Source organism: Halichoerus grypus, chromosome 1 (genome assembly GCF_964656455.1).
Source record: "Halichoerus grypus chromosome 1, mHalGry1.hap1.1, whole genome shotgun sequence".
Lineage (NCBI taxonomy): Eukaryota > Metazoa > Chordata > Mammalia > Carnivora > Phocidae > Halichoerus > Halichoerus grypus.
In genome coordinates this window covers 191,950,647-192,527,362 of record NC_135712.1, presented here as the reverse complement: position 1 = coordinate 192,527,362, position 576,716 = coordinate 191,950,647, and the positions used below count along the sequence as shown (strand labels likewise).

Below are 576,716 nucleotides of genomic sequence, written 5' to 3'. Positions count from 1 at the left end.
TTAAACATAAGAAAATAAATCAATATAGTACATCACATTTAGAGAATGGAGGAAAAAAAATACATGATCATCTCAACACAGAGAAGAGAAAAATTATTTGACAAAATCCAACACTCTTTCATGATAAAAACAAAACTAGGAATACAAGGGAAGTTCCTTAACATGATAAAGGGATTATATGAAAAAACAGCAGCTAACATCATACTCAAGGATGAAAGACCGAAAGCTTTCCCCCAAAATCAGGAACAAGACAAGGATGCCACTTTTACCACTGCTATTCAACATTTTACTGGAAGTTCTAGCCAAAGCAACTCGGCAAGAAAAAGAAATAAAAGGCATTGAAATTAGAAAGGAATAAATAAAGCTATCTATTCACAAATGACATGTTTCTATATAGAGAGAATCCCAAAAATCCACTATTAAGCTAATAGTAATTCTATTAACAATTCAGCAAAATTGTAGAGGACAAGATCAATAGGCAAGAATCAGTTGTGTTGGGGCACCTGGGTCGCTCAGTCATTAAGCGTCTGCCTTCGGCTCAGGTCATGATCCCAGGGTCCTGGGATCGAGCCCTGCATCAGGCTCCTTCTTTAGTGGGAAGCCTGCTTCTCCCTCTCCCATGCCCCCTGCTTGTGTTCCCTCTCTCACTGTCTCTCTCTCTCTGTCAAATAAATAAATAAAATCCTAAAAAAAAAAAAAAAAGAATCAGTTGTGTTTTTATATACCCACAAAGAAACTGAAAAGGAAATTTATTTTTTTTTTTAAAGATTTATTTATTTATTTATTTGACAGAGACACAGCGAGAGAGGGAACACAAGCAGGGGGAGTGGGAGAGGAAGAAGCAGGCTTCCCACAGAGCAGGGAACCTGATATGGGGCTTGATCCCAGGACCCTGGATCATGACCTGAGCTGAAGGCAGATGCTTAATGACTGAGCCACCCAGGCGCCCCATGGAAAGGAAATTTAAAAACAATTACATTATAATAGCATCCAAAAGAATAAAATACTTAGGAATAATTTTAACCAGGAAGTGAAAGATTTGCACACTGAAACTATAAAACATGGCTGAAAGAAATTAAAGAAGACCTAAAGAAATGGAAACATATCCCGTGTACATAGATTGGAAGACTTAACATTGTTAAGATGTCAATAACCCAAAGCAATCTTCAGTTGAGACACAGTCCCTATCAAAATTCCAACAACCACTTTAGTAGAAATGGAAAGACCTATCCTCTAATTCATACGGAATTGCAAGGGCTCTGAATAGCCAGAAAAATCTTGAGAAAGAAGAAAACATTGGAGGACTCACATTTCCCAATTTCAAAACTTGTTACAAAGCTATAGTAATCAAAAGAGTGTGATCCTGCCATAAAGATAGACATATAGGCCAATGGAATAGAAATGAGAGTCCAGATATGAAACTGATTTTTGACAAAGGTGCCAAGTCCATTTAATGGAGAAGGACAACTTCCTTTCTATCTGCAAAAGAATGAAGTTGGACCTCTACCTCATTCCATATAGAAAAATCAACTCAAAATGATCAACAGGCTAAATATAAGGAATAAACCCACAAAATTCCTGGAAGAAAATGTAGGAGTAAATAATTATGACCTTGAATTTAGCAATGGATTCTCAGATAGGACACCAAAAGCACAAAGAAGAAAAAAAAAAATAGGGGCGCCTGGGTGTCTCAGTTGGTTAAAGTGTCTGCCTTTGGCTCAGGTTCTGATCCCAGGGTCCTGGGGTTGAGCCCCATGTCGGGCTCCCTGCTAGGCAGGGAAGCTGCTTCTCCCTCCCCCGCTCCCCCGGCTTGTGTTCTCTCTCAATGTCAAATAAATAAAATCTTTAAAAAAAAGAAGAAGAAATAGATAATTGGAACTTCATCAAAATTAAAAACTTATGTGCTCCAAAAGATGTTATTTAAAAAGTGAGAAGATGGGATGCCTGGGTGACTCAGTTAATTAAAGCATCTGCCTTTGGATCAGGTCATGATTCCGGGTCCTGGGTTCAAGTCCTGCATCAGGCTTCTTGCTCAGTGCGGAGCCTGCCTCTCCCTCTGCGTGCCACTCCCCCTGTTTGTGCTCTCTCTCTGACAAATAAATAAAATCTTAAAAAAAATTAAAAAGAAACAAAAAAATAAATAAAAGGTGAGAAGATGACTTATAGAATGAGATAAAATATTTGCAAGGGGGAGGAGCAAGATGGCTGAGGAGTAGGAGACCTGGATTTCGTCTCCTCTCAGGAATTCAGCTGGATAGGCATCAAACCATTCTGAACACCTACAAACTCAACAGGAGATCGAAGAAAAGAAGAGCAAAAACTCTCTGAACAGAAAAGCGACCACTTTCTGGAAGGTAGGACGTGCGGAGAAGTGAATCCGAGGCGATATTCGGGAGGATAGACGGCGGGGGAAGGGCCTCCGTTGGCCACTTCTGGCAAGTGATAGAGCCGCGGAGCACAAAATCGGAACTTTTAGAAGTCTGCTCCGCTGAGGGACGTCGCTCCGGTGGCTAAGTGGGGGGGGTGGAACCCTCACGCAATAGTGTGGTCTCAGGACCCTCGGGGTCACAGAAAGACCGGGGGTGCCTGAGTGCGGCAGAGCTCCCAGGGATCGGAGTGGGGAAGCCGGCTGCAGAGACGGAGCCCAGGCGCGGGCTCTCAGCTCGGGGTTGCCATAAACCGTGATCCGCGGCACAGTCGGGCCACTGCTCCTCCAGCAGGGACCCAACAAGCGGCAGATCCAGGGGATACTCACCTTCTTCCCCCCGGGAGGAGAGGTGCGGGAGCGCACCGCAGGGATCTGCTGGGTTTGGAGACTCCACACAGGGTTGGGTGCCAGAGATAGAAACGCGCAGTCACAGGCCGGGTGAGCACGGAGTGCGGCCGGAGACTGGGGAGACGGGAGTGACTGACTGCTTTTCTCTGGGGGCTCACTGAGGAGCGGGGCCCCGAGTTCTCGGCTCCTCCGAGGGGGAGATTGGGAGGCCACCATTTTCACTCTCCGCCTCCAAAGCTGTACGGAAAGCTTGCAGGGAACAAAAGCTCCCGAGAGCAAACCCGAGCAGATTACTTAGCCGTGACCGGCAAGGGCGGGGCAATTCCGCCTCCGGCAAAGACATTTGGAAACCACGGCAACAGGCCCCTCCCCCAGAAGATCGGCGAGAACAGCCAGCCAAGACCAAGTTTACCGATCAATGACAACGGCAGAACTCCAGCGCTAGGGGAATAATGCACATAGAATTCATGGCTTTTTTACCATGATTCTTTAGTCTTTCAAAGTTAATTTTTTTTTTAACTGTCTTTTTTTTTTTTTTTTGAATTTTTCTTTTTCTTTTTTTTTTTTTTTTTTAAGATTTTATTTATTTATTTGAGAGAGAGAGAATGAGAGACAGAGAGCATGAGAGGGAGGAGGGTCAGAGGGAGAAGCAGACTCCCTGCCGAGCAGGGAGCCCGATGCGGGACTCAATCCCGGGACTCCAGGATCATGACCTGAGCCGAAGGCAGTCGCTTAACCAACTGAGCCACCCAGGCGCCCTTGAATTTTTCTTTTTCAACCAACATCTTATCAATCCCTTTTTTAAAAAGCATTTTTATTTTTCATTTTTAGAGTCACATTCTATCCCTTCATAGTAGTTACCCGTATTTTTGGCATATATATATAAGTTGTTCTCTCTTGAAAATTTTGAGATAGTTTCTTCTAACAGATCAAAATATACCCTAAATCTCTAGTGTATGGTTTTTTTTGTTTTTTTTTTTTCTACTCCCCTGCCTGATCACATTCTCTCCCTTTTTTTTTCTTTTTTTTTTTAAATCCTCTTCTTTCCTTTTTCAAACAACTTTTTATCAATTCCTTTTATAAAATTTTTTATAATTTCCATCTTTACAGTCATATTCCATCCCTTCATCATATCAACCCTTATTTTTGTACATATATGAGTTTTTCTTTCTTTAAAATTTTGGGAGGCACTTTCTTCTAACAGACCAAAATACACCCAAAATCTAGTGTGTGGCACTGATCTATATACCAGCCTGATCATATTTGATCACATTCTGGTTTTTTTTGTTTTGTTCTGTTTTTGTTTGTTTTTATCTTTATCTTTTTCTTTTTCTTTTTTTTTTCTTTTTCTTTTTTCTCTCTTTCCTTTTCTTTTCCCACTGCTTCAGGCCTTTTCTGATCTCTTTAGAGTATATTTTCTGGGAACGTTGTTACCCTTTTGGCATTTTGTTCTCTCATTAATCTATTCTCCTCTGGACAAAATGACAAGATGGAAAAAATCACCTCAACAAAAAGAACAAGAGGTAGTACCAACTGCCAGGGACCTACTCAATACGGACATTAGTACGATGTCAGATCTAGAGTTCAGAATCATCACTTTAAAGATACTCGCTGGGCTTGAAAAAAGCATGGAAGTTATTAGAGAAACCCTTTCTGGAGAAGTAAAAGAACTAAAATCTAACCAAGTCGAAATCAAAAAGGCTATTAATGAGGTGCAATCAAATATGGGGGCGCTAACCCCTAGGATAAATGAGGCAGAAGAGAGAATCAGTGATATAGAAGACCAAATGATGGAAAATAAAGAAGCTGAGAAAAAGAGAGATAAACAACTACTGGATCACGAGGGCAGAATTCGAGAGATTAGTGATACCATAAGATGAAACAACATTAGAATAATTGGGATCCCAGAAGAAGAAGAAAGAGAGAGAGGGGCAGAAGGTATATTGGAGCAAATTATAGCAGAGAACTTCCCTAATTTGGGGAAGGAAACAGGCATCAAAATCCAGGAAGCACAGAGAACCCCTCTCAAAATCAATAAAAATAGGTCAACACCCCGACATCTAATAGTAAAACTTACGAGTCTCAGAGACAAAGAGAAAATCCTGAAAGCAGCTTGGGAGAAGAGATATGTAACCTACAATGGTAGAAACATTTGATTGGCAAAAGACCTATCCACAGAGACCTGGCAGGCCAGAAAGGACTGGCAGGACATATTCAGAGCACTAAATGAGAAAAATATGCAGCCAAGAATACTATATCCAGCTAGGCTGGCATTGAAAATTGAAGGAGAGATAAAAAGCTTCCAGGACAAACAAAAACTAAAGGAATTTGGAAACACGAAACCAGCCCTACAAGAAATCTTGAAAGGGGTCCTCTAAGCAAAGAGAGAGCCTAAAAGCAACATAGACCAGAAAGGAACACAGACAACATACAGTAACAGTCACCTTACAGGCAATACAATGGCACTAAATTCATATCTTTCAATAGTTACCCTGAATGTAAATGGGCTAAATGCCCCAATCAAAAGACACAGGCTATCAGATTGGATTAAAAAACAAGACCCACTGATATGCTGTCTGCAAGAGACTCATTTTAGACCCAAAGACACCCCCAGATTGAAAGTGAGGGGGTGGAAAACCATTTGCCATGCTAACGGACACCAAAAGAAAGCTGGGGTGGCAATCCTTATATCAGACAAATTAGATTTTAAACCAAAGACTGTAATAGGAGATGAGGAAGGACACTATATCCTACTTAAAGGGTCTATCCAACAAGAAGATCTAACAATTGTAAATATCTATGCCCCTAACATGGGAGCAGCCAATTATATAAGGCAATTAATAACAAAAGCAAAGAAACACATCAACAACAATACAATAATAGTGGGGGACTTTAACACCCCCCTCACTGAAATGGACAGATCATCTAAGCAAAAGATCAACAAGGAAATAAAGACTTTAAATGACACACTGGACCAAATGGACTTCACAGATATATTCAGAACATTCCATCCCAAGGCAACGGAATACACATTCTTCTCTAGTGCCCATGACACATTCTCCAGAAGCGATCACATCCTAGGTCATAAATCAGGTCTCAACTGGTACCAAAAGATTGGGATCATTCCCTGCCTATTTTCAGACCACAATGCTTTGAAACTAGAACTCAATCACAAGAGGAAAGTTGGAAAGAACTCAAATACATGGAGGCTAAAGAGCGTCCTACTAAAGAATGAATGGGTCAACCAGGAAATTAAAGAAGAATTTAAAAAATTCATGGAAACCAATGAAAATGAAAACACAACTATTCAAAATCTTTGGGATGCAGCAAAGGCAGTCCTAAGAGGAAAGTATATAGCAATACAAGCCTTTCTCAAGAAACAAGAAAGGTCTCAAGTACACAACCTAACCCTACACCTAAAGGACCTGGAGAAAGAACAGCAAATAAAGCCTAAACCCAGCAGGAGAAGAGAAATAATAAAGATCAGAGCAGAAATCAATGAAATAGAAACTAAAAGAACAGTAGAACAGATCAACGAAACTAGGAGCTGGTTCTTTGAAAGAATTAACAAGATTGATAAACCCCTGGCCAGACTTATCAAAAAGAAAAGAGAAAGGACCCAAATCAACAAAATCATGAATGAAAGAGGAGAGATCACAACCAACACCAAAGAAATACAAACAATTATAAGAACATATTATGAGCAACTCTATGCCAGCAAATTAGATAACCTGGAAGAAATGGATGCATTCCTAGAGATGTATCAACTACCAAAACTGAACCAGGAAGAAATCGAAAACCTGAACAGACCTATAACCACTAAGGAAATTGAAGCAGTCATCAAAAATCTCCCAACAAACAAAAGCCCAGGGCCAGATGGCTTCCCAGGGGAATCCTACCAAACATTTAAAGAAGAATTAATACCTATTCTTCTGAAACTGTTCCAAAAAATAGAAATGGAAGGAAAACTTCCAAACTCATTTTATGAGGCCACCATTACCTTGATCCCAAAACCAGACAAAGACCCCATCAAAAAGGAGAATTACAGACCAATATCCCTGATGAACATGGATGCAAAAATTCTCACCAAAATACTAGCCAATAGGATCCAACAGTACATTAAAAGGATTATTCACCTCGACCAAGTGGGATTTATCCCTGGGCTGCAAGGTTGGTTCAACATCTGCAAATCAATCAACGTGATACAATACATAAACAAAAGAAAGAACAAGAATCATATGATCCTCTCAATAGATGTAGAAAAAGCATTTGACAAAGTACAGCATCCTTTCTTGATCAAAACTCTTCAGAGTATAGGCATAGAGGGTACATACCTCAATATCATAAAAGCCATCTATGAAAAGCCTACAGCAAATATCATTCTAAATGGGGAAAAACTGAGAGCTTTCCCCCTAAGGTCAGGAACGCAGCAGGGATGTCCACTATCACCACTGCTATTCAACATAGTATTAGAAGTCCTAGCCACAGCAATCAGACAACAAAAAGAAATAAAAGGCATCCAAATCGGCAAAGAAGAAGTCAAACTCTCACTCTTTGCAGATGATATGATACTTTATGTGGAAAACCCCAAAGACTCCACCCCAAAACTGCTAGAACTCATACAGGAATTCAGTAAAGTGGCAGGATATAAAATCAATGCACAGAAATCAGTGGCATTCCTATACACCAACAACGAGACAGAAGAAAGAGAAATTAAGGAGTCGATCCCATTTACAATTGCACCCAAAACCATAAGATACCTAGGAATTAATCTAACCAAAGAGGCAAAGGATCTGTACTCAGAAAACTATAAAATACTCATGAAAGAAATGGAGGAAGACACAGAAATGGAAAAACGTTCCATGCTCATGGATTGGAAGAACAAATATTGTGAAGATGTCAATGCTACCTAGAGCAATCGACACATTCAATGCAATCCCCATCAAAATACCATCCACTTTTTTCAAAGAAATGGAACAAATAATCCTAAAATTTGTATGGAACCAGAAAAGACCCTGCATAGCCAGAGGAATGTTGAAAAAGAAAAGCAAAGCTGGCGGCATCACAGTTCCGGACTTCCAGCTCTATTACAAAGCTGTCATCATCAAGACAGTATGGTACTGGCACAAAAACAGACACATAGATCAGTGGAACAGAATAGAGAGCCCAGAAATGGACCCTCAACTCTGTGGTCAACTAATCTTTGACAAAGCAGGAAAGAATGTCCAATGGAAAAAAGACAGTCTCTTCAACAAATGGTGTTGGGAAAATTGGATAGCCACATGCAGAAGAATGAAACTGGACCATTTCCTTACACCACACACAAAAATAGACTCCAAATGGTTGAAAGACCTCAATGTGAGACAGGAGTCCATCAAAAACCTAAAGGAGAACACAGGCAGCAACCTCTTCGACCTCAGCCGCAGCAACTTCTTCCTAGAAACATCGCCAAAGGCAAGGGAAGCAAGGGCAAAAATGAACTATTGGGACTTTATCAAGATAAAAAGCTTTTGCAAAGCAAAGGAAACAGTCAACAAAACCAAAAGACAACTGACAGAATGGGAGAAGATATTTGGAAATGACATATCAGATAAAGGGCTAGTATCTAAAATCTATAAAGAACTTATCAAACTCAACACCCAAGGAACAAAGAATCCAATCAAGAAATGGGCAGAAGACATGAACAGATATTTTTCCAAAGAAGACATCCAAATGGCCAACAGACACATGAAAAAGTGCTCAATATCACTCGGCATCAGGGAAATCCAAATCAAAACCTCAATGAGATACCACCTCACACCAGTCAGAATGGCTAAAATTAAGAAGTCAGGAAATGACAGATGTTGGCGGGGATGCGGAGAAAGAGAAACCCTCCTACACTGTTGGTGGGAATGCAAGCTGGTGCAGCCACTCTGGAAAACAGTATGGAGGTTCCTCAAAAAGTTGAAAATAGAGCTACCATATGACCCAGAAATTGCACTACTGGGTATTTACCCCAAAGATACAGAAGTAGGGATCCGAAAGGGTACGTGCACCCCGATGTTTATGGCAGCAATGTCCACAATAGCCAAACTGTGGAAAGAGCCAAGATGTCCATCAACAGGTGAATGGATAAAGAAGAAGTGGTATATATATACAATGGAATATTATGCAGCCATCAAAAGGAATGAGATGCAGCCATCAAAAGGAATGAGATCATTTGCAACGACGTGGATGGAACTGGAGGGTATTATGCTGAGCGAAATAAGTCAAACAGAGAAAGACATGTATCATATGACCTCACTGATATGAGGAATTCTTAATCTCAGGAAACAAACTGAGGGTTGCTGGAGTGGGGGGTGGGGTGGGAGGGATGGGGTGACTGGGTGATAGACACTGGGGAGGGTATGTGCTCTGGTACGTGCTGTGAATTGTGCAAGACTGTTGAATCTCAGATCTGTACCTCTGAAACAAATAATGCAATATATGTTAAGAAAAAAAGAAGAAGAAGAAGATAGCAGGAGGGGAAGAATCGGGGGGGGAATCGGAGGGGTAGACGAACCATGAGAGACGATGGACTCTGAAAAACAAACTGAGGGTTCTAGAGGGGAGGGGGGTGGGAGGATGGGTTAGCCTGGTGATGGGTAACAATGATGTAATGTATGGGGATTAACATAACAATAAAAAATTAAAAAAAAAATATTTGCAAATCATATATCTGATTAGTTGGGGTTTTTTTAAAGATTTTATTTATTTTTTGACAGAGAGAGAGACAGTGAGAGAGGGAACACAAGCAGGGGGAGTGGGAGAGGGAGAAGCAGGCTTCCCGCAGAGCAGGGAGCCTGATGTGGGGCTCAATCCCAGGACCCTGGGATCATGACCTGAACTGAAAGCAGACGCTTAATGACCGAGCTACCCAGGCGCCCCATGATTAGGTTTTAATATCCAGAATATATTAAAAAAAAACTCTTGCAAGCTCATAAACAAATAGACAACCCGATTTAAAAATGGGCAAAAGATTGAATAGACATTTCTCCAAAGAAAAAATCTACAAATAACCAACAAGCATGTGAAAAGATGATTAATATTAGCAGTCATTAAGTAAATGCAAATCAAAACCACAAAGAAATATTACTCCACACCCACTGGAATGGTTGTAATTTTTTTTAAAGGGAAAGTAACAAAAGCTATAATTTTTTTTAAAAAAGGGGTTGTGGAGGATATGGACAAATTGGAACACTCATATGTTGCTGGTGGAATGTAAAATAGTGCAGCTGTTGTGTAAAACAGTTTGCTGGTTCCTCAAAAAGTTAAACATAGAATTACCATACGACCTAGCAATTCCACTCCAAGGTACATACATAGAAGAATTGAAAACAGCTATTCAGACGAGTACATATACATACAGGTTCATAGCAGCACTATCCACAGTAACCAAAAGGTAAAAACAGTCCAAATGTCTATCAACAAATGAATGAATAAACCAAAAGTGGTATTTACGTACAATGGAATATTATTCAGCCATCAAATGGAATCCAGTACTGGCACATTCTGCAAAATGACAGAACTTTGAAAACATTATGCTAAGTGAAAGAAGGCAGACACAAAAAGACAAATGTTGTATGATTCCATTATGTGAAATATCCAGAATGGATCAATCCATGGAGATAGAACACAGACTAGTTGTTCCTAGGAGCTGGGGGGAGATGATAAAGGGGAGAAATTCTTTAATAGTTAAAGGGTTTTATTATGGAGTGATAGAAGTGTTTTTTAACCATGTAGAAGTGGAGGTTGCACAACATTGTGAATATAATTAATACCATTGAATTGTTTACTTTAAACTGGTTAATTTTATATTATGTGAATTTCACCTCAATAAACTATTTTTTAAAGATAGCACCTAAAATATATTCTCCCTATAAATGTGCTATTTCAAAAAAAAAAAAAAAACCCACTTTATTAAACACTTATTTGAATACAAAAATTAATTCCAAATTAAATAATTCCTTCTGGAGAAAGGCCCAGAAAAAGAATATAGAGCTGTTTATAGCTTATTGTTAACTTGCAAATGCTGCTGAATCCTTGCCATGCTTTTTGCATAATGTGGTTCAGTCAAGTGTTGGGTAATGAGCAGTTCATTTGGAACCATTTTTCCAAAATAGAGGATGCTATTCATGAAATGATTCTTAGAGTATTTATAGTTAAATGCCAATCTTTGTTTTTCAGTTTATGGGAAGACTCCTTTTTAAAAGCCCTAATTTGTGACTTGAGTAGCTAAAGGAGCCCTGGGATGCTTCTCATTGATAAGTGATCCTTTCCCCTCCTCAGATCTAGTGTTTTTAGGCCAATGTCATAGTTTGCTAGGGCTACTGTAACCAAATACCACACACTGGGTGGCTTAAACAGCAGAAGTTAATTTTCTCACAGTGCTGGAGGCTAGAAATCCAAGATCAAGGTGTTGGCAGGTTTGGTTTCTCCTCAGGCCTCTCTCCTTGGCTTGCAGATGGCGTCTTCTGGCTGTGTCCTCACGTGGTCTTTTCTCTCTGTGCATGCGCATCTCTGGTATGTCTCTGTGTGTCCACATTTCCCCTTCTTATAAGGACACTAGTCACATCGGAGTAGGGCCCAGCCTCATAGCCTCATTTTAACTTACTCACCTCTTTAAAAGCCCTGTCTCCAAATATAGTCACATTCTGAAGTACCAGGGGTTAAGGCTTCAACATATGAATTTGGGGGGAACACAATTCAGCCCCTCAGAGGACATATCTAAATTGACCCAACAAATTACAAATGTTTCAAATGATAGTGCCATATTAATGTAGACTCAATCTCACTACTGGCAAAGACAGGCAGTTTCATGATGTTTTTCTCATGTTGCTTCTGTAGCCAAGAGAAAAATATTATTCCCAGTAGCATAAAAATGTTTTGCTCTCCAAGGATCGAAATTTTTCCTTTTCCTAAGGCAAGGAGTAGCTATCAATGAAGGAATCTTAATCAAGTTCTTGATCATTGTAATACTCTTTCTAAGTACTTGGTGCTTTAATATTCCCATTGGGAGATACACAACTATTCTGAGCCTGATTCTCATTTGTAAAAAAGGAATGATGCCTGTCTTGCCTATACCACTAGATAGTACTGGATAGACATAGAAATAATATTTAACAACAGTAGTTTTCGTCTATGAAATGCAACATTATTGCAAAGTGAAACTATTAATGATGCCATTCAGTGCAACAAATGGGGAGTGAAGAAATTTGTGACAAAACTTCTCAATTAATTTTTATGCAGCCTTTACTTTTTTGGCTAAGATTTATTTCAGGAATTATTGAACGAGCTTAGAAGGAGTAGTGAAATGTATGTATATGCCATTAAGCAAGCTGCTCTTTCCATTAACTAAGAAAAGAATCCGAAGGTGGGGATTTAGGAAGGGAAGAAACCCAGCCAGGTTCTAATTTCGTCTCCCTTCTATGTATACTTTTTTTTTTTGACATAAATTTGTTTGAACTCAATCAGCACTCCTTTTGTGAAGGAAGTGTACGAAATGAAGGGGTTTTGAGAACTGGGCCAGTGTCTATGGCAGCACAACATTCTAAGGAATGGCAATGCACATCAATCTTTCCTAACTGATAGCAAAAAAGAGGAGTGAGATGTACGTCTGGGGAAAGGTGGCAATCAGCTTCAATTTGTCTTGTGTAAATAAGGATTCTCTTTCTTTCAGTGGAAGTTCAAAGCTTTTCATTTTTGTCTTTCCTGTCTACATAAATGCTCACCAAGGAAGCATTAGGCTTAGAGAAGATTCTTAAAATTTGCAATTGCTTTATCTTTTCTTTCTTGTTAGTTACATGTTGTGACTACTATAGGAAGACTGAGTTGTTAATGCTAATTATTTCAATCCTGATTTGTTATTCAGCTTTGCAAATGTCAGTCCCCATATGTTTGTCTCTACACCTAATTTTGAAGGTTACAGATAAGATAAAGATACATATATCAAAATTTTCAGTTAATAAACAATTCCAATCTTATACAGAGTCTCCAGAAAATAAAAGAAAATGAAGAATAAGACTCAGGTCATTTTATAGACTTAATATAATCTTGATATAAAAAAAAAACAAGGAATATTCAGGAAAAGAAAGTTCCAGGCCAATTATACTCACTTATACACTAAAACAAGAATCCTGAACAAAATATTGGTAGACTAAATTATATACTATCATCATGCCAAGTTCAATTTATCCAAGAAATGTAAGGTTGGTCTAACACTAGAATAATTTGCTAGTGTACTTAATGACATTTAGAGACTAAAGAGAAAAAAATCATATAATCAACTTGGTAGGTTCAGAAAAAATATTTGATAAAATTTAACACACTCTTTCAGGATGAAAGTGAGCTTCTTTAACTTATAAAATGATACCTACAAAATGTCAACAGCAAATGTCCTTCATAATGGCAAGATCTTGAGCATTCTTATTAAAACAAGAATAAGACAAGCCTACCCTCTATCATCACTTCTATTTAGCATTACATCAGAGCTCCTAACCAGATGAGTAAGAGATGAAAAAGAAATGAAAGGTATTGAGATTAGATAGTAAAAAAAAATTGTGTTTATTTGAAAATGATATAATTGTTTACATAGAAAACCAAAAGAATCTATAAATTACTGAAATTAATAGTTACGAGATGTAACTTATAAGATTAATAAACAGATTATGAGTAATAAACATTCAATATTGTTTTTAAAAGGATACTATTTACAGACACAAAAACAACTATAAAGATACCATTTGCAAAGCCAAAAACTGTGAGATACTTTTAAATTAATCTAGCAAGTATGTTTGGCTATTGTGGACATTGCTATATTTTGCTCCTTTCTGTATTAGATTGTGTATTGGCTATTGTGGACATTGCTATATTTTGCTCCTTTCTGTATTAGATTGTGTATAAAAATAAAGTATTCCTTTAATAGTGTAGTATTCCTTTATTATCCCTTTTTAATTACCCCAGGATAAGTAGTGATGATCACTTTCATTTTGATATTGATAATTTGTGTTGTTTCTCTCGAAGAAAATTGTAAAATTTTTTGAAAGACATTTAAATGTAACTCAGATGAAGAGATATGTCCTGTTCCAGATAGGAGGCCTCTATATCATAAAGATTTCAGTTCTTCCTAAACTGACCTATAGATTCAGTGCAATTCCTACCAAGGAACTTGACAAGCTAATGTTAAAATATATATGGAAGGGAGATATATATATATGAGAAAAGACCTCCTAAGATGAAAATCAAAGTGGAAAGACTTGCCTTACTAGAAATCAAGATTTATTTTAAAGCTTTAGTAATTAAGGTATTAGGATAAGCAAATATACTGATGGGGGGAAAGAAAAAAAACAAATAGGCCCAACACACATCTGGAACCTTGACATACGAGAGAAGTGGCATTGTACAGCAGTGGAGGAAGGGTCCCAAACTCACCCCTCACACAAAAAACGAATTACTGGGGGATTAAAGACTTTAATGTGAGAAACACAACTTTTAGGGCAAGGAGAGATGAGTAAGTGGAGCACAGAGGGTTTTTAAAGCAGTGAATATGTTCTGTAGGTTATAATCATGGTTATATGTCATTATACATTTGTCTGAACCCACAGAATGTACAACACCAAGAGTGAACCCTAATGTCAACTGTGGACTTTGGGTGATTATAATGTTCAATGTAGCTTCTTTAATTATAACAAATGTATCACTCTGGTGCGGGACAGTGACAGTAGAAGAGGCTACGTATGTGTGAAGACAAGGTGTATGTGGGAAATCTCTGTACGTTCCCCTCAATTTTGCTGTAAACCTGAAACTCTCTTTAAAAAAAATTGTCTTTATTTATTTTTAGGTAGGTTCCATGCCCAGCATGGAGCACAATGCAGGGCTCAAACTCACAACCTTGAGATCAAGACCTGAGCTAAGATCAAGAGTCAGACACTTAACTGACTGAGCTACCCAGATGCCTCCCAAAAACTGACTTTAAATTAAAAACTAGTTAATTTAAAAAATTAATTAAATTAATTAACTAGTTAATTAAAAACACACACAATATGGGAAATTTCTGGGATAGGAAAAATTTCTTTAATTAACAGACAATATAAGCAAATAATAAAGGAATATATTTACATATTTTACTACATTAAGACTAAGAATTTCTGTTAACAAATACACCATAAAGAAAGTGAAAAGATAGTTCACAAACTGATTGCAGAAATGTGCAATACATGTAAGCCACAAAGGGCTAGTATTCAGAATATATATAAGAATATGTGAATGAGAAAAAGATAACCCAATATAAAGAGGAAAATACACAATCTAATACAGAAAGGAGCAAAATATAGCAATGTCCACAATAGCCAAACTATGGAAAGAGCCCAGATGTCCATCCACAGATGAATGGATAAAGACGATGTGAGATACACACACACACACACACACACACACACACACACACACAAATGGAACACTACTCAGCCATCCAAAAGAACAAAATCTTTCCATTTGCAATAATGTGGAAGCAAAATAAGTCAGTCGGAGAAAGACAATTACCATATGATCTCACTGATATGTGGAATTTAAGAAACAAGTAGATGAACATAGGGGAAGGGAAGGAAGAATAAAATAAGATAAAAACAGAGAGGGAGGCACCCCATAAGAGACTCTTTAACTATAGGAAACAAACTGAGGGTTGCTGGAGGGGAGGTGAGTTGGGGGATGGAGTAATTGGGTGATGGGCATTAAGGAGGACACTTGATGTAATGAGCACTGGGTGTTATATGCCGCTGATGAATCTCTAAATTCTACCCCTGAAAATAATAATACACTAAATAAAAAAATTCTTTTAAAAAAAGGAGGAAAATAGGGGCGCCTGGGTGGCTCAGTCATTAAGTGTCTGCCTTCAGCTCAGGTCATGATCCCAGGGCCCTGGGATCGAGCCCTGCATTGGGCTCCCTGCTCGGCGGGAAGCCTGCTTCTCCCTCTCCCACTCCCCCTGCTTGTGTTCCCTCTCTCGCTGTGTCTCTCTCTGTCAAATAAATAAAATCTTAAAAAAAAAAAGGAGCAAAATATACATGAATTTTCACAGAATGATATATATACAAATAATAAAAATATAGAGATGAAAAACCTGATCACTAATCAGGAAAATGCCAACTAAAACCAATGAGAAACCATTATATATCTTTCAGATTGGCAAAAATGAACATATCTGAAATACCAAAAGTTGACGAGGATTTGGAACAACAGAAGTATCTGTGCAATGCTAGTAGGAGTATACTGGAAACAATTAAAAAAAAAAAAATTGGCCCCGGAGGGTGCCTGGGTGGCACAGTCGGTTAAGTGACCTGCTATTGGTTTTGGCTCAGGTCGTGATCTCAGGGTCTTGGGATCAGCCCCATATCAGGCTCCCTGCTCAATGCATGGGGTCTGCTTGGTGTTTCTCTCTCCCTCTCCCTTTGCCCCTCCCCCCCATGTGCATGTGCATGTGCTCCTGCACTCTCTCTCAAAAATAAAAAATCTTAAAAAATTAAAAAAAACTGTTTGGCCCTCTGTGATAAAGTTAGGCTGTATGACCAAAAATAGGTATAAAATTATTTATAGCACCATTACTTATGAACGGAAAAAGAGAAACTTTTAGACAAAAAATCATGTAAGCATTCTAACTGTTCCTTAATAGGTAAATGGATTTTTTTTTATTGTGGCATGTTCAAGTAAGTAAGTTCTATACAGCAGTGGAAGAGTAAACTACTGCTCACATGTCAACACAGATAAATCTTTGAAACATGAGACCAAGTGAAAAAAGCAAGTCACAGGGGCTCCTGGCTGTCTTAGTAAAACATGCAACTCTTGATCTTGAGGTTGTGAGTTTGAGCCCCACATTACTTAAAAATAAAATCTTTAGGGGCGCCTGGGTGGCTCAGTCGTTAAGCGTCTGCCTTTGGCTCAGGTAATGATCCCAGGGTCCTGGGATCGAGCCCCGCATAGGGTTCCCTGCTCAGCAGGAAGTCTGCTTCTCCCTCTCCCACTCCCCTTGCTTGTGTTCCCTCTCTTGCTGTGTCTCTCTCTGTCAAATAAATAAATCAAATCTTTAAAAAAAATAACAAAAAATAAAAAGATAAATAATATCTTTAAATGGGGCTCTTGGGTGGCTCAGTTGGTTAAGTGTCCTATTTTTAATTTTGGCTTGGGTCATGATCTCTGGGTCGTGAGATTGAGCCCTGCATAGGGCTCCATGCTGAGTGTGGAGTCTGCTTAAGATTTTCTCTCTCCCTCTTCCTCTGCCCCTCTGCATGTACTCGCCCAAAAAGTTCCTTTGGGTTTGAGCACAAAATGTGTTCTCTTCCCCTGAATATTCTGCATTGTCAAATTATCATTCCTTTTAAAATTATTTGGACTGCCTTACAATGTAACAGTAAATTAGTGTCCTAGATAAACGTTTGTGCCTTGTCAATGCTTTTAAATCTATAAGCAGAGAACATTTGGGGTTCCAGTTATGGTTTTCCTATTTCCATAGTTAATTCATTTTAGACAGTACTTCTGAAAAGAAAATGGGGAATAATAGTAAGATCCTCAAGTTCAAAGTCGTGCCGTTGTGGATTACGTAGCTAAATCCACAAAAGATGGAGGGTAAAATTCCGGAACATGTTAATTGTGAAAGTTCCATATTAGTTCATCTTCAAAAAATGAGTGCTTTACCACAATTACATAACAAATGTTAAAATTTACATGTGTTTCTCTTTTGAAACATCCATAACCTGGAAAAACGTAATTATGTGTACATGACTACATGACAAAATGTTTACTCTTGAATCGGCAAGCCAATCAATCCTAAAAAACCAATCTCAGAAATAAAGGCATCAAATTCTTGCACTCAGAAAAGAAAAATTTATCAGGAAAGGAGAAATAAGAACTTTTTTTTTTTTTAAAGATTTTATTTATTTATTTGAGAGAGAGAATGAGACAGAGAGAGCATGAGAGGGTCAGAGGGAGAAGCAGACTCCCTGCCGAGCAGGGAGCCCGATGTGGGACTCGATCCCAGGACTCCAGGATCATGACCTGAGCTGAAGGCAGTCGCTTAACCAACTGAGCCACCCAGGCGCCCGAAATAAGAACATTTCATATGATAAAATGAAACTACTTTTGTTTGTTGTTGCAATAACATTAAACCCAAATAGGCTCATGCAAACTTGAAGAGAGATCAGGGCTTTACTATTCTCTAACCTAATGGTATTTATACCTCCAAGAAAGGACACCTCTGTAGATGAGGTGACAATTACAGAGGGCTCTCATTGACAATGGAAACATTATTCAAGAAGATGTGAATAAAGCATCAAGATGGATAGAATTGGATTATATTTCTCCCCTTTGCAATTCTTGAGGATGTAGTATTTTGCATACTGGTACAAGAAGGTAAGAAATATTAAAAAAGTAATTATAATACATTCAGCATTTACACATTGTATGTACCAAGGACTCCATTTATTGAGCACCTACTCTGTGCCGTAAACTACAAGTTGAATCACATTATATGCAATTTCTCCCACATTTTTCTCTGGCTTAATTGAATTTAACCAGGTCAAAAACTTCTCTGTAGAGACAAAAAAATAGATCAGTAGTTGCCTGGGGGTGAAGCAGGGAGTATGGGTTGAATGTCATTTGTTTTGGATTTTTGAGATTGATTGGCTTACCTAATCAACAACAAATATTAACATAGAATTACAGTTGAACCTGGAACGACATGGTTTGAACTGCAAACTGCGTTGGTCCACTTATACGTGAATTTTTTTTGACAAATATGGTTTAGTACTGCAAGTGTATTTTCTCTTCCTTGTGATTTTCTTTTTTTTTTTTAGAGACTTATTTTTTAAGATTTTATTTATTTGTCTGACAGACATAGAGAGATAGTGAAAGAGGGAACACAAGCAGGGGGGAGTGGGAGAGGGAGAAGCAGGCTTCATGCTGAGCAGGGAGCCGATGCTGGGCTCAATCCCAGGACCCTGGGATCATGACCTGAGCCGAAGGCAGAAGCTTAATGACGGAGCCACCCAGGCGCCTCACTTCCTTGTGATTTTCTTAATAATATTTTCTTTTTTCTAGCTTACATTATTGTAAGAATACAGTATATAATACATATGACATACAAAATATGTATTAATTAACTGCTTGTGTTATCTGTAAGGCTTCCAGTCAACAGCAGGTTATTAGTAGTTAAGTTTAGGGGAGTCAAAATTTATATATGGATTTCAACTGCGTGGAGGGTCAGCACCCCTAATTCCTGCGTTGCTCAAGGGTTAACCGTACTGTTCTTTCAGGTTACATTTGTTTCAAAAGATATGCATATAAATCTTAATGGGAACTTTTGGAGTGATGGTGGTGCTCTAAAACTGGATGGTGGTGATGAATGACTTCTCAAAAGGTTTTTCCCCAAATGCTATTCATTTAAAAGTAAGACCCAATGTGATATTGAAACTTGGTACTAATAGTAAAAACACTTAAGCGTATCAACTATTATGTGAAATAAGTATTTGTATCACCAGCTAGATCCCTAAGACCTGAGCTTTTTTTTTTTTTTAAGATTTTATTTATCTATTTGACAGAGAGAGACACAGCGAGAGAGGGAACACAAGCAGGGGGAGTGGGAGAGGGAGAAGCAGGCGTCCCGTGGAGCAGGGAGCCCGATGCGGGGCTTGATCCCAGGACCCCAGGACCATGACCCGAGTGGAAGGCAGATGCCCAACGACTGAGCCACCCAGGCGCCCCGAAAGCTACATCTTGATAAAATTTGACTTAACTTTTACAGCAAAATTTACGTTCAACCTTTAGATATGGATCAGCTGAAATACACAAAAAATGCAATCATTTGTGTCCTCAGAAAAGGAGGCGACCTCATTAAAGCCACATTTAAAATTTTGTTATTAATTGAAGTATACTGATTATCACAAATAGGAACAGAAGGAGTCATCTATAAACCTGCACTTGTGTCAAACTTGTCAGATGCTAAAAGCAAAGAAGTCCCATTTTCAGGGTGTGCTGCCATTAGGGTATATCACAGGTTCCCTCCAGCCACAGACCGTTTGCACACACTGTTTGCATGTTTGCCAGGCTCTTCATTCATCCCTCATATCTGAGTTCTGGCATCTCTTCCTGTAGGAAGTCTATCCTCAGCCCCCAAGTCAGATCAGACTCTCCGCTCTCCAAAAGGCATTCATTTCCTTCAGAGCATTTCCTTGGTTTGCAATTGCATAAGCATTAAGTTAAAAGTTGAATTAATGCTGATCTCCCATAGTTCTACCCACCAAGGGAGCAGAGTCCTTGTCGTTTTGCTCTTTATTGACTGTATCTCTTTCTACTAACGAGTGCCTGACACAGAGCAAACACATAAAGTATTATTCCTTGAAGTAGGAAAGAAAGAAAAGAAAAACAGCACACTAGATTATTTTCCTGGAGCCATCCTTCTTGAGGTCCAGCCGACCTCACCAAAGAGGGAATGGGGGTGATTCAAGTCACACATTCAGAAAGCAATGTGATTGTGACCATGTGCCTTGAGGCAAGCCAATTAGACCTGTTCTCTCCCAGGAATTTAAATCTTGAGGGGATTCTACAGGACAAACGCTTGGAGGTGAAGCCTCATCTGAAGGACCTGAGGTCCCGCAAAGACAAGCTACCAGCTTGTGTTCCAGGGGGCCCTAGAGCAGCCTTTGGGCCTTTGCTCTCTGAGACATTGTTCTTCAACTTTCATTTAAATCCTGTGCGCTGCTCCAGAATTTTTTTATTTTTGCTTAAATTTGCCAGAGTTCCTTTCTTTTACTCACAGTCAAAGAACCCCAACTGTTACATTTTCCTACCTCTTTATCCTAATCAGACGTAGACTTCTATATTGCAGTACTTCTCAAGGCTAGAGGCTGATGCTTTAAGTTTCAAAATTGTAGCTAAAAGAGTATGCTTCATTTAACTTATACAAATGCTCAAACACCATGATGCTTGGGCCTGTTATTTTAAATTGACCCAGGCCACCCCCCTGGTTCCGGCCCTCCCTCTAGTGCATTTCTAGCACACCTACTGCAAGACCGCCTCCATTTTCCATGTCCAAGCTGTAATGTGTGGGTTTTTTTTTTTTTTTTTTACATCCAAGTAACCTTTCTCAAAATTCAAGCAGCTTTTTAAGCTATACATCCCTATAACATAAAACTTCAGCTCCATGAACTCCCTCATTTCTCTGGAGCTTACCTACCTCTACCCCATCCTTCCTCCTTCCCTCCTGTCTCAGAATGAGAGACTCCTTCCTCATCAAGGCCATCTGCCACCCGTGCCCACCTGTCTGTCTCTTATGGTACCATCCTCTTGGCAGTCCCAGCTAGCATTCATTGAGCTAGGGACAGTTCCAAATACTTTGCCTGCGTTACCTCATTAAATCCTGACAACAGCCTTATGAGACAGGGAGTACTATTGCAGATCCAGGAAATAAGGCTCAGAGAAGTTAATTAACTCTAGATGAGCTCAGTATACAACATTTGGCCCATACAATTCAACACCTAAACATGCGTGTGTTCTGAAACACTATGTTTTTCTGCCTCAGTATTTTTCAAATTTCTCAATATTGTGCAAATCCATGGCCCCTCCCAAAATAAAAGTTTTACTGGATCCTGCAACTTCCTATGGCCTTCTTCTCTTCACTTTCCAGTCACTGAATCTACTGTAGTCTAGCTTCTGCCCTTTCTTTAGAAAAGTTTTTTTAAATTTATTTTACAGAGAGAGAGTGAGCATGCTTGCGCACATGCGTGCACGCACACACACACACACACACACACACAGAGGCATAAGACAGGGAGGAGGGGAGCAGAGGGAGAGGATCTCAAGCAGACTCTTCACTGAGCATGGAGCTGGATGCAGGGCTCAATTCCACAACCCTGAGATCATGACCTGAGCTCATCTCACTCTTGATTTTAGCTCTGCTACAATTCTCATCACAAAAAGTCTCTGCCACACACAGAGTATCTCATAACTATTGAATTCATCCATCCATCTGCCAAATTATTTTGAGCACCTATTCGGTTCCAGAAACTGCAGATTATGCACTGGGTGAACAAAACAGTTAGGGTCCCTTCCATCATGTATGTGAGATTGATTATCAGTGACCTCCTACCTGCCAGGTCCTACCTACCAGAGACCACTTTGGCCACTTCTCGGTTTTTTTCTTATTTGATCTCTTTAGTGCTAGTCATGCCAACTATTTCTTCCTTGAAATTTGGGGCTTTGGCTTCCATGAAGCCTCTTGTACCTGCTCTCCTTCTCCTTCTAGGACCATAACTTCTCAACTGCTTTGATAAGTTCCTCTTTTTTCTATCAATCCATTAAATGATGGAGTTCCTCAGTCGATCATGGAGCACCTCAAAGCCAATAAGCCCCAAACTCGGTTTTCCCCACTCCCATTCACATCTTTCCTTCCTTATTCCTTGCTCTTGCTAATGGCATCATTTGACACCCAATCTCCTTCTCCCTTTCTGCCCCTACACTCTCATACAATTGTCAGAAAATTCTGATAGTATTTTTCATCTTTAGAAGTTCAATTTGAGGTGTCCCTGCCTAGCTCGGTTGGTAGGGCATGCGACTCTTGAGCTCGGGGTTATGAGTTCTCTTCACGCTGGGTGAAGATAATACTTAGAAATAAAATATTCGTTTTTATTTTTATTTATTTGCTTATTTATTTATTTATTTTCTTAAGATTTTATTTTTAAGTAATCTCTACACCCAATATGGGGCTTGAACTCACAATCCTGAGATCAAGAGTCGCCTGCCCTACCAACTGAGCCAGCCAGGTGCCCCCAAAATAAAATCTTTAAAAAAAAAAAAGAAGAAGTTCTATTTGAATTTTTTTATATCTTCTGTATCTGTACTTAGCTTTTTAAATATGTACAATATAGTTATAACAATTGTTTTTATGTTTTTTCTCTACTAATTCTAATATCTGTGTGGGTTCCTAGTCAGTTTCAATTGATTGATTATTATTCTTCTCATGGACCATGTTTTCCTACTTCTTTGTATGTGTGGTAATCTTTGATTGGATGCTAGAGATTATAAATGTTACCTTGTTGAGTACTGAATGTTTTTGTAATCCTATAAATCTTCTTGAGCTTTGTTCCAGGAGGCAGTTAAGTAACTTGGGAACAGTTTGATCCTTTCTAGTTTTTATGATTTGTTAGCCGGGTCCAGAGCTGTGTTCAGTCTAGGAATAATTATTCCTCGATACTGGAAAAAAGAAAGAGAAAGAAAGAAAGAAAGAAAGAAAGAAAGAAAGAAAGAAAGAAAGAAAGAAAGAAAGAAAGAAAGAAAAAGAAAGAAAGAGAGAGAGAGAAAGAAAGAAAGAAGAAAGAAAGAAAGAAAGAAAGAAAGAAAGAAAGAAAGAAAGAAAGAAAGAAAAAGAAAAAGAAACCTTCCTGATTGATCTACCCAAAGCCATGAATTAGTGGTTTTTCCAGTCTGGCTTGTGGGAAATGGCCCTGCATGGGTGTCAAGTACTGTTCTTTCTAATCCTTTTGAATGGTTCCTTCCCTGGCCTCTTACACATGCTGGTCAGTACTCTCCTGAAGGGGATGTCTGCAAATCTACAGGCTCTCCCTCTCTATTAGCTCTCTCGTCTCTGGTGCTCTGTTCAATGAACTCAGCTGTCCTGGTCTTCCCAGACTCTTAGCTCTCTCTCTTTGATCAGGGAGACCCCTAGACCCCACCTGTTCTCCCCTCCCTGCACTGCAGTCTAGAAACTCTCTCAAGGCACTAAGTTGGGCGATCAAGCATAGCATTCATCCCATTTGTTTCCTGTTTTACAAGGATCTCTGTCCTTTGTTGCCTGATATCCAACGTTTTGAAAACCATATATATTTTCATTGTTTCAGGAAGGAGGGTAAATCCAGGCCTGTTACTCCATACGGACCAGAAGAGGAACTCTTGTAATGAAATCTTGTCTCAAACTTCTGTAATCTGTTCTCACTTCACCAGAGTCTTATTTTTTCCTGAAATATCAGTCTCTTATTATTTCCCTGCTTAAAGGTCTTTAATGGCACTCTCATTTTTTTAAATATTTTATTTTTATTTTTTTGAAAGAGACAGAGATAGCGAGAGAGAGCACAAGCGGGAAGGAGGGGGAGAAGCAGACTCCCCGTTGAGGAGGGAGCCCGATGCGGGACTTGATCCCAGGACTCTGGGATCATGACCTGAACCGAAGGCGGACGCTTAACCAACTGAGCCACCCAGGCGCCCCGGCACTCTCATTATTTATAAAATAAAACTTGAGCTGCTTAGTGTGGTCTATTTCATGCCTCCATGATGAGACCCCTTTATCCCTTGCCATTCCCCCATGTGTACTGTTGGCTCTAGCCATTTCAAGACATTTACTGTTGTCTTCTCCATCCCACCAACCAGCACTTACCAGCACCAACTTCCCTGTCTTTGAACACATTGTTTCTTCTACCTGGAATATTCTTTTTCCTCTTCCACGTGGTGAGCTCTTCTTTAACCTAGAAGATCTTTTTAAGCATCTGTAAACTTACCCCAGACCTTCCCACCCCTACCAGGTAGAATCACCCCCTTGCCTTTTTGTACCACTGTGAACTAAATATTGTGTATGCCCCTTTTACTGCATTTATTACACTATATTACATTGTATGTATTGGCTTATATGTCTGTTCCCAGTAATATCTAACACATTCCATGAGGGGAAAGAATGTACTTCCTTCATCTTTTTTAAGATTTTATTTATTTTAGAGGGAGAGAGAGAGAGTGCACACGTGAGCCGGGGAGGGGGAGAGGAAGAGGGAGAGGGAGAGAGAGAATCTCAAGTAGACTCTGTGCTGAGTGCAGAGCCCCATGCAGGGCTCAATCTCATGACCCTGAGTTCATGACTTGAGCTGAAATCAAGGGTTGGACACTTAACCAACTGAGCTACCCAGGCACCCCCACTTCCTTCATCTTTATATGCCTAATGTTAAAGTCATCCAACCAATAAACATTTCCTGAGCTCTTCACCATGTGTTGGGCACTGTTCTACATCCTGGAGGTATAGCATTGAACAAGAAAGAGTCTTTGCCCTTATGGAGTTTACTTGGGGCCGAAAAAGGCAGCTAATAAACATATAAAAGTAGAGCATATTTAGAGAAAGTAGGGTTTTAGAATAGTAAAGACAATGAGAAGGAGAGGAAAAAAAATCAGGGCTTAATGAAGGGCAGCACGTCAGAGAGAGACACATCACTCTAAAGGCTAGGAAGGAAAGATATCAGGTGATTGGTATTTTTACATATTCTGTAGAAGGGAAGAGAGAGAGAGAATATATACAAGAGGATAACGGTAGGAGTGAAGCCTGGCAATCCTCAAGAGCTATCATCTGTGTTAATACTGTGAACATATTATCACAGTAACCCTAAAGGCTAACATCTATTATTATCTCCATTTTACAGGGAAAGAAACTGAGACTCAGAGCGGCCAATTAACCTCCTCCACATGATGCAGGTGGTTAGCAGCGAAGCAGAGATTTGAATCTGGTTCTGTTTAACCAGAGCCTATTTTTTCCTACATCTTCCCATTCTGCCCTTGAAGTTCTTGCTAATGGGAGGAAAGCTGCAGATTCAATAGAATCTGGGAAGCCAAGGTGGGGGGGGGGGGCGGGGAATGCAAGGAAAAAGTTCTAGCAAAATCTCTTATCTGCAGTTCTTAAATAAAAATTGATTTAACTTTCTTTGCGTTTGATTTTTTTTTAAGTCTTGCAAAAAACTGTAATCTTATATCATGGTAATGAAACATGAAGATTCTTAAGTAATTTTCTCTAAGAGGGTTTATTTTCCAAAGTTAAACTTGAAGTACCAACCAGTTCAGACAATCACTCAAATCCTGTGAGAAGGAGAGTTGCTCAGTGTCTCTTTGGAGGTGATGATTCCTATTTCTGCATAAGAATTAGCTTTTACTTTATTAATGAAGTCTTTTTAATGAGTTTAACGTAATTAGAAAATGCGTCTCTAAATCCCCAGGAAGGGAGTGACTTTCTACGGTTTTATATTTTCTATGTTAACTATTTAAAACTATAAATTTTCAGTTTAAGTCAGTTTCATTGTGAATATGTCCGTGTTATTATTGCATAGGAAACTGGACCTACACTGCCCTCTGCTGTGTCAAGATTAGGTGAAAAATCACCCACGTAAGCTAGACTTGAGGAATGCAAAATATACATATGGAAAGCCTGTATCACTGTGCTTTATGGAAAATAAGTACAAGGGAAAATAAATGCTTACAGTTATATATTTCAAACTGTACTGAAACTGTGGGGAGGAACTGTGTGTTTTGAATATGACATGAAAAACATAATAGAGAATAATATAACAAAACTTATGTCCCCACCATCTACATGTAAAAAATGAATATTACCAGAGTGTCTGGGTGGCTCAGTGGGTTGAGCAACTGACTCTTGGTTTCGGCTCAGGTCATGATCTCAAGATCGCTCGGGTCATGATCTCAAGGTCATAAGATCAAGCCCCGTGTGGGGCTCCACACTCAGTGCAGAGTCTGCTTGAGAGTCTTTCCTTCTGCCCCACGCCCTCCACGGGCTCTTTCTCTCTCTCTCTCTCTCAAATAAATAAATCAATAAAATCTTAAAAGAAGAAAGAAAGGAAAAACGACTACTACCAATGCCTGTTTGTCTCCCTGGTCCCATTGTCCGCGACTCCTACATCCATGCCAAAGAAATCACTCTCCGATGTCATGTTTATCACTGGAAAGGTTTTAATAAGCAAATGTGTACATTTAATAGGTAAATATGTTCACCTTCTACTTTTGTGTGCTTTATCTAGGTTTACCAGTGAAGTCGCCATGGTAGCCACTCTTCAGCCTGGGAAGCTAGTGGAGAGGGCTCTACTCCAATACACCTGTTCCCAGGAGTATTTTCCCCCAATTTAAGATGCACAGCTGCCCAGCGAACTTCTCCCTGGTTGTCACTAAGTCTCACACCAGTCCTGGCGCCCCCCCTTCTTTGGCATTTCTAAGATGCCATATAAATGATCAGCCTCTGTTGTCCCATTACAGTTCATGGGCAAAGACGTGCATTCTAGGTCAGGGGAGAGCTAAAGAAAAGACACAGAAATGAGAGAGAATAAAAAGTGTATGTGGGGAAGAATAAAGAGATTGTCACAGCTGGAGGACAAGGAGGAAGAGGAAACTCAGAGGACATGTTGTACCACCGGCACGCTGACTGCCAGGGGCCGGGGAAGCCACTGTGTCATTCACAGAAGGAAGAGTCACGGAGAGTCACATCGGGGGAAAGGGTGGGACAATGGCATGGCTTCCGCTGCGTTTGTATATTTTCAAAGAGCCTGAAAACTGCGGCAGCCAGCAACTGGGGACTTTGTAGCCAAGGAGAGAAGCAGAACCCGGCAATTTCAGAGCTACCCTTACAGAGGTGAGAGCATAAAGGTGAGTGAGGGGCGAGCAGTCAGAGGAAGGGCCGAGGAGAAGAGCAGGGGCCATGTGGGCTAGGAAATGAAACTGGAGGCATCAGTCCTGAGATGCCACACTACACCGCTCTGCCAATGGTAAAAATACCCCCACCCCAAATCCTCCCAGCCCCTGACCCCTGTTACTGGCTATAACCAGAGTCTTTTTCTTTTGGTTTTATCTTAGAGGTTTTTGTTCTAATGCACCTGAATAGAGGTAATCCTGGGAAGAAAGATACGGAGCCTGAGACATTGCACCGTCTACAACCCTTTCCCCACCTCCTTCAACACTTTTATGGAAGAACAGACTGGTTTCGATGACTATCGGGCCAACCAGAAGGAAAAGAGAAGCCACCACCAGAGAGGAGTCTGCAGAGGCTAGGTTACAGGGAGGAGAAAGCCATCTCTTTAGATGCTATCGCTAAAGAGGGACCTTAGGCCTATCTGTGGCAGGCCACATCTTTCTGAATCAGGTGGGTGTTTGTGTTTTTATGTTTGCATGCACGTGGTGAAACGTGTGTGTAGGAGGGTGGGAGATGAAGAAAGTTAGGGAACCCCAAGCCATTCATAGATCTAAAGCAAATTCTACAATTTGTCTATCACAACAGTGATCCGATCTCAGATCTGGGGGCTCGAATCTTTTTGGGTGCTATACTAGAAAGGAGGTGTGCTTTACAGAACAAACATATGTATTAGTTTTTATTACAGCTTTAACAAATTACCACACACTTAGTGGCTTAAAACAATGCAGACTTATTATCTTACAGCTCTCTGTGAACTGTAAGGTCAGAAGTCTGACATAGGTCAAACTGGGCTAAAATCAAAGTGTTGGCAGGCCTGTATTCCTTCTGGAGATTTTAGGGGAGAATCCATTTCCTTGCTTTTTCCAGCTTCTAGGGGCTGTCTACATTTCTTGGCTCACGGTCTCCTTCCTCCATCCTCAAAACCAACAGCATACCATCTCTTTGCCCTATTTCCACTATCACATCTCTTTCTCTGACCCTCTTCTGCCTTCCTTTTCCAGGTTTAAGGATCCTTGTGATTACTTTGGATCCACTCAGATTATCTAGGATAATCTCCCTATTTTAAGGTGAGCTGAGTAGCAATGTGAATTCTATCTACAACCTTCTTTCCCCTGTGTCATGTAAGGTTGCTTATTCACAGGATCTGGGGACATTCTAGGAATGTCAGGGACATTTGGGGGATGAGAGGTAGGGGAAGCATCATTCTGCCTACCACATGTGCTTTCATGTATATGACCTGTCACAAATACAATTAGTTGATGGCACAAGTCATTTTTCACAAAGGTCTCACCTTTTACTTCTGTGTGCTTTATTAAGATTGACCAGTGAAGAAGTCTCCATGCTAGCGACTTCATCTTGGGGAGTTAGTGGAGAAATCTCTATTCTTATACCCTTGTTACAAAAGAGATTTTTCCTCAAATTTAAGACTCAGAGCTGCCTAGCTAACCTCTCTTTGGTTGCTGCTACATCTTATACTATCCTTGTGTACCCCTTTCTTTGGTTTGTCTAAGAAAATATGTAAATTATGAGCCTCTGTTGTCCCTTTACAATTCATTGTAGCACTTTTCCATTCTACATGATTCCTTTTCTGCAGGCAGTCATGGGTTTATAGCCATTTTAATGTATCTTCTTTCTGACAAATATTTGTTTAGAACTTACCATGTATCAGGCTTTGGGAGGAAATGAAGAAAGGCAGCACGGCCAGGTGCTCATGCAGAATATGCTCTAGTGGAACACGGGGATGATCACACAGGATAACAAATGTTATTTGGGGAGTAGAGGGTGCACCCTGGAGACGTGAGAAGAGAAGGCAGTGAGAAGAGCTTCCGGGGAGGATGGGACATCTCAGCAAAGACCTGCAGGACTAGCTACTCAGCAAAGTTACTTAGGGAAGTGCCATGAGTAAAAGTGCTCCAGCCAGAAGAAACAGCTCGAGGAGGGCAGGGATTTTGTCCGTTTGGGTTACTGCTTTATCCTTTGCACTAAAACAATTCTTGGGACGCAATAGGCACCCAATTAAATCTGTGGTGCAAAGGATCGTGTAAAGGTGGGAGACAGGAGAAGTGGCTACATTCGAAGAAGTGGAAGATCAACAGGGAGGCTTGGGGTTCGAGGCGCAGTGGTGAGAGGCAAAATCAGGAAGATCAAGATGGGGCTGGTAAGCACGCTAAATCCTTCGGACTTTAAGGCAAGGGCAACAGTTTTTAAATTATCATGAGATTTTAAACAGCAGAGTGACTTAAGCAGACTCCCATTTTAGAAATCATTCTGGCCACAAAATAGAGACTGGGTAGGAGGCTGTTGGAACAGTCCTGGGGAGAGAGGTAGGGGCTTTAAATAGGGTGGAACAGTGTGGATGGAGAGAGATGAGGATAATTTAGAATCATCCACTTAGGAACTGAAAGGAACCTTAGGCAGCTCATCTAATCTTTTATATGAAGAATCTGAGGTCGGAGGGGCTAATTGACTTATTCCTATAGTGGTTTTCTTTCTCTTTTTCCTCTGCTCTTTTGGTATTTCTTACAACGTTCCTCAGAATTACGCAATTAAGACCTTCATCCCTTCACACCTGAACAATTTACTTAATTTAATTTTGCTTTTGTCTAATATATTGGTCCTTTGGTCTGTATCATCCGCTCCCGGAGACAGTGAAGACGGCCAATTAACTGGCTCTGTAGAGTGGTGCTCACCAATGAATCACAAACCCTACTTGACAGCAATGGTGTATAAGGAGGAAAAATGAATTCTGCAAATGGAGAATGCAGGAAGGTCTTCCCAGTTGTGTATTTCTGAAAGGCTTTTGAACAGTTTCAAGCAAAACTGCAGAAATCAGCCTAGGATGCAACTTTCCAAGGTAGGGTTTTAATTATTGTGTATCATATAAAAGTGGGTCTACTAATGTCCTCCAGGAAGAAAACCACAGAAGTCGACAGCAGGGCCCTTAGTCACTGATGGTGAAAAGGGGTTCTAGGTAGTCCTGATAGTGACAGGCCTCACAGTTATACTGTTCTAAAGCCACTGGTTTGCACCATCAATCCAAACACCCCCGCACCAACTGTTGATGCTTGACATACGCGATATAATCACATTCTAATATAAATTAAGACCGAGTGGTGCACTGCTACACCCTGCCAGTCAGAAATGTTTAAGTATGCCTGAATCACTGGTAGGGTGGAACTGTGGGAGTGAATTTTTTTAAAAGATTTATTTATTTATTTGAGAGAGAGAGAGGTATTCGTGAAAGCCTTGGTAGGTATTGAAAATATATGTCAGTTATCAATTTATTGGCTCAGCTTCAAATTCATCTTTTACATCTCTGCAAAAATGGATCTGGACCCTTTAAATATTTTTCCATTGTAGCTGACGGCATGTTAAGCTTTCTTAGTAGAGGGGTCTGGAGAGACACTGCAGAAGGGAAGAGTCCTGTCCTTGCTTCTAGTGTGTTCACTTGGCAGGCTCCTTGGCATCCACTATCTTAGCAGAAGAGGCTTCCCCCACTTTCCAGCTTCTGCAACACTGGCAGCTTCTCCAACATCAGGCTCGTGCAGCATGAGCAGTACCTCCAGGGTCCAGCCACCAGCACAAAGGCCTCCTCAGCACTTAACTCCTATAGAGCATAGTGGCCAGAAACACCCAGCCATCAGCAGCTTCCCCCAGCAACCCCCTCAGGCCATTCTGTAGTGGCATGCCCCTGGTGAGATACCTCCTCCAATAGATTCCCCGGGGAACCTAGAGAATGGATTCCTGGCAAGATCCTCCAGTAAGTTCTGGATCTCAGTCCTGTGGGGTAAAGGGGCTTTTCCTCAGGGGCTCTATCTACACTGCTCCTTGTATCTGTTATTCCTGTATTTTTTAGGGTTCTCTTTATTTCTTTTTCTTTTTTTAAGATTTTATTTATTTATTTTGAGAGAGAGTGATCATGACCAGAGGGAAAGGGCAGAGGGAGAAGCAGGCTCCCCACTGAGCAGGGAGCCCGATGCGGAACTCGATCCCAGGACCCTGAGATCATGACCTGAGCCGAAGGCAGACATTTAACCGACTGAGCCACCCAGGCGCCTATGGGTTCTCTTTATTTCTTACTAGGCAATCTCTCATTATGCCAGATCCCTATTAACTATTATTATAGTTAATAATTCTTTGTATTAAATTTTTCCTGTTCAAATTACCACGTGGGTTCTCTCTTTCTTGATTGGACCCAGGCTGATACAAATTCCTAGAAGCAAAATAAAAACAAAACACCTTTTTAACTTGAAGATACCTTATTGGGCACTTGATAAAAGCAGCAGTTTCCATGACAAAAAGTGTTTACTGATACAGAAATAAAATATAGGGGCACCTGGGTGGCACAGTTGGTCAAGCATCTGACTGTAGATTTCGGTTCAGGTCGTGATTTCATGGGTTGTGAAATTGAGCCCCATGTCAGGGTCTGTGCTCAGTGGGGACTCTGCTTGAGATTCTCTCTTTCCCTCTCCCTCTGCCCTTCTCCCCCCTCTCAAATAAGTAAATAAATCCTTAAAAAAAGAAAAAATAAAATACAGTATATGAAGAAATGGAAATAATTTACACATTTGGGATTTATATGACTGAGCAAAGTAAGAGCATGGAGATTTTTTCTGATGCTTTTCTACAGATATAAACAGTTCAAATAATCATAACCATATTTGTTTACTTTTGGATAAGCAAGATGTATACCTTTTATTATGTTAGGAGGGTCTCTGCAGTGCCCTTAAATTTGGCTTAATTGAAAGTTAAATTCAGGAGAATCAGACAAGCAAATGACTTATAAGCATTCCTTTCTTTGGTAAAACCTACTGTCATCTTTAAGAAAACTACATTTTCAAAACCTGATGTCATCTTTAAGGAAACATTTCTTAATTGTTTAACTAGAAAACTAGAATTGAAGGAGACTAGTTCTATAAAAGAGAGAAGCACAGTACAGTAGTTAAGATCATGGGCAAGTTATAGCCCATCTTGGTTGTGCAGAAGAATGGTATGCAAGAGGGTATAAAACCATGCAAAATATGACTTGTTGAAAAATACAGAACATGTACAATAAAGATCACCTCTCACTGTTAGGTGAAGGGGTGTTAGGGAACAAGATATCCACACAGTACCAAACTATCAGCCACCCAGATTATTTACTAATTTCAAAAGGGAAAATGGACATTTTCAATTGCAAGATGGGGCAGCCACCACCTAAAGTCTTCAAACATGGCCACAGTAACAGGACAATCTAATGTGTTGCACTCTGAACCACAGATTATCACCTTAAAGTATTCCTATCAAAAATGTCTAACTTGCCTATTACAAGAAAGATAGAGGATAGAGGAAAGAGTTAAACAGCACCCTGAGGAAATAATCAGACAAATCCTGATTGTGAGCCATTCTACAGGTGGGGCGACTGGTCTACATCAAAAGGGAGTAGAGAGCAATGACATCAGCAAAATGATGGAGCTGGCAGCTCCAAGCGCTAAGTACCTCTCAAGAAACAAACAAACAAACAAAACCAGCAGAAACTGTGAGCACCAGGGAATCTACTAGGGTGGCTATAATTAAAAACAAACAACAATGGAAAATAAGTGTTGGCGAAGATGTGGAGAAATTGGAATACATTGCTGGTAAAAATGTAAAATGGGGCAACTGCTGTGGAAAAGTTTGCCAATGTCTCAAAAAGCTAAAGATAGAAATACCATATGACCAAGTAATTCCATATCTAGGTAGAAACTCAAAAGAATTGAAAACAGAGTGTGATGGTGAATTTTCTGTGTCAACTTGACAGGGCCACAGGGTGCCCAGATGTTTGCTTAAACATTATTTCTGGGTGTATTTGCCAGGGTGTGTCTGGATGAGATTAGCATTTGCATTGGTAGACTGAATAAAGCACATGGGCCTCCCTCGTGTGGCTGGGCATCAACCAATCTGTTGAGGGCCTAGATGGAACAAAAAGGGAAAGCAATGGAGAATTGGATCTCTGCTCCACTCCTTGAGACATCAGTCTTTTGCCCTCTGACTTGGATTTACACCACGGCCTCTCCTAGTTCTCAGGCCTTTGGACTCAGACTGGAACTATATCAGTGGCTTCCCCAGGTCTCCAGCTTGCAGATCATGGAACTTCTCAGCTTCCATAATTGAGTGGGCCACTTCCTTATAATTCTCTTTCTTCTCTCTGTGTGCACACATACACACACATACACACATACTGACTAAACATAGGGATTCAAACAGATACCTGTAACCAATGTTCATTATTCACAATAGCCAAAACTTGGAAACAACCCAAGTGTCCATCAACAGAAGGATGGGTAAACAAACTGTGGCATGTACATACAATGGAATGTTATTTGGCCATAAAAGGGAATGAAGGACCTATGCATACTACAACATGGGTGAATCTTGAAAACATTATGCTAAGTGAAAGAAGCCAGACACAAAAGAACAAATATTATATTGAGATAGGGAAGTTAAAGGGATCCCATTAAGGACTGCTTTTTTCGCTGCCTCTGTTCTTGCTAGGACCTGCACCCCCGCCTTACACATGCCTTAATGTATGTCCTCCTTGTAAAGGTTAAGGAGTTAATGATTTCTTTGGAGTCTTCTAGCACAATAGATAACATCTAAGGAGTGACGCAGCAAGGTTGAGGTTGTTATGTATGTTTTCCAAGACCACTGACTCCAGACACCTTGATGCCAAGACCCCTGGCTCTAGGGCCTAAGTGACTCATGGAGGACACCTGAGCACTTGTCCTTGTTTTGACCAGTTCCTGGATGCCTTGAGAAGACACATACACCAGACCAGAAGCGAAGATGATACTCTCCTTTCCTTTACTATTCAATAAACTCTGCTCTCACTTCCTTTTGGCTCACATTTGATTTCTATCCTTTGCAAAGCCAAGGACCCTCTTGGCTGGTTCTGTGGGACCCCATCTGGGTCCTTGGACCTGGTCCCATTTATACAAAGTATCTAGAATAGGCAAATTCATAGAGACGGAAATGAGATTAGAGGTTACCAGGGGGTTGCAGGGAGGGACAAATGGGGAGTTATTGCTTAATGAGTATAGAGTTTCTATTTGGGTGATAAAAAAGTTTTGGAAATAGATATTGGTGATAGTTGTACAACATTGTGCCACCGAATTGTACACTTGAAGATGGTTAAAATGGTAAATTTTATTATATTTCCACAATAAAAAATAAAAGATGTAGAGATTTGCTAAGAATTTACTAATAAATACACTATGTTGTTATTCTGGGTGGGGGAGAGACAGAGAGATGATATTTAACAACCAAATGTAATGTGTACTCCTTGGTTGACTCTAGCTTTCTAAATAAAAATCGATCAAAGATATTCTTAGGGTAAGTGAGGACTATTAAAATACAGGCAGAACATTAGATGTTATCATGAAATTGCTAATTTTCTTAGGTACAATAATGGTGCCATGGTTATATAGGAGAACTTTCTATTCCTAGGAGATATATGCTTTAGTGTTTAAGGGCAAAGTGTTATAACATCTGTAACTTGCAAAGAGTGATGCAAAAAAAGGTGTGTGGTAGAGGGCAGTGTATGGGTGTGCCTGCCCACATGTGTGTAGAGAGAGAGCAAGAGAGAGAAAGCATATGTGGCAAAATTTTAACAATCAACAAATCTAGGTAGAGGATATATAGGTGTTTATTGTACCCTTCTGTCATTTTTTATTTAAATGTTTTCATAATAATAAAAGTTAGAAACAAAGTAACATTTTGAAAGTCACACCACTGTATCTCCCAGAAATACTCCTGTTAACATGTTGGTTTAAATCTTTTTGCCTTTTTTTTCCCTACACACAGGTAAGTATTCCTTAAAAAATACACACACACAAAAGCAAGGGATCAAATGTACATTGGTACATGTTCATTTATTCACTCAAGTTAATTAACAAATGTTTATTTAAGTATATCTTCCACAGACCAGGTACATAAAGGAATATTAAAAGATCTCTGAGTTTTCACAGAATGTACCCTGAGAATTCAATGTGCCTCATTCATTACAACTACAGTTTGTAAAAATCTTATGAGCAGACAGATGAAAAAAACTGAACTTTTAGTAATTGCATTATAATCCTCATCATGAAATAGCATTCCGTCAAATTTAATAAAGTTGTTCGCATTTTTAATTTTTGCTGTTCTTTCATTTCACAATTATTTACTGTCTACACTGTTCAGTGTCAGATGCTGCAGCTACGGAGGTATGTAAGACACCAACTGCCTGCCCCTCTGAAGCTCACTCTGACGCAGGATCTTAGATGCATTAGTACGGGGATCAGAAGGGCAGGGATGGGGGGAGGGCGCAGAAAATGGGTTCCTGATTTACCCACTAGTGGATTCCAGGGGAGCTTCTTGGAGAAAATGACGTTTAAATTTAGATTTTTAAGAATGAGCCGGAGTTAGACTCATAGAACACTAGCTCGGGACACCGGCTCTGGGTTCAATTGTTTGATAGTCCGTGGACGAGCTGCTTAACCTCTGTGCCTCAGGGATAATGTTGTAAAGCTCCAATAACAGACAAAGTGCTTAGATCTCTGTATGGCACAAAAGAGCTAAATTTATTGAGTACTTGTGGAATGTGTCAATTTAAAAAGTTATAATGTACCCGGCCTCATGCGGAGGTCAAAGCCAGAAACAAGACAAATCCTGTACCCGGCCTAGGAGTCTCTCCCCAACACCCTGCCCTCCAACTTATTTTATACCCAAATAACCTCTCTTGCAAAGATAAAATATGGAAAGTGTTCATTTCCTAAAAGGTTTATGCTTTTTGTTTCTCCATATTTTTGCTACCTACACCTGAGCTGAGGCACTTCTCTGAGAGCTCCGAGTGAACTCGGGGTGCGACAACTCTGAGGAACCAACGCCCCCAGTACCCAAGTGTCAGGGCGGAGAGCCTCAGGCCGGGCGGCCGGAGGCGGTCGCCCCTGCAGCCTCGCCCCCGCTGAGCGCACCCGCCAGCACGCCCAACTTTGATTGGTCCGTTCTCCCAGCTCGCCGGTATCACTGTGTCCAATCGGCGCAACGCTTGTTGAGCGGCGGCGGCAACCGGCGTACACAGGGGTTGCGCGTCCTGTGGAGAGAGCGAGAGGTCAGGCCATGAACCTGGGGTAAGCTGGGCCGGGAAGGGTGGTCTTTAGCGAAGACGGGATAAAGCTGGGTTGGCCCTCGGAGCCCTTCGTGGAGCACCTTCCCAGCGTGCGCCCGGCTCCCTGAGGCGGAGGGGGGCGAGGGGCCCGGGACGGCCTTTGCTGCAGCCGCCGTCGCTTTTCCACATCCTAACTCGGGGTAAATCTGCTCGGGACCTCCTTTCCGCCCTCTCATTGACCTCAGGGTGGAGAGGGAGAAGAGGCGATAAGCGGGGAGGGCAGATGGAGAGATAAAGCTTAGCGGCTTCCCGGGAGAAATCCTGGCCCAGGCCCCCGTCCTTAGCGCCTCTGGCTTTGGCGTCTTTGTAGGCTGTGAGCGCCCAGATGAGTTTAACGCTCGTAATGCTAGGAGCCGGGTGTTGAGGAATCGATGCACTGCTAGTGCTTGGCCCCTAATAGACCCTCGTTAAGTAGTGGTTGAATAAAAATGACTGTTGCAGGGTTTTAATCACTGGGAAGTTTAATATTTTAAGAAAAGTCACCAAATTCAGACTGTTGCACATCATTTAGCAAATTAATTTTGTGTCCTAGAATGTGGAAAGAGAAAAATAAGACATCTGCCCCAGAAGAAGTTTACGGTGCAATAATGCTGAACAGACGTACTTTTCGGGTTCATTCTTTTGTTTGTTCAGTTTCACCGACGTAAACGTGAACTGTTCTAACCCTGCCCCAGGGAAACCTTTAAAACCCATTTTTTCCAGTGCTTTACCTTGATAAATTTAAGTTGGGGTATTTTTTTTTTTTTTAAAGATTTTATTTATTTATTTGACAGAGAGAGACATAGCGAGAGCAGGAACACAAGCGGGGGAATGGGAGAGGGAGAAGCAGGCCTCCCGCAGAGCAGGGAGCCCGATGCGGGGCTCGATCCCAGGACCCTGGGATCATGACCTGAGCCGAAGGCAGACGCTTAACGACTGAGCCACCCAGGCGCCCAAGTTGGGGTATTTTGATGGCCTCTACTGAGCAACACTGCAAATTTCGTTGTTCCCTAATCAGACCTTTCCCAACCTGTCTCTTCCTTGTCTGGCCCGCTGGATTTAATTTTGTCTCTTGGACATCGCTTATGTCCCTACTGATGTTTAATGACACACACCTTTTCCCCTCTCTCTTAGGAAACAGTGATTAAATGTGGACTGTTTTTGTTTTCAGTGGAGTTTTTATTAGGATCTTATGTTCAAGTTTCCTTGGCAGTGTCTGCTGTTACTTTGTGCTCTTGCATTGGACATGCACAAATAAATTAGAGCAGCCAAAGTCTATTACAGATTTATTGTTGTGATAGTAACAAACTGTCGCTGTGCTCAAAAAGTTAACGATCCTGGTGGCAATGTAATAGTTCACTTTCAAATTAACGCTGTAGCATGCATAGAATGTGTTAGTCATGAGATAATTATGAGAGACTAGTAAATAGTTAAATATGTTTTGCTCCTTTAACTTAAGTGGGGAGTTTTGGTAACGGCACTTTTTTTTCCAGTCTAGAGTTGTAAGAGTTAAATAATGCTGTGATGATTGGATTTATTGCTTACCAGTAAGAAAATGAAGTTTCATGTTAAAGATAACAAATTCTCTGCATTATTGGAAAGTTTCAGGAATTTTCTCCCTCTAGTGTTTAGTTTTATCTCGGATTGGAAAACTTTTTTTATTAAAAGAATGGCTTACTATTTACAAGATTCCTGTATAAATTCAAAAGAACATATTTACTTTCAAGGTTCAAATGAGCGTTTCATTTCTATTTAAAATCTTGCTGCTTCTTAAAAATGACAACTTTCTTTTATTTTGCAGAGATGGTTTAAAGCTTGAAACTGAATTGTTGGATGGAAAAACCAAGTTAATATTGTCTCCATATGGTATGCTGTGTTACCAGAAATCTAAAATATTAACTTTTAAATTCCTACATAAAATTTATACGAGTTTAATATACTTTTTGCTTGTAATAGATTAATATTTAAATGATATTTTACAAAAAGCTGTTTTTTGGCCAACTTTCTCAGATTTATTTTTAGCCAGTAAAGTCAGATTATATCACTGCTTACCACTGTCAGTATTTATTCATAAAATTTAATGCTTCAGTATATTTCATGTTTAATATGTTGCCTAATGAATAATTTAGGTAAAATCTTTGTAATTATGTTCTGTACATGTAAAGTGTGTTGTTCTAGAAAATTAAATTTGTAATAAGCCCACAGTTGCTAAAGTCATTTTTAGTATTAGTTTTAAAACTCCGTATATTTGGTAGTCCTCTTTTTCACATTATTTTCTTTTTCTCTGATCTGTTTATAGTTTTATCTTGGAAAATAAACAAATGAAATAGAAATACTTGCACTACACTGTAAAAGTTAGAACACTCAAACAGGGCCTAAAGTTAATGCATTGGGGGTTAATATTTATAGTAAGTATCTTCTTAAAACAATGCTAATTAAAATTTTCCTTTGTGACTGCCTTAGTATGTTTTTGTTTGATAGTTCAGTAATTATTGTTTTCTTTTGTAGAATGTAAATCAAAAAATTCTGTGAAGGTAAGCCAAATGACCTGACCTGTTTTTTGAATGTAAAATGTGGTTTTCTTTACAGTGGTTTGAAAATAATTCCTGTCAATATATTATAAGGGGTATGGGATAATGATGAGAAGTTATTGTTCTCTTGCTTTCAGGCTGGTCCTTTCACAGAAATAGGATCATAATTTTTCAGTTTAAAAAGTCATATAGAACCTCTTGTCTCTAGATCAGTGCTGTCCAATAAATCCTTTTGTGATGACGGTAATGTTCTAAGATCAGTGTTTTCCAAGATGGTAGCCAGTCACTAGTCATGTGTAGTTATTGAGCACTTAAAATGTGGCTAGTGTGGCTAAGGAAGTGAATTTTTAATTTTATTTAATTTTTAATGTAAATTTAGTAGTTACTATGCTGGACAGTGCAGTTCCTGAGATCTTTAAAAATATATATTCACACTTTAAAATGAAAATATTTTTTTTTTCATACTCAGATTCCATTTTCCCACACCAAAACGGTGTATTTGATTCACCAAATTCATATATGCATTTTGCTTTCTCCTTTAAGAGATCATACTTGAGCTTAATGATAATTTTCCTTTTAAATTATTTTTATCAGGAACCCAAAATGCCTTTACCACTTTAACAACTTTCTGATATCCTACTTTTCTTGTTCTTTATTTCTTTTTCCATTTTTAGATTACTATCAGCAGAAATTTCAACTCTCCCACAATTTACTGTAGCCCTCTTTTATCTTTGTAACAACTTAAAGTCTTTGTGTATCTTGAATAGAGCTCAGTTTGGATGATGTGGCACCTTTCACCTCTGAGCTCTTGATGACTTTGCTGTTTTTTCCAGGTTTAATCAAGGTGAAGTTGCTTGAGTATCCAGCATAAATGGGTGATGATAATCAGAGTAATTCCACATGCTACTTATAAAAGTTATTTCTTTCTAAATATGGTATATAGCTATATACCTTGTGTGCTTTTTTTAGTCACAATACAAATTGTATATTTTTTCCTGGTCCTGCACTATTTTTAAAAAAAAAAATTTTTTTTTAAGATTTTTAAATTTATTTTAGGGGGCGGTGAGGAGGGAGAGGAGACTCTTAGCAGTCTCCACACTGAGTGCGGAGCCCCACATGAGGCTCTAGGCTCAATCTCACGACCCTGAGATCATGACCTGATCCGAAACCAAGAGTCGGATGCTTAACTGACTGTGCCACCCAGGCGCCCCAGGTCCTGCTCTATTAAAATATTGCAACTAATTATTATATTTGAATCACATTAACAAATACTGCACCCCTTTTTGAGATCCCTAGATAAAAAGCTGCTTGTCATAGTTGATTTCCATATTCCCCTGGCCTCTATTCTCTTTCACCTTTTTCCCCTTCTATTGATGTCTTTAATGGATTTGCTTTAATCACCACATTTGTGAAGACATTTCATTGTCTTTTTAACCAATTTAATATGGTGGTCTCCTTTCATGCCTATAACAAAATTACTAGTTTTGTACTTTTGATAGAATCATTACAAGATTCTACTAGCAATCTAGAAATATTTTATTCTAGGATTCTTTTTTCTGGAATAATGTGTCTCAGCCGATGTTGATCTTAAATTATTTACTGTCTTAGAGCAAATTGTTTGGTTTTATTCCTCTTGTTTTGGGGACTTCAGAATACTGATGATGGTAACTATGTGAGGTGATTGATATGTTAATTCGCTTGATTGTGGTGACTATTTCACAGTGTATGCATATGTCAAATCAAGTTGTACACCTTAAATATATACAATTTTTAATTGTCAATTATACCTTAATAAAGCTGGAAAAAAATACTGGTGCAACTTAAGTCTCCCTTCTATATTGATTTTATTTTAAGGAGCTTCTCTTCCCATATTTATAGGGGTTGCTGAAATCCTCCTCATTTCTTTCTTTGGTCTTTACAGAAGACAAAAAAGCAAAAACAGTAGTGCTTGTCTTTTTTTGCTTAAATCTGTTTTTTAATCTCCCAGATCTCAGTTCTGCAGCTATGTGTTGGATTCTCGTTTCCATAAGTTATTGGTGAATTCTCTTTTCATGGTGCTTTTCTTTTTCTACTGGGAGAAGTTCCTGAGTGACTATAACACCTACCTACAGTTCTGGTTTTCCCCTTCCTCACAGGTTGAATTACTGTCATGCTCATAGTGTGCTCTTTAGACATAACTGAACTCTCATCATCATCAAGTTTAACACGTGTGTGGTCAGAGTACTTTCTTAATTTTTTCAAAATCCCTTCTGCATTTTTTTAAATCTGTGGTAAGGAATATGAAGTAAAGATGGTTAGCTATAAGGAGGAGAAATGAGAGAAATATTAATGATTCAGTGTCATGAATAATTTATAATTCCAAACTCTTATGCTTAAAATTGTCTCACAGGTTAGTTGAAAACATTAAAAAAATATTTTTCACAGGAATTTCTACACGTGAGAATCAGAGTAGTGACACACTAAAGGGTGTATACAATATTAGTGTTAGTAGCATATTTTATAATTTAAAATGTTATTTTCTCTGATTCTAGCCTTGGGATCCTGGCCCCATATAAATGATAAACTCAGCCAATATTAAACAAATGCATTGGACTTTGTTTATATTATGAAAAATATTGGTAGAATTAAAACTAGTTAAAAGAGCAACTTGCTACTTAAAAATTTTTGTTTATGACATGAAGACTCTTCTTTGATCTATTAAAATTTACCTGATCCAGTAAACACTTGGGGAATTATTTGGGCTAGATTGCTTTTTCTTATTAAGTAACCTGAATATAATTGAATATTTATTTGGTAGTTCATGATTTTTTGCTGGCCCCATTCATTGTTTTTTACCTGCCGTTTAGCTACAAAAAATAGGGGCCGCCTGGGTGGCTCAGTCAATTAAGCATCCCACCCTTGATTTTGGCTCAGGTCATGATCTAAGGGTTGTGAGATCAAGCCCTGCTTTGAGCTCCGAGCTGGGTGTGGAGCCTGGTTGGGATTCTCCCTCTCCTTCTGCCCCTCCCCCCCGCCCCCAAAAAAGTAATCAGAATTGAGCTGAATGTATATGGACCTCATGCCAGGGCATTGTCCCCTCTCCCCTTCTTATTAAAGATTTTTAGAAGATTTTTTTGGTATATTTTTTTCTTTTGTAAGTGGAATGTAGCAGGATAATTCTACTTAAATTAGAGCTCCAATTAGTAGGTTTCTATTTAACAAGGATTTATTAAAGCTGTAAAATTTTAGTGGGGTACCGTTCTTGGCTGTATTTCTTCTATGACAGAGGAAAAAAATGAGTAAAACCTAGGCCTTGTTTTCTGGAAGTGATGGTATCAGTCAGGTAAATAACCACAATACAAGTAGACTATAATGTATGCCATGGTAGGATTATAAAAGGCAGAGAACACTGCAAAGAGCAGCTCTTTGTGGCTTGAGGAGACCAGGGAAAGCTTCGTAAAAGGAGGTGACATTTTAATTAGAATTTAAAAGATGAGGCAGTTATTTATAGGTAAGGAGGTATGGGAGTGTATTCTAAGCTCAGAAAATAGTGGGCAAAATACCAAAATAGCATAATTTGCATTTGGGGAATAGGGTGTATCTTGGGGAAGTGTAGTATCTAAAAATAGGAAAATTTAATGTAGAATCTGGCATTTTTGGTTCTCTTGAAATACTGGGTAATCTAGCAAGTAGACTCAGATTCCTCTTTGGCGGTGTAGGCTGGTTCTGAATGGTGGCTGCCTCCTTTAGATAGAAAAATGCTCTTCAGCTCATCCCAGTTCCTACCAAGCCTAATTTACAGTAGGTATTTGAGGTTGCCACCTCTCACTTAGAGAATTAGTTACATTAAAATAGCCTCAGGGGCGCCTGGGTCGCACAGTCCATTGAGCGTCCCGCTCTTGATTTTGGCTCGGTTGTGACCTCAGGGTTGTGAGGTCAAGCCCTACATCAGGCTCTGCACTCATTGCGGAGTATGCTTGAGACTCCTTTTCTCCCTCCCCCTCAGTCCCTCCCTTCCCCCTCTAAAATAAATACATCTTTATTTTTTTTTTTTTTTAAAGATTTTTATTTATTTATTTGACAGAGAGAGAGATAGCGAGAGCAGGAACACAAGCAGGGGGAGTGGGAGAGGGAGAAGCAGGCCTCCCGCCGAGCAGGGAGCCCGGTGTGGGACTCGATCCCAGGACCCTGGGATCATGACCTGAGCCAAAGGCAGACGCTTAACGACTGAGCCACCCAGGCGCCCCAAAATAAATACATCTTTAAAAAACTTTTTAAAAATCGCCACAAGTTGGATGGGTAAAAAGGCATTTTACATTGTGGTATTGGTATTATCAAAAGCCTAAAGCCAGGAACAAATAGGATGTAGATGAGATGAAGAGGATAATAAACAGATCTTGTGGCTGATAGTACAGGTATATTTTGAAAAGTAGCGTGAAATAGGATTGGTATTGGTCAAAGTATGGTTATATATTTTGTAAGTTACTGAAAGACAAGGAGAGTTGGGATATAAGGTGGGTGAAAGTCATGTGGTATCTACCTCACTCTTTGACAGCAAGTATCTTATTAATCTTTACCGCTAGCACTTTTCCATATTGGTGAGCACATAAAAAGCAGTTAATTTTGATTGAACAACCATTGAATTAGTTTAATTGGGTTCGCTGAAATGTACAGTGGATTAAATAGGGGAAAGATATGAGATAGGCAGGCAGTAATCTAGTAGTGTGGTAATGAAAACCTAAATTTAGGCTTATCGTCATGTAAATGGTGAGAAAAAGATATTTGGAAGGAAGAAATGACCAATACTTGCGCATAAGCTAAAGAAGACCGTGAAGGAGGATAAAGTTAAAGATGACTCCATGCTTACTGGTCTGAGAGATTAGAACAACAGTGCCACAGAAATGGGATATTTTGGAAGGGGGAACAAATATGGGAGAGAGAGAATTCAGTTTTTAAAATAGTATAGTTGAGGATAATAAAAAATTTACTGAACACCTACTCTGTTCCACTCACTATTCTGTACTGGACAAAGTATACAAACATTTCTGCCCTAGGGAGTTTACATTGGAAAAGGGGTTGAACGGGCATACATTTAGCAAAATAAATATAGGATGTTACAAGATGAAAAGTGCTATAGAGAAAAATAAAGGAGAGAAAGGGAAGAGGCACAGTTACTTCAGGGGCACAGCAGTCTTTGGAAAAGGGAATGCTAGGTAGGTGGGAGTATGAGGGTAGAACAGGAAACCTGCTACAACCTCCCCCTACCCAAAAAAAGGAACAGAAAACCTACAATTTTAAATAGGGTGGTCAGAGAAAACCTTACTGAGTTAGTGATGTTGGAGCAAAGATTTGAAGGAGGTGAGTGCATCATGTAGAATCTGAAGGAAGAATGTCCCAGTTAGAGGGATAGACTAGTGCTAAGGCCTAAAACTGGAGGTTTAGGAATAGCCAAGAAGCCCATGTGACTGGAGGCTAAGATAGAAAATGAGATCAGAGAGATCAGATAAGGGGATAAAGTGTGAAGAGTGCACAGATCATTAGGTCTTTTTTGGTCATATTATGAAGTTCAGTTTTTCCTCCTAAGTAAGATAGGAAACCATTAGAAGCTTTTGAAGAAAGTGACATGATCTGACTTAACCTATTAAGGTACTCACTGTGGCTGCTATGTTGAGAACAGACTGGGGAGCAAGGGCAGAAGGAAGAAAATCTGAAGGCTGTTCAGTAATTCAGGCAAGAGCTAATGTCTTGGAGTAGAGGGATGGTAAGAGAGTTGTTCAGGAGTGGTCAGATTTAGAATATATTTTGAAGATGGAGCAAAACAAGGTTTGATGACAAGTGTGGCATATGGGACAATAGTCGATAATTCCAAAATTTTTGTCATGGGTAGCTGAGATGGGAAAAACTGGAGGAAGTTATTTAGGGGCATGTGGGATATCAAGAGTTTGGTTTTGGGCATGCTGTTTTAAATGGCTATTAATAACCCAGTGGAAGTGTTTGGATAGGCCAATGGAACCTCAAGTTAGGGGAGGAGAGGTCCATCCTGGAGGCAAGTTTGGGAGTCATCAGCATATGGATAATACTTAGAACCACAAGGGTAGATGAAATTAGCAAGTGAATGAGCTAAGTTAGAGCTAAGAGATCCTGGGACTAAGCAACTTTAAGAGGTCTGGGGGAAAGGGAGCCAGTGAAGACTGAAAAGGAACAGCAAGAACCAGAATTGTGAAGTCCTCAGGAAATAGAGAAAGTGATTCAAAATGGGAGGAATAATCAACTGTGTCACATGCTGCTAATAAGTCTGGTAAGATGATCTAAGGATCAGTCACTGAATTTGCCTCGTAAAAAGTTATTAAAATGACCCTGATGAGCAGTTTTGGTGGAGTGTGGGTGAGAGCTTGGCTGGAATGGGATTGTGGGAGATGAGAAAGTGGGATCATGTATTTTTAAAGACGGTAAAGATGTGATCTAGCAGGAAAGAAACAGTTGATTCAGGAGAAAGCAAAGAATTGCTAGGAAGAGATCCCTGAGAAAGAAAGGGTTATGGGGATATCTGCAAATAACAGGAGTGTAAGCAGTTTGTATGAGTACTGATGCTTGTACAGATTTAGTGGTAGAAACTTGGAAGTTTTTTTCTGAATGCTTCTCTGTAAGATTTTCAGTACAATAGTGATCAAGATCTTCAGCTGACAATAAGTATGAAAGAGAAAGTGTTAGTTTTGGGAAAGAGGAGAAAGTTGAAATTGTTAAAAGAGTGAGAGAGTAAATGAATTTGCAAAATGTCTAACTGCTGAGTAGCATGAAGGGCCCATTTGTTGTTTTGGGTTATGTATTTAAGGTGAAACTAGATATTGTGGCTTTGTATTTTTCTTCCTGAGTGCAGGCACGGAGTAGGTGAAGAGTTAGATTTTACCAGTCTGGGGATTTGCAAAGTGTGTATGTCAGAGCAGAGCAGTTGAGAATAGAAGATGGTGGTGGTTTTTGGTTAATCATGGAATTTAAGATTGGTAAAGGAGGACAAGAGGAAGGTGGTAGGATAAATAGATTATAGACCCCGGCTGAGTTAAAGAATTATCAGAATTGGGATATGCAAGGAAGTGAGCTGGGGAAAATTGGGTGTTGGTCATTGTGCCATACTTGAAACAGATTATGGAGGGATTGTAGTTAGGAGTAGTTACAAGGTTAGTATAAGCTATCACTATGAGAATGAGTAGCTGAGGTAGCATGGAGGATAAGAATATAGGAACAGAGTTCAAGGAAATGAGAGGCCAGGGAGTTGGAAGAATGATCTATGTGGATATGAAAGCACTAATAATTAAGATAGGATTATGTGGGGTGCCTGGGTGGCTCAATTGGTTAAGCGACTGCCTTCGGCTCAGGTCATGATCTCAGGGTCCTGGGATTGAGCCCTGCATTGGGCTCCCTGCTCTGCGGGAAGACTGCTTCTCCCTCTCCCACTGCCCCTGCTTGTGTTCCATCTCTCGCTGTCTCTCTCTCTGTCAAATAAAAAAAAAAAAAAGATAGGAGTTATGTTAAAAGGATGTTGACCCACAATTTAAGTTACTCAAGAAATAACTAATCTATATTACTAACTCACAGGTCTGTAGATACCTATAAAGAAAAGAGGTGGTCTGAGTGATACAATCATGACATGAGATTCAAAGCTGGAGTAGAATGGAGATGTCCTGTAACAACTAAAATAAAAGTTCTGTATTGATTATGTTGAAATAAAATAATTTCCAGTTGTTGAAGCTTTCAAGTGAAGATTTGCAAAGGTTATATGTTAGTGTCTCATGGATATAGTGTCTTAACAGCAAAATGGAAAAAAATTTAGAGGCCTGACATCACAAATTATATAAAGATAATTGTGATTTTTCATGGGCTGTTATAAAGAATAAATTTTTGGTGTTTTAACAGATGGGAAATAAGACCAAGATTGCAAAATGTCCTTTAAGAACAAAACAAACTGGATACATTCTAAAATCAACACAAAATACTTGTATCAGGAGTGGAAAACTTTTGCAAAAGAAGAGAATGGGTTCAGAAACTTCACTGGCAAAAGGTGAAAAAAATAGTATGACTTTTTCACCCACTAAGGATTTATGCAAGCAGTATGTAGATAAAGACTGTCTTTATGTCCAGAAAGAGATTTCACCTGCAACCCCCAATATACAGAAGACTAGAAACACCATAAATACATCTGTAGTAGCTAAACAGAAGCTTTGCAAAAAACACATCACAGCTGAAAATATGAAGAGCAGTTTGGTGTGTCTAACACAAGACCAACTACAACAGATTTTGATGACTGTGAACCAAGGAAATAAATCCATTTCCCTGATTGAAAATGGAAAGGAGGAAACAAGTAAGGTTTTTCTGAAGTTTTAATTTTTAATATTAATTTTACCAGTATGTTTTAGAATTTTTCATTCTACATAACTGTGCCTCTGAAATTCTAATTTACCATGTAACAGTCTTTTAAAATATTCTTTTAGAGAACATTCTTGTGCAAAATTACTTTCAATAAAAGCTATAATATGCCATATTTTAAGGTTAATGCTCAGAATATTACAGTCATGGTACCATAGCCTTAAGAAACCCAGTTCTGTGGACTCTAAAGATCTTAGTACAAAAAGATGTTGTACTTACTCCAAAATGTAGAAAGCTTTACTTACATTAAAAATAATTATATAAAATGTTGTAAAAAATCACTATAGTATTTCTAGTGAAATTGAAGGAACCTTTGAATATTTGACTTGAGTTGCTGAAAAGGATTATTTTCCTGGCCCCTCCATTGTACTTTTCCTGACCCTTAATCCATGCTAAGGATTGGCAGCACTATCTTTTTAACCAATATAAAATACAGACTTGGGGCGCACCTGGGTGGCTCAGTTGTCAAGCATCTGCCTTCGGCTCAAGTCATGATCCCAGGGTCCTGGGATCGAGCCCCGCGTTGGGCTCCCTGCTCTGTGGGGGGTCAGCTTCTCTCTCTCCCACTCCTCCTGCTTGTATTCCCTCTCTCGTGCTCTCTCTCTGTCAAATAAAATCTTTAAAAAAATAAATACAGACTTGGAAGGATTAGAAGAATGTTACAGGTCTTCTGTTTCATTAGGGCATTGTATTTTGTTTTTAAAAGCCTTCTGATTTCTTTAGCTTTGAGCTAAGGAATTAATGAGTAGAAATGTCATTAAAATTTTGTTAGGCTATAACGAAATAAATAAAAATAACATTAACAGTCACCAGGAAGAGGCCCCACAACTGATTTGGGGACCAGGTAGCTTCTATACATTCCCAAAGTCTTCAAGTTGGAGTAATTTGTCTTGGTCTAGATTATTCTTTGTAAAATGAGGGAGCTGGGTCTTTAAAGCTAGAATTGTAGCCTAGAGAACAAAAAATAAAAACTTACTACGTATAATGAGAGAGAATATCAATATCAACAAAGTTGAAGGCAGAATTTGTCTGATCATATAATGACCTGCATATTAAATACACTTTCTCCTCATTGGGAAAACTAGCACATTAAGAAGCCTTAGGACAATTTCTGAGCCAAGCATAGGAGCCTGTGTAAAACATTTGGAATAGATACAACGGAGCGTAGAGACAGTGGTCCATAATAAGTTTTCATTGATTTTCCAGCTAAATGAGAAAAATAAGGACAAGGTAATGAGTTTTTCATAAACCTATTTGCATTCTTTAAGTTGTGATTGGTGTTTTATATTATTTGTAAAAATACTGTTAGCAAGAGTAAATGGAAGTTTTTTTGTTGTTGCTTGTTTGTTTTCATATTAGACACAAGAGGTTACATAGCAATGGCCGTATCTCTGGACCATTTAACCTCTGGGCTCAGTTTCCTTTTTTGACAAAAGGGAATCATAATACCCACTGAAGGACTGTTGTGAGAGGTGAATACTTTGGTAATGTGTAAGGCAGTGTTTTAAAGTGTGTAGCAGTATGCCAAAATAAGGTATTGTAATACATGCAATTTTAGTGTTCATTTTAAAACACGCATTTTTACCTCCTAGGTCAGGGCAGTCTACGTTTAAACAGTATTTCCAGTCAGCCAGAGGATGAGAACGTTATGGGAGTATTCCAAGAAACTGAGGCTCTTTCATCTGTCCTGGATGAAAATAAATCTGTTTTAAATAAAAATCAAGAGACATCTAAGCAGTATGAGCAGAAAATTGCCATGTATGTAACTCATATCTATTATTGTGGAGTCATCTTGTGAAAATGGTTTTGCTTTTCCTTGACTTTTCATGTGAAATATTTACTCTGAAGACTGAGAGCTATTTGAGTTTATTACTTAATATTTATGGAGTAGCTTGTATAGAAACATACAAGATTTCTGTTATTTTTTGTGTTGTTTTAGAGAGAATGTATGGAAACCAGCTGACATATTCAGTACTCTGGGGGAAAGAGAACGTGACAGAAGTTTGTTGGAAGCAAAAAAAGCCCAGTGGAAGAAAGAGCTTGGTAGGTAATTATTACACCTTTTATTATAGTTTTGTTGCCTTAAGGAATATATATTGAGGTTGAACTATATCTTTCAGTATGATACCATAAAAAATCTTGTTTTATAACATTTGCTATCTAGACTAGTTTGCTGCAATATGTAGAAAGCTTTGTGGTTTTATATTCCTTTAGGTTGTGTCTTTTTGTCTGGTAGTCTCTTAGTGTGTACAGGAGACCAGAGGTGAGCAATAAGTATTAATGTCATCAGTATCATTCTGGAGGTCAAAGATTCCTAAACTTTTCTCATTTCCTGAGAATCCATTTTCATATTTTTCCGTTATAGAAATCCTATGGATATAAAGATGGTTTTATTTAAAAATAGACTTCATTCTTTAAAATAAAACATTCTGATCAAGAATCATTAATATGGTATCAGTAAGTATATTCCATACTAAAACAAACTTACTGCTTTTTATCAGCCTATAGACCTTATAATAAAAATTTATCATTTCTGTTAAGGTCTTAAAATATTGATAGTAACTAAGAAACTCTTCTTCTTGGACTAGACTTAATGGTCTAGGTGTCAGAATTTGGAAAATATGTGAAGTAGCAGTTGTACTTAAGAATAGCTGTACTAGGGGCGCCTGGGTGGCTCAGTCGTTAAGCGTCTGCCTTCGGCTCAGGTCATGATCCCAGGGTCCTGGGATCGAGCCCCACATCAGGCTCCCTGCTCGGCGGGAAGCCTGCTTCTCCCTCTCCCACTCCCCCTGCTTGTGTTCCCTCTCTCGCTGTCAATCTCTCTGTCAAATAAATAAATAAAATCTTTAAAAAAAAAAAAAAGAATAGCTGTACTAAAAGCATAAAGATGGGCTTCACCCTCCACTCAACTAGGAAGTCCTCTGAGGTAGTCATAATGCTGCTGAAACAGGTGATAGAAAAAAAGAGATAAGCAGAAGAAATTGGGAATGAATTGATGTTGGAAGTAAAGGTAACAAAAGTTTGAAGAAATTAAATGTATGGTAGCAATATCTGAAGGTTTGGAGATTTGATGTGTGTGTATCATACTTTCAGTTTTAAATATTTTCTTTCAATTCAAATTTTCCTTATCAAACTGTAATACCAAACTTCTGAAGTTGGTTGGAACTACTTAGAAATGACTGAAGTGTTTTATGCTGTATTATCTAAAAAGTTTGCTTTCTTTTATTTGATCCTGTTAAAACAAAAGCACATCTCTCTTTGTTGAAGTCATGCTTTCATTAATATTCTTGAAATTTAAGTTTATACATCTCTAAATTTTTAAGAACTGTTGATGATTTGGGGCCTAGTTTTTATATCAGTTTGTTAGACACAAGATTTTGTTTTTTTACTCTTCAGCAGTTATGAATAATAGTGGCTGACATTTATTACATATTTATTTTGTGCTAGGCCTTGTACTGAAATAGACACTATTCTTATTTTACAGAAGAAGAAACTGAGTTTTAGGAAGGTGAACAGCAGTTTGCCCACAGTCACATAGATAGGAAGTGGTTGAACTTGTATTTGATTCTAGGGTTCTCTGAATCCAGAGGTTTATCTTTTCAGTCTCTTATTATAACTGAATGAACATTACAGGACAGTAGAACCTCATAATAATTTGCATAATATAAAATATGTTGTTCTGAAAAATTTGATTTTTATTGCTAATTATAATAAACATTTTATATCCATTTGTGCCATACTTGTTTGGTTCTGATTAAATGTTTTATTCCTTATCTCTTAAAATTCTTCTCTGTCTTGTGAGTTAATCTCCCTAAAAAACAATTTTGATTAGATCTACGTTGGAGTCTGCGCTCTTTAAGGTCATGATTTGTTTACATGATTTTTTTTTTACAGTTTTTGTACATTTTTTTAAAAAGGACATTATTTACAGATGAACAGGTTGCTTTAAAGAAGAAAGAAAAAGAAGCTTCTGAAAAACGGAACAATCCGTGGAAAAAATTCGAAAGTGATAAAATAGTATGGGAAAAATTTCAAATTCTTGACCAATCTAAGGTAAGAGTATCAAAATGAAGCATTTATGGAATATAAGACATCTTTTTTTTTTTTTAAAGATTTTATTTATTTATTCAAGACACAGAGATACAGAGAGAGAGAGAGAGCATGAGCAGGGGGAGAGGCAGAGGGAGAGGGAGAAGCAGGCTCCCTCCTGAGCCAGGAGCCAGACGTGGGGCTCGATCCCAGGACCCTGGGATCATGACCTGAGCCGAAGGCAGATGCCCAGCCATCTGAGCCACCCAGGCGCCCCTGGAATATAAGACATCTTAATTTTACTTTTTAAAATGCTAAGACGTGTTCATATCATAAAGCTTTTTAAAAATTATTTTTCATATGTTACTGTAAAACAATGTTATTTTGAATTTAATTATGACCTCATCTGGTCTCTATTTGGCATTCTGTAAATTATCTTACTATGTACGTGAGTGTAGAGGCCTGAGGCACCTCGTTTAGGCTCTTGTAAAAGAGCTCTGCAATTTTTTAGATGACCACGAAACTCTAGCACTGACATTGTGGTATCTGCCACAAGGTTATATCGAACATAAGTGATTACTTATCAAGCATAAGTACACACCAGGTGTCCCTTAGGTAGTGTTTTAGTGACCTTTAAATTTTGCCTGTGTTTAATATTATACAGAGAAAAAGTACCTGTGTTTTCTCTTTGATTTTAGACTTATGCTAGCTCTTCCAGCATTCTCTCACAGTCTCCCATTCAGATAACAATGGTCCAGGCTGATGGGCACCCACTACCTAGAGCTAGTCAGATTTTAGAGGTAAGTCATAAGTGTCATTACTTTGAATATATAAGCCCTTTAGTACTTGATCTTTATATTACCTATTTTCCTTGAAAGAGTGGACTTAACTACCAGTTAATTTTTACTGAGTGAACTATGCTCAAATTTAAAGAAGTTATGAACTGTTTCTTTTTTATATATATAGTAATTATTTCTTCCTAGTGAACATTTACATTTTAACAAATGTACTGTGAAAATAATGTAGTAACCTAAAGGGATGATTCTGATGGGAGACATTTTCAGCACTGATAGATTTCTTATAGAAATCTCTAGGTTAGATTGTTTGCATGGCTTTCATGGCTGTTTGTTCTGCTCTATATAGGGCTGACTTGCCTATGTGAAAGAGTTTTATAGTTGTTAATAATTTTACATTAACAAAAGGAATGAAATCTGAATTGTACTTTTCCACATTCCTGAAAGCACTTTGACTATTGAAAGGCAATAAATTAGCCTTGATAGAAGACATTTTGCAAACATCCATCGTTATGGATGATAATTTTTTTAAGTGGGGGAGGGGCAGAAGGAGAGGGAGAGAGAATCTTAAGCAGGCTTCCTGCCCAGTGTGGAGCCCGATGCAGGGCTTGATCTCACCACCCTGAGATCATGACCCAAGCCAAAATTAAGAGTCGGACACTTAACTGACTGAGCCATCCAGGCACCCCTGGATGATAATTTTAAGTGTAAAGTTTAAAAATCGATGCATGCAGATACTACTAAAAACTACAACTAAAACTATTCATGAAGTTGGTAAGAATCAGTTGTTAGCTTATTTACATTTCAATATTAGGATTGAAGAATATTTAATACTAAAAATTTTAAAGTATTTCCAGTTAGCAAAAAAAATTTAGGTTGAAATGTTAGTATATCATTTATATTGCTTAATTTGCGCCATCTGTGAGTAATTCATACTATGATTGTTAATGCAAATAAATAGCCATTTGAGGTGACTTTTAGGTGTTTTTACATTTTGTATATATTTTTAAATGCTAGCATACATCTTTTTTTATAATCCAAAAAAACCAATAAAATTATATTTTGCAGTAGAGATGGGAGTTGGGGATGGGAGAAGGACTAGAAAGTAAAACACACACTATAAGGCTGGACAACCAATGGTTAAAGAGTATGATTATCTACTCATTCTCATAGTATTTAAATGCAGTTTTTATGCATTTATGTATGCATGTGGTAAGATATTGGAGAGATGCTATTGAGGGGAAATGAATTTAACCGTATAACTAAAAAACCCCCCTTCTTAAATGTCTAAAAACAGTTGGTTTCAGAAATCCAAGCCATAGCCAGAACTATTTATATTATTTGAATATCAAGTTAACCTTTTCATGTAATTAAGAGGAGCAGAAATTTAGTTGGAGGCAGAGTCACCAAGGCCAATTTTGTTAAAACACAAGGTAATGCATATAAAGTGCTTAGAACAGTGACTGACAAATAGCAAGTGTTCAATGAAGGTTTACTCTATTTGTAACTTACAGAGCAGATCCATCTGGGGCTATGAGACTGTTTAGGGTCAGTCATCTCACCAGCTTCCCTTCCTCTCTTTTCTTGATTCTCAATCTTACCCCTCCTCCCCCAGTGGAATGGCCCTGTATTCTCATCCCTGTATTGTTCAGCCCATACATTCTTTTTTACTATGTAATTTTCAACTACTTTTGTGTTTAAGTTTCTTATTGCTACCACCATACCATAGTTCTGCATTTGGCCAATAAAAAATTCTATTTTTATTCCTTTTTAACCTTTTTTTTTTAATTGTGGCAAAATACACAAAACATAGAATTTACCATTTTAATAATTTTTAAATGTGCAGTATAGAGGGATTAAGTACATTCACATTGTCAGGCAGCCATCACCACTATCCACCTCCAGAATTTTTTCATCTTTGCAAACAAACTGTATCCATTAAACACTCCCCATTTTTCCCTCCCCCTGACTGCTGGCAACCATTCTAATTTGTCCATGAATTTGACTATTATAGATACCTTTAAGTGGAATCATGTAATATTTGCCCTTTTGTGTCTGACAAAGTTCACTTACAATGTTTTCAGGGTTCATCCATGTTGTAGCATGTATCAGAATCTCATTCCTTTTTAAAGCTAAATAGTATTTCATTAAATATATAACAACTACATTTTGTTTATCCATCCAAATGTTGATGGACATTTGAGTTGTTACCCCTTTTTGGCTATTGTGGAATAATGCTGCTATGAACATTGGTGTACAAATAATCTCTTTGAGGCTTTGTTCTCAGTACTTTGGGTATATACCCATAAGTGGAATTGTTGGATCCTATGGTATTTTATATTTAAATTTTTTGTTAAATTTTTACCACTTTTCTTTTCTTTTTAAGAAGAGAGTGGGGGCGCCTTGGTGGCTCAGTCGGTTAAGCAGCTGCCTTCGGCTCAGGTCATGATCCCAAGGTCCTGGGATCGAGCCCCGCATCCGGCTCCCTGCTCAGTGGGAAGCCTGCTTCTCCTCCTCCCACTCCTCCTGCTTGTGTTCCCTCTCTCGCTGTGTCTCTTGCTGTCAAATAAATAAAATCTTTAAAAAAAAATAAAAAAAGAGAGTGTTTTTGAGAGAGACAGACACACCCAAGCCGGTGGGGTATGTGGGGCAGTGTGGAGAGTGGAGGAGCAGAGGGAGAGGGAGAGAGAATCTTAAGCAGGCTCCACACCCATTGTAGAGCCCCATGCAGGGCTTGATCTCGTGACCCTGAGATCATGACCTTAGCTGAAATCAAGAGTTGGATGCTTAACTGACTGAGCCACGCAGGCACCCCAGATGTTTACCAATTTTCATATGGTAATTTTATGTTTAACTACTATACTGTTTTCCATAGTTGCTACACTATTGTACATTTCCATGAGCAGTGCACACGGGTTCTGATTTCTCCACATTCTCACCAACTTTTTTTTTTAAATAATAGCTGACTTCTAATAGGTGTAAAGTAGTAGCTCTTTGTAGTGTTGATTTACATTTCCTTTAATGATGTGTAATGTTGAACATTTTTTCATGGCTTATTGGCTATCTCTATCTTTGGAGAAATATCTAAGTTTTTTTGCCCATTTTTGAATTGGGTTGGTTTTTTTTTAATTGTTGAGTTGTAGGCATTCTTTATAAATTCTGCATACCTGATCAGATATATTGTTTGCAAATACTCTGTACCATCTTCATGTTACCTTTTCACTTGCTTGATTGAGCCCTTTGATGCACAAAAGTTTTTAATTTCGATGAAGTCCATTTTATGTTTTTTTTCCTTTGTTGCCCGTGCTTTTGGTGTCCTAAGAAATCATTGCCAAATCTGATAGGGAGCTTTTCTCTTATGTTTTCTTCTAAGAGTTTTATAGTTTCAGCTCTTAGTTGAGGTCTTTGATCCATTTGGAGTTAATTTTTCTATGTAATATAAGATATGGGTCCAGTTTTATTCTTTTCCACATTTTGCATTGATATCCAGTTTTCTCAGCACCATTTGTTTGAAAAGATTGTTCTTTCCTAATTGAATAGTCTTGGCACACTTGTCAAAAATCATTTGACTGTGTGTGTGAGTGTTTAATTCTGGGCCCTCCATTCTGGTCCCTTGTTCTGTATGTCTCTTTATGTCATTGTCTCACTGTTTTAATTCTCATACCTTTGTAGTAGGTTTTGAAAGCATGCATTCTCCAGTTTCGTTCTTTTTCAAGATTGTTGTAGCCATTCGGGGTTTCTTGAGATACCATGGGAATCTTAGGGTGGATTTTTTTATTTCTATAAAATACATCAAGTTTTTCATAGGGGTTGCGTTGAATCTGTAGATCGCTCTAGGTAATCTTGACAGTACTAAGTCTTTTGATTCATGAACACAGAATATCCATTTATTTGTGACTTCTTTAATTTCCTTTAGCAGTGTTTTGTAGTTTTCAATGTACACATCTTTTGCCTACTTATTACTAGGTATTTTATTCTTTTAGGCGCCTTTTTTTTTTTTAAGATTTTATTTATTTAACAGAGAGTGAGAGAGGGAACACACAAGCAGGGCTAGTGTGAGAGGGAGAAGCAGGCTGCCTGCTGTGCAGGGAGCCCGATGTGAGGCTCAATCCCAGGACCCTGGGATCATGACCTGAGCCAAAGGCAGACACTTAACGGCTGAGCCACCGAGGCACCCCTTTTTTGGTGCTATTATACGTGTAATTATTTTCTTAATTTCCTTTTCCCAGATTGTTCATCGTTAGCATATAGAAATGTGACTGGTTTTTCTGTGTTTGTTTTGTATCCTGCAACTTTGCCAAATTTGTTTATTCTAACATTTTATTTTTTGTGTGGAATCTGGAGGGTGATGATTATTGAGTGGCACATGAATTTGTTGTGGATCCTTCTGATACTATATTGTTTTCTTAATGAGTAGATACTTAAAATACTGGTCTGCATTAATAAGACATTCATATGTATGCATAATCATAACTGGATAATGTATCATTTCTTCTTTTGACTTTGACTTAAAAATATTATGTAATATTTCTGGCATGCAAGAAGATATAAAGGATAATACAAAACACATTTCTACCCATGTCCTGTCCCAGGAACAGCCCATTATAACATAGTTTAGAGTTTACGAATTTTTATGGATTTCTATCAGTAATGGGACAAGATTTTTTTTTTTCCTTAAGATTTTATTTACTCATTTGAGGGAGAGAGCACAAGCAGGGGGTACGGCAGAGGGAGAGGGAGCAGCAGGCTCTCCACTGAGCAGGGAACCTGATGCGGGGCTCGATCCCAGGACTGTGGGATCATGACCTGAGCCGAAGGCAGATGCTTAACCAACTGAGCCACCCAGGCATCCAGGACAAGAGTTTTTAAAAATATAGGTTACAACCCGGTAGAATGAAAATGGAATACATAGAACCTTTATATTCCTTCTGTTATCAGTTTACTTTAGAATCCTGGGAATAATGTTTGTGGATTATGATGCTCTTCCCACAGCAGAACTGGGATGTGACTAAGTTGTAATCTAGTCCCAATTCATTGATGGCCTTATTTCAGAACAAAGAAGTACTATAGCCTGACCAAAATGAGCCAGTACTGGCCAGAGCCTTTGCCTCTCTACACAGGCAGTCTTGGAATCAAGGGAACTCTATCTCAGTTCTCCAAAATTGAACTCCCTAGAAAGAGACCTCCCTTATTCAAAACTAGGTGGGTCTCTTTGCCTTGCCGAGAAACATTTAATAATTAACCAGAATAAGGAAATGGAATTGTTTAAAGGCTTGTTAGGCTCCAAGAAGTATACTAGGCACTTCACAGACTTGTGCATCCAGTTTTAGAATAAGAGGCCAAATTTACTAACACTTAAACAGGTGTGCAGGAGAGCACTAAGAGTAACTTGCACATCCTGACTACCCATAACAGTAGACCTAGATAGATCTTTGTTCAAGGAGGGATAAATAGGGGGGAAAAATGGAGACTACGAAAATATTCACACTAGGGGCTAGGCTCAGCTTCTCCCTCTCCCACTCCCCCTGCCTGTGTTCCCTCTCTCGCTGTGTCTCTCTCTGTCAAATAAATAAATAAAATCTAAAAAGAAAAAGAAAAATATTCACACTAGAACGGGGGATATTCCTGCTAAGTACTCAGGAAAATCTCAAATAAGAAATATGCCTTATTTTTGTGAAATAGGACATTTTTAAAGAAAACATAGACTTAGTTTTTATTTATTCTTATCTTACTCCACAAAGGACTCGAAGTGATTCAAGACATCCTTATACAAGAATAGGTCCAAGATGAGAGTAGTAGAAAACTAAGAATACAGTAGAAGGAAAGAAAAAAGAAGTAAATCACAGGAAGAAGAAATCAGTGTGAGGACACTCCATGAATATAGATGGAATTTTGTTTTTAAAGATTTTATTTATTTGAGAGAGAACACAGGTGGGCTGAGGGGCAGAGGAAGAGGGAGGGGGACAAGCAGACTACCCCCAGAGCACAGAACCTGACTCGGTGCTCAATTCCAGGACCATAAGATCTTGACCAGAGCCGAAGTCAGACACTTAACTGACTGAGCCACCCAGGTGCCCCAAATATAGATAGAATTTTAAAAAGAAATGAAAAGTCTGACAGAAGATTACAAATAGCTTATAAAGATACAACCTTGAATGATAGGTTTTTTTGAAGAAGAAAACAGCAAATAGATAAGTATTAATAACAGGTATCAGAGAAAAAACTTCCTAGACCAGAAAAAAAAATTAAGCTAAATAAATAAAAGAGGCTGATTTGAAGATACATCCTGATAACTGTTAAAATTTCAAGAACAAGTATAGACTTCTTCAAGCATTTAAAATAAGACAGGGAATAAAAATCAAGTTAACCTTAGATTTCTCCTCTGTAGATAATAGAACACTGGGGCAAAGAATTTAATGCCTAAACAACACGTTCACGTGTAAAAGGAGCATAAAGTTATGTTCAGACCTACAAGAATTTATAAAATATTCCTCCCAAGGATCTTTCCCTGATTTTTTTTTTTTTAAGAAGTTTTTAAAGATTATTTCTGCTTCAGAAAAGTGAATCAGAATTAAAATACAATAAGGAATTTGTGGTTTAAAAAAAGGGGGAATATATAGCTGACACAGAGTCTCTAAGACTTTGTTAAATAAGACAAATTGCAAAACAATACATATAATGTAACCATTTCTATGTTTAAAGGAAAAGTGGAAGACCTATCAACAAATATGCATACATAAAAGAAAGCAGATTGTTGGCATTAAGTCTGGTGAAGAGTAATGGAAGCAAAGGGGAACTTTCCGCTTTTGTTTTTTATGCTTTTGTTTGTTTTGTGCTTTATGCTTTTGTGTTGATGTGTTGCACGATCTCTCTATAAAGACAGAGTTAATTATGATTCTGAAACCCAGATAAAGGTTAAAGAGTGTAGAAAGCAGGGATAACCACTAGCTTAATTATAAATAGAATATCTACTAATGTAATCTGTACAACAGAAAACAAAAAGGTCAAAAATCTTTTATTTAAAAGCAGAGGTAGGAGAACCCCACAGACCTGCTGCTTAAAAGAGATACACTTGAAATAAAATTACATATTATTAAAAATAGATTATATAAGCCAATCAAAATTAAGAAAAAAAAAGGCAAAATTGCTAGTAATTTTAGAAACATTACTTTGGGAGAGAAAGCTGTTAACTTATTTATTTTAATGTAGGCTCCATGCCCAGAGTGGAGCCCAGCACGGGACTTGAACTCAGGACCCGGGATTAAGACCTGAGCTGAAATCAAGAGTTGGATGCTTAGCCGACTGAGTCACCCAGGCACCTCCATAATAAATTATTTTTTATAAAAAGTAGAGTCAATAACCAAGAATAATATTTTTGTGATTCATGAGCCAAAAATAAATAGGAGAAATTGAGGCACATTTTTACTAGGGTATTTCAGAGTATTTGGACAATAATAGTATCAGTAATTCTATTTTCTACAAATACACCTATCAAATTTTCAATGTCAATAGAGCATTTACAAAATTTGCTATAATGTTACAAGAAAAACATAACCAAAAATTAAAGTCAAGCAGAAAATATTGACAAATAAGCTTTTACAAACTTAAAAATACTAAGATCCCATGATCTCAAGATACTGAACCTTGGTTGTAAACTGCTAGTACCTCCCATTAAGGTCAGTTCCTAAGATACTGGAAAAATGAGGGAAGGATACTTTCTTGGTTTGTTGGATTGGTAGGTAGCCTGTGGTAGAAGTTAACCCAGTATCTCTGTGGGAGACGAAAATAGGAAATGAATTGTTGGAATCCTGTTCTTGTTAACATGCTTACACCCCATCCCCTAATGTCATTGTCTTAAAAAGTGCCTCACCCTACATTTACCGTAAGTCAGATCTCTGTTCTAGCTGTCCTCTAGAATAAAATTCTGGGCCAGTCCTTGCTTAAATCTTACTTCTTTGCAGGAACTTGGAAAATCAGGTGGAGACTACTCTGTCCCTTCCTGTTCATACTCACTTGTCTGGTGAATTACAATTACAGTCTAAGGAGTGTTCCCAAAAAAGAAGCTCTGAAAGTAAGGGAAAGTGTTACAAATGAGAACATGGAACAGAGACAACCATGCAGAAAATTTAGGTGTGAAACATACAATAAAGTGTAACATACAATAGATGAGAAATAGTGGGAATGATAGAGCTAGGGAGTGAATAAATAATTGGAAAGCCATATTTAGAAAATATCTTGAAAAAGGAAAGGACAAATAGGGAAAAAAATTTTAAGGCAGTATGAGAATGAAAATAGAAATGCTGACATTCCCTCCAAACAAGAGGGAAATTTGGAGAAGAGAGGAAATATTTGAAAAAGTAGTTGAGATCGGTTTGTTAACTGACCTCAGATTTAAAGGGCTAGAGAGCACCCCAGAAAGAGAATAAGGAAAAACCTCACTACACATACTAACCTGAAATTTAAGAATATGGAAGAACAAGAAATTCTAAAGGCTGCAGAAAGAAAGAACAAGCAGTATATAAAAAGAACAAGGAAGAGCTTCACTTTTTTTCGGCAGCAACACTGGGTACAAGATAATTATGCAGTCACATTTTCAAAGTTGATGGAAAAGAACTTAAACCTTAGAATTTAATATCTAGCGAAACCATATTTGAAATAAGTGTAGATAATAAAATATCTCAGACATTAAAGTCCTCTGAAGATTTTTATTAAAAGGTGACATTGAAAACAGTTTTGAATGAAGTGCTTAACCAAAAAGGTAAAAATTAATTACAAAATTAAGCTGCAAGAGATTTGTGATTATTTACCTTGGTAGAGTTGATTGTTGTCTTTATAAAAAATATATTGTAGCCATTGAGGTTTATCTGAGGCACGATTATTGCTAATTGAAAAAATATATCCTTAATAACTGAAAGGTCTTGTTAATACCAACCTTGATGTGTTGGCAGAGGAAGGCAAGATCAAAGGATATGAGAGCATATTAAAGTTCTTATTAGAAGATGATATCTTCAATGTAAAAAATTTAAAGAGAGCCTTAAAAATAAAGTGGGATAAACTGAAATGTAAGATTAAGATAGAAATAGGACCAAATACATCAATAAATATAATAAATCTAAGTGAACCAAAACTCCAAAATTGAGTTTTGAAAACCAAAATTTGAGAACCAAAATTAAGAAAATTACTGATTAGAATAAAGAAATCTAGATACTTTCTAGAATACAAGACACACTTAAAGCATAGGAATACAGCAAGGTTGAAAACAATAGGATTTAAAAAAAAAGAAATGCTAACCAAAATAAAATTGTTACTGCTACACTAATAAAATAAGACAAATCATTATTAGGGATTGTGAGGGTTGTAAATATGGATAGAAGATTTAGCATATCAAGAAGGTATAGTAATTTTTAACATGCGTGAACCTGATAAAAGATATGAAGCAAAAGTTGGTAGATTCAAATAAATAAAGACTTCAATATCTGAATTGAGAAATTGTTAAAACTGCAGAGAAAATTTTTTTTAAAGATTTATCTATTTATTTTAGAAAGTGAGAAAGAGCATGAGTGGGAGGGGCAGAGGGAGAGGGAGAGAATCTCCAGCAGAATCTGGGCTGAGCATTTAGCCCAATTCAGGGCTCGATCTCACAACCCTGAGATCACAATCAAAGCCAAAACCAAGAGTCAGATGCTTAACTGACTGTGCCACCCAGGCACCCTAAAACGGCAGAGAAACTTAAAAATTATTTAAGCAGAGATTTCAGTGTAGAAATCAGCAAGAACAACAAGTTGGTCCTAGTTAATGTATCAGGTTCTTTGTTCAACAATTGGGAAATACTTTTCTCAGGCACACATGGATATTTACAAAAAGTGATTTGTGTTAGGACATAAAGGTTCAGATAAAATTTAAATAGCTATTGTAAGATCTCTAACTACAAGTAACTTAGAAGTTACTAACAAAAAGTTTAACTACTACATACATATTTGGAAGTTAAAAATAACACTGAGTAACTTGAGTAAAAAAAAACTATAATGGAAATCACAAATACTTGGAACAAAATGATAATGCTTACACACCAGAAACACATCAAAAATTCAAGAGAGTGTATTAGAAAAGAAAATCTTTTAAACAGTACGCTAGGTGTCCATCTTAAGTTAGAAAAAGGAACAATGGAATAAATTAGAAGAAATCATGAAAATAGGGGCACCAGTCATTAACATACAAAGACGAAAGTTGCCTGTTTTGAAATAAAAAATACATCTCTAAAAAAGACTGGTCAAGAAGATAAAATTACGAGAGAAAATGGCATAATTGCAAGTAGAGAGTAAATCATTAGTGAATATCTTATGCCAACAATTCTGAAAACTTAGGTGAAATGGAGAAATTACTGTAAAAATCATAACTTAAAGTAACGGACTTAGGGGCACTTGGCTGGCTCAGTTGGTAGGTAGAGCATGTGACTCTTGATCTCAGGGTTGTAAGTTTGAGCCCCATGTTGGGTGTAGAGATTACTTAAAAAAAAAAAAAAAAAAACTGACTTAAAAAGAAACAAAAAGCTTGAGTAGTCTTGTTACTGTTAAATGTAGATCTGGTTAGAAAGATTTCCCCAAGGGACGCCTGGGTGGCTCAGTTGGTTAAGCATCTGCCTTCGGCTCAGGTCATGATCTCAGGGTCCTGGGATTTTTTTTTTTAAAGTAATAATATGACTAAGATAGATTTTTGCTAGGAAGTTAAGGAAATATTTTAAAATCCACAAGTATATCATTTTTTTTTAAGATTATTTATTTATTTATTTATTTGAGAGAGAGAGAGCATGAGAGGGGGGAGGGTCAGAGGGAGAAGCAGACTCCCTGCCAAGCAGGGAGCCCGATGTGGGACTCCATCCCGGGACTCCAGGATCCTGACCTGAGCTGAAGGCAGTCGCTTAATCAACTGAGCCACCCAGGCGCCCGCCACAAGTATATCATTTTAATAATGAAAGAAAATATCTGGGGGTGGGGGGCGCCTGGTTGGCTCAGTCTGTTAAGCATCCAACTCTTGATCTCAGCTCAGGGCTTAATCTCACGGTCGTGAGTTCAAGCCCCACATTGGGCTCCATGCTGAGCATCAAGCCTACTTTACGAAAAAAAAAACAGGTGCACAAAAAGCATTTGACAAGATTTAACCCCAGTTCATTAAGGAATTGCCTCAGGAAATTTGTCTGAAGGAATTTCCAACTGAGTATTTAAAAAAGAAAAAAACACGTTGGGAAAACTGGACAGCTACATGTAAAAGAATGAAACTGGACCACTTTCTTACACCATACACAAAAATAAACTCAAATGGATTAAGGACCCAAATGTGAAATCTGAAACCATAAAAATCCTAAAAGAGAGCACCACAGGCAGTACAGCAGCATTATTCTAATCTGTCTCCTCAAGCAAGGGAAACAAAAGCAAAAATAAACTATTGGGACTTCATCAAAATAAAAAGCTTCTGTACAGTAAAGGAGACAACAAAACTAAAAGACAACCTACTGAATGGGAGAAGATATTTGCTAATGATATACTTGGTAAGGGTTAGTTTCCAAAATACATAAACAACCTAACACACAAAAAATATAATCCAATTTAAAAATGGGCAGAAGGCATGAACAGACATTTCTTCAAAGAAGACATACTACAGATGGCCAACAGACCTATGAAAAGATACTCAGCAGTACTCTCAGCATCAGAGAAATGCAAATGAAAACTATAATGAGATATCACCTCACATCTGTCAGAATGGCTAAAACCAAAAACATAAGAAACAACAAGTATTGGCAAGGATGTGGAGAAAAAGGAACTGTCATGCGCTGTTGGTGGGAATGCAAACTGGTGCAGCCACTGTGGAAAACAGTATGCTCAGAAAATTAAAAATAGAACTTCCATATGATCCAGTAATTGCAGTACTGGGTATTTACCCAAAGAATATGAAAACACTAATTTGAATGGATGGGTGCACCTTATGTTCATTGCAGCATTATTTACAATAGCCAAATTATGGAAGCAGTGCAAGTGTCCATTTATAGATGAATGGATAAAGAAGATACGGTATATATACAGTGGAATATAACTCAGCCATAAAAAAGAATGAAATCTTGCCATTTGCAACAACACGGAGCTAGAGAGTTTAATGCTAAGCAAAATAAGGCAGAGAAGGACAAATACCATATTATTCACTCAAATGTGAATGTAAAAAACAAATGAACAAATTAAAAAGACAACCTGAAAAAAACAGACTTGAAACCAGATCTGGCTAAATCAGATGTAAGAAACAGGTGACAGAATTCTAAGGTGATTGAGTGCTATGTTGAGAATGTCTTGTAAGGAGTTCAAAAGGGCCATTTGTTTTTCTTTTCCATTTTCATCTCTAAGATAATATTTTTAGAGCTAAAATTGTTCAGTTACTTACCTGAAGGTAATGCTCCTTTTGAAGTGGTTCTTTTAGGCTTAAAGAAATGTGATGGTTTCTTTCTCTTTAAAACATGTAAGAATACATGAGATACTAAGATTTATTTCTTTTATATAAATATTTCCTTCTTTGATCAAAGCAGTTGCTTGTAAACCAGGAGCTTTGCCATTGTTTCAGGCAGAAAGTAACATCAGGTGTAGTGCCATTGTAGTATTCTGTCAAACTATTTTTTAAATTATGTCCTGCAGTTATGCCATATAAAAAAGTATTTGTTGCTTAGCTTTTGCCTTTCAGGACAGTTTGAGTAGAATTTATTCTTTTTGTTAGAGCATACCAAATTCTCATAAAGTAAGAAGCAACAAATTTTTATGCTACTGTTTAATTTTTGCTTTTTTTTTTTTTTTTTAGAATTCAAGGACTTAACCTGAACACAATATATTTTTCTTATTGAAACATCATAGACTGTGATAGGGCTTATAGCAGTAGAAATAGAAAAGAGGGATAACCTAGAGAGACGTCATGATTCAAGAGAGAAAGCCTCTGGCTCTCTTTCATCCTCCTGGCTCTTGGTCCAAAGGCAGTATTTGTTGTATTCTGAAGCCAAATGTAAAACAATATTCATCTATTTTAAATTATCAGTAACTCCCTTCAAAGTCTAAAGACTGTATTAGGATAGACTTTTGAAAAATCTTATAATTATTTTAGAAAAATTTATTTTTCATTAGAAAATTACTTTTTTACATTTAGTTATTCTGCTGTTCTCTACTAGTATATGTTACAAATATGATTCTGAAAATTGGAATACATCGTGTTTAATTCTTGTATAACTCAGAATTTTTGTTTACGATTGTTGTTCCCCTTAGAGATAAATACCTTTCTGCTTAAATCTGTATAAATTTTTGGCAAGATTGATAAAGTGGTTAGAACAAGAGAGCTGCACTTTAGCTAGTATTGGTGACTGTTGTTTAGGAAGCCGTACCACTGGAGCACCCTTTCAGTGCCATGAAACAAGAACAGCAGAGGAAATGGATTGAAGATTTGAACAGGCAAATAGAAGATGATCGGCAAAGAAAAATAGAGGAAAAAATTACATCTTCAAAGGTAACATGTGGATGATACAAAGGGAAGAAATAATTTGAGTCTTTAATCATAAACCTAAAAGTATCCTAGAACTATTTGACAGGACTACAGTATTCAAATTATTACACATTTGCTCTTGCAAACCTTTTATGGAATGCATTAGTAAGTGCTTTTGCATAGTTTCTTAAAACTAGCTTTTTAGGAATTTCCTAATTCTTTGAATTTCTTATATTCTTCATGTTATCTAAGTATATATGGAATCAGTAAAGAATATAACTTAATTTTTATGATGCTTATTCTGCTCTATGGTGACTTTTAAAAATGGTGTTTGATTATCGTTTTAGGACTTTATACATGAGAACAATTAGAAAAATTCTTAGTAATTCTTATTTATCATGATTAGGGTGAGGAACATGACAGATGGGCAATGCATTTTGATTCATTAAAGAACTATCCTGCTTCTCAGTCTCAACTGTCCTCTCGGTCAACACACAACCAACCAGAGTACTTCTGTGTCTCTCCGGACACTCAGGAACTGGCTGATATCAGCAGTGTTTATACACCTACGACTGGAAGTCAGGTTGAACCTTCAGAGGAGGAGCATATAGCAAAACCTGTTAGAGATAAGGCCATGGCAAACAGTCAGAAAACAAAGTAAGTTTTTTTTTCAGTATTTATTAATGTTTAAGAAAGTCTGTGTGCTTTATTAAAAGGACTGTTGTTATATTTATAATATGTGTTAATTTCAGGTTTGGTATTTTTCTTTAAAGTAGAGATGACTAGTGGATATATCTGAAACAAAAATGATTTAGCATCTTGTTAGGTTTAACCTTTTGGGAGTTTTGAATAGCTATCTTTTGGGGGTTTTGAATAGCTAAAGTGTTTATCTTGCCAGCTTTCTCCGTTCTATGACTGCTCTCTTGGATCCAGCTCAGATTGAAGAACGTGACAGGCGACGACAAAAACAGTTAGAACATCAGGTATTGCATTGTAAAATACGCTGCTTTGCCTTCTTAAGTAATAGTCATGGCCAGTGGATACCTAAATAAATGGAAATTAAAATTCCAATATAAATGTACAGCACAGGCCCTGTCCAGTCCTGTGATGAATCTAATTCTTACTCCAGCTGGCATTAATATTAAAATTATACTGATGCTGAGAACCAGACAGTATCACATAGTACAGCCAGCCACCTGCCTTCCAGAAGAGAAGGTCTTTAATATATAAGCTGTATATATGAAATGGCACTAAATCTTAAGTTAGTACTGGTTATTTTTTTCATTTGTTTTTAGTTCTCCTGAATTTTGTTTAGGATGAGAATTAGTTCTTTTAAGGGAACTATATAGGGCATTGAAGTAGAATTCTGATTGAGAAATCTAGCAGATAATATAAGAAAGGAGACTAAGATTAAAATTCTCTCCTAATTTTAGTCTAACACTAAAGGGACTTAAAATTCTAAATAATTCTTTAAAACCTCGGATACAGGGGTGCCTGGGTGGCTCAGTCGTTAAGCGTCTGCCTTCGGCTCAGGTCACGGTCCCAGGGTCCTGGGATCGAGCCCCGCATCGGGCTCCCTGCTCCACGGGAAGCCTGCTTCTCCCTCTCCCACTCCCCCTGCTTGTGTTCCCTCTCTTGCTGTCAAATAAATAAATAAAATCTTAAAAAAAAAAAATCCTCTGATACATGAAGAATTCGGTTTAATTAATATTATTAGTCTTAATCAGTAAGTGAATTACAGAACGTCTGCTACTTACCAGGCACTATGCTAAGTGCTGAGATTTTTTCTTCAGTTGTTTTTGGATTACTTCTTCTAACAGCCCTCCTGGTTGAAGAAAAAGCATATAGAATTTGAAAGGCGAGAGATGGGACAAATACATTGGAAATTTGACATTTTAACTTTACTTATATATGTAATACTATATTATATATTATCTGAGACTGAAACTTATTTTAGAAATACAAATGCTTCAAATGGATTTTTTAAATTTGTGACAGTGCTTTTTGTGATACATGATTTATGACTAGAAAGCCATCACTGCTCAGGTAGAAGAGAAACGCAGGAAGAAGCAGCTGGAAGAACAGCAAAGAAAGAAGGAAGAACAAGAAGAGGAGCGTCGCTTAGCACGGGAACGAGAAGAGATGCAGAAACAGTATGAAGAGGACATACTTAAGCAAAAACAAAAGGAAGTAAGTATATATTAAAAATTTTTTTATTGAAATATAGTTAACACGTGTTACATTAGTTTCAGGTGTACAACAGCATAGTGATTCAAGAGTCCTTTATGTTATGCTGTGTTCACAAGCATACCATACACACTATTATAGTAACCATTGACTGTATTCCCTGTGCTGTAGCTTTCATCCGCATGACTTGTTCATTTCATAACTGAAAGCCTATACCTCCCACTCCTCTTCCCTCATTTACTAACCCCCTTTTCCCCGCTACCAGTTTGTGGGTCTGTTTTTGTGTGTGTTTGGGGTTTTTTGTTTTGCTTTTCATTTTATCTTTTTAGATTCCACATGTAAGTGACTTTGTATGGTATTTGTCTTTCCCGTCTGACTTATTTCATTTAGCATCATACCCTCTAGGTCCATCCATGTTATTGCAAATGGCAAGATCTCCTTCTTTTTTATGGCTGAATAATACTCTGCTTTCTGTATATACCACATCTTCTTTATCCATTTATCTACTGATGGATGCTTGGGTTCCTTCCATATCTTGGATATTATAAATAATGCTGCAGTAAACATAGGGGTGCATATATCTTGTTTCCTTTGGGTAAATACTCTATAGTGGAATTACTGGATCATGTGGTAGTTCTACTTTTAATTTTTTGAGGAAGGTCCATATTGTTTTCCACAGAAGGTTATACCGATTTCCCTTCCCACCAGCAGTGCACGAGGGTTCCCTTTTCTCTACATCCTGACCAGCACTTGTTGTTTCTTGTCTTTTTGATATTAAGTAGGGGGAGATGATATAATTATGATTTTAATTTGCATTTCCCTGATGATTAGTGATGTTGAGCATCTTTTCACATGTCTGTTAGCCATCTGTATGCTTTGGAAAAACGTTTGTTTGGGTCCTCTGCCCTTTTTTAAAAATCAAATTATTTGTTGCGGGGGGGCCACTAGGGTGGCTCAGTCGGTTAAGTGTCCAACTCCTGATTTCAGCTTAGGTCATACTCACTGGGTCATGTCTAGCCCAGTGTGGAGCCTGCTTAAGATTCCCCCCCCCCCCGCCACTTCTCCGGCCCCTCTCCCCATTCATGTGCTCAGGCTCTCTCTCTTAAAAAAAAAAAAAAAAATCAAATTAGTACAGAGTTGTACTAGTTCTTTGTATATTTTGGATAGTAACTCCTTTTCACATATATTGTTTGCAGATATCTTCTCCCATTCAGTGATTTGTCACTTTGTTTTGTGGATGGTTTCTTTTGTTGTGCAGAAGCTTTTTTTTTAAATAATCCCAGCAGTTTATTTTTGCTTTTATTTCCCTTGCCTGAGGAGACAGATCTAGAAAAATGTTGATAAGGCCAATGTCCAAGAGGTTACTGCCTATGTTTTCTTTAAGGAGTTTTATGGTTTTAGGTCTCACAGTTTAGATCCATTTGAGTTTATTTTTGTGTATGCTGGAAGAAAGTGGTCCAGTTTCATTCTTGTGCATGTAACTGTCCAGTTTTCCCAGCACATTTTTTTTTTTTTAAAGATTTTATTTATTTATTTGACAGAGACACAATGAGAGAGGGAACACAAGCAGGGGGAGTGGGAGAGGGAGAAGCAGGCTTCCCGCGGAGCAGGGAACCCAATGTGGGGCTCGATCCCAGGACCCTGGGATCATGACCTGAGCTGAAGGCAGACGCTTAACGACTGAGCCACCCAGGCACCCCTTTCCAGCACTTTTTGTTGAAGAGATGTCTTTTTCCCACTGCATATTCTTGCCTTCTTTGTTGTAGATTAGTTGACCTTATAAGTATGGTTTTATTCCTGGGCTCTCTGTCTTCTTCTATTGATCTGTTTTGTGTCATTACTATAGTATTTTGAGTACTAGCTTTATAGCATGTATGGCTTGAAATCTGAGATTGTGATACCTTCAGCTTTGTTCTGCTTCTTCAAAATTGCTTTGGCTATTTGGAGTCCTTTGTGGTTCCATACAGATTTAAGATTATTTGTTCTATTTCTGTGGAAAATACTATTGGTATTTTGATAGGGATTGCATTGAATCTGTGGATTGCTTTGAATAGAATGGACATTTTAAGTGTTAATTCTTCCAATCCATGAACATTGGTAGTATTTATATTATAAATAGCATTATAGAGTAAAAATGGATTTTTTTTTTTTAAGATTTTATTTATTTATTTGACAGAGAAGAGTTAGCGAGAGCAGGAACACAAGCAGGGGGAGTGGGAGAGGGAGAAGCAGGCTTCCCATGGAGCAGGGAGCCCAATGTGGGGCTCGATCCCAGGACCCTGGGATCATGACCTGAACCGAAGGCAAATGCTTAATGGCTGAGCCACCCAGGCGCCCCCAAAATGGATATATTTTTAAAGGAAAAATAATCAGAAGTTGAACATTTGCATGTATTTTGAAATTTTGAAGTTATATCCGAAAACATTGAAGTTTTGCATTATAAAGGTTCTGAATGTAAGGGAGAAGCTAGAGAAGGTTTAATTATTTCAAGTGATCGGTTCACAAATGCTACATTGCTTGGGTTTCTTTCTCTGCTAAGAAAGGCCAGTACAGCGCAAAACAGAAGTTATCCATGTGCTTCATTTTGAAATGTTTTCTAAGCAATGATTATTAATAAATATTCTAGATGTGTTAAGAGAAATGATTGACCTTTCTGTTTGTATCCAATAGTGAACAGGAGCATATATTTGCAGTGATTGGCTGGGATTGATGATACATTTTATTACTGTGTTAGAGTTTTCCTGTGTGCTAAATAAGAGCCTTTTTAAATAAGGCTAGGAGAACATCTCTGTTAAGTGGTGCACACAGCATAGGTATGTTTGTGCCAAGTGCCATGTTTGAGCTGACCTGACATGAGCAAATCCTACAATGACGTATGATTGCCAAGGATTTGTGAGGTTGAGAGTAGAGCTAGAGCATAGAGCATTTCCCCTGGCCCTGGGAGATGGAGCCCAGAGCCTACATTTTCTTGATTTTTCCCATTTTCAGCCTTTACTCCACACTTAGCTGATGAAGCGGCAGATGGTCTGGGTTCTAATTTCATTATGTTGAATAGGTTGAGCCAACTACTGCTATGAAATAACTATATAAGTGAAAAAAATCAAAGTATCATTTTTTTGAATTGCAAGAAATGGCTATAAACCTTGTGTTTTACCTCTTAATAATCTATTTTTAATCTTAATGGAATTCTGATGGAATTGACCACTGGTTTTAGAAAGTTTGAAAACTTTAGTAACTTCAGTGGGTAAAAGAGTTCTTATATTTGTGATCTAATAGAGCTGTAGAATATAATACTAAAATGTAAGTTCCAGAAGGGAGAAACTTTGCCCTGTTGACTGTTCTCCCAGTATCTTGAATAGTGCCTGGCACATAGTAGGAGCTTATCTGCTCAGAATAGTCAAGTCTGTACGTGTTTGATAATTGTATTTAATAATTTTGTGCACTTCAATATTAACAGGAAATCATGACTCTCAAGACAAATGAGCTATTCCAGACAATGCAGAGAGCACAGGAGCTAGCACAGAGGCTGAAACAAGAACAGAGGATCCGAGAATTGGCTCAAAAGGGACATGACACTTCTGGATTGATTAAAAATCTTGGCGGTAAGCATTTCACTAGAATTTTACTTATAATATCTTTTGAAGAGATTTTAAATAACTGCCTATTTTTAATACCTTTAACACACCTATTGACTAAATATTGTTTAAGGAATTTCAGATCTTGAACTAAGGTAACTTTATAATGCTTATTTTATTTGGGAAATTGCCTTAAGAGTAGAACTAAATAATGTTACACTTTCCAGTAATCTTTTATGATGTAGGAAAGATGTTAGGGTTCGAAGCCGACAGCCAAGGAAGAATTCTTGAGCTGTCTTTGGTGCAAAAAGGTGGTTTTATGAAAGCATGGAGACAGGACCCCTGGGCAGAAAGAGCTGCACTAGGGTCATGAGGATTGGCCCATTATATACTTTCAAGTTGTGAGGGGTTAGGGATAGTGTAAGTTTCTAAGGAATTTGGAAGCAAGGTTTCCAGGACCTTGAGGGGGCTAGCTATTGTTGGGAAAAGGTCATTTATTATTGTCTAATAAAACCTTAGTCATGAGACCCTTCAGATATATATCAGTGGGTCTTATGATTGGGGGATGATTGCCAGCCTATATTTGGGGCGGGCGAGTAGAGATAAAGGAAGTTTCCAGAGGAATTTTTTTATGTTAAAGTAGACTTACAGGATCATGGGGGTCGGGCTAAGATTGCCTTTTGCCCTTAGCAAAGTGTCAGCATCCAGGCATTTGAGTTCCTAGAGGAATGTCACTGCCTATTTCAAGGACTTGTCAATGGGCTGTGAGTAGTAAGGAAATTTAATAATTTTTCTTCTGCCTTTGTTTCCCACATCATTTTACATAAATTTTCTTAATGTTTTGCTCACAGTAGGTAAAATGTATACTTTTTTTACCCAGTTTTTCTGGAGAAATCTATGAAGTGATCTCCCTATATTCAATAAGGGATAAAAATGCAGATCACTTTTTGTAAGAAAATTTAGGATAGCCCTTTTACATTTTTATTGCAGTGTTCACACTTACTAATTGCACTACAAATCTTGTGTGTATTTAGTTGCTGCTACACATACTTTCTGTTAATCTTCCTGAACTGTCATTATGTTGGATAATATAGTTCTCTTGCCAGTTGATAAAAGTGGAATATAATGCATCTACTAACAACATTTCAAATTTAGGACATGGCTTGGATGATGTCAGTGGTAAAAAGAATACATGTATCAGTTCTACAACCTTTCCCAAAAAGGATACTGCTGTACAAACAGGTATTTGTTTAAAAGTTGTGATTTGGTTTAAAATTTACTTAAAATTAATGTCACAGTTAGAATTAAGCTCAGTTTAGAATTGAGCTGTTTAAAAATGAAAAGAAATTCACCAAAGTTTTCAATAAGGATTAGAAAATAAAGGGATTTCTTGATTTTTAATTTCTCTGTAACAGCTTTATTGAGGTTTAATTCACATAGCATAAAGTTATTAACCCTTTTAAAGGTTACAATGAAGTGTTTTGGGTTTTTTTTCCTTCAAGTTTTTATTTAAATTCTAGTTAACATATATGGTGAAATTGTTTCAGATGTAGAATTTAGTGATTCATCACTTACATATAATACCCAGTGCACATCACAAGTGCCCTCCTAAATATCCATCACCCATTTAGCCCATTCCCCCACTCACCTCCCTCTATAACCCCGCAGTTTGTTCCTTTTTTTTTTTTTCCTTATTTATTTGAGAGGGGGAGAACGAGAGAGAGAGCAGAAGCAGAAGGGAGGAGCAGAGGGAGAGGGAGAAGCAGACTCCCTGCTGAGTAGGGAGCCTGACGTCAGGCTTGATCCCAGGACCCTGAGATCATGACCTGAGCTGAAGGTAGACGTTTAACCGACTGAGCCACCCAGGTGCCTCAATACCTTCTAGTTCTGTCCACATCATTGCAAATGGCAAGATTTCATTCTTTTTGATGGCTGAGTAATATACCATCTTCTTTATCCATTCATCAGTTGATGGACATTTGGGCTCATTCCATATTTTGGCTATTGTTGATAATACTGCTATAAGCATCGGGGTGCATGTACCCCTTTGAATCAGTAGTTTTGTGTCCTTTGGGTAAATACCTAGTAGTGCAGTTGCTTGGTCATAGGGTAGTTCTATTTTTAACTATTTGAGGGAACCCCCCCCGCCAACAGTTTTCCATAGTGGCTGCATCAGTTTGTATTCTCATCAACAGTGTAAGAGGGTTCCCCTTTCTCCACATATTTGCCAACATCTGTTGTTTGCTGTGCTATTAATTTTAGCCATTTGGACAGGTTTGAGGTGGTATCTCATTATGGTTTTGATTTGTATTTTCTTGATAATGAGTGAAGTTGAGCATCTTTTCATGTGCCTATTAGGCATCTGTATGTCTTCTTTGGAAAAACGTCTGTTTGTGTCTTCTGCCCATTTCTTTTCTTTTTTTTTTTTTTAAGATTTTAAAATTTATTCGACAGAGAGAGCACAAGCAGGGGGAACGGCAGGGAGAGGGAAAGGGAGAAGCAGGTTCCCTGCTGAGCAGGGAGCCTGACGCAGGGCTCGATCCCACGACCCCGGGATCATGACTTGAGCTGAAGGCAAACACTTAAGCTACTGAGCCACCCAGGCACCCCTTCTGCCCATTTCTTAACTGGATTATTCATTTTTTGGGTGTTGAGTTTGATAAGTTCTTTACAGATTTTGGATACTAACCCTTTTTCAGAGACATCATTTGCAAATATCTTCTCCTGTTCTGTAGGTTTTCTTTTAGTTTTGTTGATTATTTTCTTCACTGTGCAGAAGCTTTTTATCTTAATGAAGTCCCAGTAGTTCGTTTCTGTTGCTTTTGTTTCCCTTCCCTCTAGAGACGTGTCTAATAAGTTGTTATGGCTGATGTCAAAGAGGTTGCTGCCTGTGTTCTCCTCTAGGATTTTGATGGATTCCTGTCTCACATTTAGGTCTTTCATCCATTTTAAGTCTATTTTTGTGAATGGTGTATGAAAGTGGTCTAGTTTCATTCTTCTGCATGTTGCTGTCCAGTTTTCCCAACACCATTTGTTGAAGAGACTGTGTTTTTCCCACTGGATATTTTTTCCTGCTTTGTCGAAGATTAGTTGACCATAGATTTGAGGGTCTGTTTCTGGGCTCTTTATTTTGTTCCATTGATCTATGTGTCTGTTTTTGTGCCAGTACCATACTGTCTTGATGATTACAGCACTGTAATGGAGCTTGAAGTCTGGAATTGTGATGCCACCAGCTTTGGTTTTCTTTTTCAAGATTGCTTTGGGTATTTGGGGTCTTCTCTGGTTCCATACAAATTTTAGGATTATTTGTTCCAGCTCTGTGAAAAAAGTTGATGGTATTTTGATAGAGATGGCCTTGAATGTGTAGATTGCTCTAGGTAGCATGTATTTGTTCTTCCAGTCCACAAGCATGGAATGTTTTCCATTTGTGTCTTCCTCAATTTCTTTCATGAGTGTTCTATAGTTTTCTGAGTACAGATCCTTTACCTCTTTGGTTAGGTTTATTCGTAGGTATCTTACAGTTTTTGGTGCAATTGTAAATGGGATTGACTCCCTAATTTCTCTTTCTTCTGCCTCATTGTTAGGATATAGAAATACAACTGATTTCTGTGCATTGATTTTATATCCTGCCACTTTGCTGAATTCCTGTATGAGTTCTAGCAATTTTGGGGTGGAGTCTTTTGGGTTTTCTACATAGAGTATCATGTTATCTGCGAAGAGTGAGAGTTTGACTTCTTCTTTGCGGATTTGGATGCCTTTTATTTCTTTTTGGTGTCTGATTGCCGAGGCTAGGACTTCTCGTACTATGTTGAACAACAGTGGTGATAGTGGACATCCCTGCCGTGTTCCTGACCTTAGGGGGGAAAGCTCTCAGTTTTTCCCCATTGAGAATGATACTTGCTGTGGGTTTTTCATAGATGGCTTTTATGATATTGAGGTATGTTCCCTCTATCCCTACACTGTGAAGAGTTTTAATCAAGAAAGGATGCTATACTTTGTCAAATGCTTTTTCTGCATCAATTGAGAGGATCATATGGTTCTTACCCTTTTTTTTTTTAATGTGGTGTATCATGTTGATTCATTTGTGAATCATCCCTACAGCCCAGGAATAAATCCCACTTGATCGTGGTGAATAATTCTTTTAATGTACTGTTGTATTTGATTTGCTAGTATCTTGTTGAGAATTTTTACATCCATGTTCATCAGGTATATTGGCCTATAATTCTCCTTTTTGGTGGGGTCTTTGGTTTTGGAATCAAGGTAATGCTGGCCTCATAGAATGAGTTTGGAAGTTTTCCTTTCATTTCTCTTTTTTTTGGAACTGTTTGAGAAGAATATGTATTAACTTTTCTTTAAATGTCTGGTAGAATTCCCCTGGGAAGCCATCTGGCCCTGGTCTTTTGTATTTGGGAGATTTTTAGATTACTGATTCAGTTTCTTTGCTGGCTATGGGTCTGTTCAAATTTTTTTCTTCCTGTTTCAGTTTTGGCAGTTTGTATGTTTCTAAGAATTTATCCATTTCTTCCAGATGCTTATTTTGTTGGCATATGATTTTTCATAATAGTCTCTTACAGTTGTTTGTATTTCTGTGGTGTTGGTTGTGATCTCTCTTCTTTTGTTGGTTTTATTTATTTGGGTCCTCTCTCGTTTCGTTTTGATAAGTCTGGCTAGGGCTTTATCAGTTTTATTCTTTCAAAGAAACAGATTTTAGTTTCATTGATCTGTTCTAGTTTTTTTATTTCTGCTCTAATCTTTATTATTTCCTTTTTTCTGCTGGCTTTAGGCTTTATTTGCTATTCCTTTTCTAGCTCCTTTAGGTGTAAGGTTAGTTTGTATATTTGAGATTTTTCTTGCTTCTTGAGGTAGGCTTGTATTGCAGTATACTTTCCTCTTAGGACCACCTTTGCTGCATCCCAGAGGTTTTAAACTGTCATGTTTTCATTTGCTTCCATGCATTTTTAAAAATTTCTTCTTTAATTTCCTGGTTAAACTCTTCTTTCTTTAGTAGGATGTTCTTTAACCTCCATGTATTTGTGGTCTTTCCAAATTTTTTCTTGTGGTTGACTTCAGGTTTCACAGCATTGTGGTCTGAAAATATGCATAGTATGATCTTAGTCTTTTTGTACTTGTTGAAGGCCTGGTTTATGACCCAGTACATGATCTATTCTGGAGAATGTTCCATGTGCACTAGAAAAGAATGTGTATTCTGCTTTAGGATGAAATGTTCTGAATGTCTGTTAAGTCCCTCTGGTCCAGTGTGTCATTCAAAGCCATTGTTTCCTTTTGATTTTCTGCTTAGATGATCTGTCCATTGCTGTAAGTGGGGTATTAAAGTCTCCTATTGTTATTAATGAGTTTCCTTATGTTTGTTATTGATTGATTTATTTGGGTGCTCCCAAGTTGGCATAAATATTTACAATTGTTAGATCTTACTGTTGGATAGACCCCTTGTTTATGAGATAATGCCCTTCTTCACCTCTTGTTATAATTTTTGGTTTAAAATCTAGTTTGATATAAATATGGCTACTCTGGCTTTCTTTTGACTTCAGTTAACATGATTGTTCTTCATCACCTTACTTTCAATCTGCAGGTATCTTTAGGTCTGAAATGAGTCTCTTGTCCCCCTGCTTGTGCTTGCTCTCTTGCTGTCAAATAAATAAATAAAATCTTTAAAAAAAATAAATTAGTCTCTTGTAAGCAGCATATAGATGGGTCTTTTTTTTTTTTTTTTATCCATTCTGATGCCTTGTATCTTTTGATCGGGGCATTTAGTCCACTTTCAGAGTAATTATTTATAGATAAGAATGCAGTGCCATTGTATTGCCTGTAAAGTCGCTGTTTCTGGAGATTTTCTCTGTTTCTTTCTAGACTTTGTTGCTTTTGGTCTTTCCCACTTAAAGGGTCCCCTTTAATATTTTTTGCGGGGTAGTAGTTTAGTCGTCATGAACTCCTTTAGTTTTTGTTTGTTTGGGAAGCTCTTTATCTCCTTCTATTCCAAATGACAGCCTTGATGGTTAAAGTATTCTTGACTACATATTTTTCCCCATCAGCACCTTGAATATATCATGCCACTCTCTCCTGCCGGGTTTCTTTGGAGAGATCTACTGCTAACCTGATTTGTCTTCCCTTGTAGGGATTTCTTTTCCCTTGCTGCTTTCAGGATTCTTTCCTTATCTCTATATTTTGCAGATTTTACTGCAATATGTCTTGGTGTTGACTGGCTTTTGTTGAGTTTGATGGGAGTTCTCTGTGCTTCCCAGGTTTGGATGCCTGTTTCCTTCCCCAGATTATGGAAGTTTTCATCTATAATGTGCTCAAATAAACGTTCTAATGCAGTGTTTTTTTAAAGAGTACAATTAGAGTTGTGCAACCATCCCCACAATGAATTTTAGAACATTTTTATCACCCCAAAAAGAACCCCCATGTTCATCAGCAGTCATTCTCCATTTTCTCCCTCATCTCCAGTCATATGTAACCACTAATCTGCTCTCTGTTACTCTAGATTTGCCTATTCTAGACATTTCATATAATCGGAATCATACCATATGTGGTATTTTGTGCCTGGATTCTTTCACTTAGCGTAATGTTTTAAGGCTCATCACGTAGCATGTAGCAGTACATCATTCTTTTTCATCACTGAATAATACTCCATTTTATGCATATACCCCAGTTTGTTTATTTCTTCATCAGTTGGTGGACATTTGGGTTAATTCTGTTTTTTGGCTATTAAAGATATGCTGTGAACACTCATGCAGAACTTGTGTAGATGTATATTTTCAGTTCTCTTGGGAGAGAAGAGTAGCATTGCTGAGTCATATATAACTGTATGTTTAGCATTTGAGGAATTCTAAAACTTTTCCAAACTGTATCATTTTACATTTCCATCAGCAGTGTATGCAGTTTCTCTGCATATTCACCTACACTTACTATTCTCATGGTTACGAAGTGGTATGTCATTGTGGTTTTGATTTACATTTCCCAGTGACCAGTGATGTTGAACATCTTTTTTTTTTTTTTTTTTTTTTTAAAGATTTTATTTATTTATTTGAGAGAGAGAGAATGAGAGAGAGCACATGAGAGGGGGGAGGGCAGAGGGAGAAGCAGACTCCCTGCCGAGCAGGGAGCCCGATGTGGGACTCGATCCCGGGACTCCAGGATCGTGACCTGAGCCGAAGGCAGTCGCTTAACCAACTGAGCCACCCAGGCGCCCCTGAACATCTTTTCATGTGTTCATTTTATTTATTTGTTTATTTTTTAAAGATTTTATTTATTTGAGAGAGAGCGAGCAAGTGCACAAGCAGGGGGAAGGGGGAGCAGGAGAGGGAGAGGCAGGGTCCCCACCGAGCAGGGAGCCTGGATCATGACCTGAGCCAAAGGTAGACAGTTAACCGACTAAGCCTCCCAGGCGCCCTCATGTGTTCATTTAAAATTTTTTAAAATGTGATAAGGTAATACCCATGTTGGGCATTATTATTATAGGTCTCCATGCTTACTGTGAATCCTTTCAACCCTTTACGTATCTTTCTGGGAATTTTTTTTTTTTTTAAAGCTTCCAGGAAATCCCTTTAACTTTTCACTTTTTTAACTCCAGGGATAATTGACATATAACATTAGTTCCAGGTGTATAACGTAATGATTCTATATTTGTGTATGTTGCAAAATGGTCACAGTAAGTCTAGTTAACATTCATCACCATTAGTTACAAAAGTTTTTGTGATGAGAACTTTTAAGATTTACTCTTTTAAATTTGGAATTATTATTAACTATAGTCACTGTGTTGTACATTACATCCCCATGACTTATAACTGGAATTTGTACCTTTTGACCCTTCACCCATTTTGCCCTTCCTTCCCCGCCCACTGCTGCCTTTGGCAGCAATATTTGTATCTTTGAGCTTCTGCGTGTTTTTTTGGTGTGTAGGTTTTTTTTTAAGATTCCACATATAAGTAAGATCATTATGGTATTTGTCTTTCTCTGTCTTTTCTTAGCATAATGCCCTCAAGGTCCATCCATGTGGTTACAAATGGCAAGATTTCATTTGTTTTTATGGCTGGATGATATTCCTTTGTGTACACACACTACATTTTCTTTATATATGTCTGACACTTAGGTTGCTTCCATGTCTTTACTATTGCCAGTATACATGGGAGTGCATGTATCTTTTTGAGTTAGTTTTTGTTTCTTTCAGATAAATATCCTGAGGTGGAATTGCTGGATCATGTGGTAGTTCTTTTAATTTTTTGAAGAACCTTTATACTGTTTTCCATAGTGGAAATTTACCAATTTACAATTCCCACCAACAGTGCATGAGGGTTCACTTTTCTCCATCTCCTTGCCAACTCTTGTCATTTCTTCTCTTTTTGATACTCAGCATTCTGACTGGTACGAGGCCGTATCTCACTGTGGTTTTGATTTTCATTTCCCTAATTAGTGCTGTTAGCCATCTGTAGGTCTTCTTTGGAAAATTGTTCAGATCTTCTGCCGTTTTTTTTTTTTTAAGATTTTATTTATTTATTTGACAGAGAGGGAGCGAAAGAGGGAACACAAGCAGAGGGAGTGGGAGAGAGAGAAGCAGGCTTCCCGCAGAGCGGGGAGCCCGATGCGGGGCTCGATCCCAGGACCCTGGGATCATGACCCGAGCCGAAGGCAGACCCCCAACGACTGAGCCACTCAGGCGCCCCTCTTCTGCCCATTTTTAAAATCAGATTGTATCTTTGCTTTTGCTGTTGCATTGTATGATTTCTTTATATATTTTGGGTTAATATCCAAATATTTGCACATATTTTCTCCCATTAGTAGGTTGCCTTTTCATTTTGTTGGTTTCCTTTGCCCTTTGCTGTGAAAAATGTTTTTAGTTTGATACTTGTTTACTTTTACTTTTGTTGCCTTTGCTTTTGGACTCAGGTTAAAAACAAAACCATTGCCAAAGTCAGTGTCAAGTTTACTGGCTATGTTTTCAATTCTAGGGGTTTTATGTTTCAGGTCCTATATTCAAGATTTTAATCTATTTTGAGTTCATTTTTGTGTATAGTGTAAGACAGTAGTCCAGTTTCATTATTTTGCATTTGACCGTCCAGTTTTCCCAGCACTATTTACTGAAGAGACTGTCCTTTACCCATTATGTATTCTTGGCTCCTTTGTTGTAAATTAACTGTCCATATAAGTGTGGGTTTATTTCTGGGCACCCTGTTCTGTTCTTTTGATCTGTGTCTGTTTTTACGTCAGTACCATACTGTTTTGATTACTATAGCTTTATAATGTAGTTTGAAATCAGGTACAGTGATGCCTCCAGCTTTGTTCTTTCTCAAGGTTGCTTTGGTTATTTAGGGTCTTTTGTGTTTCCGTAGAAATTGTGGGATTGCTCTATTTCTGTTGAAAAATGCCATTGGAATTGTAGGAATTGCAATGAATCTGCAGATTGCTTTGGACAGTACAGACATCTTAATATTAATTCTTCCAGTCAGTGAGCATGGAATGTCTTTGCATTTATTTGTGTATTCTTTAGTTTTTTTTAGTAATGTCTTAAAGTTTTCAGTGTATGGGTTTTTCACCTCCTTGGTTAAATTTATTCCTAGGTATTTTATTTATTTTTTTTTTTAGGAGATTTTATTTATTTATTTGACAGAGAGAGACACAGCGAGAGCAAGAACACTAGTAGGGGGAGTGGGAGGGGGAGAAGCAGGCTTCCTGTGGAGCAGGGAGCCCAATGCGGGGGCTCGATCCCAGGACCCTGGGATCATGACCCTAGCTGAAGGCAGATGCTTAACGACTGAGCCACCCAGGCGCCCCAGGTATTTTATTTTTGATGCAATTGCAAGTGAGATTTTTTTCTTAATTTCTCTGACAGTATTAGTGTATAGAAACACAACAGATTCGTGTATATTGATTTTTATATCCTGCACCTTTATGGAATTTGTTTTTTTCTGACAGATTTTGGTGGAGTCTTCTAAGTTTTCTAAATATATATAATGTGTCATCTGTAAATAGTGACAGTTTTACTTTTTCTTTTCCAGCTTGGATGCCTTTTCTTTTTCTTGCCTAATTGCTATGGCTAGGATTTCCAGTATTATGTTGAGTAAAAGTGTGGAGAATAGACATCTTTGTCTTGAACTTGATCTTGGAAAAAGCTTTCACCTTTTCACTGCTGAGTATGATGTTAGCTATTTGCTTGTCATACATATAGTCTTATGTTGAGGTATAGTCCCTTTATACCCTCTATATGAGAATTTTTATCATAAATGGATGTTGAATTTTGTCAAATGCTTTTTCTGCATCTGTTGAGATGATCATATGATCTGTATCTTTCATTTTGTTATTACATTGTATCTCGATTTGTTGGCAGATATTGCAACATCCTTGCATCTCTGGAATAAATCCTACTCGATCATGCTGTTTGCTAATATTTTGTTGAGGAATTTTGCATCTATATTTATCATGGGTATTGGCCTGTAATTTTCTTTTCTTGTAGCATTCTTCTCTGATTTTGGTATCAGGGTGATGCTGGCCTCATAAAATGAGTTTGGAAGTGTTCCCTTCTCTTCTATTTTTGGGAAGAGTTTGAGAAGGATTTGTATTAATTCTTCTTTGAATGTAGGATAGAATTCGCCAATGAATCTGTCTGGGCCTGGTCTTCTATGTGTAGGGAGGTTTTTTAATTACTGATTCTCCTTACTAGTAATAAGTCTATTTGGATTTTTCTTTATGGTTGTATGTTTCTAGGAATTTATCCATTTGTTCTAGGTTGTCAGATTTGTTGGTGTGCAATTGTTTGCAGTAGTCTTATGATCCTTTGTATTTCTCTGGTATCGGTTGTAATGTCTCTTTGATCCTGATTTTATTTGCGTCTGCTCTTAGTTTTCTTGAAGATTCTGGCTAAATTTGGTCAGTTTATCTTTTCAAAAAACAGCTCTTAGTTCTTTGATATCTTCTGTTGTCTTTGTAGTCTGTATTTCATTTATTTCCATTTTGATCTTTGTTATCTCCTTCCTTATACTGACTTTGGTTGTTCGTTCTTTTTCCTTGAGATGTAAAGTTATGTTATTTGAGATTTTTCTTGTTTCTTGATGTAGGCTTTTATCACTCAAGTTTCCCTTCCCTCTTAGAACTGTTTTTTTTTTTTTTTTTATAAGATTTTATTTATTTGACAGAGAGAGACACAGTGAGAGAGGGAACACAAGCAGGGGGAGTGGGAGAGGAAGAAGCAGGCTCCCTGCGGAGCAGGGAGCCCAATGCGGGGCTCGATCCCAGGACCCTGGGATCATGACCTGAGCCGAAGGCAGATGCTTAACGACTGAGCCACCCAGGCGCCCCTCTCTTAGAACTGTTTTTACTGCATCCCATAAGTTTTATTGTTTTATTTCCATTTTAAATTGCCTCAAGACATTTCTTTCTTTTTATTTTTTTGACCTATTGATTAAGTGGCATGTTATTTAATCTCTACATAATTGTGAATTTTCCAGTTTCCCTCAGGTAATTATTAATTTCTAGTTTCATATCATTGTGGTTGAAAAAATGCACGATGTAATTTGAATTTTCATGAATAATAGTAAGACTGACTTTGTGGGCTACCATGTTCTATCCTGTAGGCTGTCCCCTGTGCACTTGAGAAGAGTGTGTATTCTGTTGCTTTTAGAGTGAATATTCTGAATATATCCATGAGGTTCATCTGGTCTAACATTTAAGGTCTAATGTTTGTATTTTTTTACTTTATGTCTGGATTATCTATCTGTTGATGTAAGTGGGGTGTTAAAGTCCCCTGTTATTGTTGTACTCCTGTCAGTTTCTCTCTTTGTGTGTGTTAATATTTGCCTTATATATTTAGGTGCTCCTGTGTTGAGAGTATAAATATTTACAGATGTTATATCTCTTGTTGGATTGACACCTTTATCATTATGTAATGCCCTTTTTTGTCTTATAATTACTGCAGTCTTTGTTTTAAAGTCTATTTTGACTGATAGAAGCGTAGCTGCCTTCACTTTCTTTTCCATGGGCATAGAACATCTTTTCCCATCCCTTTATTTTCGGTCTCTGTGTGTTTCCTTCTGAAGTGAGTCTCTTATAAGCAGTCTAATTTTCTTATCCATTCAGCCACTCCATGTCTTTTGATTTGGAAAGTTTAGTACATTTACACTTAAAGGAATTATTGACAGGTGTGTGTTTATTGCCATTTTGTTCATTGTTTTCTGATTCCTTTCTTCTTCTCTTTTCTTTTCCTTTGTTTTGATGACTTTAATAGTACTGTTAGATTTTTTTCTTGATCTTTCGTGTATCTCCTATAGATTTTTGCTTTGTGGTTACCATTAGGCTTACATATAACTTAATTTATAAGTCTGTTTTAAGTTGGTAACAGTTTAAGTTTGAGCGTATTCTAAAGCTCTACCGCACATCTTTTTATCTTTTGTATCCCTTACTAATTATTCCAGTTAGGGTTATTTTTACTACTTTACTGTTTTAATCTTCAGACTAAGTAAACATTTTTCAGACTAGCTTTATAAGTGATTAATCCAGTACTTTTATTTTGTATTAATGTTTACTAATGAGATTTTTATTTTCATATGTTTTCTTGTTGATTTGTGCCCTTTGTTTTCAACTTGAAGTCCTTTTTACATTCCTTTAAAGACCAGTTGAGTGGTGATAAACTCTTATTTTTTGCTTGTTTAGAAAACTTTTTACTCTCCTTTAATTCTGAATGATAACTATGCCACATAAAATATTCTTGGCTAGAAGTTTTTCTTTCAGCACTTTGAATATATTGAGCCACTGTCTTCTGGCCTACAAAGTTTCTGCTGAAAAACTCATTTTTTTTTTTTTTTTAGTATCTACAATTTTATTTTAATATAATCTAAACACATACCATTTAGAAAATACCAAGAAAAATTTATGTACAAGAGTTGCTGCTATTGCATTTGGATAAAGCTGGCAAGTTCTTGCTACTAGCATAGCCCAGGAAAGCACCGAGGAAACCTAATGTATTGGAGTAGATGTTGTGGCGTTTGGCCCACAGTTTAATAGCTCTCAGAGTTAACCTGAAGTTGTCAATGTTTGGTACTGGATGTAAAATTTCATTGGTTACCCTGCAACTGTTAAGACTTCTTATGCATCTTAGATCTAAATTCCTTTTTTTAAATTTTATTGTTGTGTTAATCACCATACATTACACCATTAGTTTTTGATGTAGTGTTCCATGGTTCATTGTTTGCGTATAACACCCAGTGCTTATATTTAAATTCGTAAGCAGACTGTCATCTCATAAGTCCAAGTCTTCTGGAATAGTCTGCAGGGCTAGTCTTGCAAACAAAATATCAATCTCTATACTATCAAAACACAGTTTGACAACTGGTACAAATGCCTCTTCAGCAGCTCTTAAATCTTTTACTTCTTCCTGTAATTTCAACTTACCATAGAATGAGGTGAAAAAGTCACTTCAATCACAACGTCTTGGTGCAACAAATAACGCATCAGTATCAGCACCTTTTGTATGTACTCCTAATCTGTAAGATCCAAATGTAAAAATTTTTCCTCCAACATTTTCAATTACAGATTGTGGAAGATTCTTGCTTTCACTGATTTCTCATATCCACCCTTTTACCAGGTTATTTAATTTTCCCAAAATTAAAATCCTGCACTGCAGTTCCTCTTCCTCTTCAAAAACTCCAAAGGGCTTCAGAGTCTCAATTAGTGTCTGTGTAAGCAGGCAGTCTCCTTGAGGGCTGCTAAGCTGATAGAGGTAACGCCATAGTGCTTCTGGCGTGGCTGTGTTTGTTGTGATCCCTGCATTGCGTTGTAACTGGAAACAGCACAGTCTCCTGCGCAGGCACCGCCCAGTCACACGCACCCCACCCCACCCCCGCCCCCAACTCCGGTGCCCTGGACGTGATCCACTGAGGCGGGAGGGAGGTGGGTAGGGGGGAGCTGCCTCAGCCCTGGGTCCAACCCCACTCCCGCACTGCTCCTGCCACTTTAAGTGCTTCTCCTCCTTACTTACCCTTCGTCGTAACATGGCGCCCCCAAAATCTCAATTTTATGAGGGTTCCTTGTATGTAACAAGTTGTTTTTCTCACTGTTTTTAAGATATGCTCCTTGTCGTTAAGTTTTGACATTTTAATCATAATGAATCTTGGTGATGGTTTCTTTGTGTTTCTTATTTTGAATTCTCTGTGCTTCCTGAATCTGGATTATCTGTTTCTTCTCCAGGTTAGGGATGTTTTCAGCCATTTTTTCTGCCGTTTTTCTCTTCTGGGACTCCATATAATTTGAATAATAGTCTGTTTGATGTCCCATAAGTTCCTTGAGCTATCCTCACTTTTATTTTTTTGATGCTCTGGATGAATTCCACTATCCTGTCTTTGAGCTCACTGATTTTTTCTTCTGTATCATCTAGTCTTCTATTGAATCCTTCTAGTGTAATTTTCAGTTCAGTTAGTCTATTTTTCAGCTCTATGATTTATATTTGTTACTTTGAATACTTGTATTTTCTTTTTGAAGTTTTTGCTGTGTTTATCCATTCTTTTGAGTTCTGTGAGCATCTTTATCACCATTACTTTGAACTCTCTTAGGTAAATTATTTGTTTCATTAAGGTTTTTTTCCTGAGGTTTTATCTTATTCTCCTGTTTGGAACATATTCCTCTGGTTTCTTCATTTTGTTAGATTTTCTGTCTTGGTTTTGTTTTTTAAGATTTTATTTATTTATTTATTTATTTATTTTTTTTTTTAAGATTTTTATTTATTTATTTGACAGAGAGATAGCGAGAGCAGGAACACAAGCATGGGGAGTGGGAGAGGGGGAAGCAGGCTTCCCGCGGAGCAGGGAGCCCGATGCGGGGCTCGGTCCCAGGACACTGGGATCACGATCTGAGCTGAAGGCAGACGCTTAACAACTGAGCCACCCAGCCGCCCCTCTGTCTTGGTTTCTATGCATCAGACGAAACAGCTGCCTCTCCCAGGATTGAAGGAAGGGCCTCATGTAGGCACTGACCCTTATTGTTCAACCCTACCCTAGCTTTTGGTTGTCTCTCAAACATTTGTGATAGTCCATGCAGCCAGTTTTATTTTTAAAAGCTCCCAGTAGTTGAGTGTGCCAAGACTGGTCAGTGTACTAGAGGGGAATATCTGAGTCAGCACGTAGATTTAGGCTGCATGGAAGCCAGACCTTCAGGCAGCAGCTTTTAACTTATATATACAGTCCACTAGGACCACAAGCAGAAGCCCCCTGGCCTCCAGGGCCTGGTGATCAAGTGGCACCCCCTACATAGCAGCTGCAGAAACCAGGGTATGACATAAAATCCAGGGCAACAGACTTGTATAAAAGTTCCCCTCCAGGAGATATTGGCGCTCTGGAGTCAGACAGGAAAAGCATGAAGATGACACCTGCTGGTTGGAGTGAGGTGGGGGGTGGAGGATGGGACTCTAAAGATAGTACCTGTTAGGGGTTCAGGGTAGGCCTAGGGTTTTACTTTTTATTTAATTTTTTTTAAAGATTTTATTATTATTTAAGAGCGAGAGATCACAAGCAAGAGGGGGAAGAGAGGTAGAGGGAGAAGCAGACTCCCCACTGTGCAGGGAGCCTGATGCAGGACTTGAACACAGGACCCTGGGATCATGACCTGAGCCAAAGGCAGCTGCTTAACCGACTGAGCCACCCAGGCGCCCAGGCCTAAAGTTTTAAATGAAGATAGTGCCTGCCAGCCTCAGTTCCCTGGAATAGTATCACAGTAAGTCCCTAGATATGTGGTAAGTTAGATGCCTGCCCCTTAGGCCTACACTTTATGTGAAAGAAGTTCATTTACTTATATTAATAACTCTGGGTACTGTTGGCTGCCTCTTTGCTGGGCCCTGGGGCAAGTTAGTCCACACAATAGCCATTTTTTTCTTCCACTATAGCTTTGTGGGTCTCATGGACATGAGCCCTATTGGCTTTCAAAGCTAGATGTTTTGGGAACTCCTCTCTCAAGAGCAGGTCTTAAAAGCTGAGGTGCCCAGTGTAGGGTTCAAACCCATCGCACCTCAGGGTGAAGCTCTGGGTTACTTACTTACCTGACAGCTGCTCACTTACCTAAAATTATTCTGCTTATGAGCTCCTGGTATTTTTTTGACACTTTGCTCTTAAGCTTGATGAATCTGGTTCAGTCCCTTCCCTATGTCCAGAAAATTCTGTTGAATTGTATGAATCCTACACATTATTTAAGAGAAAGTGAAAATAATTCTTTAAGATAGTGAAATTATGTGTATTATCACTGAGTGGCTTTAAATAAGAGAATTTAATCGGTCAGGGTCCCAGAATCAAGTAATTCAAGATGGTTTATGTAGAAAGGGACCATTTCCAAAGGACTGGGTGTGAGGGAATCAGAGACAGTTCATAACTTTGGTGCTAGTAGCAGCTAAGCTGATTACCAGAACCTAGAAGGCAAAAGTTGTGTTAAAGGTAACTTTGAGGGGAGCAATGACCTTTGGTAAAGGGACAGAGTCAGCCTCAGATCAAAACAGGGAATGAGCCGGTGCAATAAATATCCTGACTTCATTCTCTTTGCCAGTGAACCCTCTTGACTGTGAAGTTGGAGGACCCAGGAACCCATTGATAAGGTTCATACCAGTTTAGTTTGCCAGGGCAGAGTCATGGTAGAAAAAGGCGTTAAGTGGGTATAGAGTGGCAAAAGAAAATATCCAGTATTAGAATGATGCAGGCTGGGCAGCCTTACTAGGGATTGGTCCTAGAGCATCTCCAGCCTGGAATAACACACCTAGTAAGTGTCCACGATAAGAGAGCAATAACTGGACTATTAATTTTTTTTAATGTGTAGCACAGACCTTTTTTCATTAGTTGTGTATTTAAAATTTTAATTTTAAAGAAGTGAAAGAAGACCTTTTGTAAAACTGTTCAACTGGTTTCATAGCTGTTACAGCTGAACACCTCACTAAACATGTAAGAAGGAAACTTCAGAAGTCTTTGAGTAAACTTTTCCAATGTTGTATGTGATTCAGCAATGGTCTGCAGGCAGAATATAATGGTATATGAGTCATATGATCTAAAAGTACAAAAAACACAACATGACTTTTCATCAGCAACATTTCCCTAAAATTTGGTTCCAAGGAGGGAGATATAAGACATTTTCCCAGCACTTCAGACAACAGAAGGATATTTTCCAGATCCTGTATGTTTATGTACTTTAATTTCAAACCAAGTTGTAAAAAACTTACCATCTCGATTTTTTTTTACATTGTTTTTGATGAAAAATTTTTTGCCAGTTACCATTGATATGAAAAATGTATTTTAGACTTTTGCTGAGAAATACTTAGATATACAAGATGATATTATATATGGCTTTTGTATATTCTCAATGAAAGCTAGGACAGTCCTGTGAAAAGTTTCTTTTAAAAAATGGTCATACGTGATGCTAAGAATGAATCATCTGGGGGCACCTGGATGGCTCAGTCGATTGTCTGACTCTTGATCTCAGCTAAAGTCTTAGGGTTGTGAGTTCAAGCCCCACATTGGGTTCCATGCTGGGCATGGAGCCTACTTAAAACTAAACCATCTGAAGTGTGTGGCATGGATGACCTAGGCATCTTGCTGAGTAAGTAAGCTGGGCATGGGGTCAGGGAGGAGTGCACAGAAACACAAATATCCTATAGCTCCACTTGTATGAGGAATCTAGGGTGGGGTGGACAAATTCATAGAGATGGAAAGTAGAGAGGTTGCTGGGGGTTGGGAGGGAGGGTGGAATGTGGAGTTACTGCTTAGTGGATGCAGGGTTTCTGTTTGGGGTAAGTCAGAGGGCCTGAAATTGTGCAGCACTGTGGGTTTGCTTGGTACAGTGAATGGTTTAATGTAAGATTTAGAACCCTTGTGGACTATTGGTAATATAAAAACTGTAGTCACTATAGAAAACATAGAGCATTTCCTCAAAAAATTCAAAATATAATTACTGTATGACCCATCAATTCCCGTTCTGGGTATATACCTGAAAGAAGTGAAAAGTAAGAAGAGATACTTGGACACCAGTGTTCATAGCAACATTTGTCACGATAACTAAAAGGTAGAAGCAATCCAAATGCCCCTTGGCAGATGAATGGATAAACAAAGTGTGGTATACACCTATAATGGTATATATTACTCAGCCTTAAAAATTAGGGAGGAATTATGACACATGCTATATACAAATGGTTGAACTTCGAGGACATTATGCTAATATGAAACAAGCCTGTCATAGACAAATACTGTATGATTCCATTTATATGAGGTACTTAGAATAGTCAAAATCATAGAAACAAAGTAGAATGGTGGTTGCTAGAAGCTGGTAGGGAGAATGGAAAGTTGTTTAATGGGTATAGAATTTGGAAAAAAATAGTTAAAATAATAAATTCTGTGTTTTACAATTAAAAATTAATCCTCTGAAATTTTTCTTTAGATGACTTAAATACAGGAACACTCACCAATGCAGAATCATGCTGTGGAACAGTAATAGAGAGGGAAATTCTAAATTGTTCATCTCCTGAGATTCCTGCAGAATTTAATGAACAGTTTAACACTAAGAAAGACAAAGAGGAACTTATAATAAATCACGTTAAAGGAGTCAACTTAGAAAAAGAAAACAGTTGGCATAATGATCAGTGTAATGAGTTTGCAAGGACAGAGAAAACACCTATGAAGAAATGTCCTAAAAGACCTGATTGGAATATAAATAAGCCACTCAAAAGGTATATTCCAGCATCAGAAAAGTACCCTAAACAGCTTCAAAAGCAGAGAGAAGAAAAAAAAGTAAGAAGGCAGATGGAACTGCTTAATTTGGTAGAAAGAAATAATCCTGGACATCTCTCTCAAAATAGAGGCACTTCACCAGTTCTTCCTTCATCTCAAGAAACTGAGCCAAGGTTCAGGTGGCATCTAATCAAAAAGGTAAAACTTTACTGTCTTAAAAATATTTTAAAGTATGTACTGGTGTTTTTAGATTGAAAACAGTTCCCCACGTGGTTATTTTGACGAGGCTGTTCAAGAGTTTAAGAAATATGCTTTAGTTTATACCAGGGGTTGTCAAACGGCCTGTGGGCAAATCCATCATGCTGCTGCTTTTGTAAATCAAGTTTTATAGGAACACAGCCATGCTCATTCTTTTATGAACTGTCTGTGTCTGGTTTGGAGTAGCTGGAAGAGACCACCACATGGCCCACAAAGCCAAAAGTGTTTACTATCTGGTCCTGTACAGAAAAACTGGACACTTATACCCTATATAGATTAATGCTCTTCATTGTTCAAATAGCCATTCAAAACTCATTTGTAGTTAATATAGACAGAGGATAATTTTACAAGGTCAGGAATTACTGCATTGGTTCCGTGACTGGAAAAGTAGAAAATCTTTCTTTCTCCGGTTTTCAAAAATATTTGTGGGGACATATGGCAGTACTGTTACTCCTGTCTGCATTTATCTACCCTTCAGGAAGAAGAGCCTCTGAAAATTAATTCTTTCGGCAAGGAAAGGTACGTTATGGATTGGATTGATTCCATAGCTACTTAGTGCTGTGTGGGACAAAGGAAGTACAAATATTTGCTCAGAATATAGGTAAGATCAAAGCACGTATATATATATATGTAGTCAGTAACAGGAAAGTGTAGGGACTTAGAGGTGGGAAATAGAGGTTTAAGGGAAATGTGGCTGACATTTTACCTGAAATTTGAAGGCCCAATTTGGACTGGGCCTAAGCATGTAGGTAGGAATGTAGGTGAGGTATTGTCTGCAAACTTAGCTAAAATAGTTTTGACTTGGGGCACCTGGCTCGCTCAGTCAGTTAAGTGACTGACTCTTGGTTTCATGAGGTCATGGTCATGATCTCGGGGTCATGGGATCGAGCCCCACGTCAGGCTCTGTGCTTAGCGCCAAGTCTGCTTGGGACTCTCCCCACCAAATAAATCTTTAAAAAAAAAAGTTTTGACTTTCCAGTGATGTCAACAGTGGAATAGCCTTTCTGCTTGGATTGAGGAGGTTATGAAGAAATGACTAGTAGGGATACTAGTTCATTTAGCCAGATTTAGATGGTTAGGAATTTTATTCTGTGCCTTTGTGCATGAACCAGGTGGTTTAGAGTTGTGTAGCAATGTGGCTCTAACAAGAAGTTTGGTTCGCATGGTAAGTAGATTATTGTGAATTATCTAAGGACAAGAAACATTGGGCTTAAATCAGCCCAGCTAGTGTTGATCCTCACTTTTCCTCTATACTGTATATATCCTTGCCAAGTAAAGTCATCCTATTTTGTTGCCATTTTAGGAAAAGTGTCATAGAACTCACTTCTATTCCTAGTGTTCCTTAAGGTGTTACATTGTAGACTAAATTGAAATGTGATTAAAGAGTAGATATGCTTAATTTAAAATACATAATTTTGCATTAAAGCTTCTTAGTCCTTAATTGTGCTTTTTTGAAAAAAACAGGTCTCAGTCACCACCACCAGTTCCAGTGGTGAAAAACAGAACACAACAAACTCAGACACTAAAAAACAGTAATTATGAAAGAGAGAACCTGATCTTAGAAGATAGTCAAACAGAAACATCACCTGGTCTTTCTGAACCATCTCATTTTATCCCCTATGTCCGAACCAATGAGATTTATTACCTTGATCCAGATGCACCTCTGTCTAGGCCTTTAACCCAGGATCTTCAGTACCAAACTCCACATGGTAAGTAAACAGAAGTGTCCCTTTCCCCCAACACTAAATTCAGAATCCAAACTAATATTCTTGCCCTTGGTCAGGAGGGGTAGAATTTCTCTTTTGGGGTCCGTTAGTAAATTTTTTTTTTTAAAGATTTTTTTGACAGAGCGAGAGCAGGAACACAAGCAGGGGGAGTGGGAGAGGGAGAACAGGCCCTGCTGAGCAGGGAGCCTGATGCGGGGCTCGATCCCAGGACCCTGGGACCATGACCTGAGCCAAAGGCAGACACTTTACTAAATTTTTAATTTTAGAGATTGTATTTGACTTACACCACTTTCTTCTGTCTTCAGACTGTGACCAAGAACACCGGCAGCTATTTGATTCTGATGTCAGGGACCCACTTCTTAATCCTAACTTGGTGAAAAACAGGGATCGACAGCAAGCAATCCTTAAGGGACTATCGGAACTGAGACAGGTAGGAGGTTTTTCACCAAGTTTGGATGTAACTTTTCTGTGTATGGCTAACGGAGGGCTATATATTGGAAGGGCTAATTTAAAGGCCTAATTGAACACATCCCAGTTAAAAAAATTCACTTGTATATTAATCTTAAAAGTTCTTTCCTTCAATTTGATTCACATTGCCATCTTAAATACTCCAGTATGAAATCATGAGACAGCTGTAATATTAAGACAGTTTTATTTAATGAAAAACATACATTTGAAAGGGTAAACATGAAGTAAACCCTAAAACCCAAGACAGAAAATACAAAATTATGCTTTAATAAATTCTTAGTAATGCAGTTCACGTTTTTTTTTTTAATTGAATGTGTTGGCAGTGTTCAGAACAGAATATTGATGCAAGTCCCAAAGAATAATAAAATTTGGTGTGAAAGTATACACATAACGTCTTACCCATCAGACTACATCTTCTCCTCCCAGATCAGTTATTGTCACTTCTCATTAGCTTGCTCAGGCAAAAATAAAATCTAGTAACACATTCAATATTTAAGGCTATAACCTTTATCAGCTGGCCTTTAAATACCTAGCTTAGGAAAAATAAACTGCCACTTTAGGAGTGCCCTTTTTCATGTCCAGTCATTTACATATGCCTCTTGCATTTCAAATTGTCGATTCAAGTGTTGCTTACCCAATTTGTTCACATAGAGCTAGAAAATCACAGTAACAGAATTATATAGAAAGTATCCTTTAGTTCTTTAAATGCTAGCTTTGGTTACATAGAGATTATGTAACAAGCAGTAATATTTCCAATTTTCCTTTAAAGTGACAAGGCACTTTTTTAAATAGAGGTAAAAGTTGTGAGGTCAAGAGGCAGGAATATATACCATGTATATAGTGACCCACCTGTGTAGTAGCCACATCTTATTTCAGCAGGGCCTTGTCTAAGCCACTAAGGTTAGTGCAGTCAAGATAAACACTGGATGTTATTTAAGGGAGACTCCTTCAGTGTGTCTCATTACCATTTTAAGAGCCTTTAGGGGATTTCAGCCCCATAGTTATGGAGACTTGGAAGAGTCATCCTTATTGGTTTTTATACTAAAAACATAATCTTACACGTATGTAATAGCTACACAATATCCAAGTGAGAAAGTCTGATGTAGGTCTTTTGAGTGGTTAAAATTCAACGTGACAAAGATAAAGCTATGGCCAAGTAACTGAACTGATTGATTGATTACAGGTTTTCAAAGTAAAGTAAATATAATTCTGGATTAGCAGGACTGAAATGTAAAATAGGAATAATTTTCAAGTCTGCTGCACACCTTCCTAACATATCAATGTGATTTCAGGGCCTTCTCCAGAAGCAAAGGGAGTTGGAAACTAATCTCATGCCTTTAGCTGCAAATCAAGAAGAGAATTTTAATTCTTCGTTTTAAATGTAGAATATCAAATCCTTCACATTTGTTGCTTCTGAATTATAAAATGTGTTCATTGCATAACTGTATTTTCCAAATAACCTGATTTATTTAAAAATGCTTATTTAAAACTTGTACATTATGTAGTACAACGCTGTGTATATATGTTTTTTACAATAAAACAGACATTTTTGTAAAGGTTAGTAAAAAAACATTTTCTGCTCTATCACAATCTAGGTATTTAAACACTTTCTACTTACCTTAAGACAGGTTTCTGACCTGTTCACAGACCACGTTCTTCTACACTTACGTAGCTTATTACTGAAATACCACTTAGGTATTTGTTCTATAAAAAGATTTAAGAGGTTAGAACTCTTCCAAGTTCTTCTGAGGGGCCAAAGGAAGGTCTGACTTAACACATCTCAACTTTAAAACAGCTCAGTATTTCTTTTCTATAATTCCTGTTTTTAGGACTTTACAAAAACATTTTACAAGTTTGCATTTCTAATGCAGTTATTAGCAATAGATACGGTTTTAAAATTGACCATATACTTTATCTGTGAATTGTTATTTTTAGTAAAGCACTTAAGTTTTCACCACCTCAAAAATATACTTACATTTTTCTAAGACTACGAATTCAAAAATCTATAGCAAAGTTGTTCCAGATTTGTTCAGTGCCTTTAATATAACAGAAGCCCATCTTTTGGAAATACGAAATTACATTTGGTTAAGTCAAGGACCATACTAAGCATTGAAAATTGTAATGATCAAATACCTCAAATAAAAGGTTGACCCCAAATTTTACCAACAGGCAATTTTTACATGGCTAAGCCTAAAGATAAAAATAATGCTGCCTGGCATTAAGTCCTAAGTCTTATGTTACATAGTTTATCATCTAAACTGAAACTGCATTCATTGTTAGATAAATCTTGAGGTATTGAGCCAAAATCCTTTATATCTATTGACATCACTGGCTTATACCTGTATAAACACTATACAAAAGCTTAACAATAGTCGATTGGTATGTCACTTCGCAAAAGTAGTTGGTATCATCTGACCAGGGTGGGAGGGGTGGGGGGGGGGGGAGAAAAAGAAAAGCCACTGTTCACTATCCTTTTGCAAATTATCTAATTTTATATATAAAACAGGCTTCAATTTGAAGCCCAAGTACAGGTAACATACATATGTAAAACTTAAAAAGTGCCAACATGAGATAATTCAAGTACAATATATGTTAAAAATATATATTTATTTCAATTTTCAGATGCTTCAACTGTTACAGGCCATCATGATTTAAATAAGAGGAAAAAAAACATTGAGGAAGGACAAGAAACGTTTTGTTTAGAGAATGAAATATAAATTGTTAATTATAACAGAAAAAGTTCGTAACAACCTATTTCAAAAAAAAAAAAAAAGTTACTGTAATTATTTCTCTTTTGAAAAGGGCCTGGAAGAATCACTTTTCCCCCAACTTAATGGAGATGGAGATTTAGCTCTATCCAAGCTTTGAGTGTAAGCAGATAAAAAGTAATTTTCACTTTCTTGAGACTGACTTGATGAAAGGGCATATGGTGTCCCCAAAAATGTCTGATGAGTGAGAACATTAAAATGACTAAACTGATGGGACATATTTAATTGACTGTGATAAACCTGAAAGTTGCTATATGAATCTTGTTCAGTTGCACTGCTGTTCTCTCCTTCAGAGCATACTATAGCAACAGAAGCGCTCTCTTCAGAATCAATTTGATAAGTCTTATCTTCTAATAAACTTTTTTGCACGTCAAGAGACGATTGCAACTCAATTTGAATATTCTTATTTTGATCTGTTCCACGTGATCCTTTGGTCTCTTTCGCCAATATTTCTGAATGAAAATTGCTGCATACTTCTATTTGTGAGATTTCATCCCCTGAATCCAGAGACATATCCTCTTCATCCTTTTCATCGTTTTCTAAAAGAGCTACATTTAAAAAACAAAAAGTCCTCCTCTATTGAAATACACAATTTGTTTAAGTTTTAAAATTATACACTACTCACACAATATAATGCGTCAGGGTCTGCAAGTCCACAATCCCTTAAAGCTTGGTCTTCTGCCACAAGTTCACTTAGTCACAACACTCACACTAGGTGTGAATGTCCAGATAATCCGATGCTAAAAGCTTCTGCGAAATGTGTTCACGTTTAATGTTGGGAAATCCCAACTCCCAGCTCCAAAGGGGTTAATGTCAAAACAGCATCTAAAGTTACACGGTAATTCAGTATTTGACAAGACAAATAAAAAATAAAAATTTTGACATCTAGCTTCATTGGATTACGACTAAACTGGTTAGTTCTAGCAAATGTTTGATCATCTCTGCTTTTCATCAAAAACAAAGTACGTACATCTTTCATTTAACATAAAACCTGGAACCAAAGCAGAGGCCATCTCACAAAGCACTAAAGCTATGGGTATATCCCTACTACCCTGCACTTAAATTGCTGTATACATCTGGGGAGAGTCTGTAGCCCAATACTAAATTCCCCATTACCTGGTGTCCTCCTTTTTAAAAACAGAACCCCTTTGCTGACAACAGCAGCCAATAAAGTTTATATACCCTCAAAAAGAAAATGCCTACCCTGGTAGCATACTTAACAGTTTGTACTGACTACAGTATAATAAATGAGCAAATTTTGTATATGCTAAGTATAAGAACAGTTAAGTGCCTTGAAACACTTCCCCTGAAGCTGTTTACACGGAGGGCGAGTAGTTTCAAAGCAGGCATTTTGTTCTACGAAAACGACACAAAACCACTCCTCTTTTTCTGTCTGCCTTAAAGAAAAGTAAAACTACTGAAAAGTTACCTGACTGCGACTCAAGATTCTCATTAGCACCAAGCAGTGGAAGGTTTTCTTCTGTGATTGAGTTGTGATAGCCCACAAGATTTTTAAAGTTTTGCATAAAGTCTTCAGTAGTCGCAACCACTATTCCATTATCTGTATAACTGGAAAGCATCTTGATGTTCTTTTCTAAATAAAAATAAAAAGGTTCGAGTATAAAATGTGAAAACCTACATGGAGAGACAGGATGATGCCAGCCCCCACCCCCATGAAAGTGCTTAACACCCACTAACAGCAACAAAATGCTTCCATCCACATTCCTACATTCATAATAGAAAGCTTAAGGCGGCACTCTTTACCTGTTAGAAAGACTATGTGTCGTTGCTGTATGTTCTGAGCCTGAAGTCTGATAAGGCAATCCAATTCTGGAGCATTTCGAGTTTGTGAATCACAATTGTGGTATGACAAAATTTCAACCAGATGTTTCTTCTGATAGACATTCAGAAGTGTCAACAGACTTAGAGCTTTAGCATTCAATCTGTGGAAGTAAGTAGTTCAATATCTGGATCTGCATTTCTAAAATTTAGTATGGACGTTTTTGCTTCAAATTAAAACCATAATTTCTCAATTGAGGCAACCAATGACAATTGCACTGCTTTAGTTCACTGCCTGATGGACGGGTGCTTCCTAGGAGAGAGAGGGGAGCAGGAATTGTGCAACCCACATTTAAGTCCAGGGGCTTTTTATGGGTGCAAAGCCTGAGAGCCAGCCATTCAGCTTTAGACTAAAATCTCACTGTACTTACTAAACACTTCCCCCTTTAGCTTTACTAACTCAGAATGTGAACAAAGGGCACAGGACAAAAAGAAATCTTTCCTTCAGAAAAATACATGGCTCGAAGCTATTTCTACACCTCCAAGCACAAGGCAACAAGTGGTAGAAATTACTATTGTCAGGAAGATAAGGGTATTAACTTTGCACCAAAGTCACACCTTCGGGCCTCATTATTATCTGATTACTGTTATCTGTTACACAAAGGTAAAAGCTTTTCCAATGCCTATTTTCACATAATTTGAAGATAAAACAAGTTTTTTAAAGTGAATTACTACAAAGAGTTAAATACTTTTCAATTATTTAAACCTGAATTTCCCTAAGTGTCTTCCACAGAATTAGAAGGTGTTAGGTATTAGAAGAAAAAATGTTTTTCCACCCAAGTTTCAAAAATGCTAGCTGACAAAATGTAAAACAGAATTCTTAACTAGAGAGTCTCTCAGATCCTTAAATATGTAAATACACTACATGGACTCTAGTAGTAAGACAGACTATCCAAAATTCATCTTATTATAGAATCATTTGTGGGGGGACGCCTGGGTGGCTCAGTCGGTTAAGCGGCTGCCTTCGGCTCAGGTCATGATCCCAGGGTCCTGGGATCGAGTCCCACATCGGGCTCCTTGCTCGGAGGGGAGCCTGCTTCTCCCTCTGCCTGCCTCTCCCCCTGCTTGTGTTCTGTCTCTCTGACAAATAAATAAATAAAATCTTAAAAAAAAAAAAAAAAAAAAGAATCATTTGTGGGGCCTCTCAAGTGGACTAGTAATCCAAGGATCACTGGGCATTTTGGAAATCAACTACTTACATAAATGAATGTCCTAATCACAAATCCCCTTATCATGTTGTGATTAATGTCTCAGTATGTGTGTAAATAGATTAGCTTGCCTAAGGTGTAGTCCTTAACTGGAAGAGAGCCTGATCTAGTTGGCATATATAGTTTGGTAAAAAAATAGAGTGCTGACTATTCCGTTTTGACGATTATTCTAAACCCTCAAGTGGCAAAGATTAAACCAATTTTACCTATATACCTAACTAGAACTTCAACTTTAGCGCTTCTACCTAAATAAGAATACTATTTCCAAATAGGCTAGAATAATAACTACATTCCCCCTTATGATTGGCTAAGGAAATCTGTGAAAACTGAGCAACATCCACAATCTATAAACACAGAAAAAGAGAGAAATTTTATGAACCCAATGTTGACATCAACAACCATTATATAGTTATTTTTCAAATCTTACCTGCCCAATTCCTTTAGTTTTTTCTGAAATTTACAGTGGACTTTCCATTGCCATTTTCCTTCCGGAGTACTGAGTTCTTCGAGGAATGTCAAAAAATTTTTAAGGTTCTCTGTTAGAGATAATGAAGTTCATTTTAAAATTCAATATATAACAGTCACTCAACAAATGAATTATGGAAGAAATGTTTGTTGATACTATATAGGGAATATCTACTTTCCTTTGCAGTATTTTCCCTTCGAAGGGAGACAAATATACTCTTAGATTTAAGAACATCTACATAACAAAAAAAGAGAACATGCTGACAACAGTAACAAAGCAGAAGGAATCCAAGTGCAATAGGTGCAGAGAGACTTGCTTTACATCAGATTTAGAGGACATTATTTGCAGTGACTAAGAGACAAAGAAATTTGAAGTAATAAAAAGAAAATGATGGAAATGTACTCATCCATTCGGCCAGAGAGAACAATACATTTAAAAAGCATGAGTCGTTAATGAGAAGGAAAAAACCTAGAAAGGACAAAAGAAGTTTGTGCTCCAAATAAAGCATAAATCTTACCAATTGTGATAACTTCTGGATTTAGAATGGATTCATCAGACACAATAAAACCGCCAGATACAAATAATTCATTATATGTATGATTTTTAACATCATCCAGACTATCAACACCAGCAAAACTAACGCAAGACAGCTTCTTTAAAGTCACCAAGCCAGGTACCTATTTAAATCCCAAACAAAAACAGAAATAAGGATAGGTAAGAGAATGAAATGGTAAGACTCAGGTGTGAAGTAACCTACAAGAAAAGTCTAGCAAAATACAAAAATATTCCCAACATGTCCAAAGACATAAACCAACATTTCTGTACTGGGTACATACCATGAACAGAACACTCTGACGAAAAGGCACAAGAGACCTGGCAATAGAATGATAAAGGCCAACCTGTCCGGCCCTGTGAGTGCAGTCAGAATTCAGAGGAGGGCAAGAGCCCATGCAGTCAGGAGAGCCTTCAAAGGACAGCAGGACATGAGACAGGTTTCTAAGACTGGATGGGGTACCTCCAAATGCAACGGAAAGGGGAAATGGTTTGGCAAAGAGGGGGTACAAACAGGTTTTACCTGGGACATACAAATGAAGATGACAACAACACAGAGAGAGTCAACAGACCCACTGACATTCAAGGAGTTAAGAGTCTTGATGAGTGACAGGGAGGGTCTGTCACGTGCCGCAATTTAAAATTTTGCAGAGGTACAAACTTGATCACAAGCTGATTCACAGATTGTTTAGGTCTCAAGCCCTAAATCTCCCAAACTTGAAGTTTTATCTCTTTTAGACCTTATAAGGATATTTTAAAAACAAACAGCTTTAGCCTCAAAGACAGTAAGATTTTAAAATGAGGGAGTTTTTATAACCAAAATAATAGTGAATTTGACTTTAGTCTACCTTGTGAATGAAACCTGCAATGTCTTCATTCTGAATAATAATCAATAGTTTATCTAATTTTGATCTTCTTTCCAAAAACTGTTCTGGATGACATTCTGTATTGCCTAATTTGATAAGATATTCCTGTTAAAGAGAAAAACTAAATCAACATTAAAAGGCCTTTTTTGCAAATATCCACCTAACACCAGAAATGCAATATAAACTGGTAAGTAGTCACTCAGTAATGATCACTAATAATGATGACCTTACACTATGGACCTTAGAGATCATCAGGTCCACTCTTCTTATAGAAAAATCTATAGCTCGGAGCTTAAATGGCCATGGTCACAATGTCACAATGCTATGCAATCGAAGCGAAGTAAACGCCAGTGGTGGGTAACAAAAGAACCATAAGAACAATGAATTAGCCCAGGTTCTTAACCCAGTTCCATTATTTATTCTGGGCAACCCAGAGCCCAATCATTAACGACTCCCTCATCTCATTTCCTCTCCTTTTAAGGGAAGCCTTTGGTTATTTGCAGCAAGGTTACTGGTATAGTACTCCTTCCCTTACAAAGCACTTTTCTGACTACTGGACTCATTTAATTCACAACAATTCCAAAGTCATTCATACAGAGCTTCAGTATGGACCATGGCACTCACATACTATTTAGCCATGTCTGTCAAGTTCACACCTTCAAATAAAATAGACCCTCCCATCTAATACCTCCCTCCATGTTGGTGACATGGTACTATCAAAGGACACATGGTGGTAGTGCAGGCAGTTTCCGTTGCTCTTTGCTTGCTGGTGGAATCCTGAAGTCTGAGGTAAAATGCAGGTTTCTAGAGGTCATATTCCTCATGTCACAGATATAGGAGATTAATTTTCTCAAGGTTGGCAAGGCTGGTTAGACAGCCATTAAATCTAAACCCAGCTTCCCTCACAACCAGTCTGCTGCTCTATCAAGAACAGTCAACAAGCATCACCCCAAAGAGGATGTTTCTGTGTAGTCCCGAACTAAAGCAGCATCTTCTACATTATTAGATTTTGCTCTAACCTCTAAAGCTTCAGGGCACATCTCAGAACAGCTTACAGACAGGTAATGAGAAGATAAATTATAGGCCAGCTTGTAATTTTTGGTCTTTTTACATTAAGAAGCTTTAACTGCAAATTCATTTTAAGACCCCTGAACTCTTATAATAATAAATCCACTGGACTCCAGAATTATTCAGGAAGCTTAAAATTTTTTTGATAGTATTTTTATTCTATTTTAACATTTTTGCTGGATAAATTTTCCAGTGGAGGTTGATTAAAAACTAAAGTTCTGATCTGACCTCCTATCAGATTTGAAAAACACACAGCATCCTTCTCTTCTACATGAGTAATAAAAATAGGATTTATTCTATGCTAGAATGAATTAAATGCACCAGAAGTCAATACATTTTCTGTGAGTGTGATACAATTAGTTTACAAAATGTGGTGGGGAAGGTGTGATAAATGCTGAGCACACTGTGAACTGTATCCACTCTATTCTCTCATCGAGACAGGCAGCTATTGCCCCCACAAGTACTGTGCTTGAACCTGTTGCTGGGAGTGGAAAAAGTTAAGAAGCTCTACATTCAATGATAGTGGGCAAAAACGCAACCAAGAAACTCCTACTAAGTCTGGTTTCATCTTCCCAAGAAATCACAGGGATTTAGTAGTAGAAAAGGCACACTGAGCACTCTTCCTCCTCCATTTCCATGTTCTTCATGTTCTCATGGGCATGCTACATGAAACATGCTGGCATCAAAGAGATTCCCAAACTGACAAAAGCTCAGAACATCTCAGCAGCAGAGTTTCTGGGCCACTCTCGGCTACAAGGCACTTATTTATAGTACCTTCTGCTTCCTCTAACAAAACAAGCAGAAATCCGTCATGGTAAGTTAATTCCATAATGGGAGCAGGCATTTATTTTAAAACCTATGCCATTCCCTGAAGGGATTAAAATCCTAGAGTTTAGTAAATACTACTTGTTATTATTAAAACACTGATACAACTGTTCTTGTATGTCATAATTTACCTATTGTTACAAATTTTATAGATCTATGTCTGTATCTACACACACACACACAAATACATGCATGTATTTTTAAAAATCAAATACTTGAAACACTAGTCTTACTCCGTAGCTTCAGTAGAAAAAAAATATACCTTGCAGTGAGGAATCTTTCATGATTGGGGAGTCTTTCAGGATCATCATGTTTTTTGATCAAAAAGGCTGTAGGGAACCCTGACATGACCAGGGTATCAAGAAATGCCAAAAGATTATATATATCATTAGGTCATCCCTGGACAGTTTTTTCTATTTGACTGATAAAAACCCCCGTAAGAAGTAAACACTGACAGCTTCTTCTACCTCTGTATCTTTCCCATTAAAAACCCAAGTAAGAAACATTTAAAATCTTTGAAATCAACAGTTTAAAGGTATTTGCAGTGTACATACAAATGGTCTTTAAAATCACTGATAAAACAAGATTCTAAATTCTGAGATACTTAGATCAGAGGTTCTACATTTAATTGAACTTACTAGTCTTATTCCACTCTGTATCAAATTATGAAAACATATGGTCAACATTTAAAAACAAAAAAACCCTCCATTTAATAGAGATCAGACCCAACAAGACAAGTTTATATAGCATTACTATTATTAATACCTTCTCATTTAGTTACCTTTATTTCTTTACAGAGCACACTCTCTTCTTCTTCATGAATATAAAATTTCACAGTATTTTTCTGGACATCTTTCATGATTTTAACCAAACTGTTAAATACTTCAGGTTCTAACTGGCTTATAAAATTTGAAAGAGCTGGTTGGGCAGAAATGTTTACATCACTGGGCGATTTTGTTGCTTCTTTTTCTGCCGGTTCCCGGGCAGTATCACCAGGTACAGTATGATCAGAAGTCACCATCAGCTCTGTAGCATGGTGCGGCTGGTTCACTTCTACTTCGGTTAAACCCAAAGTTGAAGAGGAATGCTGCTCATTGGAGTTGTTGTCTTTCAAAGTATCACTACAAAGTGGCTCAAGGAGCTGTTTACTGTTGAAGTCACTTGAGGAAACTGGTAGGACAGCCTTTCCCAGAGGATTCAATGCTATCTTACTACCAGAATCATTAGGACTGACTGGTGGCAAATTCCTACCCTTGGCCGATGCTTTGATAATAATAGTATTTAGTTTCTCATGCAAGCCATCTACAAACTCCTGTACACCAGCTTTGGAAGTCTTAGAATATATGAACTCAGAAAGCCGTTTCATCTTCTCTTGTGTTGAAAAAACAGGTGTGGAAATTCTACTGACATATGAAACATTCTTTTGCTTCAAAATCTCTTCTATCTTCCTAGAAAAGAGATTGTACTCTCCTAACACTGTCCTCTCTGTGGTCTCACTCATTGTGGGCGGCTCTGCTGCTGGCACACACTGCTCCTCCACTGTCACCACCTGACCTGTCACCACGTCATCCTCAGTGGTGCCCTTCAGTGTGTCTGTAAATGGAGAGGATTGAAACTGGTAATCAGAACCTCGCTGTCTACTTATTACCCGGGGGTCGTTAGGAAAGGCCTCCTGTGGTGGCAGACACACCAGTTGTTCTTCTGGTGATTTCATACCTATATAGGAAGAGTTCATTATTATAAGAGCAATCCAAAAAAATAACATCTGAAAACACAAACTCGTAAATAGGAATGTCAGATCAAAGTATGTATTCAGAACTAATTACGCACTGGAAAGTAGAATAAAAATCTCAAATGATGGTATGAACCACATTTTCTATGTAGCCTACTTATGGCTGGTCTTGGGATTTCAGTAGCTAGAGTAACAAGTTTGGATGTTATTTTCTTTGATTCCTTTTGAAGTGTTCGAACATGTGCCAATTTGGCATCCATATAAATTAAGTTTGCTTATTTCTGCTTCCCAGATAGATCTATCGGGGGAAAAAAAGGTTCAATAATATGGAAGAGAACATATTTCATATCTGGATTAACAGTAACACTCTTGAGATGAAGAGGTCATTCAGCTACCTGATGTTAATGGAACCAAACTGACTTTTGACAACAAGCTCAATCCATAGATTGTACTTTTTTCCCAGAAATTCTAAATTTAAACACAATGTTTTTAAAACTACATTTCAAAACAGATACCCTAAGTCCCTTTTTAAGAGACAAGGGGAAAATATGTTTAACGGCAATTTATAGTACTATTTTAGGAAAAGAAAAAAAATTCGTGTTCTTTGCCTAGATGATATTATACAATTTTATTTTAATTAATTTTCCTTAGATCTTAGCCAATATTTCCTAACAAATTGCTGTTGTAGTCTATGAAATGGTACCTCTACATCAGGAAGTTGCAGGTACAAGTATAGTTTTCAAAACTATAGTACTTTAAAGATACAGTGAATTCCCTGTTCAAGTTTGCAGTCAGGTGTGGCAACATACCCTCTCCACACAAATTCAGTTTTGGTTTTCCTCACACACTTTTCTAAAGCTCTTAACAGCCTCAGCAGCAGTCAGCTTGTGACATTTCTCCACCAACCCTGGTAGTTACCATGAACCACTCTACCCATTAACTACTACAAAGGCACCTGCTGGCGAGTAAGAAGACCACAACAGGTCTGTAGGTGGAAGAAGAGTAGGTGAGCAAAATATCCAATGTACCAAGGTAAGAATTAAAACTGTATGAAACTGATAAACCAGAAATTCAAGTTCCATAAAATAACTGCAGAATACAGAACATCCTTCTTAAATCTGCAACATGGAGTTTAGTGCACACATAAAATGTCTGGAAGGATACATAAGAAATCTGTGACAGAGGCTGATCCATGCAATGAAACTAAATGTCTGAGATAGGGCTGCAATACTTTTTGAAGTATTTTACATTTTGAAATATTTTTGTACTTCTTATGTACCATATCGAATGTCTGATTTATTTAAATAAAAACATTTTAAATTATACCTTGTAAAACAAACGGGTTGGGAAATACCACCTATAATTTTTAAACTTCCAATTATGTATTATTTCAAATGAAATACCTGCTCCCAAGATGTATAGCTGTAGTTCAGACCAATAAGTTTACACCTGAAGGGCTATGGATAAAGCTGAATGAAGCTTAAATCCATGTAGGGAATTTTCCATATTAAAAAAGTCTAAACAAATCCCTTTTAAAAATGCAAATTACCATCACCTAATTCTACTGTCACAAATTTCCCCTATAAGATTCTAATCACTAAAATTGACAACTTTATTTTAAAAAATGTCTTCATCGGTAAATGATTTAAAGGAAACACATGTCAATATCAATAATGCATGTTTTCTACTGATTGTCATTCAAGCATTGCAGTACTTTGACTTTGAAAGGGGAATAGTGAGTTCTCTAAAGGCAGCATCATTCACGTATTTACATTTTCAATCACAAAATATAAAGAGGGTATGACAAATAAGAGAGGACTGCACATGCCAATGGCACAAGCTGAAGCATAAACAAGATACCTGGCTGCTTTTTTTTTTTTAAGATTTTATTTATTTATTTGACAGAGAGAGAGAGATAGCGAGAGCAGGAACACAAGCAGGGGGAGTGGGAGAGGGAGAAGCAGGCTTCCCGCTGAGCAGGGAGCCCGATGTGGGACTCGATCCCAGGACTCTGGGATCATGACCTGAGCTGAAGGCAGGCGATTAATGACTGAGCCACCCAGGCGCCTGATACCTGGCTGCTTCTAATGAGAAAGAATTACTGACAGATATAAAATAGGTGAATCCCAGACATAATGTTGAGTGAAAGAGCCAAAAACAAAACAAGACATGTGTAGGTTCCATTTACCTTAAATTTAAGAACAGGTAAAACTAATCTATGGTAAAAGAACTTAGATTAGTGGTTACTGTTGGGCCAGGGAGAGTACTGACTGGAAGGATACAAAAGAAAACCTGGGGGTGTTGGAAATGTCCTACATCTTGATTTGGGTAGTGGTAACATAAGTCTATACACATGTAAAAACCCACTGAGCTGTGTACTAAAGATTAATGCACTTTCCTGTATGTCATATATTTGTTCCTATTTTGGTTTTTTTGGTCATTTTTCCTAGGAGGAGACAAAAGATTTTCTTAAAATCATTGTCTTTAATTCCGCAGAGAGGAAAACCATAAAGATCTACTAAAATTAAGCCACTTAGCTTTCCTTCCAAATTAAGAAAAAAAACCCACTACCACTTAAGATTTCTGAAGGAGTAAGATATAAAGAAATGGAAACAAACAAGAAAGGCCCACCACCACACTCTAAGCAAGAAAACAATGCCTATGACCATCTGCAGAGATGCTGAATGGACTGAATTCAGACAAAAGAAAAGGTCTTCTAAGAACCAACAGCAATTAGCTAATCAGCAACATCTGTAACTGTTTCTGGAATCCCAGAGTTTCCTAATCTCTTATTTACAACACTACCTTATTTAAATAATCAGAAAAAGAACTGGGTCAAAAAACTCAAGATTAGGGATAATGAACCTGAAAGATAACTGGCCTCAATCCTTGTATTTTTTAAACTTAAAAGAAACCTGAAGAGTGTTTCTCACAGGATATTCTACAGAAATGGATTAAGAAAAATACTCCAATCTTCCCAAGTCATCATATCAGATAGAATCACTATAGTGAAAAAAACTTAATCTCTATGAATATTCAGTGACTTCTTTAAACACATTCTTTGTACAAGAATATTTGATACAAATCAAATAATGATTTTAAATGCAAATATTATCCAAATTTTCTGTAATTAACAGAACTCAAAATGATGCCCTATTGATAGAGAACCAGAAATGCAAGTAGCAATTCTGAAGAAGGCACATTGGGAGGAAAAGCAAAGGGAGCCTTCTCACCTGGTGTTTGTTTCTCACCATGTTTCCCCAGCTGGTCTTCTGGGCTTCTTGCATTCCCTCCTGAGGGAAAGCATCCATTAGATTTGTAGACGCTCTTCAGATATTGGTGATACCTATTAAGCACCTTTCAGACAACCCCAAATGCTAACAAATCCAAGTACTCCATCTTTTGCCTAAAATAATCCAGAAGGGTCATTCAGAAATAGAAGTTGCTTCCCTTTCCATTCAGATGATGATGGAATATCAACACCTAGATGCTGTGCCTTCAAATGGCTCTGAACATCAACTATGAAGCTACCTAAATGAGGAATGGTTAGGATAATCATTTGTATCGACTACTTTCTTACTCTGTTTCTCCCATTCAAGCCAACATCTCCAGCTCTTAAGTACAAGTTACTTCTCCACCATCACTTCCAGGCCTCTCGCCCTCTCTGGTAAGGTACTAAGTAGAGAATGGTGCTGAAGCCCATGGAAACTCATCAAGTTTTAGAAATTCTTCTCAGAGTCCTTGGAGGTCTCAGTAGCTTCTAGGTCACAAGCCAGTCTAACTCTTTAGCAAAAAGTTGGTTTTTTTTCTTTTTAAAGATCTAGGAATGGAAAAGATGTGCCCTGGGAATATTTCCAAAAATGCTTAGCTAACAAAGATGAGTAAGAACTTGAAATATTAAGAGCATGTATATATATGTGTGTGTGTATATGTATGTGTTTGCACAGAGAAATCAGAATACTGCAAAATGATCTTTCAACATTTATTAACCTAGTCTTGCCCCATGGTCCAATAAGCTTTCTAGGGATTTCTGCATTTGATCATTTCAGGCCACTCTCTGTGATGATCTAATTTCTCTAAGATAATCCAGTTATTAAGAAATCAATTTTTTCTTCAAATAGATGAACCTCAACATGACCACTTCTTGGATGACAGCTTCTTATGGTGAAGTTTACTCTAATAATTTGAGACGATAGCATTTAATCTGTTGTCCCAAAGACCATCATTTCATCTCTGTCACTACCTCACCTTATTAGAAACTCAATTTCTGTCAACAATATTCATTTGGAAGTCTGCACGCTAAACTCCATTGGGAAAGTATGTTTTAAATCCCTCTGCTTTTATAGGCTGTTTTGCAGATAACTTGCTGATGCTGACCAAAACTAGCAACAATCAGTGATGAACATTACATTGCTCAAAATAAGATACAAAGATGAACCAAAAAGACGAACCACCCAGTGACCCAAGAATGGAATCTAGAAAAGATGAAACCCTTCAGGAAACTGCTAAGTAAAACCAAGCAAACCAAAGTCCCAGTATACTTGTTCTTACCTGTAATTGGAATTAGTTTCCAATGTATTTCAGTCTCTTCGACATTATTTGACTTAGATTGTCTGCGGAATCCATGTTCAATGGGAACAGTGGGACACAAACTGCAATCTTCAAAATTATTCATGCTAATTAAACTTGGATCCTAAAAATTAGAGTACATATTCAATAGCTTTCTTTTCAATTAATTTTTACGTCCAGAATAAACAAGTAGGCTCCACACCCAATGTGGGGCTTGAACTCACAACCCTGAGACCTAGAGTCGCATGTTCCACTTCTTTTTTTGATAGCAAATCCACAAGCTTCAATCTAAACATTACAAATGAGTAAAATCAGCATGGCAAAGTTAAAATACTCTGGTCTTTAATTAAAACACAATGTTTCCCCTCAAAACATAATTTGATGTTGATTTAGAGCACAGGTTGGTAAGCTTTTTCAGTAAAGCACCAAATATTTTAGGCTTTGTGGGCCAGATACTCAGGTCTGCCACTGTAGTGCAAAAGCAGCCAGAGGAAATACCTAAACAAATGGCTGTGTTCCTCTGTGTTCCACTAAAACCTTAATTACAAAAATAGGCAGTGGGTGGGGACACCCAGGTGGCTCAGTCACTTAAGAATCCGGCTCTTGATTTTGGCTCAGATCATGATCTCAGGGTTGCGAGATTGAGCCCCATGTTGGGCTGCCTAAAATTCTCCCTCTCCCTCTCCCACACGCACGCACTCTAGCTCTCAAAAAAATAAAAAATTAAATTAAAAAAGGCAGTGCGCAGAGTTTGGCCCATGCTCCCATCGACTCAATTTAGAGTATTAAATATGTCAGGAAATGTTAATAATATAAGTTAGTTACATAAGTTACATACTTCCCCAAGTGGGTCTCCTACCATCATCCTCCTAAAATAATGGAGAAAGCCTGGGGACATGCATATGACTTTTATTCAAAGGCAGGGAAGAGAAATCGGAGGGAAAAGTGAATTAGAAATAAACCCTTAGGAAAATGGGGCCATCCTGTTATTGTTATTCCCCAGAGATGCAGCCACTTTTTGGGGGAGACAAGGTTACTTCTCAGCTAGAGATCAGTACTCTCTAAGGTTGCTTCATAAACAAACTGGATGTCCTGTCAAGCAATGCTGAGAGACATTTCAGAGATAATCCTTAAAGGACACTCACTTTCCATTCTTACTTGCATGAAAAATACTAAGTACCTGATCTTGTTTCTATCACTTTTGGCCAGCAGAAAGCCAATCTTTTGAGGATGCAATTTTATTAGCTATATATAAGCTGATATACATAATCCTATAAGCAGGAAGGAAAACAGCTACTTCTGCATTTATCCCTTTGTAACAAGAAATAACTTAGAAATACTCCGCTGGACAGATACTTTCATTGCAATGTGTATTTTATTTCTTTTTGAAAGGGAAAAAATCCCACTGAAACAAACCTACATCCTCTTTCAGACACACATTCACAAACCAACAAAGATAATCAAAAGACATATGCTTACTTCTTTCAAATGTAGTTTATGGTCAGTGCCTGCTTCACTGGTAGAAATAGCAATAGGATACTTTAACAATGATGTATCAACTTCTAGCAATGGGCTCTGAGTGCCCTTAAAATGCACATTTTCAATTTTTGCACAAGTAGGCTGCTCATATTCTTTCTTATCTGGGGGAGAGTTCAACTCATACTCATGCTTTTGCCTCAGCTCTTCATAGGCATCATCAGTGTTCAATCCTAAGGCTTTGTTGACTGTGTCTGTCAAGGATGCATCAGAATGACGTGCATTTGCCAGTGTTTCTGATAGCCAATTAAACAGCCGATGGATATCAGCAACACCGGAGTTAGAGGTATCCTGCTGCTGCTGTCTCAAATCAACATCATGCCCAAGAGAGCCAATAGGCTGCAGAGACTCTGAAGGGAAAGAGAAAGAAAACCCATCTCTTAAAGTCAAGTTTGGAATGTTTGCATAAAAATTTAAAAATCAAATATATCTAAAAATTAATTATCCTAAGATATTTATGGGCAGGAATCCAATCAGACCACTGGTTTAGACTGCACAAGTACATCCATCCCTTTCTTTACAAATATAACTAGTTCTAAAATTTTGCACACAGCGGGCACCCAGGGTCTTGGGATTGAGCCCCGCATCAGGCTCCTTGCTCAGAGGGGAGCTTGCTTTTCCCTCTCCCTTTGGTGCTCCCTCTGCTTATATGCTTTCTCTTTCAAATAAATAAATAAAATCTTTAAAAAATAGTAAGAAAAAATAAATAAAATTTTGCACATAGCTAAAAATTCCCATAAATGAAGTTTATTTTCATCATAATTTGAAAATTGTATTAATGGAGAAATGAGCTCAGACATCATGTTGGTAGTATGGATAATATATATTAATATATTAATACCTGTACTGTAGTTACCTTAAACTCTACTACCAAAATCCCAATCAGTTTAATCCGTTTTATCTGACTTGAAAACAGATAAAATATCTGTACTTGCTATTTTGCAAAATGTTAGAGAAGGATATGCAGATTACATTTAAATCTACTAAAAAAAACAAACCATGGCTTAATTTGATTTCTATCTCCTCTACACCTATTAGATTTTGTCTTTAAGATATCGACATTCTTATAATCTAAAACCTTATCTTGAATGACTAATTTCATAACAAAACTAAGATACTAGAGATACAAAATCATCCTGAAAAAAGCCATACCAAACTTGCACTAAGACCAAAAAGTACTATGAAAGAAAACATGTTAAGACATGGTTACAAGCAGGTATAAATCTGGGTAATCTGCATTATACCATTATTAAAAACCTGCAAAGGGAACAGACATTCAGAAAGTCATGTGCTTTTTAATGCTGAAGGAGGATAAAGCCTGGATAGATGCCAGGATTTCCAATTTAAGCAGGGTATAATGTACCACCGGGGGAAAAAAAATTTAGAAACAACAAAGTACATCCTGTATGATCCTACCTATATGAATTATAAAATCATAGAAGTGGAAACACTAATACATAAAGACAGAAAGCACATCAGTGGTGGGGTGGGGTGAGATTACAAAGGAGTGTAAGGTAACATCTGGGGGTAATGAAAATGTTCTATAAATTGGAGTGGTAGTAACATAACTATCAAAATTCATCTTTAAGCTGTGCCTTTAAAATGGGTATATTTTATGTAAATCATACCTCAAAAAGGTTAATGTAAAATGGGGTAGGGAAGATAGGAGGTTACCGCTTATAAAATGAGTGGGTTCACCACCAAATCAAGATGAGGGTATTCTAAAAGTTAGAATCCAACCTTTAAATCTCTATTTTCAGAAATCAAAAATAAAGTGTACAAAATAACTAAAAAGAAACACAAATGAGGAACACCTAGAAATCCAAGTCTGACTGTCACTAGTTCCAGTTTAACCTATCTCCCCCTTCTCCCCTGCCCTACTTCTACTTTGGCCTATTGGCATGGCTTTCCCTCCATTTTAATTATTGATAAAGCCTGACTGTCACCCACAACTATTTTTTCACATATATAAAATTAGTCAATTATCAGCTAAAACAGTGCTGAAATTTAAATATCTTAACCATATGTGCCAGTGCTAGTAAATACAGCCAAGTTTAAGAAAAATTTTTTGTCAGTCACAACTAAGTTATGAATTAAACATGGACTAATGAACTACATAACTTTAGCTTCTACAGATTTTCTCATCTGTAAATTAAGGATAATAATGTCTACCACTCAAGAACTAAATGAGTCCATACATGTAAAGTACCTGGCACATGGTAAGCACTTAATTCTCAAGATACCAGGTCAACAGTGTAAGACAGTGCAGATCAGTAAATGTCAATAGGTTCAGCATGGCGTAAGCTAAAGGAAATAGAAACCATCAAGAAGTAGAACAGCCATAAATCTAGGGAGGGATATGAACTGCAAAGATATGCAGCTTGAGAGAAATGAAAGATGCTTCAGGAAGAAAGAGGAGTGTAAAGGGCTGACTATGACATATTCTGAGAGATGAACCCTAATCAAGGAATACGTGAAAAAAGAATGGGAAACATGGTTACCCAGGTGGTACATGCCCAGTCTATAAAAAACTTTTGAAAAGACGAATACGAAGCTGAGACTGGAAGAATATGAGACTGAAATGGTTGATGGATGCCAGGAAAGCCACCCAAGAGGTTAAGAACAAGATGAAAATGTTGGAAAGAAAAAGAGAACACAGGTCAAGTAAAGAAAAAACACTTGAAAGTTACTGAAGACAACAGCCTTGTCAAACAGAACTTTCTGCCATGATGGAAATGTTCTCTATTTGCGCTATTTCAATATAGTGGTACGGCTTATGAAATGTTCCAAGTATAATACATGAAATGAATTATTTCATTTTAATTTAAACTTAAATAACAACACGTGGCCAGTGGCTGCCATATGTGCAGAAAGAGAGGAAGTAAAGGAGAGCAGATAAGTGAAAAGTAACTGAGGATACAAGCACTGATTCCTCAGAGAACAGTAAAAAAACACTGATTTAACCTAGTCAGTTCTGAGACACACTGAATTTGAACATATACAAGTAAAACAGCTTAGTAAGAAACAGGAATGGCATACTGATATCTGCCATAAAGAAGAACAGCAGCAGCACAAAATTCAAAGGTCCATGAACTCAAAGACATTTCATGCTTATTTTAGCAGTGGGAAGATATTAAAAATCTAGATGCAAAAATGTTTTAGAATACTTGCAATATTGAAACACACACTTAAAAGAAGGGTCTCCCATTTCTGTCTTTAACTGTCAACTAAAACAAAGAAAAATAGAAAAAAGAAAAAGCCAAACATATTACTGGACTGACTCCTGGGGTAGAAAAAAGTGTGTATGCATCTAAAAAATCGAATTTTAAAGCTCAGAAGGTTCCTTACACTAAGCAATATGCTAAAAGAACCCAATATTCAATGTACTTGTACTAAAAGGACAAGAACTCCAATTAATAGGATAACAGCCAAGCATACTTTATTTTCCTCATATTTGCCTAAGCTACACAATTCAGAAATCTGATGTACTTTCTTTACAAAAACAGGGGACAGGCTGGATTGGTTCTGAGGCTGTAACTTGCAGAACCCTGTACTAGGGGAAAGGACAGAACTACTTTACTATATTTTTGGTTGTTATTTTTATACTGTGTAAAAGCAACCTGATATTTTTACCTTCATACAGATGGCAATTTTCAGATAAATTACTGGTTTTGGCGAGCTTTCTCATATTTTCAGGTAGATCCTCAAGCTTCCTCTTCAAGACAGTTTTGCTTCTCATATCTTCTGTGTCTGAGTCCCCACCCACATTTTTTTTCCTACACTGAATTAAATTAATCAATTCTTTGACTCTATCCTTATCATAATCCAAAGAGTGAGAGGACTTCTGCTTTCTAGGTATAATAGTTTCACCCCTTGAGTTATTTCGTTTTCCAAATTTCATTTTTGTACCATTCATTTCTTCTTCTTGGCCTTCATAATCTGAGAGTGGACTGAACTGTTGAAGTTTCCTATTTTCTTCAAAAAGCTCTTTTAATTTACAAATTGGTAACTGATACATTTCAGGCCGAAAAATATAGGCATGCAAACAATTATCAATATGGGATTTATTTTTTGGAGCTGAGTATAAGAATTTTTTATCATCTAATCGTGAATCGTATGGAAACATGATAAACTCTCGTTTACCTGAACCAAAACCTCGCTTAAAAAATTCATTTACATACTTTTCAACAACAGAATGAAAATTTATAGTATTTATATTTTTGAATTCCTTTCGACACTGAATCAAAGCAAACTGTAAAAACTGAGTTATTTTTAATACATCTGTCATGCTCTCATGTCTCTTCTGTGGTGTTGCATTAGTTGAACCTTTTTGTGCTGTAAACAAACAAAAAAGCAAACCATGTTAGCAATCAAGAATCAAACACAGATCTACATTTTGTCAAAGAAATGCAACAACATTCATACATTAATGGTAAACCAAACCAGGAGTATGTACCCTAATACATATATGCAATATAGAAATAACTTCTAAAAACAGGCCAATAAGAAACTAAAACAAAATTGTAGGAGATATTTTTAAAGGGTAAAACACCCACTCATTAAAGATCTTCATTTCTTATTGTCCCTAGGGATTGAACTGGTGGCAAGCAAAATGTAAGGAGAAATAAAGAAGCAAGGCAAGATCTGAGACTCCTAGCAAGAGAATCCTGCAACTGATAGCAATGTCACTCCTTCCTGCTATACTGTAATAAGTTTAACTTTACATTAATGTTCTATCCCCATAGCAGATATCTAAACACCAAGTGGCTACAATTGAAAATGTCATTCTTAATCTAACAGTGAAACCCATCAGTGTGAATTCTACCTTAATATAGCATTGAAGTATGTTCTTAGAAACAGTGAATAGCAAATTTTCTCTAACACCAGTGTGAAAAATTTTTTATTAATTTTAAATGGCCTAAATTTAACCTAGCACATGATCTTTTATTGTTGCTAAAATTTGAATGCAAAAATGAACTCAGCTAAAAAATTCTAATAATATAAAACCCTAGAAGCCACTACGGTATTTTAATAATTACAATCAAGGTTTATTTAGTGAAAACAATGGTAACACCCAAAAATTTTCCACTAAAAAATAATCAGGTCATATATAATTTGTTTTATTTGCTAATACCTCTTAATACCCCCAGTATTTCCCAAAATATGATATAAGAAACAAAATGTTTACTGAGTTATCTGAAAAATTTCAATGAAATGTAAGTATCAGTGACTTGATTTAGATATTCAAAGAACTTACAAGTAACTATGCCTCTAGGTTCTTGAAATAGAAATAAAGCATGTAGCACTCGAGACTTGGCAGTCTGATGTTCTAAAAAAACAGAAGCCAAACTGATTAGCAATATGTTCTAACAAAAAAATTAAAAAGAACTGTAAAAATTAAAGAGATCACCTACCATATGGAGAAACCATTTGACAAGGAGAGAGAAGAAAAAGGTATCCGCGGTCTCCCAAAGGTTTAACAAGAACCTGCATTTTTGGAAGAGGGAAGAATTTGAATCTGCTTCATTATTACTCATCATAAGGCAGGCACATAGCAGTTTCTAATAATTGTAAAGAAAACAAGTTATTGATAGTCTTTCTTTAGGAAAAATATTGTTACCAAATTAAAAACTCTACCAATTCTGATTAACAGAATTCCAATCAAACAAAAATTCCCTAGTTTTCATACAAGTAAAAACAAGAAAATATTACTGAATAAATTTCCCTAATTAACTGTGAAACCAACTTGATTTTTCCTTGACACTAAAATACAAGGACCAAATTAAAGACTTCAAATACCTTCCTCAACAATTCAAAAGACATGTTATTAATTGCCAAGGCAGTGTGCTAGATGTTGGGGGTATAAAACAAGTATAGCACAAACATTACCTTTCATGAGTTCAAGCTAATCTCAAATGAAATGTGTTGCTATAATCTAGTTCTTCACATAGTTAATGAACACCTTTCAACCTAAGGCAATTTGCCTTGCCAGAAATAACTTCAAAGACAAGCAACACAAGAACCTTGATCATGAGAAATTTATAACTGGGTGGAGAGTAACACAAGAAATATCAATAATTATTCAAGACAGAAAAGTTCTTAAAAAAACAACAGGAAGAAAAAAAATATAGTTTATAGTTGGAAAAGATACTGAGAGTGTACTTCAGGTGGATTTTGAAGGATGGAAACACTGCCAACAGGTGGATTTTGAAGGATGGGAACACTGCCAAGAGCCTAAGATTATGGGAAGGACATTTCAATAGAGTCAACATCATGAGCAAAGGCAGAATTATAACTGATGAATGGTTTGCAGGCATTACAGTACTTATGACTAGCAAAAGGGTGATGACAGACTAGGACAAACATACAAGTCTAGAAGGAAAGATTGTGGGCTCGATTGTAAAAAGACAAGAATGCCAGGTTAGCCAGGAATGCCCTTAAGGGTATATGCCCTTGACAAAAACAGACACACAGATCAATGGAACAGAATAGAGAGCCCAGAAATGGACCCTCAACTCTATGGTCAACTAATCTTTGACAAAGCAGGAAAGAATGTCCAATGGAAAAAAGACAGTCTCTTCAAAAATGGTGTTGGGAAAATTGGATAGCTACATGCAGAAGAATGAAACTGGACCATTTCCTTACACCACACAAAAAAAGAGACTCAAAATGGATGAAAGACCTAAATATGAGACAGAAATCCATCAAAATCCTTGAGAACGCAGGCAGCAACCTCTTCGACCTCAGCCGCAGCAACTTCTTCCTAGAAACATCACCAAAGGCAAAGGGAAGCAAGGGCAAAAATGAACTGGGACTTCATCAAGATAAAAAGCTTTTGCACAGCAAAGGAAACAGTCAACAAAACCAGAAGACAACGGACATAATGGGAGAAGATATTTGCAAATGACGTATCAGACAAAGGGCTAGTATCCAAAATCTATAAAGAACTTATCAAACTCAACACCCAAAGAACAAATAATCCAATCAAGAAATGGGCAGAAGACATGAACAGACATTTCTGCAAACAAGACATCCAAATGGCCAACAGACACTGAAAAAGTGCTCAACATCACTCAGCATCAGGGAAATCCAAATCAAAACCTCAATGAGATACACCACCTCACACCAGTCAGAATGGCTAAAATTAACAAGTCGGGAAACGACAGATGTTGGCGAGGATGCGGAGAAAGCGGAACCCTCCTACGCTGTTTGTTGGTGGGAATGCAAGCTGGTGTAGCCACTCTGGAAAAACAGTATGGAGGTTCCTCAAAAAGTTGAAAATACAGCTACCCTATGACTCAGCAATTGCACTACTGGGTATTTACCCCAAAGATACAAATGTAGTGATCCGAACGGGCACGTGCACTCCAGTGTTCATAGTAGCAATGTCCACAATAGCCAAACTATGGAAAGTGGCCAGATGTCCATCAACAGATGAATGGATAAAGAAGATGTGGTATACATATATACAATGGAATATTATGCATCCATCAAAAAAAAAAAGAAATCTTGCCATTTGCAACAACATGGACGGAACTAGAGGGTATTATGCTAAGCAAAATAAGTCAATCAGAGAAAGGTAAGTATCGTATGATCTCACTGATATGAGGAATTTGAGAAACAAGACAGAATCATATGGGAAGGGAGGGAAAAATGAAACAAGATGAAACCAGAGAAGGAGACAAACCATAAGAAACTCCTAATCTCAGGAAACAAACTGAGGGTTGCGGAGTGGAGGGGGGTGGGAGGGATGGGGTAGCTGGGTGATGGACACTAGGGAGGGTAGGTACTATGGTGAGCGCTGTGAATTGTGTAAGACTGATGAATCACAGACCTGAAACAAATAGTACATTATATGTTAATTTAAAAAAATTAAAAAAAAAGTATATGCCCTTTTGAACTGGAGTTCAAAAAACAACAAAGGAAACCTCAACAACACTGTGCAGGAGAGGGAAAGAAAACAATGTAATGCAAAGAAAGTTCATGAGCTACTGCAATCGTTCGCAGTATGTTTTAGATTAAAGAAAGGGGAAGTAAAGGAAGATCTAAGGATGACAGTTGAACACAAAAGGTTATCTGGGCTCTGAAAGGAAATATGTGCTACCTAAATTCCTACTAAACAATTCCAGTAAACAAAGTCCGTGTAAGAACCCGTAATTTAATGGACAAAAAGTGACTGCTATCAACTGACATTTAATAAAAACACTGAACAGCCAGAAGATGGACAATGTACATGCAAAATTCTTGTTTCAAACTTAAATACTTATGTCCAAAACGTTTCATTTTTATGTATTTATTTTGAGAGAGAGCATGCACAGGGGGGCAGGGGGAGTGGGGGCAGAGGAGAGAAAGAATCTCAAGCAGACTCCCTGTTGAGCACACAGCCTGACACGGGGCTCGATCTCACAACCCTGAGATCATGACCTGATCAAGAGTCAGACGCTTAACCTACTGAGCCACCTGCACCCCCAAAACATTTTACATATCATATCCCTTTTAAAATTTTACCCAACTCTTGGTTTGTCAGAACACGAAGCTGGGAAGCATGAGTAAGATTTTCATGTTTTGTGGTCGTTAAGGAAAAACAGATTATTTTAATGTTTCACCCACTCCAATACCAGGTTTTTAAAAATTCCTTTGGCTCAGTGCCATAAAGACCCTTGTCTTCTAAGGAGCCTCAACATCCCCAGAGACCCATGGCCCACAGGGAATCCACACACAGAAACAACACTCCGGCAGACAGAGGCCCTAACAGTAGTATCTTTGCCTTTAGCTCCCAGAAACACTTTAAATGCTGTAGGAGAAAGAAAGACCTATGAACTCCGTGCTTCTGCTGCCTCTATTACACCTTACTGTTTTCCTCCCCTCAGAAAACAGTATTAACCCAGTCTGCCAATTTTTATTACTTGATTCTACTATTTTGACTTTTCAGATAAACATTACAGGTAACATGGTACAAAAACAAAAATGTTGGGGGACCTGGCTGGCTCAGTTGGTAGAGCGTGTGACTCTTGATCTTGGGGTTGTGAGTTCAAGCCCCATGTTGGATGTGGAGATTACTTAAAAATAAAATCTTTCCAGGGCACCTGGGTGGCTCAGCTGGTTAAGAGTCTGGCTCTTGGTTTTGGCTCAGGTCATTATCTCAGGATTCTGGGATCCAGCCCCATGTCAGGCTCCACGCTCAGCAGAGAGTCTGCTTGAGATTCTCTCTCCTCTCCCTCTGCCCCTCCACCCTGCTCACATTCTCTCTCTAAAATAAATAAAAATAAAATCTTTCCCCTGAAACTAATACTACACTATATGTTAACTAACTTGAATTTATATAAAAACTAAAAGAATAATAAAGTCTTAAAAAAAAATAAAAATGTTTTACAAATATAAAACAGCAAGCTCACAACCTAGAAGGAAATAAACTACCCAAAGTGAGATTTAGCAGCAACAACAGATTCCAATACCCAAGGACTTCAAATTAGAATTATAGATGTAACATATAAAACAAGAGGTTATGAGCGGCTTAAAGAAATAATTGGTAGAACTGAAGACATGTTCACACAAAAACTGGTACACAAATGTTCATAGCAGCTTATTTATAACAGCCAAAGAATGGAAACAATTGATGAATGGACAAAATGCGGTATTATCCACACAAGGAAATACTGTTCAGCCATGAAAAGGAATGAAGTACTGATACATGCTACAACATGGGATGAACCTTAAAAGTATTATGCTAATTGCACTACTGGGTATTTACCCCAAAGATACAAATGTAGGGATCCAAAGGGGTACGTGCACCCCGATGTTTATAGCAGCAATGTCCACAATAGCCAAACTATGGAAAGAGCCAAGATGTCCATCGACAGATGAATGGATAAAGAAGATGTGGTATATATATACAATGGAATATTATGCAGCCATCAAAAGGAATGAGATCTTGCCATTTCCAACGACATGGATGGAATTGGAGGGTGTTATGCTGAGCGAAATAAGTCAATCAGAGAAAGACATGTATCATATGACCTCACTGATATGAGGAATTCTTAATCCCAGGAAACAAACTGAGGGTTGCTGGAGTGGGGGGTTGGGTGGGAGGGATGGGGTGACTGGGTGATAGACACTGGGGAGGGTATGTGCTATGGTGAGCGCTGTGAATTGTACAAGACTGCTGAATCACAGATCTGTACCTCTGAAACAAATAATGCAATATACGTTAAGAAAAAAAAAAGAAGAAGATAGCAGGAGGGGAAGAAGGAAGGGGGGGAATCAGAGGGGGAGACGAACCATGAGAGACGATGGACTCTGAACAACAAACTGAGGGTTCTAGAGGGGAGGGGGGTGGGAGGATGGGTTAGCCTGGTGATGGGTATTGAGGAGGGCACGTTCTGCATGGAGCACTGGGTGTTATGCACAAACAATGAATCATGGAACACTATATCTAAAACTAATGATGTAATGTATGGGGATTAACATAACAATAAAAAAATTAAAAAAAAAACACATAAGCTCTCCTGAATCTCCAGCTTGCTGACTGCAAATCTTGGAACTTTTTAGCCTCCATAATTGTGTGAGCCAATTCTTTGTAATAAATCTTTCTATATATGTACATCCTACTAGTTCTGTTCCTCTGGAGAACTCTAATGCAGCAATATACCATATTACCGTCTTGATAAATGCCCCCCCCCAAAAGCATTCAATAAATTCAAAACCCATCATGGTTAAAAAAATGAAGAAAATTTTTAAACTGATAAATAGGTTTGTGAAAAACCTACTGCAAACTTCCTATCTAGTGGTTAATGTTAGACGTGTTCTTTTGAAAATCAAAAAGATAAGAAAATGCCTACAACTACCACTTTTATTCAACATTGTACTAGAGATCCTAGTTACACAGTAATACAAGAAAGAGAAATAAAAAGCTTAAGGACTAGAGAGGAAAAAAACAAAACAATGTTGCTCCCAGATAATAAAGTCTATACAGCAATCCCAAATAATGTATAAAAGAGAACAAATTATTCAAATTTCATACACTGATCTAACATAAAATCAATATATAAATATCAATTACATTTTTATATACACAAAAAACAGAAAATGTACTGAAATGGGAAATATTGTTTATAATGGCATCAAAAAGAGTAAGATGCCTGGGGATAAACTGAACAAAAACTAAGCAAGATGTATATCCAGAAAATTATAAAACCCTGTTAAAAGAATACCCTAAAGGAGTAAAGAGATAATCTTGTTCATGGATAAGACAGCATCATAGAAGACCTCCATTCTCTCAAATTTGATCTACAGATTTAATAAAACTCCAATTAAGAAATCCCAATAGGGTTTTATTGGGGGAGAAGAGGGGGTTGGAAGGGGGAATCTTAAAAGCTGATTCTAAATTTTTTTTTAAAAAAGCAAAGCTGAAACTTAAATTTTTGAAAAAAGCTAAATCTCAAATAGCAAAACACTCCTTAAAAGGATGAAAAAAGTGGGGCAGTTGGCCCTACCTCCTATCAAGGCTTCTTAGTGGAGAAAAGCGGGACTATTCAATAAATGGTTCAGAACAACTTGTTATTCATATTGGGAAAAAGTGAAGTAGGATTCCTACATTATATCATACAAAACAAACAAACAAACAAAAACATGTAGGCAAAATCATAACACATTCACAAGAAAACCTAGGGCAATACTTGTAAGATCTAGGGGTAAGGAAAGATTTCTTAAAGTCACAAACAGTGCTTAACATTCAGGCAGATAAACTTAATTACATTAAGAACATCTGTTCTTCAAAAATACACCATGAATAAAAAAGGCAAGCACAGATTACGAAAAAAAAAATTCTAGCACACATACCTCAATATTAGTACCCAAAATATATATAAAATTCCTCAAATTAGTAAGAAAACAAGCCACTCAAAGGAAAAATAGGCAAGTGAACACTAAAAGAAATAAATTTATAAAAGGATGATCAACTCATATTTCAGGAAAATACAGGCTAAAATCACAGTACAATATAATTTATAACTACCAGATTGGCAAGATTTTGCCAGCCTGACTGTACCAGTGACTGTGTGAATTAAGGAGAACTTGCTGGTAATAGAGGATATAAATTGGTACACTTAAAACAATATCGCATTATCTTGTAAAGCCAGTCATGTGTTTATGATTCAGTAACTCTACTTATAGATAATAAATCTAATATACTAGATACATACCCCAAAGAAATATATGGAATATATATATATATATATATAGAATGTTCACATCAGAAATAACATTCAAATTTAGGGACAGCCATCATTTTCCTCTATATTAAGTTAGTTTTAAGAATTATTAACTTATCCCCTACCAAAAGAGAGCTCAATATAACTTTACTTACATTATAAATCTCCCTGTGAGAAAATAAAATTTCCCTAGGTTTCTCAGTGGTCCTCCACCAAAACTAGCCTTCTGATACACAGAAAAGTAAATATAAAGATAGGGAATGTTTGCTTTCATTTCCCCCAGAAATATTTTACTTCTCACATATTTTCAGAATTAGATCTGTAGCCAATTATCTAAGTAACTGCTCTGATTGAAAAGGGTAATTAAATTTCCCTTATCTCCCTGAGAGTGCCGAGTCAGTACACAAGAGGGCCAAGAGGTTATAGCACAGATTAGTTCCTATATTAAGCCCCAAGGTGCCAGGAAGACTTAGGTATTTATATTTCAAGGATGAATGAGTCCCAGAAACTTGGAGATGTCCCAGAGGGCTAAGTGCCTCCTGAAGAGATTTTATTTATTTACTACAGGATTGGAGTTAATATTCATTACTGTTTTCAAGAACTTTCCAGGAAGGGAGGGAGATAGTGGCCTCCTTCCTTTAATAAGCAAAGAAAAACCATTTTTCCTCATCCCTTGCCTGTGGAATGTCCAGCTACTTGCATAGGATAACTGACCTGTCTTTCCTTGGGATGCCCTAAGGTTAAAGACTAGGGCAAAGGAGGTACTGTGAGGTTCTCATTAAATCTCTGATCCATACTATATGTTGTATACATACTCAAGATGAAATTATTGAGAACCCAACAGTCCTCAATGCATCTTCCATCATCATTAGAACTATGAAGAAAGTAGCTATAGTTAGAATAATTCCCACTGAGGTTTGTAGGAAAAGGTATAGCTACACAAAATACCTAGGGTCCATTAGACTCAGGTAGTGTAACCTTGTGGAATGCTCATGCCCTCTAAGATACAGAATCTTACTTTATTTCTTAATTCTGGGAAAACCCAGTTCTCCAAGAACCTAATATAATATTTGCTCAGGTGAATAAAATACCAGTATCTTCCTATCCTGATTCTCACTACTAGAAATGGAACAGATATAATTTTCTGATAAACTCCTCATTGTCAAGACTCAATACTCATTTTCTGAAATGCAAGAACCAAACAGATTTGGATAACCCAGTATCTCACCATATCCAAACCTACTCTCTAAACTTTCACTTTCTGAACTCTGGAATTAAATAGATTTTGATTAGGAGGAACAGTTATATTTCAGAAGAAAACAAGAAATGTAAATATAAAAGTATATTCATATGTACTGAATGTGCATGTGTGTGTTCTAAGATGCCTAGCCCAAAGATTTCTAGCTGGTTAGTCAAAAAGTTACTGTTAGGGGCGCCTGGGCGGCTCAGTCGGTTAAGCGTCTGCCTTCGGCTCAGGTCACGATCCCAGGGTCCTGGGATCGAGCCCCACACCAGGCTCCCTGCTCAGCAGAGAGCCTGCTTCTCCCTCTGCCCACCGCCCCCCACCCCCCACTTGTGCTCTCTCTCTTTCCTTCAGATAAATAAATAAAATCTAAAAAAAAAAGTTATTGTTAGGTATCTACCAATTCCTAAGTGTATAAACTCTCCCTATAAGTTTTGCATACAATTTGACTCTCCCACCCATAAACATATATGTATACAATGAAATTCTACAAGCCATTAAAAATGCAGTTGCAAGTTCTGAAAATCATTGATACTAACCTCCACTTGACTACCTGGAAATTGAGGCTCAACAAAGTGAGGAGTAAAAGGCAGTCAACTGCTGAAAAACTTGTATTGCACATGGCATACCTGTGCAAAAAACTTCTTCCCCTCTCTACTGAAATGTTCCATCAACATTCAAACATGAGCCCCTCTCCTCTGTAACTACCTCCTCTCTTTCAGCTAAACTACACATAATAGCATGTATTCATTTTCTGTTCATTCCTGAATCCATCACAACTGATGCCTGACCTAATCCCTCTATCCAAACTCAATAAAATCAGTATCTATTATTGGATACACCTAGTAAATATGTCTTAAATCAGTCTCTTATATCATCATTCTTACCTTTCTCCTCCACCCACTATCACCCTCTAATGTAATGCTAGTTTTCTGCCTCATCTCCCCTTTTCAACTCATTCTCTACAGAGTAACCAAATAAATTTCCAAAACACAGATGTGATCATGTCGCACACACAATCAAAACCTCATGCTACTCCCTTTAAAACCCAATTGCTCTTAGGATTACATCCAAACTTCCAAATATTTGAACACTGCCTACATAACACTGCAGGACACAGCCCCCTACACACTTTTCTAGCCTCATGTCCTACCACTTTCTCTCAACTAGTGTTGTTGCTTTATTTCTTTTCAACCTCACCAAGCATCTTGTTCTTTCTGAATCTTCAAATATGGCATAGTCTCTACTGGAACAAACCATATCTATTTGAGGAACTCCATTTATCACTGTATAATCCAGAAGAATAGTCTCCTTATCTCATTTTTTACTGAAGTATAAACTCTGCATAAGAAAATGGTATTCAATAAATATTTGTTGTCACAATCACAAAATACAATAAAGATACTTCATGGGGAAGACTGGCTTGCAGAAGATCTAGCGTCATGGCTAAAATAAAAAGACCATAGTAAAACTGTTCGCTAAATAGTAGCAACAAAGAGACTTTATGGTGCTTTCAGAAGCAAAAATGAAATAAACTGAAACAATATGATCACTTATTCAAATACTTATTTCTAAGGAAGAATGAGGAATATTTTAAAACCTTTCACTCACAAGTTTTTCTTTCTCTAGTTTTTGTAGTAAACTCTCCATGTTACTTCCAATTCTTGTTTTTTCTACAACTTCATAAAGGCTGCAATACATTCCATTCTTCAAAACTGACATAAGAAAAAATACACTGTAAATATTAAATCAAATCTGCTTTTTATATATTTTAATAAAATTAAATTACTTACCTTCACTTGGACCTAAGTATGTTTCCTTATAAAACAGCGCTGGAGGGATTTTCTGTTTCAGATGATCAATACTCATAACTGTTTCAACATCTAACTTTTCAGGACTGAAAGAAAATTGAAAAGACATGTTTGCCTTACCTGTATGTTTAACTCTAGTAATGTTATTTCCTCCCCTCCCCTGCCCACATGAGGATCTTGGTGGAAAGCAGAGCACACTTATTAATATCATAGTTGATTCTAAAGAGGATTTGATATGGGAAGTCCAGATATATACAGAAGTAGAAAAAAAGACTGGCAGTATCACCAACCTTCCATCTTTAAGCCAGAAGTTAATCCTATACACCAATTTTACTAAACCAAAAAGGATAAAAGGCTGTCCTTTTATTAAAATTTCAAGTATGAACTGTTAATCTTCAAACATTTATGAAGGCCCATAATATTTACTGGGGTAGTAGCAAAAGATCATTCTAGACCTTTCTATTCCAATATATGCTGCACAGGACTGAAAAGAGTCTATAAATTTTAACTTCACTCACCCCATCAAAGCCATTTCCAACAAAGAACTGATAACTTTTAAGTCTATCATGTTCAAATTGCTAAATGAAAAATATATCTAATTAGGATAAAACTTTGAAAAATCACTTTTAAAATTTAAAATCACTTAGAAAGTTTTATGCCATAAATGTGTATGACTATTTAGCCCACTCTCAAACCAAGACAGAAAAGTAGAGGGCTCATTTTGCCAACTAAGTCTCCCAAGTTATTAATTTTTTAAAACAAATCAACATTTATATTCTTTTGGACCAAAGTAAAATTTAAATATAAGAATAAAAAGCAAAAGAAGAAACTGAATAGTTAGCAACCATTAATTGCTATTTTCTTATAATATAACGTACTTACAGCTTGATAGGCAAAAAAGCACGAGTGGCTGACCTCAGAGAAATATAACACAAAAGCTTTCCTTTATTTAAAAGCTGTCCTTTCCACAAGGTGTAGTTAAATTTATCTAAATAAAAAGAATAACACAATTCAGCCACTGGCAGCCCAGAAGCAAATACATGCTTACTAGATGGAAATAAGGGAAACACATCTAGAAACAATGTTTAAATAGAAGAACAGCAACAACAACAAAAAACAAAATGAACAAAAAACACCCATGACATTTCTATTTACAAGAGAGTTCAAATATTAGGATTTTTGTTTCAGTATCTTTTCTTTTACAGGGCTATTCCAGCCGCAAAAAATAACAAATTTATTTGTCTAAATGTCTTTATATCAGAAAGTTAAAGAGCAAAGACAATATATTTACTGCCCTCTTACTTCCCCCAAAAGAGACTATATTAAATCCAGTTAACTACATGAATTCCTAATAGCATCTCACACCCTCTACTCACTCTCTTTTCATTGTGGAGAAACTTGATGACAAAAAATGTCAGTATTGCTTTTAATCTTCTCTAGGTCTTATAAATCCTAAACCTCTGATAAATACAGTATTTTAAAAAGCTGAGTTGTGAAGTTTGTTTTATTTTTTATATTTATCCAAGTGCTAAAATCCTTTGGTCTATTCACAGTATTAGCAGCTTCCAAGAGAGACCTTATACTTGAACAACCAAATGCTGACGCTGCATCATAACATGGCCTCACCTCCTTTATCAGACTTTGCAGGTTTTTGTTCATTATAAAAATAAAGCAAAACACTAATTTTTTACTATATGTGCTTATTTTTCCAATTTATAAAACTAAAGGAAAGAAATAAAAGAATCTTACCTGTGTTTCTATCTGCATTGAAACTGTTAGATCTATAAATAAATTCAAAAACAAAAAAAGAAAAATATTACTGACTGATAACAAGAAAGTTAACATTCAGGACCTTGACATAAGTGCTATTTTTAATAGTGTAATATACAAGAAAATTAAGTCCTTCATCCAAGTAGGAAGAACGTATTAACTACTTATTATAACATTTAATAGATCCAAGTCTACATGAAGCAAACAGTTACTTGGCTCAAATTACCATATCTGTACAAATTTATGAGAGCTATTTTTCCCAAAAAGTCATCAGCAGATAACAGAGTCCATTAAAGTCTCTGTGAATTACTTTATTTTGGTGATGAGATTTGAAGAAATAGCCTCAATATATATTTAAACCTATTTATTAAATATTAAATGTTTAATATTAAATATTAAACCTATTCAATAAATATTTACCAAGCTCCTATTATTTACCAGGCACAGTTCTAGGTAACAGGATTACTAGGATGAACAAAGCCCCTGCCTTCACAGAGTTTACGATCTCATGAAGAGGACAGACAACAATCAAAAATTAAGTATATAGTTTACCAGATGATGATGGTTTTAAGTGCTATGGAGAAAAAGACAAAGCAACTAAGGGTATGGGGTTAAAAATAAAAATCATGGAAGACCTTGCTGATAAGGTCACCTTTTTTTTTTTTTTTTTAAGATTTTTAGTTTATTTGACAGAGAGAGAGAGACAGCGAGAGAGGGAACAAAGCAGGGGGAGTGGGAGAGGGAGAAGCAGGCTTCCCGCTGAGCAAGGAGCCAAATGCAGGACTCGATCCCAGGACCCCGGGATCATGACCTGAGCAGAACGAAGGCAGACGCTCAACCATCTGAGCCACCCAGGCGCCCCTGATAAGGTCACCTTTAAGGAGAGATCTGGTAAAAGTGTTAAGTGTAAATGATGCCACTAACTGGGAAAAGAAAACAGCAAATGCAGAGGTCCTGCGGCAGAAGCACTCATGGCAGCATTCAAGGTATAGCAAGGATGTTCTATCAATGCTCGTTTTAAATGATACAGAGATCAAAAGATGGAATCAAAGAAGAGGCAAAGAAAATTAACAGACAGTTACTATTCCTGGAGGTATGACCTCATAATTAAGTGCTGGGTGTCTTTAAAGATTACTGTTGAAAGGCACTATTTTAAACAAATCATGGAAATCATAAATACAGAGCCACAAGAAAGATGAAAATCACAAGTGTCTGGGTATCATATGAATTGCTACTTATGGCTATGGATGGATGGTTACCAGAGTTATTTGCTGACATGAAAAAAGTGTGCTGGATCTCAACTTAAAGGAAGACATGATTTGATCTGGAAAACCAATGAAAAGACTGACCTCAAAAAATGTACGTATTTCATGAAATGTGGCTTTTTAAAACAGTATTTCTAAATTAATAGTATCAATTTTTCCAACATTTTTCTGGAACCACCACATGGGAAAAAAATAAGGGAAATTGCTTTGTTATTTTGTCACTTTACACTAGAGCTTATAAGATATCACCAGTGGTACTCAATTCACTAAAAATCAGAATCACCTAGAAGCTTTTAAAATTACCAATGCCTAGACTACTTAATAAACATTTGATTTTTTAGTTGGTTTGAGGTGGGACTGGAGCATCTTTTATAGAAGCTCCCCATTTCTAGGAGCGCTAATACACAAAATTTCACTTTTAAAAACTGCATTTTACTCAACTGTGCAAACCTTCAATATCAAGAGAAAAAGGGTTAACTGGTGAGGTTTAAGTAAATTTTAGCTTGTATTTCCACATAAATTATGTTCTTCACACTGACCTTTTAAAAGTCATCATGAACACTCATGCATCTAATTAACTGCCAGGTAAGAAAAAAAATGGGAAGAAAACAAAGTGTTCCTCCTAATTCAGCAGGGCAGGACATGTAAAATAATATTCTGGTTGATAATATTCTGGATGAAGTCTAAAACTCATGAATCTTACCTTGATGAAGGCACAAACTTTGGAGTCTGTATATCATCTTTGTAAGTAAAAGATACAACCGCATATGGACATACATGTCTTGGTCTTCGCCTGAGTTCATCAAAGCTATACTCATAAAAATAATACTAAAAATAAGAAAATGCAAAATTAACTTCTGTAAGACAAGATGTACACAGTAGAATCTTTATTTGCCTGATTTTTGAGAAATATAACACCATTTAAACCTCTAACAGACACTATCTTTAAGCACTGCTTATCAATTTAATTAATTTGTACTTTATATTCATTTTATGATATAAAATATTCACCTTCTCTATCTCAGATGCACTAATAGGTACTCTAAAAGCCTACTTCTGAAAAGCTTACCCCTGGGAATGTGCAACAGATTTCCTCACAAAAATGTTACAAATGGACATTTGTAAGTTCCCAAGTCAGCCCAGAAAAGTCAATTTGATACAAAAAAGTAAAATGCTAAGGACACAATCTCAACCAAATCTAGCATTTTGTTCATTTTTTTTTTTTTTTAAAGATTTTATTTGAGAGAGAAAATGAGTGAGAGAAAAAGCACAAGCTGGGGCGGGGTGGGGGGAGGCAGAGGGAGAAGCAAACTCCCTGCTGAGCAGGGAACCTGATGTGGGGCTTGATTCCAGGACCCTGGGATCATGACCTGAGCCAAGGTAGATGCTTAACCAACTGAGCCACCCAGGCACCCCTGTTCATTATTTCCAAAGAAAAACATATTCTTGGTTCCAACTGCAGACCAAGCAGCAAAGAGGAGGTGGAAGAGATTATGAACACAGGTGACAAAGGTAGCTAATTCTCTTCTTACTACCCATCTGCCTCTCCCCTTCACCTATTCACAACATTCATTAGGGTTTTGTGACTTGCAGACTAGTGATTTTCATTAAAAAGAATGCTCTAGTTTATAAACAAAGCATTGTCCTTCAAAGTCCATTCCCTTGGGAAACTACTGATTTCAATGTTGTTGCTGCTGTAAAAATGCCTGAAAATTTTTTGGAAACATCAAGCTAGTTTACAAGTTCTGTTAGAAAAACCTACTACTTTAAAAAAAAAAAAGAAAAAGTTACTGCTACCTTCTGCAACTACTGCCCAAAAAGTAATCAAATGAGCCAGCCCAGATGACTTTGGTGAATATAATTTTTGCTAAAAGCCCCCAACAATACGTCTTGCTTGCCCATTCAGAGTCTTCAAAAAGAGTCAATTATACTTCAATTTATTTATTTTTACTTTTTTAAAGATTTTATTCATTTATTTGACAGAGAGAGACACACAGCGAGAGAGGGAACACAAGCAGGGGGAGTGGGAGAGGGAGAAGCAGGCTCCCCGCCGAGCAGGGAGCCCGATGTGGGGCTTGATCCCAGGACCCTGGATCATGACCTGAGCTGAAGGCAGACGCTTAATGACTAAGCCACCCAGGCACCCCTATATTTCAATCAAAAAAAAAAAAAGTTTTACTTACAACTGTTAAAAAAAAGGAACAAGAACAAATTTTATTTTATATAAATAAAGTGAAGATTAAAGAAAGAACAAAAAAAAAACATCTCCAGGGGGGTTAGCATACCACACTCCTTTTCCCATACAATCCATCTGGCTATATACATTTTTTATACATTTGTTAAAAAAATAGCATTCATTTTTTATATAGTTTTATATAAAGTTTATATTATAAATTCCCCATTACTTTATACAATAGCCCCCCCCCCCATATACGTAGTTTCACTTTCCAGTTTCAGCTTCTGTGATCAACCATAGTCCAGAAGATGTTCCTCCTTCTGACAAATGGTCAGAAAGTCAACAGTAGCCTAACATTACGTCACAGTAACTACGTCAGTCCCCTCACTGCATCTCAGCATGTAGGCATTTTATCATCTCGTATCATCATGAGGGTGAATACAGCACAGTGAGATTGACTACAATAACTTTATAGTATAATATTCTTATTTATTATTATTGTGATTAATCTCTTACTGTGCTTAATTTATAAATTAAACTTTACCATAGGTATGCAGACATAGGAAAAACATAATACATACAGAGTTCAGTACTATCCGTGGTTTCAGGCACCCACTGGGAGCCTTGGAACGTATCCCTGAGGATAAGAGTTGGGGGGACTATTGTAGTCAAACATCATATAAAAACATAGTGACTAAAATTCGGCAAACAGGGGCGCCTGGGTGGCTCAGTCGTTAAGCGTCTGCCTTCGGCTCAGGTCATGATCCCAGGGTCCTGGGATCGAGCCCCGCATCGGGCTCCCTGCTCGGCCAGGAGCCTGCTTCTCCCTCTCCCACTCCGCCTGCTTGTGTTCCCTCTCTAGCTGTCTCTCTCTCTCTGTCAAATAAATAAAATAAAATCTTTAAAAAAAAAAAAAAAAAAAAAAAATTTGGCAAACATATACTTTTTTACTGTATATCATTTTAAAGCTTAAAATTTAATTCTAAGTTTGCATCTTAGAAAAATGTTAAAATAAAAAAAAATCTATCAAATCAATAGCATAAAATTACATGAATTAAGGTAATTCAAGGGGCTTCAACTTTAAAGGATGAGTAGTATTTTATTAGGCAGGAGATCTTTCTAGGCCAGAATCTGGGCCAAGAGAAGCCAAGGCTTCAAAATGAAATGAGGTGTGTTGAGGGCAGTGATCATACAAAATACAAGGTTGGAAGAACTAGACTAAGGAATCTCAATATTACTCTGTAAGTCTAGGGAGCCACACTATGTTTCTGAGCTGTCTTGAAAACATGACAAATAGCAGTGAGAGACACTCCAGTAGTGTTATATGGACACCAGAGGTTAGACTGGTGTGGTGGCAGAAGGTACAGAAAGGGAAACATTAAAGGATTTGGTGACAAATAGATATGAAGTCATAACACTGAAATGAATCCAAGCACCTACCTGAGTAAGCTCATAGGCTCTGTAAGCCAAAAGTGATGTAACTCTATTGGCATTCTTTGACACGTGACATTCATGCTTTGGTGTTGGGTCCAAAGCACTTTTATTTAATATAGATTCCAAACTTTTAACACCCATGGGGTCGTATATACTCTTTATTTTACCCTAAAATAGACAAAACCTTTTAAGTCCACCTAAACTTATTATTGACTATATAACATTATAAAATATTTCTCCGAATACAGATCACCTATGACAACAGTTCTTTCCTTTAATACCTGGTAACACTCAACACATTTTACCAATGTTGAAGCACCAAAAATGACAACTAAAAAGGTGCTGTTTGAATTTGCTTAATAACAAGAAAATAAAAATTTTATTTACAACACCATTCACTTAAATGACATTACCAACATATTACCCTCTTTATTCTTTTCTTTGGGAAGGAAAGCAAATAGATCAAAGATGGCAAACCACTCTCGAAAATATCTTTATATACTAAACTAAGCAAGGACTGATTTTAATTTAATCAAACTCCTAAAGAGAGGGACAACTAAAATCCAAATCAAATGTTGTCCTTGATATATGAAATGTAAATGTTAAAATTACCTTCATTATTTTAAAAATAACAACATCGCCCACTGCCCCAGGTTCCAAAGGATTAGCTTGTAATAAATCAGCATACCTAGAAAGATAGATACCTAGTGAAGAGGGAAAAATTAAAGAATTTGAATAAGGGCACAAATACAAAAAAGAAAATCCAAACATTTAACCTAATGATAAGAGATAAAAGGTATGACACCTTTAAAAATGTAATGACAGTAAAGAGAGCTGATATTTAACCAAGACAGAAACAACAAAAAGAACCAGAAACATGAAACTAAGACCAAGTTTCTCAAAATCACCAGGACTAGACTGACTTTAAAAAAGAAAAAAAAGAGAGAGAATCTTTGATCAATCTGAAGTAAGCAAAATCAGAAACAAAGGGTAAAACTGGTTTCACATTACAGAACCTGAAACTATCCTCCTTTTCTGGGAACATGACAAGGCATACATGAATTTATTTTTAAGGAATGCAGCAAAATTAAATAATATGTTTAAAAGGCAACAGTAGATAAAGGGAAAAAAAAAAAGATTACCCATGGAAGGACTGCCAAGAATTGTTATTTTGGACTGGCCCACCTGTAATCCTTTTTCACATATGCTTTGGACCTAAATAAACAAAACACTTCATCTCACAATCATAATACATTAAAAACATGGAAAGATAATTTGTCAACTTGCTCTATAAAACCCAAGCTTCTAAACTTATGTAGGTTCTGCATTACAGAAATTTTATAATAATGACAGTTTATGACTAAATATCAATGTGAAACTGGCTTATGCTTCCAATGTAACCATAGCTGGAATCCATTTTTGTTTATACTAGGTGTGACAGTCAGAATTCATGCCACCCACATATATAAACATTCCCTTTTAGAGAGAATTAGAACTGGCAAAATATTTAAATAAAAATTCCACCTAAACATCTTCAATTGAAGGAGAAAAAATAGTTCCCAGCACATATAACCAACAATACATAAGATAATCTATTTTAATAAAGGAGAATTATTCATTATCAAGCACATCTTAGGGAAAGAAAACAGGTTTGGTCAGAAAAAATATAAGCACATCTGAAAAGCAAATTACATGACAATGAAATACCTTGCCCTACTAAATCATTTCTTCCATTTATACCTCATATCATTTCCACTAACTTATAAAATAGTAGTTTATAATTGTCAAGTGTACTGTGACATTGTAAAACTAGTAACTTAATGGAAACATCCTCAAATTGTTTTTTATAAAGAGTTCACTCACCTGGTATCGATCAACCATAAGAAATGCATAGGATTCTGAAAGTTCTTTATCTAAACGACCATCAAACTTCAGTTCTCTTCGCTTTTCTGTGAACTAAACAAAATTAAATCTTTAACAACTCCTTAGTATGTGATTATGTCTTTCAAGCTAAGAGCTTCAGTAATTTTATTCCTAAGAAATCCAAATGTAACCAAAGTAGAAATTATCTTTTCTCTCCTTGTAATTTCTGTGCTTCAATTTTTTCCTCATTATAACTAGCTCTTTACCTCATAATAATCAAATAAGCATCTAGTTTTTATCAATTTTAACTAAATTTCTACTAAAATTTTACCACATTCCAACTCTCCCACAGATTTTTAAGTTCATGTTTTAGTTACCTTTGGATCTCTCACTTTACTTAACACGATGCACTGCATACAGTACGTGGTTTAATAAATCTCTGCTGAATGATCAACTTTTGGACTATAAACTCAATTAGGACATGGAAAAGGTTCCATTTCTTTAAAACTATAGTCTCAATGCCAACTATGTAAGACATGTTCCTTACATATTGCCAGGATAAAAAAGCAACTTTGTCTAAGTATAACTAAACTGCAAGTCACTGACTTTCACTTTTAGATACAAGCAAACAGATATACATTCAAAATATGGAGCTCACATGTAATAGATTTATATGCAGTATTCAAGTAATTACTGATGTTCAGTAATATGATTAATCATTAGACTAAATTTTCATATAAAATTAATAAATAACCCCTATCATACCATGAAACCACATCAAACCATCAAGGTTTTAATTTTCTTGGGGAGCCAGTAACTTCACAGATTCTCTCAAAATTCAATTCTGGTAGCACTGGGTTAACCAACTCACAAAATTACACAATTAATAGTATTTCATGTGCACTAGGAAGCAATAAACACATAAAATATTTCTAAACATCTCATTTATATCATCTCAGAATATGCATTCTGGCTTTTCCTAAAAATATTCTAATTTGTACATGAAACTTAATACTTTGTTTACACTTTTTCACTAAGAATTTCTACTAGCGATATTAAGAGAATTCAACTACTAAGCAATAACTGGGGAAAAAATTAAGCACATCCTAAAAAATATATACATTTGATTACCTTATCTTCCAATTTAGACATAATATAGATTATAGATTTCATTTAATTAATATGCACTTAAAAGAGCAAAGGGCCTTATAAGTTTATAATTAAGCCATTATACAGTAAGCTATTCCTATGCTTAAGATTCATTTTTAATAAGTTATTTTACATAATTGAACATTAATTTATCCGAACAAATAGTGCTATATCAACAATACTTTGAAGAAAAAAGATGTCATTTAAAACTTGTTTTCCTTTTCATAATTTGGCTTTCCTAAAAACTAGCGTTTTTAAAGAAAAGGAACATAAAACAACTTCCAGGCTATTAACTGGTTCTGAAGAATCTTAAAATAAGCACAATTTAAAACATACCTCCTTAATTGACATACAATAAATTGCATGTCCTAAAAAAAATAAAACATACCTCCTTTTCCAAAAGTTCATTATGTATCAAGCAAGCACGTTTGTAGTTAAAATTTGTTACTGAGGTTGGTTCAAGGTAAGATGAATGGAGAATATTTAGAACATCTTCAAATTCTCGAGAGCCTGGAGTTAATGGCTGAAAAAGTGCTAAAACAAACAAAAAAATTAATTTTAACATGATTCCATCTCAAATACAGTCTCTTAAATTTTGTGGGTTTAATGTAACTTTTAAGTGAAGTTGAAAAGTCATCAAGGCTATCTTATTTTGTGATATTCAAGAGACACTTATTAATTCACTGAAGAAAAATTACAGTTGCCTACACTGACCAGTTCCTTCAGCAATGAGCATTTGGCATTACAGATGTAGACAAGAGGTTACGATTTTGCAAAAACTTAAGAATGCTACATTGGGCAACATAAATCGCTTTAAGACTCTCATAAGAAAGAACCTGTGCGTATCCTCAACTTTTCTCCACTCCTATCTTATGTTACACTGAAATAGTATGTCTAGGACCATTTCCTTCAGCAAACTAAATGCTTATAGCATATGTGAATGTATAAAACCATTTAAGACACTTAGGTGTCTATAAAATTATTCTATTTGGTTTTTAGTACTAAAATTAGAATAAAATATGCTAATTCCGTTGCCTTCTTGTATTATCAGCATAAAGTAGTAGAACATTTATTATGAAAGCTTAGTGAAATGGAAAGATGTAGAGCTTTGGAGTCAAGCCTGGACACAAATAACAAATCTAGCATTTATTAACTTTGTGGGAGAGCCTGGGTAAATCAACCAAAAATAAGCTCAGTTCTCTAATCTGTAAAAAACTCTAGTTATCCTAATAACCACTAAATTCTACATTCCACACATGAGACAACACATGGAAAAAGCTCTAAGCACAGCATCCAGTATAAAGACAATGAAATTATCCCCCCCTACAACTTTCCACACCCCCATTTAATTTTTAAAATACTTAAAAAGTCAAATATCCAATTTGTTCTTGGACCAGTGGATTACTGGTCTAATAATTTCAAATTTCCACTTTATGCATGAAATAGTTTAACTTACTAATAAATTTCAAAAGTCTACACATATAAATGTTCCCTAAGCCAAAAAAGGAACCACTTATATTTCACGGTATATAGAAGTATCCACAGAACTTATGTTATACTGTATTACCTTAACTTCTTTTGAGATTTTATTTCTGAAGAGAATAAATGTCACAGTCAAAACAGTTTTAGGCTACTACTAAAAACAGTGTTCTGCTTGTACATATTCTTAAAGATACTAGAGAGCAGCTGTTTACTGTAGTTTCTATACATGGTGTTAGGTTTTAAAGGACATGATTTTAAATGACATATCCATCCATCCATTTACCACACTATGTATATATTACAAGTGTCTGTAAAAATGTAACATTCAATAACAAAGGGTATATAAACGGTTCCTACTACTTTGTGATCCCACACTAAAAGCAATAAAGCCAACATAGTTATGATCCAATAGACACTAACTAGGGGTAAGCAGGGGGGAAAAAAAAATCACTCAAAAGAACATACTATTAAACACAAAATGTGTCCTATAATCAAATTTGTAGATGAATATACTCAATAATCTATTGATTGTTAAGGTCCACAAGAGCAAGAACTGCATCTGCTTTGTTCATTACTCTTATCTTTATCATATGCCAGTAGCTAGAACTGTGAGCGCTGGCCTCAAGTTAAATAACTATATAAGTTAGCAAAGAAAATAATAAACTTTGTCAAAGATTTTTTTTAAAACTGAATACAAATATATTCTACAACTACCAAAGCATCATCGCTATCATTTTAAGTCTTACAAATTCACCAATTCAGTAATATGTAAAACAAAATGAAAGCTTAAAAGAGGAAGAAATACACCCTCATTCAAATCTGCTTTACAGAATGTGGTAGGAAAAAACATCTTTGTGACTGTTCCCAACTAAGTTGGGAAAAACTTGGCAAGGAAAACAGCATGTGGAATAGTCTTTATAGGCTTTCACATCCAAAATGGGTTAGGTAGGATTTTTAAAATTGGGTTTTATGCAGGACTGATTTTTGTTTCTAACAAAGTGACTTCAGACATCTAAAATGGCTCCGCCCAAAAGTACCATATGGCATTAAACTTCTATGAAATTTTATACGCCTAAATTATTTTCCTTAGTTAAGCTGTCCCAACACTATTCCCACCATTGATCTAATCATAAATGAAAAATTAAATCATTTTAATTTATATAGAAATTAACATTCCAATTCTCAGAAAAGTATTAAACAGTTGTTTTATTCCAAAGTATGTCCTATAGTCACGTCAAATGTACTCAAGTAGACTGCCGGGGGGGGGAAATTATAGATGAAAATATAGAAAAAATGCCTGTGTCCGAGGTATTTTCTATTTCAAATGACTCCGTTGGCTTTACTACTTAGGCCAGTTATAATTTTTTCCCCTCCCAGTTATCATTTCTACAAAAATAATGTTGTAACTATTTTTAAGGGTTTCAAGTCAATGTGCTGGTATTAATTAGAAATTTAACAAGTTTATGTTCTGAATGTACATTCCCAAGTTGCCTATTTTGTACTTAATAATCCTCTTAACACTGAACATCCTTTGGTCACTTCTCTTAAAGAAAAAAACGTATGTACCATAATCTTAATTATGGGTCATTATTTGAGGCAATAATAAACAACCCTGTGATTATCCAAATGGGGAATAGAACATCTTATATAGTAATTATTTCACTTAATAAAGTATCCAATATATTTTTCTCTGGATTCTGACAATTACTGAGTCTAATCATTAGCGGGTCATTATTACTATTCAGATACTATACTGTTTACATGCATTATCTCATTTAATCATTAAAACCATCCTATGAAGTTCAATTATACCCATTTCACAAATGAACCTAATAGCTAATGTGGCCCAAGGTTACATAGTTAATGAATAAATAGGGCAGGGAGAATTCAAATTCAGGCCGCCTAGCTCCAAATCTTGTATCCTGAGCTCTAAGTAAAAGACAAGATTTATGTATGTGTATACAAGAGCTGAAACTAATCATTACAGAGCTGGAAAAATAAAATCATTTCCTTTTTAGACCAAGAAATTATACAGAATGCTTAGACACAGGAAATTAGGTATAAAAGGAAAAGAACTTGATGTCCAGGATTATGCTCTTTATAGCTTATGTGGCTTCTATAAAATCTCTTTTCTCATTTTAATGCATTTAACAGGGCCAAAAGCCATCACACACTTTTTTGATTTATAAAGGTTAACAGAAGTAACAACAGTTCTTCCACACATTGAAAAACATAATTTTGCTTATTTGCAGGATTTCTATCAAATACATGTAAGACACATGGCTAATGAGTTGACTTTTGTCAATTCACAAGGTTCCTTATTGACAAAATTGATTATAGATGTTTTATGGGACTGAAGAGCAGATTTAGAAAGACACTAGGAGATTTATAATTCAGACAAGGAAAAGGATTGTATCACAGAATTAGAACTAGAATTCAGGTCTCCTGACTTCATATTATCCATGCTATCATTGAGTATTTTTTTTATAACTGGTAGCATACAAAAAATTTAGGGGCGCCTGGGTGGCTCAGTCGTTAAGCATCTGCCTTGGGCTCAGGTCATTGTCCCAGGGTCCTGGGATCGAGCCCCACATCAGGCTCCCTGCCCAGTGGGGAGCCTTTCTCCCTCTTCCACTCCCCCTATTTGTGCTTTCTCTCTCGTTGTGTCTCTGTCAAATAAATAAAAATCTTTAAAAAAAAAAAATTCAATTTAATGTTATATTTAAGCAGTTGGAATAGACATAAAATTTAGGTCATGAAACAGCTTGGTTCCTTAGTCAAAGGAACATTTTTTTCAATTTTACCAATTTACTTAATTCAATGCCATGTATTAAGATGTGTATATGTAAAAGAAAACCAAAAAAATCATATCAACATATATGTAAAAACAAACTTTTAAAATAAAAGACCACTGTTACCAAAACATACAAATAAGACAATGTGAACTACACATTCCAATTTAAAGTAACTAATTCATGGAAGAAAAGGAAATAGCCAAGAGTGGGCTGTGGATCATGTGTGTTCTGCAATTCTCTGAATCCATCTCTCTGATGTCTACTGGTATTGATTAAAATACAACAAATATCCATGTTCCAATAATTTACTTGAAAGACTTTAAAAATCATTTTTCTTCAGTCTAATAAAATGGCTACAGACATAATACTTTAGGAATGGAGGTTTCATCTCTAAATAAAGGCTGAACATAGTGGGGTGCCTAGTGGTTCAGTCAGTCAAATCTGCCTTTGGCTCAGGTCATGATCCTGGGGTCCTGGGATCAACCCCAGCATAGGGCTCCCTGCTCAGTAGGAAGTCTGCTTTTCCCTCTCCCTCTGCCCCTCCCCTACCCACTGGTGCTAATAAATAAAATCTTTACGTAAATAAATAGAACATAGTGCAGAATCAAGAATGAATATGCTGGCAGGGACTAAAGAGACAAGTACAAATATGAAACTATTGACTTTTTCTGGCCTGAGGAATAAGTCAAAGAAAATTTTACTTCTATTACTTAGAATGTATATACACCTATCAAATGTTTATACGGATGACAGGATTGTGCCAATACTTCCCTGTTTATTTCTATGCAGGGAGATCTATGGTACTTAGAACCCAATCATCCATATACAACTACTGAAACACCATGCAAATATCCTCGAAGGAGACTTTGCCCCAAAGCCTTCAAAAAGACAATTACAAATTTTTGGGAAAAGATGGGTGTTAGGGAGGAGAATTAGCCATTAATTCTGCTGGACTAGACCAGTATGGATGCAGGTACATGAGTAGCCTTGTGCCCTACATAAAACATTAACCAGTAAACATTTTCCGGAAAGTGAATCATCACTATTTCATTCCCAAGAACTTTGGAGGGAAAAATTGTATCAAATTACCAATTTTAATTTGCTTTTAGACTTATAGTATTAGATTTTAAAGTAAAAAAAGGCAAGAGTGAAACATCTACTGACAAAATGCAATTGTACAATTTGGTTAAATATCAGAACAGTGCCTCTTTACACTATAGAAAACAGCCCAGCCAATAAACACCACAACATACATCAAAGAGTAAATTTTACTCTTCCAGTCAATAGTTACGTCACTTTATCTGTCAGTACTGATTAAATGTGTTAATTTCATAATGAACATAAGTTCTGAATCTCAAAATACCCCAGAGATGAAGATATACTAAATATTTCTAAATGTTACAGAGGGTAAACAAATTTTTACTAGATCAGATCAAAAGCTAACAAAAACACTTAGATTACAAAAAAAGAAGTCTTGTTACAGTTTGAGTAGTGGTAAGTACTATACACTTACCAGCTGTAAGTTCAAATTCCAACTCTTTTACTAGCTGTATGACCTTGAACAAGTTATCTGACTTCTCATTACTTTGGTTTCCTCATCTGTAAAATGGGAATAATACCTACTACATGGAATTGTTGAGATTTAGTTAATATGTGTAAAGTGCTTTAAACAATGCCTCCAACTTACTAATAAGCACTATAAAGTGTTTGCCAATATTATTAATTAGAATGGCAGTATTCTGGATGTTATGCTATTGTCAATACCAAAAAAATAACTTGGAGTCAGCAAGTTATACTCACGTAGTATTTAAGGTACCAAAAATAGTCAAGTCATAATGTTAAATTTCACTGGAAAAGCATAGTCACAAGCAAAGGTCTGCCATATTAAAATATGAATGCAAAATAATCTTTGATACTGAAAGGTTCAGAGGTATCTACTGAAAATGATCTAACATTCATGATAAAAGACTCAGATGACCACAACTAATATCTAGCCAAATCCTGTACATAAAGTGATACCTTTCAAGAGATGATTTGGGGATGAAGTGTGAAACTAGCAGCACCTGCTGTACTATTTCTGATAAAGCATTTTTTTAAATTATGAAGACTTCAATTTTTCTATTAAATTCTATCACCAAACACTATCTTCTTTCAGCTTGGACAGGATAAAGTCCATGGTGATAAAATAGCTGCTTATTTAAGTTTTAAAAACTCTATTTAAATCGTTACTCCATCATTTGCACAACTGCCGCTTAGTGCATAAATTATTTTCACTAAACATGAAAAAAGTCCAGTGTGTTTTATTTTCCTTACCTATAACCTCCCTGACAAGACAAAAGTTGACAACCTTTTGCCTCTAAGTGAAAATAGAAAACATAAATTTTCCCCAAGGAGCATCAGACTCAGGGGAGAAAGCAACTAGGTTTTAGATTTCCTAATTCCTCAATTATATTCACTTCTAGTGTGTTCAAATAAAGCCTATTTTACAGTAACCTCTGGATTTACCTAATTAAAAAAACCACATGTAAACACAGTGCCTTTCAACATTTCCTGGTGACTTCCCTAGTCGCAAACCAAACTATGAGGATTTCTACAACAATATTCTGGTCCTATCAAAAGTTAAAAGATGGTAAATCCATGGTTTAAGATGTACCATAAACCGTATTCTTGGGCACTTAAAAGAGGAAAAAAAGGAAAACAAAAAAAATGGACTTCAAAATTTTATCAAGCTAGGAACAATTTGAAAAAAGTTCAATCTCCTACCCCTTTACCACAGCCCACCTGAATGTACTTCCAACCTACTCTCTGCCAATTGGTAATTTAGGATGAGCAGCTAAATTTCCTCATATAGACTATACATCTTAACCAAATAAACCAAAGAATTGACAGCCCTGACCTTTACAAGTATCCTCTTTAACTCTAAAATACATTAATTCGCTTAAAAGATATTTCTAGAAACATTCCTCATGCTAGTGGACAAAGGTAACTTCATTTTTGTCAACATCATTTCTCACACCAAGGATTTCCTTGGCTTTGTCATGGAAATAGAAATTAACAGTTTGACTTCATTTGTATCTTACTGATAAAAGGCTCTAACAATTTCAGTTGTGCAAATGGAGATAAGCACATGGAAAAAGGAAGCTCATGCTTAATTCAAGATTCCAAGTCTTTACTAAGATTTAAATTACAAACTAAAAAGCGTTCTGCAAAAAAAAAAAAAATCCCTATAATTTTCCAAAAAGTAAATCATGAAAAACTAAACCACGCAGTAAAACAAAAAAACTTTAAATTTAGACTAAATCCAGAATATCCCAAATCACTGGATAGTCAAAAATAGTGTAATAGAAAACGGTAATACTAATTTTGATCTCCATTAGAAATGTGTCATAAAATAGCATTAAGTTTTAAACAGGTAAAAGTAGTTCATGTAACTGTTCCTAAATTGGTTCCAAAATCTAGACTGGCCTTTTTAAAAAACAAAACAAAAACTCTGAAGTTCTCTCGTCTGCAAGATCAAGTTGGTGACACTTGGGCATAAGCTAACTTCTATTTTTTTCCATAGGGAAATTACTGCACCAAGAACCTACCTTCCCATTCTTCTCAAATACAAGAGAAAACATACTAAAGTTTGGATTTAAAGAGAGAGACCTATTTAACCTAACGCTTCAAAAACAAGGGGAAAACTCTACATGGAAATGAAGTGTGATGGAAAATACCAGTGTGCATGGATCACATCTAATGGAGGTTTCTAAACAAGGGGGAGACGCTGACATCGAGCAAATTCCAAGTAGACACTTAGAGCTGAAGAATTTCCAAAGGGAGAAGCACTTGTGGTCCTCTGAACGCAGTGGCCTTGGAGAAAGCCCCAGAATCCATGGCCACGGGCTATTTCCACAGTGAGACTTGTCAGAAGCATCCTTAGGAGGACACACCAGCTTCTGTGCCTTCAGGGGCTGGGAGGGAGGGGCGCCGAGCTCCATCTTTCCTCTCTGGGAGCTGCAGCCTTACGGACAAGCTTCAAACCTGAGCTACTTCCAACTTCCACGGGGACAGGGGAGCAGCGGAGCGTGCTTCCACCGCTTTCCTCTCGCACCAGGCGCAGCAGCTGGGTGGCCGTGATAGTGAGGGGAGAGGCGGCTGGCGCTGCATGCGTGTTTACGTGTCTCGGATGGGTGTGGGAAGAAGAGACAGAGAGGTTCTAATGAAAAGATGGAGGGGAGAGAGAAAGAGGGGTTGGGGAAGAGGGGAAGCACCACCTTTCTTTTCTCTGCTCTTCCTGGGGATCTGAAAACTCCTCCTAACGGGTCTTTCGGGCTCTTCGGGGCCTTTGAGGAGAGCGGCTGCGCCCGCCTCAGACGAGTCCTGAGGCTGCTCGTGGCTGACGCTCGGGGAGGCCGAGGCCGCAGCGGTCTCCTCAGGCCCGGCGCCGCCGCCGGGCTCCGCGATGCTGAGGCCGCCGCCGCCGCCGCCGCCGCCATTTTGTGGGGAGGACTCAAGCTCCGGAAGCGCCTGCTTCATCTCGTCGTCTCCGCCGCCGCCACTTTCCCAGCTCGCATCCGTCGGCGGAGAGGCCTCCGTCTCCCCAGCAGTCGCCATCGCGCCGGCGTGAGGAGCTCCGGGAAGCTTCTGCCGGCAAGGTCGGCGGGGGTGGGGGGAAGGGGCGGCGGGCCGGCCTCGCCACCAAGCTGCTCTCAGCCCACCCACCCCCTTCCCCCCGTGGCCGCGAGCCGCGGTCCCGGCCCAGCAGCCTCTCGGAGGCCCAAAGCTGGCGCCCCAACCGTGCCGCCCGGCCCCAAGTGCCGCTCCTCGCTCGGACAGTTCTTCTGCCGGCCCCCGCCACTCAACGTGCTCGCGTCGGGGCCGGGAGGGGGCGGGCTCGCCGCGGGCCGCTGCGCCAATGAGGGCGCGGCGCCCGCCTCCGCGAGTGCAGATAGACGGCGCAGGGGGGCGGAGCCTCGGGGTGCCCGAGCCCGCCAAAAGGGGCGACGGCAACGCCCTGCCAATACCTCGACGCCGCGGACCGCTTCCGTGGATAGAACTTAAGGCGAACTGCAAGTTCCCGGACGGCTCCCGGCCAGCCGTGCAGGGGAGGGAGGTGCGCCTGGACCGGTCCCGCGAGCCCAGGCGTCGCCTATCATAGTAATATAACACCTATCTCCGCGCACGAGTTTCCTCCACCAAAAGAGGACTCAAGCAATGGATGCCGGAGGAACCCAGCTCTGTGAAATATTTACGTGCGTATGTGGACCTGAAGAGGAGATAAGACAATGGACTACAGCGAAAACAACCTGAAAGCCTCCGGGCCCCACCATCTGCCTTTCCCACCGGATCTTGCATCTTTACATTTTCCCTGTCCCCTTTGATCTTAAAGGGTTAGAACCAGTGGCATGTCTCCAGCCAGCAATGCCTGGGGTCCTTTTGGTTTTTTTTTTAAGACTTTTTTATTTAAGACAGACTGAGCGAGCATGAGCAGGGGGAGGGGGAGGGGCAGAAGCAGTATGCCCGCTGAGCAGGGAGCCCGTCGCGGGGCTCGATCCCAGGACTCTGGGATCATGACCTGAGACGAAAGCAGCCGCTTAACCGACTGAGCCACCCCGGAACCTCCCATACCTGGGATCCTTTAATGTGACCTCACAGCCTAGTGTTAACAAAATTTGGTTCTGGGGAGCTTAAAGGGAGGGTGGGGGTTGCTGGCTTCTAGACTTTTTTCCTTTAGTGTTTTGAGTTTTCCTGTATCGAGTATATATGAAAGAAAAATCTAAAAGTTTACCGCCACATTAAAAGATACACAGCAGGTGGTCGCTCTCCCTTAAAACAATTTGTCAAGTGGAAGGCGTTTTATTTATTTATTTATTTTTAACGATTTTATTTTATTTATTTGACAGAGAGAGACACAGCGAGAGAGGGAACACAAGCAGGGGAGTGGGAGAGGGAGAAGCAGGCTTCCCGCGGAGCAGGGAGCCCAATGCGGGGCTCCATCCCAGGATCCCGGGATCATGACCTGAGCCGAAGGCAGACGCTTAACGACTGAGCCACCCAGGCGCCCGGAAGGCGTTTTAAGTACTTGATGCTAACTAAATTGAAACTACTATCATGGGTTATCTTGAGCACAGACAGTGTTCACAGGGTGCTTTCTGTACGCCAGGCACTGGACAAAGCAGTGTACGTACTGTATCTCCGTTTAATCCTCACAACAGCAGATATCAGGAAGATCTATTATGCACAATTTAAATAAGTGTTGCAAGACATTGAACAATTTAAGTTAATAAAATCAGAATTTGAAGCAAGGTCTATTTAACTCCGACATAGAGTACTTGCACTTCGCTGTTTTTCTAAGACTTAATCTTCACAGCAGGACTGCACCTTTTATGAATTTTGTGGATGAAGAAATGAGGATAGATATTTTGCTCCAAGCAGCAGGATCAGGATTGGGACCCAGATCTCCATTTTCAAACTCCAGCTGTCTCCCAAGGAGTTGACTGACCAAAACTATATAATTATAACAAAACCCTAGGGCTTGTGCCACGTGGGTACTACTTAAAGAGCATTCCACAAGGGCAAGAGGAAAGTTGGATTCCTATGTCCTGTATTAAATAACATCCCAGCTAATATGGAAAACCTGATCAAGCTTGGCCAATCTATTTGCATCAGCTCAGTAAGTCACAGGAAAGGGAGTTTCAAACAATCACTAGTAAATAAAAACTAATAAATAAAAACTATATTTTTTATTAAATAGTTAATGTAAAAACCTTTTTAAATACTGATGAAAACACTAGGGGCTATGTTGAGACAAAATACATTATTATTATTTTTTTAAAGATTTTATTTATTTATTTGACAGAGACACAGCGAGAGAGGGAACACAAGCAGGGGGAGTAGGAAAGGGAGAAGCAGGCTTCCCGCGGAGCAGGGAGCCCAATGTGGGGCTCGATCCCAGGACCCTGGGATCATGACCTGAGCCGAAGGCAGACGCTTAACAACTGAGCCACCCAGGTGCCCCAAAATACTACATTATTTTAAGTTAAAAGTAACCTTTTTAATTTGGGGAAAGAGACTTTACTTAATATAAAAGAGGCTGCAGAAGATCAGAAGAAACTCAGATGTTGAGGTCTCCAGATGGTAACTCTTTTTTGGTTCATTAAAGGCATCCGTACAAACTCATTTTTATCAGATTAAAAGATAAATAGGAACTAATTGCACGCTGGTGCCATTACTCAACTAACAGGCTTTTGTCATTTGCTCAGCAAAAGCCAACTTTACCTGAAAAGTAGAAACCCTTAGGCTATGAATAAAGCAAATATACAGGTTGTTGGTAGAGTACCTAAAACTTAGGCCAGAGAAACCATTTCTACAGAGATTGAATCTTAAATTTTGTGAGGACAAAAATTTTTTCCATTCCAAATCATTTATTTAAAAAAATTTTTTTAATGAGTTTATCATTATTAAACCTTATAAGGTACAAAAAATTGGGAAGCTCTAACATAATTTTAACTATTCAATTATTATAGATAGAAAAAGTTTTAGGTTTAGCTGGATCGCATTACTAATATTCAATATTAAAAATATTTTTTAATTGCTTATTGGGAGCTAAGCACTGCTATGTGCGAGGATGTAACTGAAGCAAATGGATATGGTTACCTCCTTCATGTTTACAGATCAGTGGGGAATATATGTAAAATTAGGATCTATGGTGATGGCTAAGTAGAGACAAAGAATCAGCTACAAGAAAGGGATAGAGGGGGCATAAATTTGCTAAATCCTACCTATCTCAGGAAAACTAACAATAAGACAGGTTATCCATATGTGTATTTATATATGTATGTATATAGATGTCAAGTATATATATTTGGCAGAGGTGGGAGAATGCAAGGAGGGGAGCCACAACAGATGTACATGGTTCTGAAGCAAGGGCTACCAACGGTTAAAAGTATAAAACCTATGTTGTCCCCTACCCACAGTAATGAACAAAACAATAACACAAAAAACATTAGAGAACAATATGAGACAGTATATAATTAAATATTCAGGGACCATAATCACCTTTTAAAACTTGGAAACAGGGCACCTGGGTGGCTCAGATGGTTAAGTGTCTGCCTTTGGCTCAGGTAATGATCCCAGAGTCCTGGGATCGAGTCCTGCATCAGGCTCCCTGCTCTTTGGGAGCCTGCTTCTCCCTCTGCCTCTCTCTTTCTCTCTCTCTCTGTCTCTCATGAATAAATAAATAAAATCTTTAAAAAAAAAACAAACTTGAGAGTGCCTGGGTGGCTCACTCGTTGAGCATCTGCCTTCGGCTCAGGTCATGATCCCAGGGTCCTGGGATCGAGCCCCGCATCGGGCTCCCTGCTCAGCGGGAAGCCTGCTTCTCCCTCTCCCACTCCCCCTGCTTGTGTTCCCTCTCTCGCTGTGTCTCTCTCTGGCAAATAAATAAATAAAATCTTAAAAAAAAAAAAGAAAGAAAGACAGTGGCCCAAGATCACATTGCCACCAGTAAGAGTTAACATTTATTGAGCACTTGCTATTTGCCAGGCGCTGGTATAAAAGTTTTACATGTATTATTGCATTAATCCCCACAAAACGTACTAATGTCATCCCTATCTTACAGATAAACTGAAGCTGAGTGGTTATCTAACTTTCTTAAGTTCATTTAGATCATAAGTGGCAGAACTAAGATTCTAACCCAGGCAGTCTGCCTCCAGAGCCCATGCTCTTAATAACCACTATATCATAATTTCTCTTGATAGTGGTAAAGTCCAGAATTCAGTGCATTTCCCGCTATACAATTTCACCTCCCTTCCTCAAACAGTACTTTAAAAGACAGATTATAAGTGGTATAGAGTTCCTGGGTGGCTCAGCTGGTTAAGCGTCTGCCTTCTGCTCAGGTCATGATCCTGGGGTCCTGGGATGAGTCCGCATCAGGCTCCCTGCTCATTGAGGAGCCTGCTTCTCCCTCTCCCCTTGCTTCTCCCCCTTGCTCGTGCTCTCTCTCTCTGTCAAATAAATAAAATCTTTTAAAAAAGGACAGATTGTAAATGGTATAACAACAAGAACTATCCGTATTACTGATGGATATACCTTTGATCTAGCAATATTACTTCTAGAAATTTATGGTACAGATACACTCATTCACATTCAAGATGTTTATTTAAACATATCTATTGTTGTTTATAATGGGATATCAAGTGTTTGTAATAGCAAAGGATTGGACACAACCTAAATATCCACCAAATGACATATACCCATACAATGGAATACTATGCAGCCATAACCAGGAATGAAGCCCTGGTACATGCTACAACATGGATGCACCTTGAAAACATTGTACTAAGTGAAAGAAGCCAGACACAAAAGGCCACATACTGTATTATATATCTATTCATATGAATATTCAGAATAGGCAAATCCATAGAAACAGCAGATTGCTGGTTACTAGAAGGTGGGGGGGCTATTCAGGGAGTGAGGATAGACTGCTAATGAGCATGGGATTTCTTTTCAGGGTGATGAAAATATTCTGAAATTAGACATGTTGATAGTTGCACAACTTTGTGCATATACTAACAACCACTGAATTATGCACTTTAAAAGGATGGATTTTGGGGTGCATGGCTGGCTCATTCCATGGAATATGCAACTCTTGATCTCAGGGTTATGGGTTTAAGCCCCATGTTGGGCGTAGAGCTTACTGTAAATTTTTTTTTAAAAAAAGGATGGATTTTGTGATATATGAATTATATCTCAATGAAAAAATGAATAGAGGACCTACTCATTCCCTGAGGAGAGAGACTCTAAGCGGCAGAAACTCTCTCTCTCTCTCTCTCCCCCCCACCGCTGGCTTTGATAAAGCAAACTGCCATGAATTCTATGGCTGCCAACAACTTGAAAGCACTTAAAAGCAAATTCTTTCCTAGTGAGTGTCCAGGTGAGAATGAAGTCCAACTGACATCATCATTTCAGCCTTGTGAGACCCAGGCACAGAAACCAGCTAAGCTATGCCCAGACTCTGACCTATAGAAACTGTAAGATAATACATGGATATTGTTTTATGCCACTAAGTTTGTGGTAATTTGTTATGCAGCAAAAGGAAACAAATATAGAGTCTACAATATACTTGGTACTTTCTAAGTGCTTTGCATATGTCAAGCTTATTTAATTTTCACAACTCTATGAGGTGGGTACTCAAATGATGCCCATTTTTCAGATGAAGTAGCTCATTATGTGCTTTTAAAAAAAAAAAGCAAGGTACAGAACAGGGATGGATAGAATGTTAGCATTTGCACCAGAAAAAGGGAAATATAGTTAAGTATATGAACCTATTTGCATAAAACTTTTGTGGAAAGCTACATGGGTAACTAGCAACATTGGTTTCCTGTGGGAAGGGAACAGGATCTGAAAGCAGAGATGGGAGATACTTCACTCTATATCCTTTTTTTTTTTCACAGATTTTATTTATTTATTTGAGAGTGGGGAGGGGCAGGGGGAGAGGGGGAAAGAGTCTTAAGCAGACTCTGCGCCGATAGCAGAGCCTGATGAGGGGCTCAATCTCACAACCCTGAGATCATAACCTGAGCCAAAACCAAGAGTTGGACACTCAACAGATTGTGCCACCCAGGTGCCCTTATCCTTTAAAGCATATGAATACATCCCTTAAAAAAAAAAAATGCATCCCTTACTCAAAATCACTTTTTAAAAAGAAAGGGAAAGAGGATATAGAAAAGCATGCTTGGAAGCTGTCATTGTCATTACTCAGTAGCTCATGCAAGAGTAAAACTAATATCTTAATAATCATCCAGAAAGCCAATACAGAGATTTTAGAAGGGTCCCTATGTTTCAATCTGGAGGAATTATAAACTTCCACATGATGATCAAAGCTATTAGGTAAGTAAATAGCCAGTTACAGGATTCACACATAGTAAAACAGAAGCATTAATAATAGTACTTCTGAAGTGAACAAAATCACTAAAAAGATTGGTAGTAACAACATACCTTAACATTTGCAAAGCAATTTCATGTGTCTTTTTCAGGTAATAGATGTTACTCATGCTCACCCTTCAAGGTTACACAGCTAAGAGGCTTTTTTTTTTTTTTTTTTTTTACATTTCCATTGAAAAGCAGCAGTATGGAAAGATAATGAGAGCCAATCAACAAAACCAACAGATCCAATTCATAGAACTTTAAGGATCTTAGAGATTAATTAGTCCAGTCCATTCATTTTCATGTATAAAGACAGTATTACAAGGCTACAACTCCATTGCCTAGTCAGATTCATCAAAAAACATGAAACTGTCATTCCTTCCATTACACTTCAGATAAAAACACAATTCTACTTTGATGGAGTCTTCTTTCCCTGAAGTACTTACCCTGTTACTCATTGAGCAGATATTTTTCTTGAGTGTATCCCAAGTAAGTATAAGAAAGACCCTGTAGTTGTACAACAAACGTGTTTGAAATTCATTCATGGTTAATGTCTGGAAGGAAAAACTTGCAAGCAATGAAGAGAAGCCTCAGTTGAAGATAATATAATTAGGGCTCAGCAAGTATGCAAGTATTGCTTCAACTACACAGCTGACTCTGGTAACCACAAATATCAACTAAACCCAGGAGTCAAGAGCTGTTACTGTTTTTGTTTCATTTCTGAGTCAAACCCTTCTAAGACTTCTGTTAAATTTAATACTGTGGATGAATCTCACAAGCACAATGTTAAATGAAGTGAGTCCAGATACAAAAAGAGTATGTTATGGTATGATTCCATTTATATGAAGTTCAAGAACAGGCAAGAAAAATCTATGGTGATAAGAGAATAGTGGTTTCCTTGTGCGTGGCTGGGAGAAGGTGTTGACTCAAAGGGGACATGAGGAACTTCCTGGAATGATGGAAATGTTCTGTATCTTGATCTGGGTGGTTGTTACACAGTGTATACATAGGGAAATATTATCGAACTGTACATTTTACAGTTGTACATTTTACCCTATGATGTTATTCTTCAATTAAACAAACAAAAAAAAACTCTTCTGAGGGTTCTCATTATTCAAGGGATAAAGATAAGAATTCTTCACGTGGCCCATAGAGCCTTGCTGATTCTGACCCTTCCATCTGTGCTCCTCTTCCCTAAGCCCCTCCTCAGTGCTTCCTCAGTCTGGCACACCTGCCAAGCTCCCCTGGCCACATGATCGACTGCAGCACATGCTGTTTCCACAGTGCAGTGTGCCACCCTCTTCCCCATTAGCTCTGCACTTCCTTTGGCTCAAGCTTCCCTTCTTGTGTAAGCTTCCTCAATCATCTAGATTGGGTTCCCCTGTTTGGTGCTTTCATAGAAACTTATTTCTTGCACCCAATTTACTTCCCGCTTCCGTCAATCTGTAATTACTCCCACATTTGTGGGATTATTTAATCCAATCTGTCTCTCCCAGTGGAGCCTATGGTCCACTCCATGAGCTGAGGGGCAATATCTGGGTTTGCTTACCATAGTGTTCCCAGGGCCTGGCGGTGCCTGATACATAGTAGGTGTTTACTAGGTATGTTTTGACTGCTGAGGACAAAGAGGGTGGCATCTGACATTTTCTGGCTAGAAAATCGCTAATATCTCACATAACCCAATTTGGATTTACCCCCTAAGTGCTTACTGGTATAGCCTGCTTCATGCCACCTGGATTCATTGTATGAGAATCTGAATTTACTGAAAATATAAATTAGGGCATGTCTAGCAAATGCCCTTTAAATGATCTATACAAATTCACAGTGCCTTGTATTGCATTTGAGAAGAAAGATGAACTTCATCTGCTAAATCCAGTACTTGTTGAAATCAAAAGGATTTAACAGTGAGAAGTGACTGTTGTGTCATATCAGCTGGTGGACCGGTACAGACCTCGTTATAAAACCACTTATATATGGGACGCCTGGGTGGCTCAGTTGGTTGAGCGTCTGCCTTCAGCTCAGGTCATGATCCCAGAGTCCTGGGATCGAGCCCCGCATCGGGCTCCTTGCTCAGCGGAGAGCCTGCTTCTCCATCTGCCCCTCCCCCTGCCTGTGCTCTCTCTCTCTCAAATAAATAAAATCTTAAAATCATTTACATCACTGCCACTTCCACCTGAAGACTCAGATTTATACTAACTTTGCATTGCAGACTTCTCTAAGAAGGAGGAGAGTGCCGAGGAAACAAGTCACGCAAAGAGAGAAAAAAAAAAGGTTTAAGAGGAAGTGGTGTACTGCAAACGTGCAAGCAGTGGTGAAATGTGTGAAAAAAATTCAAGTTAAAAATCTTTGTTTTTATGTGTTTTAGAATAAAGGAAGGTAAAAGAACATCACGTAGGAATTCATGTTTTCAGAACACAACCCATCTTGCCGCTCAAGGTGGAAGACTGAATAAATTGGAAGAAAAGGTGTAATAACACAGAAAGAACATTTGAATAACTCCTTACAATTTACCAAATGCTTCATTCATTCTCTCAACATGTACTTCTTGGAATCCTCTCTGCTACCAGGCCCCCAGGCTGGGCTTCTGGGTGTATGGCTGCAGACAAAGCAGATCCATCCTGACCCTGGGTTTAGCATCTGGTGCTTCCCATTACCTCATTTCATCTTCAGAGAAGTTGTCAGAGAAACATTGCCATTTTGGGCGTTGGAGGAAATGGTGGCTTACGAGTCTTGAGGAAGGAAACACCACCAAGAACGGACGGAGCAGGACCCAAATTTGCATCTCCTAACTCCAATTTCAGGCTTTTGCAACCTCATAAAAGCAACTTGCTGGTCGGCCTCTGGGATCTGTAGTTTGTTAATCAAGGCTCTCGAGAAATGACGGAGGTACAACACTTTCAGTCCCTCTCCAGTGTGGCCTTTCTCTTCTATCGTTTGTCTCTCTATTCTTCTAGGGCAGTAGGAAACTTTCCACCAAATCCCTTACAAACACAAGCTTCTTTCATTTTTACTTCTTTCTTTTTTCTTTTTTTTAAGATTTATTTATTTATTTGAGAGAGAGAGAGAGCGCATGAGCAGGAAGGGCAAAGGGAGAGGAAGAGAGAACTTCAAGTGATCGCTACACTGAGCCTGAGCCCCACACGGGGCTCGATCTCACAACCCTGAGATGACAACCTGAACTGAAACCAAGAGTCAGATGTCTTAACCAGCTGTGCCACCCAGGTGCCCCGCATTTTTATGTTTCTAATGGCACCTACAGATTTGTAGATGGTTTTTAGACAGAAGCAAATCACTCATCCAGTTTCCTTAACTGACCAGAAACTGAATCAAGAGCCTTCCCTTTTATATCACATGACTCAGGTTATTGCTCTATTATTTGGTGCTTCATACAATACAGAAGCATATTCAGACTGACTTTAACTTTGGACATTTTCTCCCCAATCCATAAAAGCTTAGTAATAAAAGATGTATTTGACAGGACTTTTTGCTACATAGTAAATACTGATTTTAAAAGAACATTATTGGAGTGCCTGGGTGGCTCAGTTGGTTGAGCCTCCGACTCTTGGTTTCAGCTCAGGTCATGATCTCAAGGTCGTGAGATTGAGCCCCACATGGGCTCCATGCTCAGCACAGAGTCTGCTTCAGTTTCTTTCCCTCCGCCTTTGTCCCTCCCCCGCATGTGTGTGCTTGCACACACACCCCACACACACCCTATCTCAAATAAATAAATAAATAAATAAATAAATGAACATTATTAGCAAATGTCTATCAGCTGATGAATGGTTGAACAAAATGTGGTATTCTCTATACAACGGAATACAAAGGAATGAATAACTGGTACGTGCAACATAGATGAACCTTGAAAACTATGAATTCAGTCACAAAAGGCTGCATTTGTATGATTCCATTTATATGAAATGGCCAGTATAGGGAAATCTATAGAGACAGAAAGTACATTTGTGGTTACCTGGAGCTGGGGGCATGGGTGGATTTAGGAGTGAAAGCTAAAGGGTAGGGTTTCTTCTTAGGATGACAAAAATGTTCTAATATTAAATGTGGTGATTATACTAAAGACTGTGAATTGCATGCTTTAATAATTCAGTGGTATGTGAATGATATCAAAACTGTTTTTTTTTTTTTTAAAGGAAATTGACAAAGTGGTCCACTAAAACTTGGGGGAAATAGTTTTTCAGGCATACAATGTAGGAAGTTATTTTGACCTCCAACCACTGCTTACATCCGGGTTGACTATGTAAAGATAACCGAATAAATAATTTTCTATGTTTTCTCTTCAAAGAAAAAGAACAAACACTAGATTCTACCAATACAGCAGCAGCATAATGCAGATATAACAGCTGAAATATAGTCTGGGTCAATGAAGGCAGCAATAATTAACATCTATACCCTATTCACATCTATATCCAGTCATTATAATATATGCATATATAAGTAGCAAAAGTGCTCGCTGGGTCTTTTCTTGATTTTTACGTTTTAAAATCTTTTATGAAAGTTAATTAATACTAACCTCTATTAAAAAAACATTAAACAGAAGTCCTTATGAATTATCAATATAAAATATTCCAGATTATTTTCCCCCCAAAAATCCATTTCACCTATTTAACATAAAAGCTAGATTATTGTTTGGCTTTAAATACCTTAATTCAAACGTCCTTTTCCATAATATCCCCAAACACACACACAAAAACATGTTTATCCCAATTATTCTTCCATTTAATGTAAAAAATTCCTGGCTAGAAGAGATTTGCAAAAATAGAACTTTACAAAAAATATGACCTAGAGTTTTAGTACCCCCCAGTGGCTCTGAAAAGATAAGCAACTAATTATTATAAGTTTTCTTCTAAGAAGTCTTTGGGGAACCAGCCAAGTTTAAATAGGGTAATTGGTAGGTCTATAGTTGCAATTTACATAAATTACAGAAACATAACACCAGACATTTATCTAATTGAAGAAAATGTGGTGTTCAGTTACTTATCTAGAGGAATCCTACTTGTGGTTTGTGCCATTTGGTGATCAGTCCATTCTCCTGAGACTCTAAATGTGTTTCTCTGGGGACAGCATATGGTAATAATGTTTCAAAATTCATTTTGCTTTACTTCGCAAAAGCTCAAAATATATATTAAATATAAAATACTATTCATATATATTTTTTGAATAAAAATAGCATTAAAATAATATAACTCCATAATTCCTTTACAACATGTTTATCCACATCCCTACTGGAGATGTTGATTAGTTACACTCACCATTATGTCCTGCTGTTTCTTTAAATGCTAACAAATTCATCACTTCTCCTAATCAATCTATCATAGGTCCTATGTCCCTTAGTTGAGTTTCTGTTTCCTATAAATATAATAAGTAATGTAAGACATTTAATATTATCAAATTTTTCCAAATATTTCTTGCACTCTGTAAGTAGGAAGTTACCATCTCTACAAAAAGTATATTTGACAGATCTTACATTTTTGCAGAATGCACACCAGAGAATGTATCCCAGATATTTAAGCTTCATAAATTATCCATAGCAAAATTCTATATCCCTATGTCTGAGGTGGAGTCAAATTGCAAGTTTTATCATACAAGCACATTTTAATGCCTCAAGCAACCTCCAAACACAGCCAGTCTACAATAACCTAGGAAATTTGTAAGACAGGAGAATCCTTCATACCCTCACAGTGGTACACTGATAATTTGGAGCTTACCACACTCATGTTACTGGTACTCATTTACTAAACCCATTTAATTATTTAGCAATTAGTTATTGAACAGTATGTGTTTGCCAGGAACTGTATGATGCAGAGGATTAACATAAGGCATAGTTGCTGCTCATAATTAATAAAGCAATCAAGCAAAGGAGACCATCCAGTACAAACTCGCTGAGTTAGCAAAAGCCAGAGATGAGGAGGAAGTGAAGTGGCAGGGAGCATGACAGGAAGCCCGGTAGAGAGGACAGTGAGGGAGAAAGGGCCAAAGATACTAATGTGAGAAGCAAAAAGGTTTATGCAGCCGGAAGCACAGTTGGCTCTTGTGTTGGAATACCGGGTGAGACAGGAAGTCAAGAAGCAGGCTGAGCTGAATCACAGAAAGTCGCATATCCTGAAGGCAAGAGATAAGAACTTAAAGACTTAGGTAGAGACTGGCCCAATCAGATGTGCGTTTTCAGCAGATCATTCTGGTTCTTGTTATAGAAGGTGGATTTTAGAGAGAGAACATCAAGGCAAGAAGACCAGTTAGGATACTGTGGTTAAAATCTAGGTGAGAGAAGGCTTAGACCCTCACCAACCCGGTGGCTATCAGACTAGATATAAACCAAGGTTGTGTCACAGTGTGAGAGAATTTCAAAGGGAAGAAGTAAAGAGATGGAAGAAATCAATAATAGTTACGAAGGAAGCTGTTGCTGTTCTCCCTGCCACCATATTCCTTTTTTTAAAAAAATATGATAGTAACCTAGAATTCACCAAAAGGACCAAGTAGTAAACCATAAAGTGATGTTGCCAGGTGTTTTTAAGTAGGCTGTATAAAGGATGAAAACCCTAACAATTCACAATTCAGACGCAGAAGACCCTACAATAGTTTACAAATTTCAAGCTAGTTACACCCCCTATGAAACTTTAGAAGGTATTTCCCTATTGGAACTGCGTAACAGAGCACCACAGGGTTTGAAATGGAGTGATACAGCACAAAAGTTTAAGAGCAGATAGTGAGAAGACTGAATGGCTTAAGGTTTTCATTTTCCATTCTAAGACTAGATTCAGGTCGTATCTGGGGTGTCAAAATCAGATTATGTAACATTTAAATACACCGTACTGTGTTTATTGTAAAAATAGTTTCAGTGTTTAGAAAATAAAATTTGAAGCACACACTTGCAGAATGTCTAAGACACTTTCTTGAAGCTCTAGGCTCTAAGAACAGAATCTATCACTGTGAACACAGTACTTGACGTTTTGTAATCCTCTTGTTGCCAAAAACAGACCGGGGGGCATATACACAAACCTTCCAGCAGAGGGCAGCAAAACTTCACTAAGCAGTTTTGAAGACCCTAGCCACTTTTTTATATTGCTTAACAATATTTTTAAATATTCAGCAGAAGACTATGTGAATATATATGTATATATTAGTTTATCTTATATATAAACTTATATCTTACCTGATATATAACATATATATTAGTTTATCTCATAGTAATCATGGGATCGCAGTACTTACGTTTAGGCAGAACTCTTCCAAGTTCTGAGACTGCTGAAGGCTCTCGGATGGATAGGACCTGAGGCAATAGCAAAAGGGAAAAAAGGTGAGCCACAATATCCTAATGGCATCATTGGCTGGTGGTTTGTCAACTCTTTTACAAAGACATGGTTTAAGGTACGGTGGGATTCTTATGTATGTGTCTACGTATGTATGTATGTGTGTATGTATTTATTTCCCCCCCTCCTCCTCAGTGGGATTCTTTTAAAAAATATGTTCCAGCTATGTGTCTGAATTTCCTTATTGGTAAAAAGTAGATAATAATTGTATCTGTACTTCAAGGGGTTCAAAATGAAATGTAAGTAAGTGGAACGGTGTTCATAGTTTTTTGAAAGTTATTTTATTTGTTAATATTTAATATTATTGTTTAATTATAATCAAATGTTATTTAACAATATTATTCATTTATTTACTTTTATAATATATATAATTTAATAAGTATAATTCACATATATATGATATATTGCATATAATTATAATTATAACATATATTTAAACATTAACATATAACAATAATATAATTATATAATATAAATATTTAATACCTTAATATATTGTAAATATATTTTTTAAAGGTTTTATTTATTTGACAGACAGAGAGAGCACAAGCAGGGGGAGCAGCAGAGGGAGAGAGAGAGAGAAGCAAGCTCTCCACTGAGCAGGGAGCCTGACGCTTAGCTCCATCCCGGGACCCTGGGATCATGACCTGAGCCAAAGGCAGACACTTAACTGATTGAGCCACCCAGTTGCCCCTTAATATATTATAAATATTATAGAATACAATATATATTGCTATATTTAATAATTGTTTTTTCTTTAAAGTATTAAACCTAACATAAAGTTTACCATTTTAACCATTTTTTTTAAAGATTTTATTTATTTATTTGAGAGAGAGAATGAGAGAGAGAGAGAGAGCACATGAGAGGGGGGAGGGTCAGAGGGAGAAGCAGACTCCCCGCCGAGCAGGGAGCCAGATGTGGGACTCAATCCTGGGACTCCAGGATCACGACCTGAGCCGAAGGCAGTCGCTTAACCAACTGAGCCACCCAGGCGCCCCCCATTTTAACCATTTTTTAAGTGTATGGATCAGTAAATTCACATTATGTGCAACTAATCCTCAGAACTATTTTCATCTTGCAAAACTGAAATTCTATACCCATTAAAGAACAATTTCCCTCTCTCCCCTAGCTCATGGGAGCCACCATTCTACTTTCTGTTGCTATAATTTTGACTATTTTGGTTACCTCATATAGGTGGATTCATACAGTATTTGTCTTCTTGTGATTGGCTTGCTCACTTAGCACAATGTCCTCAAGGTTCATCCACAGTGTTGCTGCTTCAGAATTTTCTTCCTTTTCAAGGATGAATAATATTCCACTTTATATATATATACATATATATATTTTTTTTAATAAAAATGATTTTAGGACTCCTGTTTCCAGTCATACTGGCATAACTAAGATCAGATATACCCTGCCCATATAAACAATTAGGAAATTGGCCAAAATATATAAAACAATGGTATCCAGACATTAGACAATAGAAAGTATGGATTGAGATTCCTGATAGAAGGGAAGCAAAAAGGTAAACTCCTACAGCCACCCCAGATTTTTGCCTAGAGGCAATTCTCAGGCATGGATGCAGGGAGGGGAGTGCAAGTAGAGACCGGCAGTCTCTCTGAGTTAAAAAGTTGGGGAGGCCAAGGTGACTAAAAGTTGCTAGGCAGAATTCTAGAGAACAGGTAGCTGTGCAGAAAAAGACCTAGAATTCTGACTAGGACGTCCCCTGACCACACATATGTAGGTGAACATTCATAAGACAGGACAAAGAAAGACTGGGTAGCTGTAAATTGAGTAATACCCAGAGCTGGGTGGAGAGATGTGGGAACTTCAATTAACCAAAATCTTCAACTTAGTAGTAAGACTGAACAATTAGAGTAAAGGCTAATTTATATGTGTTGTAGCAAAAATTAAAATAAGAACTAAAAGGGTCAAATTGTTCTATAATTAACTTACCTGCCAGCCAGAACAGAGCCTAACATTCTATAAAGGAAAACAACAAAATTCAGACACTCATAATATTCAGTATCTGACAACATATTACTAGACATGCCAAGAATCAGGAAAATGTTGATTCATAACCAAGAGAAAAAAAATCAATAAATAAAAACAGATGTAGAAATTATAGGGATGATGGGACTAACAAACAGATAAGAATATTAAAACAGCAATTATAACAATGTAAACATATTTAAATAAAAATATGAACACAGTGAGGAAGGAAATGGAAGATACATAAAAGGACCAAATGGAACATCCTGAGATGAAAATATAGTATCAAGAAATTAAAGTTTCTCTAGATGACACTAATAAGATTAGACACTGCTAAAAAATAAACCTGTGAACTTGAAGATCTAGCAATAGAATCCATATGAAATAAAGCACAGTTTTTTTCATTTTTTAAAATTTAAATTCAATTAATTAACATATAATGTATTATTGGTTTCTGAGGTAGAGGTCAGTGATTCATCAGTCTTATATAATACCCAGTGCTCATTACATCACGTGCCGTCCTTGATGTCCATCACCCAGTTACCCAATCCGCCCATCTCCCTCCCCTCCAGCAACCCTCAGTTTGTTTCCTGAGATTAAGAGTCTCTTATGATTTGTCTCCCTCTCTGATTTTGTCTTGTTTTATTTTTTCCTCTCTTCCCCTATGATCCTCTGTTTTGTTTCTTAAATTCCACATATAAGTGAGATTATATGATAATTATCTTTTTCTGACTGACTTATTTCACTTAGTATAATATCCTCTAGTTCCATACACATCATTGCAAATGGCAAGATTTCATTTTTTTTGATGGCTGAGTTGTATTCCATTGTATATATATACCACATCTCCTTTATCCACTCATCTGTCAATGGACATCTGGGCCCTTTCCACAGTTTGGCTATTGTGAACATTGCTGCTATAAACATTGGGGTGCAGGTGCCCCTTCGGATCCCTACATTTGTATCTTTGGGGTAAACACCCAGTAGTGCAATTGCTGGGTCATAGGGTAGCTCTATTTTCAATAAAGCACAGATTTTTAAAAGATTAGAAAATAAAATGAACAGAGCCTCAGTGACCTGTGGGAAAACATGGAGTGGTCTAATATGTGTGTAATTGGGGTCCCAAAAAGAGGGGAGTACAAAAAACTATTTGAAGAAATAGTAGACTGTAGTTTTCCAAATTTTGTGAAAATTATAAACTCAGAAATTCAAGAAATTCAGTGAACCCCAAGAAAGTTAAACACATTCACAGATACAAACCATAACAAGTCATGTCATAATCAAATTGTTGAACAACAATAATTAAGAGACAATCCTAAATGCAACAACAAAGAAACGCCCCCCCACCACATTACAAACAAAAGAATAAGATAAGAATTATCAGAAACTATTGTCCGAAACAATGCAAAACAGAAAATAATGCTGTTGCATCTTTAAAGTGCTGAAAGAAAAAAAAAAGGTCAGACTAGAATTCTATATCCAATGAAAATATCCCTTAAAAATAAAGGCAAAACTTTTTCCAACAAAAACTGAAGGAATTTCTTACTAGTAGACCTCTAATAAAAGAAGTTCTTCAGGCTGAAATAAAATGGTAACAAAGGATATCTTGATATATACAAAGGAAGTAAAAGTACTACAAATGGTAAATAAGTGCATAAATATAACATGATTTTTATCTAATTGCTTTATTTCTTTAGAAGATGAATACCTTTATTAAGAAAAAATAATGACAATAAATTGTAGAGCTTATAACATAAGGAAACAAATGTATAACAGAAGCACAAAGAATGGAAAAGAGGAAATGGAAGTATACTGGTGTCAGTTTCTTAAATTATACATGAAACAGTATAATATTATTTCAAGGTAGACTGTGATTAGACTTAGAATAAGATTGTGATAACAATCACTATGAAAAAAGAGAGAGAGAGAGAACAGAGACAGTGAGAGACAGAGAGAGAATAACTAATAAACCAATAAGGGAGATAAAATGAAATATTAAAAAATACTAAATCTAAAGGTAGAAAAAAGGAAATAAGAACAAATGGGACATAAACAAAACAAGTAGCAAGATGGAAGACCTATAATGAAGTATACTGTTCATTACATTAAGTATAAAGGGTATAAAATCTACAACTAAAAGACAGAGATTATCAGGCTAGATTTTTAAAAAAAGTGAGACCCATAATGCCTTTTGCAAGAAACCTATCTAAATACAAAGACATACAGATTAAAAGATTTGATGACAAAAGATATATCACATATGCACTAATCAGAAGAAAGCTAGAGTGGTTATATTAATATTAAAAAGAGATTTTAGAATGAGGAATATTACCTGAGATAGAGGACATTTCATAATGATAAAGGGGTTAATTCATCCAGAAGATATAACAATTCTAAATATGTTTGTACCCAATAACAAAGCTTCAGGATACATACACAAAAACTGAGAACTAAAGGAAAAAAGATAAATCCAAAATTATAGTTGGAAACATGAACAGTTTTTAAAAATTGATATAAAAGGCAAACAGGAAATCAACATTGATATAGAATACTTAAACAGCACTGTAAACCAACTTCATCTAATTGACATCCTACCCGACAATATCAGAGTTCACATTCATTTCAAACACACACGAAACATTCACCAAGATAGACCATATGCTGGGGTATAAAACAAGTCTCAATAGATTTACAAGGATTAAAAAGAATACTCTAAGGGGCACCTGTCTGGCTCAGTCAGAGGAGCATGCAACTCTTGATCTCGGGGTTGTGAGCTCGAGCCCCATGTTCAGTGTCGAGATTACTTAAAAATAAAATCTTTAAAAAAAAAAAAAAGGATACTCTAAGATTAAGTAGTGTATATCCTCGGAATGAAAAGTTGGTTTAATATTAGAAAATTAATATAATTCATCCTATTAAAAAGGGGAACCATATGATCACCACAGTAAATTAAATAACTTTAGATAAAATTCAACTCCATTCAAGATATAAAAAACAAAGCAAAATAATCTCTCAGCAAATTAGTAGTGAGAGAGAACTTAACCTGATACATTCAACGATATAAATGTATACAGAGAAAAAACATGTCCATTGATTGAAAGACAATATTATTAAAATGCAATTCTCCTCAAATTGATCTTTATAATCAATATAATACCAGTCAAAATCTCAGCAGGCTTTTTTGGTAAAAATTGATAAGCTTACTCTAAAATTTTTTTTGAAAAAAAAAAGAGGACTTAAAATAGCCAAAGTAATCATGAAAAAGAAACAAGAAAAAAAAAAAAATATTTAGACTATCTAACTTTAATAAGTGCTATAAAGCTACAAGAATCAAGGCTATATAATACTGATAGAAGGAGAGTCATCTGCAAAGCAAAAACTGGATAAAGCTGACATCCAGAATATATAAAGAGCTCTCAGAACTCAATATTGAGAGCACAAGCAACCCTACAAAAATAGGCAAAATATTTGAACAGACACTTTACAAAAGTAGATATGGGGATGGCTGATAAAGTACATGAAAAGAATCTCAACATTGTTAGTAATCAGGGAAATACAGTTAAAATCACTATCAGATATGGTTACATGCCTGCCAGTCTCATGAAAGAGAGAGGGAGAAACAAACCAAACAATACCGTGTGTTTTTGAGGCCAACAGGTGAATACATAAACACATTGTGGTATATTCATATCATAGAACACTATTCATCAGTAAGAAGGAATATACTATTATTATATGTGACAACCTGATTGAATATTAAAAATGTTTTGATGAAGAAAAGCAGCCAAACACGAAAGAATACATACTATGTTGTTCCAATTATATAAAACTCTAGAAAAGTAAAACCTAATCTACAGTGACAGAGAAAAGAATAGTCAGCTGGAGCCAAGGGCAGGATGGGGAGTAGGTGGAGGTATTGACTGGGAAGGAGCACAAGGGAATCTTTTGGGATAATAGAAAAGTTCTACATCTTTACTGTGGTTGTGGTTCCACAAGTGTAAATGTTTTCCTTTCCCAAAGTCTGAGCAGTACACTTAAAATGGGTTCCTTTGCGTGTTTGTAAATTACACCTCATTAATATGATTTACAGTGAAAATAAAACTTGGCCTGCTCCAATAGATTATAAACCAAATGTTGACAGATTAGACATTCCTGATTCAGTCACCTGTATTGCCACTTGATGTCTCATAGGAGACTCCAGCTTAGCACATGTAAACTGGAACTCATGGTATTCTCTCCCAGACCTGCTTCTCCTCCAGCATCTGCTATTCATTCTCCACATTGCAAGTGGGCAAACTTTTGAAAAATTTTATTGAGATAATTGTGGATTCACATGCAGTTCTAACAAATAATACAAAGAGATCCTGCTGGCCCTTCACCTAGTTTCCCCCAACGGTAACATTTTGCAAAACTATAGAATAGTATCACAACCAGGATTTTGACATTGATAATGTATGCCAATTTTACTCAGATTTTTCCAGTTTAACTTGTACTTATTTGGGTGTGTGTGATGCCAATGTTGGATTTTTTCTTCTTTTTTTTTAATCTTACAGGTTCCTGGGGCTCTCTTCATTTCTTTCTAGTTTATTTTCTCTTGACGGTTCAGGTCAATTCTATTGATCTGTTTTTGAGTTTCTGGTTCTATTGTCTATCATCTCCCCTTTACCATCAAGCCCAAAGAGTTTTTTGGTTTAATTTCTTTGGTTGTATTTTCACATTCTAGAATTTCCACTTGATAACTGTTTCATGTAAGTTCTATTTCTTTGCTGAGATTTTCTATTTTTAAAATTTTTTCAAGAGAATTTGCAATTGATTTTTGAAGCATTTTTGTGATGGCTGATTTAAAATCCTGGTCAGATATTGCCAGTATTTGACATATTGATGTTAGCATCAATTGATTGTCTTTTCTTTTTTTTAAGATTTTATTTATTTATTTATGAGAGAGAGAGAGCGCAAGTGGGGTGAGGGGCAGAGGCAGAGGGAGAAGCAGACTCCCTGCTGAGCAGGGAGCCCGATGCTGGGCTTTATCCCAGGACCCTGGGATCATGACTTGAGCCGAAGGCAGACGCTTAACCAACTGAGCCACCCAGGTGCCCCAATTGATGATCTTTTCTTATTCAAGTTGTAATTTTCCTGGTTTTTTAATTGCAAAAAAAAAAAAAAGGTGTTTTTAATTGCATCCTAGGCTTTTTATTATCATTATTGTTATTATTATTATTATTATTATTACGTTGGGAGGATGGGTGCTATTTAAATATCTTATTTTAGCAGGCAGTGATTCTGTTTAGGTTTGGCATGCAGGTTTCAGCCCAATTTGGGGGACTGTGGTTCCGAAGGCAGGTTAATTTTCAGAGTGATGAAATTTCTGGTGCTGATAGGGCTCCAACTGGTTCTTGCTGGTGCTAAGTAGGTAGAGAGTGTTTCCCAGGCTGGACCACCAGGTGTCTTTGGGTGGAGGAGGTGACTCTAAAGCCCATGGGAACAAAGACACTTCCTAGGGTGGCCACTTGTGGTGGCAGAGTCTCTCTTGCCAGTACCACCTGTTACTCTAGTATCTCTTGGTGGGGGGAGGGTTGCCTCAGCAAGAGACTCTCACAACTCCTATTTAATATTGTACTGGAGGTCCTAGCACAAAACACTGATGACAAAACTATCCTTTTGCACTGAAATGCCTTCACATTTTTGTTGAAAATCAATTGACCATATGTTTGGTTAAACTTCTGGACTCTATTTGGGTCTATTGACTGTCTATCTTTATACCAACTACTCTGTTTTGGATATTGTAGCTTTATAGTAAGTTTTGGATTTTTTAAAAAATGATTTTATTTAAGTAATCTCTACAACCAACGTGGGACATGAACTCACAACCCTGAGATCAAGAGTTGCATGCTCCACTGACTGAACCAGCCAGGTGCCCTGTAAGTTTTGGATAAGTCTTCCAACTTTGTTAATCTTTACAGAGTTGTTTTGGCTATTCAAGATCTCTTAGATTTTCATATGAATTTTAGAATCAGCTTGCCAATTTCTAGAAAACACTCCAATTAGATTCAGATTTGCATTGTGTTAAATCTATGGATTCATTCTGGGGAGAGCGGACATCTTAGCAATATTGAGTCTTCCAATCCATGAACATGGTATACTTTTTTCATTCATTTAGGTATTCTTTAATTTTTGTCATCAGTATTTTAAATTTTCAATGTACAGATTTTGTAAATCTTTTCTTAGTTTTATCTCCATGTTTTTCATGTTTTTATGATAATATAAATGGTATTGTGGTTTTAATTTCAATGCCTCATTGTTCATTACTATCATATAGAGACACAATTGAATTCTGTACATCTTATGTCCTGCAAACTTGAATTTAAATATTTTAGTAGCTTTTTTGTACATTCCAAAAAATATATCAAGGATATCAGAAAATTTTTAGATGGTATCTATGTTTCTGAAAAAGGAACAGTTTAGCAGGCTGATGAATAAGATCTATGCTGCTCAGCTACAGAAACAGCAAGATGGTGGATGATTTTTCAGACTTATTTATGATATTTTAAATATGCAATAAAAGCTCTATTAATTTGGGAAAAAATTCTACATAGATGATATTATTTGTGAATAAAGACAATTTTACTTCTTCCTTTCCAATTGAGCTGCCTTCTACTTATTTTCCCTGCTTTGTTGCACTGGCTAGGACTTCCAGTACAATAATAAATAGGAGTTGTCCTTCTCTTGGGGGAAAGCATTCAGTCTTCAGCATTATGATGTTAGTTTTAGTTTGATAGATATCCTTTATCAGATTGAGAACATTTCCTTGTATTCCTAGTTTGCTGGAAGTTTTTTGTTTTTGTTTTTGTTTTTTTTTAATCAGGAATGTATATTGGATTTTGCCAAATACCTTTCTACTATTAGGATGACCATGTGTTCCCCTTTTAAAATCTGATGAATTACATTAACTAATTTTAAAAAAGATTTTATTTATTTGGGAGTGTGTCGTGTGAGTGTGAGGTGGGGGGAGGGCAGAAGGAGAGGGAGGGAATCCTAAGCAGACTCCCCACTGAGTGTGGAGCCGGTTGCAGGGCTTGATCCCACAACCCTGAGATCATGACCTCAGCTGAAATCAAGAGTTGAGCGATTAACTGACTGAGCCACCCAGGTGCCCCACATTGTCTAATTTCTTTTTAAGATTTATTTATTTATTTGAGAGAGGGAGATTATGAGCAGGAGTGGCAGAGGCAGAGGCAGAGAGAATCTCAAGCAGGCTCCCCACTGAGAGTGGAGCCCAATGTGGGGATTGATCTCATGACCCTGAGATCAGGACCTGAGCTGAAACCAAGAGTCTGATGCTTAACTGACTGCATCACCCAGGTGCCCCTGACTAATTTTTTGAATGTGAAATAAACCATTAGTATCATTTTCCTTCTGCCTTACGGACTTCTTTTGAAATTTCTTGTAGTTTTGGTCTCCTGGTAATGTATTCTTTCAGCTTTTTTATGTTTGAGAAGAATCTTTTTGCTTTTGAAAGATATTTCCACTGGGTATAGAATTCCAGGTTCAGTTATTTTTCTTTTAGTATTTTGAAGATATCACTCACTGTGTTCTTGGTTGCCTTGTTTCCAATGAGAAATCTTTTGTTATTCTTAACTTTGTTCCTTTGTACCTAACATGTCTTTTTCCACTGGCTACTTTTTCAGGTTTTCTCTTTATTGCTTTATTTTCTTTTAAAGATTTCATTTTTAAGTAAATTTTACACCCAACATGGGACTCGAACTTAAAATCCTGAGATCAAGAGTTGCATGCTTTACCAACTGAGCTAGCCTTTATCACTGGTTTTGAACAATTTGATTATGATATGCCTTGCAGTTTTATTGTTTCTTATGTGTGGTGTTTATTAAGCTTCTTGGATCTGTGGGGTGATAGTTTTATCAAGTTTGGAAAGATATTTGCAATTATTTCTTCAAATATTTTTTCTGTCTCCTCCCTCTCTGTTCCTTTAGAGACTCCAATTACATGAATATTAGGGCAATGTTTGTCTTGTGACACACTGATGCTTTTTTCATTAAAAAATTATCTTTTGTATTTGATGGTGAGTAGTTTATATTGCTAATAGTTTATATCACTGATTTTTTTTCCCTGTAATGTGTAATCTGCTATTAATCTCATCCAGTGTATCTTTCATCTCATACATGGTAGTTTGCATCTCCAGAAGTTAGATTTGGGTCTTTTTTTTTTTTCTTCATATTTTTCACTTCTCCACCTAACATTAAAAATATGGAACACAGTTATACCTTTTAATGCACTTTTCTTTTAATCCTAACATTGGTGTCAGTTCTGGGTTGGTTTCAATTGTCTTTAATATTTTTTTTCTTCACTATGGGTTGTACTTTCCTGCATGCCTTATGGCCCTTGATTAGATGTCAGGCACTATGAATTTTACCCTGCTAGATGCTGGATAATTTTGTAGTCCTATAAATAATTGAGTTTTGTTCTGGGGTGCAGTTAAGTTACTTGGAAATGGTTGATCCTTTTCAGCCTTTCTTTTAAGGCTTGTTAAGTGGAAACTAGAGTTGTGTTTACTGTAGAGTTAATTATTCCCAACTACCAAAAGTAGGCCCTTCTGAGTACTTTACTCAATTATGATATTCTTCTGGTGTGGTTTGTGGGAACAGGCCCTATTCCCAGCACTGTGTGAGTTCCCTCTAATCCTTTTTGATAGTTTCCCCGACGCTTGGGTAGTTTCTCCACATGTGTGCACTGATCAGTACTCAGCTGAGCACCTGAGGGGGTTGCTCTGCAGACCACCACTGTTCTCCCTCTAGGCATTGCTCCCCTCTCTAAATCATGGCTGCTTTGGTCTCCCTGAACTCTCAGCTCCATCTCTTCCACTTAGTGAGTTCCCTTGACTCAGTCTCCACTGAGTGGTTTCCACTCTCTGCACTGCTGCCTGAAAACCCTCTTGAGGCCATAAGCTGGAGCAATCACAAGGCTCACTCCTTTGCTCTCCCTCTCTTAGGGCCACTGTTCTTCAATGTCTGATGTCCGGTGTCTTCAAAACCACAGTTTCATATATGTTGTCTTTTTTTTTTTTTTTTTTTTTTGGTTGTTTCAGATGAAAAGGTAAAGCTAGTCCTTGTTACTCCAGAATAGCTAGAACTCATTACTTTAAGGAGATTTAAACAAGAAGAAACGCATTTCCTATTTTCCCACATAATTGCATTTTCAGTGCCCCTTTTTCTGTTGTGTGGATCCATATTTCCATCTGGTGTCATTTTTCTTCCATTGAAAGAAGGTCCTTTAACATTTCTTGGAGTATCGGTCTGCTGGTTACGAACTCTTTTGGCTTTGGTATGTCTGAAAAAGTCTTTATTTTGCTTTTGTTTTTGAAATAGATTTTCATGTTTTTTCTCAGAAAACAATCCATCTCCACAATAAGAAACAGAAACATGAAATCCATCTTTGATGATTCCGCAAGATCTTTGTATCCTTGAACCACAACATGTGAAAATAGAATGCAGATGGTGGAATAACAATGATGATGGATGATGATGATGATGATAGCACATGTAATGTAATGTTTATGATGTCAGCCAGCATAGCAGGCTCTGCAGGAGATTCAAATTAGGTTAATTCAAGGAGGACTTCATAAGGGGACTTTATGCACTTGTGGGCAGGGTATAGGGACAATGCAGTCTCCTAGGGCTAGTGACAGTAGTGTTGGTACCCTCCTAGGCTGGCAAGCTTAATGGGAACTCAGAGAGGACTCCTTGAGGGGAGTTGTGACTTCATGTCAAGAGATGCAGTTAGACCAAAGCAATTCTTTGAGAGAGCGGGGGGGGGGGGGGGAATAAATACTCTAACCTCACCTGCTCCCCTCTCTGATGTTACGCAAGCACTTCCCTTTGGCCGGAAGCTACTAGCAAGAGAGCCCATTGATGAAGTACATGCAGGTGCTGCAGGCACAGTAAAGGAAGGATCGGGTTAGAGAGTGGCTTTGGAGAGGTAAACGAAGATACCTGGCATTGCATCCTTGGATATATTAGCTCCTTTAATCCTCCCCCAAATCCTATAAATTACTATTATTATCCTCAGATGAACAAACAATGCAAGAAGAAGAAAAACTCAACAAAACTATGATGCCCTGAGTTTAGAGAAGATACGACTTTCACTAAACAAGAACAAGATACTCTAAGAATAGGAACAATGATAGAAAAAGGGAAAAGGGGTGCCTGGCTGGCTCAGTCACTAAGCATCTGCCTTCAGCTCAGGTCATGATCCCAGGGTCCTGGGATCGAGCCCCGTGATGGGCTCCCTTCTCAGCGGGAAGCCTGCTTCTCCCTCCCCCTCTGCCCCTGCTTGTGTTCCCTCTCTCGATGTCTCTCTGTCAAATAAATAAATAAATCTTTTAAAAAAAGCAAGCTTTCTTTAAAAAAGAAAAAGGGAAAAAGATTTAGCAATAAAACCATGTCAAGGTTACTTAAAAAATAAAAAAAAAATTTAAAGATTTATTTATTTGAGAGAGAGAGCATGGGGAGTGGGAGGGCAGAGGGAAACGGACAGAGAATCCCAAGCAGACTCCCCGATGAGTGTGGAGCCCGACATGGGGCTTGATCTCATGACCCTGAGATCAAGACCTGAGCCAAAATCAAGAGTCAGAATCTTAACTGACTGAGCCACTCAGGCTCCCCAAAATAAAATCTTTAAAAAAAACTCTGATAGCTAACCTTCTCCCCAAATTAATAGAAGGGTTATAAGATAAAGACAAGTAAGTCTCCCTGAGAGAGAACAAAATATAAGGAAATAAAAAGTAGGAATAAAGGGATAAGAATATTTGAAAACCAATCAGGAATAAGAGATCAAATCCACAAAGTTCAAAATCTCTCTTTCTGGGGTTCCTGAAAGGAAAAAACCCCAGAAAATGGTGGAAAGGAAAACACCAAAGAAGAAATACAGATTTGCTGGATTGAGAAGACCACTCACCCCTCTTCCAATCATGCAGTACTATGAATGAAAAAGACCAATCCCATACTTCTGAGAAATTTCATAACACTGCATGTAAATTTAAAAGTATTAAATAACATTGAAAACTATTAGCTCTTACTCATTTTCAAAGTGATTTCACATTCACTATATCACTTTTTAAATGGCCTGAGAGCTTAAAGTGTCCCTTCACAGACAGGGAAACAAATACACTGAATACAACACCTGCAGGATGATATTCTTCCAACCTTTCACAGATGAGTAGCACAGTTCATTAACATTTAGGTGTATTTGTGTGTGAACACCTATGTGTAAATGGACAAGTCAATTGGAATGCCTGTCCGGTTTCCTGAACTAGACGATCAGTTCTCAAAGATACAGAGCGTGGTTTCTAATTCCTTGCTACGCTTTCCAGGTCCGTTGAAGAAGGGCTTAGTCTGGGTGGATCTACATAGCTGACTGATGTGCTAACCAAGCCCGGAGGAAGGAGATGTGACACCATGAGCTGTGATTGTTTTGTGCTTCTTTGCATAAGGCCAGTAGGTGCAGTGAATACAGTCACCTTTTCTCATTGTGTATTCCTATGGGCAAGGTGTTAAATCTTCATGATCTTCAGATTCCTTCTGGAGGGTTTGGGTTTGAGTCACCCTCTTCAAATTCCCTTTCAATACCATAATTCCAGCATTCTGTCAATAAACAAAGATAGTATCAGGTTAATGAGCCAACTGCATCAGTGAGAAGGGGTGTCCGGCATGGGTTTTCTGCAATACCAAGGGGAATCAGGTGGGGAAAACAGCCCATGTAGAACTGTGTGATCAAATCTCCCCGAGAGTCCTCAGGCTTTTGGAGAATTAGTAAAAGGTGGACAGAGACAGAATGTAAATGGAAAGTTGAATAGCTTGCTCTCCAAGACAGTGGGTTGCAGTTTCCTGTACCCACAGAGACTTTATGAAAATAACCCTGTTGTAATGAAGAGTTTTGCATTCTCAGCTGCTGGAGACTGTGCCAGGAATGGAAATGAAAGCAGTCACTGGTGGTGACCACAACCAGAAGCTGAAACCACACTCTAATTTTGCACAAAATTGCTGGTTCTGACTCTTCTTTGCTTATGACTTCTCATTTGGACTGCAAGGATTACATCTAGTTGTGTAAAATAACATCTTGAGAATAGACTGAAGAAAACCATTTAGCCCTCAGTCATTAGTACTAACCCACAACATGTCAGTACACTGCTAGGGATGCAGCCTCCTGGATCAAAGTCAGTACAACCATGGCAGTCAGAGGTGGATGGAACGTCCAAAGAGGCACTGAAGAAGGACAAGGAGGATGGAAAGGAAGGAGGAGAAAGAAGAGAATGAGAAGGAGTGAGTTTTCATTTGGGGAAAAAAGGTGGACTTACATTTATGTGAGTATCCTGACTAATCTTAGAATTAGCAGCATGTTAAAGAAAATGGTGAGAGGTTATTACAAAGATGAGACTACCTACTGGCCTTATCGAGCCACCCTGCTACTGAGAATTGGCGACAAGTATTTAGCCTTTTCATCTAAAGACCACCTTTTGGGGGTGCCTGGGTGGCTCAGTTGGTTAAGCATTTGACTCTTGGTTTCAGCTCAGGTCATAATCTCAGGGCCCTGGGATCCAGCCCCACACTGGGCTCCACACTCAACATAGAGCCTGTTTAAGATTCTCTGTCTCTCTCCTCTACCCCCAAAAAAAAAAAAAAAAAAAAAAAATGAAGACTACTTTTTGGAGGAATAAAACTAACCATTTTTTTAAGGATTTATTTATTTTTAGAGAGAGAGATGGGGGGGAGGGGCAGAGGGAGAATCTCAAGCAGACTCCCCTGCTGAGCACAGAGCCTGATGTGGGGCTCAATCCCACAACCCTGAGATTGTGACCTGAGCCAAAATCAAGAGTTGTACCTTAGCTGACTGAGCCACCCAGCTGCCCCAAAACTAACAATTTTTAAATACAATTTTATGTATTTATTTGAGAGAGAGAGACAGAGATAGTGAGAGAGAGCATGAGCAGGGAGGAGAGGGAGAAGCAGGCTCCCCGTTGAGCAGGGAGCCCAATGTGGGGCTCGATCCCAGGACCCTGGGATCAGACTTGAGTGAAAGGCAGAGGCTTAACTGACTGAGCCACCCAGGCACCCCAAAACTATTTTAATTAAAGAAAAAGTGGCGTGAATTTCCAGTAAGAATTTCAAAGTGGAATTTGCCTCCTACTATTTCGTCTCAAGTTTCTCAACAGTCACCTATCCTAGCAGTGAGATGCAATACTCTTTTCCTATCACAATTATGACTTTCCACACAGTACAGATTCAAGATACAGTGGTTAAACGTGAGTAAGTGAATAAGTGAATGAGTAGAGAATGCTTGAGAAAATAGATCTTAGAAATAGGAGTTCTGCAAAAGTTGTGATAGATCAAATTGAAGCATTTATTTCAACCTGCACCCTATTTTAGAGTTGGTATTTGGGCACAACAAGCAAAAATTCCAGAAAGAACCTCCCAGGAAGACAGCTGAAATTTGACATTCGTTGGGCACATACTGTACACAAAGAAGGTGACATTTTAATGTAATTTATTTGAAATGCTTCCAGAAAAATTTAAGGCCATTATACAAAAACATTCATTTCAGTAAAACATTCACTTTCTTCCCATAGGCCAGCACTTAATGGACCTCTTGTCTCAACACACTGACCAAAGCGGCCGATGGCTCCTGCAGAGAATGATTCACTCTTTCCTCCACCATCAGACATCGGTTCTCAGCTTATGTCTGCTTCTATCTGCAGCAGTTCACTCACTTGCTAAATCAGTAACAATTTGAGAAACAAAGCAATTTTAAATAAACTCATAATAGAAAAAAAATTCACCATGTTTAAAATCTATAAATACAGAAATATGTTTTACAGGGTAAAATTGACCACAATATTTTTTCATTTTTGAAAAATAAGTAATATTACCTTGTTTTTATATTGATACATCTTGTCACACAGCTTCTTTGAATGCACATGTTAGATGTACATAATAAAATGATAACATAGCATTTACTGCTCTCTGTAAACTTGAAAGACACAGAAGATTAAAAAAAACCTTTTTGGCAATAATTTAGAATCATTACTACTAGTGCTGGTGTGGGAATAATCTTGCACAGGTCATCCTTAATATTTACACTCACAGGGAGCTTTTCTGTGTATTCAGTTAACTTTTTTTAAAGGTCGGCAGTCCACTCTGCATTGTAAATCAAGGCTACACAAAGAGGTTACTAGTTTGGCTAACTGACCCTAATTAATCATAGAGTTAATTAAAATTGGCCTATGGAGAATGTAATTATGACTCTGATCATAGCACAGAGCCAGAGACGGCAAAGTGATGACCCAAAAGCAGAGGAGGAAAATCCAAGGCTCTGGCCTTTCCCAGAAGGGCACTGGACCTTGTTTTTCTCTTAATGTTTCCCGCCTAAGGTCATGATGAAGCACTTCTTCCAAACTCTTCCTCTCACATGTTTCTGTAAACAGAGTCACTGACTCACCTGCAGTCTCTTCCTCAATGCTCCAAAATATGAGCAGGCCTTGGCACATGAAACAAAATGATGATGGGCCTTCTTATTAGCCTGCTGGGTATTCCCAGGACTTTTGAGTTCTATTCTGGTGTCTTAGGCTAGAAATGGCTCTCTAAGGCAAGCCAGCAACTATGACAGGTACCCCCCACCGCCCCGGTGCAAATGCATTTCAGGTCAAGATTCAGAGCTGGCGGCTGCTTTCATGCTGGTCCTTTCAAGGTCAGACACTGTTCCATGTCCTAATAGATTATTGCATCAAATTTGCACTTGATGACACTGCAAGGTCAACACAGTGCTTCTTCCTTTGCACAGTTAAGTGTCCAGCATCCCCAGGGATGTTTTCATGCTTTCTGGTTGGACAACATTGAACCAAGTTCACTGCAAGGACTGATCTTTTCCCGTTTTCCTGCACATACCATCACAATACACGAGTGACTTCCTCATGCCCTGTTTGCCAGGCCCTGTAAATTCCATGCCTTCGGCTATCATGTCAAAGAGCTAGAAAAGCATTAGAGAAACAAGGGAGGATTCTCTTTAAGCAATCTACATGAAACAGTAGTTTAGAGATTCTTTTCTATTTTTTAAAATCCAGCAGGACAAGTGAAAGTAACTTGTTCAAGTACCTCTCCATCCCTCCAGACACTTGTGAAATGCAATACAGGGTAAGAGTTGCCACAGACCCCAGCTTACACGGACAGATCGGCAGTTACAGTACTAGGGATAAAGATACAAGATACAAGAGACGGGGTCCACACGGTCACGAAAGTATTAAAAAGTGCTTCTCCAAACCGTCCCGTGTGTGGAATGCAAACACTGTACAGGTAAGACGCGCGGCTCTGTCAGACGTTGCTTTCGATGTACCTGCTGTTCCCACAGGAAGAGTCTGTCTGTTCCATGCGCTCACAGTCGAGGCTCACCTCGCTCGTGTCCATACTACAGTCGGACTCACTGTCCGACTGGTCCATCTGCTCAAGTTTTGTGTCTCCCTGTGGCTCCCGGCTCCCAGTGGCCGGATCTAGGACTGGTCCCTCGGGGTCCAGCACCGCGGCCTGCCCAGCAGCGCACAGAACCGTTTCTTTGGCTTGACGAATGCAGTTGAGCCACTGCTGTTTGTTGAAGGCGTCGTTGGCTTGTAGTGAGTGGGTCTGACTTTGGGAACCGTTTTTGAAACTTACTCTGAAGAAGTTTTTAACTAGAAATGAAAAATACATGTAAAAAAAAAAAAAAAAAAAAAGGTCAACGGACAGGTATTTCCCAGGCCAAAGATAACCTATATAGTGACATTAACCCCCTGTACCTAGGGCAGACATCATTAATTGATTACAAAATGTGTCCCACTGGTCCGGGACGTGGCTCAGCTCTACGCTGCGGCCACCATCAAGCAACTGGATTTCACACCCGTGTAGCTCTCAGCTGACCCTGAGGCTGGCAAATGGACATCAGTTTAAACCTGGGTGCATATTAAAATCCCCTGTGGGCTTGTTAAAAACAATGCCCGGACCCTACCGTTAAGAGACTCGGATGCAGTAGGTCTCGGGTGGGCCTGATAATCTGGACTTTCAACCACTGCCCCAAGTTAGAGCCTTTTCAAGTTTAAGAAGCTCTGTATAATACCAAACCATGCCCATGATCCTCCACGTGATAACAGTACTTGCACATATATTACCTAAATGATTGAGAAGATATGCAAAACTCAGAGCTGTTACAAATTCAGTTTCACTTTAAAATAAAAATACATTTTCATTACCTCCACAGGAGCCACGTGTATTTAAAAAAAATGGTAGCGCACAATTTGGAAGACATTTTATTTAGTTTTACCGGCGCATAACGGGCCCCGCACGACACATGCAACGCTTGGTTTGCAGAAGTGGGTGTGTTCAATCCCCTTGTACTATCCCTGGAGCCAACAGTCTGGGAACCACCACTTCAGATAAATTCAGGCTCCACCTTTTGCTCCTGGGCAAGCGCCTTGTGTATGACTCAGTGTCCTTATTTGTAAAACGTGAGAAATGAACAGGACCTATCTTGTAAGATTATTATGAGGGCTAAAGGTGGTAATGCGTGTGCTTCTACAACACCTGGTACATAGTTCGTATTCAAGAAATAGAAGTTGCCACCACCACCACCAGGGCGGACGGACTAATGAGCAGGTCAGAGGCAGTACATATTAATTATGTTGACAATATGATGCCCCTGTTAACCCAAGAGGCTCAAATGTCACTTTCTCAAGGAAGATTTCTCTGATCGTTTCCTCTAAAGCAAACTTCCAACTGTTATCCCTACTGGGCTTTAGTTCTCTTAACAGCACCTGAATATTTATTCATCATCTATCTCCTCTATCACAATGTAAGCTCCGTAAGGGGGAGGAATTTGATGGTTTAGTTTAGTTTGACCATTTAGTATACTAATGCCTGGAATGATGTATACATAGATACTCAGTAAACACTGCCATTGTAGCTTCTCTTGGTTAATTTGTTTATTAAGTCTCAAGTTAGAGAAGCCCATTAGAATAATTACAGATGAATCCTCAACCCAGGTGACCATTCTTAATCCTCTTTAGGGATGATTGCCCTGGCTCTACAAAGCCACCAGTAAGCAACTGCTATTGACACAGGGGCTATCTGGTATTAAGCATGCTTTTATCCAATGGAAGGAGACAGAGAGAGGTAACGTAAGGAGTACCTATTACGTGCAGACAGGTTCACTTGCAGTATTTTAATCCTTATAACAACCTTATAAAGTTGGTATGCATACATGCCCATTTTACAGATGGGAAACTGAGGCTCACAGAGGTGGCACAAGGTTACACAAGCAGGGAGTAATGAGACAGCATTGGAATGTAGTCTGACTCCAAGGCCATGGCTACTTCTCTCTCCACCAGCCAGCCACTCCCCCTGAACCACCACCACCAAACCATTCAACAGGTCAAAGCCAACAGCCATCCGTACTTCTCTCATTGTTGCTAAATGCCCCGCGCAGGGAGCCGCCCAGCCTCACTTCTCCATCCTGCAGGTCTTCCAGCAGAAGGTCCTTTACGGGGATCGGCTGCCGGTACAACTGATAGCAGAGCTGCTCATTGTGGGTGACAGCTCGAGTGATCACAAGCACTTCTTGGAACAGGAAAACATGCAGTTTCTAGAAGAAAAAAATCCACAGGATTTCCCTAAGCGACCGCCTAATAAGAAGTTGATTAATGGACTTCTGTGGATAAGAGGTCCCCAGGTACCAGCTTCACACTGTATTATGAACTTCTAGGCTCAGATCTACCTCCAGAACAGAAGTTGGGCATCTTGGAGGTATTTCCAGATGCACCTAGTGCCTTTCCTGGAGGATTGCCTCTCTGGGGTGCCCATGGAGAAGGCCTTTCTGCCTACAGACGTCTGCAGCCAGGACTGCCGGCTCCAAGGACATCATCATATTGCATATTCACAACCTGTGCAGACACACACAGCCTCCAGCTTCCATAAGAAAAAAATGAGAAGGGGGAATAGAATAAAGGGAGCAGTGAAGGAAAAAGAAGTGAGTACCCCCACCCCCACCCAGGCTTTGGTTTATAGCACCCAATATAATCCTAAGTGAGCATAATGAACAATAGTCTATAAAGGATACGACTGGCATATCAAAGCCTAATATTAATCTTTGCTTCCCAAACCCATAAAAACACTTGCTCCTTACGCCACAGAGCTGAGTATCAGCTCCATCCAGGCACTCCAACTCAGAACACTGCACATTCCCAAGGGAACCAGAGTGTGCTGTCGTAGCCACAAAGAAAGATGATCAAAGAACTGGTCCTTCTCAGTTATGTTCCTCAGAACCTCACTGTTCTGAAGAGGCTGTGCTTAAAAGGCTGATGACTGATGTGTGTTGTGGGCGAAAAGAAAATCTCAAAAATAAAGGCTTGTCTCAAACCACATCATGAAAGCAATTTCACTGGGTGGAGCTGGGGTAAATTGGCTCCATTCAATTCCAAGTGCTAGACTCTTCTCACAGTTTGGAAATGCTGACGAATTGAAGTGAAAAGATCTACAACCTTTCTACCTGGTTCTGGTTTTCCAATGGAGATATTTGGGAATGTGAACCCAGGGGTCTCAAAGAGGTGGAAACTCACATTAGAATCTTGTTTTGGGGCAGGAGAAGCATATTCAGCATTATCAGACAATTCTATATTTGGGAGAAAAGAAACTTGTGGATCCCCCCCCACCTACTCTGACACACACACACACACACACACGTACTTGTAGAAATTAAAGCTTAACCAAATGTTGGCTGGTGCAAATAAAACTGATAATTTTGTACTGGGTGGGAGGAGACTGAGGAGTGAAAGTTTATCAAAAGTGCATTTAAACAGAGTAAAGAAAAAATAACCAAGTTAAGGGCTTTTTTTTTTTTTTTTTTGAGGGGGCTATAGGAATAATGTTAAGACTTCTTTTGGGGATGGGGAGGGAAGGGGTTGGTCATTGTTTTATATACTAAACATTAGGGGGTTTTTTGTTGTTGTTTTTTACACTGTTTCTACTTCAATAATCCTCTAGCCAAGGTAGATAATTTGAATTCAGATTGTCTGGGAAACCTTTTAAAAACATCCCTTATTTATGAGTGCTTCTTTTAGCCCTCAAACTATCAAGCTTTTCTTCTGACACAGGGCTTTGTTCCTAAAGACTTCTATAATTCTACTGGGAAAAACAAATAACTAAAACAAATCTCCCACCCCAACTACTATCTTTGTTTTCAAAAATCTATCTGCCTGAAATATGAACTAGAGTTCATCTTTAATGCCCTAGGCATAGCCAACCAGAGAGTCTCAGTCCTTGACTGAGGGACAGAAAGAGCATAGGTCTCATTCCATGCAGTGATATATCATCCCAACCATTTCCCACAGGTCTTCTGAGAAAGAATGCTCAAGAAGCCAGAGTATCAGACATTCGAAGTCCACCAGTGTTTTCTGAAAATCAGCAAGAAGCAGAATGCAGCTTTCTAGCAATCAGGAACTCTGTAGTCAAACAAATACTTCTTCAAGCCGTGGCCCGTGACCAGTCTCAATACCTCTGCTGGACCATCAGCTAGTTGGATCCCCAGCAGCTCTGATAATGGGCGCTATGATATACACTCAGTGATTTCAAATAACATTTCCAAGCCTGCTCACAAATGCCACTCCAAAGTCCAGGTCAAAAGGTTGACTCTTAAATCATCAAAGCTTTATTAAGAACTATTCAATCTAGTTTTGGCTTTCATTCTAAGAGTTGACTAGATACTGAAGATGAAATATAATAAGAGATTCTCTTTTTTGATGGCTTTCCCAACACTGAATTTAAATATCTATTGTATATAATAAAATCTATACATTATATAAATATACATTTCTATGTATAGTATGTTTAAATTATAATATATAATAGACATATTAGCTTTAATTTCTACTGGCTACACATAAAAATAGCCTGGTGAGTTAAATGAATTTTGAGCTCTCATAAAATTCAAATCCATCCTTCCTTTATACAAATATTCATTCATTCATTCACTCACCCATTCACCTAACATTACTGAGTGCTTAGTACATGCCAGGTCCCCATAATAGGTGCTGGGGATTAACAAGACATGGACTCTACCCTAAAAGATCATAGTATAATGGAAGATACTGACAGGCATATGGTGGATAATTACAACCCACTGTAGTAAGTGCTCCAGGGAAATCTGTCCAAGTCGCTATGATAGGAGAGGAGGAACAATTTCAATATCTACTCAGGAATAAAAGCCAGGAAATTGGGCAGAGTTAGACATGAAGCCAGTTTTAAAGCAAAAACTGGTTTTAAAATGGCAGTCTGTGGATGGGTACCAATCCATAAAAAAAGCAAAGAATTTCTCATATAGCTAAGCATTTCAACTTAAGAGCTGTTTTTCCGAGATCATATACTTTTTATATCCTGTTAAAATTACCCCTTGTTTTCTGATATCAAAGCCAGAGGAGATGTTAACTGTTCTGTATTTGCTATTGAAGGTCATGATCAAATGAAATACAAAGTTGGCAACCCAAATTCTTCTTGAATGTATACTGGTAGTGAAATTTTAATATATATATATAATATATATTTTGTGAAATATATAAAAATATATATTAATTATAAGTTAGAAACACATAATACATATTATTTATATATAAATTGTAATATATGAATATATATATACAATGTATATAATTATATATATATCCATATACATATGGGATCCTATAATACAAAAGACACTGGAAAGCAATTTTTGTCTGAAGAATGTGACCCTGGGTAAGGAAGGCAGAGTAACAGGGGGCTGGGCATCAAATGGATTAAGCATTGGGGGAGGCCCAGGATGAGACCACTGAGGGAGAGTAGCCACTCACCACCCCTCGATTGTTCTTCAGTTCTCCATGACAACACAGCACTCTCGAGTTGTCGATTAGAGAGTCTTTCTGGCCTTCTTCCAAGTAAAGAAGCCGCTCTTTGTAATAGCGGCACTCAGATTCCCCAGTCTTGGTGTTGATTTCTGCCACGATTCCCTGAATGATGTTTATCTATGGAAACAAAGAAAGTATGGGGAAAGTAAGCAAACCATCCACACCAGTAAGTCCCAGGGGCTCAGCCTAGAAGGTCACCAAGATAGACTTGCATCTAATTCTGAGATTCTGTTATCCAACTTGCTGCTTTGGGAAAAGGCAAAAATAAATACATGCTTTGAATATATTGTGTCCATCTATCCACCTATACATATACACATAGATATACATATACACACACATATATATTTGTATACACATACAGGTATTTGTATTATATATAAAACTGATGTTGATGCATAATTTTATCTCAGAGGAAGAGATATAAGGTATAGCTTTTGATGTGCAGGACTCATAACCACTGAGCTCTATGTTGCACATTTCTTCAAACGTGCTTACAATGTTGAAAATACAGGCATATAAAAACTTTAGCCAAGGAGAGAAAACAAAGCAGAATGTAGTAGTCCCAAAAAGGGATCATCTTTGGGGGTTTGAATCCAGTTTCAAGGTTTCTCTATATGTACTCAATCTAACCTACAAACAAGATTTGCAAATTGGGTGTGATGAAATGATTTGGATAGCTTTTTAGTGGTAAAACATAAATGATTTAAAAAGGACAGAGAACTAGAAATGGAAAGACACTAGGTGTAATGATGGGAACTGTTTGTCTATATACATACACTCACACCCATGCCTAGAGCACATGTGAATATGTTAGGGGTGGAGGGATTTCAGATCAAGGGTGGACACACTGTTGTTAATACAAAATGAAACAAAACAAAGCAATAAGAGTACAGCACTCAGACACAATCAGTGGGCATTTATTCTGATATGTTGTTGTTCTATCATATCATAGATAATATGTCTAAAAGATATAACATATTAAAAAACAAAGAACAAGAAATTAGTTGAGTAAAAACTCAAAGACACCAACCAAAGGCAAAATGATGACTTCCTCAGCAGGGACCTCTGTCCTCTAAGAGTGAAAAGACCAGCAGTCCCATCTTTCTTGTGGTAGTATTATTTTTTAAGTTTTTATTTAAATTCCAGTTAACATAGAGTGTAATAGTAGTTTCAGGTGTACAAATGATTCAACACTTACATACAACACCCTATGCTCATCACAACAAGTGCACTCCTTAATCCCCATCATCTATTTCACCCATCCCCTACCCCCCCCCCCCCGGCAACCATCAGTTTGTTCTCTGTAGTTAAGAGTCTGTTTCTTGGTTTGCCTCCCTCTCTCTTTCTCCCTCTCTTCCTCCCTCTTTTTCCCCCTTTGCTCGTTTCTTAGATTCCACATATGAGTGAAATCATATGGTATTTGTCTTTCTCTGACTGACTGATTTCACCTAGCATAATACTCTCTAGCTCCATCCATGCTGTTGCAAATGGCAAAATTTCATTCTTTATGGCTAATATTCCATTATATATAGTTATATATATGTATACACACACACACACCCCACATGTTCTTTATCCATTCATCAGTCAATGGACATTTGGGCTGTTTCCATAATTTGGCTATTGTAGATACTGGAGTGCATGTATCCCTTCGAATTAGCATTTTTGTATTCTTTCCATAAATACCTGGTAGTGCAATTGTTGGATCATAAGGTAGTTCTATTTTTAACTTTTTGAGGAACCTCCATACTGTTTTCTACAATGGCTGCACCAGTCTGCATTCCCACCAACAGCGCAAGAGAGTTCCTCTTTCTCCACACCCTTGCCAACACCTATTGTTTCTTGTGTTGTTGATTTTAGCCATTCTGACAGGAGTGAGGTGGTATCTCATTGTCGTTTTGATTTGTATTTCCCTGCTGATCAGTGATGTTGAGCATCTTTTCACGTGTCTGCTGGCCATCTGTATGTCTTCTTTGGAAAAATGTCTATTCATGTCTTCTGCCCATTTTTTTAATTGGATTATTCATTTTTTAGGCATTGAGTTGTATAAGTTCTTCATATATTTTTGATACTAACCCTTTTTCAGATATGTCATTTGCAAATATCTTCTCCCATTCTGTAGGTTGCCTTTCAGTTTTATTGATTGTTTCCCTCACTGTACAGAAGCTTTTTATTTTGATGAAGTCCCAATAATTAATTTTTGCTTCTGTTTCCCTGGCCTCAGGAAACATATCTAGAAAGAAATTGCTACAGCTATTGTCAAAGAGGTTACTGCCTGTGTTCTCCTCTAGGATTTTGATGGTTTCCTGTGTCACAGTTAGGTCTTTCATCCATTTTGAATCTATTTTTGTGTATGGTGTAAGAAAGTAATCCAGTTTCGTTCTTTTGTATGTTGCTGTCCAGTTTTCCCAACACCATTTGTTGAAGAGACTGTTTTTTCCATTGGATATTCTGTCCTGCTTTGTTGAAGGTTAATTGACCATAGAGTTGTGGGTTCATTTCTGGGTTTTCTGCTCTGTTCCATTGATCTATGTCTATTTTTGTACCAGTATCATACTGTCTTGATCACTACAGCTTTGTAATATAACTTGAAGTCTGGATTGTGATGTCTCCAGCTTTGCTTTTCTTTTTCAAGGATGCTTTGGCTATTCAGGGTCTTTTGTAGATGCATACAAGTTTTAGGACTGTTTGTTCTAGCTCTGTGAAAAATGCTGTTGGTATTTTGATAGGGATTGCATTAAATGTATAGACTTCTTTGTTAGTATAGACATTTTAACAATATTTGTTCTTCCAATCCATGAGCACGGAATGTCTTTCCATTTCTTTGTGTCATCTTCAATGTTTTCATTAGTGTTTCATAGTTTTCAGAATACAGGTCTTTCACCTCTTTGGTTAGATGTGTTCCTAGGTATTTTATTGTTTTTGGTGCAATTGTAAATGGGATTGATTCCTTAATTTCTCTTTCTGCTGCTTCATTATTGGTGTATAGAAGTACAACCAATTTCTATATGTTGATTTTGTATCCTGAGAATTTACTGAATTCATTTATCAGTTCTAGCAATTTTTTTGGTGGAGTCTTTTGGGTTTTCTACATAGAGTATTATGTCATCTGCAAATAGTGAAAGTTTGACTTCTTCCTTGCTCATTTGAATGCCTTTTATTTCTTTTTGTTGTCTGATTGCTGTGGCTAGGACTTCCAGTACTATGTTAAATAACAATGGTGAGAGTGGACATCCCTCTCTTGTTCCTGACCATAGAGGAAACACTCTCAGTTTTTCCCCATTGAGGATGACATTCGCTGTGTGTTTTTCATATATGGCCTTTATGATTTTGAGGTAAGCTCCTTCTTTTTTTTTTTTTAAGATTTTATTTATTTATTTGAGAGAGAGAGAATGAGAGAGAGCACATGAGAGGGGGGAGGGTCAGAGGAAGAAACAGACTCCCTGCCGAGCAGGGAGCCCGATGCGGGACTCGATCCAGGGACTCCAGGATCATGACCTGAGCCGAAGGCAGGCGCTTAACCAACTGAGCCACCCAGGCGCCCCGAGGTATGCTCCTTCTAAATCTACTTTGTTTAGAATTTTATCATGAATGGATGTTGTACTTTGTCAAATGTTTTTTCTGCATCTATTGAAATGATCATGTGGTTCTTATCCTTTTTTATTAATGTAGTGTATCACGTTGGTTGATTTGCAAATACTGAAGCACCCTTGCAGCCCAGGACTCATGTTATTAGCAGGAAAGAGCTTAACAGATGAGAAATGGTAATAAGGTCTCTTCTTGGTTACATTTACTTAATGGAAAAACAAAACAATCTCTGAAAAGCAAGATTTTTTTAAAAGAAGACTTTACTCAGTGAGAACTTACCAGATCTTGTAATGTGTTAAAGTGGCAGTGAATTCTAAGATTGTTAAGTGATTATTTTTCACATTCTAGTGAAATGATACCTTCTGCCCAAAGCCAACTGGATAAAACAGTTAGAACTCTGGCATTTCCATGCAAGTCTGACAGAAGATCTTACAGCTCTGAGTTGAAGTCTGGTGACTATACCCTATGAACAGATGCATAATCTATATATTTTTGTAGCTATTATGAGTTTTAAAGCTCATTTATTCTTTTTTCTACCTCCCAAATTTTGGCGGTAGCACTACTTTGATAATAAATACATCTTTTAAAAAAACACAGGCTTTTTGTAGCATAAAATAATCTTCTTGGCTTTTAATGTCAATGTGACATTAAATGTAAGTCCTATGAAATTAATCTGAGTTTTAGTAACATAAAACAAATAATAAATAGAACGCTTTGATACACAAACTTTCTCTTTGTTTTTTCCCCCTCTTGGTTTTCAGACATGCCTGATTATTGTTACTTTCAAAAAAACCAAAAAAGAAAAGAAAAGAATAGGAAACTTCACAAAACATACTAAAGTTATGACTCATCCTTCAAATTAATTCAATTAATGCTTGTTGAGCATCTGTCCAGTGTCAAACTAGATGGTATCATTCAAAGAAATGCGACAGGGTCCCTGCCCTCAAGAAGCCTTAAAATATATGGGAGGTACCTGACAAATTCTTTTATGTCTACCTTAACCTTTAGCCTTACTACTTTTTTAATGTGTAGTGGAATCCATACTTTTTCCTTGCTTTTAAAGGTCTTAGCATTAATTGCTGTGGCTCTTTTTAGAGTTTACTATTACTAGGTTTACCTGGAATTAACTGGGTCTTGAGTCAATTTTCTGAGGTTCCTGCAAGTATCCAGGAGACCAGAAAAATGATGTACTGTAGGCATAAATACGTGTGCACTTCCTAATTTAATTCAGGGACTGAACAGCTGACATATCACATGAAGATTAATAAACTCACACAGCCCAGTGGTTCCTCAGGCAGCTATGACTACTGTCTGATGCTACTTCTTTCTCTGGTGTTTGAAAAGCTAGAGAGACCAAATGATAGAAACAATCAGCGTTATTCCACATTCTTTGTGGACATTATAATAGCACTTCTGGGCCTGCTTTCATTTATTAAAAATCTTATTTTGTAGTCATATCCACCTCTATACCATAAGTATCTAATCTCTGCACTTTTTTTTTTTTTAAGATTTATGTATTTGAGAGAAAGAGAGAGAGAGAATGCAAGTGGGGGAAGGGGCAGAGGGAGAGAATCTCAAGCAGACTCCCTGCTGACTGCAGAGCCCAACCAGGGCTTGAGCCCAAGACCCATGAGATCATGGTCTGAGTCAAAACCAAGAATGGGACGCTCAACCGACTGAACCACATAGGTGCCCCCTGTATTGGTTCTTGAGAGGTATTTATTGTGCAGAATCACAGGGAGGAGTAAAGGTGTATATAGCAGATTGCCAATAGCAAACAGTCACGGTGGTTGTGCATTCAAGTTCAATTTATTGTTGCACCTCTCATCAGGGTTCAAACTGAAGGGAAAGGACCAGTAAAGCAAGACGATGACAAATACCTGGTAACAGAGCAGGGGTTAAGCCCACACATGCCGTAATCATCATCCTCAAAGCGGAATCTAAAAGCCCTGTCTGGTTCCTTGTGCGGTAATGTCATTTATTCGTAGGCTTGTGACATGAACCAAGAATAGCAGCCCGCACGGCAGGAACAGCAGGACTGTTCTTCTCATTGATTCCAGTGATATTTTTTTTTTTCAGGAGTTGGGGAACAGTGGCGGGCGGAGAGAAGAGATGGTCTGCCAGATCATTTGTTGCCTGAAACAATCCTTAGAATTTAAAATGATAAACAACCAGACCTCTGGACTATCTAAATATCTGAAGTTCTATTTAAAAATGTTCTCTTTTGGAGGAAATTTCTATTAACCCTCCGAAACACTGTTAAGAAATTCTAATAAAGATGTGGTAGTTTATGCATTGCAGTAAAAGCAAGACCTTTTTTTAGATCTAATTATAGGACTGGACACTTGGTGTAGAAGCAATTTACTTATTAGGTTCTCTGATTTTTCCCTTTTCATAGGTGGAAAATCTATTCAGGGAACATGTAATTCAAGCTACGTTGGTACTATGGGTTTTATGTTTATCAGGCATTCACAATGTACCCAAGAGTACAGGGCTAAATATTTCTGTTCATCTGGGTTAATGCCCAGAGGATTTTGAAAAGAAGGAGAAAAAAAAAGCCCTAACATTGCTGTGCCTCTATTGTATAAGTGGGCATTTAGAAGACTTGCTTTGCAGACATTTTCAAATGCGGGTCTGCCACGCTTCACACACAAATCTGCCTGAATAACTAGGTGCAGATTCAACTTTTAAAAATGACATCACATTTTATGCACTAGGGAAACTGGTACATCCTTTCATATTGCAAACAACCATCTTCTTATCTGTTTTTAAATCCAAACTTTAGCTCACTGAGCAATTTTAGAAACAGAGCATTCTTCTTTCATGCCGCATATTAAAAAGAAGAAATCTTAACAGTAAAACTCAGAGCAGGCTCACGTGCTTCAAAAAAGTAATTATTTAGACTAGCTCGAGCTCCCTGTTGTTTTCATTCCTGCAGACCACACACTTGCTGGGATGAAATATGGACAGGGGGCAACTCTACTGCATGCTTCCCGGTAGTAAAAAACAGACATGATGAAGTGGGATGGGCCTCCTCCCCGGTGCCTGTGTCCCTTATCCGTGCTGGACTGGGGACCTGGTCTGTGTGTGTTTGTAATCAGTCAAGAGCATCTTTCCTCTATCTTCTCTATCCCTACAAGGAGGCACCTGGCCCAGCTCTGCACCCATGAGGCCTCTCCACAAAGCCTGGGGGCCGGACAGCTTTCTGTAATTCTACAGGCAACGGGGGCTCAAGGAAGTATCCAGGCTTTCAGCTCCGTGGTACAGGATCATAAAATAGTGGAACAGGCACAGTATTTGCAGTCTGCACTGAGAGATTTGACATCAACCTCATCACGTGCTGGTTCCGGACCCAGGCAAGTTATTCAAGCCCTCCAAGCCTCTTCTGGAATATGGACAGCTATCCAACCCTAACAAGGACAGCTATCTCATAGATTATTATAAGGATTAAATGAGATATATAACCTATAAAGTGATTACATAAAGCTGATTTACTAGGTACTCAAGAAATGTCAGCAGGTATTGCTAGAATTATTATTGTTGTGATTACTACTAATTATTATTAAACTCCTCTCTGGGAGGAGATAGCCGGTTTGCTCATAGGTTTCATGGCTTCTGATTTTCAAGTCACCTATGCATATCCTCTTTCTGTTCCAGATGCAGTCAGGGAACGAGCCCTTTGAATTGGTCTCTAAGCCTCCATCCCCATGGCTCCTCCCTCAGCAGGTTTCCATGACTGCATGCCTGGACCACTGCAGCAGCCTCTCAGCTTGCCCCCCTGTCCCTAGCCCCTTCCTCCGCTGTCCCCTATCCTACAGACAAGGAGACTAACATGTCCAAGCTTCCACAGCTTGTCAGCAATGGAGCTGGGATTTGAACCCTGAATCCCAGCTACTTAGAAAACAACAAACAAACAAAGGAAAAACATCTATTTAAAATCCTCTAGAACCAGATCTGAACTCCCATCTTCTGCCTTCTCTCCTGCAGCTTCCTCAGAGTATCCTCAACTGTGGGCAGACTGATCCACGGTAGTCCCCAGGCATTTCTTTGTCCTGTCATTCCTCCAAAGCTTTGCTCAGGCCACGGGCTCCTCCTGGCCTGCTATCGCCTCTGCCCTGTCCTGCAGAGCACCCCAATCAGAACCAAGCTCTCCAGACAGAACACTCCCTGTTCACAATATTCTCATGAGATGGATCCATTTTCCTGGTCTTCTACTGCTGCTAGGGAAGAATATCTCTCTCTCTCCATACTTAATGAACATTTTCTGGTGAGCAGGAGGTTTGACTAGGTCGGTCCCTCACTGCAGCCAGAGGCCGAAGAGAGCTGGATCTGAAACGGGTGTCGACTTCACAAATGGGCTCAGGGGCTAAGGTAAGAGGCAACTCCGATTTGCTAACTAAACAAAGATATTCAATTTAAAATCTCCAGAGATCTTAACCCTCGCAACTGTTGTAACAGATTACAGTTTATTATGAATTGTAATTACAGATCACAGAGTCACCTATACAAAATCAAGAACTTTTAGAAATCAAAGCGACCTTTGGGTGTATTTCATATAAACACTGCATTTTATAGGTTGGGAGAGTGAGGCAGAGAGAGAAGAAGTCACTTTCAAAATCAAAACATGACTGATGGTAGCACCAAGCCTGGAAGCCAAGACCCCTGGGTCCCGTGTACCCAGACACCCACGATTCACCCACGCACCCAATCTAGACACAACGGAGAAAACAAGGTAAAGACAGAAAGAAACAGATGAACTTACAGCTTCTTCCAGGTGTTGCTGATCTGGATTATCATTCGGTGTGTGCCTCAAGATTTCTCGAAGAAGCAGAGGGTATTTCACTAGACGGCTCCTTGGAATATCAAGAAAATTCCAGAGATCTAGCTTGCGGCTAAAGGGGGATTCTAAACATCGCTGTAGGAAATCCTGGACTCGGTGGTCTTGTTTTTTGTGGTCCAGCAGAGCCTTGGCGGCGACTTGATTGCTGCAGTAGCTGTCATAGGAGCTGAGACAAGGCAGCTAGGAAAGGAACATCAAACAGGGTTGGAGTGTGGAGCTAACTGTGCTCTGAAGCTACCAGCGAGTATCACTTGTGCAGACTGAACAAAACCTAACCGGTCTCCAGGCCTGGCCAACATTCCTTTATGCGCATGACTAGAGGAGACAGACTAGTGCAATCTTCAAAATCGCAGGCAATGAACAGTTTTTAGGGTTTGGCTTGCTTGCACGAAGTTATTTTCTTAGTTGCACGTTTAGTTTCTTGATTGTTAAGACCCCAACATAATTTGTTTGGGTTCCTGCCAATCTAAGCTAGAAACAAAAGAACCAGAGAAACTGCATACGCATACAGCTCAAAATTTTCCTGAACTTCCAAAAGTGTCTGGTGAGGGGAAAGCTTCCTATCTTTAAAAACAAACAAATGGGATTTCTTTTAAAATTATTCATAAGAAACTCATCTGGAGGACTTAGTGGCATAACAAGAAAGCAAGGAGTCAGACTTCATGGCCCAGCCCTTTGCAAGGCCTGGTGCAAGCAACTCTATGTTAGCTGAAGGTTACCTGGTTCCAAGGTGGGCCAATTATAAAGAACTCCACGAAGTTAAAGCAAAAGTATAATAAAAAAAATTAGATGCAGGAAGCATTTAGAAAAATCTTTTAGGTTAGATTCTTGTCTATACCTCATGGTTAACATCACAACACCATGCAAAGAACATTTAAGCCTAAAGACTTTGGAACACTTCAACTTCACTATCTTCCTTCCAGCAAAATACTAATTTCCCTGACATGTCCCAGCAGTCACACTGTGCAAACACAGAGTCAGAGACCCAGTAAGAAGGCTGTTCATCTCCCTTTTCCACTCCTTCCTATTAGTGGCACCCAAGGCTCAGCATCCTAATGCATGGGCTGTCAGCTTCTGGAAAGGTACCAGAGGCGATAAAAAGCAGCCAATGGCCCTGCTGTGTTTGCTTCTCTCCCTTGCACTAAGGACCCACATTTACCACAACCCCTGCCCTGTGGAGGGATTCAGAGCAAGACAGTGGCAAGAGGGTCTTTAATTTCTGCATCCTCAAACTTTGCATTGGGCTTCCCATCCACAGACATTCAAAGTTTATATTCTGAATGAACAAATAAATGAATGTTTAATGGTTTCCAGATTAGGTAATATTTGATGGCCTGGGAACATGGCTTAGAAATAAACTGTGGCAGCATCTGAACAATGGGTCAAAGTGTAAGTATTCTGGTGCTTCTTTTATACCTCTTATTGAAATTATTTTCTCAGTGACTGAAACCAAAAAAAGATACCAAGGAAGTAATGTTTAAGTTCACTGTCGAGTTTAACATTCTTTGGAAAGGTCTACCTTCCTTATGTGTCATAAAAAAACACAAACCTTTATTTGTGTTAAAAAGAGCTGCAGAAATTCTTTCCTCAACCTTATATTTGTATAAGTAATGATAATTGCTACTTACACACTTACACACACACACACACACACACACACACACACACACACCCCAGAGGTGGTATTGTGGCTTGTAATTTAGATTTTCAGAGTTAATTAAAAAGAGCTTCAGGCCCTCTTAATTTCATTTCCACTTCCTCGCCTTTTAAAAAGACCTGGAAATGCGCAATGTTTTCATTATGGAGAAACAAATCAGCAGTAACTATCGGATGTAAACCAGTGAGGAACTCTGACCACACTGCTGCTCACTGTCCAATGGGCCATTACTCTCTGATCCTGCCGCCCCCACTGCCATGGCAACCCGAACCAGCTCTGGTCCTGTTCACACCTGACAGGGTGCTCATTTCCTGGGCATGACCTGAAAGGCGATCTGGTTCAACCCCACAGACTAGAAAGGGCCATGAGTGATGATTTGATAGGGAAGGAAGAATGTACACATCCTGGTTCCCAAATACATACACATTCACTTACATAAAATGTGAGAGGTGATAATATAGTGGTTAAGCGGGCAGACTCTGGAACCAGGGATAATCATGCTCAAAGCCTAACCTGGATAGTTACTAGTCAGGTGACCCTTCTGAGCCTCAGTTTCCCCACTTATAGAATGCATATACTATTGTCCTCCTATCTTTTAATGAGATAAGGCAGACAAAAAGAGCTTGGCTTCTGGGTAAGAATCTGTAAGTACCAGCTATTAAAGCAAAAGTATAATTAGTAAAAAATTATTTTTTTGTTATTTATCCCTAGGATATTTTTATTGAAGAAATTGTGGTTTAGAGAAGCAAAACTACTTGTTCAGCTAGAGACAAAACCAGTCTGCAGCATGTTCTTCCCCTAGCCTTCTCCCCAAAGCTCTGAACTCCTCGACAGCTCTTTAAATAGACCATCAAGAATTTATAAAGGAAACTCTTTCACTTTCTTTAGAAATTCTTTCTATCTCCCTAACCTTGTGAAAAGCGGCAGAACAAACCCATTTTTTTTTTGCTTCCATGTACCCTGCCTCTCTCTATAGAATTAAAATTTAATTAGAACCCAAATTAACATGAGAACTTGCTGCCTTGGAGAGCTTGTAAATTATTCAAATTTATTAAATTATATAAATTAAATTATATAAATTTATTACTGAAAAAACGTTAGCATGAAGATAAGTCGCTTGGGAAGTTGTTTCTGTCCAAGAGGGGAAGTGTATGGGATCAGGCCTACACCAGTGCGGGAGACGGATCCTCAGTGACCAGGGTGGCTCCCTGAGGAAACCACCACTCTGCTTCAGGCCTTCAAAGTACAAGTAATTGATTCATTCTAAGGTCAAAAGGACTGGCCAGGCCTGTCCCATTTGGGAGGCTCACTTGTTTAAAAGGGTTTTTGTTTTTTTTTTCCCACCTTTTTTCCCCGGGGGAGGGGGGAAGTTGGGGGTGGGGGTGGCGAATAAATCAATTTTTCATGGGTCGAATGGGCTCTGACTTTTCTCATTCAAAGTCCCCTCAGATGTTTATTTTGTTCCGTTAAAAAGACCAGAACTCAAACAGATGTACCCCTTGGTTTACAGTTCCCACTCGCACGGACACATCTGCAGTTAAAAGTGGGAAAACATTTAACAGCTCGTCGGGCCTGATAAATAAGGGCCGTTTCTCATGAGGTCTGGTCACAATGGGCCAGTTGTTTAATTTTAGGCTGCTCTTCAAGCTGTAAGTCCCCATTTGATGTCTGAAGGGTTCAGAGACCAGTGGAAGTGGTCACATTTCCTTTGAGTATGTACAGAAAAGGCCTGCAAAAGCCACCCCCAGATCAAACCAATTTCCTAGTAAGAGTGGCAAACATTTATTTCAGAAAAAAAATTAATAACAAGGCAAAACCACTTCTGCTTCTGGTGTGAACTGTCAGTCTGTATATGATGCCTATGGAAACCATGTCGTTGTATACTGCCATCTCGTCAAAGACAGCAGCATCGTGCTAATTCTGGAGTGTGGCCTCACTGGCCCCTCCATGCCCATCAAAGCAGCCCACAGACTCAGGAAGTTTAAGAAATATTGAGGCAGAATCTCTCTTCTCATTACACCTTCTCTGTCTCCAGCTGGCTGGCTCTCTTTAGAGAAATTTCTTTGAAGGCTAAAGAAGTTAAAGCACCTACCACGTCTTATAATAAGTCAAAAATATAAGATGAATGAGCTCTCCTGAAATATTAAGGCACATTTTCTAAATTATTCATCTTAGAACATTGCTTGCCTTTCAGATGCCCTTGGGGTATTTCGGCCTCCATGCTAACAGTGACTTCTGAACTAAAGCTATCTAAGTCATGAAACCCTCAAACTTTCTTGATCAAGGCAGTAATTGAGAAGCAGAAGTTAGGATAAGGGATCAACATCAAAACACAGGAACCGGAAGGCCTAGGAAGGTTAAAATATAACTACAAGTGTAACTGGATCAAGAGAACTCACACGGTGATAGTAGGATTTATAACCTTCACAACATTCCCCAAACAGTGGGATGACTCTAATGCTGGCTGCCGTGGCAATTCCTGCCTATTTTTCTGGAAGACTGTGTGGATCAGAGAGATGAGAGATCTAATCTTGCCTGGAAGAAGTCATCAAAGTAATCTGCTTTTATTACCTGCTTCATGACAAATGAAAACCACCTGGAGCTGGGATGGTACACTCAAGGACTCAAAGGAAACAGAGGTATGGTAATAGGGAATGGTGGGGACTGTGGCAAAATAGAAAGTGCATGCCTGGTCTAAGGTACATTAAGCAAATGAACGACCACATTATGCACCCAACAAAACACAAATTCAGCCCCAAGACCATAAATTTAGAACCCCTAATCTAAGGTCACAGCTGATTTCTTTGTTTAATTAGGAAAGGGGATGGGTTATTTGGGATGAAGGTCAACATGATACCAAGCCTTCCCATGAAGTTACTCAAAATCAGATATATGCTAAACATTAACAACATTTAGTATTACCTTGTGTATGAAACTACATTTGACCATGAGAGTTTTTTTTGGAGGCTGAATAAAAGCGCCTTTTTTTGGTGATGGATAAGAATATGTCTGTGAATATTTACTGGAATAGAAATGATAATAATTATATTAGTAGTAATTGGCCTCAATTGAATATTAACTAGTTTTACCTTATTTCATGTGGGCCTTTACTTATTTTATTGCAAAAAGGCCATGTTATCTTTAAATGCTGCAAATTTGTATTAAGAAAAAAAACTGTTTCCATGGGTTGAAGAGATAAAGCCTAAATATGATAAATTTTGCTAGAAATTTGCCATTTATGATGTAAAACTAATATGTGCCAATACAAAAAGTCTAGCTAAAATGAAACTCTATCTCCATTATTGAAATTTATGCTCAATCAAGACTAGAGAACTTTTCTTACCCAGCCCACGAGGATGTGACCGACATGTTCGGTGGAGCCATCGGGCTTCCGAGCATCTCGAAGTTGACTAAGGAGCTCTGGTTAAAAAAACAACAACAACAAAACAAAACAGAATGCTTATTTTGTTAGGCATTCAAATATGAACAAGACTGGAAGTAGATTCTGGGTTAATCACATTATTACATAATCATGACTTGTGGGACGACTCAATCAAGGCTACAAGTCATGACTCATCCTGGGAACAAAATTATACCTTCGTGCAGAGGAATGAGAGAGTCCAGTGTTCCAAAAATTTGATTCAACTCTTGTTCTGTCATTATGGAGAGTTTCAGCATGGGGTCATGATAGGCCTGCACAAGAAGGGCAAGAGATAGAAGCAAACATTTAAAATCAGAGGAAGCAAGTGGTTAATGTAAACGGCGTCGGTGTCTGTGAGACCCCACATAATAACAAAATATTTGGCCCTCCCCAACAACTTCTTCCAAAATGCTGCGGAGACACCAGATGGGTGTGGCCAGAGCAGATGAGAATCCAGCATTGCCTTGAGCCATCTGTGGTTGTTGATAAACCAAAGCAGATTTTTAAAAAGCTTTTTTATTCTAGTATATCATACATCTGGGCAAGGGCACAAATCCTAAGTACAGAGCCGATCTGATTTGTATAATGTTTTAAAATTTAACGTTATTGAAGACCTTGCAGCTTGAAAAGCTGCTAATTTATACAGAATTAGTTACTAGCAGGTTCTTTTTCAATTAGTCCCTCTTTAAACTAAGCAAAGAAAGAAAGAAGAGGCCATTAAGATCTCAGGAAACAAACTGAGGGTTGCTGGAGTGGGGGGTGGGGTGGGAGGGATGGGGTGACTGGGTGATGGACACTGGGGAGGGTATGTGTTCTGGTAAGCACTGTGAATTGTGCAAGACTGTTGAATCTCAGATCTGTACCTCTGAAACAAATAATGCAATATATGTTAAGAAAGAAAAAAAGAAGAAGAAGAATGTAGCAGGAGGGGAAGAATGAAGGGGGGGAAATCGGAGGGGGAGAAGAACCATGAGAGACGATGGACTCTGAAAAACAAACTGAGGGTTCTAGATGGGAGGGGGGTGGGAGGATGGGTTAGCCTGGTGATGGGTATTGAGGAGGGCACGTTCTGCATGGAGCACTGGGTGTTATGCACAAACAATGAATCATGGAACACTATATCTAAAACTAATAATGTAATGTATGGGGATTAACATAACAATAAAAAAATTAAAAAAAAAAAAAGAAGAGGCCATTAAGAGAAGGAAGGGAAAAACGAAGGCGGGGAAATCGGAGGGGGAGACGAACCATGAGAGACTATGGAGTCCGAGAAACAAACTGAGGGTTTTAGAGGGGAGGGGGGTGGGGGAATGGGTTAGCCTGGTGATGGGTATTGAAGAGGACACGTATTGAATGGAGCACTGGGTGTTATATGAAAACAATGAATCATGGATCACTACATCAAAAACTAATGATGTAATGTATGGGGATTAACATAACATAATAAAAAAAAATAAAATTTAAAAACAGAAAAGAAAAGAAAAGTGATGGCATCCTTTATGACTGCTCTGAAGCCACAAGACGAAAATCTCTGTCAATCTTATCATCTCTTATTAATGATAATTAAACAAGAACGCACAATCATACCCAGGTCACTGTAACAGAGTGCAAAAACTCAGATGGCACAGTCCCTGCTTCCAAGAAGACTTAAAAAGCTAATTGGGAGGTAAGAAAAACACGTGGATAATTAGATATATGTTTTTAAAAGCTCAAGACTAAAAACAGGAGAGATGTCCCATAGCAGCAAAAGCTGATCAAACTATAACTGCTTAGAGGGTGAGAGAATTAAAGCTGGAGTAGTCAAGGGAGATTTAAGAGCTGCCTGGCATGGAGAAGGAGGCAGTAAATACTGGTGAGGAATGAATTGAGATTTGAGCTAGTTCCTGGAGGATGGCTGGATATGGATGGTTGAAAGGAAAGGAAGGGTTTCCAAGAAGGTAGAACCACCATAAGCAAAAGGACGGCAGTAAAACATCCTTAAGGTGCTTAGCTTCGGGAAATCTTGAAACAGAGTTAAATGCCTTCTTTGTCATCTCCGTCTTCCTCCTCCTCCAGCCCTGCCTAAAAACTCAGTTTCTTGGCTGTGTCCAAGCGAAGTGTGGATGGCCATCTCCTGGGAATGCTACAGACGGGACTTCATATTAGCAGGAATCTGGACTAAGGACACTTAAAAGAAGGGAGGCATCTTTCCAACCCTGTGATTCTTTAAAGGGGGCTGGGAATATCAGATGAAGGAGTCTGGATTTCAGCCTTCGGGGGGTGGGGGGGCGTCACTGGAATGGAAAGGTTTTGAGGAAAGTTTGTTGTCCAGACAATACAGGCTACAAGGCTTGGGTTTCCTCTCCCTTCCCGCACACAATGTGATTAAAACACAAGTTTCTATATAAAAGACCCTAATTCACATGATAGTATCCAACTGCCTCACTTAACCACTTTCTCTACTTAGGAGATTCAAGTGGCTTTATTTCTAAGACATCGTGCCAGTTTCAGACATCCGCACGCTTGCTCCCAAGGGTAAGGAGGCTCCACCATGAGAGACAATGAAATATATGGAAAGTCAGGCCTCTACGAACACTTCCTGATTAAACTCAAATATTCTTTGAGGTGCATTAGAGACATGCACAGGAGAAACCCTACAGGCACCAGATGCAGAGAACCTTCTTGTTTTGAGCCATTTTCCCCACTACTTGGTTTGTGCAGATTCTTCTCAATTGTTGATGATCTGTCTTAGCCATAAAAAGAGTGCTCCTAAAGCACAATCTTAGAATTGGGAAATTACTCATAAGAGAAAAAAAAAAAAAAAGGAGGTGGCCCAAATGACTACTGGATTCAAATTTACCTTTTTTGCCAATTTCAAGTCCTCTATCAAGTCTTCTTCCCCTTGGGAAAGCTCAAAGATTGCCTGCAAGCAAAGACAAAACACATTCACTGAACACTCCATTTATGAGACCAAATTCAAACAGTGCTGGTTCTGTTGCTCAAAGCCCCAGATCTACCCATTTCTTAAACATTTTTAAAGGATTCCTTAAAAAGTTAAATTAACCTGCAGCAAATGCATCCAAGTAGCTAAAACCTATAAAGGAAGAATTTTGCAAAACTTCTATATAATGTACTCACCCGTTTGTGGAAGAAAGGGGTTCCACATATGTTTCCAACCCAGTAAGTCATCTTTCACGTTACAGAACTTGGGTGCAGCCAGACAAGAGGGAACTATTTTAGGTAAAATAATGACAGTTGGATTCTGCGTCTCTCATGTGTGCAGCAACCATCATAAACAGGTCTGTTCTCAGTGATGGGCATGGCAGTATTATGAACTGGACCATCACAATTTGTCTTTGTTCTACTCAACAGAAGGTGAATTTCAGCAGAAAGCTTTATTCTTATCAGCCATTTGTCTTGAGGCTGGAATTGTAGGAAGAATCCAATATTTTATCACTCTAAATGTCTGGTGAAGTTAATTCATTCTAAATTACTTCTCAGCCCAACACGGTACAATAAATAAAATTATAGGAGCCAGCTGTGAGCAAGAGTGTGTAAATGGACCGTTTCTAATTTGGCTCTATTAAGCCATCATAATTTCAGAGCTATGATGTGCAGAATACTCTTTCACTCATCTGGGAGTCTAAACTGTTGGCAAACATTGTTAAAGGACTCTATGTTTAGTCCTTTAACAGGAGTGATAGTTTGGGGACTCCTACATTTCTTTCAGACTAAAGGGAAGAAGTGAGCAGGCCTGGAGAGCACCCTCCATCTCTAGGGTGGATGGAGTATAAGACAAGGAGTTTGCTCTCAGATAAAGCAGGAGAAGGCAGAATACTGTGCTGGAGGCCATGCATGGTGACCCCTCCCAAGGCCCAGACAGCCACATCATGCCCTCCTGGTATTCTGTTTTGTTGAACCAGACTCACAGGAGAAGTTGTAAACACAGTACAGTGAGGTCCTGTGCCCCCACTACTCAGCTTCCCCCAATGGTGACGTCTTCCGTAACTACAGAGCATTATCAAAACCCGGAAATGCGTTGTCACAATACAATTAACTAGACTTTACTTAGACCTTCCTCAGATTTCCTTGTACATCTGTTTTACTAGAGCTTACTTACATAGGTGTGATGGTCTGACTACCAAATGTGGTCCCACTGACCAAATGTGGTTCCCAGGAGAGGAAAACCACAGAACCCCACACTGGGAAACACCACCGTCAGATGTCTGTTGTGGGATAGCACAGTGTCACCATGAAGACCATGGGCTCTGGAGTAGGACAGGACCTGGGTTCAAATCGCAGCTCTGTAACTTTCTAGACGGACGAACTTGTATTCACTGTACCTTAATAATCTCCCAATCTGCAGAATCAATCCTTCTTTCCTTCCCACTATCAGATCGTACAAGTTATATAGGCATACTGTTAACACTTGGGAAAACACAAAAAAGTGGAAAGTGGAAAATTTTAATGTACCCATAATACCATCTTGTTAACTATTGTTAGGGTTTCTTCATATTTCTTCACAGATTTTCAGTGCATGTATTATTTTAAAATGCTTTCTTATTTCTTTTAAATAGGTAATACATTAACACAGTTCAAAATTTATAGTGCACAAAGGGGTATATGGTGAAAACTTTCCTTCTTACGTCTATCCAGCCACCCAGTTCCCACCCAGAAGGCAACAATGTTACCAGTTCCCTGGGAATCCTTCCAGAAATATTTTATAATTCTACAAAGCAAAAATGTGCACCTACACACATATATTCATTTTTCCTTGTTCTTTCACATAGATGGTAAAAGGACATAATATACCCTATTTTGTGCCTTGCCTTATCCACTTAGCCATACATGCATACCAGCACTTCTTGTTACAGCTACATTGTAGTCCATGTATATCTTATAGATATTCATTATTTAGCCAGTCCCTGACAATAGATGTTCAGGTTCTTTTCAGCACTATTATAAACATATGAATAACCTTACATATATATCTTTTCATCTGTGTATAAGAAGGCAGACAGATTCCTAGAAAGGAATTGCTGAGCCCAAACCTAGAAAGCTTTCAAGTATGCCTTTTGCCAATGTCAGGTTTTCCACAAAAATGGAGGGTTCCAAGGGTTTCACTAGATGATGCACTAGATGTGCTTTGGGCACAGCCTGGCACTTGACAAGCTTTCTATAAAGGGTAAGATGACCATAGTCCTTTAGAGCTATTGATACAGAAAACTTACAGGTCATGAAATGAACTGCATTCCCTAGATAAGTTCTCCACAAAACCGAATCAAAGTTTCATAAACTGAACATTTTAAAATATTCTAGAAGTTGCTATCAAAATATAACTCAAGTGATTATTTTTGAGAGCTCTGGGATCCTAAATAGACACTTCCTGATTCATTTTCTTTGTAAATTCAGATTTTCACATCAGTTTCTTTTTAAAGCAGGGGCCACCCACCCAGCTGGATGCTGGGTTCTCAGTTCCTTACAAGGCGTGACACCCATTTGTCCTACAAATGCAATGAAGAACTGATTGGGAGCCTGTGGTGTAGACGCAGTTTGGCTCTCGCCTATAGTGCACTGCGTTCCAGACACAGGGCCAACTCCTGGGTCCTGAGCCTACCTCCTGACGTTTGATTTCCTTGGACGGAAGCATCTGATTGACGCACACATCGAAGGTCTCACTCCACAGCTTGCTGTCTCTCCGCTTCGTGCTTGAGGGGGCGGCATTTCTGGACCAGGGTCGGGGGGCGAGGATGTCAGGACGGCTCTCGCTGCGGAAGCTGATGGAACGCTAAACAATGAGAAAAACAAACCATCACGGGGCCATGGCAGGACTTGGGTGGATTGTTAGAGCAGCTTCCTGTCACTGACAGAACATAAATCAGATATTCACAAAAAAGAGAGGACAATGCCACAAGGCCTTTTGGGAAGTGGGGTGTTTTCTTGAGCCTACGTGCTAAGGGAAATTGGGCAAAGGGGCTGCGTTCACACATGTACTGGGAGTATCCGTTCCGTAAGACCTGGACACGGCACAGAAACATACACAAAGGCAGCTCTCAGAGAAGCCACAGGCTCCACATTTTTTTCCAGCGGACACCCCCCTTCTTCAGAAGAACAAGGATTAACAGCAGTGGATGTCCTTTACATCTGGCTAGTACTCCCACTTTCCTCCTTCATCAAGGAACAGAAGGCCGCTATCCTTGGGTATCCTACTTGGCGCACAGTTTGGGTGGGATGCCCCAGACCTGACCAGTCAGAGTAGTCCTCCACCCTGGTTCAGGGACAGGTACCTGCTTCTCCGAAATGTGCTAAGTGGTTCATGGGAGAAAGAGTGGGAGGGTCTTTATTCCTTTAGTATTGTGAACCCAAGAGACAAAATAAGCAGGAATTTCTTGCAGCAGCTCTCTCTAGTCATGCAGATAAGTCTATCTGCTTTCAAGGAGAATAAAGGGACACACAGAATGAAGGACAGAGGGAGAGGGACCGATGGAGGGAGGGAGCAAGCTTTACCCACACTGTTTAAACCCTTGGATCCCACTGTACATGAAGCCAGGAAGAGCCACTCTTCGATTAAGGGGTTAATACATTCCCCCTTCTGTTTATATTAACTTCGGTTGGGATTCTGTCAATTTGAAAAGTACCAACTAATATGTATATTAAATGCCATCTTGGCAGCAAATGATGCCTGTCTTTGAGGTGTTTTCTTATTTTTCTAGAGGCTCTGGTAGACTTTGGGGTGCTCTGACAACCTGAAGTCCACTCTTGGGGCTGAAACATGCTATCACAGTGCCTTCTCACGACAAGTACAAATGATCAAGAAGAAAGCTAAGTGAATCATCTTTAAGCCTTCATCCTAGAAGATTTCAACACCCTTATTGGGAACTTTGCCAAAGCATTAAGATGTTGCTGTGCTCAAAACCACATTCTTATTTAGTAAGACATGGCTGTGGACACATGTGTATGGCCTTCAGAAGTTCCAACTCCTCAGTCTGGCATAGAAGGCCTCTTGTAATCTGACAACAGCCTATATAACTAGAATCACTTCCTGCCACTCACCCGTGAGCCCTCTATTCTCCAGCCCTACTAGGCAATCTGCCATTTCCTAAATGCATTATGCTTTGCCATCCCTCTGTACTTCCTTCAAGCAATCTTCTTTTCCTGGGATGCTTTTCTTTCATTTACTAGCTGGCTAACTCCTAAGTGTCCTCAGGATATAACTCAAACTCCTCCTCTAAGAAACCTTGACCACTTTCCCAGAGCAATTTGGACATAGCTCTGATATAGCAATGATCACATTTTATTACACTTACTGGTCACCTGCCCTGATCTATAAACTTCCTGAGGGCAAGAACTGATTTTGCATGTGACATATGAGGTTGCCTCACTAAGATAGTCTAAGGCAGCTTCCAAATATTTTGAGATTCAACAATAAAATTTAAGAAAGAAAAGAATTTTAAGGGAGCTATTCAACATAAGGGCATTGTTAAATAAGTTATAATTCATCTGCTTGATGGTATACTATCTAGCCAATTAGACAATTCTGAGGCCATTTTAACAGCTAAAAATCCCTTCTTTGTAAGTTAAAATCAGAACTAAAATCTGTATATGAATACTGTTTCTAGTTATGAAAAAAAGCACAAGAACAAAGATATAAAAGCAACACCAGAAAATTCTATTGTTTTTGCCCGATGACATGATAGGTGATTTTTTATTCTGTTTGTAAATTTTTTATAATTCAAGAAAAAATGAATAAATGAAAAATGTAAAAAGAAACTTCCAAGGGGCTTCAAGGTATTATCACAACCTTCTTGAAGCAGGAAGTTAGCTGTTTACAAGTAGCAACATGAGTTCCTCAGCTGGCACAGGCTTCCAAGAGCCCCTGGGCTCATTAGTGAGCTCATGATCATTGGACCAGCCCCCGATGCTGGTCAAGAAAGAACTTGCACCAAATACATGGTTCACTAATGGTATATCGCAAATCCTTGTGATCTCTTGAAAACAGGCCCTTATAAACAGTGACCAGACTAATGCTTGCAGATCCTCCGCACTCAGAATCAATTAGCCACAGGCACGGAAAGGTCAAAACAAGCAAAGTGAGTCATCAGGTTACTCATTGATCTCAGTTTTCGGTTCTGATTACAGCCGGGGTGGGAATTAAAGAGTAAAAAGAGAGGAAAACACAAAAATAAGATTCAAAATGAAAGACATTTTCCACTTTCACTCGAGAGAATCAACCGCCCACCTTGTAACAGTTTCAACTCAACCCCTGACCAACTTAAAATTCCCCTCTCCTCACCACCAGTTCTCAAGTAACTTATGCTAACTTTAAATTTTCATACATTACAAAAGTATATAAAACTAAGTACAAATCCCCTCATTTTCCCAAGTCTACTTTCCAGAAGTAACTGCTATTAAGTCTGTTCTAGATCTTTCCAGACCTTTTAAATGCATTTGCCAATAATCACAGAAAACAGAATGTTTTCTCTTCTCACTCAACAATATGTCTCTTCGTATTTGCATATAAGACTCATTCTAAAAAAATAATTTATGGGGGTAAATTTCACATAACACAAATTAACCATTTTTGTGAACAATTCAGTGGCCTTTAGTACATTCACAATGTTGTGCAAACACCACCTCTGTGTAGTTCCAAAATATTTCCATCACCCCAAAATCACTCTTTCTCTTTAATGAGTGTAGAGTTAGTATCCCATGGTCCAGATGGACCACATGGATTTAATCAACCTCCCACTGATGGACATTAAAATCGTTTCCAGTGTCTGGCTATTACAAAACGTGCTTTAGTGAACATCCTTTATGTATTTGTGCTATTTTTATAAGGCAGATTCCTTAAGTAGAATTCCTTGGTCTAAGAAATATCTACATTTTAGCATTTGACATGCATTTCCAAATTTGCCAAATTGACCTCCAGACACTGTTTCAGCTTCATTGTCCCCAGAAAGGTATGTGAATTACCTTTTTCCACACTCTATCAACAAGATATTATTATTAATCTAATAGGGAAAACAACTACAGCTGATCCTTAAACAACATAGGTTTGAATTTTGAGGGTCCACTTACATGCAGATTTTTTTTTCAATAAATATGGTACAGTACTGTAAATGTATTTTCTCTTCCTTATGGTTTTATTTATTTATTTTTAAATATATTTTTTAAAGATTTTATTTATTTATTTGTCAGAGAGAGAGAGCACAAGCACGGGGAGCAGCAGGCAGAGGGAGAAGGAGGCTCCCCGCGGAGCAGGGAGCCCGATGTGGGACTCGATCCCAGGACCCTGAGATCATAACCTGAGCCAAAGGCAGACGCTTAACCAACTGAGCCACCCAGGCAACCCATCTTCCTTATGATTTTAATAACATTTTCTTTTTACCAGCTTACATTATTGTAAGAATACTGTATATAATACTTCTACAAAAGATGTGTTAATTGGCTGTTTATGTTATTGGTAAGGCTTCTGGTCAGCAGCAGGCTATTAAGTAGTTAAGTTTTGGGGGAGTCAAAAGTTATATATGGATTTTCATCTCTCTGCAGAGCGTGGGGGGTGTTGGTGTCCCTAACCCTTGCATTGTTCAAGGGTCAGCTGTATACCTTAACTCCAGTTTCATGTTTTTGAAAAATACGACTGAGCATATTTTTATGTATTTCTTGAAAAATTTCCCAGAGAGCTGGAGATATTTTTCTGTTGTAGTTTGGGGGGGGGGGGGGAAGAGAGAGGTGAGCTATACTAGGTGAGCTCTATTATTAAGAATTCTTCGTTTTGTGTTTCCTTAGTGAGTGGTGGGCTTGGGAGCAAAGGGGGAAGGGATTGGGCAAAGTTCACATACATCAAAGAGGGGCCTTTATGTGCCCACACTTAGCACTTCTGATGAATTCTCTGATCCTCACAACCACCCACACGGTGGGGGTTTATTCCCACTTTACTGATGAGGAAACTGAGGCTCGGGGAGGCTAAGGCACTTGCTCAGGCAGGATTCAAAACCGGATCTGTTTTGCTCCCAAACCTGATCTCTTTCTATCAAGAGGGCCGTATGCCTGCTACTTATATGCAAATCATGCACTGGGGGGAGGTTTCAGTGATATGGGCCTTCTAAGAGTTTAAATCTAGTTATGGAGAGGGAATGCATTTACTTATTTTTTAGGAATAATGACTGAGTGGCTCTTTGACCAATCAGATTAACCCTTTTGGTTGGGCTGGATTAAAAGAAACGTTTTATTTTTAACTCCACTTAGAAAGGGGAAGGATGCTGAAAAGTCCCAAAAATACAATAAAGAATGCTGGTCAGGTGTGTGGTCGGCACTGGCCAGCCCTGGGGACAACTGATAGCCAACCAGACCCAAGCCATGGACAAGTATTTAAGACCATACAACGTGACCTACACCTCTCCCAGGCCTCAGTACAACTGGGCGCAATTAAATGAGAGGATTGGAGCTGGGGAAGGAACATGTAACTACTGCTAGGAGAAAAACCCCAAAGAAGAGGATGCCTGTTGAGGGAGAACAGCTATGTCCCTTCCAGTGCCCATCCCCCTTCTCCTGCTTTATTTTCCTCTATTTTCACCATGTGCTGTGTGATGTCATTTACTGGTTTCTGACATGTCTGTTTCCTCCCAGTAGAGGGTAAGCTCCTGGAAGGCAAGGATATCTATCTGTTCTGTTTACTGATGGACTTATTAGCAACTGGCACATAGTAGGAGCTCAACAATTTTGCTTCATGAATGAATGGCATGCCTTGTTTGTGCTGGGCATGGTGAGAGGAGCTTTAGAACCTTGTATAACCAAGAAGTAAGGATTGCTAGCCCTATTTTACAGATGAGGAAACCGGAGGCTCAGAAAGGGTAACACTTCGCTGAAGGTCATACAGCTAATGAATGGTGCTCCAGAATTTAAACCCAGGTCAATGGTGAACTCAGAATGATGACATAGGTCTGGTCTATTTCAGTTCCCAACACCCCCAAGCCCAGGCCCCTGGTGACAGATTTAACAATATCCTATCCTGCTTCCCCTACTGTTAGATTCAGAGTGTGGTAGGAAGCATGTGCCCAAACAAGTGACTTTCAGGCTACTTCTCAGTCCATGACAGAGATTCTAAACCTTGCCACCAGTAACATTTTGAACCAGAAAATTCTTTGCTGTGAGGGGCTGTCCTGTATCTTGTAGGATGTTTAGCAGCATCCTTATCACTAACCCTTAGATTCCAGTAGTGCCTGCATCCCCATTGTGACAACCAAAACACCTCCATTGCTGAATGTCCCCTGGGGTGAGAAACACCAGTCCATGCTGACTAGGAGAGACCCAGCCTTGCGAGGGATGGCATAAAAACAGAAACATGTACATAGATCCCTCTGGGTGTGGGGAATGAAAAATGTTCCAGGACAAGCAAGAGCTTCCATGAGGGAATCCAGCTCAGCAAATGAGTCAAAAACCTAAAGCTCATAATTACTGGCAGCTAAAATAACAATAGCTAGAACAGGCACAGATGACGCAGATTTAGGAAATGGGTGCTCGTGTATATGCCTGAGCTGGGTATGTGGAAAAGATGCTGCAGGTGCAAAGGGGACTGTCTGCCAGGTGGGAAAAGAGGGACCCTTTACACGTGTCAGAGGAAATGTAAACCCAGCAGATGAGGCATGATGGAACAGATTTAATTTGTTAATGCCGCCTGTTCAGCGGGGTGCTCCCTCACCCTTTTCCAAAAACAGAAGGTCTCTACAGCTAAAGATAACAGGCTCCAATAAAGAGAGTTCAAGCTAGGGAAATTCTCTGCAGTTACCATTGCTATTTTGTAACATGGTTTATTATTAAATGGATTGGAAGTTAGGGTGGGACTGTCTGAGGAAAATGGGTTTCTATGTTGTTACTATAATGGATTAAACCAAAATGTACAGTAGTTATGGCTGGGATTAGAAAATGGTCTTGAAGAACATCTTGGAGGAGTCTCTTATGGAAGGCTTGATTAGAGCAATTAACTTAAATTGAGAAATAACACTTCTCAGTTTTGTAGCTTCCATTACTTTTGACCCTCATTCTAGTCTTGGGAGAGGCAACTTGACAGGTTCTTGCATTTTTGCCCTTTTTAATAGATGAGAAATCTGAGCACCAAGAGATTTAGTGACTGGCCCAAGGTAAGTGTGGGAATAGGAACGGAGTCTAGTCTTTTGACTATAAAACATGGATTTGGGTTAAGAACACAGGCTTTGGAGTAAAATAGACATGGTTTGAAGTCATCTCAGTAGCTGAGGGACCTTGGGGAAGTTAATCTCTCTGGATGTTAGTTTCCTTATCTGTGTGTGGTTTGTTTTTTGTTTTTTTTTTAGATATTTTATTTATTTATTTATTTATTTATTTATTTATTATTTGCCCAGTGCAAGCCTGACACGGGACTTGATCTCAGGACCCCACGATCATGACCTGAGCCCAAACCAAGAGTCAGACACTTAACTGAATGAGCCATCCGGGCACCCTCTCAGTTTCCTTATCTGTAAAAGGGCATAGTAATGAGTACCTCACAAAGTTGTAGTGAGGATTACATAAAATATAAAAGATAAAATATGTCAAGGGCTTAGCCAAGTGCCTGGTATGTGGGCAACAGGCGATGGATGTTACCTATCAGTGTTATCATACCATTGGCTGCATTGTTACCATTAGTGCTGGTTTACATATGTTTTCATTCATTAGCAAACAGCAGACATATCTTTGAATTACTTGGACCAAATGGTTCCTTGGGGACCTCCATTAGGATAACCGATAGGAGAAAACCTTCAGCAGCACAGTGCTGCTTATAAAAGCAAAAGATCTAGAAACAGCCTAAAGTGACCAATAGAGAATAGTTGAATAAATTACAGTGTAATCATAAAATGGAATATTATATGTTTGTTAAAAACATTATTTTAAGAAAAGCTTAATGATAATGGGAAAGTCTCACATGTAGAGTTAAATAAGAAAAGGAAAATCCTTACTTAAAATACAATGTGTTAATAGATGTTACCCCTAGATGGTGGACTATGGATGTTTTAATTTTCATCTCCATACAGCTCTACATTTATTTTCCAGATTTTTCCATAAGAGATATTAACTAAGAGAAAATGAAATCAGTAGACAAATGTGCAAGACCATGAATATGGAGTTTGAAGTGGTGCTATAAACATAAAATCATATTTGGATTTGATTCAGATTAATGCATATTAAAAAGGCACCCAGTCAATTCACAATAAAAGAAAAAAATCAAACCCCATAGAGACCCAGGGCAGGAAGTCTTTCTGTAGCTGAGAGAGATTCTGAGTAGAATGAATGAAAAGCGGAAGAAAATATTTGGTTCCGGTGTGGGGAAAATATCGTACAATTTTCTTAGTTCTACCCAAAATTTAGGAAGCCTTCCAGAGGCTTGGGACAGCAGCTCAACCTCTTCATTAGGCACCATAAAACGGCTTTTGCACAATAATGTTCAGATACAATATTCCACGAGCTGAAATGGAAATGTTGACTCTCCCTGCCACACAGACAAAGAGTAAGGAACAACAGTGAGGTGTGATGCTCCAGACCAAAAGTCTGGTCATCATTTTTAGATCCTGGCAAACTACAGGCTTTATTACGACCAGCTGACTTTTTTGCAGAAGCTGGCTCCAGGAGAGCCGCTGTGAAAACCCTGCAGGATCCCAGCTCCAGCCCTGTGTGACTTAGGGCACACTGTCTCCTTTTGCATACTGATTACCTCCCCCAACAAGTCTAGAGCAGAACAAATAACACAGTAAATAAAATGAATAATAAATGGAGAACACTATTATGTCCCATTTTCTGCTGCATCTCAGTGAAATGAAATACTTCACAGATCTAAGGGCCCAGGAATGGAGGAATGAGAGACTGTGGTACCAGAAACCCTTCCTAAGCCACAACAATCCTCCCCAAGGGGATACAAGTGGGAGAGGGCTGATATTCTGTTGTGAAGTAGCCCAGTTATTACGTAATATTACTAGGTGGGCACCCACTGCCAGCTCCTGGAGAGCCCCTAGGAAGAGCAATGGCCAACTTTTCAAGTAATAAACGCAATAATAACAGTAACTGTCAATTTCTGAGCATATCTTAAGTCACATGTAGTGCTAGGCATACCAAGAAAAGTAAGATACAACCTTGTTCTGTGTGGAAAGTCAAGGGGCCCCCGGGAAGGGCTATCCTGTGAAGATGTCCCAGCAGGCAAAAAACGGTAGGAAAAGAGAGGGGAAAATGTGACTACAAGTCTAGAATTAGGATGTGAGAACACAGAGGAGCAATTCTGCCCAAGACAGGTACACACCAGAAAGAGAGGCCTGACTCTAGAGACATCAGATGCCTTGAGTTTACATAATTTGACCAGAATTCCACTTCTGGGAATATCATCGAAGGAAAGGAAGGAATACACACACACATAAGGTTTGCAATCAGGATGTTTAAAGCAGTATCATCTATAATGGTAGAAAAATGTAAAGAACTTAAACGTTCAACAAAAAAAGAATGAATAATCAATACCTGGTATATCCTTTTGATGAAATACTATATGAATTAAGAATTGGGTTTGTGAAAAATACTTAATGACATGAAAGTGTATTCTCATACTGTAAGGTTATTTTATACTGTTAAGACAAAAACATGTTAAAAGACAGTACATATATAAAAAATAGTATATATACATAAACATATGATTAGGATTTTGTTTAAAAAAACACACATGCAGGTATATTGTAAAAGAGAAGATTGTCTGAGTATACACCAAAATGTTATATAAGATATTTAATGATGGGGAGGTGGGGTTACAAGTGACTTTTACTCCCTTTTCTGTGTTTCTATTTTTCAATTCTAAAAAGATGTTCTATAATCAGAAAAGAAAGCACAATTGGAAGATACTTTTATTTTTATTTTTTAGTTTTTCTTTTAAAGATTTTATTTATTTGACAGAGACACAGCAAGAGAGGGAACACAAGCAGGGGGAGTGGGAGAGGGAGAAGAAAGCTTCCCACCGAGCAGAGAGCATGATGTGGGGCTTGATCCCAGGACCCTGGGACCATGACCTGAGCCGAAGGTAGACGCTTAACGACTGAGCCACCCAGGCGCCCCTGGAAGGTACTTTAAAAAAAATAGGACAAATGGCTTCAAAAGACATTCAATACAGAGTTATTTGATAATATAAAAAATATTCACAACCTAAATACCCATTAATAGGAGACTGGTTATGTAAAGTAAGTTACATCAACACATTGGAATAATATATACTTGGTCCATTAAGATCATATTTTCCAAGAATAACTTGGAAAAGTGATATAATACTTCCCTTAAGCCATAAGAAAATTCTGATCCAGCCAAAGGACAAAGAAAGGATGCAAATAAAAGAGATGGGAGAAACCAGGCAAAATGCAAAATGCAAAAAAAAGAGAGACATAACTCAAGACAAAAAACATTAAAAGAAATGAAGAGGGTTACTGAACCTTAATGAGAGGTACAATTCCCCCCAAGAGGCTGTAACAATAATGAGAGGAACCTTTACATGCCTAACAGCATAGCTTGGAAATACGTAAGGCCAAGACCAATAGAAATGCCAAGGGAAACTGACCATGCAGGTCCCCGTGGGAGATTTCAATCCAAGAGTGAACAGATGAGACAAAGATAAGGCTGGGTACACTGTGAGTAACCCCAAATGAGGCTCAGAGTATGTAAGTTATGTAGATATACCTAGAATAACACTGGAAGGAAATTATTAAAATACTAACAGGGGTTGTTTTGCAGTGGAATCTTTTCTCTTTCTCCTTTTTTGTATTTTTCCATACTGAACCTATACTTTTATAATGGAAAAGAAATGAAGCTCATGTTCGGAGAGAACGCAGGCCTCAACCACAGTGCTGTGAACAGAGCATTCCGTAGCACGCATGGGCCCCAGCACTGGCCCCAGCTCAAATGCGTCTACCAGCTGTGCAGGGCCAGGGGGTGGGGAGAGGCAGGACTCAGCGACTCGCCCACGGCGAGCTCACTGTCCTCACTGCACAGGAGGGGTGCACGCAGGCCCCTTTCAGAGCCGGACCACGTTTTCCTCTCCGGTAGGCCACTGAGGAGATTTTTAGGCCCACAGGGATGCAGATATCTGTGGTCCAGTCTATCAGCAGCACTCACTTCCCGATCAGACAGAGACAGAAGGCCAGGCAGAGGCTGTCCCTCTCCAACTTCCACAAATGCTGTCTTTGTGCTGGGGCCCAAGCCCCCAGTCTATATGGGTACAGGAGAGGCAAGAGAGAACAAGTTCTGCAGTGTCTGGTTGAACCGTTGCTGCAAGGACCGCTCCCATCTGTGGCTGGGGTTTTAACCTTTTTGGAAAAGCTGCTAGCCACGAGCTGTCCTGATATCCTTCTGAGCTAACCTGGGGTCTCCTGAGGAGCCAGAGGAAGGACTGCTAAGTGCTCCATTATTGATTAAAGTATTGTGTTTGGGTGTTTGGGCCTAAGTCATCTCTTCTATAATAGAAGGAACCCAACCTCAGACATAACTGGACACTGAAAGGGATATATATGTCTCTGTGAGGCCAGCACCAGGGACAAGGGATACTGTGACAGAGAACCAAGCTGCTCGATTGCAGCCTCGAGTTGTTTTTGGAAGTAGAAGAGGCATATATAATAAACACCTATGAGTGAAGAATGAATGCTGAGAGGTTTGGGGCAGCCTCTACCCCACTCTCCTTGTTTTTTGTTCCTCCCCTTTTGGAACAGGCACCAAGACCACTGAGCACAAAATGGAAGAGGATGTGAAGACAGCCCACAAAGTATCCCTTTGGGGCCTCCTGCTTCCCCTCCTCCTCCCTGCTCCTCAGATCACATTAGTACCCTATCCCATTCTAGCTGGAGAGGGAAGCAATAAAGTCATGGGGCAGTTACTGAGATGCAGGCTGGAAATAATTCTGCAAAACATGCATTGCATGCACCAAGGTGACCAACAGGGAGATATTGGGGGGGCAAGAGAGCATTCTCTCTGCTTTGCAGATCATCCTGCAAACACGGCTGTCTAACTGCACACAGGGGCATATTTCCATTCACTGACCCCCCAAGGACACACTCACAACATAAGCACACTGCTCACGTTCTCTCTGTGTCCACGTGCACAACCGTTATGAATTACCATTCTGCTTCTGCTGGCTTGTTTCTGTCCTATAAATGGAGCCTGGAGTTAGCTATTTATCATTATATTTGAAAAAAGTAAAACAAAAAATTATTTTGCCAAAAAAAAAATCTTTGAGGTTTTAGAAACCAATTTCCACATGTCAGATCCCTCCCTTGGGTCTGGCTTTCTCATCCTTGTTTGGCCTCAGTCTGTTGGATTTCAGACATGGCTTGATTTCTTTCTGTCCCAGTTCTCTAGGTCAGTGCAAATTTTCAAGGTGACCAGATATTTCCTGCAGGCTTCCTAGTGTAGTATCCGTAGGGCAGAGACGGGAGAGGAGGAATAAAGGCCGCCTGGGAAGCCAAAGGAAAGGTTTTGAGGGTACGACAATAGAGGATCTTACAGCAACACACAGTCAGGTCTGGGCTGTGGTGGGAGGCATACAGCAAGCTGTCTCCAGAACTAGGAGCATAAACATGGAGTCTACAGGCCAGGCAAAGTGATGACAGTGAGTCAAGGAGTCAGGTATTGGAAGGACAATTGGGAGAGGTGGGGACATTTGTAGGTGACAATTGGCTGGCTACCCAGATCCAGCTCATTATTACCATGTGGCAACATGGGCCCAGACTGCCATGCTTTTCAATTCTTTAAAAGAAGCCAGAACTTAAATTCTTTTTTAAAAGATTTAATTAATTAGGGGTGCCTGGGTGGCTCAGCTGTTAAGCGTCTGCCTTCGGCTCAGGTCATGGTCCCAGGGTTCTGGGATCGAGCCCCGTATCGGGCTCCCTGCTCGGCGGGAAGCCTGCTTCTCCCTCTCCCACTCCCCCTGCTTGTGTTCCCTCTCTCGCTGTGTCTCTCTCTGTCAAATAAATAAATAAAATCTTAAAAAAAAAAAAGATTTAATTAATTAATTAATTTAGAGAGTGTGTACAAGCAGGGGGAGAGGCAGAGGGAGCAGAAGAGAGAGAGAATCCCAAGCAAGCTCCGAGTCCAACACAGAGCCTGACGCGGGGCTCGATCCCACGACCCTGAGATCATGACCTGACCTGAAATTAAGAGTCAGATGCTCAACTGATCGAGCCACCCAGGTGCCCCTGGAATTCCAAATTCTTATATGGATTGTTTGGATTTTTATATGTTAGCTCAAAACCCCTCACAGCCAAACAAAACACAATTTGAGGGCCAAATGTGGCCATGAATCACCAGAAGGCAACTCTGTCCAAGATGTAAGCAACATGAGGGCGGGATGTAGAGCCTCGTGTGTGGTGAGGGCCCACCCAAGGCTTACAGAATGAGCGAGGGCCTTCCCAGGGAAGAGGTTCGACTGTCCTAGGAGAGCCGATGGGAAGACATGGCCGGCGGCACGGAGGTCTCATAGTCAAGGGCGGAAATAACTACAGAGTGAACTTGAGCCCCAGCCACTGGGATGGAAAGGAAAGGGTGAAATGGCAGTAGACAGGCTAAAGAATTTTCAAAAAGCAGAACTCAGCAAAAGACCAGATGTGCAGGACTAGGGCGGTGATGAATCTTCCAGGGGAAGCCTGTGATGAACTTGGCCAGAGGGCTGAGGGACTGGTCATGGGGGAGAGAAGGTAAACACATTTTTCTTCACTAGCTTCAAAGCCCTTCATCTGGCTCCCCCAGACGACCTTATTTCTTTTTCTTCTCCATTCTCCCACAAAGGGGATCAGGGGATAAGCAAGGGCCCACAGGCCCAAGCACTGAGAGAAACAGAGCCGAACCTATAGCTAATTAAGGTGATGAGGTATTCATTCAGGAGAAACTGAGGAGAGCTAACAGAGTAATGGACAGGGCAGGGAATAAGCACCGAAGAAGGAGAGCATCCACAGGGAAATGTAAAGCACAGCTTGGGCTATGCAGTATCATGGCATGTTGGCTGAATGGTGCAGAAGCAATGGCAGGAGGGGGTGAGGGAGACCTAAAATAGTTCTCAAATCATAGATTTTCATAGCATAGGATATGCCTTGGGTTCTGGTCCACAGTTTTCTTAATAACTCGAAAGCCAAGATAAAGATACTGCTAAGCAAAAGTATTCAGGACAAGTAAGGAATGGCAGACTCAAGACAACTTCTCAGCTAAACAAGGTAAGCCTTTTCATGGCATGGCTTTTGTTGGCTTCAATCTGCAAGAGGATTTTTACGATTATGAAATTTGGTCCAAGGCCTTGGACAAATCTCAATATTCACCTTAAACCATGAGAGACTATGGACTCTGAGAAACAAACTGAGGGTTCTAGAGGGGAGAGGGGTGGGAGGATGGGTTAGCCTGGTGATGGGTATTAAAGAGGGCATGTACTGAATGGAGCGCTGGGTGTTACACGCAAACAATGAACCATGGAACACTACATCAAAAACTAATGATGTAATGTATGGTGATTAACATAATAATAATAAAAAAAGATAAACTTTATTGGGAGTTTAAGAACAACTCTAGCCACTTGTTTACCAAAGAATTATTATAGTAGCTACTATCTACTACTTAGCCAACTAATTAGTAAATTAGTGATTGCTAACAAAGGGCTTAGTATAGTTTTGTTAGCAATATAGCCCTTTAAATGCACTATCTTATAAACACTAAGGACTTTATTTCTTTTTAAAGACTACTTTTTTTAAAGATTTATTTATTTGACAGAGAGAGAGAGCGTGCAAGCACAAGCAAGGGGAGCAGGAGAGGGAGAAGCAGGCTCCTCATTGAGCAGGGAGCCCGATGCAGGACTCAATACCAGGACCCTGGGATCATGACCTGAGCCAAAGGCAGACGCTTAACCGACTGAGCCACCCAGTCGTCCCAATACTAAGGACTTTAAATGCACTATTTTATAAATCTTTACAATGATTCTATTCTAAAGAAGCTGTGGCATTATCCCCAATTTACCCATTAGGAATAAAAGCAAGACCTAGAGACATTAAGTCACCTGCCCAAGGTAACAAAGTCTCTGAGGGACAGAGCCAAGGTCAGAACTGAAGTGCTTCCACTACAGGGCCTTTCCTCTAAGCCAAGAGTCAGGAAACATTGTCTGTAAAGGGGCCAGATAGTAAATATTTGGGCCTTGTGTGCAACATGGTCTCTGTCCTTGACTGTGCCACTGGAATGGAAAAGCAACCACAGGCAGTACATAAATACTGAGGCATGCCTGTTTTCCAACAAATCTTTACTTAATGGACACCGAAATTTGAATGTCATATAATTTTCAAGTGTCATGAAATATTGTTCCTCTTTTGACTTTTGCCCCAGTCATTTTAAAAGGAAAAACCATTCTCAGCTTGTGCACCATAAGAAAACAGGGGGCAGGCTGAATTTTTCTCCTCATGCTGTCGTCTGCCGACCCTGGTCTAAGTACTAGGCTCTCCTACCCTCCAGCTCATGTCACCTGCTGGTTTTCTTAGGAAGCCCATAGATACTTTAGGACCAATCCTGTGAGTGTGCATATGGATGGGGTATAGGACTCTGAGGAAAGATCCGACAGAGATGATTCCTCAAGTCAGCCCTCAAAGGACTCCATCTGACTCCAGTTTACAACTGGAAAACACACCTTTCTTCCTTTCAGTTCCCTCGTTTGCTCTCTTCTGCTGAAATAAGCATTGATTCAGATCTCTGGGGAGGTTCTGGGGAGAGCAGCAATGACCCCTCCCACACAACATGGTTTTCTGCAAACACAAACCCACTGTGTCCTTACCTGCAGGGTTTGGCTGAAGCGCTTTAACGGTGTGGCCTTCACGGGCGGGATGAGGTTTGCTAGTGACGTGACTCTGGAAAGGGGTTTGACACGTTTATTACTAGGCTCCTAGAGGGTTAAAAAAAAAAGGAAGGAAAATGTCAAGGTTAATTACGGACAACATAACTCCACCCTACAGTCCAGTCCCACTCCACGAGCTACTCCTACCGATCTGTGGAATATAAACTGTGCCCCGTCTCACTCCAGCTGTGTGGAGATGACTTGGCTCAGGAGCTAGGGAAGGGGAAATGGCAGGGGACATCAACAGAAGCAGCCTCTGGGCAGACAGCAAATGGGTAGGGTCTGCTCCCTACACTTCACCCCCAATATCCGCCAGCTTTTAATTCAGAAGCTTCCACTTAGAATCATTCTCCCTGGGGCGCCTGGGTGGCTCAGTCATTAAGCGTCTACCTTCGGCTCAGGTCATGATCCCAGCTCCTGGGATAGAACCCCACATCAGGTTCCCTGCTCAGTGGGGAGTCTGCTTGTCCCTCTTCCTCTGCCTCTTTCCCTTCCCCACCCCTTGTGCTCAATCTCTGTCAAATAAATAAATAAAATCTTAAAAAAAAAAATCATTCTCCCCAATGCCTCCCGCAGAGAAAAGCTACCTCAGATTTCCCATCCAATGACCTGGTCAGGCAGTTGTGTTTTCATGCTTCTGGTTTCATCTTTTTATTTTATTTATTTATTTATTTTTTAAAGATTTTATTTATTTATTTGACAGAGAGAGACACAGCAAGAGAGGGAACACAAGCGGGGGGAGAAGCAGGCTTCCTGCGGAGCAGGGAGCCCGATGTGCAGGAGCCCGATGTGGGGCTTGATCCCAGGACCCTGGGATCATGACCTGAGCCGAAGGCAAATGCTTAATGACTGAGCCACCCAGGCGCCCCTGGTTTCATCTTTTTAAAAACCCTTTCTCCATCTTGCCTGAAGCCACTCCCCAAATTTCTTTTATGCAATGGGGCTTTTCTAAAGCACAAGGAATGTTTGTTTCATCAGTTCATTAAACTAAAAAAAAATTTTTTTAAAGGAAGTTCCTCTATTGCTGGGCTATTTAAAAAGCATCTTTGTATCTACAGTATATTTGAAATGCACCTATGAATACTTATAAATAACAAATAGGAAGAGAAAATGTACAGAGAGAAATTCCTACCGTGCGCATGTTTTTATAATTCATATAGCCACAAGTTTTGAAAATCACCTCCACGTAAAACATTTGCAAATCTGCAAGTTACCCCAAAACAAGCTGATGGGTGTGGCCATACCAATGTCTTTGCAGAGGAGAATTACATAAAAACAATAGGCTGTGGGAAAGAGGGACATGACAGACAAAACATTTTACAAAGACAAAGAGAACAGTTACCCTTGCCTTCCTAAGTTCCATCTGACCTGCCGTAGATGCTGGACAGCACATGAAGACACCAGATTTTGATGGAAAAAGCCAAACTTGCCAATTGCTGTGGTGAACCTCAACCATTTCCAGAGGAAGCCTCAAGATGCTCATCTTTCTTTTTCAGCCATTGCTTTCAAAGTTTTGAGGGGTAAGGCAGAACTTCAGATTCTCCAGGACATCCCTGCAAGGTGTTTTGAACATAGTAGGTGCTTGGAAAAATCTTGCCTGAATTTGGAATTCTGCCGAGAAACTCATGTCATTTTGTGCCCTTGCCAATCTCAGATGTCAGAAGCCCTCTTGGAAATAGACCCGATCTTTCTGGCATTTAAATAGAAACATTAAAAGACTAAAGAAAAAAAAGTGCAAAACAATTCCACAATGTTGCCAGGATTGACTTCATGATTTCTCGAAGCAGTGAAATACTTTTCCAAGACAGAGAATGAATCTGGGCTGCCGGAGACCTCTCCAGCTTCTTGGCATGCTGAGCGGAACAGACAGTAGGAAACTCTCTGAACACTGGGGAGGTTCAGTTCCAAAATGCAAGGGATGAATCTCTTAATATGAGAGACATCACATTACTATTATTGACGTGCTGAAGAGGAAGATCCAATAGCCCTTCTGCTTCTAGGTGACAATGTCCTTCAGGGATGCTCCCTGTCCAGTGCCTGGCTCCTGAGCATCTGTGCCCAGAGGAGGATTTTTAAAATACTTTTTACGTCAGAGCTGCATCACCAGCATACTAAACACACACACACACACACACACCCCCTCTTGAGCAGCCCCTGAATTTCTCTAATTTAGCTCCGGCTTTGGGCTGGAAATGCCAGAGTTGTGATATCACCACCTTTGGTAGTCCAAACTGCATTGCAGCAAATGGTGGGGGGGGGGGGGTTCATGGGGCAGCAGGACTTGGTCTCAGATGATCCTGCAAACACCTCACAGTCCGGAGACTCCCAGATCTCCATTTTTCTTAACGGCTAAAGGTGCTGGATCACAGATTCTGTATCAGAATGGGGAGGCTGAAAGACAAATGCCAATTGGTTCTCTTGCTTTAAAAAGGGGCAGGGAGCATCACATGCTTGGCAAGATGGGGGAAGATTCAGTTCTGTTCCACTTGCTGTGTCATCTTTTCTAAGGTTCTGCTGACTTTGCTGTATGACCCAGTCCACGGGTGTTTACGCAGCTACAAGATGTATGCACAATGCAGATGCCAGCCCCTCTGCACTACATGAGATTGTAATTAAAACTCTTTCCTAGGGCATTGCCCATTTGGAAGTAAACATCAGGCTGCTCTCTGGCAATCTGACATTCCCAAGTAACGAACAACTGAACCAGAAACCACTGCTGCATGATTTAGTGCTGTGATCCAGTAAAGCAGGCAGGTGCAATTTCAAAACCAGAACATTTATAGGTTATTGGATCTATGGAGGAGGCTTTATGCCTGACCCACATGAGCCAAGTATGAATTATGGTGTTCTCCTTGAGGGCTTCAGTAAGACTAAGAGATTAGCAAAATTCTTGGCCTAATTTGATTTTTCTTTTCCATTTACTCAGTATGTCTCCAGCTACATTTTACTGCTATCTAAAAAGAGCCCTTGGGGAAAATGTTTCCAGATTCTAGTTAAATAGCTCTACTGAAAACTAGCAAATGCAATTCCAAGGATGCTTTTGGGCTTTACAGAGAGATGACAGAATACAACCTGCAGAAGCTTCCTAGTCCAACAACTCAGCTGCCAGACCAAGCTGGGCAAAATCGATGCTAAACCCAGACACAAGATATCCTGTTTCAAGTGCAGACACCACCCCCACCATGCAATTTTAAGAAGGGCAGGAGGGCATCTCACTAAAAAGGTTAAAAAGCAGAAAAAAGATAAAGGCATTGAGTATTGTGTGTAGGCCGTATTGTCTGTATAACAAAATTTTGTTTTGTCTTTTCTAGGCCTTATAGGTTTTTTGTTTTTCTTGTCTTATTGCACTAGCTAGGGCCACCTATATATTATTGATTACAGGCTGATAGAGTGGGTATACTATAATTGATTCTAAAGTGATTATTATGAAGAGTTCATCATTATGAATTGTGCTTGCTGAGAGCATGGAAGAGATACCGTTTATCAAGTAGAAAAAGTTCCACTCTATGGTAAGTTTGCTGTGAATTTTTATAATGAATGAATACTGACTTTTATCAAATGTTTTCTTGTTATCTTTTCAGAGGACAAGGAAAGGGAAAAAAAGAAGGGAGAGGGGCAGGAAGGGAAAGAGACAATGAAGAGGCATGGAGGTCACATATTTTCATAAATGTATTGGCACGGCAATTTAAAACATCTTTTGGGCTTGACTTACAAACAAAGGGGAATAAAGCACTCCGTGCCATTTTATTTTTAATGTTAGATTTTATTTTTGTTTTTTTTTTAAAGATTTTATTTATTTATTTGAGAGAGAGAGGGAGAAGCAGACTCCCTGCTGAGCACAGAGCCTGACGCAGGGCTCAATCCCAGGGCCCCGGGATCATGACCCAAGCCAAAGGCAGACGCTTAACCGACTGAGCCACCCAGGCACCCCTAAGGTGAGATTTTATTAAGTAGATTTAACTACTCCTTCGCTAGGGGAGACAATGGTTTTCTTTCCCTCTCCTCATTCTTACCTCCCAACAGGTGAAAAACCAAAGCAGGTTACATGCATGTAAGGTTAAGTGCCTATCATATCAATATGATCTAGCACAACTATTTATTCCTTCAAAAATGATTCCATTCTAATAGATGTGGCATATAGGAAACCATCACTCATTCTCCTTGCACTTCATTTTTGCAGCTAGAGTGGTGTTGGGGAGCAATAGGAGGGTGTTCCTCATTGTGTTTGTAGGTGCCATGAGACTACCTTCACTCAGCCACAAACCCAGCCCAAGAGGGACCAGAAATGCCTTCATCAGTGCAGGACTGACCACTCTACTGCAGGGCAACACTGCTCTTGGCTGTTATACACCTGGCCAGGAGCAAGGGAGAGGTGAGAATCAGCTGTGCTAGCAGAAGCTTCTGCCCATGGGTTGATGGAGTCAGAAAAGGCTTCCAAATGTTTGAGGACACCAGGGAAGCCTTAGGCAGGGCTCCATCTCTGTGGAAAGAGGAGGTGTGCTAGGAATACCCAGTAGCCCTCTAGGAGGCTTTCGTCATCCTCAGTGAACAGAAGTTACAATCTCAGAGTGGTTGAGAAGCTCTTGTATTATGAAATAATAGTAATAATAATAATAAGCTCATATTTTGTGCAGGGACTTCTCTCAATGCTTTACAGATGTCTACTAATTTATTCCTCCTAATACCCCTGCAAGGTAGATACTATGATGATCCATATTTTAAAGAGAGAGATAGAGATACTGAGGCGGAGGATGAGCTATGTGCTTAAAGTCACTCAAAAGAGGTGGCCAGGATTTAAACCTAGGCAGGCTGGCTCCAGAGCCCCTGCCTTACAGCTTTGTGTAAGGGGCCAGATGGTAAATGTTTTAGGCTTTGTGGGCATCTAGCCTCTGTCATGACTATTCATCTCTGCCATCAGCCTTAAACAGTATGTAAACAAATGAATGTGATTATGTTCCATTATAGACACTAAAATCTGAATTCCACAGAGCTTTTACATGTCACAAAATATTATTGTTTTGCTTTTTTCAACCATTAAAAACAGAAACGATTCTTTGCTTGAAGAACATAGGAAGTGGGCTATATTTGGCCCATGGGCCATAGTTTGCAGACCACTGCTCTATACTACTTGCTGGCTTTATAGGGATCATTTCCTGCATCAGCTGTCCTCAGTCTCAGCCTTTCTGCTGTGACATACCCAAAGACTCCCAGGTACGGCACCCTCCCAAAGCACACTTAGTCTTCAAGCTCTGGAGATGGTGTAGGCTTGATTTGTTGATTCGTTCTGGAGCTGGGTATTCAGGGTTCTCCGCTGGTAAGCAGGGGAGATACCTGACTTATCTTTATGTGAGTAAGCCCTATCCTAACTACATTTTATTGTCTTAACTTTCCAAATAATTCAGCCCAAGCATGACACAAACTTTCCCTGACCATTGATGTATACAAATAAGGGACAAACAAAATGATAGGATGCCTGGGATCTGCTTCATAGTAATACAGGAAGAGGGAGCGGGGATGTGTAGGAAACAAAGCTGACCACAGGTTGATAACTGTCAAAGCTGGGGGCCGGGCAAAGGGATCTCAGTATACAGTCCTGCCTGTGGCATACAGTCAGACACTGGATAATACAAAGGTTTATTTTAATGGACAGAGAACAATTTTGCAAACGTATCAGTGAGCAGACAGATGCCATTAAAGATCTGTACTTCAGCTGTTAGTCAGGGTCTGGTGAGAAAGGATACTGAAAGAGACAGATGACAGACATCATCTAGAACTGAACACAATTAGAAGAAACCTGATAAAATGAAAGAAAAAAATCCCACTAGTGAATTTCAGTAACTTTCAACTAACATAGGCCAGAAGAGGGAAGGGTCTGTGTGGCTGGGAAATCAAAAGCTGGGAGAGCTACTTTGAAACGTTCAAACTTAAAGTGAGCAACCCCATGGAGAGTCACTGACCCAGCTGCCAGACTCCCTGAAGTCTGCTCTATTCTATGTTTTAAAAAGATTTTATTTATTTGTCAGAGAGAGAGAGAGAGAGCACAAGCAGGGGGAGTGGCAGGCAGAAGGAGAAGCAGGCTCCCCACTGAGCAAGGAGCCCAATGCGAGACTCAATCCGAGGACCCCGGGATCATGACCTGAGCTTAAGGCAGACGCTTAATTGACTGAGCCACCCAGGCGCCCCTGCTCTATTCTATTGACTGGTTTTTTATTTGCTCTCATCAAGAAACCATCAACAGGCTGCCAATCATGGGACTCCATGACATAAAACAATCTATGGAGTTCCCACTCTGATGTAGAAACATACAGAGAGAATAGGAGCCATTCAAGGCCAGACTGCCCGGGGAGGGGACACTTCTGTTCTGTGGTATTTATTTTATGAGAGTGCTTCCCTTTCCCTGATTCTGCCTCCCCAAATTCATGTTTTTCTCTCCATTCCTACAACAGCACCATCTTCTACTAAGAAGGCAAAGACCTCCCATCCTTGCCAGAGCTTCACTCCCACTCTGCCTCTCTCCAGGTACATAAATGTAAAGCACGTGACCCCATGACTGTCTTGACTTGACTTTACCACCCGCATCCTTAGGCCCAAAGGCTGGTTCACGCAGTCTTACGGTTTATGCCCAAGCTTCTCACCCTTCAAAACTTCTAGGTCACCACAAATATTATGGTGTTCTCACTTCTGTTGACACCTCCTATTGACAAGGCCTTCCCACCCTTTTGGGGTTTTTCACTGACTTGCTGGCCAGTTTTTTCTTTTTTTTTTTTTTAATTTTATTATGTTATGTTAGTCACCATACAATACATCATTAGTTTTTGATGTGGTGATCCACGATCCATTGTTTTCGTATAACACCCACGTGCCCTCCTTAATACCCATCACTGGGCTAACCAATCCCCCCTCCCCCCTTCCCTCTAAAACCCTGTTTGTTTCTCAGAGTCCATAGTCTCTCATGGTTCATCTCTCCCTCCAATTCCACCCCCCTCATTTTTCGCTTCCTTCTCCTAGTGTCCTCCATGCTATTCCTTAGGTTCCACAAATAAGTGAAACCACATGATAATTGACTTTCTCTGCTTGACTTATTTCACTTAGCATAATCTCCTCCAGTCCCATCCATGTTGATGTAAAAGTTGGGTATTCATCCTTTCTGATGGCTGAGTAATATTCCATTGTATATATGGACCACATCTTCTTTATCCATTCATCTGTTGAAGGGCACCTCGGCTCTTTCCACAGTTTGGCTATTGCGGACATTGCTGCTATGACCATTGGCATGCATATGGCCCTTCTTTTTTTTTTTTTTTTTTTAAAGATTTATTTATTTATTTATTTGAGAGAGAGAGAATGAGAGAGAGCGAGTACATGAGAAGGGGGAGGGTCAGAGGGAGAAGCAGACTCCCTGCCGAGCAGGGAGCCCGATGCGGGACTCAATCCAGGGACTCCAGGATCATGACCTGAGCCAAAGGCAGTCACTTAACCAACTGAGCCACCCAGGCGCCCATGGCCCTTCTTTTCACCACATCTGTGTCTTTGGGGTAAATACCCAGTAGTGCAATTGCTGGGTCATAGGGTAGCTCTATTTTTGAATTTTTGAGGAACCTCCACACTGTTTTCCAAAGTGGCTGTACCAACTTGCATCCCCACCAACAGTGTAAGAAGGTTCCCCTTTCTCCACAACCTCTCCAACATTTGTTGTTTCTTTCCCTGTCCATTTTTGCCATTCTAACTGGTGTAAGGTGGTATCTCTATGCTACCCAGAGCAATCTATACCTTCAATGCCATCCCGATCAAAATTCCAATGACATTTTCAAAGTGCTGGAACAAACAATCCTAAAATTTGTATGGAATCAGAAAAGACCCCGAATCGCCAAGGAAATGTTGAAAAAGAAAAACAAAGCTGGGGGCATCACGTTGCCTGATTTCAAGCTATATTACAAAGCTGTGATCACCAAGACAGCATGGTACTGGCACAAAAACAGACATATAGACCAATGGAACAGAATAGAGAGCCCAGATATGGACCCTCAACTCTATGGTCAAATAATCTTTGACAAAGCAGGAAGAAACAGGCAATGGAAAAAAGACAGTCTCTTCAATAAATGGTGCTGGGAAAATTGGACAGCTATATACAGAAGAATGAAACTCGACCATTCTCTGACACCATACACAAAGATAAACTCAAAGTGGATGAAAGACCTCAATGTGAGACAGGAATCCATCAAAATCCTAGAGGAGAACATAGGCAGTAACCTCTTTGACATCGGCCACAGCAACTTCTTTCAAGATACATCTCCAAAAGCTAGTGAAACAAAAGCAAAAATGAACTTTTGGGACTTCATCAAGATAAAAAGCTTCTGCACAGCAAAGGAAACAGTCAACAAAACAAAGAGGCAACCCACAGAATGGGAGAAGATATTTGCAAATGACACTACAGATAAAGGGCTGGTATCCAAGATCTATAAAGAACTTCTCAAACTCAACACCCAAAAAACCAAATAATCAAGTCAAAAAGTGGGCAAAAGAGATGAACAGACACTTCTCTGAAGAAGACATACAAATGGCTAACAGACACATGAAAAAATGTTCATCATCATTAGCCATCAGGGAAATCCAAATCAGAACCACACTGAGATGGCCAGTTTTTTTTACTCTCGCCTGTGCCTCCTCCAAGCCATACTTTTACTTCAAGTGGCTCCTATCCTCCCCTCTGGGGGACCTGACAGCCTGCTTTGTAACTTATCCCTCAGAGACAACACATTCCTGCAGGTTCTCCTTCCTAGCTAATGTTTTTCTAACTAAATGACTAAAAATGAGCCTCATTAAAAAAAAAATCTATCTATGGGGTGCCTGGGTGCCTCAGTCAGTTAAGCAGCTGCCTTCGGCCCAGGTCATGATCCCAGGGTCCTGGGATCGAGCCCCACATCGGGTTCCTTGCTCAGTAGGAAGCCTGCTTCTCCCTCTGCCTCTGCCCTTCCCCCGGCTTGTTCTCTCTCTCTCTCTCCAATAAATAAATAAAATCTTTTTAAAAAATCTATCTATCTATCTATCTATCTATCTATCTATCTCTATCTGTCTATCTATCGAGTCTAGCTCTCATACATTCTAGCTGGGTGATCTCAAGCAAGTTACTTACCCACAGTCTCTTCAACTGAAAAACAAGGAAAGAATCCTCCCATAATGCAGTAGTGGGGATTGTGGCTAAGAGCTATCACTTAATAAGAGTTTATAATCTGTGTCAGGCACTGGGTTGACTGCATTACATGGATTTACTTGTGGCATCTTCAGAATATCCAACGAGAGAGCTAAGATCATTATTCTCATTTTACAGATGAGTAAGCTGAGGCTCAATGAGCGTAAGTAGTTACACAGGTCACCTACCTCAGGTGGCAGAGGCAAGATGGGGATCCTATCCTGGACCACACACCTCAGCTACACTATTCCGCCCAAGAGACAACGATAATGAGTACACAGCACACTGCCTTGTGAAAAGCAAGCTTTCCATGAACAGAGCCTAAAATCGAACTCACAAACTGGTATGATTTTACTAGATCATTTCTCCTCCCCTTCCCCTTTGCCACTAAGAACAGGTGACTTTAATAATCACTCAAGGTCACAAACAATGAATCATGGAACACTATATCTAAAACTAATGATGTAATGTATGGGGATTAACATAACAATAAAAAAATTAAAAAAAAATCACTCAAGGTGTGCATTCTCTTTTTTAAAGAAATTGATCTTGAAATAATTTTAGATTTATAGAAGAGTTGCAAGAATAGTACAGAATGTTCCCGTGTACTCTGTACCCCCCCCCCGATGTTAACATCTTAACATAACTATGATATGTTTATCAAAACTATGATACTAACATTGCTACAAGATTACTAACTAAACTATTGGAGGATTTACTAGGATTTCACCAGTTTCCCCACTAATGTCCCTTTCCTGTTTCAGGATCCAATCCAGACTTTCACATTATATTTCACGGTCATATCTCTGTACTTTCCTCCAATCTGTGACAGTTCCCTGGTCTGTCTTTCATGACATTGAAACTTTTGAAGAGTACTGGTCAGTTATTTTGCTGAATGTCTCTCCATTTAGATCTGAGGTTTTCTTGTGATTAAAATAAGATTATGCATTTTTGTGGGCACCCGGGTGGCTCAGTTGGTTAAGCATCCGACTCTTGATTTCCACTCAGGTCATGATCTTGGGATAGTGGGATCGAGAGCCCTGTGTTGGGCTCTTCACTCAGTGGGGAGTCTGTTTGAGGATTCTCTCTCTCCCTCTCCCTCCACCCCTCCCCCTACTCACAGGCACTCTCTCTCTCTCTAAAAGTAAATAAATCTTAAAAAAAAAAAGGTTATGCATTTTTGGCAAGAATACAACAGAAGTGACTTGTCCTTTTTGGTACATCGTATCAGGGTAACATTATCTTATTACTTACTTACCATTTGGTTAAGGTGGTGGTATGGGTTGAACTATATACCCCTAAACAGATACGTTGAAGTTCTACCCCCAAACCTGTGAAAGTGACCTTTTTTGAAAATAGGATCTTTGCAGATATAATCAAGCTAGGTCATACTAGATTAGAGTGTGTCCTAAATCCAATCACCTCTGTCCTTATAGGAAGGAAATTTAAAGACACAAAGGGAGAAGGCAATAAAATGACAGAGGCAGCAACTGGAGTGATATATCTAAGCCAAAGAACACCAAGGATTGACAACAAATACCAGAAGCTAGGAAGAGGCAAGGAAGGATTCCCCTGCCGGTTTCTGAGGCCAATACCTTGATTTAAGACTTCTGGTCTCCAGAACAGTGAGAAATAAATTTCTGTTGTTCTAAGCCACCCAGCTTGTGGTACTTTGTTACAACTACCCTAGGACACTAATACAGGTGTTATCTGCTGGATTTCTCCTTATAAATTTACTATTCCCTTTGTAATTAATACATATATGGGAAGAGATATGTTGTGACTATATGCATCCTTTTAAATCTGTGTGAGTGTTTATATAGCATTTGCAAAATTGGCTTCACTAAAGTGTACATCTGTCACCCTAGGGGGGGTGTGTCTTGGCTGAACAGGGAGAACCAGAAGGCTGATCCAGGCAAAGTACCCAAGAGAGTCAGTGTTGGCTGGAGCGGGCAAGGAGAGGGGCATAGTGGACCACAGGGGTGTGCAGAACACGGAGGCAGCAATGAGGAGGCCTTCATAGAGCCGTCTGAGCAAGAGGACTGGGGCTATAGCAACACAAAGCTTCTTTGGAGCCTGCAAGTGACTCTTCATCTTATTTTCTTGTAAATAGAAAAAGACAATAATGAAATAATGGTTTCTAACTCTAAAATTTCCATTAAGTGGTTTTTTGTTTTTTCTGTTCTCTTTTCCCTGGCACAGAGCTAACTGACCAGGTATCATCTGTTACCAGAAGTTGAAAGGCAAATAATGAGGCCCAAATTCCAACGGAAACCTGGCTTCATTGATTAGGCCAAATGCATTTCAGAATTATTGGTTTCTAACCCGCAAGGTGAGCAAAAGGTCTTCAAACTCAGAACTATAATTTTCCTTCAGAGATGCTTATCCGTGGTTTCAACAAAAGGGCTACAGACTTTGTGGACTTTGACAAACCACCAGGAACAGCTCCTGGAGGGATCCCTGATACCTTTGTCTTGGCTAATCTCAAAGATGGAGGCCACACCCTGTGCTTATTCTCTCCAGCTGTGGGTCTGGTTGCCTTGCCCTGTGCATCCAAGGGAGATTTGATTTCCTCTTTGATGAAATGGCTCAACTCTCTCCATATCAGATGCTATAAGAAAAACATCTCAATTTCTTAAAAAAAAAAAAAAAAAGCCATGTGGGTGTTTTTGTTTGTTTTTTATTTATTTATTTTTTTTGTACTTTTGCTTGCTAATGGAGAGTAAGGAGAGCCTGGATAAATAAAATTCACAGACCACTCCGAGTTTGTTCAGTCTCATGGCCAAGCTGCAGACAGGATATTGGATTGCTATGTTGAGAATCCAACAATTTCTCCAGCCTCCTCTCCTGGAAATGCTAAACAGCAGATGATGATAGAGATGTCACAAGATGGTCTAGGCAAATCCACAAATTAAACCACCAGCTCTCGGGGCCACAAAACTGAACACGTGAAGGTTGGAGAGATGATATTTATTCCCTGAACATCAAGTCTTCTCGGCCTGTGCCAGTCAGCACCTACGGCATCCGGCCGACGTCGGCCTGAGAGGTGGCTGCTTTTGGGAAGCCTTGATAAAGGGGGAGACATCAGGGGGACATGTGACTGAGCTAAGACAATGCTGGCATGAGCCTCTGAAAGCCTGCTCAGTCCCTGCTCCAAACAGAGCCTCCCATAAAAAGCAAATAAAAAAAGAGGCTCGAAAGAAAATCACATTTTATGACAACTTCTGTGGTCATCCCGGCTTCATTTCCTCCAGGCCTCCCCGTTTCCTTCAAGTCTAAAACACATGTTGGCAAAACGCTATAGCTCCCTAATGTTCGTATAAACTAAATGGCAAAATGAAGGGAAGGAGGGGCGTGGGGCGAGGGAGATGGATTTCAGCCAGTATACCCTGCAGAAGCAATTAATCTTACTACAGACTCTGAGAGGGCTAATGTTCAGGGCAAACCATTTTGTTTCTGAGGGCAGACGTCAAGCAACTTATTATCTTTATTCTTCTTATTATCATTGAATTTGTGGCCCTACACTGGAAAAATAAGCTGACCTACTTGTCTGCCATGGGGAAATTCATTTTTGCTGAATGACGGTGATGGGATAAAAAAAAAATGAACCTTGGGAAATAATTCAGTAAAATATGGGACTCTCTCAGAGCTGAAGCAGGCAACGGCAGCCTAGGTCACGAACATAATCTCTTAGCAGCGCTGGTAAAATAAAACAGAACCACTGTTTCAAGACACTGTATTTTTGGCAAATGTTTCCACTCCTCAATTATTTTCAAAGTTATTCATTTCAGTCAACATTATAAGGGTAAGTCAACATTTGTCCTGGCAGCAAGCCCAAATTTGTTATTTTATTAGTCTGCTACTGGTTAAATTGGCCCAAGATTAAACACATCTAATAAATAGCCCTAAAATTTTGGAGTTTAGTAGAAGACCACATTCAAGTTCTCTTACACAGGATGTTACCATTAACCTTGGGCAGAGGGGAAATGTACACCCACATCCCAGTTAAGTTCCTTTTAGCAAACGCCAGCCCATCTCCTGAAACTCATTTTGGTCATGCCCAGACATGGCACTCCAGACCTTCAGAGAAAGAGGAAGCCAAATATTTAGCTCTCTCTGCGGTCCCTGGGTCCACATCTGCCTTCCGAACGTCAAGCAAAACTCTTACTTTCTCGAGGCAGACAGGGCCAGATGCTCGGGGCTGAAGTGCTTCATGAGTTTGACCTCCTAAAAAAAGTCTCAGGGCTTCCAGCAGGGTCATGCCTCTGTGGCCCTGAAGGGAAGGCAGCTCTGGGCCCAGAAGATATTTTCTCACAGATTCAGGTTACGCATTTTTCACAAGAACGCCACAGAAACGATGTGCCCACCATGCCACACCCATCTGGGGGTCTAGAAAATGGGGTCAAAGGACACACCTCTGGCTGCAGAATGCTAACAAGGTACCCAGAGGTGGCAGGGGTGGCCTAATCACAGGCACAGGGCCCAGAGGAAGGCCTCCTCTGTGGTTCTGGGGTTTTGCAGGCAGTCATTTCCTACTGACTTCTTGGAAACCCTTGGGTAGGATATAAATTCTGCATTTGTTTTTCTCTATAAAAGGGAATCCCTGGCTTCCCCTTGGGCTGAGTTGGAGGGGAAGGGGGAGGAGAATGCCACTGGGGATTCCACCCCTACTTCAGGGTTTGGGAACTGCCATGTACAGACCTCAAGGGTACTTTAAGGATATTTGCTGAGGCTTCCCCAGAATTTAGGAATAAGCCGAAAGTAACAAAGTTCTTATCATGCTGGCCCAAAGAATGTGTTGATTCTTTGCAAAGGATCTAAGGATAAAATATGAGCCAACCTTCCTGGCCAGAGCACAATGCCCTATGACCTCAGACCGACAATGTAACCTCCATGGGCTTGGTCTCCTCCCCTGTGAAGTGGGGGTGACTCTCCTACCCCCTCACAGAGTTGTTGGGAGGATGACATGAGATCATGTGTGTAAATGTGCTTGGTACAAGCCTGCCCCATAAGTTGCCTCCTGTAAATATCAGATTATTGCCCTTATTTCTAATGCCCAAGGAGAGGTGTAGTCTCTCCCCAAGCCTGCTCTCTTGCCCTCATCCATTTCTTGCAGCACTAGATTTTGCCCTGGGCATCCCAAGGATGAAGCTTGAACTCCATGTCACCTGCCACACCACAATCTCACCAATGACATGCTCCTGCCACTAGGCCTCAGGTTATGAGACCACATATTTTGATTCCACATTCCTGTCTTGCCTTTCTTCCTGCAGCTTTATCATCTGTTTAGTCAAGCTCTGGCTGGATAGAGCAAAACTGGGGGTGGTTTGGCAGGATCCAAGGCTATATTGGAGGAGAGGAAAATGTCAGCCATGAAATCCCAAGATAAGACCCCGAGTTGGGGAAAGGAATCCAAGTGGGTCTTGAGGTCTTCATCAAAACCCTCCTACCTAACCCAACATCGCTAAATTATGGGCTAGAAGAGCTGGTCTCCAATCTTGCCAGATCCCAGTACTATCTGGGATTAGGCATTGATAGGAACTCTGGGCATTCAACCCATGTCAGATGAGCAAGGTGGAATTTCTCCCCCAAATAACAAGTTACCTTGGGCTTCCAGAAAGGACCATACAGACCCACTGGCATGTCCTTTCTCTTTTTCATCCACCTATTGTCCTTTGAAGCTCAGCATTAGCTTCGTTTCCCAGAAACAGGAAAAAAAGGTACAAAAAAAAAGATGCTCAGATCTTAATCTCAATGTCCCAAAGGAAGGACAGACTGTTCCAGCTGAATTTGGGATAATCAAACATGTCTCAGTCAAGAAAAGCTGACAACCAGGTCTGCCATCTGACTGAAGACTAAGCTGGGACCAGGGATCCCACATACACCTGCTGGGTAAAACCTACAGGGACATCTGACCAAGGGCACGGAGTCAACAGGATGAAAACACGGACCCCCTTCTCTTGTGGCCCAGTCAGCTTTTATTTTTGACAAGAACAGTATCTGAGCAGATGAGACTTGCAGAAATGTGGCCTCCAGAGAGAATCATAAACTACATTTGTCACACTCTCTGGTACCCCCCCCCCCAGCTGTCCCTCCTAGCACAATTTATCCCTTCAAATCATTGGGTTCACGTGCATCCTCAACAGTACATGCCTCCAGTCAGAACCAGGGAACACTGCACCTGGGGGTTTTAGAACAGTCTGCTCTCAACTGAGAACAGAATACACTGAAATCTGATTATTCAAAATGGAAAAAGCTACCAGTGGCACAGCCATAAGGGATTGACTGAATTGGGGAATAAAATAATATAAATTTTAAACTTTCCTGTTTGCAGCTCTCCGCTGACATTTACCACCCACTGAGCAATGGTATGTAGAAAAGCAATGCTGTTCAGGAAGCTGTGAGGTAGGTAATCTATAATGGATTCATATGGCCTTTCTGTTGGCCCACACACCCCAACTGAGCACATGAATAGCTTCAAAATGTTATCCCCTGGGAGATGTGTGTGCGTGTGTGTGTGTGCATGCATGTGTGTGTACGTGTGCGTACCATGCACACACACAGAACACAAGACTAACTTTATTTGAGACAGTTTTCATTCTGTAGCACATTTTTAATGACAGGAATAAAAAAATGCCCACTAACAATGGATTTTTCCAAAGACTCATAACAAATACTGGCTCTCAGTGCTGTGCATTTGCAACCTTGAAACATAGTGGTTATGTGTTATTTCTAACTCTGAGCAATTAATATGCAACCAGATGTATCATTATCTACAGTGTATTAAAATTCAGAAGCCTGCAAATTTGAAAAAGAGTGTATCATGCACAACAAAGGAGGCAGAAGCCTCAGAGACCTGCTCTGCTCCCCACGTCACTTGCAGCTTATTTCAATTACAAAGTCACAAGAGAGAAAATGAATAGACAATGCAGTTGACTTAAAAGAAATGAAGTAGATACAAACCTGTGATTTGACTGTTTGGTTTCGTAAAAAATGTTGGTTTAGCCATTGGAGATTCAGTGGTAAGGGATGCCAGTAAGAGTTTCCAGAAAAGACAAAGGCAGTTTTGTGGTAAAAGAAAAATGTTATTTATTGTGGCAGAAAGGGGCGAAGTTCCCATGAGTCTTCAGCTCAGGCCATCTACAGATGGGAGGGTTCCTTTGGAAGACCACGTGGGGTCTAATCTGGCAAGATTTCCCTAGAGAAGTTTCCCTAAGCACCCCCAAGGGATGGAGGGAAAGTCTCACTGGCCAGGTGCTCGCTCCTCTGCCCCACCATTTAGGAGTGAGGGTCTGGGACTGCTCCTGAATTTATAAAGCAGGGCTGCACAGAGAGGTGTCAGGGGCCACTAACCCTGCGAAGCCTCCAGAATTGTTATTAAATTACATGCTCCCAGGTTCCCTACCTACTCACAGATTCTAGCAATTTTTTAGAAACAGAAGTCGTCCCACACCTGACCCAGGTGTGACTCATCTCTTCTGACTGTCAAAAAGAGAAGGAAGTGCTAGACAATGGGGGACCCCTAGGAGGGGAGGTGGAGGTACCAAGAGCCATAGAGTCACCCCGTGCCAGGTGTTGGCACACACACTCATCTATACGATACAGCAACCCCATCACCTCATTTAATAAAAGAGGAAGCAGGTGTTCAGAGAAGTAATGTGACTTGCCCTAAGTCATACCCAGTAAGAGCTGAAATTCAAATTTAGATCTACCTGACTTGAAAGCCTTCCCTGCCACCCCCACACCGGCGTCCCGGGATACACAACTTCCTCTTATAATAGCAATAAGACTGACAATGACTTCATGCCAGGCTGTGCCAAAGCGCTCTCTATGCACAATTTCCTTGATTTCTCTTAAGTTAGTACTATTAACATACCCATTTCACAAAACAGGCAACTGAGGCTCAGAGGGGTTAAGAACCTTTCCTAAGGTTACACAGCCAGTGGCAGAGCCAGGACTGAGCCCAAGGCTGCTCCTCAGCAAGACCGGTGATCTGAACCACAGCCTGCTCCTTTCCTAAGCCCTGTGGGAAATAAAGAGGGTAGAGGCAGGACAATGGAGACTGAGGCAGGAAGCTGAAAATTTGAAGCTGTTCGTTCCACATTCAAGCCCTGTCACTCTGCAATCAGCAGCCCCTCCTGTCTTCCTCCCTTCCCCCCAGCATCTTAGAGTGCCCAGCCAGGCCCAGGTGCCCTGCTCATGTGCCCCCTGTGGACACTGCCCTCTGTTAAGGCACACCTGGGGAATGGTGTGTGAGCATCCAGCATAAGGGGGCTCACTGGATGACCACCTCCCAGTACTGCCCCCCTCGCAGTCTGTCAAAATCCCTAGCGAGATTGCCTGCTTCCCCATCTCTCCTTCCCTGATTGACAATCACTGTCTGTTTGTTAGGGTTCTGAATGACTCGGTCCACCTCAAGTACAAGTTCCTTGAGGACAGAAAGCATGCCTTTCTCTTTTAAACTCAGGAGAAATTGTTAGGTAGAGTCCGGTCTCAATAAATATTTACTGACAATCAGAGAGCATTAGGGGTCATTTTTAGTTGTTTGACTCTTCACCAAGTTGTAGCCATTATGGAATTTCCCCACATTTCTAACAAAGGATCTATTTATAATTAAAGCACCCTGCTAATGAATAGGGCAGGAAGAACTCTCAAAGCAACCTAATCCTCCTCACCTGCACTGGGTCTGTCCCTGCGGTTGGAGCTTGGTTAAGAGTCCCAGATGATGTGTGTCAGATGGGAGCCAGCCTTGGGGATGGATGACAGACTCTTCATCTCCCATGACCAGGGTACCTCTCTACCCTGAGCTCACACCCCACTCCCTGCTTGAAAGTCATTCTGGGAATATCAGAAAACTATACTAGGTTTTTTTTTCATCCTGCCTGGCAGAAATGAACGTGAATCTTGCCAGTGTGCTTGGAACATCTTTTGTTTTTTAAAAAAATAATGGCCAGTGCCAACTCAAATCCCTGGGAAATTGGGTGGGTATTTCCTACAAAGGAAAGAGTGACCTCCTAGCAGACCCCTTGATAGAGATGATCAGCCACAGCTTCCACTCAGCTGATGTACACTGAAAATAGATGATGCTGTTGTTGCTAATGATCTGCGGAACACTTGCTCTGTGGAATCCCTTTGCAAGCTCATTCATTTTCAAAGGTCCCTTGGAAATTCTCATTTAGAGATAAGGAAACTGAGGCTTTAGAGGATGAATCACCGTCCAAGGTCTCCTGGCTCCAAATGGCCAACTTGGGATTCAGACTTGGCTCAGTCTACCCCTCAAATCCAAGTTCCTAACCACCACACTCTGGGTCTGCCCCAAATTAAAATGCAATCTTGCCCAATCCTTCCCTCAGGGTGAAGGGGAAAAGGAAGAGGATGCGTTAAATGATTTCAGCTGGAACTTGGGAACTTTGAAGCTTTGAAAAGAAAAAAAAAGATTTTTGTTCTTAGAAGAGAAATCCAATTTTTTTTTTTTAATTTGCTAACATCTAGTCCAGGATAATTTTCTATGACATATTAAAGCCCATCTTTATCTGTTTAAAAATATTAATATCTGAAATCTGGGTCCTATGTTCGAAGTCCAGATTTAAGGTTTAGTCTGTAAGCAGCTGTACCCAAACTTGGGAACCTATTGCTGCAGAGCTTTGGCCATAGAAAAACCCTCAGAACACACGGAATGCTGTTTCCAAACTCTCGCTACCATTGTTGACAATTTTTTTGCCAATGTATATACCACCTGAACTATTACATAGTTAATGTTTCCTTAAATTACTCTTTTACTTAAGTAACCATATTGTAAAAACAAACACTGCATCTGCCATAAATAGAAACTAACTTGAAAAAATGAACCCTATTGTTAAATTCTTATTAGATACTCTTGCCTGTCTGAAGCTTCTAAGCCTGAGGCCTGAGCTTTGTTAAAAAGGGGAACTAGCAAGTGATAGAAAGGTGTTAAAGACATACTAGCTCCAAACTAAGACTTTCGCCTCAGCATGATCAGAAGGATCAGAAGGACAGGAAGAGAATTGAAAAGAGAAAGTGATTCAAAATTATTGTGTGTCTTATCTCTGTATCCCCTTGTCCCTGGTATCATTCAGGCTACTACAGATGGTATGAATCCCACCTTCTCAGAAAAAAGTGATCTGAGCCAGTCTTCTCATCCCAGAAATAAAGACTCTGAGGTCCCCTGAGCCTACTTGTGTCCTGTCCCCAGCTAGTAGGGAGGCTCTTGTAAGAACCAGCTTAGAAATAAATGCTGCTGAAGAAATTCAGATTTAAGCATTTTAAGAGTCCTCCAAAGCAAGTCCCCATTCCCTGATGCTGAGCCAGAACAAAGCTCACTCTCCTCGGCCCTCAGAGAGCGGACATAAAGCATTCAGAAACTAACAAGACAACCAGGCCGGTCTTCAGATGCGCTCTCTTTTAAAGCTGTCCAATTTAAGTCACCACCAAACAGCTGAGGCGGAAGGTGACTTTTCACCATGTGTCTGTGGTTAACACTTAAGTTACCATCAATTCTTGTCCTCTTGTAATAGTCTGTTTCCTTCACAGTGGTTTCAGACCCCTTTTGCAAGGCCACACCCCTGAAGCACCCAAGGAAACCACCAACCAGCAAAGAGAATGGCTGAAGGTGTGTGAGAATGAACAAGACCCCAAAACCTAACAGGATACTGATGAGCCACGCGCACCCCTCCCCAACCTGTGCGAAGTCAAACATAAGAAGAGTCTTCACCAGTGACCTTTAATTATCTTCTCTGTATTTGCCTGGGGTCCTTCTTGACATGCCTGCGTCACTTGGGGATTATGAAATGTTAGCATTTCAATGTAAGATAAGACACTTGAGAGGGACGCTTGCACTGGCCTTGTGCTGGGGCCAGAGAGCACACAGAGGAAAGACTTAATCACTTGTCCCCCTGAGGTATCAGGCCTATAGCTCCTTCTCTTTCCACCCACTGGCTGCTTCCCTATTCCCTTCTGAGGCTTCTTCCTCCAGGAAGACTCCAAACTTCCAAATCTGACAATGGTGGCACCGGCTGAACATTTAACTTTATATATTTTTTCAAGGTCCTGACATAGGCTCTCAGTTTTATTTCACTCAGGTTGCCAACTTCTCGTGGTATCTACGGAAACCATCCCCTCCGGGGAAATGCTCTATTTCTCCTTACCCTTTAATTATCGCCTCTGCTGCAAACATTAGATCTGCAGAGCTCAGGAAGACATCATTTTAAGGGATGTCATCTACATGTACAGAAGTTTCTGTCCATCCATTTTTTGTGGGCTTCTTGTTTAATAGTGATCACACATCAACTATAAAGCAGGCTTTGCACTTGAATCTGGTGTGCAGGCCACAGGGTGGGCCCACCAGTCCACTGGCTCCCAGGGGAGGTCTCTGCATGCAGTGTTCTAAGTTTAATGGGGTTCATTTGAACACCCCCAAAACAGCACTGCTTACCAACTTCACTCAGGAATATGACTGGGTTAAGCCAACACTGTGGTGTGCCAAGAGGTCAAGGCTGGGCAAGGAGGGCCCAACATTTTGGCCCTGCCTCCTAATCTCTCTGAATCTCTGTTTCTTTGGCTGACAAACAAAGAGGACAGTCCTTGCCTTGCTCAGCGTCCTCAGCCAGTGCAAGGTTCAAAGAAGATCATACACGTGAAAACACCTGCCTGCTATTTGAACACAGGGCGGCATTGCTGTGAATTTAGGGAGCTCGGTGAGAGAGGGGCAGGGGATGCATCCCTTTCCTGACTTCCCTACATCCCACGTGCTTACGTAGACACTTAAATGGATTATATCATGTGTGTAATTATGCTCAACTTTTTTCCTTTTTATTTTTTATAAGAACAGTAAGGCATTTCTGTTGGCTAGTGTGTAATGGATCAAATGATGCCACTGACCCCTGTAGCAGAGGCCATGGTACATGGGGTCATCCCCTCATTATAGGTCAGAGAGGTTGTTGGCTTTTCTGTCTGTGATAAATAAACAGGAAAGGATGCTAACCTGAAATGAGACAACCGGACTTCAAGCTTCAGCTCTGCCATGCTCAGTGGTGTAATCCTGGGAAAATTACTGAATTCCTCTGATTCTTAGTATCCTCACCTTTAAAATGGGGATAATTATACTCAGGTGAGGAAAAGAATATAAAAATGCTTTGAAACTTATAAAATACACAAGCATGCAAAATGATCATTCTTGCAAATAATGTCATTATGAACAACTCTGGACACATGGCATTGTTCCCCCTAAGATCTGGAATACCGGGTCCAGAGATTTGAACCTTTTTTGTGTTTTAATATACACTGAAGAGTACCTTCCTTCCCCACAGATGCATGTTATTTCCCTGCAACATCCCAGGACTGGGTTCTATCATGTCTTTAAGATATTTGTGATGTCAAGTAGGTAGGAAACAGCACCTATTACTATTTACCTTTTTCATTTCTATAATTTCTCCTAGAGTGAGCATTTTTTTTTTAAAGATTTTATTTATTTATTTGACAGAGAGAGACACAGCGAGAGAGGGAACACAAGCAGGGGGAGTGGGAGAGGGAGAAGCAGGCTTCCCGCAGAGCAGGGAGCCCGATGCGGGGCTCGATCCCAGGACCCTGGGATCATGACCCGAGCCGAAGGCAGACGCTTAACGACTGAGCCACCCAGGCGCCCCTAGAGTGAGCATTTAAATTATGTTTACTTTCACAGTTCCTTCTGTGTGAACTACCTATTAGTGTCTTTTTGCCCACTTATCAATGGACACTTGGAAGGTCCTTTTGCATCTGTATAAATTACTTATATGACAAAGATATTAATTTTCAGTCTGTCATCTCCAATTCAAAAATCTTGTTCAATATATGAGTCTACTCTTCTTGCCTAAGGAAGCACATTAAACATAAAAGACACGTTGTTTGTTGATGTAGCATTATACAGTGTGTCTGTAGGCTGATCAATACTCAAGATTTCCAAGCACACTGAGGATGTCCAGTGGAAACAAGCAAGGAAGAGAAAGAGATTGGACAGTATGTCCCATTTGGAAAACTGAGAGGAACCAGGACATCTAGCCAAGAGAAACAAGCACCTGGGGGAAGTGTGTGTGTGTGTGTGTGTGTGTGTGCGTGCGTGCACACACACATACATGTGCATGTGTGCGTGCAGAGTGGGAGTAGATGGGGAGAGAGAGCAGTTTTCAAATATTTAAGGAGATAACACATGAGAAAGTATTACTGTATAATATTCAGTTGCAGAAAGCAATCTTACAATTAAGAGAGGATTCTTTCATGATCCACACTGAACAAAGACAGAATGTACAGGCTCAGAAGGTAATGAGCTCTCTGTCTCTGGAGATGTTTAAGCAGAGATCGAATGGATCCAGCAGCGGGTTAGCACTGAGCTCCATATCCTTAATAGGACTTTCCTACTCTAAGGTTCTCGAATGCAATGACCCTGGGTCATTTCCTGGAGGCTAGTTTTGTTTGTTTGTTTCATAAATCCCCGGAAAAAAAAGCTTGTTTTGCTACTCCTTGCCTCCTCATCTTAAGAGCCAGAGGAGGAAAAAAAAAAAAAAAAATCCAGTGAATTTACCGTTAAGAGTTCTGGTTCTGCTCCAATTAATTGAAGTTTAGTAATAATCGGGGCCACCTTGTCACAAAAGAACACAATGGCTCAAACACAGAAGGTCCAGACACAAGTGTTTCTAGACTTAAAAAGAACCACTCCTTTCCCAGCCAGTAGAAGGTTCAGAAGCCTTTCTTGATTAACGTGTGACATAGCCTCTTCTAAGCTAATAACGGGTGTCAATTCATAAAAAATGGAAGGCACTAGAAACCACTGGCCTTCATTCTTGACAGTCCATGAGTCAATACAAAAATAAATGGCAATGCAATCACAGCAATTTCCTCATTTTGTGTGTGACCTGTACACATTACCAACGCTGACACATTATGGGAGGCAAGTGCATGCATACATCACAAATGAAGGGCCCTTCTAGATATACACATGCCATTAATAACAATTACATGTGCACAGGGCTTTGAAAAATTAGGATATGATCAGTAATTTATTTTCATTCAGTTGTTATGAAAACAGTGGCACCAGTCCAGGATTTTACAGGCAATTGCAAAGTGTCTTGAGAAAATGACACAATTTGCAAGTATCCAGATGGAAGTCAGGGCCTTCCAGTTATTGGTTTAGGTGGAAGCCTGGTGTTAATGTAGATAAGCAAAATGACTAATTGTAGAACTAACGGTGTCACCTCCACAGAGCTGAGCATGCGGAATTCTGCCAAAGACCAGCTCTTTGGCATTGAGAAACACAGAACGGAAGTTACCAAAACCCTCCCAGATGGAGGCCTGCAATTCCCATTCCTTTGGGTTGTAGCCATTCTATGAAGTGGGCTGGCAGAAACACTGAGTAATGGTGGGGTCTCCCATCCAGACACTCAAGAAAAAGTAGGCTTTTGACTGCAAGGCTATTTGCTCCAGCAGGCGCATTCATCTTTCATGTGTTCTGTGGTGAGGAGACCAGTGATTTAGTCATTTAGACGCAATGCGATGTGGTTGGGAAAGTACAGACTGCAGGGTCAGAGTGGGGTGTGAATCTTGGCTCCTCCACCTAGTAGCTCAGTCATCCTGGAAAGGCTACCACCCAGCTCTGAGCCTCAGTTGCTGCTTCTACAAAAAGGAACAAGTACACCAACCTCATAGGATTGTTGCGGGGATAAAGAGTGGACCTACAGTAAGGGGCCCCTAATGCCCTGCTGGGCACAAAACAGCACTCAAAAAATTTAGGATAGTGATCATTAATTAAAACTGTGTGGGAAATCTTTTCAAGATTCAGAAGTCTTGATGATGATGATGATGCTACTTATTGAACACTTATTATGTGCAAAGCACTGGACTAAGCACTGTACGTGAGACATCTCATTGACCCTCATTATGACCCTAGGAGGTAGAATGCTCATCATCCCCATTTTACCACTGAAGAAAACAGGGCTTAGAGAGGCAGAGTGGCTTGTGGAGGTGTAGCTAGGACAGAGTAGCTAAGCAGGTAGTGGACATGGCATTAGGGCTCAGTCCAGAGTTGATACCCTGAACATCCTCAAATGTACATGTGTAAAGTCAACATGTTTTCCTTTAATAGACCTATTCCTAGTTCAGGTACATCCTATCCTGGAGGCCCAAGACCCCGCAAGACCCCATGTGAACAAGCCTCAGAATCATGGGCTGGATGACCATAACCAGATCCTATCAGCAAGTGATGGCCTTTGCCTATGTAACTCCATGTTGCTCCCTTCCCAGCAAGACCTGAAGTCAAATGATTCATGGACTCTACTTATTTGGTCACTTGAAGAAATACCAGGATTCTAACTGCAATAACTCCTCAGAACTATTTCCATGCAGTTAGTTGTATATCCTTTCAGTTCAACACTATATGATATAGATTCCAAGAAATGTATAAGTTACTGGAAACCATTTGACTCCTTTAGCTCTCCAGCTGACATGCAAGGAGTATAGCCCCAGATGCATACAATTTTCAAGTCCACATGTGGACTTACTGGTGCATAAATTATGGTAGGGGCACAGGGTTCACCTTACCCTTTAAAGCTGAAGCTTTAAAAGTACTTCCCCAGTTACATAAAGTACTCATGATTATATATTTAAAAGAAAATATTTTAAAGCATTTTACACGTCTGTTAAGTTTTCATTCCGCTCCCTTTTTCTTCACAGAGGTAAACACCCTTATGTGCCACAAAGTATGCTGGTATGAAATGCTGGACTAAATCCATTAGGAAACCTGGCATTGGATCTTGGTTCAGCTACTGATTTTCTTCATGGCTCTCTGCAAGTCACCTCCCCTCAGTGTGTTTATTCATAAAGTAAGGAGAAAAATACGTGCTTTCTGTTAACCCTACAACATGGTTATGTTCTCGAGTGAGGCACTAGATGTGGCACTTCAAAAGGAATAGAGCTCTGTCATTTCTAGGTACACGTCATCCCAAGGGCCACACAAGGCTCCTGGAGGACTCAAAATCAGAACATACACTTTTGAGAGACAAAGGCAATGATTACAAATACTACTCACTAAATCTGCCCTAACTCTAACCAACATCTGGGATAGTGAACCTTAAAACCAAAAGTGAGCTGTCCATCAAATTGTCAGATATATTCTTAGAAAGAAAATAATGGAAACATCTCTTTGTATTTTCATTAAAAATGAAACAGACCCCAAACTCTTAAAACCTTCTTACCAGACTCCAGCATCCTTAGCCAACATATCCACTCATTTGAGCTTTCTTTTCTTTTAAGATTTTATCGATTGATTGATTGGGTGTGAGGAGGGTGGGAGAGAGACAGAGAGAGAGAGAGAATCCCAAGCAGACTCCATGCTGAGTGCAGAGCCCGATGCGGGGCTTGATCTCATGATCCTGAGATCATGACCTGAGCTGAAGTCAAGAGTTGGATGGTTAACCGACTGAGCCACCCAGGCACCCCAGAGCCTTCTTTCTTTAAAAGCGAACCTCCCCATGTGGAAATAGTGACTTTTAACTTACAATCAGCGGGATTCATTAAGTGCTAACAGCTTTCCTTCTAGTAACTTGATCAGGTGTTCAGAGCAGTTAACATGCCTGGAAGGACTGGTCCTTCCAGGCATGGGAATAAGCAAAACATAAATTAAGTGAAGCTACATCAGTGATCAGAAGAAGCAAGCTTAACCATGCTCACATGATACCATGCTTTTCTGTGAAAGTCGAGAGCCATGGACTAAAATGGACTAAGCTCCTTGGATTTCATAGTTAATGATTAGAGCTAGAAGAATCTAGCTGGTTTTGGTTAAACACTTGCAACCCAACTCCTACATCTATGCCATAAAGAAATACCAGATTAGGAAGCAGTATTATATTAATATCATAATCCATGTAGAATACTATCAGTGTTTAAAATAAATATTTTAAAGAAAATAATTTTTAAAAATAAATATATCACCTTTTTTCTTTCACTGGAAATTATCACTAAAATTAAGAAAATTACAAAGCACTTAAATCCCAAGTAGAACTTCACTTACAATTTGCATTTAAGAGAATGTTTGTTGTTGCACATTTTTCACTCAAGTGTATGGTATTAAATGCACATCACTGCACACCAGCCCCTTCTCTACAAGTCTTTCCTTAAGTGGCTTTCCCCAGCACGCCTGCTACAACCATGTAGAAGGCACTTGCCCGTGCAGTGCTCCTCCCCATAGCAAATTCCGAAGGAAAAGCCATTACATGTCTAAAGGGCACAGGTGCTTTGCTGCAACTGCCTCTGAAGGTCAAAAAGTACTTTGGATAAGCCAGTCCTTCTCTTTATAACCCACCTTCTTTTTGGAAAAAAAAAATGATCGGTCTTAAAAAACTACTTTCATAGGAATTAACAGTCAGTGCCTAATTTATAAACATGTATATAATCATGTTTTTCAAAAGGCCTACCAGGGTATGCTGTTCTTTAAACACTTACAAATACTGATGACACCTGCTGGTAGAAAATATATTTTAGTTAATTGCTGATGGAGAAGTAAGGCCTACAAGGGTTGACTGTCTTTTGCATGGACAGTGAAACCAGAAAACTACCCCCTACACTCAATTTCAGTTTCTTTTTCCAACTTTGTCTATTTGTCATTACCAGAAAATGAAGCTAGGAGATGCACTGGACTGGACATCTCTGCCTCAAGATGTATACAGCATACACGATACTTCCCTGAATTAAACTGCACACATACACAGAAAACACTCAATGGGGACACCTGAAAAATATTTACCATTTCAAAAATTGTTCCTCTCCCATCCTTACTCCCATACCAGGACATCCCCATAAAAGGAAATTAAGTCACATTTTGTAATTTGGATCTGGCTAACATGAAGAAAATTAATATTTGACATTTGGTGATACATTTCTTTCATCACATTTGTGATATACAGATATATTTCTATTCTAAGTATAATAATAAGAAAAAATCAAGCAGATGAGTTTTACCTAAGCTGTTAACTGAACTACTCAGAAAACACAGGACTAAGGGAGAGCAAGAAGGGACTAGTTAGAGTCCAGAGCTATTCTCACTATTCTTTCCTTTGATCCATTTCAATTTATTAATTCAATTTGGTTATGCTTTGCTTCCTTCCAAAGGGCATTTGAGAGGATACTAGCTTCACTGCTCCTACATTCATTAAATTATGAAGTTCCTATTGAAAAATCATTAGATCCATTCCAAGCCTGAACAACCTGAATTCTATGCTGGTGCTATCTTGTCAAAACTTAAAAAAGAGTCCAAACACCATTAAGACCATTACACTTCCACAGCTGCTGGGAACAAAAACTCTTTGTGAAAATACACAACTGAGCTGGAGTGTGGGGTGGGGGTGGGGGTGAGAAGTTAGTTGTGCTCAGCTTACAGAAAGCTGATTACAACTGGAGACTGTTTGGAGTCTTGTCAGCTTGGAGCAGCTCTTGTTAGAGGCAATGAATCTTTGATGCTGTCCTCCCAAATATACATAATTCAGTGAGCCAAGTGCACACAGCTAAGGAGACCCAAGTGTGGTGGGTGGGTGGAATCCTCAAGACGGCTGCACCAAGGTCGGATGCACATCTGCCTCCAGACTTTCCCCAGTCATGGTTGGACAGAGTGACAATCTCTCAGATACACATATGAGCAGCAGTGATGAGCTGGGTCCTGTGCGTTCCACTATAGCTCGGCCACAGCAAAGCTGTGGTCTAGTGAAAGCAACTATATTCCCTAAGACCCTCAAAAACTGAGAAGGATGCTTTCTCCTCTAGCTGAACCCAACCTTTAAGACCAGTGAGCTCTTTGCCAGAGATATAACACACAGAAGTAAAATGCAAGATTAAACACAAGCCAGGAGGGCTCTCTCACATCCTCCTCAAGGCACTGGAAACTTCCCAGAAAGGGAAATGTTTCCAGTGTTCCAAGACAGTTTCCCACTGCCCCAAGGAGTTTAATTCATTTTCAGGATCCATGTGCAAGACACTCAGATTACTCATTTAGCCCCCACACCCCCAGCTGAATGACCCCACTGGCCACAGATGACAAACAGAGGTGCCAGTCCCTGTCTTTGCTGCCAAACAGCTGCAAGGTCAAGCCTGACAGGTGAGATGGCCCGCAAAGGCCTCCTCTTGCTCCCCAACCCAGGCAAGAGGAAACCCAAGCTTAAAAGGTAGCTCTTCACTGACATCTGAGCCTAAGGATACAGTAAGAAAATGTCCCTCTGCCAGGTCTAGACAGAAGATTGACAGTCTGAGAGCCTTGCAGGATGCAAGAGGCCAGGGCAAAGAGGCAGCTGCTCTCTCGCCAAGAGGAAGAGGGCCAGGGACAGGGGAGGAGGCTCATGATGATCCACAGAGAAGGGGCAGAAGAAGGGAGGCAGAGACAGAGAGTGAGACATGGAGGGAGAGAGAGTGTGTGTGAGAGAGAAATGGGAAAAGGGAGAGGGAGGGAGGGAGAGGGAGAGAAAGAGGGAGGGAGGGAGAGAGAGAGGGAGAGAGAGGGAGGAAGAGGGAAAGGTAGAGGGAAGGAGAGAGGATGGGGGGAACACACTGAATGAGAGATGCAAGCACTGAGAGACTGACACAGCGAGGGAGCCAGTGAGAGATGGTGCGAGACAGAGGGACAAAGAGACAGACCCGGAGAGGTCCAGGTGGAGGCCCTACCTCTGCGTCCTTGGCCGGACTGCTGGCCGGGGGTACCTCCAGGCTGCAGTTCGCCCTCTTGACCGTGAGGTAGAAGGGGTAATCCTTGGCCACCATGGTGGCTGCCGGGCCTGCTCTTTGGGATGTCACCGCTGACCCGAGGCGACCACAAAACTCCCTGGCGAAAGGGGGCCCCAGCTCCACGGTGCCGGGCGGCAGCGTCGGTACGGAGACTGACAGCCGGTTTCTTGCCTGGCGGGACCGACTCAGCTCTCCGGCTGAAAGGGGGGAGGAGCCTCGGCCGGGCCCGCCCAGCTGGGGGTGGGGCGCGGGGGTGGGGCGGAGCGCCGGCTCGGCCCCGCCCCGACGCGTCCCCGGAGGGCCCAGGTACCGCCCCGCGGAAACCCCCCAGCGCTGCGAGGGGCGAACGTGCCGTGGGACCCTTCTTCGTGCGGGCGGGATGCTCAGGGCCACCCTCCCAGTGACTCCCTGGCACTCAGCGGATGGAAGAGGCGGCGGGTAGAACCGAGGCTGGGGCGAAGCTGGGCGGCGGGGAGAGGTGGCCCCGCGGAGGAAAAGGGAGCGTTTTAAAAGCCCACGTTAAGAAGAGACGGTATTCTGTTTTGCCTTCTTCCCAGCCAGCCTCCCCTCACACTTTTTTTTTTTTTTAATGAACGTCACTGGAGTATATAATCTATAAACAGTAAGATGTGCCCATTTTAAGTGTACAGTTAGTTGAGTGTTGACAAACGTAAACACTCACGTAACCACTTCTATAATCAGGAAAAATATATTTCCACCAGTTCCAGAGACTTCCTTTGAGCGCCTTCCTCTGCACCCATTTTTAAATATGAAGAGGCTGGTTAGAGGCAGCCAGCCACTCAGAAGGGCAATCTGACAGGGTCTGTCAAGCTGTGCGGCCTGAGCCGGCTGGCTGTACCAAGTCCTATTGGAGAAATACATTGTAAATGTCTGATAGGCAATTCTAAGATCATTTGCTGCAGCCCAGTCTGGGACAAACAAACCCCAAACTGGAAACAACTGTAATGTTTATTAACAGGGAGTGCTTAAATACATTTTCCTCCTTATAGAACCCCACTCAACAGCAATCAAAAAGAAGGGGTCTAGGGCTGCGGCATGGAAAGATCTCCAATGCATTAAATTCAGTTAAAGAATAATTGCAGAGTAAGCACAGTCTCATACCATTTATGTTGAAAACATAGCTAATTAATACCGTGTATTTTCTATAGCAACATGTAAGTAAATACCATTGAAAACCATCCAGAATGATGCACAGCAAACTTATGAGTACCTTTGGGGCTAAGGGGAGGCAATCAGTGCCAGAATGTACACCTGGGATTAAAGGATTAAAAGTAGCAAAGGAAACTTTAAATTTACAGCTATTGTTCTTAAAAAAAATTTTTTTTAAGTTTTTTTTATTATTTATTTATTTGACAGAGAAGGAGAGAGAGAGCACACAAGCAGAGACAGAGGGAGAGAGAGAAGCAGGCTTCCCACCGAGCAGGGAGCCTGATGCGGGACTCGATCCCAGGACCCTGGGATCATGACCTGAGCCGAAGGCAGACGCTTAACGACTGAGCCACCCATCTTAAAATTTTTATGACAAAAATATATGTGTTACTTGATAAATTAGAAGTTAATTTTTTAAAATATTAAAATGATCATTGTCTCAAAAGTTATTTTGTGGACTGCACTGTTGAACTTTTCCTCCCTCCTATCAAAGTCATGACCACAGCAGGTGGTGGTCTGGAGAGATGATGTCTTTTGTTTTGACTTCTTAGGTGTATAGGAGGTAATGGGAATGGAAATATCTAGACCCTGTTTCAGTATTCTCTGCTTCCAGCTAAGGCCAGAATCCAGTTTCCACTTTCCAGGCAGGAAACATCATGCATGATACATGGCTCTTCCATCCCAGGTACCAAACCCACACCCTAGCACTAAATTCACCTACTTTCCTGTCCAGCTAGTCCACAAACTGCTTTAAGAAAAGGGAGAATCTATCTGGCCAGTTTTGCTAACCCTGTTTTTGCCACACATGTAAAGGAAACTTTTGAATTAGTGGGTTCCAGTTGAAATTGAAGAAAGCACCTGAGTTTTTTTCCCCTCATATACATATACCCTGGAGCACCTGGGTGGCTCAGTCGGTTAAGCATCTGGCTCTTGATTTCGGCTCAGGTCATGATCAAGTCCTGAGTCGGACTCCATGCTCAACGGGGAGTCAGCTTGAGGATTTGCTCTCCCTTCCCTTTGCCCCTGCTCCCCTCAAATAAATAAATAAATCTTTATATATATATTTTTATATACACACACACCCTATTTATTTATATATTTATATATTTATATATATTATATATATAGAACATATATATATATAATATATATACCCTAAAGCAGTGGGAAGGAGGTGATTGAAGATGTTTGGGATGAGAAAGATGCCTCTGGACCACTGATTTTTCCTACTCGTAGTCCCAAACACAACTTTATTTTTTTAACCCAAGCTGTGCTGATGGGGAGCTTACATAGATGCTCCCTGTAAGCTTGACCAAGCTTGGTGGGGATATGAAGGGAAACTTATCTCCAAGGGCAGCCAACTAAAGCAGCCCTTGATTAATTCTGCTGCCAAAGGAGGGCCAGGAAAGGCAGTGACACGCCTCATTCAGGGTTCCCCTGGCTGCCGAGGATATGAGCTGAATCACGTGGAGCTGCTCCTCATTCCCTTCTTCCTGCTCTTCTGGCCCCCATAGGCCCACCATCTCAACTAGATGACTCAGGCTAGCAACAGCCCCTTTGGGGACAGGCTTAGATCCCTGGTGGAGCACACTGGGCCTTATCCTCCAGTTGGGAAGTGTACTTCCAGCACTAGGTGAAGAAAAGAATGACCCTAGCAAACTATGACTGGTCTTCTCTCTGTGGGATCCTCAGGGCTGGGCAGGAAGTCTGATGTACCATAAGCCCAGTGTGGTAATAAATAAACCCTATGGAAAAGAGGGGACTTCAACCTCAAGTTTGAGTACAACTATTGTGGAGCAAAGAATAGTCATATTGGTTGATGAGAAGGCTGCCATATCTACTTTCTCTTAATAACATTTTTTTTTGCCCCTCCTCAAAAGATTTGGAACAATAAAAATCAATCAATATACATGGCACATAACACATGTGCAGGAAACTTCTGTGTTTTCTGCTATACATGCTAGCCAGAGGGAGAAAAAGAGAGAGAGAGAGAGATTGCTAATGATGAGTAACCTTTAAACAGTGCTGGGGGGGAAAAAAAAAAAGCATAAGCCCTAAGAAGAGTGTGGAAGGAAAGATGGGAATCTGGAGTTCCCTTGGGTGGTCTGATGATTCTCAGCTTCTCATAGCATGAATGTCTGACCCCCATAAATAGGGTTCTGGTGTTTAAAGATATATTTTTGGTACAATAAGGCCTGTAAACTGAAGCCAGGCAATTTGGGGTATACATAAGCCATGTATGTGGTCCTTGAGACATTTAGAGGATTTCAAGGGTATTTTTGACCCCATGCAGTCTCCACCTTGTGCCCTGACTTCAGAACCTCTGCCATGTGTCATGCGCTGCCCCAACATTAACAGATTCAGGGTTTGGATATTCTGCCTGGATTCCAACCAGAGGTGTCTGCGACCAAAGACTTTGTCAGGAAGCAGGCTGCTCTACACGAGGGTTCCCAAGCACACCCCCCGAGGCTGGTGTTACAAGTGAGGGAAGCCAGTCCAACTCTGCAAAGCTGCCCAGCTGAGTGGGCCCCAGGAGCCCGGCGTTCCCCCATCCTGTCTGTGTGTGTGTTTATGAGCTTAGGAACAACACTGCCCTAACAGTCAGCTTCACTCAAAGCAATGGCACAAAGTGCCTTTCAGAACTTGCCTTCAGCACAACCCGTTATAATCCTATAAAATGCTTCACAGCCGGGCAGTGTTCCTTGCTAGCCAGAAGCCTGGAGACTGGAATAAAGAAGCCTGTTCTGCGTTTCCAGGAACGGTGCCAAGAGCAGGGCCTGCATTCTCGCCTGCGCCGAGCGGGGCTCATTTGTGCTGCTGGTGGAATGGTGGGCCTCCACACACAAGCCCACCACTGGTTATAAGCTCCTTTCAGAAGAGTAGACAGCCAGACATGGCTGAGAGACCATCAATCATCTCCTCAAATCCCACTGCTGTGGCAGTGAGCAGAACAGGCCCAGCATGAGGCTAAAACTTCAGAAGTTAAAGTGGTTGTGGCAATCTTTTCAGCCAACAGGATGATGCCTTGCTCTGTTACCATTATACTTAACATCAGAGTTAGTGAGTTCTTTTTTTTCTTAAAGGTGCATTCATTTGTTCATTCATCCAAGCATCCATCCATCCATCCATCCACCCATCAAATATGAAAGAGTGTTTATTACAGAGCAGGTGTTCAATTAGCTACATTTCTTCCCTTTCTTTTCTACCTATTCCTGAACCTCTATGCCAGGAAGGTGTGTAATACACATCAGCTCAAGAAATATGGTTGACTTTAATACATGGCCTTTCAACTATAACCTCAGCAGCGAGGTGTGCATTTGCAGAAGGAGCTCAGGTGACAGTAGACAATCCCCTAAAGCCCAGCCTTCAAACACGTGCACCTCCATCTGCTTCCTTGGCATCTGGAGCTATCCCTTCTACCCCTGCTAATCTCACACAGTCGTGTAGGTACATGTTGGATACACATGTGTACCAACACCTGTCCCCTCCCCTTTCATTTGGGCAACATTTCCAGTTAATGATCGAGCTCCCTCTCCTCTCTGCCACTTCAGTCTTGATGGGAGAGGGGAGTCAAAAGCCTGAAAAATTCTGGCAGTGAATTCTGAGAGATCAGGACTGTGGTTTCCTGCCAGATGGGTAAAAATGGCACAATGAAACACTGACATGATTTTAGATATTATTACCAGGATTACTACTCTCCCCACTGCCTGGGGTTATGTCCACTGGCTCCCGGCTAGATTTATGAAAATATATCCCTGGATATTCTAAAGCTGGAAGACTTCATTCATGCGTTCACTTAAAGATCTCAGTTTTTGAAACAAGTTTGAAAAACCGGTTAAGTGATAGAATCTTTCTCTTTCTCCCAGGATTGAGCTAATCCTGTGGATTACTAGCTATAATGCAAAAATAATCAAGACTTTATGTTTAAAAAAATGGATATTTGTTTTGCCCTGATATACCACAGACAGGTACATTCCCTAGTCTCTAGTTCATTACAGCAGTGATCCTCAACTGGGGGCAATTTTGTGTCCCCCCCCCCCGTGACATTTGGCAATGTCTGGATACATTTTTTATTGTCACTGGGGGAGGGTCCTAGTGGCATCTAATGGATAGAGGCCCAGGATACTGGCAGACATCCTATAAGGCACAGGACAGCTCCCACAGCAAAGAATTAACAGGTTCAAAATGTCAATAATGCTGCTATTGAGGAACCCTGCATTACACAGAGAGCAGAACTAAAATATAGCGTCAGAGCCAGGATAACCCATCGGTTTTGACCTCAAGGATATTCTTTCTTCAGACCTTGGCCATTGATTGATGTCAAATGTCAGTCTGGGCATGGTGGGGGAAAGAAAAAAATGCTTCAGTGTGCCAGGTAGCCTCAGAATTATTGACATGCCTAGAATCTTTCCCTGTTGTCCAAACCTGACCCTTAACAGAATAACAGATTTCATAAAACACAAAAGGACAAGAGAACAAAAAGTACAGGAATAAAGGGCGGGGGACAGAAAACTATCTTAAACTCTTCAGATATGAAAATGTACTTCAAAAGGCCAGTGAAAATGAAAGTTTCAACGAAAGGTAATACTTTAAAAAGAAATTGGGGAGGAAAAAGAAATGTTTCAAAACTTGGTCTTTTCCAGGAAAACCTTTTCCGCCCTATTTAATTGTTTTGGGGGTCAGAAATTCAAACTCAGTGATGAAATAAAAACCCCAGAGGATTCGATTTACTGTCTTTCTGATACATGGTATTTCTGGCTACACAGTGTGTACGACTGGAAACCTGCCTTCACTCAAGATTTTGCAGTAAGAGTCCTGACTTTCTCCAATTTGAGCTGATTACTATCAGCAGGTTTGTTTTGCTTATAGAATATAAGCCAGCCTCTAGAACACTTTCTGTATACTACTAGAAGGTCTTTGAACTTTATGGAGAGCCTGCATTTGTTTGAGAGTATTTCATATCTTTTGACCAAGAATTCAATAAGTTCGAATAATATTTATTCCCCCCAGACTACAGCTAATGTTATATTATATAGGTTTTCTACACTAACCATTACATGGAGGAATTCAAATCTAAAATATGTAAATTCTAGCTTTGGATAATAGAAGTGTTTTCTCTTTCATCAACTATAAACTCAGCAATCAAAGTATCCTATTTCCTCAAGCCTAAGATGCTGAAGACTGTAATATGTGCTATTATTTTATGTATTACCAAGAAAGAAAAAAATGTTGCCAATTGAATTATAACATGTGATCAATTATAAGATACATCCCAATTCTAGAAAAATTAAAATGTGGGGGAAATGTGCATTTCAATGATAGCAGTATTCATATAATCCGGCTGGGATTTGAAAACCTACATATTTATAGAAACATGACTTCTGGGAATTCAGGGACAATAATTCCAGAGACCACCTGTAGTGAAACCAACTGAGAAGCTTATCAAATCCACACCTCTGGACCCCACTTTGGGATTGCTGAATTGGACTCTAGGAATTTGAATTTTTGATAAACACCCTCAAAGAACATTTGTTTGAGTAGCATGGTGTTGTGAGTTACAATTATCAGCCAGCCCCAAATGAACCTGCCCACCTCTCCCATTCCGGGAATATTCTGAACCACAGTTTCTCGGGCCAGAGGTGCCCAGGGGTAATTAGCCCAATGGTTATAGCAACAAAATCCAGAGTGGGCATGGAGAGCTGCTTATTTGCTCATCCAGTACTGAGGAACTATTATATGTTGGATAGCCTGCTCTGTACATACGGGTGCATCAGGGATACAATGAAAAATATGCAAGTCCACACTCCAAGTAAACTACCAGCTAAGCCACCCACCAGGAGACATGTTCTGGCTCTTAGAACTTGATTTACAATCTGGTATCCAGAGTTTCAATTAAAAACATGCTTATCTTCATAGCCAGGGGACATGACTGCATTTAAGTTTTTAAAAAATTAGCTGTAGCAATAGAGAATGGGAGGAGGGCAGTTGGCTTGAGATGTTTACTTGAAAGAGATCTGGGGCTGGGGGGTGCGGGGTGCAGAGAGGTGAGTGGTGTGTGTAGAAGACCTTAATTAGAGAATGAGTTCAATGAGCAGAAGCAGACTTGGGGACTCCTTGGAAGCATGTGTCTCACTCATGTGGTGGGAGCAGAAGTCGGTTGGTGTGTGCTAGAGGGCAGCCCATGAGCTAAAAGTGTTCCTCATTGTCATGGGCGTCTGACAACACTACAGAGGGGACAGAGGGTGTAGGTTCACTGGGTGCTTTGGTTAAGTGGGAGGTGAGTTCTGCTCTGTTTGAATTTTTTCCACCTCACATCCAAAACCAAGCTCAGCAACTCAGGTCTCATGGGCTCACTCTTCTGACTGAACCAAACTTGGCAACAGAAAGCTGCACAAAAGTACAGGCTTCTAGTTTACCAACCTTTATTGCTGCATGATCATTTAGTTCTTTGACATGACAAGAACAACTATCAGATGGCTTCCTACCAAATAATTCCTCTCACTCAAGGCTGTCCTTGATCCCCAGGCTAGGGGAACCCTTGCTTTGTGCAAACCCCACCCCAGCACTGAAGACCTCTCTTTCCCCAACACCCATCCAGCTTATAATGACTGATTTGAGGTGCCACCACCACCTGACAGGGAGCTACAAAGGCACAGGGGCCATATTTATCTCGCTCACCACAGGGGCTCCAGCTCCTGCTATCATGCTGGCATATGGTAGAAGGATCCACATTGGTTAAAATGAACATTAAATCGAAGTGGGACTAATCAAAGAACATGTCATGGAAGAGATGAATCCAGAAAAGAATGTTTGCAGTAAAGGAACATAAAATATTTAAAGTTTCTGTGATGGGGGGGCACCTGGGTGGTGGCTCAGTCAGTTAAGTATCTGCCTTCAGCTCAGGTCATGATCCTAGGGTACCGGGATCGAGCCCCACGTCGGGCTCCCCGCTCAGTGGGGCGTCTGCTTCTCCCTCTCCCTCTGCCTCCTTCCCTCTGCTCTTGCTCTATCTGTCTCTCTCTCTCTCTCAAATAAATAAATAAAATCTTAAGAAAATTTTTTTTTTAGCAGACATGGGTAGACATGCTTCTTGAAGAATCCAAAATGCACTAAAACCACTTTGAGAGAAATGTTCCTGCAGTATAAGGCTATGAGGCCCTTTTGGATATTACTGACAGCTCTCAGTTCCCTCCAGGTTTTACACAGACCTGGCAATTTACACTAATTCCGGAACCAGGCGGACTTGCCAGGGAGACTGAAACTAGTGACAAAGGACATCAAAGAGCTTGCTTTCAGAGATGCCTTGTAACATGCTCCTCCGTCCTTTTCTTGCCCTCCAGAGGCACTTTCTTCCTTTTCCTTCTCTAGGTTTTTGATTCCAGGTTAAACTCCCTATATACATTTTTTCTTTTCAACTTGCCGCGCTCATACCTCATGTTATTTATATTGAAACTTCGTTCTCTTGAGTTGGGCCTCTCCTGAGGGGCTGACTTTGAAGGGGGAGGGCAGGCTTTTGCCTGGTGTTTCTGCAAGATTAAACATGGTGCTCATCTAAAGTTCTCAGGCTGATGTGAAAGTACGGACTCAAGGACTTTTTCTCCAAGGAAGCCAATGGGAGAAGAAGGAACTTTCTCTGCTGGCTGCTCCATCAAGGGAGGGTGCCACCCTCCCCGTCTGAGCGTCTTCACCTGGAGTCTTACAAGAGATGCTTTGAGAGCTCATTCTAGTTTAGACACAGTACATGGGAAACAAAAATTCATCTGTCAGGGAGTGGGAGGCAGAGAGGGAGAGAGGGAGGGAGGGAGGGAGGAAGGTAAGAGAGAATTAAAATTGTAAAGCCAACATCACGTGGCTTCCTCCTTGCACTTTAATAACCCAGCACTGTCTGCAGGCTCAGAAAAGCCAAACGCAATGGGTAGGTACAAGGATTGTTCTGGTGCCAGGAAAATGCAATAAGACATAACTTTTACAAGGTAAGCAATGAATAAACGCCCTGCAGGAACAAAACAGATTTTAACATCTCTGAAGTTGGCAGCCAGGTGCCTGAAACATTGGTCCAGTGCATTCAAAATGCACAATAGATAGGACCACATTCTTTAAGATGAGGTCATATTTCAGGGGATGCAATGGCTGGATAGGCTGGGTTTCTATGATCGAGGGAAGGAGGGGAATTTGATCAGTATTTTCTTTGCCACAGTGAGACTCATTTCAATGCATGTGAGAGATTTTCCACATGCTGGGCAAATTTTCTAGAGTTTTTTAAAGGGAGAACTTTCTGCAGACTACCTTGGCTTCTGAAAGAGGTATCTTTCTCTCTGAGTCGGGAGGGATCTTATTCTGTCCCATGCTGTTATCGAGAAGATCTGAAACTACAACTCTTCTTTTGGATTCTGCTGTTATAAAATGTGGTTTGGGGTGTCTTGTTACACTTTACCCCCAGAAGTGTTAAAGGAAGTGCCTGTCACCAACACTCAAAAATAAAAATGAAAATGATGCTGGCCGGGCTCAAAAACCAAAGGCATCAGCATTTTGCTTCAGTTTCCTGTTCATAAAACTTTATAAAAACAACCCACCCATTAAAGAAAAAAAGCCCATAACAATAGCTCATTATTCTTTTCCTAAGCGCTTGCCTCATGCCACTCTGAAATTAGGTGCCATCACGTTTCCTGAGTTATGGGCTCCAAACACCACATCCCTTTCCTCCCTTCCTCGCCCCCACCCCACCTGGCATCACTCCTGAATTTAGACACTTCAGTTTACGAGCTCAGCAGAGAGAGGCCAGCGCCCTCCCTCCTACCTGTCCAGAGGAGGCCAAGCATCTGTGGAGCCTTCCAAATTAATTTCCATTCCCTAGAGAAACTTTTAATATGAAAGGTGCACAGTTACAAAGTGAAGAAAAAAAAGATACCTACAGACTGCGCCAGTAAACTGAAAAATAATTATACACACATTACCTTGTGATGTTAATTTTTGAAGAACAGGAAATTTCCCTTCTACCCTGGCTCTGCAGTACAACTTTATGGAATATTGAACACCTCATCCTTCAGTTCCCCATAGAACATAGGAAAATGCAAGCTCTAGAATAAGAAGCCTAGATGCAAGCACCAAGTTTTCCACTTGCTAACTATATGACTTTGGACAATTTATTTAACCATACCAAACCTCTGTGTAATCATCTGTAAAATGACGCTATGAGAGTTTCAAGGCTTTAATGAGATAAAATATCTGAATAGTTTAATAAGATAATGTGTATGTCAGCGTTCTAGGCACAAGGTAAGCACATAATCCATATTGTTATTAACCTTTCCTACTCTCTTTTTTCTTAATGAATTAGAAAGGAAAAGATGGGTGGGGGGCCACCTGGGTGGCTCAGTCGGTTAAGTGTCTGCCTTCAGCTTAGGTCATGATCTCAGGCTCCCTGCTCAGCAGGGAGTCTGCTTCTCCCTCTCCCTCTTCCCCTCCCCTTGCTTGTGCTCTCTCTCTCTCTCTCTAATAAATAGATAAATAAATTTTTTTTTTAAAGGAAAAGATGGGATTTGGGGATCTTTCCACCCTTCTTGCTTCTAGAGAGGTTAATCATTCTCTCATTTAAATCCATAGATTTCAACTATTGATTTAACCATTGTGCATACATAAAAGCAGTGGCACAGGAAAAAGTGAACTGACCTAAATTTGAAGATGTGGGGTCCAATCCTGGTTCTACCTCTAAATTTGCTGTGTGACCTTGGACAAGTCAATTAAACTCACTAAGACCCAGTTTCTTGAACTGTAAAATAAGGTGATTTAAACACAGATGCTTACCTTCTGTGATTCTATCAAAACCCAAAGACTGAAGTGTCCATGAAGTACTGCCTCAGTTTTATGTTATTTTATTTCCGGAAAGAAAATAAAACTGATATTATCATCTACTGATGAAAGCATCCTTATCTAAAATCAGAATGTTTGCTGTAGGCAGCCCACATTTTGGGTTAGTTCAGTACGGTAATATTTTATACGGGCTCATCAGAAAATTCAGCTTGATGTCCTCATTTGCCAGGAAATGCAACGAGGAATACAGATTCCTTTAATATCAAACGGCCAAGAAAGCAAGATCTAAACAGCGGTAAGATCAACTATGAGCAAAAAAACATCGAAAAGGAAATGCAGCTACATTATACACGGGATGGAACAGGCCTGAAATATACCACTGTTACTTAAAAATAGGTACTGGGCCACATGCTGCTTGTGTTATCTGTATGACAACATTTGGTTCCTACTGTGTCCTCTTCCTAGAGGCCTGTTATGACTAGGAGAGCTGTCTGTTCCTTCAGTGACCGAGTCTTACTGCCTCATGGGTTTTCCCTAGTCATTCCTTTCCGCCCTTCGGGTAGGCTGCTTACGTCCAAGTGGAGGGACCAGAGCCAGTTCTGTTCTGGATGCAACACACAGATGGTTGCTGGCATGTGGTGCTGAGCACCAGGGGCTGAGGGACTGAGGGCTCTCTGTACCCCAGGCCAACCTTCTGGTGCAAAATATTGATGCTGAGGTCACACATTTATAAAAATCAAAACTAAAGAGAAAGATACACTGTAGCAACTTCTAAACGGTGCCCTATAAATAAATGGAACTAGATTTAAGGAACAAATCATAAGCTTCATTATTCTCTAACATCTGTTTCTCCCACTTGACTACAAGCTCCATAAGGGCAAAACTCATGACTCTTTTGTTCAGGGCTCTAGCCCCAGTGCTGAAAAATGCCTGCCAAGTGCCAGGAACTCAACAAATGACGACCTTAGCTAATGCTCACTGAGAGTTTGCTTTCTGCCAGGCACTGTGCTTTGACTTTACGTGACATATCTCAGGTGATCCTCACAACAATCCAATGAGGTGGGTCCTTCTATAAAGGGAGAAACTGAGGTACAAGGAGTTCACTTGCCCAAAGTCACAGAGCTGGTAAATGGCAGAGCTGGGATTCAAATGCAAGTACTCTTCTTCCAGAACCTTCAGTTCCAATCATGAAGTAGACCATTAATTATTTTCAGGCCATTTGCAACTTAGCAGGTGTCCTGATACCAGAGACTATGATGCTAAGGGTCAGGGGTTCAAGCCTATATGATATGATTATAAGAACATCAAACAAGAGTCAGGAAACCTAGGTTCAAATCTTAGCCCTGGACTCCTACACTGACTTAGGTCAAGTCCTATGACTTCTTTGCTCACCAGTTTCTCCTGCTGGTCAAAAAGGGGTTGGATGGCCACTCAGGTCCCTGACAGTTGTAAATCCCAAGTGCTAGAGTCCCCCCAGACATAATCTCACATCCAGAAAACTGCAGGTCACACAAGTGTATTCCTCCATCTTCCAGTCTTCAATAATCTTCAACCATCACACAAGTTACTCAATCTCTCAGAGCCTCAGTGCCCTCATCTGCAATTTGGATATAATAGCACCAACTTCAAAGGGTGGAGGTGAAGATTAGAGAGAAGCCAGGTAAGAGGCTAACATATAGTAGTAATTTTATAAACAGTAGCTAGGAATTATTATGGTCGAAAGAGGTAAGTCTGGAGGAGGTAAGTCTGGAGGAGGAAAGAATCTCCTTAAAGCCTGGGAACCAACCAAACAATTGAAAAGACAGCATTGAAACAAAGTGGTTTAAACAATTTCTAAGAGTAGAGTACATGTTTGCCACATCCCCAGATCAAAAATTCCTTATTGGATTCTCTTTCCAAAAAATGGAGTAAGACAGATGTGAGTTAACTTCAGATAGAACAAAAAGGAACCACTGCGATCCGGGGAGTTCACATGTGTGTGCTGAAACACTAGAAAATTTGCTTTATGCCAGCCCTGTGACAAGCATGTGATATGTATTATCTTACTGAGTCCTCACAACCTGCTGAAAAGGGTACTCTCTCTGGTTTATGATGAGGGTACAGAGGCTCAGAAAGGTTAAGTAACTCGCTCAAGGTCACACAGTTACTAAATATCCACACCAGAACTTAGTCTGCTCAGGACACTGATGGCTTTAACCATGCCGCTGCACCCCCTCCCCAAAAATGGAACGTCGTTGGCCTCAGCATACCCCAAAGCCCCACAGCAGTAATCCTTGTCCACAACATGGGCAGGTGGCTTTATAGGCAGCACATGTGTGTGGGCTCAAGCAGCCTTGCGTTTCAGTCCCCGTTTACCCACAGACTCCCAGCAGCTGTGGACAAATTATTTAACTTTCCTGGATCCTGTTTTGATCATACCGAATGTACTGGATTAGAGCTTTTCAATCCAAGTCTTGTGGAACATTAGCCACTGACATTTTACACCCCAGAAGGTTAGGGACAAGAGAGCCGAGATGTGAGTGGTCCTCTGTCTGGATTTCCTGGTTGGGGGGAAGGAGTTAACAAACCCAGAACTGGGTGACTCCTCAATTCCCTTTCATCTTGAAGCTAATGAAATTCTACTGAATGTTACGTGATAGGGAAAGAGAAAGGGGAAGAGAGGGACTTACAGGAATCATGTGGGGTGGAACGGCAGGAGGTTCGTTTGAAACTGTTTGCAGAGCGACACAATGAACGTACTTAGCTTGTAAACTTCCTCGGGGTGCTCTGGGGTGGGGGCGGGTGGAGGTAATGGGGAAGGAAGCTAACTCCCTCCTCTTGAAATGACCACTAGTGCACACGGCAAGCACTCAGTAGATGCTGACAGAATTGAAATCAAACGAAAACAGACCTGGATCAAATTGATAGAGGCGAAGCTGCTGCAGACGAATGAATATGTCCAAAAATGCTAACAATTTCCTTTGTTCCCAGACGCCCACTCTATCATAAGCCATTTTCGATCTCAAGTTGAGTTCTTGTCCATGTGAATGAGCACAACTCTTCCCGCGGGATAACCGCAGGTAAGCCTTCCCTCTGCCTCTAGCCTATGCGCTTGGAACCTGAACAAAGGTGAGCTGTCTGAGAGCTAAAGAATTCTTCTTGTTTTCATTTGTATCCTTGCCCAGGGCAGTGACAGATACTGTTTCATGAGTTTCCAGCTTAGCTTTAGAGCTCAAAGGATAAAGCGCCTCCACAAGAAAGACAAGAGAGGAAAGAAGGTAAGAGAATTTTAAAATTTAAGATATACATATATAAAATACATATTATATAATAAATTATATGTATATATCATTCAACTAGTTGGATTTCCCAACTAGTTGGATATATATTTTTATTTGTATATAAATATTATTGAAGTAGTAGAGTCTTTTTTTTCCCAGGAAAAGTGACTGTGTGCTCTAACCTCAGTCAAACCTGTTGGGGTCTCCCTCTGGAGATACCGGGAGTCACAATAACCTCGAGGAGTTCCTTTTGTACTTTTGTTCTAAAAATAAGATTTCAGAGTAAGCTCAGGTCTTCTGACTCCCAGCTGATGCTCCTTCCATGAAGGCAGGTTGCCTCATGAGCCATGTCCCCATGCCACAAAAAAGGCCGGCACATAACAGGGGCTCTATAAATATTTGTTGAATAAATTAAAGAACAAAGGACAGAAAAAGTCTCAGAAGACAAGTACGGAAGGCTGTCAACATGAGTGGATGGATTGGCTGACACTGGAAAATCTTGTGTGTTTTTGAACTCGAATCCAGAATAGCCTCTCCCTTATCTTTCTCTGCCTTTCAAACATCACCAGTTGTGAAATCCTAGACCAAGGTTTTCTTCTCAGAAGCCCTCCCGGATCCAGCCACCTCATAGGAAATGGTTTCTTCTTTGAATTTCTAACAACTCTTACTAATACCACTCATTAACCACGTTCTGTCAGGTGGCAGCTTCTGAAATGACTTAACAGACTACAGCCACGTACCTTTTCTGATTACCTCCCCACCTAGAACTGGAGGGTAGGGCCTGTCCACACCTCTCTCTGGATCTGTTTTTAGGACACTGAAACAAAGAAAGAATGACTTCCAGAGCAATGACTAACTACAACTGGAGTATTTTTAAGCTAATATAATCACCTATTCCTATATTAAACTTCTTCCAACTAATTGAATGATCAACAGAAGCTTTGTGCGGTTCTCCTACTGCCAAGGGAGGCCAGTAATAATTGCATAAGACTCCACTCAGGGAAAGACTGTAAGGGGGCGTGTCCCCTCAAAATACCCCATTAAAATTAAGGATGGTGCTGATATATCAAACCTCCAGATCCACCTACCCGTTTACTGAAAACAGGAGGGAAAGAAAAGTTAAGCCACACCACGAGAAAGCAACCAAGCAATCACCGAAACAAGGATAGAAAACATTCCACAACATCAATGACCTGGTTTCTCCAACCAATCAATAGCAGGGGGGAAAACACAGGGAGGGGGAAGTTTTACAGAGTAACAGTCGTAAGAAACAGGTGAACCATGTTGGGATCCTGATTCAAACAGGACCTCTTTGATCAAGAGTCTCATGCTCTATTGACTGAGCCAGCCAGCCCCTCTCCCCTCTTTTTTTTTCCAAATAGGATCTCTTTCGTTTGTTTGTTTTTGAGAGAGAGGGAGCGCTGCGTGCACGAGGGGGATTGGGGGAGGGGCAGAGGGAGAGAGAGAATCTCAAGCAGACTCCATCCCCAGCGTGGAGCCCGATACAGGGCTCTATCTCACAACCCTGAGATCATGACCTGAGCCTAAATCAAGAGTTGGTAGCTTAACCGGCTGAGCCACCCAGGCACCCCACACAGAACCTCTCTGAGACAAATTAACAAGAATCCCCTCCATATCACCTAAGATGCAGTCCAAAGGCAAATTTGAACTGGGGATATCTGACTTTGGACCGAATATTAGATGATGTGAGGGAATTCTGTTAGTCTCGTTAAGTGTGATAAGCCGCGGGAGTTATGTAAAAAAATAAAACGTTCTTATCAGGTAGAGACGTACGCCGAAGTTCTGATGACTGAAATGATAGGATGCTGAAAACACGGTGTGGTGAGACTGGGAAGAGGTTCACCATTATGGATGCTGGATGCTGGGTGAGTGGAGGTGCTAATTATACTATTCTCTCTGCTTCTCTCATGTGGGCAGATCACAAGGCATCATGTCTAACCTACTAAATTGTCCAACTTAGCAAATGATAGTTTCCAGTGCTGGTGGGGGCATGGTGAAATAGCACACTCAGAATCGTTGATGACGGTGAAAACTACTATGATATCAAGAGACATCAATATACACCGAGAGCAATATAAACACGCAAATGTCTCGGCCCAGTTTTCTTACGTGGGTGAATTTACGAAATGAAAATCTTCCAAAAGGAAATATTTTCAGTGCACTGTCAATTTAATAGTGATGAAATAGAAATAATAAGACTAGCTATTGAATATGGAACATGCACTACATGTCAGGAACTATACGAAACGTTTTATATCCATCCAAACAACCCCTCGAGGAGAGTATTCTCATTCTCCCAGCAAGTTCCCAAATTGGCACAGCTAAGAAGTGGCAGAGCAGGAAATCATGTCGGGTGGGTGACTTCAAAGTCCACATTTTCCAGTCCTGTGCTAAGTTGCCTTGAAACCCAAATGCTGGACAACAGGGTTGTTTAATTAAATTATAGGACATCCAGGTAAACAGTAAGAAGTATACTAATGAAGCCAAGCAACATGAAAAATGCTACAGTAAAAAAAAAAGCAGTTTGAAAGCCATTTATCAGAGCACCTCCGCAATATGTATACATGTGCAAAGGCCGGCAGGAAAAACATACACAACAAAAATCATGGTTGTATCAATTATGGACCATGTGGTTATGTTCTTTTTATAATGAAAAAAATTGCAGGGGTGATCACTGAACTGAGGTGCGTCACAACTGCGGGTAGAACCAGGGCATTTGGTAGTGGTGTTGCCATAAATATTGTAAACCATTAGTTTCTTCAAATCAGTTTTTTTTTTCCTTGTTCTTTGGAAGCCTACCAAAACTAAAGGAAGAAATATTCCTGTCCTCCCTGAAATACCTTTCCAATGACCTCTGCTAGGAATTCACCTACTTTGATCAGGAAGCAAGCATTATCCCATAGTTTCCCCTTGCAGCAGATGCTGAGTAAAATGTTACAATATAAGATGGATGTCTTACACATACCACAAGAGGTGGGGAAAAAAAAGACAGCTTAAATGAATCTATAAAGGATTGTTTTATGATCGAGGTTCCCTCTGAGTCTTGTGAAATCCTCTCACAGATCGTTTGTTATTAGCATGACTGAGAGAAGCACCAGAAAGCAGGAGATGCGGTTCTCCTTCTTATCACTGCCCAGTCCAGGCACATCCTAAGTGCATCTAAGGGACTGCTAATCGCCTCAAAATCCCATGCCACAGCTCAGCATCCTGGATTCACTCTCCTCCTCCGCCCCCCCCTCCCCTGGACAGACATATCTGACCAGCTCCCAGGGACAAGTTCACTGTGTGATTATGTACATGGAAATGCTCTGGAATCTATAAAATGCTCTTACAGATGGGAGGTTATTCTGATTTAAAAACCTGATATACGTGCCCTTGTGTGTTTCTTCTGCCATAAATGAATTCCAGAGATGTTCCTTGGGGAGGAGAAAGAACAACTAACTAGTTCCCAGGTTATTTTAACGGCCAAAACCAGGGTTGCCATAAATAATCAACTTTTTATGACAAAGCTTCTGCAACTGCCAGGGGGGATCATTATCACCTGAAAAAGGCACTAATCTGTGAGCCAGGCCACGTGACCATGTGTGGTTCTATGTGGTATTCGTCAGTACCTGTCACCAAGATAACAGCTTAATCTTGAATGGAGGAGGCAAGCATATTTTAGAGAAAGGCCTGCAAGAGATTCCCCTTTAAAGAGCTAAACAAAGAGAAAAAATCTCGGGGAAAGAATGAAAACAGAAGGAGCCAGACAGCCAGCTGGAAGAGAAGACTGAACTAAAGCCACCGACCCTTCAGGGAGTTAGTGCAACTTTTGTGGGAGATTATGGAAAAGCTACTGTTTCAAAGCCTCTGGACATCAGAGGAAAAAACACAAAGGAGAGTTTGCTGAACAGAGAGCTTTAAACAATTCAAGTTCAAACAAACAGAATTCCAGGAATTAGGAAGAGAGGAAATTACAAGGTGCTTTGCAAACCACTGCAAAGAAAAGGATGTTTAACTATTAAATGTCAGTGATAAAAATGGTGATCTTGTGGTGCTGGAGTTTATTTTGGAGGGGGAGGAGTGAGGACAAGAAATAGTAAGTTAATTATAATTGTAATAATCAATGATTATATGACTGGCAGCTGGCCTTTCCTGAGCACTTCTTAGGGGCAGCACTGTGTGGAGCACTTTGTATACTTCGTCTCCTTTAATCCCCATGACAGCCCTGTGAGCTCAGACCTACTGATGACCCCGTCATAGATGAGGAACCTGGGGCTCAGACAGGCTCCACAACTTCTTTGAGGTCACAATGGCAGGACTATGATTCAAACCCAGATTTGCTTAAAAGCTCAGCCTTCGAACCCTTTACACACAGGTATATAATTACCAGCTCTCACAGATGGACTATTTTTAAAGATTATTGACAATTGTAAAATTCAGAGCTGATAGCCAACTTGGTCAACATCCTGGCTACTTGCCTTCCTTCCTAAAGATAAAATGAAAAGAATGGAATGCTATTCGGTCCGTCTTAGCAACTGTGGATGTTTTCTGGAAAAAGTGGGAGGAAAGCGATTGGAGAAATCTATCATTATTAAGAGCTAATTATATACCAGGGTTCTCAGAGTAGAACACTTTAGTGGCATCACTAAAGTTCTAACAGCCCAAGGGTTCACCCGCAAAAAGTAATTGAGGAAACCCTGTGAGGTGACAAGGTCAGGGTTACACAGCCAGCTAATTACTGAGCACTGTTAGGAACCCATATGCTGGAGTCCAGCTGCCACCTGAGTCTGAATTCTGATTCTATTACTCATTGATCTGGGACACTAGTGAGGGGATCCTTCTGAGCCTCAGTTCCCTCACCTATAAAATGGGGATGAGAACAGTCCGTAAGGTTATTGTGAGAACCAAATGCGATAATGCATGGGAAGCATGAAGCACAGCCAACAAAGTAGCCAGATTGCTTCATTTATAAAGAGCCCTGCACTTCATGCCATGTTTCTTCACAATCTATAGAATATTCAGGTGTGGAATGAGTGACTGTCATTTGCAAAAGCACCAAATTAAGAATCTCTCCCAATTCAAGACCTTGTTCTTTCCCCAAACCATAGTCAGTGGTGGAGAAAGGGAAACAATCTTCCCATATGTTCTCTTCTGCTGGATTTTGGTATTTAATAAACCCTGATGACACAATGGTAGCTTTCCCAACAAATTCCATTAGAATCTCAGAAACCCATCATCAGTAATAGACAGGCAGCAATGTTTTCTGTTTGTGTAGTTTTATTTAGTCACGCTGGTGAAAACTGGCAAATGTTATTGCTCTTGATTATCACAAGACAGCAACCCAGGAAGCCTTCATCTTTATGGGTTTAACAGATGGCTCCAATCATGACTTTCATTGCTTATGTTGTTGGCACCTGGAGTCGATTTTTCAAGGGCTCTGAGGACAGGAAGCCGGTGCTGTGGGGCACTCTGGGGCTTTGACTTGCTCATCATTGGTTCCTCCCTCTTCTAATAACAGTTCTTCCATTTTCTTTGGGAAAACTGCCCACCTCTCAGTGTTTGTGGTTTTAATAGGACTGAGCCCATTATTCCCATCAGTCCCCATGGGAATACATGTGACTCAGGACTGCCAATCAGCAACCCCCTCTTTCTGGTCACAGTGATTGGTTCAGGAAAGGGCATGAGAACCAGGCTTGGGATTTTTGCAGGAAGAACTGGGCAAGAAAGCACCTATAAATTAGACGGGGGTAAGCTTAGAGATGTTGGTGGCCATATTTCCACCAGGAGAGGAGAACATATCTGAGAATGGAGGCAACACATAAAAATACAAGCTGAGAGGTGAAGAGCGAGAGAGGACATTCTGAGGAAAATTAGCACGTAGATCCAGCCATGCCTGAAGCCAGTAACTACTGGACTTTTCTGTTACATCAGCATAAATTCCCTTTCTGCTTAAAGGAATTTCAGTTGTGTTTCTGGCACTTGCAACTGAAAGAGTTTGGGTTCAAATACATACAAAAAGGTCTTTACCATATAAATGAGCACTTGTCTTCCTACCCCCATGCATTATTCAGGATTTATATTACATATCTAACTCTTGCTTCCCTCATTGAGATTGTAAGTTCCTTGAAGCCAGGAGACAAATGTGACCACCCACTGATAAAGTAACACTTTTTTGCCAAAACCAAGCCTAGAATAGCTGAGGAATCATTTTATAACAGTATCAAAGAGAAAAATGTTAAGGATGTTTCACAGGTGAGCCTTTGGAAACTGATGGCATAAGGAGTCAGAGGTCTCATGAGTATCCAGAGCTACCTCCAGAAGTTTCATTTGTCTGAATGTCCTCTCTTGAGCTCCCCCCTCCACCCTGCACTCGACCACCCCAGTGGACAGGAAAACCCCTACGCAAGCTTCAGGCTAGAGGTCTAATTAGAATTGTGAACAACTTCCTACTTATCACTTGTGACACCAATAAACCTACTTTTATTCTTAAAGGAAGATACACTACTCCAGATACTCTCCAAACACAAACTCTGACCACATTTGGATAGGGTAATCTGTTTTGAAGTGTTTTTTCAAGTTTTTTTTTAAACCTGTATTTCATCTTGTATACCAGGATAAACTTCAAATGGATCAAAGATTTAAATGTAAATACAAAAACATAAAAGTGCTAGAATAAGATGGGCAAAGTTCCTGATGTAGGGAAGAATTTTCAATGACCTGAAGTCCAGAAGAAAACATTAATAGATCTTTTTATCATAAAATATAATAAAATAGAAAACCCTTCTATGTGGCAAACAAAATGACAAGAGCATCACAAGCAAAGTCAAAAGGAAAACTGGGAAAAAATATCTGCAAATCATATCAGAAAGCTCTAATCTCCATAATATATAAGACCTCCTAGAAAGCAAGAAGCAAAGGACCAATGACCATCTCTGTATGACTGTGTGTCTGATTAGTGTGAAAACATTCATGAGAAGCAAAGCCACTTATTATGCATGAGTGTTTTAAGGGCTAGTAGAGTGAGTTAAGGACTTGGTGGCCCAGGTTCAAACCCCAGCTCGCCACTTTCTAGTCTGTGGCTTGGGTGAGCTAGTTTACCTGGTAAGCCTCATTTTTCTCATCTGTAAGATGGGGATTATAATAGTATTCACCTTGCAGTGCCATTCTAAGGATCAAACACATTGTGAATGTGCTCAGTGACTGTCACATAGTAAGTGCTCAATAAATGCATGCTGTTAGTATGCCAGTAGAGGTTTTAAAATTAACAACATAAAAAATAAATAAAATTAAGAACATAACCTAACCTCGAGATCTTGCAGATATTCAGATGTAAGGTCCATGTAAAGTAACAAAACATCAACACAGTAGATAACTTAGTAAGATCCTATCTTACAAATACACTTGTGTTTATTCCTATCCCCCGTTTTCAGATGAAGACACTGAGACTCAGAGAGGTTAAATGACTTGCTTCAGGTGACAGATACTAAGTGATAAAACTAAGATTGAACTCCAGCTATGACTGGCTTTGAAAGCCAGGTGTTTGTTTTGCTATGCCATTCTGTTTCTCTGTAATTTAAAGCTAAGAAACAAGTTGTCCAACTAAGCGGTTGCAGGAAAAGATACCCAGAGCCTCCGAAGTTCTAAAGATCCCAGCCCTCAGGTAAAGGAATGGACTCTGGCCCAGAAGTAAAACTTGCCATCTGTGGGCTCTTGCTTCTGAGTAGGAGTGAAAAAGATCTGGGTTTTAGCAGATCTTACCACATGTTGCTACTGATTGTTCTTTTGATTGCTCAGAAAGGTTGACAAGATCTCTTCTGTGGCTGTGGGTGGAGGGGAATGCGTACTGCTATCTCTTCGGGACAGACTTTCATATGGCACAACTTTTATAGGGCACAGTTCGTCTGGGCTCCAGGTAAGTCTACAAGCAGGGGCTTTTCTCACCTCCCAGAAGCTGGTCCCCTGTCTGATATATGACTGGGACAAACATGCCCCCATATTTGGCCCAGGTTGTTCAAAGCCCATAGCTGGAATAGTCAGGAAGCTTTTGCTACCTCTGAGGCCCTACAGCTGAAATGAGGGTCTGCTTAGGATGGAACAATGAGATGCCCTTCCCCAGCCTCCCTGTAAGAGGTAATGCCGTCTGAATGACAAGCCTGCCAACCCCCACCCAGATATGGATTTTCAGAGCAGGCACAGAACTCTGACACTCTTTTCTGTGGAAATCCCAGTACATTTTCGTTGCCTTTTCATCTTTGGAATGCTGATTGAAAAGCCTGCAGCTAAAATGTTCTAACAAACAGTGGGGCTGTCTTGGCTCTCTGGAACGGCCGCATTTCAGAGGTCAAGGAGAGAGCCCTCCTGTCAGCCTCAACAATCAATGGGTTACATAAAGAAGAGTTTGTTTTTGACCTCTAAGGATGATATCCACAGAATGCGAGGATCTTAGCAATATTCACCAAAGCTACCAAATATAGGACCATCTGCCCACCTCCAAATAATAGCAACACCGTTTAGGGTTTACTATCTGCTGAGTACATTATGGTACTCTACAATGTCCCAGAAGAAAGGTACTATGATCCCCCCTATTTTACAGGGAAGTTATCTGAAACACAGAGAGGATGTGTCATTTGCCCACCGTCACAGAGCTTCTAAGTGGCTTGAACCTAAGTAATGTGGCTTGAGTCTATACTCTTAACCATAACGCTACACTGTTCCTCAAGATGATAACGGTGGTGGTGATGGTGGAGGAGAAGGTAGGGGTGGTGCCAATGATGGTGATGATGATCCTGGGTCCTTGGCCCCATGCTAAACATTTCCCATACATTATCACATGAAATCTGATCTTCCAGCAAGTTCCATTAGTTTCACTGCATCCATCTACTTCTCTCCACCTTGCCTGCCATGATCCCAGCCCAAGCTGCCTTCCTCTCTCACCTGGACCGTGCAATAGCCTGCTAACTCTTTTCCCTGCTGCAAACCTTGTCTATAGAATCCCACCACATTACAGCTGCCAGAAGGATCACGTGAATACTTAGATCACAGCACTCACCTTCCAACGGTTTCCACTGCACTTAGACTGAAATCCCAATTCTTTGCCATAACTGATGAGGCCCCATGGGATCTGGCCCTACTGACCTGTCAGACCTCATCCTCCTGCTTCTCTCCTCCTCACCCACAAGGCTGTATGGAGCACAGCCTCCTTTCCTTCCCGACCAAGCAGCCTCATCGCCAGCCAGGATGTCTGTACTGGCTGTTTCCTCTGCCCCCAAATCTCTGCCGGACTGTCTCTTTTTTGTCATTGAGGCATCAGCTCAAAAGACCCCACCTCAGAAGGGCCTACCTGAACTCTTAGCTATAATAGATCTCTAACCCCCATCTCTCTCCCTGTCCCCCTGCCCAACCATTTCAAGACCAATTTACTGTTATATGCCATCTGGGTTACAATTCTGTGTTTCACATTTGCTGTTATATCACCAGCACCTCAAGCAGTGCTTGGCACTGAATGGAACCCAATAAATATTTACTGATGAAATAACTGAGTTATCTCACTTACTCCTCTCAAGAACACTGTTTAAGAAACAAGACTTTGTAACCTCCAATGACACAACCAAGGCCGTAAGTCTAGTAAGTGGCAGTTAACTCCAGAGTCCACACTCTTAACCCTCAGGCAATAATTGGCTCTGTGACCCTGACTTTTCACTCCATTTCTCTGCATTTCAGTGTCATCCTCACTTTAAGATAAGAAGATGGAAAGATCTTGTCTCTTAACTACCTTCTAAGAGTATTTGGAGTAAAGAGCCCATGTTTCTAACCATTAGACCAGGAGCTGGCAAACTTTCCTGTAAAGGGCAAATAATAATTATTTTAGGCTCTGTGGGCCATGATGTAGCTATTTCATACTGTTGATGCAGTATAAAAACAAAGACAATAAGTAAATAAAAATGTGGTTGTCTTTCAATAAAACTTTATTTATAAAAACAGTCAGTGGGCCAACGGCACCTGGGTGGCTCAATTGGTTAAGCAACTGACTCTTGGTTTCAGCTTGGGTCATTATCTCAGGGTCATGAGATTGAGCCCCACATTGGGCTTGTGCTCAGTAAGGAGTCTGAAGATTCTCTCCCTCTGCCCCTCCTTCCACACTTGATCACATGTTGCACACATGGGCACGCTCTCTCTCTCTCTCTCAAATAAATAAATAAATCTTTAAAACAGAGAGTAGGCCAGATCTAGCTGTAGTTCAATGATACCTGCATTAGACTGCTTGGAAAGAAGTCTGCAGTTTTCATCTATCATTCAGTTTTGTTTTGTTTTTCATTTTCAGTTATTATGAGGCCTGGTAAATAGACATGACGATCTCTTCCCAGAACAGAGTATGTTTTAAGAAAAGTTAAGGTCTTCTCTGCAGTTCCATATTAACCAATCATCATATTCATAGGAACAGAATGGGTACTCTTCTGGTTTTTTCTGGATCTAACTTAAGCAGTCTTTGGGTGAGCCTGGTGGCAAGGGATTCTCTAAAAAGAGGATTTTTGTCCAGGCTCTGGGAGGAGTCAGGAGGGTAAAAAGCTGCTGAGTCACTGGGGAATCAAGAACCTTGACATTTCTCCTAAATCAGGAGGTGTAATGATGCTTTCGGTCAAGAGGGACCAGTGGAGGCTGTACGGAAAGAGTTTACCAACTAGAGGGCCAGGATCCAGTGGGATCTTAGGAGGTGGGCAGAAATCTGAGATGGACAAGAAGGCAGCTCTCCTCATGCTAAGCTCGCATGCTCTGGGTATTTTGCATCTGGTATATTTATAAGAACTACATATAAATATACATATATTTTTTAGAAATTTAAAAAATCATAGCAAATGCTATGAGCAATATATAATAATTGCTGACATTCCCATCATCCAGAATTAAGAATTCAATGCTTTGTTAAAGTTGCTTCCAGTACTTTCTTTCCCACCACCTCAGTCCCCTATCCCACCTCTAGCCACCCCAGTGGCAACTACAGTTATGGGTTAGGTGTATATCTTACCAGTCCACTTATTGTTACAAACATTTTTTTAATTGAGATAAAATTCATTATTTTAACTCTTTTAAAATATACAACTCAGTGGTGATTAGTATATTTACACTATTATGCAACCATCACCACTATCTAATTCCAGAACATTTCTATCACCCACCCCCCCAAAAAAGCCCCAAATCTCCTCTCCTCCCAGTCCCTGGCAACCACTAAGCTTCTGTCTTTATGGATTTGCCTGTGCTGGTCATTTCATATAAATGAGATCATAGCATATGTGATCTTTTGTGTCTGGCTCTTTGGACTTAGCATGTTTCTACGGTTCATCCATGTTGGAGCATGTATCAGGATTCATTACTCATCCTTTTTCTGGTTGAGTAATAGTCTATTGTGTGGATATATCACATTTTGTTTATCCATTCATCAGTTGATGGAAACATGAGTTGTTTACAGTTTTTGGCTATTCTGAATAAAGCTGCTATGAACATTTGTGTGCAAGTATTTGAGTCCATGTTTTGAATTCTTTGGGATATATACCTAAGCGTGAAATTACTGAGTCATATGGTAACTCTATATTTAATTTTCTGAGGAACTGCCACTCCTTTCCACAGTGGCTGTACCATTTTACACTCCCACCAGCAGTGCATGAGGGTTCCATTTTTCCACAACCTTCCCAACACTTGTATTTTTAATTTTTTTCCTTTTTTATGATAACCATCCTAGTGGGCATGAAGTGGTATATGATTGTGGTTTTGATTTGCATTTCCCTAATGACAATTGATACTGAGCATCTTTTCATGTGCCTATTGGCTATTTGTATATCTTGTTTGAAGACAATTTATTAATTTTTAATAAATAATAAATAAATTTTAATTTATTAATTTTTACCAGTGTATTTATTCCAGGCACACAAAATAATGGGTAGCACTATTTTGTGAGTGTAAATCTATTTTCTCTACTTGGCATTGTTTTTGAACTCCCTCCATGTTGTTTTATATAGATCTAGTTAAAAGCTTAACTGTATCTAGCATCCCTTACACTGTATTTTATTTGTTCTCTTATTTATGGATAGTTTGATTTTCTTCTTTTTCTTTTTTTTTTAAAGATTTTATTTATTTATTTAAGAGAGAGAGACACAGAGAGAGAGGGAACACAAGCAGGGGGAGTGGGAGAGGGGGAAGCAGGCTTCCTGCGGAGCAGGGAGCCCGATGCAGGGCTCGATCCCAGGACCCTGGGATCATGACCTGAGCCGAAGGCAGATGCTTAACGACTGAGCCACCCAGGCGCCCCTCTTTTTCTTTTTCTGTTACAAAAATCATTGCCTTTCGTTTCCCTGACACACCTCCTTCTGCATTCTTGAGATTGGTTCTCTGAAGCTCAAACATGTATAAAGCAGGATCATAGGATATGCACATTTACAATCTTACCAGATGTTCTTTAAAACATACATTTGGGGATGCAAATGCAATTTTGGATCACACTTCAGGAGATTCCTCAGCCTCCAGTGTAATTCACACCTGCACATTCGCCTAGCTGGATAGTTGTTCAATTTTTCTGAATATTCAATATTCTTAAGTGCCATCACAAGCATTCGGATCGGGAGGTAAGTGTAACGAAGTGATTCTTCTGCATCGTATCTGTCAGACCAGTGGCTCCCAGGATGTGGTCCTGGGAGCATAGCGTAAGCATCACCTGGGAACTTGTTAGGAAAGCAGATTCTTAGGCCTCTTCCCAGACCTGAGTCAGAAACTCTGCAACTCCTCAGTGGGGTGCTGACTGACCTTAAAATGTGAGAACCACTGTATTAAGCTTTCCCATTTTACAAGTGAGAAGCAGAGGAAAAGGACCAATCACCTAATTGTGATCTAAAGTCAACAGGCCACAAAGAAGGGAGCACTTTATACTACAGAGTCTATGGACCCTAGGGAGAAAGCCTGGGACAGTGGCACAGGATGAGACTTCAGGACCAGAAAGAGCAGCGTTCAAGTCCTCATCCTGCAGGACTGGAATCCCTGGCAAGACTCTCAACCTCCCTGGGTCTTACCTCACAGGGTTTGTGAGGGTTAAAAGAGATGTTACACAAAAAGTCCTATGTTGCATAATTCCATTTATAGGATAATATCCAGGATAGGTAAACCAATAGATAGAAAGTAGGTCAGTGGTTGGTTACTATGGGCTGGGGAGAGGGAGAGAGGGAGTAACTGCTTAACAGGTATGGGGTTTCTCTTTAGAGCGATGAAAATGTTTTGGAACTAGAAGCAAGGGTTTCACTAACATTGTGAGTGTATTAAATGACACAGAATTGTACACTTAATTAATTAATTTTTTTAGAGTGTGCCCAGGAACTAGCTATATATCCAAACCACCTAGAGAACGTATTAGAAATGCAGATTCCCAGTCTCACTTATTATTATTGCAAGATCACTCTCCGGAGTTACAGAAACCACATTTTATTTGAGTTTTTAAATAATTTTTAAAAGTAATCTCTACATCCAATGTGGGACTTGAACTTACCCCGAGACCAAGAGTCGCATGCTCTACCAACTGAGCCAACCAGGTGCCAGTGTACATTTTAAAATAGTTACTTTTATATTAAATGAAGTTTACCTGAATTAAATAAAAAGAGAGATGTTACATGGGAAAATGCTCCACACAGCACTGGGTATGAAGTAGAAAGCAGCTTTCATTATTGTAAAAAGTTGAGTTTATAGTAAGAAAAACTGGAAGCAGGCTATATGTCCAAGAATAGTGGATTAATTAAATAAAGTTAGGTCCCAGTTGAACAATTTGATATTATGTAGATATTAAGAAAAATAAGGCGCAGGTGTGTATGAACAAGAATAATGTTCATGTGCAAGAACAAGAAAGCCACAAAACACTATCTGCACATCATGTCCCCCTATTTGCATGTGCACCTAATTCTACATTCAGGAGAGCTGTATGCCAAAATATGAAGAGTAACTCTGGGTAGTACAGTCATGACAAAATAATCTTTCTTTTTTTTTTTTAAAGATTTTATTTATTTATTCATGAGAGACAGAGAGAGAGAGAGAGAGAGAGAGGCAGAGGGAGAAGCAGGCTCCCAAGGAGCAGGGAGCCCGATGCGGGACTCGATCCCAGGACCCTGAGATCATGACCTGAGCCGAAGGCAGAAGCTTAACCATCTGAGCCACCCAGGCGCCCCAAAATAATCTTTCTTTAAGTTTGTTTTTATTTTATAATTTTCTACAACATCCATGTAATGCTACTATAATAAAGAAATAACATTTAAAAAATAAGTGCATTAGGGTGCTTTTTCCTTAAAGACTAACGGTAGTGAATCCTTAACTAAAAGTATTTTGAATGTAAATACCCTAAGTTATCAATATTTTTGTGTTTATGATTTTAATATTAGGCTTTCTCAAAACAGATGTATGCCCATATTGCATGCATTGAAATGAAACAATTATAAGACATGCTAAATATTAAATAAAAGCATTAATTCAGAGTAAAATGTAATTCATTGTTTAATTAATTGCTATTTCCACTTTCAAAGGCCTAAGCCACATGGAAAGACCATATTGCTCCCTTGAAAGAACTACTGAGATTTAGCAGAAAGGCTTAAACACAAAACCCTCTCCCTACTTTTCCCACAGACAGAAGATGACCTGTAAGGTCCAGCAGAGCCCAGGCCAGATGGCTAAAATGGGGCCTGATAAAGGGCCCTGTGGCTGAGTCATCCTCCGTTCCTCTTGACTTCTGGGAAGAAGAGAGTAAAGAAGCTGAATCATACACCTCCACAAGGACTTCCTGTGCAAGAAAGATTTCTCATACAGGGAAAAAACGACTTAACTCTGGGTTTCCTCAATTTCCCCAAAGAGAGAAAAATCACTTCTCTTAGGAAAACTGCTGGTGCTTAGTGTGAGAGTTTCTGCAGCAAAAATTCCCTCTTGACACAGTTCAGCAGGCAAAGGTATCATGTTTACATCTGATTAGTGTAAGCCATTTTATCACTTTTCCTTGCCTCCATTCCCCCCCACCCAATCCTCCAATCCCCCATGCTTAAAAGTCAACTCCTCATGACTGCATACTGTTAGCAATTTTAGGAAGAAACAGATTGAAAACCAGATGCTTGTTTTTGATCAATAGTTGATGAAAAGCTTCTAAAGGAATAAAGGCCATCTATTCCTTTTAGGGAAAGTAGCCTTCTTTAGGATGGGATTTTTTTAGGATTCCTTTATACTTTCTTTGCACACAGAAATGTTACACTAACTTCAATCTATTACTATTTGGGGGGCAGTGAGGAGACAGTTGACATTTTTAATTAAAAGAGAGTTCTGAAACATTCTAAATCCCACCATGGGATTACTCTAATGAACTGTGTCACACATTCATTCAGTGATTCATTCACTCACTTACCCAGAGTCCCTACATGGGCCCGACACAATCTTGTGCCTGAAATCCCAAATGGGATTTCAACCTATTCCCCGCTCACTTGGAATTTTTTTTTCTTGTTTTGTCCTATTCTGAATGATCTACACCGGTTCTGAAGATACTTATGAAAGACAACCAGATGAGACAAAGACATTGTGTACAGACCAACAATTAGTCTGCATTACACAGTTTTTATTTCACTCCCTCCCAATGGCCCATCCTCCAAATATTCAGCATGAACTCATGCTTTCAGAGATGCAGAGTCTGCAGTAAGTATGCTTTATTTGACAAACAAATGATTTCCTAAAAAAGTGAAGAGTCAGGATCAGAATCAGAATGTTCAGAAAATTTATTTTGAGCTTTTGAAAAAGACTGGCACCAAATTGTTGATTAAAAAGAACAGTGATGACATGGGTGAAGGGGACTGAGAGATACAGGCTTCCAGTTATAGAATGAACAAGTCACAGGAATAAAGGTACAGCATAGGGGAATATAGTCAATGTTATTGTAATAGTGTTGTATGGTGACAGATGGTAGCTACACTTGGGGTGGGCATAGCATAATGTATATATACTTGTTGAATCACTATTTTGTACACCTGAAACTAATGTGATATGGTGTGTCAACGATATGTCCGTAAAATAAATACTTAAAAATTAAAAATAAAAAATTTTAAAATACAAGTAAAAAGAGAATGGTGATGCCTATAGCCCAGAGAAGAGTCTAATTAAGAGACTTTATTTAAAAGGAAGGAGAGGAAGCAAGCAGAATCCATTTTCTTACTCTGCGACCATACTGAGAGAAGAGTATGGCTCCCTGGGGTCCCGGGGGATCAAACCCTTGCCTCCTGGTCCAGCATTAGCTCCACAATGTCACCAACAGAGCTAACTGGAATTGACTGCTCAATGGAATTAGTCTTCCACTTTTAATTGGCTAGAAAACTTGCCAAGAAATTTTGCCTAACAGTCCACCCGGCAGAAAACATGAGGATGGGTTCTATAATTACCAATGGGAATCGAAGAGGATGACTATTCATTAAAGAGGCTATGTCATGAAGCTGCTTGAAGCGGCAGGGCAGGGAAATGCTGCGGGGCTGGGGGTGGGGTGGGGTGGCCAGAGCCTGTGGGAGCCTGCCCCTCGTAAACCCTGGGTTCCAAGGCCATCACCCCCAGCAGATGAGGTCACAACAAATTGCAACAGGTCTTGACAAACAGTTTCCCTCCCAGGAGTCAGTAAGTCACCTGAAAAGGCTTAGTTCTATCTGCTGAATTCCCCCCAGTGTGAACACACTACCAGAATGGTCCAGGAGGGGCTGTTTCCTTTGCTGCTGTGCAAACAGCCACTCAGACAACTCTACTCTAGAACCTCAGGCTATAGCTTCCTTCAGCAGGTGGAAAAGCTCATATTTCTAACACTGCTAAATGTGGGAATTGCCATCAAGATACATTGAAGTGTATATTCTTGCTCAATAATTTCACTCCTGGGAAGACAGCCTTTTGAATGTGTGCAAAACTGTGGCTGCAAAGACTGCTTACCACAGGACTATTTATATTTTAAAAAATGGAAACAACTTAAATATCATTCTATATGTGTGAAATATAGCCATAAAATGGAATATTGTGTAGCCTTTCAAAATAATGATATAGAAAATAAACTTGTCTATATTTCCCAATTTTTCTACAATACACAAATATTATTACAAAGCCTGTAAAAAAAAAAACATCATGGAGAAAATAATTTAAAATTTCACATAGGTTAATGTTTACACAGTTAAAATGATAATTCAAATACACTGGAAGAACATAATACCAGGGTGAGCTTTTTCTGGTAAAAATCTTTACATAAGACAGATATCCATTCTCATTTTTTTTAATATTAAAACTGGATTCTATTACTTAAATTATCACTAACCTTTGCATTGTTATTTATCAAAAACTGGAAAATAAGATAATAAAAAGGCTTTTGAAAAAAAAGTCATAAAATCCACATACTAAGATGGTCCATGAAACTCATTTACAGGTAGTCTTCCTTCCATAATTCTGAGAAGCCCTACTGCATGGTTATGAAATCTGACCAGGTTAGCAGCTGAAGTGTAGATGTGAGAAGGTCTAGAAAAACCATGGCAAGCTGACCTGAGGACTCAAAAAAGCGCTGATTCCTGGTGCCAACCAGCCCTGAAACATCAAGAGGCCAATGCAATATAGCAAAGCACAGTGACTGATGCTCATCCCACAGTGGCAAATGATAGTTTGTAAAATCTGTCTCAACAGACAGGAGAACATAGTATCTATTATGTAATGGGATAAATGTGTGTCATTGCATATATACATTTTAAAAGTAGGATTTTATATCTATTTATGTAGTGGTGCATTATATAGGTGTGTATGTATGACTTAGTGTTTTGTTTTTTTTTAATTTGGGTTTTTAAAGGAGAATGTGTGGTAAAATCCAAATAGATCATAGTTTCGTTAGGAATACTGTATCGATATGACTTTCTTGATTTTGATGAATGTGGTTATGGAAAATATTAACATTAGGGGAAGGTGAGTGAAGGGCGTACAGGAACTCTACCAGATCTGCAAATTTTCTGTAAATCTAAAATTATTCCAAAATGAAAGTTTACCTAAAATATAGAGCAACAACACAAAGAATAAGGGCTTGGTTATTTAAATGTATTTTCTACCCCCTGCACCCTCTCCCCAAATCTCAAGGGGTCTGGTAACTAAGGTTTTACTGATTGGATCTGCGTGCATCAATGCACCATTACAAGGACACTTTCACCCGAGATGGCTATCTTCCTTTAGAATCTGAAAGCTCACAGCAAAATATCACGTTTACCCATTCACCGCCCTGGGAAAAAGAGTGATTTCCTATAACAGAGTATTGAGAAAATGAGCCTGGTCCCCAGGTTTGCAAACTCTGGAAAAGAAAGTGGTAGAACACCATAGGATCCCAGTGCTCTCAGGACCGGAAGAGCTGCATCTGACAGGAAGCTCCGTGGGGATGATCTCAACCACCACATCCCAGGCATTATCTCATCTTGGCAGTGTGTCATCCTCTACGTTTTCCCTCAAGTTGCTAAGAGGAAATGGGGAATGAGATGCAGCTCCAGCAGCCCACCTTGTTGGTAGGTAAATATTTTTAGCAATTTGAGGCCAAGAGGTTACTTTTTAAGACCATCCCAGACATTCTGCAAAGGAGAGATGGAGACTTTCTCCACTACACTCTAATGAAAAACCCATGCTGTGCTTAGAGCCATCCAACAATGGTCAGCAACAGGAAAAAACACTCCGCTTCAGGGGGCCATAAATATTTACCGTGTCCGACGGTGTATTTACTACTCAGTGATCATGCAAAATAAATGTTCTAGGACAAGACATGGTCTGTATTCCCACAGGCTCATAGTTTGAAAGCTGGAAAGGAGAAGAGATGTCATCCAGTTTGTACATTTTACAGACTAGAAGGTTGAGGCTCCAAGTATGCTCCCATCAAACATCTCCTTTTAAAGCATCTCTATTACAACACACATCCCCTGTTCACTGTTTATACATTTGTCTTTTGCATGAGATTAGAAGTGTGCATTTTGTTGAGGGACTTAGTACAGCAAGCTTCATAAGTGTCAATAAAAGTCTGAGACACCAGGATGGAAACCCAGCTCTGTCCTGACTCATGTTCCCAGGAATTTCTTTACTGCACCTAATTTTAAAACTGAGAAGACAAATTCTACTCTTGAAAGGCTGAAACTGCAGCCAGGAATACATTGGAAATTCACTTGCTGATGTATTATAAAATTAATACAATCTATTAAAAATTTTTAAAAATTATTCTTTTGCTCATTTCATTAAAGACTAAAATGTTTTCTTTTTTTAAGTTAAGAGTTTTTAGGATGTTGCTTTATCAAATTTCATGGGTAGGAAGATTTATTGAGATAGAAAAGATTTTCAAAAACAGTGAGATGGAAATGGAAAGGTTCCTGTTATTAACATACACACAGTTACGCAATGCTAAAGAAAGTCTTCAACCCCAGAATGTATCACCCCAGAATGTATCTACGTGATCTGAAGAATGCTTAAATTAACACTCCAGGCTGCAAAACTGCTGAAAACCCTTTCCTTCACCTCCAATACATGAGTACCTCCAGTTCCTCATCTGAACTAATCAAGTTCAGGGTAAAACAAAATGGCAAATTAAGATCCCTAGATACGTCACTTGGTATCTCAATTGCAAGACAGAGAAAGATGGACCTGGCTTGAGTCTTTGCCTATGGTAGCAATGGTAGGGAAAGCTCAGTCACCCCCACTAGCTACTCAGGCAGAGGCTCTAAGGAAGCTACAAGGAGAACTTGGGAGTGTCCTTGTGGGTGGGCTTCCCAAACCAAATCACCTTTTCAGCCACAGCACACTACTTTGTTCAGTTACGTGAGATCTTCCATGGCCTCCACTGAGGCACAACTTACCCAATTAGCTGCCATCAACTCTGCCCGGCTCCCACTCTCCCACTTTCTCCATTAAGGCAGTCACTTAAAAGCCAAGTAGCTGAGGGAGGAAACTTCACTTTTCTAAGTACAAAGTTAACTAGCAAGCGCTAGAGCCAGAGCAGATGTATGTGATACAAAATTTAAACATAAGCACCCACAATCTGATGAGATGTTTCTAAGGCTTTAGTTACATAGTTTCATACTAGAGACTTCACCCCCACAAAGACCATTTAATTAGAAAAATTCTTGGGTATGATTCTGTGCATTTCAGAATAGCTATGTAATCGCTTTGATTCTGTGTTTTGCCTTTTTCAGCTATCAGATTGATTTGAAATAGGTAATTCCATGCATCATAGCCAAAATGTTAATTTAAAAAGGATCAAAAGGGGACAGTTTAGGGGAACAGCCCCCCCCCCATACACACATACAAATTTCCAAAACAAGAAATTGAGCACTGAACCATCACCAAAGAATGACAATATCTATTACAGATGTATTTAATAAAGATCTCGGCATTTGTTTACTATTTGCAAAGACCTTTTTTTTTGTTTTTGGCTAATAATTTGTAAGCACTACACATTATGTTTTATAGATGTTAGTTCAGATAATCCTTACAATTGCCCTACAAGGTAGGAACCACTAATAAGCCTACTTGGAGGTGAGGAAATTCAAGACTAAGAAGGTTAAGTCTTTAGGTTATTAAGTTAGTTGTGGAGGCAATATTTGAACACAGATCCTCCCCAAAGCTCATCCCACTTCTGACAATGTTTCCCTAAACACGGCCCATGTACCACAATTAGAATGTGAGATTTTTATTTATTTATTTTTTTAAGTAGGCTCCACACTGGGTGTGGAGCCCAATGCAGGGCTTGAACCCACAACCCCGAGATCAAGACCTGAGCTGAGACTGAGTGAGACACTTAATCAACTGAGCCATCCAGGCATGTGAGATTTTAAGATGCACATGGATACATACATTTTTGGTTTAATAGTTATATACGTGTTTATTTTAATGTGGATTAGAAAAAAAAATGATTCAATTAGCAGATCTAACTTGGATCTTATTGCTGAGGACCTGGTTAATTTAGCATCAGTTACATACTTTACAAGAGCTAGAAAAATAGTCAAGAATTCTCATGCCATTTCTTCTAAGGAATTGAGTGATCTGGCCCACCAAAGGATGGAATCCATACCAGTCTCAACAGACTGGCACCCAGCTGACTTAATCTGCCTGGACATTAAGTGATTCCTCGCAGATGCCTAGAATCCAATGCTTTTACCTTCAAAGAAGAGTTTCTTTTCTTATCCCTCTCTTCTCCATCAACTAACCCCCTTTGTCCCCCCCCCCCCCGCCCCCACAATACACACATTCGTCTGGTCCTGGGATGTTACCCGACATAAGGTGAAGTGATTGAGAGCAGAGATATCTAGAAGAAACAGACCTGCCCACTCATCCCTCTCTCCCCAACATGGCTCATCACAGAACTCTCCCTAGGGTGGCCACAGCTGACTCTTGGGCAAGCACCCTGTTCAGACAAAGGCCAGAAATCAAAGCTCCAGCTGACTGAGAAACCTCTGGGGGGAAAAGTCCTCTTGGTGATGTGGTATTTTTAGTTTATCCTTTTTCTTTATTGTTGAAGTGACTTTATAACTTTTGGCTGTGGCTCCTTAAGAAGTAGGCTGACTTTGTGTTATATATATATGTTATATATAAAATATATATATATATATTTTAAGTAACTTCTAATTGCACATGTAGCACATGAATACTTGAATACTTTCTCCTTGTAAAAATGTAAAATGTTAAAGATTAAACTAAAGCTGTCCCAGATGGCTGCTGGAGCCAACACCAGACCCCACCCTCAGAGGGAATCATTTTAATGAAGTTAAGGTATAATCCTTTCAGGTTGCTTTCAATACATTTGTGTATCTTTGAAAAATAAATAATTGCTTTTTTATGGTTTTTACAAATATTTTGCTTATTTTAATGAAACTGGTACAGACAATGTCCATTTGAAACCCATATCGCAACCAAAAAGTACAAATAAAATAAAAAAGAGCAGTGTTCTGTTGAATACACTTCTGCATGAATAACTTTATTAACTGTTAATGAAAATTACAACTTTTCTGAGCTCTTCTGACAAGACTTTTCTTTTATCTTAAACCCTTTCTCTTCAGTGAAACCATCTTTGGAGTTAGTTGTTACTCTCAACATCTCTGTCATCTTGACTCCAGCCTGATAGCTCTCTTCTTTTGGTCCAGACCCTCAAATTTTAAAAGTAGCTCCAAGTTAAGGAAAGGCCATTTTTTCACAGTTCAGTTCTCTGGAAAACTTCCAACTGCCACTGCAAGTCATAGTCCAGGAGTGAAGCAATCACTCCCGTTGGTAGATCTTACTTATCACAAGCCTGAAAATGCAAAATCCTGGAAAAGGTGGCCTCTCTGTGCACACATGTAATTTTTAAAAAGGAGAGGGCAACATGAAGGGGGCTGAGGCTTTTTTTTTTTTTTTTGAGAGAGAGAGAGAGTGGCGGGGGAGGGGGGCAGCGACAGAGGGAAAGGGAGAGAGAGAATCCCAAGTAGGCTCTACATCCAATGTGGGGCTTGATCTCACAATGCTGATATCATGACGTGAGCCGAAATCAAGCCAGATGCTCAACCCACTGAGCCACCCAGGTGCCCCAAGGGGGCTGAGGTTTCATCACCAAAAATCAGCACAATGAAAACAAATGATAATGGATAATGGGTACTAGAATTCAAATTACCATTTGTTTTAAAGAGATGGGGGTGCCAGTTTTCAATTCCATTTTGAACACCATTTTACAAAAGAACTATTTTTATTTATTTTTAAGATTTATTTATTTATTTGAGAGAGAGAGAGAAAGAGAGAGTTGTGTATGGGGCAGGGGGTGGGGTGGGAGGGGCAGAGGGAGAGGGAGAGAGAGAGTCCCAAGCAGGCTCTACACTTGACGTGGGGCTCGGTCTCACAACCCCGAAATCAGACCTGAGCTAAAACCAGGAGTTGGACGCTTTACTGGCTGTGCCATCGAGGTGCCCTAAGAACTATTTTTAAAAATAAAAAAGGATTGAGGGTAAAGAAAAAAATAAAAAGAATATCTAAATTGTTGAATGACCCCGTTTGTTCCCGATAAACTTCAACCACATCTTACTCCATTCTCAGTTCTTTTGGAGTATGATTATCAGCAATTCTCTGACCTTCAAAGAGAAACCTGGTGGGCACCTGGGTGGCTCAGATGGTTAACCGTATGCCTTGGGCTCAGGTCACGATCCCAGGGGTCTGGGATCAAGCCCCGCGTTGGCTCCCTGCTCAGTGGGGAGTCTGCTTCTCCCTCTCCCTCTGCCATTCCCTCCGCTGTGCTCTCTGGCTCTATCATTCTGTCAAATAAATAAATAAAATCTTAAAAAAGAGAGAGAGAGAGAGAGAGAAACCTGGGTGAATTCATTGGAACGCGCTATCTTTGACGGTGATTTTTTGAGTTTCTTGAGATGTGTTGTCATTTTCACTTTGAAGTGAATCTCACTGCTCTCCTGTCCAATGACTCTGAGTTTAATGTATTCTCCTGCCTTCTTATCCCCCAGGTCCTCAGTTGAAGGGTTTGCCTCCTGGTCAGACTTGGTGACGCTGGCTTCACCCAGGGTCTCTGCAGAGCAGCGGCCTCGGGTAGGCAGAACCTCCCTCCGGTACGGTATTTACAAATCTGTCTCTCTCCCCCACCCAAATAACTTTTTTTTTCTAAATAATTGCTTTTTATGTGATTTAGTTTAGCACACAAATGGCATCATACTCAAATTTCTGCAACTTGCTTTTTATTCTTATTATTTATTATTTTTGCAACTTGCTTCTTAAAATCTAACGCTGTATCTTGACAATCTTTTCATCTTAGGCTTACCTCACTTTTTCTCTTTCTTTTCCTTTTTTTTTTAATTGCTGTATTGTATTCCATAGTACGGATATATATATATATATATATATATATATATATATATATATATATTTTTTTTTTTTTTTTTTTTTTTTTAAGGTGAAAATATCATGCAATTCAACCTTTGGCTTTCCTATAGCACTTTTTCTTAGAGAGCAATGACAGACAAGAACCAAATCTCCTTTAAGTTCTGTCCTTTCTGGCTTCTAGAAGACTGCCCCTGATTTCAGTAAAATTAAGAAATGGGTCATGATCGGAGAGAGGGATCGACCTTAGTTTCATAAATCCTGCTGCAATGACATGTTAACAGGCTATGGAGTCAGGCGGAATCCCACTTCAGAGCTATGTGGCCTTAGACCTGTTAAACAACATTTCTGAATCTCAGACTCATCATCTACAAAATGAAGATATTACTATTTACCTTTCAAGGTCACCATCAAGACTGTGTAAGAAAGGGAAATGAAAACAGCAAGCAGAGAAACCGACACATGGTAAACACTTAGTGCATGACAATTATTTCAAGCTTCATGGCACAGTTCTGCTCAACAGTGCAGAATGCAAATCAATTTCTATTACATAAGATTTTCAGTTTATGTTAAAAAGTTATTAGTTCCCCTAATGAATCATTAAAAACTAGTGATGTACTATACAGTGGCTAACCGAACATAATAAAACAAAAGTTATTAGTTCCCCTTGGAGCATCTTGTTAGTATAGATACTAACTGTGGATTTATAGGCAGGGAAAGTGAGGTAGAGATATGCTCAAGGTAGATCCATCATGGAGCCAGGATTTTCTAAGAGCCATTGAGCTCCTTCTTTTATGATTTATCATTAAGTTAATAAACAGAATGCTTGAAATTGCTACCTGAAACCTAAGTATATTGTAGGGAAGCTTGCTTGCCCTTGTTAATTGCCTTCAAATGACTATTACTCAGATTAATTGAGCTAAACAAATTAAAGTTAAAAACAACTGGAAGGAGCACAGTCTTTCAGGCAAAGAGGGTAATATTTAATGAAATAAAACAAAACAAAAAAGAAATAGGAAAATAAAACCAATACAAATGGATACTGTCACCAGGATTCCAGCCAACAGATAATGAAACAGGTTTTGCCTAAATCTTGTAGCAGGGCTAAAATAATCAGCCTGAAGGATTCGGGACTCTGGATAAATTTCCCAGTATTACATGGACAAAGAGGAAAACAGAGGGTGGTTTTCTGGCAACAGCAGTGTTTCCTGGGAGCTCTACGGGCTCTGGTCTCTCTGCCTTCTTATCTGCTCCATCATCTCTACCAAGTCCCTGAACATCGCATATGGCTGACAGCCTCTGTGACTCCTGCCTTCTTCTTGTGAAGCCTTCAGTTCTGTAACCACAAGGAACTGAATGCTGCCAAACACCATGTGAGTTGTTTTTTTTTTTTTAAGATTTTATTTATTTATTTGTCAGAGAGAGAGAGAGAGAAAGAGAGAGAGCACAAGCATGGAGAGTGGCAGGTAGAAGGAGAAGCAGGTTCCCTGCTGAGCAAGGAGCCCGATGCGGGACTCGATCCTAGAACCCTGGAATCATGACCTGAGCCGAAGTCAGAGGCTTAACTGACTGAGCCACCCAGATGTCCCAACCATGTGAATTTAGAAGCAGATCTTCCCTAGTCAAACCTCGGATGAGACCACAGCCCTGGCTGACACCTTGATTCCAGCCTTGTGAGACCCAGAATTAGAGGACCCAGCTAAGCCATTGACAAACTCCTGACCCACAGAAACTGTGAGATGATAAATATATGTTGCTATAAGGGGCTCAATTTGTGATAATATTGTTATAGATAACTAATATATCACATTTGCTTCCATCTGAACCAAGAGGAGAAATATAAAGCCTGGCCTCACCAGTAATGAGAGAGTAAAAATCTCCAGCAGTATTGGGTCTATTTGATGATCTTGAATTGAAATGAGCCTTATTCCAAAAATGGTGCTATATTTTGTGGGGTTTTTGTTCCTCAAGTTTTCCTTCTTTGTTCACGGTGAAAGAGAACAACATACATTTTAACATATAATAGAACTCCAGGAGCAGATGATCTCCCTGGGAGATTTCCCTGGCTTCCTAATTGATTTACCAGCTGCCAGGCCCCAACTTCGCAGACCTACTCTCTCTGTCCTTGACCTTCTGAAAAGACCATTCTGATCAGATCATGTCCTTCTCCCAAAACCATCCCTGCCTGGAGAATTAAAACCAAACTCCTTAGCAAGGCTCCAAGGCCAGGTCTGTTGAGTGAATAAAGAAATGAATAAAGAAAGGCATGTGGTAGAAAGCATATCACACTGCACTGAAGTTGTGATTTCTCAACGGCAAAGACTGTATCTCATTCATTTTCACTTCCCCGGTGCCCAGCACAGGGCTTGCCATGCAGCCGCTGCCCCTAATCTGCCACTATGATGCTGAGTTAAAAATGCAGCATCACGTTCCACTGTTCTAAGGATTGCTGTGTCACTTTGGTGGCCTTGCTTCTGGCACCTTGCACTTGTGACAAAGAGCCCAGGCTTTCCCAGGCCGATAATCTGCCCATTGTATAATAACGTTCAGCAGCTAACTATGTAACATGCCATCTGTGTAGCGTCTAAAATTCCCGATTGGGTTCATAATTCTTTCTTCACTCCAATCCAAGGGACTTTTGTTTATACCTTTCATTTGATATGTTTTACTCCACTTCATACCTCAAGGGAGCATGAGGACACCAACACAACTGGACAGAAAAAGAGAGAGTAGAAAATGGAGCTGCAGGAAATAGGAGTTGAATGAAGAGACCAGGTAATGGTCTCATGGCTTAGGGAAGTGTGTTGAGACTGGAAGTGGGTAGCCAGTTCAGCAACAGTTAACCAGAGTTAACAAGAGAGGGTAAAAATGACTAGAGACGTTCCAGGTCCAGCTGTTGTTTATTCAAAAGGGACATGTAAAGAAATTGCTGTGAATGGGCTCAACGTCTGTGTATGCTGTTTGATTTGCTGTTTTTTACTGCTCTGAATGCTCTTCTGTACACCGGAAACTATATGGTGCTGTTTTATAGCAGAGCTTGCTTGTGCACTAACTTCACGACCTTTTCCCCATACAGTCAACCCTCCCCCCATCCAGTCTTTGATCAAAGGTATCTTTAGTGAGCCCAGGGCCTTGTATCCTGTCTCCTTCCCCTCCCTGTCAAAGCTCTAAGAAGCTAAGAATCATTCATAAGCACTCCCTTCCAAAGGCACTTATTTGCACTGTTACAAGGAAAACACTAATAATTATTTATAAATTATTTATTTACAAAATATTTACAAATTATTTTCAAATACACCATCTTCTTTGATACTCAGTGCCTAGCCCATGGTAGGCACTCATTTGTATTTATGGAATGGATGGGTTAAGAAATAGAGGCTCAGAGAGGTGAAGTGACTTACCTAGGGTCACACAGTGAATTAAAGGCAGGATTAGGGAGGAGAACACAGGTTTTCTGATTCCACATGCCAAGCTTCCACTATTCCCACCAAGTCATAAACCAGAGACACAAAGATTCACCAGAAGAATTTCAATTTGGGGGGAAACTGGTTTTCCCAACTCCCCAGAATTTATTCCATGAAAGCAGTTTCTTCTGCAATTCAACCCTATTTAAATTAAGGCATATTCTAAGAATCAAACTTGCAAACTCAAACCAGAATTCAGCCTCATTTTGTACCTTCAAGCAGTTATTTGCCGCCTGTGTTCCCAGGTAAGAGGCTTTCAAGGTGGAAGCAGTGAGCTTGGGGTTCCGGAGGGGCCGTCTGTCACCTCTTCTGTCAAAGATTCTGTTTCCCTAGGATTGCTTGAAAATTGTGAACTCCCAATTTTTAAAAAGTTGAGAAGTCTTTATGAGCACTGGCCCCACCGACTGGGGCAGAGCGTGGGGGTGGGGTGGGAGTCGGGGAGGATGGCACGGCTGCTGCCCCCTTGGAGTTTATGAGGCACAGGAAGCGATCACAGAGACAGTGACGTCACGACCACACTAAGCACCATGGACTAGAGAAAAGTTCATGGTAGAGCAAAGCAAGCTGAGAGCGGAGGAGGAAGTAGCTTTAAAGCCAAACCTGCTAATGTTGTGACATTGAAACTATCTTTGGGTTTTATTTACGGATTAAATGATTTGATGTTTGGGATTTGCCTTAAGATGCCAAAATAAATAAATAAAGGGTGTACGGATGGGGGCATAGGTAAAAGAAATGGTAAGCTATGGATGACTGCTGGAGCTTGGTAAACGAGGATCTGGGGCTTGAGAATTTCTGCAGTAAAAAAAATAAAATTGTTGGGGAATTAATTCAGAGCCATGTCACTTGCTAGCTCTGTGATTTTGGGCAATTCACTTTACTCTTCAGAGCCTCAGTTTTCCCAAGCGTACAATGGCTGTGATACCCCCTTCTCTTAGCGGGCTTTTTTGAGACTTAAGTGATAATGAAATATATGTAACGGACCTGGTATTATTTCTGAAAAAAAGGTAGGAGCTCAACAAAAGGTAGTATATTATTGTTATCAGGTAATAAAAGTTATTTGCGGGAGGGCAGAGAACACACTCCTACATACACACAGCCTCCATTCACCTCTCCCACTAAGACATCTTTTTTTTTTTTTTTTTTTTTAAAGATTTTTTATTTATTTATTTGAGAGAGAGAGAATGAGAGAGAGCAAGCACATGAGAGGGGGGAGGGTCAGAGGGAGAAGCAGACTCCCTGCCGAGCAGGGAGCCCGATGCGGGACTCGATCCAGGGACTCCAGGATCATGACCTGAGCCGAAGGCAGTCGCTTAACCAACTGAGCCACCCAGGCGCCCCCACTAAGACATCTTAATACACTTGATGTGCATGTGACTTTTTTAAAAGGCTGAACTGCATACTAATTATCATCAGTAGGTATCCAGATCTTTATTTAGTAAAACCACTAAAAGATCTGTATTTTTATCTTAATTGTAGTGAATCAAGCCTCATTCACCTCCCGCAGATGTGAGAGCCAGCTTTTTGTGACGTGATTTCCTTCTGTATGTTCATGGGGGCTTAACAAAATAGCACCTAAGTATCCTGTACCTACAGAATCAGGTTATTTTTTTTCCACCAGGAACTTACATAATTCATCTTTACAAGTTTGCATGAGAAGCTAGAACTCTGCTTTATTTAAAATAAAAATAGCACACACTTGAGGGGGTTTTTCCATACATACATACAATGTGGCTTAGTGTTAATGCCTGGATTCATCCTAACAGTATGGAGTTACAGCCTTGATCAAGTGTCCTTACCTCTTTTGGTTTCATTTTTTTCGTTTGTAAAATGGGGACAGTGACAGAAGCAACTTCTCAGGGTTGTTGAAAGGGTAAAAGGAAAATATACAGGTTAAGTCACACCATAACAGCTCAATAAATGCTAGCTGCTTCTATTATTCATGTACCATGACCTCAGCCAGAAAACTCTCACATTAATATCACTTCCCTCCCATGATGTCCATAGCCTGTTGCGCCTTAAAGATGATGTTTTATCAACTCTAGTAACCCAAAATAGACGGTCCCTCCCTGCCTCTGAGTGAAACAACAAGAAATTTAATTACCAAAGAAAACACACTTTGTGTTCTATTTCTAGATACCAATCTTCAAGAAGCACAAAGAGTGGAAGAGTGCGTCTGAAAACACATTTTCATTGAGGATGGCTGTTTCTAGAATTCAGAGAACAATGCCTTCTAAAAATACTGCGCCTGCATCTTCCCCGGTTTCCCCCTTAAGAGAGCTGCCTTAACACTCCGGCTGGGACCTGACAGCTGAAAGGGCCTTTTGGAAGCATGCCTTCCAAAAGGCAGTCTTGTGCCTTAGGTTTTACCAATTTGGGCTCAAGATCCAAAATAAAGTTACTTTGTGCATTTTCTGAGTTTCGAGCACTGCTTCCCCCCACAGGAACGCACTGCCAGACACTTATCAACAATGTTTTCAAGCCCTATTTGTTTAATTGATGCTTTCCCACATCATCCATCATATGTACAAGGCACTGCAGCTCCTGGAATTTTTGAAAATTCAGGCAGTCTGATGAAATAGGGGTGTTACCGACATTTCTTTGTAAACTTGGTTATTTGGAACTTGAAATGAATTGTTCCCCCCACCCCTTCCAGGCATAGGAAACAAAGCCATCTGAGGTCTATGTAACTCATGGCACAGTCAAAAAAATTATTTAAAAACCTAACTGCCATGTGTATTTACTTGACAACTATAGGCAGAGTGCTTACAATCTACATGAGGCGCTTGGGGAGAGGCCGATTAAACACACATTCCAGGCCCTTAGCAGCTCAAACTCCAGTCTCTGTTTCTATTTATCAGTCATTTTGTAGAGCTTACAGATGCCACACATTGTGCTAACCACCTTACTAATATTAACTTATTTAATCCCTGTAACAACCTTACGAGGCAGATATTATTATTAGCCCCATTCACAAATGGGGGAACTAAGGCACAAGAGAGGTCTTGTAACTTGTTTTAAGGTCATTCATTAGTAAGTGATGGCGTGAAGACCAAAAGCAAGGTGGTCTGGCTCCCAGGTTCACCTATTTGCTTGCTCACCATGCTGCCTCTCAGCGGGGAAATGCCCTCAGATTCCACTGGAGAACGCCAGCCGTGTGCGGGAGAGGGTGCTATGTCTCCCATGTCCCCAGTTCCTTCATGCCTGCTGGGCATACCCCTTCTCTTCTCTCCTCCACCCATCTCTGCTCCAGTTACTGACCCGAGGCCACCCAGTTTTACTATGGCCCTCCCTCCCCCAGCCTGTCTCTGGACACTGTGGATTCCACTTGAAAATACTCTCCTCTCCTGTCCTCCTCTGAACCCCCAGCACTCCTCACCTGGACTACTTCAAGAACCTTCTACAGCGTTTCTCTTCTCAGTCTTCCTCCAATACTCTTCTTTTCTCTCTCTCTCTTTTAAAGATTTGTTTGTTTATTTGAGAGAGAGATAGAGCATGCGAGTGGGGTGAGGGGCAGAGGGAGAGGGAGAGACAGAATCTTAAGCAGACTGTGTGCACTGAGCTTGGAGCCAACGTGGGGCTTGATCTCACGACCCTGAGATCATGACCTGAGCTGAAACCAAGAGTCAGACATTTAACCGACTAAGCCATCCAGGCGCCCCCAATACTCTCTTTTCTTAAAAAACAAATGAAAACCTGTGTTATGGGTTTCTTTTTTTCCTTTTAGTGTAGAAGTAACACTTGATTTCTGCAGAAAAGGTGTAAGACCCAGACAAGCAAAAAGAAGAAAATTAAAATTCCCAAAGCTTATCCCCAGAGATAAACCTGTCTTCAAGTCACTTCAGATCTTGTCTCTCTTTATTATATAGATATCAACATCAGTCTATATATTGTTTACCTATAAAATCTGTTTCTTAGCAATGATTCATTATTGTTAGGCTAATCGGGTCACAGCACCCCACGTTGCGGGTGCAGACCTTCAAAGATTCCAAGTGGAGCCAGTCTCGTAGACCCAGCCCCTGTGCCCACTGTCACCCGACCCTCAGAGCACACGGTCCCAGGTCACAGACCCTGGGAGCACACGGTCAGCCCTGGGGTCCTGGGAGTCTCCCTACACCATCTGACTTATTCTGTTCCTATCCAACATTTCCCAACCCTGGGCCTTCCGTTAGGGCTCCTCCTTGTGCAGGGAAAGCCCACACAAAGCAGAGGCGTGGGTCACATGCAACAAAAATGCCCTAGTGTAGAAACAAGAAGCTTCCTCTTGGGCTTCCCCCAGGATGAGGGCCTCCAAGCCCCTGGTACCCCTGCCTGTTCTAATCCTATTTCATTATTGATTGCTGTCTTCATATATGGAGTGCTATATCTCACAGGAGGGAGAATCTGAGTAAGTGTTCTCCTTGTTCTTCTTCTTGTAGTTTCTTCGGTTGAAACAGAGCCCAGAGATATTGGAGACCTGAAAGAATGGAACCTCTGGGCCCATCACACTGACCACCAGTGACCTGAGCCCAGGACACAAAGCCTGGCAAGTCACCTGACCTCCTACATGCCAATGTCACCTTTGAAGGTCACACACACACACACACACAAGACCTAAATTGCTATTTTCTCAAATGTAACAGCAGAAAGCTATAGGACTCAGCCCCTTTCTCCTTACTTCTGCAGATCAAAATCATGGCTAGTTCTCTTTTGTTTCATGGGATTAAAGGAAAAGCTCTACAGAATTGTCACAAACTGATTCACACACTGTAAAAAAAACCCACTTGTATAATATGCCATTCTTAATGGTCAACCTGAAGAAGAAAATGTGAAGTATGCAGCTGGTAATCTTTCCAGCTTCAGACTGAGCTGCCCCATTCACCAAATCCCGGCCTGACATGTCTACGTTATCCTCTCCACCACTGCGTTGATTCACTGGAATTACTACTTCTCAAGGAGGAAGGCTGGCTGCTCAATGGATGTATAGATCCTGCACTGCCTTTAAAAAATAGTGAAAGCCCAGGCTAAGAATAGCCAGAGTGCGTCAGTTGAGAGTCTCTATTTGAAGTTCAAGGGATTTTGTGTTTAAGAATACAAGACCTCCCAGAAATGGCAGATTTTAAACACTGGATTTGACCCAAAGAGGGAAATCTGTACATATGATGAACCTTGGTTCTTATTTCTTTCAATACAGCGCTTCTCTCTACTCCCTGAGCACAGGGTGCAGAGGTAGCTGAACAGACCACATAGCGTTATCAGAGGAAAATTCAGGGAAAATGACAGGTCAGAAATCTACCAACAAACAGGTCTTGTGATTGTGAGGAAGAAAGACCCTATCTTCCACCCTCAACAATATACTGAGTTACCCCGTGATCCAAGGTTTTCTTGTTACATTTTTATTTTAGACTGTTTTGTTAAGAACTGAAATTAAGGAATGCTTTAAAATTACAGAGCCCCTTTCACACACCATGAATCCTCATTTTTCCCCTCTTGGTTGAGTACTTGGGAAGCACATACTTTGTTCGAAGAGTTGAGCCAGGCCCTGCAGGCCCTGACATAACCAGTGAAAACACAGGCTCCTATGGAAGCTCCAGAAGGGGCACCTGAGCGAGGGCCAGGGAGGGTTTCTCAGTGAAAGTTATGAGAAAGCAGAGACCCAAAGTTATGAGAAAGCTAAGGCAAGGGTGAGGATGAAGGAAAGAAGTTTCTGGCAGAAGGAGCAGCAAGTGGAAAGGACTATGGTCAGGAAGTCTGGTTGTTTTCGAGGGAGAAAAGAAATGGTAAAAGACACAGGGGGCAGGCAGGGCTGGGGCTTGCAAGCCACGCTGAGAAGCGGGCTTTCTCTAGAGGGAACAGGAAGGGGCAGCAAAAATGTAAAGTAGCAGAGTGACAGCCCAACTTGTGTTTTAGGAAGGGCCCTCTGGCTTTCTGCAGGGAATAGATGTGAGGGGGAGGAAGAAGGCAGCAGGAATGCGGGCCAAAGAGGAAATGCCCTCAGCAAAGGAAGAGGCATCGGGGCTGGAGAAAACCAGAGGATTCCAGAGATACTTAGGGGGTGGGCAAGTTGAGACTTGGTGATATAGATTCAGCGTGGGAAACAACGGGAGGGAACCAGGCCATCATGCCACCCAGGTTTCTGGCTTTGCCAACTGAGAGGTGCTATTCAGAGGGACACAGATACCTTGAGGGGCAGTGGGTTTGATGGTGAGGGAAGGCAGGAACTGTACCTTAAACAAGTAAAGGATGAATTCTGGGGGAGACATTCAGATGCAGCTGACCAGGAGGCCTCACTCAGGACCCCGACAGACATTTCCATTTAAGGGATGGCCACAGGAAGAGGAACGTGTGAAGGAATCCAAGGTGGGGTGGCCAGAAAGGTGAGGGTGAATCAGGAGAGTGTAGGTCACGGAAGCCACACAGAAGGGAGATCTGGATCAGGAACTGTCAGTCATACCACAGGGCAGAGGTCAGGATGGAAAAAAAAAGCCATTAGATGGGCCATGGCAAGACCTGGTTGGCCAACACCACATGATGTCTGGCTATCGGGTCAGATGAGGACTAAGGGAGGAATCAAGACCGGAGTGGATCCAGGAGCAAATGGAGCTGAGGAGAGTGGAGAGGAGAGAGATGGAGGTGAGGGGCAGGAGGATGGAGCGGTACCTGCAATCACCAAAGGGGTTTCACTGCAGCGAGAAAGACTTGAGGTTGTCGAGCAATATTACTGTTGCCCGTTTTATGCAGAGGATAAAACAACTTTTCCCAAGAGAGTGGAGGAAACAGGAATCCAAACACGTGTTTTCTGACTTTCAAAACGTCTCATCCTGGTAGCAATACACGGATTTTATTGATATGAAAACAAGTACTCTGGGCAGCCTGCCCCCCTGAGCGACTGCATCACAAAACTAGAGACTCTGAAGGGGAAACAGCTGTAAGACTGAACCGCAGCTTTCCCACGTTTGAGACATACACGCACAGGTGCTGGATGAGAGTTGCCATCAGTAAAGGCATTCCAAATACTTACCCTTAACCCTAAAACACAAGGAAATTTAACTTCTAAAGCCACACCTCCAACAAGACAAGTGTCATTTTTCAACTCCACTATTTGGCTTTCAAAGGGCTTCTTTTCTCATTCCAGTTAGGGCATTTCATTCGGTTTGGAGGGGGCGGGCCCTCAGAGGGCCGGCAAAACAGCAGGGGCCAATGCTGAGGAGGGAGAGGTAGGGCTGGGGGGCTGAGCCGGCGTCCATGGGAGATGTCTGCCCCCAGGGTGGGAGTGGGGTACTGGGTGATCACAACCAGCCCATCCCAGGAAGTGGCACCATTGAAAGGCACCAAGCCACATGAAATACACATAATTCAGGGAGAAAAAAAAAAGTATGGAGATAATAAGGGAAAGAGGAAGAAAAAGAAAAAGAAAATGAAGACCTATGTCTAATATCTGTCTGGAAGGACATTGACTCCACATTTTTTGGAAAACTCAACCTCTTTCCTTAGCTCTTTCCCCAGAGCCTTCACATACCAACATGGGGCTAAAGGATTCGTAAGTTATCAAATCTAATACTGCGATTTCACTTGTCTATTTATTGCTGATAAACTCAATCTTTTGTTTTATTACACCAGCAATTCATAAATACGGGTCCTCCTTACAGACATGGCTTGAGTCCCCTCAGGCCCCCTCCCCCCTGCACCTCCACTGCTGAGGATCTCCCTTCTCTGATGAAGTGGAGGTGGCTCTTCTTCCAGACCTTTCTCTGTGCATTTATACATACAGATTATATAAACATAGATCTCCTCTTTACTTGTGTCTTGTGTTTTATAATTATCCCAAAGTGAACCAAATTCTATTTCACCTTGAGAGTTTTTTTTTTAATTTCATAGGACCCATCACAATTGCAGTTGATGCTTCTGCTCTAATAAAACAGGAATTTAAAAAAGAGAGAGGCTTTTTGGAGCTCAGTTAGAGGGTTTGCTCTGCCTTCCGAGATCAATTGATTTGCATCTTCATAATCTAAGTAAGGTCTAAGCAATGTCATTTATTTGAAAATTTATATTAGAGCTTTTCCAAATCCCTGGCACACATTCTCCCTTAAAACTAACTATGGAGACCAAAGCCTGTTATATATAAGCATCCACGTCTGCAGCCATGGGCCATAATTCTTCAGCTGCCAGATCACATGCCGGATAACAAGGCCAAGATAAAGGCAATAATTAAAAAAAAAAAATCTTTTCTAGAAGGAAAATGACCTATGTATTTGAAAAAATAAAAAACAAAAGGTTTCAAGCTATTCCCATTGGAACCCATTCTAAGTAGTTATTCCTCAACAATAAACAATAAGAAATTTGATTTTTTTAAAGATTTATTTATTCATTTGAGAGACAGAGAGTATGTGTGAAGCAGGGGGAGGGGCAGAGGGAGAGAGAGCCCGAGGCAGACTCCCCACCGAGTGTGGAGCCCAGTACGGGGCTCAGTCCCCAACCCTGACACCACGACCCCAGCTGAAACCAAGAGTCAGATGCTCAACCAACTGAGCCCCCCAGGTGCCCCAGAAATTTGTTTTTTTAAAGAGCTACACCTATAATGGATACTGTGGGTTGCCTTTCTAATAGCTATTCCCTCTTTCTCCTTCTTATGGAACCCCTGTTTTCTGCAAATATTTACAGCATGCCCACTGCATCATCTGAGTCAAACTGCCTAGCATTCCTCTGGGAGCTGTTACTTGCACAGGGATGAGCTTATGACTTAATGCATCAATCACACTAAAAGGAAGGACTTATTTTCTAGAAAATGGAAGCACATTGCTTCCATAGCTACAAGCAGTCATCTTGCAACCATGAAAATTATCAGCCTGAAGCGTATGGAGAATCTGGGGAGATGGGAAGGCCTGGTGTTTGCTTTGAGTTAAGTAACTGAGTCAGCCAACCAGGGTCCAGCCTACCTCTGTACTTATTCTGTGAGACACAGCATCCTTGCTGTCTAAAGTTCTCTGAGTCAGATTTCTGCAGCTTTCTCCAAGCCGATCTGCCACCAAAGAAGGTGGGAGGGGAAATCTGGTGCCCTTTTCTGACCTATAAATTACATTTGACAGGTTTCTTTTTTTTCTTTCAGGGTCACTTACATAACCTATTCACTATATCCACATGCATTTTTGTAGCTGAATACATTTCCCTAGGTTTTGAAGCGACCATTTTAATGGTTTTAAACCTAGTGATTAAATAAATATGATTAACTGGCTGCTACCATGGAGAGTTCAAGAGAAGCAAACTCAGCTCGGAGGACACCGAGGCCCTGGCCAGTGTCTGCCAAGGTGCTCGGGGCTGGGGCTACACCAGAGATTACAACAACTGACAGTCAGGGTCCCTGTGTGTGCTTGTGGACTTACCTTCTGGTGACTAGCTCTAACTGCCAAGAGGAAACACTGGGGGAGGGGAGGGTCTCCCCTGACAGGATTATCAGGGATGATATGAGGCATGGCCTCTACAAGGACACAGAATAAAAGGCTGAGATCAGAGCAAGATGGGAGCCAGATCTGGGGGAAGAAGAAAGACTGGAACGAACCTGGTATGTTTAAGGAACACCAAGACATTCTGGTTTACTAGGGGGTGCCAAGAGAGGGGGATGATGGAGGGAATGAGGTTGGCAGGTAGGCAGGAGCCTAGGCATATCAGGCCCTGCAGGCCAAGGAAGCTGGATCTATATTTTATTCTAAGGCAGGGATTCTTCATTGTTTTTGTGCCAAGAACCTCGTGGGCAGCACGCTGAAGCCTACGGACCACTCCTTACAAAGTGTTTTTAAATGACAAAGAACAAAACAAAACAGAAACAAAGAAAAAAAAATTAGGATTATGAAGGAGCACCTGGGTGGCTCAGTTGGTTAAACGTTGGACTCTTGATTTCGGCTCAGGTCATGATCTCAGGGTCATGAAATCGAGCCCGCGTCAGGTTCCGGGCTCCATGGGGAGTATGCTTGTCCCTCTCCCTCTGCTCCTCTCCGGCCCCGCCTCTCTCTAAAATAAATAAATAAAATCTTAAAAAAAAATTAGGACTATGAAGATCATAGTTGGGTTATCGGGGCAGGGGAATAGTGGAAATGGTTTATCTTGGCACGTAGGAGTATTTCGTCAATCACGTTGTTTAGAGTTGCCAGCGTATAGTGATAATAAAAAGCAGATAGACCTGAAGTCAACTTTTTATTGCTTTTCAATTCTTTAGCCAATGCATCCCCTTATTGCCTGAAATAGGGCAACTGCTCCCATCACTCCCCTACCCCCTGCCTTGGTCCACTTCTAATGAAGGAAACCCATTATATTAAAATAGTTATCAACATATTAGATAATTAACTTATCATACGGTACAAATGATTTCTTTGCTCATGCTTTAAATAACAAGATCTGGTGATGGGTCTACTAACTACTGTCATTTTCAGTAATCATGGACATGCAAGATATTTAGAGATATATGCGACCAGTGTCATGTAAAAAGAAAATATCAGGGCATTCTTTTGGTGACAAAGTCACGGGTACTGCTATGGTTTGCTGCTCTCATTTGTAACAAAAGGAAATGTATTTTTTCAGTTGGAAGTTAGTGAAAATAAAGATGTGATTTTTTTTTTTCCAATCCAAATTTATAGACTCTATGGAAATTGCTGGAAGGTTTTATCAAGGGGTGTAACATGATCTGATTTATGTTTTAAAAAATCAGCCTAATAGATGTTGGGGGATAAGGAAAAGGAAAAAAAATGCACTAAGGTCATTTTCCGTTGAGAGGTTGGCAATGGCCAGCTGTAAGGAATGGCAACACCACGCTTTTCTTGCTGAGAAACTGCTAAAGAACAGATCTGTCTTTATGAGCGCTCCCTGGGCTGGGGATGAAAAAGGGCACGTTGCAGCAATAAAGCACCTCTGGCCCTCTGCTGCCAACAGAGAGAACAGGAGGTCACAGCCAGGAAAGACCCCTGTGCAAGTCAGTGAAGCGCAGAGAAAAGAAACCGCATTTGCCCCTGTTTCCTGTAAGATGGGCCTCATGATAACTACCCACCAGGCTGGGTCAGCTGACGAGAGGAGCTGCCGGACACAATGCCAGGCACCAGCGAACAGCGAGCCTTCAGGAAGTCGTGGTCAGTGCTGTGGTGGGACCGGGCTCCTCTGGTGCCTTCTGCCTGGGACCTTGATCGTGCACTTTGGAGGGAGGGTGGGGCGTACAGGAGTCTTAGAAGCCACCTCACCTTGCAGACTGTCAAGGGATGGCCCCAGGTGATCTATAAAGGGATTGGGGCCCAATTCTGAAATCTAGGGTTGGAACAAAACCAGTGTGAGCTCCTCAAATACTCAAAATCTAAAACCTAGATTGCCCAAGTAAAACCATGCCAAAGGAAACCCTCCTCCTAGCAGGGCAAGCAAGGACACCTGAGACCAGAAGAGGGTAAAGCAGGAGCTCCAGACCTGGGCTTCCCTCTCCTGATGCATTTGCAGAGGGGGCAGTGGGCCACCAGCTCCTTAAAGGGAGCCTGTGCTTGTACCGCCGAGGGGCTGGAGGGTAGGGCTGGTGAAGCCTAGACTAGCAGGGCCCTTGGAAGAGGGGCTGCTCAGAGCCCCTCGGGGAGCCAAGAATAGAGTCCACCACTGCCAAGTCCTGTGCGTGGCCCAGAAGTTCCTGCCAGAAAGCACTCCTTCTCTCCCCAAAACTGGAGAATGTGCCTCATTCAGGTTCTTGCTCCTCTTTCTCTTCTAAGGGTCATTGAAAACTTCTACCCTACCTTTGGCATTTTTGTTTGTTTCTTTTTTACTCTTTTTTTCCCGAATGCCTCCGATCTAAAAAGTAGCAGCTCTACTTCCAGTGGCTTATAACAGTTCACAAGTGGCCCCCAAAACCCACACACAGCGACAGAGTGCACTAAAAAAAATGGCCTCTGGCCAATCTAATACAGAGTCAAAAACAGAGATCCACAGCTTGAAATGGGGGAAGCAAAAGGAAGGGTAACTCCCTGACCCTCCCTGCTCATCCACCTTTCAGGGATTTACAAGGAATGGCACAGAGGCAAAGACACAGTGAGGGGGACTGGAATGGGGAGCAGGGGCAGTTTGTCCTTCCTTAAGTGTGAGAGATGTCAACCCCCCCACCCCCCGCCCAGAGTGACCAAAGCACCACCCAAGAACCCCTCTACTCCACAAATCCTGTGTTCACTTTGAACTCAGATCCATGGAACAGCTTTTGTCAAGCCAACATCAAACCACATTTTAAGAGGGTGGGGAAATACCCCTTCCCAAATCCTGGCTCTTATTCCAAATGGCTAAACAAAAAGCGTTTATGAGAATTATTTCACTGGGCGACACGGCATGAAGAAAGCAGTCCGCTTGCAGTCTGAAGGTCAACAGTGCTGCTTTGTCTGAATTTGTGTCCTTTACGGGGCCAAGGCTGAGTTGTGCCGCCCTCCAGGGATCTCTGTGGCAATGTGCATTGATTTAAAGACTCACACAGGATGAGGTTGCTGTGGGCAGCTGACGAAGGCTGACCAGCAAATTACACCTCCTGTCTTTCCTTTGGCTCTCTCATTAGATTTGTTTTTAGGTCAATGAAAATGTTATCAACACTCCTCCTTTGGAAAATGTTTGTGGTTGCAGCTGAGCGCACCTGTTACAATTGCTGACAAAGGATTCCAAAATCATAGGGCACAAGAGTCAAATGAACCCCCTTAGCAAAAACTCCTCTCGCTTTTTTCCACTCCATTTGGGCTGTGTTCACGGGGCTGTTTCATTAGAATCCCTGCTTTCACTCCTAGTCACGTGAAGGGTTTTGTTTTATTTTTCTAATGAATCACATCTGGTGTTTTTCAAAAAGGCATCTGTTATGGACTGAATATTTGTGTCCCCCTAACATTCATGTGTTGAAGCCTTAACCCCCATTGTAATGGTATTTGGAGGTAGTCCTTTGGGAGGCAATTAGGTTTAGATGAGGTCATGAGGATGGGGCCCCCACAATGAGATTAGTGCCCTTACAAGAGTTCCTGTCTCTCTTCCAGCCATCTGAGGACACAGAGAGAAAGTGAAATGGTGGTTGTCTGCAAGCCAGTTAGAGAGCTCTCACCAGGGACCAAATGTTCTGGCATCCTGATCTTGAATTTCCCAGCCTCCAGGACTATAAGAAATAAATTTCTATTGTTTAAGCCACTTGGACTAAGGTATTTTCTTACAGCAGCTTGAGCTAAGACAGCTCCTAATTAAAGAACAGTCTATGTTTGCCATAGTGAGAAATGGAAAAGTATGCACTAGTGTCCTTGACTGCTTATGACTTATGACCATCCAAGGAGTGGAGAGAAGGACTTGCAGCAGGGTGGTCACACGAACCATGAACAAACTTAAGATGCTGGTCTCCCATTATTAACCAACATCTAATGTATTTACCTTCTAATCATCTACCTGAAAAACCCATGGTACCCAAAACGTCATGGATCCAGGGAATTGGGGCACTGGAAAGGATGTAATTTGACTGCTTTACTTTACAGATGTGGGAACTGGTGCCCAGAGAGGTGAAGCAACAGGTACAAGGTTAGATAGCTACCAATGACAAAAGTCAAAATAAAACCCTAGTCTTCTAATCCATGCTGAGAAACGCCTATCCCAGATGAGGCAGTAAAGATACAAAGTTTTACACACGTTCCTCAAACCCATCTGCTCCACAGCCAGCTAAGTCTTACATCAAACTTTGGCTCCTCTGAGACATTCTCCACTCAGCAACCAGGAGAATCTTCTCAAAACACAAACACGCCCTTGCTTAAACCTCCCCGTAGCCTTGCTAGTGACTCCCTACTGTTCTTAGGATAACAATCTAAACCTAGAGCATGCTCTTTGAGGCTCTGCATGGTCTGCTTTCTGCCAATTGCTCTAATCTTACCATCTACCACCGGCCAGACGCACTTGCCTTTAAAGCAGCACGCTCCATCCTACCACAGGACCCTTGCACATGCTGTTCCCATGATGCAACTCTCACTCTCACCTTTAATCTAGTTAACATTTCTCCCTTCTTTCAGATCTTACTTCCTCAAAGAAGCCTTCCTTGACCTTTCATGACTAGGTTAATGTCCTTGATTAAATGGCCTCACAGCAACATGCTTCTCTCACTTTCTAAGCTTTTATTTCCAGTTGTTATTATATTCTTGTTACTGTAATTATTAATTAATGTCTGCCTCCTCAACTAGGCTGTAAATTACCAGAAACTTACCTATCTTGTCACCATTTTATCCTCTATCAACACAGTACGAGCATAGAGATGCTCAATCAATATGAATATGAATAAAAGAATTAATGAGAAAAAGAATTAAAAAATGCACATTTAAGGTCCTCGAGGATCTTAGAGAAATGTCTTCTGAGTCACTTGTACATTGGGAAGCTATTCAATGATCAATGCTGCTTCACACAGATCTTTCTAGGAGAGACGGAAATGACTTGATAATCCTCGCAGAAGCACACTTTCTTCTTCAAGACCACATCACATAAAATATAGGAACATTTCAATGTCTACTCAATCAAATGTCACTCTTCTGCTAACAACATGAGATCTTCCATCAAATGGAAGTTCCTAACCTAAACAAAACGTCTGGGGTCCCAATGGCAATTTTGTTCCTTACTGTGGTTTCTCGAGACCCCATCAATCAAGCCCTTCAGTATGTAACACACAGAGCTAACCCTCCCTTTATACCATCCCTGTTTTCAGACACATTCTTCATGACCACCGCCAGCAGCGGCTCATTTCTCATTTCAGACACTCCTCCACTTTTCCTGCGGGGACAGCAAGCACATGGCCAATCTCCCGCAATCTGACAACAATTTAAATGAAATCTCAGCCTCAGTTGCTGCGTGTATTACGGAGGGAGGCCCGTCATCGAGGAACACAGCGCAACTTCGAGCAGGCATGTGTCAGAGAACACGGACGATGTGGCGCTTCAGACACAAAAGCACAAGCCAAACAGGAAACGTCAACTTTAAAGGAAGGCAATTTACAATTTTTTAAAGCCACATATGTTTCAACTAAACATAACTTCCAAATTTGTGAAAACCAAACCGTGTTACGAAGATGTTTTCTCTCTTCTCTCTCCTCTGTGGAATTTAGTCAATTCCTGTGGCTTTAACATCTGGACAGGTGGCTGGTGAGGTGCCATCTGCAAGGGTGGACGTGTTGTTCAAAGGGCAGTCGCCTCTGTCAGCTGTAGGTGAGTCTCTGTCATTTGGGTTATTTGCAAATAAAAATAAGCCTACCTTTTTTTTTTTTTTAAGGATTTTATTTATTTTGAGAGAGAGACAGAGAGAGAGAGGGACAGAGGGAGAGGGAGAAGCAGGCTCCCGATGTGGGGCTCAAGCCCAAGACCTTGAGATCATGACCCGAGCTGAAGGTGGACGCTAACTGACTGAGCCACCCACGCACCCCTCTTTCTTTTAAATTATTAGCATGATTAAACTGAGTAGATCATCACGTCTATTTGGAGGGGTCCATGCAGCACCTCTTATTTAGTTTCCCACTGTCTTATAATCAATAAAAGCCATTTTAAACCACAACCTTATTTACCTTCTCCAAGTAAGATAAGCCAAACACAAGGTAAGGGGAAGCTGTAGGTGGTGGGTTGGCATGGCAGGTACTCCACGGCACCTTCCCAGGTGGGACTCCTCCACTCACCCTGGAGGGCGAGTGGGGAGGAATTCCACCCGGGTCCAGCTGGAAGAACCTGGCACACTTCTTGTTCCTACAAAATTGGGTCTCTCCAAAGCAGCTCCCTTATTTTCTCCACAGCACTGAGAATGCTCAAGAATGCAAGGCACGCTCAGATTTCAATACAATTGCCAGAACACATTCCAGGCTGAGATATAAATCATGTACTGGCACTCCACTGTTGTTAAATGTCCTAGAATATACTCCTTCCCATTAACTCGGATCAACCAGAGATGAGCATCGTGACGCCTTACAAATTCCTCTCTTTCCACGACCACATGGTGGGCACAAGGAGCAGCATTCAGTGCTCAGTAAATACCAGTCAAACAGAAAGGAATTGAGACTTCAAAAGGGGAATGTTTTTCATTTTAACAGAAAATTTCCGTTCTGCCCATTATCCTGAGAGAGTTAGATGCGCGAGCGCGGGCATTCACGATTCCACATCTGCAGAAATCATGTGTACATTCTATATTGCTTATGTCCTCTTATCTTCAGGCTGATTTCTTTTATTAGCTCATAAAACCCTGGCCCTATGTTCACTTATCTTGCTTTGGATACCACAAGGTCTCTTCAGGTAGGTCGGCCTTGGTTTTATCCTCTTGTTTTATCACTGTTCTTCAAAATGAGAGAATGCAAAAATGTGCACAGAGGAAGACAGACATTCTTAAAATGTTGCCAAGATAAATCCAAGTCATGTTTACAGTCACCTCCCAAAGACAGAATGAAACATGAACGATGAAGTGGCCGCTCATCCAGTTATCCAACAAATGTGAATTGGACACACTTTGTGCCAGACACCATTCCAGATGTTAGGTATAAGGCAGAAAAAGAAAAGTTATATCCCAGTGTGAAGATACTAATAAATAAAAAATACATAGTGTGGCAATACTAGGAAGAAGAAAATAAAGTCAGGTAGGAAGGCCTTTGAGCAGATACCTGAAGGAAGATGAGGAAATATGTCCCATGGGTATCAAAAAGAGTTTTCCATAGAGAGAACTGGCTTTGCCAAGGCCCTGGGGTGTGAGTGTAGAAGAAAAAGAGGGCCAGGGTGTGAGAGCACAGGGGAAGGGAGAGTGGTAGGTGATGAGGTGTAGAAGAAGCCTCGTGACCTGAATGTGCTCGGCCTCAAGGGCCACTAGAAAGATGCAGCAATGCCACTGAGTCAGGAGGGAGACATGAGCGAGACGGTGGGTAACTTAGGCTTAAAAGAAATTCTCTAGCTGCTGTGTTGAGAGTGGACAACAGAAGGTCAAAGGCAGAAGCAAGGAGACCTGGTGGGAGGCTTCTGGAATCATCCAGCCACTACGGAGATGAGGGGAGCCTGATGAAAGTGGTCCAGCTGGATGTGATCATGGTGTGGTTCTGGCTCTTTGCCAGGCAGAGCTCATGGTGATGTTATCAGCCAGTTACCCTTTGTTCGTGACTGCTTAGCTCTGAATCAAGCTTTGCAGAATGCAATCAACAGCTGAGACATTTTGTTAAATACTTCTATTAATTATTATTTACAAATAATAATTCATTTAAAATCAAACTTGTTCCCCCCAACAGAGCACAGAACTCCCTCTTGTTTTAAGCAACACATAAACATCTTTATTTCTGCCTTCCTGGTATCACTTGTCTTTTATGAGAATTACGAAATTTACATTTGAAAAAAATCCATTCAACAAATCTTTCTGAGGGCTGGATACATACCGGGCACTTTCTTGGGCACCAGGGTGACAGTAGTGCCTAAAATAGACAATATCTCTGTCTGTGTCCCGTCCCATGCTCCTGGATTATTTTACAACCTCAGCAGTAATGAAGTGCTTACTTGTGCCAAAGGCCTGCTACATTATCTTACTGAACCCTTACAACAACTCAATTATCATCTGCATTTTCTAGCCAAGGAAACTATAACCCAGAGAGGTCAAATATGCTGCCCAAGATCACACAGATAGGAAGTGGTGAGGCCAGAATTCAAAACACCAGATCCAGAACTCTTAGCTTCTGCATGTTCCTGGATTTCAGGTACAATCCAGAAATGAGTCCCAAGAGACTTTTACCCTTCCTTGATCATTTTGGGCAGGGCACTTGACTTGCCTCAGCTTCAATTTTCATATCTACAAAATGAAATATATTCAACTAAATAGTCTCTAAGGTCCCTTCCAGGTCTGAAACTTCTAGAGATCTTGCTCTGAAACCCAGCGCTCTCAGAGCTAAATACCTTAACTGTAAGAAGAACACGAAGCAAAGCCCACCCGCCATACAGTATAATTTCTCAAGGCTGGCTTTTGCATAAAATAAAGTGCAGCACTTCCCCAGATGAACCTTTGCCGTTGACCAGCTAAAAGAAAATAAGTCCGTTTCAAGGATGCTCTAAGGGAGAAAAATCTTAGTAGCAGTGAAATTTATAGCAAAATTTCCTTCTTTCTAAACCAACCAACAATCTGGAATTACTCCCTTACAAGAAGGAGAAACCCAATCCCAGGTATAACTAAGATGTGTCTTCCCTGTGCTTGGTTAACCTGCAACAAAATCAAGAGCAATCCCACTTGTCTGTTGACCAAAAAGTCTTAAGTCTTGCTTCCTGCAGTGTCCTTGTACCTAACACAGGGTAAAGTTCAATAAGTATCAGTTGATTGAAAGAGTCATGAATGATTTCATGAATGCACTAAAGAATGAACAGATGAACTCATTAATTCTACAGTGATAAATATTTCCTTGATAGAATTTATATAGATCTGGCCAGCAAATGCATCACTTTCCTTTGCCAAATAAAGGTGAAGAAAATAGTTTAGATGTATTGATTTTAGTCTTCAGTAGAAGACTCCAATTGGTAAACTGGTATTTTGAGGCGTGTGGGCAGTAAAAGAAATTCATTTATAGAACTAGAAGAGGAAAAATCAGTCTTCTGCTCAGGAAAAAAAAACCACAATAAACACCTTCAGTTCCCTGCATGACTTCTACAAAGTTAACCACAAGCTGGCATTTTGATGATTGAAGATAAGCCCATGGCTCAGTTTCAAATGCTTCACCATCAATACTAACCATGAGTGTTGTTTGCCGAGAAACCACCTGCTCATATGGGCTCAACTCTCCCCATGAAATGATCTACATATAGCAGTGTTAAACTAGACAGCAGGGTGGAGGAAGACACACAAGCCATGAGATTTCTCCTGGATCCTTCATTCTTCCGGCATTTTTCAGAAGTTACCCAAGAACCTAAGTATCAATCAGATGACATAAAAAGTTTATGCACAGTCAACATCAAGGGAAAAAGTCAACATACTACCTTTTCTTCACAGAGAATGAGCATCAGACACAACTGAGAAAATAAGGAGGAAGAAAAACAGCTTCTGCTATTCAAACCTGGAACATATAACCAGATCAAAGAGAAGCTTGATGCAATTATGTAAGTCATTTGGGGAAAAACTCAATTAGCTGGGAACGGAAGCCCGGATGGAACTTCCTAACCAAGACTATTTACATAATTTTTAGGTGGACAGACCTAGGCTACATTTTAGAAAAAAAAATCATAAGCAAAAGTATTTATGAACAATTATTTTCTGGTGACTTTTTACCACAAATAATCTCAGTCAAAATAGAGCTACTGATAAACTGCAAAATTTTAAAGGCAGTTGAGATATAAACTTTGTTAACATCACAAATTTACTCTTTGAATTCACAACTACAGTTTCCCCTCCCTCCCCTCCTTCCCTCCTTTCCTCCCTTCCTTCTTTCTTTCTCTTCTTTCCTCCCTCCCTTCCTTCCTTTCTTCCCTCCTCTCCTTCTTTCTTTCTTTTCTTTCCTCCCTCCCTTCCTTCCTTCCTTTTCTTTCTTTTGAACCATGGGTGACTCAGAAGGAATATGCTTCTGGATATATATATTTAAAGGTTGCATATACTTTTGCTTAACTGACGCACACATGACGGAGACAAAATAACTTTCCTTCTCCAATGCTCACAGCCTGTTCAGATCTGCATTTGATAACAGTATGGTTTTTATCTATTTGCTTTTCTTTGGTGTCCATGAATGGAAGCAGAACAAAAAAAGAGCACAGGAATCTGAACCACAAAAATAGTAATTTAACATTTTTCATACTAACATTAAAATAGCAAGTGTCCACAGGCATTTTTTTTTGTATTTATCTTACTGCTTGCTCTGGAGTATGAGATGGTCTTTGTAACTAGAAAATACTGGACATCAATAGTGCCCCTCAATGGAGAATCATGTTAAAATCATGGAGAATCATATTAAAGTAAACTATGATCCATTTGTTTTATGCAATAATAAGCAGTAGTTAAAAAAATAAGACATATCCTTTAATAAGTGAATGGATAAACTGTGGTACAGCCATACAATGAAATACAATTTCAGTGATAAAAAAGGAGTTCTCAAGCCACAGAAAAGACATGGAGGAAACTTAAATTTATATTACTAAGTGAAAGAAACCAGTCTGAAAAGGCTACATACTGTATGACATTCTGGAAAAGGCAAAACTGTGGCGACAGTAAAAAGATCAGTGGTTGCCAGGGGCTGGGGGAGGGAGGGATGAATAGGCTGAGCACAGGATTTTCAGGACAGTGAAACTATTCTGTAAGATGCTATAATGGTGGATATTTGTCATCACACCTTTGTCAAAAGCCACAGAATGTACAACATCGAGTGAAGTCTAATGTAAACTATGGACTTTGGGTAATGATCATGTGTCAGTGTAGGTTCATTGACAATAACGAAGGTACCACTCTGGTGGAAGATGTTGATGATGGGGGAGAGGGCTCTGCATGTGTAGGGTGGGAGGATGTATGGAAACTCTCTGTACTCTCTGCTCAATTTTGTTGTGAATCTAAAACTGCTCTTAAACAATAAAGACTATTTAAAAGGAGAAAAAAACAAATTGCAAAGTAAAATAAAAAATGGCAACACCTATGTCTGTAAAAAGCTACCACAAGCTAATTTTTATATCTCTATCTATATGTCTAACTAGGTCTAAATACCTGGAAGGAGACTAAACTGATAACCAGGATTATACCTGAGGAGACACGTGGAATCGGGGCATCATCAAGGGGCTGTTAGTTCTATTGCTGTTGTTTGATTTTTTTTTTAATGATGGAAATGTGTGCAGAATTACTTGTGTATAAAAAATAAAATTGTTTTTCTCTTTAAAATATTCATTTCATATTTTATGCTAAAGAGGTCCAAAGTTAATTTCAAATATAATGACATTCTATCCTTAAATACTTCAGAATTCATCTCTAACAAATAAAAACATTTTTCTACACTAAGATTATTTTTTCTAATAACAGAAGAAGCAGAAAAGATCTTCTACTAAAATACTGGGGTGACTCAATTAATATATTTCTTTTTTTAAAGATTTATTTATTTGAGAGAGAGAGAGAGTGCACAGGTGTATACAAGTGCACCTGAGCGGGGGGGGGGGGTTGATGGGGGGGCAGAGGGAAAGAATCTGAAGCAGACTCCCCACTGAGCACAAGCCCGAGGTAGGGCTCAATCTCATGACCCTGAGATCACAATCAGAGCGGAAATCAAGAGTCTGATGCTCAACCGACTGAGCCACCCAGGCACCCCTCAATTAATCTATTTCAAAAAGCTAAGGTGATATCAAAGAAAAACCTATATCCAAGTGTTGAGAATTGATTTAATGGTTATTGCAAGGTTTTCCTAAAAACATTATCATCATTATTCCAGCCCCTTACTTCTATACAACATTTTACATTCTCTCCTTTAAAACACTTACAACCTCACACACCAACAGGCCAAAATTAATTATATTTGTTGCAGTTTTTACTTCAGTCATTTGAATTACAAAAGTAATACAATGCAAAAGACCTATCATAGCAGATTGAGTGTCGTAACCAAGAATTCCTAATTTAGAATTCTCAGCCCCCCAAGAAGTGCATGGACAAAATTCAGGGCATCTGTGCACTTGGATGGAAAAAAAAATACATCTTTAGTTTCATTAACAACTGAAATCTAGCATTTTCTTCCAGTGTAAATGAAGGCGACAGATCACAGAAGCATTAGCAGACCCGTGACTTTGTCACCATAGAAATCAATATATTTTCAAACCACAGAGTGGTTGGTGCAGGTATTTCAAAATATCATCTAGTAGAAGGTGTATTAGTTATTGGACTTATTGCCAGATCTTGTTACTTAAAGCATTAATTAAGAAGCACATGTGTAACTCTTACCACAAATGTGTAATTTAAAGATTTTGATAGCTGCATTTCAATATAACTGGGTTTTGTTGTCATCTTATGTATTTAATTTTAGGCACATAGAGATGGCCTTCTAGGGGGCAGGGGAATTCATAGGTTTCCCAAGATGCCAAAGGTCAAGAACCCAGGAACTGAAGCTCCCCTTCTCATAATTCCATCCTCCAAAAAGCCACTGTCCACAATGCAGTGCATGCTCCTCCATTTGCTTATTCCTTTACGTGGACAAATATATAAAAACATCTAGGAACATAATTTATATTTTATGTGCTCTGTCATTGTGTTTTACACTATAGAATTTGGATATTTTTGCTGTTTCCAGCCTTTGGCTATTATTTTAAAATGCTGTAATAAGACTCCTTGTATATATCTTTTTTTTAAAAAAAAATCGCTATCAGTTCTATTTATGGATTGCTTGTGCCAACAATAAATATCCTTAAATTTAACCACAAAGGCAATTTTGTATTATGAAATCAACAGAATGACAGCTAGTATTTTCATACTTACTGTGGGCCAGGTCCTAAGTGTTTTACATGGACTAACTCATTTTAAGCCTCACAACCCTAAGGTGGGGCACTGTTTCGATTTCAGTTTACAGGTGAGGAAACCGAGGTACAGAGCAGTGTTCAGTCTCTAAGCTCCCATAGTGTGATTCTCATGACAAATTCAAACAAACAGGTGTTCTCAGAGCATGAGAAGTCTCATTTAACATGGGTCCCATCAACGTCACTTTGAAGGGAGTAGTAAATGATGATTGACACTTTGTTACATCAATTACCTTCTGAGAGTGTGTCCTGAAGCTCCTTAGAATTTCATTGTCACTGTACATTTCAAGAGGTAAATCAAAGATCACAGTGATTATCACAACCCACCACCTAATAATCAATTAGGCCAAAGGCTAGACCGAATGTGTCTAGTGTCAACAACGAGCACATTTGCCATTAGAGATGGTAGTACAACCTTGCACACAACATAGGGTCTCCACTACGCTAAGCCCAAGCAATTTCACAGCCAGCGACAGCAGATCATAAATCCAAAATAGAACACACATGCCAACAGGTTAAATATAAGCATACATTCATGAAGACCCAATCTCAGTGCAGGCCTGGTCTCCTCGGCGATAAGAGCCTTATGAAACTCTCCCACGTAATTCATCAAGGCCCCATGCTGGCCAGGGCAAGGCTAATCTCTCTTTCCCAGTTAGCAAGTTCCAGAACAGACCAAGAGAAAGCAAACCACAGCAATGGTATCTTTTTTAATTATCTGGACTCTGCTGAGCAGAGATAAAAAATCCCTACTGCTATTCCATGTCTGCCTTAACATGTCCTAGCAATGAAACGTCATTTAGGTTAATCGAGACAAGAAAGCTCTGTCCCCTTTCTATATCCATTCTTGTGCTTTGAGCATCCATAGAACAGGGTAAATCATCAGAAAGCACAGGCAACAAAAATGTCATAAACCTCAAAGGTGCTTTGCCAATAAGAGGAGCCGAATGTCCTATACGTCATCTACTACCAGAAGCTACCAAGCTAAATGTTTTCCTCTTCTTCCCGGCCTGGAGGCAGTGTGGGGAGGCTGTGGAATCCAACCATCTTGGGCTTGAATCTACAATAAGCTGGGACTTTGAGCAAATTGCTTATCTGTCTGAGGCTCAGTTTCTTCATCTTCAAAAGGGTATGATAACACCTGGGGTGACAGGCAGTTGTGTGGATTAAGTGGATCTTATCCCACCCCAGTCATGGTTCAGCCCCATCTCTACCAGTCACAAGACAGGCCTGGACCCCGCCAGGGGTGACAGGAGGGCTCTTCCCAAAGAGGCAGTATAAGGAAATACCCCATACAAAGTCATGTACTTAGCAAGGGACCAGCAATACAGTTGAAAGAGAAATGGGCCAGAGCAACCTGAGAAAAATCTCTACTCTGAGTTTCTGAACAAGACTCACCTGCTCTGAACTGAATTTCTACATCTCACTTCCAGAAGGGGTACAGACTTGTTCATGGGTTTAAAAGTATTTGTCCCCTTTCAACCAGGAATTTCATATTTTATCCATTTTATCCTCCTGATATAAGATTACACAGATATTCTTAAATGCCTGCCACTATTATTTATAATACTGAAAAGTTATAATTTATCTAAATATCCAATGAAGGATTAGTTAAAAAAAATTGGTGCATCATGTGACAAAGTACTGTATGGTTATTAAAAATAACGTTCTTAAAGAATATTTTAGGATGTGGTGACATGATCTCAATGTAGTAAGTAAAAAATTCAGGATTAATTAGTATGTGTTATGATCCCAATTTTTAAAAAATTGTGCTTATATAAACTTAAGTATACATGCTACTTAGGGATACACATGTGTAGCAAGTTTATAGACAGGCAAGGCAACAATAAACATTAAACTCAGCAGAGCAAGGGGTTCTGCTTTGCTGTTAAGAGCACATTTCCTCAGTTGCATTGGTAGCTACATTTTATATTATCCTCAGTGCCATTTTGTATGTCTGCAATATTCATGATGAGAAATTTTCAAGTGTGTATATAATGCCAAGAAGGTAATACATCAAAATGTAGCTACTGTTTTGAGGTGGGATTATTAATGGCCTCTCTTATTCACAGTGTCCAAATTTTCTACAAAGAACATGTATTCCTTTTCATCTTTTACACTGTTGTTATCATTGGAAACTATTTTTATGCCCACCCCAGAACTCATTTGTTTTTTAAGAGAGGATCCTTGGTGCTAAGCAGTGCCCTCCATCAGGAGCAAACCTGACTTTTCCACCACCCTGTTTCCTGGGACACCATGAACCCTGGCTCTTCACTCAGGCATCTCTCCCCCGTTAGAAGTTAAACCAGAAAAGTGCAGTGGGGGAAGCAATGTCCCTGAAACCATCCCACTCGCATCCTCTGACGTGAGAAGAGATTTGTAGGCGGCTGCTAGGAGCATTCTCCACTCTGCAATTTGTTCTCAAAAGTATAGGTTGCCTTTTTTTTTTTTCTGGAATATTTTGTGTTCTATCCTGCCAGGAAGCTGGGGGCTCAGCCAGTGGCTTGGGTAAAGTGGTGGGAAAAATCAGAGAACAATTATAGCATCAACTAGCATGGACATTCCATCACCACTTATTTTTCACCAAGTGCTGGGGGTGGAGGGTGCGAGAATAATTCTTTGGAGGTACATCACCATGCCTTAAGACCCTTCCAATTCCCTTTTTAAGAAGGAACTCTTAACATGGGTCTTGGCTGAGCTCATGGGGCCCATGAAATCACACATCAATCTTGTAAAATTTTCTGGAGCCCAGATTCCCAAAAGAGTCCATGACCCCCTAAACAATGGAAGATCCCTTTCTGTAAGAATAAGCTCTTTTCTTAGTTTATGCACTTCTATTTGGTCTCTAAGCCCAAGTTCAGTAGGAGGTTAGAAGGAAAACTCCCTTCCAGGCACCTATCAGAATCGTCATTTGAGGCTTTAAAGTAAAGCAAGATGTCAGTAGGAATGTTTGGTGTTATCACTCACACACCCTGAGGGGCTCTATACATACTTTTTAATCAAAGGGGGAAGACTTCATCTGTGTTAACATCTCCCAACTCTACGTGACAGATATATTTCTTTAATAGGGCTGTATGCGTTAAATTCTACTACACATTAGGAGGGTTCACTGTTTTTTTGTTTTTAAAAACTAATCAAGCAATAAGTACATACTAAGAGCTCATTGTGCATGCAGCAATGGGCTGGACCACAATGGAAACTTGACCATGATCCCCTAGGGACCCCTTCCCTTCATCTAGTAACTTCTTGTTGAAAGCACACATCTGATGAATATCTTTCCACTTATTAAATGGAATCAAAATTGAGAGTTACTAATATTACTTTCCCAAGCCCTCACATCCTCCCATATGAGTCATCAGTCAGAACCCACCTTCTTTTCAGATACTTTCCATGACACATAGAAACAGGCTCAAGCAACTCTTCAGTAATGCTGCTGGTTAGTTAAGGGACTGTGACTACTGGATATCAACCATTTTAAAGCATCTTCAAGTAGCCTACAAAGGCCATTTATTAGAACAATTCATTTATTGGACTCAACTACTTATTTAGACACTGTTGCCTTCATGGTAAAACATCACTCATGAGTGGCTCCACCCACCACTTCATTCAATTCAATGTACCTCCACTGAGTGCTGGTTAGGTGTGAGGGACTAAAAGTCATTACCACTTCTTCTGAGGCCCTGGCTGGATCTGTCACACATCCTGTCATTTCCAGATGACTAGGATTGTGAGTGAACCTGGAACACACCAGTTTTCATGTCTTCCAACAGCTTCTAGGAGTCTAGGATCTTTCTAACTTTTACAATTATTATAATACCATGTGACAATATTTGGAGGAAACTCTGCTGAGGTTCTAGAATCTGTCTACCAAGATTCAGGAAAAATGCCAGGCAAATTAGAAAGGAGTCTGGCCATAGCTGAATCCCTAAACATAAAGGTAGATTTCTTTTCTATACAAGTCTCTTTATTATGACAAAACATGATATGAGAGGGTTAAAAAAGAGAGAGAGAGAAATATCCTTTGCAGCTGCACCAAGAGAAAAGAAGTCAGATTGTTGATTATATGAGACTTAAGTGATCTTAAGAGAAGGCAAGGTTATCGATGTCAATCAGCATAAAAACCAATCACAATTCATAATTGCAAATAATCCTTACATATAAGAGAGGTTCGTGGTTTTTGATTAAAAAAAAGTCTAGAGACATGTTTTCCTGAAAAATAAATATAATAAAATGTAGTGGAAGAAATATGTTTGATGAGATGTGATCTTAGATTAAAGTCTTGCCTAAATCACTACATCTCCCTGGGCTTCTACTCTTAATTTTCAAAGTGTGAGGGCAACTATATGTTGGATAAGAGCTCTTTCATTTCAGAAAGTCAATGATCCTAATAATTACCACAAAATTAAAAACATTGAAACACACAAAAAAAACTTGTTGCTGCTAAGGGAAGTTTCATAGACTTCACCTGTCAATAATAAAACATTCAGTGAGTAAAGTAAAACCCAGAAGAACATCATTTTTTGTCCTGTTACCATGGTATCCAAATAAACTGGTCCAACGCCATCAATCTGATGGTCTAAAGACTGGAACAAATACCATATGGTGAGAAAAAGATGCCCAAGTACATTAATTAGATGCCAGCTCAGGATCACTCCATCATGGCAATTTGCATCACACAAAATTCTGCAATAATTAAAAATAACTAAAAGCATTGTTTAGACTGGTAAATAAACGTTGTCAGATGAGAACCCCATGATCCATGTTCAACAAAGTTTCAAATTTTCACAATGGCTTTAGAGGACTTGATCTCAAACCTCTTTTTTTAACAAATGAAACTGAGGCTCAGAGAGGAGAAGCAACTTGCCAAGGTTGCACTGTTAGTTACAAGCAGAGCCAGGACCGTGACTCAGCTCTTCACTCTTAGCATAGAAGCTTTCTCATCTCACAACAATGGCATCAGTGGTTTCTGTGGAGAAAGACCAGAGCCTAAAGTTGGATGGATCCACCACACACAATGAGCGCACTCCAAGGAAGTGCACAAGATGAATGGACGTGGGGAGCCCAAGAGGACCTGAATATCCATCCCCCAGCCCTTGAGTAATGAGTGCATCAGAGGCCCAGGTTGGCTTCCCAGTTGTGTCACTGGGGAAACAAAGAGGCCATACAAAGAAAGCTGCTGAAATTAAGCACCCAGGACATAGCCCCCCAAATTCAAGTAAGCTCTTTACCTCTATCACCAGCACTCGACTACCATGTCATTAAACATCTTTTGTAAACTTCTGCTTTTCAAGAAAAATACAGCAAGGCTCACATTTGGTGGGTGTCTAGTATGTACCAGGCAATTGTGCTTGGTATCTCACTTTCATTGTTTTATTTGATCCTCACAACAATCTTGTTAGGTGAAGTCTTTTCATCTCTATTTTCCAGATGAGAAAACAGATATAAGGAAAGGTGTCACATTAATGGTAAATGTAGAATCTTGATTCAAATGAAGATCTGTTAAACCCCAAGTCACTCGCTCTGTCATGCAGCTAGAGACTTCTCCCAGCACTGGCTGCCTGAGTTGGGCCAACTTATTAACTTCCGTGAAAGGGGGACAAACATCTGACCATCTTCTGGAATCAGCCTCTAAAACGGCACCGTGGCATTCATCTAGATTCTACTCAGATGCACTGATTTCGTAATTCATTTTATGAGAGAAAAAAACATGAGCAATAAACAACTTGGCTTAGAAGCTTAAGTTGGCCACTCAGCTTTCTCCAGTCAAATGAAGTGTTTAAAAGAGTTCTCCCCAGGTCACAACTTCCATTGTCAGAAGCTGGAAGCCCCCTTAAAGCACATGGCATGTTAACAAATAGATTTAGACACTAGAGGTGCTCTCATGGGAGAGACAATAGGAAGCACTGTACTTACACTTATGTCGAGACTACAAAGGCTAACAGCATCCTCATCCTGGGTGCTCTGCTTGCGTTTTCGCTGCAAAACAAATGATAAACAAAGTTCAGTGTAGACAGGGATTATGGCTTTGATTAAGGAAAGGGAAAAAAAAGCAATCAATTGAACGGCACATGTAATCCTTGTCATTTCTATCATGTTTCCCCAAAACTTTAACCAACCTATGTAAACGAACAATTCTAAGAAAGCCTAAGAAATCACAGGAAGCTTTATAAACTCTAAGGTAATTGGTAAGGTATTGTTCTTATTCCTGCTGCTACAATTTGTTTCTTTTTGTATCTCCTTTTTTCCTAAATATCTCTATATATCAAGGCTCAGAAATTTAGATACAAAGTTCAGATTCTAACTTGGGAGAAGAAACTAGCCTGGAAAGAAAATCAAATTCACTTAAAGATCTTTCATTTTTAGAGCTCTTTGTACTTGGGTAATTTAAATTTGTCCTAAACTTCATCTAGGGTCCTAATATAATCACAGAACCAGAAAGCTGGAACAAACCTTAGACATCATCTCCAACCTTCCTATTATATAGCCATAAACACCAAGAAAAATCATTACTTGAACGGAAGAAAATTGAATTTGAAATGACCTTATGACCAAGGAAGTCTGCCAGGTTAGATGTGGAAAATATATTTTCTTCCTTATAAAAAGAAAAGAAACTCCATCTACAAACCATAATAAAGCTCATCAGAGATACATTCACCTCTCTTCTATATCCCAGCTCAACACCAAACATGGGTTTGAAGCTCTGGAAGCACAGGGAGGAGTAATCAGTTCGGCTTCAGCGGGGGTTGGGGAAGTATTCTCAGAGGAGACATTTGAAGAGGCCAAAAGGTAAATAAGTTTGCCAAACATATTGGGAGGGGACTAGGGCCTCTTGCTTCAGAGCCAGCTACCTAGATCTTTAGAACCCCACAGGTGCACCTGGTTCTATCCAGAGTAGTGGAGTTCTAGATCCTATATATTATTCCACTTGAGCAGTGGAATGATTTAGAGATGAATGCCAGGAATCATGACATTGAATCAGCCATCTGGGATGGTGCTCAAGAATCTGCGTTAATGAACTCTATTCCAGGGTTTTTGGGGGAAGCCTTGAGAAGATGCTGGTAGCCACTTGCCACTTTTGAGGATGTTTCATGTTTGCATAGGAATCTGACACTCACTGATTCATCCTCTAGTTAAAAGTAGCTCTGTGGGGTCAGTGAAGCCAATTCACTGGTTAATATTTGTAAGGTGACTTTTTGAGGCAAGTAGGTCAAGGGATAATTTCCATTCTAGGGTAAATAAACTGAAGCCAGGGGAGATAAACAATTTGTTCAAAGTTACATGGCTACAGAATCCAGGATTCTAATTCCTGGGGCAGAACCCTTCACACACATCACGTAAAGCATCCTTGGCAAATAGGTTACAACTCATTTGCTCTCCGGAATGTCTGGTAGTATCTGCTGGGAAGGCTGCAATGAGAAGGACTACATAGCACAGCAAATGGGAGAATGCTTCAATCAGTCAGTAACATGTGTGGGGTGTACGAGAGGGGAAGAGCTGCTGCCCAGGACAGCCCCTGCCCTTCCTGAGTCTGGCCACTCTTGCCTTGAGAGGCTAGTGTTATACCCGGGATCTTGGGAACTGCCATGAGGGGCTGAGGCTCTGGGATGTTATCTCTAACGTGGAAATAATGCCTCCAGGGTCAGGCTGTCGTGAGGATCATAGATAATATGAATATGGCAGCTGGAACGAGGCCCGATATACAGTAGGTGCTCAATAAATGACAGTTCCTGTCATGTGCTACCCAAACTGGAAGCCACACAGATATATGCTGCTACCCGGTATTGTCCGATTAGAGAACTTCGGGGTGCTACAATTCCATTCCTACAGCTCTGCAATTTTGTCAAGGCTACACATTAATGGTAACCTGTTACCCCAAGAAGCCCACCCTGGGGAAGGAGAGGGGATAATAAGAGTTTTTTTCCCCATAGGCATGCAGCCCTCTCCAGACCAACTCAACACATTACCCAGCACCTAGTCTCCAGAGCACTCCTGGCCCCAGACACTTCCACATGCCTCAAGTGTCAAATCCAGAAGACAAATGTCCTCTAGCTGCCTTTTTAATTAAGCCATGGCCAGTTAATCTGGGATAGAATGATCTCCTTAAGAAACCCATACATTTTACAAAATGAAAGCTGAATGGATTATCAACGTGGATTTTCTTTTCAATTTCTGTTACAGGGGTTGGTCAAGGACCACTGCAGCAACGGAGAAGGAGCCTGATGTTTAAATTCTGAGGCTGAAGCAAAAATTTCACAAAGTATCGCTTGGTCATTTGTTCACTTGCTTTATGGCCACTGAGCACTTTTGATGTGCAAAGCCCTGCTGTGGGTCTGGAGAGACAGCGGTGAATGAGCCAGTCGTGCTCCTTGCCCACTAATTGGGAGTAACAAGAAAACAAAATAATTACTGATTATGATCTCTGCTGTGAATGAGTCAGATGCTGAGACGGAGACTAGCAAAGGAGACCTAGTTTAGAACGATAATTTAATATTTTGTTTTCTGGTTTTTGGTTGACGTTCTCATCAGACATAAGCCCATGAAGGCACGACTTGTTGGTCCAGGTCACATTTCAGAAGCTGGTGCCATATCTGGTGTATGGCTGACACCCCTTACAACAGTATTTGATTGTTTTGTTGATGCCCTTGGTCTTGCTCCCTTTGAGAAGTTTGTCTTCACCAATTACCCAATTCCAAGAGGGGCACAGGTAGAGGGAGTGGAGGGGACCAAATGGGCACCCCTTCAACCAGACTGGCCAGCCCAGTCAACTCAGGTGATGAAGGGTGTGCAGGTCCCATGCATGTGCTGCATACCCCATGCAGGAGCTTCTAAATTCCACCTAGGAATTTCTAAATTATTGGAGAGCTGAGCTCATAACAATGATCTAAAGAACAGTCCATGGAAGAAATCACCAGTGGGAAATTTAAATCCTGGAGACACAGACAAATGAGCATCTCAGAAAGCAGAGGGCGTGGCAGGACACTGCACTCATTTTGAACTTCACCAAAATGATTGATAATGACAATAATCAGCTTTAGCCTATTAAACACTCACTACATGCCAATGACAGAACTAAATCTTCATATGCGTGATCTGATTTGATCCTCACTACCACCTCAGGAGGTGGGCAGGAATAAATATTATCTCCATTTTGCAGAGGAGGAGATGGAGGCTCAGAGAAGGGCAAAGATTTGCCCAAAGTTCTATAATTAGCAAGGGGCAGAGCCTAGATTCATTGGGCTCCAAGCTATGTGTTTCCCCACTGCACTGTTCTGTCCCAGACTCTGGAAGGGCCCATCATACAGAGATGGTCTAAGAAAGTGTTGAGCACAAGGAGTTTGGGAGGAAACACCTTTATAACCTATTCTACTAAAGAATTGGCCTTGGGGCACTGGGTGACTCAGTCGCTTAGGTGTCCAACTCTTGATTTCTGCTCAGGTCATGATCTCAGGATTGTGAGACGGAGCCCCACATCTGGCTCCGTGCTGGGTGTGGAGCCTGCTTAAGAGTCTCTCTCTTTCTCCCTCTGCCCCTCCCCACTCCCTCTCTAAAAAAGAAAAAAACAAAAACAAAACAAGAATTGGCCTTGAAGATAGTACACCTAGGTAACATTTTGAGGTCCTTTCTAGTTTTAAAACTCTCACTGCCTGCTATCAGGTAGGCTATGGATGAGCCAAGTCACCATTTTATTTCCCCTGCGCATCGGAAACCATGGGCAGGTTGCGGGGGGAGGGGAGGTTCCTCGGCAGGAAGGACACTGTGTGAACTGTCTGTATTTACACACTTGGCCTCACACGTTCTCATCAGCCAATTGGAGGAGCCATGGAACCACCCTGTTATTCTTGTTAAACTTACTGAAGCGAGTGCACAGTCCACTTCCCTTTCAACCATGAAAACAAAGCGCCTTGGGTGCTGTAGTCTACACTGATTTGAGCACATGACTTTAAACCCCAGTGCCCTGTGCAGTGGGTCAATGAATAATTTCTGAATGAGTGACTAAAAGAAAGAATGAATAAAGGAGACCAGTGTTTTTGAGGTGACACCCTTCCCTTCCGCTAACCACCTGGTTGCCAAAATTAAATCAAAACCTCAAAAGCAAAGATCACTGAAGCTGACATTCTTCAACCTCAGATTTCCTTGGGAGACTCAAAACCTGCACATTTAAGCTACAACTCTCGCTTTTCAAATAGGAAAGTTTTTTTTTTTCCTTACCAGTGAGGGCATTTATTTTCCTTAAAATATGTAGACATGTTAAAAGAAATCATGGCTGTTCAAACATGGGTCCCAGTGGGACACTGGTGACTTCCACTCCTCCTATGAGAAGGAATGTCAGATCTCTTCAAGGGTGAGGCACACCCATGACCTGGGCATCTATATCCAGGCACTGCCCTCAGCAGTGGCATGCGGACTTAGTCTCTGTGCTTTAGGAGCAAGGAATCCAAGTATGTAACATACCTCAGCTGAAAGGGAACAGTCAACTGAACCAAATTATAAGTGAACTTAATGGACACCTGAACCCTTTGTCTGAACACCTGGGTGCCTATGTGGGACAGGCAGGAAAGGCAGTTATAGAAGGGAATTTATGGGAACAGAGGGTCTGAATGTACTATTTGATTCCTTAGCCCTGCAGGTTACATATTTGATAAGGCACTTTCTAGAGGTGCTTGGGTGCTGGAAAAACTCTCTCATGCTTCTCAAATCAAAAAACAAGCAGGAGTCCCCATTGTTAATTTGTAAAAGAGCAAAGCCCTTTGTATATTTGGATATGAGGTCTGATGGAAATAGGAGTATGTCTGGATGGATCAAGTGGACTCTGTCTGAGACTCACTACTGGTAACACCATCCTGCTATGTTGACCTTAGATCTTCACCTGTGCTCCTTTCAACCCACTTTCATGAAGCATCACTGTTCTTCAGGCCACTCGATGGCCATCTCCTTTAGGTTTGGCTACCTTCTAATAGCATAAGGCAGACCACTAAATCTCATTGGTAAATGGTCCGGAAACAACTATTTTTTCTAGTGTTCTGGGTAAGCTCTCCATGGGGAGCACTGACTCTATCCTTAGCTGATCAATGTTCAGAAGAGCTGGTCCAAGGGACGCCTGGATGGCTCAGTCAGTTAAGCGCCCAACTCTTGATTTTGGCTCAGGTCATGATCTCAGGGTTGTGGGACTGAACCCTGCATGGGGCTCTGCGCTCAGCGGGGAGTCTGTTTCTCTCCCTCTCCCTCTGCCCCACCCAGTGTGCATGCTCTTTCCTCTCTCTTTCTAAAAATCAATCAGTCAATCAATCAATCTTGAAGAAGAGGAAGAAGAGGAGGAAGAAGAAGAAGGAGAGAGAGGAGAGGAAGGAGAAGAAGGAGAAGAAGAGGAAGAAGAAGAAGAGTAAGAGAAGGAAGAGGAAGAAGAGGAGGAGGAAGAAGAGGAGGAGGAGGAAGAAGAGTTGGTCCAAGCCTGAATATCTTATCCTACAGGGCTCAGCTTCCATTCTCTCTGGGCTCAAATCTTGGGATCCTTTGAGGTGTTAAGCCTTAGAATTCAAGGAGAATCACCGGGTGCTTTCTAATACATGAGGGAAGGGAAGTGGATGCTGGAACTGGGCACCTGCTATGAGCTAAGCACTGTGCTTAAAGGACTGTTCCAGTTAAGCTTCTCTTTAACCCAGTTTAAATAAGTATTGCTGTGTTCATTTTACAGTGAGGGACACTTGAGCTCACTCAAGGTCACAAAATTAGTAAATACTAAGACAGGGATTTCTTTCTGGGCCAGCCTCATTCCCAAACCACTGACCAGAATTTCTGCCACACAATGCTATTTCTCTTTTTATATCGTTTAAAAACAATATGTGCTCTATTTAAATTAATATATTAAAAATATATCATAAATGTAAACATCTATTTAAAAGAATACATGTTTTAAAACACTATAGAGGAATTCTTAATCTCAGGAAACAAACTGAGGGTTGCTGGAGTGGTGGGGGGTGGGAGTGATGGGGTGGCTGGGTGATAGATATTGGGGAGGGTATGTGCTATGGTGAGCGCTGTGAATTGTGTAAGACTGTTGAATCACAGACCTGTACCTCTGAAACAAATAATACATTATATGTTAAAAAAAAAGAAGATAGTAGGAAGGGAAAAACGAAGGGGGGGAAATCGGAGGGAGAGACGAACCACCAGAGACTATGGACTCTGAGAAACAAACTGAGGGTTCTAGAGGGGAGGGGGGTGGGGGGATGGGTTAGCCTGGTGATGGGTATTAAAGAGGGCACGTACTGAATGGAGCACTGGGTGTTATACGCAAACAATGAATCATGGAACACTACATCAAAAACTAATGATGTAATGTATGGTGATTAACATAATATAATGAAATAAAATAAAAAAAAAAACAATATAGAAAGGCTCACAAGGCATTTACCTACATACCTGATGGAGATTAGGAGCATAAATGAGACAGACCTGAATTCGAAATCCAGCTCCATCATTTGCTATTTGGTGTGATAAAGTTACTTCTTTATCCATTCATCCAACAGTTATTTACTGAGGACCTACTATGGGCAGGCAGTTTCCAAATGTGGGGATCTATAAATGTCTATAAAACACTTCTATAAGCTTTGATTTCTCCATCACAGGGTTATTCCAAGGATTAAAGGAGATAAAATATTTTGAACAGGGCCAGGCAAATGGCAAAAGATTAAAACATGGTCATAATTATTGCTACTATTACTATTACATTATTATTACTATTATAACTGCTGTCACTGCTGTTTTGTTTGTTATTTGACATTGCGAGGTGGGCAGGGTGGGCACCAGAGATGGGGATCCTGCAGGATGGTGGGTGACCGAGCTGGGACACGGCCTGACCCTCCTCGGGCTGCCCACGGCACACGGGGGTCTACGTGGACGCTCTGTGGATACCTCCAGTCACGTCTGCTGAGTTCCCACTCCTCTCACAGAAGACAGGGCAAATGCAAGGCCTGACTTCATTTTAAATGGCTGAGATTGAATTGATTAGTGTTGGAACAGCCCTGTGATTTAATCACAGGGTTTTTCTATTTAATAACCAAGTGACCAGAGCAGCAAAAACGCACTGATGGAGGGAGTGCAGCTCCCGACCTGACAGCAAATGGTCCCTGATTAGTCATTTGTAATTATTAAATTCAAACCAGATCTCAAACCTTTTTGATTTATCTCTTTGCTGGCAAACAGCTTTGGTGGTTTCAGAGGCTTTAATGCCTCCCTTTCATCTGCGCCTTCTTGGGGGAGAGATTAGCAAAAGGATTTTGTGTTCTTGTACTTGCCCTTAGCTGGAGCTGGACTCACTAAACTCACGTTTGAGCAGGGAATGGATCCACATTCTGTTTCTCTCCTGTCTGAAGCTCCAGGGGTGAGCAAGACACAGGGACCCCCTCCTCCATTTTTAATACACTGTTGGCGGGTTTTCCTCCTTATTTTTAAAACATCCTTCTCCAGCACCCAGGAACCCTGAGCCTTTTTTTTCTAGAGTCTTCAATGTGCTCACAGGGTAGCAAACCTGGAAATCAGGGTGCTCTCTGAGCTACAGGTAAATAAATCTTTACTCACATGAAATGTAATTTTTGTATGTAGATGCCATTAACTGTAGTTTGAAGATGTTAAGTGGGCACTAAAGTCAGACGTGGTGGCTTCACACCCTAGTTATGCCCTTTATTTGTTGTAGAACCTTAAGCACATCATTTCACCTCTCCACACCTGAATTTCCTCATCTATAAAATGGGAATACAAAAGTTACTGTGAGAGTTAACTAGATCAATGTGGGTAAAGGGCTTAGCACAGTGCCTGGCACACAGGAACTGCTCAAGTATTTTTTTTTTTAAGACTATTTATTTATTTGACAGAGAGACAGAGAAAGAGCACAAGCAGGGGGAGGAGCAGACAGAGGGAGAGGGAGAAGTGGGCTCCCTGATGCGGGACTCAATCCCAGGACCCTGGGATCACGACCTGAGCCGAAGGCAGACGCTTAACCAACTGAGCCACCCAGGCACCCCAGGAACAGCTCAAGTTCCTAGCCAACTAGGAGAAGCCCCCAATTATTGATTTTGGCCATGGAACACCTGGCCCATAGCTTGTTTGGAAACAGAGATGAAGTCGTCTTGGCCAAGGAAAGGTCCTTCTCTCCCATTGGAAGACCAGACAAATGGGAGGAGGGGAGAGCCAGCCAGGGAGCCAGTGCCCCCACCACTTAGCAGGGCTGCTAAGCAGCCGGCAGCCAGATTCACTGTCATTCCTCAAACGTAGACCACCTTTCCCTCCAAAACCCTTCCGGCCAGAGGAGCAGGAAAGAAGACAGAAAACTTGTCTACCCAGGGCAGAGGGCTGGCGAGTATATTTTCCAGAAAGATTACCCTAGAAAAACTTCATTATGGGCATCAATTTAGGGTGGGAGAAGGGGTTGTCACTCACACAGATTTTCAACAATAGGATGTGACAAGAATCACAAAATTGAATGAACTGGAGCACTTTTTTTGGCCGCCTAATAATTACTATATTTTATATTTTCTTCTACTGGATCTCAGGTGTACTGAATTGGACTAATCACTGAAGTCCTTGGTTCATAACACATTACAATCACTGGTGCTTCCCCGGCCTGCTTTTATGTGTTTATTCATTTATTTTTAACAGCATAATGAACTCCCATTTATTAAAATTCTTTGCATATGGAATGGTTTGAAGCCCTTATCAACAAAAATATTATTTATATAGTTCAGGGAATGTCCAAACAATTGCTTAATTTCTAGATAATTACTCTATGTAACCAATCAATTCAGATAGTCTGACTACAATTCAGAGTCAAATATGCTTATGGTCCTTGATAATACTGGGAACCTGATTTTACAAGGAAAGTTCTCCGTTCTTTACTCATTTGTGTTCCTGCCTTTCCCTATCTAGAAAACCCCCGAATGCATCCCATGCATTCTCAAGCAGGTCCCCAACTGCTAACAGGCAAGCATCTCACCATAGGGAGATCAAAGCTTCCCTTTAGCCACTGGTCTCTGGACCATCTACTCCTGGGAGCACCTTGCCACACAAAACAGAGATGAAGAACACTTGGAGAAATGGCTGCACCTGCTAAGATGCTCTGTAAATCCTGAGAACTCACCAGGATAGCCTTTATATAAAGAAAAGTTTCCCTGGCAGAACCATGAGGTACTGTCTATCAGATTAGAACTCCCTCTCTCCTTCCCTTTGCTGGGTTTATAATGACAACTGTCTATTAAGAATCCACTGTATGGGGACGCCTGGGTGGCTCAGTCGGTTAAGCATCTGCCTTTGGCTCAGGTCATGATCCCAGGGTCCTAGGATTGAGTCCTGAGTTGGGCTCCCTGCTCAGCCAGGAGCCTCTTCTCCCTCTGCCTGCCGCTTCCCCTGCTTGTGCGCACGTGCTCTCTCTCTCTCTCTCTGGCAAATAAATAAATAAAATTAAAAAAAAAAGAATCCACTGAATGCTGGGTACTTTCCATATGTGACATCCAATTTTTACAGCAGTATGAAGAAATGATTACACATGAGGAAGTTGAGGCTTAAAGAGTTTAAATGGCTCATTAAGGCTGCTCTGTAAGTGCACAAAGCCGAGATTTTGTATCAGATCCGGCTAACTATGTAGCCAGTACGGCCGGCCCACATCCCCCAGGAGGTCACTATTCCCCTGCATTACTGGGCTTTCTACAGGCCAGAAATGCCAGGGATTTAATGCCATCCAGAGTAGCCCCCAACCTGTGATGTACTGGAGTTGATACGTAAATAGCCCAGCTTCCTAAAGTTTGCAGGGACAACTCTGAGGTGTGGTCTGTCTTGAATGTATACTGGAACCACCCAGGGGTTTAAAAAGCTCTCGTGCCTGGATCCCACCATCCTGGGATTCTGAACATCAGGAGTTTCCAAAGCTCCCCAGGTAATTCTAATGTGCAGCAAAGTTTGAGAACCACTGTCCTACGTAGTGTCCCTAAAGCCCCCAGCAGGATTGAGCCCCAGCTGCCCACAGAGCTAACCTGTTCCTGATTACTACCTGTTTCAGCTTGCTTCCCTTCCCTGTCTCTTCCCTGCTCCCTCACCGGTGCTTCTGGAAATCAACTTCCCAAATAAACTACTTGCACTTGTATCCGGGTATGTTTCTGTGGGACTGAGCAGAAGATAAGCTGAATATAGCTCTGTGCTTCTAACACTGGAAGTGTACTAGGAGGCAGGTGAAGCCACAGAGTAAACACAGTCCATCAACTTGACTTTTCAGGAAGCCATGCCAGCTATTATTTATATATTTCAACAAGAACAGAATGCCAATTTACATGAGATTTTAAAGATAAGTCTGGGAAGAAATTTAAAATCAAGTGACCTTCACATCGATCTTCCCTCATACAAGACACACAAAGGGCTGAGTCCATTTCCCCTCTGATCAGAGGTTAGGAAGTGTCCAGAAGCCAGAGAGAGTCACAGCTCCTCCTTCTCCTGGCTGCATGGTCCACCCACAGTTCTCCTCCAGCAGACAGGAGTCCTGGTAAGACTCTATCAGGGGGCTTCCATATACTTTTACCAAGATCCATGCAGAAGGATGTTTACTGTAGTATTGTTTATAACAGCAAGATACTGGAAACACAATGTCCACCAAAAGAGACTGGTTAAATAAAACTAGGCTATTTGTATAATAAGAAACACAATGTTATTAGATAGAATAGTGTAGAGCCACACAATATATGGAAGGACCTCCAGGATGTATTGAGTTACCAAAATGATAATAATAGAATAATAATAAATAGTATGCATAGCATTTTTCCTGCTGTGTCAAATTCTTAAAATTAAAAGAGAAAAAATACATACTCTCATGTACATACATACATCCTGATATATGTATTAAATTTTTTTCTGTAAGGAAGCACATGAAACTGGGGACAGAGCTAAGCACGTGTATATGTCATTTTATTAATGCTATTATAGGTTATCTGGGTACTGAGACAACTGCCCTTTTGGTGATGGTTGTTTCCTTTTTTACGTATCTCTGTACTAAAGAAAGATGACACAGCCGAAACTGTTTTTTTTTTTTTTAATAGATATATGTAGGTAGATTGAAATTGGAGGCATCAGAATGAATTCATGGTTATACACCCACACACACACACATTTGTATTTTTTCCCTACCCCTATCAACTGAGAGGTGAAAAAGCATTGATACCCTAGCAGCTCTGAACACACCCAGCACCCAGATCTTGGTTTCTAAATACCATTCTCCACTAAAAGGACGCAGGGCAACTTGGAGAAAAAGCTGATTCCAGGGTGAGGGCAGGGAAAATACAAGATGAACCTGGAACATCTTTCTGTATCAGGAAGTAATAAAGTGCTCTAAGAACGATGGATAGAGTCACCAGCTTATAGGGCTCTCACCAGCCATGTCTGAGACAATCTCAGCATTAGATGAATGATGATAGTAATGTACCATAACCCACCAAATAAAATAGGAATCCAAGAGCCCATGCTGACATAAATAACTAACTAATAAACAGAGATGAGATGATGGAGCATCAATAGATGCTAAAACTAGTAGGTTAACATTTCATGACAAATAGGACTCTTCAATACTTTCAATTTACTTGTTACCTAAAAAGGGAAAAATCATAATTTCACAATGGAGAAACTTACAAGATGCCACTTTGAATCAAAGCTAATGTCACCAATACTGGGACAAACTGATATCACAAATCCTTTGATATGATGCATTAAGAAAGACACCATATCACTCCTATAAATATTCCTGTGAAAAATGCACACCCCCCAAAAAATATCCTCCCATAACTCTAGATATTTTTTAAATGCATAATTTCAATCTAAACATATGAAGAAATATTTAATAAACCCACATTGAGGGACACCATATAACATAACTGGCCTCTACTCTTTAAAACTCTCAAAATCAAGAAATACCAAGAAAGCCTGGGGAACTGTTCCAGATTAAAGGAGGCTAAAGAATACATAACAATAAATGCAGTGCATGACCCTGAATTGGATTCTGGACCAGGAAAAATAATAGCTGTAAAATATTGTGACCATTGGCAAATTTAAAAAATTAATGGATTAGTTAATATATTCTGTCAACATTAAATTTTCTGCTTTTGATAATTATACTACTGTATGAGAGGATGCTCTTATTCTTACACTGAAGTATTTGGGGCTAAAGGGACATAATGTCTGTAACTCAATCTCAAATAGGGGCAGAAAAATAATTTACATTTATGTATCATATAAATGTATACTATACATAGAATGTCTGTATATGGGTGTATATACATATCCCTCCCCTCGAAACAATGTACTTGAATATGCCAACAACCTCTCTTAACCCAGCTCTTCTGAATGCTGCCTCAGGAGGTGCCTGGAGCCTCAGGAAAAACCATAGACTTTCCATGTGCCAAAGACCTCTTATCCAGACCAACTAGAGTTCATTAGCTCCAGTTTTTAGAGTAGTCTTGACTAACTTGAGAATAATGCTCTTGGCAAAAGCCTGCAGAGAAGCCATCAGGACAATAATGTGAAAGCCAGTTACCATTTCTGATGAGCTATCTGGAAAGATGTCGACTGTGATTAGAGGGACATTTTCCTTCTGCAGCTGTCTTTGAAAGTGGAGGAGGGCCTCACCACAACCCCAAATTACAGGAGGGAGGCAAAGGGCCCCCAAACGCCAGGGACATGCAGGTATTCAGGGCACCGCTCCTTTATGGCACTATTAGGTCCTGTCAAGTTTTGAGTAAAAAGCAAAAGTTGTGGTGAACCACAGATGAGCTGCAGGGAGTGGGGAAGTACTCTGTGCTAAATTTTCTAATCCTGAATTTTTGCTTCAAAGCCCATCCCAATCACTTTTATCCTGAAGTCTAAAACCAAGGTCTGGATTTTGCAGAATCAAAGCATATTTATCCAGTATTTAATCTATTTCCCAGAAAATCAGTGTTTTGCGAAGAATAGAATTCTTTCATGCCCAGAACTTCTCTGGACATTTCTAAGGCGTAACCCAGCACACAGAAAAGGCTCAACAAATGTTTGTGGACTGATATATGTGAACAAGTGAATACCCTTGCCCACAAAAAGGCAAATATAAGGCCATAGAATTTCCTGTCAGGAAAATTAAAACACCAAGAAGTCCATCCATAAAATTTCATTTTTGATTCTCAGGCCCACAGTATTCAATTCTGACAACAGAAACTCAGGAACGACAAGAGACTCACATAAAAGAATTTCACTGTATGGGTTTATTCATTCAACAAATACTTCATTGAGCACGTATTATGTGGTAGGCACTATGCATGCTAGATACATTGCTTAACAAAAGAGAAAAAGGTTCCTGCCCTCAGAAAACAATACGGTCTAGTTGGGGCCGGAGAGTCGAGTAGGGGACAGAGACAATAAGCCAGTAAGCAAACAAACAAGCTAGTTCTAGAGTACGAAGAGTTATGAAGAAAGTAAACCAGGGTAATATGAAAACCTGTGAAAGGGGGTAGAGGCAGAGACACTAGAGAGAGATGTCAAAGAGACTTCTTGGAAGACAGACATTTGAAAAGAAACCTAAATGATGGTATTGGAGCTAACCCAGCAATGATGTGGATACCTGAGGAGGAAGAGTTTCTTTCTTTTTTTAATTAATTAATTAATTAGAGAGAGAGAGAGAGAGAGAGCAAGCACGCACGAGCGGTGGGGGGGGGGGCAGAGGGAGAGAGAGAGAGAATCTCAAGCAAACTCCCCATTGAGTGTGAGCCCCGCCCCCCATCTCACAACCCTGAGATCGTGACCTGAGCAGAAACCAACAGTCCGTTACTTAACCAACTGAGCCACCCAGGTGACCCCAGGAGGACGTTTCTTTTTCTTTTTTTTTTTTTAAGATTTTATTTATTTATTTGAGAGAGAGAGCACCACGAGCGGGGGTTGGGGGGAGAGGCAGAGGGAGAAGCAGACTCCCTGCCAAGCAGGGAACCAGATGCAGGACTCGATCCCAGGACCCTGGGATCCTGACCTGAGCCGAAAGCAGATGCTTAACTGACTGAGCCACCCAGGCACCCCAGGAAGAAGTTTCTAAAGGCCTCTCATCATTAGAGGTTCAAGTTCTCTCCTCTCACAAGTCCCCCACACAATACCTAATGCTCGTTCTAACGGGTCAGTGTCTCTGCCCACGTGGTGCTCCCATACCTGACCTCTGTTCTGATTGGTCAGTGCCCATGCATGTGATTGTTTACATGGAATTGTGGCAATTTTCCTTCTCAGTTTATCTGAAAAGGAAACATGGGTGAATATTTATTCTTCCTCCTTTGTGTTATTTATAGCCATGAAAAAAGTCCTGAATTTCTGAAGACTTGTTAATTTCCTCTAAGACCCTGTGCGAAATCAAGTTGTGGGCCCCGTCCCACCCCCACCCTCGTTCTCTCCGCTCTGAGCTCTGGTCTCCTATAATCCCAGTTCCTCTTCTTCCATGCTCCCTCATGCCTGGAGCCCTCCCCCCTCCCCCCTTTCTCGCAGTTAACTCCTCATCTTTCAAATGCCAGCCCTGTCAAGGAAGTATTCCAAGATGGGTTACAAACCAGATCGAATCTCCCAGTTATATCCTCTCAGCATCATGTGTTTCTTCTTTGTTGCACTAACCCATCAAAATGTCGCCATTTACTTGCATGATTCCTTGATTAATGTCTGTTTCCTCCCTCAGAGCTGAGTTCAGTGAGTGCAGAAACCAGATCAACTTTCATCTACTGTGGCACGTCTAGCACCTTCCACTGTGAGGGCACACAGAGTTTAATGCTTTGCTGTCACCATCTTGAAATTCTTAGAAATTTTTTAACAAGGGGCCTACATTTTCGTTCTGCTCTGGACCTCACAAATTATGTAGCCAGTCCTGAAAAAGAATGTATAGGGACTCTTCGTGATTGGTACTCATTCTGATGCCACTTTTTGGTTCTGAGGCCACTATCCCTAAAAACCCAAAGCAAGTTTGATGGCCAAGCATCTATTCATTCAAATATTACACAAATATTTATTGGGCAACTCTACTTGCCCACAGAGTGGAGCCCTTCTGAGCACAGAGCCCTGTCCATGAAGTTGGCCCTACTCCTGCCTTCCCCTTCGAGGTCCTGATCCCGTGTCACTTACAGATGCTTCTGACTCTTCTGATATATCCTGGGGTATAGGTCACCCTGGACTTCACCACTCTCTGAACAGCCTAGGTTTCATGGGACAGGACCTCCCTGGCATGGGCCCAACTCTGAAGACAAGAAATTCTTTCCCCATTAGAACTTCAGTTCTGCCTTTTGGCTCAAGTCAAAACAGAAACTCTATCTTGCAGAAGCACCTTTTTAATCTCCCTAATTTTGAAATCCTGGTTCTCCTCAGGATATTGTAAAAGCTTGCCAGAAATGGCTCCCTGAGTTTGGCAACACTTGCCTGCTGTTTCAGCCAGGCTTATCATCGATGCATCTGTAAACGTTTACTTGAGGGGCCACAGACCCACAGTGTTGTTCTACTCACTGGATGTCTCCCACTGGCAAACAGCTGATGAATGCCACACAGTGAATTAAATTTACAGGCAAATTCAGGAACACCAAGTTTGTTAGCAAATCGTAATACCATATGGAAAGAAGGAGAGCAAAAATGGAGACCGATGTTACTCATCAGAACAGAGTGTCACCAATATGTTAGGGAGAATGCCAGAGAGAATTGGACATGAAGAATTTCAATATATTTTTGAATTCAGAGAAAGCAAAGTGATACTTTGCTTTATACTATTTGGGTATATACCTTGGGATAGTGTTTCCCAAAGGATAGGTCTGGTGCCTCAGTGGTTTATAAGATCATGCTAGGCAGAGTGCTTACTGGTGTCTTAGTTTGCGCTCCACCCAAAGCAGATCCTGGGGTAAAGATTTAGGTATAAGTTTTTTATGTGGGAGACAATCCCCAGAAAGAACTGTAGGGAGTGGGGAAATGAGATGGAGAAAGGAGGGAAGCCACTAACAGAGCAAGCGGGTGATGGTTACAGCCATGAGCAGCCAGAGTTCAAACCACTGGGAACTCACCGAGAGAACTGCGTAGGACATTGCTCATAATTTTCCACTGAGGGATGAGGTGGGGCAAGTATTCAATCCACTAACTCCTGCCTCTCTTTAATAGTGAAGGGCTGGCTCCTCAGGATGTTAACTCCCTTGGCTGGAAATCCTCTCAGGTAGAAGGACACAGAAAGTCGTAGGTGGGTACGGGGGACTCTGTAGGTGATGTGGGTAGGGGACCTGGAGAGTCTGCTTTACCCACATCAGATCACATAATAAGAAAGTCATTATGTGGGGTGCCTGGGTGGCTCAGTCGTTAAGTGTCTGCTTTTGGCTCTAGTCATGATCCCAGGGTCCTGGGATCGAGCCCCGCATCGGGCTCTCTGCTCAGCGGGGAGCCTGCTTCTCCCTCTGCCCCTCCCCCAGCTTGTGCTTTCTCTCCCTCTTTCTCTCTCTCTCGAATAAATAAAAATCTTTTTAAAAAAGTCATTACGTTTTCAATTCACTGGCCAGTCTGAATCCATCAAAGAGAAAGGCTGAGCTTGGGCTACCTCACCTTGAACGCCCACCTAAGCTTACTAACCTCAGTCTGTCTCTCCTGGGGGCAGAGGCTCAGATAACAGCACCTAGCTAGAATTTAGTTACATTGTTTTGTGCATATTTATTTATCTTAATAGTTCCATTCTATTTATGGCCAGCATACTGGTTTTCCACTTATCACAATAATATAAACTTTCCACCAGAGGTAAATATAAGAGAAAAAACTGTGTTGTTTTGTAGAAAATTACTAAGTATTTTTTATTGTGAAGGGCTAAGGTAAAAGGTGATCCACAAACGAGTGAGGTTTAGGAAACACTTTCTTTGTGGAAAATCCCCCTTGTAAATGTCACACAAAGTAACCGTCCCTTGTGTTTTCCCCAGGGCCAGCACAGAAAAAGCAACACTGTGATGCCTTCCCTCACCCCCCTCCCCCGCCCTGGGGGATGACCACAAGGGGACTCCTTTTTCCCCCGTGCCTTCTGGAGAGGATCTGTAGCCTTCTGTCTGCCCAGTCATGGATTAAAAATGAAATTCGTATCTAATAGGTCTAACTTTAGCCACAGGAAATGGGAGTGCTTGGGACCCAAGGGGTTAGCCATACTTTGTTTGAGGATGGGCACATTATCTTTACTGAACCTTCTTCCTTCCCCTTTTTGGGAGAGGAGGGGGTGGAGGCAAAGGTTTGGGGAACAGACAGGAAGGGAGGCCTGGTGGATCTGTTTCCTGGTCTCGTTTGTGGGAGATTTCTACCCTCTCTGTTGTCAGTCCTGGCACTCAAATTTATGCTACATCTCATTAGGACCAAGCGGTGCCCACTTTTGAATGTATCATAAAAGAGATTTTGATGACGGAAACCACCTTAATGAGGAATTTAAAAGCCCTCTATGTTGCAAACATCTAGACATCTTGACTGCAGATATGAAAAGCCTTCTGTGAAAAAAAGGAAAATTTAAATCTCGTTTTTAAAAAACGTGTATTTGTCTATCTTCTCCGGCTTTACTACAATGTACACAATTTGCAGAAATCAGTTTTATAAATTTTTATCAGAAGCTGTCAGTTCACAACTGATGTGATCTTTCTCATAAAGATATCTGATGCATAAGTAGTAAAATAGAGTGAACGAGGAACAATTTTTTAGCCGGTTGTTTTCTATTTTTTAAGGTCATCGAACTAGCTCTGTGACCTCAGGCATTTCACTTTCCCTCCCTGGATCTCAGTTTCATTATCTGTGAAATGAGGGAGTTGGACCAGATGACCTCTAAAGTTTCCTTCTGACATTGTTTGGATGTGACAACATGTGGCCAAGGAGAATGCTGAGTGGGAAACATTTTCTAGACATGCATAGGAGATTCTCGATTTTCCTCAAAATCACGGATTACAATCCTATCTGTAAGCCATATTTTTGAAACATAAGGTCTGTGTGCAGACCCCAGCATAGCCTAGCGAACAGAACAAAGAAGGCGGCCCACTAATGGGTAGTGAGTAAATGGACAGAGGCACCTTCCCTGGGCACCTTTTGAGGACCCAAGGCTAATGCCAGCAGGACTGATGGTCAGTGGAAGAGAACAGAAAATGCAAGAGGTTAAGAGAAGAAAGAAAGGGAAGGAGAGTGAGCAAGGGAGAGGACGGGAAAGGAAAAGACAAACATACACACATAAATAGTCAATGCTGGTTATTTGCAGTAGTTATGTTCATAAAGTCTCCTCGAACAGTGAGTAAATGAACACAGGGTTAAGTTTCTGCAAGCCTCTGGTTACAACACGTTGTCAGCCAATCAAGACATAATCTTGCTTTATGTGTGTTTCTAGTTATAGACACCTTCTTTAATATATACTGTTGATTCATTGACGTTGAACTCAGAGGCAACAGCACTATAACTTGTACCTAAAGGAAGCCTACTGAACACACGTATATTCTCTGTAAAGCAGCCCGTAGCCATCCTGTGCTTGGACAACACTTGGTCGCTACCTCAGAGAAATTACATCTTAAATAATGACATCAACAGTAGCACAAAAATGTGAAAAACATGATACCAAACAGATCACAAAAAAGACATTTGTTTACAGTATGAGAGCGGGAACAAGAAAGCACAATGTTACCTTGCCTGACCTCAGGTGAGAACGTGCCTGTCGAGTCATTCAAATTTTTTGCTGCTCTATTCATGTCTGTGAATGACTGCAAAAGTGCTCTGGGTATTGATTTTGGGGTTACAAGTACATTTTAGCAAGTGGGCAAATACGGAATTTGTGAATGGTGAGGACAGACAGTATATGTATGACTCTGTGTGTGTGTGTGTGTGTGTGTGTGTGTGTGTGTAGACAGAGAGAGAGAGAAGTAAAAAAAAGAAACAAAATGCATGAAAGGAGGAAATGAGTATTTCACCCAAAAGAGCTTTGGATTTCACGGTGGGGTCAGGCCCCGCACAGAGTGAGAACAGTGTTACCCATGTTGCTGTCCTCTCCCCACACCCTTTTTAATCTGAGAGACACAAAGATGCCTCAGGCAGGACTGGCTATATCATTTGTAGAACTCAGAGCAAAATGAAAATGTAGGGCCCCTCATCCGAAAATTAGTGAGTTTCAGGTCAGCCACAGCAGAGCATTAAACCACACAGGGGGCCCTTCTGAATGCAGGAAGGACCTTGTGCACCTGAATAGGTCACAGGCTAGAGAAGCAGGCCCTGGCTTCAGGCCCCCAGGGAGGCCTGAGTCGGGTGAGGACATGTGACCGTTCAAAGACAGCGCTTCACCCCACACTACACTTGTTTGCCCAAAGCCTCAGGTCTCAGCTTAATGCCTCAGATTGGGCTTTACCCCAAACACCAGCCCAGGTGGTGCAGAAAAGCCCATTTTCTCCTTCTTCAGGGCAGATCCACCTGACCCCAAATTACAGCAAACACCGCAAGAGCAAGCAGGGTTGACTGGGTGATTTCTATCTCAAATAAAGAGTGGGGGTCCCCAATTTTTTATTCTTTCCTTATCCAGAAAACCAGAGTACAGAACCTGCCTCTGTGTGTTCACAGATTCTCACACAGAAGTGCATGTGTTTCCTGGAGGCAAAGACTCTTTCTGAGTCATCTACAGTTCAGACTTCAGTAACTTAAGCTCTAAGGTGAGGAATGGGGTAGCACTGAATGTGGGTTTGGGGTTAAAACAAGATGATATTTCACACCCATCAGATTAGTAAAATTAAAGAATCTGACAGCACTAAGGGTTGGAGAAATGAGGACTCACATAAGGTTGGAGGGAGGGTCACAGATGGGGCAACAACTAGACAGCTTCCAGTCAAGCTACAGATGTGCATTTCATCCTGCCCAGCATTCCACTTGCAGGGAGCTACTCCAGGCTAATTCTTGCAGGTGCTGGGCACTGAGCAACCCGTGCATGGATGTTCATGATGGCAAAGCACTGGAAATAACAGGAATATCTATTCATACAGAAGTGGAAGTTAGGACATGCACCAACAGCCCTGTCAGTCAAAACCGATCCATCAAGCAAGCTCTCAGATAGATGCTCCAGCATGCCTAGCTCATGCCTCCTACCTCATTCACATTTGGATAGTATATTTGTTTTCCCAGAGTTTACTTGATCCAACCAGAATCATAAGTTCCCCAGGCCTCCTTCCTTTCAGACCAGTGGTTCTCAGATTTTTTGGTCTCAGGACCACTTTACGCTTTTAAAAATTACTGAGGGCCCTGAGGGGCTTTTGTTTATGTGGGTTATGTCTGTCAATATTTACAGTATTAGAAAAGAAAATTGAGAAATTAAAAGAAACCGTTCTTTTAAAAAGTAGCAAGTGTATTACTTGTTACTCTAATTAACATATTGTAATGAAAATTAGGGGTGCCTGGGTGGTTCAGTCAGTTAAGGGTCCAACTCCTGATCTCAACTTACGTCTCGACCTCAGGGTTGTGAGTTCAAGCCCCACGTTGGGCTCCACGCTGGGCATGGTGCCTACTTAAAAAAACAAACATATTTTAATGAAAACTAACTATATCTTCAAGAACAAAAACACAGTGAGAAGAGCAGCATTGTTTGACACTTTTACAACTCTCGTTACTATCTGGCTGCATAGGAGACAGCTGATTCATATATCTGCTTCTGCAATCAAGCTGCTGTGATTGTTATTTTGGTAGACACATATAAAGAAAATCTGTTTTGTAGTGATGTGGTTCATTTCTAGGTCTTGGGGACTCCTAGGGCTCCAAGGATCACACTTTGGGAATCACTGTTTCAAATCATTCTCCACTTTGCCCAAAGTTGTCTTCCACAGAAACACAATCATATCATTTCCTGCTTCCTTCAAACTGTCAGTGGCTGCCTGTTGTCCAAACTCTGCTCACAAAACCCTTCCCATTTGGCCATTCCAGTGCCTGTCCAAACTCCATACCCCCTATTTTATATACTGAGTACTCTGCCCACCACTGGGTACATACAGATGCCTGAACCTATCCTGCTTGTTCGTGTCTCTGAGCCTCAGCCTTCCTCCTGCCATAAGGACTCCTATGCATCTTTTATAAGTCAATCCAAAAACCACCTCCTCTAGGAAGTCTTCTGTGATTCACCCTTCTCTTAGAGTTTCCTTTTTTGTGTGTCTTATTTATTTTTTGGCTAGGTAATTCAAGTGCATAAGATTAAATTCCAAAAAAGATATACTCTCCCATGATAAGGAGACCTCTCTCCCACCCCCAGCTATCCCTCCCTCCCCCAGGAGGCAACCACGGTGATAGGCTCCTTCTGCCTGCTTCCAGAGCTGCTCTAGACATAAATAAGCAAATCATTTCTTTTACCCAAACAGTAACATACCATGTACACTGCTCCACACTTGCTTCACGCCATATCTTACGCAGCCTCCGTGCCGTCAAACATTGGCCTTGTTTTTTCAATAGTTGCCAATTACATTTTCCAAATGTACCATAACTTATTTATCTAGTCCCCCATTGACAGAGTATATGTGTGGTTTTTGATCTTTTGCCGCAGCAAATATCCTTCTACATAAACCAGTCGACACACATTAAATAGACACTATAGCATTAACATCTAGAACTGGAGCTGGTGGGCCCAAGGGCATATATACTTGAAATTTGATAAATATGGCCAAACTGTCCTTCATAAAAACTGTTCTAATTTATCCTCCCACTGGCCATACATGGAAGGTCCTGTTACCCTTCCCAAACTGTGTTATCCTACTTGTTAATCTCTGCCAAGGTGGCAGATGAAAAATGCTACCTTGTTCAAGTTTAGGTTGCTGTTTCTCCAACAGGATCAAATCTCTAGAGCTGTACTATCCGTATATGAGAGCCACTAGGTATATGTGGCTGTTCCCATGTAATTTTAATTTATTCACATTGAATAAAATTTAAAACTCAGCTCCTTAGCTGTACCAGCTACATTGCCAGTGTTCCAAGGCCATCTTTGCCTAACGGTCTCTGCAGGAGACAGTGTAGGTACCACCATCATGAAAAGCTCTACTGGACAGTCTGCTCCAGACCCCCATGGCCCGATGGCTACCATGAGCCACATGTGGGTACTGAGCACTTGAAATGGGGCTCGTCTGAACTGACATGTGCTCTAAGTGGATAATACACACTGAATTTCAAAGACTCTGTATGAAAAAGAGAAAGTAAAATGTCTTCTTAATTTTATACGGATAACATGCTGAAATGCTAATATTTGGATATACTGGGCTAGATAAAGTATTACAATGAATTTCGCCTCTTTCTACTAGGAAATTTTAAACAACGCATGTGGCTCACATTCTACTTCTCTGGGAGAATAATTCTCCAGAGGGCACAGTGCTCTATTGAGACTTGGATGTTAGCATTTTTCTTTTTAACACAGAAATAAGTGTAGTCACCAATGCTGTAAAGAAAAACAGACTCATGGGATTCTCTTCTTCCTCCTCGCCCTTCCCCACCCCATGCAGACAGGGTGGGCAACAGAAAAAGAAAGGGCGCAATGATCCCGATGACGAAAGATCAGCCCTAAAACAAACCAGTGCACTTCCCACCTGGGCGGCCACAGGCAGGAACCAGTGGCATCGCTGACCCTGAGCAGGGACTGATTTCCTGGTGGCTGTTAAAACAATGCAACAGAGAACAAAGTGCCTTCAAAACTAAGAATAGAAGAACGGCTCCAAATAAGATTTCCAGGACTCTGCAGGAACAAATTCTTCCCCTGCACCGACCCTAACCCGCCTTCCACCCTTGCTTTGGCCTGGCCCCTTGGCTTGACAAGTGTCTCAGCCCCAACTGTCTTGCATTCTCAGCAGTCTGTACACACAGTTCTGGGTGACGACTGGAGGATGGAATGCGAAGGGGAGACCAGCGAAAGAGGCGACAAGGGCTCTGCCCTAAAGGGCTCACACCACAATGGTTCTGTGGTTGAGACAATGGCATATATGTTTCTGTCATCTGTGTCTTTGACTTTGGATATGAAAGTCAAGAAAACTCAAGTTTTGTAACATGATCTATAAAGTTGATCGATCAGAATGACACTGTTTTCTAACCAGGTACTGAGTGAACGAGACCTAATTGTATCTGAGCATAAGTTACCTGCTTGGAGGAAAACATTAATTTATTATTATTATTACTATTATTATTATTATTATTATTATTAGTTGTGTGCCTTTGGGCAAGTGGACTAACGTCTCTGGGTCTCAATTTTATCATCTGTAAAATAAAGGGGTTGCCAGAGAAAATGATAACACTAATTCAAAAAGAGATATGCACCCCCATGTTTATTGCAGCATTATTTACAATAGCCAAGATATGGAAGCAACCCAAGCGTCTGTGGATAGATGAATGGATAAAGAAGATGTGGTACACACACACACACACACACACACACACACACACACACCCTGGAATATTACTCAGCATAAGAAAGAATGAAATCTTGCCATTTGCAACAACCTGGATGGAGCTAGAGAGTATTATGCTAAGTGAAATAAACCAGTCAGAGAAAAACAAATACCATATGATTTCATTTATATGTGGAATCTGAAAAACAAAACAAACAAACTCTTAAATACAGAGAACAAACTGATGGCTGCCAGACGGGAGGCAGTGGGGGGATAAGCAAAATAGGTGAAGGGGATTAAGAGGTACAAATTTCCAGCTATGAATTAAATCACAGAGATGAAACGTACAGCATAGGGAATACAGTCAAGAATCTTGTAACAACTTTGTACGGTGACAGATGGTGATTACGGTTATCATGATGAGCACTGAGTAATGCACAGAATTGTCAAATCACTATGTCATGCACCTGAAACTAATATAACATTGTATGCCAACTATACTTCAGTAATAAACTTTTTAATAAAAATAAGTAAAGTAAAGGGGTTAGATTATATGAGCTTTCCTATCTAATCCTGTCCAAAAGTGTTGTGAGCCGATGCATATGCAAGCAAGATATCACTAACCCCTTCATCTTCATTCTCTCACTCACTTAAAAACACTCATTAGGCTGGCCATTAATTTGAGCCAGACCCTGAGCCTGACTCTGGCATACAAATATGGAAAAACATCTCTTCCAGTGGATGAAAGTCTTAAGAGAGGGGAGGAAAAAGAAGGAGAAGGGGACAGGAATGAATACTCGCAGAGGAGTTCTTTAACTGGGGCCATGGATCTGCGGAGAAATTTTCACATCTCTGAGCAGTTTTCTGAAGAGAATATTCAAAAAGGCATGTGACCTCCCAAAAAGCAGAGGGCTAGGGATTTAGAGAAATGATGATAGGCCAGGTACCATGCTAACTAAATTCTTAATATGTGATGGGTGCTTAAAGAGTTAGCACCCAAGGCAGTGCACAAAGTGTATGGGAACAAGGGCATGAGGGATTTGAACTGGAGCCTTTTTGGTGTAAACCCTGCCTCTTTCCCCACATCAGGGATGATCTCGATTATATGCATTTAACAGGCCAAAATAGTATCCTGCTTGTTTGACCTGGGATGATTGCACCTGCCCAAACAGAGTTTGGAGGATAAAAGGCGATAACCTCTATGAAATACTCATCACTAGTCAGCACTCCAGAGGTACTACAGATACTCATCCATTAGACATTTGTTTAGGACCTACAGCATGCCAGGCCTTGGGCTAGATGTCCTCATTATCTTCATCATTTACTGTGACTATATTTATCCTCCCCCAACATGGCAGAGTGCCCCACATAAATGTGGGCTGAATGAGTAAAGAGCGATGATCTCTGTGGTGGATTAGTTTATTCTTCAGCGAACTTCTATGCTCTCTCCTGACCTCCATGGTTTGGTACTCTCACTTGCTCTGACCAATGGAATATGGGTAGAAGGGACAGTGGACCAATTCTGAGCCTAGGCCCTTAGGGATATCTTATATTCCTGCTTGCTCCTCTGGGACCATCTGACCTCTGCAGGGGAAGAATATTACATATGGGTAGCTAATGTACCCATGCGGGGCAGACCGCCCCCATCAACCTGCACAGCTAAGAACATAAGAACAAATACTTGTTGTTTGCCACTGAGCTGGGGTGGTTGTTACTCAGCAAAAGCTGACTGAGACAGCCTCCTTGACCCACATCCAGAGATTTCAGGCCGAGCGTGGCCTTGACTTCTCTTACTTCTCATTAAGGAGGGATTTCAGCAACTAGATTATTTCGTGCCTCTCTCTACCCTATTTTCTCTGGGCTGGTAATGTCCCATTCAAAGAAGATAGAAAAGGCTACAAAGACCCATAATTTGGGCATTTCAGCACCTGGCACAGAGACAGGCACAAGGCTGGTTCTCAGGCACTGCGTGGTGAATGAAAGGACAGGTTGACTTTACTCATTTTGGTGGGATGAGCACTGTGGACACCGGTAGCTGGCAGCAACCTGGGTCTCAGATGCTGCGGTCCCTCAAAGTGCAGGAAGTGGCCGGGGAGAGACACAGTATCACTTCAGCCCACATGCAGTAGACCTGGACGTATTTATTATAATGTATTTTAGGAAACACATTTCAGCATTTAGTGACTGCACGACCGAAACCAAGAGTCAGATGCTTAACCAACTGAGCCACCCTGGCGCCCCAATCATAGCTAGCATTTCTGAGCACTGACACAAGATGCACTGTTTTAACGGTTTCACGGGTATTGTTTTATAAACTCCTCATGGTCATTATCTCCATTTTTGCAGGTGAGGTAACTGAGGCCCAGAGAGGTAACGAACCTGCCCAAGGTCAAGTGGCAGTGAGGATTTGGACCCAGACGGTCAAGCTCCAGGATCCAGATTCTTTTTTTTTTTAAGATTTTATTTATTTATTTGACAGAGAGAGAGACAGCTAGAGAGGGAACACGAACAGGGGGAGTGGGAGAGGGAGAAGCAGGCTCCCGGCCGAGCAGGGAGCTCGATGTGGGGCTTGATCCCAGGACCCTGGGACCATGACCTGAGCCAAAGGCAGACGCTTAATGACTGAGCCACCCAGGCGCCCCAGGATCCAGGTTCTTAAGAGCAATGTCTCCATTGGAGAACCTGGTACCCAGTGAGGTTCAGCATTGCCCAAGGTGAACTGCAAAACCGAGACCTTGAACCCCAAACTCCTGACTCCCAGCAAGCAACTATCCTTGCCCCACGAGAAGCAAGCACCATGGCAACCACACCTGCAGTTTCTGGCAAGAGCTGGGTGGGGTCTGCAAGAAACAAGGGGGAGAGGTGGTAAACGCCACGAGGAAGACTTGGAAGGGAAGAGATGGGGACATAAACAAGGCTGCCAATCAGAGGCAGATGCTCAACAGATGCGGAAAAGCTACAATATGGACAGAATTATCCAGAAAAAGAGGGCTGACAGAGCAAGGGTTTTGGCACACAGGAGCTGCTTCCAGAGCTCTTCCCAAGAGACCCGCCCACCCCAGTCAGCATCAGGAACTAGTTTTCCCTAAGTGACATCCACATAGTCTATATTTAGGTCCTAAAGTCACCCATTGTTTCTGTCTGGGTGGACACAGGGGGTCACCACCCTGACCTCGCCCTCTCCGAGTCATATCTCTGTGTGTTCTATCAAGAGAGGCCTTTTTAGAATCTGGTTTGAATCAACTTCCCCTTTCATGGCTCCCACTTGGCGTTCTGGGCAAGCTGTAAAAACATGGCTAGAGGGGTGCCTGGGTGGCTCAGTTGTTAAGTGTCTGTCTTCGGCTTGGGTCATGGTCCCAGAGTCCTGGGATCGAGCCCTGCATCGGGCTCCCTGCTCAGTGGGAAGTCTGCTTCTCCCTCTCCCACTCCCCCTGTTTGTGTTCCCTCTCTCGCTGTGTCTCTCTCTGTCAAATAAATAAATAAATAAAATCTTAAAAAAAAGATTAAAAAAAAAAACATGGTTGGAATTGGGGCTTTAAAGTGAAGTACTGACCTTCTGTGGAATATGCTTCCTTCCCTCAACAAAATCAAACCAGGGCCACGTTCATCTTTGTGGATAGATGTTTCACAGCCCTGGCACGGCTAAGTCTTTACACACTCAGGATTCGTGTCTCTGGTGCCCACCAACAGTCTGCGGTCAACAAGACTGGGGACGTGGATCACATTTGCTGAGTGCTGGCTCTGTGCGAGGCACGGTTATGGGTCATTTCATTTATTCCTCATGACAATCCTATAAAGTAGACACTATTTATCATCCCCATTTTTTGCAGAGCAGAAAACAGAATGAGAGACATTTGGTAACAGGCCTAGGATTGCATGGCTAGTAAGGGGCAAAGCTGGGACGCAAACCTACATCTGTGTGGTCCTAAAACCCATGCCCTCAATCATTACACCCTAGCATTTCTCCACCTATCCAGAACTCCCTTGGCCAAATCTCAGAAGATGGATTTATAAGATCTTTGAAGTGTTTCTCCCCTCCCTTTCTCTCCACCACATCCATTTACCAACTGACCTCCCACACACAGCCCCAATTCCTCCAGATCCTTTCTCTGGAGACTCTCAGAACCAAGAAATAAAAATGTATTCAGTAATATTTTCAAGAGCAAAATAAAGGTCAATGGCCACCCAGCCAATTACATTTTTAGTTCCAGTTGATATCCTTGAGAAATGTATGTTTAAATGCACTCATTTAACTTTGAGATAGGAAAGATATGAGAACTATGTTTGACTTTTTGTACAAGATATTTGCATACCTTAGATTCGTTATCAGAACTAAAATGAGTTTAGAGAAACTTCCATTTGAGAGGTAGGAAACTGAGTCCAGAAAAGGTAGTGATTTGTCTAGGTAGCCACTAATTAGACCAGAGCAAACATCAACCAAAACAGGCTGATTTGCCAAAGGATAGAAAGCAAAGTATTACTGAAGATACTGCAGGTGACAGGCAATGTAGAAAGGGCTCCATCATTGAAATCCTCATGCAGCACCTAATAGCTAAGAATGTCATTTCTGGATCCATTCTGCCTGAGCTTGAAGCCTGATCCACTGCTCCCCAGGTAGGTGACCTTGGGCAAATTATTTATCTTCTCTAAATCTCAGTGTACCACCTAAGAAATGGGGATAGTAATAATAGCCAACTCTATAGTGTTGTAGGAATTTCATGAGCTAACGGGAGTAAAGTGCTTACTCATGTGAAAAGTATCTAATAAATGTTAGCTAGTGTATTATTTTTCATTTATGTTGTATTAACTATCACTAAATTGTAGTAAGTCATTTTAAATGTATCTGTATCTCAAAGACTCAAAAATGATTATCAGGTGAGTAAACAGCTGGATGAGTCAGATGGGAAAGGAGAAAGACAGTAAAACCATCCAAATCACATGAAAAGATTAAAAATGTATGTCTAGAATGGTCACGTATGAGAGTGGGAATTAGCATTACAAAAATCAGTCTCAGAATTCTGGTGAGAGGAATAGAAAAAGCAATGGACACTTTCTTTGGAAAATAGGGGTGGCTTATCCAAAGCTTTAACACCCACCCACAAACAAAAGGGACAGAGGGAGTAACCTTCAGGCTTCCTAACCATTCTTCAGCCCATAGAAATGCAACATTTTCAGCCATTCCTTCAGACATAACCAAACCAGGTACCAACACTCTTAATGAGAACACCAGTGAGTCTGAATCTCCCCTGATAATAATATCTGACTTGATCTTCTCAATGATGAACACATTCACAACACAAGACTCACTGTAAGGAAACCTACGAAAAAGCTGTTCCAAGCAGAATGAACTTCCAAAATTGATTTCAGCCATCTTTCAATCCAAAGGAGAAGAAAAGATCTTGGAAATCCACTTTGTGACTTTAAAAAACTCCCCAAACAAAAAACACCAGAAGGCAGATGCATCTTTTCCCCTTGATTAACTGAAAACAGATCTCTTATAAAAATTAAAATACTAGCATCGTGAAACAAAGAGTGAAAGACACCCTCCCACCCGCCCCCCCCCCCCCCCACACACACACTCTCTCTCTCTCTCCTCCAATCACAGAAGCTAAAGGAAGCGCTAACAGCTAGGCACTCAACTCACCATCTCCAACCAAGCAACCATTGTGGTCTTAAACACAACCACACAGCTCTTTTCTGATTCACACTAAAGTGAGACAGGAGTCCCCCCTCCATCATCCCAGGTGTTTTTAACAGCAGCTCCCTGCCCATTTGCTTGGGAGGTGCAAGGCAGCTTCACCCTCCCGCACCTCAGCTCCTGGCACTGCCCAGCCAGGCATGGGTGAAAGTGGGTAGCCCGTCTATCCCTGGCTCTGCCGCAGGGAGCTTACCTGAGCCCGGACAAAGAAGCAGCACCAAACCATGGGGCGCTCCGGCCTCATCCACGCAGAGTCCCCCGCCCCTAACTGCCACGGAGCCCGGCAGACGGGATTCTCTGAGCTGAGCAGAGCATAGTTTCCCTGGAGGAACTCCTCCCCGCCACTTGGGCTGCATGACAGGAAGTGACAGGGGGCCATCAGTTACAAGTGTCAGAAGCTGAGACCACACCAGCCAAGAGCTCCCCACCTCCGGTGGTTTCCTCACCCGCTGCTGCTTTTTCAGGGCACTGTGCCTTTGGGTATTCAGAGAGAGGCACACCAGAAATCCAGTGCCTGGCTGGCAATCCCCAGTCTGGAGGAAACACACACTGCTCACAGGGTCCCCACCTAAAGCCATGCCGGGCACTCCGGCAGCTGTACAGAGCTTCCTGCTAGGACATCAGGCTTCAAGTCTGGAGCTCTGCAGACCCAAACCCAGCCATCGGCGTGAGACAGAGAAGGGATGCCGGGAGAACTTTGTTCAGAGGGGAATGAGTAGAGCCAGCGGCCCTGCCTAGGACACAGAGCCCTCACTGAATCCCAAGTTCATAGCAACTCAATAAATGAGAGTGGTGGTGAACACCACACCCATCTGTTTCTTTTTTTCTCTTAGGCAAATCTCCTCTTCAGAGCCCCCTTCAAAATAGCTGCCTCTGGAAACCTCCCTTTCAGCTTTTGACGTGGATCACAAAAGGCCTTACCGCTCTTCTCAGAGTTATTATGGAAATAACTCATGGCTGACATTTCTCATTTTATGAAATGGGATCTCACCAGAATGAACACCTTGCCCGGCTCACCTGCCTTTTACAAAACCCAGACTCTTTGGGTGAGATAGATTGTCTCACAGAGACCTGCAAGGTTTCAGGCGAAAACCATGCCCTGCTCATGCCCTCTCCACAAACAACTCAACCCCCTCACCCTCCTTGAATGGTAGAGGTGGGTCTCAAATCCAAGGAGACATAACTTCAGCACAGCTTTCAATTATTTATTTTTAGTTTCTAGTTTTCTAATGGTGTAGTTTGATTGGCAACTTTTAGCTGCAAAGATTCAGGCAAAAGTCTCCCGGGGCTGTTTTACAAATGCCCAGATTTTTAAGAGCTTCGACTTGTCTGAGCCCTGAGTAAAGTGGGGGACCCAGCAAAGAGGGAACAAGCTTCCATCTAAGACGGGACTCCAGAGCATCCAAGCAAGCAGGCTCTCCCCATCCGCTAAGGGCAGTGACCTGGCCCCTAACAAGGGCCTCAGAAGAGTGCCTTATGACCTGCAGGCATTACAAAAGAAGACACCGGGCTCTGGAAGCACAAGGATGAACCAACGATGACCAGAGAAGTGCTGCCAGGATTTGCAATAAAAGTATTGAGGGGCCAAGAAATAACTGAGCCTGGCCAATGCATTTTTTTATGGGGACAAAATCTGGAAAGGCTTCTTAGAGCAAGAGACACATGGGTAGAATCTGAGGGGTTTTCTAGGCAGGAGAATTGGCAAAGGCAATAGCAGGAACATGCAGGCCCACGGGGTACTCTGCAAGAAAAGCAAATGCTTTGAAAGCACTGCTCCCCGACAGATTTGGGTCTTGCTTCAAAGAGCCTGAAGGGGTCCTATCTGTTTGGAGAAAGAAGGAAGTGAAATGACCATGAAAAAGGCTTAGCCCTTTTAGGCAACCATCTGGGTCACCTCAAAGCCCACATGTGGTACCTACCAGGTCTGGCACTCAGGAAACCCTCGGCGATGTGTGCCAGAAAACAGCAGTGCCCACAAAAGGTGGGTTTCAGCTCATCCTTGGGATCCCCTATTTCCAAAAGCCTGACTCCCCACAAAGCAAGCCTGGGGTAGGTGGTGGCTGGTTGGGGTGGGGGAGTAGGCATTCCTAAAAAGGCCTCTCACCCTAGCCTCCTGCACAGAAAGGGACCTGAATTCGTACAGGCCTATAAACAAGCTGAGATTAGCCAGCTCTAGAGACAGCTCAGCTAATGAAGAATGCCAATTTCCTGAGGGCCAATGGAGGCTCCCATAAGCCCAGCCACTCCTCTCCTGGAGGATTTTCAAACACGCCACTGAATGGAGCCCCAGCAGCCGAGGCCAGGATCACCCCCAATGAGAGTCCAAAGGAAATGTTAAGATGATCACTAGACTTTACTTCTTCTCTGGGGGAGGGAGGGCACATTCACATCAGCTAATCCAAGAATGATTAAGCCTGACTTCTGGTTGCTGACTATGAATGAGAAAGAAGAACCGAAACCCGTGGGCTGCAGCACTTCGTGGAAGAGGTGAAATTGAGTGGGTCCCAGGGCAGGTAGCTGTGAAGGAGGGAGCACGGGTAGGAGAGCCAGCAGATACCCCTGGCAGGAGAAAAGGAAGGAAGGAACAGGGCATGGCCATCTCCTCTGACATCCCTGCTTTGATCAGAAATGAGAACTCCAGTAATGAAATTGGTCCACGCAGAGGGCATCTTGATGGAACATTTCAATAATCAGAGGCTCCTGCCATGCAGAGTTCAAGTTCATTTCTAGCTTCATAATGAAAGTTTATAAAGGAACAGGAATGTGGGTTTTCTCTACAGGGCACCTAGGATACAACCAAGTATTCAAATATGTTTTTCTACTAATTTTTCAATTTTAAAAGTAACATGGTATTAATACATTCAAACCATACAGAAATACATAGTGTAAAAAGTGAGCCTTCCCAAAGGCCCTGCTTTTTTTCTCCACCTCAATCCCATTTGCCAGAGTGACCCATGTCAAAGCCAGCTACAGATAAAGGGGTTATAAACCCAAATGCTTTCAGGGCCAGGGGTCAGGTACCTGAAAGAATAGCCTGGGTGGGCCCTGGGGTGCCCCTGAGAGTATTGGCCCAAAGTTCCAGCTTATGGGGGTCCCAAGGGACTACTGGTCCAGGGTTACCAGACATTCCAGTTTTTCAAGAGAAGCTGGAAATCCCAGGTTATATGTAAAATCTCACAATGTTTAAATGCCGGCAATGGATGCACCATTTTAAAAAGTGCTACACAGACCACACAAAACACAGGTGCTGGCTGGATACGACCCAAGGACCACCAGTTTGGCAATCCTTCTAGACATTTCCTTCTGTCTAAACACACACAAGTTGCTGTGTACAACATTTTATTTTTTATTTATATTTTTCAAAACTGGAATGGTAACATTATTCTACCACTTGCTTTTTTCACTTAACATCCAGAGCATCCTTCTAAATCATACACATTTTAGACCCATACGGCAGCACATGCCACGGTATGGAAGTACCCAATTCATCAGCCCCTAGCCTGTGAACTTTCTGCAAACAGGAGAGATGAACTTGAAATGTTGCCTCCCGGTTACTTACTCTTAACTCTGCCACCACTGAGAGCATCATTCATGATGAAAGTCCACCTTTGTGCAGATATTAAAACATCCTAAAGACACAGTTACTAAAACCATAAACGGTGACTGCAGACTTTTGATGTTTTAATAGGAGTTGCCATGCAGTTTTTCATTTGACCTTCACAAGTATCCTGAGATAAGCCTCACTGTTATCTCTACTGTACAGATTTTTTTTAAATGGAGTCTCAAACGGTGGCAGGAGCCTGCCCAAGAGGGCCTAGAGGTGGCAGGGTCGGGAGTGGGGCCTGGGTGGTCTGACTCCAAGCTCCTGCTGCAAGCATACAGCCCCTGGAACAGACAGCCAGAAACCTGCCCCAGGATATTCTGGAACTTGACATATGGCAAATGTTGGACTGCAAACCACAGGAGGAGAGAAGGATAGCTAACAAATGGGATAATTCATTTCTTGGAAAGAAAAGCCTCCTTTTAAAGCCCTACTTCACACTGTCCAAAATAAATTCTACATAGATCAGAGTGAAACGTTAAAAAGAAAAAAAAAAAACCTATGAAATTCTGGGGGCGTAGGTTCTTAAGGTATAATATTTTTCTCTAAGTGTGTGGAGCTGAATCATTATATATTTATAATGGGGAAATACCCATAACGCACCTATAATGCAAAAACTGGCCCCTGTTTCCCCACATCTGGTTAAATAACCACATTGCTAGCGAATTCTTATTGTATGCAGAAGACACTAGTGCCAAAATGTGGACCTAGCTAAGGTGCCTCCACACGCTTCCTTTTGGCCCTGGGACTCAAAGGGGTGTGTTTCCTGCACTGTTATTCTATATATTTCACCGCATTTTTCTGTTGAGAAGTTTCAAGCAGTTTTCTCACCAAAAATATTATAAGAAACATATTCATCAGGGTTGTGAGGAGTTCATGTACATAAAACAAAATGGTGAGATTTCAGTAGAATTACTTCACTAAAAGTTGGTGACTAACGGTGGTTTTCTCCATGTGAATTTTATTCTGGTTCCTCAGTCTCTTTCCTATTTGTACCTAAGAAGCCATAGATTTCACAAAAGTTCAGTGTTGGCTGGGAATTTCAGGGTCTTTGACCATATTCCATTGGATGCCTTACATTTTTGTTTATTTTTAAATTTTTTTTTAAAGAGAGAAGGGGGGGCACCTGGGTGGTTAAGCGTCTGCCTTCGGCTCAGGTCATGATCCCAGAGTCCCAGGATCAAGCCCCATGTCAGACTCCTGCTCAGCGGGGAGTCTGCTTCTCCCTCTGCCCCTCACCCTGCTCTTGTGCTCTCTCTCTCTCTCAAATAAATAAATAAATCTTTAAAGAGAGAGAGAGAGAGAAATAACACACATGGGGGGGAAGGGCAGAGGGAGAGAGAGAATCCTCAAGCAGACTCCCGGCTGAGCATGGAGTTCAATATGGGGCTCGATCCCACCACCCTGAGATCATGCCCTGAGCGGAAATCAAAAGTCGGACACTTAACCAACTGAGTCTCCTAGGTGCCCATGATACTTTACATTTTAAAATAATTCCACAACCTGAATTGAAAACTAGGTGGTGAAACAATCTAGAGCCAAGATGTCCATCAACAGATGAATGGATAAAGAAGATGTGGTATATATATACAATGGAATATTATGCAGCCATCAAAAGGAATGAGATCTTGCCATTTGCAACGACGTGGATGGAACTGGAGGGTATTATGCTGAGCGAAATAAGTCAAACAGAGAAAGACATGTATCATATGACCTCACTGATATGAGGAATTCTTAATCTCAGGAAACAAACTGAGGGTTGCTGGAGTGGGGGGTGGGGTGGGAGGGATGGGGTGACTGGGTGATGGACACTGGGGAGGGTATGTGTTCTGGTAAGCGCTGTGAATTGTGCAGGACTGTTGAATCTCAGATCTGTACCTCTGAAACAAATAATGCAATATATGTTAAGAAAGAAAAAAAGAAGAAGAATGTAGCAGGAGGGCAAGAATGAAGGGGGGGAAATCGGAGGGGGAGAAGAACCATGAGAGACTATGGACTCTGAAAAACAAACTGAGGGTTCTAGAGGGGAGGGGGTTGGGAGGATGGGTCAGCCTGGTGATGGGTATTGAGGAGGGCACGTTCTGCATGGAGCACTGGGTGTTATGCACAAACAATGAATCATGGAACACTATATCTAAAACTAATGATGTAATGTACGGGGATTAACATAACAATAAAAAAATTAAAAAAAAAAAAAAAAAAAAAAAAAAAAAAGAAAATGGGATGGCAGTAGGGACCAAATTAAAATAGCATACTGCACATAGATTTAACCAAGATTCCAGTATCAGAAAATCATTATTTCGCGGATCTTTTGGTTTTGGATGCTACTGTCAAATTCAAGTAAGACTAAAAAAAAAAAAAAAAAAATGTATGTTGTGGTGGAGAGGGGAGGTACAGTAATACCCACTGGTGTTACTAGGTTGTCAGGAAGGCATCATGCAAGGCAAGTCAGTGAGAAATAAAAAGGGCTTCAAAGTATTTCGAGCCTGGGAGTTACTTGCGGTCATGCATTCTTATCAAATGTCTTCATATCTACTCCTCAGTGCTGGAAGTGTGGTTAATCCAAGCAAAACTTGAACAACTACTCTGCCCCCTTTCCCATGAATCACCAACAAATGGGGGGTCCAGACCCCGTTCCAGGCCGGGGCTGCTTATATGCAAGATGGTTTAACTCAAATGACTTGGACCATTTGAAAATGTTGATGCTCTTCTAGAGCCCTGCTTAATATCCCAGCTCAACAAGATTACAAAATGATGAGAAGAATGTGGGAGCAAACCTGGCTGCCCAAGGTCAAGAATGAATAAATAGAAAAGTCTTCATCTATGGTTTCAACACAAGAACTAAAAATAAATGAGGCTCGAACATGGAAGTCTCAACAGATTGCTAATCATGGTTAATCTTGAGGGCTTATCTTGCTGGTTTTGTTACGAGCAATAGCTTGAGCACTGTATTTTTCCTCTCTAAACAGATCTGAACTTTTATAATCAAATTCCTCACATTATTTTGGCAACGGACACACAGACGGCTATTTTAAAAAGCGAATCAGAAACAGGGAAAGCTGCCTTCCGATGTGCGCTGTGATGAAGCAGCACCCTAGGGTTCCCCCTCCTTTATGAACACAAGCAAGCATAGCCTGAAGCTTTCCACAGGGAGCAGACGGGGGTGCTAGCAAATAAGCCCATTCACTTTATTGCTCAGGAACATGGACACCCTTTTCAAAGGGAGTACAGCTTTTTCAAAGGACTGTCAAGGTCTCTTTGTTATACTATCAGTTCAGAGTGAAACTCCAGTGGGTTGCTGACCTCTGCCCAATTCTTAGGAAAAAGAAAAGCTTAAAAACTGATTAGCTGATATTTATCAGCCAGAGAGCTTCCTTACTTGGAAATGAGAATTACTATTTGGCATTACACTGTCAAAATTGATTGGAAATGGAAAATATGAATATGAAGGGGGGTGGTATTCCTAACACCTGAATATCTCAGGAGGATTTTGAACAGTAATTTGCTCATTTCAAAGAACAACCTTTGACAAACTGAATTTCTGAGTTAAAAATATGTAACAAGAGCAGAAATCATTTTTACAAAATAGTTTCTCATCCTTATTTTTGAGTTCAGGTATCTCCTTAAGGATAATTTCTGGGAACAATGGGCCGGCTGGAATGATGAACAGTCAATTGATAGAGTAGCTGTGTGATCTCTGGCTCTGCCATTTACTAGTTGAATGACCTGGTAACTCCCTTAACTTCCTTGACCCTTAGTTTCCTCATCTGTAAACCAGGAATAATGATTCCATTATCCCTTACGGGGTTGTAGAGAGGTCTATAGGAATCTAACTGATACATGTGTTTAAAAGCAGAACTAAAGATGATGGAAACATTGGGGGTCATTATACTATTCTTTCTATTTTTGCATAAGTTTAAATTTTTCCATAATAAAATATTTTTTAAAAGAAAAAAAAAAGTCCAGTAATAACTTCTTGGGTTTTTTTTTATTCAAGCAGAAAATGTTCCTCTTAGCAAGTTGAAAAGTTGGTACCAAATCTGAAACAATTTGATTTTTACCCTAATTTGAATGAGAGCTGTCAACTAGATATCTAATAAGAAAAAGACAATGGAAGTTTGCAATTTCCCGTTTCCCTTCTTCCTTCCAACAGAGAAAACAAAAATATGAAGGTGGTTAAAGCTTAAGTTCTGTTTTACTTTTTTTTTTTTTTAAGAGAGGGAAAGAGATAGAAGTGGGGGGGAAGGGGCAGAGGGAAAGGGAGAGAGAATCTTAAGCGGGCTCCACGCCCAGCACAGAGCCCGGCATGGGGCTTGATCTCACAACCCTGAGATCATGACCTGAGCCAAAATCAAGAGTCAGATGCTTAACCAACTGAGCCACCCAGGTGCTCCCCTCCCCATTTACTTTTTCAATGTTATAATGCTGACTTCCTTGAAATCCCTGTCTATCTAAAAAGTTCAAGATTTCTATGAAAATACCCCTCCAAGAAAATAACAAGAGATTGAAAAAGTATGTGTGTACCTGTGACTCAGAGCATTTATTCTGCCTACATCACAGTGAAAGTGGTTTTTTGTTTTATTTTGGTTGGTATGTATCCATGTATACTCGAAGAGTAAATACGGCCACTTTTTTCCTTAAATCAGAATCAGAAGGGAATCACCCAAACACTGGAAACCAGCAAACCAAGTGGGGGATACTCAGAAAAGGCTTCCAGTTGCCACCGGAGGGAAGCGGATTCTGGTTGGAAGCTCAGAGCCTTCTCCCAGTTAGTGCCCTGCCCTGGATGCTGTCCCTTTAAGTCAGACTTCCTGGTAAGGCTCAGAGATTTCCGCATGCAACTTCCTGGAGACCATGTAAGATAAACAATAAACTTTGCAGCAAAATCTTGGACAATAAGCCCCACGTGGCCCTAACGAGAAGCAATTATAAGGCCTGACAATGGCTAAGGCATTTCCAACAGGAATGCAAACCTGTGATAAACATGGGGGAAACATGCTACCCCACACACCTGCACAAACTAAACTAATTTAAAAAAAAAGTTCCTAGCCTCTCAACAGACCGAGAAATAGCTGCTTCCAAATTTGGCACTATTTTTCTTAAATCATTGTCTAAGAGGAAGGCAGTCTGGTCTTTCTTAAAGCGCTACCACCTATTGGTGAAAACTGTTAAGGCCGAGGGACTCCATCAGTCACTTACTCCACGTGTCTCTGTGAGGGACATTTAACCCTCTGGATACTCTGCAGTTCAACCGTCTCCCTAGGTTTAGGGGAGCCCCAACTCATGAACAAGAGCCCACGTTCTACCAAAAGAGATGAGGATGCCACACACTTTCGTTCCCAGCCTCCCTTGTAGCTAGGGCAGGAGAGCATGAACTAGGCCCAGGCAATCAGATACTCCCCAGATGTGGCAGCATAAGCTGGTATGCAAACAGCAGGGACACTGCAGATGCTACTCTTGCTGGGGGGGCATGGGGGTGGTGGCAGCAGTAAGGGCAACTGAGAAGCACATTAGTTGGCACCATGCTCTCTACACCCGCCCAGCAGTGGCAGCAATGCTGTGCATGTAGGAAATGTTTGGTGGTGTAATTTGAGGTTGTTCCCGGTTCCCTAATCCTTCCGAAATTCTCGGAGCTTCCTATATCCTGTAATAAATTTCTCTTCTGCTTAAATCAATCAGAACTGGATTTTATTGCTAGGGGTTAGTTCATACCCACAGAACCACAGGATAGGCTAAAGCTGAAGTAGTCCAGAACCCGATCCCGCAGAATGATTCTGAGCATAACTGAATGGCTTCTTTCACATTTCAAATTCAATACAAACACGGTCCCTTGGTCCACAGGGCCCTGCATCAATTGGCGCCTGTCTCCCTCCTAAGCCCTTATCTCATTCTACTCTCCCTCCAACTCCCAAGCTCTAGTCATACTTTCTGTTCCTCATTAAGCTCTTTCCTGCCCCCAGGGCCTTTGCATTTGCTCTCCAAAAAACTCTTTTCCTCCAGATCTTCACCTTACAGCAGCATCTCTCTCATAGTTTGGTCCCAGCTTACAGGAAGCCTTCCCTGACTAAGCTGCCTAAAGAATCACACTCCCCACCTCACCATCTTATCCTCTATCATGACACCCTGTTGGTTCTCTTTCCAGCATATATCCTGTGATTAATTCATCTATTAATAACTTTAGCAACCACCATTGATTGGGGGCTTGCTATGTACCAGACATTAAACATTTAATTCTATGACCATTATGAGATAGGTACTTTTATTATTCTTAGTTTATAGAGGAGGACGCAGGCTCAGAGGGGTTAAGGAAGGTGTCCAAGCTTGGCAGTGATGGAATAGAGATTTGAATCTAGGTCTGCAACATGGGCTCCTCACCACAGTGCTCATTCAGGCAGTTGTCTGACAGCAACTAAATGAACATTAACCACAGGGCAGACTCTGGAGCAACAGGGCAGACCCCACTCTCATGGAGCTGATAGCCTGGTGTTCCAGCTCTATCTCCTGGTATTCTCTCTATTATCCCCAGACCCTGCTTAGGAAAGAAATGCAGCTGGGCATGTGTAAAGAGGGAGCAGGGGGGGCGCCTGGGTGGCTCAGTCGTTAAGCGTCTGCCTTCGGCTCAGGTCATGATCCCAGGACCCTGGGATCGAGCCCCGCATCGGGCTCCCTGCTCCGCGGGAAGCCTGCTTCTCCCTCTCCCACTCCCCCTGCTTGTGTTCCCTCTCTCGCTGTGTCTCTCTCTGTCAAATAAATAAATAAAATCTTTAAAAAAAAAAAAAAAAAAGAGGGAGCAGGGGTCCTTGGTTCAACAGAAAAGTGCCCAGCTCTGTGCTCAAAGTGCTGGGCATACAAAAATACCACAGGAGAACTCACGGGCCAGAGGGAATGCAGGACCTGCAAACAATGTTTGCTGCTCATCCTGTCATGTTCCATGGCCTTGGAATACCAGGAACACTGAGGAAGCAGCCAGGGACAATTCTCAGGTCCCGCCAGGAGAAGAGCCATTCGAGCAGTTCATTAAGGATGTGTAGGGTTTTGCCAGGCTGAGGGGAGGGGAGCCACAGTGAAGGAGATAGGTGAGGAGATGTTCAAAGGGCCATGGGAGGCATGGGGTGGTTAGGCTGGGAGAAAAGAAGGTTGCAGCCAAGGGAGAAATTCCAACTCTTCCCTGTGGAAAACGGGGAACGAAAGCAAGATTTTCAGTAAGAACAGATACACAACCAGATATGAATTCTTTTTGTCAAGAACGGCCATGACTATATAATGGCCGTGACTACATAATCCTGGCGATATGTCTTAGTACCTTATTTCCTCTGTTAAAGTACGCATACATAAATATATTAGCTAAAAGCCAGGAATTCAACAACAATAACAAAATTCCATTTCTATGCTTCCCAACTCCCTCTCCTTGCTGAATGAGAAGTGAGATAAATTTCCTCTCCCAACAGGAGTTAAGCACAGCCATTCTCTCCCATGATGTGAAATTACACAGAGCTCTCGTGTCAGTAATTTATGGAGAAAAGAAGGAATTTCCCTGCTACTTGACTTTACAACTCCAATCACCTCTGCCCAGATTCCCCCAGTGTGATAATAGGAACCTCACCTCTGGGTTGTGTCATTAAAACGAAAGGCTGATTTTTATTTTTTTTAAGAATGTACAAGGTTGAGGCACAAATGGCCTCCTGTGTTGAATCAGCCCCTGGGGGCTGGGAGAGGAATCGCCAGAACCACCCTGTGAGCCTAGGTGTGGCCAAGCACACGGTGATAGGCCCTAGGAAACGGTCCGCTAAGTTTGCCGCTAAGGAGGTCTGGGAACCCCGAGGCCAGCCAAGGGGGCAAGGGCACAGCATCTAGAAAGTAGACTGGAAATCAATGCAAGCTGTGTAGCTTGGGGGCAGGAATAGGAAGTCCAAGCCAAACAACCTGTTCAAATTCCAGTGCTATGCTTACCATGTGACCTCTGGCAATTTACTTCTCTGTACCTCCATTTTATCATCTGCTAAACGGAGATAATAAGAGTAAGAGCACCCACCACACAAGGCAATATAAATTAATATTTTAATATTATATAACATATTATACATAACATTATATAATAGACTAATATAATAATATTAGTATGATCTACTTTAACCCAATTTAAGAAAGAATTTGTCAGGGTGCCTGGGTGGCTCAGACAGTTAAGCATCCGACTCTTGCTTTCCACTCAGGTCATGATCTCAGTGTGAGAGCGAGTCCCACGCCGGGCTCTGCACTCAGCAGGGAATCTGCTTGAGGATTTTCTCTCTCTCCCTCTGCTCCTCCCCCCACCGCCACTCTCTCTCAATCTCTAAAATAGATAATTTTTTTTTTTAAAAGAAAGAATTTGTCAACAAAAATGAGGGGTCTGAGGAGTGGAGGCCTGGGAGCGGATGGCTGGGCAGTATTTGTGCGGTGATTTCTGAACACCTTGAGGCAGAGTGACAGCGACACTAACGTGGAACCAGGCCATTTGCTGAGCCAGAGTCCAGGCTCCACCACTTCTGGGCCACGGGGTTGGGAGAGTCACTTAGCCCTTAAAACCTTCATTCCCTTATCTCTGCAAAGGGGATAACAATAGTACCCCCTTCATACTCTGAGCCAAGCCCCGGTGCTCAACCTTACAGGCATTTTTCACAGATAATCTCCCAAACAACACTGTGAATCACATACAATTATGATGTCCATTTGACAAACAATAAAACCCGTGGCTCCGAGATGTTAATCAAATCACCAAAGGGCACACAGCTACACTGACCTGCAGGAAGTCTGACCCGAGCCAGCGCTCTAAGCCCCTGTCAATTCTGCAGACGTGTGAGGCATGAAAAGGATGCACCATAGTCCCTCTGCAGGAAGAGGGGGTAACTGATGTGTGCATGGGAATCACCCTTTAAGAAGCATGTGTATTTGCCTATCACAGATCCCTGCCCTTACGGCACCTGGTAGACAATGAAACTCCTCCTTGGTCAGCACCTCCTATGTGCCAGGCACCGCGGTGAGTGCCCATTACATCAACATCATCTCATCACCAGGGCAACCTTCCCCGAGGCCAAGACTGGAGGGCACTGAGGCTCAGAGAGCTCCTGGCCCACAGGTCACGGAGTGTTTCAGTGGTGGTACCCCAACACACATCTGGATCTGTCCTACACTCACTCAGACTTGGGGACGGGCCCTTAAATGTCCCTCAAGCGTCCCTCTCCCCCTCATTACCTCCCACTCTATGAGCACAAAGCTGCTTATTCTGCACCAGGATAATGACCACGGGGGCCGAGCAGGGCCATGCCACAAACTGTAATTATTGCAGACAACAATTTGCATTCCAAATCTGAAATGTGCTCAGGGCCTCACTTGAGCCCTATAATCAGCTTAGCCTCTGCCCAAATCTCTCTTGATATGAAGACATACTTGACGCACTGGGCCACAGCAGGGTTTGGAAAATATGCCTCTGCCCCCAGCGAACTGCCACCTGAGGAAAAACCATGCCGAGAAATGGCCAGGGTTGAGTGGGATTTAAACCCCGGAGAGGTCAAATTCCTTTTTGCAGAACAAAGCAAACAGCAGCCAGGACAGTGGACAGGCAGGGCAAGACCGGTAAATAATTAAAGGCAGGAAATGCATTACATAACACATGGGCCTCGGTGCCCAGAGGTGGAATGGACCCCCCTCCTCTTTTATCACACACTGCTGTCTTGCCTATGAGTCACATGTCAGGGTGTGGTGGCTCTGCTCCCCAGGACAACACAGGATACCTACTAGATCAGCAAAAGGCACATGATGAGAAAAAAAAAAAAATACAGCATCTGCATTAGAGAAAGAGTTCTGGGAAGACCTTTCCATTGACAAAGAATACTATGATTTGGGTACTCCCAGGTGCGGGAGAAGGGTATATCGAGGGGAGTGGGCGATACCAGAATTTTCAACCCTACCTCTGGCCTCTTTTACTATGTCCCAATCACAGAAGGATTTGTACTAAGTGGCTAAGGTCCTGGACACTGGTTAACCGGAATTCACCCTGGCTCTACTTTCTGTTAGTAGAGACAGAGGACAAACTGCATGTCAATTTCCATCACCTCGAATCCTGACCAAAGACTTTCACGTGAAACCTCTACTTGAGCTGATGGTATCTGCAAGCTGAATCTGCAAACCTTCATGTGCCACACATCAGCTGAGGATCTTGATAAAATGCAGATTCTGAGGTCTGGGGTGGGGCCTGAGATTCTGCATTTCTAACGAGGTCCCAGGTGCCATTGTTGCTACTGCCCCATGGACCACACTTTGAGAACCTTTGCTAGGAGACGTGAGAGTGGCTGAAGTAGACCAAAAGAAATTCGTATTTCCTGTGTTTCTATAGTCACGGTGCCGAGCTCTTTCATCCTAAGAGCGAAGAAGTAAATTCAAATGCTAGATATCTTTAAAGTTCTTGTTTCTTTTTTTTTTTTTAAAGATTTTATTTATTTATTTGAGAGAGAGAGAATGAGAGACAGAGAGCATGAGAGGGGGGAGGGTCAGAGGGAGAAGCAGACTCCCTGCTGAGCAGGGAGCCCGATGCGGGACTCGATCCCGGGACTCCAGGATCATGACTGAGCTGAAGGCAGTCGCTTAACCAACTGAGCCACCCAGGCGCCCTAAAGTTCTTGTTTCTAAGTTATCTCATTGGTGGTTTCTGGAAAAGCCCTGGACCCTCTTAGGGTCAAAGGACCTGAGGCATCAAAGGACAACATAGCTGAGCATCTTGCCTTCGCCAGTGTTCTCATTCACTGATGCCTGTCTCCCATTCCGCAGTGTGGCCAACCCACTGCAGGTGCAGTCATGTTCTAGAAACTGAGTAACCTACTAACCCAGCCTATCAGTTGTGGCTGGAGCCCCTCAGGTACTTGAGTGCGGCGTCAACAGTCACAGACTGCATCTTCCCAACCAGACAGGCACCTTAATAAAATCATTCAACTAATCCGATGCATTTTTTAAAAACCGGCTGGAGCTGGCTACCCTATCCCGTTATGCAAACGGTACACAATGAATTGCTGATAGCATCTTTTCACCGTTGCCAACATAAACCCTGCCAGGCCAGCAGAAATAAGCCCAGTGACTGTAAGCAACAATAGTTGCATAAGTTTGTTTAAATAAACACAACTAACAACAGGTAAAAATGTTTTTATCTCCTTCTATTGCCAAGCCAGGGACTTTTGCGATTGAATTCTTGTAGAAATAAAACCAGTATCAAGGGTAAGAAACAGAAGGCAGTTGAGGGGAGAATGCCAACTTCCTACTTCTTGAAGAAACACACATGGAGATATCAGTTTTTAGAATAAGTAACTAGAACTCATAAAACCAAATTAATTGACTTACATTGTTTGTTTACTGCCTCACAGTAGGGATTTTCTTTCCTGTTCTTGTCTATTTGTCCACTTTTATGCACTTTTTGACATTTGCCTGTTGAGTTGGGTAGCAGAAATATTTCTTAATATATTAAAGAAGTTTGATACCACCAAATAACGTAAAATTACACATCAGAGATATAATAGGCAATATTAGCCTTTAAACCAAAACCCTAGAATAGCAGAATAAAACGCAAGTGGACAAGGAAGGGAAATGAGCATTTATTAAAGTAGAGGGATGATGTCCAAGTAGGAGGCATGGTCAGTGGAGGGGATTTGGTGAACCACGTCAGAATGACTCATGAAACAAGATGGAGAAGTCACTTCCTGAGCAAAGGGTATCAGGACAAAAGGAAGAGCGAACTGAGGACAAGTATTTTAGTGGCACATATGCAGGGCCTCTTAGTCACTCTGGGTAATGAGATGAGCACATTTTTAAAAGAAGGAAAAAAGACATGACATCAAGACTGTAAGAATAAGCAGCAGGTTTTATGTTTCAAGAACAGCAAATCTTGGCCATTCGTATCAATAATGCAGACTTGAAAGGACTATTCCAGTCTAACACTCAAGCTTTTCCCTTCCCTGAGACGTTTTAGAATTTGGTGATAAATGTATTAATGCCTGGCAAAGGTTTGGCCCAAGAAAAACACATTTGATTTTAATTACACAAGTTGTAAGATAGGAAACATACTTGGGGTAAAGGGTATTTTTAAAAAGCCAGTACCTTTTTGACCCCAAAATTACTAAGCCAACTTTGCAATCTGTAGCCCTCTGAGTTTCAATAATAAACGAAACCAAAGAGAAAGAATACACAGGCTGCCATATTAAGCATTTTTCTGTAATTTTCCAAAAGTGGCATTCTAAAGTATTCTCCCAAGCTATCATTCAGAACCCATCAAAATAATGTACCCCAACTTAGTAAGATGCAATTGAGTTACCTATTAATTCTTTGGAATATTAACTCTTTGGGGGATGATTTCTTTCTTGGTTGAGTACAGAGTGTTCATCCTTATTAAGGGGCTTTCCTCCCCTCTCAAATATCCAAGTAAGATTTATGGATTTGTTGTTGACATTAGAAAAGGAAGACAAAATTCCTCCAAGTTCACCTTCGTCCAGTTCTCACATTTGAAACTCCTCCATAAACAGATGCCTTATTTTAAAATTCCATCTTAAGTAACCACGGGACTTAGGCCAAATCATCGAATTTCTGACTTAGATTTATTCCTCTTGCCTGTCGGGATGATTTTTATCCTTAAACCTAAAAACCTAAAACTCCACTTCAAAATTACAGTTCAAATATCTGTCTTCTCACCTCAGTTTCTCTTCTCGATTATGAAAATTACATACACACACACCCTGTAGAAACTTGGAAAAGCCGAAACAAAACAAAGAAAAAATGTCACTTCAAACTCACTTACTAGGAGGAAATCATTATTAATATTTTGGCATGTTTAATTTTTTTTAAAGCAGGATCATTACCGTATATACAATTTTATTTCCTGCTTTTAAAAACATAATGAACATTTTCACTGACTAACACTCTTCCACAACATCCCCTTATGGCTGCATAATACATGCTCATGTGGATAAAACACAATTCACACCAACTGTCCCACATTACTGGACATTTAGACTTTTTCTACTTTTTCCTATCATTATAATGATCGCTGCACTAAACACTTTTGTGCATAAATCTTAATCCACATGTCCATATAGGATAGAAGTGGAATTATTGGGCCAATGGCCATAAATATGTTTATGGTTCTTGACACAAACAGCTTTCCAGAATGATGATCAAGTAACAATGCCGCTGAACACCATCCTACCGCACCCTCACTAGCATCCCAAATGACCAGTTTTAAAAAGGCTGATTAAATCTGTAGGTGAAAAACAACACTTTGAAAAATTTCCAATCCTTAGACTGACCTGCTGAGGTCAATGATTTCAAATGTTCTCTCAATATCAAAATAATCTTCTTTTATCCTTCAAAACAAGATGCTAATTTTTCCCACATATAAAAATGCAATTAAAACCACAAACATGAGAAGAATGTCGACATTTGTTGGATATTTTCATTGGGCAACTAAGGTACCGTGGTTAAGAAGCCAAGAACAGCCAGTTCGATGTACCAGTCTGTGACAGGACAGAGAGACAGCCCGTGTAGAGAGATGCTAGCAAAATAAATTCAGAACTAAATCCACTGCCAAACTTCACAAGATACATAAGATTTGAATTACTGTAAGCCAATACCTATCAGAACAAATACAGTAGAATGTTCAAGAATATATGCAGACTACATTTGAAATTCGTTCAATAGCTTTTTATGTAAGAAATTTTCTTTCCTCCCTCTAAATCAGTTCATATTCCCATGTCCATCAAGTATGTCTTTGTTTGTTTAATGGCACAACACATGCAAAGAAGAAATGGTCCAGACTCAGTCTCCCACAACCCAGGGCCTGAGATGATCACTCTATAACATGGAAAAATAGTAGATAAATGGAAAGTTTTTCTACTATCCTAGAAATGTTTTGGGGTATTTTTCCCACATTTTCTTTCCAGGGAATTGGCCCCACTTTCCCCACAGCTCCCCCCTGAGTGAATATAAGATAAAAGCTGTGGTAGCCGAGGGGGGGATAGTATTTATTGAGCACTTACTATGTCATACACCCAGTGCATACTTGATATGCATTATTTCATTTACTGCTTATCAGAACCCTATGAGCTAGATACATTTTCAGGTGAGGACTCCGAGTCTCAGTGAAGTTCGTCCCTTGCCCAAACTGGTGAACAGCAGATCCATTTGACCCTGACTTTCTAGCCACACATGACTGGACCAAGGAAGAAGGAAGCCCTTCTAAGAACTATCCAGCAGCCTGCCCACCACTTGTGAGGCCCAGCCCAAGAACGATGAGCTGATGTGATCAGAGTTTTCTTAGGGAGTTGGGGATGGGGCACCTGAGACTACCCAGTGGGCTGTAGGAGAGCAAGCTGCTGAAATATCCCAGCAGGTTGGGTCAGACCAGCCCAAAGTGCCACATGCATGGAGAAGACATTGGGAGCAAGACCTACGCATCAGAAGGGGAAGGTAGAGAAAGGAAGAATGAAACCGACCAGAGAGAGAAATCCTGGGTTCCTGCAATTGTGTTTTCTCTCATTAATTAGCCCTTTTCTTGAGGTAGTAGAACAAGTGCCTGTGGTTTTGTTTGTTTTTTTTGTTTTGTTTTGTTTTTTTGCCAAGAGCTCTAAAATATCCACCAAGGACAAACTAACAGTTACCAAAGGGGAGGTGGAAGGGGAGATGGGGGGATGAAATGGGTGAAGGAGATTAAGAGTACACTTATCATGATGAATGGAAGTGCTGAATCACTAGACTGTATGCCTGAAGCCAATAAAACACTGTATGCTAGCTACACTGAAATTAAAATTTTTAAAAAATTAAGGAAGGGTGATTGACAATAATTAATTAATTAATTAAAACGATCTATCAAGGACTCCACAGTGGAGTTGCTCCTCACTCAGAGACTGGGCTCCCATCAACATCTAACCTGTCTAGCAAGTCAGCATAACAAACAACCTACTGCTTTGTGCCTCTTCACGTGCCCCCAAATGCCAAGTAGCTGGCATCCCTTAGGATGTTTTCCTGCCCAAAAGTGTATAACCTCAAACAAACCAAACCTTTAGACTTATCAATTTATAAATATAAAGGACAGAGGAATAAGTTAAATGACATCATATGGAAGCAATCAGATAAATTTAAATGTGAGATATATTCCATAAGCAACTGGGCTGGTCTTTTCAAAAAGTCAATGTCATTTTAAACAGACGGGATCGTGATGAGAGAAGTATTTGAGAATAAAAAAAGACTAAAAAACGTAGTAACAAAATAAAATCATAAAATCCTCAATTACATTAAAAAAAAATCCAAACATATGCGATGCATAGCTTTTGAATAATTTTGGGGGGAAACCAACTACAAAAGACAATTGCAGAAATATGAATATGGAATGAGTCTTAGGAAATGTTGGGGAATTATTAGTAACTTTCTTAGGTTTGGTAATGATGTTACAGTAATGCAGGAAAACCTTATTCTTAGGACACATATACTGAAGTATTTAGAAGTGAAGGGTAATGGTATCTGCAATTGAAATGGCTTAGTAAATAAATCCAAACTGCATAAACAGCTATAGATAGATACATACATAGATGCATAGAGCAAAATGTTAGTGATTGTTGATTCCAGCCAGCGGGTGTTCATTGCTATCATATTTCAACTTTCCATATGTTTGACATTTTTCATAATAAAAAGTTGAAAAAATAACACAGAGAATAAAAATAATAATCAAGGAAACTCCTTAGGAAGGCACCAGGTAAAGTCTGACAACCGTTCTCTCCAAAAACCATACTTACCAGTTCCTACTCCACTGCTAGAACAAATATTGTACATACATCTTCAGTTTCACCCCTGATAACCGTCGCTTGATTTTAGGAAGCATGCTACACAGAAAGCCCACATCAAGACTTAGAATTACCATCTCCACATTGGGATTGACAAACAGCCCTGCAAGTTCACCATCCCATCTAATGCTGAGTTAAAAGTTCTCTCCCTACCCCCCTTTTCAATGAACAGGTTTAGCTGAAGCTGTGTTAATTAAATGCATTTACCTGATACCACTCCGTTGCACCTTCTACAAATCAGAGCTATGATTTTAAACAAATCCTCTTCTGTCCCTAAAAAAGTAATCAGCCTCATTCCTCCTTTTTTTCTAAATGGGATGTTAGGTCAAATCAGCCCTGAGGATACAAAAACACATTGTGTATTAGCAGCATTCTGCACAGAACATTTCCTCCTCCCTGAATGTGCATTAACCAGGTCAGGGCACTGGTGGTCCATGTTGCTGCTGCAGCATCTAATCCAGCTGGTTTTATTACCAGCACCTTGTGGAAGTCAGCAGTAATAATCATGCACAAAAAGGCTGATCCAGGAGTTGTATTCATTGAGATTTCCAGAGTTGAATGGCAGAAGGAGAGAACCAGGGTAGAGGAAGAAAAATGTCAGGTGCCCAAAAACCAAGTGAGAGAAGAATTTTCAACATCAGGCTTATATAGGGCAGCACACCTAAAAATAGGCCTTATGTAATCAAGACGGAATAAGCAACACTTTTAGAAAATATTTATTTCAATTACTGAAGATGAGCAGGTTTGTAAGACTTATTCATCTTCAAAAACAGATATATTTTAAGGTTAAGTATAAATAAGTGGTTACTGAGTAGAACATGCATATGGTCAACATAGATAGGAAAGAGTGCAGGGAACAAAAGAACTTAATATTCCTAAAGCAGCTGGTTACTAAGTGCTTGTGATCCATGGTGAGGAGGTGAGGTGAGACTGGCGAGGTAGCAAATATACAGAGGCGCTAAACACATCTGAGCACTTAACATACACGAGACCTTGATTTGGCTACCGCATCAGAGATACCCATTCTGGCTCCATGTGTTCTCTGCCCCCGAAGCACAAATAAAATAGAAATTAGCCAGCTGTTCATCTGGCTAATTGGCAAACTGCAGCTGCTGAGTCTTGTGATAAAGAAGTCTGCCTCATTGGCCCAGGGCACCTTCAGTCTGTGGGCCTCTTGTTTGAACTTCAACTCTGCATCATCATCATCAACTACATCATCCATGGGGAAGGCCAAGGCAGTACAGAGAGAGAAAGGACATATTGGCATTGTGGACCCCACGATTCAGGGGGGACCATTCCATCCCACCTGCATCTTCTCTGCATTGTGTTAGCTTTTACCCCTTGCTTTTCATTGTGTTTGGTTTAATGGACAGTGTGGTCTGAGCACTTGAAAAGGGTGGGGTTGGGCGCCTGGGTGGCTCAGTTGGTTAAGCGACTGCCTTCGGCTCAGGTCATGATCCTGGAGTCCCTGGATCGAGTCCCGCATCGGGCTCCCTGCTCGGCAGGGAGCCTGCTTCTCCCTCTGACCCTCCCCCATCTCATGTGCTCTCTCTCTCTCTCTCTCTCTCATTCTCTCTGTCTCAAATAAATAAATAAAATCTTTAAAAAAAAAAAAAAGAAAAGGGTGGGGTATATAGAGTCACAACGAGCTAAACCAAGTTCAATCCATTAAATAGACTATTGACTGTGAAGAGGAAGAAGTTGATAGGAGAGAAGAAAAGTCAGTGACAAAACCTTTACCAACCGCCCATGCAAAAGGCTTTAATTCCTATCCCCAGTTTCTCACATGGGCAGGAAATAGAAAATAAAATCTAACAGGGAGGGGAAAAGGAAAACTGAGGGGGAAGGTTCAGCTTCAGAAAAGGGATTTTCCAAATAGGTGTAACCCCTTGGTTCTCAATATTACCATCTCCTCCCACATCTGCAAATAGCATCAGGGCCTTTTGAAGGTGACAAGATCATTGCCCTGTTACTGTTTGTGTAATAAAAGCTAAATTTGATTAAAATGAAAAATGAAAAAATAAAAATAAATAAAACGAAAAATAAAAAGCTCCATGAAAAGTCATAAATTTGGCAAACTACAAAGCAACACGGGACTGATATTTGGGTTGATATATAGACTGATATCTATTTAAAACCCAAGACTAAGCTCTAATAGTTTCCAATATTATAGAAACAGCCTTGAGCCATTTCAGAATGCAATTTTCCAGGATCTGCTATTATTTCAATTAATCCAGAAGACAATTATGTTTTATGTCTTATGGGCAGTCTATTCTTGCTCCCAGGTTAGACTGTCATGGTTGAAACAAAACAAAACAACACAACTAATGACTGCTTCTAACCAAACACGAAAGAAGAGGAGTTAGTTTTGTCCACCTGAGAGCCAGACCCTGGGAATCAGGATGAGTATCCTTTACTAGGGGAGGAGAAGACTTTTACAGACAAGAATTGTTAGTATCTGCCTAGTGCCTCTCCCCTTCTTCTGGAAACTGCCTCCTTCTTCCCCATATCCCTATAGTTAACATAGGAGTCAACATAGTGGTACAGCAGAACCCCACTCCGTGCCACTGCTGATGGGTCCAGGAGTACCCACCTGACCTAAGATGGACCAATCAAAACCCCTCCCTAGTAATTTTGGTTCGGAGAGAGAAGGGGCTGCTGTCTGCATATGGTTGCATTTCCACAGCACAGAGAAACGGAAGTCAGTCTACAGAGAAGTCAGCCTACAGAGAAAATGCAGCAAATAACAGAGAGGAATCCAAAACCCTCCCAGGCGGCCAGTTCCAGTGGCTTCTAAGGCCCCACTTCATTCCACAAGATACTCCTCCAGACCTCTGTAATTTTTTTTAAAGATTTTATTTATTTGTTTGTCAGGAGAGTACACAAGCAGGGGGAGTGGCAGACAGAGGGAGAAGCAGGCTCCCCGCTGAGCAAGGAGCCGAATACAGGGCTCGATCCCAGGACCCTGGGATCATGACCTGAGCCGAAGGCAGACGCTTAACCCACTGAGGCACCCAGACGTCCCTAGACCTCTGTAATTTTTAAAAATCTCCTTAAGCCAATTTGAATTGTTTCTGTCACCTGCAACTAAGATTTCTTAACCCAGAAAATTAAGTCAAAATTATCTTTTACCCTGAATAATTCTGGAAGAACACAAAAGGGAATATTTGAATAGCTACATAAAATAAAGGCATCTATAAATTCTGCCTCCAAAGTTCAGAATTTGTGCTACTGTCATTAAAGGCCCTAGGTCCCCACAGACCTCACATGTGACCAAAAAAAAAAACTGCTTTTGAATCTAAAACTGAGCTTCAGGGGCGCCTGGGTGGCTCAGTCGTTGAGCGTCTGCCTTCGGCTCAGGTCATGATCCCAGGGTCCTGGGATGAGTCCCACATCGGGCTCCCTGCTCGGCGGGAAGCCTGCTTCTCCCTCTCCCACTCCCCTTGCTTGGGTTCCCTCTCTCTCTGTGTCAAATAAATAAATAAAATCTTTTAAAAAAATAAATAAATAGGGGTGCCTGGGTGGCTCAGTCGTTAAGCGTCTGCCTTCAGCTCAGGTCAGGATCCCAGGGTCCTGGGATCGAGCCCCGCATCGGGCTCCCCGCTTGGCGGGAAGCCTGCTTCTCCCTCTCCCACTCCCCCTGCTTGTGTTCCCTCTCTCGATGTGTCTCTGTCAAGTAAATAAATAAAATCTTTAAAATAAATAAATAAATAAATAAATAAATAAATAAATAAAACTGAGCTTCCGTGTGCCTGACGTATTGTTGGTGTCCGCAGACTGAAGATGACAGGGGCTTATCCTCACAGGTGTCAGCAGCTGTTCGAGGGCTAGCTTCTCTACTGCCTGGAGGGAAATGAGGCAAGAGGGCCAGGCGGAAACCAGAGACAGTCAGTTTTTCCTTTTGAGGGGGCACCTCACACTGAAAAGGCATCTCTTAAACACACATATTTAGGAAACAGTCACTTCAGGTGTAAGAGAACTCTAGTTACAAGGAGCTAGTATTTTCTGCACACTTAACCACATGGAGGCATTATTCAGATCCCTTTACACCCATTACAACTAAGTCTCAAGTTTTGAGAAATGGCATTACTGTCCCCATTCTGCCGATAAGGACCTGACGCTCTGAAGTGTGTCTTGTCTGAAGTTTCCAGTTGGCGTTGCGCCATCAGAGCAGGTGCCTTTTCACCATATATGCTTTTGTTACAACTGCCAAGGACTGTCCACCAAACTCAGAGTTTGGGCTGTCCAGAGGACAGTGAAACTCCCCACCCCGTGAGTGCATCGACGCAGCCTCCAGCCTGACTCTCAGGCGTGAGGGGTGGGGGGGGTGAGGTGGACGGTGAGACAGGATGGGGGCAAATGTCTTGCAGCCCGGCTCGGTAGGTACCTGCCTCTTCCATGCACCCAGATTCGATCAGCCCCCAGACGTTTTGCCAGAACACATGTTAGGGATGAGCCCTGATGTTCTCTAAGCCCCCAAGAAGCTTTTAAAATAAGTTTCCTCTTGTTTGTGGAAGATTTTGCTTGTGGAAGGAGTTTGTGTTTATGTATTACAAGTTTTGAGGGTTTTGCTCATTATAAAAGCAATATATGCCCACCCTCAAAAATTCAGACATTGCCAAAAACATAACTACCATAGCAATGGTTCCCTGGTGCCACCCCCAGGTTGTCAGTCAACAGGGATATCCCTTCAGACTTTTTTCTGTGTATATAATAGTATGTTCTCTTCTTATAAGGGGGAATTTCATTTTTGTTAGTTTTGTTTGCTTTTCCTTACTTACTGGTTTAATCCTAAACATAGAGTTTTACATGATATGCTTCTGCATCATGTGCACTTTCAACAATCACACTGTGCTGAGAGCACAGGCTACCTGGGTTCAAAAGCTGGGCCCAACACTTCACTGCGGTGCGACCTTGGAGATGGGTAATTAAAATTCTGGGCCTCAGTTTGCCCATCCAGAAACTGGGTATAATAATAGTATGTATCTAATAGGGCTTTTGAAGGTGTGATGACATGCAAAGCACTAAGAATAGTAGCTAACATATTACAAGAGCTAAATAAATGAAATACATTATTATAGTATTGTTTTTATTTATTTTGTCATTTAAAAATAGTTTTATTTTAGGGCACCTGGGTGGCTCAGTCGCTTAAGCGTCTGCCTTTGGCTCAGGTTGTGATCCCAGGGTCCTGGGATCAAGCCCCGCATCGGGCTCCCTGCTCCACGGGAAGCCTGCTTCTCCCTCTCCCACTCCCTCTGCTTGTATGCCCTCTCTCGCCGTCTCTCTGTCAAATAAATAAATAAAAAGAATTAAAAAAAAAATAAAAATAGTTTTATTATTTTTTTTTAAAGATTTATATTTATTTGAGAGAGAGAGAGAATGAGAGAGTGGGGGGCGGGGGAGGGGGAGCAGAGGGAGAGAGAATCCCAAGCAGACTTCACACTGAGTGCAGAGCCCGACATGGGGCTTGATCTCACGACCCTGAGATCACGACATGAGCTGAAACCAAGAGTCGGATGCTTAACCAACTGTGCCACCCAGGCGCCCCTAAAATTATTTTTAAAGTATGAGTTAGAATGAATAACTTGACTTTGTTTACTGGTCATATGTATTTTCTCTTCTGTGCTGTTTATTCTATCCTTCAACTATCTTCCTATTGGGTTTTCAAATTTGTGTTACCGCTTTGCAAGGGTCCTTTGTATATCAGGGAGGTTAGTAATTTCATGCTAAAGAAAATTTCCCAAAAGGTGCTGGCAAGGAACACGGGCTTTGGAATGAGGTGAGCTCAGGTTAGAAGCCCAGCTCCACTACTTACCTGTCATGTGACCCTGAACAAGCTGCTCCACTTTTAAACCTCTGTTCAGTGGGCAGAATCCTAGCATGGCCCCCAAAACCCCCAGTCCCTAATGTACACACGTTGTATAATCCCCTCCTCTGAGTGCCAGCAGAATCTGAGAATGTGATGAAGTATCACCCCCGTGACCAGATTACTAATTATTGGCTTTTAGATCATCAAAAGGAAGATGATCTGGGTGGTGATCTAATCTGGTGAGCCCTTAAAAGGAACTGGGCTCTTCCTCAAGTCAGAGAGATATGAAGCATAAGCGATAATTTGATGTGAGACAGATTCTCTATTGCTGGCTTTAAAGATGGGGATGTCACAGGGCAAGAACCTGAGAGAAGCCTCTAGGAGTTAAGAGCCACCCCCAGCCAACAATCTCCAAAGAAATGGGGACTTCAGTCCTAAAGCCACAAGAAACTGAATTCCCCCCAATAACCTAAATAAGCTTGGAAGAGGCCTCTGTGCCTCAGAGGAGACTCCACTCTGGCTGACACCTTGATTCCTGTCTTGTGAGACCCTGAGCAGAGAACCCAGCACACCCTGCCCAGACTTCTGACCTACAGAACTGTGACCTAATGAGTGGCTGGTGTTCCAAGCTGCTAAATTTGTGGTAATTTGCTATGCGGTGATCGAAAACTAACATACTCTACTTCCTCATCTATGAAATGAGGATGAGGCTCAAACAACATCAATCTCTTGGGATTGTTCTGGGAAGTAACGTATGCATAAAGCACTCAACACAGCGCCTGGTATAACCTAAGTGAATGCTAGCGGCTAGTTACCTGGGATTAATGGAGCTGTTATAACTGTATCCATCACTACAAATACAAAACAGGGTAACAAATTATTTTTTTTCATAAATAAAGTAGGGAAGATCAAACTTTAAAAAAAAAAAAATGAAGTCCAAAGGAGTAGAAGGGAACTAAAAGGGATCCTGGGTGATGAAGTTTACCATAGCATACTCACTTGTTCCTAGCATTTTAAAAAAGATCTTCATGTCTAACTTCCTTTGAAGAAAAGTATGTGTCATCAGTCTTGTTTTAAAGAGGCAATATGTGGGGCACCTGGGTGGCTCAGTCGGTTAAGCGTCTGCCTTCGGCTCAGGTCATGATCTCCGGGTCCTGGGATCAAGCCCTGCGTGGGTTCCCTGCTCAGCGGGGAGTCTGCTTCTCCCTCTCCCTCTGCCCCTCCCCCCTGCTTGTGCTCACTCTTTCTCTCTCTCTCTCAAATAAATAAATAAATAAAATATTTTTAAAAATAAATAAAGAGGCAATAGCCCTAATGGCCTAGGGACTGACAGTCCCGCATTCAAATGCTGGCTCTGTCACTTACTACAGCTGTGATTTTAGGCAAGCTAGCACATGTGGGGCTCTGTTTCCTCATCCTTGACATGGGAATAAATATATCTACCATGCAGGACTGTCATGGCCTTGCCCGGAGCTGATGCGCTGTAAGTGGAGGTAAATGTACCAAGTGAGGCTGCAAGAGAGAGAGTGTTGTGCCCCCTTTGTTGCAGGGTGGACACAGTGAGGTCACAATAAACACTGGCCTGGCCGTATGTACTGAGTCTTAGAGACCGTCACTCCACTGAGTTGTGAATTTTAGAACATTCCAGTCTGACCTTCAAGAAACATTCAGTGACCCTGAGGTGTGTGTACTTCCTTCCAAACACAGGACTTAGGATGTGTCAAGGCAGCATGCAGCAAGCACAGGACTCACTGTCTGAAAACCGGGTTCTAGGTCTGATCTCTTGGGAGAGACCTGGGAGAGATTTGGTAACAGTACCAAACTCTTCCTTGGAGGAAATGACCCTTCCCTACCTCAAGTAGCTCTCATGGAGCTGCCCTGATAAAACCGCGTCCACCTAGCTCCCTCAGAGGGAACATGTGACCAAGGCTTGTCCATCTTCTTGACGACAGTAATTGGCCAAGGCGTAGCTATGTGACCCAAGCCAGGGCAAATGGAGTCCTTCACTGGGATTTCATATGTGGACTGGGAAATCAAACGCTTCTCTCTTTCCTCTGGAAACGAGCGGCTGTTTGTGGTCATCCTCTCCCTCCAAAACAGTCCACATGTAGTATGCAGGATAAGACCAATACCCCAAGAGTAACAAAGCTGAGAGGCAGTATCCCTGGATACTGTTGTATCTGAAGCCTACCCACCTCAGTGTCTCTCAGTCAAATGAGCCAATCAATCTCCCTTTCCACTCAAGCTAGTTTTAATTGAGTTTCTATTACTTGCAATCAAGAGTCCTGACTAATACATTAGGCCTTGTTTTCCACATCTGAAAATTAACAGGTTGGGGCTACAATGTCCAAAGTTTCTTCCAAAGCCTCAGAGTCTAGAAATTTCTTCCCAAATGGCCTAGGCAAGAGTAAAGAGCAGGTACTGGAGAAAGAGACAAGACAAGCACAGCCATGAAATCTGGTTGGTATTTAATGGAAACATCAGTTCTAACATCTTAATGATGCTTTGTATGGAGCAGTAGGTCTTGCTAAGTATTTCCCAGTTAGCTAATAGGCAATGGTAGGAGTTGTGCTCCTGAGATTTCCACACTTCTAGAATGAGTTTCCTCCCTGAGTGTCTTTCTCTCTCTCTCTCTCTCTCTCTCTCAGCTAACCGGAGGAGCTGTAGCAAATATTTGCACAAGGAAGAGTGGAAATTCTGAGCTCAGCACTGCCCCAACCAGATGGGGACCAGATGTGTAATGAGCACCTGACAGAAGCACTTAGTAACAGTACTGCAGGGTCCCACCTTCTTATTCCTGTCATTCTCTTCTGGTTTTACTCATGATGTTCCCACCATAACTGCTCCAACCAAAACCTCCTCTTGGCTTCTTTCCACGAGCATATGTGCAGCACCTATGGGTCTGGTGAGAGACAGGCATGACCCCACCTCTTGTTCAGGAAGGTGGGGGAGTCAGGAGAGTTGGTAACACCAAGGGCCCCTGTCTGCTTAGATAAGAGTGGGAATCAAGAGACCCAACCTGCACTTAATAACTCCTATAAAGGGCTAAATCACTTGGTAGGTAGAAAGAGTGTCATCCAAGGGTCACCAGCTCTTCCTGAACCTCTCTACAGCCAAAAACTGTAGCCCCCCCAAAAAGGAAAACCACAAAGCCTACTCCTAATGCCTTGAGGAGTAATGCAGATCTTCAGTGAATGTTTCCAGGGAAGACAAGGAGGGGTTTACAATACAACTCACTCAGAAAGACTTTCCTTAAAATTATTTTGAAACATCGCTCTCTTTTTCCAGACTCCTTATTAAGATGCCAACCACTCCCTCTCCTCCCTTTGTGCCCCAACTCCCTCCTGAGCCCTCACGTGTGTCCCTCTTGGCTTCTCATCTAGAGTGATGTGGTTCCTTGTCCTCTCGCCTTTTACCATCCATCTTCCCCCACCACTTCTCTCCATCCCCCCCCCAAAATCCACCAATGCCCAGAATATAAGTAAACTAACACAGGATCTTTATTCTTTACAAGCCAAAGAAGAATGGAATTATGAATGCTTTTAATGGTTTCCTCTGCCACATATATAAATATGGGAAATTTACTAGCACACAGATTCTAAAACCTTCCTTTCTTAATAAAGAAGAAAATAAAGCATTCACAAAAAGCATGCCCTGCCCTAGGACAGCATGCACAGCTCAGTCTAACAGGCCTGGGAGTCACATTTCATTACAGAAAATATATTAGTTAGATAATGCCTCAAATGTCTTCATCCTGGCATTCTGGGCCTTCTTGTTCTTCAGTTCCAATTACCATAGTGATGGTTACAAAGCATGGCCTGGCTGGGAGTAAGGGTGTTCCCACTTGGTAGGGTTCCCTCCTACTCCCTCTATGTCAGGGAGGATTATGCTCCAACAGGGAGAGAGATCAATTTGGCCAATCTGGCAATTGATCAAGCCTCAGACCATCTCCCTCTGGCATATCTTAATGTCAGTTTGTCTAACTTTACCAATAAGCCCAAGAGGCCAGAAGAAATCAAAGCAAGGACAAGGGACCAAAATAAACACCACATCTGACCTAACCACCTAACAGACTCTACTCACTCCAACAATTTTAACTATTCCCTAATATCAAATGTTACCATGCACGGATGAAGCTATCAAAGGGTCACTTAAACCAAGTGTATATCGAACAGGTTCCTTTGAGCAGCAATTTCTATAAAACAGAGTTGTGCTCAAAAATTCACAAAACATTTTTCAAGGGAAAACAGTTGGAGAGGTCTTATGACCATAGGTATGGTAATCAATTGTCCCAGTTTGCCTGGGACTTCCAGTGCTAAAACCAGGACAATTGCTGGCAAACTTGGGTGGTTGGTCACCCTAGATGTACCACTAGAGTTGGCCAGTGACCACTGCTGAAGCAGAAGGAAGGGTAGGGTATCCTGAGGGGAGGCCAGAGACGGAGAGAAAATAAATGTCTTCCCAAAAAGGCCCACTTGCTCACAGAAGGTCTAGTTTCTCTACAGTTCAAAATCGACAATAAATGCCAACTCTTCCAAAGTATGTACAAACTATCTTGTCAATAAGGATTAATGAGCAATGACTTTGGGAAATGTCACCAACATCAACTCAAATGTAGTCTCTAAGCACAGCAACACATCAAAGGCTCTGAGAAGTCTCGAAGCAGTAAACATATTTAATTAGGTGCTCTCAGTGTGCCCCAAGTTTATTTGACCACACAAGGTTTTTTCCACATAATGGTTATGATCATCCAACTGAACACACTTGGAGGAATGGGGATATTATCCATAAACCATAAACAGCTTAGGAGACACATGACTTACATTCAGTAAGACATGCACGTCTATTTAAGAGGTCAACACACTTTTCTTTGCACTCAGTGAAAAGCATATCGTAAACTTAGTGAAAATAGAGCCATGATCTATATTTATTTTTAATAACACCCTTGGAGAAAATGACTAAGATCTATGTAAGAGACTAAAGGGGAACTCAACTAGAAAAAACAGTGCTGTAAAGACCAAAGACGTGAGCTTGAAACACAGTCTGAAGTGGACTTTGTGTCTGATGGATGTGAAAGGTTTGTTTATTCATTCAACAAATTAATTAAGTATGTAGGTGCTAGGCGCAGGGATCCACAGTGAACAAGAGAATGACAAGGTCTCTACACACCTGATGCTTGGAGCTTCTAATCTTACATTTCTGTAGGCACTAACTATCTTATCCCAACCATGAGAAGGAAGTGCAGGGGTCCATAGGAGGTGCCTGAGCTCAGAAGGCTTTCCCATGGGAGGTGATGTCAAGGCTTAGACGCAAGGGATGAAGTGGGTGGGCCAGTTGCTGCGTGTGTAGGAGCACAGTGCTGGACAGACGGGGCTGTGTTCTAGGCAGAAGGAACAACTCAGCAAAGGCCGGGTGGTGAAACAGAGCTCTGAGCATTCTTTACGCACGCAACCGTGTTTTTCCTAAGGTCAGAGCTAGAATTCATTTTAGCACATGGCAGGGCTTCCATATACTTTATTATTATTATTATTACTATTAACATTATTATGTTAAGGAAGAGAACTTTGCATCAAGAGATTAGATCTGACTATACAATTCTAAGGGTCAACGGCTTTATGATTGGGAGATTTTTATGATTCCCCTTAAAGATCTGTTTAGAGCTTACAGACTTCTCCTTCTGGAAAACAAGGCTCCCCATGAAGTCGTAAATCTATGTATCAACAGACGGTACATTTCTGATTTCTTTTTTCTTCATTGTGCACTGGGTCCCTCCAGGTTCCCAAGAAAACAGGCACAATGCCTCCCCCTCCTCAACCCTGACTTGGCTTCTTCACCAGATGCTTCCAGGAGCCCAAGACCTACAGGGCAAATGAACATCAGTGGGCGCTTATAATTGAGCCACTTAACGTTTTTTAATTAAGCCACAAGTGCTGATACAAACATGATTTTTCCAAGAGCTAAAACCCAGCTTCTTTGGCAAAGACCAATTAGTAGAGCCAACCCCAAGAGCACCGTCTCTGGGGCAGCCAGAATAGGGTGTAGAACACTGGGCACCATGCCCGGGAAAACACTTACCCCTCTGAAATTCCAGGCTTTAGGAGAGGAGAACATGGGGAAGTTGTTTTGCCGCTGCCTCCTGGGCCTAGAAGAGGAGAAAAGACAAGACAATGTGTCACTCATGGGCTCGATACTCAGAGGAAATCACCGACTTCTGATGTAGCTTTATCAGAAAGAGAGATGGCTGGAGAAATGGCCCAGGCCGATGAGGCAGCTGGCCTTTTCTACAGCCCCAAAATCCTTCGCAGCCAAAGGCACTCCGAACTCCTTCCCAGTCCCCCAGGACAAGAGCTCCAGAGCCCCTTAGAAACCGTCAAGCTCCCACCCTTAAAAAATAAAATCGAACCTAAAATTCAACCTGGTTGCAATCAAAGAGCCAGACCGAGCTCCCAATCTTGATCTTTATTTCTCACACACAAGCAATTCCCAAACGGACATCATCAGCTGGTGTTTACAGCTTCAGCAGAGCCTGGAACTCTCCCTGGAGCAAGCTGCACCTGAGCTCCAGACTTTTAGAGGGACGGTCCACAGGACATGTAGCTGCTGCCTCGCCAGCCGGAACCGGTTTCCTCACCGATTAACATCTCCCTGTGAATCAGCATCCTTACACGTGACAGAGGCAGGTTCTGGTGGGGTCAGCACCAGACGTGGGTAAACAGTACAGGGAAGGAAAGCAGGAGCAGTCTGGCTGGGCAACTCCAGACAGCTGCCAACAGACCACCAGGGACACCGTCTACGATGTTTCTACGGAGTAATAAATTACTCCTCCCAAAAATGTTGTGTCTGTCAATATGGCAATTCAAATCTCATGTTTGCTTAAAATACCACCTCACTGAAAAGCATCCCTGAGAAAGGTTCATCTTGGACTTTCCCTGAGGTTTTAGTCACTGACGTGCAAAAAGGTACAGGATGTACCTTGGGTTCACTGATGTACCAAAAAGGTCCTAAGTTGTCAGTTTTTCATGTGATAGCCACAACTTTACTTCAACTTCCCTGCCATAATCAGCAGCAATGCGGGCAGAAGTGACCACTGCACAGGCTTGAGTCAGGCTCGAGCAAAAATCTTAATCAGCTCTCCCATATGAAAGAGATGTAAACGAACCGCAAGGTGATTATCCTAACAGCAACAGCTAACAGGTATTGAGTCCTTAAAACAGCACACGCTAAGACTTCATAGAGTTAATCATTGACTCCCACACTGCGAGCTAGAGTTCGTCATTGTACCCATTTAAGAGATAAGAAAACAGAGACCTAAGGATATTAAGTGCCAGCTATCAGCACACAGGTGAAATCAGGATTCTGATCCCAGTTGTCTGATCTCAGATCCCACGGTGTTTTACTAGCTGTGCAACCCTGACCATGAGGCTTCATCTCTTGGGCTTTCATTCTGCCTCTGTGCAAAACAGGAGAAACGATACCCGGTACACAGAGTCAAGAAGGGATGACGGTTCTAGATCCAGTTCTATCACTGCTAAGTTCTCAAAGATGCCAGCGCAGAGCCCCTTCCCCTCCTCCCAATTTCTGGCTCCAAGAACAGCCTTCGAGCAGGGGCACAGGACTGACACAGAAAAGCTGGGACAACTCACCAAAAGCTGTGTCTTTATATCCAGCCCCACTTCTGCCTCACCCTCCTCCTCACCCACACAGACAACAATAAAAACCCAGGCTAATAACATCTCAAGACACACAGAACACGTGGGTGGTTATTTAGATTTAATACACTTCTCTATTAAGTAACATGTTGGTCTAAGTTCTTCTAAAAAAGCATATCCCCCTTGAGAGAAAATAAAAACTTAGAATTTAACAAAACATCTCCCTGGATACTGTTCCCTGCTCTCCCAGGTTAGAATTGGGCTTTGCTTTCCTAATTATTTGATGAGCTTCACTGCTTCCAAAGCAACAACATATAGCAAGCAGAACATTGTGAGTAAATGGGCCCCTGTTTTATATGTTGGGTCCACAGAAAATTATGATCACAATAATTAATAGCAATTAAGTTACATGATGTGCCAGGGACTATGCTAAACACTTTGCCTACATAATCTAAGTCTCACAATAAGGTAGGTTATCATGTTACGGTATATTGTTAGTACATGATACACAGGTAGTGTTATAATGGTGCTATATAATATTTTATATATATAAAAATACATATGTACAAATTTATAATACATAATACATTATAATGGCAATATATATTTTTAAAGATACTTTTATTTATTTAAGCTCTACACCCAATGTGGGGCTTGACCTCAAAATCAACAGTCATATGCTCTACCAGGCGCCCCAGCATTATACACTTTTAAGTAAATAACTTTGTATCATATTTTCATATAATATTATGGTATAATGGGGGATATTACCATTACCCCATCCTACAGATGAGATAAACTAGGACTCGGAGAGGTTAAGCCACATGCCAAAAGTCACATAGCTGGTAGGTGGCCAAGTTGGGATTCATAACCAGATGTGTCTTCCTCCAGATTCAGAGGATGTAGCCCCTCTCATACAGAGAGAAGCCCCACCAAACAGGGCACGGCATGCTTTTAGAAGAATATGGCCTGGGGGTTCCTTGTGGGAGGGCACCAGCTCAGTAGGGCCTCACACTAAGAAGCCTCAGAGGTAAAGAAAAAGGATCAGAGCAAATCTGTCAATCCAGGGCACTCTCATGGCAATTTGGACACACCCCTCTTGGCTGGGGAAACTGCCAGGAAACCTACCAAGAGAAGGACTGTCCCTAACTGTAGGCTCCCCACAACCCTTGTATTCCATCACCAGCCAGGCTTCCAGATCATTCACATTAGCTGGAACCCCTTTAATAGTCTAATCTGGCATCATAAGAGTCTCCTACTAGTATCCTCCTCCTCCCCAGCCAAACATTAGCACCCAGGTGGCTTCAAAAGACGGCTTCAGGAGGGGCACCTGGGTGGCTCAGTCAGTTAAGTGTCTGACTCTTGATTTCGGCTCCCAGGTCCTGATCCCAGGGTCCTGGGATCTGGGCCTGTGTTGGGCCCCCTGCTCAGGGGGCAGTCTGCTTGTCTCCCTCTCCCTCTGCCCCTCCCCCCACTGCTTGAGTCCACGCCCCATGCACGCATGCGTGGTTAAGAAGCACAGACTGTCCTGCAGATGTCAGGAGAACAGTGCTGACCAGTACCCATCCACCTCCGTGGAGGAACCCATGGGAAGCCAGGGGTGGGCATGCAGCAGGAGAGAAGCCACTGAGACAGGAGGGAGAGCTTCTCGACTAGAAGGAGATGATAATTTAGGAAAGGCTAGGAAGAAAAGTTATAAACATTCCCTCCTCCAGAGAGCTTATGGTAGACATGGAGAAATGCCCACGGGAGGAGCAAAAAGTCAGGATTCAAGATGCATTTAGGGAATGATCTCAGATTCAGGTGTGTGTGTGGTTAGACTCAAACAGAATAAGCTCAGTAGCAATAGGCCTCAGGGTTAGCAACAGAATGTATTTCCCGCCACAGGAAAACAAATACAACTTTTTCCCACCACCTTGGGAGGTGACCATTTCCAGAACAGCTCCTAAGAGTATGGGTTTCAGAAGCTTCTGCTGCCCATGCACTATGTGGGGCTAAGAGCCTAGTGTCTGGGGTAGGACCAACTTGAGGCTCCAAGAGTGGCTCCCTCCCTTTCTTGTTGGGGGACTTCAACCAGGCTACCTACTCTCTACTCCCTCTGAACCTCCATTTTCTCATCTGTAAAATGGGGATAATAATCTCTCTTCACAAAATTGAAGCATTAATGTACTATATAAAATGGCAGGGAATCTGGCACATGCTAGATGCTCAAATTAGCTATTACAGTAGTCCCCCCGTCTGCATGAAGGGTATGTTTCAGGGGCACCTGGCTGGCTCAGTAGGTGGAGCATGTGACTCTTGATCTTTGGGTTGTGAGCTCCAGCCCCACACTGGATGCAGAGCTTACTTTAAAAAAAGGGTACGTTTGAAGACTCCCAGTGGATGCCTGAACCAACAGATATGACTGAACCCCATACATGCTATGTTTTCTCCCATACATATGTACCTATTATGAATGAGGCATAGAAGGGGATGACAACAATAACTCCTAATAAGATAGAATTATAACAGGAGCACCTGGGTGGCTCAGTCGGTTGAGTGAATGACTTTTGATCTCGGTTCAGGTCATGATCTCAAGGTCATGCGATTGAGCCGCACGGCAGCCACACCCAGCATGGAGCCTGCTTAAGATTCTCTCTCTCCCTCTCCCCCCCACCCCACTCTCTCCAAAAAAAAAGAAAAAGAAGAATTATAACACCAAATGTAGTAATAAAAGTTATGTGCATGTGGCCTCTCTCAAGTATCTTATTGTACTGTATCGCCCTTCTTATGATGATGTGAGCTGATAAAATGCCTATGTGATCAGATGCAGTAGGTGAATGACACGGGCATTGTATGTAGCGTTAGGTTACTACTGACCTTCTGACAATTCATCATAAGGAGGAGCATCTTGAAGACTCCTTCTTTAACCCAAAAAGAAGGAATGTTACTTATCATCATCATTGCTATGGCTCATGTTGGACAGCCAGTGAAATTCACACTAATTCTTATACATTGGATAAAATAGAAATAAAACGAAGGCTTCAACCTGCCATATTTGTGTTAGACAACAACATGACCACAAATATGAACACAATGTAACCGTGAAAAGTGATCCCCTCCATTCCCTGTCTAATTTCCTGCCCCCCACCCCACTTCCCTTCCAAAGAGTACCATCTTTGCCAGCATTTTGTATTTGTTTTAAATATTTTAACGTCTTAATTCTCAGCTCAAGGCATCTTGCTCATAAAACTTTCCTTCTATTTCTTTTGTTTTACTTCTCTCTATCCATAAAGACAATTGTAGCACTACTAAGAAAGCCAAAAAGCTACATTTTATAAGGAAAATTAATGCAGAATATGGTACCACCTGTGCCAGGTTATATTTTTAAAGATTTATTCATTCATTTTTAGAGAGAGAGAGAGAAAGAGAGTGTGTGGGCAGAAGGAGGGCCAGAGGGAGAGGGGAGGCAGACTTTCCTCTGAGCACAGAACCCGACACGGGCCCGATGCCATGACCCTGAGACCACAACGTGAGCCGAAATCACGAGGGGGACGCTCAGCTGACTGAGCCACCCAGGCGCCCCCGTGCCAGGTATTTTTATTCTGTTTGGATCACTTAAGACAGTGACAGTCTCTTTCAGGTAAATGTCTTCTTAGTTCTGTTTGTGGTACATAATTGAGGATGGACTGGCAGGTGTTTAGCCCGGTGAAGACAGAATTCTTTGTGGAGAAGCTCACGGTGAAGAGGTAGTTTGCCAAATAGAAAGCTCCTCACTCTGGCTCATCTCTTACAAAAAAGCACCAAGGCACCACCCGGTAACACGTTTCCATAGTTCAGAGGGCCACACTCAGCTTCATTCACTCCTGCCATGGCTGCCGCCCCAACTCTTTATGTCCTGATACGTTGTGGGGAAAAAGGATCACAGAACCTCAGAAATAGCCAATTGGTACAAGCACTCAACACTAGTTGGATCCTCAGCAACAGTCCTGTTGAGAAGGCACCCTGAAAGAGAGCCTGCACCCTTTGGAAAGGGGGGCTGTACCCCATCATAGGGCTCACACATTAATTTGTCTCCAATATTATAGAACACCTTCTATAGGGCAGACACAGTACCAGACATTAGAGATACAGTTACATTACATTAATGAACAACACAGATCCAGTGTCTGCTTTCATGAAACTTACAAAAAGACAATGAGAGAGAGAGAGAACATAGTAAGTCTTTTTAAAAAAAAAAAAAAAAGAGTGGTATAGGGAGTGCCAAAGGGGCTCAATCATCTGAGGAGCCAGAAGGACCTCCCAGAGGAAATGAGGCCTCCCTGTGACCTGACAGAGATGAGGGACTCAAGCAGGTGATAAGACGGAGCAACAGGCCAGGCCACAGGAAAAGCAAGCTAAAAATGCAGGAGGTAAAAAGCTGATCTTTGCAAAGATTACCAAAATAGACAAAACTGCCCAAACTGATTGCTAAAGTTAAAAGAGTCAAGAGTTAAGATGCAAAAGAGAGATGGCACATTGGAAAAACTGGAAGCTAAATTTAACATCTTACACATCTGTCAATAGAGGACAGCTTAAATGAAGCTATATTCGTTCTTTGCAGTGGAAGACCACGTAGGACCATATGGTAACGAAAAATCTAAAAAAAAAAAAGAGGAGAGAGAGGGGTGCCTGGGTGGCTCAGTCGGTTAAGCGTCTGCCTTTGGCTCAGGTTATGATCCTGGGGTCCTGGGATCGAGCCCCACGTCGGGCTCCCTGCTCAGCGGGGAGTCTGCTTTTCCCTCTGCCTGCTGCTCCCCCTGCTTGTGCTCTCTCTCTCTCTGTCAAATAAATAAATAAAATCTTTAAAAAAAGAGAGAGAGAAAGGAAATCCAAGTTGCAGGAGATATGCATGATACATGATATAATACTATTTAGAATCTCACAAAATAACACTCTATTGTTGATAGCCACACATATACGTAGTAAGACTACAGATGAAAAGGCTTTATCAACTGCAGCGGAGTGGTTCCCTCTGGGGACCGAGAGGGAAAAGGGACTGGAGTGTGTGAGGCTTCATCTCTACCTGTAATGTTCCATTTATTCACATAAAAATTCTGAAGCCAACAGGACAAAATGATGTTTATTAAATCTAGAAGTATCATATGATCTCACTGATATGAGGAATTCTTAATCTCAGGAAACAAAATGAGGGTTGCTGGAGTGGTGGGGGGTGGGAGGGATGGGGGGGCTGGGTGATGGACATTGGGGAGGGTATGTGCTATGGTGAGCGCTGTGAATTGTGTAAGACTGATGAATCACAGACCTGTACCTCTGAAACAAATAATACATTATATGTTAAAAAAAAAAAAAAAAAGAAATAGTAGGAAGGGAAAAATGAAGGGGGGGAAATTGGAGGGGGAGACAAACCATGCGAGACTATGGACTCTGAGAAACAAACTGAGGGTTTTAGAGGGGAGGGGGTGGGGGGATGGGTTAGCCCGGTGATGGGTATTAAGGAGGGCACGTATTGCATGGAGCACTGGGTGTTATACGCAAACAACGAATCATGGAACGCTACATCAAAAACTAATGATGTAATGTACGGTGACTAACATAACATAATTAAATTAAAAAATAAATGAATGGTAGGTACAGAGATGAATGTTATAATAGCCTATATTTTGCTATATGGGTGAAATAGTTTATAATTAATAACAATAAACAAATGAATAAATTATGGCACAGCCATATAATAAAATACTAAGGCATCCATTAAAGATAACGCCCTTACCAGCAAGGACCATAAAATACAGTGTGTACAAAAAGCAGGACAACACATAAACCCATTTATGTTTACACACACACACACTCACGCACGTACAGAATCAGCTGTGTACGCCAAGTGAGGGCCCTGGAAGGGCACGTGCCCAACTGTTGGCAGTGATTGATTATGTGTGTAGCCACGGTGGGGGGTGGGAAGCATAGATGTGGACATCATCTTTTACATTATGTATTTTTAAATCTTTACTATGGAAATGTATTGTGCAATGAAAATCATGATAATGTTTACTGAAAGGCCTTGGCAGATGGGGAAGGAGGCAGAGAGGCATGAGATGAGGCTGAAGAGGCGGCCAGAGCTGGACAGTGCAGAACCTTAAATGCTCGGGTTGGGGGGTTGGCCATGGGCTGAGGGGGCTCCAGTGAAGCTACAGAGTGGGGCATGACATGAGGTCTGTCTTTGGAAAGATCCCTCTGACTAGAGGGAAGAGAAGACAGCCTAAGGGTCCAGAATGAAGGCAGAAACCAGCAGGGAGGCATCCAGATCCAAGGCAGCCTCTCTCATGGGGCACTTTCTGAAGGCAAAGAAGTCGGAAGTGTCCGTTCAGACTTCTTTTCCCCATTTTCTATCCCTCCGCCAGTTGTTTTCTAGAACAGCACTGTCCAATGGAAATATCATGTGAATGGCATATGTAATTTTAAAATTTCAGTCACATTAAAACGGTACACAGAAACAGGTAAGTTTAGTTTTAATAATATAGCTTATTTAACCCAAAATATTCAGATACTATTATCAGTTCAATAGATATACATCAGTGTAATAGAAAAAAATATTAGAGATATTTTACATTTTTCCCATCTTCAAAATCCAATGAGTATTTTACTGGGGCACCTGGGAGGCTCAGTCAGTTAAGTGTCCAACTCTTGATTTCAGCTCAGGTCATGATCTCGAGGTCAAGGCAGTATGTGCCATGTGTTTATCATACTGGACAGCATGGTTATAGAAAAACAACACATGAGGGCGCCTGGGTGGCTCAGTGGGTTAAGCATCTGCCTTCGGTTCAGGTCATGGTCCCGGGGTTCTGGGATCGAGCCCCGCATTGGGCTCCCTGTTCAGTAGGGAGTCTGCTTCTCCTTCTGCCTGCAACTCCCCCTGCTTGTGTTCTCTCTCTCTCTGTCAAACAAATAAATAAAATCTTTAAAAAAGAAAAAAAGAAGATGTGGGGTATGTGTGTGTGTGTGTGTGTGTGTGTGTGTGTGTGTGTATGTGTGTATATAATGGAATATTACTCAGCCATAAAAAAGAATGAAATCTTGCCATTTCCAATGACATGGGTGGAGCTAGAGAGTATCATGCTAAGTGAAATAAGTCAATCAGAGAAAGACAAATACCATATGATTTCACTCATATGTAGAATTTAAGAAACAAAACAAATGAGCAAAGGGGGAAAAAAAGAGGCAAACCAAGAAAAAGACTCTTAACTACAGAGAACAAACTGATGGTTACCAGAGGGATGGGTGAACCAGGTGATGGGGATGAAGGAGGGCACTTGTCCTGATGAGCACCGGGTGATGTATGGAAGTGTTGAATCACTATATTGTTCACCTGAAACTAGTATTACACTGCATGTTAACTAACTGGAATTTAAATAAAAACTTTAAAAAGGGAAAAAGCCTTATGTTTCATTGCTTTAAAAATTTAAAAATATTTTAAAAATAGTGAGAATAAAATAAAGATAATTTTCCGGCAAAATAAAAGATATGTATCTAATGGAAAAAAATCCTCATGAAATAATAATGCAAAATAAAATACTGTTAATTATACCAGAAGCGGGAATTGTGTAAAGAAAAGCCAGGAGAGTAAGCACTCTGTGTCTGGGAACTGATAAAAATGGCTTAGATGTGGAGTTTTATCAGCACTTGTGAGAAATCCGCCCTACAAGTCCCTATTTCGGAGACCCATATTTATGTGAATCCTTCAACAATGATAAAAATTCCCACACTCTGGCTTTCTCCGCTTCCTCCCATTCTCCACTCCTGGCCCTGGCTCTCTGTGCTCAGAGATTCTGCAGCAACACCCATTCCATCCTTTGCTCCCACCCCATGAGGCATTCTGCTGCATTTCTCTTTCACCCTGGAGCTACCTACAAAGCTTTTATCTTCAGAACTTTTCATGAGCGTAGTCTTCCAGAAAAAGAACTCTCAATGATAAATTTTAAGGTTTCCCAAGCAGCGGTTAAAAGTGCAGATGTCAGGGTGCCTGGGTGGCTCAGTCATTAAGTGTCTGCCTTTGGCTCAGGTTATGATCCCAGGACCCTGGGATCGAGCCCCGCATCGGGCTCCCTGTTCCGTGGGAAGCCTGCTTCTCCCTCTCCCATCCCCCCTGCTTGTGTTCCCTCTCTCGCTGTGTCTCTCTCTGTCAAATAAATAAATAAAATCTTTAAAAAAAAAAAAGTGCAGATGTCTTGGGGGCACCTGGGTAGCTCAGTCAGTTAAGTGTCCAACTCTTGATCTCAGCTCAGGTCTCCATCTCAGGGTTGTGAGTTCGAGCCCTACATTGGGCTCCAAGTTGGGCATGGAGCCTACTTAAAAAAAAAAAAAAAAAAAAAGGAGTGCAGATGCTTGGAGTCAGCTCTGCCATTCACTAGCTCTGTGACCAGGGACAAGTGACTTACCCACTCTTTTCCCTACTTCCCCATCTGTAAAATGGAGGTAATAACAGGATCCCCTTATAGAGTTGCTGTGAGGATTAAGTGAGTTAATATACGTAAGGCTCTTAGCACCTGACGCCCAAAAGGTGCACTTTAAAAATTAGCCCACTTCTGGGTGACGAGCTCTGGCAGGCCAGGGACCGTGTGACTTGGGTTCACTGCTGTCTCCGTACTCCCTGCACTTAATAGGACCTGAATCAATAGCTGGAGAATGAATGCATGGTGCTTGCCCTGTAGGTCTGTGGTCAGCGGTGTCACCGAGTAGCCTTACGTACACACTGACAGAACAGGAATATGACCGCATGCTCTTGAGAGAGGGAGAGCAGGTTGGACAGCTGAGGCCATCTCTTGGGCCCTCTGAGCACTGGCCATGCATGGCCCTCAGGCAAGGCTGACATGGGTTGTGGATCTGCCTCCATCTCAGCCTTCTGTCTTTTCCCAGGCCTCTCTCAGGCTTTGCTGGGTCCTAGGATAGGCACTTTCTGAACACAAGTTCCTCAAATTCAACACAGTTCCTCAGTGAGCAATTGTTCAAATGAACAGCACCAGAGGGAAGGGACCCTGGTCATGAGGGCAGGTCAGACTCCAGCATGGCACCTTCCCAAAGGTATTTAAGTGCATTCTGGATTATATATGATTTTCACATTATTAATCCTGCTATACTTCCCATGTTGTCTCCTTATCCAGGAGAAAGTACCTACAAAATGCCATAACTGCCCCCAGGAAATTAAAACCAGAACACTCAGAGACACCATCCCATCATGACAAATACACCAATGCTCCCAACCACTTGCGTATTTCAAGTCCAGGGTGGGTCAGAAGTTGCTCATTCACATTTCCATGTGTTGGGCAGCCACTATAAACCTTTCTAGAACAAAGTAAACCCTCCAAAAATAGACAACAGCCACACAAGGTGGTCGGAGCATGGACGCTGCAGTCTCCAAGACCCTGGTTCAAGCCCAAGTCTACCAAGTGATCTTGGGCAACTTACAGAACTTCCCCGAGCCTCAGTTTCCAACTTGAAACCAAAGGCAAATCACAAACCAGTAAGTCCAGATCACACAGTCAAAGAGCAGCTACTTCTACTATCTGTCTATTCTCCTACTCTGCTGTGTTTTTCTCCATAGAATTGATCACCTCCTAATGTAAGTTCTGGGAGAACGGAACTGTTTTACTCTGCAGCATCCCTTACGCCCTCAATGATGCCTGGCACATAGTTGATGCCCAGCAAATATTTAGAGCTAACATTTATTAAGCTTTCAGTGGGAGCCAGGTAGTACACAAAGCACTGCACAGGAGTTATTGACTTACTTCTCATAACAACCCCATGAAATCTGTCTCACCACGTCCATTTTCAAGTTGGAAATGGAGGCTTGGGGAAGTTTGGGGAGCAGAAACCACATGGTAAGGGTCTTAAAGCCTCCTGCAAGGTTTTGGATTTTGGTCTGAGTGGGATGCCACAGGAAGATTTTGAGCAGAGAAGAAACATGACCTATGTTTTAAAAGGACTGTTCTCAATGCTGTGTGGAGGGAACACTGTAGGGGCAAGACAAGGGAGGTGGTGAAGGAGTTCCTACAGTAGCCCAGGTGAGAGGCAGCAGGGACGGACGTGGACCAAGATGGTGGCGGTGGTGAGCTGTAGTGCAAGTATGCACATATTTGAAGATAAGGTAACAGGATTTGCCAATGGGTTGGATATGGAGGGTGAAATGAGAAAGAAGTAAAAGACGCTCTAAGAATTTTAGCCTGAGCAACTGGGAGGACAGAAAAGACCAATTGGAGGAACAGACTGGGGGACAAAAATCAAGAGCAGACAGATCATCTGTATTCATATGGATCTCCAAATGGAGATTAGAGTGAGCAGTTGGATACAAGAAATTGAAGAGTATATTCAAGAGGCATCAGCCTTTAGACTGAGGAGGAGCCCCACTTCAGTGAGGGGAGAACCAAGGGAGAGGAGCATTCCAGAAACCAGGTAAGAAAGTGTTTCAGGGAGGGAGTGCTCAACTATATCATTAAGTAGGGGATGGAGAAACACCCAGTGAATTCAGCAAAGCAGGGGTCCCAGATGACTTGACAGGATAAAGTGAATGGACTTGGGGACAGAGCTGAGAGGGGGTTGTCTCAAGATTACCCAGAAGCAATGTCCGTAGAAAATCTAAGTTGACAAGGATATTAGATATTGGCCAGTCCACCAAAGTCATTAAAATAAGAGCTCCCTAAGGGTGAGCACTTCATCTTTTTTTTTAAGATTTTTTTTTTTTTTGAGAGAGAGAGAGCGAGCAAGCATGGAGGTGGGGGATAGAGGGGGAGGGAGAGAGAAAATCTCCAGCAGATTCCCCGCTGAGCACAGAGCCCAAAGTGGGGCTTGATCTCCATGACCTTGAGATCATGACCTGAGCTGAAATCATGAGTTGGATGCTTAACTGAGTCACCCAGGCACCCCCTTCATCAGCCTTTTTAATGTTTTAGTCCCACCTTCTGGACACCTGGCACATGATAGATGCTCAATAAATATTTGCAAGACTTTTTTGAACTTTCTTGACATCTCCAGTCAAACAGGACAGGTCAACAGGAACTTTGCATCATTAATAGGATGGTATGGAAGACAGTGAGGAAACTCATACACAAATTATCCCAAGATGGAATGTTTCATTCCCTTCCCTTGACTAAAGAAACTATAATTAACACTACTTGGCATTTATTCAGCATGGAAATAACGTGTTTTCCAGTTACTCCTCATTGGCATTCAGATCTATATCATCAGTGGATTAAATGGCTTCTCATTGGCAACACCAAATCTCACCATTCAAGCTAACTATAAGCTGGTCTAATTAGCATAAATTACAGAATATTTTTAAAAGGATGTTTTGTCACAGAGGTCTTTTGGAAATCCAATTTAGGAAAATTATTGTTTCCTATTCTCAAAGTGCTGACCTGCAGGCAACGTTTCTAAAGCGTTTAGGGGTCACTTTTAAAAGCAAGGGGATCATTCTCCTGCTCCCCACCTGCATCCATCTGAATTATGGCACATTTTCAATGGGAAAGGCTTCATTACATCCTAAGGAAATCCACATCCTGCACCTCCAGGTCACAGTCCGGCAGAGAGAGGCCTCACGTCCCTCCGGAAAGGATAATTAGTTTTCTACCCTTTAATCAAGGAGCAGCAGATTGTTGTTTTTCTAAAGTTTTGCCTGGGGAGAGCCTGTTCTTTCCCGAGTGTGTGTTTTTCTAACTAGGACTCCTTGTACGTACCCAACCTTCCCTGAGCCAACACTGAGAGGCACTCCCCCCTTATCTGAAATGAAAAACTGACTCTCCACTGATGACAGCGTCTGGCCCCTCAATTCCACAGATGTGGGATCAGGTCATGGTCATCACAAATTACCGGCACCAATGATCTTTTACTTATGGACCAAGAGAATCCTCAATGTCTCTATCATGGAGATCATGTTTTTAAGGGTTTACTTTAAAAAAAATGTTTATCATGTGCCAGATACCTAGTGCTTAATAAATATTAACTCATTTAACCCTCAAAACAATCTTATAAGTAAATACTTTTATTATTCCCACTTTACAGATGAGGAAACTGAAGCTCAGAGAGGTTAAGCGATTTGTCCAAAATCACACAGCCAGTAGGTGGCAGAGCCAGGATTGAAACCCAGGCAGTCTGGCTCCAGAAAACAGAGGAACAGATGTTAAAACCATTGAGGAAGAAGTGACAACAGAGAAAAGAAGATGGAAACCAAAATGCCTACTATGTGCTAGGCCCAGAGCCAATGTTACTGGTTGGTTCCTCTTTACATGAAGTGCAATTGGACTTTTTTTTAAAATTTTTTTCAATTGGACTTTAAAAATAACAATATAATAATGATGATCAGAGATCAGTATTATGTGTTGGCTTTTCTACATCAGCAAATAGAAATCCATGCAGATTCACTGGTATATTTTTACTGTGTGCATGTTACTTTGATAAAAGTATAATTTTAGTTTAAAAATTTCAATGGCTGAGTTTTCTTTATGTCTTAAAGGGATCTGAATCAAATAAACAGCCCTTGGAAGGTGTTTTTAAAAAATCACCCTGAACTCTCTTTCCAATTTTTGTCTTAAAAAGAAAAGTAAGAGAAGTCTTTGGAATTATTTTATCAAACTGTATACAAATCAGAAACAAAAAGGAAGGAGATAAATTCATGTTTTTCAAATCCTGGAAAGCTCTAACTCAAAAATTATATTTACAGACACCATACTTTGCTAGCTTCTATCTAACAGGCATTCTATGAAGGTTTTTTACCCAGGGTGGGGCAGAGGAAAGTCTTCACACTTTATTCAGTAATATATTGATCAGGGGCCCCTGGGTGGCTCAGTCAGTTGAGCATCTGACTTCGGCTCAGGTCGTGGTCTCAGGGTCCTGAGATGGAGCCCCGAGTCGGGCTCCCTGCTCAGTGGGGAGTCTGATTCTCCCTCTCTCTCTGCCCCTCCCTCCGCTCATGCTCTCTCTCTCTCAAATTAATTAATTAATTAATACTATATTGATCAGAAGCTAATAAATAAATCAGTATGTAGGTGGCCTAATGCCTCCAAAATAAAAATCACAATCCTAAAAATTAGGATTCAGAAACGGGCATCTCTAACAAATGTTCTGTTGATTCTAGCTCAGTTAAAAACACCAAAAATTCTTAAATTAGCCAGCATCGCTTAAAGCAGTTTATTGACTTTCTGATAGGACCTATCACAGTCTCCAAGGTAATTGTAAGCTCATGAATGGTTTTTGGCAGTGACTGGGGCCACATATCAAAACATGTTTATTCCCAAACTGTCAGTGAAATATGGTGGTGGGGGTGGGACCACGTCAGCATAGATGGAGAAAAAGGAAAAGGTAATGCTAAGGGCACCATTCAAACTGAGGTTATTTCATCACTATGACAAACAGTAAGTCACCCTCAAAATCCTGGGTGAGAGAGAGTAATTCTGAACAAGACAATTCCTCAGAGTAAGAGAAATTCTGAGTAAGACAGGGTAATATATTTCAATAATAATAATGCTATTAGGGCTGTGCTTATTATGTGGATTAGTTCATTTAATTTCCATGGGTGCCCGGAAAATAAGGGCCATCACAGAAAAAGGCTGTGTCACTGGGAGGTTAGACTTGGAAATGCTCCATGGCTGCTAAAAGTCAGAGCCAAGACAACCAGATTGCAGGATGCCTGCTCTCGGCCCCTGAGTCCTGCCAAACCGTCTAAGGGATCTTCTGACCACCTAATCCACAAAAGCCACCAAACCGAGGAGGGAAAAAATTAGCCGTGTTGATCAGTGATGTGCTGCTTATCAAATATTTCTATCAACCACGGTCCCGATGCACGGGTGGGAGCAAGTCCCCCGCCATCCTCTAGGGCAGCTCCTCTTGCAGCTCACCAGCTGGGCTCCAGTGGGAACCGGCCGTGCTCGCATCACCGTTGCTATAGCTGTTACCATGGCAACCGCCCATTGTCGCCCAGGCAAAGATGCTCTCCCCGCGCTTGGGAGCCCTGATTCAGGGACGCAGCCCCATAGAAACGCATGTTTTTACCTGCTCCCAACTTGCTCAAGTCTTTACAAGACTGAGAACCAACTGGGGGTTCCCCAGGCCCCTGCTTGCATTTGGACCAGACTAATATAAAGGCCGAGAGGGAGATGGGGCTCATGGAGAGGCTGTGCAGAACTGAGGAGTGGGTAGGCAACCTCACCTGGCAGGGCTGTCTGAGCTCGGGCTCTAGCACGCCCTACCTGGGGATGCTAAACAAAGGGTTTGGCCTCTGGGAACCTATGTTTTAGAATACGAAAAACAAGGATAATGTTAAAATTTTACACTTTCTAGAACTGTTGTGAGATTAAGTAGAGCCAAGCACGTAAAGGACGTACAGATTAATGCCGGCTATTATTAACTACTGCCGCCCATTCAACGGTGCTGGTGCCAGCAGAAGATCAGGAGCCCTCATGCCCTCACTGCCTTTATACCACTCCCCAGCCTGACGCTCAAAACAAAAAGTGTGTCCACAGCGCGAGGCACTGACTCGAGGGCTGAACAAAGCCAGCAAACAGCACGGTCCACACACACCCCGCCGAGCGCAGGGAGACATGAGAGTGGTCGGTGGGGACCCCAAATTCGGTACTCTTCTCTCTAGGCAACATGGCTTCTCCGAAAAGATTGATTGATCAAAATAAGCCTACTAAGTTTATTCAACAAAAATGCCAAGGAGTTGGGACACCTGGGTGGCTCAGTCGGTTAGGTGTCTGATTCTTGATTTCGGCTTGGGTCGTGATCTTGGGGTCGTGGGATCTGCCCTGTGTTGGGCTCCGCGCTCAGCGGGGAGTCTGCTTGGGATTCTTCTCTCCCTCTTCCTCTGCCCCTCCCCCGGCGTGCGCTCTCTCTCTCTCTCTCTCTCTCTCTCTCTCTCAAAAAATAAATAAATAGGGGCGCCTGGGTGGTTCAGTCAGTTAAGCATCTGCCTTCGGCTCGGGTCATGATCCCAGGGTCCTGGGATCGAGCCCCACATCGGGCTCCCTGCTCAGGGGGAAGCCTGCTTCTCCCTCTCCCACTCCCCCTGCTTGTGTTCCCTCTCTTGCTGTGTCTCTCTCTCTGTTAAATAAATAAATAAAATCTTTAAAAAAAAAATGTGGAGAAACATTTTGCTTCACAATTGTGAATATATAAACTGATATAACGTTTCCACAGGGTAATTTGGCAGCATTTTCCAAGAACATTAAAATGACCCAGGATTTCACCTTTATAATAATTAATTTGACAAAATAAAACACAAACATGGGCTTAGTGATGAGGATACAGCTTTCGGTGTTGTTTCAGAGGGAAGAACTAGGCTCAGCTCAAACAGCCAACAATAGGGACTGGAAAAGAGCCTTGCAAAGTTCTACATGTTCATTAGGCAACACACAGACAAGAAGACATGCTTATTCCACATTGTGAAAATACGGAATTTTCTGGATTTGGTGCTTTTAATTGCATGCTTCCATCCCACACTCACTCCATTTTGCAGCTAAACAAACCAAGACCCAGACCTAGGAGACAGTTTGCCCCCAAGTGGCTGGGACAGCTTCATAGCCTCTCTGCCTTCCAGGGGGCAGAACTGTCACCTTCCAGACCAGACACAGGATCCGCGGTGGAGCCAAGCTCTGCCCTAGTGCCAGACAGGGCCTAGCTGGGGGCAGAGACATCTCTTCAAAGACCTCTTCCCCTAAGAAGCCACACCTTTTGAAGAGCTCTCAGCCCTCTTCCAGCTACCAGGAGCAGCTCAAGACAAGGAACAGAGCTGGGGTCCCAGAGCCAGGCCCTCTGACTAACAGTTCAACAGCCACCCTCCAGAGAGAGAAGCTCTGCTCCAGGCCAGGTCTGCATGCAGTGCTTGTCGTCAGTCCCCGGTCACCCCACAGCAACCCCAAGGCTCAGCAAGGTCAGCTTCCTTGTCTTAAATCACCCAGCTAATCCGGATGTGAACTCCATTCATGCTCTTACCTCTTGATGGCAGCTGGGGCTTCCTCATCCACAAAATGTGGAGAATAATAGCAACCACTTCAGAGGGTGGGTTGTGAGGTTAAATGAGCCAATCTATAGAGAGTGCCTGGAACATTTCCTGAACCATAGGAAGCTCTGTGTCGCTCTTACTATTTTAGTGAGACTGTAAAGCGTAGTGGTAAGAACAAGGACCCTAGAGCCAGCTGCCTGGTTCAAATCCCACATCGACCACTCACTGGCTGTGTGACTTTGGGCAAGTTACTTAACTCTTTGTGCTTCAGTTCCCTCCTCAGCAAAATGACAATGACAACAGTACCCACCTGAGCTCACATGAATGATCACATTATCCAGCTGAGCTAATGTCCTTAGAAGAGTTTAGAACAGTGTCTGTCACATAAGCGTCTGGGCCTGTCATATAAGCACAACGTGTGTCAGCCGTTATAAATGCGACACCGCTCTGTTTCCTGTTTGTCCACGGCTGCATTGGAATGACACCCCCACCACCACCATTAGGCACTATTCTGACTGACCAGAACCTGACATGTGTTCTCCTATTTAATCATGAGGACACTCTATGAGTAGGTGCTATTATTGTTCAGCTTTACACAGGGGGAAACTGAGGCTCAGAGAGCTCAGGTAACTTGTCCCAGGTCACACAGCCAGGAAACAACAATGCTGCCGGGCTCTGAACCAAATCAGTTGGGCCCCAGGGCTCTTGCCCCCCGCACTGCATTGCTCAGCCCAAGACTCACAGAGCTAATCCTTCCTCCTATGGAAGGGTGGTACATGGCTTCTAGCTTTGAGATGAGTCATGGCCAAGTCCCCCACACGTAGCACAGACACTGGCCCCACAGACATCTCATGAACAGAAAGAGTAAGTCACCCAGCACAGTCACCAAGGAGCAATCCCTGTCATCCCTCCCTATCTTCCTGGAGAAATACACTGGTATTTGTCTAACAGGAGAGATGAGACATAACCATTCCAACAGAATTCTGGACTGAGACATCTAATCGGTGTCTTGGAAACTCATGCTGACATCCACATAGCTGGTTTTCCCCACAGCCGTTGATAGTCATGTGTTGTTTAAACTATGGCCTGCTCACAAGTTCAAGCTGGGAGGTGAAGCCAGGGTAAATCTTCCAGAGTCTGCCATTCTGGCCTTTGGAGCATGAAAGTCATGGCAATGAGCTCATTTCCCACCACCAGACTAAAAAGTTTACGAAACTTCCTTGCATGCATATGACCAAAGTTGTAGGTGGGTGCCACCAGGAGATGACATGGCTCGAGCAGAGGCAAGTCTTACGTCCCCCACAGCTTCCTCAGCAATTCGTCAAAAGAGCTAGTTGTTGGGGGGAGGGGGGAACACCCATGTGTTTCAGCAGGATCCATAAGGCTGTATTGTTTCAAACCCAGTAATTTAATGAAATAGTGTCTGTTTTCCACTAATGTGCCTAAAACTCAAACAGATTAAGAGCTGGAAGAATCCTGAGAGAACCAGCCAGTCTACCACCCTCATTTAGACACTGGAAAACTAAGAGCTGGCTCAAGGTCACATGGTCTGTTGGTGACAGCCTGGGGCCCTGGGAGGTATCCCCATTTTCAGGCTCTTTTCAGCCCTGGCAAGTGTTGTCAGGGTGGACGTTTGCTGTTTCTTACTGCCCAGCATTCTGTCCCCCTTCTTCTGCCAATGGCACCCTGATCTTCTGTTGAAGAACCCCCTCCCCTGGTCTTAAACCCTGTGACTCAGGAAGGGCTGACCCTAGGCTCCCAAGATGGGCATGTGACCCGGCCTGAAAGAATGAGAGGGAAACCTGAGACTTGCTGGAATTAAAGAAAAGAGATGCGGTCCTCTAGTGCAATAGTTGAGCTGATGCGGTGGAAACTTGGAATTGTGCAGGCATCTTGGTCAGAGAGCCTATCTGTGATGGAACCTAATTTGGAGAAAGTAGAGTGGGAGATGGAGAGAGATGGATTCGTGGTGACAGAGATTAGCCACCTGGATCTAGCCATGCCTGAAGGCAGAACTATCACTGGATTTGCCAATTAAGTGAGTCCTTTATTTTTTAAATTTAAGCAAGTGTGCACTGTATTTCTGTCACATGCAACAAAAAAACTTAAGCTTTTGTTTCTAAGTTTGTAGAAGGAAGTATATCACAAAATGGGAATGTTCCCAGGAGACCCTCCAAGTGCCTAACACAGTTCCTGCCACAGTAAGCAAGCAATACATGTGTAATGGAGTGAAACCCTTCCTTTGGGTCTCTTCTCAGTAGGACTCTCCCAGATCACCCTATTGGAAACTGCAGCCCTCCCCAGCCTTGCTCTCCCCCACCCTGCCTGTTTCCTATGGTGTGTATCACCATCAGACCTATCCTATTACTTATCATTTCTTGTTGGTTTCCCGCACTCGAGTCCCACAAGGGTGGGGATTTTTGTCTGCTTTGTTCGCTGCTATATCCTGGGGGTAGAACGGTGCTCAACACCCATAGGTGCTCAGTATATATCTGGTGAATGAATGAATGAGGAAATTAACAATGGAATAAATGAGGATACAGTACACAGAGGATGGTGCCCAGCACATAACAGGCACCCAGGCCCCCACCTGCTGCCTGAATCAGCAGCCTCTGGGACCTCTTGGATAGGGGCCTTCTTTCCTATTCCCTAAACCAAAGCTCCAACAGCCATCCCCACAATCCAGACAACCCGATCATCTCTACCTGTTCAGAGAGCATGAACAAGAATTAAAAGGTAAGTAGCCCTTTGGGTTATAAAGATGTTTCCTTCTTTTTTCTTGCTTATAAAAATATTGTATGCTCATTATAAAAACACACAAAATAAAAATGTAACAAGTAAACAATAAAAATCACAATTTCGGGCGCCTGGGTAGCTCAGTTGTTTAGCGTCTGCCTTCTGCTCAGGTCATGATCTCCAGGTCCTGGGATCAAGCCCCGCATCGGGCTCCCTGCTCCGCGGGAAGCTTGCTTCTCCCTCTCCCACTCCCCCTGCTTGTGTTCCCTCTCTCGCTGTGTCTCCCTTGGTCAAATAAATAAAATAAAATATTTTTTAAAAATCACAATTTAGGGGCGCCTGGGTGGCTCAGTCATTAAGCGTCTGCCTTCGGCTCAGGTCATGATCCCAGGGTCCTGGGATCGAGCCCCGCATCGGGCTCCCTGCTCCGCGGGAAGCCTGCTTCTCCCTCTCCCATTTCCCCTGCTTGTGTTCCCTCTCTCGCTGTGTCTCTCTCTGTCAAATAAATAAATAAAATCTTAAAAAAAAAAAAAAATCACAATTTAACCTCGAAGTTAAATTTTGGGTGCAAGTCATAAATAGGCAGACTGCTGATATATTTTATATGACCCACAAGGTGACCCCCTTTTTTTTGAGGTAGCTTCCAACATTTAAAAAGCTAGAGGATTTCATTTGAAAATCAGGTATCTAGCTTCAGCTGCATGTCACACAGGCCCCATGTCCCCACATATGACAATGATCAGCTGGGGCTGAGTGGCAGATGCCCCTTTCAGGTGGGTGTGAGGTCTGGGGGTCTCTCCCTCTCCCTACTCTGACCCTTGCACTGCCCGGGCCACTGGTTTTGGGTGCCTGCCTGGTCCCTGTCACATGCAGAGTTGGTCACCTCTGGCCTGGGGTACATCCTTTTAGACTTTGCTGTGGTCATAAAGCTTTCTAGGAAACCCCTCTGAAAACCTCCCTCTGCCTCCAGTAGTGGCCTGGGATGCCACACATAAGCCCCTAATTTCCAGCATCCGAGAGGGCTGCATTTGTGGCACTGCCCTTCTGCAGCTCAGCAAGCCAGGTCAGGTTCAACGTCTCCTTCTCAGACTGACCGTCCCAGTTCAACAACGGACCTGGACACATGTGAACATAAAGCCCTCCGTGAACCCCAGGCAGAGGCGTCCCCCAGTCCTGAGCATCGGCTGGATGCCTTTTCCATGGGGCAACTCTAAATCCAGTATTTAAACCAGCCCCCCAATGTGGAGAGGCTCCATCAACGCAGGACAGCCACAGAGACTGGGCCACCACCACGCCAGTGGCCTGCAAGCCCACATGTATTGCCCGTGGGACCCATGGTCTGCTATCTTCCTCTGGGTTCTTTATGCTCCAGTTCCACCAAATAATACTACCTCTCTCCGGGCAGGGATCCTGCCTGCCTCATTGATCACTGTTTTCCTAGAACCTAATGCTGTTCCTCACACAGGAGGCCCTCAATCCATGAGGGACAGTCAGTCAGAGAGTACACAGACACATGATAGGTAGGTGGTTGGGTACGTGACAGGGTGGGAGGAAATGAGCCCCATAGCTGTGATTTTCTAATGTGCCAGTGTCATAGGCAAATGATTATATTAAAATAGTAAATTTAAAAATATACTATAGAGTTACATAATGAATAAACTCACATGATTAAAAAAAGATAACGAAAACACTATAATATCAATAGTGGTATTACTTTTTTAACTTTATTTTTTAAGATTTATTTGTTTGAGAGAGAGAGAGAGCACACATGCGTGTGTGCATGCTGGCAGCAGAGGCTGGGGGAGGGGCAGAGGGGGAGGGAGAGAGAGACAGAATCTCCAGCAGACTCCACGCTAAGCTTGGAGCCTGACAAAGGGCCCCATCCCACGACCCCGGGATCATGACCTGAACAGAAAGCAAGAGTCGGACACAACCAAATGAGCCATCCAGGCCCCCCTAGAACTTTTCTAAAAATCCCTTTGTGTATTTTCCATTTCTGTATTATGAATTTCATTTTTAACTGCCAACATTGAACTCTAACCAAGTGAATATTCTTCCCCTAGACTCTGACAGATTTCAAAACACCAAGGGGCCATGGAGGAAAGGATAATATTTTGGATTAGTTTGGCTCTTAAGAGTGGAATTAAGAGGGGAAGAAAAGAAAACACGGAGGTGAGTCTGACCTTCCACATGAAAACCGATCCTTCAAGACTCCTCGGTGGCCCCTGTAGTGACCAGTTACCCCCCTTCACCTGCTGTCAGCAAAAGCAACATTAGTTCACCCTACCCCTACCCCAATTGCGGAAATCCAAAATGTTATGAGAAATATAGTTCTTTTGGAGCAAAGGACACGATGTAGTCACTGCTCCTGGGAGCCCCGGGCCAGCTCTGACGCCTCGACTCGTCTCCAGGGACACTCCCCAGACGCACAGGATGGGCAACGAGAGCTCAGGGCCAGCTACTTTGTAAAGGCAGACGAGGAAACAGATTCTGAGAGGAGGAGTGTGTGCAGGGGAGGACCCGGAGCTGAGAACAACCGCTTTCCTCTTCCTGGTCCCTCCCCTCGTGCATTTCACAAACCTTACCTGAGAGTTCCTAGGTACCAGATACTGGCTAGCAAGTAGGGGAGGAGTGCAGACCCATAACAAATAACCAAGTGAAGGACCAAGATAACCCCAGGTGGTGATATGGGCTGGCAAGTGGGACATAAAGGCAAGGGGAGGGAAGGTTATTTCTGGTTTCCCAAGGAGCCTCAGCCATGAAGTACTGTGCAGTTACAAATGCCCTCAGGCTGCGTCAGACGCAACTTAATAACAGATTGTATTTGGGCGCTGGAGTCTGTGAGGGATGCATGAATCACCAGCAGAGTGGATTAGATGTAAAAGAAACACATACGCACAAACTGGGGGCGTCCCCACACAACTCTAAGGCTCCCCCAGCAAGGCAGGAAGTGCGGACTGTGGACCTGGCTTGCTGTTTGGAGATGGACAGATCTGGGATGGGCCCTGCTTCACAGCAAAGGCTTCCCAATGCCCTCAGGAATGAATTTTCACTTGTTTAAAGATGCCAGCCTCCCCGTGGTCTGGCCGGGGACCAGCCACAGCTGGCCACAGCTCACCCTCTCCCCTCCCCCAGCAAGACTCTGTGCACAGTCCTCTCCTCCTCCAGAGCCTCAGCCCTCAGCGTCACTCCTTTAAGGCCCTCCACCCTGATGCGGCTCTGGCCCCCACGGCACCCTGACCCTCCCTTCCACACCGCTCTTAGACGTCCTTATTCCCCGTCTGTTTCCCAGAATTCCAGAAAGTGAGTTCTGTGGGGGTGGAGAGCAATCCAGCCTCCTGAGTACTTGATCCTCAGCTCCCAGAGCAGCACCCAGTGCCTGGAGGGGCTGAGGCAGAGAGACAGGAGAGAAGAGAAAGAAATCTCTCCACCATTTCCCAGCGTCCTGAGCCTCAGTTTCCACACCTGTAAAACCAGGGCAAGACCAACCTGCTGCTGAGCAATGTCAGTGTATTCCGTGTTCCTGCCCGGCAGCCTGTATTTAGTTTTATTAATTTATTTTTTAAAATACACTTTTACATACAAATTCACTTTTTGATGTGCAGTTGTGAATTCTGACACTCACAGGTGTATGACCATCACCACAAGGAAAACACAGATGCCCCTTTGTAGTCATAACCTCCTTTCCACCCCCAGCTCCTGGCAACCATTGATCTGTTTTCTGTTCCTGTAATTTTGCCTTTTCCAAGATGTCATGTAAGTGGGATCATACCACGAGTGGGCTTTTATGTCTTTCTCACTGGGCACAGTGCATGGAGATTCATCCGTCGTGCTGCGTGTACCAGTGGTCTGTTCCTTTTTATTGTCCTCTCCCTGAAGGAAATCTGCTCAGTGATGTTTAAAACGGGTGCACCATCATCTTATATAACCCACCCAACACCTTGGTGGGCAGATTCTGTTAACATCCCACCTCCCCGAGGAGGAACCTGGCCACAAGGAGAGCACGCAGCGTGGCAGCAGGTCAGGGAAGCTGAGCTTGGACTCCGCCAGTTCTCCTGCAACGCGGAAGCTTGGCAAGAGCCAGGAGGGGGCAGAAGCGAAGAAGCCAGCGGGAAGAGAGCTGGAAGATGGAGGGACCCAGGGGACGTAGGTGGATGCTGCTGAAGGCATGCCCTTAGCTCCGAGCTGCTACACTGAAGCTCTGCACTGTTCTTTTCAGCAGCAGAACCGTGTGTCAAACCTGATCATACTCAAAACCCGAGACATAAACCTGGTGGAAACAAGAGTTGCTCAAAAAGAAGGGAAGGGGGAAATGGAGCCGGACCCGCCGACCTCCCCCATTCCTACAACCTCCCTCCTGGTGGCCTCTGAGGAAGGGACCTTCCAAGGAATGCAGGGCCCCTTAGGGTCTCCACTCTCTGATGTAGGTTCCCTGAGGGCTGGCTCTTTCCTTCCTTCTTGCTTTCCTTCTTTCAGCTTTCAAGTTATCAAAAAACACATTCAAAACTAAAATTAGCCAGAGAGGCGCTGCATCCTGCGTCTGCACCACCTTGTCCAGCATATAATTAGGACTCAACAAATGGGTGATGGGTAGGTCTGGGCACACCAGTGCAGGGCCAAATCTGGATCTTCCCTCAGCAGCTAAGTGACCCTCAGCAAGTGTCTGACCCTCACAAAGCCTCAGAAGCCCCAGCACTTCCCTCGCCTCTTAATATTTTAAGAGGGTTCAATAAGCAGACCCTCCTAAGAGCACTTAGCACAGTGCCCAGCAAATGGTAAGAAGACAGAAAGTGTTACCTATCATTATTATTAACCCTGCATTCGCAGGATTAAAACTATGTTGGAGGAAAACAAAGAATCCACTGGAAGGAATTAAAATGTCCCCATGGGAAGCATGGTGCCTTGGAGGTCCCAATGTTGTTCCCTTCTAGGGCTGGCCCGGGAATGCTCTGCTTTTTTTAATTGTCTCTTTCATTTTTGTACCAATGGGAGGAAGGGCCTGGACTGCAGAGGTGTGAAGATCACAAGCCTGACATGCAGGGCTCATCTGGAGCCAAGTATTTATTAATTGGTGTTTATGTAACACTTTGTGCCCCTCTGGCCTGTTTCTGTCTGAACATGTGCTCTCAATGCCTTGGAGAATGCATCTCCCTCTCTGACTTTTGGATGTTCAGACAAGAGCACACGGTGCCCTTAAAATAACAGCACAGACAGTGTAGCTCTAAAGGGAAAAGTCCACTCCTTGAGGACTCAGAGGTAATTTAGAAATAGCTGGACGTGAATATTTTCCAAGACTGACTTTTCCAGGAGAGAGCAGAATTCCAGCCTCCACAAGAGAAAAACCTTGCCAAGCAGGAGGACGGTACCGAATGTGAGTGAAGAGTGTCCTCTGCTGGCCTTCGTGAGAAATGCTCAGCTGCCAATCTCATCCACCTCTCAGCCCTCTGGGAGGGCTCCACTCCGGCTGCCAAAATACCTTCTGTAGTTCTTTTCTGAAAAAATTAATCTGAACTGCAAACAAAAAGGCTTTTTTTCTGGGGCGCCTGGGTGGCTCAGTCGGTTAAGCATCTGCCTTCGGCTCAGGTCATGATCCCGGGGTCCTGGTATCGAGTCCTGCATCGGGCTCTCTGCTCAGCGGGGAGCCTGCTTCTCCCTCTGCCTGCCACTCCCTCTGCTTGTGCTCTCTCTCTCCCTCTCTGACAAATAAGTAAAATTTTTTAAAAAAGGTTTTTTTTTCCTAAAAGGAGAAGAGCTAAGAGAAAGGTCATAGAGCATTTCATTCCCTCCTCACTTAAGTTTTTCTTGCTGGAGCACTTGAATGTCACCTAAAAAGTGGCCCTGGGAACGCTGAGTGTGAGCTCTGCATCAGAGAATCCATGCAACGTGGGGAACTTGACCAAGTGTCTGCAGGGGGCCTACAGCACCGCCCCATTTCTATTCTCAGAGGCTATCCTCTTGACCAGACTCCAAACTTCACAGACACTCACGCTGAGTCAAAGCTGCCTGCTTTCTCCCAGAAAACCCCTGCGGGTCTGCATGCAGGGACGGCAAGATCCTGGTAGCCAAGAGGACAGGCCGATCTGGATCAAACCCAGCCCATTCTGATGGCCTGCTCTGCAATCTTGGAAACTTAGCACGAGACCCCAACTCAAGACTAGAACACAGTTTGTCTGGCTTCCTGCTAGGCTGTGCCTGACAGCTGGGGCCCTTCGGACCTTGGTCTCCAGCCCTAGCACAGTCCCCGCCCCACTCTCTAGGAGCAGCCCTGGCCTCCTGGGTGATTTCTAACCCACCTGGCGTGGTGCTCACTCTGAATTTATGCACCAGAGCCAACCTGGAGGAACTGCAACCCCAGCTCATCACTTCACAGCTGTGTGAGCATCTCCAACGAGCTTCCTTCTCTGTGACAATACTAGGAGTTGCCATTTACTCAAGGTCCACTAACTGCCAGAAACTCGACATATACTCCTTTCAAATTAATCCTCATGACCACACTATGAGGTGCTCTTCTTTCTGAATCAAGGGCAAGAACTCTTTAAAAGCTGAGGCTACCCAGCTTCTTATTCACTGGCTAAGGAAGGACTCTGCCCCATCCACCATCTTCTTCCCTTGATTATGCAAACTGAGTTAATCAGAGGGCAGAGAAGCAGGTATATGGAGACAAAAGGGAATACCAGGAGTGGGGGAAAAGAGAAAAGTCTCCTGGAGCAGAGGGGAAGATTTAGGGTACCTGCAAGGCAAGGGTGAGCTGGAGACAGAAGGGGATGAGGAGAGAGAGGAGTCCCTTAAAGGGATGCTCTTGAGTATAAAATGGATCCCCCTTGGGTCTTCTTTGAGAGACACAAGTAAACAGTAGAGCTATTTTGATTGTTGGCTAATGGACTTCAAACCTCTGAATGCAACACAACCCAAAGTCTGGAGTATCAGAGGCTTTGGTATTTGCTCAGACTGCATCCCAATGTTATAAATAAGGAAACTGAGGCTGAGGGAGGGTCAGTACCTTGCCAAGGTCTACACAGCTCATGAGCTGCAGAGCCTGAATGTAAATCCAAGTGCACCTGACCCCACAGCTGTTTGTGTGACACTCTGGCCTTGGCCAGAAAGGAATAATAACACCACCGAATAGGCCAGGTGAGGGGTAAACTTGCGACAGACTGTGGACCAAGGCCTTCCTATAACGAATCGCATATTTTAGGTAATACCAGAAGCACCAGTTCCTTTCCTTCCTTCCTTCCTTCCTTTGTCCTGATCTCTGAGTTCTCCTTGGTTCTTAAGACCCTAGTCTCACTGCTGGATTTCTGACATGTCCTTTTATTGCCCCAAATCCCATTTGGGTAAATGCTCTACTACCACAGCCTCCCCTAGGTCTGCACACAGCTTGCATTCTGACCTCAAACTCTCCAGTGGGAAGGTGGAGGCTCAACCTCTAATGGATGGCCATCTCCATACTTAACCCCCGGCTGCATGTGTGCCTGAGGAACCAACCTTCTCCCCACGTGTTCATTCATTCAACAAATAGCCACTGGTTTCTCCTGGGTCAGGCACTGTGCTAGCCACTCGAGATACAATGCCGTCTTAAATAACTATCCAAAACTAGGAAATAAAGCATGGCTTTTCGAAGTCCACAGCCTGCGTCTGCCTACAGGGAAGGTGATTTTGTTTGACTTACTATTCACTTTTGATGAGGGCCCAGACTCTGTAAAGTGAGGATGTTAACTTGTTAAGACCGGTAAGTTGCAAATAATTCCTGTCAGGTGTAAGAGAGAATTCCAAAGGTTACAGTGTTATTTTCCTGTAGGACCTTAACCAGTTTTATATCTCAGTCTTATCTGAACATTCTTTTCTCCACGTTTTCCCATGACTACATACATACATAGACATACACACACACATATATATATGTGTACATTTGTATATACACATATATGAGAATACATATATGTCTATACACACATATATTTTCCTGAATACTTCTTTTCTTTCAAAAGATTTTATTTTTAAGTAATCTCTACACCCAACTCAGGGCTTGAACTCACAACCCTGAGATCAAGAGTCGTACGCTCTACCCCCTGAGCCAGCCAGGCACCCCACTCCTGAATATTTCTTAAAACCAGTCATCTCTTCCTCAGCCTTCTAGTTTTCTCATTTGTGAGTTAAGTAGATATTTTACCCAGGCTAAGTATATATTTGTACAATGGTTAAGGTTTTCAGAGAAAAGCGGACCTTTGTATGAGATCTGTGAGATCTAAAGAATGATAGGGGGAAAACATCCCGGGCAGAGGTGACAGCATGTGCAGAGGCCCTGTGGTAGGGAGTGTGGCACACTGGAGAAACAGAAAGGTGTGTGGCCTCCAGCATCTGTGACTAGAACCTTTCACCCACCACCTGCTATATCGACATCATGACATGGCTGTCGGGTCCCTCCTGTCTGTCTCAGACACATGCAATGGCTGTGTCCTAGGAACACAGAATTGGTCCCCTAGGGTGGGACAGGGAAAACTGTGTTTCCTGGATTATGTGGTTGCACCTCCATGTCACCGTTCTCCAGAAATTAGAGAGGATCCAGGTGAAAAACAGTTGGCAAAGTCACAGTGCTCGAGGGGGAGAAGACCCCTTGGGGGGACGACACCCCCAGATGCCAGCCTCATCACGCAGCACAGAGGAGAATCTTGAACTTTGGGCATCAACAGCTCAGTGCCAGGCCCTCTGTCAATCCCAGTGCCTTCTGTGGCCTGGTCCCCCTCCACCGTCTGCTCGTTCACCAAATCAAAGTGGCAAAAACACCTGCTCACAGAAGTCTATATGGTAATAGGATGGTAAACTCTGCACACTGTCACCAAAAACATCACTCTACACTCAAGTCTGACATCAGCCTCCTGAGAACAGGGGGTTTTTCTCTCTCACGGTGCAAACAGCACCAGCACCGACAGCAGAAGACCCCGGCTGGAGGCTGGTAATGAACTACGTGACCTTGGACAAGCTGCTTAACCTGCTTGAGCCTCAGGGTCCTCCTCTGGATATGATAATATTCGTATCTCATTAAAAGGCTCAATGATCATGGATAAAAGCACATTATAGACTATAAAACTACAAGATAAACGTGTTATTTTCATAGCTGTTATGATTATCAGACACTATTTTTAAAAATACCACAAGGCTTTGTTGACGAAACAGTACAATGCTATTTGAAGGTTGGGCAAAATTTCTACATAAAAATGTAAAGCCAAAATGACAACCAGACAAAAACATGGCAAGCACGCAAGGTAGAACTTATACAAGCTTTAGTCACGCAGGCTGGCAGGCACGCTCTCTGGAGAGATGCTCTGTCAGGCACTGTGCTGGGCACTCACCTGCTTCCCCTTGGGCATTCAGATAATAACGCACAGAAAACTTCAGCTCATTCATCAACATGGTTGGTTTTTTCAGAGGAGCCTACCTTGTGGGGGAATCTGAATATTTCTCTAAAATTATTTGCCAGGAAGGGAAAAGAGCTTCATCAGTCCCATTCATTTCACCAGCCCCCCACGGAGGAGTTCACATGTTCCCAGTATTACGTAACTTACTTGTCTCAAGATACTACCACTAATATTGATGGGTAATCTTTTTTTTTTTAAGATTTTATTTTTTGTTTATTTATTTGAGAGAGAGCACAAGCAGGGAAGGGGCAGGGGAAGAGGGAAAGAGAATCCCAAGCAGACTCTGCACTGAGCACAGAGCCTGACACGGGGCTCGATCCCAGGACCCTGAGATCATGACCTGAGCCAACTGATGGGTGATCTTTTAATATTTTTCTTATTAGACCTGTAATAACACACAGTACATTCCACATTCTTCTGAATCCAGGATAATAAAAGAAGATGAGACATGTAGCGGGAAATATGACTGGTGCACACAGCATCAGTTCTCAGCCCCTGGTTTGTAATATCTCAGGATATGCACTATATCAAAGAGAAATGTGAAATGCTAAAAAATAAAATCTTCCAGACATAATTAATTTATTTTAACTTACTTCATATGCCTTGCTGATCCTTTATGATGGCCATCATAAGTTCAGACAGTGAGGATCTTTGAGGCATCTAGCCCACAAGAGACATGCAATAATTATTTTTTGAATCAATGAATCCCAAAGTAGGTAGACTTGGAAAGAGGCGTTCAAGAGCCTGCCACTAGAGGGCAAAAGAGAGTAAAATGTCTTAGCATATAATTTTTTGTTGTTTAAACCTGGTCTCAATTTGAGACTCCACTAGAGAAAAACCTAAAAAATATATTACTTGAAGCTAAAATTGGACATTTGGAGTTTTTCTGATTAAGTTCTGGTGAAACTTTCAGGGCTGACCTAAGAGTTCTGAGGACCTGTTTAAAATGGAAATAGATTACCAGGGGTGGGTAACATATTAATACCCACCAGCCATTAACTCCCAAATAATTCATCAGCTGAGCTAGCAATGGGCAAGGCCCTGGGGCATGGGGCTCAGGCTGAGTGAGTTTCGAATGAGAGGAGAGGAGAACGCAGGAGCTGGGACCTCTACGAACACACTGTGGGAGCACCTTTTGTCTTCATCATGGTTCCTAACCCCTGTTCTGTGCATCTAGGAACTGTGGCTCCCCAATTAAGGAAGAGACTCTCAATGAATGACTTCACCATCTTCCCCACACCTGCTTTGGACCCCGGGGAGTCCAGAGACCCCCACCCACCATTTCTACATCCACTGTGCTTCAGACCCTTCCTCCCTGACCCATCCCCTATCTTCACTCCCCCTGCACACTTTGACCATCAAGAAGCTGTTAAATCTCAAATGCAGTCATTCCCTCCTCATCCCTGCATCCCATTTCAAATCTTCAAAAGGTTCCATATCTCTTAGAAAATAAAATCCAAGATAAAAAATATAACTAAGTAGATTAACCACGACACTCGCCCCACCCCCACCTATACCTGGACCTATTTCCTGGGATCCCCACGCCAGCATCCCCATACCACACAGAAGGATGTGCAGAAGGATGCCCCCCCCACCCCTGTACCAACAACATCCAGGCCTATAGTGCTTGGTTCTCCCCAACCAGCTGAGCCTCTGAAGACCCAGCCCTATGTCACTCTTTCTGAGAAGCCTTCCTGACCCCCACGACCTCCCTAAGGATAGACCACTCTCCCTTCAGCCCCCAACTCTCAGTTCAGTCCACCTACATGCTCTGTGGGGGAGTTCCTTCAGGGTAGAGTCCACGTTTGTTGATTTCTGCCCAGTCCGTGGCCTAGAAGAGAACTGGCCTCAGGGATGGGGCTGGGGGCGCTGGCTTCTTGGAAGTGGCTGCTATTAGAGGAAGAAATGTCAAAAACGAATTCTGCCCCCTGCAGCTTAGCAGCGGGCTTGTCTGAGCAAGAAGGACCGGGCAAGAGTGGGGTCTGGCAACCTCTCCATAAACAGGGCTGACAGTACACAGAGCCTACCCAGCACGGCAGGTTGTCACAGGAACTCAGAGCTGCTGTTTGCAGGGGCTTTTTCCCCATCCACATACACCTTTGCCCTGCTCAACAGAGAGGGACAGCCTGGGAGTAAAATGAGAGGCCCCAGCAAGAGATGCAGAGCAAGGGAAAGATGATCCCAGTATCCCCTCTGCACCCCTCACCTCACTGCCTTGACTTGCCACCCCTCCTGCAATTATAAGGAAACTCAAAGGGTTTTATATTTCACCCGTCCAGGGGCTCCATGTTCAAACCTAGAATTTCCAGAGGACGCTTATAACTTGTCAAACTTTCCCCTTTCAAAAAGTCATGCTCCTGAGACGCCTGGGTGTCTCAATCAGTTAGGTGTCTGCCTTCGGCTCGGGTCATGATCCCAAGGTCCCGGGATCAAGTCCCACATTGGGCTCCTTGCTCAGCGGGGAGCCTGCTTCTCCCTCTGTCTGCTGCTTCCCCTGCTTATGCTCTCTCTCTGTCTCTGACAAATAGATAAATAAAATCTTAAATAAAAATAAAAAACAAAAAGTCATGCTCCTGACGAACTTGCAAACCATTGTAAGCAATGTAGCATGCAAGCTCTTCTGGCCTCTATTTCCCCATTTGCAAAATGAGGAGGGCCAGACTTCATTGCCTTTGATGTCCTGAGTCTACGGTGGATGGTGCACAGGGTGGTTTTTAGGGCTCTTGAGTTATTTATGCAAACTCCAAATCAGTAACATCACGAACTGTTGCTCGCTTTTCAGTGCCAAATTTTTACAGTCGGCCAAGGCGTCCTGCACACAGACAATTGAAAAACAACCTCCCCTTTATTCAACCCATAGAACCACACAAAAGAAAAGGGGCCAAACACTCTCTGCACCACAAAAAGAAAGAAAGAGAAAAAAAAGCCCAAACCAGTGAAATCAAACAGAAGGAGGTCCTCCACTCAATCATCTGGTAAAGCTGTTACTTGGTAATGGTACACTCAATATTTACAAATATGTACAAATATTAATAACCCTTAAATGTGACCAGGAAGGAGGTTTAGCTCCTTCTCTCCCGGTCATCCTGGCTTTTTCCTTTCCCTCCCTGCAGCCAAGAGCAACACTGGCTGGATGGCTGGTTCACTTCCCCGCTTTTCCTGGCTGTGGGCTCCCTGGGGCAAAGACCACATCCAGGGCTCTGTGCAGCCACGAGCTCTTTTATGGCCTAAGCAGCTCACTGGGGGAGCCACAGTCAAGCCCCAAGGCCAAGCTGTGCAGCACAGGGACGTTCCAGGCCTTCCTCAAGCCCCCTTTCCCAAATACCAGCAGAGTGCCGGGCGGCCGGTCCGGGGGGTTTCCTTGGTTTGGCTCTTAACTCACACTGTTTCGAGGAATGGCCGATTCAATCATGGCTTGTCTTCATGCTTTCCTCCTTGTTGTGGGATTAATCATTTTGGGATCCAGAGGAAGTTATGTCCATGTGTTTATGCCCATGAGCACACAGAGTCCTATCCCTAGCAGACGCCATGAAACAGACCCACATACACAGTTATGCATGTGGGTCTGGGGCCTCATGATGCCTAATGTACATCCATATGGGAAGATTCTCATGCAGCCTTGTTACTAGGAAATCATTAGGACTGACTTCTTGATTATTTACACCTGGCGCTTTCCATTGCTCAGCCAACAGATTAAGTACAACAAGGATTCTGAAGATTTTTTTTTAATCAAAAGTCTTTTTTTTTTTTAAGATTTTTATTTATTTATTTAAGAAAGAGAGCGTGAGAGAGAGAGAGAGAGAGAGAGAGAGCACGAGCAGGGGGGAAGGGGAGAGGGAGAAGCAGACTCCCCACTGAGCAGAGAGCCCAATGTGGGGCTCGATCCCAGGACGCTGGGACCCGGACCGGAGCTGAAGGCAGACGCTTAACTGACTGAGCCACCCAGGCGTCCTAACCAAAAGTCTTTTAATCAAAGACATTTAACTTATCACAAATCATCCTTGCCTACTCATCAAATCAATTACTTTGAGAAATACTACTCAATTACACACTAATTCCAAAAATAACCTCCACGTAATAGGAAGAAATATTTTCAGGTCGTATTGCTCTTCCTCTACTTAATTAAAAATAACGAGCCTTTACTGAAGGAAACATAACACACACATAAACAACAATGGAGAGATCTCTACGTGTGGTGTGTTTAGTCCATAGTAAGCAAGTCCTGCTCTGCTCCATGAGTGTGAACCCCGACTCAGCCGTGTACTGGCTGAGTGACCCTGGGCAAATAACTTAACCCCTCCGAGTCTCTGCTTTCTGGGCCATAAAAGGAGGCCGATTAGTGGCAGTATCATAAGCTGGTTGTGAAGTGTCAAGGAAAAATTCCTGTCAAACGCTTAACGCAGAGCCTGGCCTATGGTAAGGGCTTCAAAAATGTTTGCTGTTGTGATTGTGAATGTTATTATTACCCATCTACAAAGAGCTTCCCATATAACTTTAGCAATGAGTTCTTAGTGTATCACATACACTTTTTTTAAAGATTTTACTTATTTATTTGACAGAGAGAGCACAAGTAGGCAGAGTGGCAGGCAGAGGGAGAGGGAGAAGCAGATCCCTGCTGAACAGAGACCGATGCGGGGCTGGATCCCAGGACCTGAGATCATGACCTGAGCCGAAGGCAGACATTTAACCGACTGAGCCACCCACACTCTTGCAAAGGCCAGTTTGAAGCAGAGTTACAGTAAAGCCCAAGGTGGGGCCCTCTTTTTCTTAAGAGGGAATCCCCCCCAATTATATATGCGGCAGGCCCCACAAAACCTGGATCCTTCTCTGGTCACAGGTAACAACTGATGCTCACTGAACATCCCTCCCTGGTAACATTCCTCCCCACTTCTGGCTGTGATGCTGATCACTCCTGATTCATATTTTTTCCTTACTGGGTAAATAGAAGCAAGTTTTTTTCTGTATGTAAACTTTATATAAGTGGAATCATACTGTGTTATACTTAACCGTCTGCAATTGTCTATTTGATACTTTACATGTTTGAGATTTATCTGTGTTGATACATGCAGGTCATAACTGCTTTATGGTACTTGATGGTATGGTTATAATAGCAATTTATTTGTGAATTTTCCCACTAATGGATATTTATGCTGTTCAAAGTTTTTTTGCCGTTACAAACAATGTTGTGATAAACACACAACCATTCTTATTTGGATCTCGGGGCCCTGCACTAGCCAGAGTTTCTCTAGGGAATCATGACAGATGCTGATGCATCCTTTTGTCCTTACTGACAGAATCCAACATGCTGCAGTTAAACATTCTCACCTTCCCAAACCTCCCTGCAGCTATGGAAGGACACACACTTCTGTTCTGGTCAAAGATGTAGACAAAAATCCGCTGAGGATTCCCGAAGGCCTTGACTTCCCTGCTTTAGTACTGGCCCTCCCTTCCTCTTCCTCCCCAGCTGGAACATGGGCATGAGGGCAGGAGATGAGCAGCCATGGTGGGAACATAAGGACAAAAGCCCCATGAAGCGGACAGCAAAGCGAGGAAAGACTCGAATTGTAGCCAGTCAGATTATTTAGGTGCTAGATTAACCTCTTCCTACCCTCAGTACTTCTTATGTATAATAGAAACTATTTCCCCACACAAGATGCATTAGTCTTATAGTCTTATATCCTAAAACCCTAAGTGAGATTCTTAAATTAAATAGATATATACATGTATATATATATATATATATATATATTTATTTATTCTAATGACAAGATTTTTCAGTCATAAGTGTCAATAGTCAGAAGAGCCAAAATGGAAAGTGGAACGTGCATCCAAACACGTTCTGAGTGCTTACGAAGAATGAGAGAGCAACAATGGTAACAGCAAATACTCAAAATGTATTTATTTTTGTGCTAGGTGCTCCTCTAAGCCCTTCACACCTATTACTTCAATTAAGTCTCAGAAGGGTAAGTACTATTACAGCACGGCTGTTCAGTAACTTGCCAACATCACAAAGCTGGTGGGGGGCAGAGCTGGGACTTGTGAGCCTAGCACTGCAGGGAATGTGTCAGTGTGGCAGTCCCTCACCCAGAGAGGGACACAGACAAGCCATCACCTGCTCTTAAAGACTAGATGGAATGAGGTTCACAGACCCCCAGCCACAAAGGGCCGTGGGAACGGGGTAGGGGGTGGGGGGCGGAGAAAGTGTCTGGTCCACGCATGTGGGCCCCTGACCATCCCAGAAGAATGTCCTTGTCACCTACAACTGGTTACAAAACCCAGGAAGATCATGACAGCCTGGAGCCGCTTACTAACGGACTTGTCAGGGGACTCGTTTTCTCATGGATCCACCCTGATAATGCTTCCGCCCTTGTAAGAGACAAAAACTTGGCAAGGGAAAGGCAACACCCTCTGAGCTTCCTTTCTGGAACCCTCCAGTGGCTTGTCTGGATTTACCAGCCGGGTCTCCCTTCCATTCCCTTCGGTTGGGCTCCCGGTGCCGTCAGACAGCCGATGCCTGACATTTCCTCTTTCTCTGGCCAAGGTCAGGCACATAAACAAACTAATGTAAGAGCCAGCATCATCTTCCACCCACAGATCCCCTTTCAAGTAACTGTCTCCTGCATGCACCAACCCTCCCCAACATCTCACCCCGGCAAACCCGAGGACTCACCTCGGGTGAGGGTTCACCATGCACCCAGGTCATAGTGCAGTCCACGCAGTCCCTGAGATAAATGGGGGCACAAAGAAGGAATGGATCACCCTCTTTACAGGATGTCTTCTTCAAATCCACAAAGGAGGGGTGCTGCGTGGCTCAGTCAGTTGAGCATCCAACTCTTGGTTTCAGCTTGGGTCATGATCTCAGGGTCATGAGATCAAGCCCCACATCCGGCCCTGCGCTCAGCATGGAGTCTGCTTCAGAGATTCTCTCTCCCTCTCCTTCCCCCTCTGTCTCTCCCCCCACTCATGTGTACTCTCTCTCTCTCTCTCTCAAATAAATAAATAAATAAATAATAAAGAAATAGATAAATAAAATCTTAAAAAAAAATCCACAAAGAAGCCCAGCCCTTCCTAAAATGTAGACCATATAAAGTCAAAATTTCAAGCTATACTGTTGGGCAAAAGAGACTCCACTTTTGCTGAGGGTGCCTTCAGAATTTGGGAGATGGGAAAATGCAGGAATGACTAAAGAGAAATGACAGTGAGCACCTGTTAAGCACTTCATCTTGATTATTGTAACAATCCCATGTCATAGAGACTACCATCAGCCCAGTTTGACAGATGAGGAAATTGAGGCATGACCACAGACAGGAAGCGGCAGAGCAGAACGAGGGCCCAGGGAAGCAAACACTACCTTAAGCAGTCAAAGTGTCTGCCGTCTTGAGTGCTGCCTTCACACAGTCAAATGGGATGACAAGGGCAAAAGGGGCATTCCCAGGGAGAACTGTGTTTATTGCACAACAAAAAAGCCTCAGCATGAATCGGAGTCACAGGGAAGTCCCCTAAATAATGCAGCATTCCAGTAGCTGGACAGTCTGCCCCTCCTGTCCCATCAGCCCCAAGACCTTAATTATCCACGTCCAGCAGCTAAGTGTAAAGATTTAGAGCTGCAACTTGAGTCCTTAAAGGAATGAGGGCATCGCCTCCACAAGGCTCTGCTCCCTAATATGTAGAAGACTCTGCTCCCTAATATGTAGAAGGCAGAGAATGCTAGTAGTGTGCCCAGCACAGGGCCTGCTCCTTATACCATAACTTGGCACATAAAGGGAAGGCTGTGGGATAAAAATAACCTCTCGGGCTTACTTGCCCAACGTTTTCTAGTGCACAAAATGCTTTACATATATCATCTCATTTGGGGTAACCTCCTGGTTAGGACATCAGCAGCACACATTAGGAGAGACAAATGCACAACATACACCCCCCAAATAAGTCACTAGCTTACCTATAACACCGTACGTCGATGAAGGCCAAGCACCCCGATCACTGTCAATAAAGTCATCCCTAGCACCTGGTGCACAGCTGGGGCTTAATCAGTGTTGAATGAATTCTAAATAAATAGGAACCACTTTTAATAGGATCTGCCACGTTCTTTGCTGCCTTGAGCCACACAAAGCAAGTGTATATATAGAAACCACCCCGGGCGCACATTCAAGTAACGTGAGCGCAAATCACTGAGAAGTCTGGGTATGTCCACACCTGCTGGGAGAGCTCCCAGCTGTTGGTGTCAAGGACCAGTGTGAAGTACACGTGGAACAGCCACATGGACAAGACAGACTTCTCTTGTTTTTAAACAAACCATCAAAGTGGCTCATGGCTTCCCACGAAGAAACTCCACACCTTCGGCAGAGAGACAAGGAACTCATTAGGCAGAGCGGCATCCTCCGTTCTCCGCTGTCAACAGGCATCATCCGGGCCATCAGAAAACAGCTCCCAGGAGCCCACATGCTGACAGGTGGCATCCGGGGACGATCAGATTTCTATCAGTAGCGACACATGGCATTTCTTGCTGGCTCCCATTCAGGACCCCACTCCACCCCCAATAGGCAGCTCGCAGCTTCTCATACTTCCTGAACAATCAAGCCTTTAAGAAAACGTCCATGTATTGGGAGCACACACAACATGACCAACACAATCACAAGTTCAGTGTGCTGCCTGCCCCGGACGGGACGGGCCCCCAGACGTGGCCACGATTTCTCGTGCCCCCTGCTCTCAAGGAGGTGCCCACAAATCCGTCTCTGCCCCAGCCAACAAACCCACATCTACCCCAGCCCATGAACACCACAAGAATCTTCCTTCCAACATTCAGAGAACAACCCTCCCTGGCTGAGTGTTCCCTCAGCTTCACGGCACCACCCGGCTTAGGACAGCTGAAGTTCAAAAACCACTGACCTGTGACTGGCCAGGTGATTCCATTTACACAAAGTCAGAAGTCAGGATCATGGTCTGCACCCCCAACCCCCCCCCCGGAGGGGGCCACGGGCAACGATTCTGGGGCACTGCTCATGCTCTGTCTCCTGATCTGAATGCAAAGGTGTGTTCCGTGTGTGAAAACCCAGAGAGCTATATGGTTATGTGCAGCCTCTTCTGCATGTGTGTTATTCGTCTACAAAAAGTTAATAAATAAACTGTTGATTCACATGAATTCTGTTTGTTCTGGAACTTTAGAGATTGGGGGGGGCGTCAATTACGCCATACGTCAGCCACATAAATCACAGTCTTTCTTTCTCAATAGCCTGAAAAACCAGTTGTTCCCGCTGCTGAGAGCCACAGATGGTGCCGATTTCAGAAACACTTCCAACAGCCCTGAAGGAAAGGTGACCACAAAAGGGCTGCAGTGGCGCACGCCTCCTGCTGAGCCTGAGCTAGAACCAAATTTGTTTATTCCAAGATCGGGCTTGGGAGAGTGACCCCTTGGTCTTCCAGATGAAGACAGGCAGCCATGCTGGCCTGCAGAAACTCCTATTTTTAAAACAGCCTGGCCGGTCACAGGAGAGGGATGCTTTGACTGTAACACACATTGTTTTTGAAAATAGAGGCCAGGCCTGCAGCGCCCACCCCACCCCTCCACATTTACCTCCTTGCTTAGGCTCTTCCTAGCTGGCCAGGGACGGGTGTGTTCCAGGAACGCTGCTGCTCATGAGTCACCCTCCTGGGGCCTGACAGTTGTTCCTGGATCCTGATCAATTTCCTTCTAGAGACTAACTTTGGTGTTTGGGGTTCACGCTGCAGTAACTTGCAAAAAACTCTCCTTTTTACGAGCAGACTGAAAAGCACATGAGTACACGAGTCTCCCGCAATGCACCACCCTCTCCCCCAATCCCGCCCCCTCCCCTCCTGCAGAACAAGAAACATTCATTTCTGAGCCCCCTGGTCAGACAGTCCTTTGGCCACACCAGCCATCTAACAGATGCAAATGTCTCATCACCTTATCCCAGCAGGGCTGCTCTGCTGGGCCTCTGGGTTTGCAGCCACAGTGCAGAGGCAGCGTGGTCTTTTCCAGCCAAAGGACAAGGCTGACTTTGGCCTGACATCGTGGCGATTATCCTAGCCTGCTCTGTGCTAAGATCTCCAAAATATTTTAAACTGTATAGATTCTTGGGCAGAAAATTCTGTTGAACCACACTGGATGTACTTTCCTAGAACAGCTCAAACTTCAGCAAAATTAAATCCAGGCACTTTTCAGTATGATGACTCTGAGGAGGCGGCTCTGCCAGGAACAGCCTCTTCTGGATACGTGCAAACGTCCCGGAGTCAGCCGAGAATGGAGACCATGTTCATGCTTCCTGGGGCCCCTTCCTCCTGCTGCCACTCTGCTAGTAGCTCCAGAGTCAGGATGCCCCCGCCACCTGCGATAAAACTCCCGTCCAACAGCCCTCGTGGAGGCCCAACACACTGTCTGGGTCACACTGGGGGATGGGGGGAGGGAGGGCCTGTGATAGGAGCCCCAGAGACCTGGATTCAAATCCAACTCCGGAATCATGAATAAGTTCTCTGGACCTCAGTTTCCTCATCTGCAAACCCCACAGGCACAAGCAGATCATGTCTTAAGTCCCTTGCAAGCTGGTGGCTTTTCAATTCCAGCCCAGAGATGTAATTTAAAGGGTTCTTTTTTTTTGCAAACATTTCAAACTCCGGAGTGCTTTCAGGAGAATGTGGAGATTTTATAGTAAGATCCCGATTTCTGGATTCTCTTGGGAAATCAGCAGATCTGGTCACAGTGCGCTTGCATTCCCAATAGGAGGCAGGAACTGGAAAGGGGAAACAGTCCCCAGGACAGGGAACAAACTGCCCATGCCGGTGCTTTCATGGTCAGCCCTGGCGGCCCTGTGAACATTTCAGTTTGGGACTCCCGTTCATAAGTCTGGCTTATTTTCTTTCTTCCCCTTTAACATATTGCTTAACTTTCTCACTTTTCATTTCAGCTGGAAGACTCATGAATAAATTCTGAAGTCAAAATATTTCACAAATAGTCCAGATCATCTGTTCAGCGGAAATCCACAGAGTTGGGGGCCTGCGCCCCCGGCCTGCCAGCAATTCTCATAATCGACCGTCCAGGGACCCAGAGCTGGTTTAAAAGTCCTCCCCTGACCCTTTGACCTCTGTGGGCTGTCTCGTCCAACCCCCCGACCCATCCCTCATCCAGGTCCCTCAGCCCCTGAGCCAGGGACACATGTTTGGGAGCTGGGACAGTGAGGTCGGAGGCGGGCGGGTTTCTGGGGAGGTCAGAACCACATCTGCATTTTGTCATCCTTCTGGACAGGCCAGCATGCGCAGCATTGCCTGTGGGCCTGCCAAGTCGCTGGAGCAGTTCAAACAGCAAGCGAGCCACGTTGCAGCCAGACGCGAGGATGAGAGGGCTCGGAGAAGAGGCTCAGCCAACTCAGTTGTGTCCGCATGACGCAAGGCAGGTAGCAGGGGAGGACGTCGGAGCCCATCTCCTCAAGGGAAACACCTCAGCCGAGAGGCTCAGGAACGGGAGCTCTGTTCTCAAACCAGTCACGTCTCGTTGGTAATAATAACAGTGTAGGGACAATGACAGTGACAACAGCAGCACGACAGCTAACACGTGGTGAGCTCTTCCTCCGTGCCAGGTGCTGGCGGTATTATCATACTGCTTTAAAGGAGAGGAAACTGAGGCCCGCCAAGGCCACAGACTTGAATAAGATCACCAGGTAGCAAGTGCCAGCTCGGGAACCAGATCCCAGGCAGCTGCCTCCTGAGCCCAGCCTCTCCCACAGGGCTCCCAGCTGCTCATCCAATGTTCGAGCACCATTGCACAGGGCCTGGATGCTCAGGGTTCAGTGATACCAGCTCCTCTCTGTACTGTCTTACATTAAAAAATCACAGCGGAATTTATTTGCACGTGCCCTCCTTGCTGCATCATAACTATGTATATTGACATCTAAATACACAGGTCACTGCCGAGGGCTATACACAAAAACCATGCATGCTAGTCTTTAGGCGGAGTTTGGAGGATTTTTAAGATTAATTTTGGCCATTTGCGATCTATACCTTACTCACGAGCTTTAGGTGTGCAAACCACCCCCCTTGTCTTTGGCCCCATTCACAGTAAAGGGTCTGCTCCCTCAGCGCCCTGACTCCCAAGAGCCCTAACCATCGTTAGGCAGAAAGGATCCCAGAATTTGTGAAAAGGCCTGAATAACGGGAAGGGTTCTCATGAAGAAAAGACACAGGCTGTTTTACAAAATGTACTTTACTCCAAGGAAGAAATGTTTGGGCCCTCACTCACTGTCTCTCACTCTTAATTTACACACACTCTAATAAACTTAGGAAGAACAGATGAGAAGTAGCAAAGTTTGAAGAAGGAAATGAGCAAAAGAGGAGGGTCCTAACAGGTGACACAGGATCTCCAGGAAGGTGACCAAAAGGAAACTTCAAAGCAGGATTTGGCACCAGGGACAAGGTTTCGCTCCCCAGCTCTGGTGACGGGGTGCATCGCTACATGCAGGTGCCATCATGAACTTGCAAGCTGCCGACATGGGAAGCCGACGAGGAAAGGTGAAGCTGGGATCCGTGTGCCATATTTAATAAAATAGGGAAGCGTGCAGCCTAATGAAGAAACACAAGCACAGTTTGAAAAAGAGTTATGGGCATCAGGAGGTTAAAGTTAAACCACCTGGAGGGGCGCCTGGGTGGCTCAGTCGTTAAGCGTCTGCCTTCGGCTCAGGTCATGGTCCCAGGGTCCTGGGATCGAGCCCCGCATCAGGCTCCCTGCTCAGCAGGAAGCCTGCTTCTCCCTCTCCCACTCCCCCTGCTTGTGTTCCCTCTCTCGCTGTGTCTCTCCCTGTCAAATAAATAAAATCTTTAAAAAAAAAAAAAAAGTTAAACCACCTGGAAACTTACACGGACATGCTGGTTCTGAGCACAAGCTCTCAAACGAGAATCTCACTTTTTCCTGCCCTAAAAGGGAACCCTCTGAAGAGTCCCCATCTGGACGCACTAAGGACAGCAGGTCACGTTTGATACTGAGGGGCCCCCAGCCCCACCCACCCACGGACAAGTAGTGTCTCCTCCATCGCCCCTGGCGACGTTCGGCAACGTGCGGGGATATTTTTGGTTGTCACAAGTTGGGGGAAGGTGTATTATGGCATCCAGTGGGTACAGGCTAGAGACGCCGCTGAACACCCTACAATGCACAGAACAGCTGTCCTGTCCAGAATGTCAGTGGTGTCGAGGCTGAGAAACCCAGATCCAAACCAAAGCAAAGGTGGTGGATGAAGGTTTGACATCAAGAAGAAAGGTGTCCCAACACCTATCATGAAGTTACCTGCTGTGTGACCTTGGACTTTGGTCCCTTCACCTGTACAAGGGGACGATCAGTCCCAAATCCTGAATGGGCTCTGCTGGAGCTTAATGAGACCTGGTTTTGGCAAGTGCTTGGTCACAGGTCTCGCTCTGTCATCATCCCCCATAAGGCTTTCAGAGTCTCTGACTCGCACTGAGTCTAAAGGAGATGGAAAGAGAAGCAGTGGAGTCTGGTTAGGTGGGAGGGGCAATGTCCCCAATGGTGAGCACAGACTGCCCCTGGGTCCTGCGTGGACTCACTGAGGATGTGACTCCCTGGTGGAGTGACAGTGCACTCTAAGGGAACCCAATGGGCCTGGGACATCACTACTCCTCTCAAGCTATGCCAGGTCGATGGGGTTGATGATGATGCGCTGGGGTGTCCAGGGCAGGGCATCAGCTCCATGAGCTGCCTCAAAACCCAGGAACTGCTACCATTCCTACAACAACACAGCCATAACAGGAATAAGAATAATGTCCAACATCTATTGAGCACTTAACCTGTGTGTGGCCAAGAATCAGGCCCTCTTTGTGGATGATCTTATTTAATCCTCACAACCACCGTCAGAAGTGGGTAAGATGATTATCTCCATTTTGCAGGAACTAAAGTGATTTGTCCAAGGCCCCCCCAGCTCAGACATAACTGGCCTTCACACCCAGAGCTCAGATGCCACAGTAGAGCCTTAAGCACAATAGCACCCTCCTCCAGAACTGTACCACTTCGAAGCATCACCAACTGGACTGCCATATTCTAGAAGAAAGCCAGGAGCCAAGCTGATACCATAACTTCAATTAAAATAATTAGTGTGTATGCATATGCATACCAATGCAAGAAGGAAGTTTCCTGCAGTATTCACTGACTAACAGTGTTTACTGATGAGTGGTAGAATTACACGTGATTACTTTATTTCCTCCTTATATTTTTCTAAAATTCTCAAAGCTTTTATAATCAACACAAATAGTTAATAATAAAAAACTTACAAAAGTAAAAATTTATAAAATTTGCTTTTTTAACTTACTACTTTTTAGCAAAAAATCTACCAAACAGCCTTAAATTATTGTCTAGACCAGAAGTTGACAAACTATGGTCTGCCTGTTTATGTAAATAAAGTTTTATTGAAACACAGCCACACCCATTCATTCACATAAATGACTGTGCCTGCTTTTTGCTATACCGATCGAGTTGAACAGCTGTGAGTAGACACATAGGAACATTACATCCCCTTTCTAATCTGGCCTAAGATGGACCTCTTACTTTCACACTTCAATATCTCCTCACAGTGTGTCTCTGCTTGTTTTGCTACAGCCCAAATTGGATATAGCAGGAAGCTAATGAGGCTGAAGCCCCTCCTTAGAAAGGTATGCATATGGTCTTATGCTTTTATAAAATTTGGACAAGGATATTTTTGAATTATTTTTCTTGAAGAAGCTCCCCCCCGATTATGTTTCAGACTCCTCAAACCTGGATCCATCCCTACCTAAAGCCCCAGACACTTCATCACCCTTATTCCAATATTTTTAAAGATTTTATTTATTTATTTGAGAGAGAGAGAGCACAGAGGGAGAGTGAGAGGGAGAAGCAGACTCCCTGCTAAGCAGAGAGCCCAATGTGGGACTCGATCCCACAACCCTGAGGTCATGACCTGAGCCAAAGGCAGACACTTAACCAACTGAGCCGCCCTTATTCCATTTTTAAGACCACAGCATGTTCGGTGGTGAGAAAGGTCTGGTCTTACCAATCCCCAAGCAGCTTTAGGCATGATGAGCTCTTTGGAATTCCAAGCCCCAGATGGCCAACTCCCACAGACCAAAGCAGCTACCCTTCAATATACAGCTCCGGAGACCACGGGGAAGGGGACCCCCACCCCCACCCCCAGGCCAGTCCTCAGGATCCACCAGGAAGCTCAGAGCAGACCATCCATACAGAGAAACCCTGATGGCACCCACACCCATGACAGGAAAAGAGTAACACGCCAGCTCACACATCCTGTCTCTCAGCCATTCACTACCGCCACTGAAATCCCACTAGCCAATGTAATTTATGTATTTCATGATACAGAGCCATAGCATTTTAAAATGATAAGAAGCAGGTGGATGATGTAAAACTGCTTTCTAAAAAGTCAAGTTGGTCACAAGAACAACAAAAAAGGGGATCAAATCACATAATGTGTGCACAAATATCTCATTGTTTATTTTAAAAACGTCTTCCAATTCAACCCGTTATGGTGGGGTACTTATATCCATCCAGAGCCTACAGAGCCCAGTTGTCCAATCAAATGCCCATCCACGCCTTAACTGTCAGTGGATAGAGTCCTTCACTTTCTAGCTCCTGGTCTATTCTTATCTCATCTTTCTCCAGGGTGGGGGAGGGGGCGTCTTCGTGGAGTGCAGCTGGTGGTTTTGATAAGCAGGTGTCATGAGTATGAAAATGACCTTGCTCATCAGCTGGTGGGAACCCATCAGACAAGGGAGTCACTGTATCACTGTCTACCAGGTCCCAGCCCCCAAAACAAGGCACAGTGAGGCCTGGGGGTGGGGGCGAGGGAAGCTTTCTCTCTCTCTCTTTCTCTCTCTCTCTCTCATACACACACACACACACCAGACTAGGGGGGAGTCACCAGACAAAAGGAAACCTGCATAATTTTACCCAGGAGAGGAAAAAGCTTCCACTGAACAGGAAAATTAAAATCTAACAATGAAGATGTGATGAGGTGTTTCCCAAACAGCAGAGATAGACAAAGATAAACAAAGGAGGCTGATCTTTAAGAAAATCAAAGGGAAAGTCTGCATTCTCTGCAGAGCTGGCAAATGCAATTAGGAGAGAGTCGGCGGATGTGGAAGGAGAAGGATGTATATTCACCCAGCTGATTCCAGCATCCAGACAGCCAGGGCCATGTCAATGGCTGTTACTGTACCAGCCACTGGAAGGGGGCCAACACACAGGACATGCTCAGAGGGGGGTCAGAGAATGTCCCCTAACCCAGTTTCCAATTAAATGTGGGTTAACTGGCACTGCTCCTTGCAGCTCAAGGGGCCGATTCAGAGCTGAAAGGAGCGTTTTTTTTTCAAAAAAAAAAAAAAAAAAAGCTGAGCCCGCCAAGCTAGCACCTTTTATTTTCTCCCATCCTTTCAATTGCTCAGCCTGACCCATGGCTAGCTGAGTTGACTCCTTGGTCCTCAAAGAAATGAGCCCTCCCCGCCCCCATCAGCTCCAGACCCAGACACCCTCCTGGCACATGTGGGGCTGAACTCCATTCTGCATTTCCCATGGAGTGGTCACTGCTGCCCGAGGATGAGTCACCTGTGAAAGCCACACATTGTCCCCAACAGACAAAAACGCTCAACCCAGGAGAGTGGTCCATTCACTCTTCTCCAAGCGCCGACCTCTTCCCGTAACTTCTAGAGGCTGCTGCCGCCCAGGCGGTCACTCTTCTCTTCCATCACTGATATAAACCTGAGGAGAGAGCTCTCAGTGACATTCCAGCACAAAGAGAATGCAGACTGTGGAAACCGAGGCCAACTTCCAGCAAGGTGTTTAAAGGCCAAAGAGATATGTAGATCAATTTGTTGGCAGTAATAATAAGTCACATTTATTGCACATCGACAAAGGTACTGGGCTAAGGAGGTATGCTTTACCCATTATCTCATTCAGTCCTCAGAGCTACCCTATAAGGTAGGCCCTGTTATTAGCCTCACTTTACATTCAAGGAAACTATAGCCCAGAGGGGTTAAGTGATTTACCCAAGGTTACACCATGCAACAGTCAGGATTTGAATCAAGGCAGTCCATCTCCAGAGTGTTCTTAAATACCATGCTATCGTTATTACTAAACCAATTTAGAACTGTAAAATTAAAGTCATGCTAGAGTGGCGCCTGGGTGGCTCAGTCGTTAAGCGTCTGCCTTCAGCTCAGGTCATGATCCCGGGGTCCTGGGATCGAGCCCCGCATCGGGCTCCCTGCTCGGCGGGAAGCCTGCTTCTCCTTCTCTCACTCCCCCTGCTTATATTCCCTCTCTCGCTGTGTCTCTCTCTGTCAAATGAATAAATAAAATAAAATAAAAAGTCATGCTAGAGTGTTCATATCTGGGGGGAGGTTATGATTTTGTCAGCTTACTTTTACATCACTTCTCACCCTCCCGCCCCCCCAAGAGATGCTATAAACTGGCTTTTCAAATATAAAAATGACATGTGCCGGACAATGTGCTGAGCACACGACAGCTGTCATCTCATTTAAACCTCAAGACCACCTATGAGGTTGGTGTTAATATGATCCCATCTATAGATAAAGATACTGAGGTTCAGGAAGATTAACAGCCTTGCCCAAGATCATAAAACAGAGCAGGGATTTGAACCCGAGAATGTCAGTTACCAGCACCTACATTCTTTCTACTATATATACCATCTTTCACAGAGTTTCAAGTTTTTCCAGGAAAAAAAAAAAACCAAGAGTATCATGAAATGAGAGTGAGACCACAGTGGGTGGCTGGCCTATAGCCATGGATCATCCGTCTGGCCTTGAACCTGCATCAGCCCATGACCTTAGGTAGATCCTACCTCTCCTGGGACCTCAGTTTCCTCATCTGTGAAGGAGGAGCAAGAGAGGAAGGGGGCCTTCCAATATCACGACTGGACAGTGTGCATTCGCAGCCAGCTAGAGCACGGAGGGCTCTGTGTTTGTCCTCTATAGATGGTAACTTCCCTCCTCTCTCCTCGCACAAGTCTTTTTTTTTTTTTAAGATTTTATTTATTTATTTGACAGAGAGAGACACAGCGAGAGAGGGAACACAAGCAGGGAGAGTGGGAGAGGGAGAAGCAGGCTTCCCGCCAAGCAGGGAGCCCAATGCGGGGCTCGATTCCAGGACCCTGGGATCATGACCTGAGCAGAAGGCAGATGTTTAACTGACTGAGCCACCCAGGCGCCCCACCTCGCACAAGTCTTTAGGAACAGGTTCCTAACTCTGTCCCTGGACTCAGGTCGGTACACCCAGAAGAGAGTTCTTAGGGACAGCCTGAGGCCAGGCTCTTCTGGGAGGAGGTAGGGAGTGGGGCAAAGCAGGGAGGCTGGGAAGCAGCTAGTAAAGAGTGTTTAAACAAGTACTGTACCTTGATCTGAAGAGTAGAAACATATGTAAAAACTCACTGAGCTTTGCCCTTAATTTGACACACACCATATATAAAATAAAGCTTAAAAGACAAAAAGTATTTGAAGAGATGACAAATCGGACCAGGCAAGATTTTGCCAAATTAAAACTTTGTTACTATACACGCTCCACATAAGATATTTAACATCCCATCAAAGACACCCCTTTAAAAGTGTCTACCTTCTAAGTTTATTCCAGAAAGGGGACAATAGGGAATCACCAAGATGAATGATTACATTGGGTGAGTGCATCAGTGGTGAGGGTAACCCAGGGAAATCCTTCATTTAACAACCAAATCTCAAAGTGCCCAGCTAGCACCTTAACTCTCTAGTCCTGTTTCTATGTGTAATTCAGTGGAACAAGTAAGGGCTAGAATTTCAGATAGGGACTTAGAATCCCCGTTCTGCCACTGACCTGCTGGGCCCTAGGGCTGGACCAGGAATCACAGCCCCTTGCAGCCTCCCCTCCGACCTATGAAAAAGGACAGCAAAGAACACAAAAGAAAGAGGATCACTGGCCCCAGTGGCATGGACATCGGGTGTTTCTGCCACCATGCATCTGATTGCCCATCTGTGGGTAAAAGTACTTGGCCTTCCCACCCATCCCCCCCTTTCAGTCCAAGGGTTCAGATAAGGCTGAACTTATCCCCCGACCCTCGAGGTCCAGAAGACAGCATGTGTCCCAAGCAGAAAAAATATGAGTCAACTTGGGAAGTCTTGTTGGAACAAGTAGGAATGATAAACTCTCAGTCCACAGCTGTGGGAGAACGTTAGCCTGGAGCTTCTGGGAGGTATCACGTAAAGGAAGCCTTCCTGGGAATGAAGCCAACATAGAAGAAAGTGGAGTCAAGGGAAGGAAAGAGTGAGAGCAAAACCAAATAACACTGAGCTCCTGGATCCAGCTATGCCTGAAGCTACCCACTTGGGCTGTCCATTTATATGAACGATATATTCCCTTACTCCAGGCTGAACTGTGTTTCTGTCACTTGGAACAACAACAAATCCTGACTAATGGAACCGTTGCATAGAATCACAAGAACTCCGAGCTACACAGGGCACTGGAGGCCATCCAACCAGAGTGCTTTGCACATATCAGCATTCAGTAGCGGTATGCTGGCCTAACAAATGAATGATTTGTTCATCACTCCAGTTCTGACTTCTCAAACTGAAGTAAAGCTATCCTGTTGACATTATTCTAAACCACAGGATAAACCAACTGCATCTTCACGGAGCAGTAATTCAAATGACGGCAAGTAGGTTGACATGCTTTTTTCTTGAAAGAAATACAGAGCACAACCAAATGTGGCTCACTCCAGGAAGGCAAGGATGGGTCAATATTAGGGAAATCTACCCATGTAATTTACCTCATTAACACGATCAAGAGGAAAAACATATATGTCTCCTTAGATGCCAAGTTGTTAAATTTCAACATTTATTCCTGACTTTAAAAAAAAAAAATCTCTTGGGGCCCCTGGGTGGCTCAGTCGTTAAGCGTCTGCCTTTAGCTCAGGTCATGATCCCAGGGTCCTGGGATCGAGCCCCACATCAGGCTCCCTGCTCGGCGGGAGGCCTGCTTCTCCCTCTCCCACTCCCCCTGCTTGTGTTCCCTCTCTCGCTGTGTCTTTTTCTGTCAAATAAATGAATAAAATCTTAAAAAAAAAATCTCTTAACAAAATAGGAATAGAGAGAAACTTCCTTAAGAGATAGACAGCTTAAACTGAGAGCCGGGACTCCTACTGATGTCAGTATAAGGTAAAAAATGACCCAAGATATCACCACTGTTTAACATTATTCAGAAAGCATTTGCCATTCTAATTAGACCAATAAACAGACAAAGTTTCACCAATTGGGAAGGAAGAAGAGGCAAAATTCCATTAACTTGCAGATGATGTGATTATGTGCCTAGAAAAATTCCTCCCCACAAAAAAATAAAATAAGCTCTAAAAAACTATTAGAACTAGTAGGACAATTTTATAATATTAGTCAACATTAATAAAAGAAATTATTAATCGATAGCTTTCCTATATACAACAAAACAAAACAAACGAGAAAACATAAGTGATTTTTCTAAAACACATTCCTTCTCACACTGTTGTTTCTGTTCCCCATTTAGTTCCCTGCCCTTACAAAACCTAAACCGAACTACAAAACACTGCAGGGCAGAGACCCTGTTAGAGGTTATCTGGCTCCCGCCTGTGCTGGTCCCCAGTAGATCCCCGAGTTCAGCACAGCGCCTGGCCCACAGCGAGCCTCCATCAATTCTTGTCCTTGATGAAGATGCTGGCTCCTGTTCGGACTGCACACAGGTGGGACAAAAGCCACGTTCAGCTCTTGTCCCAGTCCTGGGGAAAGTCTTCACCTGAGTTCCCATGCTCTCCTCCCACCTAGAGAACAAACACGTCAAGAGTCTCCCCATCCACACCCCAGCAGAACACCCCACACAAAAGCAGCACTTCATAAATGCATCTTGATAATTCTGTGGGCCTGGTGAGCACTTCAACCATTGGGGTTCCACACTCCGCCCCCCCACCCCCACCACCCAGCCTCCCCAGCTCTCCAAACCCGATTCTCCACCCTTGGAGTTGAAAAGATTGATTTACCTCCAGGGAAAGTGCCACGCTCTTGCCTGGAAGGAATTTCCTATCTGATTCCCCAGGGGGGAGATTGCCACACATGGCCTCCAACAGCAAGTGCTCGGCGTCAGGACCGAGGCTGCTTTTCACCCAAAACCCGTCCTTCCACAGACTGGGGGCCAGATGAGTTCCATGAACTGGGGTTCCCGGTACCACCTCAGAGTGCTGTGCCTATTCAATGCCCTCCAGTCTGAGTGCTTTTAAACATTTCCCAGGTATGCACTGTGGGCCCTGCTAGGCCCTTCCTTAAGCCCTTCTTGTCCTATTTCTCATACTCTCGAGCTATGACTTATACTCATGTCTCCTTCTACACTGTAAGCAGGTCCACATCCAACTGTATCCCACGGGTGCCTGATGGCGTGCTGAGCACGTAAACGGTACTCAGATAATTGCTGGCTAGTTTCTTTAAGAGACCAGCATATGTTAGCGACACTCACAGGAAAGTAGAGGGCTTGTCTTCTGACAGCTCTTGTTGGTTCTGTGGTTGGTGGGAGAATGATTTAGGGACTGAAAGCGGACTCATGCCATGTGTTTGGTGTCGACCAGGTGCTGAATAACCGAACCAGGCACTGCTTACCACACGGAACCTTCACATCGACTTTAGGACCTAACTACCACTGTTATCCACCGTTCACGGATGGCAAACCGGGACTTGGAAAATGTCAACAACTGAGCCAGGATCACCACCACCTCCCCTAACACCCTCCTGGCAGTTCCCCTTGTCACTGGGGCCACCCTATAAGAAGGAGAACACCGGGAATTAGGACATGCTGATGGGCTCCCATGATTAGAATGCCCACCCTCCGTGCCTCAGTGGACTATCCTGGCTGAAGGTCAGTCCCACTCCCGGGGCAGACACAGCAGTGCCCCCTAACCCCACACCACTCTGTAGGGGGGCCTCTGAGCTCCTGTGTGCAGAGAGAAGGTAAGATTCCCAGTCGTATGAGAATAGATGGGCTGGTGAAAAGGCTTTCTCCACTGAGCCAGTCAAAGAGGTTTAACTCTGAGCCCTATAATTACCTGCGACATTAGGGCAGGTACTTAAAACTTTGTTTCTACAAAATAGAGGCAAACAATATGTCTTCTGCTCAGTCTCTCTGATGTCTGGAGTCAATGTATATAAAAAGCCTTTTAGGAGGTACCTAAGGAATTAGCAGATACTGTTACAATTTGCCATGTAGAGGATTAGCCCAGGCCCATGAGAGAACTGAAGGGCTTTTTCAGTGTCTTCACAGCCGATCTTCCAAGACCTGTCCTAATCAATACCTTTGGCCAGTATAAGGATATATAAGGACTTGGTTTGGTGAAAAAAACTGTAACAAAGCAGAACTTGAGGTTCAGAAGCCTAAGTCTATGTCTTGGCTCTTTTATTCCTTTCTAGAGGACCACAGTCTAACCCTTTGTTTCTCAAAATCTCAGTTCCTCATCTGTCAAATAACATCGTCTCCCTTAAGGGGTCTTCATGTGTCTCAAAAAAGATCATGTGTACTGATTAAATTACTTGAACAATAACTTAGAAAGCTGTCTATGGGGTTATGCCACAGAATGTAATAAGGAGCCTATTCTGCTTTCACATTTATTCTACAAATGTTTATTGACTACTTTATCCCAGGCACCACCCTAAGGAATCAGTGAAGACACACAGACCCCCATGCGCCCTCACGGGGCTTATAGTTGTTTTAAACAACATATGAAAAATTTTAGGTTTGAAAGGAAACTCACCCATCAACCAACCCCTTTCTTTGAAGCCAGTGAGGAATCTGAGAAATAAAGAAACACACCCAAGGTCACACACCCGTGTTTGCACGGGAGAGTCTCTGCCTGAATAAAAAACTTTATGAAGATACAGCTTATTCTCAGCTCACTCACCAGCAGGCTTATAAATGGGTTGGAAGATTCGTTCCACCTTTTGCCTACTATACTATTTTAAAGTTCCTAATGAAAACAAAACAAAACAAAACAAAAAAATGCTGAACGATTCAAATCCAAAAATCTGTGTTTTTGGTTACTTTGCCTTTCTGTCCTAGGCACATCACTAAAGCTCTGGGAGGAAGCTTCGAGATTTCCCAGCCCAGTGTGATCTATGCAATAGCAGATGTGGGGGGGCCGCACACTCTACCCTCTCCTCAGAAACCCCTCCATGCACAGTGACTGACTTTTTACAGGTTCTGTTGGGTCCTGCGAGAAAGGCCACATTTAAGTGAGCTTAAGTCAGCAATACCCAGACAACTTTGGCAACGGGCTGCAGAGCCTACTGATGTTTGGAAGAAACCATATTCGAATGAGCAGGCTGTGGGAAATACTGAGGGGGTCTCTAAGAAGACACCACGGGGAGTGAAGTGCCTTGCCCCAGGTCACAGGGCTGGTGAGTCCAGGAGATAAGGCTAGAGCCTCAGGTCAGGAGAGGTTACACTCTCCCTTTTGTTGGGTTTCCAGCTTCTCAAGGTCAGCAGCTGAATTTCTGGAGGGTGGAGGAAGTGGAGCGAGCCCCACACAGCCCTGTGGGCAGTGAACAAAGAGCTCATAAAAATCAGTGACCAAAACAGCTCAAGCCTAAGGACAAGATGGAAGCTGATAAGGAGATCAAGAGAACAACTAACAACAAGGAGCAAGCCTAACCTGTGTACAGGTGAGGGCTCTCAAGCATGCTACAAATCAGTTACCCCTGAGCATGAAACCCAACACTACTCTGGGGGCAAATCTCAGTTTGGGATACAGCCCTTCATATCACCACCTAAAAATACTGTTTTCTGGCCAGTTCAGTCCACCGAAGGCGCTCACGGGCTAAGAGCCTACTGTGTGCCGGGCCCCGGGCCAGATGTGGGTGTTCCTGCACCAGGCAAGGTCAGCCTTCCAGGAGAGTAAAGCCGAGCAGAGCGGGCACAAGGGAGGTGCTCAAGACATCCTGAAATATATGAGCGAGCCAGAGATCTTTATTTTCATAAAGAGACCTACATTTGTACAAGGTGAGAGTGAAAGGCCTTTATAATTCCTTATATGAGCATTTTCCCAAAGTGCTTATGCCTGCTAAGCAGTGAAGGATACTGACTGACTGACCGACTGAATGAATGAATGAATGACCGAATGAACGAATGCACAAACTTAAACCTTTCCATTTCCCCGGCATGGGCTAAGTCCTAACCATCCACCCATTTCACCAGTCCATTTCCAGGAAGGATTTACAAGAAGAACAAGGACTTCTCCCCTCAAAATTTTCCTCTTTAAACATCAGAAATTCCGTATGCCTAACTCCACTACAGCACAGCTGAGAAACTGAGGCCCGGCGAAGCAATATCCATCCACAGTCACTGGTGGCAGCAGAAAACTGAACTCCCCAGGGGCTTGAGCTCCTAGAAATCCTGCGTTCTTGTGAGTCAGCACCTAGAGCTAGAAGTGGTGAGTCAGGGCTGCTCAGTCAATAGAGGCTGTAGGGAGAGGTCTCCTCAATAAAGTCACGAGGTTAAAAGACAAAACACCCACAAGCACTGGAGGGCAGTGTGGTCTGTGGGCAGGGTCTCCAGGGAGCCGCTCTCTTCAGGACAGTGGGGTGAGCCCCCGGAGGGTTGAGGTCCTTCTCGCTGGCCGACTTTGTCATTTCACCTCACTTCAGGGACCTGTTGTCACTACTCCACCCCCTACACTCATCAGTCCAGAAACACTAGTGAGCACCTACTGTGTACCACACCCCGGGTAAATGATAGTGAGCAAAACAGGTAAGATCTGGCCCCATGGAATTCACAGTCTTATCAGTGAGGCAGACACTAAAAATTGTGTCGACTGATTACCATTTCTAAAACACAAGTCGGGGCGCCTGGGTGGCTCAGTCAGTTGGGCATCTGCCTTCATCTCAGGTCATGATCTCGGGGTCCTGGGATCGAACCCTGCATCGGGCTCCCTTCTCCGCAGGGAGTCTGCTTCTCCCTCTGCCTCTGCACCCCCCCCCCCAGCTCGTGCTGGCTCACTCTCTCTCAAATAAATAAATAAATCTTTTAAAAAAATAAAAATAAAACACAAGTCTGTCCCTATCAGCCTCCTGATAAAAAATCTTCGTAGGTTCCTCACCCTAGGTAAGAATAAAAATACACAAACAAACATGAAAAAGCCACCTTTATTAAGTGCTTACTATATGCCAAGTACTTTACTGTGATTAACTCAGGGTGTGCCCCACCAACTCATGCAGGAGATCCTATTATTATCCCCACTGACCAATGAAGAACTAGTTTTCCACTTAACCACTGCTCATAGTGTGTGCCGTCCCCACACCCGACTCTGGATCCTCTAAGAACTCATCTTACCCATCTTTCTGTGTCTGGTACACAGGTAGTATTCAATAAAGGCCCACTGAATGAATAATCAATTGATGGATCAATGGACAGGTTTCCTTCAAGGCATTATTGGCTAATCAGCTCATTTTTTGGAACAAGTGCTGATCAGTGTTCTAATAACAACACTAGCCTAGCCGTGATGTACAAAGGGCCAGAGCCAGACCCGGGACCTGAGCCCGAGGCTTGTCTCTGTGTGAACTCGGACAATCACATCATCACCCTAGGCCAGACTGCTTAAAACTACTGAAGAGTTTGAAGATGAAGAGCAAGAAATTATAATAATGAGCCTAGGATTATCTGGGTCTAAACTTGCACGTCTCTGAAACATCATGGGAGGGGGCCTCAGGAAGGCCTCTGGAATTGCACACCGCCTGACTTTAGGATGAGATCTAAACTTGCAATTCTAGAATAGGGTGACTGATTGGGCCTATGGGGGCAAGTGACACACTTCCTTCCACAGCTCAGTGGGTGTATTTATCCTAATAAAGCAGATCGATTCCAATGACAAATATGCACAACCTGGTGTTAAAAAATAACAACAACAACAAAACAGACAAGCCTGGCTCAGTCGCATGACTCTTGAACTTGGGGTCGTGAGTTTCGACACCCACGTTGAGGGTACAGATTACTTAAATAAATAAATAAACCTTAAAAAAAAAAAAAAGAAAGAAAAAACCAAGTCCAAATTGGAGTCATTTCCTCCCCCACAACAGCAAGACTTCATTATAGTTTCAACCTATCCCAGGAAGGTGTCCTTTTTAGAATTCAACCTGAAATTTTTTCATCAGCACTAGAGAGGTCATCTGCAAGATTAAAACTCTGCCATTCCCTCCCGGACCCAAAAAAAGTTGTCTTGACCTGAAACAATATTTTCTTTTGCTAATAACTTCCTTGCCCCACCCTCCTTCCTATTCTGTTCACCTCCTCAGAGCTCCTTTCTACTTTCCCAGCTGATGAATCGTTTAATAAAAGCCAATTCGATCTTCAAATTTACTTGGTTGAATTTTGTTTTCTAACACTGGAAAACCCCTTTCCAGAGAAGGATTTTGGACAAACTCAGGTGAGGCTGCCACCCAACTGGACCCCAGACAGAGGAGCTGATGATATGCAGGAAACTGTGTTCACATGCCGGCCGGGGACCTCTCCTCCAGGAAGGCCATGGATGCAGAATAACAACTGGGTGTGGCCAAGGCAACAGCAAACACGGGTGTGATGGCCCCACAGCTCCATCCTCAAGAAGAACTCAATGTGGGTCTCTTTGTCACTGCAAGTGAGGGCAATGCTAGGAGCTGGGGTCTCTTTGTCACTGCAAGTGAGGGCAATGCTAGGAGCTGGAGCTCCATGGCGAGATAGGGTTTTTGCTGTTTGGGTTGGTTTTGAATGAATTTCTGTCCTAATGCTGCCTAATGGCCATAATGAGGGTAAGAACACAACTCCCTATCATATAGGGCCATGTGAGAATTAAATGAGATATGTCAGCCCAGTGATCCACACAGAGCCTGACACATAGCATCTTCTCAGATGGTTGCCGATAGTGATGATGGCGGTGACAGTGGGTGGCGGATGGAACCACCTGAAGTAGGAAAATCCAACCAAAGGCTCTTCAAAACCAGCAGTCAAGAGAGAAGCAGGTAATCCTGTGACACACTCTCCTGGAGAAGCATGCTTGGATACTTTTCAGAAGAGAAAACGAAGTGGCACCCACTCCCAGATATGACCAGGACTGCCCAGATGTCCCGGGCTTTGGGATAGGTCACTAGGCCCCTTTAAGGACAGAGCTCACCATCTGCCATTGGGAGATGAAACCAGGTAACAGAGAGACCTGAGGAGATGTCTCCCCAGAGTAAAGAGAAGGGGGAGGAAATGACAACCATGGAGAGATACCACCCAATGGACTGGCAAAAATGGAAGAGCATGAAGAGCTGGGGTGCAGCAGGAGGGCAGGCAAATAGGAAATCTGGCACCCTGTTGACAAGTAGTCTTTAGAGAATGACTTGGCAATATTTAGTAAGATCTTAAATGTATACACAGGATGGCGCAACAACTCCACTGCTCAGTAACTTCCTAAGAGAAATATCTGCCCATGTGTGCAGGAGGCACATACCAGAAAGTGCCTCCCAGCACCATATAAGGGCAAACAATGGGACCTACCTACCCACCACCCACAAGAACATGGCTCAATAAACAGTGGGATTCTTATGCCACGCAGACATTATTCATTTCGTAGCAGATAAAAGGAAGATTTTCATGTACTGTCTTTAAAACATTTTAAGACATCATTGAATTTTTTTTTAAAGATTACAAAATAGACCAATAAGCATAGTATGACTGCCTATATCAAAAGAACAGAAAGGGGAAAAAAAAGGAAAGAAAGAATGGCTTTTTTGTCTGTATGTAAGCACCTAGAAAAAGTTCTGGAAGTAAATGCACAAAAGTAGGTCACAGTAGTTACTTCTGGGAAAGGCAGGTGTGGAGTGGGGAGGCTGGGAATGAAATTGGGGGAGGGTGTGTCACCTATTTTTAACTAGGAAAAAATGTATCTATGCATCTCTTGGGCATTAAAATAAAATTAAATGAATACATTTATTTCTAAGAAGAAAAAGAAGAGGTGGAAGAAAGAGAAAGATGTAGCTGCCAAAAGCTAAGGGGCTGTCTTTGCCTTCTCTCAGGGACTGGCCACCCACACATGTAGACATAATCATCTGAGCAAGTGTCCACAGTTTCTAGGAATGAGTGTCCATAGCTTTTAGAATCAAATATTTAATTCTCTACTACATTAGCTCTATTTATACCAACTCTTCCTTCTAAGTCTTAGAAAATAATCTCTCATACTTAACAAAGGTATCCTCCTCTGGTGTCAGAAACTAGAGACTGGGAAAGGGACACAAGAAATCCTGCTATTTCCAATTCTTGATGGCCTCCACTGACGTATACGGACTTAGTTCATCTAAGTCCTACATTGCATTTAATTGTTGCATGTGAGAATTTTAAAATTTTTAATTTTTAAAGATATTTTTACCTTTCCTTGTTTTCTTCCATCCCTCTGAAGACACACTGATTCATTACTGTGGAACTGTCCATATAAACAGCATGGCTGGCCCAGGTCTTCTTTCTGAAAGCAAAACAACCAATATGTATAACCTGGGCATATTTATGTTATAAACACACAAACAGCTGCATTAAATACATACAAGGGGAATATGTCAAAGGTGGTCCAGTGACAATTAAAATCCATTCTCCCTTTCTTCCACAGTTATTCAAGTTTTATCAGGGACTACATCTCCCCAGTGTACTTGCAGGTAGGTGTGGCCAGGTATCTAACTTCCCAGTGGAATGAGAGAGGAAAGGTGCCACTTCCCCATCTAGGTCTTACGACTTGGCACACCTTGTCCACCCTTCTCACTGGCTCCCACATGCTAGAACTCAGCTCGGACTGTGCAGATGATGACCACACATTTGGAAACAACAGAGCAACAAGATGGAAGGCACCTGGGCCTGTGATTGACTGCATGGAGCATGACCACCCTCTCACCTTGCAACTACCACCTTAGAGAGAAATTTCTTTATTCTTTAAGCACTGTTTTATCTGATCCTATTTGTATGGCTAGTTAACTCTCATCACAGTTGGCGCTATCCTTAAATATTACCTTTGGGGCCCTCCTGAGGGTGAGTTTGGTTATTTGGAGCTTATGATGTGCTATGTCTATGGAGACAGGTAAGGCCAAACTATTTTCAATCACAACTTCGGTAAAATCACATGTAATTTAAGTAGTACCCAATCAGTGTTAGATGGATGAAGATGTTAATGAGCATGTAATACCTTCTAGTGTGAAGACTGTCAAGAGCAGGGCACCTGGCAGAATTAGGAACACTGGGATCCACAAGTATGAGTTGTGAGCTTTGCTTCATGAAATGACTACTTGGAGTGGTAAAATATCCCAATGAACATGATACCCACATTTAAGGATTCGAGTCTATGTGCTTGAAAGCAGCAGAAACTAGGAAGACACAGGGATGAGACGGAAAAAGAACTAGAGAGAGAACATTTCAATGGGTGGAGGATTCTGCCCACTTGCTCTTCCACCCCCTGAGCATTTTCCCAGCTGAGTCTCAGATAGAATGCTGAGCTTCCCTCCTCAGCCTCAGGTACTGCGTTCCTCACCACTTGGGGTGGGGTTAGCATTAAAGCAGATTCTCTTTCTACAGCATGGTCCCAAACCCAAACTAGCTGCTTCATTTGGTGTCAACCAAAGAAAGAAACAGCCATCAGTTTCAACAATGGAAGACTGGCTGTGTAGACCATATTGAGAGATGGAGGACTGGCCTTCAACCTGGTGCCTAGGCCAAAGGGGGTTAGGGGTAATTTGGACACCTATGATCTTCCATGATCTTCCATGCTGGTGCATCAGCCTGTTGAGCATCAAATCTGCTTGGCCCAATCTCCCTCCTACTATCCTCTTCCATCTGCCCCACCATGAGTCTGGCCTTTTTTCCAGATCAAAGCACCATTAGGGGAAACCTGGCTGGCTCATTTGGTACAGCATGCAACTCTTGATCTCAGGGTTGTAAGTTCGAGCCCCATTTTAGGTGCAGAGACCACTTAAAAAATAAAATCTTTAAAAAAAAAAAAAAAAGGCACCATTAGGATAAACTCTCAAATCCAGGTGAGCAGGACCGGATACCTTGGACTCCTGCACCCCAAGGCACTGGAAAGAGTCAGTGTTGGGGAGAATCCCCAGCCATAGTCTACAATGCTGCTCTTTTATTTAACTGGCAAAGAGCACACCATGAGATATTTTTAGCATCTGGATCCCTGTCTGGGACCACTGCTCTGGCTTCCATCAGAGCTAACTTCATCAGCTAAGGCATGTGCATTACAGAGGGGCCCAGAATAAGGCAAGAAGGAAGATGTGGATCCTGGAATGAGGAGAGATGGAAGGGTAGTGAGACGTGGGCTCGGAGTCTCAGAGGGGCCACCACATCCCCTCCATCCCGTACGAAGGGAGAGGGGAGAAAGCAAGCAGCCCACACCAGAGTCATTTTGGCAGCCCACCTCAGCCCAGCCTGGAAGCCACATCTGCTCAGTGTACAAGCCCTTCCACAGCACAGTAACTGCTGCAAGGGGGTTCAACATCTATAGCCCCAAATTATGCCGACTCTCCTCAACGCCACATTTCCCGAGCAGCTGTGAGGGGTCAGAGCCTGCCCTCAAAGGAACCACCAGCTAGTTCTGGGTCAGGTTCTGATAAACCTTCACCCTTCTGACTGTGGCAAGGGGCAAGGACTGAGGGCACCCCACTCTGTACCCCAGCACTGAGGGGTGCTCAAGGCCAGGCTCTGTCATGGATTATTTCATCCATTTCTCACATCAGCCCTGGGAGGCAGATACTGCCTCACTTTACAAATCAGGAAACTGGGCACAAAGAAGTTAAGATTTGGCCAAAGGCCATACAGAACAACAAAATGGTAAAAATGAGACTTGCGCCAAGCATTTGGTCTGGGAGTCTGTGCCCCTAACCAGTGTATTATGTGCATGGTAAAGCTCAGTAACGGCTGAATGAATGAATGAACAAATGATGAATGAATAGTTTCAAAAGCAGTTTCAGGAATGGGGGGCTATGGAGAGACGATGTCTCTATAAAGCCCTAGGAGGGTGGACCACGATCCTGACATCACCAAGCTGGATGCCAACCAAATGGGTGATATTCTCAGAACCCCCTCAAGACAGTCATTCAGTCCCTGAACACTCTGAACACTCTGAACCCAGGGTTGCCAATTTCTATAAAAGGAATTTATGAGCTTAATACCGTTGTCCCTAATAACCACAGCTACCTCTGATTCAGCACCTGTGTGCAGGCAGTAAACTCAGGGTTTGCAAACAGAGGCTTCTCATCCACCCACAGCCCCACAGGGAAGGCAGGACCACGCCCATTTATCAGATGGCAAAACCAGAGCTCCGAAGGGTGTGGGTAGCCTAAAGTCACAGAGCTTATACGACAGCAGTTTTCAAACTCTGGGCAGCCAGCTGAACAGCACAGGCTTTCTGCCACTGCATGATACCCGTCACTCACCTTGCTCAATCACAAAGTTGCAAAGATAAGAGGTGTTCTAACTCTGAAGCTGGAAAGTTCTGTATTAATCTAAAGTGACTCAGGATTTCCCATCCCAGTCACTTCCATGGAAGAGGAATCCCACTTCACCCCAGCTAGAAACTCTTGGCACCACCACTTCCTCATTCCTCTCCTCAGCGGCCTGGATCAGCATTGACCAGCATTTGCTGAGCACCAACTTCCTGCAAGGCACAACTGTGTCCCTTGGACACCAAGCCCTCCTAATTCTTCACTGAAAAATCTCTCTTCTCAGGAAGGACAAAGTGTTGGTGAGGATGTAAAGCAACCACAACTCTCACCCCTGCTGTTGGTGGGAGCACAAATGGGTCTAACCAGCTTTGAGGACTGCAGGAATATTTGCACTTGCTCCTAGGTCCATATGTGCACCAAGAGACATTTTCTAGAATGTTCTCAGTAGCGCTACGCATAACAGCCCTCTATTAGTTTCCTATTGCTGTTGTAACAAATTACCACAAACTTAGTGGCATAAAACAACACAAATTTATCATCTGATAGTTCTGGAGGTCAGAAATGGTCTAAAATGGGTCAGCAGAGCTGCATTCTTTCTGAAACTCTAGAGGACAATCCATTCCCTTGTCCTTTCCAGCTTCTGGAAACCACCTGCATTCCTCAGCTCCTGGCCCCTTCCTCCATTTCAGAGCGAACAGCATAGCATCTTCAAATCTCTTCTCTCACCTCTGCTTCCACTTCCATGTCTCATTCTCTGAACCGGACTCTCTCTCTTCCCTCTTGTAAGGATCCTTGTTACAGCTGTCCCATCCAGATAATTCAGGATCATCTTTCCATGTCATGATCCTTAACTAACCTTTACTAAGCCTCTTAGCCATATAGGGTAACTTAGTCACAGGTATTACCAGTGAATGGTACCTATGACCAGGGATTAGGTCATGGACATCTTTCAAGGGGCCATTACTTGACCTACCTCAAGCTCCAAGCCAGAAGTGACCCTAATGCTCTCATCAGCAATAGAGTTAATGAAATAAATAGTGGTAATTCACAGCAATGAGAACAGATGAGTTAAAACTACTTGTCACAACAAGGATTGCTCTTCATGAGAAGATGCTGAAGCCAAGACACCAAGCACAAGAGTGTCTGCTGTAGGAGTCTGTCTGCAGAAAGCCCAGAACCAGGTCAAACGACCCCACGCTGTTAGCAGTCAGGACAGCGGTTGTAGTTGGGGAGCAGAGGCTGAGGAGGGCACGATGGAGCTTCTGGGGTGCTTGCCAAGGGTCTGTTTCTTAATCTAGGTGCTGCTTACACAGGTGTGTTCAGTTTGCGACAATCTATCAAGCTACAGTTATGATCTGTGCCCTTTTCTGTGAGTACGTTATGCTTTCATAAGAAGCTTTAGGAATTTTGTAACAACAAATTGTATCTATTTAAAGTTTCCCCCCACTCCACCCAAGTTCTCAGTAATCCTCTCAACAGATAAGGATGCTGCAAGTTTGTTTTCTATACATCAACGTAGCCAAGTGAAATCCCCCAACTTTGCATCCTACAATTCCAGGTCAATAGTTATGAAAATACAATAAAAGCATTTATACTAAGGAGGAGGAGGAAGAGAAGCAGTAGCTTCTCTGCCTCTCTCATCCCATTTCCACTCCACAGGCACCTGTCATTTCACCTCTGGATGAAGTAGATCTCAGCTGGCCCCCTCACCACCCCCAACCCTGGCAATCACTGCCCACCCAACTGGTCTGGAATGTTCCCCCGACACCTGCCACATGGTCCTTGCCCCTCCTTTCACCCCTCTGACATGTCCACAGGGAGCCCCATCTCCTCCCAGGAGCTCCCCCAGCTCCTGTAGGACGTGCAATACAACCCACACCATTTGGACTTCCTTGCTACTGTCACATAGTAACCATTAGTAGTATTTAGTACTTTAGTCTAATCTCCCCTCCAAAGACTGCAAATGCAAGAACAGAAATCAGGTCTTGTACCTTCAATTCTTATTGATGTGAACTTCTTAAGCTAATTAAGAACTACTACTATCATTAACAGCCTTTGTTGAGCACCTGCTTCATATCACATTCAGTGCTCCTCATGCATTTCATTTCCTCTTCTCCCAGCCAGTGAAGTGGGTGCTATCATGATCCCCCTTTTGAATAGGAGGAAAGTGAGGCACAGAATGGCTAAAAAACATGCTGAGGGTCCCAAAGCTCATCACAGGAAGGATGGGATTTGAACCCATCCAAGCTGATTTCAGAGTCCATGCTTTTGACCCACATCCCACTCTGCTTCCCTATGTCCCACCCAAAAGCCAGAGTTGGGTGTTTTATTGGTGTTTAATACACACTGTGACATGCTTGATCACAAAAAATACACACCCACACACACACATACATTTTTAATATGTTATAAAACCTCTCACCAGTACACAAATAACAAATCAAGACTCTTCACCAAATAAGATCTTTTCAGTCTCAGATCTCAAGGAAGGACACGCCCTCTGGAGAGATTTGCAGAAGCTCTGCATAGTCCTTGCTCTGCATCATGCTTGGCATTCAGGGGGCTTTATAAACATTTATCAGTAAAAAAAACAGCCAGAATTTGTCCTACAGGCTTTTATCAGAATAGGGAGAGAGCTGGATACTTTTTTTTTTTTTTTTGCCTGCCAATCTCAGGGTCAAAGCCAACGTCAGAGTTGAAGGCTGATTGGACAACTCAGTCTGTGACCACAAAGTCCCAAGCCACCTGCCCCAGATGACCTCACCTCCTCGATGGCCAAGAATTGTGACCCAGAGGACTTGGCCAGTGCCAAGGCCACCACCCCAGAGGGCTGCTGAAGCCACTAAATGGAACCAGAGATAATGACACCAGCAGCCCTGCAGTCCCCGGAATAGCAGGTGATGGCTGGCTCAAGCCCAAGCACTCGCTCCCCTCAAGGTCCCCCCACGGTCAGGTACCAAGCAGTGCACCTGTGCCGTCCACTCACTCTCATCCTCTCACAGATCGGCTCCAGCGTCTATGTGGATACCGAAGAAAGGGCCTGTGCCCAGGAGCATGCAGACTATTGAGAAGACGTTATTTTTAAATGGCTTCCTCTGAGGAGGAACATGGGACCGGCTGACGGTTAAGGGGGGGCTTCAGTTATAGCTGTACCCCTAGCATTTTTACAAGAACAAAAAAAGTGTTTATGTATTTTGGAGGTTATTAAAATTGTTTCAAAGTTTTTTTTAATAAAAAAAAAAACCTTATCATTACAGTACGGTGTGAGACCACAGTAATAGAGAGATATAGAGTTACAAGGGGATCAGCACCTACATCAGCCTGAGGGAATCATGGAAGGCTTCTCCGAGGAGGCACTGCCTGGGCTGAGTTTTGAAGGAGGAATAAGAGCTTGCCAGGCCAACACTCCAGGGTTGCTCTGGGTGAAGGGCATGGTGTAAGTAATGGCAGGGAGGAAAAAGAGGTCACAAGAGTGAGAAGAGGGTAGAGGGAAGTAGGAGGAAGGCTGGAACACCACAGCACCTCTTCTCGGTGGGTTGTGCACGGCCAAGTTAGATGATGTAATCTCTGCTGAGGGTTCAGCCAAGAAGAGGCACTCATGAGTGGCTGGCATTGTTTACTGTTACTTGTACGTCTACTCCATTCTTCCTAGAGACCAGACTCTATGGACCTCATGGCGGGGGGGTGGTTGTTGGGGCAAGAATTTGGAAATGAGATCCCCACAACCACCCACTGAGAGACACTGTAAACTCAACCACTCGTGTGCCCTCGGGCTTTCCCAGAGCCCCCTAGTGCCCCGCTAGAGCTCCCTCCACACTCCTCCCTCATCCAAACCCCACCCACATGTGTGCACGTGTCTCCCCAGCTGCACTGGGTTTCCTGACACCCCAAGCATGAACACAGTGACAAGTATAAGAGTTGTTGAACAAATGAACAAATGAACTGCACTTCTCCACGCTAATGAAAGGTGACGCAGAATCAGGGCATCACAGATGCCATCACCACACAGCTGAAGAAATAATCATGGGGAGCCAGCCACCCCAGAATCACAGAAAAATGAGGTTCCAAGAGGCAAAACCCCCAGAGTACCCACCCAAGCCCTTACGTCACTCTATCAAAGAAAGATGTATCCCTAAGAGACCCAATGGTCTGCCATATCCCCAGACACCAAGTCAAGGTGCCCCAGCGATGAAGTGGATGCAACAGGCTGATGCCATTTTCATACCTGCTCCAACAAGTATTTTGAACTCCACTCTTGCCCTCTTGCCAGGCAGCCTCCGGGTTAGGCAGCTGGCTCTCCACGTGCCTTAATTACCTGGAGAGCAGAGGTGAGTGCGCCACAGCAGCAGGTAACAGTTCCCGTTCTCACTGCCTAGGTCCAGGCTGCGAGTGTGGGCATGGCAAGCTTGTTTGGGAGGCATGGACAGAAGATTAGGTCGGTCCTCAGGGCCTCATTACAAGCCTCCAGCCTCTCCAGTGTGAGATCACATCCCAGGGTCTAGAACGAGGGTTCAGTGGGGATACCACCGGTGGTCAAGTCCTGTCCAGGCTGCCCGTCCTTAGACCAAAGGGTATTCTGACTTCAACCAGGGCATCTCCTCTCCCATATGATTCTTATGCCGGAATAAGTTCTCATACTATAAAATAGTTCCAATGCAACAACAACAACAAAGTTTGGAAAAACCTCACTTCATAAGAAACCTCTACCACCTGCCTGCCTCTCTCTAGGTCTCTCCAATAATGTCTTTGGACACTTGGTACATTTCTGTTGATGGACAGAGAGCATGCTTATCCATTCACGGAGGACCAATGGCAGGAGGGATAAGGCACCCTGGTCAGAGCAGTCGGGGTCTCCCGTCCGTGCTTCTGGATAGAAGACGAACGCTGCCCCAGCAGAGGGCGGCCCAGGGGTCACCGTGGCCCTCACTGTCCTCCTCCTCCTCCCCACAGGCCACAGTGACAGTGGCCTTCCCATGTCCCAGGCACCCTGTGGAAGGCTTCAAATGCTCTGATTCCATTTCACCCTCTCAGCAATGTTGTTGCTTCTCACAGATAAGGAAACGGACACGCAGAGGAGCTTATGTGACTCACCCAGGGCTCCCAGAGCTAGTGAGTGGAAGGGAGCACCAGGGCACACGCACACTGTCCCTCCTCCCCCCAAACAGAAGACCAAAAGGGAGACAAGAGTCATAGAAAATGGTCCCAGAAGAGGCCTGGTGGCAATTTTCCCAGTTGGGGATAAAACTGGATTCCTTGCACAGGGGAAGATTTCCTGACCTGTTCCTTCGCCAACCAGGGCATTTGTTAAAATAAACTTCACAGAGCTGACCAACACATCACACTCACTAACTCAGCTGGAGGACGGTAGTCCGCTTTGCCTCATCATTCATCACCCGCAAGGACAAATGCCCAAGTACAGCACACCGCGTGCTTCAGAACACCTGCAAGAAAGGTGAGCTCTCTTAAAAGCCCAACCGGAAATCATGTTTCATGAAATTGTATGTAGCTAGCCACTTGGAGACAATTTAAGATTCATGGGAATCTGTGGGGCTCTAATTTAGGGGAGGAGATGAACAAGACCTATCAAGGACCTACTCTATACCCACATTAAGTCACAACAGATCCCCATGAGATGCACATTGGTATCCACATGTTACAGAGCAGGAAACGGACTCCAGCTTCAGCAGCTTGATCAAGCTCCAGCAGCTGGACTGCAACAGCAGGGACTGAGCAGCTGGGTCTGTCGGACTCCTGGGTCCAGGCCTCCAAACTTCCAGTATCCCAGAAGCTCTGGCACCTGAGTAAACACACAGCCCGACTCCCCTATGAAAAAACTCTCTGGCTAAATCTTAGCTCCATCTCTGCGCTCTGACCCCAAGTGTCAGCTGAGAAAGACCCTGCAAAGGGGAGGACCAATTGCAGCCTTCTGACCCTGCAGGGTAAATTCTGAAGTTGGTGGGAAAAATCCTGCAGAGTCCAAAATTTCCCTGGAAATCCCCTCAGGAAGGTGCCTTTGGGAGAGGGCCTCCACCTCCCTCAAGGAGCCCAGCACAGCCCAGAGCCAGAGTGGGTGGCTGTGTGTTCACATGCACTCCCAGGTCAAGTCTGTGGTTGGGACAGACTCACACATAGGGCTGCCCCACACTGGCTGGGGCACGCAGGATGTGGGGCCAGCTTGGGGGACCCTCCCGAACACACACTCACTTCAGTGGAACAGCAGGATCAAACATTTGTTTCTTTTTTCTAAGAGCTTCTAGTTTAGCTCACATTAAGTTAAACACAAGAGAGATATGATTCCATGATACCATAATTCTGCAATAACACGATCTTCCATTACTACTAGAACATAATTATAAACACATTCACGACATAGATAACCAATTGAAGCTTTGGGTAATTTGACCTTTGCCACTTAGCAGCTACGAGAGCTTAGAAAAGACTCCTGTGCCTCAGTTTCCCCAACTGTAAAACAGGGGTCGTAATGGTGTCTACCTCATGGGGCTCAGTGAAGTCAACGAAACAGTGCAAGTGAAGAGCCCAGCACAGAGCTTCACAAAGGTTAGTGTGCCCTCCCCACTTCATAAAAACCAAAAAGACAAGGGCGCCTGGGTGGCTCAGTCGGTTAAGCGACTGCCTTCGGCTCAGGTCATGATCCTGGAGTCCCGGGATCGAGTCCCACATCGGGCTCCCTGCTCGGCGGGGAGTCTGCTTCTCCCTCTGACCCTCCTCCCTCTCGTGCTCTCTGTCTCTCATTCTCTCTCTTGCAAATAAATAAATAAAATAAAATCTTTAAAAAAAAAAAAAAAAAAAAAAACCAAAAAGACAAGAAAGCAGAGGGGCTCAGGGAGAGGTTAACAGCTTTTCAGAGGTCCCATGGTGAGTAAGCTCCAGAGTCCACGTGACAGCCAGTGCTGCGGGTCTTGGGGAGCTGGGTGTATGAAAGGAGACCTGTATGGAATGAAGTGGCCCAGGGCAGCTAGGTCTAAGAGCCCAGGGGACAGAACCTGAAGCTTCAGGAGCTGGGATGCTGAGCAAACAGGAGGATGGAATGAAGAGGGGGAAAGCCCTTCCAGGGAATATAAAAATACCCGGGGAGGCACCATTCCAGACCCACCTGGAAGGCAAGACTCTACAGACACGGAGATGTCAGGAGGCAGTAAATCGCCACCTCAGTCAGAGTCACAGAGGAGACAGTGACTTGAGTGACGGTCACCCTGGATGAGCCTTGGAGCATTCCACTCCTCCTGCCAGCCCACCCAGCACCCTCCTCCCTGACCCCAAGGCTTTGCAAGATCCCCTCTAGGATTCCAGATCCCTCCCCTTCCCCTCCAAGAGGCACACACCCACAACCCACACAAGAGATGACAGCAAGGAATGAGCAATCTGGAGCTGGGCCAGCCAGGTCATATGTCCAGCACCGGCCTGGCTCTGCCTGCTGAACATTCACTCACTGCTCGGGCCGAGAATGAGCGAGGGAGGCCCCTCTGACACCGTAATGGGACCTCCCACACACAGCAGCCTTGCACAGGTCAAGAGTAAGACTGCACCTTCCGCAAAACCCTTCTGGAGATTTGCAGGCAGCAGGGAGAGTGGAGTGAAGGAGGACCCTTCCATTTGGTGATAATCATTCCCGTGTCCAGGGAGGAGAGGACAACGGAAAGGGGCCGACGCTTCCGGAGGCGAAGCCTGGCATTTGAGCCCTGCGCTCTGCTGGGGCCAGAACAGCTGTCCTCCATCACTCCCCTCCCAAGGGGCTAGCAGGGAGCATGAGACCACAGCTCAGAGCAAATCTGGAGGCAGAGGCCCCCACGTTGTTGGGACACCAGCCGTAATAAAGACACTTGCCCTTGTGTAAGTTTTGGTGGCAGCAGAGGGACCCTTGAATTCAAACCAGCAGAACATTTTAATTCCTACTAATTGTAGGAGGGGAGCAGCTACTGTCACTACCCAGAAACTCCACCTGGTGACCTGGCACCCAGAAAATCCACCGCGCCCAGCAGGGTAGGATGTGCCAGGGCATGTGGCTGAGGACAAGGGCCTTGCGTTTCCATGATAGAGTCTGAGGCTGTCAGAGCCAGGAGGACCCACAGTCCTCAGAACCCGCAGGTGTCTTGACTCAGCAAAGCACAGAATCATCCGTGCACAGAATCATGCTCCGCCCCAGCTCAGCCCTTCTGAATCAGTCACCAAGGCTGGGCCTGGGAATCTGCACTTTAAAGACCGCCCCCCCCCCCCCCCCCCCCCGGTGATGCTGAGGCAGCCGGCCCAGCACTGGGCTGCTCTGGAAACAGAATCAGTCCAGCCTGCTGGGTTTAACTGTCAGGTATCAGGGCCATCTCGTTGATGGTTCATCCATTCATGTGTCTGTTGACTCTAGGAGCATTTACCCAGCGTCACCAACAAGACACAGTTCCTGCCATTCAGGGAGCAGCTGGGTTCACCTGGGGAACTTCTCAGATATGCAGCTGTCCAGGCTCCACTCCCTGTGAGTTAGATTCTGAGGGACTCAAAGTCCAGTGGGAAAACCCAAGCCAGGCCTGACATGGAGAGGGATCTGGAAATTGATGGCCAGGCAGGCAGTTCTGACCGAGGAGCTAGGCTGTGCCTGGCTTCGTGGCACAAGGGAGGGAAGATCTTACCCAGCACCTGCTACATGCCAGCCCCCTGACTACTGTTAGCGCTGTGAATATTCACCACAGCCCTGCCGGAGGGCCATCTTAATCCCCATCACACAGATGACAGCACAAGGTTTGGGACAGGGGAAATGACCTGCCCGAGATCCTGGCGCCAGCAAGCCCGGGCTGGGATTTGAACCCCGAGAGCCAGAGCACTTGCTCTTTTCATTACCATTCTCTCCTCCTCCTGAGTCCCAGGCTCAGGGAAGAATGCCTCTGTCCACCCACACTGTGAATCCAGAGACCTGAGAGGTGGCCTTGACCCTTCTCTCTTCTTATGCCTTATGGACAATCAGGCCTGGCCCTTTGTCCTCTACCCCCTTCTCCTGAACTTGACCTCTAACACCACGAACCACCTCCATTATGTCCTGTGGTATTTAAAAAAGCCTAATCCGCTAGGTCACTTCCTGGCTTAATCCTCTGCAAGGCCTCCTCACAGGCCTGAAGATACAAATTTTCCTCCCAGGTTTGCTGCAGGGCCTTCCAGTGTATCCCCCACCCCACCCCATTCCCTTTCATTCTAGTTCCTTCAGCTCAGAGGCCTTTGGCCGACGTCCCAGAACACCAGAACTCAGTTGGGTCCCCAGCCTCCTCCAGAAAGACAAGGCCACAGAGCAGGGGCAGCTCTGTCCTGCCCATGGCTGAGCCCCTGCGGATGCAGTAGGGGTGTATGGCGGGGGTAGGGGGTGGCTGCTGACTGGCCATGGGACTCTGCAGCTGGCCTGAGGCCCAGGTATGGTGGTAGCAGAGAAGCCAGGGAATCAGGACTGGGCAGACTGGCCAGGGCGAGACCGGGAAGGGAAGGCTGTGAACACCACAGAAAGGAGCTAGGACATAAGCCTGGGGGCAGCCAAAGAGGCTCGTGGAAGCAGGGGAGTGATATGACCAAATTCGCATGCACACACTATTGGTAGAATTGTCATTTTCTCTCATCTCTTTGAAAGGCAACCTGCCCATAACCACCAAAATTTAAAATCTGCATTCCCACTGATCCAGTAATTCCAAGTCTATCATGGATACTCACTGTAGCATCCTTCTATATTAGCAAAAAAGAAACAGTGACCTAACCAGCCAACTGAAGAATAAACTATAGCAGGTAAGTCCACAATCCCTCTTCCCACCCTTGCAGCTGATGTGTTTCAGAATTCATAATGTTTGCATCTCAGAAAGGTAATATGAAGTGTGGACAGTGTGCTATGTAAAAAACCAGCAGGGTGAGGTGCAGCATCCATAGTCAAATATATAAATATTTCTGCAGCTGTGCATGTGACTATTTCTGCGCCATACTATAAATAGCCTCCTATTAATTCAGGTTAGGTTTGGTCATCAAATGAATTCGCACCAAACTTTTTTAAAGGCATGCAGTTTTTTGATGCTTATGCTGTCCCAACCAATCAGCCTGGAGGCCTGGAAATGAAGCATGTCCTTCCCCTGTCAGAAAGACACCTGTAAGAGCACCCCAGCACAGAGCCAGAGACCCCCAGAGCACACACCATGCCCTGGGGCCCCCAAGGTCCATTCAGCTCAGAGATCTGTCCCAGCATAGCCACCAGGCTGCCCCGGGCAATCGACATAACAGACCTTAATTTGTTGCTGAGGATCAGCCCAGGGTGTGGGTGCGGAGTGATAGGCCTGGGCAGACGGTGGCAGGTTCCACTTCCTCACTGGAGCATCTCCAACCTAGTCTGTAATACGAGCCACCACCACCGTTTCATCCTTGGCTTTGGGGAAAGCTAACCTATGGGCGGATTCCCTCCTCTTCCAGGTTGGGACATTACAGGGACTCTGAGGAGAGCACCAGATAGAGGCACCTCTCCCTCAAATAGCACCCCCTTCCCTCTCAAGCGCTGGTCTTTCCTGCCAGGTAAGGATCATGCCAGGGACCGGAGGTGGGTATTGCTCACGTGGCAGCGTGTAAGGGGGTGGTGGTGGGTGAGGACAAGGAAAGATACCCAGGAGGAGCAGCATCACAGGGGAACTCAGGCCTCCCTCCAGCCTGCCCTGGCCTCTGGCGGTGTTTCAGTTCCCCAGCCTTCCTCCATGGACTCTAGAAAAAGACTACCATGTATTTTTTTCCCCAACGTATACATCAATAAAATAGTTTGCAAACAAACAAAGAAACAAATAAAATAGTTTGCGACACACATAAACTACACACATCTTAAGTGTACAACTCAATAATGTTTTTAGATATTTATACTCCCGTGTCATCACCAACCAAATCAAAATATAAAACATTTCCAGCCACCTAGACGGTTTCCTCATGCCCCTCCGGGTTAATGCCCTACCCAAAGGCCCTTTATCATTGCAGGGTATATTCCGTTGCGTGGATATACAATTTGCTTACCCGTATGGCTGCTGATGGGCATTTGGATTATTTCCATGTTTTGGTAATTATGAATAAAGCTGCTATTGATCGTTCGTGTACAAGCCCTTGGGCATTCATATGCACTCGTATGCACACACCTAGGAGTACTGCAGCCCCGGGAGCCATATGTCTAGCTATGGTAGACACCGCCAGAATGGTTTTCCAAAGTGGCTGTAGCAGCTCCTTCCCCCACCAGCAGTATCTGAAGGTTCCAGCTCCTCCGTATCTTTAACTACACTTTCATTGTCGGTCTCTTTCATTTAGGCATTCTGGGTGGATACACAGTGGTATCTCACTGTGGTTAAATTCTTCTGGTGACTCCTGAGGTTAAGCACCTTTCCATATGTTTATTGGTCATTTGGAATCCTCTTTCGTGACGTGTTTGCTCAAGTCTTTTGTCTCTTTTATATTGTCTGTTTCTTATTGGCTGGGAGAAGTTCTTTATATATTCGAGAGAGGAATCTTTTGTGGGACGTATGTATTTCAAATATCTTCTCCCAGACTGCAGTTTGCTTCTTCCCTCTCTTAATAGTGTCTTTTGAGAAAGAGTTCTTAATTTTAATCAAGTCTAACTTATAAATTTCTTTCCTTTATGATCGTGCTTTTTGTCATCTTGTCTAAGAAATCTATGCCTAGCCTAATTTTCATTCTTCTCTAGTATTTTCTAGAAGCTCCACTGATTTGCCTCCCACATTTAGGTCCTCAACTCATCTCCGGTTATTTTTATATATATGGTATGAGGTAGCGGAGGGCTGGAATGTACTTTAAGTTCCGTCAGCTGTGACCACAAACCAGACACAAGAAGGACCAATATGTGGCTTCCCAGACACCCCTGGCCTTTACTGGATCCTGCAGAAGCATCTAATTCCACCTCACTGCCTATAGCCCAAGAGAATTCAGATATACACATCCCTATCGTTTGAGAGAATTTCTGGACACAAACCATATACAAAGCACTCTCAGCTCAGGGGAAGCTTCCACAAATTCCCACAGTCCATTCTGACAACTGTACATAGGTCAAAATCCTTCTAAAATGCAAAACGGTAAAAAATAAAATAAAATGCAAAACAGTTAAGTAGGAATATGCATAGAGACAATGTCAGATAGCACCTGGCTGTCAGATCTGCTGGGCGCCCGCTCTCTGCATCTACAGGCTGGAGGCTAGGGAGAACACAGGGTATGACCAGACGTAGCCCCTGTTATCACCATGCTCTCAGCCTGGGGAAGAGACCAAGAAAACATAGGGGAAGAGAAAGTAAACAGGGAGAAGCACTGAGGGGAGTTCTTCCTTGTAACATCTGAGCCAAGACCTATGTCTGCAAAGGAGCTGGCCCTGAGAAGAGAAGGAATAAGAGCATTCTGGATGGAAGGACTGGCATACTCAAGAGCTGAGAAAGAACAGAGATTGGGATCTTGCTAGAAGGCATGACAGGGAGTGGCAGAGTGTGTAGGTGAAGGTAAGAAAAAGTTTGGATTTTTTTCTAAGCAGAACTGGAATCCACTGGAGGATTCTGCTACATCTCAGCTATCCTCTTGAATATGCACCAAACAAGTTCTCTAAGAGGATGAAGGGCATTCAGTCTACTTTGAAACCCTTCTATCAGCCAGGCAAAGGCCCATAAAGACTGCTCTGAGCCTTGAATGTGCTGGTATACGCACGCACATGCACGTACACACACAGACACACACATACACACACCCACACCCGAGCCCCCTTGGTGATATCTCAAGCTGAGGACCCTCACTTCCTCCTCCAATCCTGGGTGGGACGGTGTCTACACTGCAGACTTTTGCCTCTCTGCTCATGATTTCTCAGCACTTATACCAGCTGTAATTGTTGTTGCATTCATGTGACGGTTTGATTAATATCTGTTTCCTGAATGAGACTGTCTATTGACTCCAAAAGGGCAGTGTGAGCTTGTCTTGGCCACCAAGGCTTCCCCAGCACCTAGCACATGGGCTCGCCCAAAATAAGTTCTCAATATTATATATTTTAACTTTTTTGAATGCCAAAGTTCAAACACATACAGAAGTAGAAAGAAATGTGCCCATCAAACAACTTCAATAATTAACTCATTCCTAATCTTCTTTCCTCTACACCCCTCCCAGTGAAGTAAACCCCAGCCATCATACCACTCAATGCACATATGGACGAATGAATGAATGCATGCCTTGTAGGCAAAGATCGAAGAGGGCTCACCGAAATGAGTCAGTTTCGCCACCAAGTTAGCAACTCTGATAAAATTTCAGGAGACGAGACTGAAACTATTGGCTAAAATGAATTTCCTTTTCTCCATATTTATCGCTTTCACTTTTCAGGGCTGTCCATTGCCACATTCATCAAGAAGTGACTGTAAAACAAGGAAGGTTATATCTTTCCCATAATCTCTGTCACATAAAAATCTTAAAAGAGCAAATTTCTTTCCATAAAACAAGGCATGACTTTTACACAGAGAAAAAAATAACACCTTGGAAAAAATAACACCTCCCCCTCAGGGCAATCTATATTACACCTATTTTATCTATTGTAACATTTATGGTAACTTGTTCCCAATGAGCCTGGTCTTCTCGAAGAGCCAATGCAGTGTTACAAACTCGGGACACAACTGTCATGACTTCACGTGATAGTCCCAGTCTAGCTCAATGAGTGGCACTCAGTACTGAGTGGGTGCTTCATGTCATCCACTTTTCTCTGTCCCAAAGGTACCCGCAAGAATGACCTGAAATGCTGGACTGCAATCATATCTAATGTCCTTTTTGTTGCAAAATATAGTACCTGTATTTTCTAACTTTTTTCATAAGCACAAGGAAAACTTATGAAAATTCTCTCTCTAGACTTTGACCTAGAGATAGCTCACATTTTGGAGTCTAACCTTCCATGAGCATGTGTGTGTGTGCACAAGTGTGCATGTGTGTATTGGCATGATTGCAAGTCCAGGCTCCTGAATCTCTGCCCTTTGCAGCCTGACAGGGGTAACCTTAGGCAAGGTGCTTCACCCCCGTAGCCCAATGCCTCTTCTGTAGCTGATGGGACGAGGCAGAGGCGTAAAGGAGACGAAGTGTGCAGAGCCGTGAACCAGGCGGGTACACAGCAAGTGCTCCATCAGTGTAGCTGCTGTGATTTGTGTTTCCAAAAAGGAGCTGCAAAACAACTCTGGAAACTTCTAGCTTCAGCTGGGTAGCCTTCCCGATGGCCTGCACGGGAAGTGGGTACACCTGCCTCCATTCCCAGCGGGGGGGGGAGCCGAATCAGGGAGTTGGAGGGGGGCGTGCACCCGGAGGAAGCTCAGGGCAGCGGGGGCCTCTGAGTCACAGCCCAGCCCCTCCCTGCCACATCCCTTTGTTCTCTGGGGGTTGAGCTGTGACTCACAAGGGCTCCAGTCCTGGCCTGGGCCCATCTGACCCGGGGACCGGACTGGCCTGCCCGCAGTCACTAAGAACGCTCCGTGTGCCCAGGCTGGCTGGGTGACCTGCTCCTGCCAAGCCGGACCCCAGCCTGCAGCACCAGATCTCAGAGGGACCCTCTGGGCTCTTGTGGGTAATTTACCCCTGCTCCACACCACCTCTTTTTAGTCTGTGGCTGTTTTTTTGTTGTGTGCTCCATTTTGATTTAACTTTAACCAATGAAGAAAAAGTCCAAGAGACTCACTGTGATATTCACACCCATTTCACACCCTCCACCTCCTCTGACACTTTTTGCTGTTATAGGAAAATACACATAACATAAAATTTACCACTCCAGCCATTTTTAAGTGTACAATCCAGTGACATGAAGTGCATTCACAATAACCATCACCTCTATCTGCCTCCAAAACTTTTTCATCATCCCAAGCAGAGGCTCTGTACCCACTAAACAATAGCTCCCCATTCTCCGCTCCCGTGGCCCTGGTAACCTTTGGTCTATTTTCTGTCTCCAAGAATCTGTCATTCGAGGAATCTCATATAAGTGGAATCATATAGTATCTGTTCTTTTGTGTCTGGCTTATTTCACTCAGCATGTTTTCAAAAGTCACCCCTATTGTAGCAGGTGTCAGAACTCCCTTTCTATGGCTAGTGATACTCCACTGTATGTAATTACCACATTCTGTCTATCCATTCATCTGCCAACAGACACTTGGGTGGTTTCCACTTTTTAGCTACCGTGAATAACGCTGCTATGAATATGGGTGTGCAAGTATCTGTTTGAGTCCTTCTCTCTAAACAGTTCCCCTAAGGTGGGGTGTGATTATTGTCATCCTCATTTTACAGACAAGGAAACTGAGGTTACCCCCGTCAGATGGTGGTGCCAGCATCTGAACCCAGATGACATTTTTACAGTGTTTCTCCAGTCATGACAAAGACATAGAGCTGTTCTGCCCACATGCATTTTCTGCCCTGAACAGTTCCTTCCTTAGGTCTGTAACATCTTTCCTTGTTCTGGCCTAAGATCCACTGAAAAAAGGAATGGGGGAGAAGCTCCACTGTTGAATTAGTCTAGACTCCCTCCTTGCAGTGAGAAATCCAACTCCATCTAGACTGGTGAAAAGGGGGATTTGTTGGAAGGATAGTGGAAAAGCTTAGTCAAGTGACTGGATCCAAAGATGACGTGCCCAAGCAACCCTTCCCTTGTGCTGTCACCACTCCAACTCTGGGGCCCTGTCCTTACTGCTCTGGACCCGGTTGCTTCTGAGTATCTTCTCTGTCACTTCTGAGCAAGTTAGGGTGAGCTGGGAGAAGCCCATGGCCTGGCCGGACTGGTCCTCTATGTGGCCCTAAACCAGTCACCATAGCTGGTGGTGGAGACCATGATGGGCCCAGCCTGGGCCATGGCCCCCACCCAGGCTCTGGAGAATGGAGACTCCTTCCAAAGGAGAGGGAGGAAGGCTTGGCAAATGCCCAACACAGACGCTCACTGTGGTGTAATCTACAATAGCAACAAATTGGAAGCTGCCCAATATACTGAACAAAACAAGGTTAAATAAATGAAGTTGCTACATCCACTCAGTGAAACATTATGTAGCTGTTTAACAAGTAATAATCATGAAGGTTACCTAGCAACTTAAAAAAACAGAAGTTCATACAGGAATGCCTGGTGGGAAAAGACAGGGGACACAGACACACACATACACCTACCTATATGAACAATTCACAGGTAAGAAAAAATACAAGCAAGACTTGTATCATAATAGAAGAATCATAAATGACTTTTTATCTCTATTTTCCCAGTTTTCATTTATTGGTTCAATAAATATTTACTGAGTGTCTACTTGGTGCCCGTGAGGTGCTGGGGAAATGGCAGAGAAGAAAACAGAAGAAAAAACCCTGTCCTTGTGGAATTTACATTCCAGTGAGGGAAGCAGACAAAAGCCAAGATGAATAAGCAAAATATCCCCTATGCTGGATAGTGATAGGAGTAAGGAGACAAAATAAATCAAGGAAGGGAGAGAGGGGTATTGGGGAGAGTGCTAATAGTTTAGACATGATAGTTAGGGAAGGCAATATCTGAGTAAAGGCTGAAGGAAGTGAAGGACCAAATTATGTCAACGTCAGGAGAAGAGAAATCCCTGGCAGAGGGAACAGGAAGTGCAAAGGTCCTGGGGTATCCACTTAGAGGCGAGCATTGAGGCTAGTATGACCAGCTGGGGTAATGAGGGGAAGAGCAAACTAAGGAAGGAGTAATAGAAGAAACCTGGCCAGATCGTGGGGGTTCTATAGGCCACTGTGAGGACATTAGTTTCTGCTGTTAAGATGGGAGCCCTTCGAGGGTTTTGAGCAAAGGAATGGTAATCTGCCCACTAAAGGTCCCTCTAGCTGTGAATTGAGAACAAGCTGGAAGGAGGTAAGGACAGGGGCTGGGAGACCAGCAAAGAGATTGCCAGTCACTCAGGTGAGAGGGGAGGGTAGCTCGGACAATGGGTGAACAGTGGCCACGTTCTGGGTATATTCTGAAAGTACGCATGGTGGGATTTTCTGATAAGAGTGGGGATAAAAGATACAAGAGTCAAAGATGACACCCTAGGCTTTGGGTCTGAACAATCAGAAGGATGGAGGTGCTGTTAACTAGCAGGTGGTTAGAGGACCAGGAGAGTAAGGCGCCCTGGAAGTCAGGTAAAGAAAGAGCTTCAAGGAAGAGAAAATGGCCAACGGTGTCGAACACTGCTGGCTGCCAGGCTGGGTGGGGGTGGGGCCAGAGGCTCTGTCACTGGGATGAGCAACATGGCACTCAGCACAGACCTGGGCAAGAGGTGCTCCTGAGGGGAACCCAAACCTGGCTGGGAATCATGGGTTCCCAGGAGAGCAGGACAGCAACATTATTCCAGCCCAACTGTCCTTCAACGGATGAATGGATAAACAAAACGTGGTATATACACACCACGGAGTATTATTCAGCCTTAAAAAGGAAAGGAATAACGACACCTGCTGCAACATACATGAACCTTGAAGACATTATGCGGAACAAAATAAGCCAGCCCCACACACAAAATACAAATACTGCTTTATTTGTACTGATGCCACTTACACGAGGTATCCAGAGCCAGTAAATTCATAGAGACAGAAAGTAGAGTGCTGGTTACCAGGGGCTGGAGGGAGGGAGGAACCGAGCATTGATGGGAACGGAGTTCATCACACAAGATGAAAAAGTTCCAGATGTTGTTGTGTAACAATGTGAATATGCTTAACACTTCTGAAGTGGATGCTTAAAAACGGTCATGATGGTAAGTTTTATGTTGTATGTATTTTATCACAATTTTTTTAACAGTGAGAGGGGAAGGGAGGCAAAGAAGTAGAGTCAGCAAGTCCAAACAATTCTTTCAAGAAGTTTTGCTCTAAACTGAAGAGAAATGGGGGCATAACTAGAGGGAGAAGTAGGGTGAACAGAAGGTTTTGGTTGTGGGTTGTTTTTTTTTTTTTAAGTTGGGAGAAATAACAGCATGTTTGTCTGCAGATGGGACTGATCCAGCAGGCAGTGTTCTCAAATGTTTAAATTACTTCCAAAATAAAAGCTATATTTTGGGGTGACGAAAATGTTTTGGAATTGGATAGTTGTCATGGCTGCACAACCTTGCAAATATACGAAAAACTACTAAGTCACACACTTTAAAAGAATCAGTTTTATGGTATGTGAACTATACCTTAATAAAAATCAGAGAGAATGAAAAAAATAACAAATTTAATATTGTCTGGATACCATGTACTTATAGACAACCTGAGTTCACACCCAAACAGCCCCAGAGAGGTCCTGCGGCCAGTGATCCGCAGGTCACTCGGTAGCTTGTGGCACAGGAGAAGGGAGCAAAGTCTTCCAAGCTTAGGCTGAGCTACAAATAGCTACATCAGCACACACAGCCCCTACAGAGAAAGCCACTCAACAAGCCCCCGCTGGCTGCATATCAACGGCTCTATTGACTTGGAGCCATGAACTCTCAGGTCTCTGGTCTAAGAGAGAAATGGAAGAAAAATCCATTCAACTCAAAGCAAGAAAATTTGCACCTGCCATCCCCTTCCACCTGCAAACCCATGCTGAGCTCCTCTAACTGCCTGGGAACCAGGGGCAGGCTTATTTGGCAATCAATCATGGGAGAGGGAGTTCTTTCTGAAATGTCCTCATATTTGTAACAATATCACACTTAAGCTTCCCACTGCCTTTTTCCTTTCTTCTGAACAACTCCAAACAGTATCTTACTCCCTGTTATGCTTAATTTTATGTGTTAACTTGTCTAGACCAAGTGCCCAGATATTTGGTCCAGCGTTATTCTAGAAGTTTTGGGAAGGTGCAGGTATTTTTTTTTTTTTTTGTATAACATTAACACTTAAATCAGTAGACTGTGAGTAAAACAAATTGCTTGTCATAATTTGGGTGGGCCTGATCTAATCAGTTGAAGGCCCTCATAAAACAAAGACGGAAATAAATAAAATCTTTAAAAAAAAAAAAAAAGGGGGCGCCTGGGTGGCTCAGTTGGTTAAGCGACTGCCTTCGGCTCAGGTCATGATCCGGAGTCCCGGGATCGAGTCCCGCATCGGGCTACCTGCTCAGCAGGGAGTCTGCTTCTCCCTCTCCCGCTCCCCCCTCTTGTGCTCTTTCTCTCTCTCACTCTCTCTCTCAAATAAATAAATAAAATCTTTAAAAAAAAAAAAAAAAACAAAGACGGACCTCCCTTAGCAAGAAGGAATTCTGCCAGGAGACTGCCTTTGGACTTGAACTGCCTTCCCTGCGTCTCTAGCCTGCCAGCCTATTCTGCAGATATTAAATTTGCCTAGCCTCCACCATCACATAGGGGGATCGCCACTTCCTTAAAATAAATATAAATCTCTCTCTCCCTCTCTTGCTCGGTATATGTGAAATATATATATATACACACACACACACACATGCTGTTGTATAATATATATATTATATAAGATATATCATTATACATTGTACACTTCATATATATATACACATTATACATCATTATATAATACTATGTAATATGTACTATATACTTTTATATATTACACAACCTGTTGTATTTGGTTTTGTTTCTCTGGAAATCCCTGACTAATACACCTCCACAACAACTGACTTTCCATTGGAAATTATCCCTTATTATCTGTACTTGCATGAAATTTCAAGTCATCAGATGATTAAGAAGATAAAAATAAAAAACCTACATGGGGCGCCTGGGTGGTGCAGTTGGTTGAGTGTCTGACTCTTGGTTTTAGCTCAGGTCATGATCTCAGGGTCACGGGATCAAGCCCCACGTTGGGCTCCTTGCTCAGCATGGAGTCCGCTTGGGACTCTCTCTCTCTCCCTCTCTCTCTGCCCCTCCCCACTCCCACCCTCAAAATAAATGAATAAATCTTTTAAAAAAATAAACACCCCACAAAATACAGCAACCGAGGAAGAATAACATCTATGTATTGATCAAAGCCATCATAGTGAATATAGGTGTTTTTAAATGCAACTTTAAGTCAAACAAGTGGTATTAATTTTGTATCTATTTTGTGGCTACCTTTTCAATATGTAACAACTCATTAGGATACTAATGAGCACCAGGTTGGCTCAGTTGGTAGAGTGTGTGACTCTTGATCTCAGGGTCATGAGTTCAAGCCCCACAATGGGTGTGGAGTCTACTTTAAAAATAAATAATTTTCTTTTTTAAAAGGATAGTAAATTATACCTTCTTCCCTAATTGTTACAGGAGACAGGTACATGACCTGGGTTCACACCATGAACTTGTCTTAGCCTTTCAGGGTTCATTCCCAGCTCACTACTCACTCACAGTGTGACCCTGGGCAAGTTACCTCTCTGTGCCTTTGTTTCCCCACCCAAAAATGGGGATAATAATACCCCCTCCCTGAGGTTTTTGAGAGGATTAAATGAAGTAGTACATGTAAACACACAGCAAACTGTCTAGCATAGTGTTTTTCAAACAGTAGGTTTTGCCCTATTCATGAAATAAATCTAGTGGGTCTCACAGCCATCATTTAAAAAAAAAAAGCATAAATTCACTAACATAGAAAAGAATGGTCAGAGGACATTAAACGTACATAAGGTAAGGGTTGTCTCACCAAACTTTCATTTTGGATACACACGTGCCTGCATGCACTCTTGCACTCACACACACAAACACACCAGCTGGTGGTCTAGATTTATTTCTTACAGTCAAACACAGGTAGGAAAGGCCAGACTCCACTGTATAAGAAGTGCTCTATAGCATTTGGTAGCATCATTATTATTATCTCATTCAGAAAGATAATAAAACTTTATTAGCATAATAAAACAGAGTTGCTCCCCCTCGTATCAGCTCTGCCACTCATTTACTGCAGTGCTGTTTAAGAGTCACTCCACCTCCCTAAATCACTTGCCAACTCTCTCTCCTCAAAGGCCTCGGCGGTCATTTAAATATTTTCTGACTCACAATGCTGGCCAAGAATTAGTGAGGCCCTGCCCAGCCCAGAACATATGAAATGTGAGTGATCTGTTGAGAAAACCACTTGAGTTTGCAAGACTGCACAGGGCTTTTGTAAAATTAAAGCCATGCTGGAGAGAAACCATCCCCAGCACCCCCATGGGAGATGTGTCATAGAAAGAGGTTACACAAGGGCAGCTAAGCTGCGTCTTCTGAGACTAGAACTTCAGCTCCGTGACATGCTTCCTGGTTCTGGGCCTGGGTTATATCATTGTGTTTTTCCCCTAACTTTCCATGTGCACATGCATGCACACACACCCCTCAATAAAGAATGGAAATAAAATCCCTATGAACTGCTTGATCTAACAGATTGGGTAAAGGGAACCTGCTAAACCACAGGAACTTGGGTTTTGACGATCTCAAAATAATTTCCATTGCATATCATTTTTTCCCCTCCAGAAACAATCTAGAAACTCTACCCAAATTAATACTTTTTTAAATTGCTTTTTTTGGAACAACAGTGATAAACAGCTCCAATCTCTCACACACAGTAGCACCATTTTGTTTAAAATGGAGCCCGTCACCCCAGCGGAGAGCACACTGAGGTGGAGTGGATTTGCATTTCCCAGTGTAGTTCCCTGGGTTGTTCCTTCAGTTTGGAAAACCAGATTCCTGTTGACACACATGTAGGTGCTTCACTTCTTTATTTCTTCTTCTCTAAGACTACAATTGTGGACTTGTGCCAAAGCATGACATCTGGAATGCATAAGTGCAGGGAGAGGTGTAAACTAATCTTCTAATATGCAATAGCATTCCTTTCTTATTTTTATTCCATTCTTTAAACCATGATGCCTGTTTGGGGGAAGGAGGCCAAAATTGCTTTAGCAGCAGCACCTTTTCCTTAAATGAAATCCCACCTCTGCTCAGTAAATAAAACAAGTTAAAATGCAGCCTCAAAAAAAAAAAAAAAAAAAAATGCAGCCTCATCCAATACCCTCCACCATTCCCTGGTGCCTCCATGGCTCTGGGGGGCCCCAATTCTCACCACGTTTCTCAAGCATGGAGGCAGGGAAGTATGGGAGGATCTCTAGGGTTCACCATCACGCCCTCAGATAAACAGAAACCAGGTCTGCCATAATGCTCAGTCCATGCCAGAGGCACTCCCATTTCACACATTCAGGAGTTAAATGTTTTATCCAAGGTCTCTGGACTTAGATTACATTACACTATACTTGTCACTTTCTTCAACAAAGAAAAAAGATGCTGATGTCCCTGGGTTTTTGTCTTTGCACCTTGAAAGATGGAATGCTGAGGGTCAGTCAACCAATGAACAAATGATGCATTGGGACCTGGACTTAATATTGTTAAGCTAGCAAAACTCCCCACTGACCTTCCAACTCAACACAGCCCATATTAAAATCTCAGCTACCTTTTTCGCAAAAAATTGACAAGCTGACCCTAAAACTCATATGGGGACCCAAAAAGCCAAAATAATCATGAAAAAGGACAAAGTTAGAAGACTCACACTTCTCGATTTCAAAAGTTACCACAAAGCTACAGTAATCAAGACAGGAGTATGGCATAAAGATAGACATATAGACCAATGCAATAGAATTAAGAGGAAGGACTAAGCATGCACATTATGGCTAGTTGATTTTCAACAAGGCTGTCAAGAGAATTCAATGGGAAGAATAGTCTTTTCAACAAATAGAACTGGGACAACAGAATATCCACGTGCAAAAGAATGAGTTTGTACCTCTACCTCACACCACATATAAAAATTAACCCAAAATGGATCAAAGGCCTAAATTCAAGGACTAAAAACTATAAAACTCTTAGAAGAAAATTAAGGCATAAATCTTCATGAGCTTGGATTAGGCAAACATGTCTTAAGTATGACACCAAAAGCACAAGCAACATAAGAAAAATAGATAAATCAGACTTCATCACACTTAAATCCTGGGCTTCAAAGAATACAACCAAGATAATGAAGAGACAACCCATAGAATAGGAGGAAATATTTGAAAATCACATATCTGATAAGGGACTGAATCTAGAATATACAATTATAAATCAATAATAAAAACAGAACCCGGGGCGCCTGGGTGGCCCAGATGGTTAAGCATCTGCTTTCGGCTCAAGTCATGATCCTAGGGTCCTGGGATCAAGCCCCACATCGGGCTCCTGGCTCAGCAGGGAGCCTGCTTATCCCTCTCCCTCTGCCTCTCCCCCTCCTCATGCTCTCTCTCTCTCTCTGTATCTCTGTGTCTCAAATGAATAAATAAAATCTTAAAAAAAAAAAAAAAGAAAAAAAGAACCCAAGTTTTTAAAAATTGGCAAAAGATCTGAAAAGACATGTCTCCAAAGAAGATATACAAATGGCCAACAAGCACATGAAAAGATATTCAACCAACACAATATTAAAGAAGAACAAGTTGGAGGACTGCCGCTACCAGACTTCAAGACTTATTAAAAGCTACAATAATCAAGACAGTGTGGTATTAGCAAAATAATCGACAAACAGATCAATGGAAAAAACAGAGAGCCCAGAAATGGACCCCCGTATATGTAGTCAACTGATCTCTGACAAAGGAGCAAAGGCAAAACAATGGAGCAAAGATAATCTTTTCAACAAATGGGCTCGAACAACTGGATATCCACATGCAAAATAATGAATCTAAACACAGACCTGACATTCTTCACAAAAATTAACTTAAAATGGATCAGAGACCTAAATATAAAATGCAAAACTATAAAACCCCCAGAAGATAACATAGGGAAAAATCTAGGGTATGGTGATGCCCTTTTTAGATATAACACCAAAAACACAATCTATGAAAGAAATAATTGATAAGCTGGACTTCACTAAAATTGAAAACTTCTGCTCTGCAATAGATAATTCCAAGAGAATTAGAAGACAAACCACAGACTAGAAAAAATATTTGCAAAAGATACATCTGATAAAGAACTGTTATCCAAAACATACAAAGAGCTCTTAAAACTCAACAATAGGAAAACAAACAACCTGAATTGGAAATGGGCCAAAGACCTTAACAGACACCTCACCAGAGAAGATACATAGATGACAAGTAAACATATGAAAAGATTCTCCACATCATATGTCATCAGGGAAATGCAAATTAAAGCAACAGAATACCACCCCATGCCTATTAGTATGGCCAAAGTCCACAACACTGACAATACCAAATGCTGGAAAAGGATGTAAAGTAAAAGAAACTCTCTCATTTGCTGCCGGTGGGAATGCAAAATGGTACAGTCACTTTGGAAGACAGTTTGGTGGGTTTCTTACAAAACTAAACATACTCTTACCACACAATCCAGCAATCACACTCCTTGGTATTTACCCTAAGTAGTTGAAAACTTATGTCCACACAAAAACCTGCACGTGGATGTTTATAGCAGCTTTATTCATAACCGCCAAAACTTAGAAGCAACCAAAATGTTCTTTAGTAGGTGAATGGATAAACTGTGGTACATCCAGACAATGAAATACTACTCAGAACTAAAAAGAAATGAGCTATCAAGCTATGAAAAGACACAGAGGAACTTCAAATGCATGTTACTAAGTGAAAGAAACTAATTGCTATGTACCGTATGATCCTAACTATATGACATTCTGGAAAAGGCAAAACTATGGAGACAGTAAAAAGATCAGTGGTTGTGGGGGGCAGGAGGGTGGAGATGAATAGGTAGAGCACAGAGGATTCTTAGGGCAGTGAAAATACTCTGTATGATATTATCATTGTGCGTATAACTATCATTATACATTTGTTCAAACCCACTGAAGGCACAACACCAAGAGTGAACCCTTAGGCAAACTATGGGCCTCAGATGATCATGATGTGTCCATGTAGGTTCATCCTTGGTACCAAATATACCATTCTGGTGAGTGATGCTGATAATGGGGGAGGCTGTGCATGTGTGGGAGCCGGAAATATAAAGGGAATCTCTGTACTTTCCTCTCAATTTCATTATTAAAAGAAAAACTAAAACTAAAACTGCACTAAAAAAAATTAAGTTAAAAAAAATGATGTTTAACACCACTAGCCATAGGGAAATGAAAATCAAAACCATGATGAGATACCACTTCACATGCACTAGAATGGCAATAATAAAAAAAAGATGGGCAGTAACAAGCGTTGGTGAGGATATGGAGTCATCAAAACCCTCAAACACTACTGGTGGGATTGCAAAATGGCGCTGCCACTTTGGAAAACAGTGTGGCAGTTCTCCAAAATGTTAAACATAGAGTCACCATATGACCTGCAATCCCACTGCAGGTATATACCCGAGAGAACTGAAAATACACGCCCACACAAACTTGTACTCTCCTCCCTTGGGGGAGGTGAGGATGTAAAAAGAGGGGAGATGCATATAGACAGAGAAAGCACTCTTGGACATATGGCTAAATGATGAAAAATTCATTGGAGAACAATACATATAAAATGAGCCCATTAGAGGTGCCTGGGTGGCTCAGTTGGCTGGGCGTCTTGACTCTTGGTTTTGGCTTAGGTCATGATCTCAGGGTCATGAGATCAAGCCCCATATGGTGCTCCACATTCAGTGCAGAGTCTGCTGGAGATTATCTCCCTCTCCCTCTCCCTCCCCCCACCCCTCCTCTCTCTCACTCTCTCTCTCTCTCTCTAAAATAAACAAATAAAATCTTTTTAAAAATTTTAAAAATGAGCCCATTCTGTTGGTTTTTAAAGATATTCACAGGTACACACACGTGTACATCAAAACAGAAGAGAAATATACAGTCAACTGACCATAAGTGTTCTCTCTGGAAGCAAGCCAGGGATGCGGGAGGAGGAAGTTCATTTTTTACTCCACAATTTCTGATTTGTTTGCATTTGTGTACATGAAGAATATAACCAGGTTTCTTGTGCAAAGGAGCATTTCTTTTTCTAGGCAAAAGGGAAGGAAAGAGGGAAGAGGCCACTGGAGTTGGGGAGTATGGGAGGTTCTGCAAGGAGCGAAAGAGCATTCCAAGTAGTAGGAACAGCAGGTGCAAAGCTGCGAAGGTGGAAAAGCCTCTGGGGCATTTGGGGGGCTGTTGGGTTCAGCTGCATTGGAGGGTCCAGCAGGGGACCTGGGGTGGGGTGTGGGGAAGATGAACCAGAACAGTTCACTGAAGCAGCCAGGTTCTGAGGACCATGGGGACATGGAGGCCCCCACTGTAGTGGGAGAGGCCTAGGAGAGACCGTGGGACAGGAGGGTGGACCACGGTGGGCAAAGAGTCTCATGCCATTTCCCAGCTGGCATCTGTCTCACAATAAACTTGCCCTCAACTCCATTATCCAGCTTTGGCTCAGAAGACAATCGTCTCCAAAAAGCATAGCACCCGCCCCTGGTGAAATCTCCAAATCCGAATGAAGAACTCCCAGTGTGTTTGAGCAAACCCTTCTGAGCACAATACTGTGACAGTGTGACCTGTGTCCGTTTTAGATCACCAGATAATGACCATGGCCAGCCCTTCCTGCACAGGGGCTGTGACAGGGGTATGCTCTCTGTGCATTAATCTCCACAGCAAACCCATAAGGTCCAGTCAAGCACTGTCCCCATGCACAGATAGGGAAACTGAGGCTTGGAGAGGTTGGGCACTTTGCCCAAGGTCACTCCACTAGTAACTCAATGCTGGAGCTGAGACTGGAACACGGGAGCCCAACCAGCACTTCTACCCCCTCCAGACACATCAGTTTGCCTTAAAGCCAGCCACCGCACTGGATCACCACCCCAGCTTCCAGGAAAATATTAAGCTCAGGATGGAAGATGAATTCAGGGCTTGGGGTTCTAACCACAGGAGCAGCAAATCCCGACCCATAAAGTTATCATATGCTGGCTGGAAGTGGAGGTCGGGTGTCGGGACAAATAACTAACTTGGGCTGTTAAATAACTAGTTTGGTCTTGAGCTAGATGAGCCAGGCAAGGCACCAAACTGCCTGCTTTGTCCTTCAGCTCTGGCCAAGGTCCCCAGCCTCTCTTCTTGGAGCATTCGGTTTTGACCTGGGCCCCACGTCCAGCTCTGCCCTGACTCTCGGGTCCACCCTGGAAAAGCCAGGAGACACCCGGGGAAAGAAGGCAATGGCCTCCTCCCGCCTTGTTGTTCCGTGGCCACCAGCGACGCTGGAGCATCCACTTAACCCCCCAACAAATCCTCCCCGTGCCAGGGACTGAGGGGTTGGTGGGGGGCAGCCCCTGCCCTCCCAGAGCTCACATTCCACAGGGGCTGTGCACCAAAGCAAGGCCTGTCGGACATAGTTAAAAGCACCCGATTCTCTTGACATCACTGACTCAATCTTCTGGGAAGATCCCCCTCCCCTTGGCCTCCCCTGATACAACTGAACAGAGCTTCAGAAAGACACAGTTGGCAAGTTATTCACCACTTCCCACCTCACTTTTCTTGGTCAGAAAGATGGGGATACTGAGAGGACCTGTGCCATAGGACAGTTCTAGCTGATCCATGAGGATGCCAGTGCAGAGCCCAGTAGCACAAGGCGTAGCCATTCAGATCAACTGGCATCTACTGAGGGCTGCTACATCAGTTCCTTTTCCACAGAATACTCCATGCATGCGTACACACACGTACACACACACACACACAGAGCTATAACCAATGAGAATCTGGCATCATTTGAGAACTGGTAACTCTTCATCTGGACCTTTGCACATGCTGTTCCCTCTTCCTTCCATCCCACCCCACCTTCTAAATAGAAGTGACTTGTAGCCATCCCTTTCTTTTCTTAGATGTCACTTTTTCCAAGAAGCCTCCCTGTCATACCTCTTTTATGCTTTGTTAAGTAATGTCAAATGATCAACCAATCAACCACTCAACAGAGAGAATGGGAAGCATGCATCTCACGGCCCATGATCCTATACATTTTCATCACTTCATTTTTTTTCCATCAAAGCTTCACTAAGTAACTACTTTCCTCTAGGTGGTTTCCTCTAGGTGATGAGGTGCTTGTAACCAAATGACACAAAAGAGGAGGGGGCCCATGGCCAGGACACGTGAGGTGAAGCAAGTCTTACTATGTGTAGAGTTATACTTCCAGCAGTGCCCCGAGGCTCATACTCATTGCCCAGGTGGCAGTTTCAGGAAACATCATCACTCCAGGTCCCTCTGGAAAGGAAGGCATAAGCCTTCTGGTCAACCATGAGAGCACACAGTGCCAAGAGCTTACACCAGCCACGTGCTAGGATCTGGGGAGCAGGTGAGGGAAGTTCTGCCCACACTGACTCACTTCCCCTCCTCCTTCCCCAGTGAGACAGACCATGTCCAGGGCTCAAAAGGAATTCAACCACAACCTTGGGGTCCACATGCACGGAACTATCTTCCCCCAGATATCCACATCCCTCATTCATCTAGGTTTCTGCTCGAATGCTGCTTCCACAGAGAAACCATCCCTGACCTAAACCAATGCTGCCTCCACTGCAGTCACTTGGGATCCCCTTCCCCAGCTTCAGCTTCTTTATTGCACTGACCACACTCTCTGATATCGTATTATAGATCTAGTTGTCGACTGTCCATCTCCGCCACTGGGATGTAAACACCAAGGGAGGAACACTGCTGGTCTTCTTGACTGCTCTGTGGCCAGCGTCAGAGCCCCCCCTCCAGAAGTGATTCTTGAATAAATGGAGTAACAGGGCTGAGCTAAGGGGCTAAGGCACATGTGGAGATATGACTCCAACTAACTATAATCTTCCTCATTTTTTTAAAGAAAAAGTATACCCATTTTCATAACTGAATGAACAATGTTCACTAAAGCGAAGAAGAAGGCAAAGCTTATCTCCAAACTTCTCCACAGCAGACCCCACTCCACCCACCACACAGGCGATCTCCCATGTAGCAATGTGAACTGACTCAATTAATCAGAATTGTATATAAAAGCATTTCATTTTCACTCGTTTCAACCTGCTCAACCTGTGCAAAGTAATCTGAATCAGACAATATTTGTACAAACCATTAAGATAACGCATCTAAGGATTAATTTTTTTAAAAATATATCTAGGGCCAGGGCGCCTGGCTGGCTCAGTCAGTAGAGCATGCGACTCTTCATCTCAGGGTTGTGAGTCTGAGCCCCATGTTGGCCGTAGAGCTTACTTAAGGAGAAAAAAAAGTTCTTCAGCTCACCACACTTCACTCAGTGGATGCTCATTCATTCTGTCACTAGGGAACATTTATTGAGCATCTACTGTGTGCAAGGGGCCAGAATTCAGTGGTAAAGAGGGCAACACCTCTACCCTCTTGAAGTCTACATTCTCCTGGGTGGATGTAGACAATAAATCCATAAATAGATACATGAGTATGACCATTTCAGGTAAGCTCCATGAATAAAATACTATAGGAGAATGTGACAGGTACTGATAGGGGGACAGGCTGCTTTGGACAGAGTGGTCAGGAGACTCTTCTCTACAGAAGAGACATCCAAGCTAAAGATCATGCCAGACCTGAGAAGAAGTGGCAGAAAAGTGTGCTCAGCAGAAGGAAGAGCATATGCAAAGACTCTGAGGAGTCTCCTGACAATCTGAGCTCCAATTTTCATGAACTATATCCCATCCTAATGGCCTCACCACAGGCCAAGAGTCCCTACTCCCTCAGCTTGCCTTCTCCTTTCTCCAGCTGACTTCTTTATCAGATTTTCTCAAGTTAAGGCAGACCTGAATTTTCCACTGGAAGGTGTGCCCTGAGCAAGGGCACAAAGCATCATGAGTGCACTTTCACCTCTGGGAGACAGAGGTAATGTTGACAACTTGGGCCTGCTCCCGTACAAGGGGTAAGAATCTCCCCACCAGCAGTTCAGAGTCCCCTTTTGTGGGGCGCAGGCCCTTTGCAGAATATGATGAAAAGGGAACTCTCTGGAAAAATATACACCTATGCTCCAAGCATATCTCATCCACATTTCCAATCTCATACACATTTCAGGAGATTTCTGGAGTCTCCTGAATCAGAACTCCTGTCTGTGGGCCTAACGCGAAAAGAAAGAAGCTAAACTGGTGCAGGCTCCACTGCTGGAGGGGACAATCTCCTGGAGGTGAGTGAATGGAGGGGAGGGGACAAGATCAGGTCTTTGGGCCCCTTACAACACTCCCCCACTCACAGAGATCAGGGTTGTCAGCCTATCAGGGGGCCCAAGGCCTGAAGGAATTCAAGTGGAACTTTATCTACTCCCCCTCAGTGAGGCAAATATCCAGTCACACCCTAGAGCTTCCAGAGGTTTGAGACCCCCATTTCCCAGCAGTGTCCTTGACAAAGGTTCTCTAATCTCATATTCTGAGATACATTTTGCAAAAGGCTGCTTAACCACAGGAAACATTACTGCAAAGCCCAAGTGTTTCAGCGCTGAAGGGGACACCACTGTGTGAATAATTTGGGTTCTCAGCAAAGGAAGGAGTAAGAGCCTGCCCATACCCACCTCACTGGGGAGTTAGGCATGCGGATGCCCTGTTAGACAGATGTCAGCAATAAAAAATAACAAGAACAACTAACATAAGTAAAACTTAGCCTGTATCAGGCACAATTTTAAGAACTTTAACCTTACACAACCCTTTAGGATTTGTACTATTATCACCCCCATTTTACAGTTGAGAAAACTGAGGCAGAGATGGGTGAAGTAACTTGCCTGAGACTCTACAGCTAAGACAAATTCATAGAAAAGCTCTCCTCTTCCACACCGCAGCCAAGAAAGAACACGGTTATACCTTGTGTTGCACATGAAATGCTTTAAAATAAGTTTCTGCTGGTGCATCCAGGACAACTACTGTTTGGCAGTTCTCACATCTCTGCCCAGTGCTGGAAGCAAGCCTGGTTCGGGCATTAAATGGATAAAGAGTCCTCTAGGAACAAGTCGCTCTGTTTCAGCAACGTTCCAGTCCATGAGGAGGCTGACAGCGCAAGCGCTGCTCTTCCCAATGCCCAAAGGAACCCATTTCCACCCGGCTCGGTCAACTTCCACACTCAGAAAATGCTCACCGGTCTCTGGCTTTGAGGCACTGAGATTCACCCTAACCCCCTCGTGTCCGCCTCCCTCCCCTCTATCTCAAGATCCTCTGGCCGCGCAATTTAAAAGATGCAGCCGCCAGCACAAGGGCCCCGGGCGGGCCCGGAACCACGGCCGCCGCCCTGCGCGCTCAAAGCCCGGCTCCTCGCAGCGAAGTGACCGGCAGCCCTGCGAGCCACTACCAGCAGCTCCCGACGCGACGCTGACCTGCGGGCGCCCCACCAAGGCTGGAGAAGACACTGAGGGAGAGGACAGGTGGCGCCTCCCTCCCCGGAAGTGGCTCCGGGAACTTTCGCTTAAGAGCTCCCAGGGACCAAAGTCAGGGTCTCAGGCGCGAGCGGTGGTGGCACTGCCCACCTGCGTGGCGCCCAGGCGCCCGAGTGCGCTCCGAGTGCCCGGGGCCGGAGAGCGCGCAGAGCCCCCTTCGGGCACCGGGACGGGCGGAGGCGACCCGGAGGTGGGGGGTAGGGGTCCAGCTCGGGGTAGTAGGTTAAGGCAGGGGAGAAGCCAGCCCCGGAAAGTGCCGGGCCCCAGGGCGTCTAGCGGGGGCGTCCAGCCGGGAAGGGTCTAGTGGAGGGGCGGAGTTCCCGGCCAGCCTCCCTCACTCACCTCGGCGCGTAGCGCTGGCTCGGCCCGGCGGGGCTGGAGAGCGCACCGCGGCGACGGCCGTGGCGGCGGCTGCTGCGGGGGCGGCTCCCCCGGGCGGGGCGGGGGCGGGGCCGGGGAGGCCGGGCCGGCCACGTGGGCGTGAGGCGGGCGGGGGACCCCCGCTGGCGCCTGTGCCGGGTGGCCCGAGACCCGGACGCCGTCACGCCCGGCCGCTGCTCGGCACTCCCCCTCCGCACGCCCCGCCGGGGTCCGTGGGAAGACTAGGAAGGGAGGACGGAGGAGAGGATCCGGGCCGCGGGGCATCCCCTGTTACTTAATCCAGACTCTGGCGGAGAGAATTTACCGGGTCGGAGAAGGGGTGCGCAGCCCGGCCCCCGCTCTCGCGGCGAAGGAGCTGCGGACCCCCTGGGGTAGGCCCGCGGGACGAGTATCGGAGCAGGAGGGGACGGGCGACGCAGGGGCAGGAGCAGGAGGGGGCGGGCGAGGGCCAGAGCCTGTGCGTGGAGCCTCGCCCCGCCCTAGGCTGACCTGCCGCGCGTCGGGACTTGCCCAAGCCTCGCTTTCCTGGACGGTGGGGGTGAAAATGAGGACGAGACGCGAGCTGTGCGAATCCCCGCGCGCGCAGAAAAGCCTCAGGAATCGCGGGTTTGTGAGCATACGCGCAGCCTGAGAAAGCAGCCGCCGCCAGTGGCCTGGGTCATCATGCGGAAAGAAACATGCGAATCCAAATAAGACTATTTTCATTCATTCAACAGATAAACACTTACGGTCCTCAGGACCTCATACAACCAAAAATAAAGAATGCCCTACACTGTCTGGCTCTTATGAAAGTATAAACCGTGATGGTAAAAATGGAAAATTCATTAATAGTTGCTTTCATAGTGTCAGATGTGCGTTTATTTTTTTTTTTTTAAGATTTTATTTATTTGTTTATTTGAGAGAGAGAGAGAAGCACACTTCCCGCTGAGCAGGGAGCCCTACCCGGAGCTCCATCTAGGACCCTGAGATCATGATCTCAGCCAAAGGTAGACGCTAAACTGACAGCCACCCGGGCACCCCTGGGTGTGCGTTTTAAGTGTTTGATCTATTTTTAACACTCGCAACAGCCTTGTGAGGTGTAGGAGTTTTGCGGGCCCACTTCCCAGATGAAGAAACTGAAGCCTGGAAAAGTGAAGCCGGCCCCGAGGTCAGAGGAAAGAGAATCAGCCCAAGAATTATGGCTCCTGCCAGGCTGACCCTCCAGTAAGTGGCAAGAGCAGCCTGAGGGGACCTCCTCAGTCTCTAACCACCACAGGAAGAGGGGGCTGTTGAGGGCTCCTTGGGAGGCACCTGTCCTGACAGCAGCCTCTGGGAAGCAGACCTCCCAGCCCGTGACTGGCAGGAGGTGTTCAGAACTGATCTGACAAAGCTGAGACTCTTCACTGCAACCCCTGTGTCTTGTTGCAGGCACACGCCTCCTAGTTCTGGGTGGCCTCTTCCTGGCCTGCATCCTGCCTTTTGGGCCAGAAACGAAGCATCTTGAGCAAACCAGCTTTCATTTCAACAGCTGCAACTTCATTCCACTACAACTTGAAGGGGACTCCTTGACCTCAAACCCAGGGCCTCATGACCCACACATTTCTTGTTCAAGGAACACATACCCTATGCAGTACTCCATTTCCGAGAGCAAAACCTATATCCAGACCCCTAGTCCTCAGCCTTTTCCCCAAAACCTCCTTTGCTGGCCTCTCTCCTACCCCCTCCACACTAGAGAAGATCCCTATGCCTACCAGCTATGTTAAGTATTAATATTAAGTAATATTAAGTAATAATAAAGAACTTCCACTCCCCCCATGAACCCAGAGCTCAGCAGGGGTTTCAGACCCACAAGTCAACACCTGGTGTTCTATCCAGGCAGCATTGTCAGAGATAAAAGTTCTGTTTCCATGAGATTCCATTTAACAACGACTTGAGCATCTGCTATGTGCTATGCACTGTGCTTGGCTCTGGGAAACAGTCATGAATCTCGGTAAGCCACACAGTCCCTGACCCCGTGGAGCTCACAGCTGATGCGGGAAGAGTCAGACCCCTCACCGGGCAGTTAGGGAGCAGGATGTGGAGAGAGACACACCTGGGGAGGCACTGGCCCTGATTCAGGCAGAGAGACTTCCTGTGGGAAGTGGGCCTCAGCTGAGCCCTGACCAGGCAGGGAAACCAGCCAGGGGGTGGGGGAGAACAGGCGATGCAGAAGCCCAGAGGTGGGAGAGCACAGGGCCCACTTCTGCGGGAGTCTATGGAGAGGAACAGGTGGGGAAGAACAAGACTAGAGAGGCCTCGATGGCCAGGGTGTGACACCAGACCTTGACCATTGAAAGGTTCAGGCAGAGGGGATGGGACCCCACTGCTGCTGAGTGAGGAGCGGATGTAGCAGGGGGAAGTCTCCTGAACACAGCAAAGGCAATGTGCATTATTATTATCACTAAATTCTTTGACTTCCTGTTCTACAATTCAAGGTTTCCAGAAATGAGAACAGAACTGCAAGTAGGATATGTAGACTAAAACAAATCAATGTAATCCCACAAGGGTTTATAGGTGGCAGCCGTCCCCCCCCCCCACGCCATGCTTGGCCCTGTGGAGGGGGGGCAGGGGAAAGGACTTGGCTCCTGGACTCACTTGAGGAGTCTTTTGGGGGAACAAAAGATACACGCAAAGGGAGTCCTTTGGTGTGGGGGTGGAGTGGGGAAGGAATGGCAAGAAACGTGTGTTTCTATGCACCCAGTTTGGAAACTGGCAGAGAGGCCAGAAGACGTTGATGATGAGCCAGTTTTTCTCCTTGAAACAGTTAGTTCAGGAGGGCCTGTTCTTGAGTTCAGCCCCATCTCCTCTAACTCTGCAAGACAGGATGGAATGGGGCCAGGGCAGTCACCTCACTATACTGTCAACCGGGAAAGCCTGGTGTCGGCAAGGGCCCCCACACGGCCTGCAGTAGGGGGCCCCGGCAAGGCGCTGGGTAGCACAGCTGGGGAAAGCGACCACGTGCGGAGGCACCACGGAGGACAAGGGCGAGGATGAGACACTGAGACCCCCCCCACCCCAGCCTCCCAGCGCCCACCCAGTACCATGAGCACGGACTGTCGTGTGTGACCGTACGGTGAAAACACTCTGATGATGTGATAGCACTTGTCATAAAACAAGGTAGAGGGACGCCTGGCTGGCTCAGTCAGAAGAGCAAGCGACCCGATCTCAGGGTGAATTCGAGCCCCACATTGGGACTAGAGATTACTAAAAATAAATAAATAAAACTTTTAAAAACTGTAGAAAATACTGACAGGTTTAAAGAATAGCATAACACCCACCCACAAGCACACCACCTAGCGATAACGGCTGTTGATTTGTGTCCTTCATTTTTCCCTCAACCTACTGTGTTTTTCCTTTGTCATGAAGTATTCTTCCACAACACGATTGGCAAGGACCACTTGTATGAACGTGCCTTCTTCTTATGATCAGTCTGACTGATACTTGGTCTGCTCCCCATTTCTCAGTATCCGGGATAAATAATGCTTGGCAATGAAAACCTGTGCACAATAAATTTTGGCACACATTTCTGGTTATTTCTTAAAGATAAACCTGGAAGTGGGGTTATGGGGAAAGGCATTCAACTCTTCTGCGGGCAACACCTTACAGACATACAGAGATCCCTTTTGGAAGGTGTGGAGCATCCAGCTGATGAAGCAACGCTCACCTGGTACAGTCCTCACCCAGGGGATGGGGATGCCTGTGGGAGGATTAAGGTGTTGGTCTTACCGTTCGGACCTAAGCAATGTTCTGCAAGTGGCTAATAAAAGGTTTCTTTGAGGGGCGCCTGGGTGGCTCAGTCGTTAAGCGTCTGTCTTCGGCTCGGGTCATGATCTCAGGGTCCTGGGATCGAGCCCCGCATGGGGCTCTCTGCTCAGCGGGGAGCCTGCTTCTCCCTCTCTCACTCCCCCTGCTTGTGTTCCCTCTCTCGCTGTCTCTCTGTCAAATAAATAAAATCTTAAAAAAAAAAAAAAAGGTTTCTTTGAAAACAGACCCTTTCTGTTCTCATAATCTGAAAACCTGAGAAGCAAGCCTGAGCAGTGGAGTGGAAAGACGAGAGGGGCCAAGTTCAAATCTAACCTGGGCCCTGCCCCGATGTAGGATTCCAAAGTCGCACCAGGAGGATGTGATGTAGTCAAGCGACAGCACGGTGCTTGGCAGTTACAGGCACCCAACCCACGGGGTGATTCTAATATATGCCATGTCGCCGACCAACCCTGTGTCTACAGGAATCTAGTACCTACAGGGAATGAAACCCTGAGATAATGCAAGTCATTCAAGAGGCTCCCAGCCCTGGGGATCATGGTAAATGACCAGGGACCTTATCTCAATTTGCAAAGTAAGGAATAGATGTGGTTTACTCCTCCAGGAAACCTTTGAAAATTTACTGGTGGGCAGTGGGTTTACTTACTCTTGATGACATCAGAGACAAATATTAACGGTTTTGAGCACCTGCCATGTGCCAGGCACCAGGCTATGCCCTCTACCTGCTTTATCCTCATAAGGCAGATGCATTTTTACCCACATCCAACAGGTGAGGAAATTGAGGACCAGGAAGATGAAGTGCCTTGCCCTAGTGACTACTGAGTGGTGGGGCTGGGATCCCAAGCTGGTTCAAGAAGTGGAATCTGAGCCCAGCCCCAAAGGAAGGACTCTGTAACTGACACAGTCCTCCCTCAAGGAGCAGCCATTCTTGTGGGCAAGAGGGCCCATCACATAATCACACAAGCTGAGCTAAATTCTCCTCAAGGCAGGTGTCAGGACCTAGACCAGAGTGGACTGTGGGGTGGAGGACAATCAGGGAAGGTTTGGCAGCCAAGGACGGATGAAGACAGAGAGAGAGAGTGTTTCAGGCAGAAGAAATAATGTATGCAAAGGCCCCAAGGCAGGAACACATGAGTGAGGAATCTCAAAAAATTCTGGTATGGCCATAGAGAAATAGGGGAAGAGGTTGGCAAGGGGTCTGGTCAGAACATCAGGGTTCACTTCCAGGGCTACTGGCAGTTTCAAGCAGGGAGTGACATCTGATCAAGTAGGCGTCTCTCATGGAGGTCATTGCCACCTGCCTTTCGGAACTGAGGCCTCCAAGACAGAGGAATTCACGTCGGTTATTTAGCCCATCAGCCACCCACCCAGGGCCGAGGGAGACATTTAGGGGATCCCTTTTTATTTTATTTTTTTAAGATTTTATTTATTTATTTGACAGAGAGCTAGAGAGAGATAACAAGTAGGCAGAGAGGCAGGCAGAGGGAAAGGGAGAAGCAGACTCCCCACTGAGCAGGGAGCCGGATGCGGGGCTCAATCCCAGGACCCTGGGATCATGACCTGAGCCGAAGGCAGCTGCCCAACTGACTGAGCCACCCAGGCGCCCCAAGGGGATCCCTTTTTAGAGCCGCACCCCCTTAACCTGCCCCAGGTGACCACATCCCCACAGGCAGAGTGGCTTACCGCATGCCAGGCTCTGTACCCAAACTCCACCTGGCCTCACATTCAGCCCTCTCAGCCCTGTGAGGTACTGACCAATGACCTGTCTTCCAGATGTGGGAACTAAGTCCTAACCAAGTCAAGTCACCTGCCAGGGTCACACAGATCTAAGTTCAGGGTGCCTGAGATCAAAGCCCCATTTTATTCACAATGATAAAAAAATTAATACTCTTGCCAATAAGAGTGCACAATTATACATACATGTGCAGGGTCGTTAAGTCTATCTAACTTCAGGTTCACAAACCAGAGGCAGGACCTGCCCGTTTGCATTCTGCGGCCTGGAAGTGCTCACCTTTCTTTGCTGCGAGTCCTCCGTGGCCCAGCCTTGCCCAGACTGGTGGGAAGCGTCTATGGTTTGTCTGAAAGCTGACACCTGCTCACTACCTGGAATGTCTCTGACCCAGAGCAAGAATCCCCAGGCAGGACCAACCAGCCTGGAGGACCACTTCTCTGTCTCCGCCCCCTTCAACTTCTAAAAAGCTGAGAATTCCCCTAACCTATTACCGATAGTTAGAGAAACAATCCCAGCTTTTGTTCACATCTAGAGTAGGGTGTGTCCGTCTGCCTGGCATGGGCTCCTTGAAGCAGCAAGTCTAGAAAAATGTGTCTCTATTGGGGTTGACAGGTGACCAAGAAAAAAGGAGCCTGGTGAATGGAACACGAGCAGATCTCAGAGTCCAGTCAGCTGACACAGGCTACATATGTTCAACTACCAAGAACCCTAGCATTACTGTCTTAATTTAATTTTGCCAGGAGCACCTTCCCCTCCCCAACCGCCATCCCATCCTTCCTGGACCAACACCTAAACAGCCAGGCATGGATCCATTCTCTTCTCTTAGGGGATAAGATGCTTAATCTTAGCACCTGACAAAGTCCCTGGGCTGAAGCTCCTATGAGCAGGGAACTGTCTCCCGCCCACCTCATTCTGACCCCCACAGAACCCAAGTCTTGCTTTTCCACAGAATGATTACTAAGTCACTATTTACCAAGTGCCAGGCACTTGCCAAGCACGGCCATGGATGCTTTACAGACCCCATCTCATTTGATCCTCACAATAACCTCCATGCAGTGGGTATTAGTCCTGTCTTGCAGATGAACAAACAGGCTCAGAGCAATTAGGTGTCTTGCCCACACTCCCATATATACAATGAGATGGACTCAGGAGGGAAGGGATCATGTTTGCATCTTACCCATTACTGTATCCCCACTACATACTTTAGACTCTGAGATGTTGTGAGAGGGTTGTGTCATCTATAAATGTGAAAACTGGTGCAACATCCCCCCCAGCAAGAGGCTAGGGAGCCAAGCTCACTGGTCTGGCATTACTTTCCATTAATCCCAAAGACCCTATTTGAATTTTGTTTCATTGCAAAAGGCCTTACCTCATGTTTGTGTCCTTCCCTCCTTCACCGCATCCTCTACCTACCCTATTCTTGGACCACTTCTGATTTTGTTCCTGTGAACAGCGAGGACAGGGTATGCTGGAGGCAGGGGTGCGAAACAGACATTTATTGAAGACCCACTGATGCCCAGGACAGCAAAGATGGATTTTTATGTCTCCCTCCTCCATCTGCTTAGCTTATTGCCAGTAGTCCCTTATTCAACTAAAGCAAATGAAATTCTTCTAATTAAAGCCTGCAAGGGAAGCTGGTCTTTGCTACATTTAAAGTTTGCATTTCTAAAACAAAGTAAAACCAGTGGCGAGGCCCCACAGATGTTGGCAATTTTAAGAACCCTAAACAGGAGTGCCTGGCTCAGTCCGTAGAGCATGTGACTCTGGATAGTGAGGCCATGAGTTTGAGCCCCATGTTGGGTGTAAAGGTTACTTTTTTAAAAAACTGAAAGAAAACGAAGCAGGTGTAAAAACAGACTGTTTTCTACCAGTGTGGTAAAAATTAGGGTATCTCTGCTGTCCAAAAAGGAATCTCCCCCCCTCCACTAATAGGAAAGAATATACTTACTGCAGCATCTGCCTAATATTCTTCCAATTGAGTCTCTTTAGATCTGTTTGCTTAAGCTGTGTGACAAACTCTCAATATTTAGATAAGGGAACCAAGTCACCAAAACTTGTTACCCCAGGTCTTTTCTTCACCCTATAAACTATATTGAGGGACAGTGTGGTGTATTGGTTAAGAGTGAAGATGCTTCAGTCAGTCATCTGAATTTCTGTGCTGCTGATTCCTTGCTTGTGCTCTTGGCAAAGCGACCTGATTTCCAGGCCTCAGACTCTCAAAATTTGGGGTGCTAATAGTACCTTGTGTGTTGGGTTGTGGTGAGGAAAGACACAAAAAGCACTCAGAGCAGGAACTAGAATCCCATGGTTGTCTGTCCTCACTTCCTTTCTTCCACCCACCCAAGGTTATGGGAAAGCTCTCTATTGCCTTTGACCACATGGACACTTCCAAGTCCACCCCTACCTACCTGGACAGCCAGACCTTTACCAAGGGGACATGTGAGCAGCCTAGGCAGGGCTTTGCTGCAGCTTCTATCCCAGCTCTGCCACTATCGAGCTGTGAGATCAGGAGTAAGACAGAGCCTCTCTGAGCCTCCGTGTCCTCATCGTAAAATGGGGACAGTAAGATTAGCCACATAGCAGAGTAACTGATCAAAGTAAATGGGACGATGGCATGTAAAGCACTTGGCGCTCAAAGGTTGGCTCTTAAAAATATGGAGAAATGGCAGAGAGCACAGGAAAGAAGAAATAAATGGGCAAACCATGCAGTCTCCTGAGTGAATATGAACAGGAAAATGACGGTTATGCCAAAGATTAGAGGCAAGAACATGACAGAATTTCCTCCTCTTGGCAACCAGCAGTGCTTCACTTGGAGCTGTTTTTTAACCACTCCGGGGTGGGGTGGGGGGTGGAGGACAAGCAAACAAGGAAAACCCAGTGCTCCCAAGACCCAGCACTTCCACCATAGTCTTTCCAGGCAATGGCTAGGAGGCTTGTATTCTGTGTCCTTGCTATTTCTTACCAATCATTGTCCCCTCCTGGGGCCCTGTCATTTTCAGGGCACCAACTATGTAAACACGTCACATTCACCACCCTGTGAGGGAGGGCCTTCGACTGGCCCAATCTAGAGATGAGAAACTGAGGCCCAGAAGTGCAGCCACAGGGTCACTGTGGCAGAAGCAGAGCTGAGAATGGACCCCAAGACATGAACTCACAGATCAGGGGCACACAGGAGGTGAGAGAATATCTATCAGAAGAATGAGAAGGCACTTTAATTGGATGGCAGGACATTTGTGGCTCCCACATTTCAGTGGCTCTTTTCAAAATTTTTTTAAGATTTACTTATTTTAGAGAGAGCGAGCAGGGGGAGGGTGGAGGGAGCAGCAGACTCCCCGCTGAGCAGGGAGCCCGACAGGGAGCTCAATCCCAGGACCCCGGGATCATGACCTGAGCCGAAACCAAGAGTCAGACGCTCAATGGACTGAGCCACCCAGGCGCCCTTCTTTTCAAATTCCTGAAAAGAAGGTCCATTTGTTCTGACAGTTGACTTTCTCCTCGACATGAATATCCCTGTTCCTGACTCCACACAAGCAATACACAACTGCCCGCCGGAGGGCAAGGCAAATGGTCAAGGCCGCAGGTTTCCTGAGCAAGACGTACTGGCCGCTGTCGCCTCCTCACCCTGGATAACCTCTCTTCTTCTCAGAGGTGGAGCCCTCAGAAAGCTGTGCCAGGCACCCAGCTCCTCAGGAAACAGGAAAGATGATGCAGACTAATGAACCACTGCAATCTTAAAACATTTTATTTGGTGCAGAAATTCTAAGGTACAAAAACAACATTTTGCAAATGTCAGCTGTGACCTACTGTCACCTATTTACAGTTATGTACAAATCAAATAAGACATCGTTTTCAATGTAAAAATACAGCACACTGCTATAGTCTGTCAGTGCTCACTATTCCTCCAAACCCCACCAAGGACAATCTTAAAGATGAAACAAAGACAATGACAACAATCACCATGTTCATGTTCCACAGGCTTCCCCCTGCCCAGAACGTAGTAACAGGGAGCTTCTGTAGTTAAAAAAAAAAAAAAAGAAAAAAAGTGAAAATAGAAGTTACCTACTCTCTAAAAGAACACATGTGGTTTTTACAAAAGCTTTTGCTCTGTCCAGACTCACCATGTTTTTTCTTGAGGAAAAAAACAAAACTTTTAAATAACAGTTACAGGTTAGTGTGACACGACGATAATTTTTTTGTCTAACGGATGGAGAAGCCAACTTTGTCCCCATTGTGTACAAACAGAAGAATGCTTCTTTGAATCTTCTCGACTGAAATTTTATTTGACATAAACATCAGATATGATCATAATTGGATTGCTTTTGTCAGACTTCTGATTGTGCAAACACAGTGCTGAGTCAATTCAGAGTCATGGCCCCAGCCCTTCAGAACCCAGGAAAGCTCGTGGGGGAGTCTGCGGTCCCAGCCGAATTTCAGGGAGGAACCAAAGAACAGGAGGGGAGGCAACTGGCCAAAATTCCCAAAAGGTCGTCCCTCACTCTCTTTGCAAATTAGCCCTTAGCAACTGTTCTCGATCCTGCCAGTGGTTAAACTAATATTGTGAGTCACGAGTTAAAGGTGATGTCTAGAGATATGTAAAAATAGAATCTATAATTGGGAGGGCAGGGGAGCTGCCACTCAGAAGGTGAGAGTTGGTCTTGAAGAAGCTCAGGAATGGCATTAAACACATCAAGAATAAGCACCAAGTGTCTGACCACAAGAGGGGGAGGAAAACATAACAGGCTATTGCTGGGCGGGGTGGGGGTGGGGATTGGATGTGGCGATCAAGTAATCCTCAAAATGAATACAGGCAATATACCACTTTCTAAAAGTGCCACTATAGTTTTAAGTAGTAAGAGAAGCCAGGCACGTGAGGATTTCCCTGTAATCCCATCCTGAGCTTGGCCTTCACAAGGCACCAATGCGAGTCAGGCACCATGTTGTTTGCACAACCAAACTGAGCGTGAAGCCGAGGCACAGAATAGCAGTGAAAATTATCAAGCCCTTGCAAAACAAGAGCTATGAAGAATGGTTTAAGTAGGTGGGATTATTTACCACTGAAATAAAAACACCGGGGGGATGACTTCACTGCGGTTTTCAAATACACGGAAGGTAACCAGCTGTTCTTTTTCCACAATGTGCAGAACAAAAGAAGGCTGGTTTGAATTTCTGTAAGATGTACAAAGGACTATCTGATCAGCAGGGTAGGTTACTGAATTTCCCTCCCTGAAAATCCAGAATCCCATCCATAGCCATATGTCTGAAATAATTCAGGCTCAGCCCTGGCTGACACCAGCGGGGGGAAGACATGCTAGATAATCCAAACTTTCTCCCAGCTCCAAAACTCTGAAATTGGAATCCAAGCTATTGGTTTACAGTCAGACTTCCTTTTGTTTACTTCCACCCTGAGCCTGGAAAGGAGGTGACATAGAAAGGATGACCCAACACCCCATGAGGACTCCTAACTGATCTCTCAGTATCAGGAAAAGCTTTTCTCCATATACTGTTTCACATCTCCAAAACAGAGTCAATTCACAGATCATTTCAAACAGAAGACAACGCAAGTGGCCTGGCTCTAGTGGACACTCGGGGATTCCTTGCCCCACTCCGTACAATCCCTGCTTTTCTCATTAAGTCTTGGCTGAAGCGCAGAATTGCACATTGTTTAAAAAATTATTAAGCCAAGAACTAAAACTATAAATACGTCCTGTAGGTTGCGCAGTTTAAATGAAAATTGTTCCAAGTGTTATGTTTTTTAAATTGGAGAACATAAATCTGATTTTTTTTTGTTTGTTTTTTAAGGTTTTATTTTTTAAGTAATCTCTATACCCAACGTGGGGCTTGAACTTAGAACCCCAAGATCAAGAGTCACACACTCTACCAACTGAGCTAGTCAGGCACCCCTTATAAATCTGATTTTGAAATTAGTAACTGGCTTGCCTTTCTCTTAAGGCACCATGAAGAGTAAATTTTATTTCAGTGGTAAATAATCCCACCTACTTAAACCATTCTTCATAGCTCTTGTTGTGCAAGGGCTTGATAATTGTGAATGTATATTGATAACATACATTCACAATCATATCAGACTTCTTTGGGGGAGCAAGGTGGGGAAAAAGCAATCCAGCCACCAGCTGCATTTAGCAAGATCATTTTCTGGTGATACCAGACATCTGTAATTACCACGAATGCTTTTCATTTCAAGTATTACAAGGCGGAAGTGGCAAACTGGCAGCTAGTGGGCCAAATCAGGCCCACTCATGTGTTCTGTTGAGCCTGAATTGAAAAAAAAAATTTTTAATTGCCAATACTTTAAAAAATTATAATTTTTCATATAAAAATTCAGATTCTCGGGGTGCCTGGGTGGCTCAGTTGGGTTAAGCGTCCGACTCTTGATATCAGCTCAGGTCTTGATCTCAGGATCATGAGTTCAAGTCCCACATTGGGCTCCACGTTGGGCATGGAGCCTACTTAAAAAAAAAAAATCCATATTCTCAGCTTCTCTTGAAAACTGGAAAAATCAGTAAACACTACATGTCCACAACTGACTGGAAGAGCTGCCTTCCTACAGGTGGGACAGGAAGCACTTCAGTTTGCCACAGTCCCCACCAGGCCCTATGGTCTCTCTGACACTGAGAAGGCAGGTGGTTGCCATTTATCACCACACCTTATTTATCATTACTCCTGGCCTGTTGCACTGGTACCCCCGCAGACATCTGCTCTAAGAACAGCAGTCTTCACAAACAACAGAAAACAGAAAAGGCTAATAACCTTCACATTGGTATTGTCCACCTCTCTCCAATAAGGACACAAAGAATAATTCTCCCCTAAAAGAGACAAATTAGTGCTGAGGCTATTGGGGATCGTGGGGTTTTCTTTAAGAGGAGGGTGTATCATTTCTTAGCTTTTTTCTTCCTTTGTTTCTTTTAAAAGTTGCTCAATTCTGAAAAAAGGGCAAGTTCTGAAAATCATGTAACTCCACATTTTTGGAGGGACAGTCTTCCTGTTTATCTGTGCTTAAGTCAGGGAACCTGAGATGAGGGGTTGGTTTAAAAAAAAGAAAGAAAGAAAGAAAAAGACATTAGCAGCAATGAAGTAGCAAGACTGAACTCTGATATACAAACATACATGAACTTAAATTACTACACATTGATTCCAATGATGTCATAGCTGCTAAAGACATTTTTTGAACTTGTGCTCTGGGACTGTCTTCAGTTATTACTAATGTGTCAGCCAAAGCCTGTCTCATGACTTTAAGGCCCCATCTCATTTTTGGCTCAAAATGCTATTATCTAGCTGGTCACCCAACCCTGGGCCTGGACCTCAATGACTTCCGATTCTTTCTGGAGACCAATGTGCCTCAAAGGCCCAGGATTTGGCCCTCTGGAGGACATTCTGCCCCCATTGTGTGGCTGGGCTGGGTCTGTCCAGGTGGTTCTTGTTGCCTGGAGCCAACCTCTGGTAGAAAAGCACACCTTTACCTGGGCTTCCAGCTCCCTGATCCCTCCCCCTCTGACTATGTCCGATGCTAAGTCCTTTCTGTAGGGTACTGGTGAGTTAAGATGAATGACTAGCTCCCTACCTTCAACTCCCTTTCAAGACTTGCTTACCTGGTTCCTTGCAGCTACCTCCGGTCTCCTGCTCAGAGGACACCGGCTATCTTAGCCACACAATCCTCTTGTTCTCAGGATCACGGCTTTTCATGGAGACCATCCCTATATTCTAATTCTTGTAGCCCTAATTTCTAAAAGCCTGTGATTTGGCAGAACTTTTATCTGAATTCTGTCTTATCATTTCCCTTATCTGGGACAATGTCAGTCAAAGAATGCAGCTCTGCTTAAAACAGATGTTTTGCCTTAATCTGCAAGGCAACTGTTCTCATTCCCAGCACGAGATGGAGAGGGTTTAAAAAGAAGAAGAAGAAGAGAAACTAATAAGGCAAAACCACCAAGTTGGGACATCTCAACTTAGTCTGACTTAGGCATTCATACTATGGTTTTGCTACTTGGTATGTTAGAATCTGATTGTGTTGAACATAAGAAACTTTAGTACTTAAAAACAGGTATCCAAACCCTAAATCCAAACTAAAACTTTACCTGATTTTTGGTCTAGCACATTTTTTCCCTTGCATTTTCATAAGAAGTAAGTTCATTTAGCAAGCTCTCTGCTCACGCTCGTGGAGCTCAGCCAATGCTCCCCCCACCCCCCAGTCCTCCATGCTATGCCGGGGCTCGCTTTCTCACAGATGCCTCATTTTATGTGCAAAGCTGAATATCCTAAAAGTAGCTCCTAGTGGTTCCTTTGGAGCATGCACCATTTCTTGGCCTCAATCTCTCCGATAATGTTCCAAATGAATTTTCATGTCAGTAAGTTTGGACTGACCAATCTCCATTGCAGAACTTATCCTGACGGCGGAATGGCAGGACAGTCACGTGGGGGCAGAAGCTCTGCACGTGTCCCAGATTCCACAGTGACATGGAACATCTCTTCTCCAACAAGATGCCTGGTTTCATGGGGGAGACAGTTCTGCAGCTCACTTGTCTCCCCTTCAGAGCAGCTGCAGGAAACTCGATGCCGGAGAACAGACAAGCACGTTCTTCTCCCAAGAAGCTGTCAGCTGCCTTTCCAGAACATGGAGTGTGGCATTTGCATCAAAAATACACACACATCTCTTCTTTCCAGCAAGGCTGCAAACCTTCCCTTCCCCACCTGCCAAGCATGTGCTTAGATGGAAAAGTCATGCCCCGTTCCACCTCCCACCCCTCCTTGAGATGTTCCTCAGTATCTCCCTTGATATTGGTCCTATCTGCTAAAGGAATAAAACCTGGGGTCCCCTGTGTGAGTGCTGAGTAAAAGCAGGGTGCCCAAATCCAATAGCACCCATGAAAAAGGTGGAGAAGGATGCTCACAACCCCTCAAGGACATGGGGAGAAGGGTTTCCACAGGGAAGACCAAGGCATCATTACCCACACACCTAATAGACCAACAGGATTTGAACAACTGTTTTCCCTTTTAGAAACAGAAATTCTGTAGAAACATCATTCACAGAAACAAAACATTTACTTTTCCTTCTTAAAGCAAATTTTTTCTCCCTAAGCTCTTAATAGCTATTTTTGGTAGGAGAGAGCACAAGAGACAAATCTTTCACTGGGTAAGTACAACAGAAACACACAGTGAAACATGATTCACAGGCTGGGTTGTTGGGGGGTAGGGTGGGGGCGGGGAGTACTCTAAGATTCAAGAATTCAATGACTTCAGGTCTCTTGTCTTCTTCAGATGCTATTAGAAGAGCACACTCATCTTTGTGACAGTTCCCTCCTTCTCACCTTCTTAAAATGAGACTTATCATTAGTCGAAAGCAGTTCAGCAAAGTAAGCGGCCACCACCTGCAAACACGGCCATATTTCAGTCGGTCCTGGTCCCTACTATCCTGGACACAGCTTTAGATCAGAAGCCCACTGAAGCATGAACTCCAGCTTCCAGTAAGACAGCCCAGTTGGGTATTCGTCTTTTAAAAATAAACTTCCAGGCAGCAACATCTGAGATACTGCACAGTAAATGGAACCCAGGGAAACTTGGCAGGCAGATCTGGCCCCCACATGATGCCTACTCAGACTGAGAGGCGGTCCCGTGCTCTGAGTTTTGGTGCTTTCTGCACAATGACCAACCTATGTCAGAAAAAACTGTCAAGATGGTCAGCCTGACCCCGCAGCCCCCACCTCAGGCAGCCACGGCACCCCCTAATATGTAAAGACTCATTTTATGAAAGGTGGTCATATACTCAGTTCCCTTCTTGACCTTTGACTCGGAGCTTTTCTGACATCCATAGCACTGTAAATTCTACACCAAAACCAGACAAGAACATCATCCGTAACAACATGGATTCCAGATAGACTGGCACTTGGTTTCTGTAGCTAGAATGGTACTAAAAGTGCTTCTCCCACAAAGCATTTCACATCAAAGTAGCCAACAGCAAACAGGCAAAGTTTGCAGAGATAAATAAAATCTGAGTGATCAGTGCAGGTATGTTCCTGTTTCTCTGTGCATGTTTCCTCCCTACCTCCCAGAACTGGCTCTAATCCAAGGTCTGACCTAACGGGACAAGCTGCTGTCCGACCTTATGGATATGCCTTTCAGAGATATCCATAGGATTTTAGAAAATTGGAGACTTTGCCAAGATAGCAGGTAGAGGGATGGGGCAAGGAGAGCAAGTACTGGCCCAAATTTCACTCCAAATATCCTTGTGGGAGACCTCAGCTCCAAGTGGACCGCGCAACCAGAGAGAAGCGCTGGGGGACCAGAGAGAGGCAGCAGCTAAAGTGGCAATGCTTAGACTCTTCTTCCATTTTGTTACAAAGGGGCGACCACGTGGAGTTCACCAGTGTAGCTGCAGGAACCAGGTTCTGCTTTGCACGCCCCAGAGGCGAGGAGCTTGGAAGGGAAGGCAGGAGGATCCTCCTCACCTAAGGAAAGAAGACAGGGCAAAGCCACACGTCATTGTACTTCACCTGGCCGGGGGCTCAGGCCAGAATGTGGCTGAATCTGGGTTTGGCCCATGGGCTTTATGAGTGAGGCAAGCCCCCCAACCAACTCAAGACAGGGCAGTCTCATCCTGCTGACAGGTTCCCTTAGCTGAAGGTCAAGGCTTTGCATGCATGACTCCAGCTAGCCACAGGCACTATAAGGAACAGCTCCAGATGGCATCCTGCTGGTGCTCCCTGGGGAGGCCGGGCTCTCCTCCAGGGCCCTCTCACCTGGCCTTGTGCTGAGTGAACTGTGATGGAGAGAACACTGTGCCCATCAACCCCAGGATCATTAAAAGATGTGGCTTTTAAAGCACTGGCATTGGTACGGGGTGGCAAACACTACAAATCCCAACAAAGATACAGGTCCACAGACGCTCATCCAATACCTTTGGGGCAAGCTCTGTCTTGGTAGCCAGAGGCCTGTGGAGTTCAGGGGCCGGGCAGCTCACCCTAACTTAGCCTCAGTATTCCTACAGCTCACACATGTGAACATCCCCATTGCCTAGAATAAATCGATACTATCAATGGAGTCGTGGTACTTCCCATAAGCTTCATTGCCAATGAGTCCGCACCCAAATTAGAAAAACACTTGCATGGATTTGGGAATTAGGGACAAAGGCTGTGGCCTGTATCCGGAACCCAACCCAAAGGCACTCTCAGCTCCCACGTGCCTTACCCAGGCCGGAGGAGGACGACACGCTCTCTGTCAGCGAAGATGTTTCTGTCTGATCTGCCGAGAGTCCTTCCATTAGGGGCAGGGACAGCTCCGAGGAGGGCACGGACGAGTCGTAGATGCCCGAGTCCCGAGGCATGTCTGAGGGGCTGGCGGCTTTCCCGGGGTGCAGCAGTGGCCGCAGGACCGAGCCGCCCCCCGGCCCGGGCCCCGCCTCCGCGTCTTGGTCCAGGCCCAAGTGTGGGCCCTCCAAGGGCGAGTCGGCCAGCACCCCGGGGACCGCGGCCTCAGCCTTGAGGCAGAAATCGCCGTCGGGCCCTGGTTTGCACATGACATCATTTAACACCAAGCCCGAGTCAAACTTCTCCAGCACTGGCTCCCGGGAATGGAGGGGAGGAGGACGGAGGGGGACGAACTGCTTCTCAAACCAGTCGGGCTCCTCATCGATAAACTGGTGCATGTTGCATATGGCGACATAAAGGGACCGGCCGGACTTGCTGCGAAAGTAGTTCCTTCTGCTCACCTGTCCGGGGTACTGCCCCAGCTCCGGGAGGCCGTGGTCTCGGGAGTGCAGGTGGGAACAGAGCTGGGGAAGGTTGTCCATGAGCTTGTACTTGGTGCTCAGGTCCAGGATGCCGGGAACATCGCCCTCGCAGGAATAATCGAAGTAAACGGCGATGAACTTGCTGAGCTGGGCTGAGGAGCTCTGCTTGGCCTGGCGGAGCTTTTCAGCGATGGCCGACATGGCCACCAGGAAGAGCTCCCCTTTCCCCGAGCCCCGGCCACTGCCCTTGTGCTTGTAGCTCTTCTTGTCCACAAAGTACTTCATGCCTTTGGAACACACCACGATGATGAATTGGGACTCATGGATCTTCTGGATGACCCATTCTCTCTGCCCTTCTCTGCAGAGGCTGAAGTCCTCCCACAGGTCCAGAGCCACCTGGAAAGAGAACACAGACCTCACTCACCTATACAGCCTGGGGAGTCCGGTAACAAAAACAAGAGGGTTACAAGAAGGTCCCATCATTTGTCCTTTAAGTATTATCAGCATTGCTGCATGCAGGCTCTGGGATGCTGGGATCTGGGACCAGCTAACATTCTGTGGGTGATAGTCACATGCCAGGCCCTCTGCATTGTGCCCTTGTTTCAGCCTAATGTGGGGGCCATTCCTGCTCTCACCATATGAGGGAAAAGATGGACGCACAGAGCTTCTAGCAACCTGCCAAAGTCCCATATCCCAAGTGAGGCCCTCAAGGGACTTAGAGTGTGCTAGTGAGCCCCTTGAATGGGCACCCTGGGATCGGTCTATGGCGATGAGTGCAGCAGATCCTGAAGACAAAGCTGGAAGGTGATGATGGATGGGCCTGGGTGAGGGACCCCAAAGCAGGCAGAAAATGGGGCTGAGGTCTGGATGTCAGAGTTGCCCATGACGCTGGCTGACTCACATCCAGACAGCGTGATGGACAAAGAAGACTTCCTTGGCCACTCTCACAGCCCCAGGGTCAACTATGCTGTTTACCAGTCTGTCAATGGCCAGAGAAGAGGGTGGTGGACTACAGTAACGCAGCCGCTCTGGTTAGCTCACCGCTGAGTGACTGGCACCTCCCACCGGGACTTCATAGCAGTCTTTGGGGGTCATAGCCATATTAGACCTTTAACCCCAAGGAGGTTCCGGGAGCTGGGGGGAGGGGCACCAACAAAGGAAAGAAAACCAGGCATGCACGTGCCCCTCAGAGGGCTTCACCTTCTCAGATCATTTTCATCTGATTCTGCTGAAAACGTCTCTTCGCAGTTTTATCAGCCTCTTTCCTTCTGTAGTTCAGAAATGAATTCGCAGTGGCTACGCCTGAATGGGAGCCACAGTCTCTTATGGGGAAGGGGATTCTGAAATAATCCTCTCTTCCTCTTTGGCTCTAAAGAAGAAGGTCCCCAAGATCCACCCACTTGCTGAAAAGAATCCTGAATTGTCTTATACTCTCTTAATTCTCACTAGTATTATACCTTCTAAAGGCTAACGGAGAGTATAAACCAAGCATTTTTAAAATGTTCCCATCTTTAAGGGGCACCTGGGTGGCTCAGTCGGTTAAGCCGCTGCCTTCGGCTCAGGTCATGATCCCAGGGTCCTGGGATCGAGCCCCGCGTCGGGCTCCCTGCTCAGCGGGGAGTCTGCTTCTCCCGTTCCCTCTGCCTGCCTCTCTGCCTACTTGTTCTCTCTCTCTCTGTCAAATAAATAAATAAAATCTTTAAAAAAAAAAAAAAAATAAAATAAAATAAAATAAAATGTTCCCATCTTTGACCCAGCAATTCCATTTCCAGGCTTCTAGCTCTGGAAAATCATCAGAAATGAGGCAAAATTGAACTACTGAGATGGTAAGCAATATGAAATAACTCAATTAGAATGAATTGATATTATGGATCATGTGGTTATTTAAAATTGCATGGTGCAGCCACTCTGGAAAACAGTAAGGAGGTTCCTCAAAAAGTTAAAAACAGAACTACCCTACGATCCAGCAATTGAACTACTAGGTATTTACGCAAAGAATACAAAAATACTAATTTAAAGGCTGATGTTTATAGCAGCATTATCAACAATAGCCAAATTATGGGAAGAGCCCACGTGTCCATCGACTGATAAATGGATAAAGATGTAGTGTGTATGTAGATACAATGGAGTATTATTCAGCTATAAAAAAGAATGAAATCTTGCCACTTGCAATGACATGGATGGAGCTAGAGAGTATTATGCTAAGCAAAATAAGTCAGTCAGAGAAAGACAAACACCATATGATTTCACTCCTATTTGGAATTTAAGAAACAAAAATGATCCTAAGGGGAAAAAAGGGAGAGGCAAAACAAGAAACAGATTCTTAACTCTAGAGAACAAACTGATGGCTACCAGAGGGAAGGTGGATGCGGGGAAGGGGTGAAATAGGGGATGGGGATGGGGATTAAGGAGTGCACTCGTTGTGATGAGCATTGGGTGTTGTATGGAAGTCCTAAATCACTATATTGTACACCTGAAACTAATATTACACTGTATGTTAACTGACAGGTTTTAAATAAAAACTTTAAAAAATAATAAAATTGCAGTTTACATAACTTCCAATAGTATAAAAAGTTATTAAATGAAAGGACAGAAAAAACATCCTAATCCACCCCAAATGCAAAACTGAATGCATGAGTTCATCTATGTAGAAAAAAACTGGGAAGGAAATACACCAAATATTAACTGTGGTTCCTCTTTCTCCAGGTGAGATTACAGGCCATTTTTGGAGTCATCTTTTTCAGTTTCGAAAATTTCTAAAGTACTACACTCATATTTGGAAGACATTTTCCCCCTGAGGCTAGTTAGTTACAAAGCAGAGCACATGGGTCGTCTGAAGACTGTGGCACCAGCTAGAGGTTGCAGTTGGTTTTTCAGTACCCATTTGGATCTGCCCATCACCCCAGCTTCAGGTGTCAGCCTTGTAATTAGGTGTTATGGACACTAGGGGGAAGCCTTGCCCCGTGGAAAGACTAAGAAACCTACCGGCAGCAGAATCAAAGCACAAATAACTTTCATAACACAGTTATTGTACAGTTCTTGCATTGGTAAGAAACACAGTGCGCCTTCCATGAGAGCTTCAAACTTCCCTCTAAAATTAGCACTACGACATTTTAGAAAAGCTACATGTATTCATAGCTTAACTCAGGAGAACAGACAAGAAACCGGAGCTAACCATTTGAGTCCTTGACACATTATTGTTCTCCCTTCTTAGCAAAACTCCTTCAAAGCATTGTGGAAACCCACTGCTTGATCTTCCATCCTCTCTTTGACCTGTCAAGGCTCACCAAGATGTCTTGAGTGACCAAGTTCCCCCGCTCCTGTTGCATGTTCCCAGGATACATGCCATTCCCCTCCATGCAACTGCACGGTCTTCTTGATGTTTATCAAACTTCCTGCCAGGTAGGTGCCACGAAAGGCTTTTGAACAGGAGTCTGAGTGTCAGGGTTAGGACTAAGGGTTAGGAAACATTTAGTGCTGGTGATGGGCAGGACAGACTGAAGAAGGAGTGTGAGGCTGACCCCAATTTGGAAGGGAGCTAGGCACTGGGGGAGGGCAGGTGTCACCCAAGGAGGTCTAGAGGGAGGGAGAGTGCGCTGAGAGCATGGGGGCACATGTCCTGCCCAGGGAGAGAGAAGAGACTTCAGATTCCTCACCTCACAGCCACAGAAGTCCTGGAGGAAGTAGGCAAAACACCGGACAACATTCATGTGATTCTGGCCATCTTTGCTGGAATAGCAGAGGAAGACCTTCGGCCTCGGCCGGAGCCTCTCCCTGGGGAGCGCCGTGGTGTACGAGGAGGACTCAGAACTCTCTTCATCTAAATGTGAATATATATTTTCTAAATTGGAAAAGAAGATAGGGTTGATGCCTACGAGCAATGCTTTGTCCTGTGCCTTAAGACTCAGGACCTAATGCCATCTTCAAGAAACAACAGTTGATACTCCCAGTCCCCAGCCCCTGGGGTCCCCACTGGAAACAGGACAGCTGATTTCTCCAGTGGAGCAACAAATACCTCGGGTAAGCCGAGAAAACTGCCGGGGCCACTCTGGTCAGCAGAGAGCACCCAGAAGCAGGTCCTGCAACCAAGTGTACCTACCAGACCAATTAAGCACTAACAGAGCTGACCTTTAAAAAAAAAAAAAAAAAAAAGACAAAAAACAAAAGAAAACCCTTTTATTGAGGTATAACTTACAAAGGTAAAATGCATAAATCTTAAGAACAATCTCAGTAAGCTTTTATCTAAGTATATACCTGTGTAACCATCACTCAGATCAAGATAGAAAAACATTTCCAAGGTCCCCAAAAAGTTCCCTCCCAACACCTGCTTTGTATAAGTCATCAAGCCCTGCCTCTACCCTTACTCATACTTTTAGAGTTCATTTATGTTCTTGAATTTACTATCCTGAGTTTGGGAACAGAATTACGGCTTCATGTTCATGGCTCCTGAGGCTAAAAGTCAAGTATCTTAATGGTAGGAACTACAGGACCTATGTGGCCTCCCAGATGCACATTTGGTTGGGGGCCGGGGTGGGACGGTGGTACCAAGGGCCCAAGGACTCCCAGGCTCCCTCTGTTGGCCGATGTCTTGCCAACCTGGGGGGAAAACACAACACAAAGAGATACCTTGTTGTTTCTTGCGGCACATCACGGTGAAGAGGGTCGCAAATGCTGAGATGACAACCAGTGGCACAGTGATGGCGACAGCCCTGATGGGCCCCGCCCACGGGGAATGCGCTGGGAAATGTCAAAGACAAGGCTTGAAACAAGCAGCACAAGTTCAAGGAGAATTCTTTTTCTCCCCCACCCCTTTTTTTTGTTTTTAAAGATTTTTTATTTTTAAGTAATCTCTACACCCAATGTGGGGCTTGAACTCACAACTCCAAGGTCAAGAGTCCCACACTCTACTGACTGAGCCAGCCAGGTGCCCCTCTTTTCCTCTTTTTAAACATAAGCTGTGTAACAGGTTCTGGGAGCCTTGACCACATTTCTCTAGTTAGTACTGGTCTGGTGATTATAAAAGGACTCTTTTTAAAGGGTTGTAGAATACTATTCAACAATTAGAGTTGCTGGGACAGTAAATACTTGTGAGTGAGAATTTTGCCCTAGGAAACCTTGCCTCCCACCACTTTTCTTCCAAGGACAAGTGACTATTTGGTCCCAGCTACACATAGACACACACCAACCACAGTGGCCTCTGTCTTCTAGGCATCGACATTAGGATGGAAGGAAAGTCGGCTTTGATGAAACATCATTTTTTTAGAAGAGTGAGGCGGGGGGCGGGGCGCAGAGGGAGAGAGACAGAATCTCAAGCAGATTCCTTGTGCTCAGCATGGAACCTAACACAGGGCTCAATCTCACAACCCTGGGCTCATGACCGGAGCCAAAGTCAAGAGTCAGACGCTCAACTGACTAAGCCACCCAGGCGCCCGTGATGGAACATCTTTTAAAAGAGAGGAACTCAAATGCTGTGTTTTGATTTTGTAAACCATGAAGTACAGAAAGTATCAAGTAGCGTGGTCTGCCGTAGTCCAGAGCCAACATTTCACACAGAAAAAAAATCATACCTGGCTTTAAGACATAATGCATCACTTTTCTTGTTGTGTTAGTGTCATCCACCAGCTGCAAAACAGAGGATGCTGTATCATTATTTTTTTTAAGTGATAACATCTCAACAGATTTCATTCATTTTTCCACCTGTGGACAGTGGGGGGAAGGAGGAAGGAGAGCTGCTGCCTATGATCATTTATGAGCTGAGACCTGACATTAAATCAGATAAATATCTGCTTTACCATTCAAAACCCTCAACCTCATCACCTTCCATGAATCAAACGTTGTTCATTCACTGATGAATTCAGCTGGTGAGTTCCACATTCTAACACTCTTCCGTTATAATGGCATCCTACCACGAATTTTACTGGGCCACCATTAATGCTTTCAGAGGGTGTGTCCATTCAAAACTACATACTGCTATCAAGTCGTACAACCAGTGTTTCTCCCAAAATGTTAAGACATGTTGACTGTCTCTGAATAGCAGGGCTTTGGACAAAATTTTTCATTTCCTTTTCGATTTTTCTTTTATCCCTATTTTTGTAGTATGTTTGATACTGGAAAAGGAATCTAAACTAAAAGAAGAAAAATATTATCATTTGCTTGCTTTTTTCAGTGGTATTTAGAACTTCATGTATACTGATAAAGAAAATGTCAGCAGAAACCTAGAGAAGTATAGGCAGATATAATGGGCAGAACTTTTCCTTTCTGTTTTACTAAAAGTTTTTAGGGACATCTGGGTGGCTCAGTCGGTTAAGTGTCTGCCTTCGGCTCAGGTCATGATCCCAGGGTCCTGGGATCGAGTCCTGAGTTGGGCTCCTTGCTCAGTGGGGAGCCTGCATCTCCCTCTGAATGCCTCTCTCTCTCTCTCTCTGACAAATAAATAAGTCTTTTAAAAAATAAAAATAAAAATTTATAAATCTAAATTTTTTAAAAACATATTTTTGTAGTATGACAGTGTAGGAGCCCAAGGCAGGTTGCCCCAGTAGGTACCACAATGGCCTACTGATAAATATTTTGTAATGAAGCTACTGGAGAAAGAAGTAGTGCAAGAATACTCAGACCCTCCCTCTGTCCCCCTGAAAGCAGGAAATAGATCTCCCATATGACAAATACCCTCACTGTTCTGAAAAGTAAAAATGACATCCTTATTGTCTGAGATAGGGACTTTAAAGTCAAGAAAACTGTAGAAACGAACCTTGTTACTTTTTCTAATTTATTACCTCAGCCTAAATTCCACTTAGAATTCCTTACTAATTAAAGCTCCCAAACATCTATTTTTTCTTTATCCTGTCAATTCTTCACAAATTTATTATCTCTTTGTCCAAAAAGCATAAGAACTGTGCCTGCCTTTGTCATTTCTTTGGGTTTCAATTTCATTATTGGGCCTCTGTGCACACTCAGTAAGACTCTGGTTTTTTTCACCCCTTAATCTGTCTCACGTCAATTTAATTCCTAAACCAGCTGGAAGAACCCAGGGAGGAAAGAAGGAATTTCTTCCTCCCCTACAAAGGAATACTGTATAGAAATTCTAAACCGTGGTTATGTGGACTATACGGTTTCATAAAAATATTTATATGAAATACTTGAAATACTGAATGAGAAAAATCAAAGACTAATTACATATAAACTTTTTAAAAAGCATGTTAAGGACCATGTAAAAATATAACTGTGCACACCCTCAATGGCTTGAAATTTTAGTGTTGTAAACAGTTGAAATTCTTCATGAACTAGATTCATTCTGTAGAATTAATAATAGGGCTTTCCTGAGTTATACATACCTCAATTATATAATCCCCAGGAGAAACATTTTGAAGGAGGCAGCTGGTTGTCTCTGTATTTTGCTCCTGCAAAGAAACAACACAACACTTTTAAAACTCACTTCTTGGATAAGGGTCATCTGGACCTCTCTTTTCCCCCAAAGCTGAAGGAGACTTGCCACCAGTCTTGACCATGTTTAGAATATATCAATTAGATCAGAAAGCAACCATATTTATCTGCTACACATGATCTGAACTTCACTCTGATGAAAAGGCCCAGGAGAGCCCAGGACCTCCATCATAGTTTATACTTACTTAGTGGCACCCTCAGCAGGACTATTCCATTTGCAGACAAAGAAACTATTTAGAATACCCTTTATTTATTGAAAGGGTGAGGAAAGAAATTACCTGCCCATGTTTGTGCATATTTTATGTGCCGTAATTTTGACTTGAGGTCAATGACAGAGGTGAGAGCCTACAGGAAAGCAAAATTCAACAACACAGAAGCATGTCTAGGAAGATGCTAGCTTCTACTCTCATGACCAAAAACCTCTCTTGGTGCCTGCTGAGGCCATCTAGCTAGCAGCCCTGTGCACTTCCACAATTCCCCCTCTTGTTGACCGCCCTCAGTTTAAGAACTTGGTTGCTGAGTTTCTACTTAACTTTGGTCTATGTACAATCAGTAAGCCACTGAAATCCTAGTGGCTTAGCTCCTAGATGTGGTTTTTCCACTGACTAGCTGTGTGACGTTGAGCAAGCCAGGTGACCTCACAGAGCCTCGGGTCGCCCATCTGTAAAGTGGGGTGACAGCAGCCTCTGTTGTGTAGTTGTAAGGATTCAGTGAGAATAAAACTTGGTGACTGGCACACAGTGAGCACCCAATGAATGTTTAAAATAGAGCAGAATGAACTAGAAATACTTAATTCTTTTGGTTCCTTGGTAATACCTTTCCCAGGCTTCATCACCCTTGGGATAGCTGGGGTGTAGATAACTGGAGAGTGAGGGTTGTCTCTGAGACACAACATCCTGGAATATCTACCAACTGCTGAGATAAAGCCTCATGTTCATGTTGAACCTTCCAAATTCCGGGCCCAGGGGTCACTTTAAAACATGTAGTAGGGGCGCCTGGGTGGCTCAGTCGGTTAAGCGTCTGCCTTCGGCGTGGGTCATGATCTCGGGGTCCTGGGATGGAGCCCGCATCGGGCTCTCTGCTCAGTGGGTAGTCTGCTTCTCCCTCTCCCTCTGTGCTCTCTCAAAAAAAAAATAAAATCTTTATTTTTTTAAAAAAAATATTTTATTTATTTGAGAGGAAGAATGACACAGAGAGAGAGCATGAGAAGGGGGAGGGTCAGAGGGAGAAGCAGACTCCCCACTGAGCGGGGAGCCTGATGCAGGACTCGATCCAGGGACTCCAGGATCATGACCTGAGCTGAAGGCAGCTGCTTAACCAACCGAGCCACCCAGGCACCCAAAAAAATAAAATCTTTAGAAAAAACAAAACAAAACAAAAACATGTAGTATTCCTTAATGTACACATAGCAGCTCACCTGTTTACAGGTCTTTCTCTTGAAAGGCCCTTCGTGCTTGAGCTTATAATGAAGATAGAAGAAACGGAAGCCAAAGGTGTGTGGCGCGTGATCGAAGGACACCTGCATGTCCAAACCGTGCTGAGTGATGTTCAGGTTCCGAGGCTTCCAGACTGGGAGGAGGAAGGACCCGGAATGAGCACCCCGAGGCCACCCCGACCCCACCATGCGGGCCAGACCTGATGGACGGGCACAGCTATACTCACAGGGCTTACAGGCCAGATTGTCCGGCTGTAGTAACAGGTCACAGGCTATGAAGAAAGACACATATTTTTTAGTACAGTTTGGCATTTTCCTCATCCAATAGTTCAATAAAATACAAATACACGGTGCTGGGTAGTGTTGGGAAAAGTATAAAATACATCAAGTCAGCAATTCAGTATAGTGTAGTTACATCTTATGAAAATTTAAATTGTACAATATAAAAATATGAATGCAGTTCATTTTACGCCAAATAAATGGAAACAGTGTCAAGTCACCCAGACTCTTGAAGCTTGTCAAGCATGACAGAGGAGTTTCCAGGCCAGCAGCCAAGGGCAGCAGGACTGTGTTCAGGCTGCTACCACAGGGAGCCTCTGGTTTAGCCGCGAACAGAAATAGAGCCAGCCCCTTATCCACTGTACAGGGGTCTAGGCCCAAGAGAACTCTGGAGTGATGCTGGTAACTGTCTTGGGATTGTTGTAACCTTTGCTAGCAAATGCTCTGAGGGAGTCTAAAAATGGCATGGAGACAGACATCTACTAAGTAATAGCACCAAAGCCAACAGGGCTTTGAAGCAGGGCTTAAACGTGATGCTAACACAATGAGGCCAAACAGCCAGTCCAGGATGCCATGCTGCTCACCCAGGGAGAACCCTCTGGCAAATGTCCATCCAATGCCAAGAAAAGCAAAGGCAGCGTCAGAATCACAGGGCACCGCAATGGTGATGATCGCGTCTCCCACCTCTGCCTCACCCCCAAATAGACACATTGATTCTGATGGGAAAAATTAATCTTAAATTACACTAGTTCTAATGAAGGCAAGCTTCTCATAAACATATTTGAATCCTCTAATTGGTTATGTGTCAGGCATTGAGATGTTGTAAAATGCACCTAGTCTTCACCCTATGGAATCATATTTTAATTAAGAAAATGAGACCAACTGTTATAAAATAACTTTGCTGCACAGAAAATAAAGTTCAAAAAAAAAGTAAGAAAAGAAAAGAGAAGAGAAGGGAGGGAAGGGAAAGGAAGGGAAGGAAAAGGAAAGGAAGGGAAGGGAAGGAAAGGAAAGGGGAAAGGGAAGGGAAGGGAAGGAAACAAAACAAAAGAAAAGGAAAAGGAAAGGGAAAGGGAAGGAAAGGAAAGGAAAAGAAAAAAGAAAAGGCAAAAAGAAAACACGTCCTGTATGTTTCTGGAGTATGAGTTTGAGTTGAGTATGAGTTCTGGAGTTGAGAAGAAAAACATCACAGAGGGGGAGGATGGCTACGGGGATGTAGGAAGGGCTGTCACAGTGGACTGCCAGCTGACCATCGGGGGCCTGGAAGGCCAGACAGAAAGCCCAACTAGGAAGGCAAGAGGGATAGCTACAGATTCCAGGACGCCTGGGCACCAAATCTGAAAGCAGGGATTCAGGTTGAGGAAAGTCCCACCACACCGCATGCAGAACAAATGGCAAAGGGAACTCAGCACAGTTGGCTGCAGAGTGTGGATTCCAGAGTCAGACTTCTGGGTTCAAATCCCAGCTCCCACCAGAGGCTCTTTACCCTCTGGGTGTGTAATTCCACATCTAATAAGTGGACATGGGAGGATCAAATTCTTTGAAGGGTCGTTATGGGGGTAAACGGAGTCAGTATTTAGAAAGCATTTATAACAGGGCCTGACACATAGATGTTAAACTTTCTAGAAAGAGGCAATCTCAGGGTTACTGATTAACTGTCTTAATGTAATCCTGAAAACAGGCAATCACAGAAGCCACTTTCCTGATGACAGGTCAAAAAAGATGGAATTATTTCATGCTCTACCCTTCATCTCCAAAATCAACTTCTACTTTTTAGTCCTGCTTTTTTTTTTCCAAATGGTTTTAATATATGGCTGTCTTACAGCAGCTCTACCCCTCCCTCCCCCCCAAAATAAGCAAGCATCATGTCTACTCTTGAACAAGTTGGCAATTGGTGTCTCTGGTTAGGTGTACTCTGCCTAGGCCAAATCTTAATTCTAAGAATTGCTTTTCTGGATGGTTTTGTCCTCGCCATGCTGGTTTCATACCAGTATTTGGTGGGCTCTTGAATATATTCCTTGGAAAAGTCATTAGGATCAGGAGTAGTCTCATCATGGGAACCAGGCAAGCAGGCCATACTCACCACGGGTTCTGAAGAAGAAAGGGTGGTAATTGCTTTCATTTTTAATGGAAGGAAAAGGGACAATCTTCACAAAGTAATCTGTTTCAAATTTCATATTCAGGAAAGGTTGAGATTCCATTCCCTAAAAGGGAATAAAAGCAGACACGATATCATGAAGAAATCACCCACCCCTCCACCTACACACCAGACCTTCAGGCCTCTCTGACGGTCACCCACACACTCTTCCAGACCTGGGGTCTATTTTCTGGACCACGTTTAACTGAAATAAAAGATCAGCAAGGCTGCCTGTTCTTTGGCAAGGAAGCCACAGCTGGTTAACATGGACCCTCAAAGCTGGTGGGGAAGAGCTCACATACTCTTGAGAGCACAAAGCCACCTTCCAGGACGTGTAACCCGAGAGGTGTGTTTACCAGCGAGAAGTGCTGGAGGGATTCTCTGGGTGTGGAGCAGGCTTGAGGTGTTGCTGAGCTATTTCTCACCCACCTTGGCAGGAGGGGTGGACCCCACAGCCCCTCCTTCTCCAGTTTCACCGACATTCAATAGACCATTCAGACCCCCAGAACAATGGTGTGTCTTCAGGAGCACATTCTCTGCGTGCGACTTACGGTTCTTTTGAAGCTACTGTTTAGCTGCTTTGGGTCCTTTAGAATCAGTTGTTGGCACCGTCTTCCCTCCGACTTCAGCTCCTCCAGTATTACTCGAAATCCTTTTAGGAATTCGATGCCTAAGCAAAGCAGAATGCTTTTATGAAAAGCGGACCGAATTACCTTTGAACACACTTTCCTTCCTTTGCCAAGATTACCGTCCTTCCCACCTACATAGCAGAGTTAAAGGAATTCTAACTTTGGCCAGAATATCCGAGTTTTACAGAAAGGAAAAAACCACATGCCCTGCATTCCTCTGGGACAGGCCAGGTGATTTTCTCTGTCCCATCATGACTCGTTAATTAACTCTAATTCAGCCAGCCATTTCACAAATGCCCACTGCTTCTGTGACATTAGGGTTCAAATAGTTAGGCTCAAGTCACAATTCATCCTAAAAGTCTAGAGTGGAATATATTAATTTCTAGGTCATCAGACAGGGTGTATTCAGCTGACGATAATTCCCAATGCTGACCAGGAACTCCCCCAAAACCATGTTTCTGCTTTAAGTTTTCGTCCCGTATTTGCTGGCATGGTTCACTGAGTCATGCACAAAATTCCCAACAAAGTGTATGTCTGCACCCAAGGGGTTCCTAGGCTTGAGATTAAATAGTTTAGAATGCCTATGTGATTTACAAAGCAGTTCTTGCTCTAATCAGGCCTGAAAGGCAGACACCCAAGGGCTGCCCAGTGTGTGCTCTTCATACAGCCCTCAGAGGCCCCGAGACGCCCACCGTGCTGCTGAAAGGCGACGGCCCAGCCTCCTGCCACCTGAGGAGTAAGCTCCGCTGATCACGAGAGCCGGCACCAGCGCTCTGCATCCCATGGAAACTAGCTAGAGCGGTCCACCTGCAGCTGGAGGTCCCCAAAGCCGGCCTCAATGGGCGCGGTATCGATTTCGCATGCTTTCTGAACGCTACAAGGGGACAATTTCAACCCTTGCCCTCGTGGCGCAAAAGTAATGACATAGGATACAATTAACCAGGTGGGAAAAGTATTGATGGCAAAGGACAGGGAAATCTTTTTTGAATCCTATCACTATTTGATGAAGAACATATATTTTCCAGTGAGTAGGGCAAAGGAGTTACAATGAGAGCTTCACATTTTCGGGGGTCACAGTGTACAATGTGCTGGTACCGACTCTGCCACATCGCATTTTTTTTTTAAGATTTTTATTTATTTATTTGCCAGAGAGAGAGCACAAGCAGGGGGAGCACCAGAGGGAGAAGCAGGCTCTCCGCCGAGCCGGGAGCCCAATGCAGGGCTCGATCCCAGGACCCTGGGATCACGACCTGAGCTGAAGGCAGATGCTTAACGGACTGAGCCACCCGGGTGTCCCCCACATTGCATTTCAAGTACAAAGCTTCCTGTGCGGGTGAGAGCCAGCTGATCCCCAGCCCAAGACTCAGACATGCTAACAAGATCCAAGGTCTTTGACCAGCGACCAGTTAGCAGATCTCACAGGAACTTGCCTTTTGAGATTAAAAAAAAAAAAAAAAAGTTGAACAAATCCTTATTATTTATACCAAGATTTAATTCATGCCATGTCCCCAGAGCTCCTGTTTAACAAAAGCTGGGTGATTAATAGGATTCAAGACTGTGTATCTCACAGTTTCATAAAAATTCATCAGCTGAGGTGGGAGTGGGTGGTTCTAGTCCTTATTTTTAAAAGACCTGCCTGAAAAACCTATGCCAAGTCTGGGTGGGGTCGGGGTAGAAGCGGCAAATGTAAATCTTTTTTTTTTTTTAAGATTTTATTTATTTGACAGAGAGAGAGCGCAAGCAGGGGGGCAGCAGAGGGAGAGGGAGAAGCAGGCTTCCCGCGGAGCAGGGAGCCTGATGCGGGGCTCGATCCCAGGACCCCGGGACCACGACCTGGGCCGAAGGCAGATGCTTAAGCAACTGAACCACCCAGGCGCCCCAAGCAAATGTAAATCTTATAGTAACACCTTTATCACAATACCCTGAATGAATGCCTTATAGTTACATGTGTAGCAACTTCATAGAGCAGCTTCCAATGATGGAACTTATTTGCTCCTTTCCATCATTTAAAACTGGATGAATCCTCCTAACATCCATGGGAGGAAGGTATTATCCCCATTTTACAGATGAGGAAACAGCTATCAAGACACTGAACGACTTGCCCAGGATCACACAGGAATTAAACAGCAGATGTGGGATTCAAACCCCAGAGTGTCTGGCTCCAAGCTGGTGCTCTTAACCCATATGCTTCTCTGTCTCCCACCGAGTTTCCTTGATAAAACCTGAAAGAACCTTATAGAAACAGATAGAACCTGTCCACCCACAAATCATCGTGCTGGAAAAGCACCACATTCTGCCCTCACTGCTCCACCTGTTAGTTTTCCAACCACACGCTCACATCCCTTACTTTTAAGGAGCCTGCAATTTGTCAGGCCAACCCCTCCACTCTATAGCCTTACATGGAATGACCACTTCCCGTTTATCCACAGAGAATGTTTTTATCTTTAAATGTTAAGATAATGTTATTTTTGGAAAACCCGTTGCGTTCAGACCCAGCAGTATTTACATGGATAAGTGAGTTAGTCCCATGGGTCTGATCTATCCTCCCTCACTCTGCACTCACCTCTCCTGCAGTTGGATTTTTCTGAGATTTATCCTGTTCAGATGAAGAAATCCAGGCTTTTATTGTACTTTTCCCTTGGCCAGATTTTTTTTTTTTAATTCTAAGATTCAGTGGCTATGTCAAAGGAGCAGCTTTGAGGACCAGGTTCTGATGATGGTAACAGTAGCCACTTTTTTCCCCCCTGTTTTGTTTTTTTCTTAAAGATTTTATTTTAAAGTAATCTCTACACTCGATGTGGGGCTTGAAACTACAACCCCAAGATCAAGAGTCACATGCTCCACCGACTGGGCTATGCAGGTACCCCAATAGCCACTGTTTTTTAAGAGCTCTTTCTAGGGTCACCTGGCTGGCCCAGTCAGTGGAGCAGGCAACTCTGATCTCAGGGTCGTGAGTTCAAGCCCCACATTGGGTGTCAAGATTACTTAAATAAAAACTTTAAAAAAAAGAAAAAAGCTCTTTTTAGAAATACACTGCATGTGTGTGTGTCCGGAAATCTTATAACCAACCAAGAGGCAGTCATCTGCCCGTTACAGATGGGGAAGCGGGGCTCAGCAAGGGTTAGAGGCCTCTTGTAAAAGGTAGAATCTGGGTTCACACCTAGGCCCATCTGAACAAATGGGCCCTGCTCATGTCCCACACCCAATTATCCCATCCAATCATTAACTTAAATGATTAAGTTAATTAAAGAGGACAAGCAGACTCTGCCCTAACCTGAATCTGGCCAGATGATGTGGATTTGCTTTTTCCTGTTTCTTCATTTTGGTTTTTTTTCAGCCTACATAGTTTAACCAAATTCAGTTAGTTGGCAACATTTAAAAATTGATTTTATGGGGGCGCCTGGGTGGCTCAGTCGATTAAGCGTCCGCCTCTGGCTCAGCTCATGATCCCAGAGTCCTGGGATCGAGTCCCGCATCCGGCTCCCTGCTCCACGGAAAGCCTGCTTCTCCCTCTCCCACTCCCCCTGCTTGTATTCCCTCTCTCGCTATTTCTCTCTCTGTCAAATAAATAAACAAAATTAAAAAAAAAAAAGAAAAAGAAAAAGAAAACTGGAATATTCCTGAAAACTCACAACATGTGCCAGTGCTGTGCTTGGGTATCCATATGGGCACAGAGATGGCCGATGCTGGATGCTGAGGCCATTACATCCTTGGACAGCTCACCTGTCCCCCGACTACTGCTGAGACGCAGAGGCCAAGCGTTCAATGTGATTTATCACCACACACTATTATTTTGCAAACCTACATCTCTCTCAGCAACAGCCAAGCGAATAAAAGATGAGCCGTGAGGCCCAGCATCAAGCTGCGTGCATGCCCAGCAAGTATTCGCACCAAAGCAGGCAGTGTTTCTGGGCCGAAGCCCACCTAAGCTACACTTATGTCAAGACCTGCCTGGCTCCTGGAGGTTGTCACACTGGGACCCCTGCACTGGTCACCACCCACACCAGCCACGTGGTGGACTCCATTTTGACCAACTTACCAAGAGCCCCTGGGGACCAAAGAATGGTGACTGCCACTTGGTCGTGGCAAGCATACTGACTGATGGTGATGTTCTGGGCATCAGCAATCACATGCTTCCCCACTGGATTCAAGTAAGTGGTGCAGTCTAGAGAGTTGGGAGAACAAAGAACAGTTAGATTAAGACATTTATTTTTTGAGGTCCACGTTCATCTTCTCAAATTACACAGAGCCATCTGGAGGCGGCCAAATCCATTCTGTCTAAAGACGTGTGCTGCATAAGCCCAAATAGGACATCAAAGATTGACTGCTGGGGAAACTGTAAGGTGCTGTAGTGGGGCTTATTTATAGCACCAACACCACTGCCCACCCTTTGAGTTCAATTCTAGGACAGCATGAGGAGGATCATATATGGTGTGGCTGTATATGTTTATACATAGACAGTTTGACTATGTATCTGGCATTGACTTCTTTACTATTATGACACTTTACCTAAATCAATAATTATTTACATCGATTCAATCGGTTTTCAGCATTTGAGAGTGATCTGAAACAAAACAAATGTCTAAATAGTCTGGGGCTTGCTTTTAGAAGAAACCTGGAGGCAAGGTGAGCAGGGCAAGGCAGCAGGATGAGGATGGGACTCACGGGGGAGCGGCTCACAGTAAGCCTGTTAAAAAATCCGATTAGTACCTACAAAAGAGACTCACCGACTTCATGATGAGCAAAGTACCTTCAACATTAATAGCATCTCAAAGGTAAAACTTCTGTTCCCGAACACCATGTGTTAGCAAAGACACCCGCAATGCCCACCAAATTCAAAGAGCTCCACGTTGCTCAAAAAATGAAGACCAATTCTCTGATACTGTCTGAGGACATTACTTACAGCCAGCTGTCAAGGACACCACAACCATGTGAGCAGCTCTGACACCTGGTATTGCTAAAGAAACCTTCAAAGTCTACAGGATCCTAAAAAACTGCCGGAAGCTTCCAGCCAGACTCGGAATGGGACTCCAGAGAATGGCCGTGGGCTGTTCTGGCCACTCATACAGGGAGAACCACCAGCCATCCCTGGCAAATGCCAACTCATGGTTCTTACACTGCTTCATCTCCATTTCTTTCTCAATGATTAAAATGGAAAACTCTTGTTGGTATCTGCTGCAAAAAGTCCTCAGTTCCATCAAATGTCCAAACCGACTCATGATGCCTCCGAAATCAGGGTGTTTTACTTTGAGGTGAAGCAGTCAGGGGGATTTTCTAGGTTCAGTGAATCTGCTGCACTCCCCCTGCCCCTGCTATACATCACACCACACACTTCCCATTTTTTTTTAAAGATTTTATTTATTTGAGAGAGTGTGAGAGAGAGCACGAAGGGTGGGGGTGGGGGCAGAGGCAGAGGGAGAAGCAGACTCCACTGAGCAAAGAGTCCAACTTGGGACTTGATCCCAGGACCCGAGATCATGACCTGAGCTGAAGGCAGGTGCTCAACTGACTGACCCAGGTGCCCCCACATTTCCCACTTTTATGACTAAAAACATTCCCTGGGTATTTGAAAATTACAAAAGAACATAAGAAAAATGTAGAAGTCATCCATGCCCTCCCACCACACAGGTAACTACTATCAACTTCTAAAAACATCCTTCCAAGCCTTTTATTGGGCACATAATATTCCTCCTTTTTAACTTTCTCACTACAGTTCAACACACACGCACTACAAGGCACGCCCCCCCACTTTGGTCACTCCCAGCTCCCACACTGCCTTGGGCCCTGCTTTCTTGCCTAACTGCTCTAGGTGGACCCCATTCCATAAACTCCATCTGCTTATAAAGCAGCCACCTCTACATTTCAAAATTACTTCTTTTGAAAAGATGTTAGGGGGGCGCCTGCGTGGCTGAGTCGTTAAGCGTCTGCCTTCGGCTCAGGTTGTGATCCCGGGGTCCTGGGATCGAGCCCCACGTTGCTCAGCGGGGAGTCTGCTTCTCCCTCTCCACTCCCCCTGCTTGTGTTCCTGCTCTCTCTCTCTGTGTCAAATAAATAAATAAAATCTTTATAAAAAGAAAAAGAAAAGATGTTAGTAATCAATAAAACCAAATTCTACATCTAATGAAAACTGACTATCGACACATTTAACATGTGTTCTCTGGGTGCAGAAGAAAAAATTTTCTTTAAATATCTGGTTTAACACCCACATTGTACAAATGACGAAATGTTTTGCAGCTAAGAGACCAGCTGGGTGGCTTCGGATTCCACTGCTGACCAGCCCCGGGTCAGGACAGAAAGCAGCCTCGGATGGCTCATGCATGGCTCTTGCCATTCTATCCTCAGCACAGAGATTATTACCATAATAAGTTCTGAATCAGAGGTAGTCAGCCTGCAAAAAATCCTGGCTGAAACTAGCTTCCCAATATTAAAAAAAAAAAAAAAAAAAAGACAAGATCCCATCATACTTGTCAAGTTCAAACTTTTTTTTTTTTTAGATTTTATTTATTTATTTGAGAGAGAGAGAGCATGAGCAAGGGAGGGGCAGAGGGAGAGGGAGAAGCGGACTCCCCACTAAGCAGGGAACCTGACGTGGGGCTCAATCCCAGGACCTGAGATCATGACCTGAGCCAAAGTCAGACCCTTAACTGACTGAGCCTCCCAGGTGCCCCAAGTTCAAACATTTCCACTTATGGAAACCTCTGCCTTAAACAGCTTTTAGGAAAAGATGCACGAATAAGAGCAAATCATGTTTTTTTTTTTTTCTCTGTTCATTCCTAATGCCAAAATTAGCACTCTCCAGGTTTCTGTAAATATAATTATGCAAATATAAAGTCTAAGAATTAAGAAAATGTATTACAAAACCTACTCAGGCATTACCCCCTCAGAGCCTGAAGAAGAAACGAGAAATGCAACATGAAAGGAGACATGGAGACCTTTGAAATTCACTTTTGACTTAATGGCAAGACATTTTCTTTCTTTGTAACATCAAATGACAAAGGAGTAGAAAAATAAGATTTTATAGTTTTGTTTTGGTGAAAACTTGGTAATTTGTTCTTAGCTATTTCAAACAGAACTGGTAACCAGTCAACAGAGCAATAACAGAAACTTCCTTGTGGAAGAGAGAAAGAAATATCTTTTTAATGGAAAACAATGAATAAATTTTTTACACAAACCTGGATCCAATTATTAGGAACTCTAACATTTTGGATTCTGGTTACCAAAAAATTATGCCCAAATGACATTCTGCCAAAATGCAACCGAGCTTCAGATGTCTCGGGAGTCAATTCGAGTTGAGAATTAAATTCTAATTAAATGCTGAAGAATAAGAAAGAAAATAATGACTAAGAGACAGGCATCAAGCACGTGGGCCAAATATTTAGCCCCATGAAGAAAACAATAAGATACTTTTAAGTTTTACAGGTACAGATCCTCTTTCACAAAACCCCATATTAAATTAGAGCTGCAAATACTTGTTTGCAGCTGACCAGAAAATTTTGAACTCTTGAATGTAATACAAGATCTGCCAGGACCAAGAGCATATATTAGAAATTAACTTTGTAGCTCAAAGAGAGATCTCTAACACATGTCTTTACTTAGCTGAATTAAGTATCATGGACTTGCAAATCTTTCATTAGCTTTGTAACATTTACCCAGAGAGCATGCACACACCACGAACATGAAATATCTGTTTCAAATATAAGTCCTCATTGGTTAACTTAAAGTACTCACGTCAGCAACTGTGGGCATAAATTTGACACACATATTTGTATCTTAAAATTATTAGATTGTATACACGACCTCAAAAATCTTGCTTTAGCAGTGATCATTTCAGAGGCCTCACTGTGACCCACAGCCATTACTTACATGGATTCATAATCCTCTCCAAGAGATGAATCAAATGTCAGGAGTTACTGAACAGGAGTCAAGCTCCCTCTTGTTAACATTTTTACGTATAAATTATGGCTCATAAGGCTAAAATGCTCACAATTCTATATAATTACCTTCTTAGCGTGAAAGCAGCCGCTGAGGGGGAATTCTATATGCTTAATCAGAAAAAAGCACCCCACCCTGCCCTTAGGAAACAACTCAGCCAGATAAAGCCACACTTCCTTGAGAGAAAGGGCCAAAAAGATGCTGTATTCCAATTCCGGTTGGAATGACTTCTACTATTGGCAGATATCAATTACTGAGTGCACATCACAGGCCAACTAAGTTGAGCAGTTAAAAGCATTACCTCATTAAAGCCTCAACATGATGCTCAGGAAGAAACTAATCTTTATTTTACAGGCCTTGCAAGCTGAGGCTTAGAGAAGTCAGGTGGCCTGCCAGAGCTCACAGCTGACAGGAGGGCACAGGAGTTGGAACCCAGGCCTACGGAGATGGCCAACTGGAGACCCATGGGCCAATCTGGGACACACATTCACTTGGCCCACTCTGTGCTTGTGAACATGTTTAAATAGATGCCAATATTTAAAAATGTTCAAACAAACAAACAAACAAAAAATGCCAATGTCTCTTTCTTCTTGCAAATCACATCTGGCTACCCTCAGGGGCAAGACCACAAGGAGCTGGAATGGAGAAGCCAGACCTGGGCTGTCCAGTTTGCCACAGTCCCTACCGTTCCCTAGCATCCTTGCACTTGAGTAGCTTCACTCATTGGTCCCCTGCTGAGCCCCTACAGGCATCTGCCTTTGTTCTTAAGGACATGGTTATATCTTGAAGACATCAGGGGAAGTCTCCATACACAACTTCTCCCAACACTATGGAGGACACTTGACCTATTCAAGCTCCCAAATACTTGAGTGGCTTAATTGAGACGGAGCCATGTTAGTTCTATTGATAAACCTGAGCAGGTTCAGAAAATTCCTCAGCCCCAGGACCTGCAGTGTCCTTGATTAAGCATGACTATGTAAGCTGTAGATCACTGAAAGGGCTCCATTCTTCGGCAGTGAAGCCAGTTACTTACTGTCATATCTGAAGGTGATGTTGTGCAGCCCGCTGTTTCTGCTGGCCGGCCCCACTCCCTGTGGGAGAACAAGAGAACATGATGAGGAGAGAAGCCAATGTGCTTTTCCAGCACACATCCCCATAGAGTCAAAATGCACACAAGATTGCGAAGACCCAGGGTCATGCCAGATGCTGAGCAATATCTACCACTCTTCCCACCCGCCCTGTGCCCCTTCTCCCCCACTGGCTGCCAGCCTCCCTCCAGCCCAGGAGATTCCTAACTTCCAGGCCAAGAGCATCATGAGCACTCACTTCCCCCAAGACAAAAGGAGCATGCTGTTCTGTGTTTGGGGGTTAAATAATAATTCATTAACAGTAAAATTGGGAGAGAGACCATGAGCTGCCAGCTGGAGCCCTTCCAGTTGGATCCGCTTTGAGCACTGATTGGTTATAAAATTTGCCTACCAGACACTCTCGTCCAAAAGCTCTATTAAGCCACGACAGATAGGCAATTCCTCAAGTCTAAGGAAACAGGTTTCTCATTCCAAGACCGGGAATGATTGTGGGAATAAGCCATTACTTTTAATGAGAAAATTCTTCACTGTATCCGTACCTATGCTTGGAATATATAGGGTGGGTCATAAAAGAAAAAGAAAAAAGACTTTAAAAGGCCTAACTAACTTTTGGTGATGTGGCCGTTAGCCAACTGCACTCTTCATAGCAGGGATAACAACTCCGCCAGACTCCCCACTTTAATTACAGCATCCACAGAGGGAGCACCGGAATCCTCCCATTGCCCCGCCCTTTCCTAACCCACCACTTATCCATCATGGGAAAGAGCAGCTACAGATCCGCCGACTCTGGTTTAACTGTTTCTGTAATAATCGGCAAATGTGCCATTCAGCATTAATTGCAGAATTCTCCAAAACAGTTAATTCTGAAACGCTAAATGATGGGAAAATATTCTAACCACACCACTAAAGTTTCCACTCAACCAAGGGGATGCTGGGGGAAAACCATATTCTGGCAGCCCAGTATTTAATGGGCAATTGTCACACTGAGACACAATGTGCAGAACCCTTCTGATGGAGCCCAGGGTCTCAGGCCACAACCCCATCACATCCATATGCTGGAGGCATGTTCACGCTGCTTATCCTGAAGCCAGCTATGCCCAGTGAAACTCTATCCCTGAGCTCGGATAAACATGGACCTCAGGAAAGCACAGCTGTGCAGAAAGGGATGCACACAAGCACGCACGCACACACACACCACAATTCTAATTCAAGTGAGAAATAAGCACTAAGAGGAAATCTAAATCAATGTGGTACACTAGCCCATGATCTACTGGGGCTCCCCTTCTTCCTGATGTACCTTCCTTCTCCAGCTTTCCTGCTTCCATCCTCCCTTTCCCACATACACAGGATTCTGGATTTCCTCCCCTGAGCTGAAACACTTTGGAAAGGGTGGTTTTCTTATGGAAATCTTAAATGCCTCCATAATTCCTTAGGGAAAATCCTCTAGCATACCACTAGAGGAGGCCCAACTTCCAGATGGCCAAGAGTGGGGTACCACGACCAAGCAGGACAACCCCTAGGAAATACCCAAGACACCCAAACCACACCCTTCTCCTCCCTTACAAAGCCCCAGGATAGAAAATCACTCACCATCTATTACAAGCCAGACATTATGCTAGGTACAGTGGTGAACAAAACAGCCACTGTCCCTGTCCTCAAGAGCAAAGTAACTCATTCCTTCAAAGGACACTAATGGGGTGTGTGGATCACATATAATGTACATAGACGAATTTCAAATCACACCCTGACCCTCCAAGAACTCTTAGTGTGACATAAAGGTATATGTAGCTCGGCTGAAGAGCCAGCCGTAAGTAAGCATACAGCCAGGAAGCACCCCACAAAGGAGGATTCCAGGGTGAGGACAGCACACCCCCAGAAACTTGAAAGAAGGAAGGATAACTGGACTAGAAGGGAGAGGAAAAGGGAGCATCATGGGAGGGAAACAAAAATGCAAGGGGGCCAAGGTAAGTACCTTAATCCTTCCATTCTCCTGCTGGTGACCATGGGCATGGTCACTTCACTCCACCTGGTCCGAGCCTCCTCAACTATCTTCCTAAAAAGATAATTTGCACGACTTTCCCCTGGGAAAGGGGTTTGAGGAGGATCACGTGAAACCCTGTAGAGGAAGCGCTTTTCAAAAAGGAAATGCATTTAATAGCATGTTCTCCAGCATGGAGGACTCTAATGACCAGTCACCTTACTTGCAAGACTGTCAGCTTTTCACTTTGTTCTTGTTCTCCCCATATTTCTACTGCAGCATGTTTTTCTTTTAAAGATTTTTAAGTAATCTCTACACTTAATGTGGGGCTCGAACTTACAACCCCAAGATCAAGAGTCACAGGCCGTCCAGACTGAGCCAGTCAGGTACCCCTATAGCAGCATGTTTTTAACAGGTATTTACTGGGCGCTTGCAATGAGCAATGTATTGTGGAAAGAAGCCCAACATCGTGAGATGTGCTCTATCCTGCAGACAAGAACTTAAATCCCTCCAAATAAGGTCTGTGCTGCATGCAGAGCTGTTCAGAAGGGGGCCCAGTGAGCTGGCCTCAAAGGACAGTGAGGCTTGCATACAGCATTGATTCACTACCCACAGAGCATTCCACCTGCACCCAGGCCCTGCAGGGCTGGGCACTTGGCCTTGAACCAGACCTGGGTCCTAATCTTAAGGGGCTTTGGCCATCAAGGTGATCTCCTAATGTGTAAATCTGCCCTCACTCTTCTGTTCCAAGCCCATCACCAGCTCCCTGTCCCTCGTAGAACATTCCGGATGTGGTTCCTGCCTCTCTTCTCAGCCACTTCCCTCCCTACCTGCCAGACTCCTCCAGGCACTGCATTATGGCTCAGCACATGTTCTGGAGAACTTCCACATCCCAGAATGCCCTTCCCATCAGCCAGGTCCTGTTCCCTTCATAGGCTTTCTGCCTTAGTGTAGCTCCGTCACACTGTGTCCCTGACACATAGATCCACCTGCATACTCACTTGATGGGGGTATGATAATCCATCCCCACAACTTGACCAGCATGGCACTTCTGCCAATGTACATGCAAAATGGTACTTCTGATTCCACAGAAAATCAGAGACTAAAAGACCCTGTGACCAAGCCTGGTCCTTGAGCTCAGAGGGAACAGAGCACAGAGCTCAGTTCCATGACAAGGACTTGCTCCCATATGCACTGGAAGACCTTTCACTCTTGGAAGTCGTCCAGGGCCCGGTTTCTCAGCACATGCATCAGACAGATGCTCCACCAGGCTGTCCTCAGTTCACACCCAAATAATGCACCTGCTGCTCCCGAGCCCTCGGAAACCCTATCAGAAATGGTGTGCCCAGGCTAGCCCACAAAGCACTACTGTTTTCTTTATACTTTGTGGTAGACAGAATAATACCCCCCCCCCCAAAAAACATGTCCACATCACAAGCCCCAGAATCTGTGCTACTTTACACAGACGGCAAAAAGTACTACATAGATGTGATTAAGTTTAAGGAACTTGAGATGGGGAAATTATTCTGGATTATCCTGATGAGCCAAATGTAATCACAAGGATCCTTCTAAGTGGGATTCAGGAAGGTCAGAGAAGGAGAAATGACCACAGAAGTAGAAGGCAGAGAGACCAGCATCGATTTAATACACTACTGGATTTGAAGATGGAGATAGAAGGGGCTAATAAGCCAAGGAATGTAGGCGGTCTCTAGATGCTGGAAAAGGCGGAAAATTGGTTCTCCCCTAGAGCCTCCAGAAGAACCCAGCCCTGTCAACATCTTGAGTTTAGCCCCACAGACTCATTTTGAAATTCTGACTTCAACAACTATAAGATAACGAATTTGTGCTGTTTTAAGTCACTAAATTGTGGTAATTTGTTACAGCAGCAACTGAAAGCTAATACATACATATACTTTTAGCAGCAGTATGGTTGAAATGGATCTCAGTGTCACACTCGCCCATGTGCTGCCATTTGCCCCTCCCCACACCCAGGGCAGACTGACTGATTCCTTGTCACCACACTCTATCCCACCCTGGCTGCAGGCAACATGGGACACTGACCCATCAGAGCTAGCTGCTTCAGATTCTGCCATCCTAGACACAGGCTTCTGTGGGCTAGCCTTGGACATACCTGGAGTAGAAGAGTGGTTAACAGAATGGGCTTTAGAGCTGTACAGATGTGTGTTCAAATCTCCCCCTCTCAAGCTATGTGACCTGAGACAAGCTTCTAAACTTTCCTGAGCCTCATTTCCCTCAGCTCTATAAAGTGTTTGAATAAAACTTCCTGGAAAAGCTCGGCGTGGGACTGTGTGAGATGACACGTACCAAGCTCTCTGCACAGCATGTGACATGTTGAAAGAGTGATGGCACCATTCCTGGGAAGACTCCTGCCCTAATAAGCAAGGAGAGAGCTGTGCAGCGTGGGGGTATGTGAAGTAAAAAGAGAAATGCTCACAGGAAGGGGCATCTCCAGATATGATCAGTCTCAGCATCCAGACCTGGGGGGTCTAGCAGCTGGATGGACAGGTCAGGGCAAGGTGACAAGGGCACTAACCACTAGACCACAGAATGGTCTTGGTGGGAACTGGGCAACCCAGTGATCCCCATCTCTGGTGAGTGCTCAGGTTGGATCTGATGGGGAGACACTGAAGGCATAGTGACCAGGGCAGCACCCCTATGCCCTCATCCTCCGCCCAGCTTGCACCACAGTCCTGGGCCTGGCCCATAGTCAGCCTTTGGTAAATATTAGTTTTCTGCCTGAGTAAATGAATTCATGACGACGAAACCAGGTAATGCACACCAAGAACCCAAGAGGACCTAGCTTCGTGTGACAGGGTGATTTATGGGCTTGGAATCAGGACTCACACTAAGAGAACATGGGTAAGCGACTTACAAAGCTGGTCAATGGCTTTGGAAGCTGTTTTTCAGTAAACAATTCTAAGCTTTTAGCTACTATACCCATTTTGATATTTAATGAGCTTACAATTAAGAATACTTGTTTGTTGCCTGTTACCTAAAATCTATAAATGCCAATGCCGTGGCCTCAGGGTGTCACATTCTTAGTTCATTAACCACCCCCCTTTGCTGCACTTAGGGCAGCTTTTAATTTGTTCCAATGCTAGCTGCAAAGCAAGCCCCAGGTGCCTGGGGCTCTGCTATGAACACTATAGAGTGAGCCGGGACGGAAGAAGCAAATGGGAACATAATGGGGAAAACATCTTTTACTCAGGAAAGGGGGAGGGGACGATAACCCATAAGTGCTCTAAAGGAATAAAATTCAAAACCCATACCATGCTCCACCCATACGGCAAAAAAGCAAAGGCCTGGACACAAAGACAGCCACAGGCAGGGATCCCACACAGAGCAGCCACGAGGGGCCATTTGAGGGCCCATTTCCTGAGGGGCCTTGGGGGTTCTAAGCCCATTGAAGACACCAACTTCCCAGAGCAACATTTCCAATCCAGCTCCAAAACAGCTTAGCTGCCATTCTGGCAAAATGCATTTTGAAAAGGACTGTGCTAACTGTAGTAACCCCCTTTCCAGTGGAAGGCAGGCCAAACAGTAAGGTCTTATCAAGACTGCTTTCCAATCAGCTAAGGACCTCTGAGAAAGCTGGTAATGTTTTAGTGAACTGAGTTTGGGTGAAAATTTAAACAAGAGCATCCACCAGAAAGAACTGAGATAATGGGTTTTGTTTTTTTTTTTTTAAAGATTTTATTTATTTATTTGACAGAGAGAGACACAGTGAGAGCAGGAACACAAGCAGGGGGAGTGGGAGAGGGAGAAGCAGGCTTCCCACCGAGCAGGGAGCCCGATGCGGGGCTCGATCCCAGGACCCTGGGATCATGACCTGAGCCGAAGGCAGATGCTTAACGACTGAGCCACTCAGGTGCCCCAAGAGATAATGGGTTTTTAAAGGCACATTGAGCGACTACTTAAAAAACTAAGGCCAACTTACACTTTCTATTTTCCCTAACATTTCCTCCACCTTGGGTTTCCAGTGTGTCAATGGATGTAAAAGATAGCAGACAGCTCTGTGAGGCTTAAAATGCACAACAGGCCTGACATTTTTGTCTCTGACCAGTGGACATGGTGAAGGCAAGAGGGAGAACATGGGGTCAATTTATTCTGCACAGGTTCAGTTCAGATGGTCTCATAAATGAAGTCAGATCCCACTTCAGTTCAAACCTTTAACTAAAAAAAAAAAAAAAAAAAAAAAGTGTGGGGCTGGAGAGGGGAGGAAGAAGTCAGCAAAAAGCAGAGAAGCCCCAGGTGATGTAAGCTGAGGAGAATGCCGGCAAACCCAAAACACAAGGCAAATAAATCACAAAGCCAGCTTGGGTCTGGATCTATTCAAGATATTCTTCTCCACATTCCGGGAGCTGTTCTCTCTCACTTTCCAACTCGATGCAACCAACTTCAGGAACGAAGAGTGCCCACTGTCTGATTTGGGGAGGTGGGGTCTCGGGTGCCCAGCAGGGAACACACGAGCTCTGGGGGAGCGCCGGTGTGTTCCCACCAGCAATTACTGCGTCGGCCCAAAAAGACCCGGAGATCTTAAGCTAATTAGAGAGATTTGCTCGAGGAGGTAGGAAATCACTACTCCAAAGCATCGCCTGTGTACCAGACCAAAGCCGTAATCATGATTCATCTCTGACATGTTGCTAATCAGCACACACATGTTCCTAATTTCACGCTCCCCAAAGGAAAGCTGAAGGGACAATTGTTTCTGAGTTCTAACATGGAGCCAACTGATGCCAAGTGACCATGTGTTCTGCTTATCAAACCAAGAGCTCTAGTTTCCATCTAAGTGGCTTTTTACCCCTCCTCCCCTCCCTCACCCTCATGCCCAAGGAAATCCATTCACTAAAGATGTGTTAGGGCATTTATAGGAGTTGTTTCTCAGATAGCAACTTTTCTTTTCTTTTTTTTTAAATTGAGATAGAATTGACATATAACATTGTATAAGTTTAAGGTATACAATGTATAGATCTGATATGTTTATATATTGTAATAGCAACTTTTCTAACAGGCCTAAATGGAATGGAATGTATTTTTAAATGTCTTTCCCTGCTCCAGACTTAATTTTCTTATTGCTTTGCCACTGGAATATACACATGCAGTGAAAGCCCAGAGATATCAACACACACACACACACACACACACCCCGCTGACTCTTCTCCTGTGTTTAAAAACAAAACAAAACTCTGCAGCCTTCTTAGTTTTCACAAAGCAAAAAGTCCAAGTACTTTTTCCAATTAAGTCTGTTAAGGAGCTGGGCTGTGTGTTCTCCCATGGCTGACACTCACAAATAGACAGGATTGTTCCATTTTTCCAATTCTCAAAACGTTAAAAAGCAAGCTATAAAACATGCCTCTGGCTAGAGAGCCAGACCTTTTCCCTCAGCTGCACACACCACTCCCATCCACTCAAATGAGAACCGCATGGTAAAGAACTGGCATCTTTAAGGTAACCATCAACCCATCTGCAGTTTCAAGAGCACACACAGACAACTTCGCAGACACAGATTAGCTGGTTTTCTGTAAATACTGGGTACGAAGAGGAAGCAAGCAACCAACCATCCAAACACCCACCCAGCAAACCGGCTACCAGCTTGCACCCACTTAGCTGTTAAAGGTAGTTATAAAAACTTCACTCCAGAAGCTCAAGACAGTATCTTCCTGCAAGGGCAAAACAGTGATTAGACAATAGGGGAAAACTTAATGCTGTACACATGATTGTTATGCCTAAGCTCAGAGGAAATGTTCGGATCAAAACAAAACTACTAATAAAAAGGCTTAGGACCACACAGAGAGCATGCACTGAATTATGCCGCTTCAAATACTGTTTCTGAGGCCCGGGGATGGAGTCTCCAAATACTGTATCACATCTGGAATTCTGCTTTTACAGCAGAAATGCCTGCAGAAATGGATTGTGACGTTGCCATGGGGACCCAGCCTCCTCCGGCCAGGCAGGTCCCCGGCGTGCCCCACACATGTGCTTCCTTCAAGGTGGATTTCGCATATTTGGAAATTATGGAAGGCTGCCCTTTTAGGTTTTAGTGCTAATCGAAATATCACAGGCTACACTCGGAAAGCAAGGCGACCCCTTCTGTCAGCCTATTATTTCTGTCCACATGGTGGTCTCAGAGAGAAAAACCTCCTTAAAATAACAGTGGGAAGCAGCAAGTCAATATTAGACCCCTTTTCAAAAATTATCTGTGGCTTTTCCCCCTTCCTCTAGGAAGGAGACAGGCTTCAAAAGCATCCCCTTTAAACTCTCTCGTTCTCTGGCTGCAAAAATCCAAGTGAAGTGAACCTGTGCACACAGCTGCCTCCCATTGCTGGCCTACAGGAGGGACCCCAGGCTCCAGCTCGGTTGCTTGCCATCACAGGAAGTGAGCCGCTAACACCATCCCGGCAGGGCTACTGGCCAAGGCAGGGGGTCTTCACTTTGAATTGTTGTCCAGGGGAAAAAGGTTTCTAGAACCCATAGAATCCTGTGAGAAATATTCCTTACCCAATTTCCCCCAGAAACGTTCTTACATAAGTTGGGGGCATTCCCAGAACTCTCAGAGGAAACCCAGGGCTTCACCGGTCCCGGGTCCAAAGCCATGTGTAGACACGAAGAATCTAGAGACGCCACTTAGAAAGGAGGAGGTACATCTGGGTTTCCCCACTTCCCTGGGATGCAGCTCCACCAACCGACCCCTCTAGGCGTGGATTCATACACACACACGAGTGCAACCCCGCTCTGGCGCTGGCAGGTGTCCCCAGCCACTCCTCATCCTGCCACCATCCTGCCTCCCAAGACCCCAGGTGGTTCAAAACAATGGTCAAGACCCTCCTCTCTCTTTTCCCAGGAGCATTCTCCCGTCAGTTCTAAATAGAATGTCTCAAGCCAAAGCAACAGTGCCTCTTCTAATATGTAGCTGCCTCTCTGCAAGGTCTGGCCTTTCCCTGATTTCCTGGGGGTAAGGGAGGGAATTGGCCGGCCCAGAGGTGAAGCACCAGTCACAAAGCCCCATGTGCAGATCAAGGGGGCTCATGGGAAAACTGGTTCTCAGCCTGCCCCATTCAGTGTGACCTCCAGCCTGAACCATTTCCATCTAGTCTCTTCAATACCCCATCCCAAAATGTCCCCCTGAGATGCAGCTGGGATTTGTGAACGTGTGTATGTCTGTCTCTGTGCGCACCCAGCCATGCAGAAGAAAAAAAAAAAGCACCAGGAAGTCAGCAGCTCAGCTCCAGGTGTTAACACTTAGCGCATCCTGCCCAGCCCCCTCCAGCTTGAGGCCGGCCGCCTGGGAGCCGGACACAGCAATTAGGCCCTTCCCGGGCCGGGCGCCTTTGTCCCCTCGCTAACATCATTAGTGTCTGACTTCCTGTGCACAACAGGGCCTCCCGGGGGGCAATCGCAGGCTGACCGGGGCAGGGCATTAGACTTCCTTTGTCAAAGACCCTCAAATGTTAACAAGCATGTGAACAAGCCTCTCTTGCGCCACCCCCCCCCCCCCCGCCCTGCCATCCCCCCCAATCCCCTCCCCACCTCAGCCACTCCTCCAGCCCACCAAACACTCAAATCTCAACAGCCTTGGTTCTGCCCGACTGGTGGGAATCCGAGTTACTTGAGAGCAGTATCAAGACTCGTTGATCGAGCAGAGTTTCCTTTCTGCAGAAAAGGTCAACAAATGTGATTTTCTAGAGCCGGTCCCCTACAAATATGCCATTCCCATTTATCGAGTGCCTGCTGCTTACCAGGTCCGTGTCACTGGTCTGGTATTAACTAGGTGAACGTGAACAAAGATGAAGATGCTCAGACGTGAGTCGCAGGCTATGCAACACCCAGTTCAGCACCCCTGTCAGCACAGGGGTCCCCTTCACACGTGCTCACGGGCTGAGGCGCAAGATTGTGTCAAGATGCAAGGATATGCTGAAGGTTTGAGTGATATTCCCAGGCTTTCAAACACTGATCACATCTGAAACCGGGGGAAAGTATGAGCTGCTACACAGGTACAACACCATCACCATCCCTCTCTCAGCAACACTCTCACCACCAGGACCAACATCACTAAAATCCTCTCATTTCCTCCTCCATCCATCTCAACAGAGGGTCTCAGCTTCACATGTGGGGACACAGAGGTCTCTGACAATTTGGTGAGGGCTGTGGCCCACGTGCGTACACACAAGCGTGCACGCAGTATTTCAGGAAGCTTCGAGACCCATGCAATCCACTGGGGGCCCCCACCAGCCTGCCTTATCCATAGCTCAACAGCTTAACACCAGGTGCACAGAAGCACACCCTGAGTGGTTCAGTGATCCAAGGGAAACTTTGGTGATTAAAAGCAAAATTCAAATGGCAGAGGGAGGTGGTTGGGAGTAATCACCTCAATTTTAAATAGAACTCTGGATTGATGCCTCAACTCTAATCCTTCACAGGCAGTATTTCTTACAACTCCGTAATTGAACACTTCACGATGTTGGGACTCATGAACTTTACAAAGTAGCAACGTAAAACACAACTATTTCTGCTGTTATCTGCACCGGCCCATTAAGTGGGACACACAGAACACCTTTCAGACCATAAGTGACAACAGTCATGTCTGCAGTCAAGTCAGTTTCACCGAATCAAGTTAAAAAATAAACAATGTGGCTATTTCTTTTTTTTACCGTACTCATGGTATCCAGAAGATCGAGAGAACAGCTGATTTCCCCTGCTCCTGCTCAGTTGCCTTGGCGGTCTATGGTGTTTGTGGTCAACACACAAAATTGGGCTAGGTTTTGGATATGTTTTTAAATATTTGCCCAAAAATAAATAAATAAATATTTGCCCAAGAGCTGCAGTTGAGGATAATCTAAAACTCCATTTTTTTTTAATGAAGAATAATCTATGGCTTTGACTTCTATTCTAGACATACCAAACTTCAAAGCTTCAAAAAGATGTTGGTAGACAGAGAAAGGACATGAGCACTTCTGTGATGCCAAGTCCACCACAAGTTTATTTTGATGAACTTTACAAGTTTCAAAAGAGTAAAGTCACTACTGGTTCTGATTTTTACCTTTTGCCAAGCTAATTTCAAAATAGCAGGCAATCGGAAGAATATACTCAGACACTAATGGTCTTTGCAACTTTTATGTCTTCCCACTTCTTGGATGGAAGCCAGCAGTCTGCCCTTAAACTATAAGCAATAAATCTAGAAGACTCTCCTAATTTCCCAATGATACCACATGGAATTCCCATTAAAGCACACACATACACAATGACATACCAATTAAATCACTGGGTGATTTAGGCCAGGAAATGATTGTGTTTGCCAAGAAATATTCAGCTTTGTTTTAAATTCCTTGAACAGCTAAAATGTCATCCTGAGAAGGAGGGCAAAGAATGATGTAAAAATGAAGAATCACTGTCTTGGTTGATTTCAGACTTAGATAAACTTTCCCGTGGGTGAAAGGAGGCAGTACAGACGTCCCAGGAATGAAGGCCTCCCTATAATACCTCTCTGAGGACTCCTGGCACAGATTGGTATAGAGGGGGAAATGAGAAAGCAGATTTGTATGAGACAGACAAGGCAATGGCCCAGCAGTTAGGGGCACACTTCCGCCCTGATGAAGTGGTCCTGGGGGTGGGTTCCGGCTCCTCTCCAACAGGACTGATGCAAGCAAAATGGCACACAGCACTTTCTTGGTCAGGCCATAGGAAGAAATCAATGCACCTTGTCCCCTTCACTAGGCTTCCCATAGAGAGATGTTTACAAAATCAAAGCAATATGGGGGAAATAAATTAGAAGCCTGTAACATTTTGTCATGAGGTTATGGTAAAACACTTAACAGAAGAGAAAAAAAACAAAAAAAAAACAAAAACAGAACAAAGCAGTGACTAAGTATTTCAAAAATAAAAAAGGGAGGTCAAAGTTTCTGGGTAAAATGACTTCAATCTAAGAAGGAGCTGGGTCGATACAAGGCCAAGCTTCAGGCGAGTAGCCCTGTTTTGTGGGGGCACAGAGCCAGTGAATTCACAGGAGTGCTGAGGAGGAAAAGCCCCAGACAGGCATGGCTGCCCAAGGCGTGGTGGGCAGGAGGCTGGGGCGGGCACCGGGGTGCATCTGCCACTCCCCCGTCTGCCCGGGAGGGATGCGATATTCCCTGGTTCTCAGAGAACCCAAAGAGTGGGTTTTCAAGTTTCTAGGAAAAAGTGTAGGCTTTTCTTTAGACCAGGGCTTTATTATTTTTGTAAATATAACAAGGCAAAGGAAATTTAAGTATAGACAATATGAAAATCCTCCCCAGTCAACATCAACACTACTATATTGTATACTTCAAAATTGCTAAGGGAGTAGTTCTTAAATGTTCTCACCGCAAAAAAGAAACGATAATTATGGGACTTGATAGAGGTGTTGGCTAAAGCTTCAGTGGTAATCATACTGATACATTTAATGTAATCAAATCAACATATCATATACCCTAAACTTATACACTGTTATATGTTAATTATATCTCCATTGAAAACAAAAAGAAAACCCTCCCCCAACATCCTTCCTTCTCCATCACTTTGACGACTCTTCTGGACTCTCTCTATTGCATGCATCACATGGACTATGGCTTGACATAAGTTAGATCCTAATATAGAGAACACTTATTCTGATAAATCTTCACCAGCTAATAATGAATGCAGTGCCTTTTGGGAGAAGTATGTGGGGCCAATGGAAGAAATAAAACAAAAGATCCTAATGAGGTAAGAATTAGGACCACTGGGCCAAATTCTTTCTAAAGGTCCTGCCAGCTCTAATTATCCATCATTCTCTACCAAGAGAAAGCACCTATTAAAAAGTAGTAAGACAGGCCCTCTCGGGGCGCCTGGGTGGTTCAGTCCTTAAGCGTCTGCCTTCGGCTCAGGTCATGATCCCAGGGTCCTGGGATCAAGCCCCGCATCAGGCTCCCTGCTCCGCGGGAAGCCCGCTTCTCCCTCTCCCACTCCCCCTGCTTGTGTTCCCTCTCTTGCTGTGTCTCTCTCTGTCAAATAAATAAATAAAATCTTTAAAAAAAAAAAAAAAGACAGGCCCTTTCACCTGTTCTACAACTGGTTGCGTACATGAAAAAGGCAACAGGACAGACACATCGAGAAGGCTTCCCAGTGCAGTGTATACCTGTTGCTATTTCAGTAGGCTGCCTGCTGACTTGGGTATCCTGGATGCGGTAACGCCGTTCTGTTGGGTAACCAAATTACTATAACTTATCCTGAAGGTCCTTAAAAATTACATGAATTTAGGGGATTTTATGATTACTTGGCTAGTCTCACGTAAATAACAGAATTGTGTAAAATGAAAAAGGAAACTCTGGCGAACCCAAGAAGAGGGCTGACAACATCCTCCGGACTACACAGTAATCACATTACAGCCGCATAAAAGCCTAAGAGCTCAACTCTTTGGAGGAAGGCAGCTGGAAGAACACCAGTGTGGGGAGATTCTACAGAGCAAGCTGAAGAGATGAAACCATTCATTTGCTAAAATTGTAAATTCTATTTTGCAATTAAAATCATAACACATGTGTAGCCTGGGCATCGAAGAAGGATGATCTCTGCCTCAAACACTTCACGCGATCTAAAAGCAATATTTAACCGTACCCCAAGGTTCTCTCTTCCTCATTTACTCAGGAATAACCTCAGATAATGCCCTAGAATTTATCAACAGATGTTTTAAAGGCTAGAAATGTACTTTACACTGGGAAGGCCATTATGAGTGATTGAGAATGAATGTGCTCAGTTAGCTATGCGACTGAGCTCAAGTGTAAGAGAATTTCAGAGAAGGAAGCGTTGAACAGAAGAAGGCTCCCCGGAGAAGTGTCTTCACAGAGTAGACAAGTCCCTAGCTGGACCCTAGAGCACTGGGGGCTTTGAGGTGGTGAATGGGGAGACTATTTCAAGCAAACACATGCACAAATGCACAGGTAACCAACTATACCACCCCCATGGCAAGCATTCAGTAAATGGCCTCTACACCTCGAGGTAGATGTGGAACCTTCCTCATTAGCCAGAATCACCATTCTAGCAGTCTGGAGTAGGTGACCAATACCCTCAGGCTTCTATCTGAAACACCCCAACTGACCCGAAAAAATGGGCACCAGAGGGGCTGGGGCTCAGTAATGCATGTGGTGCATCTTGCAGTCAGGCAAGACCAGAACAACGTGGTCCTTAGAGAGGTGAGCACAAGCCTGATTTGGCAGGCAGGATTTCAGGGGAAGGGCTTCTGATCCGAGCCAAGGTGGGAATGGGCTAGGCTCCAGGTGGAGAAGAAAGAGGCAATAAAACAGCAGCTTCAAAGGATAAACCAAAGGACCAGAGAGTTGAATCAAAGGGATGAGGCAGACCCCAGGGCCTGCAGACCAGAGGCACCAGTGACAAAACAGAGAAGTCCAGAGTGGGGTCTCATTACACCTGTCCTCTTATTTTCAGGACGGGCCTGATTCCTTGCCCCTAATACAAATGGAAGACATTCTGGAAGGAGCAAGGGGAGGCCTGGTCACCATCCACTTGCAATTTTCACCCCATCTTTCACCTCCATGACAAAAAATGTCACTAACTTTTGAAGAGTGGAGGCCCAAGCTGGGAGTCTCCATCAGCACCCCTCTCATCTTCCCCAGTCCCTCCCACACATCTCGACTCTGTCTACACCTGGGGTAAACCAGTGCCACACTCCCAGGTAGAGTTCACTATATCCGAGAGAAGAGACTGAAACAAAGACCCTTTGTCTGCTTTTACCAACTCTTCAATGAAATTTCTAAAGACAAGAATCACTAAATATAATCTTGAAAAATCTAACATTGGCACAAAAGGACAGATAGTGTAGGATTCCTCTGATATGAGGTTCCTAGAGTGGTCAAATTCACAGAGACAGAAAATAGAATCAGGAGGCTGCGGGGTTGGGTGGGGGCAGGGAGAATGTGGAGTTACTCTTTAATGGGCACAGAGTTGCAGGTTAAGAAGATCAAAGTTCTGGAGATGGAGGGTGGTGATGGTTGCCCAACAATGTGAATGTACTTAGAGCCACTGAATTAACACTTAAAAATGGTTAAAATGGTAAATTTTATCTTGTGTCTCTTTTACCACATTTTTGAGCAGGATTTTGAGGAGGAAAGTAACAGTAATATAATAGTGCTATAGCACATTTGCAGAAGAACTAGGAAGGTGGCCAGTTGGAGCTGAGCTGGGTGGGCCCGCGAGGCGGCCACTGCAGGTGTCCAGATGTGAGGCGGTACAGGTCGGGTCTATGGGGCATTTTTAAGAACAAAGGCGGGACTTTGGGACAAATGTGATACAGAGATGATGGAATATTCCAAGGTACCTTGAGGGCTCCTATTTTGGGAATTTGGGAGACTGGTGATTTTTGGAGCAATAAAGAGAACACTGCAAAGGAAGAGTCCTTTTTTAAGGGGGATGTGGAGAAAAACTTAGTGAAGGTAAGGTGACTAGAGAGTCTCTCTCTTTTTTTTTTAAGATTTATTTATTTATTTATTTGACAGAGAGAAACACAGCGAGAGAGGGAACACAAGCAGGGGGGTGGGAGAGGGAGAAGCAGGCTCCCCGCCGAGCAGAGAGCCCAATGTGGGGCTCGATCCCAGGACCCTGGGATCATGACCTGAACCGAAGGCAGACGCTTAACGACTGAGCCACTCAGGCGCCCCTAGAGAGTCTCTTCTAATACCATATTTTTTTTGAAACACAGAAGACAGAAAGTCATATGTGAAGTCATGTCACAGAACCTTAGGGATAGATGGGCTAATAGAAGGAATAAAGAAAAGCAAAAGGTGAGGAACTGGGCTTTGTGGGACTACCCACAGTTAGGGCACGTGAGGAGGAAAAAAATATAGAAGAAGTGAGGTTGGCCAAGTAGAGGAGCCCAGAAAAGCCTTCAGGCAGTGAAGAATGAAACAAAAATTAAAATAAAGAATATCAAATAGATTACATGTAAAAAATGTCAAAATGGATATTTTCAACACAAAAACCACCTTGCTGATGATACAAATCCCTGAGAAAATCATCATATTGGTGGATCATTTAGAATCACTCCTCCATATCAATTCCCAAGTCTTTTGCTGCTATTCAAACTCATCCCCTAGTTTCCTATAAAAGTAGAAAGCATATTAAAAGAACCATCTAAATAAAATCTTTTCATATGTTTGAAAACTTAAGAAAACAAGTGATGATAGCACTGGAAAAATGTACTGAAAGACTGCTGGTCACCGTCAGGGTTTTGTGTGCAGGTAAAAGTTACTATGTAGGCAGCTACCCTCAGAGTCAAGATCCTCCCAGGACAAGCCTCCAATCTCTCATGTTAGGGAGAAGAACATAGGACCCCAAGTCACTGTACCTCCCAAGATCTGCTCAGTGCTTTATAGTTTGAGCCACAGTTAAATTTGTAAAACGTTTTTGCAATTTTTGAAACAATGCTATCTGAAAAATATAGAGGCAACCAACACTGAATTAACCACTAGTTCTAAATCAGGTCATTTTCTTAAAAAAAAAAAAAAAAAAAACTTTATTTATTTATTTATTTGACAGAGAGAGACACAGCGAATGAGGGAACACAAGCAGGGGGGAGAGGGAGAGGGAGAAGCAGGCTTCCCACTGAGCAGGGAGCCCGATGCCGGCTCGATCCCAGGACCCTGAGATCATGACCTGAGCCGAAGGCAGACGCTTAATGACCGAGCCACCCAGGTGCCCCAGGTCTTTTTTTTTTTTTAACCAAATACTCCAACCAACTGGTTTAATAACTAGCATTCCAAATCATCGACAATTCCCCAGAACTCTGAAAGTCGAAAAGATAAGGTAGAACATTATTGGTATGACTCAAAGCTATCAAGTTAAATTTCAGTTCAGGCAAACCTTATTTGTCCAAAGCTCATGAAAATGGTGAATTTTTGCACAAAGTCACAAATACAAATATTAATTTTCAGACTATTCTGTTTTGGACATTATCCAACACTTGTGGCCATTTGACAGATGTACATCCAATAGTACTGACAGGCTTTGTAGATCAATTTTGGCTTCCGGGGCTAACAACCTTCTTCCCTGAAAGTAAAGGAATAAAGCCAAAGTTTGGTCGAAACTTGCTTCCTCTCTGAGAAGAGGATTACACCTGTACAGTTTATTTCCAGACACTCAGAACAGGTCTAGAGAAAATATTCTAAGAAGCAGTAACTGCCACACTGGTTAAATGCTTATCACTAATGAATATTTATTGGGTAGTAACAGAGCCATAACCCTCATAACTTAACCACACTACACTTCTATATTTCCAAAGGTACTTCATTTCATAAACATAATTTTTAAAGGCATACAAAAAAACTCCTGCAATCACCAGTTTGAAAAGAGCCATGTCATCTTATAAGTTCCCCAACATAGCAAATGCCTCATCTTGTGTTTAGAAGTTTGACACTCATTTAAACTCTTTTGAAATTCTCCCCATACTAGAAGAACCCCATGCCAACATCTAATAGACTAATATTAATGAAAGATTAGCCTCACTTTCTCAGCAACAATGAGTTTCTTAGAAGATTTCCTTCTTTTAGAAGAAAACAAACACTATCTGATAAAGGGAAGATGGATTCCATTTCAGACCTTTGAGCTCTCAGATCTGGAGCATAATAATCTGATTGTATCTATATGGTATTCACCATGAGGGCAATGCATGGGTAGAACAGAACAGACGGACCGGGGCTATGAACATCCCTGCCCCCTAGTCCCAACAGAGCCACAGAAAAAAGAAAAAGTAATTTCAAAAGGGACACATGGATCCCATACCCCTCCCTTCCCCACCCCCACCAAAAATAACCAACCATAAACTTTTAGCACCTCTCAAAGACTTCAAGAGAAGCATAAAGGAGAATGTGTTGCCCTAGCTAAGGACCCTTAAATCAGAGCAATTTCTTTCTTTATAGTTTTATTAAAATATGCAAGCACAGTCCTTATAAACAAAGGAGACATTTCAGTTTTTGCTTAGAAAAATGGGAGCCAATACATTCCTTCTGGGAATTCAGGGTAAAAGCTTTACAAAAAGTGTCCAGATGTGCTTAAGAAGTCAGTCTGTTCTTTCTTTTAGGGAAGAGTGAAGGAAAAAACAAAGGGTGGGAGAGACATTTTATTAAAAATTGGAAAGGTTATTAGTTTTTCTTGGCTCGCACACTAACCTGCCCTCCGCTGACAAACCACACAGGAGTACCTGAGGCTGAGGAGCACCTCTGTGGCCTCCGACAAAGTAGCAGGGAGGCAGGGACGGCTGGCGGCAGTGAGAGCCTCCGGACCTTCTCTCACCTCCAGAACGTCCTGCGGGGCAAATGGCAAATGGTTCTACAGGGTGGCGATGAAATGGGGGAGAGACTCTGAAAGCCAAAGATCCTCAAGTGAGAATCAAGCACTTTTGTATTAAAACATAAAACACCCCTGGGACAAATCTTCACCCCCACCCCCCAAAAAAGAAAAATAAAATTCTTTCTTAACTGAAATGTTTTGTCAACATCATACCCCAGTTTTAACCTGGAAGCTTTGTGGAGATATGAAGCTTCCTCTGCCCAGTGATTCATTCCCAGAGTCCTTTTCAACCAGAGCGATTTAAGGAGGGCGTCTGTTCTGAGGTGTTCCTTCGCTTTCAGAGCCGTTGACGCTGGCTCTGGGTACTGAAGGGAAAGGAGTGTTTCAAAAAGAGCATAAATAAGAGAGACAGAGAGGCAGGCATATATTGTGAATAAAAAGATAATCCTAATAATAGTTTACATTATCACGAACCAAAGTTTATATGAGCAGCTAAGCCCCCTTTCAAAGTAGAGGGCAGCTGCTGGTACGGCGGAGGAAAATGGTATGTCAGAAATGTGACCTACCTTCGAGTTTGTTTAACTCAGCTGTCAGCCACCGCTTCCTTCCGCCACCTTTCACCAGGATGGGGGTGGAGGCGGCACCTTTTTGTGAAGTGTTTTGTTTGCAAAGGCATGGAACTGTCTCAGGACTGGAAGGCCCTTGTCTCCACTGTTCCTGGGCAGTCCTGACAAAGGCCAGGTCACCCTCATCAGTCCCCCCGAGGGTGAAAATCGTGACCCCCATCAGAGAAGCAGCCCTGGGGACGCCCTCCTACTCTCCCCCAGGAGTCCAAAGAACGTGTTCCGGATGAACAGTCTTCGTCCCTGGAGGCTGCCAGGAACCTTATGGGAAGGAGGCCGGGAGGCTCAAGGCTGTGCTTACATGAGGGCCTGCCAAATCTTGAAGACCCTCCAGGCATCACGCACTCCCAAAAACACTGCCCCCACATAAACCCCTTTCACCAAAAGCCTTTACATGTGTAAGCTGAATATCTGCACTCAGCAGAGTAATCCAGCCCTTATTCATAGCACACGTAGGATGTGTGGAGCGCAGGGCTAGGCTGTGCGGAAGGGTCTAACAGTGACTGAGATGGGGGCCGAGGGCCCAGGGAAGTGACATTCAGGCAGAAGTGACACACCTGTGTTAACTGTGTGACGACCGGGCAAAGGGGCACCTTTCGGAAGTAGCCAGGGTCACGTTTCCAAATTAGAACAGTGTTACATCTCCGGCCACTTATTTGGAGTTAAATATACCTACAGAAGCAGGAGGTACATGAGAACAGGAGAAATGGTCCCTGTCATTTACCTCCTTTTCAATTTGGATATGAAGCCCATTTCAAGATGTGTCCACCCAGCCAAGAGCTTTCTGCGAAGGCTGAAGCTTCAACCAGCCCCAGGCAGAACAAGGGGTAGAGCCCCAGCAAAGAGTGAACTCCAAGGAGGCCACCTCCTCCCCCGCCCCCTCTCAGCCTCACCTCGGCAGTGTGGCTCATGCTGCTGAAGCACATGAACACACTCAGTGAATGACCAGCTGGTGGCCCTGGGGAGACCTTCAAATGATCTTGCAAGCATAAAGGAATGCCCGTCATTCTTCAGGCAGAGCACCACAAACCACAGGCCACGGAAAAGGGACCACCATTCATGGTGGTGTTCACAACCAAGCTTTCTTTGGGTGAGGGTACTTAGCTGTACAAGCCGCATGTACCATGCGCATCTCAGACCTTTGCACGGGGGATCAAGACACTGTTTGCTCTGCTCCTGTTGCAGGTGGAATCTCTGGTTTAAAACCACCCAGTCCTGGAGCGCCTAGGTGGCTCAGTCGGTTGAGGGTCTGCCTTCGGCTCAGGTCATGATCCCAGGGTCCTGGGATTGAGTCCCGCATCGGGCTCCCTGCTCAGCAGCGAGTCTGTTTCTCCCTCTTCCTCTGCCCCTCCGCCTGCTCATGCACTCTTGCTCTCTCTCTCAAATAAATATCTTAAAAACAAAACAAAACAAAAAGACATCCCGTCCCTTCCCAGAGCAACCTGTCATCACTCCTATCTAAGCTCAGGACTTCCAGAGCGCGTGACCCCTGAAGGAAGACTCTTCATCCCGTCAGCCTTCTCAGTACACACAAGCTGTGGGCCCTGCTGGTCTCTGAATGCATGACCTCTTCCCCAGCCTCTCATGGTCCCTTACTCGTCTGGCCTGTGTCACAGACCCCTCCGCAGGTGCCAGTCTTCCTGACAGCCAATCAGGCATTCCTGTCTCCTCTCCTGCACATCAGAGGACACCGGTGTGAGCCAGCACGTCTCTGCTTTTATCTTCTCTCTCTACCCACCCATATATTGTAAGTCCAGGTCCTCTGCTCTGTGGAGGGTAGCCCAGACTCACCCTTATGGACATGAAGGGATTGCTTTTATGGAGCTCTTCCAGAAATGTTCTTAGGGTATCCAAGGGACCCTCACTGGGGACCCACTAAAGCAACACCACCTCAACCTAGGCAGGTGGCAATCACTCAGGATGATAGCTCCTGGACCCGGAGGGAAACCGGGGGGACAGCAACCCCTGGGTGAGGAGCTAGGGTGTCTGTGTGTCACAAATCCTCACCTCTTTAGTGTTCTTAATAAGACAGCCTGGTGCAAATGGGGGTGCAAGGGAAACAACAAAAAAAAGTTAATCTCTCAGCTCTGCAATTACTCACATGCAGATTATCTGCCAAACAAACTATTTCTTATCTCTGATCAATCTTTATCTGCAGCTGCCTTTCCCCTGCCCCTGCTACCACCTAGCACATAACCCAAATCCTCGCCTCCCCCGATAGTCGCTGACAGAGTGGTCCAGGCCTCTAGGACTGTCAACACCCCGATGTAATTCAGGGCTCACGGGAGTCTGAGGTAGTGCCCTTCCTTATGGATTCAGTGACTGATTAGGCCCTAAAAGCTTCTGGCCCAGAAGACTAAATGGGTTGAAATCAATCATTAACAGTAGTGCAATGTTAAAAAACAAGTGATGCAAAGGGGCTTCTGGCCATGTGAACAAGGTGGACAAGTACACGGGAAATAAGAGGATGAAAGCACATGGACACCCCGGGGCCATAAACCCCAAAGGCAAATCGACAATGACCAGCAGAGTGGACGGGGCACATTTTGTAAAAAATAAAGTCATCTGTATGTCAATTTCTTTTTTGTCTTCCTCTTTTTTTTTTTTCTTTTGGTTTGCCTCTCTCTCTCTTTTTTTTTTTAAGTTTTTATTTAAATTCCAGTTAGTTAACATAGAGTGTCATATCGGTTTCAGGTGTACGACAGAGTGATTCAACACTTCATACAATGCCTGGTGCTCATCACAACAAGTGCATTCCTATGTCGGAATTTTTTAAAAACTCAAAACCTATATATGTGTGCATGAGGCAAGAGTCCAGGTGGAAACCAAAGTGATCAAACTCAATAAGGAGATGGAATGGGTAGGAGAGACAAACTACTCCCTCTGAATGAAAGGTCCGATTTCTGATTCTTAAGAATTCTAGTCTGACTGTCCTATTTTACAGGTAAGTAAACAGAGTCAGCAGGGTCTCGTGCCCTGTCCAAATCATACTCAGCTGACCTGGGACGCCCTCATCTTGCAGGTCACATTGATGTAAACGGGATAGTCTAACGGTGGCTTCTTTTTTTTTTTTTAAGATTTTATTTATTCATTTGACAGAGATAGATACAGCGAGAGAGGGAACACAAGCAGGGGGAGTGGGAGAGGGAGAAGCAGGCCTCCCGCAGAGCGAGGAGCCCGATGCGGGGCCTGATCCCAGGACCCTGGGATCATGACCTGAGCTGAAGGCAGACGCTTAACGACTGAGCCACCCAGGCGCCCCTAACGGTGGCTTCTAACCGAAGACCAGAATTTGTGAGAACTCCAGTAAAACAGGATTAATTTATATATTTTTTTAATGAGGAAATGTGTGATCGATCCAAAACTGACCTTGGAAAATATATAAATGAAGAAAAGATTTACTAGCCAAACTACTGATACAAATAGAATTCCCACCATAATGCTTAAATTCAACTATGTTCATAATATGCTATTAAGTCCGAAAGAATCAATATTCTTATTTTAAAACCCTCATTTATTCATTTAAACCTCTTCCTTAATACTCTCTACTAAGCAACATCTCATCCATACCTCACTTTAAAACTATCAGACTTAAGGGGCACCTGCGTGGCTCAGTCATTGAGCATCTGCCTTCGGCTCAGGTCGTGATCCCGGGGTTCTGGGATCAAGCCCCGCATCGGGCTCCCTGCTCCGCGGGAAGCCTGCTTCTCCCTCTCCCACTCCCCCTGCTTGTGTTCCTGCCCTTGCTATCTCTCTCTCTCTCTCAAATAAATAAAATAAAATCTTTAAAATAAATAAATAGAACTATCAGACTTAAAAGCAATAAAACTTACTCAGAAGGTAAATCAGGTGGAAAGATTTAGTCCTTCTCTAATAAATGCAGAATAAGACAAGTATAAGGTACAACCAAAATAACAAAGAATAAATAAGAATTATAAATGTTGGGGCACCTGGGTGGCTCAGTCATTAAGCGTCTGCCTTCAGCTCAGGTCATGATCCCAGGGTCCTGGGATCGAGCCCCACATTGGGCTCCCTGCTCTGCGGGAAGCCTGCTTCTCCCTCTCCTACTCCCCCTGCTTGTGTTCCCTCTCTCGCTGTGTCTCTCTCTGTCAAATAAATAAAATCTTAAAAAAAAAAAAAAAAGAATTATAAATGTCAATATTTTCTAGGATGTAGATAAATGAGCACACATTCCTCCGATAACAGACTACCACCAATGACTAAGCACTTGCTATGTGGCCAGGTGCAAAGCAAAATGCTTTAAAGACAGTATCTTATTTAAGTCTCAAAACAATCCTGAGGGATAAACTCTTATTAACCCATTATACAGATGAAGAAATTTGCCTGAGGTCATAGTAAATGAGAGCAAACAGCAAAGCTGGGATTATAAAACCAAATTTGCCCTCTTCCCAAAATATAATTCTTCATCATTACACAGGGCAAACTGGCAAACAAACATGCAGTAAAACCTACAAAACTTTTGCCATGGTAATTCCATTTGGGGGAATACATGCCAAATCAACAAACCAAAATGGCAAAGGGCGCAGGCAGGAAACCAATCTGTATGAAGACGTTGAAGCAGCTTTATAACAACAGTATGTTGGAAACAGCCCAAATGCTTCATCAATGAGGCTTAAGGGCCAAGAAAGGGGGTGCACACAATAAAATATTATATGGCCAGTAAAAGTGGCATGTCTGTGAACTATGTCAATACATGGAAATATCTCTAGAAAACAAATTTAACTAATTCAAAGGGATACATGCACCCAATGTTTATAGCAGCATTATCAACAATAGCCAAATTATGGAAACAGCCCAAATGTCCATCGACTAATGAATGGATAAAAAAATGTGGTATATCTATACAACGGAATATTACTTGGCCATCAAAAAGAATGAAATCTTGCCATTTGCAAAGACATGGGTGGAGCTAGAGTGTATATGCTAAGTGAAATAAGTCAGCCAGAGAAAGACAAACTACCATATGATTTCACTCATGTGGAATTTAGGCAAACAAACAAATATGGGAGGGGGAGGCAAACCAAGAAACAGACTCTTAACTACAGAGAACAAACTGATGGTTAGCAGAGAGGAGGTGGGTGGGGGGATGAGGGAAATAGATGATGGGGATTAAGGGGGGCACTTGTCATGATGAGCACAGGGTGATCACTAAATTTTATACCTGAAACTAAAAACAAATGTAAGCAAAAAATAACCATAAAAAATAAATTCAGTGATTACAACCCTGTAGCAAGATGTATGTGTGTGTTCAAGAGTGGAAGAACCACATTTAATGTTCATTAAGCACCCCCATCCCTTTCTTTTGCATTAGCTTGAAGTTACCTGTGAAGGCAACACAAGGAGACCCTGCAACAAGATGCTATGATTCAGGATGTCCTTCTCTTCTGGATCCAAAGAAGTGAAGTTTTCATATGAAAATAAAGGAATAGGGGTGCCTGGGTGGCTCAGATGGTTAAGCATCTGCTTTCAGCTTGGGTCATGATCCCAGGGTCCTGGGATCGAACGCCGCATCAGGCTCCCTACTCCAGAGAGCCTGCTTCTCTCTCTCCCTCTGCCTGCCACTCCGCCTGCCTGTGTTCTCCCTCTGTCAAATAGATAAAATCTTTAAATAAATAAATAAATAAAGGAATGGCTCCACTAATTTTTAAGCCCCTCCCCCCCATGGTTTAGGCACTTTTTATTTTCCAATTGAAGTATAGTTGACACACTAGGCATTCCTATTTTTAAATCAGATTAAATTGGGTTATAAGCCCTTACCTCATGAAATTTGTTAGCCATTTAGTAAATTTATTTAAGACCTAATATGTCTACAAATTGGAACATAATTTCTGTCACCATTTGGTTTGTACTAATAAGAGGCCACTCTGAATCTTACTCTTTGATAACACATTTGAACATGTAACACTATTTAAGATAACATAAATCCATGGGCCACGGAGGAGGGAAGTTTAAGGGTGTCTGAACATAATATGCAGGTTTATGCCCCAAATGCAGTTTTTATAGGATCTCATTCCCTGAAAAGAAAGAAAGATATGCCCACAAGGGTTCTTCACACTCTCTCAGGGTTGGCCGGGGGGCCCAGCACACCCCTAGTCAGGCCACAAATACTCCCTGACACATTGCTCCCTCGGGCCCTCCAATGGCTCCCCATATAACCAATCATCTCATGTTCAATTGAAGAGCATCCAAACTAACTGCTGCATCTTTGATGCAGAACAAGGTTGGGAAGTCCTGGGAGGAACTGGGCCAAAGTCGGTGCTATCTGATCCACACTAGAGAAAGAAAAGCAGATTCCTCCGTTCAGCAAGAGTGTCCTCTGTCTGGGCAGATCCCACATCAGTCTTCATTCCAAGGCTCCTTTTCTCAGTCCTTCCCAACCTACACATCCTGTCCGCGTTCCTGTTTTGCCCTACACTTGGAATGACTTACTACTGTCCCTCAAACATAAAGAACCGCTGGGCTCCGTGTGTACCTGGCACAGAGACAAAGCCCCCAGTATGGCAAGGTCTGCCTTTGATGGCAAGCTGTCCAACATGGTAGCCTCCAGCCATGTGTAGTTATTCTGGTGTAAAGTAATTTGAGTAAAATTTAAAATTCAGTTCCTCAGTTATACTCGCCACATTTCAAGTGCTCAACAGCCACAAGTTAATAGTTACTGAACGGCACAGTGCAGAGAACACGTCCATCATCACAGAAAGTTCTACTAGACGGCACTGAGCTAAGAAGTTTCAGCACCTACCCACCTGTCGCTGCAATTCCAGGTGACACTGTCTCACAGCTGGACAACTCTTCCCAGCTGTCACCAGGTACCATCTGTCACCTCATCTGACACCAAGGTGACAGCTCAGTTTCACCTTGGCAGCATTTTTTTTATTAAGACATAGTAAAATGGACATTTCTATGAGTTTATACATATATCAATGTCTACATTTGTGTATCCACCACCAATGTCTACATTTGTGTATCCAGCATACAAAACAGTTCCATCATCTCCCCGAAATTCCCTTGTACAGCCTCTTTGTAGTCAAATCCTGCATCTACCCCAAAAACCCTGGCAACCACACTGATCTGGCAGCTTTCTAAAAAAACTCAGATTCTTGGCCTTCCCCTGGAAATCTCACTTAAGCAGGTCTGGGAGAAGGCCTGGAATCTGCACCCTCACCTCCGGCCAACCATGTTCCTCAGGTGATTCTGATATTCAGCCAGGTTTGGGAACTTCTGGGGTAAATTCGGAATCCTGGTTTAATTTAATTATCTGCAAAGTGCTCTCCAGTATCTAGGCTTGCTCTCTTCCCACCCCCATTAGCTGCTCTGTTGCACATGGCAGACATCCATCGCAGGCTGGGTGATCGGAAGGCAGGGCAGGCTCGGCTGCTGGGGGCACGGGCAGGGTAAGAACTCTGTGACTCTGGTTTCTGGCGAGAGAGGCCTCTCTGAATCATGTGGCCTGCCATCCTAATCCCTTCCTGGCTCTTTGTGCCATGGAATCCTCATCTGGCAAAAAAGGAACCACATCAGAAATAATTGCCTACCTCCGAGGCTCGCTGGGAAGCGATGATTTAGATAATATGTTCAAAGGCACCGAGCAGCCAGGACGAAAGGCACCCCCGGCCTGGATACATCATCACCACGCAGGGCTGCCTTTGGATGGAACTCTCCTCACCCTGTTTACCTGATGGATGTGGGAGATCAGGACACAAAGTACAATAAAATTGCAGCCATATAAAAAATAAATAGATAAAAATGTGTTTTCCTCCTAAATGCATGATCCCAAGGGCAAGGTACCAAATTCCATTTTTAAAGGGGAATCCGAAAGAGTCAACATCTCAGAAAACCTCCTCTTCTCAGAAAGTAAACAATTACAAAGAGGGTCAACACTTGAGTTTAGCCATTCTCTCCAGCTTCTTCAGCTCTGCTGAGGATTCCTGGAAAACACTTTGAAAAGTTTAAGATGATCAAAGGAAAAGTATGGCCAACACAAGAAATGCTATCATGTAACATCACGTGTTTATTTAGCCCCACCAAGCCAAAGAGAGAAGACTGTTTGAAAGGGAGAGAATGCCTGCTTAATCAACTAAAAATGCATTCATTACTATGCTATTCACCGTGGCTTTCCTGAAATCAGACACTTTTGCCCCTAGACCATAAGATTGAAGCGATTTGAAATGAAAATATTTCCTGTCCACTGCTTGCCAGTTTCTAGCCCCAGAGTGATATAACAGATGACATCCAGTACAATAAATGCTTTTATTAACCATAAATTTGAGACTGCTTTAGGGATTTGAAGTATTGGGTTTCATGCTGAAAAAATGTAATGTTATCCACAGACCATCAGTGAGTAACAAAAACAGAGGCACAGGTTATGCTACTTTGATCAAATTATGGCAAAAAAAAAAAAATTGTCTTTTGCATTTAAAATAGTAGTTGCATTCAGGGCATATCTTCAAGGAGCACCACAATAGTTTAATCATATGTCTTGGAGAGTTTAATGGAAATTCATCCTGAATGCAGATTTCTAGAACCAACAGCTTCTGTTAAACATAAAAGAAGTTGAAAAGTGTTATGAAGCTAAGTGAGCTGAAAAATTCAAATGCTAAAATGGGACCCCTAAATCTGGGTCTGTCAACCTCAGCACTATTGGCGCACAAAAGATAAGTCTTTTATTGGGGAGGGCCGGCTTATGCATTTCAGGGTGTTTAGCAGCATCCCTGGCCCCTAACCACAAAAAGCCAGTAGCAAACCCCTTCCCAGTTGTGACAACCAAAAATGTCTCCAGGGATTCCCCAAATCACCCCCAGTTGAGAACTATTGCTCTGAATCAAAGTCTAGGCCTGCTTAGCAAATGCTGCCTGATTTCTCTTTCGGCAAAGACCATGCATGTCAGAGTTCCAGGGGTCTCGGGGTCTCGCGGCCTCAGCTCTCTGCCCCAGGGCCTCCCTCTGCACAGAAATGGGGAGCCCCAAGTGATTTCTGAAAATCAAAAGCACTCTGCACCCCCTCTCCCACTGAAACCGACGGCAGCACAGCCATGGAAACGAGAACCCTCTCCCCCGTGACCAGAGCAAACTAGCCTAAGCAAAGGCAAGCCGCCCCCCCCCCCCCCACCACCACCAGGCACACCCGGGCCGGGCCTTTGTGTCCGGCACATTCCAGCACAGGAGCGGGCTGCACCGCATCCCTGCCAGCCTCCAGACTGCTGCTTTCTGGCCTTTCACTGTCAGGCCAAGGAGGGGACCCGGGACCCGGGGACCCTGCCAGAAAAGAAAATGAAAAGCAAAGGTGAACCTCTGCGGCCCATTCTCTGCGTGCTGAATGTCTCACTATTAGGTTTCGGCATGACATTTCCCGGCCAGCAGGGGAGGGGGCCCGGTCACGAGAGCTGAACAAATGCCTGGGTGCACAGGGCCGCCTGCGCCCTCCCCGTCTCCCCGCACTTATGAATAAAAGATGGAGGGTTTGTCTGGGCCGGTTTCCCGGTACCCTGTAAGAATAACAACTGGCTGCTTGTCGACGTTTTAACTTACTCTAAAAAAGAATCGATAGGAACTTTACAGGTCTTTAACTGTACACGCCCTTACATCGGGGTAAGGACAAAGAAGAGAAAAGCCACGTAATTAGGTAGAAGATAGGAATTCAGGTTAAACTAATGAAATGGTCTGTCTGGAAGTGACTCTAATAAAATAACTTAGGCAACAGGCGATAGCAGAACCAATAGGCTGGGAACTGACTTTGAGGACATGTTTTGAGTGAAGTGACCTTTCCTGGAAATAAAGTTCAATGTTTTCTTAGCACAAAGGAGAGTAATGACTGAATTTTGGTGTGAGGATGCATTCAACTGGAAACCTGCCCAGGCCAAATAGAGGTTTTAATAGGAACTCGTTCCCAGTTGCAGAGGGCGACAACTACAAGGGCTTGCGACAAGCCTGTGTGAATAGCAAAAGCCTTAAACATTCTCGAGACACCAGAGCCCTAATGTTGAGAGCACAGCTGATTTCAAATAGTCTTTAAGGGAAGAGGTTATATTACAGCCTAGCACACATGACACCCTGCACTTTGGATTCTTGGTAAAGTAAAAGGGAAGCCTTCATGTAAAGCATCTCCTTTTTAAAAAAGACAACAAAAGACTGAACTGGACGAAACCACTGGAAAGGTCTCCATGTGCAACAGTTTCAAGTAGAAAAACCAAATTTTGCTCAGCACTGAAACTGTATCCATATTTGTTACCTACTGATACCTAACACACCATGTTACAATATCATCTTTGGAGGGATCTGGCCAAAATACTGACCCTCATCGGGAGAAAATGAGCAGAAACCTAAATTGTGGGACCGTCCACACCACAAGTGACCTTGACTCTTCAGAATGTGTATTTATGAAGCACCAAAGAAATGGGTGGAAGGACTGTCCTCAATTAAAGGAGACTGAAGAGACAGGACGTCTCTGTAAAAGTGATCTATTTAAGTGGCACCTGGGTGGCGGTTAAGTGTCTGCCTTCGCCTCGGGTCATGATCTCGGGTTCCTGGGATCAAGCCCTGCCGCGTTGGGCTCCCTGCTCAGTGGGGAGTCAGCTTCTCCCTCTCCCTCTGCAGCTCCCTCTGCTGTTCCCCTGCTTGTGCTCTCTCCCTCTCTCAAATAAATAAATAAAATCTTTTTTTAAAAAAAAGTGATCTATTTAAGAGTGATCCTTGTCTGAATCCTGGAACGTGATCAGAAAGAAATCACGAAGGACTGCAGGACAACTGAGGTAGGTGGGGCAAGCAATTGGTGACTCCAGGCAAAGGGGTAATAGGTGCTCATTTTACTGTGCTTTCAACTTTTCTATAGGCTTGAAAAATTTCAGAATCCAAAATATGGGAGAGAAAGTAAAGAAAAGCCCAGGTACCAGTGCTGGGGGCGGGGGGGTGGGGGGTGGGTGGCTATGCAGGAACAATTTCACCTTCCTGTTTAGTTTCAGAAAATACATGCCCAAAATATTACTAATGTTTTTTAAAGGAAAATTACATAAAGTCTTAATACAGCATAGGTCTAGGATAAAAATAAAATGTAGAAAACATAATAATACGACATTATTCACTTAACTGGGCAAGGGGGGTGGGGATGTGCACACAGCAGACATTTAAGACATTCATGTTTCTGCTTTTAAAAAAGTCATATGTCCTTTAAAAGGTGCTTTATGCCTTTCCCTAAAACTCTTCTCCTGCAATTTATCATTCTCTTTCTCCTCATGTCAGAAAGCCTACTAATTTAAAAAGTTTTTAGAACAGCTCTTTAAAACCCCCCTGCCTTCCGCCCAAAGTCTCCCCCCATTATCCACCCTCATCTTTCTTTAATGAGATAAAAGCAATAATTACACTAGTCTTGACCAACTCGAAAACTAGGCACTTAAAGAAAAAAAAAAGTGTGACCCTTTAAGTAAAAGGAAGAAAGCTCAGTAAATGGGAAATGTGCTCAAGTGTAAAGATGTGGGGGTAGAATTTCTGTCTCTTGAGGACTTCAAAACCCAGGGAGGAGAACAATGAGAGAGGCAGCGTGTCCAGAGCAGCCTTATGAGGGACCTGGGGGACTGTCACCTTGAGCGAGTCAGACACTGGGAACCCAAGCTCCCACCGCCCAAGCAGCCTTTGGGCAGCACAACCAGATGTTACATTTTCTCTGCTTAATTTCGGTAAAACTCCATGACCTCTTTCTCAAATTAAAAAGGCAATGCTATTTTTTTTTAAACCACAGGAGCTATCTTTAGTGAAGCCTTCTAAGGATTTCATTAATTCATAGCCAGCCAACCAGGACCTTTCCCACAGTCTCCCACAAAAAAGCCCGGGAAGTCACTGACTGCTTGGCTGGATCTGAATATGAGCAGAGGTAAGATCAGAAATATCTAGTTCCTCCCACAGGGAGGCAAGCCATGAAAATCAAAGGCGGGCAAAAACTCATTACCACAGCTGGCCGGCAAACCCACCGCCCTGGAAAGAAGGCAGAGAGCATCTTTGATTCTGGATGGACCGTCTAGTGACTTCAGAAAATGAAACGTGTTCACAACCAGAGGGGATGAAATAAAACGAGACCCATACATCTGTTAAAAAGACAAAGATTTCCTACCAACTGGCCAGCTGCTGCCAGGGAATGAGAATCATTTCATAAAGTCCAAAACCAGGATGCATGGTTAGCACCGGACAGTAACTTTTACATTTTTTTTTTTTTAATCCACAGTGCATCGTAAACTGCACAGTCCAGACATCTCTTGAAGCAACCAACACTTTTCAAGGTGTGATCCCCATCCAATCCCGGCCCGATCACCACCTCGGTCATCCCCTGGACCATCCTGCAGCCCAGCAGTTGGCCAGGGTGGGCATATGGTGCCAATAATCTGTGATGTGACTAGGCGGAGCATATTTTATGCTAACTCTGAGCACCTAATGCCACATGATGCACTAATGTCGAGAAAACACAAGAAACCCCAGAACTTCAGAGGATATCTGTATGACAGTTGCTCACCTTCAAGGTCACCTCAGCAGAGATACCACCCTCCCCCCACCCCCGAGATCATCCGCATGTGCCACCATCATTCTCACCACCGACTGTAATTTCCTGCAGAGCACTTGGTCATTCAAGGAACATGCAGGGAGAACCTGCTATATGCCGGCCCCTGATCTCCCAATGCGGCAGGAAACAAAACAGATACGGGCCCTGGCCTCATGCCTCGGACACCGTAGTGGGGGAGACAGACAGACAAGAAAACACCATGGGTGTCTCCCAGTGAAAGTTCTGTGGAGAAAAACAAAGTGAGGAAAAGAAGGCAGGTTGCTATTTCAAACAGGCTGGTCACGTCGCTATCCCGTTGTCCTACTTGTCTCCATGCTACAGTCGAAGATCCAGAAATTGGGCCCAGCGTGTAGAAGTCACCAAATACACACTGAGTGAAGAAATGGCCACTGAGGGTCACTCTTATCAAACCATTCATCTGCTGGAAAAACCCGTCAAGCCTCATGGTTCCTGACAGGTGCACGCAGACAAAATTCAAGGCACCGTACACCCCAACCTACATCCTCAGCCTTCCTGTCCCCACCCCGTGCAAGGAACCACTCTCCCCCAGCTTTGCCACTTCTTTCTTTCTGCCACACTTTTCTTTCAAAGGATCTCCCCACCTCCTGTTTCCATTTACAGAGGGGGGCTGCCTTTTTTGGCCATCCAACCCCTTCACCAATCCCTTCTTCTAAGCCTCCTCTGAACCATCCGAGTTAAGTTTCTTCTTCATAAACAAATCAAGTTTCCTCTTCTTCTTCAATGCATCACTGCAAAAGGCTGGATGCATTCTCACTAAACCTGGAGGCATGATGGGGTGGGTGTGACTTTGCTATAAGCAGGCTTTCTGGCCCAGGTGAAATTCACATGGGGAGGCCAGGGGAGGGGGAGCACGATGTGGAGAAGCCTCCCAGAGAAAGGTGAGCCTCCTCCAAAGCAGGGGAAACTAAGGCAGACCAGGAAGCCAGAATTACTGGGAACCAATGGGGACAAGGGCTAAAAAGCCAGATTTCCAAAGGTGCCAAGCAGGGCCTCAGGCATTGGCACATCCACAGTGGCAACTGCATAGGCAGAATGTTCTAGTTTGAGGAGCAGCAGGAACTGTGGTTCGTGTTTCTCTGGGAGGAGTGGGGAGGTGCAGAGAGAGGACAGAGAGTTCCCTGTACCTTGGAATCCTTCCTGCACCTCCCTGTCTCTGGGCCCCTATGCCTTTCTCTTGCAGCCCCAGCTGGGTGGGGAGCCACTGCAGACAGGGGAGAGGGCCTGGTCCTACTGTCTTTGCCTTTTCCCTGGAAAACATAAGTAAACTACAAAACCACACCAAGACTTGACACGGTGTAGCTGCTCAAAAAAACCGTGTCTTCCCTCCTCACTCCAGATGAGTCTTCCTGAACTTCAGATATTGAGCAGTTACAATAAATCCTAACCATGTGAGTGCCTGTGCCCCACCCAGAGCCAATGTGGACCGCCCCCCCACCCCCCACCCCCCGCCCCCAGAGGAAGGCAGCGATTAACAGTCACTCAGCAGGGCCCACACTTGCTAGGGCCGACTGCTTGAGCATCGGTCTGGATTACATTGCATTTTCTTCTGGTAAAAGGGGGGCCATTTCAGAAGAGGAGAAACCAGAAATCACCTGGACAGAATAAAATCACAAAGAAAGGGTTTTTAAACATATGGCCTGTCTCAGGAAAATGCACTTCTCCGTTCCAAGGAAACCCTCCCTCTATCCCCATCTCAGAACAGAAGTCTGGGGCCATAGCCAGCACTTTTTAAAGAGTTACCATTCAATGGGAGGGGATGGGCTTGGGGGGTGTCGTCCTACAAAACTGACAAAACAGAACACTTGGAAAAACTCCTAGTTTTTAAAGAAATAAAGTTTTTAAATCTAAAAAGGTTATATTTAAAGCCTAATCCCTCATGATTTCAAAAGGATTCATCTGAAGTATTCATTTAACATGTGAAATGTAAATATCCATCCGAACATTTAATTAATGCTATCAATTTCCATTGCCTTTCAAAGTTGCCGCTTCAGTTTTATAGGACATTTCTGATGAGTTCAAGCAACATTCCCTACAATGTAGTAATTTTAATGAAAAAGCCTCATGATTAATGTCATGATTAATGTTCAGGTTTGGAACGAAGGAACGTACAATAAAATGAACATTTATTAAGTTTCCAACAACCTTGCCATCTACTGCCCTTTCAACTCTTAAGGTACCAGCCTTATGCAAATAAGACATTTTACCATTAGGTTTACTATAAAAACCAATGCTTCTTAAAAGTGCAGTTTTTTTTTAATACAAGTAGTTTCCATTCATGCTATTAAATCAGACAATTTATAGGCCAACTTCCGTTTTAGAAGAGAATCATGTGTTCACATCACATCTTTATTTTGTCCTCCACCCAGTGATTTGTTGAGGACAGCTGGTACCTATTAAGTCCCCCCTTTAAATGTTGTAGCCTTAATTAGCTACATCCACCTTCCCCCAACATTTCCAAACAAGGAACCAAAGCAAAGGGAAGCCGTTTTTTATCACAGATGCTTTGAACAATGGAGTTGTAAATGTTAAAATAATAGTCTCCTTTAGAAACCAGCTAGTTATTCCTTTTTTAGGCTCCATCACAGAAAACCGGGTACATGCAGTGTTTAAATGTTCAGTGTTTGTTACTTAGGTAATTTTTAGTTTCACGCCTGCTGTTATTAATTAAACTTTCCCAAGATACTGCTTGGGAAAAGGTGAGGGACACTCTCCCCAGAGATATTCTTGGTATGATTTAGGCTGCACACTTCTTACTTGGGACTTCTGAGCCCATGAAACCAGCAGACAGAATCTGCAAGGAGAGAATAAGCCTGGTATGGTTTTCTATGAACAGATATCATGCTCTTCCCAAATAATAAAGACTTTCCAACTCACACAATGAGAAATCCACTTGATTGTAGGACCTTAACCTACCACGTGTAGATTTAACATACTAATCTGGTTACAATGTAGACTTCCCTTCTTTTCAAAAACAAAAAACAAAGTAATCTATCATGCACTCAGGACTTCAAGTGTGAATTATGTCAACCAGCTAAATTTTGAACAAGATAAGGAGCTATCTCTAGGATTTCCCCCTTAGATTTGGTTTCTTCTTAGAGATTTGCCCCAGCTTTAATCTGCAGTAAGACTATCTGTTTCAGTAGGATGTGCTCTCTCCTGGGCTTGTGTCTTTTCAATCAGCCAGTGGCCCTGCCGCGTTTAGAGTGGCAGAGAGGAAGTGGCCTGTGGTTAAACAGAGGAAATTCCAAGGCATTTTAATAGAGCAAATAGTCTCTTTACTTCCCACAGGGAAGAGCTTCAAAGGCCCCAGGCCCTGGAGGAGACAATGTGTTGTGGGGCCATCAGTCACCTAATCGTGTGTCAGGACCATTCAGAATGTCCCAGCAGCCAAGACAAACACAGCCCAGGAAGACATTGCCTCCCACTGGAGGAGCAAGTCAGGCTGCTGGGAGATGGGGCCCGTGGCACCAGCACAGACAGGCCCCCTGAGCTTGCTGAGGGCAGGAGACCTCCAAATTTGGGGGAGACATGAAACAGAAAAGGTCTCAGCTGCCAGGGTAGAGTGCAGGAGAAAGGTCTCCTCTGAGGGCACTGCCCTCCCACCCCCCACCCCAGCCTGTCAAACTTCTAGGGGTACCTGGGTCCCCCCACCACCTCAGCCCATACTCTTACAAATGGGGGGGGTAAGCTTCCAGAAGCCTAAAAGCCCATCCATCAGAGGCAGACACAAGAGGGAGTGAGAAACGAAAATGTACAATTAATTGCTGATGGGGTGGCCCCAGCCGCAGCAGACATCTGCTGGGCATGGTATGTGAATAGCTCAGGGACCGATGAGGGGAAAAGAGGGTCTAAAAGCTTAAACACACACACATTTTAGGCCAAATGAAGCATGAAAAATACTCAACTTAAAGACTTACAAAAGCATTAGCAGTTCTTTCCTTTGTAGGGACGCTGGTAAGGTTTGAACTGCAGAGAATATGATTTGGATCCTATCCTACTCTTTCCTGAGACTGTTTTCCAGACAAGCCCAGCTGTTCTGGGGAGGAACCCATGGACGCGTCAGGGTCGCCTTCACTCCCGACCTCCCCTTCAACCCCAGGCTAAAGGCATCCACCCAAACCAGGGTGCCTGGCCCAGCTGGCTCCCCTGGACCCCCTTAACCAGCCTGACCCCTTTCACTGGCCAGGGCTCTGACAAAGTCTCCACTTCCTCTCTAAATCCAGGCAAGTAATTTAAAGTCAAACTCTGATTTTAAATGTTTAGAATGTGGTTTCTCTCCCCCTTCTCTGGCCCCGGGGAAGTCCTGTCTCCTAAAGCAGTGGCTCTCATCATTGAGAGAGCATCAGAGCAATTTGTTAAAAATGCCAATTCCTGAACCCCCATCTCACTCCCATTCTGGTCGCATTAGCCTTGAATATGCATTTTTAACGAACTCCCAAAGGAATCCTGATACTGGAAGCCCCCAGACTTTGAGAAATTGTGTTCCGAGGGAAAGGGTCCACAGCCGGTACTTACTTGCCGGTCTCATTCACCCAGCTGTATCCCCTTGTTAATACAACTAGCACAATGCCCCAGGCACTGCAGGGGCTCTGGGGTGGGGGGGGGGGGGCGGTCGGTGGGATGGATGGGGGAGGGGAGAGAAGGGAGGGCAGTTCAAGAGAGATGGACCCGCGCCAGGAGGATTCCCAATTAACGCGGCAAAACAGGCTGGAGGAAAGCATCGCAGTTCTTATAAAAATGTCTCTCTGAAAAATGTGTCAACCAGGGCTGGGTCATTTTTTAACCAAGAATTCTGTAAGAGACACAAGAGCATGTATAACATGGAAGACATGCCCACAAGACAGGCAGACCAGATGCAGGCTAGGAAGCCATGAGCTGCAAGTGAATGAAAACGCATCCAATTCAGAATCAAATAAACATGCCTGGGCCCACAGCCAAGGAGAGTTCTTGGATTGGACTTTTATCAGGACCTAAATTTTAACCAGCTGGAACTTCTTCTTTTCCAAGTACCACCCTATTCCTTCCTACCTTTTGAGATGAAGTATTTGCCTTAAATGGGAAACTTGCACTTCATTGTAAAGATGATGCCAGCATTCTGGCTTCCTGAATTCCTGAAGGAGCGGGCTTTTTGCAGGGTAGACATTTGTTTCAGAGATAGAAGACCAGAGAAGATGTACCCCATTTAGATAGAAGGGCATTTCTTGTTCCCTCCTTCTCCACTGCAGGAAACGCCACTAAATAAAAACCCGGGGAGCCGATGCCTAATTCTTTGTTCCATCAGTGTATTTTGAACAACTAGCAAGACGAGGGAATAAAAACCTCAGCGCAAATGACTGACAGAAAGTTACCCATCACAAACAAAAACATTCCACTATCAAGAAGCAAGAGTAAAGATCCAGTGTAAGTGAGGATACCAGTTTTAGAAATTGTTACTTCTTTGGGAAAATTGTATTTATTACTCCAAGAGCAACTTCACCTGGCAAGGGCCCTAAGGGATTTTTTTAAGTAGTCAAGGAAGTGTGCCCACAACTCATTTCTAAAACACTAAGCTGTGTTCAAGATGGTATCGGCCCCTTAATTGCCCCACTAATAATAGGAAGGTTGTGAAATCTGACCATTTAAACCAGACCAGCTCCTCAGAGAGCCTCCCCAAAGGGTGTGTTAGAAAAGCTGCTGAAGGTTCGCTGGCTGCAGTCACCTTGCAAGTCCTGGGAAAATACACACTGCTGTAGGGGCAAGAATTCCTGGAACAAATGCTCCCTGGAGATCAAGAGGGTCATTTGCTCAGTTCCTCTGCAGCACCCAGATCCTGCAGGACTCACGTCTCCATCCTGCTGTCCCCCTCTCAGGTTCCATGTGACCTGGACCCACAGGAAGTCTCCTGTTTGATTCACACATAATCAACCCTTCTTTTATGTCTGCATGGCCCCAACTAGACTGTAAGCAACATCAGAACTGAGACCAACATCTATGAGCTGAATACCCACCATCTGATAGGGGACTCCGACGTGAATCAAGGGCCCAAATCACTGTACACCAGTATTCACTGGCCAGTCCTCTGACAGAGCAACTTTTGGAAGACCCGATGTAGGGAGGTGGGGGCAGGGAAGGCTTCCTGCAGGAAGTGCTGCTGAAGCAGAGGAGGGAGGCTGAGGTGTAAAGAGAAGGAACACAGACAGGAACAGCATGTGCAAAAGCCTGTTGCGGAGAGGACACTGGAGCTCAGTGCTCTCATCTCTCCATCCACTTCCTAATATCATCACTTAATACAGAATTTAGCAGGAAGGCTGCAGGGTCTAATTGGGCTCAGCCAAGATTTATGGGCTCTGAGGCCACCAAGATGAGGTTAAGTGCCTGGCTAAAGAAACCTGTCCTAAGACACAGATGTGAGCAAATATTGACAATGCAGTGTGGTGAGAACTAAAGTGCAAGGACCTGCATGAGAAGAAAAAGCAAGGGGAATGGCATTCAGGGAAGGCTTCCCAGAGATGGTATCACCTGAGCTGAGTCTTAGGACAAGCAGAAGGTTCTCAGGGGAGGAAAAGGCATCCTAGGAGCAGAGAAAGCATGCCTCAGCAGCGCAAAGGGCACAAAAGTTAGGGACAGGCTGGAAAGGTAGGTATGCAAGGCAGGTGGGCAAGAGGGGTTGGGGAGAGCTGGTGGCTCCAGCAGATGCACCAAAAGGCAAGTCCAGGAGGGAAGGAGCCATGCATCAGGTTGGGAAGAGTGTGGAATCTGGGAGATGGCCCAGAGGCTTCCATGCTCATTCAAGAAGGGATGAAAATGATCCAAGGAGAGAATTAGTGAGACCAAGGTAAAAGCTGTTGAGGTCACCCCCAACTAGGAGTTGTGGTGAGAGAAAAGAGGTCAGCCTGAGTGTGAGGCTTCTGGGGTGGGGGCCACCATTAATTCAGGGCAGGGGTACACAGGGGAAATGAACACATTCCCACAGGCATAGAGAACAAAAGCATCAGCTTAGCTCCTTTGGGTCACTATTATACCCAAAACATTAAATCTTCCCAAGCTTTGTGAACTGACACATGAAACTACTTAGACGATTGCAGAAAAACAGCAATTTGGACTGATCCACCTATGCTGTCATTTGTAAACTCAAAATAAAATACATGTGATGTTCTTACAGTTATTGAAAAGCCAAAATATCCATTTAAATCCAAAAAGTTTAGCAGGATTAATAAGTCAATATGAGATAGCCTTAAGGAAAACTTTTTGATCTAAAAACTGGGGAAAACTTGGTATCTTAAAAAATAATAATTGTGATATTTTACCAAAATGTGACGTTTTACTCAAACAGGAAGGTTATATTCACTATGGGGTTGGTGGTGGGAGGGTGTGTTATAGCTCTCTATAGTGCGGCTACTAGGTTTGAAGATATCTCAGCTGCCTGGCTCATACCTGGTTTTCTGTACTGTGTTTCTCTGAATGTGGGACAAGACAGCTGGAAGCACCAGCCTGAGACTCTAAAAGGGTGCCAGGTCCTAGGCCTTGACTGTGCTGAGGCCATTCAGAACATCCCAAAAGAGGTGAGTCAACCTTGTTCTAAGTAAAGCACCCAACTCTCAGCGCAATAGCGCTGGGATAACTAGGAAATCCCCATTTATTCCCATTTTTCAGGTGGAGAAACTGGAGCCCAGGAGCAGAGCCAAGGTCATGTCCGTGGCTGCCTGAGTGCAAAGCCCTCACAAAGCCCTCCACAAGTCTAAAGGCCTTGAGTGCCCTGACGCCTGGCCGCCCTGGCTTGGGTGGGCGGTGCGGGGCAGACAGATGCAGTCTCCGGGTCCTGGGGCCGCCCAAGCCCAGGAACCCTGGTGGGGACCGGGGACCGCAGCATCCCCGCGCACACCGCCCCCCACCCTATGCCCCACCACCCAGGACAGCATCAAAGTGCTCAGTTACTGGGAGAAGGCTCCAAACAACAAGGCTAAGTCTGTGCACCTCTCCAGTCTCCTCTGGAGCATCTGACCGAGGTAACAAACTCATGCCTTCCTTTGGCCTAGAAAAATATCCGCCAAGTCAAGCTGGGGCCAGGGAGAGGGGGTGTAGGTCATCCGTGAGACCATTCGCTAGACGAAGGGCTGAACGGGGAGCAAAATTTCCCAGCAAGTCAGGAATCGGGGGTGGGGTGAAAGTGGGGTAGGACGGCCCAGCCTAGAAGGAACAATGCGGCCACGAGAGGGGGCGCATCCCTCCCCAGCGCTCCGGGTCCCCACCCTGGCAGTCCCGGGCCTCTGCAGAGTTGTGGACCGGACGGGTGGACTACAGGACCACTCCTGCTCCAAAACGCTCCCAGTCGGGACAGCTCGGAGCATCACAGCCCCGGGGCGAAGGTGGTACGGGTCCGGGAACAAAGGGTGGGGCGCCCTTCTCCCGCCCGCCGCGGGACGCCCCTCTCGCTCGCCCTCTGGAAGCCGGACCCCGGCCAGTGGCCGCGCCTCATTAACAACACAAAGCCGGGGGTCGGGCGGCCCCTTTCATCCCGGCGGGGGCTGGTGGACGCGCGCCCCGGGAGGGAGGGAAGAAGGGCGGGAGCAGCGGGGATCTCAGCCCTGCCGCTGACTCCGCGTAGGGCAGGCACGTCGGCACCCGCTCGGCTGCCGGCAAGCACCTGTGCGCACCGCGCCCGCCGCGCTTTTGGGGACGACGAGAAGTTTCTCCTTACCCTCCAGCCGCAGGTGTCCGCGCCCCGCGCTCTGCTGGAGCCGCCCGCGGCCACGGCCAGCTGCGAGCCGTTGAGGCAGGCATTGACCGTGAAGAAGACGGAGCAGAGCTGCAGCCACGGGGCCATGGCCGTGCGCTCGCCCAGCCCTACCCTACTCTGCACCCCAGCTGCCTGCCTCTGGCCAGCCCCAAGTGGGCGGTGGCGCCGGCGGCGGCGGCGGAGCTGGCCGCACCACCGAGCATGCGCCGCCGGCCCGCGCCCTGCCCCTTCACTCCGGGCCCCGCCCCCAGCCCCGACTTTAGCGCTCTGGCCACGCCCCTCCAGCCCAGCCCTCTTTCTTGGCCCCGCCCCGCCCTGTAGTCCACCCCCAACTATGGCCACACCCCGAATCTCCAGTGAGGAGACGGGAGCTGCAGTTTTTTCCCCCTCACCTGACAGGTCTTTTTTTTAATCCAAGGGATATGTCCAAGTGATGCCTGCTCCCAGCAAAAAACTCAGGAAAACACAAAGAATATAATAATAATGGTTTTAAAAATAATTTAATCAGCACCTACTATTTGCCAGGCCTCTTCTTGAATCTTCCCAACCGCACAGGGAAGTGTCAGTATTATTCTTGTCCCAGTTTCCGGCACAGAAAAGTGAGGGTAATGTGATGGTTAGAAAAATCCTGGCTGAGACCTCCGACAAATGACTTGCTCTCTCCATGTTACTGTTCCTGACCCCTGTAAACTGGAATAACAAAAAGTATGCTAGTCTGGGGAGGATTCTACTGCTTAGCACATAGCAAGTGCTCAATAAATGCTACATTCTATCATTAACCGACTTGCATAACGTCACCCAGCTGGTACCTACTGAGATTCAAATCCAGATCTGGCAAAAACAATACTCTTAACCACTACACTTGTCAGACTTACCATTGCGAAATGGGTAGGAAGCTGAGGCTCAGAGAAGTGGAGTAGCCAAGGTCATGTGACTTCACCACGAGCCCCTTCCCACTTTGACTTGTATCTCTGCACCTGAATCCCACCACTTCACTGTCCTCCGCCCTGCCCCTCATCTCTGCTACCACCTCCTCCTTCCTAAGGGCTAAATTGCCTCCTTCCACTTTCATCCCAATATATGATGCATTTCTCCACTTGAATCCAGAGTGATCTCCGAAAGGTAAATCAGGTCACTGACTTCTGATTAAAAATCCTCTGTGGTGGCATTTATTCAATGACCATTTACAATAAAATCCATACCGGCCCCACCTCCCCCCGCATTATCTTTTCCCACTCTGCCTTCACTACCTGGCTCCAAGCTGTGTGGACCTGTCCGCTCAACTGCATCTTCGTCTTCTTGTCTCAGTAAACCTTGGAGACTCTGTCCAAAAGGCGTCTTCCTCTACATGACTCAGTAAACCTTGGAGACTCTGTCCAAAAGGCGTCTTCCTCTACATGACTCTCTCCTTCTAGGGTCCAGAATCCCCTCCTTCTCCTTGTCTGTCAGGCCTAAGTATGGTGACAGTTCAGCTGCTGCTAACATTGTGTTCCTGTACTTTCCCTCATGACTCCACACACCCGGCACATACCTCCGTTCTTAAACTCTCCACGGAGGTAGAAGTGGACCCAGTTTGGCATGCTACCCCCGTGGAGAATGAAGACTCTTCTCAGTAAACTAGCAGAAGTCCTGGAGACTGGCTCTGACAAGACCACTTTGGAACCAGGGAGCAGAGGCAGCTTCACCTGAACCCCAGAGGCTGGAAGTGGAAAACAACAGTTGTCCAGAGAAAACTGGCACTGTTGCCAGAGAAAGCGAGGATGGATACTGGGTTTACCAAACAACAGTGTCCATCACAAGACCCAGGTGCTAAGATGTCCTGTCCATGTGCACCACAGGACAGAAATGTTTTATTTTTCATCTCACTGCTGGGATACTCAGGAATTCAGCCAGACCCAGTGAAAGCAAGCACCACAACTTCCTTGGTCATCCAGAAGAACCAGGATCCACAGAAAGTTGCCTGTAGAGTAGCCTTCTCTGAATAGACCTCACACAATGTTGCCCCTCTGGGGGAGCTGTTGGTTCAATGCTCTGCTCCTTTCCAGGCCTCCCTGACACTCTTGATACTCCTCTCTGGGTCATTCCCAACTCCCATAGCAGGGCATCTTAGGAGTTTACCATGAATATCAGGGGTGCCAGGGGCTGAGACAAGGCCAGGACCACACATGGGTGTTGATGAAACACCATGGAAACCATGAGGATGCCTGCTCCTTAAGCTCCTTAACCTATATGACATTCCAGCCTAGAGATGCTTCATAATCTATCAACCAATCACCTGCTGAGGGACTTCTCTTATAATCAGTGATTCAAAAATATCCTCACACATTTCTCTTGATGCATTCATTCAACTATTTTCTTAAGATATATTCTTAGAGGGGCCCCTGGGTGGCTCAGTCATTAAGTGTCTGCCTTCGGCTCAGGTTATGATCCCGGGGTCCTAGGATCAAGCCCCACATCAGGCTCCCTGCTCAGTGGGAAGCCTGCTTCTCCCTCTCCCACTCCCCCTGCTGTGTTCCCTCTCTCACTGTCTCTCTCTCTGTCAAATAAATAAATAAAATCTTTAAAAAATCTATTTCTAGAATAAGAATAGCTAGATTATATACACATTTAAAATGCCAAACTGCTCAATATCTACTGCATTCTAATATATACATTATATATTATATTATATATTAAAATATTATATAAATAATATTTTTTAAGTAGGCTCCACACCCATCGAGGGGGTTGAACTCACAACCCTGACATCAAGAGTCACACGCTCCACCACCTGAGCCAGCCAGGAGCCCCATCTACAGCAATCTTAATTGTCCTTTCTGGTTAATAATGAGGTGGACCATGTTCCCATGTATTTAGTGGCCATTTGCATTTCTTCTTTGTTCCAGGATTGGACTCTAGGAAAAGGAAGAGTACTTGGAGTTTATGGCTAAGGGAGAGCCTTAAGGAGAGCACTGGGGAGGAGAGCATTTCTTCTTGGGTTTTACTCACATCACCATATGACTGAGCGGCCAGGGAAGGCAGAGCAACACTCGCATTCCCTTTCCAGTCTCCACGCCAACCCATAGCTCACTGCCCAACCTGGCAAGTGGCAGCCTCTGAAAACATGCTGCAGAGTTCAGAAGGCTCCAACTAAAGCACTACAGAACACAAGAAAGAAAGGACCTAAGTGTCCATTCTAAAACTTGTTAGACTGATATCCCTCAGGACCAGGGACTGAGATGCCCTCCTATTGACCTTCTAAGGAGGCCTTAAGCATGGGGGGTTGGGGGGGAGAACCACGTACATCAAAGGGTCAAATTTGGTCAGGTAATAAACTGATATTTGGCAACATTCTCCCCATTCTGGTCTTCTCCATTGATTCTTTGCCTCTCATCCCCTCTTTTTACCCTAGATCTTTCAGAATATTTATGAGGCTGTAGGAAGTGAACCTCTGTACTGAGAGCTGAGATAAAATGAGGGGGCCAGGCCCCTACATGGCCTCCATGGACCATACCTTCCTCCAGACCACAGCCGAGCCCAGCTGTGTAGGTAACAGGAGGATGAGGCCGTCCTCAAATACAATACATGGGCTCACCTACCACAGCCGATTACCTGGGCTCCAGTCACAATTTCAGCCACCCCTCACCATCCCTGACTGATTCACCTCTCTGCCCCCAGTGCCTGGCTCTCTTACGGGCACACATCAGTGGGCAAGAAACTGTTGCTGCCTCCACTCCCGTTTGGGATGAAGCTAGGGATTAAACAGATTAAATCACCTTTAAATAAGCTGTTGATGAAATGCAAATATACTTCCCCAATTTACCTAGAATCTAACCAGATAAGAAAAACCCTTAACACAAAGACTGGATTTTGTTAGGAGTCAAATTATCCCCAGAAACATAAGAAAGGATAAAGTGATGATGGAAATAATTTGTATCCTGAAATCATTTTTAGCAGAGAAGACCATTTTAATAAGCAGTGGTTAGAAGCAGTGGGCCAAAATTCTAATTTATTTTTGGTATTACTCAAGTAGTATTTTTTTTTTTTTTTTAAAGATTTTTATTTATTTGAGAGAGAGAGAGCACATGAGAGGGGGGAGGGTCAGAGGGAGAAGCAGACTCCCTGCCGAGCAGGGAGCCCGATGCGGGACTCGATCCAGGGACTCCAGGATCATGACCTGAGCCAAAGGCAGTCGCTTAACCAACTGAGCCACCCAGGCGCCCTCAAGTAGTATGTTTTATATACTAGTCAAGACATTAAAGGCAAAGAGTGCCCCCCCCCCCCCCCGCCAGGCTCTCAGCAGGCTGAGGGGGTGCAAGTTTCCCGAGGCTCTGGGGGAGCACCATGGTGCTGAGAGCCCCAGCCTCTGTCAGAGCCCTCTATAGAGGCTAGCTGGATGCCAGTCTGGCCAGGGGCAGTCTTGGCTCCCACGAAGTAGGTGTCCCTTCACCCGCCCCCCTCCACCCCGCCTCCCCCTACACACACACACACACACACACACACACACACACACACACAGTCTCTGCTTGGGGCGCCCCGCAGCCTTCCCAAACTGGTCTTGATTCCTCCCAGACTGCCCAGACGCTCGGAACGAGGGCGGGCGTTAGACCTGGAGAGGATGACCGAACCCCACGCCCCGGAATCCACGGGCCCTCACCCCCAGAGTGCCGGGGGCGGTGGGTTCTGCGGCCACAAAACAGAATTCATGAGTGCACCGCCACTTCCCATTTTTTTCCCCAGGAGGAAAAGGGGACGGGGGCGCCCAGGCTCCACGGTAACCGCTAGGGGGCGCGCGTGGTCCAGGTCGGAGACGCTCGAACAATCTCGGACGGCGCCGCCCCGCGAGCATATCATCCCGGGACAAAACCCCCGGTGCAGGTGCAAGTGCTCGCTGTTACCAGAGCTGGTGCTAAGTTTGGGGGTGAGTAGAGTTCAGGAGGCGGTAAGAAAACTAGGTGAAATATGGGCTTTCGGCAACAAATACGGGCTTTCAGTAACCATGTGGCTTTGAGCAATTCTCTTAGCCTCTCTGAATGTCAGTTTTTTTAAGGTGGCCACACAGGAATGATGGGGATGCAGACTTCGGTGGGTTTTTGTGTGTCTGAAGTAAACAAATGGCTCTGAGGGTCCGTGAACGTTACTATTGCAAGCAGTAGGCCAGGAGCTGATGCAGCCAGGCCCAGGGGCAGCTGGAACTCAGTCAGTAGCTAAGGAGTTAACTACAAACTACCCAGTCAGTAGTCAGTAGTCAGGAGCTAACATCCTGGTTTGGATCTAGACTAGACTGGACAGCTAGGGACCATATCCTGTTTAACATTCACTCACTCATTCATTCAACAAGTACCGATGGAGTCCTTGCATGACATCAGGCATTATGCCAGAAGCTGGGGACCAGTAGGGACATCAGATACTGCCCACAACAAGACACTGTCCCAGCTGTCTTAGAACCAACAAGCAAACATTCCAAGGGGGACACTGGCATTACTCAACTACATGACCAGGGATAATTACAAGTCTCTAAGGAAGTGATATCTGAGCTGAGACACCTGGGCAAACGGGAGGGGAGCAAAGACAGGAAGAGTGTTCTAGTCAGAGGGAGCAGCATATGCAAAGGTCCTGAGGGGACTGGGAACCAAGGAACCAAAGGAGGCCAGTGTGATTGGAGAGCAGTGAGGTGTGGAAGCATGGTACAAGGTGAGCTCAAGAGGCCTGCAGGGATAGGTGGGCAGGACTTTGTACCCTGCTTTGAATCTAAGAGTACCCAGCAACTTCTGAGAGGTTTAAGGGCAAAGGCAGGACTGTATTTTGAAAAGGTCCCTGTATCCCAAGTGGTGTGCACAGAGTATTACCCTGTGTGTAGCTGGCATTTGATATGTACTTGCTGAATGAATAAATAACTAAGATCACTGTTGAAATTCTGGGATTTAATGTCTTGAATGCAAAAAAATCATTAGAAAACATGGAAAAACATCCAACCCTACTAAATTTCTAAATAATACAAATAAAATAAAATGCATAGTTTTCTTGTCATTTAAGGTTATTTCTACTGTAAAGTTCCTTATTATTTTTAATAGACTATTTTTAGAACGACTTTAAATTTACAGAAAAAATGAGAAGATAAGAGTTCCCATATACCATCCCTAGATTCCTTTATTATTAACATATTACATTAGTAGTATAGTACATTTGTTACAATTAATAAACCAATATAGATACCTTATCATTATGAAAGTCCAAACTTTATTCAGATTTCCTTAGTTTTTACCTCATATCTTTTTTCTGTTCCAGCATCCCACCCAGGATACCACATAACATTTAGTTGTCATGTCTCAGGGTCCTTTTGACTGACCATTTCTCAGACTTCCCTTGTGTTTGATGACCCTGACACTTTTGAAGAGCATACATTAGGTACTTTGTAGGATGCCCCTCTGTTGGGATTTGTCTGATGTTTTTCTCAGGATTAGACTGGATATTATTATTTTTTTACTTTAATCAAGGTTATACATATACAAAGTTTTGAACGTCTTATTTGTTCTAATAGATGCAAAAAGAAAACAGTAGTCCTCTGACCTGTCCCTTGTCACTCTCACTCCCCAGAGTACCTTGTTTCAACTCTTTTTGCTGTTTTCTGGTGTTTGCTGCCATATATCTAGATCATATGTTGATCTTGCCTTTCTTGACTGACCGATTTAGAGACTAGCTCCTAACTTCCTGCTCTTTATGACACATGAGAATTGTGTTCTCTTTCATTCCCTTCCTCTATCCACCCACTAAGGTTTGTCCTGATGTCTTCCTCTGCCTTCCAGAACCCTTCTGACCTGTACAGACCCCATCAATGGGCTTTCTGCCCCTCAGTCTTCAGGGTGGGTTGGGTCATTGTGGGGCACAGGCAGGCAGTTGGGGGGGAGGAGGGAGAGAGTAAAGGTATTTCTGCCCTCAGTTACCACGTTAGGTTGCTGTGGGGGCTGCAAGTCTGGCTCTGCTGTCAAGTACTCGCTCCAGTTTCCGAGAACTGCTCCCACCCCCTTGCCTCCTCAGGTCTGTGTATTAGGGGGGAAGAGAGGGTGGGTAATAGCCCCTCATACTGGTACCGCACCTTCCTTTGTGGTTTCTTTTCACCCTGCCATCAAAGCCTCTTTTATGAAATTTTCCTCAAATTATCCCATTTGAGAGTTGTTTCATTTTTTGGAATCCTGACTAATAAATTACAATTTTGGTTAAACCAATATTCAGTGTTTATATTATTGTGATAATAACTATGAAACATTATTCACCTTAAAGGCAAGTACTGTTTTATGATAATATTTCCTTTCTTGTTACAACTTTTTTTGGTTTGTGTGTATGTGTGTGTAGTTAGTATTTACCTTTTTAATATAACCCTTGTTAAATTTTCCCATACAACTCTGCACATGGTCAGAGACATTAGCTTTTCTCTCAGGATTTTTTTCAGGAATTCCTACCACCGTCAAGGTTGTATATTCTTCAGGTCTGCTGCCCAGCTGTCCTTCCCTTTCCTTCTCTCTGGTGTTAGAATCCTATTTTCTGGATCTTTGAGGGTTTCTCACTCATTTTGTTTGTTTGTTTGTTTTGGATTTTACTTATTTAGACAGAGAGAGGGTGGGGGAGGGACAGAGGGAGAGGGAGAGAGAGAATCTCAAGCTGACTCCTCACAGAGGGAGCACAGAGTCGGAGCTGGGGCTGGGGCTCGATCTCATGATCCTGAGGTCATGACCTCAGCTGAAATCAAGAGTTGGATTCTTAACCTCCTGAGCCACCCAGGTGCCCCGGGTTTCTCACTCATTTTAGTGGGGCATATCCTTCATTAGCTTCCTTTTTTTTTTTTTTAAGGATTTTATTTATTTATTTGAGAGAGAGAGAATGAGAGAGAGCGCACGAGAAGGGGGAGGGGCAGAGGGAGAAGACTCCCCGCTGAGCAGGGAGCCCCTACGACGATGAAGACGACGATGTGGGACTTGATCCCAGGACTCAGAGATCATAACCTGAGCTGAAGGCAGATGCTTAACCAACTGAGCCACACAGGCGCCCTAAAATTATTCTTAAGGAAATGGGCATGCTGCATCAGCAGGTTAGGATTCAAACTGGGTAATCAATGTCCAGAAACAAAGATCCCAGACAGGTCACATATGTCAAGAGGAAAGAGACCCCACTAAGCCACTCAATGAGACAGAGTCAATAAACAACCTGGAGCGACCATGCAACTCAGCCATTTTATTTCTCAAATTATTGCACCTATAAATTTTAGCTCTCCATTTGCCTTCTACTATCAGATTTAAAAAAATTTTTTTCTAGTACCATCTTGAACCTAAATGATATATGGCTTGTGACATACACAAATGCATAATCATAATGACTAGCATTTTTAGATTCAATTGTTAATTTAGCAAGCATTTATTGAGTACCTACTGTATTCCAGGCACTGTGCAAGGCATTGGAATAGAACATGCTCAAGGTCATGAGGTCCCTGCCCTCAGGGAACTCATTCTCCAGGGCAGTACCTCACACTTAGCACAGCCTCCTGAGCCTTCCAGGCACCCATTGAGAGCTCCACTTAACAGGTAAAGGATCTGAGGCTCACAAAGGTTTCCCAGTTTGCCTGAATGACACACAGCCAGTTGGAGACGATGCTGCACCATGAACCCCAATCTTCCTCTTCCAACTCTGTTTCGAAGGCTGGGGTATAAGAAGAAGCTAGAGATAATGAACCGTGAAAAGAGGGTTCAGAGGGACAGGAAGACAACCAAGAGGGAGTGGTCTTAGTTAGGCTTCTCCAGAGAAGCAGAACCAATAGGATATATAGAGATGTATATAAGAGGAGGTTTATTATAGGAATTGGTTCATGCAGTCATGGAGGCTGAGAAGTCCCACAGTTGGCCGTCTGCCAGCTGCAGAATCAGGAAAGCTGGTGGTGTAATCAGTCCAAGTCCAAAGGTCTGAGAAATGGGGGCTGATGATGTAAGTCCCAAACTGTATCTGAAAGTCTGAGACCGGGAGTGCCAGTGCCCAAGGGCAAGAGAAGATGGATGTCTCAGCTCAAGCAGAGAGAGAGAGAATTTGCCTTTCCTCTGCCTTTTGTTCTACTCAACCAGTTGGATAATGCCCACCTGCACTGGGGAGGGCCATCTGCTTTAGTCAATTCACCAATTAAAATGCTAATTTTTTTCTGGAAACACCTTCACAGACACATCCAGAAACAATGTTTTACCAGCTATTTGGGCATCCTTTAACCCAGTTAAGTTGACACATAAAACTGACCATCACAGGGGCGCCTGGGTGGCTCAGTCGTTAAGCGTCTGCCTTCGGCTCAGGTCATGATCCCAGGGTCCTGGGATCGAGCCCTGCATCGGGCTCCCTGCTCGGCGGGAAGCCTGCTTCTCCCTCTCCCACTCCCCCTGCTTGTGTTTCCTCTCTCGCTGTCTCTCTGTCAAATAAATAAATAAAATCTTTAAACAAACAAACAAACAAAAACTAACCATCACAGAAGCCAAGGGGAAAAAAGAGTTTCAAAGTATCTGCTCAGGCCCTAGCTGCCCCAGTTTACATTTTAGCAGGAACTAGTTCAGGGCAAACGGCGGGGAACAGGAACTGCCGATGCACTTGGGGGAAATAGGACAGAAGGGAAGGAAGAAACACAGGATGCTCATTTTACAGTTGCAGGGCGCATCTTCTCTACTCCTCTGGAATTAATGCCAGTGGAGGAAGAGCCTCACAGTTGAATAACTTGCACACCTAGAAGCAGCAGGCAACAACCCCAGGTGTCAGAGTCATGTAGGGCATGCCCTCCCTGCGGGGATGGGCCAACCGGTGCCTCTCAGTTGTAAAAAAAAAAAAAAAAAAAGCACAGTATGCCCTGACTCCAGTCTCCCAACCTAAGGCCCTCAAGCAGGAAATTCTAAAACTAAATTTCAATAGAGATGGAGCAAGGGAGTGACAGATTGCAAAAACAGACACAGAGCAAGGCACTGAGCCAAGTTCATGAGCAAGAGAAGTCAGCCTCACACCAGCAACAAAACCGTACAGAGAACCCTCAGGGGTCTGCAAGCACCCACCGAGCCAGGCCTCTTCCTCCTCCTCGGAGGCAGCAGATTTGTAGCCGCCCCAGAGGTGTGAATCCCCTGTAGGTTAGCATAGGCTGGGAGTGTGGGGGCAAGGGTGGCCAGGGTCCAGGGACAATGGTGCACCCTCCCTTCTCTGGAGAGGTCAGACGATGACTTCCACTGGCCTTCCCCAGTGCACATAAATATATATTTTTAAATTAGAAACCTAAAATAAATTCTTCCATTCCTGCTGGCGGCCATTATGTAATGTCTCACAATGTTTCCCTGGGACTCTCCAGGCGGTCTCATTTATTGCCTTGGTTGTGCTTCCAGCTTTGTTCATGACTTCCAAACTGCTTTCCATAAAATTGAGCCATATGTACATTGGCTACTCTCAACATAGTTTGTACCTTTAAAAGTATGCGTATATTGTTGTGAGGCCAATGTTGAGAGTGGTGTGCGAGGCCATAGATTGGAGTCCTTTTTTTAAAAAGTGGCAACATTTCAAGCTCGTATAAAAAAAACTGGTTTTGGGGCACCTGGGTGGCTCAGTCGTTAAGCGTCTGCCTTCGGCTCAGGTCATGATCCCAGGGTCCTGGGATCGAGCCCCGCATCGGGCTCCCTGCTCGGCGGGAAGCCTGCTTCTCCCTCTCCCACTCCCCCTGCTTGTGTTCCCTCTCTCGCTGTGTCTCTCTCTGTCAAATAAATAAATAAAATCTTTAAAAAAAAAAAAAAAAAAAAAAAACTGGTTTTGAAATATTTTTAAATTTACAGAAAAGTTGCAAAAATAGTTCAAAGAGTACCTGTATACGCTCCACCCAGCTTCCCCTAACCTCTTATGTAACCTCTTATATAACCATAGCCCAATTATAGAAACCAGAAACAGTATAATACTACTGAGTAATCTATAGACGTTATTGGAATTTTGCCATTCTCCCTACTAATAATGTCCCTTTTTAAAAAATAAATTTTTAAATTTTAGAATTGTCTGAAATTCACAGAAAAACTGAAAAGATAGTCCTGAGTTCCCATGTACTCCTACCCAGTTTCCACTTCTTTTAACATTTTACATTAGTATGGTATATTTGCCACAATAAATGAATCCATATTGATACATTATTATTAACTAAAGCCCATACTTTATTCAGATTTTTTCTTTTTTCTGTAATGCCACTTTTCTGTTCCAGGATCCCATCCAGGATACCACATCTCATTTAGTTGTCATCCTCATGAGGAGCCTCTGGGCTGGGACAGTTTCTCCAACTTTCCTTGTTTTTGATGACCTTGACAGTTTTGAGTACTGATCAAGTATTTTGTAGGCTGCTCCTCATTTGCAATCCGTCTGATGTTTCTCTCATGAGTAGATGGGGTTATGGGTTTTTGAGAGGAGGACCGGAGAATTGAAGTGTCATTCTTGTCACATAGTATCAGTGGTCCACTAAAGTCCTATTTCTGGTCCAGGATCTATCCAGAAACCTGCAGTGCATTTAGTTGTCATGTCTCCTTAGTCTCTAATCTCTGGAAGTCCTCAGCCTTTCATGACCTTGACACATTTGAAGAGTATTCAAAAATGTCCCTTAATTTGTATTTGTCTGATGTTTTTTCTTTTTTTTTTCTTTTTTTTTTTAAAGATTTTGTTTATTTATTTGACAGAGAGAGATACACAGCGAGAGAGAGAACACAAGCAGGGGGAGTGGGAGAGGGAGAAGCAGGCTTCCCGCAGAGCAGGGAGCCCGATGCGGGGCTCGATCCCAGGACTCCGGGATCATGACCTGAGCCGAAGGCAGACGCTTAACGACTGAGCCACCCAGGCGCCACCTGTCTGATGTTTTTTCAAGAATGGATTCAAGTTATGAAATTTTGGTAAGAATGCCAGGGAAATGATGTAGTGTATCATGTCAGGGGTACATGGTGTCACTATGCCTTATTTTACTTTTTTTAAGTAAACTCTACACCCAACATGGGGCCTGAACTCACGAGCCCGAGATCAGGCTCTACTGACCGAGCCAGCCAGGTGCCCTTCTAACTTTACTTTTGATCACTTGGTTAAGATGGTGTCTGCCAGGTGTCTCCACTATGAAGTTACTATCTTCTCTTTCTAATTTCTTAGTGGTGATACTTTTAGATGACACAAATATCTTGTTACCCTCAAACTTTTGCTAGCTAATTTTAGCATCCATGAGTGGATCTTGCATGCAACAATCATTACTGTGATGCTCTAGTGCTGATTTTTCTATTTCCCTTATTCCTTCTACACTTGTTAATTGAAATTCTCCTGTCCCTTTCCCCCATTAATTTATTTATTCAGTTATTTAATTCACAAACATGGGCTAATGAATATTTATTTTGTGGGTTCATCTAGTATTTTCCCCGTCCCAGTGCTAGCTAGACTCAATCATTTCTTCAAGGATTTCTGGTTCTTTTTATTGGAGAATCATCTTTTGAAACCAAGATCTGGACACTAAGTGTGCTCATTGCTACTGGGACATCATTGTGTCTAGGCATTCTTATCAAACAGAGCTGGGAAATATATCCGTGCACACATATATACATACACCTAAATTTATTTCTTTATCCATATATATTCAGGGGTTCTCCAGGGCACCTCTTAGGACTTCCATGCCTAATAGTAAAGGTTAATGGAAAATTAAAGCAACCAAGAAAAGCAGGTACAATTAAGTACCTAGAGTCACTGAGAATTAAGGTTTGGGTCACCTCAACCAGCTAAGGTTTTGCCTGAGGGTGAGAGAGATAGCGAATGTATAGTGAAGACGAAAGTCATAGATATGTTACAGCCTTATGACCAATTATAGAACCATTTTATTTGCTTGTCATACATATGTGTTTATTTGTATATGCTAACCATTTTCTTCTTCTTTCTCCTTCTTCCCGTTTTTATTTTGCATACAAATTGCTGAAGCTGCCTTTACAGTTTAGATTTTAGGTGACAGACTACGCAGTGGGACTATGACTGAATTTAAGGGTTAATTAACATAGTCAGTGACGGATACAGTAACTGTTGATTGGGACTGTTTCCTCATTTGGCAGAGAGCAAGAAAATTTCTTCATTTAAGATAAAAAGCTGGATCTTGTTAGGTGGAATTACAGAGAGGTTTTGTTATATGAGAGTTCAAATGTGTGTAAAAGGGAGTCTATGGAAGGTGAGTAGGCAAAGGGGTGGACTCTGCCAGTTTTCCGTTTCTTGTCCCTCAAATCCAAATTCATCCTTCATTATCTGGTATGCAAAAATGAAGCCAGTCCATTTAAATATTTTCCTTTGTCAGCTGACCATGTTGAATTTTGTCAGTAGAGGGCGATGGAGAGACATTGCAGGAGAAAGGAGGAAGACCTGGTCTGATGTGTTCCTTCTCATAGGCTTCCTGCAGTGTAGGCGGCTCTTCCAGCATCTGCCCTGCAGGCAGCTTCTCCAATGTCTGGCTCCTGCCGTGTAGACAGCTTCCCCAATACCAGATTCTAGCTGCTGGCTTCTGCAGTACCCAGCATCCAGAAGCACCAGTGCCTGGCGGCTTTCCCTGGTATCCTTTTCGGACAGTTACATAGTAAAGTGCCTCCAGTGAGATGCCTCCCTGTGAACAGTTTTCCTGAAACCACAGGGAGTGGGTTTCTGGCAAGTTCTGATAGTATGGCACTGCAATGGCTTCTCTGCTATTCAGTGAGCCATGGCCTCTCCAACTCGGTCTAGATCTCTGCCCTAGAGGAGCTAGTCTTTTCCTTGGGTTGTCTCTCTCAGTCCTAAGCGGTGGGTACTCCTTCTATATGCTATTCCTATGTTCCTTAGAGTTCTCTCTACTTCTTACAAGCCCATCACTCATTTCTCCATTCTCTTGTTATAGTTAATAATTCTTTTTATTAAACTTTCCCTGTTCAGATGACTGTGGTTTCTGTCTCCTAATTGGACCCAGACTAGTCTGCACATAAAACGGTTTCAGAATTGTTAACTCATTCCCCTGTGAGACCCACAGAGAGGAACAGATTTACTGACCAAACTACAACCTCTGTGTACAGGCCTTCCATACTTAGTCATTTTTTTTCAAACAACCAGACACATTAACGTTCTTAGTTTATTGATCCTCTCGTGAAAAATATGCACAATCACCAAGTTAAAGCCACTGCAGCATCCTTCTTCCTTCTGGTGTCCAATCTCCAGCTCGCTTTTTGCCAGCACCAACATTGGCTTTTGCAGTCCCCCTGACTTTCTTCATTCTGTTCTTGTGTTCCTTTTGCTGTTTTCTTGACGTCTTTTCCTTCTTCTACAGGCCATGTCTTGCAAGTCTATGTTTGGGTTCATTTTTCTTTGCGTAATCCAAGGAATCATAAATCATGCCAAAGCCAGTTGTCTTGCCACCACCAAAATGGGTTCTGAATCCAAATCCAAATATGACATCTGGTGTGGTCTTGTACATTTTGGCTAGTTTCCCGAATTTCTGTCTTAGGTACTGTTGCCTTTCCGGGGTGAAGGACATCAATGACCATCTGTCTCCGCTGAAGTAGTCAGTTGGTCATGAACTTCTTGGTCCGTACAGTGACTGCATCATTCATGATGGCAACCAAGCTTCAAGCAGCTGGAGAAGAAAAGAGCATAGTTAGTTTTATAGTATCCAAAATATCATTTTTCAGTGACTTAGGTTAGGTGTTTTCTTCCCTATCTCCTCCAGGGTAGTTATAGTCTTTATTTGTAATACACTTAGATTCCTTATTATTGGTGTTCCATGTTGGGTTCTTTCCTCATCCTGGTTGATTTGAATGATTTATTTATTCTGGGAGTATGTAAACCATTACCCTGGTTCTAAGAGTCACAGCCGCATAAAAGGGCTTAGATATACTCAGAGGAGTGTTGTGGCCACCTCATTTCTAATACCTGTTTCCATTCCCTCCTTCTTCATGTCCCATTTCTGTCCATCCACCTTCTACAAATAACTAATCTTTTTTACCTTCTGGTTTAGCCTTTCTTTTGCCAGTTGATATATGGGGACCCATAGATGAGTTTTGTTTTTTTTGTTTTTTGTTTTTTTAAAGATCTTATTTATTTGACAGAGAGAGAGAGAGAGAGAGAGAGAGCGCAGGGAATGGGAGAGGGAGAACAGACTCCCCACTGAGCAGGGAGCCTGACACGGGGCTCGATCCCAGGACCCTGGGACCACGACCCATAGCAGAAGGCAGATGTTTAACCGACTGAGCCACCCAGGTGTCCCCCAGAGATGAGTCTTAAGCCTTCTTAGACGGCAAAGACTCCGGCTCATAGCCCTCCTGTCTCTGCTTTGTCTGGAGCCCAGGGTGAGCCCATTCCAAAGCTTAATAAAAAGAAATATTTGCTGGAGTTGACCACTGAAAGTCATGTTGTAGGGAAAACTGGTCATGTCTATTAAAACAAAACATGAATAATTTATAATTTCTTCTGCACGGCCATTCCACTGAATATTTAACCTCAGGGAAAAAAGTCATATTTGTACATAGGTAGATACGGACAAACTTGTTTTCTGTCTTGTTGTTTTTAGCGGTGAAAAGAAAAAAATAATCAGAAACAATCTTAATGTCTATCAATAGGGAAATAGCTAAAAACATACACAGAATAGCCAACCTGGCACCCTATACAATTCAGCAGGGTTGTTTGTTTTAATAATGTAGAGTTATGAGGAGCTTAGAATAAAAGCTCTAAGACATGTTGATGAGTGGGTGGGGAGAAAGCTAGTTTTGGAATGATAAATATGGAATAATGCAACTTATGAAAAATCAAGAAATAAAACAACACCACATATTTTATAGATATATATCTTTATATACATGTATATGTATATGTGTGTGTATATATATATATATGTAAGAAAAATGTTTGGAAGCATGTATATCAAACTGAAAAAGTGATTTCATTTGGCAGGGGCTGGCTGGGGCAGAGGAGACTGGAGATTTGGGGTGGGGGTAGGTTTTAAAAGGAATTTTTATCTGTAATGTGTTTGCTTTTTCAGTATTCATGTGTTATTTGTGTAATATTCTTTAAAATTAAAATGAACAAACAAAACATCGACTACATTAATTAAATCTCAAAATCCTTAGAAAGAGACTACAACCTATTCGGGAAACAGGTGACACCCTCACACACCAGTATCTGCCCTTCCTAGAGAAAATTCCAGAAATGACAGTCTCCACCTCTCCCTCTCCTACTAAATGTAAGAATCCTTTCCTAAATGTTGTCTGCTTGCGAAGGCTCGCTATCTGTTAATAAAAGCAAGTAACGTAAGTAACACAGTAACTTAAGACCTGGGTTTACAGTGAACACCATATAACAACTACCTGTACTCTACAGTTAATATTTGACCAATTCTGCTCTAACACAGTAGATCGCTGAAAGTAAACCCCAATATACACTTTCTACTTCGATTTTTTTCTTTACTGAGCTGTAGGATGGATATTCAACCCAAGGAAAGCAACTAATGGCAAAGGACAGAGTCCAAGTATCCCGAAGCCTTTGCTTTCTGTTTAAACCATTTGATGACTGAGGTAGAAAAAAAATCAACATTCCCACATCAAGGTTGTTAACTTGATGTTAACAAAGATAAAGAGTATATAAAATACCTTCACGTTTGTATTTAAATTATTTTCCTCTAGGGGAAAATAAAAAATAAACCTAAAGTCTTAGCCTTAGTACTTTAATAATAATAATAATAATAACAAAGATTAAAATGATAATGAGCCAGAAAGCTGACTAAGCCACTAATCAAAGACAGAGACACAAATACAATTAGTGTTTTGGGCAAGTTTCTCTGAGGATTCTGGCTTAATCCTGAGATATCCAGAGGCTTCGCTTGGGGAGCCCCATCCCCTCCGGAGACACAAAAAGGCACTTCCTGCCACCACTCTCTGTTTTTTGTATAGTTTAAGTTAAGACCATGCAAAATAAACAACGTAATTTTGTCTAGGTGTCACATTCCCTTCTGGGAGGAAATTACTACACTTGTTTTGTAACTCCTTTGGTTGGAGTATGTTTTCTGGTTTTTAATTTTTAAATCCCTTAAGCCCTTTCCCGCTCTTTAGGAAAATTACTTGTGTTTTCTAACTTTATAGACTCGAAAGCTATACCTTTTGAAAGTCTCCCTTTGAGGAAATTTGCACAAACAGCAAAGAAATCTGGCTGAGTGAGATTCAAATTCCCCTCATCGAATGCACATCTTGTATGCACCTGGAATGATACTTTATACAGTGAAAAAAGCACATTATAAAGTAGCATGCGTAGGATGATAGTACCTGGGCGAACTGCATGTGTCCTCAAGCACAGAATGTCTGGAAGGACAGTAGCATCTCACGGCGGCGAGATTGCTGATGATTGATTTCTTCTTTGTACTTTCCTGTATTGTTTGCATTTTAAATATTGAGAATATACTGGGGCACCTGGGTGGCTCGGTTGGTTAAGCATCTACCTTCAGCTCGGGTCATGATCCCAGGGTCCTGGGATCGAGCCTCACGTCGGGCTCCCTGCTCGGCGGGAAGCCTGCTTCTCCCTCTCCCACTCCCTCTGCTTGTGTTCCCTCTCTCACTGTGTTTCTCTCTGTCAAATAAATAAATAAAATCATTTTAAAAAATATTGAGAATATATCATTTTCATAATAAAAAGAACATTTTGATCTTGAAACAACAACAAAAGGTGAGGAAAGGATAAAATAACTGTAACAGAAAGAAATGCAAGCAGGAACGATAAAATGCACCAGGACTGAGGTTTGCACTCCGAATCCTCACATCTCGCTTGCTGTCCAGCTCCATATTCATCCCCCTGCCATGCCATAATCAGCCCTTCTGGCCTGCAGCCCTCCAGAAGCCTCCTGTCTGGTCCTCTTGCCTACCTTCTTGCCTTGCAATCATCCATTCTGTACAGAACAGCCAGAGTGGTTTTCATAAAGTAACAACCTGATCTGTATTTCCACCCACCTCAAACCTTCGGTAGCTCCTAGTCACACTGAAATAAAAACCCAGTCTCCTTGTCCCAACCTCAAGGCTCTGCGTGTTATGGTCCTTTCTCCTTCTTCTCCTGCCCCTTTACCTTTTGCTCCCTTTGTTGATATTTCCTGGAGCACTCTTTCTTGCTCCAGGGCCTTTGAATTTGTTGTTCCTTACGCTCAGACAGTTCTTCCCTCAGCTCCTCATCAGCCCCTGCTCCTCAGAGTCTCCAGGGGTGGGGGCCAGGGATCTGCATTTTAAATATGTACTTTATGTGATCCTCATGCAGACTCAGGTTTGAGAGATGCCCTGGCTTTTGATGAGTATTCAAGGGGCAGATGCAGAGAGTTCAAGAACAAACTTCTGATACCTGGAGTTCTTCTTCTTCTTCTTCTTCTTCTTCTTCTTCTTCTATACCTCACCCTTGTGAGGCCACATGGATCCTCTGGGCTGAGATGTTCTTCAAAAAAGGACCTAGGTGTGGGGGTGCCTGGGGCGCTCAGTTGGTTGAATGTATTTTGGTTCAGGTCATGATCTCAGGGTCGTGAGATTGAGCCCCGCATTGGGCTCCACACTTAGCAGGGAGTCTGCTTGAGATTCCCTCCCTCTCCCTCTGTACCCCACCTTCATGTGCACGCACGCACACATGCTATCTCTCTAAAATAAATTTTTAAGGAAAAGAAAAAAAGGACCTAGGTGTGTCAGCTCACAGAAGGATGGGACATTAGTGTCTAGAAGTTCCTCTACCAAAGGTAAAATGATGGCTAAAACTTCAGCTAAGATTTTTTTTTTTTAAGATTTTATTTATTTATTCATGAGAGACAGAGAGAGAGAAAGAGAGAGGGAGGCAGAGGGAGGGGCAGGGACCCCCGATGCGGGACTAGATCCCAGGACCCGGGGATCATGATCTGAGCTGAAGGCAGACACTTAACCATCTGAGCCACCCAGGCGCCCCTCAGCTAAGATTTTTAAGTGTTGACTGTTACTTATTCATCTATTGGTAAATTCAGCATAAATACCTACAACAAATTAGCCCTTCCTCTGAGGTGGTGTTTGGAGACTGACTTAGGAAGAGTTCTGAAGCAGTTATATTCAGGCTTCTATCTTGGACATTTACTACCTGAGAACTGTTGCAGTCTGGAGGGCCCTGTAGGACAAACAGATGATGAGGTGGTGGGGGGCAGGGCGGGGGAGCTTGGAAGGTACTGGAAACATTAAGCAAACACTCTTGGAGCTTATGCTTAGGGCAAGTTCCTATGCTAGGCATGGGTAGGTCGGGGAGGACACCACAAGAAGATGCACCAAGGTCTGCCCAGCCTGCCCATGAGGGCTCATGGCCCCTCAAAGAAGCTTGTCTTGGTGCAAAGTGGTTAGGGTAGTTTTGTTTTTATTGTTTTTTGAGGAATTTACCTAGTCCCACCTGGTGGGCATAAACAGAAGTCAGAACTTTACAAGGAGGCTGTGGCAGGAAAAGCAATAGAGAGTCATTAATTTTTGTTGGTTTCTCCCAGGTTTCATTTCAGGAACCCCTCCCTCACTCCCTGTGGTTCTGGGGAGCTGCCAGTCAAGGTGGCCCCGTCTCTCTCACCCTAGGAGCTGGGCCAATCACAGTCCTCTCTGGGTCTTCTTGCCAGAATCTGGGGGGCAGGCGTTCCTCCCGCTGGGCTTGCTGAACTGGCCAAACATGAGCCGTGTGCTGTCCAGTTCCATCATGCCCACCCAGCAGAGAGAACCTGAGTGACAAAGAGAAAGAGAGAGCCCCAATGACGTCATTCGAGCACCTAGATCCAGACAGGACTGAAGCTAGACCCACTCCTAATCTTTCCAGAATGGGTGTTAATAAATCCCCTTACTGCTTCAATCTGTTTGAGCTCAGTTTCTTCTCTTGCAACAGAGAGAGGCCTGATGAATGCATAGGCCTTAGACAGTTCCTTCCATTATTATTCCAAGTCTCCAAATAAAAAATGTGCTATTGGCAGAAAACTCGTCTTTGCAATGTAAGAGTGAGGCCAATCTCATAATGTAGATGGGCAGTGTTACAATCCTATGGGGTTTGGGGCTCCTATAAATACTGGGCCAGGCACAGCCCTACTATTCTGGGTTCTCAGAAGCCGTTCTTGTGGGTGGGTGTGTCATAGTCTTTTACCACCAAATGCTCTGCTCTCACACACCACGAATCCACTCTATGACTTCCAAGTCTAGTCCCACGCCACAGGGGTCATTCCAGGCTCCCTCCTTTCCATATTGGTAACTCCCTTTCCCATCAGTGAGAATTCTGGCTCCCATTATATTTGATATACTTACTGACTTGCTCAAACCTACAATACATAGAGAATAGTTTCGGAATTGTGAATCCATACCACTACAAAGGCAAGCCTACTAACTGGAGTTCAATATTTACTTATAGTTCTTTGGCATTTGTCTGAGGGGAGATCGTCAAAACACACTGTGCAAAAGTTACCCCTTCCCTATTTCACTATGTTTATGTTATTCATTTGAAATAACACGAAGTTCATTGTTTCTGCTTCTATTTAAATTTAAGGGATTTTTTTCTTCCATCCTTGTTGATATTAATTTTTGAGTATGTGAAACATGAATACAGTTCTGAGAACAAACTATGCATAATGTATACTCAGACAAGTGTAAACCCTCCTCCTACCTCTTCCACCCTGTTCCTATGCTTCTGTCCCCTCCACTCACCCCTATCCCTGGAAGGTAACCAATCTCATTTCCTGGCTTATCCTTCCTGGGTTTCTCTTTTCACAAATAAGTGGATATATCTATGTTTTCTTATTTTTCCTTCTTTCCATGCTATAGATACTCTTTAGCACTATTCTTTGTTCACTTAATAATATATACCCTGGACATCACTTCTTGTCAATTCATAGAAATGTTCAATCTTTTTTTTACAGCAGTATAGTATCCCACTGTATACATGTACTATGGTTCACAAACCCACTCTCCTGTATACAAGCACTTAGGTTGTTTCCAATATTTTGCAATTACAAACAGTGCTTCAGTGAATAATCTTATGCATAAGGATTTTTGTGTTGTTGAAAAAAATTTTTTTAAGTAAACTGTATGCCCAATGTGGGGCTCAAACTCAAAACCCTGAGATCAAGAGTTGCATGCCCTACCCACTGAGCCAGCCAGATGCCCCTGAAAATGTTTATTTTTTTATTTTTTTAAAGATTTATTTATTTGAGAGAGAGAGAGCGGGAGGAGGGGCAGAGGGAGAGGGAGAGAGAGTCTCAAGCAGACTCCCCACTTGAGCATAGAACCTGACACAGAGCTCGATCCCATGACCCCGAGATCATGACCCAAGCAGAAATCAAGAGTCTGACATGCAACCGACTGAGCCACCCAGGTGTCCCTGAAAATGTTTCTTTAAGAATCACAAGCTCTTCCAATTAAGCCAGCCAAGCACCCCCCCACCAAATTTCTACATAATAAAAAGATTTTGGTGTGCAGTTCTATGACTTTTAACATATGTATAGATTCTTGTAACCACAGTAAGGATATGGAACATTTCCATGACTCTCCCAAGTTTACTCATGGGGCTCCTTTTTAGTCACCTTCCTCACCCATAAACCCTAGTCACCACCAATCTGTTCTCCATTCCTATAACTGTGACTTGTCCTGTGTCATATGAATGGAACTTTTTGAGACTTACTTTTTTCATTCAGCATAATAGCTTCGAGAGTCATTCACATTGTTGTGTGCACTAATAGTTCATTCCTTTATACTGCCCAGGAGCGTCCCTCTATATGGATGCACCTCAGTTTGTTTATCCATTCATCTAATGAAAGACATTTGGATTGTTTCTAGTTTTTGCTGATTATGAATAAAACTTCTGGGCACTTGCGTGGCTCAGTCGGTTAAGTGTGTGACTTCGGCTCAGGTCGTGATCTCAGGGTCCCGGGATCTATTAAGCCCTGCTTCCGGCTCTCCACTCAGCAGGGAGTCTGCTTCTCCCTCTCCCTCTGCCCATTTCCCTGCTTGTGCTCTGTCTCAAATAAATAAATAAAATCTTTAAAAAAATTCTATAAATATCTGTGTACAGTTTTATAGATAAATACCTAGAAGTGGGATTGCAGAGTTATTTGGTAAACATATGTTTAACTTTACAAGAAGCTGAAACCATAAAACTCCTAGGAGAAAACATAGGTAGTGAGCTCCTTGACATCAGTCTTGGGGATGATTTTTTTGGATTTGACACCAAAAAAGGCAAAAAAACCAAAAATAAACAAGTAGGACTACATCATACCAAAAAGTTTCTGCATAGCAAAGGAAACCATCAACAAAATGTAAAGGCAATTTATTGAATGGGAGAAAATATTTGCAAATCATATATTTGAAAAGGGTTAATACCCAAAATATATAAAGAACTCATGCAACTCAGTAGCAAAAAACAATGATTTAAAAATGGGCAGATAAGGGCACCTGGGTGGCTCAGTTGGTTAAGTGGCTCCCTTCAGCTCCGGTCATGATATCAGGGTCCTGGGATCAAGCCCCATGTCAGGCTCTCTGCTCAGCGAGGAGTCTGCTTCTTATTCTCCCTCTATATTCTCCCTCTCTCTCTCAAATAAATAAATAAAAATCTTAAAAATAAAAAAAATAAATAAAAATGGGCAGAGAGGGGTGCCTGACTGGCTCAGTTGGTGGAGCATCTGACTCCTGATCTCGGAGTTGTAAATTCAAGCCCCATGAGATTACTTAAAAAAATAAAATCTTTAAAAAAAATGGGCAGAGGAACTAAATAGGCATTTTTCTAAAGAAGACAAGCAGATGGCCAGCAGGTATACGAAAAGATGCTCAACATCACTAATCACCAGGAAAATGCAAATCAAAGCCCCAATGAGATATCACTTCACACATGGTATAATGGCTATTATCAAAAAGACAAGAAATAACAAGTGTTGGCAAGGATGTGGAGAAAAAGGAACCCTTGTGCACTATTGGTGGGAATATGAATTGCTGCAGCCACTAGGGAAAACAGTATGGAGGTTCCTCAAAAATTAAACTATCATATGATCTAGCAATTCTACTTCTGAGTATTTGACTAAAGGAAATAAAAACACTAACTCTAAAAGATATATGCACTCTTATGTTCATTGTAACATTACTCACTATAGCCAAAACATGGAAATCACATAAGTGTCTATCAATGGATGAATGGACAAAGAAAATATGGAATATATATAAAATGGAACATTATTCATCCATAAAAAAGATGGAAATTTGCAACAATATTGAAGGCATTATGCTAAGTGAAGTAAGTCAGAGAAAGACAAATACCAAATGATCTCACCTCAATGTGGAATCTTAAAAAAAAGAAAGAAAGAAAGAAAGAAAAAACAACTGAACTCATAGATACAGAGAACAGATTGGTGGTTGCCAGAGGCAGGGGGTAAGAAGTGGGCAAAATGGGTGAAGAGGGTTCTAGAGGGGAGGGAGGTGGCGGGATGGGTTACCCTGGTGATGGGTATTAAAGAGGGCACGTATTGAATGGAGCACTGGGTGTTATACACAAACAATGAATCATGGAACACTACATCAAAAACTAATGATGTAATGTATGGTGATTAACATAACATAATAAAATTTTTTTTAAGATTTTATTTATTTATTTGAGAGAGAGAGTGAGAGAGAGAGAGCCCAAGAAGAGGGGAGGGTCAGAGGGAGAAGCAGACTCCCTGCTGAGCAGGGAGCCCGATGTGGGACTCGATCCCGGGACTCCGGGATCATGACCTGAGCCGAAGGTAGTAGCTTAACCAACTGAGCCACCCAGGCGCCAACATAATAAAATTTTAAAAAATGAAAAAAAAGAAGATCCAATAGTAAATCCCTACTGAACAATAAAGATTTTATATTTCAAAAAAAAAAAAAATGGGTGAAGATGGTGAAAAGGTACAAACTTCCAGTTATAAAATAAATACGTCCTGGGATGTAATGTGCAGCATGGTGACTATCGTTAATACTTTATTGTATATTTGAAATATACTTGCTGAGAGTAAATATTAAAAGTTATCATCATGAGAAAAAAATAATCTGTAGCTATATGTGATGATGGATATTAACCAGACTTATTATGGTGATCATTTCACAATATATACAAATACTGAATCATTATGCTGTATATCTGAAACTAATATAATGTTATATGTCAATTATATCTCAATTTTTTTAAAAAGGGGGTGAAATTCTGTAAGATATTTCTAATTTCTGAGTCATCTTGGGGCTGGTATTCATTGATTTTCTTTTCCCATGATAATGGGTGAGACTTTAGTGGTTCTTTTTATGTCAAGTAATTTTGGACTGCATCCCGGCCATTTGTATACTATGTGATGATACGCTGAGTCTTGTTTAATCCCTATGGACAAATTTTTTTTAAGAGAGGGAGTGGGGGAGGGGCAGAGGGAGAGAGAGAATCCCAAGCAAGCTCCATGCCCCACACGAGCCCGACTTGGGGCTCGGTCCCACAACACTGAGGTCACCTCCTGAGCTGATATGAAAAGTCAGATGCCCAACTGACTGAGCCACCCAGGCACCCCAGGGACAATTTTTTTTTTAAGCCAGGCAACTGACCTGGTTAGGTACAGACTGCAAGTTCTGATCTGCCTCCTGTGGGCTGTGTGTCCAATGTCAACTTAATTTTCATTGCCCTTGCGGTGCTATTTAGATCTATCCTGTATATGTGCCACCCACAGGCCAGCAGGCGTGTAGACAGTTGCCTATCCTGTTCAGTTCTCAAAAGCTTTGGCGTTGTGTTTAGGATCTCTGATGCATGCGCAGCACAGGGCAAATTCAGGCGTTTGTTCCTGACTTTGTGAGATTACCTTCTGAAGCCTTCTCTCTGTGATCAACCCCACATTCTCCAGTTCACAGGGGCTCCCTTTGCTAGTCCTCTGGCCAGCCAGGGCTTTAGTCTCCTTTTTGCTGTGCACTTCCTATAGCTGTCACTGCTTCTGCAGCCAAGCAGTGGGAAGATAGGGAGATTAGAAAAAAGAAATGGAGATTCCCTCTGCACTCTTTGAACCTTGGTTCCTCTGGTCACAGTAAAGGCTTATCTTTGCTCTGAGAGTGAAGACAGAATAGAGTGTGCTCACTCCATCTTAACTGGAAGTGGAGGGCTTCTGGTGTGATTTTAATTTGCATTTCTCTTATTGTAAGTGAATTTTTAAAAAGATTTTGTTTATTTTTTTTGACACAGAGAGAGAGACAGAGGGCACAGCAGGGGGAGGAGCAGAATGTGAGGGAGAAGCAGATTCCCTGCTGAGCAGAGCCTGACACGGGGCTCGATTCTAGGACCCTGAGATCATGACCTGAGCCAAAGGCAGACACTTCCCCAACTGAGCCACCCAGGCGCCCCTTAGTCTAAGTGAATTTAACATTTTTTGTATCTTCAAGGTCCATATTAAAATGTCTCTTTTTTTTTTTGAGAGAGAGAGAGGGAAGGGAAGGGGCAGGAAAGGGAGAGAGAGAATCCTCAAGCAGGCTCCACGCCCAGCACAGCTCCATCCCACAACCCTGAGATCATGACCTGAGCCGAAATGAAGAGTTGGATGCTAAACTGACTGAGCCACCCAGGCGCCCCTTAAAATGTCTTTTTGATTAATTTCTTGTTCATATTTTTGCTCATTTTTCTACTGGATTTTTGGTCTTTTTTATCTTCAAATATTTAAGGGTTATAACCCATTTATTATATATGCTGGAAATACTTTCTCCTAGTTTTTCATCTACTTTCCTAATTTTTTAACCATGAAAAAGGTTATTTTTTTATTTTTTATTTTATTTTTTTAAAGATTTTATTTATTTATTTGGAAGAGAGAGAGAGAAAGAGCACAAGCAGGGGGAGGAGCAACAGAGGGAGAGGGAGAAGCAGGCTCCCCCCTGAACAGAGAACCTGATGTGGGGCTCGATCCCAGGACCCTCGGATCATGACCTGAGCTGAAGGCAGATGCTTAACCAACTGAGCCACCCAGGCACCCCAAGTTTTTATTTTTCTGAAATAAGTTTTATCAATCTTTTCCTTTGTTAAATCTGGATTTTAGATCAGTTAGGAAACTTCTTTCCCTACATACAGATTATAAAGAAATTCACTGGTATTTTCTTTTAATACTTATGTGGTTTCACATTTAATATGTAACTATCTAACCCCTTTGTGTAAGGTATTGAGAAATAAATCTAATTTAATTTTTTTTTCTCCAAATGGCTATCCAGTTTTCCCAGGACCATTTATTTGAAAGTCCAACTTTATCCCCATGATTTTATTTACTAAATTTCTATGTCTTTGGGTCTATATCTCAATTTTCTATCCTGTTCCATAAATCTATTTGTCTATTCATGTGCCAGTACTATACTTTTTATAAAAAAGATTTTATTTTTAAGTAATCTGTACCCCCAATGTGGGCCTTGAACTCACAATCTCAAGATCAAGAGTTGAGCACTCCACCAACTGAGCTAGCCAGGTGCCCCATATACTTTTTCTTTATTTTTAATTTTTAAATTTTATTTTTTTTTAAAGATTTTATTTATTTATTTTGAGAGAGAGAGAGAGAGTGAGCAGGTGGGCTGAGGGGCAGAGGGAGAGGGAGAGAGAATCTCAAGCAGACTCCCCGCTGAACATGGAGCCAGATGCCGGGCTCAATCTCACAACTGTAAGATCACAACCTGAGCCAAAACCAAGAGTCGGACACCCAACTAACTGAGCCACCCAGCCGCCCCACCCTGTATACTTTTTAAATCACAGTTTTTGTAGATTGTCTTAAGGTCTGGTTGGGCTCTTGTAGATTTTCTCTTATGGTGTTTCCCTTGCTATTGTTCATTTTTTATTTTTCCATACATACTTTAGCATTAACTTTCTAGCTCCATAAAGAAACTTGTTGGTATTTTTGATAGTGTAGATAAGGATACACTTGCCTTGTTCCTTATCTTTGTGGAAATGTCTTACTGTTTCCCAGTGAAATAAAATATATTTAAAAAGTGTCCACCAATGGGGCGCTTGGGTAGCTCAGTTGGTTAAGCTTCCACCACTTGAATTTGGCTCAGCTTTGATCTCAGGGTTGTGAGATTGAGGCCCACGTGGTGCTCTGTGCTGGATGTGGAGCCTGCTTAAGATTCTCTCTTTCCCTCTCCCTCTGTCCCCCCCCACTCACACTCGCTCGCTCTCTCTCTTAAAAAAAAAAAAAACCTTCAATTTCTATTTTCTTGAGTGTTTTTTTTTAAATAGATGTGAAATTTTGACAAAGGCTCATTTAGAATCTATGGAGATAATCATATGATTTTCCTTCTAAGATCTATTAATATAATGGATTATATTATTAGGGATTTCCTAAGATTGAATCAGTCTTGTATTCCTAGAATAAATCTTACTTGGTCATAGTGTATTATTTTCTTAATGTGGTGTTGGATCCTGTTTGCTAATGTTTTATTTAATATTTTTGTATTAATATTCATAAGCAATAATAGTTTTGTGATTTTCTTTCCTTTTATCATCTTTTAAAGGACATTTTATTGTTTATTTATTTATTTATTTTAGAGAACTGGGGCTCAGTCTCACAACCCTGAGATCATGACCTGAGCTGAAATCAAGAGTCAGCTGCTTAACCAACTGAGTCACCCAGAGGCCTGTTTCTTTATTATCTTTTAAAAATAAACTTTAGGGGCACCTGGGTGGCTCAGTTGGTTAAGCAGCCGACTCTTGATTTTGGCCCAGGTCATGATCTCAGGGTCCTGGGATGGAGCCCCTCATCAGGCTCCTCGCTCAGTGGGGAGTCTGCTTGAGGATTCTCTCTCTTCTTCTCCCTATGCCCCTCCCCCTGCTTTCTCTCACTCTTTCTCTAAAATAAATAAATAAATCTTTTTAAAAAATCAACTTCACTTGATTTAGGTATCACTGTTGTACTTGCTGTATAAAAATAACTTGGACATTTTCTTTCATTTGCTACATTCTACATAATTTATGTAGCATTGGGACTACCTGGTGTTTGAAGATTTAGTAGAATTCCCCTGTGAAACTATATGGAGCTGGTTCTCTTTTGTGGAATAATGTTCTATTTCTTCTACAGAAATTAGTGTATTTAAGATTTCTATCTTTAAAGGAATCAAATTTGGTAAACTCTATTGTTTTTTTTTTAATTCACCATTTTTTCTAGTTTTTTTAAAAAAGATTTTATTTATTTATTTGACAGAGAGAGACAGCGAGAGAGGGAACACAAGCAGACGGAGTGGGAGAGGGAGAAGCAGGCTTCTCGCTGAGCAGGGAGCCCGATGCGGGGCTCAATCCCAGGACCTTGGGATCATGACCTGAGCCGAAAGCAGATGCTTAACGACTGAGCCACCCAGGTGCCCCTTTTTCTAGGTTTTTAAATGTATTTGCTTAGAGGTCTACCAAATATTCTCTTATGATTTTTAAATTTTCTTCTGTTTAAATTACTATTACTATTTCCCCTTGTCATTTCTTATTTTACATATTTGTGTTTTCCCTCTTTTGCTTGATTCAGTTAGTGAGTGGCTTGTCTTATTTTGTTAATTTTTTTTCCAAAAACAAATCAGGCTTTTGACTGATTCAAACATATTATTTTTCTAATCTCTATCCACTGATTTCTGATTTTATCCAAACTTCGTTGTTTCCATGTCTGTACTTTGTTGTTGTTGTTTGTTTATTCTGTAATTATTTTCTGATTTCTTGAGTTTGGAATTTAATTTACTAGCACTCTTTCATTTTTATTGACTTATATGGGTAGGGATATGGATTTTCCTCTCATCACTGCTTTATATATATTTCATTGACTCTGATACATAGTTTCATTATAATTTTTTAGAGATTCTGTAATTTTGGTTTGTCTTTCCCCTTTCCACCCAAGAGTTAATAGAAGGTTTAAAAATTTCCAGTTCGAAGATTCCTTAAATATTTAAACAATATAAAACTTACAGAAAATTTGCGAGTATAGTTCAAAACAACATTTTTCCATGAGTCATTTGAGAGTAAGTTACCAAATTGTAGCCCTAATCACCTCAAACATTTAGTGTGTATTTCCTCCAGACAGATATTTTTCCTATATAACCACAATACAGGCACAGAAATAAGGAAATTAACATAATTAACATAGATGTTCTTGTTTTTCTTTTGTCCTGCAGAATCCTTAAGTTTCTCCCTTCTGTTCCTTTTCCCCTTTTAACATACAGTCTCCTTTCCCTCCTTTTTTACCCTCTTCTCTCCCAAAAGCATTGCCTTTCCAAAGGCTCCTCATCCACACATTTTGGTCCCTTCCCTGTAATCAGAGTTTTGATGTACCAAGACTCTTTCCACACTTACAGGTGGATTTTCCCTATTTAAAAACATTTGAGGTATAATTCACATACTATAAAATTCATTTTTAAAAAGTGTACAATTCAGTGGTTTTTTTGTATATTCACAAAGTTGGGCAACCAGTACCACATCTAATTCCAGAACATTTTCTTCACCCCGCTGAAGACCTCATTCCCATTAGCATTGTCCAACCTCCCAGCCCCTAGTAACCACTAATCTACTTTCTGTCTCTATGGTTTTGCCTCTTGTGGACATTTCATATAATTGGAATCATACAATATGAGGCCTTTGTATTTGGCTTCTCTCACTTACCATGCTGTTTTCAAGGTCTATCCATATTGTAAAATGTATCAATCCTTCATTCTTTTTTATGGCTGAATAATACTTTATTATATGGCTATACAACATTTTGTTTATCTATTCATTAGTTGATGATCATTTGTTGTTGATTTGTTGTTTCTACTTTTTAGCTATTATGAATAATGTTGCTGTAAACATTCATTGGACATATGTTTTCAGTTGAGTATATGTCCAGGAGTAGAATTTCTGAGTCATATGGTAATTTTATGTTTAATTTTTTGAGGATCTGACGAATGATTTCCAATATGGCTGTCTCATTTTGCATTTCCACCAGCAACGTTTAAGGGTTTCCATTTCTCTACATCCTTGTCAATACTTGTTATTATCTATCTTTTAAAAAAATTATATCTATCCCAGTGGTTGCGTGGTGGTATTTTATTGTGGTTTTGATTTGCATTCTCTGGACTTTCTCTTTCTGGTGGTGATTTTAACCCAACCCGTGTACAGAGCCCCTACTCTTCACCGCTATTCTACAACATATAATACATAAAGAGTAAAAAGTAAAAATCCCCCTTGGCCCTCCTCTTAATATCATAGTAACCACTTGTTATAGCTTCAACAATTTATTATATATCCTTGTCCCTGCATGTAAGCATGCTTAGGGTCATTTTAGTAAACTTTTGTTTTTTACATAAATGATGCCATAAGATGCATATTCTGTAATTTGCTTCTTTTTTACTCAACATTCTATTATTTTTTAAAGTCTATAAGCAGGTATTGTGTAAATAAGAATATTGTAAGTGGAATAATGGCATCTTCTAGATGAATGAGTACATCTGGATTTCTTCTACAAATTTCCGATTGCTATTTTAGGAGTAACGGACTTAAATCTAGTGATTTTCTTAAATCTTAATTGTAAGGTTTAATATTTACATAAATGAGAATGTACATATTCTCTAGCCTAAATACCACTTATATTTAGAGATTATGTTATTTCTAAGGAATTGTTGGAACTTAAGAGATGCTGATTACTTTAGTTATCAAACCCTCAGACCTCTTACCTCCCCTACCTCCAAAAAAAGAAAAGAAGGAAAGAAAACTTCAGTGTACTCTTTTAGATAGTGTCATTAGAACTGGTAGCTATGTCTTCTAGAAGGTTTAGTGGGCAGAGGCAACTCTGGAATTGGACAGAACTTGGTCTGAACCGTAGCTGAGCTACTTCCTAGCTGTGTGGCCCTGATCAAGTTCTTTAGTCTTTCTGTATCCCTCAATTTACTCATCTGTAAAATGGGGATAATAAATCATCACAATAAAAAAATAAAATTTTTTTATTAGGTTTTCTTATTCTTTTTTAAGATTTTATTTATTTATTTGACAGAGAGAGATAGTGAGAGCAGGAACACAAGCAGGGGGAGTGGGAGAGGGAGAAGCAGGCTTCCCGCTGAGCAGGGAGCCCGATGCAGGGCTCGATCCCAGGACCCTGGGATCATGATCCGAGCCAAAGGCAGACACCCAACGACTGAGCCACCCAGGCACCCCAGGTTTTCTTATCTTTAAAGTGAGTTGGCTATATCAAACTTGCAGAGCCGTTGTGAAAATTAAACGAGATAATTCATGTGAGGTGTCATATTGTTTAGCTCATGGTGGGTACCTAATAAATGATGATATTAATTACTGCTTTTATTAGTAGTATCATCTTTTATCTTTATGACTTTGGTGAGGAGGCTCATTCAATTCATTCTATTCATTATGCAAAAGGATAGTGATGGGCTAAAAAAATATAATAAATATCTGTAAATCATAGAAATAACTATTAATACACTAGAAACATATAACAGGTGATCATAGGAAT

The 576,716-nt window shown here is 42.2% G+C and overlaps 5 protein-coding genes, 2 long non-coding RNA genes and 2 pseudogenes across 37 annotated transcripts; 4 read left to right on the top strand and 5 right to left on the bottom strand.

The window, feature by feature from the left end:
- The first annotated feature begins 36,295 nt into the window (after window positions 1–36,295).
- On the top strand, window positions 36,296–114,887 carry CCDC66 (coiled-coil domain containing 66). 17 transcript variants are annotated; one of them, XM_036082430.2, is made up of 19 exons: window positions 36,322–36,400; window positions 38,219–38,283; window positions 38,926–38,951; window positions 46,839–47,283; window positions 48,941–49,106; window positions 49,288–49,391; window positions 51,280–51,401; window positions 52,076–52,177; window positions 65,567–65,698; window positions 66,081–66,331; window positions 66,573–66,657; window positions 67,703–67,864; window positions 71,319–71,463; window positions 72,592–72,678; window positions 89,842–90,329; window positions 90,868–90,908; window positions 91,854–92,098; window positions 92,422–92,546; window positions 114,603–114,887. In XM_036082430.2, exons 1-19 carry the CDS (start codon window positions 36,390–36,392, stop codon window positions 114,639–114,641), a joined length of 2,841 nt encoding a protein of 946 aa, XP_035938323.2. In that variant the 5' UTR covers window positions 36,322–36,389; the 3' UTR covers window positions 114,642–114,887. The 17 variants fall into 17 exon arrangements, with proteins under 17 accessions (XP_035938329.2, XP_035938323.2, XP_035938324.2 ...); XM_036082431.2 differs by lacking the exon at window positions 114,603–114,887 and adding an exon at window positions 95,207–95,744; XM_036082433.2 differs by lacking the exon at window positions 114,603–114,887 and adding an exon at window positions 93,877–94,140 and having other exon boundaries at window positions 66,144–66,331.
- LOC118529570 (poly(A) polymerase alpha pseudogene) lies at window positions 84,596–88,685 on the bottom strand (annotated as a pseudogene).
- TASOR (transcription activation suppressor) lies at window positions 92,752–144,081 on the bottom strand. Of its 9 annotated transcripts, none has more exons than XM_078076872.1 (24): window positions 143,467–144,076; window positions 135,322–135,467; window positions 133,785–133,877; window positions 133,064–133,136; window positions 132,534–132,625; window positions 131,928–132,089; window positions 129,015–129,139; window positions 127,026–127,057; window positions 126,159–126,264; window positions 125,259–125,362; window positions 125,077–125,180; window positions 115,428–115,500; window positions 115,271–115,342; window positions 113,647–114,348; window positions 109,957–110,363; window positions 108,460–108,601; window positions 107,142–107,201; window positions 102,958–103,769; window positions 100,266–100,388; window positions 99,383–99,542; window positions 98,827–98,935; window positions 97,117–97,295; window positions 96,782–96,946; window positions 92,752–95,900 (listed from the first exon to the last, which is right to left on the bottom strand). In XM_078076872.1, exons 1-24 carry the CDS (start codon window positions 143,804–143,806, stop codon window positions 95,368–95,370), a joined length of 4,914 nt encoding a protein of 1,637 aa, XP_077932998.1. In that variant the 5' UTR covers window positions 143,807–144,076; the 3' UTR covers window positions 92,752–95,367. The 9 variants fall into 9 exon arrangements, with proteins under 9 accessions (XP_077932998.1, XP_077932995.1, XP_077933001.1 ...); XM_078076869.1 differs by having other exon boundaries at window positions 102,958–103,892; window positions 143,467–144,075; XM_078076875.1 differs by having other exon boundaries at window positions 102,958–103,892; window positions 114,157–114,348; window positions 143,467–144,075.
- Window positions 144,082–172,969: 28,888 nt separating this feature from the next.
- On the bottom strand, window positions 172,970–466,926 carry ARHGEF3 (Rho guanine nucleotide exchange factor 3). Of its 6 annotated transcripts, XM_078076864.1 has the most exons (13): window positions 466,838–466,926; window positions 432,231–432,323; window positions 374,120–374,186; window positions 313,627–313,689; window positions 214,707–214,814; window positions 199,500–199,670; window positions 196,743–196,805; window positions 194,079–194,175; window positions 193,826–193,902; window positions 188,748–189,005; window positions 180,341–180,511; window positions 176,916–177,102; window positions 172,970–175,159 (listed from the first exon to the last, which is right to left on the bottom strand). In XM_078076864.1, exons 2-13 carry the CDS (start codon window positions 432,290–432,292, stop codon window positions 174,807–174,809), a joined length of 1,677 nt encoding a protein of 558 aa, XP_077932990.1. In that variant the 5' UTR covers window positions 432,293–432,323; window positions 466,838–466,926; the 3' UTR covers window positions 172,970–174,806. The 6 variants fall into 6 exon arrangements, with proteins under 6 accessions (XP_077932990.1, XP_035938314.1, XP_035938318.1 ...); XM_036082421.2 differs by lacking the exons at window positions 374,120–374,186; window positions 432,231–432,323; window positions 466,838–466,926 and adding an exon at window positions 342,980–343,066; XM_036082425.2 differs by lacking the exons at window positions 313,627–313,689; window positions 374,120–374,186; window positions 432,231–432,323; window positions 466,838–466,926 and adding an exon at window positions 243,646–243,906.
- LOC118529572 (uncharacterized) lies at window positions 257,518–272,817 on the top strand. 2 transcript variants are annotated; one of them, XR_004914190.2, is made up of 4 exons: window positions 257,518–257,741; window positions 257,847–257,939; window positions 259,725–259,828; window positions 272,592–272,817. It is a non-coding gene; the product is annotated as an uncharacterized LOC118529572 (long non-coding RNA). The 2 variants fall into 2 exon arrangements; XR_013443798.1 differs by lacking the exon at window positions 259,725–259,828.
- On the top strand, window positions 301,135–306,060 carry LOC144382492 (uncharacterized). The gene is made up of 3 exons (XR_013449489.1): window positions 301,135–301,527; window positions 304,238–304,344; window positions 305,920–306,060. It is a non-coding gene; the product is annotated as an uncharacterized LOC144382492 (long non-coding RNA).
- SPATA12 (spermatogenesis associated 12) lies at window positions 462,144–462,875 on the top strand. Its single transcript, XM_036113626.2, is given in 5 exon segments — window positions 462,144–462,345; window positions 462,348–462,451; window positions 462,453–462,516; window positions 462,519–462,625; window positions 462,627–462,875. Coding segments are annotated over 5 exon segments (726 nt in total).
- Window positions 466,927–476,112: 9,186 nt separating the features above from the next.
- On the bottom strand, window positions 476,113–545,392 carry IL17RD (interleukin 17 receptor D). Its single transcript, XM_078076862.1, has 13 exons — window positions 545,231–545,392; window positions 505,011–505,068; window positions 500,085–500,210; window positions 495,968–496,086; window positions 495,363–495,483; window positions 493,228–493,272; window positions 492,983–493,134; window positions 491,457–491,522; window positions 489,693–489,747; window positions 488,752–488,862; window positions 487,782–487,966; window positions 483,585–484,521; window positions 476,113–482,845 (listed from the first exon to the last, which is right to left on the bottom strand). The coding sequence occupies exons 1-13, from the start codon at window positions 545,354–545,356 to the stop codon at window positions 482,733–482,735; spliced, it is 2,214 nt and encodes a 737-aa protein (XP_077932988.1). The 5' UTR covers window positions 545,357–545,392; the 3' UTR covers window positions 476,113–482,732.
- Window positions 545,393–559,424: 14,032 nt separating this feature from the next.
- On the bottom strand, window positions 559,425–559,863 carry LOC118542346 (small ribosomal subunit protein eS24 pseudogene; annotated as a pseudogene).
- Window positions 559,864–576,716: the final 16,853 nt, after the last annotated feature.

Bases quoted from the DNA above. Each gene is read 5' to 3' on its own strand.
- CCDC66 (XM_036082428.2), top strand. The intron at 49,107-49,287 runs GTATGTAACTCA...GTGTTGTTTTAG, and splicing joins TATGAGCAGAAAATTGCCAT to AGAGAATGTATGGAAACCAG. The intron at 90,330-90,867 runs GTAAAACTTTAC...TCTACCCTTCAG, and splicing joins GGTGGCATCTAATCAAAAAG to GAAGAAGAGCCTCTGAAAAT.
- TASOR (XM_078076869.1), bottom strand. From the start codon at position 143,806: ATGGCGACTGCTGGGGAGACGGAGGCCTCTCCGCCGACGGATGCGAGC. The intron at 135,468-143,466 runs GTGGTGCTTCCC...TGTTTGTTTTAG, and splicing joins GAAGAGCAGAGAAAAGAAAG to CACTTTTTCAGCCATTAACT. The intron at 99,543-100,265 runs GTAGACTAAAGT...GGATTTAAATAG, and splicing joins TTGCAGGTTTCATTCACAAG to GTACCTGGCTTGGTGACTTT.
- ARHGEF3 (XM_078076864.1), bottom strand. From the start codon at position 432,292: ATGGACAGTTCCACAGTAATGAATCAGTGTGTCTTCAGAGGGATGGAA. The intron at 313,690-374,119 runs GTAAGTGTTTTC...TTTGTTTTGCAG, and splicing joins AAGCCTGGAATTTCAGAGGG to CGAAAACGCAAGCAGAGCAC. The intron at 177,103-180,340 runs GTGAGTGGCTAC...TTTTTCTTCTAG, and splicing joins TGAAGAACAATCGAGGGGTG to AAACTGCATGTTTTCCTGTT.
- IL17RD (XM_078076862.1), bottom strand. From the start codon at position 545,356: ATGGCCCCGTGGCTGCAGCTCTGCTCCGTCTTCTTCACGGTCAATGCC. The intron at 491,523-492,982 runs GTGAGCTGCTAT...GTTTCTTTGCAG, and splicing joins AGAGAAAGACCTGTAAACAG to GAGCAAAATACAGAGACAAC. The intron at 487,967-488,751 runs GTATCTCTTTGT...TTTCCAATTTAG, and splicing joins GTGCCGCAAGAAACAACAAG to AAAATATATATTCACATTTA.